This window comes from Grampus griseus (assembly GCF_964374135.1).
Source record: "Grampus griseus genome assembly, chromosome: 5".
Classification (NCBI taxonomy): Eukaryota; Metazoa; Chordata; class Mammalia; order Artiodactyla; family Delphinidae; genus Grampus; species Grampus griseus.
In genome coordinates this window covers 127301962-127878677 of record NC_138998.1, presented here as the reverse complement: position 1 = coordinate 127878677, position 576716 = coordinate 127301962, and the positions used below count along the sequence as shown (strand labels likewise).

The following is a 576716-nucleotide window of genomic DNA, read 5'->3' as shown; positions in this document are numbered from 1 at the left end:
CAACAATGTACATGTTCCCTTTTCTCCACATCCTTGTCAATGTTTCTTATTTGTAGGCTTTTTGATAATAGCCATTCTGACAGATGTGATGTGATACCTCATTGTGGTTTTGAATTGAGTTCATCTGATTAGTCATGTTGAGCATCTTTTCATGTACCTGTTAGCCACCTGCATGTCTTTTTGGAAAAATGTGTATACAGGTCGTCTGCCTATTTATTCATTGGGTTGTTTGTTTTTATGATATTGAGTTGTATGAGCTATTTATATATTTGGAACCCTTTTATCAGTCATATCATTTGCAAATATTTTCTCCCATTCAGTAGGTTGTCTTATAGAAAAGATAGATATCAATTATATTTCACTAAATTTTTTTTTGAAGTTTTCTTGTGAATTTTTAATAAATTAAGGATATTAAACTTTTTTCTATCACTTGTATGACAATTATTACCTAAGTTTTTTTAAACTATTAATTTCTCCTTTTATGACATGCAAAAATTTAATTTTTCATTTAAATATCCACATTTTCCTTTTGAATAGGGATAAGTTAATGTGGTTTAGTGAAAGCACAATGTAATGCATTTATTATATTATATATATTAAATATATTAAACTAAATGCATGTATATATATATAAAATAAGGTATTGACTCATGCAATTTTGGAGGCTGAGTAGTCCCATGATCTGCCATCTCAAGCTGGAGACTCAGGAAAGCAGATGGTATAATGCAAAGCCCTGAGAACCACAGAGCCAATGGTATAGATTCCAGTCTGGGTCTGAAGGCCTGAGAACCAGAACTGCTGAGGGAAGAAAAAGATTCATGTCCTAGTTTAAGTAATCAGGAAGAGAAAGAGAATTCAAACTTCTGCCTTTTTGTTCTATCCAGGCCCTCAATGGATCAGATGATGCCCACCCATATTTTTTTTCCGAACATAAAACAACTTTTAAATTTATTACTTTACACTTAAAGCATAAAGTATAGTATGCCATAAATAACATGAAAGGAAAATATAAAATTACAAAACACCCAAACACAAACAAAGACAGGGAAAGGAAAGTAAATTTCAAGCGGGGGAGCAGGTCGATGGTGTAGATCAGGAGTTGACAGCGATGGTAGCTGCAGAGCTGGCTCTGCCCATGGGGCTGGTGGATTTCTGAAAGAGCTCTGGGTCTCCTGCAAGAGCCTGAACAGGCTCTCCCTGTGGGGGAGGAGGGGTGGTCGTTGTGGTGGTGGTGAATTTTGACCTGGCTTTGAAGCTCCTGCAGGACCTGGTGCAGGCTCTCCCTCCTGTGGTAGTAAGTCATCATCTGCATGTGGGTCTCCTGCAGGAGCCAGTGCCAGTTCTCCTTGGAGGGGTGATGCCCATCCATATTGGGGAAGGCCATCTGCTTGGCTCAGCTCACTAATTCAAATATAATCTCTTCTGGAAACATCTTCATAGACACACCCAGAAAAAAATGTTTAATGAGTTATCTAGGTATCTCTTGGTCTAGTCAAGTTGACACATAAAATTAACCATCACAAGGTCCATTTCTTTGGCCTAAAATGCTTATAAATGTTGAGCATCAAACACATGTATCTTGGACCAAGATATTTGGGAAATACTTTGATCATAGATATTTTCCTAATTTATATATAAATTATGATATGCATATACCTTGATTATTAGATGCAGTTCAGTTCTCTATGTGTCAAGTAAAATAATTGAAATAAAGAAGAAAAATCACCAATCACCAATAAAGTCACTCTCAATTGAGACTACATTGCAAAGATTAAGACTATTCAATTTTGAAAAGTCAGAAGGGAGAATGATTAGGATGTGATAAACACAGATATTGATGTTTGAGCACCCTTTACATGTTGAATAAGGTAGTTTTTGTATTGAGAATCTTAGGTGATCCAAATGGAACTGTACAGTAAAGCAGCAGTCCCCAACGTTTTTGGCACCAAGGACTGGTTTCATGGAAGACAATTTTTCCATGGACCAGGATGGGGGATGGTTTTGGGATGATTCAAGCACATTACATTTATTGTGCACTTTATTTCTATTATTATTTCATTGTAATATATGATGAAATAATTATACAACTCACCGTAATGCAGCATCAGTGGGAGCCCTGACCTTGTTTTCCTGCAACTAGATGGTCCCATCTGGGGGTGATGGGAGACAGTGACACCTGAAGTGTGTTGCTTATGTCTAGTCTACTCCGTAAGATGCAGCTTGATTGTCACTTTCCACTCACTGATAGGGTTTTCATATGAGTCTGCAAGCAATTGATTTATTATGGTCTCTGTGCAGTCAAACCTCTCTGCTAATGATAATCTGTATTTGCAGCCGCTCCCCAGTGCTAGCGTCACCACCTCGGCTCCACCTCAGATCATCAGGCATTAGATTCTCATAAGGAGCACGCAACCTAGACCCCTCGCATGTGCAATTCACAGTAGGGTTCACGCTCCTATGAGGATCTAATGCCACCGCTGACCTGACAGGAGGCAGAGTTCAGGCGGTAATGCGAGTGATGGGGAGCGGCTCTAAATACAGGCGAAGTTTTGTTCGCTTGCCTGCTGTTCACCTCCTGCTGTGCAGCCCTGTTCCTAACAGGACACAGACGGGTACCACTGGGGATCCTTGCAGTAAAGGATTAACTTAGCAGGTTGTCCACACCCTGTACATTCCAAAGAGAGGTTGACCTCTGCCTTGTCCTTGGGTGGTAACTTCTAAGCCCTTGGAGTATTTTGCTTGATAAGAGCATCTTTTTTCCTCTGGAAGATGTATTAGCTCAACCTCTAGAGGGACTGGAGACTGAAGATCAGCCCAGTGAGCAGTCAGACTGGACACAAAGGCTCAGGTGAGCTTCCCTGTTTGGTAATACTCTGTGCTTGTTGTCATACATTACTGCTGGGAGAATTAAGCTGTCCATGTAAATCTACTGCAAGAGGACAACTGGATGCTTATACCTAGTTTCTCTTGGAGTTTACCTTTCTCCAGTGCTGATTTTAATCTGAATCCTCTTGATATATGATAACGCATAATTGTGAGCATAACAGTTTTTTTGAGTTGAGTCATTCTAATGAATCACTGAGGACCTCTGAACACAGAAACATACCTTGAAAACTCTAGCATGACTTCATGAGTGGCCACGTGTTCCATTTAAATGATGAAGGTGATCTTAGGGCTGGATAAATAGGTTGCAAGGCCCTAAAGTTAAAATAAATAGGGAATTCATCTTTAGGTAGAGGTCAATCAGTAGAAGGGGGCTTTAAATGATAAATTATGAAATTGTTCTTTAATATCTGCTAAACTGGCCTTCAGTGAACATAACCTATGTTCTTTGAGATAGGGCCTTGGGGAAAAAAACCCTGAAAAGTGAGAATAATAAAAGCTGTATTAGTAGAAGTTATTTAGGAACCAGAGAGTGAAAGGACCATGCTTTCGGGAAACTCTGAAGATCCATAAACATGATGATAAACTGCCTGCTGTGTCAGTGAAAAGCCTTGACTGCAGGTAAGTGTAGCCTGTCTGGAGGTCCTGCTGATGGATGAGTGATGTCCTCAAGCAGTGATGTCATAGTCACAGCTCAGGAGCAATATTGAGAGTGGATCAAGAGCCAGAGCAGCAGGGGCAGATAAAGGTCACCAAGAGGGGAGGATGCTGTCAAACAGCCACAGAAGAATGGTAATGGTGGCCTAGAGGAATTCCTGAGTCCCCCAGGATCCTTCCAGGGAGTTGGGACTCAAGGGATTTGAACAATTAACTTCTTTGTTGCATAGACATAGAGTACTTGACTCACTACTTACTATTTTAGTGAGTAAAACCTTAGTTCACTAAGTACTACTGCTATCTTTTTGAACCTCAGGGTTTGAAAGGGCTTTAAAAGTTTTCTAGTCAGTCTTCCAAAGTTACTCAAGCAGAAACCAGTGAGGGTCCCAAGCTTGTCAACTAAAGTTTAGCCATGTAGTGTATTGGCAAGTTTCAGTCAAGCCCATGTGAAGAGGATGAAAAGATAAGCTATAGACTGGGAGAAGACATTTGCAAACCACATATCCAACAACGGCTTGTATCTTCGAGTTTTGAGAATATTAAAATTCTCAAAACTCAACTAAATTCAAGTAAAAAAAATCCAATTAGAAAATGGCAAAAGACATGAATATTTTAGTGAGGAAGACATACAGATGACGAATGAGCACATGAAAAGATATTCAACATTAGTAACCATCCAGAAACACAAATTAAAACCACAATGAGATACCAGTACCTACTTATCAGAACGACACCACCAAATGCTGGTGAGGATGCAGAGAGACTGAACCATTCATATGTTGCTGGTGGGAGTGGCAAATTGTATTGTGGGAATGTCAAACTTCTGAGAAGTTTGGCAGTTTCTTATAAAACAAAACCTGTAATTACCATATGACTTAGAAATTACACTTTCAGGCACTTATTGCAGAGAAATGAAATCATATTCATATGAAAATGTTTATAGTTTTAATTGTAATAACCTAAAACAGAAATCTGTCCACTTGTCCTTAACAGGTGAATGATTAAACAAAATGTGGTCCATCCATACCAAGGAATACTATTCAGTAACAAAAAGGAACAGACTGTTGATACACATGACAACTTGGGCAAATCTCCAGGAAATTATGCTGAGTGAAAAAAGCCAGTCTCCCAAAGTTGCATACTGTATGATTTCACTTACACAGGCAGATCTCAGAGATATTGTGGGTTTGGTTCCAGACCACAGCAATAAAGTGAATATCACAATAAAGTGAGTCACATGAATTTTTAGAAAGTTATGTGTACACTATAATGTAGTCTATTAAGTATGCAATAGCATTATATATAAAAATGTACATACCTTAATTAAAAATATTGCTAAAAAATGCTAACCATCATCTGAGTCTTCAACAAGTCATGGCAGTAATGTCAAAGATCACTGATCACAGATCACCGTAACAAATGTAATAATAACAAAAAAGTTTGAAATATTGGGAGAATTACCAAAATGTGACACAGAGACATGAAGTGAGCAAATGCTGTTGGAAAAATGGTGCCGATAGACTTGCTTGACACAGGGTTGCCACAAAATTCAGTTTGTAGAAAACAGTATCAATGAAGCAAAACAAAGTTAGGCACGTAAAATGAGGTATGCCTGTATAGTATTTTGAAATTAACAACATTTTAGAAATGGAGGACAGACTAGTGTTTGCCAAGGGCTGGGGATGTGAGGCGGAGGGCAGGGTAAGGGAGGTGCGTGTGGTTACATAAAGACGATATGAGAGATCCTTGTGGTGTCAAAGCTGTTCAGTATCTTGAGTGTGGTTGTATATATGACTACAGAGGTGATAAAACGATACAGAACTACACATACACATATTCACACACGAGTACAAATAAAACTGGGGAAGTCTGAATAAGACAGGTGGATTGTGTCAGTGGCAATACCTGGTTGTGCTATTTTACTGTAAGTTTGCAAAATGTTTTTATTGAGGAAAAATGGACAAAGTGTACAAAATATCTCTCTGTATTATTTTTTATAACTATATACATTTATAATTATCTCAATAAAAATTTCAGTTAGAAAAAGTTCATCTTTATTCCCACTGATTTGAGATTCTAACTCTGTAATGTATTACATTTCCTATGTATTTGTGCCTATTCCTACACATTCTATTTTATTCTTCTACTAATTGGTCTTATGTCTAGACAACATGAAGATTTTGAACTTGCTGTTTCTGAAAGATGGCTGATCTATACAGAGAAATTTTGAAGACTCATCACATCACTACCGGAGGAAGATTGTTTCAAAAAATGGCTCCAATCATCTGTTTCATTCTACCTGCCCTTTTCTTCTCTCATCAAGAGGTGGTGTCTCTTTCTCTTCTCTTTGTGTCAGTACCAGCCTTGTGACTTGCATTGGTCAATAGAATGGTGGAAATCATGCTGTGTGACTTCTAGTCCAAGGCCTTAAGAGGTCTTGCAGCCTCCTTTTTGCCTTGTTGGAGACAAGTCACATGTGAAAGGGATCAAGATAGACTACTGAATTATGAGAGGCCAGATGGAGACAAAGTGGTTCCAGCCTTCCATCCATTTTTGCTGAAGCCCAGATGTATGAGTGATGCCATCTTGAACTTTACAGTTCAGCTCAGTCACCAACTGAATGTAGTACCAGCTGAGTCCAGGTAAGGTAAGCAGAAGAACCACTTAGTCAATCTATAAAATTATGACAATAAAGAGTGTTCTTTTAAGCCAATAAGTTATGCAACAATAGATATTTTATATATGTAAATATAAAAGACATAATTAATAGGCAAAGGTGAAAAGTCTTTTTCAATTAAATTAATCTGTATTGAATACCTACTATGTGGCCAGCCAGAACACAGGCAATTTAAGAGACACATTAAATGAGATAATATATGTGAAGAATGTCTTTTAGGTAGTAAAGAACTTTTCACATCTAAGGTCATTTGCACTGGCATCACTTGTAGTAGCAGGACTCGTTAAGGGAAAATAAGGATGGAAGAGGAGTGGAGATGGAATAAAGGAAAAGATAGAGACAGGGAGATGGGAGAAGTTCAGAGCAGAGAGCAAATGGTGCAAAATTATTACGAAAAATGGTGAGGAGTGGGGAAAGAAGAGAAACTAGGAGAAGAAAAGAATGAGAAATGTGAGAAAATATTGAGGAGGAGAGGGGGACAGCTGCAGATAAAAAACAGGGGAAGGTGCTGAGATGAGCTTGGCAAAAGAGATAAACTACATTTCTCACATCTTGCATTTGTTTTGTGGATTTCAGAAAAAGTCTGTTTTGCCTTTTGAAAATTTTATATTCAAGAAAATTATATGAAATCTAGAAATTTAGGACTATTCTTTTGTACTATTGAAATCATTTTCAAACATTACAATTTTTTACTTATTTTTTTATTGATATGTTATATTAGTTTCAGGTGTACAACATAAGATTCAATATTTGTGTAAGTTGCAAAATGATCGCCATAATAAGTCTAGTTAACATCCATCCCTGCACATTGTTACAAAATTTTTTTGTGTGATTAGAACTTTTAAGATCCACTCTTTTAGCAACTTTCAAATATACAATACGATATTATTAATTATAGTCACCATGCTGTACATTACTTCTTTAGGACTTATTTATTTTATAACTAGAAGTTTGTACCTTCTGACCACCTTCACCCATTTCATCCACCACCACCCCTACCTCTGGCAACCATTGATCTGTTCTCTGTATAAAATTTATTTTTTAAAATAAAGGTTCTCATGGGATTTTGGAAGCCTCGCCTACAAGTAAAAATGCTATTTAGAATTTGGAAATTTGCTTTGGAATTTTAATGGTGTTTTATAAATGCAAAAGTCTCATTAAGTTTGGTGAGTAAATAAATGAATTCACTGGCTAGGCTTTGGAAAACCTCTTTGAAATCAAACACTGTTTGGTGACCTTTTCTTTCATCATTGGGAGGTCAAGTTTGGTTTATACTCTAATAGAAAAGTCCTTCGCTTGTAACCAGTCTCCTTCCTCTGCCAAATGTGTTCTTTAATTCTGTTGCGACAGTTATTTGCCTACCCTAAGCCATCCCATCTCCTTTCCCTTGAGGCTTGATTTTGTCCTGGTGTCACCTTCTCATGAGTGCAGGATAGGTGACAGTCTCTATGGACCCCAGGGAGTGAATTATTCTTGGTTTAAGGCAATCATAATAAATTCATTCCCTTCACAGGTATTGATTTAGGGATGGGCGTGTGACTAAATCTAACCAATAAGACTTTATTAGACGTCAATTGGGGAGCCTCTGGAAATTTCCTCTCACTAAAAATAATTAAGACACAGGCGGAAACTCCCCTCCTCTTCTCTACATATTGCTGTGTTTAAAGCTGCCATCTGATGCTGCTGCAGCCATATTTTGACTGTAAAGGGTGTCATGTGACATACTGAGGATGACAAAACTAAAATATAGAAAGCACCAGGGGCTTTGATATTATTTATCCACTGAATTAAAGAACGCTGCCTTGCCCTATCACAAGTTTTCTTACTGTTTGAGCTACTTCAAATTGGGTATTCTATGACTTGCATCAACAACATTCTAACAGATATACCTAATGCTTACAGAAAACCAAAGAAGCACATTTTAGTGAAAAACATTCAATAATAGAATAACCACTGTCCACAGTCCTTTGCCTACTCTTTCTACACTTGTGTGAGTTTCTCCCAGAATAGGGTTATACACAGCAACCTTGGGTATAATGGGCAATTATTATTTGAACTGCATCTCATTCTGTCCCTACTGTGAGGTGGGCTGAGGCAGCTGAACACTGCTGTGGAAGGTAAGCCCCTGGCTCTAGCCAGAGTTGCAGGGTTAACAATGCAAATGAATAAAGAAATTGTGGTGTATAAACACACACACACACACACACACACACACACACTGGAATACTACTCGGCCATAAAAAAGAATGAAATTTTGCCATTTGTAGCAACATGGATGGACTTGGAGGGTATTACGCTAAGTGAAATAAGTAAGAGGAAGACAAATACTGTATGATATTACATATGTAGAATCTAAAAAATATAACAAACTAGTGGATATAACAAAAAAGAAGCAGACTCACAGATATAGAGAAAAAACTAGTGGTTACCAGTGGACAGTGTGGGGAGGGGGAATATAAGGTTAGGGGATTAAGAAGTACAAACTACTATGTATAAAATAAGCTATAAAGATATATGGTACAACATGGGGAATATAGCCAACATTTTAAAATAACTATAAATGGAGTATAAACTTTAAAAATCGTGAATCACTCTGTTGTACACCCGTAACATATAATATTGTACCTCAACAATACTTCAATAAAAATAAATAAATAAAATGTCATAAAATTAAAAATGCAAATGATAAGGAACACTTGGGAATTTGCTCTGATTTCTTCTTCTACAAAAATAATCTCATAGCATCTGAAAGATTTGTATGACTCTCGATATTTGTAAGCAGAATCCCAGCCACAAATTGCAGGCTGGGAGTGGTTTTCTTGATCTACAACATCAGGTTTCAGGTCATAGAAAAACAAACATCAAACCAGATTGGTGAGGCCTCGGCTTTGAGGGAGACGTGGTGGAGAGGCTGGTGCAAACTTGGTACAGTATGGCAACTGGGATTTCCCAGAGATGGTCACTGTCTCTGGATACATGCCTGCAATTACTCTTGCCGTGCATGGTTGGTGACCTTAGTCTGAATTATTTACATGATCCCAGCAGCACAATGTATATTTTGAAATGCAATTACTAAAGTAGTCCCTGTCTTTGCTGAAAAACAAACTCTTCTTTCTCACCCAGGGTATATTCTGGATGAACATTTTCTGTTAAAACAATCTTTTAGATTTTTGAATATTAAAAGTTTGAATCTTCTATTAATATGCCCCTCATTTCTTTATAGGAGTACAGTTCTATATCCTTATTGAACTCTGTAATTCTAGTTGCTAAAGATGCCTAGTATGTACTATGGGCTCAAACATCATTTGTTGATAATAAATGAGGGAGTTACTGAGTGAGGGAACAAGTGGGCGAGTTTGAAACAAAGCATTTATAGAACAGTTTACCTTAATTAATTATTAGCTAGCTTGCCCGCAAGCACCTGAAGTCAGGCCAAATTGCCATTGCATTATTCACCCACTTGGACTTGTATGTGGTGCGATTCCAATCTGAGACAGCATGCATCAGAAAATGTTTTGCTTATCTCCTGGCACTTACTGGAACTCAAAATTAAGACAAGAGAAGAGAAGGCACTAGAAGTATTTGTCCTAACTGATTGAAGTTTGGGTTTCATAATTATTGAAATGCATAAACTGCTTCAAACACATGAAGAGAACAAGCTGAAAAACAATTTCTATCAGATCAAACCCGTACAGTTCAATTTCATGTAATCTAACCTTTGTTGGATGCATACTAATTCCAGGCACCTTATCAGTTTCCTGGGATGCAAAATGTATAAGATCCTGTCTGTTCCACTGAAGATATTTAAACTCAGGAAGACAGATGTAGGCAAGTAACTGTAACATAAAGCAAAATGATCATTATAAAATGCTGAGTGAAGATAGATGCATTGTCTTTGGAGCAAAGAGGAAGGTTTGGTTAATGCTGATGAAGAATTAGGAACAGTTTCATGGATGAAAGTGGTATCTGAATTAGGTCTTGAATGATAAGGAGAATTTGCGGAAGGGGATAAAGGGACATCCCAGGCTCAAAGAATTATATGAGCAAAATTTCCCAAGACATTATAATTTAGAAAGATATTAAATTAGGTCATAATTATAACTCATTCCAGATTTTTTCCTTTGACATGAAGCTGTTAAGAACAGCTTATTCTAAGGTATAAATAACCTCTACCCAGAATTGGATAAAATCTGGAATGATTTTTTAAAAACTGACATAATGATTAATAATTCTTATGGTGTTAAGACACTGTAACGAGCTATCATAACCAGAGACCAGTCAGGAAACATTTTAAACAGCTGAATTTGCCCCATAAGAATATTTTAAAGGCCAATTAAAATATTTTCTTCAGTCGATAGAGTGCTTTCAATATTTACCTGTAAATCCTGTAATGGAAACAAAGATGTTCTCGACTGCAGTTGCCTTATGGTCTATCCTTTTCTGATGTTTAGGGCTTGCTTAATAAGGCATGGTTGGGACATATGTTTTATTACCGAAGTCTCTTGGATTTATCTTCTGACTAATTGGGCTTTGATTTCAGAACCACAGAGCAATGCATATTCTCCATATTGTCTTTTCTGTTCCTGCAAACCCCAGAGTACATGCTGTTTGAGTGTGATGGAAATTATTTCACTTTCTCTTTTTTTTCTTTAATTAATAGTAATCTTTTATTTATTTATTTATTTTTATATTTATTTTTGGCTGTGTTGGGTCTTCGTTTCTGTGCGAGGCCTTTTTCTTTAGTTGCGGCAAGCGGGGGGCCACTTTTCATCATAGTGTGCAGGACTTTCACCGTCGCGGACTCTCTTGCTGCGGAGCACAGGTTCCAGACGCGCAGGCTCAGTAGTTGTGGCTCACGGGCCTAGTTGCTCCGCAGCATGTGGGATCTTCCCAGACCAGGGCTCGAACCCGTGTCCCCTGCATTAGCAGGCAGATTCTCAACCACTGCGCCACCAGGGAAGCCCCACTTTCTCTCGATTTATGGTTGGTGGAGAGTATTTGAGACTGGCATCAGGTTACAGGCTTTTTTTTTTTCCTCTTTCAACATTTCCCATTGCAACAGCATGCTCTAGGGTAAAAACTCTCCCCACCCCCAAAAGCTTTCCTGGGATTAGATTCCCGGAAGAACCAGTCCTGAAATTGACGGGTGTGGAAGTGACAGACAGTTGGCCTGCTGGGTCACTGTTCCCAAAATAGTGCCCTCAGAACATTTTGTTCCAAGCCTCATTCCCCATCCTCTTCCCTTTGCCTGAAAAGAGCTAAAACTGAACAGGTGAGAGAAACAGAAGAAGAGCCTGAAGGGAAGGGAATAAGGCACTTAAGGAGACTGGGTGGCCATGGGATGTAGGGAAGAGGGAAAGTTCCCTCTTCCCTACATCCCAAAGGGTTTTTTCCTGTCAACTGTGAGCTCAGTGGCCCACTGAGGAGTAGGATATGGAGGAGGGATTGTGGAATGCACAAGAGTGGAAGAGCTGTCCCCAAACTCTGCCTCTCGTAGAATCCCTTGTGAGCTGGACAAGCCTTCTTCAACAACAGAAAACCTTGCTGCAGGCATGGCAAATAAAAATCACTCATTTAGAGCAGGGGTCCCCAACTTCCGGGGGGTTGAGTGGGGGACAAGCGACCGAAGCTTCATCTGTATTTAGAGCTGCTCCCCATCACTCGCATGACCGCCTGAGCTCTGCCTCCTGTCAGATCAGTGGCCGCATTAGATTCTCATAGGAGCTCGAACCCTACTGTGAACTGCGCATGTGAGGGATCTAGGCTGCGTGCTCCTTATGAGAATCTAATGCCTGATGATCTGAGATGGAGCTGGGGCGGTGATGCTGGCGCTGGGGAGCGACTACAAATACAGATTATCATTAGCAGAGAGGTTTGACTGCACAGAGACCGTAATAAACCAATTGCTTGCAGACTCATATCAAAGCCCTATCAATGAGTGAAAACAAGCTCAGGGCTCCCACTGATTCTACATTATGGTGACTTGTATAATCATTTCATTACATATTACAATGTAATAATAGAAATAAATTGCACAATAAATGTAATGTGCTTGAATCATCCTGAAACCATCCCCTGGCCCCCTGGGTCCGTGGAAAAATTGTCTTCCACGAAACTGGCCCCTGGTGCCAGAAAGGTTGGGGACTACTGATTTAGAGTATACTCTAAAGATAAGTTCAGTGCTCAGACAGTAGTTACTCTTGCCTTAGAAGTACTGCCCCATGGTGCCCAGCATGCTGGATGATAATTTTGATTCATCCAAATTTAATTATTATTCAACCCATTAGCCCAAAGGCAGAGGATATTTAGTCCAAATGTGACCCTTGTATGCAATTCATTTAGTGAAAACCATTGCTCACACAAGAAGTCTACTTAGAAATTATTCTGAATCAGAAACCTTTACAGCTCTGAATTTTTGTCCTTGGAACTGGACAGCTGTAACTTGAGCAGAATAATTTTAGTATGTGCAGACTTTTTCCACATAGGACAAGAGAGCCTTAGTTCACGGATTTTGTGGAGAAATCTTCAGTTCACTTGGTCTCTTGTTTGAATCATTAGCGCCAAGTGAGAGAGAATGAGAATTTATTCCAATGGGAAATATTTAAATTAGGAAGGGATTAAAAAATATCTACAATTATTTTGTAGCATCTCCAAAGGAACTCACAACCTCACTTTAATGATATGCTAGGAAATTTCCATCTGGAATAGAAAACACTATGGAGTCCAAATATGGGTGTCCTAGTGCCCACATGTGGTGCTATTTGGAGCCAAACCTCATGCTTTGTTTTACTTTGTTAAATGTCCTAGTAGATCCTGACCTTCATTTTGGGGAAAAAACCAGGAGAACTTGGATATGTTACTGAGCTAAAATGTAACTTCAAATATTATGTTAGCTAACTCCAGCCCAGAATAAAACTTTTGCAACTTTTCAATTTTTCCTAAATATTTTCACATCACCCAGGAGGCAATGCCAGAAACTTCAGGTCAGAGATTGGGTCTTGTTTTGGAACTTGGGGTCCAAGATGGGCTTTAGATAATTGACCTCTGGAGGCATATCATATCTGTTAGTGGACCAGTCAGGATCCTTGCCAGTGTATAAAATGCAACTGGATCTTACAGCAATGGCGCTCACTCTGTCAAGAAATTAGTGGGGGCAGGAACATGGCCCACCAGCTTTGGTACCTATTAGATGTACCAATGTACATTGGTTGTGCTCTAGAAGAGACTTAAGACTGAGGCTGCATCTTCCCTTCCCCTCTACCCCCACATGGGTGGTAGGCTGAACATGAGAAGGGTACTTCTCGTATGAAAGATGGAAAAAGAGAGAGCAAGGCCCAAGTACCTCTGAGCTAGGAAGTGGGTGTAGTTGGATGATGTTTTGCTTCCATCAATCTCCAAAGCATCCCACACACCCATCGAACCTTAGTGCATGGGTAACAGAGTGAAACACAGGGTAAGAGAAGTACCTGCTATTTCAGTAGGGGAATGCCACATGGGAAATGTAATCTAAGGAGAGGTCACCTCTATCTGTGAAAGGACCCTGTCCCTTGGAGATACAATGAGAGATAGATTCTCTTCTTCCCTTTTTCCACACTTTACTGACACCCTGATAGCTTACTCCTCATCCATAAAGGAAGCGTATGGAACAGACAAAAGACAAGCATGTTGGAGGCTGGGTGAATAAAAAGGAGGACACTGGGCAGGGCACATAAAGGGAGATGGAGGGACTGAGGGTCCCTGGAAGAGATCATCCCCACCAGCTTGAGACAGGTGGCCATGGGGGGAAGTCTCGTGAGCCAATACCAAAGAATCCGTGTATGTCAAGGAGTAGGGAAGGATAAATTCGAGAAAGGAAAGAAGCCACTTCTGAGCCCTTGAACTATTGCATATGTACAAGCATTTGTACCAGCATTAGAAGATACGATTTGAATATGTAGCAATGCCTATTTTATATGCTTTTCTAGGCTCTCTGTGTGGTTACAACAGATTACAATAACGTCATTTCATGATGAATTTTACAACCCCTTTCTTTCATTGTTGAAAGCATGACAACAATTTGCACTATATCATGGCTTTTGTCAGTTCTTTGACAACAACCTTTATTTAATCGGATAGGTTTACATGCAGGCTGAAGTCCTGAGTTCTCCTTAGTTCTGGTCACTTCATGCTAATTTCACCGAATTTTCAAGAACATGATGCTTTTTTTAATCTCATGCCTTTGTTTCAAATCATGGCTCTTTAACTTGTCATTGTTCACATTTCCAGCTTTTTCTAATTTTTCCTGAAGCTCAAGTGTGAGGAAAATAGAACTCAATGCATTGATATTTCCTTTCGTTTGGAGGTTGATTCTTACCCACATCAGGCATAGTGGGACTTTTCTACTTCTTCAGATCTGGCCATTGTCAGCGTTCCTTTTATCACCCACCCAAGAAGTTACGGTGGAAATCTTTTTGGTCAGTTTGACAGACCCCACATTCACTATAATGGGTTTTTGAATGGCAACACAACAAATTCAACAATTTGCAAATCTCAAGTTTGATTTATTAGAACTTATTCAAGATAAACAGCACAATTCTTAGGACTAAGAACCTATAAAAGTCAACACAAAATTATAGTTAGCACGTTAATTATCTATTGCTGGCTAATAATATTACCACAAATTTAACAGCTTAAAACAACATGGACTTATTATTTCACAATTGCTATAGGTCAGGAATCTGGCATGGCTTAGCTGGGTCTTCTAGTCCTCTGTTTACAAGGCTGCCATAAAAGTGTCAGCTGGGGCTGCAGGCTCATCTGAGGCTTCACTGGGGAAGGATTCACTTCCAAGTTGGTGTGGTTGTTGATAGAACTCAGTTCTTTGTGACATGTTGCTGGCTGTTGGCTGAAGGCTCCCTCCAGCTCCTCGGCACATGGGTCTTTGCAACATAAGTACTTGCTTCCTCAAAGGCAGCCAGTGAAAGAGGTTCCCTGCAAGACAGATGTTATAATCTTATGTAATGTAATCACATATATCCCACCATCTTTGTCATGTTATATTGGCAAGGCCCGGGCCCCACCCACACTCAAGGGGAGGATATCACACTATGCATTGAATCCCAGAAGGATACTATGATTGTCAGGTGGACCATGAAAACCAGCTTAGAGTCTCTCTGCCAGTTAGCAACACTTAACAATGAATAATACTCATGGCCAGAATGAGAAGTAAATGTAGCAGTCATTGCACACTCACGCTTTGCCAAAGCACATGGGGGAAGAACGTGGAATTATCATATTACCTGATCCTCAGCTACTCGGGAATGGCCCACCTGGAATGGTGAGCCTGTCCCCTCTGTTCCTTTATGGTCACAACCTATAAGAGACGGCATCTATTTGTATCTGCAAGTACTTCTAGGAAGGGCAATTTTGACTAGGGAATCAGCTGCCCTCTGCATTCTCCCCTAGCAGGTAAATGCAGAGCCCAATTGGCAGACTGCCAATGGGACTCATTTCTTTATCTTTTAAAGGACTTGTGTAGCGGACTTCCCTGGTGGGGCAGTGGTTAAGACTCTGCCTGCCAATACAGGGGATACAGGTTCGTGCCCTGGTCTGGGAAGATCCCACATACGGTGGAGCAACTAAGCCAGTGAGCCACAACTACGGAGCCCACGTGCCACAACTTCTGAGGCCCATGCGCCTACAGCCCGTGCCCTGCAACAAGAAAATCCACCGCAATGAGAATTCCGTGCACTGCAACAAAGAGTAGCCCCTGCTCACCACAACTAGACAAAGCCCACGTGGAGCAACAAAGACCCAAAGCAGCCAAAAATAAAAAATAAATAAATAGAATAAAAATTAAAAAAAAAATAAAGGACTTGTGTGTTATTTGTGCATGTCCTGATAGAAGACAGATGTGTTAGAGGTTAAAATAGGTTCCATTGTTGCTTCTCTTTCTGTCCCTTACATTTCTTATTTATTGCAATGGGCTTTCCTGATATGATCTTCTTTTACTGCCTGTTGGGCCTCTGCACAAATATTTCCTGCTCAAGTTCTCTCTTGCTCTTAGAAGCTTCAGCCTTACTTTAGAAGTTTTCTATTTAAAGTTAACTTGCTCTAAACTCTCTTTTCCACACAGTACACATGCATACACAACAACTTGCAAATACGGTGTGTCCTTCTGACATAACTCCCAGGTTTGCATCTTGGGCTACGTGCTGGGTATTTCTGGGTGGCTGTCTTGGGTTAGAGCCTTTCAGTAGCAGATTCTAAAACAAGGATTTGAGTATAAGTAGTTTATTTGGGAGATGATTCAAAGAAATAGCAGCAGGGAGTGGGGAGGTGAGACAGGAAAGAAAAGAAAACTATCAAAGGGCCTTGCTCTCACTCCCAGGGCAAGGGAACAGGGATTCTTCAGTCATTGGTTAAGGACTGCCTTTGAGATGTATTAACTCCCTCTCATTTTTGGTGTGTTCCATGTGGTCTAAATGGGCTACAATGGCCAGCAATCACCTTAGGGAGAGAGAGGTTGGTGCTTGTAGTTGAAAGCCGTTGGTTTAGAAGCGCCTGTCACATCTGCTTAACTATTTCTCAGTTTGTCCCCTGAAAAGAACATGGTCATTCTCATCACCTTATTTCTTTCTATGTCAACATAGCTCCCCCTCTTAATGCCTCTGTCTGTCAAGCATCACTACTCCTTGGTTATTGAGGCTTGAGCTTACTGGATTATTTTCACTTTTCCAATGAGGAAGCTGTGGCTCAGAAAGTTCAAGTGACTTGCCTAGAGATGGAAAGGGGCCGATGCACCTTTGCTTGCAGGAGCTCTGACTCTGAGAAAGTCCATGACCTAATCTAAGGCAACAGGGGTCATACTCTTCTGTGGCATTTCTCTCTGGGCTTCCTGTTCGTGAACTTCCTTTTTCCCCCAAGCTGAAATTGGTGCACTAGCTCTCTCTAATTACATAGATGGTTTAATCATTCTTCTAAATCTTTGCTGTGCTACGAATTCCAATTCGTACTGGAACCTCAGAACAAGCACATGCCTTCTTTAGATCTTATTTTTCTCACTCAGTGAATTTTGGGAACCCTTTAAACCCTAACAGCCTGAGACAGGTGACAGAGGACTTGCTTTTTATAGTGGGCTAGATACAAAGGAAAAAATCAGCATTACTTATTTTTCAGATAGACTGTGGTTTGTACAACCTTCATAGGTCAAGCAGAAAATATTGTAGACCTTTCCAAATATTCAAGGGCATGTTCTTTGTCTTCTTGTGCAAAGACTTAAAAGTGTGACAGGAATAGCTACTCATGTGACTAACTAGGGCCATAGCAGTAAAGGCTTGTGAAACGTAATGTACTAGAGATAGCATCTCCATGACAGAAGCTGCATTCCTTTCTTCTTGCGTGAGTTCCCAAAGGTTGTCAGCAAGCTGAGGGCAACATCTTCTCTTAGGACAAGCTAAGATATTCAATTTTACCCCAGAACAGGTATCAAATGATCTGGGAGTGTAAGGAATACACAATGTAGAAATTTTATTTCTAATGAGAAGACACTGGAAACACATTTGGAAGTCTATCATGATGTTTCTTTTCCTACCTCAGTCTAGTGGTGTCATTGGGTTGAATTCTCCGTGGTTTGGTTTCAAACTCTGTTCATTCCCATCTTCGTCTCTTTCCAATTTGCCACCCCATTTTATGGTCTACATCTATCCTTCCAAGTTCTTGCTCCTTTTTATCTTCTTGATTCCTCATCTTTGTTTTTTTTCTTTTTAATTGAAATGTAGTTGATTTACAATGTTGTGTTAGTTTCAGGTGTACAGCAAAGTGATTCAGTTATATATATTCTTTTTCATATTCTTTTCCATTATAGGTTATTACAAGATATTGAATATTGCTCCCTGTGCTATTCAGTAGGTCCTTGTTATTTATCTACTTTACATATAGAAGTTTGTTTCCTCATTTTTACTGTAATCTTTGATACAATGAGATGACTCTTCCTTCTAAAGGAGGGGTTGTAAACTTCAACCCCTGAGCCAAATCCTGCTCACCACCTGTTTTTGTAATTAAAGTTTATCAGTCTACAGATAGGCCCACTTGTTTATGTGTTATCTACTTCTGCTTTCATGTGTTATCACGTGTTACCATGGCAAGCTCAGCTGTTGCAGCAGAGATCCTATGAGCTGTGGAGCCTAAAATATGTACTCTCTGGTCCTTTATAGAAAAGGTTTGCTGACGCCAGAAGGTTATAAAACCTTGCATATCATGGGGTGGATGTTTCTCATAATTGGCTCCAGAATGTGGTATAAAGCTTAATTAAGGCTTCAGTCTACTTCTCTTGCCTTCAAGAAAGAAAAAGAAAAAAAAAAAGGCAGGTCAAGATGGCAGAGTAGAAGGACATGCTCTCACTCCCTCTTGTGAGAACACTGGAATTACAACTAACTGCTGAACAGTCATCAACAGGAAGACACTGGAACTCACCAAAAAATATACCCCACATCCAAAGACAAAGGAGAAGCCACAATGAGGTGGTAGGAGGGGCACAATCACAATAAAATCAAATCCCATAACTGCTGGGTGGGTGACTCACAAACTGGAGAACACTTATAGCATGGAAGCCCACCCACTGGAGTGAAGGTTCTGAGCCCCATGTCAGGCTTCCCAACCTGGGGGTCTGGCAACGGGAGAAGGAATTCCTAGAGAATCAGACTTTGAAGGCTAGCGGGATTTGATTGCAGGACTTTGACAGGACTGGGGGAAACAGAAACTCCACTCTTGGAGGGCACACACAAAGTAGTGTGAGCATCGGGACCCAGGGGAAGGAGCAGTGACCCCAAGGAAGACTGAACCAGACCTACCTGCTAGTGTTGGAGGGTCTCCTGCAAAGGTGGGTCTGGCTGTATCTCATCGTGAGGACAAGGATGCTGGCAGCAGAAGTTCTGGGAGGTACTCCTTGGCGTGAGCCCTACAAGAGTCCACCATTAACCCCAACAACGAGCCCAGGTAGACTCCAGTGTTGGGTTGCCTCAGGTCAAACAACCAACAGGGAAGGACCGCAGCCCCACCCATTGGCAGACAAGCAGATTAAAGTTTTACTGAGCTCTGCCCACCAGAGCAACAGCCAGCTCTACCCACCACCAGTCCCTCCCATCAGGAAACGTGCACAAGCCTCTTAGATAGCCTCATCCACTAGAGGGCAGACAGCAGAAGCAAGAAGAACTACAATCCTACAGCCTATGGAACAAAAACCACATTCACAGAAAGATAGACAAGATGAAAAAGCAGAGGGCTATGTACCAGATGAAGGAACAAGATAAAACCCCAGATAAACAACTAAATGAAGTGGAGATAGGCAACCTTCCAAAAAAAATAAATACAAGATTTAAATGACACAATAGATCAGCTAGATTTAATTGATATTTATAGGACATTCCATCCAAAAACAGTAGATTACACTTTCTTCTCAAGTGTGCACAGAACTTCTTCAGGATAGATCACATCTTGGGTCATAAATCAAGCCTCAGTAAATTTAAGAAAATTGACATCATATCAAGCATCTTTTATGACTACAATGCTATGAGATTAGAAATCAATTACAGGGAAAAAACTTAAAAAACACAAACACATGGAGGCTAAACAATACGTTACTAAATAACCAAGAGATCACTGAAGAAGTCAAAGAGAAAATCAAAAAATACCTAGAGACAAATGATAATGAAAACACGACGATCCAAAACTTATGGGATGCAGCAAAAGCAGTTCTCAGAGGGAAGTTTATAGCAATACAAGCCTACCTCAAGAAACAAGAAACATCTCAAATAAACAATCTAACCTTACACCTAAAGGAACTAGAGAAAGAAGAACAAACAAAACCAAAAGTTAGCAGAAGGAAAGAAATCATAAAGATCAGAGCAGAATTAAATGAAATAGAAACAAAGAAAAAAAAGCAAAGAGCAATAAAAGTAAAAGCTGGTTCTTTGAGAAGATAAACAAAATTGATAAACCATTAGCCAGACTCACCAAGAAAAAGAGGGAGAGGACTCAATAAAATTAGAAATGAAAAAGGAGAAGTTACAACAGACACCACAGAAATACAAACATCCAAGAGATGACTACAACAACTCTATATCAATAAAATGGACAACCTGGAAGAAATGGACGAATTCTTAGAAAGGTATAACCTTCCAAGACTGAAGCAGGAAGAAATAGAAAATATGAATAGACCAATCACAAGTAATGAAATTGCAACTGTGATTTAAAATCTTCCAACAAACAGAAGTCCAGGACCAGATGGCTTCACGGGTGAATTCTATCAAACATTTAGAGAATAGCTAACACCCATCCTTCTCAAACTATTCCAAAAAATTGCAGAGGAAGGAACCCTCTCAAACTCATTCTATGAGGCCACTATCACCCTGATACCAAAACCAGAAAAAGGTACTACAAAAAAAGAAAATTACAGACCAATATCACTGATGACTATAGATGCAAAAATCCTCAACAAAATACTAGCAAACAGAATCCAAAAACACATCAAAAGGATCATACACCATGATCAAGTGGGATTTATCCCAGGGAGGCAAGGATTCTTCAATATATGCAAATCAATCAATGTGACACACCATATTAACAAACTGAAGAATAAAAACCATATGATCGTCTCAATAGATGCAGAAAAAGCCTTTGACAAAATTCAACACCCATTAATGATAAAAACTCTCCAGAAAGTGGGCATAGAGGGGACTTACCTCAACACAATAAAGGCCATATATGACAAACCCACAGCAAACATCATTCCCAATGGTGAAAAACTGAAAACATTTCCTCTAAGACCAGGAACAAGACAAAGATGTCCACTCTCACCACTATTATTCAACATAGTTTTGGAAGTCCTAGCCATGGCAATCAGAGAAGAAAAAGAAATAAAAGGAATACAAATTGGAAGAGAAGAAGTAAAACTGTCACTGTTTGCAGATGACATGATACTATACATAGAGAATCCTAAAGATGCCACCAGAAAACCACTAGACCTAATCAATGAATTTGGTAAAGTTGCAGGATACAAAATTAATGCACAGAAATCTCTTGCATTCCTTTATACTAATGATGAAATATATGAAAGAGAAATTAATGAAACACTCCCATTTACCATTGCAACAAAAAGAATACAATACCTAGGAAAAAACCTACCTAGGGAGACAAAAGACTTGTCTGCAGAAAACTATAAGACACTGATGAAAGATGTTAAAGGTGATACCAACAGATGGAGAGATATACCATGTTCTTGGTTTGGAAGAATCAATATTGTGAAAATGACCATACTACCCAAAGTAATCTAGAGATTCAATGCAATCCATATCAAATTACCAATGGCATTTTTTGCAGAACTAGAACAAAAAAAATCTTAAAATTTGTATGGAGACACAAAAGATCCCGAATAGCCAAAGCAGTCTTGAGGGAAAAAAGCAGAGTTGGAGGAATCAGACTCCCTGACTTCAGACTATACTACAAAGCTACAGTAATCAAGACAGTACGGTACTGGCACAAAAACATAAATATAGATCAACTCACACACCTGTGGTCAACTGATGTATGACAAAGGAAGCAAGTATATACAATGGAGAAAAGACAGTCTCTTCAATAAATGGTGCTGGGAAAACTGGATGAATGAAATTAGAACACTCTCTAACACCACACACAAAAATAAACTCAAAATGGATTAGAGACCTAAATGTAAGACTGAACACTATAAAATTATTAGAAGAAAATATAGGAAGAACACTCTTTGACATAAATCACAGCAAGATCTTTTTTGACCCACATCCTAGAGAGAGGGAAATAAAAACAAAAATAAACAAATGGGACCTAATGAAACTTAAAAGCTTTTACACAGCAAAGGAAACCATAAACCAGATGAAAAGACAACCCACAGAATGGGAGAAGATATTTGCAGACGAATCAATGGACCAAGGATTAATCTCCAAAATATATAAACAGCTCATGCAGCTCAACATTAAAAAAGAAAAAAAACCCAATACAAAAACAGGCAGAAGGTCTAAAGAGACATTTCTCCAAACAAGACATACAGATGGTCAAGAAGCACATGAAAAGCTGCTCAACATCACTAATTATGAGAGAAATGCTAATCAAAACTACAATGAGGTATCACCTCACACCAGTTAGAATAGGCATCATCAGAAAATCTACAAACAACAAATGCTGGAGAGGGTGTGGAGAAAAGAGAACCCTCTTGCATTGTTAGTGGGAATGTAAATCGATAGAACCACTATGGAGAACAGTATGGAGGTTCTTTAAAAAACTAAAAATAGAACTATCATATGACCCAGCAATCCCACTACTGGGCATATACCCAGCGAAAACCATAATTCAAAAAGGCACATGCACCCCAATGTTCACTGCAGCAGTATTTACAATAGCCAGGTCATAGAATCAAGCTAAATGCTGACAGATGAATGGATAAAGAAGATGTGGTACATATATATATAATGGAATATTACTCAGCCATAAAAAGAAACAAAATTGGGTCATTTGTAGAGATGTGGATGGATCTAGAGATTGTCCTACAGAGTGAAGTAAGTCAGAAAGAGAAAAATAAATATCGTATATTAAGCATGTATGTGGAACCTAGAAAAATGGTACAGATTAACCGGTTTGCAGGGAAGAAATTGAGACACAGATGTAGAGAACAAACATATGGACACCAAGGAGGGAAAGCGGCGTGGTGTTGGAGTGGTGGTGTGATGAATTGGGGGACTGGGATTGACATGTAGACACTGATGTGTATAAAATGGATGACTAATACAAACCTGCTGTATAAAAAACAAAAACAAACAAACAAACTAAAACCTCAAAGGCCTCAAGATGGCAGCCGCAGAGTGCAGGACCCATCTGAGCACAGAGCCCCATGCAAATGCACAGGTTGTGTCCAGGAAGCTGGCCTTTATCCTGGGACTTTGGAGCGCAAAACAAAATCACAGGTCACCTATTCATAGATGATGACTGTTGCAGTTTGAAAACTGGCTATGCCACACTTCTCAGTTGAGTACCTGGAGTAAGCATGCAGCCAACTTTGACAGCCATTGAGAGAGGCCCCACCAGGAGTGCATGCTTCTCCGACTTGGCATGACTTGCTGCACTGTGCACTTTCTGGATCTAAAGAGCATGTCTGGATCCACAAGCCATTCGGCTCTAACTTCCTTCCAGCTCTCTCCAGTACATGCGAATTATTTTTAGGTGACCTGTGGTGGAGAGGTTTGGCTTGTAATTTTCATGCCTGAGCTTTGAGTTTCACAGGAAATGCTTGAAAGAATTTAATATTGATACAATGCAACACACATGTATTAACAAGGGCATATTGGTTTTGTTCTTGTTGACTAACCATTAAGAAATTCTATTCTTAGTCTTTTTCTCTTCTCCCTGCTCCTTATCAATTCAATCTTCTCCACCTTCACAATTCTCTCATTTGCCAGTTTCTGAGCCTCTCACTGACACACAAAGTTCCTTTTCCTCATCTGTTGTCAACCCCTCTGGTTCTCTATGATGAATGAATTCTTGTTGTTGCCAACTTCCTTTCAGTATTTTCCAAACTCTTTTCTTCTTTGCTCTGATCAGATTCTCCTCTGAATTTTTAGACCTGGAATCTAAGTACTGACTTTCTCCATTTGTCCCTCTGAGCTGATAACACAATGCAACTCATATTTAATCATCTCTCCTGCCTTCCCTGTCCCTGTCATTTCCTTCATTTTCTAGACCTTCTCTTCAATCTTCCATCTTCACTGGATGGCTAAAGTATCAAGAAATAAGTGACCGGCCAGTCTGAATGCCCTAGTTTATTCACCTTTTGTCTTTGTTGTACTTACCCTCCCAACTTCTTAGAAACTTACTTAGTCTATATGTCCAACACCCCCATACTGCTCAGAGCAAAAGCATCCACTAGACTCTCCTGCCTTAAGTTAAAAAAACTGAGCACATGGTATATGCAAGATTTACCTGCATTGGAAGGTGCAATGAGGAAGAGATTGGAAGTTAAAACACATAGTGGTTTGGGCTTCCCTGGTGGCGCAGTGGTTGAGAGTCTGCCTGCTGATGCAGGGGACATGGTTTCGTGCCCTGGTCCGGGAGGATACCACATGCCACGGAGCGGCTGGGCCCGTGAGCCATGGCCACTGAGCCTGCGCGTCCGGAGCCTGTGCTCTGCAACGGGAGAGGCCACAGCAGTGAGAGGCCCGCGTACCACAAAAAACAGAAAAACAAAGAAAACAAAAAAACCACACATAGTGGTTTAATCACCAGGTGGTTCTAATGGCAAAGGTCAGCTTCGTTATGGTGTTAGGTGGTCCCAGGGTGGGCAGGTGACCAGCTCATAAGAAATGCATGATTGAACAATACATTTGTTGCTCGGAATAATTAGGTAAAACATTATGGGCATTGGTAATGAATAAAATGCCATATTTGCCTTGTGTCCTCTTGAGTTATGGACAATATTCCTGTAAACTGTGCCAATGATCAGAATTTACTTGATTTCTTTTTCTTTTTTAATATCTTAATTGGAGTATAATTGCTTTACAATGGTGTGTTAGTTTCTGCTTTATAACAAAGAGAATCAGCTATACATATACATATATTCCCATATCTCTTCTCTCTTGTGTCTCCCTCCCATCCTCTCTATCCGACCCCTCTAGGTGGTCACAAAGCACCTAGCTGATCTCACTGTGCTATGTGGCTGCTTCCCACTAGCTATCGATTTTACATTTGGTAGTGTATATATGTCCATGCCACTCACTCACTTAATCCCAACTTACCCTTCCCAATCCCCGTGTCTTCAAGTCCACTCTCTACATCTGTGTCTTTATTCTTGTCCTGCCCCTAGGTTCTTCATAACCATTTTTTTTCTTTTTAGATTCCATACATATGTGTTAGCATACGGTATTTGTTTTTCTCTTTCTGAATTACTTCATTATGTATGGCAGACTCTAGGTCCATCAACCTCACTACAAATAACTAAATTTCGTTTCTTTTTATAGCTGAGTAATATTCCATTGTATATATGTGCCACATCTTTTTTATCCATTCATCTGTCGATGGGCACTTAGGTTGCTTCCATGTCTTGGCGATTGTAAATAGAGCTGCAATGAACATTTTGGTACATGACTCTTTTTGGATTATGCTTTTCTCAGGGTATATGCCCAGGAGTGGGATTGCTGGGTCGTATGGTAGTTCTATTTTTAGTTTTTAAGGAACCTCCATACTGTCCTCCATAGTGGCTGTATCAATTTACATTCCAACCAACAGTGCAAAGGGTTCTCTTTTCTCCACACCTTCTCCAGCATTTATTGTTTCTAGATTTTTCATGATGGCCATTCTGACTGGTGTGTGGTGATACCTCATTGTAGTTTTGATTTGCATTTCTCAAATGATTAGTGATGTTGAGCATCCTTTCATGTGTTTGTTGGCAATCTGTGTATCTTCTTTGGAGAAATGTCTATTTAGGTTTTCTGCCCATTTTTGGATTGTGTTGTTTGTGTTTCTGATATTGAACTGCATGAGCTGCTTGTAAATTTTGGAGTTTAATCCTTTGTCAGTTGCTTCATTTGCAAATATTTCTCCCCCATTCTGAGGGTTGTCTTTTCATCTTGTTTATGTTTTCCTTGGCTGTGCAAAAGCTTTTAAGTTTCATTAGGTCCCATTTGTTTATTTTTGTTTTTATTACTATTTTTCTAGGAGGTGAGTTAAAAAGGATCTTGCTGTGATTTATGTCACAGAGTGTTCTGCCTATGTTTTTCTCTAAGAATTTTATAGTGCCTGGCCTTACATTTAGGTCTTTAATCCATTTTGAGTTTATTTTTGTGTATGGTGTTAGGTAGTGTTCTAATTTCATTCTTTTAACTGTACAGTTTTCCTAGCACACTTATTAAAGGGGTTGTCTTTTCTCCATTGTATATTCCTGCCTCCTTTATCAAAAATAAGGTGACCATATGTGTGTGGGTTTATCTCTGGGTTTTCTATACTGTTCCAATGATCTATATATCTGTTTTTGTGCCAGTACCATGCTGTCTTGATTACTGTAGCTTCGTAGTATAGTCTGAAGCCAGGGAGCCTGCTTCCTCAAGCCCCATTTTTCTTTCTCAAGATTGCTTTGGCTATTTGGGGTCTTTTGTGTTTCCATAGAAACTGTGAAATTTTTTGTTCCAGTTCTGTGAAAAATGCCACTGACAGTTTGATAGGGATTGCAGTGAATCTGTAGATTGCTTTGGGTAGTATCATTTTCACAATGTTGATTCTTCTCATCCAAGAATATGGTATATCTGTCCATCTGTTGGTATCATCTTTAATTTCTTTCATCAGTGTCTTATAGTTTTATGAATACAGGTCTTTTGTCTCCTTAGGTAAGTTTAGTCCTACCTATTTTATTCTTTTTGTTGAGGTGGTAAACGGGAGTGTTTCCTAAATTTCTCTTTCAGGTTTTTAATCATTATTGTATACGTGTGTAAGAGATTTCTGTGCATTAATTTTGTATCTTGGTACTTTACCAAATTCATTGATTAGCTCTAGTAATTTTCTATTTGCCTCTTTAGGATTCTCGATGTATAGGATTATGTCATCTGCAAACAGTGACAGTTTTACTTCTTCTTTTCCGATTTGGATTGCTTTTATTTCTTTTTCTTCTCTGATTGCTGTGGCTAAAACTTCCAAAACTATGTTGAATAATAGTGGACATAAGAGTGGACATCCTTGTCTTGTTCTTTATCTTAGAGGAAATGGTTTCAGTTTTTCACCATTGAGGACGATGTTGGCTGTGGGTTTGTCATATATGGCCTTTATTATGTTGAAGTACGTTCCCTCTATGCCTACTTTCTACAGGTTTTTTTTTTATCATAAATGGGTGTTGAATTTTGTCAAAAGCTTTTTCTGCATCTATTGAGATGATCGTATGGTTTTTCTCCTTCAGTTTGTTATGGTGTATCACATTGATTGATTTGTGTATATTGCAGAATCCTTGCATTCCTGGGATATTCCCCAGTTGATCATGGTGTATGATCCTTTTTTTTTTTTTTTTTGTGGTATGTGGGCCTCTCACCATTGTGGCCTCTCCCATTGCGGAGCACAGACTCCAGACGTGCAGGCTCAGCGGCCATGGCTCACAGGCCTAACTGCTCTGTGGCATGTGGGATCTTCCCGGACCAGGGCATGAACCCGTGTCCGCTGCATTGGCAGGCAGACTCTTAACCACTGCGCCACCAGGGAAGCCCTATGATCCTTTTAATGTGCTTTTGGATTCTGTTTGCTAGTATTTTGTTGAGGATTTTTGCATCTATGTTCATCAGTGATATTGGCCTGTAGTTTTCTTTCTTTGTGACATCTTTGTCTGGTTTTGGTATCAGGGTGATGGTGGCCTCATAGAATGAGTTTGGTAGTGTTCCTCCCTCTGCTATATTTTGGAAGGGTTTGAGAAGGATAGCTGTTAGCTCGTCTCTAAATGTTTGATAGAATTTGCCTGTGAAGCCATCTGGTCCTGGACTTTTGTTTGTTGGAAGATTTTAAATCACAGTCTCAATTTCAGTGCTTGTGATTGGTCTGTCCATATTTTCTATTTCTTCCTGGTTCAGTCTCGGAAAGTTGTGCGTTTCTAAGAGTTTGTCCATTTCTTCCAGTTTGAATGTTTTATTGGCATATAGTTACTTGTAGTTATTTCTCATCATGAATTTCTGCAGGGTCAGTTGTTACTTCTCCTTTTTCATTTCTAATTCTATTGATTTGTCTTCTCTTTTTTCTTGATGAGTCTAGGTATTGATTAATCAATTTTGTTTATCTTCTAAAAGAACCATCTTTTAGTTTTTATTGATCTTAGCTATTGTTTCCTTCATCTCTTTTACATTTATTTCTGATCTGATCTTTATGACGTCTTTCCTTCTGCTAACATTGGGGTGTTTTTTTTTTTTTTTGTTCTTCCTGCTCTAATTGCTTTAGTTGTAAGGTTACATTGTTTATTTGAGATGTTTCTTGTTTGTTGAGGTAAGATTGTATTGCCATAAACTTCCCTCTTAGAACTGCCTTTGCTGCATCCCATAGGTTTTGGGCCATCGTGTTTTCATTGTCATTTATTTCTAGGTATTTTTGGATTTCCTCTTTGATTTCTTCAGTGACCTCTCAGTTATTTAGTAGTGTGTTGTTTCACCTCCATACGTTTGTATTTTTTTGTGTGTGGTACGCGGGCCTCTCACTGCCGTGGCCTCTCCCGTTGCGGAGCACAGCCTCCGGACGTGCAGGCTCAGCAGCCATGGCTCACGGGCCCAGCCGCTCCGTGGCATGCGGGATCCTCCCGGACCGGGGCACAAACCCACGTCCCCTGCATCGGCAGGCATACTCTCAACCACTGCGCCACCAGGGAAGCCCCGTTTGCATTTTTTTAAATATTTTTTTTCCTGTAATTGTTATCCAGTCACAGTGTTGTCGTTGGAAAAGATATTTGATATGATTTCAATTTTCTTAAATTTACCAAGGCTTGATTTGTGACCCAAGATATGATCTATCCTGGAGAATATTCCATGAATACTTGAGAAGAATGTGTATCCTGTATTTTTTTTTGGATGGAATGCCCTATATATATCAATTAAGTCCATCTTATTTAATGTATCATTTAAAGCATGTGTTTCCTTATTTATTTTCATTTTGGATGATCTCTCCAATGGTGAATTTGGGGTGTTAAAATCTCCTACTATGATTGTCTATTTCCCCTTTTATGGCTGTTAGTATTTGATTTATATATTGAGGTGCTCTTATATTGGGTGCATAAATATACAATTGTTATATCTTCTTGTTAGACTGATCCCTTGATCATTATGTAATGTCCTTCTTTGTCTCTTGTAATAGTCTTTATTTTAAAGTCTATTTTGTCTGATATGAGAATTGCTACTCCAGCTTTCTTTTGATTTCCATTTGCGTGAAATATTTTTTTCCATTGCCTCACTTTTAGAGTGTATGTGTCCCTGGGTCTGAAGTGGGTCTCTTGTAGACAATATATATACAGGTATTGTTTTTGTATCCATTCAGCCAGTCTATGCCTTTTGTTTGGAGCATTTAATCCATTTACATTTAAGGTAGTTGTTGATATGTAAGTTCCTATTATCATTTTCTTAATTGTTTTGGGTTTGTTACTGTAGGTCTTTTCTTTCTCTTGTGGTTCCTGCCTAGAGAAGTTCCTTTAGCATTTGTTGTAAAGCTGGTTTGGTGGTGCTGAATTCTCTTAGCTTTTGCTTGTGTGTAGAGCTTTTGATTTCTCCATCAAATCTGAAAGAGATCCTTGCTGGGTAGAGTAATCTTGGTTGTAGATTTTTTCCTTTCATCACTTAAATATGTCCTGTCACTCCATTCTGGCTTGCAGAGTTTCTGCTGAAAGATCAGCTGTTAACCTTATGGGGATTCCCTTTTATATTATTTGTTGTTTTTCCCTTGCTGCTTTTAATTTTTTTTCTTTGTATTTAATTTTTGATAGTTTGATTAATATGTGTCTTGGCGTGTTTCTCCTTGGATTTATCCTATATGGGACTTTCTGTACTTCCTCGACTTGATTGACAATTTCCTTTCTCGTATTAGGGAATTTTTCAACTGTAATCTCTTCAAATATTTTCTCAGTCCCTTTCTTTTTCTCTTCTTCTTCTGCGACCCTTAGAATTCAAACGTTGGTGCGTTTAATGTTGTCCCAGACGTCTCTGAGACTGTCCTCAATTCTTTTCATTCTTTTTTCTTTATTCTGCTCTGCAGTATTTATTTCCACTATTTTATCTTCCATGTCACTTATCCATTGTTCTGCCTCAGTTATTCTGCTATTGATTCCTCCTAGAGAATTTTTAATTTCATTTATTGTGTTGTTCATCATTGTTTGTTCTTTAGTTCTTCTATGTCCTTTTTAAACTTTTCTTGTATTTTCTCCATTCTATTTCCAAGATTTTGGATCATCTTTAATATCATTACTCTGAATTCTTTTTTAGGTATGCTGCCTATTTCCTGTTCGTTTGTTTGGTCTGCTGGGTCTTTACCTTGCTCCTTCATCTGCTGTGTATTTCTCTGTCTTCACATTTTGTTTAACTTACTGTGTCTGTGGTCTCCTTTTTGTAGGCTGCAGTTTTGTAGTTCCCATTGTTTTTGGTGTCTGCCCCCAGTGGCTAATGTTGGTTCAGTTGGTTGTGTTAGGCTTCCTGGTGGAGGGGGTTGGTGCCTCTGTTCTGGTGGATGAGGCTGGATCTTGTCTTTCTGATGGGCAGGACTGCATCTGGTGGTGTGTTTTAGGGTATCTGTGACCTTATTATGATTCTAGGCAGCCTCTCTGCTAACGAGTGGGATTGTATTCCTGTCTTGCTATTTGTTTGGCATAGCGTGTCCAGCACTGTAGCTTGCTGGTCGTTGAGTGGATCTTAGTCTTAGCGTTGAGTTGGAGACCTCTGGGAGAGCTTTCACCATTTGATATTACATGGAGCCAGGAGGTCTCTGGTGGACTAATATCCTGAACTCGGCACTCCCACCTCAGAGGCACAGGCCTGGCACCTGGCCAGAGTACCAAAACCCTGTCAGCCACATGGCTCAGAAGAAATGGGAAAATAAAAGAAAGAAAAAAATAAAATAATATAAAATAAAGTTATTAAAATAAAAAATAGTAAAAATTAAAAAATTAAAAAAAAATACAAAAGAAAGTAGAGAGCAACCAAACCAAAAAACATATCCACCAATGATGGATGTTTTTTAGCAACAAGTGCTAAAAAAGTATACTAACCACCACCACCCCCTGCCAAAATGGACAAACAGAACCCTAAGGCAAATGGTGAAAACAAAGCTATACAGAAAACATCACACAAAGTCCACCACCTCAAATTTGGGATGTTTTGTTGTCTATTCCAGTATTCTAGAGATGCAGGGTACATCAAGTTGATTGTGGAGATTTAATCCACTGCTCCTGAGGCTACTGGGAGAAATTTCCCTTTCTTTTCTTTGTTTGCATAGCTCCTGGGGTTCAGCTTTGGATTTGGCCCTGCCTCTGCTTGTAGGTCACCTGAGGGCTCTGTTCTTCGCTCAGACAGGATGGGGTTAGCATCGCAACTGATTAGGGGGGAGGGAGGGGTACGGAATGCCGTGTGAGCCTGATGTAGTAGAAGCCAGCATGACGTTGCAATAGCCGGAGGCGCGCCGTGTGTTCTGGGGAAATTGTTCCTGGATCACAGGACCCTGGCAGTTGTGGGCTGCATAGGCTCCCAGGAGGGGCAGTGTGGATAGTGACCTATGCTTGCACACAGGCTTCTTGGTGGCTACAGCAGCAGCCTTAGTGTCTCATGCCCATCTCTGGTGTCTGCACTGATAGCCACGCCTCGCGCCCATCTCTCGAGCTCGTTTAGGTGGTGCTCTGAATCCTTCTTCTCGTGCGCCCCCAAACAGTGGTCTCTTGCCTCTTAGGCAGTTCCAGACTTTTTCCTGGACTCCCTCCCAGCTAGCTGTGGTGCACTAGCCCCCTTCAGGCTGTGTTCACGCAGCCAACCCCAGTCCTCAACCAGTCCCCGCCTGCACCAGCAGGTGAGCAGTCAAGCCACTCGGGATGGTGAGTGCTGGTTGGCACCGATCTTCTCTGCGGGAATCTCTCTGCTTTGCCCTCTGCACCCCTGTTGCTGCGTTCTCCTCCATGACTCCAAAGCTTCCCCCCACCCTCCACCCATCCCACGTCTCAGCCAGTGAAGGAGCTTCCTAGTGTGTGGAAATCTTTCCTCCTTCACAGCTCCCTCCCTGAGGTGCTGGTCCCATCCCTATTCTTTTGTCTCCGTTTATTCTTTTTTCTTTTGCCCTACCCAGGTACGCGGGGAGTTTCTTGCCTTTTGAGAGGTCTGAGGTCTTCTGCCAGTGTTCAGTAGGTGATCTGTAGGAGTTGTTCCACATGTAGATGTATTTCTGATGTATTTGTTGGGGGGAAGGTGATCTCCACTTCTTACTCCTCCACCATCTTGAAGATCTCGACCTGTTATGGCCTACTTAATTTCAGTTGCTACAATTCAGGCCTTAGAAATGTAAGAATTGGGCTTACACATTTATTTTAATATTTGGTTCAATGATATTTTTTTGCTAGAACATATCATTTGTTTTCTTTCTATCACTTTCTTTCTTAGTCATCTTAATCCATTAATAGATGGACCAATCCTTTCTTCATAAAGAAATTTAAGCAGTGCCATTTCTTCACAAAGAAAGGTCATTGCTCTGGGAAGAACATTGCTCTTATTTCAGTCTTACTAGCTAATTTCCAGCCATGATTTTCATCATCTCATATGTGTATAGACACAGGGTACTGAGTCACTGATTGTGGATTGACTATGTAATTGTCCTTCATAGTGACATCTATCTGGTGTTGTCAAAACTTGGGAATCCACTCTCTTCATAAACCCTAGGTGGTTCTCTATTATTTTACAGGTAAAAATAAAGGTAATTCCTAGGCAAATCTCTCAAATCTCTGACCACCCAAGATATTTTACCTCTTGGATTTACTCCCCTGAACTCCATGGTAGAAACATGGTTGAAACCATGAGTCACAGCTTTTTGGTAAATCTCTTAGGGGTGTGAGATACCTAAACTAAAATCCAGGACCAAGTGGATTTGGGCTGCTGAAAAAGAAAGAATGACTGTGAGGCAAAGTACCTAGAGTAAGATGTACATACATTTTCATTTCTGTGTACCTGTAAATGATACCCAGAGGACAGCTCTTTAACTTGTCCCCACGTTAGGGTTAAGCCTTGTTTACCTCCAGTATAAATCATCACTCCTATGGTTTTGGCTATTTTGCAGAAATTATATTTTCCCTCTTGTTTAGAGACGGCTCCACTGTAGTACCTTCCCTTGATTGCAGAGATTGTGGGAGCTATGATTCTGGTGCCATTAACCTTCTCATTTCAGGAAAACTTATCCCCTGTGATAAGGAAGAAACTTGAAGATTTCACGTGAATTTTTCTAATGCCCTGTGCTTTCTATATTTGCATACTCATGCTGTGCCTTCCTCAGCTCTGCCTGAGTAACTCTCCCTACTCTTAAAGGACCAGATCAAAATGCCTCTGTCCTCAGGCAGCCTTTGCCAACCCTCGCCAAAAAAATTAATCTCTTCCTTGACTCTTCTAGCTCTTAGTTTATGCCTCTTCTAAAGCATGGATCATGATTTCGTAGCCCAAGAGCAGCTCATTCCCAGGAAAGGTCTCAACTTTTTCTGCATTGCAGGCAAATTCAAAGTGAGGATAATTACGTTTGACCTTATATTCCCCATGGAGCCCGACAGAGTGCCTTGCATGTAATAGGTTCTCAATAACTATTTGTTGAATTAAATTAGATTACATTTTATAAATGTTTGTAAATGAGAGAGCATTGCCTTACATGGCTTACAAAAAGAATCTTTTGGGATAAAAATAGACAAATAAGAACTTAAGTTGAAGGGTTACATGTTACACAATGAGGTTGTGTCATTTTGGATTTTTGGAAAACCTCTCGAATTTATGCTTCCTAAAGATCCTGCGGCTTTAGCATTTTACCCATAGGCTAAAAGGCAATCAGAATGGATATTGATAAAATGGAATATTTTTATCCATGCTAATCAGCCTGGCTCTGGCCAAATTTTTGGCCTTCAGTATGTGCTGCTGAGTAATGTCAGACGCTCACAAGTACACACACTGACATTTACAAGGCATGAGATGGGCTCAGTCAAGTTCAGAAACACAACACCCCCCCTTTTGATTGGTTCACCAGAACTTCCTCAGATACATTTAGTCTTTGCTACTAGAGGAACTGACAGGCTGCTGGTACCAAGTGAATTTTCATTCATTTCTTCACTCCAGGAAATAACATTTGCATATGAGGGTCAGGTACTCTGTGAAGTTTTGGATTCATGAGGTTACACGTCTAACTGTGTGAAGGGGACCTTGGGCTGCTCTGGCATTGGCACTAAGAGAAGCTGCACGTAGGGCTTGAGCTGTTTTAGAACCTCTGATGTGGGATTCGTAGAAATGAAAGTGAACAGGACTGCACTCCAAACACATCCTGGATGATCTTAGAAAATGCCAGATAAAAATCCAAGAAGCCTACTTTCTTCTTTCAGAAAAAATACTATCCTATAAAAATAAAAATAAAAAGAAAGCGCTACTTTACTTTCGTGCTCCATAAGAATATCAGAATATATTTAGTAAAGTGTAATTCCACTGCCTTTTTTAGATGGATCCCACCAGGCAGGATCATAGCTCCCCGACCAGGGATTGAACTGCACCTCCTGCAAGTGGAAGCACTGTGTCTTAACCACTGTACCTCCAGGGAAGTCCGAGGCTCTGTCTTTAGATGGGGTAGATGCACTCAGGATCATGGAAGCACGTGTCTCTAATTGAAACACTTCCTTTTTTTATAATAGAAGAAAACATGTATCTATCTATATTGCAAGAATAATAATTTTCTAGACTTGTTTCTGGAAGAATCTTCAAGATCATGATGATGATAATGATGATGATTTTTATTGACCACTTAGATTACTTCTGTTTTTGTATTATTATAATAATGCTATTAAGAGCATCTTTATATGTAAATCTTAGTCTACATTTCCTATTATTTCCTTTATATAGATTCTCTCTCTCTCTTTTTTTCTGAAGCTTCAAGATTATTACAGGGCATTTCTATGTCCAAGTTATGATTGGAACCCAGTCTCACAACTAACTTAAAAATGTCTTCTAAGGACTTTATGACATCAGAGAGAAGGCACAGCCTGGGGAGGGGTTATTTACTGAAAAAGCAGCTGTTTATTTGGTCCTTTTAACTGTCATGAGGATCAGAAGATTCATTCCTGGTTGTTGAGATGACCCAGGTAACCAGACTGGTGATGCTTCAGTACTGAAAGTACTGAAGTACTTTCAGTTATTTCAAATTCTATTTGTTTCAGCTCTGTAAGAGTGAACTTTTTTGCTTAGCCTATTTACTGGCAAATGGGAGCTGAGAAAATGTAGATTAGAAACTGGTTTCAGGAGTTAAATGCAAACATTTAATTTTAGAGATTAAAAAATTTGAGCGGGAACCAGTCATTTTCCAAATAAGATATCAGAAACTGTTCTTAGACTTAAAGAATTTTATGTTCTGTTCTATTTATTACTTTCCTATATCCTTTCTATGAACTAAAGTTTTTTAAACAAAACTTATGCTCATGGTGGTCATAAACAGAACAGAGGTGTTAAAAATTGGCTTTTTAATTTTTTCTGTTTAAGTCTTGAGTGTAACATCTCTCCGCCCTTAACTGATGGCTGGTTTTAGTCACATGATTTCGACAGGAAAAGGAAAAGAAACATATTTTTAGTCTACTCCTTCTAGAATAACCTCTGGTGGAGTTTTTAATTAGTGCATGGTACCTATAATAGTCTTCCTCTTTCAATCATGCTAAGCTCAACCAAGTCCCTTTGAACAGCAGATATTTTTACAAGCGTCATCCAAAATAAGGGCTCGTTCTTTTCAATAACATTTAAGCATTCGTAGGTCTGCTAGGAAGCCAACAGCCCTTAGAAGTATTAGGTGAAGAATGTCTCAGGATTTCCCTGTGTCAAGATAGTGAATTAATGTATCTTAAGACTCTATTTTTTTTTTGTTTTTTCGGTACACGGGCCTCTCACTGTTGTGGCCTCTCCCGTTGCGGAGCACAGGCTCCGGACGCGCAGGCTCAGCGGCCATGGCTCACGGGCCCAGGCGCTCCACGGCATGGGGATCTTCCCGGACCAGGGCACGAACCCGTGTCCCCTGCATCGACAGGCGGACTCTCAACCACTGCGCCACGAGGGAAGCCCCTTTAAGACTCTTTGAAGTCTCCAAACATGGTGAGTTTGGAAGAGCTGGCTGAAAAGTGGTGTAACTAAGAACTAAGGGTCGGCTACATTTCAGTTGTCAAGAAGTCTTTTGTTTTTTTATAAGAGAAACTGAACCAGATTCTAGTCTTAGCCCTGATACCAGTGAGCAGTAATGACCTGAAAGTTATGTAACTTCTCTGAGACTTTGTTTTCTAATCTGTAGAATGGGTTTGGCCTAGTAGACATCAATGGTTATTTCCACAGTTATTAAATTGATCTATTAAATTGTCATATACTGTACTGTGATGTTCTATACAACAGTGGTACACAAAGTGAGAACCTTACAGCTAGAAATGAAAAAAATATTAAGGGAACCTAAAATCATACTTACTTAGAAAATTTTTATTTTTTTCCAAAGCCCATTCTATGATAAGATTTCCACGTGCTTTTCTTTTTCTTAATTTCACATAATATATGCCTGAATCCCTTCATATATTAATGTATTTCTTCACTGGGTTTTAAATACTATAAGTTCATGCACTGTCTGTTTCAGAAATATTTACTTAGACATTAGTCCTTCTACCTTCAAGGTGAGAGGAGATTATCTACTTCTTAGCAAAGCAACAGTTCATTCAACCAAGTTAGTTAAAATAGCAGTGATAAAATGACTTATTGATTATTTCTATTTCTCAACTAGTTATTTTTGTGTGTAAACATACAGTTTGCTATTTTGTTAGAAATTATGCCAATTTTTGGAAGAAAACATCAATGTTATGAAGCCATAAAAACATCTTTGATGCTCTTGTAAAAGATGCACAATCTCTCTCTCGATATACTCTTTCTAATTTCTTGGTAGACAGAGCAGTTAAATTGGCTGAGAGCCGTATCCTCTTAGCCATTCTCTGTTTTAATCATCTCACTTCTGAAAATACCATCCTCTTGGTACTATGAACAGAGACCCTGTTATAACAGTAAGATTGCCTCTCAGAGGGTCACACTCTGAAGGTAAAGTTCAAGGTTGCCAAGTGCTTAACAATATTGGTATTCACACCTCTTGACTGGAATCTTAAACTTAAAAAAAATACTAATTTGTTTAGAGCAGTTTTAGTTCATGACAAAATTGATAGGAAAAAAAGAGAGAGGTTTCCCACATACCCTCTGCCCCTACACATCCATAGCCTCATCTGTTATCAACATTCTCTACCAGAGTGGTATGTTTGTTATCACTGATGAGTCTATGTTGGGAGGTCATAATTATCCAAAGTCCATAGTTTACCTTACGGTTAACACTCTACTTTCAAAAATGGACAGATCATGCAAAATGAAAATAAATAAGGAAACACAAGCTTTAAATGATACATTAAACAAGATGGACTTAATTGATATTTATAGGACATTCCATCAAAAAACAACAGAATACACATTCTTCTCAAGTGCTCAGGGAACATTCTCCAGGATAGATCATATCTTGGGTCACAAATCAAGCACTGGTAAATTTAAGAAAATTGAAATCGTATCAAGTATCTTTTCCGACCATAATGCTATGAGACTAGATATCAGTTACAAGAAAATATCTGTAAGAAATACAAACACATGGAGGCTAAACAACACACTAATTAATAACCGAGAGGTCACTGAAGATATCAAAGAGGAAATCAAAAAATTCCTAGAAACAAATGACAACAAAAACATGACAACCCAAAACCTAAGGGATGAAACAAAAGCAGTTCTAAGAGGGAAGTTTATAGCAATACAATCTTACCTTAAGAAACAAGAAACATCTCAAATAAACAACCTAACCTTACACTTAAAGCAATTAGAGAAAGAAGAACAAAAAACCCCCAAAGTTAGCAGAAGGAAAGAAATCATAAAGATCAGATCAGAAATAAATGAAAAAGAAATAAAGGAAATGATAGCAAAGATCAATAAAATTAAAAGCTGGTTCTTTGAGAAGATAAACAAAATTGATAAACCATTAGCCAGACTCATCAAGAAAAAAAAGGAGAATACTCAAATCAATAGAATTAGAAAAGAAAAAGAAGTAACAACTGACACTGCAGAAATACAAAGGATCATGAGAAATTACTACAAGCAACTATATGCCAATAAAATGGACAACCTGGAAGAAATGGACAAATTCTTAGAAAAGCACAACCTTCTGAGACTGAACCACGAAGAAACAGAAAATGTAAACAGACCAATCACAAGCACTGAAATTGAAACTGTGATTAAAAATCTTCCGACAAACAAAAGCCCAGGACCAGATGGCTTCACAGGTGAATTCTATCAAATATTTAGAGAAGAGCTAACACTTATCCTTCTCGAACTCTTCCAAAATATAGCAGAAGGAGGAACACTTCCGAACTCATTCTAAGAGGTCACCATCACCCTGATACTAAAACTAGAGAAAGATGGCCTTAAAGAAGAAAACTACAGACCAATATCACTGATGAATATAGATGCAGAAATCCTCAACAAAATACTAGCAAACAGAATCTAACAACAAATTAAAAGGAGAATACACCATTATCAAGTGGGGTTTATCCCAGGATTGCAAGGATTCTTCACTATATGCAAATCAATCAATGTGACATACCATGAAAAGAAATTGAAGGAGAAAAACCATATGATCATCTCAATAGATGCAGAAAAAGCTTTCAACAAAATTCAACACTCATTTATGATAAAAACCATCCAGATAGTAGGCTTAGAGGGAACTTACTTCAACATAATAAAGGCTATATATGACAAACCCACAGCAAACTTCGTTATCAATGGTGAAAAACTGAAAACTTTTCTTCTAAGATCAGGAACAAGACAAGGTTGCCCACTCTCACCACTATTATTCAACATAGCTTTGGAAGTTTAGCCACAGTGATCAGTGAAGAAAAATAAATAAAAGCAATCCAAGAAAAGAAGAAGTAAAACTGTCACTGTTTGTAAATTACATGATCCTATACATAGAGTATCCTAAAGATGCTACCAGAACACCACTAGAGCTAATCAATTAATCTGGTAAAGTAGCAGGATACAAAATTAATGCACAGAAATCTCTTGCATTCCTATACACTAATGACAAAAATCTGAAAGAGAAATTAAGGAAACACTCCCATTTACAATTGAAACAAAAAGAATAAAATACCTAGGAATAAACCTACCTTTGGAGACTAAAGACCTTTATGCAGAAAACTATAAGACTCTGATGAAAGAAATTAAGGATGATACCAACAGATGGAGAGATATACCATGTTCTTGGATGGGAAGAATCAACATTGTGAAAATGACTATACTACCCAAAGCAATCTACAGAGTCAATGCAATCTGTATCAAACTAGCACCGGCATTTTTCACAGAACTAGAGCAAAAAAATTTCACAATTTGTATAGAAACACAAAAGACCCCGAATAGCCAAAGCAATCTTGAGAAAGAAAAATGGGGCTTGAAGAAACAGGCTCCCTGACTTCAGACTATACTACAAAGCTACAGTAACGAAGACACTATGGTACTGGCACAAAAACAGAAATATAGATCAGTGGAACAGTATAGAAAGCCCAGAGATAAACCCACACACAAATGGTCACCTTATTTTTGATAAAGGAGTCAAGAATATACAATGGAGAAAAGACAGCCTCTACAATAAGTGGTGCTGGAAAAACTGGACATCGACATGTAAAAGAATGAAATTAGAGCACTCCCTAACACCATACACAAAATAAACTCAAAATGGATTAAGGACCTAATTGTAAGGCCAGATACTATCAAACTCTTAGAGGAAAACATAGGCAGAACACTCTATGACATAAATCACGGCAAGATCCTTTTAGACCCACCTCCTAGAGAAATGGAAATAAAACTAAAAATAAACAAATGGGACCTAATGAAACTTAAAAGCTAAGGAAACCATAAAAACATGGAAAGGCAGCCCTCAGAATGGGAGGAAATATTTGAAAACAAAGCAATTGACAAAGGATTAATCTCCAGCATTTACAAGAGCTTATGAAGGGCAATATCAAAAACACAAACAACCCAATCCAAGAATGGGCAGAAGACCTAAACAGACATTTCTACAAAGAAGATATACCGATTGCCAACAAACACATGGAAGGATCCTCAACATCACTAATCATTTGGGAAATGCAAATCAAAATTACAATGAGGTATCACCTCACATGGGTCAGAATGGCCATCATCAAAGAATCTACAAACAATAAATGCCTCAGAGGGTGTGGAGAAAAGGGAACCCTCCTGCACTGTTGGTGGGAATGTAAATTGGTACAGCCACTATGGAGAACAGTATGGAGGTTCCTTAAAAAACTAAAGATAGAATTATCTTGTGCCCCAGCAATCCCACTCCTGGGCATATACCCTGAGAAAACCGTAATTCAAAAAGAGTCATGTACCACAATGTTCATTGCAGCTCTATTTACAATAGCCAGGACATGGAAACTACCTAAGTGTCCATCGACAGATGAATGGATAAAGAAGATATGGCATATATATACAATGGAATATTACTCAGCTATAAAAGGAAATGAAATTGAGTTATTTGTAGTGAGGTGGATGGACCTAGAGACTGTCATACAGAGTGAAGTATGTCAGAAAGAGAAAAACAAATACCATATGCTAACACATATATATGAAATCCACCCCACCCCCAAAAAAGGTTCTGAACAACCTTAGGGGCAGGACAGGTTAAAGACAGAGGTAGAGAATGGACTTGAGGACACGGGGAGGGGAAAGTGTAAGCTGGGATGAAGTGAGAGAGTGGCATTGACATATATACACTACCAAATGTAAAATAGATAGCTAGTGGGAAGCAGCCGCATAGCACAGGAAGAGCAGCTTGGTGCTTTGTGACCACCTAGAAGGGTAGATAGGGAGGGTGGGAGGGAGACGCAAGAGAGAAGAGATATGGGGATATATGTATACATATAGCTGATTCACTTTGTTATACAGCAGAAACTAACACAATATTGTAAAGCAATTATACTCCAGTAAAGATGTTAAAAAAATGTGTCTATCCGTCCACAAGTGGATGACACTTCTGTTGTCTAGAGGGATTTTCTCTCTAACGTTTTCAGAATTACATAACTTAAAAATTCATTTTAAACCAGTAATGTGGTAGCAGTATTGTGACTGTAGACTGTAACTTCATTATGGACATTTCCTTTGAAGGTTAAATACAGTTGTGGTGTGTGTGTGTGTGTGTGTGTGTGTGTGTGTTTACACAGGATCACCCAAAGTAAGCTAATGTGTAGTTTTATCATTACTCATGGGCTTGTAAGGTTTTAAACCCATTCTGTACAAACTGCAATACATCCCACATAGACTCAGAGAAGCTGTGCACAGGGGTCTGGTCAGCACTTTTACAGGTGAGCACAGTGGGGCTCAGCGTGGTTTAGTAGCTTGACCACAGTCACATGATCAGAAAGACGGAATGGGCTTCCCCACCTGGATCTTGCAACATAGCACTGGGTTTACTGCCCTTCCTCATAAAGTTTTCCTCCCCAGGCCAAAGCAATTCCCTATATCCAAGCATATTTTCAATTTGTCTCTTCCCCCTTCACCTCCATATTGAAAGCATCAGCTACACCTGTAGACTCCATGGCCACAACATATGTGACAGATCCCTCTTGAAGTGTCCATCCTCATTACTAGTTGAGGGCATCTTCACATCCTGATGCACTCTTGCAAGTGATTTTTGACTGGGTATCCTGCTTCCTTCTATTCTCTGCTCCTTTAAACCTTTCTCCACAGGCAGGCTGAGTATTCTCTTCTCCTTCACACCTTTCTCCACAGGCAGCCAGGTGATTTTTATAATAGTCTTGAAGCCTTCCAAAAGCTTGTCTTCTCACCTACTATAAAATCCCCATGTGTGGAATATTGCAGATCCTCCATGGGTTAGCCTGCCTGGCTCTCAGACCTCTGTCCTCCACCCTCTCCCTCCCCTTCTTCACTTCTAACAGTGGGGCTTCTTTGTGCTCTTCAAGCAAGTCGAGATGCTTCCCTCCCTCATGGTTTTTGTACCGGCTCTTACATCTTTCTGGAATGCTCTCTATAATTCCATAGAATTTCATATAGTGAGATTAAATTTTTAGATTGGCTCTAGCTTAATATTACCTCTTTCCGACAGCCCAATATGAAACAGCTTCTCACACACTTTCTATCACATCACTCTACTGTGATTCTCAACATAGCTATTTTATAAGCTATCCTTATCACACATACATTCCTTTATTTTAAACGTCTATTTTCTGTTGATCTTCTTCATATCAGCATGTATGGCAGTGAGCAAGGCTTTGCTTATCTTATTCACTTCTGCTTTCTCAGTGCCTAGCAATATTTATGAATGAACACAGGGGTGATGCTAGGTCTAATTTTTCCTGTTTAATGCATCATGCTTTCTCGTTATAATCCAGCTTACTGAAATGACAGGCGTTCACCCATGGCGAGGAATGAGGACTCTGAAGGCAGATATACACGGCTCAAATACAAGCTCGATTAGTCACTAGCAGGGGAACTTTAGACAAGTGAGTTTCTCAGAATCTCAGTGTCCTCCTCTGTAAAATAGAGAGAGCTAATAATAGTGTCCACCTCATGGAGTTGTTGAGACAAACGTGTAAACATGGCAACAATGATAAAGTACAGAGAACCCTGCCAGCCACATAGTAAACCCTTATGTGTCAGCTGTTCTTACTGTAGGATGTGTATATATAATCTAGGTCATATAGTTTTGTTATATATAAAAAACAGGACATTTATATTCTTTTATTACTTATACATATCTACATTATAGATGTAATGTTAGCTATTTTTCTTATTCTATTATTTGATAGAGTAGCAAATAGAAAGTGTTACAAGATTTGTGCAATACCATAAAATAGAGGCCAGCCAGCCACTCTTTTCTTAGCTGGCTCTGTTACAAGATTCAGATAGGTGCCGCCTGGTAGCCAGCCTTCCTTCCTTCCTTCCTTCCTTCTTTCCTTCCTCCCTCCCTCCTCACCCTCCCTTTGTCTCTCTATTTCAAATAGCTTTTATTTATTTATTGTAAGAACACTCAACATGAGGTCTACCCTCTTAACATTTATTGAAGTGCACAACACAGCACTGTTAACTATAGGCACGATGTTGTACAGCAGATGTCTAGAACTTAAAACTCTGTGTAATGGTTTTGATGAAGTTAACACCTCCGGTAGAACGTGCAGTTAGACAAACTTCCTAAAGGTGACAGCAGAGGTCTAAGGTTTGGAAAAAGCTCCAGGGTCCTTGCAGACACCCTGTATTATTTGAAGGGGTGAGAAAAGTTATCCCATGGGTCTGCTTTCGTATCTTAAAATTCCCTTTCATTATTATTGCTGGGAAGGGGTGTGTCATGGTATTTCGGGAAGCTTCCCTAATGCAAATATATCTGGGAGGCGGGAGCTTTCTGTTATTCATCAAAACCTCAGGCAAAATGAGAGCACTGGTGCATTAATAGGATGCAAGGAAGTGGAACTGGGGGTGGACGTGAGATAGCGGCGGGTAGCAGGAAGAAAAAGGCTTGGGTTTGGGCGCGTCCCAGAACGCCTTGATCTGCAAGGAGGGGCACAGCCAGGAAAAGCCAGAGCTGAACCCTCTCTAAATCACGGGGCCAAGCAGTTCCCTCTTGGCCGGGTCTAAGGTTTGAACACCTAGAAAAACGTCATTTATAAAGTTTAAATAACATGTAGATTCCACAGTGTTTATGTGTACATATCAGGTTCTCTGTATTTATTAGAGATCAGAGGAGTAATAAAATGGATGAAAGGAGACCAGGAATATTGTCAAGGGTTCAGATAGTGACACTTTGCAATTAAATGTGAAGTACATAGTATGCACCACTAGAGAGCGGTATTACCCCACAAAATGTTTACACCAAAAGGTTCCATCTTGTAAGCTAAGTGGACCGTCTACTACCACGCGTGTTTCCCGTTTGTAGCAGTGATTGGAATTATGCCTATAAGGAGCAATTATTCTTTATTTGCGCTTTTTTCCATAAACGAAAAGTACACCTTTTTTTGGGTTGTTTTTGCTAATAGTGGCTGCTTTAGGTATACTTCAGTTGTTGTCTGGGATTATTAGATGGGGGCCTAAATGTTGTATTGTCTGTGACTCTATGCATTTTATGATTCAAAATTATCAGCGAAAAAAACAACAACAACTAAGCAACATGTGAACTGATGTCTAAAACCCTCACGGCCAGAATATATCAACTGCTGCAAAATTGCAAGACAAAATAACATAAAACTGTTCGGTTCATAATTTACTCTTTTTGATTTGCAGTCTATGGCTTTTCCTAATAGCATAAAACAAAATGGTTACAAAATATCGTTCATATGGTTTACACATTTTATGACCATTTGTGTATAAAACAGCCCTCTGTAAGTGCATTTAGGGGTTGAAGAGTTTGCCAAGGTGATTATCAAATAAGATAATGTATGTAAACTATCTAGCTCAAGTTGTACACATAGGAGGGATCATAAAAAATGGAGGCTGCTGCTCCATTTATTAAGAGAAATAATAGATTAGGGAATAGGTACAACAGTCCTTTAATAGGTACAACAGGATCAGCCAAACAGTGAAATATCAGGCTGATGCTTTAGTGGAAACCACTATATCAGGGCAGGAAAAACAACAAAACATTCTATCTTCAAGAGACACTCCAGACCACAGTGTTCAGCAATGAACCGTTAACACCTCTTGAGAATAGCAAATCCATATTTTTCTATTTTGCTCGATTTGGATTAAATCTCCAGGGAAAACTTAAAAGAACACTTCTGGGGGCAGTTTTTGCTGGCATCTGCTGAGTGTCTGGTTTCTTGGACAGCTTCAGAGCAATAGAATATTTGGTAGCCATAGTGACATTGCAGCTTCAAGACACTATTGGACTGTATAGAGCATAACAGGCAAAGATGAGTGGCTTTAATGGCTGGGATCATCCAATTTTCACCGTCTTCTCTTGTTTTAGACTTCTTCCTCCTCCTAGTAGGTATAGATGGGGCGAATTCCTTAAGTAAGGTCTCTTGTTTGGACCGATTTAGACTCTAGCCATTCTTCAAGCTTTTTCCTCCCTCCCTCCCTCTCTTCTTTCCTTCCTTCCTTCACCTCCCTCTCTCCCTTCCTTTTTTCTTTCTGGGCATCCTAATGCCTTGTTTCTTATTGTATTCTCTTCATTTTAGATCCAAACATTAGAAGCAAATACTTTATTTAACCTATTTCCTGTTATGGAATGAATTGTATCCCCTCTTTCCATATATATGTTGAAGTCCTCAACCCCAGTAGCTCAGAATGTAACTCTATTTGGACAGGTCTTTAAAGAGGTATTTAAGGTTAAATGAGGTCATCAAGGTGGCCCTAATCTAATGACTGATGTCCTTATAAAAAGACATTAGGACACAGACACACAGAGGGGAGACCCTGTGAAGACACGGAGAAGACGGCCATCTATAAGCCAAGGAGAGAGGCCTCAGAAAAAAAAAACAAACCTGCTGACATCTTGATCTTGGACTCCCAGCCTCCAGAACTGTGGAACAATAATCTCCTGTGGTTTAAGTGGCCCAGTCTGTGGTACTTTGTTACAGCCGCCCTAGCAAATGAATACATCCCCTTAGAATATACATAAATAATGGAACACTTCAGGAATTTGTGCCTCATCCCTGCTCAGGAGCCGTGCTGATCTTCTCCATATCAGTCTAATTTTAGTATATGTGCTCCTGAAGATAGCACTCCCTGTAGATTCCTTAACCCCCAAATTTACCAAAGTTTTTTTTTTTTTTTTAAACTGGGCTTTGCTGGAGTTAGGGTCTCACCCCTGCTGTGGCCACGTCCCACCCATTGCTGCCCACTTAGCAGTTGCATGAGTGCGAGCCGACACCGAATCACAGTATTTCTGAGCAGTTTCAGGGCCCCTCTACTAGGTACAGCATGTTGATTCACTTTCAAATTTAACATCACCACATGTGCAAAAGCATCATCAAGAAACGGAACAAACTTAAAAATGTGCATGTGGGTGGGAAGGAATCGGGACCGTGACTAAAGGGAAAATATTGGTCAAAAACTTTCTCTTACTGTTGTGCTGGCAAAATGTTTCTCCCTCAATAGAATGACCACATGTCTATAGAGCTCATTAAAATTCCCCTGTTTGGGTGAAAATACTGAAATAAAATACTGCAGATGGCAGCATGACATTACACATGATGATTTTGGAGCAAAGCCACTGCATCATTGTCCCACTTTCCTTTTTTTTTTTTTTTTCCTAGTGGGTAAGTTACTGGAACCTTTTAAAAAATGATTATTTATGGTGAAAACTTGGATAGGCAATTATGCCTATTTTTCAAGTTCACTTCCATGGCCTGTACGACAAAGTACCAATCAGCAACATCCCCTTGAAAAGACTCTAGGCAAATGCATTGTTATTCTAGCTACCCACCAGGAGAATCCCAAGTTTAGATTTCAACCTATTTTGAAATTCAACTTCAGAGATGTGCCCAACCTTCTTTGAAGTTCCTAAAGATAAGTTTACCAAATGTTAACAAAGAAATAATTGTTCTCAGAACTTATGTCAACAAAGTGATGAGACTGAGAGCTGCCTTTTAGACTGATGCACACATGCTACTCTGTAAGGGACATACAGACACAGTTCAATGTTCCCCCATTCAATTTTTTTTTTTTTTTTTTTTCGGTACGCGGGCCTCCCACTGTTGTGGCCCCTCCCGCTGTGGAGCACGGGCTTCGGACGCGCAGGCCCAGTGGCCATTGCTCACGGGCCTAGACGCTCTGCGACATGTAGGATCCTCCCGGACCAGGGCACGAACCCGTATCCCCTGCATCGGCAGGCGGACTCTCAACCACTGTGCCACCAGAGAAGCTCCCCCCGCCATTCATTTTTAACCAGAAAAAATCATTGCTTTGGGAACTCCAATAATGACTGTTTTCAGAAAAATCTCTAAACACCAGGTCAGCAAATTTTTTCTCTTCAGGTTCAGGCAGTAAATATTTTCAGGTTTTGGGCCACATGACCTCTATCATAACTCTGCCTTATACCCGAAAGCAGCCATGGACAATATGTACACCAACTGGTGTGGCCGTGTTCTAATAAAACTTTATTTATAAAAGCAGGTGGACAGATTTGGCTGTACATAGTTTGCCAATGTCTGCTGTAAACCTGGGCTTGCTAACTCTCTGTGGAAGACTCCCTGTATTAAGTTTGAACTCTTCTGTGGACATTTTGCCCTCCCTCATCTTTTTTTTTTTTTTGTTTCCCACACTTACATGCTGCTACAATTCATATATATTTCAAGCATGACCCTGTGTCATTTTTTTTTGGGCTAAAATGTTGAGCTTGAGACACATTTAATCATAGTGTTGGCCTGGGCTTATTACATTTTTTCTTATTTCTTCCCATGGGGCCCATCTGGCTTGGGTTCAACCTTAGGAATAAGGGTTTGGATTTGTGTCTGCGCTTGTTTTGAAACTGGCCCAGTAAGTATGAAGGTAATGGAGCAAATGCTCTTCAGGTACCTTGGAGGTAAAGCATGTGTCTAGTAAGCAAACAACCAGCTTAGGGAGTTATTTACATTGGTAATTATATTAGAGGTCACATAAACATGCATTTATGAACAGTGCCCTGTACGTAATAACATGCATCAAGCAATTTTCAAAAAGGTGATGTGTTTACTAATATGCTTATCAACAGTCAGGTTCCATAAGAGGCTAAATCCAATTACAGTTCACTCAAGGCCAATGTCTAATCTCTGGCCGAAGATGGTCCAGGTGTTGATAATGATGATGAGTTTGTGTAAGTCAGCAAACATGATCTCAAGTCTACCTTAAGGCAGACCTGAACCCTGGTTGGCCCCAGACTGTCTTCCTTCTTGAAGGGATTCCCTTGAAGGGAATTGAGCTGTTAGGCTGTTTCCCACCTGCCCACACTGGAGCAGACCCCAGAAGAGTAAAGCAAATCATTTCCAGGAACTTCTTCTGTGGAAGGTATATATGGAAGGATGCTTTTTTTTTTTTTTTTTTTTGCGGTACGCAGGCCTCTCACTGTTGTGGCCTCTCCCGTTGCGGAGCACAGGCTCCAGACGCGCAGGCTCAGCGGCCATGGCTCACGGGCACAGCTGCTCCGCGGCATGTGGGATCTTCCCGGACCGGGTCACGAACCCGTGTCCCCTGCATCGGCAGGCGGACTCTCAACCACTGCACCACCAGGGAAGCCCGGAAGGATGCTTTTGATAGCTTCTGGCGTCACTTTAATTCTAAGGTTATAAGAACGTTATAGAAGTGATGACCTTGAGCATGAAACTGAAGCTAGTTAAGGATATCTCTTCTGTCACATAAAATCCACACATACTACACTTGATATACATTGTATGGATTAATTTTTGAATAAACTCCATCATACATATGTGGACTATGGTACCCATGGGCTGAAAAGTGGCCAGAAATCTGTGGTTGGTCTTCAAATCTTGACCTGGAGTCATCTGAATTCCTGCTTTGTGTCAGCTCTCATAGGAAAGTAAAGACATTCCAGAGGCTTACCTGTACAATAAAGGACTTTGTCTGTTTTTATCTTTCTTGCCAGTTTGGAAATCTTATTGCGTGAGCTGAGTTGCAGAAATAGACAAAACTACGTAGAGAAACCTGCTTCATGGAACAGCCTTGGAAAGTGTGGTTACTAAGATATAGATAGGCTTTATGTAAGGGGAATTTCCATTATAAATATACTCAAAGGACCAGAGAAATGAACTCACATGAAAAACATACATTGGGTGCTTGGAAAGTGTACTTTCTATAGATAGGTTGTGTAAAATCATATCAAGGGAATTCTCCAGGGGAAGACTCAAAAATTTGTTCAAGGCGTTGGTATCAAAAATTCTGCTAATTTGTTTTAATTATTGGCTGAAACTTGATGGAAAGGGGGAAAAAAATCCTCCAAATGATACAAAGTGGACCTTTTTTCCTCATGCTCCACAGAAGTTTTTTGGAAACATTTTCCATTTCCACCCTTATTTGGCAAGCTTTGAATATGTATATTCAGTGCATACCTAAATGTCTTTCCTAGATTCTGGAACTGTGCTGTCCAATAATGGTAGCCACTAGCCAGGTTACTCTTAGGCACTTAAAATGTGACCACTGCAACTAAGGAACTGAATTGTTAATTCTATTGAATTCTAGTTACTTTTATGGAATTTCACATGTGGCTGTTGGCCACCTTATTGGGACATCACAGGTATAGAACATTTCCATCATTGCAGAAAGTTCTATTTAGATCGTGCCCAGTTCTAGAGTGTGACAGGTCAATATTTTGCTCATAGAGTTGTTTTTAATATTAAAGACTTTGTTTTCTACCAACTGACAAAGTTTAAAAAAGAGTGCTGTGGAAAAGACAACTTAACTCCCATTTTATCCAAACCTTCTTAACGTTTGCTCAAACTGCTTTTCCCCCCACTATTCTGAGTAATTCTGTTTGTTCTTGTCTGTAGCATTTTATATTTAGTTCATTCTAATGTAGTTAAATACAAATATACAAATATCAGGAAACACTTCTTTAATTAGTTGTGCTTGAAATGTCCTCACGAATCCTTCCTGCAATAACTGAGTGACCCATTCCATATTCTCAGTGGGAAAAACAAAAAAGAGAAAGACCTGTTTTCTTCATTCATGCCAAACAGGAAAATGCTGTGGTTTGGCAATAGAAAATTAAGAGAGAGGAAGCTTTTTAGATCTTCAAAATGGAGTAACAAAACATGTCTGTCAACTTATTTTGCTCTTCTTCCTAATTTCTCAAGAGAGCATCTGTGAATACCTAATTTAACTTTTTTTGGGTTCTCACTTTAAGACACATTAGCTTCAGGAAAAAAAGACCTTTACTTATTTTTAAATCATGGTTTACAACCTAGTGTGGGTATATTTCAGGATGTGGCTGATGTTCCCAATAAGGTCGTATACCATCAAAATGGTCATTTTCTGTTAATGCTATCAAGAAAAACTAATGGAAAGCAAGATGCGTTAAAATTACTAGAGCCCAAGATCCTTGAGGGCACCAATCCTGTCTGTTTTGTCCCCATGGTAAACCCAGGTGCCCCCAAGTGCTTGTGCTATATGGAGCTTCTATGCCATTTCTTTTTCTGTTTCTTTTTTTTTTTTTTTTTTTTGCGGTACGCGGGTCTCTCACTGTTGTGGGCTCTCCCGTTGCGGAGCACAGGCTCCGGAAGCGCAGGCTCAGCGGCCATGGCTCACGGGCCCAGCCGCTCCGCGGCACGTGGGATCTTCCCAGACCGGGGCACAAACCCGTGTCCCCTGCATCGGCAGGCGGACTCTCAACCACTGCGCCACCAGGGAAGCCCTGCCATTTATTTTTTTTAATAATTTTTTTTTACATCTTTATTGAATTATAATTACTTTACAACGTTGTATTAGTTTCTACTGTACAACAAAGTGAATCAGCTATATGTATACCTATACCCCCTCCCTCTTGAGCCGTTTAAATATGAGTCAGTTTGTATATTATTACGGGATAAGAAATGTTATTACTGCAGAATGTTGGGGAACAGGGTCATCTTGGAATGATTTTCTTAGGTCCTAGGCCCTCCTGTTTTGGGGATCAGGCAGAAACTTGGGATAAGTAGCCCCAAGGGTAAGGGCCCAGGCTCCTGGCCTCTCCATGTAACTGTTTCCTATGTCACAGAAAGGTGTCTCTCTAACACAGACCCAAGTGTTAGAGATGGACAGATTTAACTGTCCCAACTGGCATTTACACTTTAAAGAAATACTTAACTTACTGTCTTTTTTCCTCCCAGATTTACTGAGCTGTTATTAACATACAACACTGGATCAGTTTCAGATGTACAGGGTAATGATTTGACTTACATATATCATAAAGTGATGACCACAGGCAGTTTAATGAACATCCATCAACTCATACAGGTACAAAATTAAAGAAATAGAGCAATTTTTTTTCCTTGTGGTGAAAACTCTTAGGATTTACTCTCTTAAGAACTTTCATATATGACATGGAACCGTACTCATCTTTCTTTTTTTTTTTCATAGTTTCAACTTTTATTTTATTTTTAACATCTTTATTGGAGTATAATTGCTTTACAATGGTGTGTTAGTTTCTGCTGTGCAACAAAGTGAATCAGCTATACATATATCCCCATATCCCCTCCCTCTTGCGTCTCCCTCCCACCCTGCCTATCCCACCCCTCTAGGTGGGCAAAAGGTACTCATCTTTCTGACTGATGTGAAATAGGAAGACAGAGAGAGGGGAGTCCTCCCTAGGCCCATATCAACAAACAGTTTCCCATTCCTTTCCTATACTGTCTCATCCTTGCATTGTCAGAAAAATACATCAGCAATATTGCACCTTACTAAAAGATTGCTGACACCTTTTCCACATAATAGCTATCAACATACTTAATAGACTTCAGCTGTCTTTTTGGGCGATCTGGCAATAAACCTAACTAAAAAAAAAGTCAGATTTTTAAAAAGAAATTCTGCTTTATTGCTTAAATGTGGAAATAATACAGACCACCAGCTAAGCTAATAGATTTTTGAGAACGAAAGTTGAACACACACATAAAGGGAAGGTGACAAAATAGATTAATGCATAAAAAGGGGCCCAGATCTGCTGGCAAGTCATTGCTATTCTGAACTCTCCACCCTCAACAATGGTCTGAAGAAGCTAAAAAACAATCTGTAAACCCTCTAATAATGCTATCTCCAAGTAAATAAAAACACAGTGCAATTCACTTCTCCATGTCTCTCCAGCTGCTCTTGACTGCATTTCTCCCTGCAAAGGACTCTTTACTTTGAGCACCCCTCTTAGTCTTCTTGGATGCTGGGTGTACATTACTGGCTAGAGTCCAATCAGCAATGGAAACTTCTGAGCACTTTGGCAGACCTGGATTGAGGAATTATGCATAGCTTGGTAAATTTAGCCATTGAGCTGAGTTGTGAGAGCTGTAAAGTGGTGTATATAGAGAAAGACACATTCTCAACAGCTGTTGAAAGTCCTTAAAACAAATATATGTTCCCTACAAGCTTTTATTCTAAAGTTGGTGCACATTTCCAAGGTGGCCCAGGAATCACACAGCAGCTCATCTTTTTCTTTCTTAATATTCTCTGAACTAATTAAGCTCTGAAAAACCATTTAAACACAAGTAGGCCAGGATTTCAACACTTCCAAAAATTAAAAAAATAAAGAAGAGGCTGATATTTGAAATCTTGTTTCCCCTGGCCCTGCCCCCAAAGCCTCAAAAACATTTAGTAATAAATAGAGGACCGAGGACAGAAAATCTTTTTTCCCTCCTAAAAAACTTTTTGTATTAGCTTTGTATTAGTAGGGACTCTTGTCTCTTTCTACTTCTGAGTTTATGGGTAGCCTGTTCAAAACATCCTTAACTCCTCAATTTTGCACATGGAAGGGAGATGAGCATTCTGAGGACTTATTATAAAGATAAGATTTAAACCTCCGTGAATCTTGAAATATCAGTAAGGGAAAGGAAATCTATCTGCCAGTTTTGACTTTCTCATCTGGACTGGTTGTGGCTTTTATTTCCTTTGCATCTGCCTCTCTCAGTCTTTTCTTTGGGAACAAACGCAATCAGCAGGATTTCTAGAAAGGATATTAGTGTACTCAGGTTTCCGGTTTGGGAACAGCAAGTTCCCCCTCTTGGTGCCCCTTAAAGTGAGGTGTGAAAGCATCCTGGTGTTTTATTGCACTGATGAGAGATCAGGAGGCAAAGATAGACTAGTCTTTGTGGAATGGAGTAGCCAGAAAATAAAGCTGGCTGATCTACTTCTAGGGGCAGTGTGGGTCTGACATTTACTGCCTGCCCATCCATATTCTCATGCTTGGAATTAGAAATAGGCTTGCTCTCTAGGTCACGTCGTTGCAGCGAGAGCAATTGAGGTGTTGCTGCTAGACTCTAAGCAAGACTCATGCATGCTGTCTGGGACAGATTGCAAGAGATGGTCTCAACCCTTCACCCCTCCTTGTGTCTATGCCTCCTTGCAATATGACTTTGCGGTTCTTTCCATCAAAAGGTAGCATCTATTTCCCCACTGTCTGCATTTGGGCTGACCTGCTTTGGTCTTTAGAATCTGGTAGATGTGCTGATGAAGCAGTGGAGCCTAGGCCTGTACCATGGGCAGAATTCCAATGTGACCTGCAGCGGCCCTCACCCTTGTGTAATCCTCTTGCCTTGACTGCTTTCAGCACCTGTGAAAATGATGAGCCATCGTTCTTGTGATTGATTATAAGAGGGATTTTGCAGATATAATTAACTTCCTAAATCAGTTATCCTGAAGAGGGAGATTATCCAGGTGGTCTTGATCTAATCAAGTAGCCCTTAAAATCTGGGTCTAGAGATCAGAGACAGAGGAAGTCAGAGATCTGAGGCATGAGGAGGATTTGAAGTGTCCTGGCTGGCTGGAGTGAGCCTTGTGGTAAGGAGTGTGGGTAGCCTCTACTTGCTGGGAGTGAATTCTGGCTGATGGCTAGCAAGGACACAGAGACCCCAGACCTACAACTGCAAGGAACTGAGTTTTGCTGACACCAACAATGAGATTGGAAGCAGACATTTCCACAGCCCTCCCCGCCCCCACCCCCAGAGTTTCCAGACAAGAACTCAGCCTGGTTAGTTTTCAGCCTTGCGATGCCCAGAGCAAACAGTCATGTTGTGCTGAACTTCTGATTTACAGAACCATGAGCTGATAAACAATTGTGTTAAGGTGCTAAATTCATGGTAATTGTTACGTAGCAATAGAAAGATAAGACAGTCTCTAAAGACCTGCGCACTTCTAGTCTCTCCTGGAAAATTGCCAAGGTCATGAGACCATGCCTGGACTAGCCTACCAGAGGCTGAGAGGCCCCCTGGAGCAGAGCTGAAGAACCCCTGCTGACAGCTGGCCGACTTCTAGAAGCAGAGCCATGTAACAAACCCATATTTGACCCCAGGTGTCTGAGGCAGCTCAGCCCATTGTAAAAACATTCAGCTTATCCTAGTCTAGGTCGCTGTCCTGCAGACTCATGTGTGCTGTGGTCTGAACATCTATGTCCCCACCCAGATTCACATGTTAAGTCCTAACACCCAGTGTGATGGCATTAGGAGGTGGGGTCTTTGGGAGGTGATTAGGGCATGAGGGAGGAACCCCCAGGAATGGATTAGTGCTCTTATAAAAGGGGATCCAGAGAGATCCCTTGGTCCTTCTGTCATATGATGCAATTTATGAACCAGGAAGCAGGTCCTCACAAGATACCAAATCTGCCAGCACTGTGGTCTTGGGCTTCCCAGCATCCCAAACTATGAGAAATAAGTTTTTGCTGTTTCTAAGCCACCCAGTCTGTGGAATTTTGTCAGAGCAGCCTGAATGGATTAAGACAATGAACTATATAAAGGATTGCTGTTGGGCCATTCTGTTTTGGGATGGTGTGTTACATAGCTGTGTCTAATTGATACGTTGGCTACCCTCATGAGCAGGCACTATATTTTTGATGTCTGCACTTAAAGCTAACATGTATATTATTACATTAGAAAGGATGGAAGCTGCTGTGCTGAAAATATGCAGCTTTTCTCTGCCTGGCGATGAGACCTCATTTCAATGAGCCATTCAAGTGGCATTCTACCTTAGAGCAGATGAAAACGGTGGTATGGTTTGATCAGGATTACTGCACAGGCTATGCCAAAATTCCTCATTGTCTCTCTAATTCATGGTAGATACATGATCAATTTATAAACATTCGTTATGATCAGGAGCTCAGGGTACATTATTTTAACAACTCAACTTTTTTCAATTGTAAATATGATTGCAAATTGTAAATATGTGAAAAAAGCAAATTGTCTTGCTGAATTTCTGATTATTGTCTAAAACAGACAGGCTACTGCAAAAATGTAAAAGAAATGTAGAAGATGAAGATGAAAAGATTTCAATGGTGCACTAATATTGGAGTTTAAAGTTTATGGACATTTAAAAATAAGTGCAGCGTCTCTGTGTGTGAGTCAGAATTGTCCTCAATAAACTCAAGCATGCTGTTTTGCAAACTTGGGAGTCTTCTTCCAAAGGACACAAGCCATTTTGTGTTCCCTAGATGAACAGGTAGGTCTGTGAAACAAAGAGGTGGGTTGCTCAATTTCATTTTGAGCTCCTGCTATGGATATCTTGGTTTCAGAAATTGCCATTTGTGTAGTATTTCAGTAATAGGAAGACCGCTACAGCATCTAATGCAACTATCTCCATCAAGGAGATATGATCACGGCTCACCGCAACCCCCAAATTAACTAAGAAATGAGAGAACAGGCATCTGTGGATGGAGGTTGCTGTAAGACTAGTGTGAAGGAGGAAATAGATCAGCAACAGGGCTGCCATTGCTGGGGGATTGGGTGGGGAGAGTGCTGTGACACGGGAAGAATAAACAGTGGCTTATGAACAACAACAAGCAGGCTATTAAAAGGTTGAACAGGGAAAAATGTCTGTGTGTGAGAAAACTGGGGGTGGGGAAGTGGGTAGGGAACTTAATTCAAAACATTAGTGACTCATAGAGAAAGGAGAACAAAATGTAAGGTGACAATAGAGGATATGTATTCAAGTTCAAGTTCAACAGCAGAGAAGCTGTGATTGCATCACTGATTTCACTCGTACGGGGACTTGCAGGGGTGCCCCAGGGAAGGCTATCTACTGGATGCTTCATGTGCTTGATGGGATATTCAAATGGAGGCTGCTGTGGAGGCTTAGATGAGAAACAGAGTCAATATTACCTAAGAGGAATTCTGCTACATCCAGGTAAATGAAGACTGTGGAATTTGTATAAACACTGTTGCTGCCCATTTGTACCGTTTGTGTCAATCAAGGGGGAAGTAATGAACAGGGGGGCAAACCAACCCCTAGGAAGGCCTCCATCTTGCATAGACCCTATTCTAGAAGAATCTGGGTATTGCCAAGAAGCAACATTTGTTTTTGAGGGAGAGATACGTTTCTGGGGGACACCTGGAAGAGGGGGATAATGACTAGGGCTTAGCTAAAGTCTAGGTTTTGCTTGTGCAGATGGGCTCTTTCTCTCTGGAGTGTGGAGAATCTCAGAGGATTTGGGTGTATAGGAAGGTTGTTGACGGTCATCCATTCCACTGGTCTCTCTAGGAACCATTATTCACACAAGCTCCTTTATCTTGACCTGTGGACCCCCGTCTAGTCCCTTTCTGCACCCCAAACCTCATGCCTACAACCTTCTTTTGTTCTGGGCAAGGGAAGAGCAGCTTATTGAACTGGGTCTCAGAGAGATGCACAGGTATGTCCATGACTCAGAGTCTTCTGCCTCTTGAATCCCCTTCACACGTAGAGCCCCTCCTCGGAGACCCCAGGTGACCTGAGACATCCCTTTACGATAGCACTCATTGCATTGTTTTTGGTAATCCACTTGTTTTTCCCCCACACTGGACTGTGTTCCTGGCACACGAATTCTCTGTTTTATGTATCTCCTACCCTCATCACACATCACAGTGCCTGGCACACAATGAACACTCAAATATCCATTGAAAAAATCAGACTAAATATGGAATTACACATATGACCATAATTTGGTTAAAATTTTTATTTTTGTCCATTTCCTTAGGATGTGAAATCTTGAAGACACAAAGGTCTACATGGATTATATTTCTGTGAAGCATGTAAGGCTAGAAATAGCTGTTGTACAGACCTGGTACTTCAAAGGCAGCAGGAAGTGAAGTGTCGCCATCTTTGATCTACAGCCTATATCAAAGAACAAAAGGGCAGGGGAGACTGGGTAGTTGATGAAAGCAATTATCTTGTTTCAAGTTCAAAGCAGAGCTTTTGTGACATGTTATCAGGAGTGACACATCCCACCCATGCACTCTGGACAAACCTTTGGATGTCACCATCTTTGTCTGGGCTGCAAGCTATTGGTGAGTCTCGGGCTGGAAGCACCAGCTGTATGGTCCTGAGGTGTTCTACAGCCTTCCCTGGCAGAAGCTGTTGACACCAGTGACTGCTTGCTTCTAAGCCAGGTATGTATTTTATTTTCTGGCAGAGATATTGTTTCATCACTGTCATAAAGCTTCAGATTTAGGGGACATTTCAGGACACGGAAAGAACAATCAAGTTTCATTCCTGAAAACTTTTCACTGACAAGTATATCTTCATCAAATAGTTGGTTCCAATCAGATTCTGAATATGAGGAGGTATAATTATAGGTCGGAGTAAGGCACTTTTTCAGGGATTGGGTATTTATAGATTCTGGCTCCATCATGTCCTATCTACATGACCTTGGGTTACTCAGTCTCTCTAAGATTCAGTTTCTTTGTATGTAAAATGGACATCATATATAAACAGGGTATTGTGAGTGTTGGGAACTGCTTATTCCTTGCTCCTGATGTTTCTTGCCATTTGGAGTGACCTCCTTCCCCTTCCTTCCCTCTCCATGATTAGCCCAAGGCTTATAGCCTCTTTCCACTACTCCTTACTCATTCAGAATTTATTGACCCAATGGGTAGGTGTGAAAGAACATGTGTAGTATACCCCTTCCTCTATCATTTCTCCTGGGGGCAAGCTGCTTATAGGGAGTGGATGTTTTTTCTGCTGGGATGGTGGAGAGAGCCCTACCGCCCACCCACAGTGCTGTCTGATGTGTCTGTCAATGTGGGCTGTTTCTGAGAAGGTTCCCTATGATCTCTGTCTCATGGTACTCATGCTCTTTTTTAATCTCTCCCCCTTGAGTGTGTGCTGAACCCAGTGACGTGCTTCTAACAAACAAAATATGGCAAAAATGTTGGGATATCACTTCTGAGATGAGGTTACAAAAAGGTTGTGACTTCTGTCTTGCTGGCCCTCTCTTTCTCTGGTGGAGCCCTTGCTCTGGAGGGAAGCAAGCTGCTATGTTATAAGTAGCCCTGTGGAGAGGATCATAGAGCAAGGGACTAATGTCTCTGGCCAGCAGCCAGTAAGGAACTGAGACCCTCAGTCGAACAGGCTGTGAGGAGCTAACTCCTGCCAGAAGCCAGGGAGCCTGGAAGCCAATCTTTTCCCAGGTGAGCCTTTAGATGACCACAGCCCTGGTCAACACCTTGATTGTAGCCTTGTGAGAGACACTGAGTCTGATGACCCAGCTGTGCCGCACCCAGATTCCTTGATCCACACAAACTGTGAGATAATAAACATTTGATGTTTAAAGCAGCTAAATTTTGGGGTTATTTGTTACACAGCAATCAGTAACTGATACAGCTGGGCAGGTCTGTCTAATTCTTGTGTTCAGTTTTAGGAAGCCCTTTGTCCCTCACATGTAAGTGTATTCTCCAGCTTAGCCTATATTGGTCATAAACATGACAGTTTTCTCCCCATCTGCATTTTTCTTTTTGCCTTATTTCCCACGTGTTTATTAATTAGAAACCTGGACAAAGGAGAGGTGGGTTACTTATTACCTGCCACACCCTCCTGTAAAAACCTCAACATGAAGGCTCTCCAGAGATGTCACTTGCCTTTAAGAACTGCTGTAGGGTTTGCTGCAAGTGAAGTAGGAGGGGTCCAGCTTTGCCTGAGACAGCATATTCCCAATGCTATCAATAAAAATGCATGTACTCTTTCTAGGAACTACCCCTAGACTTGACAGAGGCTTATGTACTTTGAAGTCTCTTCATTTCCAAACCCAATTCACAAACTTTGCATGGCCTCTGTCTTGGCCTTGTCATTTGCTCCCATCAAAAACATCCCCACTTGAAGCCTAAATCTTAGGAGTAGAAATCTCAAGTTCATGGGAAGCCCACGTAGGTGGGATGTGGAGGCTTAAGCAGCTGCTTAACTTTGAGGTCACTTCAGGAGAAGGACTGGCTTTTCCCCACCTGGTCATTGTGGCCCATGTTACCTTGGGGAGAAGCAGAGGGAGAAACTGAAATTATCATCGAATAAAGACTTTCCAGAAAGTGTTAACAATGACACAAACATTTGGCATTTGGCTCCCTTGGCTTTTTCTCACTTGTTCTTTTTCAGTTCAGTGAATTTAAATGAGTGCACACTTAATTCCAAGGCTTTGACCACTCCTGGACATTTTTTAAACATGGTCTAGGACTGGACACTGTGTGAATAGCCTCTCCCTAAGAGTCCCAGCTCCCTGGAAGGCAGGGAGTGGGCACCTTTTGGCCCTCTCTGGAGGAGAAGAGGGAGACATACGTGACCTGGCAGCTTGAGAAGGTTAAAATGTGCTGTTTCAATTTCTTCCCTTGTGTCCTATTTCAGATTCTATTATTTTTTTAAAAGTATTTAAAAACAGAAAAACAGCATTTGGATTTTATAAAATACAACAGATCAATTCCTACTTGTGGTTTTTCCCTGGAGCCTGGCATGAAGAGCAGTCTTAACAGATATTTTTCAAAAATCATTAGGCTCTCTAGAATTCATGCCCATGACATTTGGATTGGATCCATTTTTTTAAATCTAATACTTTTCTACCCCCAGTGGTCTCTGGCCTTTCATCCTGCTCTTTACATCATGAATTTAGGAAAAAACAAGTATTTTCCTACTGAAAATATATGAGTTCTTTCATGTTCATTGATTTCTGGGCAAACAGGACTGCCTGAGTAGGAAAGAGAAGCATAGCTGATAAATTCTCTGCCCTTTAGGGAGGCTCCATGATTTTTAATAACCCCCAATTTCTGCTCCCCACCTCTCTCAATTTCCTTTGTACCTACTCTGGTGATAAACTTACTTTCATATCTGCATTAGATTACCTAGGGTTATCAAAAGTCATAAGTGATAATTATTTAAGAAGGATTTTATTTTATTTATTTAAAAAATTAAAAAAATTAATACAATTTTTAAAGGTTACTTTCCATTTACAGTTATTACAAAATACTGCTATATTCCCCATGTTGTACAATACATCCTTAGGCCTATCTTACACCCAACAGTTTGTACCTCCTACTTCTCCACCCTTATATTGCTCGCCCCCCACCCTGCCAACTGGTAACCACTAATTTGTTCTCTATATATGTGATTCTTTTTTTGGTTATATTCACTAGTTTGTTGTATTTTTTAGATTCTACATATAAGTGATATCATACAGTACATGTCTCTGTCAGATTTATTTCACTTCGCATAATGCCCTCCAAGTCCATCCATGTGGCTGCAAATCGGAAAATTTCATTCTTTTTTATGTTTGAGTAGTATTCCATTTTATCTATCATCTATCTATCATCTATCTATCTATCTATCTATCTATCTATCTATCATCTATCTATCTATCTATCATCTATCTATCTATCATCTATCATCTATCTATCTATCTATCTATCTATCTATCTATCTATCTATCTATCTATCTATCTATCTACCACAGCTTCTTTATCCATTAATATGTTGATGGATACTTAGGTTGCTTCCATACCTTGGCAATTGTAAATAACCTGCTGTGAACATTGGGGTGTGTGTATCTTTTTGAGTTAGTGTTTTTGTTTTTTTCAGATATATACCCAGGAGTAGAATTGCTGGGTCATACGGTAGTTCTTTTTTTTTTTTTTTTGAGAAACCTCCATACTCCTTTCCACAGTTGCTGCACCAATTTACATTCCCATCAACAGTGTACAGGGGTTCCCCAAAAGGATTTTATTTTAGAAGTCATTATATGATTTTAGTGTACAGTTAATATGCGATATGCCTACATAGTTAATTTGTAAAATACCTGTCATTTCACTAGGAGACTGTATTCGTTTCCTATTGCTACTGGAGCAAATTACCACAAAGTTAGTCTTTAAAACAATATACATTTAAAAAAATTAATTCATTTTTGGCTGCATTGGGTCTTTGTTGCTGTGCACGAGCTTTCTCTAGTTGTGGAGAGCGGGGGCTACTCTTTATTGTGGTGCGCGGGCTTCTCATTGTGGTGGCTTCTCTTGTTGCAGAGCACGGGCTCTAGAGTGCAGGCTCAGTAGCTGTGGCACACGGACTCAGTAATTGTGGCTCACGGGCTCTAGAGTGCAGGCTTAGTAGCTGTGACGCACAGGCTTAGTCACTCTGCGCGGCATGTGGGATCTTCCCGGACCAGGGCTAGAACCTGTGCCCCCTGCATTGGCAGGCGGATTCTTAACCACTGCGCCACCATGGAAGCCCAACAATATACATTTTACATCTTACAGTTCTGGAGGTCAGAAGTCTGAAACGGGTTTCACTGGGCTAAAACTAAGGTGTCAACAGGGCTGGCTTCTTCTAAAGACTCTAGGGGGAATCTGTTTTCTTACCTTTCCCAGTTTCTAGAGGCTGCGTGCATTCCCTGGATTGTGGCTCCGCCTCACTCCAGTCTCTGCTTCCTTCATCACACCTCCTTTGACTCTGACCCTTTCACTCTTTGCCTCCTTCTTTCACTTTTAAGGGCCTTTAGTGATTACATTGGGTCCACTCAGATAATCCAAGAAAATGTCCCCATCTCAAGGTCCTTGACTTGATCACATCTGCGAAGTCTCTTTTGTCCTGTAAAGTTAACGTATTCATAGGACATCTTTCTGTGAAAAAGGGTCAATATTCTCTTTACCGTAGGAATTTTCAGAATACGTATTTCTGTGCCATGATAGAAAAGGGTCCCATACTGTCTCTATCTGTTTGTATCAAGGCCAGGATGAGACAAAAGACTACAGTCTTTATCATTATTATTGCTATTGTTTAGAAAAGATACAAATTGTATTGCTGTTCTTTTTTGAATTCCCTGGTAAAACTATGGTAATTCAACACTAACAGACCTCTTGCCCTACTATGGAAGGAATCACCCTGAATTCAATAAATAAACCATTCAGTAAAGAAATCATTAGTTTAGGAACCAATTGGCTCAGACTGCGTGAAACTACACATGTATTGTTATAATTAAATCGCTGCATATTGTTTTAGATTATTATATGTATGCATACACATTACACATAAAATAAAGGCGCTTTTAACATTCACACAAATCTAAACCAATCACTGGAAAGTTTACACAAAGGTTAGTCCTGCCAGGCTGTTTTTTTGAATTTATCTACCTGTGGATTTTATTTGATTCCCTGACATAAGGCAAGTGGAATAAAATCCAGACCACTGGTCCAAGTTTCATCAGCCATAATGAATGGTACAGGTCATTAAAGATGGCCATTTCATGTGATCCACTGACCCAGAAATCTCCATCGATTCCTCTCTGCCCCCTTTAACTTTTCCTGTATTGTCTCCACCTTGTCTGTTATATGAACATCACCAAAGCTGTTCTTTCCACTTTTCCCTGACATCCTTAGTGATTTCCAGTATCTCTGTCTGCTAGAAGACGCTCCCCTTTTCTTCTCCATTAATCTTAAATCACCAACAAATCTACCCACAAATCAGATTATTCTGACTTGGTGATTCCTATAGCACTCAGGATGCACCTTATTCACTTGTAATTTTGAGCAAGCTCTTTTTATTTGTGGCAAGGCACAACTTTTTTTTTTGCAGTACGCGGGCCTCTCACTGTTGTGGCCTCTCCCGTTGCAGAGCACAGGCTCGGGACATGCAGGCTCTGCGGCCATGGCTCACGGGCCCAGCTGCCCCGCGGCATGTGGGATCTTCCCGGACCAGGTCATGAACCCGTGTTCCCTGCATCGGCAGGCGGACTCTCAGCCACTGCACCACCAGGGAAGCCCAAGGCGCAACTGTGAAATGTTAACTAATGTATTTTTTTCCTTTTCTGGTAAGTATTTGCCCCCTCCTTTTGAGGCAGCTGCCAGGGCATTAAAGTTTTATTAACTTGTCCAAAGGGTGCAACAGCCAAACCGAAGAGTTAGTTCTCAGTTTTGGGGTTTCAAAAGCTTGGCTTTTGAATTTCACACGGCAAGGTTCAGAAGGACTTGGGGGTCAGAAAGTCTATTCCAAAGCCAGTGAACTGTAAACTGGTGTGTGTGTGTGTGTGTGTGTGTGTGTGTGTGTGTACCCTGGGGGTTCACAGACTTCCAGATCTTTTAATTCCCTAGGTCCTCTTCTCAAACTGATCTGTCTATAGACACACTTACCATCTGCAGGGTTTCTTGTTTATTTTCACACTTGTTCTTTTCCCATTTCCCTTCTTATTCACGTCTATTCTTGCTATGATGGAAAAACTCCCGAGAGCCAAAGCAAGGGACCCTGTGAAATAGTGATGTTGAGAAAGCAAAGTGCTCTGATGACTGGCAAACACATCCTTTTCAACTCAGATGGCTTCTAATTCTTTACCCTAAACAAAATTGCTCTAAAATTATCATGAGACTTACTCAAGATTATTCCAAATAATCTTTGATGATAGACTACTATGTTATGTTTAAAATGTGACTCCAGAAAAGTTCAAAGAACTGAAGGCTGTTGCTATAGCAAAATCTATTCCATTCCCAGCTACTTATTATTTTTTGAAAAGTTTTTTCAGTGCTATTTATTAAGATGAGGAATAACACTAAAGATGACCTCTGTCTCATTCTAGTAATAAAATAATATTCCTGTATGAAGAGATGAACTAATTAGGAAAAACAAACCAATCCTGTCCATTTTATTAAGACATGAATTTCTGCTAGCATTTGAATTATTCTGTTTATTTATCAACATTAAAATATATTTGTATGTTTTGCTTAATTGTGTACTAAATGAGAAATGTTAGAGAACTCTTCAGAAGAAAAATTTAAAAAAACGTTTGAACTGTATGGTCACAGGAAATTTAAAAAAATGTCAATTTATATCCTTCTTTTGAGGGAATTATTATAAGTGTATTTAGCAAAATTCTTTCAATTATAATGTTATTGTAGTAGGATAAAGTTCTATGGGGATAATGGAATGGAAATAAGACTTCAAGGAACATTATAAAACAAGATACACACACATTTATATTTTTAAATGGAAAATGGTAAGTAAAAAATTCCTTTGGAATTTAGATTCCATTGGAAACATTTAAGAGAGTGGAGTAACAGTTTTATTTTGGACTTTCAATATTTACATTTCACTGAAAGTCACATCTAGCAACCACTTAAACTTTTGATAAAAACCATATAAATAACTTAAAAATGAGTTGTAACTAGTGGGTATAATGTCTTGAAATTATTTTAGGGACTAGATGAGCAAAAAGGATTGAAGACCAGATCATAAGAGTCATTCACAATGATTTAAAAGCAAGATCTCACATGAGATTAACAACCTATAGGTTGTGGGTAACAGAGAATGCTGATTTGAAGAGTGACAGCGCCTGGACTTGCCTCTGACAGTAGGTGGGAACTGGGGTCAGGAGATGATAGAGTTTGCAGTGTCCAACCTGAGAATTGGCAGAATCTAAGTCCTCACTCTAGTCTGCAATTCCTGGGTAGCCAGTGATGGGTGGATAAGAGCAGGAGAGTAGAGATGGCTGCGTGGGAGAAACACCTAGGATTTATGAAGTTCCATTCATATGGTTCTTCCTAGTTTCCCTCTGGGTCTGGAGCCCAGTTGCCCCACAGCACTTACCCATCTCATTGATGCACCCTGTTTAGCTCACCTCCCTTCCCTGGCTCACTTTTCACACTGCCTGACTTGTGCTTCCTGAGACCACCCCCCAAATACACTACCTGCCCCCAAGCTCTGTTACAGGATCTGCGCCCAAACCAAGATATGTGCCATAAGTTACTTTCTTAAATAGAATAAAATTAATTTCAACTCAACTTAGCATGCATTTATTGGGTGCATGCTAGGTTGTCTCTAGGGATACCCTAGAACTATTAATTAATCAGAACGGAATTGTCAGGAGTATCAGCCGATTGATTCTCTGTACTGTGTGTACATAAAGAGATTTGGGAAAAACTGACCTTGAAGAAATTAATCTTAAAAAGAGATGAAATGTGTAGTGAGAAGCTGCTCTGTCAAAAGCCGGAAACCAAATGCAGAGACATAATAAAAGTTTGAATATTTAGTGCACTTCTTTTGGAATAACCACAATTTTTCATTAAATATTTTTTCCTTATGAAATTTGCTGCTGTTCCGTCATGGCAATGAGGAACCATAAAAGAACCCAAGTGTAGTGTCTGGTTTTAAAACAATGGTTAAGCTTTATTTGTAAGGGCAAATGAGAGTCATGTTCTATTATGGAGTTAATAGGAAATAAGCAAGATTTCCCTCTTAATTTCCATCATGGCTCATACGAATGCTAGTAATGCAATTATGTAAATGTCTGGCTGAGGTTTGGAGTGCTGCCTTTATTATTTAGCTGTAAAGTTATAAAATGTCTAATTTACATATTACTTTTTTTTTTTGCAACCGTGGTCTAAAGCCTATAAACAAGGCTTTATTTTTCAGAGAAGTTTTTTAAAACAGAGGCCTCTGGCAGTGAGAATATATAGTCTTACCCTGCATTTGGCCTTGAGCTTTGAGCAGGGAGATATGTTTATAACTCCAGTTGGAGAAAACCAAAATTAGAGAGAAATAATAAGCGTGTTAATAACTTTATAAGTTATTAATGAGTAGAGCCAGAGGGCTTGGAGGGGGACCTCAGTTTCGAAACTCTCTTGGATAGTTTTTCTACATGTGTGATCTTGAGCAGAAAACATGGCAGCCTCTTGTGACACTTAGAATCATCACTGAGGCATTAGTGTCAGTTGGTTTGCTTTTTGATGCTCGAAATTACTAAGTTCTTCCTTCACTAAAACACTGCAGTGTTTTAATAAGGAACAGACGTGGGTCAGGAAAACAAAAAGACACAGCATGGAAGACAGTGCTGGCTGCTTATATATCCATAGACTGTCTAAGCTGGAAAGAAGCTTTAGTATCATCTACTGTTTAAAAAAATCACTTTTTGGCTCTTACTAGGCACAGTACTAGACAGTTACAAAGATGACCTCATTCTATTGTTTTATCTGTCCTATGAAGTGAGCATGATTATCTCCATCATTTTAAGAAAGTTTTATTTTATATTGCTGTATAGTTGATTAACAATGTAGTGTTAGTTTCAGGTGTACAGCAAAGTGATTCAGTTATGCATATACATGTATATATTCTTTTTCAAATTCTTTTCCCATTTAGGTTATTACAGAATATTGAGCAGAGTTCCCTGTGCTATATGGTAGGTCCTTGTTGATTATCTATTTTAAATATAACAGTGTGTACATGTCAATCCCAAACATCCAATCTATCCCTCCCCCTACCCTTCCCCCCTAGTAACCATTGATCCTTCTCTAAGTCTGTGAGTCTGTTTCCATTTTGTAAATAAGTTCATTTATATCATTCTTTTTTTTTGATTCCACATATAAGCTGTATTATATGATATTTGTCTTTCTCTGACTTACTTCCCTTAGTATGATAATCCCCAGGTCCATCCAAGTTGCTGTAAATGGCATTATTTCATTCTTTTTAATGACTGAGTAATATTCCATTGCATATATGTACCACGTCTTCTTTATTCATTCATCTGTTGATGGACATGTAGGTAGCTTCCATGTCTTGGCTACTGTAAACAGTGCTGCGATGAACAGTGGGGTGCATGTATCCTTTTGAGCCATGTTTTTCTCTGGATATATGCCCAGGAGTGGGATTGCTGGATCACATGGTAGCTCTATTTTTACTTTTTTAAGGAACCTCCATACTGTTCTCCATAGTGGTTGTATCAATTTACATTCCCGCCAACAGTGCAGGAGGGCTCCCTTTTCTCCACACCCTCTCCAGTATTTATTGTTTGTAGATTTTTTGATGATGGCCATTCTGATTGGTGTGAGGTGATATCTCATTGTAGTTTTGATTTGCATTTCTCTAATAATTAGCGATGTTGAACATCTTTTCATGTGCATCTTGGCCATCTGTATGTGTTCTTTGGAGAAATGTCTATTTAGGTCTTCTGGCCATTTTTGGATTGGGTTGTTTGTTTTTAAGATATTGAGCCACATGAGCTGTTTGTGAATTTTGGAGACTAATCCTTTGATTATCTCCATCTTATAGACTGCCAGAGGTAATGTGGCCAAGGTCTTAAACAAGAAATCAAAGAGCAAAGATTTATTGTTTTTTAGTAGCTTTTGCTTAATTTTTGTTAGATAATTTTATTAATTGATATATAACTGTAGGGTGAATTTTTATTTCATTTCATGGTGGTAAGAACACAACATGAGACCCAGCTTCTTAAGTTTTTAAGTGTATAATACATTGTTGTATATCACTATAGGTATAATGTTGTGCAGCAGATCTCTGATTCCTCTTGCTTATCTGAAACTTTATGCCCATTGATTAGGAACTTCCCATTTCCCTCTCCTCCTTGCCTCTAACAACAGCTATTCCTTCCACTCTTTGATGCTATGAATTTGACTATTTTAGGTATCTCATATAGATGGAATCATGCAGCCTTTGTTTTTCTGTGACTGGCTTCTGTCACTTAATGTCCTCAAGGTTCATTCATGTTTTTGCATTATTGCAGAATGTGCTTTTTTAAGGCTGAATTACTATAGCATGTATTGATATATACCACATTTTCTTTATCCATTCATCTTTGATGGACACTTGGGTTGTTTCCACATCTTGGCTGTTGTGAATAGTGCTGCAAAGAACATAGGAGTGGCAATATATTTTTTGAGATCCTGGTTTCAATTCTTTTGGATAAATACCCACAACTGGGATTGTTGAATTGTATGGTGGTTTTATTTTTCATTTTTGAGGAATCTTCATACTGTTTTCCATAGTGACTGCACCATTTTTTTTGCATTCCCACCAACAGTGCTCAAGTGTTTCAATTTCTCCACATCCTTGCCAACACTTGTTGTCTTTTGTTTTTTTGCTAATAGCCATCCTCACTGGTGGGAGGTGACATCTTATTGTGGTTTTGATTTGCTTTCTCTGATGATAATCATATTGAGCATTTTTCATATACTTGGCCATTTGTATGTCTTCTTTGGAGAAATGTCTATTCAAGTCCTTGACCCCTTTTTTATCCAGGTCATTAGCCTTTTTTTAAAGAAAAAACTATTGAGTTATTGTCTGATTTTTAACCACTATATATATGTCTTCTTTTTCTTCTATGCTCTCTTTTTTGATATGAAGCCTTTGGAAACTCTGTGATGTTCCAAGATCCCCAGGGTTACAAGTGACAGAGAAGGACTTAGAATGTAGTCTTTGACTCCCAGGCAAATGGCTTGGTGCTGTACCACGTACAACCACCCCAGGCTTCCCTGTATGACAGAGGAGATAGCTGAGATGCAAGTGTGTAGTGACATGTAGACCAATTGTTGCCAGCATTTAAAAATAAAATCTCCAAGACCTGTAGCAGGTTTTGGAGATGCAGATGTCTGGAGTATAAAAGGGAGTCGAGCCTTCTTCATTACCTCTCATGGACGCCTTCCTTCCCGTAAATAACCAGGACAGGAACGATTTTAATGTCCTTTGGCTGATAAATGGAAACTCACCCAAAGACTTTTCAGATGACTTTCAAAAAAACAAACAAGAAATTTTATACAGGTAGCCTTGGTAGTTTTGTTTTACAAATGCCCATTTCATTCATTTAGCAATTTTCTGCTTTTTCCATCAGACTCCTATTCTTGTTGACTTAGCTTTTCATTTACCTAGAAAAGCTTAGTTCATCTAAAATTGTGGGACTTCAGAGTACACTAGTTTTTAAAAGTTTTTGTTAAATATTATCCTTAAACTTCACTTCTTTAAAAGTTTTATTTAGTATTCTCTTTTACTATTATTATTATTTGCTCTTCTTTTTTTGCTGTTTCTTCTTACTTTTTCTTGAGTCCAGTTTTACTTTATTATTATTGTTTAAAATTTTTTATTGGAGTATAGCTGATTTACAATGTTGTGTTAGTTTCAGGTGTACAGCAAAGTGAGTCAGTTATACATACACATATATCCACTCTTTTTTAGATTCTTTTTCCATATAGGCCATTACAGAGTACTGAGTAGAGTTCCCTCTGCTATACAGTAGGTCCTTATTAGTTATCTATTTTATAAATAGTAGTATGTATATGTCAATCCAAATCTCCCAATTTATCCCTCCACCCCTCACCCCCTGGTAACCATAAGTTTGTTTTCTACATCTGTGACTCTATTTCTGTTTTGTAAATAAGTTCATTTGTACCTCTTTTTTTTAGATTCCACATATAAGTGATATCATATGATATTTGTCTTTGTCTGACTTACTTCACTCAGTATGACAATCTCTAGGTCCATCCATGTTGCTGCAAATGGCATTATTTCATTCTTTCTTATGGCTGAGTATTATTCCATTGTATATATGTACCACATCTTTATCCATTCCTCTGTTGATGGACATTTATGTTGCTTCCATGTCCTGGCTATTGCAAATAGTGCTGCAATGAACATTGGGGTGCATATATATTTTTGAACGATGTTTTTCTCTGGGTATATGCCCAGGAGTGGGATTGCTGGGCCATATGGTAGTTCTATTTTTAGTTTTTTTTTTTTTTTTTTTTTTTTGTGGTACACGGGCCTCTCACTGTTGTGGCCTCTCCCATTGCAGAGCACAGGCTCCGGATGCGCAGGCTCGGTGGCCATGGCTGACAGGCCTAGCCGCTCTGCGACATGTGGGATCTTCCCAGACCGGGGCACGAATCTGTGTCCCTTGCATTAACAGGTGGACTCTCAACCACTGTGCCACCAGGGAAGCCCTATTTTGAGTTTTTTAAGGAACCTCCATACTGTTCTCCATACTGGCTGTACCAATTTACATTCCTACCAACAGTGTAGGAGGGTTTCCTTTCCTCCACACCCTCTCCAGCATTTTTTGTTTGTAGATTTTTTTGATGATGACCATTCTGACCAGTGTGAGGTGATACCTCATTGTAGTTTTGATTTGCATTTCTCTAATTATTAATGATGTTGAGCAGCTTTTCATGTGCTTTTTGGCCATCTTTATGTCTTCTTTGCAGAAATGTCTATTTAGGTATTCTGCCCATTTTTGGATTGGGTTGTTTGTTTTTTGTTATTGAGCTGCATGAGCTGTTTGTGTATTTTGGAGATGAATCCCTTGTTGGTTGCTTCATCTGCAAATATTTTCTCCTATTCTGAGGGTAGTCTTTTTGTTTTGTTTATCATTTCCTATGCTGTGCAAAAGCTTTTAAGTGTTTCTTCTTACTTTTTGACCTCTGCTTCTACACTAGTTCTAGACTGAAGATGAACTGATACCCTAAAACTCATGATGATTCAGCATTTTCCCCTTGCAAAATCTTAACTTTTGGAAGTTAATGACTTTCTTTTCATCTGTTTATATCTTCAGAGAATGCCACTGAAGGCATAAACCATTTTTTCTTTCTACCAATAAGTAATTTTTATTTCAAGGGTTTGATGATCGTATCAAATAGACATTTATGTGTGTGTGTGTGTGTGTGTGTGTGTGTGTGTGTGTGTGAATGCAATGGTTAAGAATGTGATTGCTGATTACCTGAGTCAAATCTGGCTCAAATCTGGTGCTACCTAGGGCAAGTCACCCAATCTTTCTTTGCCACAATCTTCTAACCTGAAAGAGGAGGAAAGACAGTAGTATATATTTCAGGGAGTTCCGGTGAAGATTAATTAAGTTGTACTTGGGACAGTGTTTGGCTCAGAATAAGTAGGAGACAAGTGTTAACTACTATGTAGTAGTGTAAATTCTCACAACATGGCTATTGGTTCTAGATCAGCACTGTGTGATGCAAGCATAATGTGGGTCATATATGCAATTGATTGATTGATTGATTGACTGATTGCTGGGCAGGGTCACAGGCCCATAATTCAGGCTTTATTTGCATAACTGAATCTCTGCATCTTCTACCTTTTGGTAAGTGAGCTATTATTTTTGGCAGAGGGATCTTCAATAGGAGTCTTGGATAAGATTGATCATTTTTTAACCATCAGGCAGTCCAAGGAACTATGTTAAAAGGGATAATTGAATATCTTCATGCGTACATTATTAAGACACCTAAATTTTTGGTATTTACAGTATATAACTTTACTGCTACATTTTAGTCTTTTTCTTCATTTTGCACAACCATGATATTAGATATTAAGTGACATAATTCTTTCTCTAGTAATGAACTGGTTTATCCATTTTGCAGACTCTAAATTGAGATCTTGTGAAAAGGAAATAGATAATGTGGGAACACAGAGAAAAATATATTGAAAATCAATGGACGTATTGTTAACTACAGTATCATAAAATGTAAAAAGGTTCTAGTAGCCACATTTATAAAAAGTAAAACATAAACTGGTGAAATTCATTTTAATAGTACATTTTATTTAACCCACCATATAAAAATGTTCCAATATGTAATCAATACAAAAATTATCACAAGATATTTTACTTTTTACAAAAAATCAACTGTGCCTTTGAAATCAGGGCATATGTTACATTGCCAGTACCTCTTCGTTTGGACCAGACAGTCTTGTGCTCATTGACCACATTTGGCTGGTGGATCCTGCACTGGGCAGTGCAGGTCTAGATTGTCAAACACTAAGATGAAAATTCTGATACAATGCCTCATTTGCCATGGATATTTTATGTAGCATAGTGGCCAGACTAGTAATACTATTAATCTAGGAATAGGATTGGGCTCAAGAAGTGTTGAGAAGAACTCAAAGTTTGTATCCAGAGTTCCAACTCCCAAGTTCAGGGCCTTCCTCCCATCTGGCACAACACTCCCCACCCCAGGCAGGATCTCATGGGGAAGCTCACCCAAACCTACACTCCAGGGCTTTAGGTTTTGACATTACTGTCCATTCTGTGTCCTAATCCCCAAGGACTTGAATGTGATGAAGTTATAGTTGATTCTTGTTATTTATGGTAGTTATGTTTTATAAAGTCTCTGAGAACACTGGATTAGCAAATACTAAAGTGTTGCTCCTGGGCATGAACAGGGTTAAGTTCTTGGACCTCTGGTCACCATATTTTCATCAACCATCCAACATATAACTTTTTAAAATGTATTTCTGTTTAAGTATACCTTATTTACCATATATTGTTGATTCTTGAACATTGAACTCATGGCCAACGCACTATAACTCATGCTTAAATGAAATTTATTCAATACACATACTATACAGTACATCAGTACTAAGCTTGGGGATCCATTCTATATATTTATTGATTGACTGATTTCAGTTTTATTGATATATAATTGACCTACAGCACTGTATAAAATTTAAGGTATACAGCATAATCATTTGACTTATATATATCATGAAATGATGACCACAGTAAATTTAGTGAACATCCGCCATCTCATATAGATACAAATTAAAGAAATAGAAAAAAAAATTTTCCTTGTGATGAGAGTTCTTAGGATTTATTCTCTTGACTTTCATATATAACATATGGCAGTGTTAATTATATTTATCATGTAGTACATTATATTCCTAGTACTTATTTTCCTTATAACTGGAATTTTGTACCTTTTGACCAACTTCATCCAATATTCCTAATCCCCCACACCCCCTTCCCCACCTCCGGTAACTATAAATCTATTCTCTTTTTCTATGAGTTGTTTGTTTGTTATTTGAATTATAATTGACTTACAACATTATGTTAGTTCCCCATGCACAACATAGTGATTTGAAGTTTCTATACATTTCAAAATGATCACCATGGTAAGCCTAGTTACCATACAAAGATTACATTATTATTGACTATATTCCCTATGCTGTACATTTCATTTTAAATGGTGAAATCACCAACCAAAAGCACAAAAATACAAAAAACATGGCAGTAACTAGACTGCGAAAGGACACTTGTTTTATAGTATAGTAGTAACTAGACTGTGAAAGGACACTTGTTTTATAGTATGAGAGCTTAAACAAGAAGGCAGAGTATTGTCTTGATTGACCTCAGTTGGGAATGTATATGTGGGGAAACTCAAATTTTTTGCTGCTCTGTGCATATCCATGAATGGCCACAAAAGTTCCACGAATATTGATTTTGATGTTACAAATAAATTTTAGTGCATGGGCAAATTTGGGAATAATTGAGATTGGCTGTATTCCTTTTTTGACAGCATCTGCATTTTCAGAGATGCTTCTAGTGGATGTGGGTGGGCAGTTGGGAAGCTATGGTGTTCCTTCAAACTTCATTACATGGATGAGGGCTCATACATGGTGAACTGCCCACTCCCAGGGAGTGGAGCAGCTGCTAAGTGAGAGTACCCTGGGGCTTGATTGGGCAGAGTCAGCTACAAGTAAATAGAGCCAGAGAATGAGCAGAGCTGCACCTTGGGAAAAGGTAAAAACACAGGAGCCCCAAGTCTAGTGATCTTCAAGAGCAAAGCAAGGGCAGGGGTGGGAGATAAAGTCAACTGATGAGGAGGCCATAAGAGAAAGTGAGATGAAAATGTCAGGACTCTTGGGCGAGTAGGGATGGGATGTCTAGAGTTGCCTTTTTTGGGGAACCAGCTATGTGGGGCATAAGTAAATTTCTCTGGGATAAAGACACAGGGCTTTGAGTGAGCACAGTACCCTGGCTCACACCTAAGCTTACTGTGCATAGTCAGTGACAGATTATGCAAGAAGTGTTGGTATTTCCATCTACTCTTTTGTCTCATCATTAATCAAGTTGACCTGATTTTCTTAATTTTCTGGGCCCTCACTCTTTGTAGCTTCAAACCACCTTTTGTTTGAAACAAACAAGGTATATGTACATATTGTAAGTGATTCTAATTTCATCAAGAAAACAGCAGCACATTTAAAATATATAGTGATTCTGTTATTATACAAGTTTATCCATTATATGGAACTCTCTTTTGGGTAAATCTTCTCAAATAATTTATTTTCTTTTCTAAAATAAAGATTGTGTTTAGCCTCTTGTGTATTACTCAGTCCCATGTCATAGTAGACATTCTTTAACCATGTTTGTTCTTTCAACTAGGAATATTATCTGGTTTCATTGTTTCCAAACTGGAACTGATTTTTCCTAGTCTTTATTCTACATAAAGTTCAGCCTCATCACATCACCTCTTCCTGCCCTTATTCCAAAACATTCTCCACACCCTACCTGTCCAGGAAAATATATTTTGAACAAAACTGACAAGGCTTAGGGGGTTGTTTTTTTTTATTTTCCTACTTTATTGCAGCTTTGTAAAAATTAGGAGATCACATAAGCAAAGAATAGGAAAAATGTATCTGGAATGACATAATATGGTACAGTGGGAAGCCAAATAACCAAGTTGGAAAAGGATGCTAGGAAATTAATCAATAAACTAAAATCTGGATAAGATAAAGCTTAGGAAACTTATCCATCAAGTAGAAACATTTTTGTTGAAGAGGCGTCAGGACAATGATATAATGGAAAATTTCGAGAAATAGAAAAACGATCCAATAACTCAATACTAACACAACTCCATAAATGTTACCTATTATTCTTTTTTTTTTTAATTGAAGTATAGTTGATTTACAATGTTGTGTTAGTTTCAGGTATACAGCAAAGTGATTCAGTTATTCTTTTTCAGATTCTTTTCCCTTATAGGTTATTACAAAATAATGAGTATAGTTCCATGTGCTATATAGTAGATCCTTGTTGGTTATCTATTGGTAGTAGTAGTAGTTGGTAGTAGTATCTGTTAATCCCAAACTTCTAATTTATCCCTCCCACCCCCTTTCCCCTTTGGTAACCATAAGTTTGTTTTCTATGTCTGTGGGTCTATTTCTGTTTTGTATATAAGTTCATTTATATCATTTTTTTTAGATTCCACATAGAAGTTATATCATATTATAGTTACCTACTATTCTGCCTTGCAGTATAGGGTGGTGGCTAGGAGTGTCAGCTCCAGTCAGACAGACTTGAGAATAAATTTCAGGTCCATCATTACTGACTGAAAAAATTATTTAAGAGTCTCTCAGCTTTAGTTTTCTTAGCTGTATATGGGCATAAATAAAGCATCTAAAATGATTAACAAGATACCTGGGGCAAATTAACTTATTAAAATAATTTTTTAAACACATATTTCTTAAGCCTCTGCTATGTACCATCTTCATAGAACTTATGGTCAAGAGAGGGAGGCAGACAATCAAATACACACACATAGGTAATGGCAGATGGAAAAGGAAAAATACAGAATGTTAGGAGAGCAACTGACAGAGGGATCTGGCCTGATCTGGGGGGCCAGAGAAGGTTTCCTGAGAAAGTGATGTTGGGCTGAGAAGTAGAGAACAATTGGGGGTTAAATAAGGAAAGAAGGAGGGGCATGTGGGATGTATATATCAACAATAATTTAAAGTTTATTCCAGATCTAATTCAGGTTAATCTGATTTTAATGTAGCATCACATGGCAACTTTCTGAGTTCATTCTTGAGATTACTGTTGTACTTATCTCTGTTTTAAAGATCTGTGTAATCTCTGGCCCTAGGGGGTAATCTGGGTTTGCATCACAAAGCAGTGAAGAAATGAATATATAGATCCTTTTTGACTCACCTTCTAGAGAAATGGAAATAATAACAAAAATACACAAATGAGAACTAATGAAACTTAAAAGTTTCTGCACAGCATAGGAAACCATAAACAAGACGAAAAGACAACCCTCAAAATGGGAGAAAATATTTGCAAAAGAAGCAACTGACAAAGGATTAATCTCCAAAATATACAAGCAGCTCATGCAGCTCAATATCAAAAAAACAAACAACCCAATCCAAAAATGGGCAGAAGACCTAAATAGACATTTCTCCAAAGAAGATACACAGATTGCCAACAAACACATGAAAGGATGCTCAACATCACTAATCATTTGAGAAATGTAAATTAAAACTACAATGAGGTATCACGTCACAACAGTCAGAATGGCCATCATCAAAATATCTACAAACAATAAATGCTGGAGAGGGTGTGCTGAAAAGGGAACCCTCTTGCACTGTTGGTAGGAATGTAAATTGATACAACCACTATGGAGAACAGTATGGAGGTTCCTTAAAAAACTAAAAATAGAACTACCATATGACCCAGCAATCCCACTCCTGGGCATATACCCTGAGAAAACCATAATTCAAAAAGAGTCATGTACCACAATGTTCATTGCAGCTCTATTTACAATAGCCAGGACATGGATGCAACCAAGATGTGCATCAACAGATGAATGGATAAAGAAGATGTGGCACATATATACAATGGAATATTACTCAGCCATAAAAAGGAACAAAATTTAGTTATTTGTAGTGAGGTGGATGGACCTAGAGTCTGTCATACAGAGTGAAGTAAGTCAGAAAGAGAAAAACAAATACTATATGCTAACACATATATATATATGGAATCTAAAAAGAAAAACAAATGGGTCTGATGAACCTAGGGGCAGCACAAGAATAAAGATGCAGATGTAGAGAATGGACTTGAAGACATGGGGAGGGGGAAGCATAAGTTGGGATGAAGTGAGAGAGTGACATTGACATATATACACTACCAAATGTAAAATAGATAGCTAGTGGGAAGCAGCCGCATAGCACAGGGAGATCAGCTCAGTGCTTTGTGACCACCTAGAAGGGTGGGATAGGGAGAGTGGGAGGGAGACTCAGGAGGGAGGGGATATGGAGATATATGTATATACATAGCTAATTCTCTTTGTTATGCAGCAGAAACTAACACAACAATGTAAACAGTTATACTCTAATAAAGATGTTTTTTAAAAAAAGAACTTTACAAATAGTTAAAGCAGGAGATCACTGTGATTTTAGACTAGCAAGACAACTGCTGCCATTATTTTTAATATTTGGATGATACATTCTTACTGTAAATGCAACCTTAGGTGGTTTGAAGGCGTAGTCTGCAGGAAATGAACTGTCAACAAGAATACACCACCTTGATATGGGCCATGATTAGGTCCCATAGTGGCTTGACAATGACACATATGATCCTCAACTGGGCCAGCTGTACAGGCAAAGCCCTCGAGGTACTGGGGGATCAAGGGTTTTTCTGGGGAATTGAAAGTTGGCCAGTGTGGCTAGATGGCATTGAAAGAGATGAGCCTGAATAGGTGGGCAGAAGCCACATCAAGTTGGACCTTTATCCTCAGAGCAGTGGGAAGCCAATGAAGGACTGTAAGCTGGGAAGGGAGACATGATGGGCTGTGAGAATAGAGTGAAAGAGGGGCAAGGGTGAATGTTTGCTCCTTCTGTCCTTACAGTGAAAGCTGATTGATGGTGGCTGAACCGAATGGTGACATGTACAATTGAGAAAAATGGAGAGATCTGGGAGGTGAAACTGACAGGACTTTGATGGGCTTGGTGTGGCCACTGAGGAAGAGGGAGATGTTAAGGACAAGTTCTGGTCTTCCGACTGGAAACTGCATATGTGGTGGTGCCATTCATTTCAGTGGGCAATACCAGAAAAGTACCAGCTTTATAGACTAACCTGCTTATTTACAAGCAGACATAGTTCACAAATCTGAAAACATAATGTACATTTTGCCTAACAACTTACTTTTATTCATGAAAGAGCATCAAGATCCATATGCATGTATCTATGCAAACACATACACAAAAATATTAGCTTTGCCACAATTGGTCTATACTAGCCCAAACCTTCATTTAGCTGTCTTATAAATTTAAGAAAGGTGAAAATTTTACACTATATTACTTCTGAAAATCTGTCTTGTATGTTTTGCTCTTAGGTTTCTAAAGAACTGCAATGTATTAATCCCCTGGTCAAACAGTTATTTTTTTCTCCCCAGACAGTGAAATTTATGTTTTGAGGATTTAGCATCATATTCAAGATTCTGAACCACTTTCCTGCCTCATGTTCATTATTTTCCTTCTCACCCTGGGTGTATTGTATTTTTTTATTTGTTTGTTTTTATTCTGTTGCTCCTTCTGCCTCGAATGTCCTCTAAACACTTCTGCCCCAGCTGAACTCATCTTCATCCTTCAAGCCCTCTTTGAAACATTACCTTCCCTCTGAAGCTTTTCTGGATCCCTGTCATATTGTTTCTAACCTGCCTCGTTCTGGTGTGAGTTTATCTCATAGACAGACTTGCATTAAAGTGAAGTCGTTCCTATCAGTCTTCTCCTTTAGGTCAATAGTTTCTAACACTATTTGGATGATACTTTCTGATTTAAGTTGGGCTCTCCCAGAAGCAGATCCTGAGATGAGGATCTGAGTGCAAGTGATCTATTTCGGGAGGGAATGGAATGCGGAATGGAGACAGGGAAGGGAAGAAAGCTGGTATGAGGTATGTTACTGAACAGGTAACCCCTGCAGGCACCCAGGGCTCCTTCTCTCTGGGACCTCCGAGAAGCTGTGTAGAGAAGGGGTCCCCAACCCCCGGGCCATGGACCTGTCCGTGGCCTGTTAGGAACCGGGCTGCACAGCAGGAGGTGAGCCTCTCCCCATCACCCACATTACCACCTGAACCATCCCCCCTCCCCCTCCCCCCCCCCCACCGGTTAGTAGAAAAATTGCCTTCCACAAAACTGGTCCCTGGTGTCAAAAATTTGGGGACCGCTGGTGCAGAACAGTTCTCGGGGCTATTGCACCTGAAGGCAAGGATGCTGGAGAGATTTTCCTCTAATGTCAGTTAGTCAGTGGTTGGTTGAAGACAGCTCCAAGGGACCTTGACTCCCCAGTGCTTCTGCTCTGGCCTGCTCTGCTTCTGGGCCAAATACACTCCAGCAGCCAGAGGACCCCTCATACAGAAGTTGCAGATATTTGCAGTTGGTGAATAGGGAAAAGTGAGTGTTGAAGGCACTGATGATATCTGCAATGCCCTCTGTATATACATGGAATATTTTCTTACTTCTAAGTCATATGCAACAGTGAAAGCTTCTCCCTTCTCCCCTGAAACAATTAAGAGGACATGTATCTGAGAAGGAAGAGAGGCTACTACAGAGGGAAGAGTAGTAAGCACCTGTTTTTTCTTTCTTTTTTTAAATTAAATGTACCTAGAGTTTTTAGCTAATATATTTGAATATGAACATATTAAAAATTAGGGTCTAGAGTTTATAGTGGCTGCAGAAGAAAAGTGAAAAATAACAAGGCTCTGGAGTCTGAGTGTTTTTAGTGTGAAAGTGCCACCAGCACAAGGAAGGGGTTATAAAATCTTATCATGAAGTATGGGAAGCATTAACCACATAGTTTAAAAAAGGTTAAAAAAGGAGAATTTTCTCATGAACAATATAACATAAAGCCTGTTTAATGAAGAACTTGGAATTTGGATATGGCTTTGGTTTAGGAATGTGTTATCTGAAAGCCTTAAAAAATAGCAAATGTATTTTGTGTGAAGCATACATATGGAAGCAAGCTTATTTGATTTTTTCCCAGCAGAAAAAAAGAGAAAACTGGTTCTTTTCATTCCATTTTCCATATGTTTGTAGCACTCACTATCCTCTGATTCTTTTCCATTGTGTTCTCTCTTCACTCCTACTCTTTTTTTTTTTTTTTTTTTTGCGGCATGTGGGCCTCTCACTGCCGCGGTCTCTCCCGCTACGGAGCACAGGCTCCGGACGCGCAGGCTCAGCGGCCATGGCTCACGGGCCCAGCCGCTCCGCGGCCTGTGGGATCTTCCCGGACCGGGGCATGAACCCGTGTCCCCTGCATCGGCAGGTGGACTCTCAACCACTGCGCCACCAGGGAAGCCCCTCTTCACTCCTACTCTTATTCCTCCTCCCTGGTACTGACTGCTTTTTAAGGTGATGTGATTTCTGGATTTGCAAAGTATATTAATTTTTCAGGAAACGAATCAGTATGGAATTGCACAGTGTCCAAATTATTGGGGTGGTCAAAAAGTTCCTTCAGGTTTTTCGTAAGATGTTATGGAAAAACCTGAATGAAATTTTCGGCCAAACCAGTATAAAGTATTTAGGTGATTTGTCATCCATACACATATGGAGAAAACATATATAGATTCTCTTATTTGCTTGCACGGTTCCTATCACAAATAACATTTTAAAAGCAAAGGGAGGTGAAAGTCTTGGTTGACTTGTGTTACTTTATATTACTTTCAAGAACAAAATCAGACCACTCATTGGCTGGTTTTCCTGTTTCCAAATCATATTTCCAGCAGAATGCCAATCCAGACCAGCAGTTTAATTCATTATTATGCAAAGTCCAAGTGAGTGAAATTTTAACCTCTATTTCTAACCACTTCATGTTTGTTTTATCTATAATTAACTTAGTGAAAGGCATCTGATGACAGATTCTTCCTTGTGCTCCAGTTACCTAACTTATGAGGCTCTCCAAAGAGTTTAATTTAACCACTTTATACTGAAAAGTGTCATGTGGTAGAGCAGGAATATTAACCAAGAATTCTAGGTGTTTTAACAAGGAATCCCAAGGGGCATTATTGGATGAGCCCACAGGGAGAATGTTTGTAAAATGTGGTTGGTTATGTCTGAGGCATATTGTGGTCAAAAGAACACAGTACCAAAACAAAAATTAGCTCCAAAGTAACTTAAATCCCTTACATCTCTGGAAACCAATGCTTTTTAAAATTCCTTTTCCCACCCTTCTCCCATCCATGATGCATCGGCCTTTATTTTTCAAATGTCCTTCCCCTGGGAAAACTCCTCCCCTAGCCCCAGACACTCCAATTTCCCATGCTCTTCTCCCATGCCACTCACCTGATTCTGTCTAAAGAAAGCCCTAAAGAATCAGTTTAGCAAAAGTGAGAGCTCCTTAGAGGGCTGAAAAGAGGAAAACAGACTAGGTAAAGCTAGAACCCTTTTTATAGGGCAGTTTTCAGAATTGCTCACAATATTCCAGGTGTATGAGCCAGTTTTGTATGAGGAACGACAGATTTCTATGACTTACTTTTAGCATTCCACCCCCCCTTTTAAAAATATTTTGGCCATTTTTTTTCCCACTGTGCAGTGCGGCACGCGGAATCTTAGTTCCCCGACCAGGGATCAAACCCGCGCCCCCCTGCCCTGGAAGCACGGATTCTTAACCACTGGACCACCAGGGAAGTCCCAGCATCCTTTTTTGATAATTCCAGAATTATTTTTGTTGTTATAGATTCTCAAAGGACTAATATCTTTATTTTATTATGGGTTATATGAAGTTTATTCTGTAACTCTTCTTTGTTTTGTAAATTTTCCTTTACAGATTTATTGAGATATAATTGATACACAAAAACTGCACATCTTTAATGTATGCAATTTGATGAGTCGGACATATGCATGTACCCATGAGATCATCACCAAACTTAAGGTAACAAGCATACCAATCAACTCCAAAAGTTTCTTTGTGTCCGTATGCTTTTTTTGGGGGGGATAATATAGGAAGAAATCTTTATTTACATGGAGTGATTCTCCTTCACCCTGTCCTGACTTATTTTGACTTAAGGAAGAGTCACAAAATGAAAGCTTGAGTTTGCTTATCAAACCACTGCAGCTAGCAGACTATAGAAGTGGGATTTAAAGGGTGGTCTGGGAACTCCAGGGGTTCTGGAGAGAAATTCAGAGGGTCTGGGAGGTCAAAACTATTTTCATAATAATACTAAGACATTATTTACCTTTTTTTGGTTTACATTCTCTCATGAGTGCACAGAGTATGCAAAGTTCATTGCAACTAACCTTTGAAAAATACACTTGCTGAGTTTTGGTGTAGTATCAAAGAAGAATATCCACGGTTATCTGAAAAGGTACTAAAATATTCCCCCCATTTCCAATTACATCTCTGCGTGAGGCTGAATTTTCTTTGCATATTTTAACCAAAACAACAGATTGCAGCAAATTGAATGGAGCAGCAGATATGAATATAGTTGCTTTCTGTTAAGCCATGCATTAAAGAGATTTGCAAAAATGTAAAACTATGTTACTCTTCTCAATATATGTTTTTGAAAACTATAGTTATTTTCATAAAATATCATGTGTGTTAACATTTAATGGGTTTATTATTATTTTTAAATGAATAAATATATATTAAAAATTCTCAACTTAAATTTCTAATACAAGGAATATCAATTAACTTAACCCATATAAACAAAAACCCCTTGAGATCTTCAGTGATTTTTGAGAGTGTAAAGGGATGCTGAGGCCAAAAAGTTTGAGAAGTGTTGGACTTTGGAGAATCCAGATATCATTCTACATTCTTTGTGCACATGATTAATTACTTCTTCCAAGGGTTGTGTTATATTTCCTTCTCTCACTGGGGTATTTATATTTATTTTAGAGCATAGAGTAATTTCCTACAGGCTTAGAGTTCCAAGGTAGAATAGGGTATATATAACAGCAAGAAAATACAGTAGTAATAGTATGGTACAAAGAGTAATGTCAATTTTAACATTTGTGGTTCAGGATAAGTATCTAAAAATTCAGTATTTAGCCTCCAAATAATAATTTTTTTAAGCTGGGCTAATTATCCTTAAAATACAAGCCTTTCTTTTTGTGTGGTGGTAATGGCCATAAAGAGAAAAAAATAGTGTGAAGTCTGGGAAAGTCATCTAGTTCTTAAAAAGTTTAGAAAATTCTGAACTTTCAAAGATGAATAAGACCTCAAAATTTTAGAGAAAATTTAACAGTGTAAGAAAGAAAATTTATGAAAGTAGCTAAATTTTCCTGCTTCCAGGATGAGTAAAATTGACAACCGTGGAGACATCTGATGGCCAAATTGCACATGTATTTTGCTGAAAGCCTTGCTTTCCATTTCAAGGTTCGTAAGATTCGCTGGCAAAATAACCACTCTACACTCAGTTAAACAAGAATTTAGAGAGAGTTTATTGAATTAACAAAGATTACAGAATACTGTAATAATTAAGAAAATAGTATAACTAACTGAGAAAGAATAGTAAAGACAGAGGTTTATACATCACTGAATTGGGGAATCACCTACATCCAGATCCAAGCAGTGCTGGGAATTCCCTTGAACGGCAACCTGGAGCCCCAGTTGGGAAGGTCCTGGGCTGTGTGTCCATCCCATGGGTGTGACTTCAGTTTGACATTCGAAGGAGCCCGGGTTTTAGCACCAGGCTGCAGGCTGATAACAATCAGCCTACTTGCAAGTTTGCAGCTCTGGTTGTTGTCATAAATGCCTTGGTTTTAACTCGTAAGTTTTGGAAAGTTCTTGATCTCTGGGGTCTGACCAGACCCTCAAGGTGCAAGAAGTCCCATGACTAACTCTCTATCTTATCTAGCATTTTATCTAGTGGTGTCCACACGTTTGTTCTCTACATCTGTGTCTCTATTTCTGCCTTGCAAACCGCTTCATCTGTACCATTTTGCTAGATTCCGCATACATGGGTTAACATACAATATTTGTTTTTCTCTTTCTGACGTACTTCACTCTGTATGACAGTCTCTAGGTCCATCCACATCTCTACAAATGACCCAATTTCATTCCTTTTTATGGCTAATATTCTATTGTATATATGTGTGCTGGCACCATCCCTTGCTGGCCTGGGTGTAGCTCAGCAGTTTGGCATGCAGCCAGCTTTAGCGTCATTGTCTGGTCAGAGAGAGGCTTGGTGCCACCTCTGAAGCCTGAACAAGACTACTCTACTAGCTTCCCCAACAATATGTACCTCTCTTCAGTCTATGCATGAGGTAAGACACGAGCAGCACGTGATTGAGAACTAGCAAGCACCAGCAATTTCTCAGAAATACAACCAGTTCCTGCAGTCTTTAGATATTTTTCAAGTGGAAACCAAACATTGCATAACAGGTTAAATGTTATTGTGGTTGCAACTGCCTGCTTTTGAATGCTCAAAGTATACCCCAAGGAACTCTTCTATGTGAAAATAGATGGCATTTAGAGACAGATTTGAGATTTCCTATGAAAAGTTAGATTTACTGCAAAGTAAAACAATTAACCTATGACTTTGCCTGTAGGGAATGAAGCACTGATAGCTGGTGTGATAAGCAGAATAACAGCCTCCCAAACATATCTATATCCTAATATCCAGAAAGAACCTGTGAATATGTTACCTTACACGGCATAAAATAACAACAACAAGAAGAAACCAAAAAAACCTTTGCGGATGTGATATTAAGGATTTTCAGACGGGGAATTTATCTTGGATTATCCAAGTGGGCCTAAGCTAATGTTTCCAAAAAATTAATTAATTTTAATTAATAGGTTTAAAATTATAATTAATTAGGGCTGTTTTTTTGTTTTATATTTTTATTTACACTTTTACTATTTTTTATTTATTATTATTTTTTTATTGGGGTATAGTTGTTTTACAATGTTGTGTTAGTTTCTACTGTACAGCAAAGTGGAGTTCCCTGTGCTATATTGCGGGTTCTCATTAGTTATCTATTTTATACATATTAGTGTATATCAGTCTCAATCTCCCAATTCATCCCAACCCCCTTCCCTGCCCCCCTTGGTGTCCATATGTTTATTCTCTGCATCTCTGTCTCTATTTCTGCCTTGCAAACTGGTTCATCTGTACCATTTTTCTAGATTCCACATATATGGGTAAATATACAATATTTGTTTTTCTCTTTCTGACTTACTTCACTCAGTATGATAGTCTCTAGGTCCATCCACATCTCTACAAATGACCCAATTTTGTTCCTTTTTATGGCTGAGTAATATTCCATTGTATATATATACCACATCTTCTTTATCCATTCACCTGATGATGGACATTTAGGTTGCTTCCATGACCAAGCTATTGTAAAAAGTGCTGTGATGAACATTAGGGTGCACATGTCTTTTTGAATTATGGTTTTCTCTGGGTATATGCCCAGTAGTGGAATTGCTGGGTCATATGGTAATTCTATTTTTAGTTTTTTAAGGAACCTCCATACTGTTCTCCATAGAGGCTGTATTAATTTACATTCTTGCCAACAGTGGAAGAAGGTTCCCTTTTCTCCACACCCTCTCCAACATTTATTGTTTGTAGATTTTTTTGAGACTGGCCATTCTGACTGGTGTGAGATGATATCTCATTGTAGTTTTGATTTGCATTTCTCTGATAATTAGTGATGTTGAGCATCTTTTCATGTATTTGTTGGCCATCTGTATGTCTTCTTTGGAGAAATGTCTATTTAGGCATTCGGCCCATATGTGATTGGGTTGTTTGTGTTTTTGGTATTGAGCTGCATGATCTGTTTATATATTTTGGAGATTAATCCTTTGTCTGTTGATTTTTCTGCAAATATTTTCTCCCATTCTGATGGTTGTCTTGTTTATGGCTTCCTTTGCTGTGCAAAAGCTTTTAAGTTTAATTAGGTCCCATTTAAAAATTTTTATTTCCATTACTCTAGGAGGTGGGTCAAAAAAGATCTCACTGTGATTTATGTCAAAGAGTGTTCTTCCTATGTTTTCCTCTAAGAGTTTTATAGTGTTCAGTCTTACATTTAGGTGTCTAATCCATTTTGAGTCTATTTTCGTGTGTGGTGTTAGGGAGTGCTCTCATTTCATTCTTTTACATGTAGCTGTCCAGTTTTCTCTGCACCACTTATTGAAGAGACTGTCTTTTCTCCATTGTATATACTTGCCTCCTTTGTCATAGCTTAGTTGACCATAGGTGCATGGGCTTATCTCTGGGCTTTCTATCCTGTTCCATTGATCTATATTTCTGTTTTTGTGCCAGTACCATATTGTCTTGATTACTGTAGTTTTGTAGTATAGTCTGAAATCCAGGAGCCTGGTTCCTCTAGCTCCATTTTTCCTTCTCAAGATTCCTTTGGCTATTCGGGGTCTTTTGTGTTTCCATACAAATTGTGAAATTTTTTGTTCTAGTTCTGTGAAAAATGCCAGTGGTAGTTTGATAGGGATTGCATTGAATCTGTAGACTGCTTTGGGTAGTAGAGTCATTTTCACAATAATGATTCTTCCTAACCAAGAACATGGTATATCTCCCCATCTGTTTGTCTCATCTTTGATTCTTTCATCAGTGTCTTATAATTTTCTGAGTACAGGTCTTTTACTTCCTTAGGTAGGTTTATTCCTAGGTATTTTATTTTTTTTGTTGCAATGGTGAATGGGATTGTTTCCTTGATTTCTCTTTCTTATCTTTTGTTGTTAGTGTATAGGAATGCAAGAGATTTCTGTGCATTAATTTTGTATCCTGCAACTTTTCCAGATTCATTGATTAGCTCTAGTAGTTGTCTGGTGGCATCTTCAGGATTCTCTGTGTATAGTATCATGTCATCTGCAAGCAGTGACAGTTTTACTTCTTCTTTTCCAATTTGTATTCCTCTTATTTCTTTTTCTTCTCTGATTGTTGTGGCTAGGACTTCCAAAACTATGTTGAATAAGAGTGGCAAGAGTGAACATCCTTGTCTCATTCCTGATCTTAGAGGAGATTCTTTCAGTTTTTCACCGTTGTGAATGATGTTTGCTGTGGGTTTGTCATATATGGCCTTTATAATGATGAGGTAGCTTCTCTCTATGCCTACTTTCTGGAGAGTTTTTTTTTTTTTATCATAAATTAGTGTTGAATTTTGTGAAAAGCTTTTTTTGCATCTATTGAGATGATCATATGGTTTTTATTCTTCAGTTTGTTAATATGGTGTATCACATTGATTTGCATATATTAAAGAATTTATTTTTTGTTATTGAAGTATAGTTGACTTACAATATTAGTTTCAGATACAACATAGTTATTCAAAATTTTTATGGATAATACTCAATTTAAAGTTATTATAAAATATTGGCTATATTCCCTGTGTTGTACAATATATCCTTGTAGCTTATTTATTTTATACATAGTAATTTGTACCTCTTAATCCCTTCCTCCTATCGGACCCCTTCCCCCTTCCCAGTACCGGCTGGTAACCACTAGTTTGTTCTCTATATCTGCAAGTCTGTTTCAGTTTTGTTATATTCATTCATTTGTTTTATTTTCTTGATTCCACATATAAGTGATAACATACAGTATTTGTCTCTCTCTATCTGACTTATTCCACTAAGCACAATACCCTCCAGGTCTAGACAGATAGATAGATATGGTATATATATATATATATATATATATATATATATATATATACCACATCTTCTTTATCCATTTATCTGTTGATGGACACTTGGTTGCTTCCATATCTTGGCAATTATAAATAATGCTGCTATGAACATTGTTTTGCATATATCTTTTCAAAGTAGTGCTTTTATTTTCTTCAGATATATACCCAGGAGCTGGATCATATGGTAGTTTTATGTTTAGATTTTTGAGGAATTTCCATACTGTTTTCCATAGTGGCTGCATTCACACAGGTTTTTAAAAGCAGAGAATCTTTCCTGGCTCTGGTCAAAGCAACGGAGATGTGGCTACAGCAGAATGGTTAGAGATGCAATATTGCTGGCTTTGAAGATGGAGGAAAGGACCATGAGTGATGGAATACAGGTGGCCTCTAGGAGCTGGAAAAGGTGAGGAATGGATTTATCTCTAGAGCCTCCAGAAAGAAATGCAGGTCTGCAGACACCTTGATTTTGTTGCTGATTGGACTTCTAATGTAAGAAATGCTAGATAATACTTTGTGTTGCCTTAGACCTAATTTTATAGTAATTTTTTACAGTGGAAAATGAACATAGCAAGACTGAAATTGATAACCTAACCACCAGCTCTTTATTTTCTCTTCAGATACACTATTGTGTGGGCTAATAATATTCCATCTAAATCAGCTGTCCAAATAATAAAATAGGAGGTCAGAGAGACACATGTTGCCTTTCTATTTCTTTCATGAAGTCCTCTTTGGAACCAATTTTTAAGTCTATATCAGAGTGAGTGAAGAAGAAAATCAGTCTTATGGGAAAATCATTCTAAATTTGTGCCTTTCTTTTGGTGGAAAAAGGGAAGAGAAGTAATGAGAAGTCTTAAAAATTACTTATATCAACTAAATAATTTATTGTGGTTATTTAAGATCAAGATATAATAAATATTAGTTTACAAAAAATAAAGTTACCATATGATCCAGCAATCCCACTCTTGGGCGTATATATAGAAAAGACAAAAACTCTAACTGTAAAAGATACATGCACCCCAATATTCTTTGCAGCACTATTCACAATAGCCAAGACATGGAAGCAACCTAAATGTTCATCAGCAGATGAATGGATAAAGAAGATGTGGCATATATACAATGGAATATTACTTAGCCATAAAAAAGAATGAAATAAATACCATGAAATAATACCATCTGCAGTGACATGGAAGGACTGCAGTGACATGGAAGGACCTGGATATTATCATAGTAAGTGAAGTCAGACAAAGAAAGACAATATTATATGATATCACTTCTATGTGGAACCTAAAAAAAAGATGTAAATGAACTTATTTACAAAACAGACATAAAAACCAAGCTTATGGTTACCAATGGGGAAGGGAGGGGAGGGGATAAATTAGGAGTTTGGGATTAACATATACACACTACTATATATAAAATAGATAAACAACAAGGTCCTACTGTATAGCACATGGAACTATATTAAATATCTTGTAATAACCTATAATGGAAAAGAATCTGAGAAACAATATATATTCTTATATATGTATATGTGTGTGTGTGTGTGTGTGTGTGTGTGTGTATATATATATATATATATATATATATATCTGAATCACTTTGGGTACACCTTAAACTAACACAACATTGTAAATCAACTATCCTTCAATTAAAAAAATTTAGTTTACAGAGGAGAATGGATCTGAAGAAATATTAAAAATTATTTGCTATTTTTAAAGCTTTGGCCCCATAGTAGGACAGTGGTAGAGGAAAGGTCAAGGTGGGACACGAAAAAAGAAAAGAAACAGCAATTTCTAAGCTGCTTGGAGAGAGAAGAGCTGTTTCTTTTTCTTTACCCTTAGGGCCAAAGATGCCTAAGAGAAGACCAGAACATACAAATGGTAGCAGCAGTGAACAGGGAATAAGGCAATGACTCTGGGTGTAAAATTAGAAGTACCAAAGCAGTTTGAAGCCAGCCATGAAGTTTGCCAAGATTTGAAAACATCAGTGCTTACTGCCTTTACAAGTTCCACCTGGTATGGGGACCAGGATAATGTTTACATTTAACATTTTTATTTTGAAACTTTGTATACTTTGTCACTGACTTTTATTTAAAGCCATTTATTTTAAATGATTGGCATTCATTACTTAAGAGTAATTTTTAGTGCCTCTTAGGGCCAAGAGTTTTCCTAGGAGATGACAGCTGGAAGTGGGGGGAAAATAAGGCTTACCTGAAAGAATTTGATTTTTTAGACAACTTTTCCCCACTGTGTCCATTCAAAGCCTACTTGCATTTCATAACTGTAGTGGAAAGGGAATAATTATTTGCCAAAACCTCCTAGAACATGCTGAACATCATGGTAAAAGGAATATAACATGTAAAATTGCTAAGCAAGGAGTTTAGAGCTACATCCCTAATCAATTGTGTTATCCAGATGGTGTCCCAGATGCAATATAAATTTCCAATATAAATTTTGCAAGGAAAGCAAAAACTTTAAGAAGCTGCATATTGTATTTGAAGTCTCAGGGCACTTAGAAATTGCCTCATGTGTATAAGGAGGTTTAATTGCAAGAGGGATCAATTTGGAGGACTGACAAAGAACCAGAACAGGAAGGAAAAGAATTTCTATGTGGTCTGAATTATACTCCCCAGCTAGGTTTAGCTTATAGAAAGTCAGCATTTTAACATAGTCCTGTCTTCCTTCTACTGTTCTAGGAAGATTCCGTTAACTTAGTTAATTTCCAAGACATAAGAAGCTTCCATGAGTTCAGTCCTCCAGGTGACGTTTGTATGTGGAGGGTTCTTTTTCTTCTGTCTCTTAAAGACCCAAATAATACTTTGGAGAGTATTTTTACTGTAAGGTGACATTGGCAGACACTGTTTCATAGATTCATGATGTCAATTACCATTAACCATGACCAAATAATCCACTGACCCATGAACATGGGGTAAAATACCGGTGTCCTGACCTAGGAGAATAATGCCTGAAATACCAAGAGAAGGATGAAAAAGATGTAACACCTCATTAAATATAATGTTATTACACTGTGATTTTTTTTTTAATGTAACTAGCTCTGAATCAGAATATCCAGTAAATTTTACACAGGGTGAATGTACTTCTATAAAAACCATGTTTGTTCTGTGCAAGAGGATGCTGACTAAAATGCAGGGGGTGGGGAATGTAAGAAGTGCAGTGTAGAGGAAATTGCCACAGGAAAGAGCTGTCTTTAGCTTGGACCCATGGATAGAGCAATAAAACAGAAGTCAGGAGGTTTGGATGTCAGCTTTTCTTCATTCCTAGCTGAAAGATGAGTAAGGTACTTAATTCCTCACTGGGCTTCTTCCTCTGTAATGTGGTGTCAGTAACACCAACACTTAGGATTATTGTAAAGACTATATTAGAAACAGAAAGCAAGACATCCAATATGATACCTGACACACTGGTGCTTAATGAGGTGGGCTTTCCTCTTCCTTTAGCCTTAATCTAGAAAACAAGGATAATAATGCATATTTTATACCTTACCCTAGGCACTCCCTCTGTTCAGCCAGAGATTCTTCAGGGTAATTCCCCCCATGCCCACCTTTTTTTTTCTTTCTTTTTTTTTTTTGAGAAAGCTAAATATAATCAACACTTCAAATACGATTGATCATAATGAGGACAGTTGTCTTAACAGTGGAAGAGTTGAGAGAACAAAGTCAGGGGCAAAGGAGGAATAGGTCAGGAAAAGCTACACCCTGGAGGTGACGCTGCTCCTCCGGTGGGAGGAGATGGAAAAGGGCTACAGACACCCTAGGGACAACCTTCTCCTCCATGATGTTTTTCTCAGGCTTGAACAGTTTAGTGGCCAGGAGCTGGTGGCACTACTTCTTTCTCACTTTAAGGATCAATGACTGGTTAATTTAGCATTTAGATGTTTTGGGGGAAAGAAACTGGTATTAACCTATTAAATACAGTTAAATAACATGGAGAACCTGCTTAGTATTTTAGGGATGTAGCAGGAAGATTCTATGAAATTAATTTGAGTGAGGATCCCTGGCACATGAACCAAGTGTTTACAGTTCCTGTTTCACTGGGCATGACAAACCCTATCTGACCTATCTGTTCCTGCACAGTGTGAGCAACCTCAGACTTGAAAAGAGGACAGATGTGTTTGTGCTTGCAAACTTTTCCTTCAATACATTTAACGAAAAACTTACATGCCTGCCTTTGGCTCTCCATCCTTTTACTGATGATATCTTTTTGGCAGACAAATTTCTCTGAAATTTGATAAGACCTGAAACAGGACTAAAGTTCAGTGTATGCAATTTTATTTTTACCTTTCTCAAACCTCAAAATGTTAATGGTACTTAAACATTCATTCTTTTCTTATTTTTGTTTGGTACATATAAATCCTTCTAAAAAATACTCAAACTCAGCAGGCTTATCCACTTAGCTGTAAATTCTGGCCAATTTATTACCTTCAGAATCTTCCTTGGAGAAATTTTTTGTATTTCATATTTTTCCTAAAGGTGGTTGTAGGGTCAGCCACAGCCATCATAATCTTTTTTTATTTCACTGTGTTTCAGGATTCTCTGTGGTAAACATCCATTGACTTTGACTTCATAAGTTTCTTTCAGCTTTGAGAAATGAATTTTAAACGAACATTTCCAGCACTAGAGTAAGCGTACTCCTTGTGAGTGTGTGTACTTTCTTGAATTCAATTTATCTGAGATCTGTTGATTCACTCTTCCATTTAGACTGAAAATGCTTCACAGCACAATTACATCACTGATCCTGATAGAGCTGGGTGTTTGTTTTTACTTTCCACTCCCCATAACTCAGGTTATTATGGTGATGATATATCATCTGCCTTAGTTACCTGCTTATCCATTGAGAGGACTAGTGTATATTCTACCACATAGAGATAAAATGTTCTGTATAAATAATAAGAAGAATTGTTCCCTGGAGTCAAAGAGAGAGGAGTGGCATGAATCCTAAATATTGAAGTTATAATGAATTGGTTTCACTTTCAAATTATCCATTCACTTTAGTTCTTTTTTCCCCCGGCTCAAAAAGTAGCATTTTGGTCAGTTTAGACCATGTTATAAAGCAGTAACAAACAAACCTAAAATCTCAGAGGCTTACAATAACAAAGAGGTATTCCTCAGTTGTTTAACATATTGGATGTGGCTTGGCTATAGCTCTGTCCCATGTCTTCATTCTGAAGGAGCAGAGAGCATAGACCAATGGCAGAACCACGCAATGGCATTGAAAGGATTTGTTCAGAAGTGAACCATGTTACTTACACTCACATTTCATTGGCCATTGCAAGTCACATGGCTAAGCCTGATGTCCATAGAATGAGTAGTGCAATCCTCCCCCAAGGAGAAGACCAATAGGGAGGGAGCCAGTAGGAAGGAACTGGATGAAGAGCAGCAAGTATTTTGAAAAAGTAGTTCAATGCACTCTCTAATGCTTGTTAATATCTCCTTATATATATATACACGGATAACATTTACAAACAGTGTGGGTGTAAAGTAATGAGCACGATTTTCCTTAAAACAATTTTATCTATATTTTTAGTCTCTGAGTAACAGATGTCTTTTTGACAATTTTTTCAACTTCTCCAACATTATTCAAAGGTCTGTGAACATTATTTGTAGTCTCAGTCCTTTGAGGGTGGTTTGAAATTTGGAAATGCTTAGCACTCATTTCTAGTCAATCTGTGTAATTTACTTTAAAGTACTTACTGCCTTTGTGACATTTGGTACGTGTCTGTTAGTCAAGCTTAAAATTTTTTTTTCAAGCTTTAACTTCTCAAGAGTATAGGATGTATCATATGCTATTTTATTAAATAGTTCATTTTAACTAAAATTTTAGATTTTCTTCTGTTGTTTATAAAGTTATACTGAAGGCCATTTCAAAAAATGAATTCCAACAATATTCTGAGCAATGGTTGTATGGATTAAAATATGTGCCTAATATTAGGTGGTGAACACTTCAGAGGTAAAAAAACTCACTTGGATACTTACACTTTGGTTGACTTTATAAAGAATACAGCAAAACCACGAGACAGTAAGTTTTGGCTAGGGCCTCTCATTCTCCACCCATGGGGTGGGGTTTTGTTGGTATAAGTATATAAGATTCAGTGCCTTAAAAAATAATTGGTCTGTTTATGACACATCTAATAAAATAAAAATATTTTTGTTCAAATAGTTACTAGAAGATAAAGTGGAAAAATTGGTTTTCATTAACTTTGCAATAATTCAATCTTAGCTTTTGTGAGCTTGCAATTTTTGGATCCTACTTACAGCTTTTGGTTCATTTCCTGTATTAGTTACAACATTTTATAATCATTCCTCATTTGTTTTTGTCTTCCTTTTTCTTTTTTTTACAAGAATTTTAAGTTCCTTGAGGAGATGAAACCAAGTCTTCATATTCCTGGTACACACCTTACAATACTAGTAATTATAATTACAATACCAATAAGACTAACATTTATGAATTATTTATAATGTGCTCAGCATAGCTTTGAGCAATTTCTCATTTAAACTTATTTAAAGCCATGAGACAGTCAATTTATATTATCTCCAGTTTATAAATGAGAAAATTGAGTCAAAGAGAGGTGAAGAAACCTGTTCTAACAGCACAGCTAGTAAGCATTTAAGTTCAGTTGGTTCCAGAGCCCATGCTGCCACTAAAACTACATATGCTACTGAATATATGTTTGTTAGTTCATTATTCATTCAATTAGAAGAAATATTAAGCACAAGCAGTATCTTGAGCAAAGGAAAGATAAGAGAAAAGATTGTGGTATTGGCCTTCATATCTGACTCAGACCAGCTAATTAGGAAAGAAAGATGAATGAAGTTTTCCAATGTTGCATCTTGAGCAAGAAAGAATTACTCAGAGAACCGGGAAGAGATAGATGTCCCAGCAGAGAGAAGAAAATATTAAAAAATTAGAGAAGGGAGATTAAACATTTGAGAAATGTGAGTACAACTACATTCTAGAGTGTGTCAAGTAAAGTGACACGAGGACAAGAAAGCTAAGCAGAGACCAGAGGATCGCTGGTTTGAACCATGCTAAGGATTTAAGACTAACAAGAAGTGGTGGAGGGAGGCTCTGGAGAATTTTAAGAAGAGCTTATAATGTGGATGACTTCTTTTTTTTTTAAACCCCACATTTGTTTATTTATTTTTGGCTGTGTTGGGTCTTCGTTTCTGTGCGAGGGCTTTCTCTAGTTGTGGCAAGCGGGGGCCACTCTTCATCGCGGTGCGCGGGCCTCTCACTTTCGTGGTCTCTCTTGTTGTGGAGCACAGGCTCCAGACGCGCAGGCTCAGTAGTTGTGGCTCACGGGCCTAGTTGCTTTGCGGCATCTGGGATCTTCCCAGACCAGGGCTCGAACCCGTGTCCCCTGCATTAGCAGGCAGATTCTCAACCACTGCACCACCAGGGAAGCCTGGATGACTTCTTAGTGCCATCTTAAAAGATCTCCTGTACCTTTCATTGTTGTTTTCTGATAGTACTTAGAGTATTCAAGGATGAAGTGTATGCTAGTTAAACAATATGGTGGCACAGAGACCTAAGACATCCCTGCAAGCTAGGTCAAAGCAAATTTTGGAGGTTGGACAGTCTACAATTCAAGGCAAAGATGTACATTAACCATCAAACGAATGGAAAGAAAACAGAAAATGAACCACAGCACGTACCTGGTATAAATGTTCAACAGGCTTGAGGAATGGAATTACTCAAGAAATTGTTGACCAGGCCGACGGCTGAAAAAGTGCATCCTTTGTTGAAAAATCTACCTTTGGAAATACATTTGTAACTGCATCGTAATAGCTGAGAAGTTGTATTTTTGGTAACAATTCAATGTTTTGTTCATACCATCTACTACCTCTAGGTTTGTAAGTCAATTTTTAAATGGGCACACTTTCTGAAAATATTTTGAAAAACATTTCACTTTTGATTGTGTGGATGAAGAAGTGAAAAGTCCATGTTGAATTTTACTTGAGACAAACACAGATTAAAAGAGACAAAATTAGAGCTTTTCTTCATTCTTTCTAACAGCGTATGAAAAGTGATTGATACATGTGCATCCGAGATGGATGAGATTGCAAACATGTGGCAGCCATGCTCAAGGCAAATTCCATTATGTAAACCAAGTGGACTGCTGAAGGCTCACTGTGCTTTACATGATAAAGAAGGCATGCTTTTCTGCACGTTCTGCTAAGACAAAATGATGTGATTTCCAAAAGATAAAAATGCATTTACACTCGGCAGGCTTTGGCATGCCTGGGTATCATTTTGACATTACTTCTGTGCAATGGAAATTTAGAAGGAGAACCAGAGATTTGGGTTAAGAAACAGACATAAAATGTACAAAATTCCTCATTTCTTGGGGGGGCTTATCAATACCTGATATTTGGCAGAAAGTTTTAGCCTCGAGTTGGGTTGGCTTAAAAGTGAATCCTTCTTAGGTTAAAAATGTTACAAATCATATTAGCCAAGTCCTTATTGCTATTATGACATTAGCTTTAGTAATTTGCCATGCTTACTAAAATTTGGGGAGCTGTTGCCATGCTTTCACATTGAAGAGCCCTCACAAATGCCACCTTCTCTGTATACTTTGTAGATTCCTTCCAACTTCTCATTTGTATAGATCTCTATAAAAACTACACATTTGTTGAATGACTTATTTACTGCTCACAGTAAATATGATATGCATATCTTTTCATTTTTAATGGAGAGATATAATTCACTACCATAAAATCAGTGTACATTTCAATGGTTTTTAGTGTTTGCACAAAGTTGTGCAATCATCACCACTATATAATTCCAGCATATTTTCATCACCCCACAAAGAAACCCAGTACCCATGAGCACTCACTCCCCAGCCCTCTTCCTCCCCAGCCCCTGGCAATCACCAGTCTACTTTCTACCTCTACGGATTTGCCTATTCTGGACATTTCACATACATAGAGGTATGTAAAATGTGGCCTTTGTGACTACCTTCTTTCACTTAGCATAATGTTTTCAAAGTTCATTATGTTGTAACGTGTATCAGTATTTCATTGTTTTTTATTGTAGAATAACATTCCATGGTATGGATATACCCATTTTATTTATTCATTCATCAGTCGATGGATATTTAGGTAGTTTGCACCTTTTGACTATTATGCATTATGCTGCATAATATGAATGCTATAAACATTCATGTACAAGTTCTTGTGTGGAACATGTGATATATTTAAATATATTGTATTAGAATGAAATATTTACTTTTAATATTTATTTTTATACATTTAAGTATAGTTTATTAAAATTAAAACATTATTCACATTTAAAAATTTATTAAAGAATTAATTCAACATTAAAATATTTAAAGTACATAAAAACATACTATTAACATTTTGGTTTATCTTTTAGACTTCTCTGGTTACTTTTATGATGGCTTTGTTTAAAAAAGCCAATTTAGTAACAAAATATGCATACTGTTTGATATTCTACTATCTTCCCTATAGTAAAGTATGTATGGTATATATATTTCTAGGATAGAATTTTTAATAATTATATATATCTCTATATTTTATTTTAAATATTAGGTTATCTTTCTGTACATTATAACTGCAATTCTTTTTTTATTTTTTTAAAATTAATTCATTAATTTTTTTATTTTTGGCTGTGTTGGGTCTTCGTTTCTGTGCGAGGGCTTTCTCTAGTTGCAGCAAGCGGGGGCCAGTCTTCATTGCTGTGGGCAGACCTCTCACTGTTGTGGCCTTTCTTGTTGTGGAGCACAGACTCCAGAAACGCAGGCTCAGTAGTTGTGGCTCACGGGCCCAGTTGCTCCGCGGCATGTGGGATCTTCCCAGACCAGGGCTCGAACCCGTGTCCCCTGTATTGGCAGGCAGATTCTCAACCACTGCTCCACCAGGGAAGCCCCTATAACTGCAGTTCTTGAGGGCAGTTACTTTGCTTTATTCTTCATCCTTTTTTCTCCTTCCACTAGTACCTAGCAAGTATCATCTAAAGTAGTAGTCTCTCAAATGTTTGCTGAAATGAATTTAAAATATATATGGAGTTATAGAATTTCAGGTTTGAAAAGAGTCTTAGGGGTCATCTGGTACTATGAATAATATGGATGATATGTTTTTTGAGTTAAAAGTGGATTTAACTAGTGACTATAATTTTGACTTTTTAATTTGCATATTTAACCTCTATACTATGTTCTTTGATTAAACCATTTGGGAAGACTGAAAGAAGAGTAATAGGAAATTTGCTCCTAAGTCAGATCATGAGTAATGTTTAGCAACATCCTGGATTCCTGTATGATAAAATTTGAAACTTGGAGAGAGTTGATGAATGATTTTTTTTTTTTGCAAATTTAAAACTACATTGGTAAAAATAAATATTATTTTTTAAAAGTATGAAATGTTCAACAAAGTCATTAAAAAATCTCAGCCACCTCCAATGTTGTCTTGTCAGATATTCACAGGTTGTTTCATAAAAGCAAAATGTATTTGTTTTGTATGTTGGGTTCAAACTTCATATTCTAACATCACTGTTGACACTTTATCTATTGTTGAATCACAGTAACATCACTAACTGTATATTGCCAACTTGAACTTGTTACAATTTTTAAAAAATATCATTAATCCCAGCACCTAGATTGTGGTATTGAAATCCTACTTCTCACTTTAGGAATCTAGGGCTTCTTGGAGGAATAGCTGATTCCAGGTTCTGAGGCAGGATATGCACAAAATTAGCCAACTTGTGCCAAATTCAGGGAAGCCATCAGGGACCACCAGGGCCAGAGACCACCAGGAGCCAACTTGAAGAGGTCACCTCACTAGTAAAGGATGAGACAATCTGAGATTTAATAAAGGTTTAAATTGCCATAGAGTGAACCTCATCAAAATATTTCAATCCTTAAATTCATAATTAAAAAAAAATTGGTCACTTTTGGAAGATAATAGAGAATCAATTCGTTGTCTTGAAAACTCGTTTAAAAAAGGGAAGGATCAAGCATTTATTGTTTTTACCACATGAAGTGTTCCACTCGATAACAAATAGTAGATGAGAAGCATCTCTTTATAAAGTGTATTCAGTGAAAAAACAAAAAGAACTGATAGAATTATCACCAGTTAGCAACACATATGAAATACAGATCTAAGCATTGAGTTGCTGTCACAAGAGAGAAAGCCAGACATGACAGACCTTCTGATGAAAGAATTCATCACCACCTATAGTCTTGCCAAATGGCTCGAATCTGAGTTTGATCAGGGCTCTGGACCCCGCTGCTAATTTGCAGGAAGTAGAGGGCAGAGAAGCTTGGTGAACTGCACTGTGAATATGCAATCACCATAATTCAGACTGAGGGAAACTCTGCAGGTTAAAGTACCTGTGTTCTTCACAGATAAACTGAAAGGAGAAGAAGAGGATGAAGAGGGACACTGTAGATTGGAAGTGACTTAGCAGATATGTTGGTTTTTAAAAAAATTTGCTAAGACTAAACTATAGAAAATATTTAGAACTTATCACGTTCATGATAAGACTCTAAAATGCAAGGAGGCAATTACTGTAAAGGCAAGAGAGAGGTGGCTGTGTTCGGGTTGGGCCACACGGAGGGGCTTTTAGATGGCTGGCAAAGCTCTATTTCTTGACTCAAGTGAGGGTTTCAAGAATTGTATTAGTTTCCGATTGTTGCCATAGCAAATTACCAAAAAAAAAAAATTAGTAGCTTAAAACAACAAAACTTATTATCTAACAGTTCTGTAGGTCAGAAGTCCAGGTGAACTTGACTGGATTCTCTGCTATGGGTCACAAGGCTGAAATCAAGTTCTTGGCCAGCTGTGCTCTTATCTGAGGTCTCCAAGCTGATTCACACTTTTGGCAGAATTCAGTTCCTTGTGGCTGCAGGACTGAGGATCCTGTTTCTTTTCTGGCCATCAACCATGGGACCCTCTCAACTTCTCAAGGCTACCCCCTTTCCTTATTCCATTGTCCCCTCCATCTTCAAACAGCAAGAGTGGGTTGCATTCTTTTTACACTTTGAATTGCTCTGATTTCTCCTTCCCCTGCAACTCTTCCACTTTCCTCTTCTGTTTTTAAGGGCTCATATGATTATATTGGTCTCACCTTGATAATCCAGGATAAGCTCCCTATTTTAAGGTCAGCTGATGAGGAAACTTAATTCCATCTCCAAAGTCACAGCAGCACCTAGATTGGTATTTGACTGAATAACTAGGGGACCAGAATCCTGGAAGGATATCTTTAGAATTCTGCCTGCACAGGTGTTTTTACCTTATACATTTGTTCTGTGTAGTTTTTTTGTATTTGTCTTTTATTTTACAAATATAAAGGCTAATGAGTCATTGAGACAGGCAAACTGGAGCCTTCTTGTGATATTAGAAAGATACCAAAAATGTTTACCTTTCTTTAGAGAAAAAACAAAAAAATATATATTTTTTCTTAGCAGAAATAATTTGAACTTTCACTTTGTCTAAGAATGGTAAAACATGTAGATATGGAAAAGTAAATTCTGGAATTTGCTGCTTTTATTAATGTAAGTGACTCTAAAACATCTGCAATAGAAGATCATGTCTTAATAAAACATGATTTGGAGTAATTAAGAGTGGTTTTAAAGGTGCATTCTTTATAGTGGGTTATGGATTCTTAGGATATGACTGCTTGAATCCACTTTGGCAAGAGCTTTTATAACAGCTGATACTCTGGTTTTCCTGCCATTTTATAATTACCTTTTGGTATAGTTACCATTACATTTTTTGCTAACTTAATTGGAATATCAAAGTTGATCTACACTACAGGTGGGTAACCTTTGTTTTTTTTTTAAAGGACAGATAGTAACTACTTTCATTTTTGTAGGCCATATCACCTCCATATTCAATTCTGTCACTGTAGCCCAAAAGAACATAGATGATACCTAAATTAATGGGCATAGCTGGATTTGGCCCATGAGCCATAGTTGGCAGAGCCCTGGTGTGTGTGTGTGTGTTCAGTATTTTGCTAGTGAGATTATTTTCACTGTATTCATTTGTATGAGTATATCAGACAAAAATAAACAAAATAGAGGCAGCCACAAAAACCTATATTTTCCTTTAATTGTAGCATAAAGATTTCAGTCTTAGAACAAGTTTTACGAGTATGTGTAATGCACATATCTGGATTCTTCTCTGAGATTTGATAATAAAGCTAAGTATATTTGTATCAACCTTCTTATTCATTAATCCATTTAACAAATATTTATTGAGCATATGCTATGTGCCAGGCACTATTCTAGCTGCTGGAGATAAGCAGTTAACCAAAGTCCCTACCATCAGCATTCTAGTTGGCCTGATGTTGATAATGTCAAGAGTCCAGGATATAATAAGCTAACAGTTTTTAATAGTTTCTCCCCGACTTGCAATAGAGCTGTATGTGAATACAAATGTTAACACACTTTTATTATTGTATTTAAATATTGTTTGTAGGACTTCTCTGGTGATGCAGTGGTTAAGAATCTGCCTGCCAATGCAAGGGACACGGGTTTGAGCCCTGGTCTGTGAAGATCCCATGTGCCACGGAGCAACTAAGCCCATGTGCCACAACTACTGAGCCCATGTGCCACAACTACTGAAGCCCGCGTGCCTAGAGCCCTTGCTCCGCAATAAGAGAAGCCACCACAATGCGAAGCCTGCACACTGAAATGAAGAGTAGCCCCCACTCTCTGCAACTAGAGAAAGCCAGTGCACAGCAACAAAGAGCCAACACAGCCAAAAATAAAAAATAAATAGATAAATAAATAAATTTATAAAAAATTTAAAAAAATATTGTTTGCCTATGCTCTTCTATAAATTGACTATTCAATTAATGTTGAAAAATATCTGTGCACCCCAGTGTTCATTGCAGCGCTATTTACAATAGTCAAGACATGGAAGCAACCTAAATGTCCATCAACAGATGAATGGATAAAGAAGATGAGAGATACACACAAACACACACACACACACACACACACACACACACACACACACACACACAATGGAATATTACTCAGCCATAAAAAAGAATGAAATAATACCATTTGCAGCAACATGAATGGACCTAGAGATTTCATGCTAAGTGAAGTAAGCCAAACAGAGAAAGAAAAATATCTCATGATATTGCTGATATGTGGAATCTAAAAAAAAAATGGTATGAATGAACTTATATACAAAGCAGAAATAGACCCACAGACATAGAAAATAAATTTATGGTTACCCAAAGGGAAAGGGGGGAAGGGATAAATTAGGAGCTTGGGATTAACATAAACACACTACTATATATATAAGCTAGATAGCCAACAAGGATGTACTGTATAGCACAGGGAATTATACTCAATATTTTGTAATAACCTATAAGGGAAAATAATCTGAAAAAGAAAATATATATTCAGTTATATATAACTGAATCACTGCTATACATCTGAAACTAACAACATTGTAGATCAATGATACTTCAATTAAAAAAAGAAAAAGAAGAAGAAAATCTGAGACTCTATTTTATATGTTCACTGTACTTTGTTTCAGATTTATTCTGGAGCACGTTAGGATTCAAAATTATTTTGCAAAATTTTACTGTGTAACACCCACTGAAGTCCTGGGCAATGTACCATCACACTTTGTTGTCTTCAAGATGTATTGTATAAATTTGAGAGATGCTTCTTTCATTGGACATACTGCTGTGATTGAAACCAACCCTAGTTGAAGAATCAGCTGGTGTTAATTGGACATGTGGACAGTTTAACTTGAGAGTCATCAATTTATCATAGCCATCAATAACTTTTATTTTTAGCTGGTGATGCATATCCATTTTTGGTTTTAGAGGAATTTATTCTTCTTACCTGGGGAAAAGAAAAAGTTCACTAGGAAGACCCCAAGACTTTTAATAACTCTATAATGAAAATAAAAAGTCAAACTTTAGCTAGAACTTACAGCAAGTGCCAAAGTGTTGGGCATTCACTTTCTCTTGCATAACTGACAGTTATGCTGTGGTGAGACCCTCTCTATCCTTAAGCCTTTCCTGGCATCTGAGTGAATTACATGTGTTCTGCAGTCATGTCCTTCCTAACGTACTCTTACATGAGTTAACATGCATAGTTCTAAATTAAAAAAAATGTTGAGCTACGACTTATCTCCTCAATCACGTTTACAATATATTTATATATCATTTACAGATATGGTTAGAGAAACTTTATTCTAAGATCTGGATAAAAACAAGTTATTCTGGTAGCACTAGTTTCTACTCTGTTTAATTTTGGTGGATGTGTACATGCTTGTGGACACATAGTATTTTCTTTTCTTTCTTTCTTAAAAAATATATTACAAATAGCTAAACTACATGAAAATATGAATCACAAGTTTATAGAATTCCTGGAGCTCCTCCATAAAACCCTAAGGTCCTGTAGGACAAATCTGAGACATTCAATCTATCAATTCCTTTATTTTTCTGCATAAGAAATAGAAGCCCAAAGAGATGGTGCATCCAATGTGGCAGCTCTGAAATCAGACCCAGGGGGCCTACGCCCTGGTGCAGTGCATTCTCTAATGCTAGTGCATTAATAGGCATTACAATCTCTGTAATTTACTTTAAAGTATTTACCATTCTTGAATTTGGTATGTGCCAGTTAGTTAGCTTTTAACTTTAGCCCTGTGGTCAGGTACACTGCTAGAAGGATATCCATAGTGACAGGTGGTGTTATGTGAGAGTGGATCCACTCTGGAAGCAGCTTCTATACACCCTTTTGTTCTATATCCTTTTTAAAAAAATAATCTGTAAATGATTTAAAAAAATTTTTTTTGGAGTATAGCTGATTTACCATGTTGTGTTGGATTCTGGTGGACAGCAAAGTGAATCAGTTAAGCATATACATATATCCACTATTTTTTAGATTCTTTTCCCATATAGGCCGTTATAGAGTATTGAGTAGTAGAACTATACAGTAGGTCCTTATTAGTTATCTATTTTATATATAGTAGTGTGTATATGTCAATCACAATCTCCCAATTTATCCCACCCCTGTCTTACCCTCCGGTTTGTTCTATATCCTTTTGATTAACTGTGGATGCTTTATGAATTAGCACATTGATTCCAAATTTGGGTTTCCATTGCTGAGTCCTGTGTTTGTTCATTAGCATGATGTTTGTCAGAAATAGACTTTAGTTCTCACGGATGAAATCAAACATATTTTGAACATATGGATTGGCTTCCACTCTTTTGAACAGGGTATAAGCCTCCATAGATGTCTGCACTAGTCTTTTTGGGATGACAATCACGTCTGATTCCTTAATGGGTTCTCAGTCCAGACACTGGTTTAGGAGGACTTCTGACTGTATGGTGCCCTCTGGACATAAAATCCTGCCTCCAAATCTTGCTGAGTCTGCTTCAGGTGAACTTTTCATAGTATGACCACTAAAAGGGCTTTATCCAGTGTGTAGAACAAGTTGTATAAACTCTTTTACACTTTCTGTTGGTAAGTATTTATTAATAGATGTCTGTCTGTATGACGGAATTTGGACTGAGATTTGTTTTCATTAAAATCACATAGCCATGGGACTTCCCTGGCGGCCCAGTGGTTAACACTCTGCACTTCCACTGCAGGGGGCAAGGGTTTGATCCCTGGTCGGGGAATTAAGATCCTGCATGCTGAGTAGTGTACCCCCCCGACAAAAAAAATTAAAAATCGCATAGCCAGGTGTGGGAGAATAGTATACTCTTGCTGTCTCAGCCTTCTTTTGTATCCAAGAATCTAAGAGTGCAGGACCTAACTAGCTTAAGTAAGTTTGCAACTACAGGTGATGCCTAATTTTGAGAGTCAGTGGGTTCTTAAGTCTTCTGCTCCCTTAGCATATTTTTTCCTTCTTCCCTTTACCACAGCGTTTTGCTAAATTTACAAGAAAGTGGGAGTTTCCTCTCTGGCTCTTTGTGACTTCCTGGGAAGTGATTGATTTTGTTGTCCTTCAACTTCCTTCCCTTGCTGGTACAATTGCTTTTGGGACACAAAGGCCATGACCAGTCAAGTTCCCAGCACCATTCCTTGTAGAATTGAGTCAGATCCACAGGTAGTTTGTCATCGGGGTGGGGAGGGAAGTTGACCTGGGGACTTAGAGCTCTGGTGAGTTAGTGGCCCACTGGAGATTCCAAGTGCTATGGGCTGAATTGTGTTCTCGCAAAATTCGTATCTTGAAGTCCTAACAGTACCTCAGAATGTGACTGTTTTGGAGATAGAGTCTTTAAAGGGATAACTTAGTTAAAATGAGGTCAGTAGGGTGGGCCATGGTCCAATATGACTGATATTCTTACAAGAAGAGATTAGGACACAGACAGTTATAGAGAGAGGACCATAGAAAGACACCAGGAGAAGGCAAACATTACAAGCCAAGGAGAGAGGCCTCAGAAGAAACCAACCCTGCTGACATCTTGATCTTGGACTTCCAGCCTCCAGAATGGTGAGACAATAAATTTCTTTGGATGAAGCCATGGAGTCTGTGGTACTTTGTTAAGGCAACCCTAGAAAACGAATGCAACAGGTAAGTTTGTTCCCGATTCTACCTGCCTGACTCCTCTCCTTGATCTGTTGCTGCTGCTTCGGACCTGACTCTGAAAGCTCACACACTGGAATTGGGGTTAAGCGTTGTAACATTCCATTTTGTGTTAGAGTGAGTTCCAGAAGGCAGTGTAGTGTCCAGCCGACCCTGCAGGAGGAGCTGGCTTTGGAAAAAAAGGCACTTCAGACTCGCAAATGAGAAACTTCCCGCTGCAGCTCCAGGCCCTGCAAGGAACTGCTAATAGAGATGTAACATTCTGTATTATTTTTATTCTCCTCTCTGCAGGTGAGGAAAACTCTCTCTGGCTCCAAGTTAAAAACACATGTTCCAATACCACAGGAATAAGATGAGTATTCAACTTTCTGTTGTCAGTCCCCAAGGATGGACTTATGTCCAAGGTTTGTGCCTTTTCTGGCTCTGAACTAGATTATCCATCCCTGAAAATCAACCCTATTAGTTGGAAAGCAAGCCATAAATAAACCCCAAATTGATACTGAGATTGGGAGGAGAAAGTTATATATACCTACTTCCTTTAAAATGCATCATCAATCGTTTTAATCCTTTTTTTCTTTTTCTTTTTTGCCTTCGCAGCGCAGCATGCGGGATCTTAGTACCCCGACCAGGGATCGCACCCGAACCCCTGCAGTGGAAGCATGGAGTCTTAACCACTGGACCACCAGTCTTAACCACTGGGCCATCCTTATAATTGTAAAGTCACGTCCAGAGCGAGATTGGGAATGTATTACGTCTGTTTCTGTTTTGTAGTATTTCTGTTCAGCTTGCTCTCTGTTCTTTGTCAGTGATGGATACCTTGCCCCCACCACTGACAATTTTGTTGGCAGTCACTTTGGATTTTCAAGACACTTAAAAACAGCTAAATAAAACATAGGTTTTCTGAAAGATGGACCCTGGGGTGGGATGAATCAGACTATGGTCTTCCTGACATAATTTGTACATCTGCCAATTTGGGACCTATCAATTTTCTGTCTGGAACATCACATTTAGAGAAATATATTGGTTATGGCAGTAAAAGTTTACTATTTAACTTCTGTGAACCTTGCCTATAAAACTAGAGTAACCACCTGTTCTATCCTCTTACACGTGGAAGACATGGAGGAGCAGCCAATTGTTTTGAAGCACTCGATAAACAGGCTAAAATCACACATAGAGTGTAAGCTTCCTATAATTTATCAATGCAGTCTAGTTCCCAGGGCCCTATGTTTTTAGTGACTCATTCAGAGTTACTGGGTATCGTAAAGAATTCTCAAGTGCTGAAATCTGGTGATAAAAAAGACTCCAAAAATGTAAGTGGGTAAACAAAGAGCTACATGGTAGATGAGCCTCTTGTTTATCTCTAGAGGGGCCTGACAATCTTACTCAGAGAATCATTCTGTTCTCCTACCTGAATGAGTTAGGTTCCTGTGAATCCTACATATTTGAGGTCACTGGTCAGAGGTATCCTTCAAGTTATCTGAGTGGGTAAGGCTAATGAAGGTTTTCTCTTCAAGTCTTGAAAGACATTAGCAATCATGATGCAAGAGACACCTTGCATTTTCATATTTTTTTCCGCTTATCTAGTTTCTTTAAGTGATATAAATGGTTTGTATCTGAGCTAAGCGTTTGAGTTAGGGCTGGTGCTGAGGGTAGCAGTGTATCTTAAATTCATTTTTGGAGTGAGAAAGGGGATTTAAATCCACTTACAACAACAATAGAGAAATAGTGCCAGACAAATTTCTGATTGGAGAAAATAGTAATGAGGGATCTGACTTAAATGGTAAAACACTTAGATGATCTTTATTTTTTCTTTTCTTCCCTTTTCTTTCTTCTTTTTTTCCCCTCCTCCTCCTATTCCTTCTTCTTTGCCTTTAGTGTGTGGAAGGAGCAATAAAAGAGCCAGGGTCAACTAGTTATAAAGGAGATAGCTTTGTTTGCTCAGTTGAATCAGGAAATGTGAGATTAAGGGAACAGCTGAGATTTAGTACACATCTGTGAGAGAAGCTTTGGGGTTTTAATTTCTTTAATTAAAAAAAACAGGGAGAAATGGAAAGAGAGAGCAGGAGCCAAGGAGAGAAAAAATAAAACAGGACATCCTGGTGCCTTGAACCACCTGGGTGCCCTGGACAGGCTGGTAATGTGTCACCTTGCACCACTCATCTTTAAATATTTGTCCTATATTTATTTTAGAGGAGGGGCTGAATACTGCTTGGGGGACGACAGAGGAGGAGGGCTACCTCGTGGCAGAGCTCACTCTTTTCTCTATTGGTAGGGGATTTAACTCTGGCCCCAAGCTTCTTTGTCCTCCTCTACCAAACGAGAACCCTGCACCGCCTGGGGCACAGTTGAATAAGCACTGAGAACTGAAATATTGCCTGCCATGTCAATAAACAAAGGATGTTGCAGTCATCAAGCCATCATATTACAGCCACCTGGATGGTGAGCCCTGAGAGAGCTCAGGATAGAGATAAATGGGCTGTCCACTGCCAAGCCCATCTGGCAGTCAGCCACTGCAGCCATCCCCAACGGTGCCCCCGAAGGGGACTCAGGATGAGAAAACACAGGATACTGCCCTCAGATAGCTGAGGTGCATATCAAAAGAATGATTTCAGTGAGCCCAGACTCTTGCATCTTCCCAAACACAGAAAAGTGCTAAATTCCTTAACTTGAGAGATATACGATATTCTTTTTCTTTTTAAAGAAGATGTTGGGGGTAGGAGTTTATTAATTAATTAATTTATTTTTGCTGTGTTGCGTCTTCGTTTCTGTGCGAGGGCTTTCTCTAGTTGTGGCAAGCGGGGGCCACTCTTCTTCGCGGTGCACGGGCCTCCCACTATCGCGGCCTCTCTTGCTGTGGAGCACAGCCTCCAGACACGCAGGCTCAATGGTTGTGGCTCACGGGCCTAGTTGCTCTGCAGCATGTGGGATTCTCCCAAACCAGGGCTCGAACCCGTGTCCCCTGCATTAGCAGGCAGATTCTCAATCACTGAGCCACCAGGGAAGCCCTATGATATCCTTTTATTAATAGTAATCTTTTGACTACCTGGTTTTGTTGCAAAAACTCCTATATATCCTGATCCCTTCCTCTTTGGAGCAGCTTCTCAAAGTTATTTGAGACTCTGTCTCCTGGGTTTGAAGTCCTAAGAATGTCTGCTAAATAAAACATAACTCTCAACTTTTAGGCTGTGCATTTTTATTTTCAGTTGACAGCACCTATGTCTAATTCTAGGACTCACCTAGAGCCTTCTTGGCCACAAATAATACAGTTCATCTAAACATACGCAGTCCTCTCCTTGGAAAATGCTGTTTTTTCCATCTTCTGAAATTTCTAGTGGAGATTTAGTGTCTCAGTGATTTATAGCATCTCCTATAGATTGCTACATGGGGCACTTGTCAATCTGAGTGAGGCTGAAGGTGGGAGAAAGCCAGAGGAAGAGACTTTGTGGAGGACAGGACTCGAGGAAAGGAAGTTCCAAATGATTTAAAATTTGTTTTAAAGAGTGAAAGAGAACTAGAAAATGTTTAAAATGTAATAGTAATAAGAATGGTAATAATTTGAGCTTCTGCTTCCATCTTGGGAGTTTGCTTTGCAAGAGGGACTACTCTAATGTCTGTGCTCTGCTCTTTGAAAAACAATGTGCACCTTGAAAAATGGATGTGAATCATTTTTTTAAAGATTCAACATATAAACAATATCGTATGATATAGATGAACTTATATACACAAAACAGAAATAGACCCAAAGACATAGAAAACAAATTTATTGTTACCAAAGAGGAAAGGAGCGGGGGATAAACTAGGAGTTTGGAATTAACATACACACACTACTGTATGTAAAATAGATAACGAACAAGGACCTGCTGTATAGCACAGGGAACTATACTCAATATTTTGTAACAACCTATAAGGGAAAAAATCTGAAAAGGAATATATATATATATATATAAAACTATATAAAAATATAAATATATATATAACTGAATCACTTTGCTGTGTACCTGGAACTAACACAACATTGTAAATCAACTATACTTCAATTACAAAAATGAAAAATGGATATGACTGCTCATATGATTGATGGACCTAGAGTTTTTATGGTCCACTGTAGAATGAGTAAGTCACAGACTTGAGCAATTTTCTGATTTCCAGTGAAATGATAGAAAAACCATCTATTGGCTTAAAGATTTTGCAAATTAAATTATAAATATTAGTACTAAGACCAAATTTGTGTGACATTAAAACCAACATCTTCAGAGAGTGGAAATGATTCAGAGGATCATGTTTATGATTGTGGAAGCAGCTGTCATATGTAATTAAAGAAGCCAAGGGTCCTAGTGACTAAGGGCATAAATGAGATTTATGAAATGATGATGTCCCTGGCACTGCTGTACAAACTTAGCCTTTTGGGAAATAGCATTAAGCACTCTGAGTCTTCTACGGACATTGTAAACAGTAGGTAAGTCACCTTCTTCCCCCCACTGCCAGTCTTCTAGGTCAGGGGTCCCTAACATCGGGGCAGCGGCACGGACCAGTAGTGGTCTGTGTCCTGTTAGGAATTGGGCTGCACAGCAGGAGGTGAGCAGCGGGTGAGCAAGTGAAGCTTCATCTGCCGCTCCCCATTGCTCCCCACTGCTCCCCATTGCTCACATTACCGCCTGAACCCCCACCCCCAACGTCCAAGGAAAAATTGTCTTCCATGAAACCGGTCCCTGGTGCCAAAAATGTTGGGGACGGCTGATTTAGGTGGTATTTATCACCACAGCATTTCAGATTGGGAAATATCTTCATCTAATCCCATAAATTGTTGATTTCATGTAGAATGAATACAGAGTTGGTCTTTGTTACCTCCAGGGCTGGGCACCTAAAGGAGATTCTTCCTTTTCCAGTTACCAGAGGAAGAGTTTGCCTGCAAAGGGAGGAAAAGTGCTATAATTAACCTGCTGCCTTCCACTCATAATTAGGGCTCACATTTTGCCTTGAGTTTTGAGACAGGATCTGTTTAGACCTTTATTCTTCTTTACTCCAGCCCTCTATTTCCCTCCCTCTTTTCCTTACTCCAGTCCTTTATTTCCCTCCACTGCCTGTTTTCATTTCTTTCCAAGATGTGCTTAATAATTCCCACATTCCGGTGGGCCCCTCAAAGGGCAAAGGTGAAGCACAGGAGAAATACATGAATCACTGGCAAGACCCAAGCTGGCTGCAACCCCTGAGGCCTCAGTCTCTTCATGAAGGTTCCACCTTGGTCCATATGATGATGCTTCTCCCTCCTCCATAGCGAGGTGCTCCCACAAACCCCAAAAGTCCAGAGAGAAGCTCAGACACAAATGGCAACTGGTTACGTCACTTTCTAACAAGAGAGATTTTCCATCACACTTACTGGACTCACTAGCTTAGTAGAAAGATCATCACAATATAATGTCAGCTTCCATGAATTTTGGGGTGATAAAAACCTGTCTATATTTGAGAAGTTTTTCATGAGTAGTTTTATTGAATAGAGAGAAATCTTAAGACCTGAAGCTATTAGACAACAGCAAGAAAGGAAAATACACTTGGGAGTTTTAAAAGGTATCCCACTTTTGGCAAAAGTGCCAGGTTGTGTATCCCACTTTTGGCAAAAGTGCTAGGTTGGGTGGGGGAATAAATGCTGCTTTAGGTTTTTATTTCTTTTTAACAAAATAATTTTTAAAAATCATGTGGGACCAAGTCATTTGCATCAGACTTTTGCACATTTAGATGGCAGGCATGGTTTCTCAAGACTATAAATTCTGTATTCAGTTTAAGAAAGTGTATTTTTGATTGAGGTTAACACAGTATTTAAGTTAATGGAAAACATGCTTCCATTGCAGAGTATTTCCACCAGAATTGCTGGATTCTGTACAACAATCTGTTTCTATTTTGAAAAAATATGTGGTGCTGTTGTATGACCTAAATATTCCTTTCCCCCCCTCTTATTTCACTGTTCTACATTCACGTGCTTTCTTCTTCAGGTATATTCAAATAAATAAATGGCATAATATGAATTCAGAAGAAAATGTTTCCTGGTTCTATACATCTTTAATGTTTCAGAGAAAAAATATTTAGCTTATAGTCTGAGCTTCATTTCAATATAGAGAGGCATGATTCCCACTACTGCTACCCAAATGACTTTGGAATTGGGAAGAGAGACGTAGTGTCAGAAAGTGACTCTTAAACTCTGTGTGAATTAAATTTTTCTGAGTAACAAACCACTCCAACATGCACTGGCTCAAAATAGCAATCATTTTTTTCTTGCACACCTATGATTTTCAGGTGGAGGTTGGTGGATCTGACTTGTCTAGGCAGCTCTGATTCATTTTGAGTTCAGATGGGCTTGTGTTCTTGCTTGGGCTTAGTCTGTCAATGAGTGCTAATTCTGGGGTTCAGTCTGGAGAGATAACAGCTACCGGGGGATGCTCTTCTCCAGCATGAAATTCAGATGGGCAAGGAGGGACATGACTTAAATTTGGAACTGACACTTTGTTATTTTTTAAAAATTTTAAAATATTTTTTTATTATATTTTTTACATCAAGCACTTCAGGGAAAAAAATAATTACAATGATTCAAATGTATGAATGTTTCAAAATCAACATGCAATCCCTGGATTCAATAAATATCACCGCCCAAACTGGCACTCTGTTACCCGTATATCACTGCCCAAAGTAGGTCACATGGCTAAGTCCTACATCAACAAGGTGGGAAAATTTACTAAGAGGAACTGCAAAGTCAAGTGGCAGGGTGGGGGAAACAGAGAGGAGAAGAATTGGAAGCCAATAATTCAATCCATCAGAAACCCCAATTCAGTCTCTTTTCTCTGCAGGTGGGAATGTTGCCATTGTGTTATCCTTCCTTCTCCACTGGGGCAGCAAGACATAAGAGGGAGGCAACTTCAGTCAGTCATGACTTGCTCTGATCTCCATGTACAGCTTTCCCTGGGATTCTCAAACTTTGGTGTATGATGTGATTACTGGTGAGGTTGGTAACAATGCAGATCCTGAGTCCCGTTTTCAAATTTATTAAATCATAACAGGTGGTGGCAGGGCCAAGTCATTTATATTTTTAATGAGTTCCTCTGTGATTTTGATGCATTTTGACTTTTGAGACTCACATCGGTATAATAAGGTTAATTGAAGTGGTCAGTCTGGGTCTTGAACTTGATGGAACCCTAGCAGTTCGGCAAATGTGATAGACTTCATTATTGTTCAGCAAATACTACATCCTCTGCACAGGAGGTGATTACTTCCTTGTTCCAAAGTTGTTGGATGTAGTTATAATATTGATTTTGGCCAATGGGATGACATACTTCCTGTTCAAGTAAGGTTTTAACTTTGTTTATATTGTTAGACTTTATCTCTTGTGTTCCTGCCCTCTGCCATGAGAAGAACTTATCCCAGGCAGTTATGGGTGCATCAGCCTGTGAAGGATGTTGTACATCTAGAATGAGGGAACCAGATGTATATTCTGGAACATAGTCACTGCAGCTGCCTCATAGACTCATATGTGAAAAATAACTGTTAGTTGTTATAAGGCAGTGAGATTTTGGGACTGTATCTTATACAATATTATTGCAGCAAAAACTGACAAATACAAATCAACCAAACAAGGTAAATGAGGCATATATTAAACTGGGACAAAAACATACTACTCTCAGATTTTTAAATGCCTTTTGAAGACTTATTCGAGGCTATCTTTAATGTTTGTTTTATTTTGACTTAACTTACATGAAAATGCTAGAGAAGGAGAAAATTGGCTTATAAGAGATTTAGTCAGGATCTAGAACACTCTCAGAATTGGTCTTGATTCTGAATTTTCTTCCTTAGGGTCTCTATGTGTTTTCCCCAGACAGAGTAGGAGGTTTTGCACTTTTTCTGTTTGTTTGATCAACAATAATAACAACTAATAATAAATGTTAGTATATGCCAAGTGCCATCCTAATTACTTTCCATGTATTAATTCATTTAATTCTCCAACAACTCTGTGAAGTAGAGACTATTATTATCCTCATTTCATGGATGAAGAGCTGGGCTCACATTGACCACACAGCCAGACGACATAGCTCTGAGAAGTCTAACTTCAGAAACTATTCTCTTGACCACTTTGTTGTTGCCCCTATAAGTTTTCAACACATGCTACCATTTTTTATTTAAAACCACATTAATGCTCCTCCTAGAAAAGCAAGTTGCCTAATCTCCATCTAGAACAGAAAGATTTCAGATGTCAGCAGTAAAATGTGGGTACAACATTTCCTTGAGAGAAGACTATCTGTTGCAATATTTGTTCTTTATTCCACTGCCACCCCCGTTTTGGTCTAGAATATTTCTTTTTCCACTTTCTAATTCCCTCATCAGGGAAACAGAAATTATGGCTTTTCATTTCATTTTAACCAAGAAACCTGAAGGCAGATTATACAATTTCCAGCAAAGCACTTCATTAGAATAAAAATTCAACAAAACAACACATTTTTACATATTCCATGAGTTCATGTCAATGAGATGCAACTTGCACAGGGTAAAGTTACAATTTAAAAATTGTGTAAAATAATAGCATCTGTTTATTTAGGACTTACTCAGAGACATTTTCCAGATATTAGCTTTACTTCTAATAACAAACCTGCAGATAAATTATGATTATCTTCTTTTGTGGGCAAGGAGGTTGAATCTTAATAAAATCACAGAGCTAGGTAATGGAACAACAGTGGAGACAGATTTTTATGATTACAAATTGTGTTGTCTGGTCTCCACACCTCATCACTTCTCTTACTTTGAAGAAATACTATTTTTAAAACCCTTAAATTACTGCATAAAAACTAATTTTTCCGATTTATTCTCATACTATTTAAATCTCTGAAATGGATTTAGATCTCAATCTCTTTTCTACATAGCAAGATCAATTGATTGAATGAGTACTAATAAATATAATCTCTCCTGAGTACACATTATTATTAGATGAGTGGTAAACAGGATTTAAATACAGCGAGAGCTCCCATTCCTAAAAACAAAATCAAAAAACAAAAAAAATCCTGCTCTGCTTTTTACTGCCCATTTAATTTTTGTTACATCCTGGGCAAATCTATTCTACATCTGTGGGGCAATCTGTTCTCTGCTTCCCTTAATGGTTAAGTGGAGGACAGATTCTTAGCTATCTCCTCTAGCTGATCTTATCATTTCACGTCTCTATTTAACACAGTGTAGAACAGTTGTTTGATCTACAAAATTGTTCCTAAATCTGTTTACCTATCACACTAACATTGTAAGAAGACAATATCCCTAGAAGAGAATCCTTTTATGTTTGCATACCAGATTATTCAAAGACATATATTAGCAACCTCAACTCTTTTTCTGGTATAAAGAGCACAATAAAAATTGCTTGAAAAAAGTTTCTTTGAAGAATCTTCATATTATACTCTGAAGGGAATAGAACAGTTAAATGCAGAAAGTGTATTCTATAATTTTCTCACAAAAATCACACATTTTCCTACATATTAAAAAAAAAAAGATAGATGGGAGGCAGAGTAAGAAGAAATTGATTTCCAATCTGTTTCTATTCAAAGCTCAGACAAATGGAAACAACCTCAAAGATCCAGGGCCATAGGGGGAAAAACATGGGTGTATCAGTTCTTCAGAAAACCAGGGCGATCAGGATGTGTATATATAGAGAAAGAGACTTATGATATGGAATTGGATCATGTTATTATGGAGGCTGGCAAGTCTAAAATCTGCAGGCTGGGCCAACAGGCTGGTGACCCAGTAGAGTTCCATTCTGAGTTCAAAGGCAGTGTGCAGTAGAATCAGGAAGAGCTGAAGTTGTAGACAAATTTCAAAGGCGGTCTGATGGAGAAATTCTTTCTTGAGGAGTGGAGTGGGGCAGAACTAGTCTTTTGTTTTATTCAGGCTTTCAACTGATTGGATGAGGTCCACCTACACTAAGGAGAGCAATCTGCTTTACTCAGAGTCTGCTGACTTAATCTCATCTAAAACATCCTCATAGAAACATCTAGAATAATGTTCAGCCAAATATCTGGTCACCCTGTCGTTCAGCCAAGCAGTCACATTAAATTTACCATCTCAGTGGACATAAAGAGGATCCAGTCCTTCTTTCTTTCTCAGGTTAAGAAATCACAGTAAGCTGAGAAGATATCCTGAAATATTACTGCAGGAGATAACTTCAAAAAATTTTGAGATGATTAGTTATTCAGTGGGCAAACACCTTTCAGGCTAAGAAAAATTTAGAATTAAGTATAGAAATGTTTAATAGGGCCAAGTCTACAGTAAGTATTGCACTTGAGAAGACTGTTACATTGGTATTATAAGTATTTATAATAGTTAAGAGAATTTGGTCTATATATTACTCAGGATAGGTGTGGTTATGCTATGATAACAAATAACTCTCAAATCCTCAATGATATGTAGGAAAATACACTTTTATAAAGTTTAATTTATTCCAGTTTCACTGAAATACAGTTTACATATAACATTGTGTAAGTTTAAAGTGGACAGTGTGATGATTTGATACACATATATATTGTAAAATGATTACAACAAAAAGATTAGTTTACGCCTTCATCACCTCACAAAATTAGCACTTTTGTGGTGAGAATACTTAAGGTTAACTTTCTTAGTAACTTTCAAGTATATAATTCAGTATTCTTAACTATAGCCACCATGCCGTATATTAGATCCCATAAATTATTCACCTTATAGCTGGAAGTTTGTACACTTTGGCCAACATGTGCCATTTCTCCCACCTTCCTGGCCCTTCACAACTACCATTCTACTTTCTAATTCTATGAGCTTGGCCTTTTTTTTTTTAAACATCTTTATTAGAGTATAATTGCTTTATAATGGTGTGTTAGTTTCTGCTTTACAACAAAGTGAATCAGCTATATGTATACATATATCCCCATATCTCCTCCCTCTTGTGTCTCCCTCCCACACTTCCTATCCCACCCCTGTAGGAGATCACAAAGCACCGAGCTCATTTGCCTGTGCTATGCGGTTGCTTCCCACTAGCTATCTATTTTACATTTGGTAGTGTACATATGCCCATGCCACTCTATCACTTCGTTTGAGCTTACTCTTCCCCCTCCCCATGTCCTCAAGTCCATTCTCTATGTCTGCATTTTTATTCCTGGCCTGCCCCTACGTTCTTCAGAAACAGTTTTTGTTTTTGTAGATTCCATATATATGTGTTAGCATACGGTATTTGTTTCTCTCTTCCTGACTCACTTCACTCTGTATGACAGATGCTGGGTCCATCCACATCCGCATCACTACAAATAACTCAATTTCATTTATTTTTACGGCTGAGTAATAATCCATTGTATATATGTGCCACATCTTCTTTATCCATTCATCTGTCAATGGACATTTTGGTTGCTTCCATGACCTGGCTATTGTAAATAGAGCTGCAATGAACATCATGGTACATGACTCTTTTTGAATTATGGTGTTCTCAGGGTATATGCCCAGTAGTGGGATTGCTGTGTCATACGGTAGTTCTATTTTTATTTTTTAAAAGAACTTCCATACTGTTCTCCATAGTGGCTGTATCAATTTACATTCCCATCAACAGTGCAAGAGGATTTCCTTTTCACCACACCCTCTCCAGCATTTATTGTTTGTAGATTTTTTGATGATGGCCATTCTGGCTGCTGTGACGTGATGCCTCATTGTAGTTTTGACTTGCATTTATCTAATGATTAGTGATGTTGAGCATCCTTTCATGTGTTTGTTGGCAATCTGTATATCTTCTTTGGAGAAATGTCTTTTTAGGTCTTCTGCCACTTTTGGGTTGTGTTGTCTGTTTTTATTTGATATTGAGCTGCATGAGTGGCTTGTATATTTTGGAGATTAATCCTTTGTCAGTTGCTTCATTTGCAGATATTTTCTCCCATTCTGAGCATTGTCTTTTCATCTTGTTTATGGTTTCCTTTGCTGTGCAAAAGCTTTTAAGTTTCATTAGGTCCCATTTGTTTATTTTTGCTTTTATATCCATTTCTCTCAAAGGTGGGTCAAAAAGGATCTTGCTGTGATTTATGTCACAGAGTGTTCTGCCTATGTTTTCCTCTAAGAGTTTTATAGTGTCTGGCCTTACATTTAGGTCTTTAATCCATTTTCAGTTTATTTTTGTGTATGGTGTTAGGGAGTGTTCTAATTTCATTCTTTTACATGTAGCTGTCCAGTTTTTCCAGCACCACATATTGAAGAGGCTGTCCTTTCTCCATTGGATATTCTTGCCTCCTTTATCAAAAATAAGGTGACCATATGTGCGTGGGTTTATCTCTGGGCTTTCTATACTGTTCAATTGATCTATATTTCTGTTTTTGTGCCAGTACCATACTGTCTTGATTACTGTAGCTTTGTAGTATAGTCTGAAATCCAGGAGCCTGGTTCCTCTAGCTCCATTTTTCCTTCTTAAGATTTCTTTGGCTATTCGGGGTCTTTTCTGTTTCCATACAAATTGTGAAAATTTTTGTTCTAGTTCTGTGAAAAATGTCATTGGTAGTTTGATAGGCCTTGCATTGAATCTGTAGATTGCTTTGGGTAGTAGAGTCATTTTCAAAATGTTGATTCTTCCAATCCAAGAACATGGTGTATCTCTCCATCTGTTTGTATTATCTTTAACTGCTTTCATCACTGTCTTATAGTTTTCTGCAAGCAGGTCTTTTGTCTCCTTAAGTAGGTTTTTTTCCCAAGTATTTAATCTTTCAGTTGCCATGGTAAATGGGAGTGTTTTCTTAATTTCTCTTTCAGAGTTTTGATCATTAGTGTATAGAAATGCAGGAGATTTCTGTGCATTATTTTTGTATCCTGCTACTTTATCAAATTCATTGATTAGCTCTAGTAGTTTTCTGGTAGCATCTTTAGGATTCTCTATGTATAGTATCACGTCCTCTGCAAACCATGACAGCTTTAGTTCTTTTTTCCAATTTGGATTCTTTTTATTTCTTTTTCTTCTCTGATTGCTGTGGCTAAAACTTCCAAAACTATGTTGAATAATAGTGGTGAGAGATGGCAACCTTGTCTTGTTCCTGATCTTAGTGGAAACGTTTCAGTTTTTCACCACTAAGAACATTGTTGGCTGTAGGTGTGTCATATATGGTCTTTATCATATTGAGGTAAGTTCCCTCTATGCTTAGTTTGTGGAGGGTTTTTATCATAAATGGGTGTTGAATTTTGTCAAAAGCTTTCTCTGCATCTATTGAGATGATCACATGGTTTTTATCCTTCAATTTATTAATATGGTTTATCACATTGATTGATTTGCATATATCAAAGAATCCTTTCATTCCTGGGATAAACCCCACTTGATCATGGTGTATGATCATTTTAATGTGCTGTCGGATTCTGTTTGCTAATATTTTGTTGAGCATTTTTGCATCTATATTCATCAGTGATATTGGCCTGTAGTTTTCTTCCATTTTGACATCTTTGGATTTGGTATCAGGGTGATGGTGGCCTTGTAGAATGAGTTTCGGAGTGTTCCTCCCTCTGCTATATTTTGGAAGTGTTTCAGAAGGATAGGTGTTAGCTCTTCTCTAAATGTTAAGTAGAATTCGTCTGTGAAGCCATCTGGTCCTGGGCTTTTTTTGCTGGACGATTTTTAGTCACAGTTTCAATTTCAGTGCCTGTGATTGGTCTGTTTATATTTTCTATTTATTACTGGTTCAGTCTTGGAATATTGTGGTTTCCTAAGAATTAGACCATTTCTTCCAGGTTGTCCATTTTATTGGCATATAGTTGCTTGTAGTCATCTCTCATGACTGTTTCTATTTGTGAGTGTCAGTTGTTACTTCTTTTTCATTTGTAATTCTATTGATTTCAGTCTTCTCCCTTTTTTCTTGATGAGTCTGGCTAATGGTTTATCAATTTTGTTTATCTTCTCAAAGAACCAGCTTTTAGTTTTATTGATCTTTGTGATTGTTTACTTCATTTCTTTTTCATTATTTCTGATCTGATCTTTATGATTTCTTTCCTTCTGCTAACTTTGGGTTTTTTTTTTTGTTGTTGTTGTTCTTTGTTAATTGCTTTAGGTGTAAGGTTAGGTTGTTTATTTGAGGTGTTTCTTGTTTCTTGGGTTCGGATTGTATTGCTAGAAACTTCCCATTTAGACCTGCATTTGATGCATCCCATAGGTTTTGGATCATCATATTTTCATTGTCATATGTTTCTAGGTATTTTTTGATTTATTCAGTGATCTCTTGGTTAGTTAGTAGTGTATCATTTAACCTCCATGTATTTTTTACTGTTTTATTCCTGTAATTGATATCTAGTCTCACAGAATTGTGGTCAGAAAAGATGCTTGATACGATTTCAATTTTCTTAAATTTACCAAGGCTTGACTTATGATCAATGATATGATCTATCCTGGAGCATGTTCCATGAGCACTTGAGAAGAAAGTGTATTCTGTTGTTTTTGCATGGAATGTCTTATAAATATCAATTAAGTCCATCTTGTTAATGTATCATTTAAAGCTTGTGTTTCCTTATTTATTTTCATTTTGGACGATACATCCATTGGTGAAAATGGGGTGTTAAATCCACTACTATGACTATGTTACTGTCAATTTCCCCTTTTATGGCTGTTAGCATTTGCCTTATTTATTAAGGTGGTCCTATGTTGGGTGCATAAATTTTTAATTGTTATATCTTATTCTTGGATTGATCCCTTGATCATTATTATTGTCCTTTCTGTCTCTTGTAATAGTTTTTATTTTAAAGTCTGTTTTGTCTGATATGAGAATTACTACTCCATCTTTCTTTTGATTTGCATTTGCATGGAATATCTTTTTCCATCCCCTCAGTCTGTGTGTGTTCCTAGGTCTGAAATGGGTGTCTTGTAGACAGCATATATACAGGTCTTGTTTTTGTATCCATTCAGCCTGTCTATGTCTTTTGGTTCAAGCATTTAATCCATTTGCCTTTAAGTTAGTCATCGATATGTATGTTCCTATTCCCATTTTCTCAATTGTTTTTGGTTTGTTATCATAGGTCTTTTCCTTCTCTTGTGTTTTCTGCCTAGAGAATTTCCTTTATCATTTGTTGTAAAGCTGTTTTGGTGGTGCTGAATTCTCTTAGCTTTTGCTTTTCTGTAAAGGTTTTAATTACTCCATCAAAACTGAATCAGATCCTTGCTGGGTAGAATAATCTTGGTTGTAGGTTTTTCCCTTTCATCACTTTAAATATGTCCTACCACTCGCTTCTGGTTTGCAGAGTTTCTGCTGAAAGATCAGCTGTTAATCTTATGGGGATTCCCTTGCATGTTATTTGTTGCTTTTCCCTTGCTGCTTTTAATATTTTTTCTTCGTATTTAATTTTTGATGGTTTGATTAAGATGTGTCTTGGTGTGTTTCTCATTGGATTTATCCTGTATGGGACTCTCTGTGCTTCCTGGACTTGATTGACTATTTCCTTTCCTGTATTAGGGAAATTTTAAACTATAATCTCTTGAAATATTTTCTCAGTCTCTTTCTTTTTCTCTTCTTCTTCTGGGACCCTTGTAATTCGAATGTTGGTGCTTTTAATGTTTTCCCAGAAGTCTCTGAGACTGTCTTCAATTCTTTTCCTTCTTTTCTGTTCATTCTGCTCTGTGGTCTTTATTTCCACTATTTTATCTTCCAGGTCACTTATCCTTTCTTCTGCCTTTGTTATTCTACAATTGATTCCCTCTAGAGAATTTTTAATTTCATTTATTGTATTGTTCATCATTGTTTCTTTGCTCTTTAGTTCTTCTAGGTCCTTGTTAAACATTTCTTTTATTTTCTCCATTCTATTTCCAAGATTTGGGAACTTCTTTTCTGTCATTATTCTGAATTCTTTTTCAGGTAGACTGCCTATTTCCTCTTCATTAGTTTGGTCTGATGGGTTTTTACCTTGCTCCTTCATCTGCTGTGTGTTTCTCTGCCTTCTCATTTTCTTAACTTACTGTGTTTGGCATCTCCTTTTCACAGGCTACAGGTTCTTAGTTTCCATTGTTTTTGGTGTCTGCCCCCAGTGGATAAGTCTGGTTCAGTGGATTGTGTAAGCTTCCTGGTGTAGGGGACTCGTGCCTGTGTTCTGGTGGATGAGTCTCGATCTTGTCTTTCCAGTGGGCAGGATCACATCTGGTGGTTTTTTCTGGGGTGCATGTGACCTTAGTTTGATTTTAGGTAGCCTCTCTGCTGATGGGTGGGTTTGTGTTCCTCTCTTGCTCGTTGTTTGGCATAAGTTGTCCAGCATTGTAGCTTGATCGTTGTTGAGTGGAGCTCGGTCTTAGCCGTGAGATAGAGATCTCTGGGAGAGCTTTTGCCACTTGATGTTACATGGAGCTGGGAGGTCTCTGGTGGACCAATGTCCTGAACTCTTAGAGACATAAGCCTGACACCTTGCCAGAGCACCAAGACCCTGTCAGCCACACTGCTCAGAAGAAATGGGAGAAAACAAGAAAAAAGAGAGAAAAAATAAATAAATTGCATTTCTTTTTAAAGAAACCACAGTTTCTTTAAGTAATTCTAATTTAAAATGTGCAATCAGCATAATCAATTTAGACTTGTGATTTTCAGGTCAAAGTTTAGAGTTTATTGATAATATTGGAAAATTTAAAAGAACTTGATATCCATAATATGTATAAGTTTAATTTGTTACATACAGAAGAATTACTTAAACGTTTAGAAAGTTTTTTTTTCTATAAATTGGAAAATTAGGTACCTAAATATACAAATGCAACTAAGAAATATTTAAAGAAATCTAAGTAAATTAAAAAATGTGATTATAAATTAATCTCAGTCTCTTTAAAAGTGACTTAATTTTTTTTGGAGTTATGAATGGAGTAATAAGCCTTTTATGTTGAATTTAAAGGTATAAGAAGGAATTAGGTTTTTGAATTTATTTTACTCTAATAAGTAAATATTAATATTTAAAACTTAAGTATACTTTTGAAAATAAGTTTATCTTTTTGAGATATCAAAATCTCCCATTCAATATGTAAATCTTACTATAATCTAAAGGTCTACTTTTTTTTCCTTTCTGAGCATTTAAGCCTTTGAAATGATTATTATTAGAGACTTAAACATGAAGGATCTACTAAAATGTAGAGCATAATAGAGGAAAACCTGAAGATGCAGTCTTCTAGGTTTCTAGCAGAGTGGTAATCTCCTCTCTTTAGCTTACATAAATAAATTTAAAAAAAGACAAATTTTAGGAGGAAAAAATCATGTTTTCAATACTCTCTAATGTTCCTCTTTTACAAGTACAAACTGCTGTGCAGGTAAAGTTGATGATAGTTAATGTAGGTAACGTACTTACTTGAATTGGTTGGAAGTAAAACCAGAAGAGAAATATTGTATTTGATGAAATCCACTGTTTACAGTTCCTTCAAAATGTGGGTCTATGTAGTGATTTATTCCTGATGAATAAGAGCAAGTAAGATATTCAAAAACATATGACAATTTATACAATGTATGTACATATATTTATTTATGGCTTCATCTGCACCACACAAGAAAATACAATGGCTTTCCAAAGACCACAGATCTTTTGCATACAAGTCAAATCGTCTATTCCATGTGGCTTAGGAAAATGTGTACAGCTTCCATATGGGTAAAAAAAGATTTTCTGACACTCAAACAAAAAGAATCAACCATCAAAGAACCTACTGAAACATTTGACAAATATCACAGCACTCTGAATTCTAGTTTTAATGTCTACATATTTTATTTTGCAATATACTTTGTCATTTTGTAATAGAGCTGTACAGAAGTTTCTGCCAAAGACCATGGGATTTAATGGATTATTATACTATATGTAGAACACATACATGTATATGTGTATATATATTGATGTTTATTTCAATTTGTCTCCAGTTTACATAGCCTACTAGATATCCCAATGATTGACCATTTCTCTCATGGTGAAACTAAAGAGGTGTCAACTCTCTTGAAGTAAATTCCCAAACTTCAGAATAATGATTAAATATTTGATTTATACAGTTTATTTCTCCCAGAGTGTTCATTTTAAATTAACTCCACTTTGAAGGGAGTGATCATCTTAGTGGTCGACAGTGATAGGTTAGGTTGACTTGGTCTTAACGTCATCAATGACCATAACCAAAAAAATAAAGGAAAGGAAACAAAAGAAAGAACAGAAAAAACCTTACATGAGAAGCCAACATTGCATTAAAATTTGGGTTATCACATAATGTTGAACTAGGCTGTTCTTTCCTGTGGGCCATGTGATGTGATACTTGAGGTCCCTATATTCCCGCAGATCCCCTTTCGTCTGCATGCTGCACTGCAGAAGTCCCAAACCACAGCCACAGGCTAGATTTGGCCCATCTCAGTGTTTCATTTGGCTTATACAGTGTTTAAAACTTCTGTGAGCCAACATTTTGAAATTGGAAGCTTTCACATAAAAATCCAGATTTCTGGCATCTCTCAGAAAATTAGGATATCTGGGAAATGGACTCATATTACCACATTGCAGTCCCTGGCTGGTTGGGCAGCTACTGCCCCCTTTAGACGGGCATGTACTTTCCATGGTCCCCGCCAATTCCTGCTGCTTCCTAACACTTTAGGTGTCAGGTGTCAGTCCCCACTTACTGCACTCACTCTGTTTCTTTTTCAGTAGAAAACATTTCTCTCTACTGGTATCTGTATAAAAAGTATGGTACAACTGAAACTAACACAACATTGTAAATCAACTATACCCCAATAAAAATTTTTTTAAACGTATGTAAAAATATGGCAGTATTTAAGTCAGGTTGTTCTTTGTGGATTCTCTTCTCCTTTTCTCTCACCTCCATTGAGGGCTAATTTCTCTCCCCTATCTCTCACTGGAATTGAAACAAAGATTTAAGAAACTGTTGATTAGTTTAAGTACTGAAAGTTTCTCAGAGGCATATTTGCTGGTTTGCTTTTTCTCTCAAAGGCTATATAAGATTGGGCTTGCGGAAGGTAAGAGAGACAAGGAGAAGGGAGAAGCAAATAAGAGAGTGTGCCAGTTTTGGCTCTCAGCTTGGAAACTACCCTCCTCTATAGTAGGCTTGGTGATGCTGGGACCTGGACTCTGCAAGCCACCTTTTGCTTGTGCTGTTAGGCTTTGCCAGCAGATAGCACAAAGAGGGACACAAGAGGGACCACAAGGCTGGAGGAGGCTGAAGAGGTTTTCTTCTTGTTGGTTCCCGCCAGTTTCCTGTTTGCTTGAAGTTCTTTTGAGCATGGCCTAAGCAACACTCCTTCGCCCTGACAGCAGCACTTCCTTCATGACATGACAGCGGAATACGATTTGAAGTTTTTCCCACACTTTCCAAACCAGTTTCATCATGTGGTCCCCTTATGCCCACCCCTATTCCCTCTTCAGAAGTCTAAGTCTTAGTTCATGGGGGCCTCTCCTCCAAACTTCTAAGTTTACATATTCTGGAGTCTTTTTGTTGTTTTTGTTGCTCCCTCAGTTGTAAGGAATGGAAGCTGCTTCCTGCAGTTGCTACTTTTTTGTTGCCTTAGAGTTCTCTTTCTTTCTCTACTTAACAAATTTATAGTTAATTATTTATGCTACTTTCTCTCTGTTCAGATAACTCTTTCCTGACTGGATCCTGACTAACAGACAGAAAAAAAGTTGATTGGGTGTGCAACCCAATATGGTAGCCACTAGTCACCTTAATTACTTAAATGTAAATTTAATTAATTTAAAAATAAATATAATTAAAAACACAGTTTCTCAGATTTATTAGGCACATTTCAAGTGTTCAATAGCCACATGAGGCTACTGGTTGCTGCATTGTACAGTGCAGATATAGAACATTTCTGTCATCACAGGACGTTCTCTTGGGTAGTGCTGGGCTAGAGAAATGAGGGGTCCTCAAAGTAGAGGGGAAACATGAATGGAAGATCTTCTTTAGAACCAGGAAATAACTGGAAGATACTGAGGATGAGCTCTTCTCAAGAAAGACTGAAAAATAGAGATTCTCTGATCACAATGCAATTAACTTAAAAACCAATAAAAAAATAGAAAACCATCATATATTTGAAAGTGAATGATATGATAATGAAATTATAATGAAACATTTCATATCTAAATTGAAGGTTATTAGTGGCATATGTAGAGACAACTAAATATTTTAGAAAAGAAGAAAATATGAAAATTAATAAATTAAGCATCATCTCAAGAAGCTAGAAAGAGAACAGCAAGTAAAAGGCAAAGATGGTAGAAATTCCAAAAAAAAAAAAAAAAACCAGATAAGAACAGAAATTAATCACATAGAAATATAATAGAGAAAACTAAGAAAGTCATGAGTTAGTTTTTGTGACAAGATTAATAAAGTTGGTAAATCCCTCAGAAGATTTATCAGGAAAAATTAGAGAAGACACAAATAATAAATGTCATATAAGAACAAGAAAATATTACTATAGATCCATCAGACATTAGAAAGGCAATAAAAATATTTTGAGTATATCAAGATCAATAATCTTGAGAATTTAGATGAAATCGGCCTATTCCTAGAAAAAACAATTTACTAAAACTAATCCTAAAAAAGTAGAAAATATGAATGGTCTTTTAACTATTAAACACTTGACTCAGAATTATACTTTTTTTCCATCAAAGACAACTCCAGGCTCACATGGCTTCCCTATTTCTGTCAAATATTTAAAAAAGACTTAGTTGCAGTCATTCACAAATCCTTCCAAAAAATAGTAATGGGGAAACTATCTCATTTTATGGAAGTTTTCCAAACCTTGTTACCAAACCAGTCAAAGGATGAAAATGTACAGTACAATTTTACACTAACAAATGACCAAAAATCCTAGACAATATAATCACTAACCAAATCTAGCAATATATTATACCATGACTAAGTTTTTTATATTCCAACTTCTGGCATTTTGTGAAATGTCTTGGACAATGATAGAGGTGCTAAAAAACTAGAAATGAGTGAACGCTGACAAAATAGATACTAACATCCTGAAATGAAAACAAATAGATTTTGAACACTATGGACTGATGAGCTTGATTATCAATTTGGGACAAAATATTCCAACAGATTAACTCAAAGATTTCTTTTGAGCCCTTTGGAAAACCAGAAGTACTTGCTACAAGTGATTATGAATTCACTTAGAATAAGCCTTTCAAATATCCAAAAGTCATTTTTTTAATAAAGCTTATAGGTTGATTAATGAGGAAGAAAATGTTACAGATAAGGATATCCCTGGTGGCACAGTAGTTAAAAATCCTCCTGCCAATGCAGGGGACACAGGTTTGAGCCCTGGTCTGGGAAGATCCCACATGCCACTGAGCAACTAAGTCCATGCACCAAAACTACTGAGCCTGCACTCTAGAGTCCGTGAACCACAACTACTGAAGCCTGTGTGCCACAACTACTGAAGCCCATGCACCTAGAGCCAGTGCTCCACAGCAAGAGAAGCCACCACAATGAGAAACCCGTGCACTACAACAAAGAGTAACCCCTGCTCGCCGCAACTAGGGAAAGCCCGTGCCCAGCAACGAAAACCCAACGCAGCCAAAAATAAATAAATAAATATTACAGATATACCAGCTTGTTATGGTTTAGAGATAATACCTTTGTGGACAAAAAAGAAAAATGTGGTCAGGATCTTTGAATACTAGGTTGACCTATGAAAAGTAATCAGTATCTTTGAATGTCAGAGTCTCTGGTTACATGCCACAGGTTTTTAAGACTCTGCCTACTCAATATTGTGGATGTGCTTAGGAAACACGAAGTTAACATGGACTTTGGAGGTTTAGCTATTATATTGGATGACAGAATCGGGATCCCGAATCAGGTTGAAATAAAGGACCAGGTTTAACAAGATGAAATGTAATAGGATTAAAGAAAGATGTTACAATGATTTCAGAATCAACTGAACAAATATAGACTAGCCAAGATGTACCTTAACATTAATTTCTATGAAAAGGACTGAGGGTTTTTTTTGTCAGCCATGAACTCATAAGTCAATAATGTAATGGGTCTGCCTAAAACCTAATTCAACCTTAGATTTCATAGGTAGTTAGGTAGCCACAGTGACAAGGAGGTGACAGGTAGAGTAATAATAACCCACTAACCATATCTCACATCGTTTGTCACACTATTTGGATGCCACACTGGGAAGGTGATACTGATAAACTGAAAGTTTTTCAAGGAAAGGCATGCAGAATAAAGAAGGGATTTGAAACCTAAATAATATTAAGAAAAATTGCATGCATTTAGTTTAGATGAAAGAAGACATGGTGTCATTTCGGGAGTTCTTATCAAATAGAAAAGTACTTTTATTCAGTTTTCCAGGAAGTAAAATTAGAAACAGTGGTGGGTAGATATGTATGTCTTTGCTATGGATGGAAAAGTTTGCAGCCATTAGAAATGTCCTAAAATGAAAGGGTTTCGGTTACCATAGGAGAAACTCTGGTTTCAAAGTGTTTGGGTTAATATTATTTTTCTCATAAGTCCTGTTATTTTAGTGTTAGAGCCAAATGCCATATTGAGGTTAGGTGATATTTATTTATACAGTTTATATTTTTGCAACCTTGATTTTTTTTGAACGATAAACATGATTTTAAGCATTCTACACTTTCCAGGATTTTTGCACACAGAGCACACATAACAAGAAATGGCTTAACTCAAAGAACTGCTGTTCAAAAAGTCCATGTCCTCATTTATTCAAAATTTGAGGTATTTGAAGAGTTAATCTAATTCACTTACATTTTGTGTTTGCCTTTCCCCCCTCAGTATGCCTGTTACACAGTCAATAGCCCTAGGGTAAAGAACTGTTTCAATCCAAGTCTGTCTAGGAAGTTTGGCCTAAGATAATGTCATTTATGGTTAAGAAAGATCTTTGTTGTGCTAAGTAATTTTTTTGTGGTTGGCAGCCTTAGAAGTTGGGATTGCTGGCTGCTTTTTTGGATATTATATCATAAGTATGGATGAGTTGCAGTACAAACATTGAAAAACCTTCAGTATGCTTTGTCCAAATAAAAGAATAACCATCCAAGCTATGAAGAGATACATCTCAAATATTCTGATTGCCACAGATTTTTTTTTTTTGGTCTTTTTCTCCAGTTATAATTTTTCATGATGTTGTAGCCTGCCAGTGTAAACAAATTTGTGTTTTCTGGTAGGATAATTGAGTTGAGATTTTTCTCCTCTGACATGAAGTCAGAGCATTAAGTTACAAACCTATGGGTTAGATCTTTGTAGTAGGGAAAGTTGATTCCTCCCTGAAGTCACCCTTGCCATAATTTAGATACAATAGGACTGCTGATTTTTTGGGTAAACAGTTAATTTCTTATTATTCAGGAGCTGATCTTGCAATTTGTATATGATTCAGATTTTTAGCCTTTCCTTTTCTTAGATTTTGCTGCCAACTCTTGACTGTTTAATCACACTCTTCTGTATCTTTATATTTAGACTACCTAACCAGGAACAAGAAATTGATCATTTAATTTTGGAAATTTCATCAAATGTTTCTTTTAGAAAGTTTATGCAATATGCAAACATATACATAGTTGGGTATGAAAACAATTTAGTATACTGTTGAGCATCAGGAAATGTTATCAGCAAGAAACGTTTACTTATCCATGCCACTTAAATATTGATAAGAGCTAATACTTGCTGAGCACTTATTATGAGCTAGACATTTCATGTTTGATAATACAGTAGTCTTAGAAAATAGGTTTTCTAAGTTTTCAGCTGGAGAAGTTAAGGCTCCGAGAGGTACAAAATTTATCAGAGGTCACACAATGGTCAAAAAGGAGTGCCAGGATTTGAACTTAAAAAGTCTTTCTTACACAGAAGTCCTTGCTTTACATTGCCTCTACTTTGTATTTCAAAAGAATGAAATTAGAACACTCCCTAGCACCACACACAAAAATAAACTGAAAATGGATTAAAGACCTAAATGTAAAGCCAGACACTATAAAATTCTTAGAGGAAAACATAAGCAGAACACTCTTTGACATAAATTGCAGAGAGATCTTTTTTGACCCACCTCCTAGAGAAATGGAAATAAAAACAAAGATAAACACATGGTACCTAATGAAACTTAAAAGTTTTTGCACAGCAAAGGAAACTATAAACAAAACCAAAAGACAACCCTCAGAATGGGAGAAAATATTTGCAAATGAAGCAACTGACAAAGAATTTACCTCCAAAATATACAAGCCACTCATGCAGCTCAATATCAAAAAAACAAGCAACCTAATCAAAAAATGGGCAGAAGATCTAAATAGACATCTCTTCAAAAAAGACATACAGGGCTTCCCTGGTGGCGCAGTAGTTGAAAGTCTGCCTGCCGATGCAGCGGACACGGGTTCGTGCCCTGGTACGGGAAGATCCCACATGCCGCGGAGCGGCTGGGCCCATGAGCCATGGCCGCTGAGCCTGCGCGTCCGGAGCCTATGCTCCACAACGGGAGAGGCCACAACAGTGAGAGGCCCACTTCAAATTAAAAAAAAAAGAAAAAAAAAAAGACATACAGATGGCCAACAAACACACAAAAAGATGCTCAACTTTACTAATTATTAGAGAAATGCAAATCAAAACTACAGTGAGGTAGTTTTCATAGGTAGTTAGGTAGCCACAGTGGTCAGAATGGCAATCATCAAAAAATCTACAAACAATAAGTGCTGGAGAGGTTGTGGAGAAAAGGGAACCTTCCTGCACTCTTGGTGGGAATGTAAATTGATACAGCCAGTATGGAGAACAGTATGGATGTTCCTTAAAAAACTAAAAATAGAACTATCATATGACCCAGCAATTCCACTACTGGGTGCATACCCTGAGAAAATCATAATTCAAAAAGACACATGCACCCCAATGTTCATTGCAGCACTATTTACAATAGCAAGGACATGGAAGCAGCTTAAATGTCCATCAACGGATGAATGGATAAAGAAGATGTGGTACATATATGCAATGGAATATTACTCAGCTATAAAAAGGGATGAAATTGGATTATTTGTAGAGACGTGGAAGGACCTAGAGACTGTCATACAGAGTGAAGTAAGTCAGAGAAAAACAAATATTGTATATTAATGCATATATGTGGAATCTATAAAAGTGATATAGATGATATTATTTGCAAAGCAGAAATAGAGACACAGATGTAGAGAACAAACATATGGATACCAAGGGGGAAAGGAGAGGGTGGGAGGAATTGAGAGATTGGGACTGACACATATACACTATTTATATTATGTATAAAATAGGTAACTAATGAGAACATACTGTATAGCACAGGGAACTCCATGTAATGCATGGTGGTGACCTAAATGGGAAGGAAATCCAAAAAAGAGGGGACATATGTATATGTATAGTTGATTCATTTTGCTGTACATTAGAAATGAACACAACATTGTAAAGCAACTATATTCTAATAAAAATTAATTTAAAAAAGTATCAGCAGTGATGTGGACCTTTTGTCTATCTCCTCTTCCATTAGATGATTAGAATGTCATTGGTTGTATGAAGATTAGTTGCATTAGTTTAGGTGGAAGCATGATGTCGTTTTCTTCATTTGGAAGTTTAAGATAGTTATAGTGATAGGATGGATGATGAGTTAATCAGTTAACAAGGATACTGTATGGACCGTGCTGGGTTTGTTGTGGTTGTTTCAACTTGGCACCATCACTAACAACCCCTTCTGAGGCAGTGAAACACATTTACCTGAATCCCTTTACCTGGTGCTGGGTTAGAATTTACCAATAAGAGGAACTTGAGTGATATTTGGAAGGTATAAGTGAAGTAAAACTTTTATCTTGGGAAGGTCTTGATGGTTAGATGCAGCTGGTGTCTAGACCTTTCTACAAGCTTCCACTTGGTCGTTCTGGAACTTTTTTTGACTTCTCTAGATTGTGATTTCTCTAGGTTGTGGCAGAGGAAGTGGTTTCCAGATCTCTCTACAAGGTCCCACTTCATAGCTGTGGCAGCTTCTCAAATTTCCTAGGGATTGATGGCTTTCCCCACCATCTTCTAAAGCCTTCAATGCTGCATCATTTTATATTTGTGTACTCTTAATTTCTATATTTCATTTATTTCCTTGTAATGCTGCTGTTGACCTTGTTTTTCTGACTAAACCCAGATTGGTATATAAAATGTGACTTTTCATACATTTAAAAAGATTGTAATGATACACTAATTTTCCATTTTGATGTAGGAGTGAGTGGGAAGATAGAATAAGTATAAATGAGAAACTGGAAGCAATCTAAAGTTTAGAAGAATCTAAAGTTGAAAAAAGCCCCAGTAATTGTCATAATTCCTTATGTAATAGTACATATTTCACAGCGTGGATATAGTTTCAATTTTATTTTGTTCAGGAAACATCCATTGAGTAAGAACTATGTAAAACCCTGAGCTGGGAAATCCATAGAGAGCAAATACTTCTTGAGAATTTACCATGAATCAGATGCTTAGATTTTCAATTCACACGAAAACCCTCATCAGATAGATAGTATTATCCTTATCTTACAGATGGGAACTTCACGCCCAGAGAGAATAAGTTACCTAACAGAGCTAACAAGGTGGTTTAAAACCTGGGCTACTATTCTTATCTATTTTCAAATTTGTTCTATCCACTGGTCTAAGCTGCTTCCTGTCCGCAAAGAATTTTTAATTCAATGGATTTGGAAAAGAAAACATATCCCCTACCCTCCTTGATGAATTCAAATGGATTATTTTAAAAACAACTTAGGGTCAGATTCACTTTTTTTCCTTATTTATAGCAAATTTTTATTCATTTAGGCACTATCTTGCTTCCAAGCAATTGCATCTAGCCAAATAGTTTTTATTCATTCATTTTCCTCCCTGTGTTTGTTTGTCAAAAACAAATTTCAAGTGAAGAACTTTTGTACTCACTGAAATGGGTGAAAAATAGAGGAGACAAGTACAGGAAGGCAAAGAACCTATGTATTTCCCAACATAGAACATTTTGACTCAATATTTCAAAAAAGAAAAAAAGATATTTCTAAGGCATATTAGGTCCAAAATGTGCTTTAGGAACACCTGTAATTTTTCTGTAGTATCTGTCTACTGATTGAAGTTCTTTGGCAAATGTTTGAATTCAAAATGAATTAGCTTCCAGGTGAGTTCAGTAAACTCTAAAGATGATATTTATACAGCATGAGGTGAGTGATGAGAGTAAAAGACAATGTTTTCATCAAGTACATATCTTTTACATATGGGCCAAGTAGATAATGAAGTAAGCAGTTGGAAATTGGCTTATATACATTAAGCATTTCATATCCTTGGTATAAGGAATTTTAGGCTGCCAAACTTGTGTTCTCAGAAACCTACAGTAATTCTGTTGCAAAGAACATATAACCTAGAATGTCAACCTAACATGCAGAAACACTTTTCTAAAATTGGGCATTTTATACTAAAACTATGAATTGCAAGCAGATTTTATTTACTTGTTCTAATATGTCTGAACCTGCGGTAAGGTTTTGGTTTGGGCAAACCTGGGTTTCTAGAAAAATGGAAGGTTAAGAGGAGTAGGTTAAAAAGTATATATTATATTTTTCCTTTTTTAAAAAAATATCTTTATTGGAGTATAATTGATTTACATTGTTGTGTGTGTTAGTTGCTGTTGTATAACAAAGTGAATCAGCTATTTCTTCTAAATGGATGGAAGGTGGTCCTGACAAATTCTACTTGAGAGAACATCTGTTCAGGAAAAATTTTCAGGATTTCCTTGATGTGAGGGTGAAAAAAATAGTTTCAGGGATCTCTATTTTTTATGCATATTCCATTATTAAAAAGATCCTCATTTGTCTGAGGATAACATTCAGTCTCCTTCCCTTCCAAAGTGAGTAGTGAAGCAGAGAAAGAAATCGCTGCAGATAACCACGGAAACAGTTACTGGACATATCTGCTTTTCAGAGTGTGTACAGGCAGAGATGATTCCTACTTGCACAAAATGTCTGGCTCTTTTTAAAATTACTAAATTGATGGCTTATAAAGATAATGATCATGATAGATAGCTAACTCGATCCTCTTTCACTATAAGGACCTGTTTTGATTGCCTTAGAGTAAGACAGTGAGATCACTGCAATCTTCTATGAAGTAAACCCACATATTTTCACAGAGTTTCATCTGATCTTCCTCTTCATGGTTGCTCTACGTTCTGCTCACTCCATAATTATGACATGATTTTTGTTAATGGCTTTCAAATACCATTCACTGGTCAACAATAACTCCAACTGGTGAACACAGTTCCAATGCAAGTCAATGTCTGGGGCTATCCTATCTCATTGGTCTTTCTGACTTAAAGCTAATGACTCCAAGGGATAAGCTAGTTTGAACATTTGTTTTTTCTTTTAATTTTTCTTTTTTTGTTAATCATGGTAACATATTTTCTAATGATCATTTGGGCTTAGGCATTTTTTCCCATGATATCTGATTCTATTGCTGGTACATACATTAGACTGAGTCCAATGACATTTGGGATTTCCAAACTCATTATCATATGCCTGAACTAAGCACAAAAGAGTACATTTACCTGGGCCTAAGATATATACTGAAGCAGGGATGCTTTCATTTATTTATTAATTTAGTCAAATAAAATACTAAACAAACAAGAAAATTGTCAAGTGGTATGAAGGTTTATGCAAAAGTGATAAACAGTTGGCTGAGAAATTATTTTGGCTTGGGTGATTGATGGAGGCCCCTGTGAGGACGTTTTATTTAAAAAAAAAATGATTGGGACCACCAGTCCCTCCCAACAGGAGACTTGCACAAGCATCTTAGAGAGCCTTCATCCACCAGAGGGAAGACAGCAGAAGCAAGAAGAACAGAAGCAAGAAGAACTACAGAAGCAAGAAGACAGCAGAAGCAAGAAGAACTACAATCCTGCATCCTCTGGAACAAACACCACATTCACAGAAAGATAGACAAGATGAAAAGGGAGAGGGCTATGTACCAGATGAAGGAACAAGATAAAACCCCAGAAAAACAACTAAATGAAGTGGAGATAGGCAACCTTCCAGAAAAAGAATTCAGAATAATGATAGTGAAGACGATCCAAGACCTCGGAAAAAGAATGGAGGCAAAGATCGAGAATATGCAAGAAATGTTTAACAAAGACCTAGAAGAATTAAAGAACAAGCAAACAGAGATGAACAACACAATAACTGAAATGAAAAATACACTAGAAGGACTGAATAGCAGAATAACTGAGGCAGAAGAACGGATAAGTGACCTGGAAGGCAGAATGGTGGGATTCACTGCTGTGGAACATAATAAAGAAAAAGGAATGAAAAGAAATGAAGAGAGCCTAAGAGACCTCTGGGACAACATTAAACGCAACAACATTTGCATTATAGGGGTCCCAGAAGGAGAAGAGAGAGAAAAAGGACCTGAAAAAATATTTGAGAGATTATAGTTGAAAACTTCCCTAACATGGGAAAGGAAATAGCCACCCAAGTCCAAGAAGCACAGAGAGTCCCATCCAGGATAAATACAAGGAGAAACATGCCAAGACACATAGTAATCAAATTGGCAAAAATTAAAGACAAAGAAAAATTATTGAAAGTAGCAAGGGAAAAATGACAAATAACATACAAGGGAACTCCCATAAGGTTAACAGCTGATTTCTCAGCAGAAACTCTACAAGCCAGAAGGCAGTGGCATGATATACTTAAAGTGATGAAAGGGAAGGAACTACAATCAAGATTACTCCACCTGGCAAGGACTTAATTCAGATTTGATGGAGAAATTAAAAACTTTACAGACAAGCAAATGCTAAGAGAATTCAGCACCACCAAACCAGCTCTACAACAAATGCTAAAGGAACTTCTCTAAGTGGGAAACACAAGAGAAGAAAAGGACCTACAAAAACAAACCCAAAACAATTAAGAAAATGGTAATATGTACATACATATAGATAGTTTCCTTAAACGTGAATGGGTTAATGCTCCAACCAAAAGACACAGGCTTGTTAAATGGATACAAAAACAAAACCCATATATATGTTGTCTACAAGAGACCACTTCAGACCTAGGGACACATACAGACTGAAAGTGAGTGGATGGCAAAAGATATTCCATGCAAATGGAAATCAAAAGAAAGCTGGAGTAGCTATACTCATATCAGATAAAATAGACTTTAAAATAAAGAATGTTACAAGAGACAAGGAAGGACACTACATAATGATCAAGAGATCAATCCAAGAAGAAGATATAACAATTATAAATATATATGCACCCAACATAGGAGCACCTCAATACATAAGGCAACTGCTAACAACTATAAAAGAGGAAACTGACAGCAATACAGTAATAGTGGGGACTTTAACACCTCACTTACAACAATGGACAGATCAGCCAAAGAGAAAATTAATAAGGGAACACAAGCTTTAAATGACACAATAGACCAGCTAGATTTAATTGATATTTATAGGACATTCCATCCCAAATCAGCAGATTACACTTTCTTCTCATGTGCACACGTAACATTCTTCAGGATAGATCACAGCTTGGGACACAAAGCAAGCCTCAGTAAATTTAAGAAAACTGAAAACATATCAAGCATTTTTTTTGACCACAAGGCAATGAGATTAAAAATCAATTAGAGGGAAAAAAACGTAAAAATCAAAAACATATGGGGGCTAAACAATACGTAACTAAATAACCAAGAGATCACTGAAGAAATCAAAGAGGAACTCAAAAAATACCTAGAGACAAATGACAATGAAAACACGATGATCCCAAACCTATAGGATACAGCAAAAGCATTTCTAAGGGGGAAGTTTATAGCTATACAAGCCTACCTCAAGAAACAAGAAACATCTCAAATAAACAATCTAACCTTACACCTAAAAGAACTAGAGAAAGAAGAACAAACAAAACCAAAAGTTAGCAGAAGGAAAGAAATCATAAAGACCAGAGCAGAAATAAATGAAATAGAAGCAAATAAAACAAAAACAAAGATCAATAAAACTAAAGTCTGGTCCTTTGAGAAGATAAACAAAATTGATAAACCATTAGGCAGACCCATCAAGAAAACGAGGGAGAGGACTCAGATCAATAAAATTAGAAATGAAAAAGGAGAAGTTACAACAGACACTGCAGAAATACAAAGCATCCTAAGAGTCTACTACAAGCAACTCTATGCCAATAAAATTGAAAACCTGGAAGAAATGGACAAATTCTGAGAAAGGTATAACCTTCCAAGACTGAACCAGGAAGAAATAGAAAATATGAACAGACCAATCACAAGTAATGAAATTGAAACTGTGATTAAAAATCTTCCAACAAACAAAAGCCCAGGACGAGATGGCTTCACAGGTGAATTCTATTAAACATTTAGAGAAGAGCTAACACCCATCCTTCTCAAACTCTTCCAAAAAATTGCAGAGGAAGGAACACTTCCAAACTCAATCTATGAGGCCACCATCACCCAGACACCAAAAGCAGACAAAGACACTACAAAAAAAGAAAATTACAGACTAATATCACTGATGAATATAGATGCATAAATCCTCAAGAAAATACTAGCAAACAGAATCCAACCACACATTAAAAGGATCATACACCATGATCAAGTGGGATTTATCACAGGGATGCAAGGATTCTTCAATATAAGCAAATCAATCAATGTGATACACCATATTAACCAATTGAAGAATAAAAACCATATGATCATCCCAATAGATGCAGAGAAGGCTTTGACAAAATTCATCACCGATTTATTATTAAAAACTCTCCAGAAAGTGGGCATAGAGGGAACCTACCTGAACATAATAAAGGCTATACATGACAAACCCACAGCAAACATCATTCTCAATGGTGAATAACTGAAAGCCTTTCCTCTAAGATCAGGAACAAGACAAGGATGTCCACTCTCACCACTATTATTCAACATAGTTTTGGCAGTCCTAACCACGGTAATCAGAGAAGAAAAAGAAATATAAGGAATACAATTTGGAAGAGAAGAAGTAAAATTGTCACTGTTTGCAGATGACATGATACTATACATACAGAATCCTAAAGATGCCACCAGAAAACTATTAGATCTAATCAGTGAATTTGGTAAAATTTCAGGATACAAAATTAATGCACAGAAATCTCTTGCATTCCTGTACACCAATCATGAAAAATCTGAAAGAGAAATTAATGAAACCCTCCCATTTACCATTGCAACAAAAAGAATAAAATACCTGGAATAAACCTACCTTGGGAGAAAAAAGAAATGTATGCAGAAAACTCTAAGACACTGATGAAAGAAATTAAAGATGATACCAACATTTGAAGAGATAAACCATGTTCCTGGATTGGAAGAATCAATATTGTGAAAATAACTATACTACCCAAAGCAATCTACAAATTCAATGCAATCCCTATCATATTACCAATGGTATTTTTTACAGAACTAGAACAAAAATTCTTATTGTTTGTATGGAGACACAAAAGACCCCGAATAGCCAAAGCAGTCTTGAGGGAAGAAAACAGAGCTGGAGGAATCAGGCTTCCTGACTTCAGACTATACTAAAAAGCTACAGTAATCAAGACAATATGGTACTGGCACAAAAACAGAAATATAGATCAATGGAACAAGATAGAAAGCCCAGAGATAAACCCACACACCTGTGGTCAACTGATTTATGACAAAGGAGACAAGTATATACAATGAAGAAAAGACAGCCTCTTCAATAAGTGGTGCTGGGAAAACTGGACAGGTACATGTAAAAGAAGAAATTAGAACACTCCCTAACACCATACACGAAAATAAACTCAAAATGGATTAGAGAACTTATGTAAGATCAGACACTATAACACTCTTAGAGGAAAACATAGGAAGAACACTCTTTGACAAATCACAGCAAGATCTTTTATATCCATCTCCTAGAGTAATGGAAATAAAAACAAAAATAAACAAATGGGACCTAATGAAACTTAAAAGTTTTGCACAGCAAAGGAAACCATAAACAAGATGAAAAGACAACCTTCAGAATGGGAGAAAATATTTGCTGACAAATCAACGGACAAAGGATAAATATCCAAAATATATAAACAGCTCATGCAGCTCAATATTAAAAAAAACAAACAACCCCATCCAAAAGTGAGCAGAAGACCTAAAGGGACATTTCTCCAAAGAAGATGTACAGATGACCAAGAAGCACATGAAAAGCTGCTCAACATCACTAATTATTAGAGAAATGCAAATCAAAACTACAATGAGTTATCACCTCATACCAGTTAGAATGGGCATCATCAGAAAATCTACTAACAACAAATTCTGGAGAGGGTGTGGAGTAAATGGAACCCTCTTGCACTGTTGGTATGTATATAAATTAATACAGCCACTATGGAGAATACTATGGACGTTACTTAAAAAATTAAAAATAAAATTACCATATGATCCAGCAATCCCACTACTGGGCATATACCCAGAGAAGACCATAATTCAAAAGGACAAAAACACCCCAATATTCATTGCAGCACTATTTACAATAGCCAGATTGTGGAAGCAACCTAAATGCCCATCGAGAGAAAAATGGATAAAGGAGATGTGGTACATATATACAGTGGAATATTATTCTGCCATAAAAAGGAATGAAATTGGGTCATTTGTAGCCACGTGGTTGGATCTAGGGATTATCATACAGAGTGAAGTAAGTCAGAAAGAGATAAACAAATATCGTATAGTAACACATGTATGTGGAACCTAGAAAAGTGGTACAGATGAACTGGTTTGCAGGGCAGTAGTTGAGACACAGATGTAGAGAACAAACCTATGGACACCAAGGCAGGGAAAGTGGTGGGGGTGGGGGTGATGGTGTGGTGAATTGGGAGATTGGGATTGACATGTATACACTGATGTGTATAAAATGGATGCCTAATAAGAACTTGCCATATAAAAAAATAATTTTTTAAAAAATTAAAAAAAATCAGAATTAAAAGAAGACATTAGCTATGAAAAGATTATGTGTTGAAATTTCCAGGAGCGATGAATATCTATGGCAAAGGTCCTTAACTTGGATACAAGGGGAGAGCATTTGAGGCACAGAAAAGAAGTCTAGTGTAGCTGGGGTCTAGTGAGTGTGGAAAGAGTGTTCGGACATGGTCCAAGGGGTAGGAAGGGAACAGACCACTTAGGTGTTTGTAAACCAGGGTAAGGGGATTGGGTTTTATTCTGAGTGTGATGGAAGACATTAGAAGGTATTGAATAAGTGATATGATCTTGTTTATGTTTTAGGAAGGTCATTCTGGCTGCTGTGGGAAGTATAATACAAATTTTAGAGACAGCAGCACTAGAAGCAGCTAGAAGATAATTATAGGGATTCAGGTGAGGGATTATTATGGTAACTTGGATTAAGGTGATACTAGAGGAATATTGCAAATTAGAGGAGTTTGGGATGCTTGTGAATGTTAAATCTTATTGATTGTGAGACTAAAATTGTGACTGGTGCCATAAGGAAATGACATATCTTAAAGGAATATGTGTTGTTGGCATGTTAGGCCCTGGGAATTTTAATCATAACTTAGTTAGATTATATTTGGTACATAATTTGGCTTTAACATGCCTCTATATCCTCAAATACATTAAAAATATGTCACCTAAATATGTGAGGAAAGAATAAAGTGAATACACAGTGTTGTTTTAATTTAAGAGTTTAGGTAAATTACAAAATTACTTGAGATGCTTTTGGCTGTATATAGCAGAAAATATCAAGCCAAATATATTTAAACAGAAAGGACATTTATTTTCTTCCATTTTTGGTAATCAAAAGGGTTAAGTGGGGTCCAGGTATAATAAACTGTAGTTCAATGGAGTCATTGAAAATTCAGGGTTTTTTTCTGTAACTCTGCTCTGCCATTCTTGATCTGAAGAATGGTTCTCAGGGGAACCAAGATGGCTCTCTGTGACATTTGGGAGATTATTTTCCTTGCTGGTGTCTATTAGGGGAAAGATGGAGAGTATAAGCCTTCTCTCCAGTTTGATTGGACCATCTTAGGTAATAGGCTCATCCTGGGACCAATATCATTTTCCTGGGCAATGATAGGCTCACCATTAGGCTAGGCTAATTAGGATTTCTCCAGGGAAGAGGGGAGGGTGAATGGCTGAATAAAATCATGGTTCTTATAGGAAAGAAGGAAGACTTGTTGGGTAGGTAATCAACAGTATCTATGACAATTACCTAGCATTCATTTTAATGCTTTAATAAAATCAGTAAACACTATTTGCATTTTAAGATCTTAGAGGATCAAAAATGTGGTGTGAATAATTCTTGAAATAATAAAAAAGCTTTACCTTATTAGGAAAAAATGTAGTGAAACAACCTCAGAGACACAGTTATTCAAATCAAATTCAAAGATCTTAAATCACAGAAATGTGGTAACTTAATTTTCTATCCCAAGCTAAAGGAAAATTTATGAGACAGGTATAATGTACTGTGTTGTGGACTGTTGGAATCTGAACAAGTTGTCTTCCTTGATTTTCACATTTTGATATGTTTTTCTTCCCATTCCCACCTACCTCTTTTCTTTAAATTCTTGTTAGATTTTTCTCTTTTGCAAAATAATGGCACATTAATAACGTGGCAGACCTTATTTTCTATGTCTCTGTAATGACATTAGCAGAGGTCCTCTGAAGTGATTGATGTTAAGATAGAGTCCAAGGAAAATGATGTGTTTGAAAGACCATGGTCTGACCTTCATGATAACATGCCATGCAAGGTACTACGTCAATGTGGTAATTATACTGTGCAGACAAAAATGAAATCTATTGTTTTGATAGGTATTAATTTTGATTGAGCTCAGATTGCAACTTGCAATTAAAAATTCATAGATGATCATCCATTCAGGTAACAATGGTTAGAAGCTAAATAACACTACTTTGTATCAATTGTATACATAAGACATGCATGCCGCTTTCTATTTTGTTCAAAGTACCCTATTTTTAGTAAACTAGTAAACTCCTCTTATTTATCTCCTTCATTTATTTCCCTAAAAGCCTTAATTTGACTAAACATAAGCAGAATATTTTTACAGTGTTTCTTTAAAATCACTCTTCTGGTGGATTCCTATTAAAGGTAAGTTCAAAAGTACAGTTACTTATTAAATTGCTACATTAGTTATTCACCATTTACATGCAATTGGGGAAGGGAGGGAGGAAGGAATACTTCTAACTGTGAACTTGGTCCTTATTTTAATTTAAAAGTGCTCATATTTGAAAGTGGGCAAAGCTTTCATTGGAGCAGAAAACTATGCACTTTGGCACAATTTATATTTATTTTCAGAATAGTAATGTATCCTTAACTATCCTTCTGGATAGAATTTGGTCAATCTACAGAAATAATAATTATAAAACTCCAGCTATGGTCTACTCTCTTCTTGACAGTATTTTTGACACTTTTGATTCCCTTCTTTTTTCATCCAATTACTTGTGACACAATACTTTCTTCTGATTTCCCTCCTACCACTCTACATCCCTTTTTAGTACACTTCACTGGCTCTTTTTTGCTCGGTTACACCTTAAATGAAATTGTCTCCTAAGGTTCTCTTCTACTCGTCTTTACTGCCCTCTTCTCCTCAACGTTCTCTTTCTTCAACCCCCTTCCTCTTCTAAGTAACCTCATCCATTCCCACGGATTTAACTCTCATTTATATGCCTATGACATCCACAACTGCATCTTTACCCCTTCCTTCTCAAAACCAGACCTCATCTCCCAATACCTGGCCAGACAGCTCTCCTTGGCTATTCCACAGATGTCTGACACTCTAGATATGACCTGCACTGAACTCATCTCAAATAATTGCTCCTATGTATGTTAACTACTGGTTCCCCCTCCACCACTACCCAGAAACCATAAAGTTTTCTGATCCCTCTCCTCCCTCAACCCTTACATCTAATTGGTACCTACACATATTATAATCCCATCCCTGAAATGTCCCTTAATTCTCTCTCCTCCTTTCCTAGACCAGTGCCACTCTACTACTTCTGCTTCCCAGTATTAACTGGACCATGTTAATCAATATCTTTTATCTGTACTCCTTGCCTCTAGTCTCTTCATGCTTCCACCCAGTGTCTGTTTTCATCCATTCCAACAAATCCCTTTATTTCCTATTATTTGAAGAATAAAGTCTAGACTCTCAAATGCCCTTCACTGCTTCTCAGACTTGTTTTCAGTCTCATTCCCATCCATATCCTATTTCAGCCACATCAGAATTGCTTGTTTCCAAACATGTCATGTATTTTCATACTAAAAATTTTATTATTGTTATTATATTGTTTTTTCTCAAGCTCTTTCCCCTGCCTCCATTTCTCTCTTCATTTTCCTCAAAATCATACTGCCTCTACTTCTTTGTACTTGCTGTTCCTTTGGCTCGAAACAATATTTCCTCAGCACTTAGCATGGCAAGTTCCTTCTTATTGTTTAAATCCCAGATGAAATATCACCTCTTCATAGGTCGTTCCTGGCCATCCACACCAAAGGAAACTCATCCAGCAGTTGTCCCATAACCCAGCATGATATTGCTATACTTCAGATTACTCATAACTCTCAGAAATTCTCCTGTTTGTGTATTTACTTCTGCCTCCCCAACTAGAGTATAATGTACTTGAAGAAAGGACTTTGTCTTATTTGCTGCTGCTCCTCAACTCCTAAAACAGTGTTTGGCACATAGTAGGTGGTCAATAGATATTGTTGAATGAATAACTGAATTTAGATATTTTTCAGTGAGGTGATATGATTTGTTTCTTTGATATACCATGTACTTATTGCTAAATCAGGTCAGACAAGAACCCCCTTTCTGCCCTTATTTCTTCCTTCTAGATGGGTTTAGTTTTCGTGGACATTTTTTTCTACTTATGAACCTTTTCTTTTAATTAAATTATATGCCTTTGAAGTGAGAGGGGAAAAGCAAGAAAATATTGTTGATATTAACTTGGAGACACAACCAGACTGAACCCATGTGATTAATACCCAGTTCTCCTGGGTCACCACAGTGTGGAGAAAGAAATGTACTTGGTTGGGAAACCCCAGGATGCAGAGACAAGAGACATGTATTCCTGTCCTTGCTCTGACACCAACATTCATCATTATGGTGAGTAGGTTCTTCAAGCTCTATGGAATCAGAATCATAATTTGGGAGATGAAGGTTGAATTAAATGGTCTCAAAAGTCTCTTTTACCTTTAGAGTTCTGTGCCTCTTTGACTCTTCAATTCAACTCAATCATTCACTCAACAAATACTGAATACCTTCCTGTGCAAGGTACCATGTTGGATGATAGAAATACAGTCGATGGTCTCCTGCCCTCAGGGAGCTTACAGACTAATGGCAGGGGCAGACATTTGTAAATGACCACATGGCACTATTCCTGGATTGAAACAGTTATCTCTATGGAACCAAAAACACCCCACATTTCACATCCTTTTTGCCAGAGAACCTGCTCTGACATAACAATTAGGTCTAATTTTCAGGATCTTCTTATTGGAGGGTAAGTCAAATTTTTTATTTCAAAGAAGTATTTGCATATAGAAAGTTTGCTTGAGCATTTTTATAGTACTCAAACATGGAGTGGATTTTTTAAGCTGTTATTATAATTTTTCAAGTTCACAACCCCTTGTTCCTGCCTTTAGGGGGTAGGTGGGGAGGAGGTACATAGAAGAAAAGTATAAAATACCATTAAGGTGTCCATGCTGATAAATTCAGCCTTGAATAGTGCTTTGCATTCTAATCTCATTATTAAGCTCTCAGTCTCATGGAAGCACATATTCATTCATATTCAAGAATCACTGTCTTCTGTAACTATCTTCTGTCCAACTTCAAGGAACTTAGTAGAGAAGAAGGAAAGGCAATCTTTCTCTTTCAGTAACTCCCTCTTATTCTTGCCCCTCATGTCTGTGTGCATTCTGGGCACTTCCCAGTGCATCCCATCCCATGCCTGAGGAGGAAGGATTGTTTGAGAACATTTGTGTTGTTCTTTGTCATCAGCATGGGGTATGTGTACATATAGTTGTGCTGTCTATTCACCCCATGTGGAAGTGGTGCAGTGTGGGCTTCTGCAGCCCCCCCAATCCTCACCCCTGGCATATTTTTATAGGTAATGAATACTCCCTTCCTTTGTTCCCTCTTCTGTAACACCAAGGCACGCTGAACCACAGGGATCTGGGCTTGGCTGGCCTCTCAGAAGTTCCCAATGCTACCTTCTGTATAACCTACTGGGCCTATCTTATCCCATTCCCAGAATCCTGGATACCTTCTTCATTCCCTTCCAAGTTCCCTTCGTAGAAAATAGAAGCAAGCTCTGTACCATATTTCCAAGCCACCCTCTATGGAAGATTGTATTTTCCAAAGACGGCTGTTAGATTATCTCCCACACCTCATGTTCTTCTTTAATGAGACCTTATCACCACCCACATCATAACAAGAAGACTATTTCCATAAGTGACTTGCTCAAACAATAGAATGAATTAGAAGGGATGTTCTGGAACTTCTGAGGCTGGTACATGAGAAGTCTTGCAGCTTCTGCCTGGAATGCTTGCTCTGGGATGACCAGTCCTTCTCAGACCTCCCACACCATCTCAATGCTGTGAGAAGCCACAAGTCACAGAGAGAGGCCACACTGAGCTCCAAGCTGACAACCAGCATCAGTTTCTAGCAATATGAGTGATTTTGCACACCTGTCCTGTGAACCTTCAGAAATCTCCAGATCCAGTTGCTACCTGATGGATACTGCATGAGAAATACCAAGCAAGACTCTCCAGCTGAAATTACTCAACCGATAGAACCACGGAGATAACATATTGTTAAGCCACTAAGTTTTGAGCTAGTTTGTTATGCAGTTGTAGATAACTAAAACACCTTATGAGAGAGTCTATTGGGTCAAACCTTTGAAGGAGGAAGGACAAGTTCAATGTTCCTTTTCCTCCCCAACCCCCACAATCCAGGGAGGGATTAAGAAAGAGGCAATAGCTTCCTCCTGTCTTCCTCTCCCTCTCTAGTCTTCTACGAAGAAAGTGAGGTGGAGATGTCATGGTGCCTTCAGGATATTCTTGAATGAATCACCCAGCTCAATGATTATGGTGTATCTATTTGGACATCAGCCTTTTGCTGGGGTAAAGGGTAAGTGTGAGATGGGGAGCACTTAATTTTCCTTCATAGTCATCATTATGCTACTCATATAATAATAATATAGACAGGTTGCAAATCTCCATAAATATATACTGAACTTTTTTCTTGAGACAAGATAAATGTACTTTATCAAGGAACCTAATTATCCTTTAGTTTAGTAAATCTTAGTTTTAATGTGAATTAGAATCACCTAGGAAATTGGCTTAAAAATTCTGAATCCTGACTCTATCCCTTGGAAAGTCTGAATTTGTAGGTCTCTAGTGGGGCCCAGAGATCTGCATTGTAAAATAAAAGTAGCCCAGGTGATTTTTTGTAGACATTCAGGGGACCACATCATGAAAAATTCTTTTTGATCCTTTCTCCTTTGAAATTTGTGTCAACTTTTCTGAATCCCTAAACCTTTTAAAATGTCTCTGAAACTTTTAAAGTTATTTTTACCTCATGTAAGACAGCCTTTAACAGAACAGGGTCTTGGACAAAAATTGACAGTGAGATAAATGGAAAGAATTGAAATATATTTAGAGAAGAAGGAATTCATTAGAAATTGGAGGCTGACTGAAGATAGACTGAATTCATAGAATATTAAGAAAGAGAAGTTTTATGTGAGACCCTCCCTAAACTAATTTCCTGGTGTAGCCTTGTGGGTGAATGTAGTCAGTAAAAGGGCAATGCAGTGTGGAATATTGGAAAGGGAGTCTGGCAGGAAAGTGTGCCCTGTCTCCAGCACTTCCAAGGGGAGAACAAGTAGATTACCTGTCTAGCCTCATAGACTTACTTCTCAGTCTTCCACAGAAGGCAGGGACTCAGTAGCCTCCTTGATGAGGACACTCCCACCCCAAGCATATGCATATTCAATTCCATTCCCATAACTCACTAGGGAGCATTCAGATCTGCGGTTTGGCCTCCTGAAGCCAAGTCTCCAGGGCCATAGCAGTGACCTCAGCCTGGAGAGGCTTTTGAGTGCAAATGCCAATCTCCCATCGCATTAGTAAAATTATGGAGCAAGGCAATGTTTGTACCTTTCTGAGGAACTAAAAATTAGATTTCCTGTATTTTACATTGCCTGGTCACCATATCCACCAGAATAAATTAGAGAATCACCATGAAATAATTATTAAAATAAGGAGTTGATCCATCTACATATTTCTAGAATTTAACTCTCACACAAAAAATTAAGATTTTTGTAAATTGTTGAGGCCATTGGAAAATAGTCATAATTTAAAACTTTCTTCTGTGATTTCCTCAGTCAGTAGCACATCCAACCCAGGAAAATGGAGAAACATAAGGAGGGAAAAAGAGCTATGATTCCTGTGGCTTAGACTTGAGACTGGCTAGATGTTTACTAAATTAATTTCCAGTGATTCCTGGGCATGCATTTCCCAGCTTTCTTTGCAGTGAACAAAAATGTGTGGGGACCATGAGCTTGAATTTGTCATAGTGGAATTTGGAGATAAGTGCTACATGCAACTTCAAGCCTTGGTCCATGGAACATTCTCACATGCTCTTGTCACATCATTGGCTTTCACCCTATCACTGGCTTCATGCAGAGAAGGATGAAGCCTGGGAAGATGGTGCTACTACAATGTGTCAGAAGACTGCATCCCCGAATGACTGTATGGAGCAGAAACCCTTGCTGATTCCATCTGATTGTGATGTGAGCAAGTAATAAACTCTTAATGTGTTTATTCACTCTGATTATGGGCTTCATTTTAACATTTGGCAAATTCTAGTCCAGGTTATAAATATGACCTGTTTACTAATATGTTGGGGGACCTGACTTTTTCAGCTTCATATTTCCTTTGAGAACCAGCATGAGGGTTTGAGTCCCATGTGTACCCACCTCTGGAATTCAGAACTCACTGGCCACATTTGGGTAAAATATGGCAGATACATTAGAGATCTATTTGCACTCGACATTGTTCAATGTTCTGGGAGAGAATTTATCCTCAGGCACAGAGATCCAGGAAGATGGCTTGGTGTGATAACAAAGAGGTGGTTGTGTGAGGGAAATGGTTGCTGTGAATATGGCTTAATATTTGGTTTTGAATTCTTCCCTGGCCCAGTGCCAGCTGCCTGGATCCTAGGGAGAGAAAGAGAAATTTGGTGATAAAAACTGAAGAAGTTGTGTAACCTGTATTTTCTTCACTTGTGTGTGAAAACCACTACATTTGCTTTGCTGAGTGAAGTAAATCAATCTCAGTTTCTATCCATCCGGGTTTGCAGGATTTTCGAACTCGGTCATGGTTTGGTGATTGTTCACCCTGTGCTAGGCTCTTTACAGCAACCAAGATGCTTTCCCATCTTAGGATGGAAACCCTTCAGTCCATCACTGACTTTTATGAGATGCTCATGTTTAAGGCTCCCTGTTCCATTAAAAAGTGGGTGGCTCTGTGATCTGGTTAGGAAGACTTCTAAATGATCAGTCCTCAAGCCTTTATCCAACCTTTTCCCAGAGGTCCTGCTTCCCTTGAGTATGGGTGGAAGGTGGGGGGGGCACAATTACATTCCTCAAGGAAAGTAATCACTGAATTCCTTCTAACTCAGGGAAGCCACTAGAGATTGGGTAATTCTTTCTCTTTAGTTCAAACATCCCTTTTATCCCTCTTCCTGACTTATTCTATCTTTGTGGACCTGAAATATAAAAGCTGTGTACTCTCCCCCAAGTTGTGGGAGAAGGAGAAGTTATACTTTTAAAAACACAATTTGTGGCGTCTTCCTCTGGGTTGGTGAAGGTGGAGGTTTTTATTCATTTGTAAGTTTACATCAGCAAAAACAAAATAAACAAGAAAGCTAAAAGCAAGAACAAACAAAAAGAAAGCAAAAAAAAAAGCAATAAATAAAAATAAATAAATAAGAACAAGTTTTTCTTTTTTCACATCTTTATTGGAGTATAAATGTTTTACAATGTTGTGTTAGTTTCTGCTGTACAAAAGTGAATCAGGTATATGTATACATATATCCCCATATCCTCTCCTTCTTGAGCCTCCCTCCCACTCTCCCATTCCCATTCCTTTAGGTCATCACAAAGAACAGAGGTGATTTCCCTGTGCTATGCAGCAGCTTCCCACTAGCCATCCCCTTTACATTTGGTAGTGCATATAAGTCAATGCTACTCTCTCACTTCATCCCAGCTTCCCCTTCCCTCACATGCCCTCAATTCCATCTCTACATCTGCGTCTTTATTCCTGCCCTGCTACTTGGTTCATCAGCAACACTTTTTAAAATTCCATATATATGCATTAGCATATGGTATTTATTTTTCTCTTTCTGACTTACTTCACTCTGTATGACAGATTCTAGGTCCATCCACCTCATTAAAAATAGTGAGTTAAATTAAAAATAACTCAATTTCATTCCTTTTTATGGCTTAGAAATATTCCATAGTATATATGTGCCACATCTTCTTTATCCATTTACCTGTTAATGGACATTTAGGTTGGGTCCATGTCCTGGCTATTGTAAATAGTGCTGCAATGAACACTGTAGTACATGTATATTTTTGAATTATGGTTTCCTCAGGGTATATGCCCAGTAGTGGGATTCCTGGGTCATATGGTAGTTCTATTTTTAGATTTTTAAGGAACTTCCATACTGTTCTCCATAGTGGCTGTATCAATTTACATTTCCAACAACAGTGCAAGAGGGTTCCCTTTTCTCCACACCCTCTCCAGTATTTACTGTTTGTAGATTTTTTTGAGGATGGCCATTCTGACCTGTGTGAGGTGATACCTCATTGTAGTTTTGATTTGTATTTCTCTAATAATTAATGATGTTGAACATCTTTTCATGTATTTATTGGCTATCTGTATGTTTTCTTTGGAGAAATGTCTATTTAGGTCTTCTGCCCATTTATGGACTGGGTTGTTTGTTTTTTTGATATTGAGCTGCTTGTATATTTTGGAGGTTAATCCTTTGTCAGTTGCTTCATTTGCAAATAATTTCTCCCATTCTGAGTGTTGTCTTTTCATCTTGTTTATGGTTTCATTTGATGTGCAAAAGCTTTTAAGTTTCATTAGGTTCAATTTGTTTATTTTTGTTTTTATTTCCATTTCTCTAGGAGGTGGGTCAAAAAGGATCTTGCTGTGATTTATGTCATAGAGTGTTCTCTCTATGTTTTCCTCTAAGAGTTTGGTAGTGTCTGAACTTACATTTACGTCTTTAATCCATTTTGAGTTTATTTTTGTGTATGGTGTTAGGGAGTGTTCTAATTTCATTCTTTTACATGTAGCTGTCCAGTTTTCCCAGCACCACTTATTGAAGAGGCTGTCTTTTCTCCACTGTATATTGTTGCCTCCTTTGTCAAAGATAAGTTGACCATATGTGCATGGGTTTATCCTTGAGCTTTCTATCCTGTTCCATTGATCTATAATTCTGTTTTTGTGCCAGTACCATACTGTCTTGATTACTGTAGCTTTGTAGTATAGTCTGAAGTCAGGGAACCTGATTCCTCTAGCTCAATTTTTCTTTCTTAAGATTGCTTTGGCTATTCGGGGTCTTTTGTGTTTCCACACTAATTGTAAAATTTCTTGTTCTAGTTCTGTGAAACATGCCATTTGATAGGTATTGCATTGACTCTGTAGATTGCTTTGGTTAGTATAGTTATTTTCACAATATTGATTCTTCCAGTCCAGGATTGTGGTATATCTTTCCATCTGTTTATGTTATCTTTGATTTCTTTTATCAGTATTTTATAATTTTCTGAGTACAGGTCTTTTTCTTCTTTAGGTAGGTTTATTCCTAGGTATTTTATTCTTTTTGTTGCAATGGTAAATGGGATTGTTTCCTTAATTTCTCTTTCTTATCTTTCATTGTTAGTGTATAGGGAAGCAAGGGATTTCTGTGCATTAATTTTGTATCCTGCAACCTTACCATATTCACTGATTACCTCTAGTAGTTTTCTGGTGGCATCTTTAGGATTTTCTATGTATAGTATCATGTCATTGGCAAACAGTGACAGTTTTGATTCTTCTTTTCAATTTGTATTATTTTATTTCTTTTTCTTCTCTGATTGCTGTGGCTAGGACTTCCAATACTATATTGAATAATAGTGGTGAGAGTGGACATCCTTGTCTTGATCTTGACCTTAGAGGAAATGCTTTCAGTTTTGAATCATTGAGAATGATGTTTGCTGAGGGTTTTTCATACATGGCTGTCATTATGTTGAGGTAGGTTCCCTCTATGCCGACCTTCTGGAGAGTTTTTTTTATCATAAATCGGTGTTGAATTTTGTCAAAAGCCTTTCCTGCATCTATTGAGATGATCATATGGTTTTTATTTTTTAATTTGTTGATATGGTGTATCACATTGATTATTTTGTGTATATTGAAGAATCCTTGCATCCCTGGGATAAATCCCACTTGATCACGGTGTATGATCTTTTTAATGTGTTGTTGGATTCTGTTTGCTAGTATTTTGTTGAGGATTTTTGCGTCTCTCTTCATCAGTGATATTGGTCTCTAATTTTCTTTTTTTGTGATATCTTTGTCTGGTTTTGTTATCAGGGTTATGGTGGCCTCATAGAATGAGTTTGGGAGCATGCCTCCCTCTGCAATTTTTTGGAAGAGTTTGAGAAGGATAAGTATTAACTCTTCTCTAAATGTTTGATAGAATTCTCCTGTGAAGACTTCTGGTCCTGGACTTTTGTTTGCTGAAAGATTTTTAATTACAGTTTCAATTTCATTACCTGTGATTGGTCTGTTTATATTTTCTAATTCTTCGTGGTTCAATCCTGGTTCAACACTTTTCTAAGAATTTGTCCATTTCTTCCAGTTTGTCCATTTTATTCACATATAGTTGCTTGTAGTAGTCTTTTATGATCTTTTGGATTTCTGCAGTGTCAGCTGTAGTCTCTCCTTTTTCATTTCTAGTTATATTGATTTGAGATCTCTCCCTTTTTTCTTGATGAATCTGGTTAAAGGTTTATCAATTTTGTTTATCTTCTCAAAGAACCAGCTTTTAGCTTTATTGATTTTTGCTATTGTTTTCTTTGTTTCTATTTCATTTATTTCTACTCTGATCTTTATGATTTCTTTCCTTCTCCTAACTTTGGATTTCCTTTGTTCTTCTTTGTCTAGTTGATTTAGGTGTAAACTTAGATAGTTTATTTGAGATTTTCTTGTTTCTTGAGGTGAGCTTGAATTGCTATGACTTTCCCTCTTAGAACTGCTTTTGTTGTGTCCATAGGTTTTGGATCATCATGTTTTCATTGTCATTTGTTTCTAGGTATTTTTTAAATTTTCCCTTTGATTTCTTCAGTGATGTCTTGGTTATTTAGCAGTGCACTGTTTAGCCTCCATGTATTTCTGTTTTTTACTGTGTTTTTCGTGTATTGATTTCTAATCTCATAGCATTGTGGTTGGAAAAGATACTTGGTAAGATTTCAATTTTCTTAAATTTTCCAAGGTTTGATTTGTGACCCAAGATGTGATCTCTTCTGGAGAACGTTCTGTGTGCACTAGAGAAGTAAGTGTATTCTTCTGCTTTTGGGTGGAGTGTCCTAAAAATATCAATTAAGTCTATCCGGTGTATTGTGTCATTTAAAGCTTGTGTTTCCTTATTTATTTCCTGTCTGGATGATCTGTCTGTTGGTGTAGGTGGGGTGTTAAAGTCCCCCACTATTATTGTGTTACTGTCGATTTCTCCTTTTATGGCTATTAGCGTTTGCCTATGTGTTGAGGTGGTCCTATGTAGGGTGCATAAATGTTTATAATTGTTATGTCTTCTTGGATTGATCCCTTGATCACTATGTAGTGTTCTTCCTTATCTCTTGTAACAGTCTTTCTTATAAAGTCTATTTTACCTGAGATGAGAATTGCTATTCCAGCTTACTTGTGATTTCCATTTCCATGGAATATCTTTTTTGATCCCTCACTTTTGGTCTGCATGTGTCCCTAGGTCTGACGTGGGTTTCTTGTAGACAGCATATATAAGGGTCTTGTTTTTGTATCCCTTCAACCAGTCTATGTCTTTTGGTTGGAGCATTTAATCCATTTACATTCTTGGTGATTATCAATATGTATTTGCCTATTACCATTTTCTTAATTGATTTGGGTTTGTTTTTGTGGGTTTTTTTATTCTCTTGTGTTTCCTGCTTAGAGAAGTTCCTTTAGCATTTGTTGTAAAGCTGGTTTGGTAATGCTGAATTCTCGTAGCTTTTGCTGGTCTGTAAAGGTTTTAATTTCTCTGTTGAATCTGAATGAGATCCTTGCTGGCTAGAGTAATCTTGGTTGTAGGTTTTTCCCTTTCATCACTTTAAATATGTCCTGCCACTCCCTTCTGGCTTTCAGAGTTTCTCCTGAAAGATCAGCTGTTAACGTTATGAGGATTCCCTTTTATGTTATTTGTTGCTTTTCCCTTGTTGCTTTTAATATTTTTTCTTTGTACTTTAATTTTTGATATTTTGATTAATATGTGTCTTGGCATGTTTTTCTTTGGATTTATCCTGAATGGTATTCTCTTTGTTTCCTGGACTTGATTGACTATTTCCTTTCCCATGTCAGGGAAGTTTTCGACTATAATCTCTTCAAATATTTTCTCAGACCCTTTTTTTCTCTTCTTCTGAGACCCCTATAATTCGAATGTTGGTGCATTTAATGTTGTCCCAGACATCTCTGAGACTGTCCTCAATTCTTTTCATTATTTTTTCTTTATTCTGCTCCCTGGCAGTTATTTCCAGTATTTTATCTTCCAGCTCATTTATCCATTATTCTGCCTCAGTTATTCTGTTATTGATTTCTTCTAGAATATCTTTAATATCAGTTATTGTGTTGTTCATTACTGTTTGTTTGCTCTTTAATTCTTCTAGATCCTTGTTAAATGTTTCTTGTATTTCCTCCATTCCGTTCCTGAGATTTTGGATCATCTTTACTCTCATTACTCTGAATTCTTTATCAGGAAGTTTGCCTACTTCATCTTCATTTATTTTCTCTTTTGGGTTCTTACCTTCCTCCTTCATCTGTAACATATTTTTTTATCATTTCTTTCTTTCTTTCTTTTTTTTTTTTTTTTTTTGATGTGTGGGGCTGTATTCCTGTCTTACTGGTTCTTTGGTTTGAGGCATCCAGCACTGGAGTTTGCAGGCATTTGTATAGAGCTGGGTCTTGGTGCCAAGATGAGGACCTCTGGGTGCCCTCACTCTGATTAATATTCCCTGGGTTCTGAGGTTCTCTGTTAATCCACTGGTTTGAACTGGGAGCTCCCACCACAGAAGCTTGGGCCTGACCTCTGGCTTGGGAACCATGATCCCACAAGGTGCATTGTGTGGTAAAAAGGAAAAAAGAAAAAAAAAAGGAGCAGTATAATAACAAAGAATAAAAAACAATATAAAATTAGAAAGATGAAAAATATATTAGGAAAAATAAAAATATAATTGAAACAACTGCAAGAAGGTAAAACAAAACTACAACAGAAAAAAAAAATAGGGCAACAAGAGAAAAGGAGCAGAACAATAACAAAATATGAAAAATAAAATAAAATTAGGAAAATAAATGATTTAATAGAAAAAATAAATATATAAATGAATCAACAACAATGAATCAACAACAAAGTAAAACAGAACCACAATCTAAAAGAGGAAAAAAAAAAAGCCTTGGCTATCTAGGGCAGAATTTAGGCGGGGGTGGAACTTAGGAAGGAGCAGAGTTTAGGGTGGAGCAGGGCCTAGGCTCAGAACCCACACAACAAGAAAATGCCTTGCGGGTGAGGCCTAGGTGGCGTGACATTCAAGCATAGGTCTGGGCCTCTGCTTAGGACCTGCACAGAAAGAGAGAGGCAGCACATTCAAAGGGCAGCCTCTGGAGTGTGGAGTTCCAGAGTTTGGAGGTAAGGTCCTGGGTGAGGGTGTGTGGGTGGGATTTAGGCCCAGAACTTTGGAGGGAGTCTCCGAGTGTAGAGGTAGTGTTCTGGGTGTGGGTGTAGGGTCGGTGCTTGGGCTCTGCGTGGCAGAAGGGTGGCTCTGAGGGCAAAGGATTAGACCCAGGAGCCCAACAGGCTCCCTGGTGCCTAATTAGACAGGGAAAGTGCTGGCCACATTCCCTTCCATTCCTCTGGGCCCCCCTCCAGGGTCTCCCCCAGTGTCTTCCCTATCCCCCCATTGGACCCCTAACCGTGGGTGGGTCCCGCTGGGTGTAGGAACCCCTCCCCTCCCCCAGCCATCCCTCAGGGTTGCCGGTCCCAGAGATCTGGCCTTTCCTCTTGATCCCCCTTCCCTCCCTCCCCCTCCCTCAGGACCCACTTGGCTGGAGGGGGCCTCGGTGGGCAGAGGATCAAGCCCAGGATCTCAACAGGCTCCTGCGGGCTCAAGTGGGCAGGGGAAACCTGGCCATGCTCCCTTTTGATCCTCTTCCCTCCCAATGGTCCCCTAATTTCCCCCTTTGGGTGTGGGATCCCTTCTGCTCCCCTTTCACTCTCTCCATGCCCCACATACTACCCAGGTGCTGTGGGTTCCTCCTGTCCCCTTAGGTGTCTGTGGTCCCCCACCAGTGCTGGTAGGTGCCCTAGTTGTGCGGAGACGTGAATTTCTCGTCCTCCTAGTTTGCCATCTTGACTCCACCCCCAGTTTTTCTTCTTTATAGTGCAAACAAGTCAGTTTTTCTTAATATTACATTCTGTTACAAATATTTTCAATAAAATGTACAATATTTGGAGGTAGAGTATAAATCCTTTAGTATCCGCCTGAGCATATCAAAGAAATGGAGATATATCCTCCCCAACTCTATGTCAGAACATCATATATATTTGGCATTGTGATTGGCCTTGGTAGAAGCTATAATCTTCAGTGGAGATATCAGGTAGAAGCTGAAATGTTAATCATAAATGGATGTACCCAGAATAAAAGGCAGGGGTGTTAGAGGCTAGCATGTTACTTAAACCAGAGGCAGCTGGGGCAGGTAAAATAGAAATATCCAATGAATACCAAGTGAGTTCTAGCTGATTGGATTTGTTTTTGAGCCCTCATGAGACACCTGCTAGGGACTCCCAGAAGTGCTTGGTAGTTGTGGTGATGGGAGAAGACATTCCAGGCAGCTAGATTTCTACAAAATCATGGATCCTGAGATACATGAATTAAATTTAGAGTGAATATGTTTCCATTGGATGGTGACAGCCCTTGATTCCACTTTAGCTTGATTCCGATGGTTTCCAGGGTCTACATGCTGATTCAACCCTTTCTCAAATCTATGAATCATTTCATGAACAATTCCTTTCCTAGATACCTGAAAGACTTAGAAATAGTCATGTCATTTTCCACACTGTGTGCTTCAGACTCAAATGACCTGGTAGCTTTTGTTCTCGCTGACCTGGGAAACCTAAGACCACTTTGTGAATGAGCCCAAGCTAGTAGGCTGGTGGATGTGAATCCACATGGAGGAAAACCAAGGAATGTGCAGATAGCTTCCGTCCATCATGTGAGTGATACCATCCTAGATCATCTAGCTTCCAGTCAACTTGCCAGCTAACTCACAGACATGGGAGAGCCAAGTAGAATCAGATGAGCTGGCTTGGCCAGAAGAACTGCCCTCAGGATCATGAACCAAATAGTCATTCATTTAAATAACTAGGTTTTGGGGTTGTTTGTTGTGCATCACAAGCTAACTGATACATTATTAAAATCATGAAGAAATTGAAACTCTGTACAGATCTATAAATAGTAAGGAGGTTGAATCAGTAATCAATTACATCCCAACAAAGAAAAGCTCAGGACTGTGTGGCTTCACTGGTAATTTCTAACAAATATTTTAAGACTTAACACCAATTCTTATCAGACGCTTCTAAAAAATTGAAGAGAAGGAAACACTTCCTACACTCATTTTATGAAGCCAGAATTGCCTGTAGAAGATCTTACACCATGAACAAGTGGGATTTATCCCTGGGATGCAAGGATGGCTCAACATATGCAAATTAATAAATGCAATGCACCACATTAACAGAATAAAGGCTAATAGCCACCTGATCACCTTAATAGATGCAGAAAAAGAATTTGACAAAAAATAAAATTAAACAAATTTGACATTTCTTTTCCTTTCCTTAGAATCCTAAAATGTTTTCTATCACCTACTGTAAACAGGGCCCTCAAGATCTGGCCCCCTCTTCTGACCTCTCAGGCGTATTTCTACTTTATAGTTTCCTCTACAGCAACGTGGAAATGCTTTCATTCTCCTTGTGCACCATGCTCCTCCTTCACTTCCCTGTGCTCTCCCTCCACCTCTTTTCCACATTGTTACTTTCTATGTAGGCTTCCAATCACAGATCAGATTCCACTTCCTCCAAGAAGCCTGATGGGTCAGATGTCTCTCTGTGTTCTCTGATTCTATCCCTATCATTGCACTTAAGACTTTAAAAAAGTATGTTTACACCTCATAAGTAAACTGTGAGCTTCTTGAGGGCAAGGTTTATAGCTATTTTTTTCTTGTATTCCCACTACCTATCAGGTTGCCTGCCTGTTGAATGAACACATGTTCTAGATTTCAGGAATATCAAAATAAATAAAACATGGCAGAAAATAGCACTCAAAACTTGTTGCTACTTTTTATTGTTTCTTAGAGATTAATAACAAAAATCCATGTTTTTTAATCAATTAATTTCTGTCTCTGAATTCTATTTCTCTCCTACCAAGGAGTTGCTTTCTGATTGATATGGAGGGTACTGATACAAACCAAATTAGATCAAGAGCACAGAGGATGTTTTTTCCACTAACAGTAATTATAAACAATAATGCTTACATTAAAATGCTTCAAACTAAAACACTTCAGGGTAACACTGATATCTTTCTTTTTCATAATTTTGAACTCACATTAGATGAGTTCACCTAGTTTAGCTTCCCAGACAAATTCTACAGTGTTTTAAAGTTCACCTCTACCTACCCATACAAACCCACCGAGCAGGAACGTTCATCAGCTTTTGACATTTATGAGTTACAAATGCAAGTTTTGACTGAAAGTCTTTGCTAACCTCAAGCAGAGGACAGAGGCATTTGTGTGCATGAAAGGAGCTTGGTGGCAGCCAGATGACAAGTATTACACTGATGATGGGGTTCTCGGGTATCTTGAGAGCTCCATAGTGAGCTTCATTTTTTGTTTTTTAAAAACTTTCATTTAATTTTATTTATTTTTCTTTCTGATAAGTGCTAGCCCAAGTGCCCTCTATTATATCTATGAAAACAATTTGTGTATCACAATGATCTGTTAATCCCTCTGATACACTGTGTCTCAAAAATCACACAAATGATAACCTATGAACACATCAATAGGAATGAAGGTGGGAGAGAAGAGAGAATCCAGAGAAAACAAGAGTAATGAAAAGCTCTCAAAATCACCACCCTGATATCATTAAAAATTAAGTAAGATAAACCCACAATACACATACCCACTTTGCCCACAGAACTGTGGCAAGGCTGAGTCAGTGTGTTAAGAACAAGATATGAATATTCTGCTTGGATATCCAATCTGAAAACAAAGAGAGGAAATGACTTAGCAGGAGATTTGCTCATGAACTTCTCTGTTGATTCTGAGCACAGCAACGCAGGCTGAACTACCTGGAGATGCCACTGACTTCTGTTTGAGAAATCACCGGATAACCATTAATACCATATTTTAAAAGTTTGTTTAGGATTTCAAGTTTGTGTCATGTGTGATCCCAGTAGTGATTTTTGGAAATGCAGTTTTGAAAATGCTAATTATGAGTGGTGTTATACTAGGGATTTCGGTAAAAGTGACAGATTCATACTCTTAGTCCAATTTATAAATGGAACAGTGCTTGTTTGGATAGAGCACAGATAATTGAATAAAACGATGAAGCCAAAATAAGACTGGGCAGCAAGATGCATAGATAATCATTCAAATGAATTTTTTTCTCCATTGCAATATAAATTTAACTCAGGGGAAAAATGTGCTCCTCTTTTTAATTTTTTTCTGAGTCTCTCTGAACTTGGACAGGTCACACTTGGCTAAATCACAGCAGTGGGGATAAAGAGGTGTAGGTTGAGGAGGTGAGGACTGGTCATTTGCAATCAGACAGGTATGTTCCGGGAAGCCGATTTTATGATATAGAAGCAAAAGCAAGAGCATAATTTGGAGGATCAAAGGAAAGCCACATTTCGTGGTGTTACATAGAAAGTCATGATGTCTGTTTCTGTCCATCAGCTCTCCATTTTCAGTTCAGACACCAATCAGGAAGTTGCTAGTTCTGCAAAAGAGAGCAAAATAGAACTCCTACCTTACCTAGAGAACAGGCGATGGGCACATGCAGAAAACTGTCCTCAGAGTAGCTGAAGATTAGTGCCTGGCATTGAGCAAGCACAACAAAAAGTCATTCTCAGAGCAAGTGGTAAAAAGGTAAACAATGAGCCATTATTAGTGGGTGTTTGGGAGGCAGTGTCTCCATTTACTGAGGATAATTAGTGTTATCAGAAAAGTCCAGTTTTTTAAAAAGAAGATATTTAATAAAGCTTCTGAGTCAAGGAACTGAAACCAGTGTACACAAGTGTAGAAAAAAAAAAACAGTGTGGATAAGGGTCTCCACTAGCTTCTTTAGTGGAATTAACCCTTTAGTAAAGTAATGCAACATGGAGGTCTATGCTGTGCTCTCCAATATGGTAGCCACTAGTCACAGGTGGCTATTTAACATTAATTTAAATTAATTTAAATTACATAAAATAAAACTTCTTTTCCTCAGGCACATTCACCACATCAAGACCTCAATTGCCACATGGGCTCAGTGATACCAGTACTGGACAGCACAGACAGACCAGCTCCTTTATTGTGGAGAGTTCTACTGGATGGCTCTTGAAGAGCATTGTCTTGGGAACCTAGTATTGAATTTTGAGTCTGCAACTTGGCAATGGCATGGCTTCTGTTTCCTCATATTTAAAATAAGGTGAAATAATACTACTTGCTTCCTGGAGTTGTTAGGACGACCAAACAAGAGATTTCTTTAAAAATAAAGTGTGAAGAACCATACCTGGCCCAGAGTAAGTGTAATATCAATAGTTTTAAAATGCATGGGTGTCTACTGCCTATATTCTATAGTTTGTATACATTTATGCTTATGTTACTTTTTAGTAATAATGATGGTCAACATTAAATGCACACTTACTTCTTGTGGACTAAGTGCTTTATCTGCTTTGCTTGACTTAAGTGCCAATAAAATCCCAGTAGGAAGCACCTGTTAGTATTACTTAATAGTTGAGGACACTGAGCTCAAGGTCACTCAGCTAAGAGACAATTTTTGAACTTGACTGACTTGGAACTGCTACAGTATTTTCCAGTATGATGAGCTACCAGACTCCAAAGTCTATGCTATATTGTCTTTTGTTCTGTAAACTAAAACCAACACATGTTTCTTCTGGCTTAAATCTGAGTTAAAGAGATGATTCACAGATAACTTATGTAATAATAAGAACTAAGCATCACATAGTACTTAATACATGTGACACACTGACCTAGGAACTTTACTTGTACTATGTTAATTCATTTAATCCTCACAACAATTTTGTGATAAATGCCGTTACCACCCCATTTTGTCACTGGGCAAATTGAGGTTCAGAGAGTCTCAGTATATTGCCTAAATTCACACAGCTAGCCCATTGGGACTCAAATCTTATTTTTAATGTCTTTTTTTTCATAATCACTATGTTTACTGCCTAGGGTTTCAGTACACAGTACAAGAGTACAAAGATTGTTGGCCTAGGGGTACACTGCCTGTCCAGTGCAGAATAGATTTTGGTGCTCGAAATGGACAAAGCCAAGTAACCTCACTGAATAGCTACTGAACTACTTTAATCAAGGCTATTTCAGTCCTGCGTGCTATGTGTGCATATCCTGACTCGCCCTTTCCTTGGGGAAAATAGGGAGAAAAGTACACACACGGAAACGTACTATTAGCTGCTGCACCAAATTTGGCAAGGACTGTGGATCACAGCCTTTCAGCAGAGGTGCATTCTTCTGCTGACAAATGTTTGTGGTTCCAAGCTCTGATCCACAGGATCTCCCCCTGCACACTTCCCAGTCTCTCTCCACATCAGGTGGATCCCTGTGACAAAAGACAAAGTGATGTCTTTTGGAAATCACATCTAAGCAAAGACCAATTCTCTGCTTGCAGTTCTTAAAATAATTTTCAATGAAATAAAGCCTTCTGAGTCAGAGGATATGACATCCTCATTTGCATGATTCAGAATGGCAATGACGCCACAGATAGTGATTGAGAAGTAGTTCCCGAACTTGGAGACATTGAACAATTAAACGGGTACTGTTGTTGGCACCAAATGAACTGTCTTGGATAACTGAAGCCTGGGCCATTGGACCCAGCACAGGAAGCCGGTGGCTATCAGAACTTCACAGTAGGTGATTCCTGTTACCTCCCCAATGTTTTCCTGGAGTGGGGGGCTGACAGCCGACAGTTTTTTGAGTGAAATAGAAGTTGCTGGACTTCTTACCCAGAGCTTACAGGGTTTAGTATATGCATCGCTTTCTTTGAAAAGGCTCAGAGAATATCTATATTGTATTAGAATAGGAATTAGTAACCTGGTAGCCATTTACAGGAAAAAAATCTTGAGGGCATCTTATGAACACCTGAAAGTTGTATGCAGGTTATTTTTGTGTCCTGGGAAAAACGGCCCACAGATGCCATTATATTTTCAAGGGGATCTCTGGCCTCTAAGAGATTAGAACCGTGTTTTGATAATTGCACAGTTAAGAGATCACAGAGAAACGTTTATTACAAATTATAGTGAAGTAGAATTTTAAAAGCTGGACCACTGCTGAAGTAGCAGGGTCCATTGCAAGTAGCATCTTCATCTCTCAACATAAAAAAACCTCAAAGTTCTCATGTATGGATATTTTTAGAATGCATGAGAATGTGGACATGACTGTCATGCTGGACTTAACAAATAACAGCCCTTGTAGACTTATTATTACATCTCTTTTATTCCCTAAAATGCTTGCCATGATTTTGAAGGGAATTGCTCTGTGTACACTAGAGTAACACTTTTCATCTAAGTAGGAGTTTAAAGTCTTGGATGTGAATTGTCAGTAGTAAATGATGTCCTTTACAGATGAGGCATTGAGCGTTCTGGCTCGTAATGAGAGCCCAGCTATGCTCACCTGCTCTGCATGGTTACCACACGGGCTGCCAGAAGGCTTACTGATGATGAAGAGCTGCGTTCCTAAACTCTATAGAGACCAGCCTCTCCCTCCCTGCATGTGGGTTCAGACTTGCTTCCCTTCAGGCCACATGGAGCAAATGCTCCTTCTGTAGAGATACCAGTCCCCATATCCTGTCCAATGTGTGAACATATCGTGATTAGAGCATGCTTGCTGGTGTTAGAGTCACGCCATGGATTGCCAAAAATATGTCCAATCAAGTGTCAATCATGATAGGAGGCATACAGAGGGAGGAAATGGGACTGATTAAAAATTTCTTTTGTGAGGTATTGACAGTTGAAATAAACCACTTGCAGTAAGAGCAAACCTGCTTCTACTTTCTTTCCTCATCCTAGTGTTAAATTCCACTGCTTTCTTTCCTAAGGTGATTCATCAAGGAGATATTTACTGCCAAGAAATCACTGATTTTGGCTTTGTGTTAGCTACTCTCACTGGCTAAACCCAAACTGTACAACAAGTATTGGAAGACAGTTAGAAGAAGGTATCCTGGTGAAGTTTTATATAAATAGAATTTCCTTGCCTGTAAGCCAAAACTTACAAGAGCAAAGAGTTGAATTTCTATTTCACTGCGAGGACAAAAGAAGAGAATCGTTAATGTGGACATCAACAGAAAATGAAAACGCATTTTGCTACTGCTCCCTAAAAGTTCTTTCTGTTAAACAGAAACTTTAGTCCCCACAATAGTTGGGGAAAAAATCATGATATTGAAAATGATTTGTTCATAAGCTCTTCTGTTTAAGGTAAGTTATTTAATATTATTAACAAGATTTAAAAAATTAGAGTGTAAGAATATCCACTTTCAACTACAATTTTGCTGCCATACTGACTCTCTCTCTCTCTTTTTTTTTTTTGCTATTCATCAAAAACTTCATGTGACATAATAAAAATCTCATTTAGGGCTTCCCTGGTGGCGCAGTGGTTGGGAGTCCGCCTGCCGATGCAGGGGACGCGGGTTCGTGCCCCGGTCCGGGAGGATCCCGCATGCCGCGGAGCGGCTGGGCCCGTGGGCCGCGGCCGCTGAGCCTGCGCGTCCGGAGCCTGTGCTCCGCAACGGGAGAGGCCACGGCAGTGAGAGGCCCGCATACCGCAAAAATAAATAAATAAATAAATAAATAAATAAATAAATAAATAAATAAATAAATAAATAAAAATCTCATTTAAAGCATCTCCCTCAGATTGCCAACAAGCTAGGAGCTTGTTAGAAATTCAGATTCTTGGGCTCCAGCCCAGACATACAGAACCAGAATCTGCATTTTAGCAAGACTCTCAGGGGATTTGGATGCACATTCAAGTTTGAGAAGCTCTGGTTCAGGGTGAGATTGCCCAATCTCAGATAATTGTCCTAATCACCTGTGTGTAGAGCTCATAAGAAATACTGTAGAGATTCAGTTAATGAGTTTTTACTCACCTCACTCTCTGGTTTAAAAAACTTTCTCATTTACTTCAGTAAAACATCCTGGCTAGTGACCACAGCAAGCTGACTACTCTCAGCTTGTAGCCCATTCTCGAATATTCCAAAGCTTTTCCGCACATGCCATTTGATGTATGTGCTTTCCAGAGCTGTGCTGTTAGTTCCTAATCCTACTAATGATACAGTGTCAATAATGTAAACTGATAAAATATGACTGAGGAGAGAGTCACAATGTTTATTATTGTATGTGCATAAGGAAATTGTGATGGAAAATATTGTAACTATCTAAAGGCGTATGTTCAGATTTCTTTCCAAATGTCTTTAAGTCCTTGTTCTATTTTAAAGAAACTAAAACCAGAAAGTGTACACCCTGTCTTGTGGGTGTGAAATGTGCAAGAAAGATGGTTTTACTCTTCATTCAGGAGGCCTATAGGAGAAAAAAATTCTTTACTCCACAGGTGTAGCAAATGGATATGTTTATATATTTTAGTTTCATTTTAAAATGTTGTACCTTAAAGCTGTCCACCTGCCATATCTTTTCTGATTCCTTGATTTCTGCAACTTTTGCATTGAACAAATCAAATGCCAGTTATAATTTTGTCAGGTTAGAGGATTTTTATTACACATATTCCTGGATCTCATCCCAGACCACGGAATTAAGGTGGGACTTGGAATATATATTTTTAAAAAGATCTGGCAATCAGTTAGGCTTGGAAATTATTGAATTAGAGAATTCTGACTAACCAACAATTACAGAAGTAGGAAAAATTCAACAGGTTTAGATATTTTAAAAAATGTCACTAACACATTTACTGAAGAATTTCCAGAACTTTTATAATAAAAATGCCTCAGCCGATTCCACAGATAATATTCTGGATATTGTCTACATTTCCTGGTATGATGTTTTTGAAGTTTTCCCAGGACTGGACCAGCTGGCCCCTCTGAAACAGTCCATCTGTAAACCAGGAAAAGGGAGAGCTTGGACTGTGGTCAAATTTTTCCTATGTCAGTTTCAGAGTATTCAAATTTCCTTCTGCACTCCAACCCCACTGACACTGGTCAGAATGGCACATATATTTTCTTTGGAGAGACTTAATACTTTCTAGTGACTTCCTGTTTCCTTATTCACTGGTAAACTGACATAGGAAACTGATTACAGGTGATTTGGGGGAGACTAAGCTGTATTGATTCTCACTGGACTAGTGGACTAAGTTTGACCCTCCCTGATTTGGTTTACCTGCTCACTAATATGCCTTCCAGACCTCTGAGGAAACCTGGATGCTGCTAGGTCATTGATTTATGAAAAGATAAACAACCGTCAAATGACAGGAGGGCTGTAAAATGAGGTTACTGCCTGCCTCTTAAATTAGAGATAAGCTACCGTTATTACATTTGAGTCTTGTCTTTAAGCCTTTAAGCATGTTTTAAATGAGCCATCTTCTGGACCTGTCACTCAGCCTGCAGTAGCTGCTCTGCAGAGCTCTAGCATTTGGCTATCAGATACACATCCAACATCTGCCAGCACATTAGGACCCTTGCTTTGGAAACTCACACTCTGGATATTTTGAGTGAGAAATGCCATTGATACCAACCAGGGTTCTTGGCCTTCCCCAATCAATAGAAATTGACTAGAGGCCAGACAAGAAATTCAGATAAGGCTTTACAGGGGCTCCTGCACTGGCTGCAGGAGGGAGTGAAAACAAGTAACAGGTTCCCTTGCTCGTTGGCTGGCTGAGGAGGGGCAATCTTGTTCCTTATATGGGGTGAGGGTAGGGGTGTTTCCAGGGGTCAGACCAGAGGGGTGGCTTACATGTTTTGCCGACCCCTTAGGTGGCGTTGAGTGCAGGGGCCATGCTCAGTACACTGCTTTTGCTCCCAACACCATTTTTTTTTGCTCCTGGCTCTTCAGAAGTGACAGGGTTTTTTTTAGTTGCCTTTTTTTTTTAAGTTTTTTGTATCTTTTGGTCCAGAATTTGCCCCAATTACACATGCACACAGTTATTTTTAGTCCTATATAGTTTCTTTGTATTTTGTTGCTTGAGGAGAGGTGTGTCCAGGTACAAGCATTGCAGCACTGCAGCAAAGGTTTCCAGGTCCCAGGCCTATCTCACCATGATTGATTTTGATTTTCAGGGTCCAGGTTGGAATATCTGCTCGATGTGGAGGTGATAGCTTGATAAAAATGGCCCCAGGTACACTTATGTGTAACACAAAACAACACCATGGTAACTTCACCCTTGGCCTCAGAATCTGGCTATCTAGTTATAATCTACCACCCATCTCCTCTTCTCTAATTACCAGTGAGGCTTGAGAGAAATAGACAATCCAAATCTGAGCCCACTAAATTTGTCAAATATTCTGGGAAGTGAACCGCTGAGACTCAAGTAAATTCTGTGGCTTCTCACGATAAGCCACTGTTTCCTGCGCTTGCCTGATCTTTACAGTTCCTGTGTGGGGGGTTGGGTGACGGAGGGTTTTGCTTAAATATATAGATCCCAGTCCTTATTTCCAGTGATTTCCATTCACTAGGTCTGTTGTGGGAGGGGGCAAATGATTCTTATAAACAAGCAAGTTCGGGCATCACCGCTTTAATGTTCTGGGATTCATTTCATTCTGGTGTCCTATGAATTGTGTCCTCAGTAGACTAGTGATGGTGGTGAACACGTGTAACACCAAAGTACCAGGGTGAAGTGTGCTAAATATTTCTTGTGATTCTGAAAAGTCAATGGCAGCATGTGGTGCTTCCTTATTCTAAGCAGCAGGACTGTTCAAGAAGATTGTTCTAGCCAAGACATGGAAACAACCTAAATGTCCATTGACAGATGAATGGATAAAGAAGATGTGGTACGTATATACAATGGAATCGTACTCAGCCATAAAAAATAATGAAATAATGCCACTTGCAGCAACATGGATGCACCTAGAGATTAGCGAAGTAAGTCAGGAAAAGAAAGACAAATGCCACAAGATATCACTTATCTGTGGAATCTAAAATATGACACAAATGACAGCAACAGACTCACAGACATAAAGAACAGACTTGTGGTTGCCAAGGGGGAAGGGAGTGGGAGAGGGATGGGTTGGGAGTTTGGGTTTGGCAGATGCAAACTGTTATATAGAGAATGGATAAACAACAAGGTCCTACTGTAGAGCACAGGGGAACTATATTCAATATCCTGTGATAAACCATAATGGAAAAGAATATGAAAAAGAATGTATATGTATAACTGAATCACCTTGCTGTACAACAGAGATTAACACAACATTGTAAATCAACTATACTTCAATAAAATAAATTAAAAAAAGAAGACTGTTCTGCAGAAAGTATGATCTCATTTGGACTCATAAGGATACTAGAGGACCCCAAATTGGTCTTATTAATAATAACACAGTAACAATAAACAATTCTCAACTCACAGTAGTTGTGAAGATCACTTAACATTATGGCAACCTCGAAACTATGAAATAAAAACTTTTTTTTGTATTTTAAAATGTAAATACCATTAAGTTAGCATGTCAGATGAAAAGGCAGATTCTCATACTCTGTGTGTATGTGCGTGCGTGTGTGTGTATGTATGTCTAGGTACACAGATAACTTCTAGGTACAGGAAGTTTATGGACTATACTTAAATTGATTTTAGCATTTGAAACTGTACAAAACTGTCCAAATGGAAGGGACAAATCACTGATGCTTCATTTTATACATCAGGACACTGAAACCTGAGGAGGCTAAAATGATGCAGTTATTGTTGGAGCATGGATAAGAATTGTTACTATAAATATCTGGTTCAGGGCACATTTTTACTTTAAAATCAACTTTATCAAAGCATAATTTACATGCTATAAAATGCATATGTTTTAAGTGTACAGTTCAATGAGGTTTGACAAATCTAACCATTTGTGTAACCGCGGTCTTTATCAAGCTGTGTAATATTTCCACAACCCCAGTAATTTCCTTTGTGCTTATTTGCAGTCAGTAACCAGCACCCTCAGCTCCAAACAACTGCTGCTCAAATGTCTATCATTGTAATTAATTTTGCCTGTTTTAGAATCTCACATAAATGATATCACAAAATATGTGCTCTTTTGTGCTTCTTTTATTCAGTATAATGTTGCTGAGATTGATTCTTGTTGCTGCACTTTTCAGTTTTTCTTTTTTTTATTGCTGAACAGTATTTTATTAAATGAATATACCACAATTGGCTTATCCATTCCCTCATTAATGTATATGTGGGTTATTTGTAGTTTTTAATTATTATGAATAAAGCTATCATCATTCACATGCAAGTGTTCCTGTGGATATATATTTTCTTTTAAGTACCTAGGAGCAGAATTTTGGGGACACATATTAGGTATATGAATGGTTTGAAGTGATATATCATTGTGATTTAAAAAAACTGAGATATATTGGGCTTCCCTGGTGGCGTAGTGGTTGAGAGTCCGCCTGCCGATGCAGGGGAACGGGGTCGTGCCCCGGTCCAGGAGGATCCCACATGCCACGGAGCAGCTGGGCCTGTGAGCCATGGCCGCTGAGCCTGCGCGTCCGGAGCCTGTTCTCCGCAACGGGAGAGGCCACAACAGTGAGAGGCCCGCGTACCGCAAAAAAAAAAAAAAAAAAAAAATTGATATAGTTGACGATTAAGACATGTATGTTTAAAGTGTACAATTTGATAAACATGTATATTATAAAATAATCACTACATTCAAGCTACTTAACCTATCCATCATCTTAGATAGTTAGCCACTGCCTTTTTTTCCCCCTGATAACTAGTGATCTTGAGCACCTTTTCATGTGCTTGTTGGTCATTTGTATTGCTTCTTTTGCCTGTTCAAATACTTTACCCATTTCTTTTTTGAATTGTTTGTCTGATTATCACTAAGTTGTAAGAGTTCTTTATATTAATATTTATGCCCTTTTAAAAAAAATACATATGTATTGGAAACATGTGCTTCCAGTCCATGGCTTCTCTTACTATTTTCTTAATAGTGAATTAACCAAATATTTTAAAGTATCTATTTTATGTGCTCTCTTGGCTTCTTAGCAGTGCTTATTTTTAGTAATTTTTAGTAGTTGCTCTAGGTCTAAAACTTATCTAAGACTATTTAGAATCAATGTTGTACTACTTCACATGTCGCAGTTCCTAGTTAACACTTACCACTTCTCCTAGCAATAACCTTGAAGTAGTATAATTGTGCTATCCTTTGTGCTATTTTGTGGTACCTTTTACTTTTAAAGTAAAAAGTTCCCCTTTGAATGCTATTATTTTTACTTTAAATAGCCAGTGGTCTTTTAAGGAAGTTACAAGAATAACAATGAAAAAGTCTTTCATATTTACTCCCTTTTTTTTTTTTTACCATACCCAGTGGCCTTCAATTCTTGCAGATTTAAATATCTGTCTTATATCACATTTTCCCCCTGCAGATTGAAGAACAGCCTTTGACATTTCTTTTAGTGCAGATTTAGTGTTAACAAATTCTTTCAGCTTTTGTTTATCTTAAAATGTCTTTTTTTGATCTTTGCTTTTAGAAGATATTTTCAAAGGATATACTTATCCTTGTAGTTATACTTCTTGTGCTCTTCATTCTTCTGTGTAAATCCATATGTCCATCTGGTATCATTTTCGATCTACCTCAAGAGCATTTCTTTTAGTGTGGGTCTGCTGGTGATGAATTACTTCACTTTTGTATCTCTGAACACATCTTTATTTAGTCATCATCTTTGAAAGATATTTTTGATAGGTACGAAAGTGTAGGTTGACATTTCTTTTGTTCAGTACTGTGAAGATGTTTCTCCTTACTTTTCTCCCCTCTGGAGAGAAATCTGACACTAATTTTATTTTGGTTCCTCCGAATGCAGTATTTTTTTTTTCTCTGGTTGCTTTTCAAAAATTTTTTGAATATCACTGGTTTTGAGCAATGTGATTAGGATATGTCTTGGTGTAGTTATTTATTTATTTTTGCTTGTGCTTGAGGTTTGTTTAGTTTTATTTTTTTCTTTTTGGATCTGCTGGCTTATAGATTTTATCAAATTTGGAAAAAACTTGGCCATTCACTCTTTAAATATTTTTTTCTATCCTCCTCTCACGCTCTTTTACTTCTGGGTCTCCAATTTCACAAGTACGAGGCCCCTTGAAGATGTCCCTCAGCTCACTGATGCTCTGTTCATCTTAAATTTTTGTTGGATTCTTTGCTCTGTGTTTCATGTTGGTCATTTCTATTGGTATGGCTTTAACTTTACTAATTTTTGCATCGGTAATATCTAATTTGCTGTTAGTTTCATCCCATACTTTGCTGTGTGGAATAGCTGCTTTGCTCTTCTCAGACTCTCATCTCTGTGTCCTCAACTCAGGAAGTCTGATGGTTTCTGCTATGTTCCAGCTCACTGTGATGTGATCTAGAACAATCTTTCAAGGCAGTAAGCTGGGACAGCTGTCTTTCATTTCTCATCTCTCATTGTCTGATAGCCAGGTCTTAAAAAACTGTTGTTTCACATATTTTTCTGTTTTTGGTTGTTTTAGGTCGGAGGATAAATTGGCCCCTACAATTCTATCTTTGCTGGAAGTGGAAATCTCTTAAATACTTTTTCGTGTGCTTTTTCAATTTGACCACCCTCAAACTATTTATATTTTTATTTCTAATTATAGATAGTAATAATAATATACCTTATATTTGTATAGTGCTTTAAAGTTTTTGTAATATTTTCAGTCTTCTAAAAAATTTAATAATCATGGTATAATTATATTTATTTGACAAATAAAATAATAGAAAGACACTCTTTGAACTTCAGTTTTCTCATAAGCAAAATGAATGATTGAACTGGAATATATTTAGGGTTCCTACATGTTGTAATATTTAAAAAAAACTTTCAAAAGTAAGTTTTTATTGCTGGGCTTGTTTTTTTTTTTTTTTTTTTTTTTTTTTTTGCGGTACGCGGGCCTCTCACTGTTGTGGCCTCTCCCGTTGCGGAGCACCAGCTCCGGACGCGCAGGCCCAGCGGCCATGGCTCACAGGTCTAGCCGCTCTGCGGCATGTGGGATCTTCCCGGACCGGGGCACGAACCCATGTCCCCTGCATCGGCAGGCGGACTCTCAACTACTGCGCCACCGGGGAAGCCCCGCTGGGCTTGTTTTAATATGAGTTCCACAAGTATCTGTTAAGAACTATTCTCTTTTGGAATAGCCAAACTTTTTATTCATTGAAGACTCTGGAATAATCCTTTTCCTGAAATAAACCTTATTCTGGAAACAAGACAGCTTTGCAAAAAAAAAAAAAAAAAAAAAACCTTACCTTTTTGTTTTTCAGTCTAATGTTTCTTATTATTTTTTAATGGTTGTATAGCCAGAACTCAGTGGTGATGTCACTTCTTCATTTGATTTTAGTAAGTTAGGTGAAAGGCTTAGCAAGTGGCTTTCTAAAAGGCTAAGCCCCATTTTAATAATGAACTAAAATATGATAAATACAAATCAATTTACCTATTAGACAAAAAGTCTAGATCCTGCCTTTCCTCTCCAGTTCAGCTGACCCCTGGCATCTGCAGGTTTATTCTGTTTAGTACAGGAGAAGCCCATACTTTCCACACTGTGTGGTCTATAGCTGGTCGCTTCAGTACTTGGTGTAGTCACACTGAATCATGGGCCAGTGTGAGTGCCCCAGGTGCAGAAAGCCCATACACCCTCTTGTTGCTTCTGTTGGTATACCTGACTTTCTGCCTTGGGCTCCTGGTTAGTGTTCCTAGTCCTTATAGGGCCCTGTTCCAGACTCTAGCCCATTGAGTTAGGAAATTGATAGTAACCACAGCTCTTTCCAGAGTTCTTCTTTGGAGTCTCTAGATTCCAAATAATCATAGTCATCTGTGAGGAGCTTGATATAAAATAGACCATTGTCTTGGAATGGTGGTGTCACCAGATACATGATGGTGAGTTTGGTCACTGCCTAGAAACCACTGTGGCCACCTTTCCTTAATTAGATTTGTCCCCTTGGATGTCAGCAACAAACACACCCCATAACTTTGTTTTGTATCTGTGCTTTCTTATCCATTATATTAGACAGGAATGAAAGAATGTGATTTCTTACATCTTATAGAGAGAAATGATTTAGAACTGTGTCAAATACCAAAATTTGTGGGTAAGAGGATGAGACATTTCAATGGACAGGAGAGGCTACTTCATCGTGGCATTGAGAATTCCTGTAGTTTACTTTAACATACTTTCTTTAAAATCCTGGATAAAATCCTACTGTAACTTTTCCTATGTACTTTTGGTTTTACAAAGACTAAAACTGAACAATTTGTTGTCATTGTTTGCTTCCTTTTGTAAGAAGGATCATACATTTTAGTTCATACAGATAACAAACACAAATTAAAATAGTTTGCTGATAAGACAATAAATTTTTCTGAGTTTTACAGACTTCTAGTTTTTCCCTTCTCATGTGTCTGAAACTGCTGGCATTTGCTTGGCACTGCAAGTTGGCATTAGAATTTTAAGGGACATTTCCTTAGATTTCCTGAGACATACAGTGTTTATTTCAGATTATGGTTTGTGGGAATCATAGTTCTTTAAAGTTCTATTGATTTTTATGTTATCCTTAGTTCTTAGCAACTCAAACCAGAATTAAAACCATATTACTTTAATAGGATCATTAATTATTTATCTTATTATTATTTTTTTTCAAATAAGAAAAGACATTTTCTTCTTTATATTTTCCTGTACATCTTTATTGGAGTATTACTGCTTTACAATGGTGTGTTATTTTCTGCTTTATAACAAAGTGAATAAGCTATACATATACATATATCACCATATATTCTCCCTCTTGTGTCTCCCTCCACATTCCCTATCCCACCCCTCCAGGTGGTCACAATGCACCGAGATGATCTCCCTGTGTTATGTGGCTGCTTCCCAGTAGCTATCTATTTTACATTAGGTAGTATATATAAGTCTCTGCCACTCTCTCACTTCGTCCCAGCTTACCCTTCCCCCTCCCTGTGTCCTCAAGTCCATTTTCTACGTCGGCATCTTTATTCCTCTCCTGCCTCTAAGTTCTTCAGAACCTTTTTTTTTTTTTTAGATTCCATATCTATGTGTTAGCATATGGTATTTGTTTTTCTCTTTCTGACTTACTTCATGATGTATAACAGTCTCTAGGTCCATCCACCTCACTACAAATAACTCCATTTCATTTCTTTTTATGGCTCAGTAATATTCCATTGTATATAGATGCCACATCTTCTTTATCCATTCATCTGTCGATGGAAACTTAGGTTGCTTCCATGTCCTGGCTATTGTAAATAGAGTTGCACAATGAACATTGTGGCACATGACTTTTTTTTTTTTTTTGCGGTATGCAGGACTCTCACTGTTGTGGCCTCTCCCATTGCGGAGCACAGGCTCCAGACATGCAAGGTCAGTGGCCATGGCTCATGGGCCCAGCTGCTCTGTGGCATGTGGGATCTTCCTGGACCGGGACACGACCCCATGTCCCCTGCATCGGGAGGCAGACTCTCAACATCTGCACCACCAGGGAAGCCTCTTTTTGAATGACTCTTTTTGAATTATGGTTTTCTCAGGGTATATGCCCAGTAGTGGGATTGCTGGGTGGTATGGTAGTTATATTTTTTGTTTTTTGAGGGACCTCCATGCTGTTCTCCATAGTGGCTGTATCAATTTACATTCCCACCAACAGTGCAAGAGGGTTCCCTTTTCTCCACACCCTCTCCAGCATTTATTATTTCTAGAATTTTTGATGATAGCCACTCTGACCAGTGTGAGATGATATCTCATTGTAGTTTTGATTTGCATTTCTCTAATGATTTAGTGATGTTGAGCATCCTTTCATGTGTTTGTTGGCAATCTGTATATCCTCTATGGAGAAATGTCTATTTAGGTCTTCTGCCACTTTTTGGACTGAGTGGTTTGTTTTTTGATATTGAGCTACATGAGCTGCTTGTAAACTTTGGAGATTAATCCTTTGTCAGTTGCTTCATTTGCAAATATTTTCTCCCATTCTGAGGGTTGTCTTTTCATCTTGTTTATGGTTTCCTTTGTTGTGCAAAAGCTTTTAAGTTTCATTAGGTCCCATTTGTTTATTTTTGTTTTTATTTCCATTTCTCTAAGGGGTGGGTCAAAAAGGATCTTGCTGTGATTTATGTCATAGAGTGTTCTGCCTGTTTTCCTCTAAGAATTTTACAGTGTCTGGTCTTACATTTAGATCTTTAATCCATTTTGAGTTTATTTTTGTGTATGGTGTTAGGGAGTGTTCTAATTTCATTCTTTTACATGTAGCTGTCCAGTTTTTCCAGCACCACATATTGAAGAGGCTGTCTTTTCTCCATTGTATATTCTTTCCTACTTTATCAAAAATAAGGTGACCACATGGGTGTGGGTTCATCTCTGCACTTTCTATTCTGTTCCATTGATCTATACTTCTGTTTTTGTGCCAGTACAATATGTCCTTGATTACTGTAGCTTTGGTGTAGCGTCTGAAGTCTGGGAGCCTGATTCCTCCAGCTCCATTTTTCTTTCTCAAGATTGCTTTGGCTATCCGGGGTTTTTTCTGTTTCCATGCAAATTGTGAAATTTTTTGTTCTAGTTCTGTGAAAAATGCCAGTGGTAGTTTGATAGGGATTGCACTGAATCTGTAGATTGCTTTGGGTAGTATAGTCATTTTCACAATGCTGATTCTTCCAATCCAAGAACATGGTATATCTCTCCATCTGTTTGTATCATCTTTATTTTCTTTCATCAGTGTCTTATAATTTTCTGCATACAGGTCTTTTGTCTCCTTAGGTAGGTTTATTCCTAGGTATATTATTCTTTTTGTTGCAATGGGAAATGGGAGTGTTTCCTTAATTTCTCTTTCAGATTTTTCATCATTAGTGTATAGGAATGCAAGAGATTTCTGTGCATTAATTTTGTATCCTGCAACTTTACCAATTCATTGATTAGCTCTAGTAGTTTTCTGGTAGCCTCTTTAGGTTTCTCTATGTAAAGTACCATGTCATCTGTAAACAGTGCCTGCTTTATTTCTCTTTTGTGATTTGGATGCCTTTTATTTCTTTTTCTTTTCTGATTGTTGTGGGTAAAACTTCCAAAACTAAGTTGAATAAGAGTGGTGAGAGTGGACAACCTTGTCTTGTTCCTGGTCTTAGAGGAAATGGTTTCAGTTTTTCACCATTGAGAACGATGTTGGCTGTGAGTTTGTCATATATGACCTTTATTATGTTGAGGTAAGTTCCCCCTATGCCTACTTTCTGGAGGGTTTTTACCATAAATCGGTGTTGAATTTTGTCAAAAGGTTTTTTTTTTTTTGCATCTATAGAGATGATTATACAGATTTTCTCCTTCAATTTTTTAAAGTGGTGTATCATATTGATTGATTTGCATATATTGAAGAAATCTTGCATTCTTGGGAAAAATCTCACTTGATCATGGTGTATGATCTTTTTTAATGTGCTGTTGGATTCTGTTTGCTAGTATTTTGTGAGGATTTTGGCATCTATGTTCATTAGTGAGATTGCCCTGTAGTTTTCTTTCTTTGTGGCACCTTTGTCTGGTTTTGGTTTCAGGGTGATAGTGGCCACATAGAATGAGTTTTATGAGTATTCCTCCCTCTGCTATATTTTGGAAGAGTTTGAGAAGGATAGGTGTTAGCTCTTCTCTAAATGTTTGATAGAAGTTGCCTGTGAAGCCATCTGGTCCTGGACTTTTGTTTGTTGGAAGATTTTTAATCAGTTTCAATTTCAGTGCTTGTGATTGGTCTGTTTATATTTTCTATTTCTACTTGGTTCAGTCTCAGAAGGTTGTGCTTTTTTAAGAATTTGTCCATTTCTTCCAGGTTGTCCTTTTTATTGACATATAGTTGCTTGTAGTAATCTCTCATGATCCTTTGTATTTCTGCAGTGTCAGTTGTTACTTCTCCTTTTTCATTTCTAATTCTATTGATTTCAGTCTTCTCCCTTTTTTCCTTGATGAGTCTGGCTAATGGTTTATCAATTTTGTTTATCTTCTCAAAGAACCAGCTTTTAGTTTTATTGATCTTTGCTATTGTTTCCTTCATTTCCTTTTTATTTATTTCTAATCTAATCTTTATGATTTCTTTACTTCTGCTAATTTTGGGGTTGTTTTTTGCTTCTTTCTATAATTTCTTTGGCTGTAAGGTTAGGTTGTTTATTTGAGATGATGTTTCTTCTTTCCTGGGGTAGGATTGTATTGTTATAAACTTCCCTCTTAGAACTGCTTTTGCTGAATCCCATAAGTTTTGGGTCGTCGTGTTTTCATTGCCATTTGTTTCTAGGTAGTTTTTGATTTCTTCAGTGATCTCTTGGTTATTAAGTAGTGTATTGTTTAACCTCCATGTGTTTGTATTTTTTACAGATTTTTTCCTGTAACTGATATCTCGTCTAATAGCGTTGTGGTCAGAAAAGATACTTGATACAATTTCAATTTTCTTAAATTTATGAAAGCTTGATTTGTGAACCAAATATGATCTATCCTGGAGAATATTCCTTGAGCACTTGAGAAGAAAGTGTATTCTGTTGTTTTTGGATGGAAGGTTCTATAAATATCAATAAAGTTCATCTTGTTTAATGTATCATTTAAAGTTTGTGTTTCCTTATTTATTTTCATTTTGGATGATCTGTCCATTGGTGAAAGTGGGGTGTTAAAGTCCCCTACATGATTTATTACTGTCGATTTCCCCTTTTATGGCTGTTAGCATTTACCTTATGCACTGAGGTGCTCCTATGTTGGGTGCATAAATATTTACAACTGTTATATCTTCTTCTTGGATTGATCCCTTGATCATTATGTAGTGTCCTTAGTATCTTGTAATAGTCTTTATTTTAAAGACTACTTTTTCTGATATGAGAATAGCGACTCCAGATTTCTTTTGATTTCCATTTGCATGGAATACCTTTCTCCACTCCCTCACTTTCAGTCTGTATGTGTCCCTAGGTCTGAAATGGGTCTGCTATAGACAGCATATATATGGGTCTTGTTTTTGTGTCCATTCAGCCAATCTATGTCTTTAAGTTGGAGTATTTAATCCATTTACATTTAAGGTAATTATCGATATGTATGTTCCTATTCCCATTTTCTTAATTGTTTTGGGGTTGTTATTGTAGTTCTTTTCCTTCTCTTGTGTTTCTTGCCTAGAGAAGTTCCTTTAGCATTTGTTTTAAAACTGGTTTGGTGGTGCTGAACTCTCTCAGCTTTTGCTTGCCTGTAAAAGTTTTAATTTTTCCATCAAATCTGAATGAGATCCTTGCTGGGTAGAGTAATATTGGTTGTAGGTTTTTCTCCTTCATCACTTTAAATATGTCCTGCCAGTCCCTTCTGGCTTGCAGAGTTTCTGCTGAAAGTTCAGCTGTTAACCTTATGGGGATTCCCTTGTGTGTTATTTGTTGTTTTTCCCTTGCTGCTTTTAATATGTTTTCTTTGTATTTAATTTTTGATAGTTTGATTAATATGTGTCTTGGCATGTTTCTCTTTGTATTTATCCTGTATGGCGCTCTCTGTGCTTCCTGGACTTGATTAACTATTTCCTTTCCCATATTATGGAAGTTTTCAACTATAATCTCTTCAAATATTTTCTCAGTCCCTTTCTTTTTCTCCTTTTCTTCTGGGACCCCTATAATTTGAATGTTGGTGCATTTAATGTTGTCCCAGAGGTCTCTGAGACTGTCCTCAGTTCTTTTCATTCTTTTTTCTTTTTTCTGCTCTGCAGTAGTTATTTCCTCTATTTTATCTCCCAGGTCACTTATCCGTTCTTCTGCCTTAGTTATTCTGCTATTAATCCCTTCTAGAGTATTTTTAGTTTCATTTATTGTGTTGTTCATCGTTGCTTGTTTCCTCTTAGTTCTTCTAGGTCCTTGTGAAATGTTTCTTGCATCTTCCCTATTCTATTTCCAAGATTTTAGATCATCTGTACTATCATTATTCTTAATTCTTTTTCAGGTTGACTGCCTATTTCCTCTTCATTTGTTAGATCTGGTGGGTTTTTATCTTGCTCCTTTATCTGCTGTGTTTTTTTCTGTCTTCTCATTTTGCTTATCTTACTGTGTTTGGGGTCTCCTTTTTGCAGGCTGCAGGTTCGTAGTTCCCGCTGTTTTTGATGTCTGTCTGCAGTGGCTAAGGTTGGTTCAGTGGGTTGTGTAGGCTTCCTGGTGGAGGGGACTAGTGCCTGTATTCTGGTGGATGAGTCTGGATCTTGTCTTTCTGGTGGGCAAGTCCAAGTCTGATGGTGTGTTTTGGGGTGTCTGTGGCCTTATTATGATTTTAGGCAGCCTCTCTGCTAATGGGTGGGTTTGTGTTCCTGTCTTGCTAGTTGTTTGGCATAGGGTATCCAGCACTGTAGCTTGCTGGTCGTTGAGTGAAGCTGGGTGTTGGTGTTGAGATGGAGATCTCTGGGAGATTTTTGCCATTTGATATTACGTGGAGCTGGGAGGTCTCTTGTGGACCAGCGTCCTGAAGTTGGCTCTCTCACCTCAGAGGCAGAAGCCTGACACCCGGGCCGAGCACCAAGACCCTGTCAGCCACATGTCTCAGAGAAAAAGGGAGAAAAAAAAGAAAGAAAAGAAAAATAAATAAAATAAAGTTATAAAAATAAAAAGATATATTAAAAATTTAAAAATTGAGAAGTAATAAGAAAAAAAAAGAAACGTAGAAGAGAGTAGACAAACTGAAAAACAAATCCACCAATGATAACAAGTGCTAAAAGCTATACTAAAAAAAAAAACAAATAAAAAAACCGACAGACAGAACAAATGGCAAAGCAAAGCTCTACGGACAAAATCACACGAAGAAGTATACACATACACACTCACAAAAAGAGAAAAAGGAAAAAAAAAATCTATATATTAAAAAAAAAATGAAGAGAGCAACCAAATCAAAAAACAAATCTACCAATGATAATAAACTGTAAATACTAAACTAAGATAAGCATAAAACCAGAAACAAATTAAATACAGAAAGCAAACCCCAAGTCTACAGCTGCTCCCTAAGTCCACCGCCTCAATTTTGGGAAGATCTGTTGTCTATTCAGGTATTCCACAGATGCAGGGTACATCAAGTTGATCTTGGAGATTTAACCTGCTGCTCCTGAGGCTGCTGGGAGAGATTTCCCTTTCTCTTCTTTGTTCGCACAGCTCTCGGGGTTCAGCTTCGGATTGGCCCGTCCCGCGTGTCCGTCGCCTGAGGGCATCTGTTCCCGCCCAGAAAGGATGGGGTTAAAGAAGCAGCTGATTCGGGGGCTCTGGCTCATTCAGGCCTGGTGGAGGGAGGGGTATGGATGCAGGGCGAGCCTGCAGCAGCAGAGGCTGGCGTGACGTTGCAACAGCCTGAGGCACACCCTGTGTTCTCCCAGGGAAGTTGTCCCTGGATCATGGGACCCTGGCAGTGGCAGGCTGCATAGGCTCTTGGGAGGGGAGGTGTGGATAGTGACCTGTGCTTGAACACAGGCTTCTTGGTGGCTGCAGCAGCAGCCTTAGCATTTCATGTCCGTCTCTGGTGTTGGAGCTGATAGCCGCAGCTCGCGCCCATCTCTGGAGCTTGTTTAGGTGGTGCTCTGAATCCCTTCTCCTCACGCACCCTGAAACAATGGTCTCTTGTCTCTTTGGCAGCTCCAGACTTTTTCCCAGACTCCCTCCCGGCCAGCTCTGGTGCACTATCCCCCTTCAGGCTGTGTTCACATCACCAACCCCAGTCCTCTTCCTGGGATCTAAGCTCCGAAGCCTGAGCCTCAGCTCCCAGCCCCTGCCCATCCCGGCAGGTGAGCAGACAAGCCTCTCGGGCTGGTGAGTGCTGGTCGGCACTGATCCTCTGTGTGGGAATCTCTCCGCTTTGCCCTCCGCACCCCTGTGGCTGCGCTCTCCTCCATGGCTCTGAAGCTTCCCCCCTCCGCCGCCCGCAGTCTCCGCCCACGAAGGGGCTTCCTAGTGTGTGGAAACTTTTCCTCCTTCAGAGCTCCCTCCCAGAGGTTCAGCTCCTGTCCCTATTCTTTTGTCTCTGTTTTTTCTTTTTTCTTTTGCCCTACCCAGGTATGTGAGGAGTTTCTTGCCTTTTGGGGGGTCTGAGGTCTTCTGCCAGCATTCAGTAGTTGTTCTGTAGGAGTTGTTCCACATGTAGATGTATTTCTGATGTATATGTGGGGAGGAAGATGATCTCCACGTCTTACTCCTCTGCCATCTTCAAGAACATTAATTATCGTTGGTGATGAAGAAGAAAGGAGCGCACTGAATCAATACTTCTCTTCAGCCCTTTTGTAATAAGATGTTCTGTCCACACAGTGTTTTAAAGGACCCAGAGACAAAGTATAATAAAAAAGGGTGGGGATAAAATGAAGATTTTAAGGGTAGCCAATGGGTAGGAAAGAGTAAGAGCTCCTTTATTAGTTTATGTTAGTATCGCTGGGAGGAATGCTAATGGGTAGTAAGATGAATGTTTCACAAAAGTCATCTCTTACAGTATCATGTGATTTGGTGAAAGTGAAGTCAATTCACAGAATGGTAGTAGATTTACTATGGCTTTGATTTATCCCAATTTCTCTATGCTGCCTATGGTATTTACTTTATGTGCTTTTAAATATATGTAGCTAGAAAATGACTTATCATAAGACATAAAATTCTATGAGCTATCTCTAGTCTTCTTCACAAATGCTTATCTGAGACCAGTGTATTGGTTGCCAGGGCTGCCATAAAAAGGTACAACTGACTGGGTATCTTAAATAACAGAAATGTATTTTCTCACAGGACTGGAGGCTAGGAGTCTGAAATCAAGGTTGGTTCCTTGTGAGGGCTGTGAGAAAAAGATCTGTTCCAGGCTTCTCTTTCTTGGCTGAGAGATGGCTGTCTTCACATGGTCTTTCCTCTGTATGTGTTTATGTCCAAATTTCCTCTCCTTATCAAGATATCAGTCATACTGGATTAGAGCCCACCATAATGGCTTCATTTTAATGAAATTCCCTCTGTAAAGTCACTATGTTTAAATACAGTCATATTCTGAGGTGCTGGGGGCTAGGACTTTACATAAATATTTTTGAGGAGACACAGCTTATAATAAGCAGTATACATGAAATATAACCAGTATACATGAAATACCCTACCAGAAAGTTAGTTTATGATTATTATATATAAACCTAAGCCCAGAAATTTTAAGCACTGAAGTCTAATTTTCCACTGTTATACTCATGTGTTAAAAATGGTCACTAGTCTTGAGTGAGATGTGTGCCGATATATGGTTAAAAAGTAAAAGTACTCACTTGAAGGGGAGTGTTCTCACGCAAGTGCAAAGATGAGTTATGGGACAGTGTTTATAAGATAAACGAAAGATTTAAAACTAGTCTTTCCAACCATATCACTTTACACAGTAATTTAAGCGAAAAAGTAGATCAATCCAAAACATACATTTAGAGGAGGTTCACTTGTGAGTCACCAGCGTTTAACCAGAGAACCTAGCTTTTCTAATAGTCAATTCAAAATAAGATTCCAGGTTGTGTTTTGGCACAAATATTTTATTTATAGTGGAGAATGATTTAGAAGTATAAAACAAACTATGAGTTATGGATCAACATATAAGCCATTAATCAAGGGACGAGTGCACAGTCATTATCAGAAAATAGGCCATCAAATTCCTCTTGTAAGAAGTTCAAACAAAAAACATATTTGTTTTTGTGGATATAGGGTTGCAAGTCAGGAAAACCTGAACATTTTATTTTTAAAAGAGAGGTGGCAGAGACAAAGACTTATGAGAGATTAAAAGTCTTGAGTGATGTTTCAAGCAAAACTAATTTTAATATGTTTATTGTACCACTGATACTATAAAATTTAAATTCCTGTTCTGATTTTGATGCCACTTGGTTTTGTTCTTCCTCTTATTCTTTTTGTATTTAAGATACTCAAGAATTTCAAATAATAGAATATTAGACATTGGTTAGGCTTTTCTATTTTGCCATTTCCAGGAATAGCCTACAATTTAAATTGAAGACCTTTAGAAATACTATTTTGTCCAGGCATTGATAGGCAGTGAGGGTGACATGAATCAACAGATTCTCTGGATCACGAGGAATGGCTTTTGTCTGCCTCCATATGGCAATGATCAAATGCTTTGTAGTGCAGAGAGAAATATTATAGCTAGATAATATATTTTATATATATATATATTATATATATATTATAGGTCAATAATTGGCTGATTGAGAGCCCAGCAGTTAATAGTTATAGAATGTGAAATGGAGGCAGTGAGAGATTTGTTAATTATTTGACACCCTTAAGGATCTTGAGTATAAAATCAGCATAAAATTACATATTCTTAGCATGGCATACAAGGACCTTCATTATTTGGTTTCTGTTTGCTTCTCCAGCCTCATTTTGTGTTGTCCTCCCTTCTTCCTCTAAGCCTTTCTTCAATTCCTCAGTGCTAAGCTACTCTTTACCTCATGGCCTTTGCACAAGACTTCCCAGCTCCACTTAAAAACAAATGGTGAGGACTCTCACTCAGCGTTCATTGATGTTTTGGTCTGGCTATTCTGGACCCAATTAAAATTAGCCACTAAGTCACTCTCCATGTTATCTCCTTGCTGTACTTCTCTCCCTGGCTCTTATGTCCATGTCATATTTTTCTTGTTTATTTATTTATTTTAATAGCTAGTTGTCTATGGCCATCTGACTGGAGTCTAACCTCTATGAGAGCAGGAGTTTATCTATCTTGTTATCACTGTACCTCCAATGCTTTGAAAAGTGCTTGGCACATAGTAGTTTCTTATTTAATATTTGTGAAATAAATGAGAAAGGAAGACAATTATTTACTCCCTGCCACACTGGGTAGATACCATCCTGAAGGATGTTTTGCATTCTACCTCATTTTTGAGGTAAATATTTACTGTAATGAGCAGAGTTTTAGAGCTCAGTCCAGTCCTGTTCTGCTGACTCTTTGGTGCTGATGCTGGAGTGCTCATGGTCTCCAGCACTATGACTCCACATTTCCTTTTAATTGTCCTGCATTCAAATCTCAATGTTTGAGGGAGAGAGAGGAAGAGGGAGTGAGAGGGAGGAAGAGAGAGGGAGAAGAAGAGAAGGAGAGGGAAGGAGATGAAGAGGAAGAAGAGGAAGGAGGAGAGGAAAAGATGAAGGAAGAAGAGGAGGAAGAGAGAAAAAGAGGGGAGAGGGAGCTATGACTCTAGTAAAATCCTGAGGAGTATATTTTGTAGCTCTTCCTCCATCCCAGCATCTTCCTGCTCCATTCTGGGTCATTACCTACAGGTTTTTCTAAGAGTCACCTGAATGCAGTCACTCTGGGTGGGAATTTAAAGTGGCCAATAGGAGAGCCAGTTTTGAATGAGAAAAGGGAGAAGACTCTTTTATCACCCTTACATCTCCCCATACTAGGACATGCCTACTCCACGTTTAAGATCTGTCCCTGTAGACAAAAAGAGGCCTTCCCAAACTGTATATTCTAGAGAAACACTCAAAGGTTAGGAAGGAATTAGCAAAGGCTGGTTACTTTGTGCTCTAAAATGGAATTCTGTATAGGATGGAAAGACCTCACTGAAAAAGCAATGCTTACAAGATTGAAAAATATCACTCACTGTCCAAAAGTGTTTTCAAAACTCAAAACGAGAATCACTTTTATGCTGTCTTTAGAGGCTTCTGTATTAGCTAACTCGCTAGGTAAGGCTGTGCCATGTGCCCTGCGGAGACGCTTATGCTACTTCCGATAACAACTTCTTGGATGAGATTTAAGTCAGATGTCACCTATTAAATTTCATATTCCAGTGGCTCATGTTTCAGTGAAATGTTACTCTAATCTAATTTATCTAAGGGCATTTTCTTCCAAAAAATATGTCATTTAGTTTAACAAATTGCCTATCATGTTTTTCTTAATAGCCTCAGAATCCAAGAAAATGGTGAAAACTCAAGTTGAATTCATGGCTTTGTCTTAAGTCATTTGATCATATTTTTCACTCTAAAAACTTCTGGAAAACTTTTCACTTCAAGGTTTTGTTAAATTGCAAAATGTTTGATGAGTGGGTTTCAATATTTTTCGTGTGTGTGAAAACCAGAAAAGTGAATTATAAACAACAATCTTGACCAAAAATAAGCTCCTTCACTAATAGTTGAAAAAAAAGTAAAAACACTATAATAGAAATTGTAAAAAATAAGATTGTGAGAATCTGAATATAGCTTAAAGGATATATATGTTCATAGTTCACAGATAGCAATTGACATCTTAAGTAGTTTTGATTTTATAAACTGTTCATGATTCCTCTTTTCTGAGACAGTTATGTGACTTGTTTAAAAAATTGTGGACATAGCATCATGATTTTGGATTCAATTCCTGGAGAGAGAAAGATATATATATATATATATATATATATATATATATATATATATATATATATATATAGAGAGAGAGAGAGAGAGAGAGAGAGAGAGAGAGAGAGAGAGAGAGAGAGAGGGAGAGAGAGGGAGAGAGAGAGAGAGAGAGATTGCAAATTTTACTTTCATCCATACACGTTTTGTCAGAAGGGCCTCTTAATGTGTGTATAAAATAAGCATTAATTTGCTGGCTTTTCATGAAAATGTTTCACTGTGAAGAAAACACTGCATTGCATTGTCAATACTTGTCCACAGGAGGAAAGTCAGGGTTATCTTCTTTTCTGAAGAAAGTGCAATTTTATAATGATGCTTTACAATGGAAGTGTAAATACTAGTAAGAAAGCTTAGCTAGCATAGGAACACTACAACATGGATTTGAGGACATTGCCTACATTACTAACTCCATTTCTTTTAGTTAAAAATAGTATTAGCCTTGAAACTAATAGATTTTAGTTTATTGGATATACAAATTGACAAATGCAATTGATACCTACCTTAAAGTAAACTTTTAATAATCAGAGAATGAACACATGTTTTTAAACTGGCCTAGTTTTCACTTGAAAGCTTCTCATGATTTTTTTTTTTTTTTTTTTTTGGTACGCGGGCCTCTCACTGTTGTGGCATCTCCCGCTGCGGAGCACAGGCTCCGGACGCGCAGGCTCAGCGGCCATGGCTCACGGGCCCAGCCGCTGCGCGGCATGTGGGATCTTCCCAGACCGGGTCACGAACCCGTGTGCCCTGCGTCGGCAGGCGGACCCTCAACCACTGCACAACCAGGGAAGCCCTCATGATTCTTAAAGACTGTAAGTTTATATTTCTAGACCCACCCTTTCACTTGAGTGTTCCATGTGTTTGATTGAATAATAGACATTTACATTTCAGTATTCTGCCTTTTTTCAAACTCAACTTGACCACAACTGATTTATCAAATCTTTGAAACCTGTGCTGCAACTCAAGTTTTAGGTTTTGTCAATGATATCGACATATTTTGGCTATTTGGGATTGGAAATATGGGGCGGAGTAGCTCAAAATTGTTGTTTGTGAAAGCACTTATGTGAATTCTTAAATTCTGTCCAAATGCAGACTATTAATATTTTTGTCTCAGCCCCCGTTTGCATTTTCTATAGAAAATCATGCTAGTCTAACTTTCCATGTTTCAGTGTCTTTCTCTATCAGATCTTCTGTTTGAACTATTGTTGCCATTCAAATCTTCATTATCTCATGGGCCTGTATTCAATAATAGCTCCGTTCATTTATTTATTCTCTTATTCAGAGCTATGTATTGCCCAACTATTCTGCCAGGCAATATGGCAGGTGGTTCAGTGGTTACAGTGATAAGAGAGAAATAGTTCCTGCCTCCATGAAGTTTACAGTCTAATGGTAAACGTAGACAGAGAAGTGGGTTGAAGCATGGTAAATATGATGAAGAGGAGCAGAGTCCTATGTTTGCATACACTGGTGAACCCAGTCTCAACTGTCAGAAAACCTTCTAGCTGGTCTCTTTCTGGTCTGCAATGATGACATCAGTTTTCCTCAAACACCATTTATACCATATCATTCACACTAAAAAACTGACTAAACCTTGATCCCTAGTCCAATCTGAATATGTTTAAAAGCCTCCATAATCTGGCCGGTTCCTACTCACTGACATATGTTTCTCAGGACACTTGCTTCTAGTCAAGAAGGTTTTCTCACTGTTCCATGAATATATCATACTTTCCCCAGTCTCTATGTCTCCTTTTCAGACATCACCACCTTTGTCCTTGATCCACACACAGTTTTACCCAGTTAAAAGCCCTGGTCAGAATGAATTCCTCATGTTTTGGATTTGAATGGCTAACCACTTTGCAATACTATCTCTTGTGTATCTCTTACAACTCCAAGTTTACCTTCTAGATTTGTACATTTTTGGATATTCCAGTTGGCACCTCCAACACTGCTTTCTAAGGTGATAAGCAATTTCTTTTTTTTTTAATCTTGAAACAAGTTACTTGAGTGTACATATGTGTGTGTTTTCATGGAGATTTTGCTTTAACAAGTTGGCCAAAGAGAATTCATCATACTTGACAAGTCACTAATAAGTCAAGATGACAATTTTCTTTGTCCAAAATATTGTAAATACCTTTAATAGAACATAATTATAATTTTATTGCTTTTCTATTTTGGCATTGAAATAGAAATATTCTAGTTATGGTACTTATTAATGAAGTATTTGGAACTTTTCATGTAAAACTGACCTTAGGATTAACACTTCCCATACTTGTTTTTGATATGCATATATACATACATAAACATACACATTATGTATACATTTACTCACACTGTTAACATATATACACATATACAGATTACATATTTATATATGTATATATGCATTAGGATATTTAAACACGGGGAAATTTGGATTAGCCATTCATGAGGAGGGAAAAATGTGGTATTTATAATTGAAAAAAAGCTTCCAGATGCACTCAACTGTGTTTAAAAATTAGCTTAGTTAAAAAAAAAATCCCATCTCGCCATGGCCTTTATTCTTAATTAGAACAAGTGTCTTTGACATATTTGAAGACACTTGACTTAAAAATAGCCAAGTTGAAAGTATGTAAGAGTGACACGTGAGCACCATTCTTGACTGCACTTTGCACTCTATATCTGTCGCAGGCATCCATCTCCTTGACTTCAAAGAGAGTCCTCCTTCCCATGAAACCACTACACAGTGAAACAATCTGTCCATCTTCAACTTCCATTGTTTTTGAAACTCAGCATTAATATCTGTACAACTGAGCTCAGTGAAGTCTTGTGTCTGACAAAACATCCAGCACTTTACCACATGTCAATAAAGCTCCTTTGCAAATCTCCTGGTTCCCAAATGGAAATCCTGCTTTCACTCTGTGGAGATGATGAGGCTATGAGTAAGAGCAGACCAAGGTCTGTATGTTTAAAATTATGGGTGTTTCGTTAACATAAGTGCATCAACATATGGATCAATCCTGCATGATCTATGCCTAAAAATCAAGGGGAAGGATGTATTCCAGGACATATCCTATGGTCAGTATGGACAGATTTAGGACAGTCCTCTCCTCTTTAAGCAGTTACATGCACAGACCTGTACAAGACAAATTCATGCTCAGGAACAACAGTCCTGAGGCATGTCGTGGTCCCAACACATCAAAGAAACCTTCAACTCTGATCAGTCCACTGTACCACAAAAGCAGGAAAGAGGACAAAGACATTTCAGAAAGATCTGTGCAGAACTGAAAAGGAAACGATGTGAGGCTTTGGGGAGGTGGACTGGTATATAGAGTCCAGGCTTTGACAGCAGACAGACCTGGGTTTGAAACCTGGAAATATTCTTTACTTTGAAGTCTTGAGATAAGTCATTAAAAGTTATATAGCTTCTGTTTTCCCATATGCAAAACAGGGAGAATAATATGTATCTTATTGTTTTGTTGTGAAATTAACAATAATTCCTGGCACATAGTTCGTGCCTGTATTAGGACTCTCCAGAGAAAGAGAACAATAGTAAATTTATTTATATCTATCTATATCTGTATGTCACATGAGCCAATCCTATATACATAGATATTTATATATTATATAGATGGAATTGGCTTATGTGATTATGGAAGTTGACAAGTCCCAAGACCTGTCATCTGCAAGCTGAAGACCCTGAAAGAGCCAATGTTTCAGTCTGAGTCTGAAGACAGGAAAAAATGATGTCTCAGCTCAAGACAGTCAGGCAAGAGGAGTTCCCTTTTTGGGGGGAAAGGTCAGCCTTTTTGTTCTGTTCAGGCTTTCAACTGATTGGGTAAGACCCAACGCGTTAGAGAGGAAAATTTAGTCTATCAATTCAGTTGTTAATCTCATCCAGAAACACCCTCAGAGAAACACCTAGAATAATGTCTGACCAAATATCTGAGCACCCTCTGGCCCAGCCAAGTTGACACATAAAATTAATCATCAGAATGCTTTATAAATGATAAATTCTATTAATTGTAATGACCAGAAATGCAGTTTATTCCCTTTTCTTAGCCCTACTTCTGTTTAACATTCTGCTGAAATTGAAATTTCATATTTTGCTTTGAACTTGATCCATTTAAATAATCAATACTTATTATTTATTTTATAAATATTAATAATAACTATTTATTACTAATAAAAATGGCTACTTAAAGTCGAGAGCACTAGAACTTGGAATAAGGAAAATCATCAATGTAGTCTACTGTTTATAAATGTGTTTTTTTAATGAAAGTTTTTTTAATGACACTTTCAATAGTAAAAGAAAAATTATAACATTGCCATTAGTACAGGGCACAGGAGTATAATTGGCTATGTAACCGTAATGCCGTAGAGTCAAAGACTTTCCATTTTATAACTTTGGGTAGAAATGCCTACCAATCTCCTCCTCCTTGCTGAGCATTATTGTACACCAGGTCGCTCGCTGGTCAGCATGGTATAAAATAGACATGTCTAACTTCACTCACTGTAGACATTTGTTGAATGAAAAGCCAAAGCTGTGATTCATCTGGAAGAGCTCCATCTGTCTTTCTCATAGAGGGAGTGGTAAAAATTACTACTGTCACAGGCAGGAACTTGAAGGGGCCTTTTTCAAGGGAAAGGGACAAAAACATAGTCCTTTCCAGCAGTGGGGTGGCCAAGAAGTATGGACATACTGGTTCTAAACTAAGAGCCAGCACCAACACCTCACGTGACCTTGAGCAGCCTCAGTTTCCTCATCGGAAAGTGAAGTCTTGGACTAGATGGTTTACATGAACTTCCAGCCACAGATTCCTTTCCTTCTAAGGGTACTGCTCCCTGTGGCAGTCGGCCTGCCTGGACCAGATGAGTGAATGAAACTTGCTGTATCGACGAGCTTAGACAGGCCACCTGCAGGGCTCACCTCCGTCCTCTGAGCAGACACGCATCTTGGAGTGAACCAGGTGGAATCTGAGCCCTGCCATGAAGACAACATTGCTGTCATCCCATCTTTGAACCAAGAAGCAAAGTACATTTTTTTGCAAGTGCAGGCTCCAACTGAGCTGCTGAAACTAAACACCACAGTGAGAGTGATATCATGGCATTATGAGCTCATTCAGAGAACAAGAGTGAGACAAATAAAGCTGCCCTGAGGCTGCAGAGTCATGCAAGTATAGAGAAGGAAATATGAAAAGGAGATCACTTCTCAATAAAAGCAATTAATATTCCAGAGCTTTAAAATGTTTTATCTCATTTCCCCCCTGCAATTTAAAACATGCACAAACACATGTGTATATTTCCTCAGTATAAAAGTATTTTGGAAGAGAGGAAGCTCTGTGGGCTATATTCTGGAAAGCGATATTGTCATTGGCTAAGTGTCACTAAGGGGTTGCCTATTACTATAGAATAAGAAAAGGTGATCTACTGGGGTATGCTTGAAAGTGAGACCAAGAAGGGTGATTTAGTTTGAGTTCCCCCAAAGTGGACTTTGAGACAAGCATTAGTGGTAAATGATTTATTAAGGAAGTGTTCCTAGGAGAAATCTGTTAGAAGGCAGGAGAAGAAAGACAGAGGTAGAGATGAAACTAGCAGATCATGGAGGAGAGCAGAGGATTCCCCTGATTCTGCAGGGGAAGTCTGGTGTGTGGCTTAGCCTCAGTTTGTCTCTGCTGGAGGCCAGGGAGTTGGGCTTTTTTAGTCGCTTGCCTGGCAGTCATTGGCTAATGCTGCACCTAAGGGATGAAAGCTTCCCAGTACTTGGGAAGCCTATAGGCAAACCTGGAACCCCTGAAGGCAGTTCTTCAAAGAACAGTGTCAAATGCTGACCACTGGGAGAAAACAGGCATCAAAGTTGGGGTGGGGCTAACAGAAACAGAAAGGAACTCAAGGAGATCTGGGAGGAGCCCTAAGTGTCACTGAGGGGCACCCCTCTGTGGCTCAGATGTACTGCATGAATCCCACTGCATCCAGCCACGACTTCAATATGGTGGCTGGAGGATTAACGGGATGAACTCTAGTCATTCCTCTCCTCTGATTAGTTCCAAGGCTATAACTGATATCTATTATCTCCTTCACTACCCATCCAAGATTCCTCTCATTCTCTTCAGACTTATGGAGCTTGCCTTCTGATGTGACCCAGATTTTCCTTCCTGAGCTATCTAGCTCCTGATTTCTATTCCATTTTCAGGCTGTAGTTGTTGTAAATTGTCCATTCACAGTAAAAGTTTAGCATGGGGACATGAAGAGATGCCTAGTGGATACCGAGAGGCACAGTCTTAGAGTAGCATGCAGTGCACCATTATTCACTTTCAGGATTAATACCTATGAACAAAATGTAGAATACAATGATTTTAAATTCTAAAATGTTCATTATTTTATTTTATATAATTTTCAGCTTTGTTGTGGTTTAATTGACACGTAACATTATTTATATTTAAGGTGTACAACTTGATGTTTTGATATACGTGTACATTGTGAAATAATCACCACAGCCAAACATATCTGTCACCACACATAGACACCATTTTCTTTTTTCTTCTCTTCTCTTCTCTCCTTTCTTCTCTTTTCCTTTCCTTTTCTTTTTTTTGTGGTAGGAACACTTAAGATCGTATCCTCTTAGCAAATTTCCTGTATATAATACAGTATTGTTAACCATAGTCACATTGCTGTACATTAATTAGACCTCCAGAACTTATCTCACATAACTGAAATTTTGCTGCATGATCTCACTTAAATGTGTGTCTTAGTCCATTCAGGCTGCCATAATAACTACCACAGACTGAGTGGCTCATAAACAACAGAAATCTGTTTCTCACAGTTTTGGAGGCTGAAAGTCCAAGATTGGAGAACCAGCATGGTTGGGTTCTGGTGAGGAAACTCTTCCAGTTTGTACATGGCCTACTTCTCATTCCACCTTCAAATGTCAGGGAGCAGAGAGAAGCAGGCTTTTTTGGAACTCTTTTTTGGAAGGGCAATAATCCTATTCATGAGGGTGCTGCCCAAGACCTCATCTAATCCTAACTACAACCCAAGAGTCCCTCTTCCTAACACCATCACATTGCGGGGTAGAGTTTCTATATATGAATTTTGGGGGATGGAAACATTCAGTCCATAGCAACATGTAATCTAAAATGGTCAAACTCATAGAAGCAAAGAATAAAATGCTGGTTTTGAGGGACTCAGGGGAGGGGGAAATAGGGAGATGCTGGTCAAAGGGTAAAAATTTCTGTTATTTTATATAATTTTTATTGTAATGAAAATTTTTAAGTCCAGTAAAATAAATCTGTCAATTTTATTGAGTTGTTTTGCACATTCCTTGTCACCTATTAGGCACCTAATACCTATTTGATGATTAAATAAATAAATACATTGTAAGATTTCAATAAATATATGTACAATGGAACAATAAAGTAATTTTAACAAGATACAGCCCACAAATTTAAGTTACCAATAAAGTCCAGTTTTCTAGGAAGAAAAAAGTCCAAATATACTCTTTTTCCTTTGTAGTTAAAAGAGCATCAAGAAAAAAAAATGTTTTCTTTTTTGGGAAGCCAACATTCTCTCCACAAAGAGAAAATATTGGGCTTGCACAAGACATTATTTGATGGCAATGAAAGATTGGAACATTGCATGCTTCACTAGAAGCATAGTGCTCTGTTGAGTATGTTTCCCTTGATCCTCACACTTCTGCTTCCTGACAAGGTAATGGAAGGACGTGTCTGAAGACTGGGTTTAATGGTGTGCCTGCCAGTTATGAAATGAGCAGCCATGCTGCCCTCCTCTTTGATTTTCAAACAATCACTAATTCAATGAATTCAGTATCTGTTGAGTACTTAGTCGGAGCCAGCTTCAGTTCTTGGGACTAGACAAGTAGCAGTGGAAAGAAAATCTCTCTGCTCCTCTGGGCTTACACACTAAAAAAAGAAGAGTATTCATCAACAAATTTCAAAGAAGAGAGAGATATCAAAAGGTGACACGTGCTAAGGGGGAAAACAAAAAGTGGGGAGGGGATGGAAATTGCCAGGGGCTGAGGTGGGTGGTGCAATTTTAAACAGTAAAATGTGTTGATAGAGAAGGTCTCAATTGCAAGATGATATCTGAACAAAACCCTCAAAAACCTGAGGTTGAGAAATGTGCTATCCAGGGAAAGAACAAGTCCAGGAAGAGGGAACAACAGGTAGAGAAAGCCTGAGCATGTTTGAGGACTGGGTCAGGAAGTGTAGGGCTTTGAAAGCCATTGGAAGATTTGGGCGTTTACTCTGAGTGCTTGGATGACACAACCTGACTCGTGTTTTAACAGGACCATTCTGGCTGCGGGGTTGAGAATAGACTCTGGTAGAATAGGCCATGGTGCAGCATAGGGGTGGAGGAAGGGGACCAGGCAAGTGGCACTGGTGTCTTGGATTACTTTGGTAGCACGAAAGTGGTGGGAAACAGTGCATTTGAATACATTTTGAAGTAGAGCTGACAGAATATTCTGGAAGATTAGGTATGTGGTTCGAGAAAAACCTGTCAAGAATAACTCCAAGACTTTTGGCTTAAGCATCCAGAGGAATGGAGTAGCCATTAACAGACCTGGATTATTATGGGGAGTGGAGGTCTGTGGTGATCAAGAGTTTGGTTTTAGACATGTTAGGTGTCCAGGTAGAGGAATCAAGTAGGCAGTTGGAGCCTAGTGTTCAGGTGAAAGTGCCATATTAAAAACTTACTTTGGGGAGTTATAAGCATATAGATGATACTTTAAAAACCATGAGACTGAATCAAGAGAGAGAGAGTACAGAGAGTAGAGGGCAAAGTTCTGGAACACTTCAACACTTAGAAGGGGAAGAAGAAGAGAAGGTTACAAAGGCAGTTGAGTACATCCTATGAGGTAGGAAAGGAAACTGGCAGAATCAAGTGTAGTTTTCTGGAAGCCAATTAAAAACTATTTTAAGGAGGGAGTGTTCAACCATGTCAAGTACTGCAAAGAAGTTAAGATGAGAACATTGACTTTTGGTTTTAGCAACATGGAGGTCTATTACCTTGACAAGCGTATGATGAAGTGGTAAGAGGAAAAACTGATTGGAATGGGTTCAAGAACAAATGGGAGAAGAGAAGCTGGTGGAGAGTAAGCTTGGGAGTTTTTCTATAAAGGGGAACAGGAAAACCACACAGTAGCTGGAAAAAAGAGTAGGATTAAGATAGAACAAAACTTATTTTTTAAATGTGGGAGAAATAATAGCATATTTGTATGCAAATAGAAATGTGTCAGGAGAAGGAAATATATTATTGGTGCAGGACAGAAGGAAGAATTATTAGAGCAATGTCCTTGATTTCATGAGAGGGGATGTACATGTGGAGAGTTTAGCTCTCTACAATTTCTCACTGAGGTTGGACTCCATCCACCCTCCTGAACCCCAAATGTAGGGGTAGCATATCAAATTTCTGAGTAACTCTGTAAGCCTTTCCCACATATTGCTGGTAGAATATCATATCCGATGTGTTGTGATGCCTAGACCACATATTCTACCACACAAGAAATTTTGAATTTCTTTTTTTGACATTAGCCGTTTGCATTTTTTTTTTAAGGAGAAGAAATTGCGTTGTTATAAGACCAAATCACTTTCTAAGCCTAGAATATAAGGATCATGAAAACGAATATGGTATCCCTTCCGCAAATGATACTTCAATTTGTGATTTGTTCTTGTTCTCTGGCAATAATAACCTATTTGGCAAGCTCAGCAAAAGAAATGACACAGAGGACACTACTCCATCATCAAGGCCATTGATACTTCTTTGTTTCGAAGTCAGCCTCTGTATTGCCTGTACTTGCATTCCCTGGGCCATGTGACCCTCATGGTGTCTTAATCCTGTCATCTATATTTGCTTTCACCGTCACTTGCACCACCCCCAGGAACACAAACCAGATTGGTTATCCTCTGCAACTTTACCCATCATTTCTGAAGTGCTAAACTCTGACATTCCATCTCCCACTACCTTCAATCTTTATTGCCCCTGGGGCTCTTTCTGACCTTATCAATAATCACAGGGACTACTATCGGAAAAAACCTGGTTCCTTTTATTGGAGAATGGTATTAGAAACTAAGGTCAGCACTATGCCTACTGCTATTAGGGTGTTGTTGCCTCTAGATTCTCTCAACTGTCAGAGAAGGAAATATACTTGTATACCAATCCATATATCTATGCATATCTATAAATATTTCTATATGTATCCATCTTTATATTAAGCTAAGCATGAGTTCATATGGATGTCTCCAATTCTACCAGTATACACGGGGATCATTCCAGCATTTCCCCCTTGCTTGTCTGTAACTTTTATGACAACATTGAGAAATCTGGCCCCCACTATCCACCATCAAATACTTAATTGTTCAGTTTCACATGAAATTGAAACATGAATAGTGGTTTCAGAATTGTTAGCCCATGTACCCATGAGAAACAACTTTACTAACTAAAGCCATGCATAGTACTTTGCCTAAAAGTCTTATAGTCTTTATTCATTTCCAAAATTATTTAGATCAGTACCTTACTTCCTCATCCCTTTCAGTGATGTTGTTTTGTATACTTGTAATACAGTTAGATTGTATTGTCACATCATGGTATCCCTTGACCTCTTAGATTGTTTTACAAAAATTTACGTACATTAAAATCCACTCTTTTGCTAGTACAATTCTGAGTTTTCACAGATATAGAGTGTCATATATACACCACTACAGACTCATACAGAATAGTTTCACTGCCTTAAAAAATGACAGTGAAGCTACTGGTAAAAATCTCTCTACCAACTCTAAAGTTTTGCCTTTTCCAGAAGTTCACATAAATGAAATCATATAGTATATAGCCTTTTAAAACTGGTGTCTTTCACTTAGCAATATTTATTTAAGATATTTTTGCATGACTTGATAACTTATTCCATTGTATGGATATACTGCAGTTTGCTTATCCGTTCACTTATTTAAAGACACTTTGGTTGCTTCTAATGTTTGGCAATTATAAGTAAAACTGTTATAAATATTTGCGTGCACGTTTTTGTGTGGAAGTACTTTTCACACCTGTTAGGTAAATATCTAGAAGCATGATGGCTGGGTCATATGGTAATGCTATGTTTAGCTTTGTAAGAAACTTCCAAACTGTCTTCCAGAGTGGTTGTACCATTTTTATTCTGCCCAGGAATGAACACATGTTCCTGTTGCTCCTTATATTTGTCAGCAATTGGTATTGTTAGTTTTTGGATTTTAGCCATTCTAATAGGTCTGTAGTGGTATCTCATTGTTATTTTAAGACTGGTTTGTTTATTTATTTATTTGTTTGCTTATTTTTTTCCTTTCAGTTTTATTGAGATATGGTTGACATACAGCACTGTATAAGTTCAAGGTGTACAGCATAATGATTTGATTTACATACATCATGAAATGATGACCACAGTAAGGTTAGTGAAAAACCATCATCTCATACAGATACAAAATAAAAGAAATAGAGAATTTTTTTTCCTTGTAATGACAGCTCAGGCTCTACTCTTAACAACTTTCATATATAACATACAACAGTGGTAATTATATTAATCATGTCTCTGGGTTGGGGCCTGGGGCTCTTGGAACTGGTGGCAGCCTGCTGGTGAGTGAGGCCAGGTCCTGGGGTTAGTGCTTGCTCACTGGTGGGAGGAAGTGGGCCCTGGAACCTCTGGCTTTGGGGGCCAGGGTTCCCGGAAGCTGATGTCAGCTCATTGGTGGGTAGGGCTGGGTCCTGGGGCAGCTGGGGACTCAGAGAGGTCTATAGCAGCTGGCCTGCTGTTGGGTAGGGCTGTGTTCCCACCAATCTAGCTGCTTGGCATGGGGAGTACAGGCCTGGTGCCAACCGGCTGGTAGGTGGGACCAGTCCCAGCACTAATAAACTAGAGAGAGGACTCCAAAATGGCCTTTGCCAGCACCAGTGTCCTTGTAGTAAAAAGAGCTTCCCAAGTGGCTGCTTCCAGTGTCTCTGTCTCCAGGGTGAGTTCCAGTTGTCTCCTGCCTCTCTGGGAGGCTTTCCAAGATGAGTGGGTCTGACCCAGGCTCTTTTCAAATGACTGTTTTTGCCCTGGGTCTTGGAGTGTGTGACTTAGCATGCACCGTTTAAGGGTGGAGTCTGTTTCTCCTACAGCCTTCTGCCCTCCTGAAACCAAGCGCTGGTGGCCTACAAAGTCAAATGTTCTGGGGGCTCTTCTCCCAGTGCAAGACCCTTGTGCTGGGGAGCCCAGTGGGGCTTGGAACCTTTGCTCTCTGCGGAAGACCTCTGCAATTGTGATTATCCTTCCATTTGTGGGACGTCCACCCAAGGGTATGGGTCTTGATTCTACCACATCTCCACCCCTCCTACATGACTCACTGTGGTTCGTTCTTTATATCTTTAGTTGTAGAAGATGTTTTCTGCTAGTCTTCAGGTCATTCTCTTTGATAGTTGCTCTGTAAATAGTTGTAATTTTGGTGTGCCCATGGGAGGAGGTGAGTTCAGGGTCTCCCTACTTGGCCATCTTGGCCACTCCCCAAGATTGTCTGGCTTTGCATCCCTGGATAGTTACTAGCTGTGTGCCCTTGGCCAAATTACATAGCTTGTCTAAGCTTCATCTTTAAATAGAGATAATGACAGTATTGATCTTCTAGATGGTGTTGGAAGGTGGTGATTAATGCCATATGAATAGAACTTGGTGTGTACTAAGTGCTCAATAAACATTGTCTCCCATCAGACTAAGAAATAATTTCCCTGAATGAAAGTACACAATGGTCAGAAGTTAACTGATATTAACTGTTTATTTTAAACCTCTCCAAATTCACCCCATTATTTAATACATACAAAAGTCTGCTCTTTATATTTTTAGAATAGTTCCCTGAAATTTTGCTACATATGGTATTCCTCATTGTCCTCCAGTAGGATTATAATGTCTTCATATATAAAACTGACTTTTACTTTCCAATTGCTGTACCTCTCTTCACGCCACCTTTTTGACATCTTTTCTTTCAAAATTCAAGCCAGATTCCACTAAACCCAAATAATATGTCATTTTACCCAAAGAACCCTTCCTTAATGCTCTGGCTAGAAGAAGACTCTTCCTTGTTTGAAATAGAAAGTTTTAAAAATCTATTGCATATTTATGGTTTATATAATACCTACTTCCAAAAATGTGAGACTATAAATAAACATGACAAAAATTATATACATATATACATAATGTATATACATACATATTAGAAAGTATATATCCTTCAACGTGGTTGATTTGACAGGCTTCACTTATTTAAATTCCTCATTGGCAGTTTTATTCACAGCCAATATCCTGCAATGTTTGAATATCCTCAATTGTGGCTAGCATTCATCCTTTGTAAATTCTCTTTAGCTGCCTATCCTCTTTCTCTTTACTTCTCACATTAGTCTATTCAATAATCCCTGACTGTGTAACCCTATACAGAAATATACATGGAAATATGTCTATATATGAATATTGCTGGTTATTTTACAACAGGGGATCTTACAATAGCTCTTTTCACTCAAAAATTCCTTGTTGGAAATCACTACAAGTCATTAGGTATAGCACTAATTTGTTATTTTTACTGTGCTTTCTGCCACTGTAAATACATGGCCTTATATTCTAGGCGTTTGGACAAATGTATAAATGATGTGTACTCATCATTATAATATCATACAGAGTATTTTCACTGCCCTAAAAATCTTCTGTGCTCTATTTATCTGTACCTGCCTCCCAGCTCCCCTGGCAACCCCTGATCTTTTTATTCCATATTTTTTGCCTTTTCCAGAATGTTTTATAGTTAGAATCATATGTTATGTAGTCTTTTCATTTTGGTGTCTATTACTTAGTAATGTGCATTTAAGCTTCCTCCATGTCTTCTTATGGCTTGGGAGCTTATTTCCTTTTAGTGCTGAATAATATCCTATTGTCTGGCTGTACCACAGTTTATTTATCCATTCACTTACTGAAGGACAGCTTGGTTGCTTCTAAGTTTTGGAAATTATGAATAAATCTGCTATAAACATAAGTATGCAGATTTTTTTGGACAAAAATGTTCATCTCATTTGTTCACCTCATTCAGATAAAGATCAAAGATTGTAATTGCTGGATAGTATAGTAAGAGTATGTTTAGTTTTATAAGAAATGGCTAAGCTGTCTTCCAAAGTGGTTGTACCATTTTGCATTCTCACCAGCCATGAATTGTTGCCAGAATTTGGTGTTGTCAGTGTCTGGTTTATGGCCATTCTGTTAGGTGTGTAGTGATATCTCGTTGTTGTTTTAATTTGCAGACCATAAGGTTTTCAAAGCTATGGACTGGTTCTTATTTGTTTTGTATCTCCCTAAGTGCTTTGATAAATATTTGTTTAATTAATGGCTTTATCATATAATACAATATGAATGTTCTATTTACAATGATGAGCATTTGAACTGCTGCTTTTTCATCATTTGATACATGTTCTTAAAGCACCTATTAAGTGCAATGCACTTGCTTTATGTAGAAATATAGCATAAAAGACATAGGCTTGTGGGAGAATATCAGTAACTATATGGTGACAAGTCATGTGATGAGGGTCATGGGAGAGTTTTTTGTTTCTGCATTTCTGGAATGGTCATATTGGTCTCTACATGCAGAAATTGACCAGAGGTGGTTGCTGTGGTCATGACTTTCAAAAGATTAGGCTTTGATGGTTAAAGCCAATATTTCTAAGTATAGGAATATGAATTAGGTGGTTTTTCATGCCTGAGAAATGACACCTCAATCAAAATAGTGTGGTCATTAATTATGTCTTTTGAAATCATTTTTAGAAAACTACCTAGTGTAATTTATTCTATAATTTTTAAACTCTTCTATTTAATTATGTTCAAAAGTATCACTTATTCAATTCAGATGAGGCATGAGACATTTTTCTCTCCAGTATACTTTTACTATAATATATATCAAATGCCAGTTAGATACCTTTGAAAGGAACTTATTTTTGTACTCATGAAGCACTACAATTTTCAAGTAGGAGTGTACATTACAAGGGGATAATACGTTGAGACTTTAGCCCTTTGAGCAATGACTTAGGAACTTCAGAAATTTGATATTAAAATTTAAGTCTAATTGTTTCAGCATCTCACCTAACTGGACATTGAATGTTCACACATATAGGCTTTACAGACCAGGTCAATGTCTAGGGTAGTTCCTCTTTATAAATCTCAGAGAAACACTTTGGCAAAGTCAAAAAGAGAGTATGGGCGTAAGATTTGGACATAATTCTGTGACCTTAAGCAAATTCCTTAATTTCCCTATTCCCCTGTTTTGTTTTTAGTTGTAAAATGAATAAAATATTAGTTACTCATCTGCAAGGATTACATGAGATACTATGAGAAAACGTCTCAGCATTTATGGATTGCTCCAGAAATGGTAGTTATTATAATTGCTGCTTCAAGCTGATTAGTAAAACATCCAAAGTGATATTATAGAATTAATGATATTGTTTTTAAAGTTAAACAAAAATAACTATGGAGAAGTATTGATTTTTTTTTTGTCTGGAGCCAAGTTCAAGGTGATCCTGGGTCATCTTCATGTGCCAGAAAACAAGAAAAATCTTGAAGACTAATGGGATCACTTCAAACGTGGGCATCTTAGAGAGGATACCAATTTCCAATTTTGGGAAAATAAAAAGCACCGAAAAGAATACTGACAGTGTATTGATTATAATACACTATTTTAAAAGATCCATGACTAATTAGGCACAATAAAAGAGAAAAGGAGGAGGGGGCAATAAAAACACTTACTTTTAAATCAAGGCAATATTCTAAAGAACAAATGTAGGGAGAAATTAGATAGTGAAATAGTTAATTTGGTAAGTATCAGTGTGGATATTATAATCATTGGATTATATAAAAAAATTCATGAGGCACAGTGTTAAACTATCACCCCACAATTGCAAAAAAAATTATGTGTCTCTGTAACAGTAGATGAAGTTGATATTTAATCAAGGGATAAAATTCAATATCATTATTAGTGGGATAACTTGATATTATATGTCTTCTGAAGTGATGCAATATGGAATGTACAATCCTACCTGTGGAATATTGTTTCAAAAAATGTTCACCTGCATTTAGTCAAGTGTCTAGACCTAATTTCCTGGTCACAAAAAATAGAGGAGCAAATAAATAACTCCAAACTCAAACAAGAGGAAACATCCAGTATGTGGGATATTGTATGACTGGCCAAGACTCTTTGGGTGACTGTCCCACACAAAAAGATACACATCAACAGTATTCAGTACATGACTCAATTGTAACCTGGATTAAAAAAAAGAACAAAAGAAAACGAAAGTCATTATATTTTTTAGCATATTTTATGTGTTATATGTATAATATATATATGTAAAATATTACTTGTGTTCTTAGGTGCAAGAATGGTACTGTGGATGCTCTTATCTATATGATCTCATGTATGAGTATGAATATTTGCTTAAGTATTTACAGTGAAATGTCACATTGTCTCAAACTTACTTTCCAATGTGGAAGAATTTTAACACTTGGTGAATCTAGGTAAGGAGTATACGCTGGTCATTGTATAAGCCTTTTATCTTTTCCAAAGTTTTCATGTTTCTCAAAATAAAAATTTGAGTAAGAAAAAACCCCAAAATAATCATTTTATTTTTTCAAGATTTAAAATTGTAATTATTGAAAAATTTTCCTTCATGAATTAGTTAAGGTAGACATAGATAATTATGCTCATTTGTGTCATCATAGAAGAAATTAGCTCTATTTACCAGTAAGGCAGACAGTGTCTTTTAGTGGCAAGGATAACTCTTTCAGATTATCTCAAGGCACTTTAATGTTTTTAAGTTTTTAAAATAAAGAGTCACATGGAGATAGAGAAAGCAGGAATCAGCTTCACAGCCCGGTTTAAGAGATCTGAGGAAGAGCTGTAGGACAGGCCCTTGTGGTGATAGCCCTAGTTCAGGAAGCCGAAGTGTCTAGTGTGGTGACTTTAATAGACAGAGGCTCTGGTGTCTTCAGCAACAGGAGCTTGGTGCTCTTCCAAGATGCTAGACTCTCTCTACCACTCTTGTTGCTACCACATTACACCTCTCTCCCAAATTCTGTGACTCCCCCCATCCCCCATTTAGCTTTTTTTCTTCTTTCTCACCCATGGCTTTTTTTTTTTTTTGTATCATGGCGTCTATGCTGCTCATTCTTTGTATATCTTTCAACTTCTTCATCTTCTACCAATTGACTGACTTACCTTTTGTATTTCTGGTTTGAATTGTCCCCAAAAGAAAAAAATCAATCAGCTAAGTTGATTATCGTCATCTCTGGTTGGATGTAATTTTGTTTATCTCAGGTCACCTACTGGATGTGATGGCAAGCCTTGAGATTCTCAGTCCTGATGCTTTGGCTTAACCAGGTGTGTTGGCTCACAGAAAACCTATGTGTTAATGGATGTTACATAACAAAGCCATCTATGTGTAAGGAACCCCTTAGCGTTGCTTCCTAGGCAGAGCCTGTGGTGTGAGGGTAGCAGTTTTCCACAGAGTTAAGCAATGGGTGGACAAGAAGCTTGATAGGCTTTTATGGTACACAAAGTCAGAGTTCTTCTTACATTTGGTTCACCTTGTCTAAGTATGACTTCAAGAAAGTAGAATCTCTGTTTACAATGCGAGAATTTTATTTGCCATGTAATTCGTGAGTCCATCTTTCAATGATCTAAGAGATGTTTTGAGATCTGTGAACTTTCAGCTATTGAAAAGCTTGTATTACTCTCAGATGTCCATTGGGATGGGAGAGAGTACACGCTGCATTTAATAGTCCTGACCTTCTTACCAGCTGCGTCTGGGGCTGGCATGGAAGTTGTCTCGCAACATCACAGTTTCCTTATCCTTTGACTGAAATGCTCCCTGTGCATATCCTGCATGCAGAGAACACCAAAGTAGATAGTATCTAATTGCCACAAGCAGATGAATCACCTCTAGGAAACTTGTGATAGTCAACAAAACTTGGACAATTTGTTTATCTATTTGGGCTCAGAAGAGTTTCCAAGCAAGTTCTATTTTGGATTTCTGGAATACCTATTATATAGCAGGTGAAGAGATGCTAGGCTGCAAATAAAGGTTTTTTTTTTTAATGAGAAAAATCCAAATCCATTGGCATTTATGGATAGTTGGAAATGTCATTTACTGGGGATTACAGTAAATTATAAAGAAATAGATGGGTCTGCACACACCCATTAGTAACCGTAATTGGGAGCTTGTGGAGAGGAAGGGTGAATAATCCATGCCAGAAGGAAAGAAGAGTTATGCATGTAGTAAATCAGTTTTGTAGGTCACATGCTACCAGTGAGTGTCCTAGCAATTTGCAATAGTAATTTCACATTATTTCTGTACCACTAAGGAATAGATTTAAAGAAATCAGTCAATTAATTTCATATCTATTAATACACCATATAATAAATCATAGCTATTATAAGGATTAGAATAAGATAATAATAAATCAATTTAGCACAGAACCCAAGTTTATTGAATGTCTCTAACATGAAAAGCATCAAGCTCGGTAATAGATGGCTTGAATAGTTCAGAGCAAGAGCTGTGGAGTCAGAGAGCCTGGGTTTGAACCTCAGCTCATGTTTTAGCCAGTGTTGACCTTGGGCAAATGATTTAACCTCTGTGAATTCCGGTTTGCTCATCTGTAGAATTAGAATAATACTGAGGATAATCTACTTCACAGGGTTGATGTGAAGTCTTGATATGTAAGCAAGGCGCTCAGACCCTGGCTTTTAGTATGTGATCAGTAAATACCAGCTGTATCTTATTGGTAAAAAGAGTGATACACACACAAACACCTACCTTACTGGGAGAAAAAGGAATATAACAAGTGCTATGAGGCAGAGTAAAATAAGTACAAACAAACTAACCATTAACTTCCTTAAGTTTATGGACAGGGAGTGATTAATTCCAACTTAGGTGACCAGAGGAAATTTAATGGAAATTTTGGCTGTAACTTAGAAGGCAGTCCTATAAGGCCTACAGATTTTGGTAAATCTATATTTTCACAGTCCCCCAAAGACTCTCATTTTGCAAATGAAAACAATGAGGCTCAGAAAGGTTAAATAACTAATGCAAGGTCACACAGGTGGTAAGCAGAAGCACACCAAGAAACCTAAATTTGTCAGATTACAGTGGTCTAAGTTTAAAAAATGGCCACATTAAGTTTTTTTTTTTATATATGATATCATTAAACATTTTTTCCCTAAACATTTTCTCAAGCTATAGAGATGGATTTTACTACAGTAGTTGTTTTAATTCATATAAGGCAGATTTCTGTACATAAAAGAACATATTTTGAGGCCAAATCAATATTTTTACAGTTTATATAATAACTTTTCTCCTCACTTATTTTTTTCCAGCATTATTGAGATAAAATTGAGATGTAAAACTGTATTAGTTTAAGGTGTACAATGTAATGATTTACCATGTATAAACATATATTTTGAAATGATTATCAAAATAAGGTTAGTTAACACATTTATCACCTCAAAAAATTTTTTTTATGATGAGAACTTTGAACACTTACTTTTTAGCAACTCCCTAACATGAAATACAATATTGTTAACTATAAATATCATATTGTAATTACATCCCCAGAGCTTAATAATCTTTTAATTGGCAATTTGTAAACTTTGAGCCATCTTCACGCATCCCACTTCTCGAAAGGTCACATTTAAATAGTCCTGGAGAGATAAAGCATAAAAACATATTTATTTTACATATCCTCATTACAAATAGGGTTTTCCTTGTGTTCTGTACTTAATAAGATAAGCCAATTCAGACTTACAGGTGGGGTCTGAAATAAATCCACAATTTGGAATTTGAAAACTGTTAGAAAAAATACTCTGAGAGTCAAAATTGTCTTAAGAACCATTTGGAAAAAATCTTGGTTCCCATTGTTTTGTTCATATGTTTGGAAAAATGTATATAAGTAATAAAATATCAAGTATACTTAAAAATATGTTCCGTTAGGTCCCTCTACCTCACTACAAATAACTCAATTTTGTTTCTTTTTATGGCTGAGTAATATTCCACTGTATATACGTGCCACATCTTCTTTATCCATTAATCTGTCGATGGACACTTAGGTTGCTTGCAGGTCCTGACAGTTTGTAAATAGAGCTGCAATGAACATTGTGGTACATGACTCTTTTTGAATTATGGTTTTCTCAGGGTATATACCCAGTAGTGGGATTGATGGGTCATATGCTAATTATATTTTTAATTTTTTGAGGAACTTCCAAACTGTTCTCCATAGTGGCTGTGTCAATTTACATTCCCACCAACAGTGCAAGAGGGTTCCCTTTTCTCCACACCCTCTCCAGCATTTATTGTTTATAGATTTTCTGATGATGCCCATTCTAACTGGGGTGAGGTGATACCTCATTGCAGCTTTTTCTTTTTTTTTTAACATCTTTATTGGAGTATAATTGCTTTACAATGGTGTGTTAGTTCCTGCTTTACAACAAAGTGAATCACTTATAAATATACATATGTCCCCATATCTCTTCCCTCTTGCATCTCCCTCTCTCCGAGCCTCCCTATCCCAACCCTCTAGGTGGTCACAAAGCACCCAGCTGATCTCCCTGTGCTATGTGGCTGCTTCCCACTAGCTATCTATTTTACGTTTGGTAGTGTATATATGTCCATGAAACTCTCTCATTTTGTCCTAATTTACCCTTCTCCCTCCCCATATCCTCAAGTCCATTCTCTAGCAGGTCTGGATCTTTATTCCCATCTTGCCCCTAGGTTCTTCATGACCATTTTTAATTTTTTTTAGCCTCCATATATATGTGTTAGCATACAGTATTTTATTTTCTCTTTATGACTTACTTCACTCTGTATGACAGTCTCTAGGTCCATCCACCTCACTACAAATAACTCAGTTTCATTCCGTTTTATGACTGAGTAATATTCCATTGTATATATGCGCCACATCTTCTTTATCCATTCATCTGTTGAAGGACACTTAGGTTGCTTCCATGTCCTGGCCATTGTGAATAGAGCTGCCATGAACATTGTGGTACATGACACTTTTTTTTTTTTTGTGGTACGCGGGCCTCTCACTGTTGTGGCCTCTCCCGTTGTGAAGCATAGGCTCCAGACGCGCAGGCTCAGCGGCCATGGCTCACTGGCCCAGCCGCTCCATGGCATGTGGGATCTTCCCGGACCAGGACATGAACCTGTGTCCCCTGCATCGGCAGGCAGACTCTCAACCACTGCGCCACCAGGGAAGCCCCATGAATCTTTTTGAATTATGGTTTTCTCAGGGTATATGCCCAGTAGTGGGATTGCTGGGTCATATTGTAGCATTATTTTTAGATTTTAAGGAACCTCCATACTGTTCTCCATAGTGGCTGTATCAATTTACATTCCCACCAACAGTGCAAGAGGGTTCCTTTTTCTCCAAACCCTCTCCAGAAATTAGTGTTTGTAGATTTTTTGGTGATGGCCATTCTGACTGGTATGAGGTGATACCTCATTGTAGTTTTGACTTGCATTTCTCTAATGATTAATGAGGTTGAGCATTCTTTCATGTGTCTGTTGGCAATCTGTATATCTTCTTTGGAGAAATGTCTATTTAGATCTTCTGCCATTTTTGGATTGGGTTGTTTGTTTTTCTGATATTGAGCTGCGTGAGCTGCTTGTAAATTTTGGAGGTTAATCCTTTGTCAGTTACTTCATTTGCAAATATTTTCTTCCATTCTGAGGGTTGTTTCTCCCATTTTCATCTTGTTTATGGTTTCCTTTGCTGTGCAAAAGATTTTATGTTACATTAGGTCCCACTTATTTATTTTTGTTTTTATTTCAATTTCTCTAGGAGGTTGGGCAAAAAGGATCTTGCTGTGATTTATGTCATAGAGTGTTCTGCCTATGTTTTCCTCTAAGAATTTGATGGTGTCTGGTCTTACATTTACGTCTTTAATCCATTTTGAGTTTATTTTTGTGTATGGTGTTAAGGAGTGTTCAAATTTCATTCTTTTACATGTAGCTGTCCAGTTTTCCCAATACCACTTATTGAAGAGGCTGTCTTTTCTCCACTGTATATTCTTGCCTCCTTTATCAAAGATAAGGTCACCATATGTGTGTGGGTTTATCTCTGGGCTTTCTATCGTGTTCCATTGATCTATGTTTCTGTTTCTGTGCCAGTACCATACTGTCTTGATTACTGTAGCTTTGTAGTGTAGTCTGAAGTCAGGGAGCCTGATTCCTCCATCTCCGTTTTTCTTTCTCAAGATTGCTTTGGCTATTTGGGGTCTTTTGTGTTTCCATATTAATTGTGAAATTTTTTGTTCTAGTTCTGTGAAAAATGCCAGTGGTTGTTTGATAGGGACTGCATTGAATCTGTAGATTGCTTTGTGTAGTAGAGTCAGTTTCACAATGTTGAGTCTTCCAATCCAAGAACCTGGTATATCGCTCCATCTATTTGTATCATCTTTAATTTCTTTCATCAGTGTCTTATAATTTTCTGCATACAGGTCTTTTGTCTCCTTAGGTAGGCTTATTCCTAGATATTTTATTCTTTTTGTTGCAATGGAAAATGGGAGTGATTTCTTACTTTCACTTTCAGATTTTTCCATCATTATTGTATAGGAATGCAAGACATTTCTGTGCATTAATTTTGTATCCTGCTATTTTACCAAATTCATTGATTAGCTCTAGAATTTTTCTGGTAGCAGCTTTAGGATTGTCTATATATAGTATCATGTCAACAACAAACAGTGACAGCTTTACCTCCTCTTTTCCAATCTGGATTCATTTTACTTCTTCTTTTTCTCTGATTGCTGTGGCTAAAACTTCCAAACCAATGTTGAATAATAGTGGTGAGAGTGAGCATACTTGTCTTGCTCCTGATCTTAGTGGAAATGGTTTCGGGTTTTCACCATTGAGGACGATGTTGGCTGTGGGTTTGTCATGTATGGCCTTTACTATGTTGAGGAAAGTTCCCTCTATGTTTACATTCTGGAGGGTTTTTTATCATAAATGGGTGTTGAATTTTGTCAAAAGCTTTTTCTGCATCTACTGAGATGATCATATGGTGTTTGTCCTTCAATTTGATAATATGCTGTGTCACGTTGATTGATTTGCATATATTGAAGAATCCTTGCATTCTTGTGATAAATGCCACTTGATCATAGCATACGATCCTTTTAATGTGCTGTTGGATTCTGTTTGCTAGTATTTTCTTGAGAATTTTTGCATCTATGTTCATCAGTGATATTGGCCTGTAGTTTTCTTTCTTTGTGACACCTTCGTCTGGTTTTGGTATAAGAGTGATGGTGGCCTTGTAGAATAAGTTTGGGAGTGTTACTCCCTCTGCTATATTTTGGAAGAGTTTGAGAAGGATAGGTGTTAGCTGTTCACTAAATGTTTGATAGAAATCACCTGTGAAGCCATCTGGTCCTGGGCTTCTGTTTGTTGGAAGATTTTTAATCACAGTTTCAATCCCAGTGCTTGTGATTGGTCTGTTCATATTTTCTATTTCTTCCTGTTTCAATCTCGGAAGGTTGTGCATGTCTAAGAATTTGTCCATTTCTTCCAAGTTGTCCATTTTATTGGCATATAGTTGCTTCTAGTAATCTCTCATGATCCTTTGTATTTCTGCAGTGTCAGTTGTTACTTCTCCGTTATCATTTCTAATTCTATTGATTTGAGTCTTCTCCCTTTTTTTGTTGATGAGTCTGGTTAATGTTTGATCAATTTTGTTTATCTTTTCAAAGAGCCAGGTTTTAGTTTTATGAATCTTTACTACTGTTTCCTTCATTTCTTTTCCATTTGTTTCTGATCTGATCATTATGATTTCTTTCCTTCTGCTAATTTTGGGGGTTTTTGTTCTTCTTTCTCTAATTGCTTTAGGTGTAAGGTTAGGTGGTTTATTTGAGATGTTTCTTGTTTCTTAAGGTAGGATTGTATTGCTATAATCTTCCCTCTTAGAACTTCTGCTGCATCCCATAGGTTTTGGGTCATCGTGTTTTCCTTGTCATTTGTTTCTTGGTGTTTTTTGATTTCCTCTTTGATTTCTTCAGTGATCTCTTGGTTATTAAGTAGTGTGTTGTTTAGCCTCCATGTGTTTGTATTTCTTACAGGTTTTTTCCTGTAATTGATATCTAGTCTCATAGCATTGTGGGCGGAAAATATAATTGATAAAATTTCAATATTCTTAAATTTACTAAGACTTGATTTGTGAGCCAAGATATGATCTATCCTGGAGAATGTTCCATGAGCACATGAGAAGAATTTGTATTTTGTTGTTTTTGGATAGAATGTCCTATAAATAGCAATTAAGTCCAACTTGTTTAATGTATCATTTAAAACTTGTGTTTCCTTATTTATTTTCATTTTGGATGATCTGTCCATTGGTGAAAATGGAGTGTTAATGTCCCCTACTATGATTGTGTTACTGTTGATTTTCCCTTTTATGGCTGTTAGTATTTGCCTTATGTATTGATGTGCTCCTATGTTGGGTGCATAAATTTTTACAATTGTTATATTTTCTTCTTGGGTTGATCCCTTGACCATTATGTAGTGTCCTTCTCTGTCTCATGTAATAGTCTTTGTTTTAAAGTCTGTTTTGTCTGATATGAGAATTGCTACCCTAGCTTTCTTTTTATTTCCATTTGCATGGAACATCTTTTTCCATCCCCTCACTTTCAATCTGTATGTGTCCCTAGGTCTGAAGTGGGTCTCTTGTAGAGAGCTTATATACAGGTCTTGTTTTTGTATCCATTCAGCCAATCTATGTCTTTTGGCTGGAGCATTTAATCCATTTACATTTAAGGTAATTATCAATATGTATGTTCCTATTACCATTTTCTTAGTTGTTTTGGGTTTATTTTTTTAGGTCTTTTCCTTCTCTTGTGTTTCCTGCCTAGAGAAATTCCTTTAGCATTTGTTGTAAAGTTCGTTTGGTGGTGCTGAATTCTCTTAGCTTTTGCTTGTCTGTAAAGGTTTTAATTTATCCGTCAAATCTGAATGAGATCTTTGCTGGGTAGAGTAATCTTGGTTGTAGGTTTTTCACCTTCATCACTTTATATATGTCCTGCCACTCCCTTCTGGCTTGCAGAGTTTCTGCTGAAAGATCAACTGTTAACCTTATGGGGATTCCCATATGTGTTATTTGTTGTTTTCTCCTTGCTGCTTTTAACATTTTTTCTTTGTATTTAATTTTTGATAGTTTGATTAATATGTGTCTTAGCATGTTTCTCCTTGGATTTATTCTGTATGGGGCTCTCTGTGCTTCCTGGACTTGCTTAACTATTTCCTTTCTCATATTAGGGAAGTTTTCAACTATAATCTCTTCAAATATTTTCTCAGTCCCTTACTTTTTCTCTTCTTCTTCTGGGACCCCTATAATTTGAATGTTGGTGCATTTAATTTTGTCCCAGAGGTCTCTGAGACTGTCCTCAATTCTTTTTTTTTTTTTTCTTTATTCTGCTCTGCATTATTTATTTCCACTATTTTATCTTCCAGGTCACTTATCCATTCTTCTGCCTCAGTTATTCTGCTATTGATCTCTTCTAGAGAACTTATAATTTCATTTATTGTGTTGTTCATCACTGTTTGTTTGCTCTTCAGTTATTCTATGTCCTCGTTAAACGTTTCTTGTATTTTCTCCTTTCTATTTCGAAGATTTTGGATCACACTTTACTATCATTATTCTGAATTCTTTTTCAGGTAGACTGCCTATTTCCTCTTCATTTGCTAGGTGTGTTGGGTTTTTGCCCTGCTCCTTCATCTGCTGTGTGTCTCTCTGTCTTCTCATTTTACTTAACTTCCTGTGTTTGGGGTCTCCTTTTCGCAGTCTGCAAATTCGTAGTTCCCAACGTTTTTGGTGTCTGTCCCTAGTGGCTAAGGTTGCTTCAGTGGGTTGTGTAGGCTTCTTGATGGAGGGGACTAGTGCCTGTGTTCTGGTGCATGAGGCTGGATCTTTTCTTTCTGGTAGGCAGGTCCATGTCTGGTGGTGTGTTTTGGGGTGTCTGTGGCCTTATTATGATTTTAGGCAGCCTCTGTGCCAATGGATGGGGTTTTGTTCCTGTCTTGCTAGTTGTTTGCCATACGGTGTCCAGCACTGTAGCTTGCTGGTTTTGTGTGGAGTTAGTTCTTGGTGTTGAGATGGAGATCTCTAGGAGTTTTTCGCCATTTGATATTATGTGGAGCTGGGAGGTCTCTTGTGGACCAGTGTCCTGAACATGGTTCTCCCATCTCTGTGACACAGCCCTGACACCTGGCTGGAGCACCTAGAGCCTGTCTTCCTCATGGCTCAGAATAAAAGGAAGGACAAAATGAAAGAAAGAAAGAATAAGATAAATAAAAGAAAAGAAAAGAAAGTTTTTAAAATAAAAAATAATTATTAAGAAAAAAAAATTTTTAGTAATTAAAAAAAAAAAGGATAGAAAGAACCCTAGGACAAATGGTAAAAGCAAAGCTTTGCAGACAAAATCACACACAGAAGCATACACATACACACTCACAGAAAGAAAAAAAGGGGAAAAAATATATATATCGTTACTCCCAAAGTCCACCTCCTCAATTTGGGATGATTCATTGTGCATTCAGGTATTCCACAGATGCAGGGTACATCAAGTTGATTGTGGAGATTTAATCCGCTGCTGCTGAGGTTGCTGGGAGAGATTTCCCTTTCTCTTCTTTGACTGCAGAGCTCCCGGGGTTCAGCTTTAGATTTGGACCCGCCTCTGCGGGTAGGTCGCCTGAGGGCTTCTCTTCCTGCTCAGACAGGATGGGGTTAAGGGAGCAGCTGTTTCGGGGGCTCTGGCTCACGCAGGCCAGGGGGAGGGAGGGGTATGGATGTGGGGCGAGCCTGCAGCGGTAGAGGCGGCATGACATTGCCCAAGCCTGAGGTGCATCGTGCGTTCTCCCGGGGAAGTTGTCCCTGGATCACGGGACCCTGGCAGTGGCAGGCTGCACATGCTCCCGGGAGGAGAGGTGCGGATAGTGACCAATGCTCACACACAGGCTTCTTGGTGGCGGTGGCAGCAGCCTTAGCGTCTCATGCCTGTCTCTGTGGTCCATGCTATTAGCCGTGGCTCGCGCCCATCTCTGGGGCTCCTTTAAGTGGTGCTCTTAATCCCCTCTCCTTGTGCACCAGGAAACAAAGAGGAAAGAAAAAGTCTCTTGCCTCTTTGGCAAGTCCAGACTCTTTCCCGGATTCCCTCCCGGCTAGCTGTGGCACACTAACCCCTTCAGGCTGTGTTCACACCGCCAACCCCAGTCCTCTCCCTGGGATCTGACCTCCGAAGCCTGAGCCTCAGCTCCCAGCCCCCGTCCTCCCAGCGGGTGAGAAGACAAGCCTCTCGGGCTGGTGAGTGCTGGTCGGCACTGATCCTCTGTGCGGGAATCTCTCCGCTTTGCCCTCCGCCCCCCTGTGGCTGCGCTCTCCTCCGCGGCTCTGAAGCTTTCCCCTTCCGCCACCAGCAGTCTCCACCCGCGAAGGGCCTTCCTAGTGTGTGGAAACCTTTCTTCCTTCACAGCTCCCTCCCCGAGGTGCAGCTCCCGTCACTGATCTTTTGTCTCTGTTTTTTCTTTTGTCCTACTCAGGTCCTACGAGTTTCTTGCCTTTTGGGAAATCTGAGGTCTTCTGCCAGCGTTCAGTGAGTGTTCTGTAGGAGCTGTTCCACATGTAGATGTATTTCTGATGTATTTGTGGGAGGAAGGTGATCTCCACGTCTTACTCCTCCGCCATCTTGAAGCTCTCCCTGGTATCGTTCTCATCGCAGCTTTGATTTGCATTTATCTAATGATTAGTGATGTTGAGTATCCTTTCATGTGTTTGTTGGCAATCTGTATATTTTCTTTGAAGAAATGTCTATTTAGATCTTCTGCCCATTTTTGAATTGAGTTGTTTGTTTGTTTGATATTGAGTGCATGAGCTACTTGTATATTTTGGAGATTAATCCTTTGTCAGTTGCTTTGTTTGAAAATATTTTCTCCCATTCTGAAGCCTGTCTTTTCATCCTGTTTATGGTTTCTTTTGGTGTGCAAAAGGTTTTAAGTTTCATTAGGTCCCATTTGTTTATTTTTTATTTTATTTCTATTTAGGACGTGGGTCAAAAAGGACCTTGCTGTGATTTATGTCATAGAGTCTTCTGCCTATGTTTTCCTCTAAGAGTTTTATAGTGTCTGGCCTTACAATTAGGTCTTTAATCCATTTGAGTTTATTTTTGTGTATGGTGTTAGGGGGTGTTCCAAATTCATTCTTTTACATATAGCTCTCCAGTTTTCCCAGCACCATTTATTGAAGGGATTATCTTTTCTCCATTGTATATTCTTGCCTCCATTATCAAAGTTAAAGTGACCCTAAGTGCATGAGTTTGTCTCTGGGCTTTCTATTCTGTTACATTTATCTATATTTCTGTTTTTGTGCCAGTACCATACTGCCTTGATTACTGTAGCTGTATAGTAGAGTCTGAAGTCAGGGAGTCCGATTCTGCCAGCTCCATTTTTCTTTCTCAAGATTGTTTTGGCTATTCGGGGTCTTTTGTTTTTCCATACAAATTGTGAAATTTTTTGTTCTAGTTCTGTGAAAAATGCCATTGGTTGTTCGATAAGGATTGCATTGAATCTGTAGATTACTTTGGGTAGTACAGTCATTTTCACAATGTTGATTCTTCCAATCCAAGAACATGGTATACCTCTCCATCTGTTTGTGTCATCTTTAATTTCTTTCATCAGTGTCTTATAGTTTTCTGCATGCAGTTCTTTTGTCTCCTTAGGTAAGTTTATTCCTAGGTATGTTATTGTTTTTGTTGCAATGGTAAATGAGAGTGTTTCCTTAATTTCTCTTTCAGACTTTTCATCATTAGTGTATGGGAAAGAAAGAGATTTCTGTGCATTAATTTTGTATCCTGTTACTTTACCCAATTCATTGATTAACTCTATTAGTTTTCTGGTAGCATTTTAGGGTTCTCTATGTATAGTATCATGTCATCTGCAAACAGTGACAGATTTGCTTCTTCCTTTCTGATTTGTATTACTTTTATTTCTTTTTCTTCTCTGATTGCTGTGGGTAAATCTTCCAAAACTATGTTGAATAATAGAGGTGAGAGTGGACAACCTTTTCTTGTTTCTTAACTTAGAGGAAATAGTTTCAGTTTTTCACCATTGAGAAAGATGCTGGCTGTCGGTTTGTCATATTTTGCCTATGTTATGTTGAGGTAAATTCCCTCTATGCCTAATTTCTGGAAGGTTTTTATCATAATCGGTGTTTAATTTTCTCAAAAGCTTTTTTTGCATCTATTGAGATGATCATATAGTTTTTATCCATCAGTTTGTTATTATGGTGTATAACTTGATTGATTTCCATATATAGAAGAATCCATGCATTCCTGGGATAAACCCACTTGATCATGGTGTATGATCCTTTTAATGTGCTGTTGGATTCTGTTTGCTAGGATTTTGTTGAGGATATTTGCATCTATGTTTATCAGTGATATTGGCCTGTAGTTTTCTTTGTTTGTGGCATATTTGTCTGGTTTTGGTATCAGGATGAGGGTCGCCTCATAGAATGCGTTGGTGGAGTTTTCCTCACTGCTATATTTTGGAAGATATTGAGAAGGATAGGTGTTAGCTCTTCTCTATATGTTTGATAGAATTCGCCTGTGAAGCCATCTGTTCCTGGACTTCTGTTTGTTGGAAGATTTTTAGTCACAGTATCAATTTCAGTGTTTGTGATTGGCCTGTTTATATTTTCTGTTTCTTCCTTGTTCAGTCTCGGAAGGTTGTGCTTTTCTTAGAATTTGTCCATTTCTTCCAGGTTGTCCATATTATTGGCAAACTGTTGCTTGTAGTAATCTCCCACGCTCCTTTGTATTTCTGCAGTGTCAGTTGTTAATTCTCCTTTTTCATTTCCATTTTCATTGATTTGAGTCTTCTCTGTTTCTTTCTTGATGAGTCTGGCTAATGGTTTATCAATTTTGTTTATCTTCTCAAAGTACCATCTTTTATTTTTATTGATGTACACTATCATTTCTTTCATTTCTTTTTCATTTATTTCTGATCTGATCTTTATGATTTCTTCCCTTCTGCTAACTTTGGGGTTTTTTTGTTCTTCTTTCTCTAGTTGCTTTAGGTGTAAGGTTATGTGGTTTATTTCAGATTTTTCTTTTTTCTTGGGGTAGGATTGTATTGCTATAAATTTCCCTCTTAGAACTGCTTTTGCTGCATCTCAGAGGATTTGGATGGTCGTGTTTTCATTGTCATTTGCTTCTAGGTACTTTTTGATTTCCTCTTTGATTACTTCAGTGATTTCTTGGTTATTTAGTAGTTTAATGTTTAGCCTCCATGTGTTTGTATTTTTTACAGATTTTTTCCCTGTAATTGACATCTAGTCTCATAGGATTGTGATCGGAAAAGATATTTGATGTGACTTGAGATTTTTTAATTTTACCAAGGCTTAATTTATGACCCAAGATATGATCATCCTGGAGAATTTTCCATGAGCACTTGACAAGAAAGTTTGTTCTGTTGTTTTTGAATGGAATTTCCTATAAATATCAGTTATGTCCATCATGTTTAATGTGTCATTTAAAGGTTGTGTTTCCTCATTTATTTTCATTTTGAATGATCTGTCTACTGGTGAAAGTGGGGTGTTAATTAATGTGTTACTGTCGGTTTCCCCTTTTATTGCTGTTAGCATTTGCCTTATGTATTGAGGTGCTTCTATGTTGGGTTCATAAAGATTTACAATTGTTATATGTTCTTCTTGGATTGATCCCTTGATCATTATGTAGTGTCCTTTTTTGTCTCTTGTAATAGTCTTTTTTAAAGTCTATTTTTTCTTATATGAGAATTGCTACTTCAGCTGTCTTTTGATTTCCATTTTCATGGAATGTCGTTTTCCATCCCCTCACTTTCAGTCTGTATGTGTTCCTAGGTCTGAAGTGGGTCTTTTGTAGACAGCATATATATGAGTCTTATGTTTGTATGCATTCAGCAGTCTATGTCTTTTGGTTGGAGCATTTAATCCATTTACATTTAAGGTAGTTATCGATATATATGTTCCTTTTACCATTTTCTTAATTGTTTCTGGTTTGTTATTGTAGTTATTTTCCTTCTCTTATGTTTCCTGCCTAGAGATGTTCCTTTAGCATTTGTTTTAAAGCTGGTTTGGTGGTCCTGAATTCTCTAGATTTTGCTTATTTGTAAAGGTTTCATCTTCTCCTTCGAATCTGAATGAGATCCTTGCTGGGTAGAGTAATCTTGGTTGTACGTTTTTCCCTTTCATCACTTTAAATATGCCCTGCCAATCTCTTCTGAATTGCAGAGTTTCTATGAAAAATCAGCTGTTAAACTTATGGGGATTCCCTTGTATGCTATTTGTTTCATTTCCCTTGCTGCTTTTAATATTTTTTCTTTGTATTTAATTTTTGATAGTTTGATTAATATGTGTCTTCTCATATTTCCCTGTGGATTTATCCTGTATAGGACTCTCTGTGCTTCCTGGACTTCATTAACTATTTCCTTTCCCATATTAGGGAAGTTTTCAACTATAATCTTTTCAAATATTTTCCCGTCCCTTTTTTTTTCTCTTCTTCTTCTGGGACCCCTATAATTAGAATGTTGGCGTGTTTAATGTTGTCCCAGAGGTCTCTGAGACTGTCCACAATTCTTTTCATTCTTTTTTCTGTATTCTGCTCTGCAGTAGTTATTTCCACTATTTTATCTTTCAGGTCACTCCTCCATTCTTCTGCCTCAGTTATTCTGCTATTGAATCCTTGTAGAGAATTTTAAATTTCATTTATTGTGCTGTTCATAATTGTTTGTTTGCACTTTATTTCTTCTAAGTCATTTTTAAACATTTCTTGTATCTTCTCCATTCTATTTCCAAGATATTGAATCATATTTACTATCATTACTCAGAATTCTTTTTCAGGTAGCCTGCCTATTTCATCTTCATTTGTTAGGTCTGGCGGATTTTTACCTTACTCATTCATCTGCTGTATTTTCCTGTCTTCTCATTTTCCTTAACTTACTGTGTTTGCGGTCTCCCTTTCACAGGCTGTAAGTTCATAGTTCCCATTGTTTTTGTTGTCTGCCCCCAGTGGATAAGGTTGTTTCAGTGGGCTGTGTAGGCTTGTTGGTTAAAGGGACTGGTGCTTGTGTCCTGGTGGATGAGGCTGGATCTTGTCTTTCTAGTGGGCAGGACTATGTCTGCTTGTGTTTTTCACGTGTCTGTGACCTTATTATGATTTTAGGCCACCTTTCTGCTAATGGATGGGGTTGTTTTCCTGTCTTGCTAGTTGTTTGGCATCGGGTGTCCAGAACTGTAGCTTGCTGGTTGTCAAGTGGAGCTGGGTCTTAGCATTGAGATGGAGGTCTCTGGGAGAGCTTTCACTGATTGATATTACATGGGGCCTGGAGGTCTCTGGTGGACCAATGTGCTGCACTCGGGTCTCCCACCTCAGAAGGTCAAGCCTGACTCCAGGCCAAGACCCTGTCAGCCACTCAGCTCAGAAGAAAAGGGAGAATAAAAGAAAGAAAGAAAGAAAGAAAGAAAGAAAGAAAGAAAGAAAGAAAGAAAGAAAGAAAGAAAGAAAGAAAGAGAAAGAAAGAAAAGAATAAAATAAAAATGTTATTGAAATAAAAAAATTAAAAAGTATTAAAAAAGAAATAGAAACGTAGTAAAAAAAAAAGAAAGAAAAGAGCAAGCAAACCTTAAAATAATTCCACCAATTATAACAAGCACTAAAAACTATATGAAAAAAACACAATAATGTGGACAGACAGAACCCTTGGAGAAAAGCAAAGCGATACAGACAAAATCACGCAAAAAAGTATACTCATACACACTCAGAAAAAGAGAAAAGAAAAAAATATTTATATTAAAAAAAAAAGGAAGAAAGCATCCAAACCAATAAACAAATCTACCAATGTTAATAAGCTCTAAATACTAAACTAAAACATAAAACCAGGAACAAATTAGACGTAGAGAGCCAGCCCCAATTCTACAGTTGCTCCCAAAGTTCACCACCTCAATTTTGGGATGAGTCGTTGTCTATTCAGGTATTCCAGAGATGCAGGGTATATCAAATTGATTGTGGAGATTTAATCTGCTGCTCCTGAGGCTGCTGGGAGAAATTTCCCTTTCTCTTCTTTGCTCGAACAGCTCTTGGTGTTCAGCTTTGGATTGGCCCCGCCTCTGTGTATAGGTCACCTGAGGGCATCTGTTCCTGCCCAGACAGGATGGGGTTAAAGGAGCAGCTGATTAGGGGCTGTGGCTCACTCAGGCTGGGGGGAGGGAGGGGTACGGAATGCAGGGCGGGCCTGCAGCGGTAGAGGCCAGTGTGATGTTGCAACAGCCTGAGGTGCACCCTGTGTTCTCCCAGTGAAGTTGTCCCTGGATCACCGAACCCTAGCAGTGGCGGGCTGCACAGTCTCCTTGGAGGGGAGGTGTGGATAGTGACCTGTGCTTGCACACAGGCTTCTTGTTGGCTGCAGCAGCAGCCTCATCATTTCATGCCCGTCTCTGGTGTCCGCGCTGATAGCAGCAGCTCGCACCCGTCTCTGGAGCTCGTTTAGGTGTTGTTCTGAATTGCCTCCTCTCGTGCACCCCTAAACAATGGTCTCCTGCCTCTTAGGCAGTTCCAGACTTTTTACTGGACTCTCTCCTGGCTCGCTGTGGTGCACTAGCCACCTTCAGGCTGTTTTCATGCAGCCAACCGCTGTCCTTTCCCTGGGATCTGAACTCCGAAGTCCGAGCCTCAGCTCCCAGCCCCCACCCGCCCTAACAAGTGAGCAGACAAGCCTCTCAAGCTGGTGAGTGCTGGTTGGCACTGATCCTCTGTGCAGGAATCTCTCCACTTTGGCCTCTGCAGCCCTGTTGCTGTGCTCTCCTCTGTGGGTCCGAAACATCACCACCCCGCCCACCCCCTGTCTCTGCCAGTGAAGGGCCTTCCTAGTGTGTGGAAACTTCTCCTCCTTCCCAGCTCCCTCCCAGAGGTGCAGGTCCTGTCTCTATTCTTTTTTCTCTGTTTTTACTTTTTTCTTTTGCTCTACCTATGTATGTGGGGAGTTTCTTGCCTTTTGGGAGGTCTGAGATCTTCTACCAGTGTTCAGTAGGTGTTCTGTAGGAGTTGTTCCACATGTAGATGTATTTTTGATGTATTTGTGGGGAGGAAGGTGATCCTCTTACTCCTCTTACTCCTCCACCATCTTGAAGGTCCCTCTTTCTAGTATATCTTTAAAAAATCATTTTCTAATTTATGTCTGGGGTTTATCGAGCTGTGTTATAGCACATACTTTAACAATTATGCTGAGAGGCATAGAATTATAGAATGTTAATATTAGAAAGGATATTAAAGGTTATTATTATTATTTTTAAAAACCCATCTATATAATGCTTGGTTGTTGCCAGGCATAATTTAACATGCTTTACAAATGTTAACACATTTGAACCTCATAGCAACATTACGAGTGGTAAGTAGCATCATTACTTCCACTTCATATATGGGAAAATTGAGAGCCATAGAAAGGGTAAGTGTGTATATTTCTACACTAACTACCCAGAGTTAGTGCAGACTTCACAGATTAAGGGCACAATCTTTAAACAGACTGCCTTTACTTTGTTTACCAGCTGCAAGCTCTGGGGATTCTCAGGCTACTCATGCTTTTGACAAATGGCTACAAATCTGAGGGTTCACAGAACTCAGGAAAGCACTGCAACTTATTATAAAGATACAAATCTGGACCAGTGAAATGAAGAGATGCACAGGTCAAGGTCTGGAGGGTCCCAAACGTAAAACTTCCATGTCATCATGACATATCACCATCCTGGCACATTTGTCTCACCAATCAGGAAGCTCAGCCAAACTCTGATGTCTAGAGTTTTTATCTGGATTTCATTATCTAGGTGTGATTGATGAAATAATAAGCCACACAATTGAAGTCAATCTCTAGCTCTTTTTTCCTCCCTGGAGGTTGGGCAGAAGTTATCTGGCTGAAAGGCCCAACCCTCCAATTGCATGGTTGGTCTTTCTGGCATGACATAGCCCACCCCCATCCTAAAACTATTTTGGGACCCACCAGGAGTCACCTGGTGGGTGAGTCAGCAAATGCTCTTTATCTGTAGACAATGCTGCTTTAATATCAGACTCATTCAATTCTCTCATTGAATGAATTTTATCTCGTTTAATCACTACAAGAATTCCTGGGGGAAATGTTATTCTCAGTTGATGGAGAAGATACAAAATGAGATTCAGATAAGTTATATTTCCACTTGTATATGGAATCATAACCCAGGCTCTCATTGTTTAATGGCAGTACCCAGAGAAAATATTTGTTTCTTTTCACCATCAGTTGATAGCACAGGTCATTGAAAACATTCTAAAAAGTTAAAATCATGACTCTCATACAGATATAAAATGAACACATATTAAAGATTTTTATTTATCTCATTATTAATGAGGGTCCCAGGCAGAAGATACAAGTAGTTCAAAGAAAAAGTATAATAGCAGAGATATTTATGAATCAGAAATACTGAAATGAATTGCAAATCTTTGCAAAACTGGATCTCTTTTGGATGTGGGGAGAGTTGTCTCTTCAAATGAGAGAATTTGTTTACATGTGGATAGACAAGAATTATTTGTATCACCATCAGTTATCTACTAAAGGCAATGAAAGATCAGGAGCTTCCTTAGAATCAGAATCAGATAACAGAAGGTTGTGCTCTAAAGGATGAGTAGCTTTACATGTAACACATTTTCCTACACCATCAAACTAAGATTGATCAGGTTATCAGTTTGAGATGCCTTATCTCTTCCTACAAATAGAAACATTTAAGACCTTAACTACCTTCAAGTTTTTAAATTCTAGGATATCTTTGCCTATATCTTAATTGCAGAGACTCTCATGTTTGAAAAGCTTGTTTGGCTCCCTGGAATTCTAAATGAAACATCCCAAGAAGCCTGGGGAACTTCTAGGGATGTATAAAGCTAAAAGAGAAAAACTTCTGCCATCTAGGAATAATCCTAATATATTATTAAAAGAAATAAAACTGACCCAGAATTGCATTTGCAAGAGAATATCTATATGAGTAAAAAATTCATGCAGTATGGAGAAGTAAAAAATTAAAAAGTAAAGGGCATTTTACCCACCCCCAGGTGGCTCTCCAATATTATCTACTATTAGCAATGTTTATGTCTTTTTTATTACCCAAAAGAGAGTATATAATACAATGTTCTGAAACTTACATTAAAAAAATATATCTTGGAGAGTTTTACATATATGTGAACACAAATCTACTCCATTATTTTTACCACTGACATAGAATCCCATTGTAAGATGAACCATATACATTGTGGAAATAAAGGAAGACCACCCAAATGAGAACGGAGAGAGGTCATTTATTCAGAGTTTACCATAGCAAAGGAGTCATCGACCATTGCTTGTGTTTGGTAGATACTCAAAGGCTATCAGGGAACTGGGAAATCTTTATAGTGAAAAGGGGAAAGGTTTAGGTATGTACTATTTCTGTTTCATACATTTTTATTGCTTCCATATCCTCTTTCCCAGAGGCATAATTTAACTCTATTTTCTAATTGCTTCTCCTGGAATTTGTGCATCTCTGTAAATAATGTGCATCTCCATAAATAATGTGTGTATCCTGCCATGTTATAATTCATGAATTTACTTACTGGATGTTATGGTGACTCAGGATTGAACTTTCTTATACTGTGTTTTGTGCTTTCTTCCCTCTTCTCAATATAGTTATATTAGTGTTTAGTCTATTTGACATTCATTGGACTTCCTTTACCTGAGGAATCATGTCTTTCAAAACTTTGGGAGAAATCTCAGCCATCATCTTTTTGAGTATTGTCCTTCCCCTTCTCCCCATAATTTACCTCTAGAGCTCAGAATAGACATATTAAGACTTCTTACCCTTTTCTCCATGTCTTCTAACCTCATATTTTTCATATAATTTTTTCAGATGTATCATCCAACTCACTGATGCTCTTTTCAATTTTGTCTATTCTTCTGCTTTACATTTGTGTTGCTTTAAATTTTAATTACTATATTTTTTCACTTCTAGAAATTCTTTATTTTTCAAATCTTCTTTGTCATTTTTATAGTTTTGCTTCAATCCCCTCTTTGATTTCCTTGCACATATTTCCTTACATATATTTGATTTCCTTACACATATTTCTTATTCCTTACACATATTTGTTTATACATAATTACTTTATGCTCTTTATCTAATATCTCAGATCTTTATGGATATGCTTTGGTGTTACAACTGATTTTCACTGAACATAGTTTATTACTTTAGATTACTTCTGACTTTTTTTTTTTAATGTGAGCATATGCTTATTGTAACCACCTCTGGGAATCCTGTGAGGTTTGGGTGAAAGGTAATTTTATTTAGAAGGGAATTGCCCTTGTTCCTATGGAATACCCAGGGGTACCATCAACTGGTGTCCATTTTTAACTAAAATTCTCACCCTGGGCTTTTGCATTTATGCCATGGTGGGTGGCTTTGATTTTGGGTTTTGAAGAAATGATAAACTTTCTTTTCTTTCTATCTCTGTTGTACAGTTTTTCTTCTTTTTCATTATTTTTTCCAGGGTGTGGCTCTCCTTCAGCCTCAGCTTTAGGTAGGGTTGTCATTAGTCTGGTTCTCTGCTCTACCCAGATCCAAGGCTTAGTTGACTTAGTACTCCAGGCCTCTCTACCACCTACCCAAGCCTCTGACCACCAGACCACCAGGCTCTGATGATGTTCTTAGGGTATGGGACATTTATCATTCCTGGAGCAGTGCTTTCACCTTAATGAGATGTGATTTCTCTTATTTCCTTGTATGTTCTACTTATTTCAAAGGTTTTATTTTCCTGACATTTTTTTTTGGTGATGTATTTCAGGAGGATTTTGGAATCTTTAGTCCACGAAATTACTGGAAAAAAAATTTTCAGTTGCCTTTATATATTGTAATAAATTCATTTAATTTTCTTCCTCAACCATATGTGGAAGATGCAAGGCAGAACTATGTTTATTTTACTAGTAAGTACTGCTTCCATTACTACTGGCATGGGTTTGCTGAATAAAGCAAAGTCTTTACAGGTTAGACCCAAGTTCCTGAATCCTAAATCTATTGAGAATTCATATAAAATATTGTGTTGAATGGCAGCTCCACCAAAATATCACCAAATTGTTGATAAAACAAAGCTGAGTTTATTCTTACTGTGGAAAAGAGAACACTACTTTGAGAGAACCTTGTTAGTATCTCAGGTGGAGGAGGACAAAACTGAGATATTTGTGAGATTTTGAACTCTGGTTTAAGGCAGGTCTTTCAGTGCAGGGACTTGGTTGTGATCGGGTAAGAATCATAATATAATTGTTTAGTTCTGTTGTGTATAGCAAAGATTTTGAAATAAGGGTTTCAAAGAGTCTTGGGCTATATTTTTTCTTTTGGTTCTTTCTATTGAAGATTTGTGGGGTATTTCAGGAAGATCTTGGAATGAAAAGTAAAGTGATTTGCAACTGTTATATTCCTGGGCAAATAAACTTTTATATTCCTGGAATAGTAAAGTCCTGTTGATGGAAACAGTAAGACATATGAGTGTACATGCTTTCAGTTTTCAAGTGGAAAATAGTAGCTGTTTGAGAACACTTTATAAAATGGTACAACTTAATGATAAAAGGAACATCATTCACAGAACCATGCATTGCTGCACAGTTTGAACAAAATATGGCTATGGTGTTAAATGCACTTTTCTCAACAAAACTTTCAATTGTTATATAATGATAGATGTGATCTCTGAAATTATATAAAGTAATTAAAGTGATGAGACAATTTTCAGCACTTGGATTTGTAAAATCTGAGGTGACATGTTCAGGAGACTACATTATTGAGATGTTCATTGTGATGCCTTTAGCCCTATTGTAAGGATCTTCTTTCTTCTGTAATCCCATCAACATTCTCAGACTCCCTTACACAGGGACAACCAGACGGCAGAAAAGCCTTCTTTGAGGGTTGCATGCTTTGGATGAAAGAGAAAGAATTCCTAAGGGGGTCTTCTGGCTTGAATCTTGCTTTTGTGCCCAATAATCTAAAGATATTGTATATCATTTAATCTAAGACACCGTCAATTGGAAGAAGATCCATTGTTTTATGTACTACAACAGAGGAGCCCTACCAATTGAACTATGTAGTAATGCTCTCTTATAACCTAGAATTTTTATTTTATAGTCATTAAAATAGTTCTTTTATATCTAGAGATGTATTTTTATCACATATCATTCTTTAGCATAGGTAAAAAGAACATATGCCAAGTAAATTGTTTATTCTTAAGATGCTTTCACATAACATCTCTTCAGAAATGCTTTTTGACTTGGAGGCATTGACGTTAGTGCTTTTCCAACAATATCATCATCTGTGCCATTAAGAATGTTGGTAGCACAGCATTTCTTAAGAATATTCCTCTGCTGTTTCTGAAATTCTCTTCCAATGACACCTATTCGGTAAACCTTGATGCAATATGTAAACTCTCTGGATCTTATGAGCCAATATCAAGGGAAGATTTTCAGGTAACAGTCAGGATTCACGTTTCTTCATCAAATCGTCCTTAAATAGTTTGCTGGCTGATAGTTATACCACCAGGAAAAATATCAATTTGGCTTGTATGAGGTAATGGCAATTATGATATGACAACAGCCTGGCTACTAGCAATTATAAGATCTCATTAATTGTGTATCTTAGAATGAATGAAATGAAAATTTGTATTAAAAAAGCTACCAACTATATTTTTTCCTCTTAATCTTTCCTAATTTATTCTCTACTATATAATCTTGTTAACTTGATTTTCTTAGCCCTCTGGGGAAACTTCATTCTTACTTTAAATATTTACTTCTAGGACTGAGTAAGCTGGCAAACCCTCTGCAGAGCCTTGGAGGGCTGGTCCCCTTTCCTTTTCTTTTTTACAATAGGAATAGAAAAGAGTTTTATTTGAGCCAAACTGAAGACTATAGTTTGGAAGCCAGCTTCCCAGATTACTTTGAGAAACTCTCTAGAGAAGCCTGGTTTTCAGTACAGTTTTATGTCTTGTGAGAACAAAGAACATCAAGCAAGTCAGGGATACATTCCTTCAAGGTTTATAAAAACAGATCAGCTCATGCACAATTAGTCAGTAATGCCTTGGCACCTGGTAAGGGAGTCTTAGTATGGAAGGAGTACCAGCACTGGCATCCCAGGAAGGGAGGCATTTAATCTTTATTTTTAGCATGGACATTCTTTACTTCTGGTCAATGCACACCTTTCTTTAATAATTAAAGCAGATGTACAATGTATGTTTGATAGCACAAACAGGCTATTTTAGTTAGCATAAAATGTAAGTTAACTCATGTATAAGCCAGAATGACTTGCCCATATCTCAATATGTGAACATTTCTTTTATCACAGGTTACCAGAAATTTAGTATCTTAATCTCACCCTGAAGGCTATAATGTACAATTTGCAGAATGATATTTTACTGGTATAACATATTTGATTCCTGGGTGGTATAAGAGGAAGTTTCAGTTGCAAGCTAGAATATGACATCAAATTAAGGAACTGGCCTTGGAAAGTTCACCATCTGAGAAAGAGATGTGATACTAATATGTCCATTTTGGATTAAGTTATATAACCCAAGGTGTCCATGTGTGTGAGATGGACTACCATCTGGTCCTGGAATGAAGTAAGACTAATAAATTCACTTAAAATGTCAGCTTCAGTTTAAACTATAAGAACTGAGTGGTCCCCAAATAGAAAACCCAATAACTAAGTCCTTTGCTATTCAAGTTTCTTTAACACTCAGCAATAAACTAATCCCCAACTGCTGGAGTAACCTCAGTGGTTCTGACTCCTTTTTAGTGAATTTGTATTATATGGTGCTGATTATAATATTTTAAGGGAAAGCATAAAAACGGTTTACATATTTTGGAAATATATTCTCTAGTCTTTAGGAATGTAGTAAAGAATTATATCTACTCTACATCATCAACAATGACTTTTAAGGCACTAAAAAATTGTTTTTCTTTCTTAATGTATCAGCCATTCCAAGCTTCTATGAAGCTTTTTTGCATTTCAGGGTTTCCTAAGACCACTGGACCCAGCTCAGTTTTCTTTTCTAATTCATAAATATAAAAGATTTACATTTTTGGTATGGAGGGGCAAGGGATTTACCCTTGTCCTTCTTAAGTTAACATAACAAGATTCATTGGTTCCAGAGCAAAGGCTGTAATCTACCTTGGGTATCGAGGTATGGGGAACTCATTATTATTAAACTCTTATATACTTAAGTATAAATCCTGAGCTTGCTTACTAAATACAAAAGGCATGGCCCATGGTTTCTCTTGGTTTCTTTCTTAGTTTAACTTTCTAGTTGAGGAAGGAAAACTTGTACACAAATTTGAGAATAACAGCAGGAGCAGTATATGTACACAGCAGAATGAGGGGCAATGGCAATAAATGCTTACAGATGTTGAGGGGGAGGGGTAATTTTTGGCTGATGAGTTGGAGAGAGTTTAGTGAAGGAGGCATAGTTTGTGGTGAGTTTCAGTGACATTATCTTTTCACTGGTTTTACAGGGAACACGGCAAGCACTTTGCTTTTGCATGTGAAGGCTTTCTTTAGTTCATTAGAGTTTCTTGTTGTAGCAAAGCCAGTTGGACTTGGTAAAAATGACTGGGATGGTGCACCAGAAGCCAGGAATGCTGTCATTTTTTGCTTAAATGGGTGGGGAGTGGGGCGGGAGACTAAACAGGATTCAGCAAGCAACTTGTTGGGGAGCTCTGCCCATCCCATCCTCCCTCTTCCCCCAGGTTACATTCTTTTTCTGAACCATCTGACCTTGCAGGGCCCAGTACATAACTGCTCCCTGCCCTGAGGTGGAAAAGTATAATTCACTGGGCCCATCGTGATGGGAATGGGTCCAAGAGAAAGTGTAGTGAGAACTTTTCTAGGGTCTTCCTTTTTACTTTTGTTCAGATTTGGGAGAGGATGGTGGTGGAGAATCACCTGCTTCTTTCGCAAAGAACCTCTCTGCCCACCGGTTTCCTGCAGCCACTGCTTCTCACCAAGCTCATTTACATAAGAAGTGCATCAAATGGTAAAAGCCAAGTCACATGTAAACTATATTCGGAAATTAATGATGTTCACTTTTAGCAACAAAATCTCAGTTTTTGCATACTGTCAGGTTTCTTAATGATGTTTCAGAGATTCAGAATTATCATTTAGCAACTGTTTGTATATGAAAATTTGCTGCCAAGCCACTTTTATGCTTTGTCAGTCAAAATGACACTTGCAGTTGTCAGGTGTGACCTAAGCTACTTTAAGGGTAAGGGGAGTTTTGGAATTAATCTTTTTCAAAGAAAGTTCAGTCACCAGAGTGAACAGTCAAACTTTGAATTTGGAAGAAAGCAAAACTGGAACCTTCTGCACTCCCTGAGGGTGAAACATTCTTCAGTATTTCCAAGCAAAGGATTGGACCTGGGCTAATGCCCTTAGTGTTAGACTAAGGACTAGCGAATATGCATACTTTAAAATAAATAAAAATTGCTACACTTTTTAAATGGACACATATATCTTTCCTGTCCCATTTTATTTTATTTTTTTGTGGTATGTTTACTTAGTTCTCTTAAATATTTATCATTTTAAATTCACAAATTAAATAAAATGTAAAAATCTAATAAAAGCCTATTATTTTAAAAAAACTAATAAAATTTAAAAAAATCTTAGTTTCACTGCCTCATTCAAGACAACATTTACATTTAAGTATGTTTGTATTTCCTTTACTAAGATATATTTTTTTCTTTTAAATCATGGTTATCTTCATTGCTAAGATATAATTTTCAAAAAGGTAAAATCATGACTCATGAAAATGTAAACATGTATCAAAGATGATATTAAACTCCCTAATTAATGAGAGAACCAGGAAGATGTTCAAACTTGTTCAAATGAAAATTTGAAGAATATATAAACATATATACACACACATAATCAGGAGTGCTGACATGAATTTACTAATAGGTGGAACAAAACTGATTAATATCCTACAGGATGATAAAATATAATCTCATGATGTACGTTTAGGGTCATCTGCAGGCTGGGGATAAACATTTCTACTAACAAACTTCATTTGCAGTGATATAAATAAGAATCATTTACATTACCATCAGTTTTCTGCAATGTGACTTCTACCTCTGCAGAGCTTTAAAATCACCTAATCATTAGAAATAGAATCAAATGTACATAGTTAAAAAGAATCAGATAACCCCTGGCTTCCATAACTCCACTGAAAGGACAACCAGTAATCTCTTTTGCCCATTTTTAACTGTTGGACAATTTTCCTGACATTACATTAAAAAAAAAAATTGGAGTATAGTTGATTTACAATGTTGTGTACTGCAGGTGTACAGCAAAGTGAATCAGTTATACATCTACATATATCCACTCTTTTTTTTAAGATTCTTTTCCCACATCAGCCATTACAGAGTATTGTGCCCTGTGCTATACAGTAGGTTCTTATTAGTTATCTATTTTATATATAGTGGTGTGTATATGTCAATCCCAATTTCCCAATCTATCCCTCCCCTCCACCTTATCCCCTGGTAACCATAAGTTTGTTATCTACATCTGTGATTCTACTTCTGTTTTGTAAATAAGTTCATCTGTATCCTTTTTTTAGATTCCACATATAAGTGTTATCATATGATATTTGTATTTCTCTGTCTGACTTACTTCACTCAGTATGACAATCTCTAAATCCATCCATGTTGCTGCAAATGACATTATTTTGTTCTTTTTTATGGCTAAGTACTATTCCATTGTATATATGTACCACATCTTCTTTATCCATTCCTCTTTTGATGGGCATTTAGGTTGCTTCCATGTCCTGGCTATTGTAAATAGTACTTCCATGAACATTGGGGTACATGTATCTTTTTGAATTATGGTTTACTCCGGGTATATGCCTAGGAGTGGGATTGCTGGGCTGACATTACATTTAATTACATTTCTGACTTTGGTGAGAGGTAAATCTAATCCTTTTCAGGTGTCATTTTGGATGGAGGCATGATATGTTGTACATCCTTACAAGTTCATTAGTTATGGTGTAAGGCCTAAAATTAAGGTCCAATATTATGTGCTGCCTTGACATCTGAGGAAACTGAGAGGGCCTTGAATGGTCCAATCGCAAGTTCTCCTCCCCACTCTTCTCCCATTGATATTGACCTTTAGTCAAACAACTCTTCTTATCAAGGGGACAAGGCACATTTCCTGCTTAATCCTGAGTAGAGATGGTGTTCTCTGCCAGCCCACATAGTAACTCAAACAAGCCAATCACATCCTCCTGTGGTAACCAGGGGGACCTCACCCTCTTGATACTGCAAAGCCTGCCTCCCACAGACCTTGGTTGTTCACTCTGCACCCAAGTGCAACCCTTGTGTGTCTCTGTGCAATGTCTTTGGTTCCCAGGCTATGAGTATCTGTGACTAATGCTACTGTCAGTCTTATCTGTCCTGTGTTGGGTGTCAGGGTTCAGCCATCACCATAGTTGGAGGGTAGGAATCTCTCCTTCATCAATAGGTAAATAGGGGGTGATTACAACATCAGTTTAGAGAGTTGAATAAGAGCAGAGCAGGGGAAGGGAAAATAATATATCATCTAAGGGAAAACAGACCAAGGTCCAGCAGAAATGGTGAGTGAGACTCATGGGCTGAAAGAATGTTCTAGGTAGAAGAAAATTCATGTGTGAATATTAAAACCAAAGGGTCTAGCTTCTTCAAGAGACTGAAAGTTTTTTCAAAATGACTGGAATATATGGAGAATACAAGATCATGATTGCTTAGAGATAACCTGGACAGGTAAGATGTAGCAGTGAAAGCCAAGTTTAGGAATTTGGACTTTATCTTAAAAGCAATAGGAATGATTGAAGAGGGTGTTATGTGATCAGGGTTGTGTTTAAAAGAATCTTTATGGCTTTAACAGAGAGTGAAGAATGTTTAGAATAGAGATTGGTAGCTAGTAAGGAAGTCATTAAAGCAATCTGGGTATAAATATGGTGTCTTTTCCAAGAGTACGAATAGTAGAGATGGAAATAAATGGGTTTAATTTAGGAAATATTGAGAAATTAGGATTTAGTGGGTTTGGTGATGAATTGGATGTGGGTAGAGTTGCCAGATTTAGCAAATAAAAATACAGGATGTTCACTTCCATTTGATTTTCAGATAAACAACAAATAATTTTTTTAATGTATGTTACAAGCAATTGTTGGATCACATACAAATTATTAATTGTTTAACTGAAATTCAAATGTAGCTGGGTGACCTGTATTTACTTGACAATGCTAAATGTGTGGTTGAGATAGAAGGAGGAGTTAGATGACTCCCAGGTTTTTGAAGTATGAAGTTGTTAGAAGAGTGAAACAAGGATTTTCTATTTACTCAGAATATGAATGCTTATTACAAATCAAACATTCCACAAAGAAAACCCACTTCAAAAACACATCTTTGGGAAGGTGATTTTACATTTTGATCTTTTTCATAAAACATGGTATATTTTGATTTTTTTTCCTCGGGAGGAAAGGAAGAACTGTCAGAAATAGAATAAAGTAAAAGATGGGAGGACAAAGTAGCAGTATATTGTGAAAGGGAGTTCTGTTTAGGGGCAGATGAGTGGGGTCTAAGGTGAGAAGACCCTGACCTTGGATTATTTTGATGTCAGGTGACTATAGTTATGCTTGTTTCTGCTTTTCATTGTGGTTTTATGTGAGTTTCACTTTATATTAAGGGAGGTTGTTCTACTCAACAAAGTAGTAGGGTTTATTAACTTTCAAGGTCAAATAAGTGAGATTCTGGTTATTAAATCTCAGCGTCTAAAGGTAATGAATCACAAAGATTAATTTGGCATGAATCATAAACCAAAAAGTAAAAGCTAAACCTATAGAACTTCTCAAAGAAAACATAGTGGATACCTCACAATCACAGGATAGACAAAGATTTCTTAAATAAGATGTGGAAGGAAAAAAACCATAAGAAAGGAAAATTGTAAGTCAGATTTTAGAAAAATTAAAATTCTGTTTATCAAAGACATTGTTAAGAAATTGAAAGGACAATCCATAGATTGGGCAAAATATTCAAAGTACATATATCTGACAAAAGACTTGTATTAAAAATATTCTTAAAACTCCTAAATCTCAATAATAAAAGACAAACCTAATATAAAAGACAAAAAACAGAAAGATATTTCACAAGAGAAGATACATGAACAGCCAATAAACTCATGGAAAGATAATCAACTTCGTTAGTGTTCGGGGAAATGTATTTTCCTGAAGTCTACAATGAGATAGCACTTAACACCCACTTGAATGGCTAAAATTAAAAAGGCTGATGGTACTGTTGGCGAGGATGTGGAAAAATTGGAACTCAGACATGCTGGTGGGAGAATAAAATGGTACAACCTCTTTGGACAATGGTTTGGCAGTTTCTTATAAAACTAAAGAAATATCTATCAGAAATTCCTCTCCTATGCATTTATACAAGAGAGATAAAACATACACCCACAAGAACATTTATATAAGAAATTCATGGATGTTTTATTCATGATAAACTCAAACAGAAAAGAAAATCCAAATAACCATCAACCAGTGAATAAACAAGTTGTGCCGTGATCATACAATGCAGTAACACTCAGTGAAAAAAGAAACAAGCTACTGATACACAGAACAACATGGGTGCATTTCACAACTTTAAGTTGAGTGAAAGAAGCCAGGTGCAAAAGAGAACATACCGTATGGCTCCTTTTATGTGACTTTATATGATATTACAGAAATCTAAACAATGGTTGCGCAGAGGTGGTATGGAGTGGGATAGGCTGGAAAAGGGAAGAGAGGGAACTTTCAGGGGTGATGCAAGTGCTCTGTATCTTCATTGGGTTGTGGTTATGTGGGTGTACACATTGGCCAAAGTTAATTGAATTCTACACTTAAAAGCTGAGCATTTTTCTCTATGTAAATTACGCCACAATTAAAAAGATAATAGAAAAATAGACAGTGATAGAACTCTTTCTTATTTTGTGAGTAGAATAAATTACACAGATGAAAATGCAAAGGCAACACAAGTCATCATTGGAGAGAAGGGTAAGAGGTTCAGGTTTGCACTCTAGATTCTCTTGATATCATCCAAATGTCTTAAACTCACCATCCTCTCTGAGACAATATGGATAAAATTACACATGTAAATGATCTTAGTAGAAACCCAAGTGGTAAGTACGTATCGGGAAATATCAGTCTTTTTCTTTTTCTCATATGTGTTACTCTCCTGAGTGGTGACTGATGAATAAGTTGAAGAGTTTGTTCAAATCAGTTCACATAGTGTTGGTCTCATGCACACAGAATCAATCAACAATATCTAAAAAGAGAGAAAGTCTTGAGAGAAGATTTATGTATTTTTAAAGAGCATATCATGTTTGCAAATTATATAACATTGTTTTCAAATATTTTGCTTGTTTAATCACTGGGAAAACTTTTTAAAAAAGAGCTACTCAAAATTATTTCTTTTTAAGAACTACTTTCAAACATATTTTTCTCTAGAAAATATTTTTCCCAAGAATGAATCTCTGTCCTGTGTCTTATGGAACACATTTTGAAGACACTATTAGTAATTTAAAATGTTCACAGATTCTCAAGTAATGCTGAGATGACAAATCAGCTTATTAAGATAACTGAAATGAAATAAAAAAGTACAAGCTTTGTAGCATGCAAGTTAAAACTAATGAACTAATGAAATTATGATCATATTATTTACAGGTTAAACATTCAATTCAAACATCTCTCACATCTGTAGTGAGAATTTTCAAGAGGTATAAAAGGGAAATCTTGTCTTATGGAGATTCCAGTAGCATGCTGTTTCTTTAAGAGAGTTAACAAATTTCTTCCTCTCAGTAAATTTAAGATTTATGAAATAAACACTCTACTGAATGAAGAATAAGGGACATACTATTTCAATTTAAAATGTTATACCATTTCTCTTTCAATAAACAATCAAAAAATGAAGAGAGAATATATTTTGCTTCTTTCTTTAACAGGTTTATAAATGATACCTGATTTTAACATGGGTGAAAAATAAGTACATGAATACTGTTTCTGTATACAATTCTATTTTAAAGCCTATATTCTTACTATTTAATACAATTTTCTAACACAAGAGACATAGCCCATGTCAAAACAGGAGCGCAGAGCCAAATGTGCTTATGAGAACACAAGCCTCCTGGAAATTAAAAAGAAATGTTGAGGGGCTTCCTTGGTGGCACAGTGGTTGAGAGTCCGCCTGCCGATGCAGGGGACACGGGTTCTTTCCCCGGTCCGCGAAGATCCCACATGCCGTGGAGCAGCTAGGCCCGTGGGCCATGGCCGCTGAGCCTGTGCGTCCAGAGCCTGTGCTCCGCAACGGGTGAGGCCACAACAGTGAAGAGGCCCGCGTACCCCCCGCCCCCCCAAAAAAAACAAAGAATGTTGAGGATGGCTTTGAACTTCCACAGTGCATAGAATGCCTCATATTAACTAGACTTCAAGAGACTGGAATACTCCAACTAACTGTTGATTTATAGGTATTTTAGTTTTACAATTCGTCACCTTTCTGAGTTTACTAATTTTCCAACTGGGGCTTCTAGATATAAAATTATATCACCTGTAATAATTGTAGTGGTGTTTTCTTCCCCTTTAATATTTTCACATTTCATTTATTTTTATACTGTATTTCATTGACTGGTACTTACAGGAAAATAATTATGGAAAAATGAGCATCTTGCCTGTGACGGATTTTAATAGAAATGCTTTTAAATTTCACCATTAGACCTGATTTTTGCTTATTTTATTTATATATACATAAATGTGTATAATTTTCTACATTAAATTAATAGTCATCTATTCTTATTCTAAGTTTAAAAAAAAACAATCAGGAATAGAAGTTAACTTTTACAAATTAAGTTTTGGGTACCTATTGGGAAACCATATGATTTTTCTCCTTGGACTTGTGATAAATTATACCTATAAAGTTTTACTGTATGACTTTTATTTGCAAATATTTTATTTAGTACCTTAAAATCTATACTCATTAGTGACATTTGTCTGTAATTTTTTGTGATATATAAAATTTTGTTATTACTAATATGATTATACATAATGAATTTTTTTTTGTAAGATAAGGGATAGTTTGAATAACAAAACATTATATATTAAACATTTGAAAAAAATTCACCCCTGAAACCATCTAGGCCTTTGGAAGGTAGTCTTTGAAACCATTTCAACTAATTCTATGATTATATTATTAATTGTCAATGAATTCATTAACCCATTTTATTCAACAGAGATTGAATTGTTTATTAGTTGAACTTTTTTCCACAAAGTATTTAAGATGGCTAGTGCAAACATTAAAAATAGGAATTTGATCTTAAATTGCATGGTATATGCTACAATTCAATTTTATTAATGAAAAAGCTATAGTTCTATTATATTCCATATTTATGTTGAGTGGAACAACACCTTGTGTGCGATATAAAATAAAAATAACTGATTAATGTAGCATGTCGAGAATCTGTTTCTGCCTGAAACTTGAGTCATAGGTTCTTCTGAAATAAGGGAGTATGTTTTACTCATATAGGAATATATATTTTATTATCTGTATCCATACAGTGCTCTGGCATATAATGAGTGTTCAATAAATACTTGCTCCTTTTAAAAAAACATGAATGAATCAGCCAATATAAACACACCTTTTTTTTTTCTTCTTTTTTTTAGGATTGGCAGAGCCGTGCTGAGCACCATGGCACACGGACTCCTACTGGTGCCATCCCAGCCCTGGGAGCTATAGCATGGTCAGAACAAGTGTTTCTGTTCCTTTTTCTCTTAGAAACTGCAAAATACATCAGGCTAGCAGCTGGTGCTGGATTTTCCCTCATATATCCTATTGGAGGTTAATCATTAGGGAGAGGAAGAAATACGTTGTTTTGGTAGGATTGGTAGAAACAAAAGGAACGTTAAACGATGCGATAAAATGTTAAGATTTGCATTTGGAAGGAAAATATGTTATATATTAGTTGTTAAATGCAGGTTTTATAAAAAATATTAGCCAAGGAGGTGAAACACAATATCCTGTTTAGACATTTTGCTTTCAATTTTCGTAATAAAGTTACCATTTATTATGCTTATGTAACAATTAAAACTCATTTACTCTAACAACAATAATAAGTAGTTGCTAGTTGCTTTTCATTTTTATCTCACTTATTACACATACCAATTCTATGAACGAGGCAATCTTTTAATCCCCAGCTCACAGAGAAGTAAACTGAGGCTCAGAGGGAATGCATTCGTAAGTTATGTGTGGAGTAAGTGGGAAGCCAGGCTGTAAATTCACACTTGTCTGGCTTCAAAACCATGCTCTAAAATACTAGACAACATCATCTGACCATTTCACTTTAAGTTATAAAAATGTTTTAAAGTATTCTCTCTGGGTCTCTTCTATATCACCCCTGTTCCTTCACCATATTTCATTGCTTCCTGAGAAATCAAGTGGACATACATTACTTCAGCAAGCTGACTCTAATATTCCAGTCTCTTCAGCTTTTATCACCCTATATGTTTCAGCTTGCGTATTTACATGACCATCAGAGCCAAAGTTTGTTCATATGACATAAAGAGCTATGCTTTTTTTCTTGAATAATCAATCACTAATAATAGTCTGGATGCTTTTTACAACTAATTTTTGCATATGGAAAACACTTTAACAACCTGATAGATAATACAGAGAAATTATATGAAAACTATCAGCATGTTCAAAATAAAGTTCACATGCAAGGCATTTCAGTTATTTGATAAAACTGTCATAAATTTATACAGCCCTCATCTCCTTTTGCAAATTTCTGGAGCAGTAAATGATCTTCTCCAACCTGTTAGTTTAGTTTCAGTTTTGGAATAGTAACTATTTCTCTTGTTTACGTTCAGAGACGTTTTAAACTAGCAACCTTCCCAAGAATTGAGTACATAAAAGGTCACATTGACCCTGACTTATCTGAACATTTCCAAGTTTTCTGGCTCACCCAACAGGGCTCTAGATAACCCAGTGGCTACACAGCACAAAAAAGGTCACTGCCAAAGACATGTCTTGCAACATTAGGGCGGGTTTGCATTTTTTTTTTTTTTGGAGTGAGTTTCTCTCCATATGAGATGAAGCAATTTTCATTTCTTCCAGATTAAAATTTCATTTTCTATAGAAGCTATCTTCTTTAGCTAACTCACCCTAAATGCATGCATTTTGGGATAAAAATATTGAAACCTATGAGGACTATTATAGATCAAGCAAAGGATAAATAGGGTGCATTAATACAATAGAATAATAAATATTAATTTATATAAATATAATAGTATATAAAACAATTATGTATCATAATTATAAAATATTACATTTATACATAAAATACGTAATTGCAAAATATACCATATATTATATAATATGTATTAATTATGTGTTATAATAATATAAATACTAGTAACTATAATAATAAAAATAAAAATAGAAAGAAAGCAAGGTAAGAAAGTTTGATGGCCCAAGTAGTGCTTGAGCTCAGAAGAGTACTTTGCATGGTAGAATGGCTGTAAGGTGGAAGTGACACTCTCATATAACCTTTCTTATGTAATATTTTGCTGACCCTGATGATACTTAATTCAATTACTCTATTTTAAAAATACATTGTAAATCAAATATACTTCAGTAAAAAAAAATAAAAACATTAAAAATAAATTAAAAAATAAAAAAATACAGAAAAACACACAAAAAAAGTAAAAATCACTTTAATTCTACTACATTTAGCCCCATGAGTTTATAAAAAGAAAGGCATGAAAATATATCTTCTATCTCTCCAGTTCTTCCTACTGAAATAGCCACTGTTTCTCGTTCGTTTTTAGTAGTTTCTAACAATGCGTCTTGAAGTGGCTGCCACCTCATCACCAGAAGCTCTGGCTTTCCCATGACCTACCAGTCTATCAAGAAGTACAGCCTGAGCCATAAATGGGGCTCAGGAACAGTGCTCTGCTATCTATTCGAGTCATTGCTTCCCTGTCACATGTGAGGGAGCTCTGCACACAACCACTTTTTAACTGCTTGGCATCAGGGCTGCCTCTTAGACCTGGACCTACTCCTTGCTTCTGCTTCTTTCTAGAATCAGGTGCCCAAACAGCCTGATGCGTGCTCATTTCTGCTTGGGAGCGCCTCTAGTTCTTCTCTCCATCCCCTGGCTTCAATGTGAGATGCAGCTCCATAAACCCCTACTTCTTAGATGCCTTCATTGAAACACACAGATTCCTTCTGCTCCAGAATTTTATTGCAATTTACTGTGGGGTGTACAGGATGTTGTTATACATTACTGGGTGCTCCCTTTAGCACTGAAGACACTCATTCTTCCTGCTGCAAAGAATGTTACCTGCTGACAGCGCACAGCTGAGTCCACCTTCAGGAATTGCCCGCTGCCAAAGGAAACAACATTGCCCATGGTTATGGTTATGAACCTTAAGGGTGGAACAGCCCACCTTCAATGACTGGTTGATGAGAAGGTGTAAAGGTGCTAAGAAGATGGCCCCCTTTACCCATCATTAAAGGACCAACCAGCTTTAGAGCTCCCTGGCATCACTGATAGCCTCTACTGCAACCACATCATGGTTCAACTTCTCCCTCTGATCAGTCCTGCTGCCTCCTCCCACCTCCCTTACAGGTGCTCCTGAGGACTGTCCTTAATTAACCACCTGCATACACATCCCTGTCTAGTTTGTTTCCTGGGCAACCTGACCTATGGCATGAGGGTAAAAAGAATAACATTAAAAGCTGCACAGGTTTTAAAATTATGGTCCCAGGCCTTTAATTTCTGACTCCTGAAATTGTAAATTGTTACTCTGATGGTATTCTGCCCTCCTCTATAAATTGGAAACAATAAAAGAGCTATATGAAATCTATTTTCTAGGAAGATTATCTAAAGGTAATCTGAATAATAGTTTTCCTTTGCCTTGTGTTCGGTGACAAGTTCTTTAGGACCCTATCCTACCCAAGAATTGTCACTTCTCAGATGTACTTATTATCCCACCTGACTAGTAAATGGTCATGGAACAATAGATTTATGTATATGATAACAGTGGGGAGGCTGACCAGTAAGTTGTAGTTCCTGGGCAGCAGAACCAACATACATACTAGCTGGTTGTGAATTTACTTGTAAAATGTGAGTGTGATCCAAGTCCCATATTAAGCAAGCCCTGGAATTTACAAGACTGAAAACTCCTTGAGGGTAGGGCCAATTTTGATGGTAGGTACTCAACCTACATATGCTTTATTCCTGAATTAATATTCCTCTTCTACATGGAAGTAATAGTCAAATACAACCTGTAATATATTGATGAATATGTTAACCGATAAAGCATACAAACAATAAGTGGATATTTCTTTCATTCCTTAGCATAGAATTAATTTGACATTAGGGATATTCTGAACATCAACAATATTCCTTAGGATTTGCTATATATATAATCATGTCTGAATACACTTTTATTTCCTTCTTTCCAATCTTTATGACCTTACTCAATTTTTACAACCTTATTTCATTGGTTAGAACCTCTGGAACGATACTAAATAAAAGTGGTGAAAGTCAACATCCTTAATCTTGAAAAAGTGTTCAATATTTCACTGGCAGTAGGTTTTCAATAGATGTCTATTATAATATTGAGTTAGTCCTCCTGCACTTTTAGTTTACTGAGATTTTTTTCATGAGTTTTTGTTGAATTTCTCAACTTATTTTGCATGCATTGATATATGCACATGATTTTTCTCCTCTATTCTGTTAATCAATTACATTGATTGATTTACAGTTGTAAAGTCAGTCTTGAATACTTGGTCATGATGTATTGTCCCTTTACATATTGCTGGATTTGACTTATTAATATTTTGATAAGAATATTTACATGTATATTCATTAGGGATTTTGTTTCTTGTAATGTCCTTCTTAGGTTTTGGTATTAAGGCTGTGTTGATCTCATAACATCAGTTGAAAAGGTATTCCCTCATCCTTTATATTCTAAAAGGGTTTATTCAAGACTGGTATAAATGTTTGATGGAATTCATCAGTGAAACCATCTTGGTCTGAAGCTTTCTTTGTAGCTTTGTGGGAAGGTTTCAAATTATGACTTCAATTTCTTTAGTGCTATTCAGATTTTTCTCTTACTTTGCATCAGTTTTTGTGAGTTGTGTTTTTTTTTTTTCAAGGAATTTATCTATTTATCTCAGTTGTCAAATTTACTGAATTATTTTGAACATAAATGTCTTCAAAATATTTCCTTAATAACCATTTGATGTAGGATCTGTAGGTATGTCCCCACATTCATTTCTAATGTTGGTAACTGGTTACTGATGTTTCCTTCCTTCCTCCTTCCCTTCTTCACTTCTTTCCATTCTACCTTCCTTTCTTTTTAAAAATTAGTCTTTTTAGGTGTTTATATACTTTGTTAATCATTTCAAACCCAACACTTGGGCTTTGATTTTCTCTGTTGTGTTTTCCTGTTTTCATAATATTAATAATTTTTTTATTCTGTGTCCACCATGTGCATCATGCATTTTATAACATTTATCTGTAATTCTCAAGATAATATTGCAGGGAAAATATTACTTCTCTTAGTTTAAATGTGTGTAAAATAAGTCACAAAGAGGTTAATTTTTGTGTGTGTGTGTGTGTGTATCGTATAAGTATATTTGAATTTAGAACCATATGATCTCAAAGATGATGTCTTTTACTACATTATAGTGTCTCACAGCAAAGTTGTAGAGTGTTTGAATATATGAATTATGATTCTAAGTTCAGTTCTTGCCTCAGTAGTAATCAACACCACTAAACTTATCAGCATCAATACATTAGGGATGCCTAGTTTGCATAGCAATACGATAAAACCTATAACCACTTTTGATGACGTAGTCAAACCAGCATACATACTAATCACATCTAGAAACAACATATTGATGTTTTATAATTTGCAGACAGGCAATCTTATCAAGGATATAAACAGCAAAATTCCTGGAGGAACCAACCACAGAATGGGAGTATTACCTTTTATTTCTCCATCCAGTTACTCTCACTGAAGCACAGTATTCTCTCCCTCTGCTTTCCTCCCTCTAGAAGATCAAGTTTTTGGAGTTTGCTCTAATGAGTGATTTCCTATTGGATCCAGGCCACAGTGATGGTCTAGGAAGATGCCAGGAGAAAAGATTCAACCACACCTGATGGATTGCAAAAATGACCCCAAGTCTTTATTTCTTAGAGACTAGTGGACCATGTTAGGAACATCTAGGTGCTTTAACCTCTACCCTAAAGGTATATGTGTGTTAAGGTGAAATGTGTATCAATAAAAATATTTGGTCTGCAGGCTTACATGATTTTATTTTGGAAAATCATCTGAGATGTTGGAGTAATCCTACAGTATATATAAGTAATTTGAAAGGCTACCTCAGATCAGCTTTCTGTTTATTACATCAAAGTCAGTGGAGTAAATGAAAAAATGATTTACTTTAGGTCTTAGACCTCTGCAGTACTGGTTAAAGACAATAAAAATGACTACCAGGATGACCACATTTTTTCTTTGAATGTTTCATCTGCTCACAAACATTTCTTTGAATGTTTCATCTGCTCATCTGACTGCCCAGATTTCTTCCCTTTACTACTTATAGTAAGAAGCATCCAATCCTGAACTTTTAGTGACTTTTTCTTTCCCTGCTTTCTTTTTTTCTAATGAAATGTATTTATCTGTTTTCCCATTCATGCAAGTTCTAAGATGAGAGAAGGTAATCAGATAAGCAAATTCACTTTATGGATGACCAATAAAGTCTTCACATAGGTCATTGATACACTTACCCAAATATAAGAAAAGGTAATAATAAAAATATCATAAACCCTAGGTCGTGGTTAATTCTGCCAATACATGAGTCTGTATATAAATTGTACAGAATGTTCAAACCAGGCTAATAAACTATGAATTAGTCTCCTGTTAATTGGACTTCCTCATCTGTGAAATTGACACAATGATAATATCTCTCTCTTAAGGTTTGCCATAGTGATAAAAATGAGATGAAAAAGTTTTCAGTTTTGTGCTTGTGCCATATTAAATCTCTACAGAATATTAGCTACATAATAATTATTATTTCTAGAAATTTAGCAGCTTAAGAATATGTAGATTTAAAAGGATCAGAGTTTAATCTTTTTGTGAACACCTTACTTAGGAGAAAAATGTATTTCTAAAATTAAATTTGTACAGCAGTGGTTTTTCCATCCATTCCTTTTGCAATTAGTACTGCCCCTTTGGACAATGTATAATATTTACACATTTCAAGAGTACTTTATAGCATTGATTGGTCGTATTTCATTAATAAGGGTATAGGTTTACCAAAAAAACCCTCTGACTTGAGAAAACATGAAGGCAAGGTCATAAAGACGAGCAGGGACCAGCCATAAATCAAATAATAGTGACAGTTGGGCAAGTGGGAACCAGATGAGGGGAAGTGATGGACTCTATAAGGCAGACTAAAACATTTCCAAATACTGAGTAATCCACCCTTCAGTTCTCTCAAATGGCACATACTAATTTTTATAAATGACATGTTTATAAATGCCTTTATTACAAAATAAAAATTTCTAGACTATCATCATGAAGGGACAAAACACACAAGGAATTAATAAGGTCCCAAATCTACATGAGACAGCCAGACACATAATCATATTAAGACAATACAAAGTGGCCAACATTCTATTACAGCCTGGAGAAAGAAGTTAAACTTTGCTTGGGGGCCTTGGCAAGGACCGTAAAAAGGCAGTGACACTGCATAAGGATTGCAAAGCATAAATAGGAGTCACTGAGTAAGAAATTAGGGGTTCTGGGGAAATAATCCCTTACTGAACTTGCCCTACATCTTATTCTATGATGTAGTGGTAAGTGTTTCATGAATATTTTCTTACTTGAACTGTATAACCACCATATAGAAGGATATTCTATATCTCTATTTTACAGGTCTTGAAATTGATGGTCATAAATAACAAATGCTCAAGTTTACACAGTTAGCTAGAGGCAGCTGTCCTCCAAATCCAGGACTGTATGACTTGATATTTTTTTCATTTCAAAACCTACCCCGAGGACATTCCAGGAAAAGATCCTTGAGTGGCAAAGTTATGGCATTTTGGGACAGAATGGTAAGTTGGAGAAAATGTAGGCCAGTGTCACCAGTGTGTAGCTCTGGGAAAGGGAAAATGTGCTATAAGGAAATAAAGTTGAAGTATTGTCTTGTATTCCATTCTCTTTAAGGCTTATCCTGTAATTTCAATGTTTATATTCACTCACATCTACTCACTTATACAACTATCACCCTTACTTCTCTGATCGTCATATACATGCCATCATATCAAACTACAAACCCATGTTTCTAGGTTTATTCTGTCTCTGTTTTCTTTTACTTTCAGTATTATCTCCATCCTTATGAAAATAAAAATACACAAACATAGATCCAATATTTAGACCAAAAGTGTAGACATTCTGTTCCCCCAAGCCCCGGACTCCATCTTATTATCTTGAACTTAAGAAAGAAGGAACTTTAAATGAACCAATTGTAACTGACCTGTAACTATTCATGTGTTTTCCGAGGTAACTTTTTAAAAAATATGATTTACACTTCTGTTGGAAAGCACGCTGGCCAAAATAAAGTAAAGGCCAAACTTTCTAGTTCAAAATTCACAAGGCTTTAAGTTTGCAGTAGTGTTTCATTTCAAATAAAGGTGGTTTGGCCAGCTCTAGTCCTATTCTAGGCTGGTCATCAGAAGTCCCATGACATCATTCTTGAAATAATTAGAAGTGTTAAGCTTAGGGTTTTGGCCAAATTCCAGGTTAGGTCATCATGTTCTGCCTCTTAAATCCTCTCTTTGGATTGTTGGGAAGCTACAAATGAGGTATCTCCTCACTCTGCTCAGAATGGCCATCATCAAAAAGTCTACGAATAGGGACTTCCCTGGTGGTCCAGTGGTTAAGGCTTCACCTTCCAATGCAAAGGGTGCGGATTCAATTCCTGGTTGGGGAGCTAAGATCCCATATGTCTAGCAGCCAAAAAAACCAAAACATAAAACAGAAGCAATATTGTAACAAATTCAATAAAGATTTTAAAAATTGTCTACATTAAAAAAAGTCTTTAAAAAGTCTATAAATAATAAATGCTGGAGAGGGTGCAGAGAAAAAGGAACCGTCCTACACTGTTTGTGGGAATATAACTTGGGGCAGCCACTATGGAGAACAGTATGGAGGTTCTTTAAAAAAATCTAAAAATGGAGCTACCATATGATCCAGCAATCCCACTCCTGGGCATATATCCAGAGGAAACTATAATTCGAAAAGATATATGCACCCAATGTTCATTGCAGCACTATTTACAACAGACAAGACATGAAGGCAATCTAAATATCCATCGACAGATGAGTGGATAAAGATGAGTGGATAAAGAATATGTGAGATATATATATATATATATATATATATATATATATATAGACACACACACATATACATACATACACAATGGAATATTACTAAGCCATAAAAAATAATGAAATAATGCCATTTGCAGCAACATGGATGGACCTAGAGATTATCATACTAAGTGAAGTAAGCCAGACCAAGACAAATATCATATGAAATCACTTATACATGGAATCTAAAAAAAAAAAAAAAAAGATACAAATGAACTTATTTCCAAAACAGAAAGAGACTCATAGACATAGAAAACAAACTTGTTACCCAAACGGGAAAGGTGGGGGGATGGATAAAATAGGAGGTTGGGATTAACATATACATACTACTATATATATAATAATCAACAAGGACCTACTGTATAGCACAGGGAACTATACTCAGTATTTTATAATAACCTATAAGGGAAAAGAATCTGAAAAAGAATATATATATATAACTGAATCACTATGCTGTACACCTGAAACTAGCATGACACTGTAAATCAACTATACTTCCATTTAAAAAAAAATAGTCAGTTGACACACATGCTTGTGTATGGTAGTAAGATACAAGTCAGTAGGTTAGTAGGTTTGGGAGATTCCTACAAAATTCTTTTACTGTAATAACTGAGGAGTTTTTATATTCTAGCAATCTATTGTTGTGTTACGAATACCCCAAAACTTAGTAACTTAAAACAATGACAGCATTTATTTTACTTATGTTTCTGCAATTTAGGTGGGGCTTGTGGAGACAAATGTTTCAATTCCACTTGTCATTAACTGGACCAGCCCAAAGGCTGGGGATGAGAATCATGGGATATCTTGATCATTTGCATGTCTGACAGATGATGCTGGCTGTCAGCTGGGACTACTGCTGGGGTTAAGGTCAGAACACCTATATATGACCTTTCCATTTGGCCACTTGGTTTCCTCATATCTTGGCAGTTAGGTTGTGAGTACCTGAAGAGAGAGTCAAGTTGAGGCTGAATCACCTTTTTCTAACTTATCCTTGGAAATTGTGTAAATGCCACTTCAGCATTGTTCTATTCCCTCGGAATGAGTCACCTTGTCCAGTTCATATTCAAGGGGAAGGGAATTAGATGCTATTTTTTTGAAAAGAGACACGTCAAAAACTTTGTAGACATATTTTACAACACTGTACTTATCTTTATATCTTCATTTAAAATGAGGAAATGGAGCATCAGAAAGTGCTAGACTTGAGATTATATCTTAGGCTATCTGACCCCGACATTAATTTTTTTCTCCATGCTAAATGTATTAATGAATTTTTAAAGTGCACTTTTTATGATAAAGAACTTGTACTATTTTGTCTAAATCAGATACTGGCAAACCATGGTCAGTGGCTAAATCTAACACATCATCTGTGTTTATAAGTAAAGTTTTATTTCGACACAGCCATATTCTTTCATTTATGTGTTGTCAATGGCTAGTTTTGCTCAACAATGGGGGCTGAATAGTTGTGACAAAGACCTTATGGGCTACAAATCTAAATTATTTACTATCTGGCCCTTTATAGAGAGCATTTGCCACACTCTGCTTTAAATTGCCCATTTTTGTAGACGTCATTTCTCAGCTTGAGGAGATGGACCACTAGCTTAATGTTAAAACTGAACAATGGTGCCCTAGGCTGGTGGAACCATAAAACTTTTGACGTTTTGCCCCAGGGGCCAAAGTATCTGGAGCATTGGACTATGTATACAAAGCTGTGTACAATGACAAAGCAGTCTATAAAAACTACCCTTGTTATGTCCATCAGGGTTTAATCAGAGAAGTAGACCTAATAGGGATTTCCTATATAGATTTGACCTTATGCAATTTTGGGAGCTGGTTCACAGTATATCAGAGGTTCTTTCTTCTGTATCTGGTACTGCAACCTGAAGTCATCAATGCAGGCATTCAAGAAGGGAAGCATGGACAAGCTGTAACCTCTGATGATGAAGTAGAACCTTTGAGGACAAACTGGAGCCAATGAGATGAGTGGACACATGCAGATGGAATGGGACTCTCATCAGTCTCCTAATACCGCTAAGCCTCCTACTTTGATAAGGGGGGTGTCCTGTAGAAGAATTTGGCAATTTGTGATTCACCTGGCCCAGGAGTCAAAGATGCAGTGCTGAAGAGGGGTCTACAGTAGGGACAGGAGATTATGCAGGCTCGAATGCTGCCACCATGATTAGTTACCAGGTAGAACATGGGTATGTAGCTACAGCATCTCATGTCCAGTTACAACAACTACAAAGGAAAAAAATCTGGTTGATACTTCACTTCTGTCTTTTAAATCCTATGCAAGGTGGCTCTTGTCACCTACTCTCACAAGAAGAGAAGAAAATCTGGGATATGGAGATCCAGTCCACTTGACAAAATACACAACCACCATATCATGAAAATACAACTTCACAAAGTGTGTTCCAGGGCTCCCTGGAAGAATGTTTCACAGACATCTCAGAGTCTACACATCCTTACCAAACTGACCCTCATTTTCTATGTTCCACTCTTGGTGATGACACCACATCAACACAGATGTCCAAGCCAGAAACCTGCTACACTTTGTAGATTTCCTCCTCCTTTTCAGGCAATCTGGTTCAAGTGCCCATTCTACCCCATAAATATGTATCTAAATCTTTTCCCTTTTTGCACTGCCATTACCTTAGTCCAGGCATCAGCATTCACTATGAGATTATTGCAATGACTTGATGGGAGAGGGCCTCTCAGCTGCTAACCTTAAACTCCTTCAATCATCTTCCTGACTGTTATATGAATAGGATTTCTAAAACTCAATGACCTCCCACTAAGTTGAAAGTCATTTCATGTCTCCTCGTATTATTGAGGATAAAGTCTCAACTCAGCATGGCATACAAAATCATTCATAATTTGAACAAACTCCTCTTTCACTACTCTTCCACATTAAGATGGTGCCCTGGCCCAAACACATTTGTAAGGCAAACAACATTCCACATTATTTCACATTTCCATAGCTTAGTTATGCTATTTCATCTCTCTTCTCTTCACTTCCTGATCAATGCCAAGAGTTTTTTTTTTTTTTCTTTTGTGGTACGCAGGCCTCTCACCGTTGTGGTCTCTCCCGCTGCAGAGCACAGGCTCCAGACGTGCAGGCTCAGCGGCTATGGCTCACGGGCCTAGCCGCTCCGCGGCATGTGGGATCCTCCTGGACCGGGGCACGAACCCGCATCCCCTGCATGGGCAGGCGGACTCTCAACCACTGTGCCACCAGGGAAACCCCCTAACAAACTTTTAATGGGAGGCTTTGTATCTCGTTCTATCCACTTGGTTGGATAGAATACAAACTCCCCAACGAAGGGCAGCAATTCTCTTCTCTTAGCTGGTCTTAGAATAAATGCAGGGGAGTTAGCAACTGAAGATACTTGAAGTCTGAGCTGAGAAAGCACCAAAGATTGTCATTCCTTGTGCCAGCAATTTTTGTTTTTCATTTGCCACGTGTTCTTAAAGCACAGAGAAATGTCCTTCTTGCCTCTGTCATATCTTATTTAGTTCAGGGATTCGATTAATTTATAGATACTAAACCTCATGAACAAACTTTTAATCCACCTTACCCATGTCTAAAATATTGACCCAATATTGTGTGTATTAGTTTGCTAAGGCTGCCATAACAAAGTATACTGTGTACTAGGTAGCTTTAAGAACAGAAATTTATTGCTTCACAGGCCTGGAGGCAAGAAGTCCAAGCTCAAGGTGTCAGCAAGGTGGCTTCTCTCTGAGGGCTCTGAGGAAGAATATGTTCTATCCTCACTCCTAGATTCTTGGAGTTTATTGGCAATCTTTCGTGTTCCTTCACTTGTCAACACATCACTCAATCTCTGTATGCATGTATGTGTTCCCCTTTTTATAAGGACTCCAACTGTATTGGATTAGAGGACAACCTTACTCCAGGATGACCTTAGTTTAATCAATTACATCTCAAAACAAGGTTACATTCTGAGGCACTGGGGGCCATTATTCTAACATGTGGGTTCTTGGGGGACACAATTCAACCTACAACAATATAGGTTGTAAAAAAGTGATTTATTTTTCCGTTGACCTTTTATATACAACACTGGAGAAGAATGTACAAGGCACTCAGATGCATTAGTAACCACAATGGAAAGATGAAAAATCATCTTGAAAATGATGATTGTTAACAAAATATTCATTTAGAAGATGAGCAATCAAAAATATTTCTGTTAGAAGTAATTTTCTGTGAAATTTTAACCACTTTCTCTACCACTAGTCTTTTTACTATCAGTGTGTCAATGTTATTTCAAAACTAGCCAACTGGACCACAGTATAAATCCAAGCTTTCATTTTCTTTCATTTAACTTTTCTATATTTCCCTTTTCAATCATTAATCACTATTGCTGATGACAAAGTTCTGAACATGCAGAGTTCAATTGACTTGACAATATGGATGAATTATGAACCAATTTGTGCTTAATTTTCTAGCTGTTGTTTTCCATCCAATCAGTTCAATCAAGCACCTTACATAAATAACAGGGAATAACAATTAGTAAATCATTGAAATTCAACTTATAATTCTGAGAAGTGAGCATATGTTGGCTTAATGGACATTGAGACTCTGGCAACTCTAGGCTTACAGCTCCTAGCCTTTTCTCCTCTAAAAACTTTTCTTCATTTCACATCAGTAATTAATTTATATTATCACACCTTGGAAATTCTAAGTGGAACTGGGTCTTTCCTGAAGTTGAAAGCTGGAATTTCCCTATTTTAACATTTGGGTCCTTTATTTTATTATTCTAATTTTCTCACTACCTTCTTGCTTGTTCTTCAACTCTTAACCATAATTGTCAGATTCTTGGACCTGCTGTGTTCTCCAGATCAAACATCCTTCTTTTGGTTTCATTTTTCTTTCCTGCCATTCATGGAATTTATGGTAAATCTGTCACTACATCTCAACAATCTTCAACTCTGGCTTCTTAGTAGAACTGGAGAAAAATCTGTACCTTACAAGGCTCTTTTGTTCACTATAAAAGGTCACTAGAAGGCAAACATAGCTTAAATTCTAGATTTAATAGTCATTGTTCTACAAATGCTTTACTGACATTATAAATGGGTGCTGTGGTGATTTGTAACACCTGTTCACAATATTTTCCATGTCAAAATACTTGTAGCCATGGTCTATAATGGATGACTTTGGGACCTCAGTTGCAGCTGAGAACTAAGTAAAATGTTAGGTCTTCCCAGAGTCACTACCTTGGATCAAATCCATGCAGTAGTTGGATGAGAGTCTATTCAAGCCTGAGTCTTGGTTGGGTTTCTCATTTTAATAAGGGATGTCAGTCTCCCTATGGGCCCATTAACGTATAAAACTCTGCTAGCTATTGCTTATGTGCCTACATGCCATATGACCTTCAGGTTTTAGTCAGAGAATATAATTTAAAATTCCCTGCTATGCAATTTTTTATCAAAAAAGAGTTGGGGGTAATAATATTCATGGAGAATTGACTAAAGAATTTGTAATCCATGTGCTTCCAGAAATATTCTAAATTCCACCCTAGATGATGATGAATTAAGCCATATTTTTTGTTTGCTCATAAAATTATTTTTATGGAAATTAGATGTTGGAACTTCACCATTGGTGTTATTTAGAGAAGCCAACTGGTAGGTTGCTTACTGTACTGCAAAGTGCCCTTTTCATCAGGATCCACAGGAAATATTTCTCTTAAGTTTCTCTATTAGAAAAAAGTTTTTCAGAGGGAAAGTCTATTTCATTCCCTGCTTCGTTAGATAGAAAACTTAGAATATAATTGTAGACCAGCTATATAAATATGATTTCATATTATGCATTTAGGGGTATAACTTTAAACTTGGCCATTTGTGATGGTTAATATTATGGGTTAGCTTGGCTGGGCCACAGAGCCCAGATATTGGATCAAACATTATTCTGGCTGTTTCTGTGAAGGTGTTTTTTGGATGAGATTAATATTTAAATTGGTGAACTTTGAATAAGTCAGATTATGCTCCATAATGTGGGTGGGCCTCATTCAATCGGTTGAAGGCCTGATTAGAATGAAAGACTCTGCCAGCAGATGATTTTTGGGCTTGCACTGCAACATTGATTCATTTTAGATCTCCAGTCTGCTGGTCCACCCTGCAGATTTTGGACTTGCCAGTTTCTATAATCTTGTGAACCAAATTCTTAAAATAAATCTCATTCTACTTATATATACATCCTATTTGTCCTGTTTCTCTGGAGAACCCTGTTAATAAATCATTATTCCTTCTATACTAATTTCTCTTTGCCTTAATTTCCTTACTCTGTTTTTTATACTACATATTTCTTAGGCTCTTACAACTCCTTTTAAACATTAAACATGGAATAAATATATAACTCAACAAGTAATACACAGAAAGGGTGACTTCTAAAAAATATTTAGAAAAAATGTTTATAGTGTCTTTTAAAACAAGACTATTCTGTTGGCCTTGAAGGAGCAAACTTCCATATTGTGGAGAGAGCCACATGGCAGGAAATGATGGATGGCTTCTTGGAGCTGAGAGTGTCCCCCAACTGACGACCATCAAGAAAGTAGAGATCTTAGTCATTTAGCTGTATGGATCTGAATTCTGCCAACAACCAGCGGGCTTTAAAGAAGACCACGGGCCTCAGAAGAGATTACATCCCCTGAAACTTCTTGATTTCATCGCAGTGAGACCCTGAGCAGAGAATCCTGCTAAGTTCCTGGGCTCCTGATCCATGAACACTGAGAGATAATAAATTTTATTGTTATATTTAATAAATATAAGCTACTATATTTGTGGTAATTTGTTTCACAGCAACAGAAAACTGATACAGAGAAAATCAACCAGACTTACCAATATCAAGACAAATTTTAGTAAAACAAATTAATCATGCAAATAAAATCAGATTTTCGTATGACTTGCTTATGTCAATGCTTTATGCCAGAAGGCAATGGAGTAACACTATTATGATATTTGAGAAAAAAATATGAGCCAAGGGCTTTATATTCAGCCAAACTACCTTTTAACTATAAAGGCTGGTAGACAAACTACTATGAGCATATGAGAACTTAGAATTCATTGTTTTCATGAGTGCTTCCTGAGGAATCTACTAGAGAAAGATTTTTCAGACAACCAAATGACTGGAAAAGTGCTGAAAACAGGATTACTGTGAGTTTAAAATATATACTGACCTGTATAAGTCACATAAAATGATGACTATAGCAGAGAAGCATACATATGTAATAGCTATATTCTCTGGCAATGTCAACATAGTACAAATATAAAAAATGGAGGCAAAGTGGAGAAGCCATATAAAATACAGAATACAAATTATTCACCTTATTTTTAATAATTGAAAACAAAAGATAATACTTCAAACCAAATGTGAGATAACAGGAGAAGAAAGGGAAAAAGAATATACTAGTTAATTTTAATACTGTTTGTAGTAGGAAATTTATAACCAAAATATACATAATTTATATGCATTATATTTGTATGGTATATAGTAGAAAATCAATTGATAATTGACCAAAAATGGAGCCTAATATAATTATATAAATATAAAGATATTGTATTCAGGTTACCCTTTGGAAAATCAGAGAAACTTTTCTATGTAGTCTTCATATACTACTATGGAGCAATTGTCTGGATAAGTGAAAATATGAGATGAAACCAATTTTGTAATATGCTACAGTTTATTAATTGTGAGAGAAAAAGTGTTATCCATATATACATCTTCTTTTATTAAAAAAATTAAAAGATAAACCATAAAATTAAAGAAGTTACATTGGAGATTGGAGGATAAATTAGGCTTTTTTGAGTACATGTCATTTGGCAGATATAATTTTTGCATCTTGTAAATAGTTTATATAATTATAAAACAAAATTCAGTTAAAATTGGTTCCTAATCAATTAAAAATCTAAAAATTAAAAATAATATGGAATAAATGACCATAAAAATGTGTCCAGTTAATGCATAATTTTACAGAGAAGATCTTTTGCATTTGGGTTTTAAACATCTCAGTTGTTTCTACAACCCAGCTGGTTTTCTACATCCCTCATGGGATATAGCCTGAGGACAAAAAATTCCCCTGCAAAATAAATTTTCTCAAACTTTTTTCTGTCACCCATCTGTGGTAGCTTTGGTAGTATTATTTGGTGCCTGTTGGGTGTGGCCTTATACCTCAGCTGGCTTTATACATAGTTTGACTTAAGAATGAAGTACTAGATTCAAATAAGTGAAATTTCTTTTAAAAGATCTTTTTAATAAAGAGAGTAAAAGAAAAAAAGTAAATGAAATGGGAAATGAATTATATCTACCTGTCTATCTATCTATCTATCTATCTATCTATCTATTATTTCTCTCTATTTATTCCTTTCCTGTCAACTTTCAATTTCCCTTCCTTGGTTTGGGAAAAAACCTAGTCAAGGCTTGTGACCTTAGGAAGAAGGGTCTTCTATTGGTTTGGTTAGGAGAACTCTGCAGTGAGAGGGGAAAGAGAAGGATGTAAAATACAGCACAAAGCTATTTAGAAATATTGGTCAAAATGTTCCCAGTGAGTGGTTTTCCATGGAAGTTCCCGAGAGTTTTTCTTCCTTTTCCCCACACATTTCCCCTTCACACTATAGTACCACATTGAGAAAATAAAATAAAACGTGTTTCTTTTTTGGTGTCAGCAAAAAAAAAACCTTCACCCTCTTCCTTTCTCCCCCAAGTCTCTTAGCCTTAGAAGGTTTTGGAGACCCAGTCTGCCTTGGAAATCAACTGATGAGATATCTCATGCCAATCTCTCTGTACTTTTATTCCTTCATAAATTGTCTTAGAGATGCATATTACATTGCATTATGAAAATCTTGCTTATTACCTTGTCCTTGCATAACATATATCAAATGTGGTTGATTTTTTCTTTCATAAAATAGTGAATTTCCTGACCCAATGGGAAAAAAAATTGCTAGAAGCTATAATTACGTGTTCAGAATAGTTGTGAAATGCAGATGCTAGAGACATAACAAGCATCTGAAAGTATTATTGCAGTTTGTACAGTTGCGTTTTTGAAAGGCAAGTGCTGAACTTCATCTTCTTAATTTTTATTTTTCAAGCTGAAGCTTGCAGAGAGTGACTGTACTGGAAACTGTCACTCCCTTGGATTAGGACCAGTGCCAATGATGTAATTGAAGGGGATAAGGATAAAGATAAAGGTTCCCCACTTAAGAGATGATTTATCTCATCAAATGGGATAAATGTAAAAGTCTATCATCTCTTTCTTCACCTTACAGCCTTCATTACTCATCCTGGACCCACCCCATGTTCCTTCAAGTGAGCTATTTCAAGGTTTGCACTCCATGCCCCAGCAGCCTTTCTTTTTACTCTCTCCCATTGAAGCCTTTCACAAACTCCAAACTTTGATCAATCCTTTTTTTCTCCTCCATCTAAGTGTGGGATATTCCCATGAGCACTTAATAACACTAGGTGATCAAGATACTGGGAGGTCTTCAAGGTGCTGGGAGGGGAGTGAGAGGGTTTTACATGTGGGAAAGATGTGAATTGTCATGGTAGGATGTCTGCAAATATGGCTGCCAATTCTTCCCATGTCTGTTGGTTATGTGCCACTCCATTCTCAAGAAGGGGAGCCTATTTCCCTTCCTACTGACACTGTGACTTGCTTTGACCAATAGAACACAGAGAAGATGCAACTGTGAGATCTCAGAATTCGTTTTTTTTTTAACATATTTATTGGAGTATAATTGCTTTACAATGGTGTGTTAGTTTCTGCTTTATAACAAAGTGAATCAGTTATATATATACATATGTTCCCATATCTCTTCCCTCTTGCATCTCCCTCCCACCCACCCTCCCTATCCCACCTCTCTAGGTGTTCACAAAGCACTGAGCTGATCTCCCTGTGCTATGCGACTGCTTCCCACTAGCTATTTTACATTTGGTAATGTATATATGTCCATGCCACTCTCTTCCTTCGTCCCAACTTACCTTTCCCCATCCCCGTGTCCTCAAGTCCATTCTCTAGTAGGTCTGTGTCTTTATTCCTGTCTTGCCCCTAGGTTCTTCATGACCTTTCTTTTTTTTTTTTTTTTTTAGATTCCATATATATGTGTTAGCATACGGTATTTGTTTTTCTCTTTATGACTCACTTCACTTATGACAGTCTCTAGGTCCATCTACTTCACTACAAATAACTCAGTTTCGTTCCTTTTTATGACTGAGTAATATTCCATTGTATATATGTGCCACATCTTCTTTATCCATTCATCTGTTGATGGACACTTAGGTTACTTCCATGTCCTGGCTATTGTAAATAGAGCTGCAATGAACATTGTGGTACATGACTCTTTTTGAATTATGGTTTTCTCAGGGTATGTACCCAATAGTGGGATTGCTGGGTCATATGGTAGTTCTATTTTTAGTATTTTAAGGAACTTCCATACTGTTCTCCATAGTGGCTGTATCAATTTACATTCCCACCAACAGTGCAAGAGGGTTCCCTTTTCTGCAAACCCTCTCCAGCATCTATTGTTTGTAGATTTTTTGATGATGGCCATTCTGACTGATGTGAGATGATATCTCATTGTAGTTTTGAGTTTCATTTCTCTAATGATTAATGATGTTGAGCATTCTTTCATGTGTTTGTTGGCAATCTGTATATCTTCTTTGGAGAAATGTCTATTTAGGTTTTCTGCCCATTTTTGGATTGGGTTGTTTGTTTTTTTGATATTGAGCTGTGTGAGCTTCTTGTAAATTTTGGAGATTAATCCTTTGTCAGTTGCTTCATTTGCAAATATTTTCTCCCATTCTGAGGGTTGTCAGACTTAGGTTTTAAAGAGCATTATTGGCTTCTTGAAATCCAGCATCATGCAAGGGAGCTTGAGCTTCATCAGCTCCTAGAATTTTTGGTCACTGTGGATGTCACCAAATATTGAGAGTAAAGCCATCTTAGAAGTTCAGCTCCAGTCCAACACCCTGTTAAATGTACTGTAATATCATGACCAGCAAACCACCCACCTAGCTGAGTTCAGCCAATCCACGGAATTAAGAAAACTATAAAGCTTGTTGTTGTTTTAAGCCACAAAGACTTGGGATAGTTTGTTAGGCAGCAATAGATAACTGATACAATCACCAAGTCTAAACATGATTTTGCTTGCACATACACTTCCATTCTCAGAGGTGAAATAGAGTGTGGTTTAGTGAAGTAGTTGTTGGGGATGATGGAGCCCTTCTTCAGTTTTTCCCCCACTTACTCCCATACCCTTGTTCAAGAAAAACTGACTGTTAAATGAGGCAAAACTGACTGTATTCAGAGACTCCAGTATAAACTGAGTTTCACTCCAATTAAGACAACATTGACTGAGGTTTTTAAAGGGAGAACAGATAGGGAACAAAAAGGGACCATAGGGAAGTAAAATGGGAAGAGACTAGGGGGGAAAGTGGAAGTAGAAAAATTACAGAAGGAGATAGGCAGATAATTACTGAAAATGGTTTTGCAAGGTGGGTTGGGACAATGTACTTTTTTGCAGTTTGGCAGCTTTGTGTTTTCTTGAGCAAAGATAGCCTGAGGGTTAGGGTTACTTTTAGGTTTATGGTCTAGTGCAGGTGGAAGCCAAGTTGAAGTTTGGTCAAGTCTCTTAGCACAGTGTTTAGGCAGGTCCTCTGTGCCACGTGGGAGTTCACAGTTCACATCCCTCCATGCAGATGACCTCAAGTCCTTCTTCAGAGATGAGATAGGGCATGAACTCTGCCTCCACACAGATACATTCTTCATGGGAGGATGAGGTGTTCCTCTATTTAAATTTTCCATCTCTTCTCTTTGCTATCTCCCACTTTATTTCCTTATGGATTTGCTTCATAAAATAACACTTCTTCCTTCTCTATTTTCTATCATAACCTCTGCAATAGCTCCTCCTCAATATTTCAAGTCTCTCCACTATTATATGATTCTTCTCTCACCTTGAACTCTTTCTAAATTCTTTTCTTTTTCTTTGCTTCATGGCTGAGTTCTATGGGTATTATTTACACACACTTTCCTCACTTTTTATCACCTACTCTAAGTAAATTTCCATCTCAATTGAACTTTTGCCAGAACAACTCACCCATGATTTTTGAACTTCCAAATCTAGTGAGAATACTCACCTCACCTGTAAACTTATTTTTCCCAGTGCTTTTGTGGTTTTTCCACTCATCTTTCTCACTGTTTGTTTCCAGTCATGTTTTAACTGCTCATCAATCACTTTTTTTTTAATGTAGGGTTGTGGACCACTGTTCTTTATTCAAGCCTCTTTTCTCATTAGACTTTCCCTGATTTAACTCATTTATTATGTTACATGCCGAAGATTATTAATGTATGTTTTTGTTCTAGTCCCTGTTATTGAATTATCCTACTGTCTTTTGAAGCTCTCTGCCTGAATATGTGAGAGGTAATTCAAACTCAGTAATTTCTTGCTACCACCCTGACACTCGCTAAACCTTGGCTCCTGTGTTTTGTTTGTTAGCATAATCATTTTGCCAGGTCAGAAACATGGGCTTGAACCTACTCTTCTGGACTTCCCCTTACCTTCTGAATCTTATCAGTTTCTGTGTCTTAAATATATTATGATTTCCACCTCTGCTGGTCATTTCCAATTTCACGGCCTTAGCTAAGATCTCTTGCCTAGACAGTTTCAAAAGTCAGTTTTTGAAGTTGCTTTTCCCTTTTATTAATTTTTAATCTCTCTGTATTCATACCAATAATTTTTTTGAAATGAACATTTGATTACATCGTACTTTACACTTCAGCTATACTCAGAGCTCAGCTGAAGCATCATTTCCTGTATGAAGCCTCTGTAGTACTTTCCTTACCACTCTTCACTCTCTTTGCTCTTCCTACTCTACCTTGCACAAACCTCTAGCAATGCACTCAGCCCACCATTTTGCAGTTTACATGTTTTAAGGTCTTAAGGATTGCAGCTTCCGTTGTTGACCTCTAGAGATCTGTGTAAAGAAGCTTGGGCTCAGTCAGCCCCCAGATGTTTCAGTCACAACGGGTGAGAAACCAGATCAGAGTGTGAAACCATCTTAGAATTTCCAGCCCCAATCAAGCACTCTGAAAGCTAAGTTTCTAGTTTCTTTTGTGAAGGGACTGTTGTTCAATTTTTGATTACCTATCATTTATCAGAGGGGTTGACAAAGTATACCATGGGCTAAATCCAGCATTTCTCCTCTTTTTGTAAATAAAGTTGTTTTGGAACACAGCCATGCCTGGTTGTTTGATGGATTGTCTGTGGCTTGTTTCATGCTACAGTGACAGAGTTGAACAGTCACAACAGAGATCCTATGGCTTACAGTGCCTAAAATATTTACTATTTGGCCTTATAGGGAAAAAGTTTGGTACTTCTGTTTGTGAATGAATGGACATAAAGTGCCATGAAAAGAATAGGTCATATTATGAAAAAAAGAATGGTGTATTATTTTGCAATCATTGTTGCTTTTGTTGTGGTCATCCATTTACAATGCTTGGTGTCAGTTTATTTATCTCTTGTAAAAATAAAATACAGTGTGTGTGTGTGAGTTGAAAAAAAAAGAATGGTGTATTACTTAACGGTAACTATAGCTGTTATACAAATTAACCCCAATATTTTTGAATATAAACAAAGTCAAAGTTTCTGTGTAGTGCATATTAACAGTTAACAGGTTAGCAAGATGCCCTCCTCCACACAGTCATTCAGGGAACCTGGTAAATGCAAGTTCTTCAACAGGCAGCTTCCAAAGTAACCTTGGATATGAAGTAGGCTGTGTTCCCAGGAAGGAAAATAGAACAGAATATTATGGTAAGCAGATAGCAAACTCTGCCACACATAGTATCATCATCACTGGTATAATTTTATTAACAAGTGTCTCCTTTATGCGAACACTTGTTCAAGTTAATTTATTAAGCTAATGCTCTTTCACGTTAATTGCTTTAGTAGAAATCTTCTACCAGATATTACGGTGAGGTAAAGGACACTTTAGTGAGAGTGGTGACATTGGTAAGGACTCAGTCGGGGAAGAAAGCAAGTAACTTTTGGAGTATGGAACATTTTGAAGGGAAAGTAGGTGGTTTATTGTAGGGCTTTTGTCAGCCAGAAAAAGAATGGAGGCCTTGAGTTCCTAGGAGGTTGAGGTGAGAAAAGAGAGAGACAGTAAAGGAAATGTGAGGATCTGGAACACAAGCTTCACATCTTTGTCTTGGGCTTCTCAGAACACAAGGTTTCAGGGGACATATGGCAGAGATGATCAGGCATTTTGGGATTGTTTTTGAGGCTACCACAGAGCAGGATCCAATCTCTCTTCAGGCATGACTCACTTTTTTTTTTTTTTTTTAGAAATTTCATGTAATGTCTGAAACATTTATATTAACATATTTCCATACAAATAACCCAAAGAAAGTTTAGTATACGTTGTTTTTGTTTGTTTATACTGCAGGTTCTTAATTAGTCATCAATTTCATACACATCAGTGTATACATGTCAATCCCAAACGCCAAATTCAGCACACCACTATCCCCACCCCACCGTGGTTTTCCCCCCTTGGTGTCCACACGTGTGTTCTCTACATCTGTGTCTTAACTTATGCCCTGAAAACTGGTTCATCTGTACCATTTTTCTAGGTTCCACATACATGCATTAATATACGATATTTGTTTTTCTCTTTCTGACTTATTTCACTCTGTATGACAGTCTTTAGATCCATGCACATCTCAACAAATAACTCAGTTTCGTTCCTTTTTATGGCTGAGTAATATTCCATTGTATATATGTACCACACTTCTTTACCCATTCGTTTGTCGATAGGCATTTAGGTTGCTTCCATGACCTGGTTATTGTAATAGGGCTGCAATGAACATTGGGGTGCATGTGTCTTTTTGAATTATGGTTTTCTCTGGGTATATACCCAGTAGTGGGATTACTGGATCATATGGTAATTCTATTTTTAGTTTTTAAGTAACCTCCATACTGTGCTCCATAGTGGCTGTATCAATTTACATTCCCACCAACAGTGCAAGAGGGTTCCCTTTTCTCCACACCCTCTCCAGCTTTTGTTGTTTGTAGATTTTCTGATGATGCCCATTCTAACTGGTGTGAGGTCATACCTCACTGGAGATTTGATTTACATTTTTCTAATAATTAGTGATGTTGAGCAGCTTTTCATGTGCTTCCTGGCTATCTGTGTGTCTTCTTTGGAGAAATGTCTATTTAGGTCTTTTGTCCATTTTTGGATTGGGTTGTTTGTTTCTTTAATATTGAGTTGCATGAGCTGTTTATATATTTTGGAGATTAATCTTTTGTCTGTTGATTCATTTGCAAATATTTTCTCCCATACTAAGGGTTGTCTTATCATCTTGTTTATGGTTTCCTTTGCTGTGCAAAAGCTTTGAAGTTTCATTAGGTCCCATTTGTTTATTTCTGTTTTATTTCCATTACTCTAGGAGGTGGATTAAAAAAAGATCTTGCTGTAACATATGTCAAAGTGTGTTCTTCCTATGTTTTCCTCTAAGGGTTTTATAGTGTCTGAGTCTTACATTTAGGTCTTGAATCCTTTTTGAGTTTATTTTTGTGTATGGTGTTCGGAAGTGTTCTAATTTCATTCTTTTACATGTAGCTGTCCAGTTTTCCCAACTCCACTTATTGAAGAGCTCCACTTATTGTTTTCTCCATTGTATATTCTTGCCTCCTTTATCAAAAAAAAAAGGTGAACATATGTGTGTGGGTTTATCTCTGGGCTTTCTATCTTGTTCCATTGATCTATGTTTCTGTTTTTGTGCCAGTACCATATTGTCTTGATTACTGTAGCTTTGTAGTATAGTCTGAAGTCAGGGAGTCTGATTTCTCCAGCTCCGTTTTTTTCCTTCAATATTGCATTGGCTATTCAGGGTCTTTTGTGTTTCCATACAAACTTTAAGATGATTTGTTCTAGTTCTGTAAAAAATGCCATTGGTGATTTGATAGGGATTGCATTGAATCTGTAGATTGCTTTGGGTAGTATAGTCATTTTCATAATATTGATTCTTCCAATCCAAGAACATGGTATATCTCTCCATCTGTTGGTATCAACTTTAATTTCATTCATCAGTGTCTTATAGTTTTCTGCATACAGGTATTTTGTCTCCCTAGGTAGGTTTATTCCTAGGTATTTTATTCTTTTTGTTGCAATTGTAAATGGGAGTGTTTCCATAATTTCTTTTTCAGTTTTCTCATCATTAGTGTATAGAAATGCAAGAGATTTCTGTGCATTAATTTTGTATCCTGCAACTTTACCAAATTCATTGATTAGCTATAGCAGTTTTCTGGTGGCATTTTTAGGATTCTCTATGTATAGTATCATGTCATCTGCAAAGAGTGACAGTTTTACTTCTTCTTTTCCACTTTGTATTCCTTTTATTTCTTTTTCTTCTCCGATTGCCATGGCTAGGACTTCCAAAACTATGTTGAATAATAGTGGTGAGAGTGGATATCCTTGTCTCATTCCTGATCTTAGAAGAAATGCTTTCAGGTTTTCACCATTGAGGATGATGTTGGCTGTGGGTTTGTCATATATGGTCTTTATTATGTTGAGGTAGGTTCCCTCTATGCCCACTTTCTAGAGAGTTTTTATCATAAATAGGTGTTGAATTTTGTCAAAAGATTTTTCTGCATCTATTGAGATGATCATATGGTTTTTATTATTCAATTTGTTAATATGGTGTATCACATTGATTGATTTGCGTATATTGAATAATCCTTGCATCCCTGGGATAAATCCCTCTTGATCATGGTGTATGATCCTTTCAATGTGTTGTTGGATTCTGTTTGCTCGTATTTTGTTTAGGATTTTTGCATCTATATTCATCAGTGATATTGGTCTTTAATTTTCTTTTTCTGTAGTATCTTTGACTGGTTTTGGTATAAGGGTGATGGTGGCCTCATAGAATGAATTTGGGAGTGTTCCTTCCCCTGAAATTTTTTGGAAGAGTTTGAGAAGAATGGGTGTTAGCTCTTCTCTAAATGTTTGAGAGAATTCACCTGTGAAGCCATCTGGTCCTGGACTTTTTTGTTGTTGGAAGATTTTTAATCACAGTTTCAATTTCATTACTTGTGATTGGTCTGTTGATACTTTCTATTTCTTCCTGGTTCAGTCTTGGAAGGTTATACCTTTCTAAGAATTTATCCGTTTCTTCCAGGTTGTCCTGTTTATTCGCATAGAGGTGCTTGTAGGTGTCTCTTAAGACGCTGTGTATTTCTGTGGTGTCTGTTGTAACTTCTCCTTTTTCATTTCTAATTTTATTGATTTGAGTCCTCTCCCTCTTTTTCTTGGTGAGTCTGGCTAATGGCTTATCAATTTTGTTTATCTTCTCAAAGAACCAGCTTTTAGTTTTATTGATCTTTGCTATTTTTTTCTTTGTTTCTATTTCATTTATTTCTGCTCTGATGTTAATGATTTCTTTCATTTTGGTAACTTTGGGTTTTGTTTATTCTTCTTTCTCTAGTTACTTTAGGTGTAAGGTTAGATTGTTTATTTGAGATTTTTCTTATTTCTTGAGGTAGGCTTGTATAGCTATAAACTTCCCTCTTAGAACTGCTTTTGCTGCATCCTATATGTTTTGGATCATCGGATTTTCATTGTCATTTGTCTCTAGATATTTTTAAATTTCCTCTCTTGGTTATTTAGTAACGTATTGTTTAGCTTCCATGTGTTTGTGCTTTTTACATTTTTTCCCCTGTAATTCATTTCTAACCTCATAGCATTGTGGTCAGAAGAGGTGCTTGATATGATTTCAATTTTCTTAAATTTACTGAGGCTTGATTTGTGACCCAAGATGTTATCTAGCCTGGATAATGTTCCATGTGCACTTGAGAAGAAAGTGTAATCTGCTGTTTTTGGATGGAATGTCCTATAAATATCAATTAAATCTATCTGGTCTATTTTGTTATTTAAAGCTTCTGTTTCCTTATTTATTTTCATTTTGGATGATCTGTCCATTGGTGTAAGTGAGGTGATAAAGTCCCCCACTATTATTTTGTTACTGTCGATTTCCTCTTTTATAGCTGTTAACAGTTGCCTTATGTATTGAGGTGCTCCTGTGTTGGGTGTATATATATATTTATAATTGTTATATCTTCTTCTTGGATTGATCCCTTCATCATTATGTTCTCTCCTTTCTTACCTCTTGTAACATTCTTTATTTTAAAGTCTATTTTACCTAATATGAGTATAGCTACTCCAGCATCCTTTTGTTTTCCGTTTGCATGGAATATCTTTTTCCATCCCCTCACTTTCAGTCTGTATGTGTCTCTAGGTCTGAAGTTGGTCTCTTGTAGACAGCATATATATGGGTCTTGTTTATGTATCCATGCAGCAAGCCTGTGTCTTTTGGTTGGAACATTTAATCCATTAACGTTTAAAGTAATTATCGATATGTATGTTCCTGTGACGATTTTCTTAATTGTTTTGGACTTGTTTTTGTAGGCCCTTTTCTTCTTTTGTTTCCCACTTTGAGAAGTCCCTTTAGCATTTGTTGTAGAGCTAGTTTGGTGGTGCTGAATTTTCTTAGCTTTTGCTTGTCTGTAAAGCTTTTGATTTCTCCATCGAATCTGAATGAGATCCTTGCCGGGTATAGCAATCTTGGTTGTAGGTTTTTCCCTTTCATCACTTTAAGTATATCATGCCCCTCCCTTCTGGCTTGTAGAGTTTCTGCTGAGAAATCAGCTGTTAACCTTATGGGAATTCTCTTGTATGTTATTTTTCATTTTTCCCTTGCTGCTTTCAATAATTTTTCTTTGTCTTTAATCTTTGCCAACTTGATTAGTATGTGTCTCGGCATGTTGCTCCTTGGGTTTATCCTCTGTGGGACTCACTGTGCTTCCTGGACTTAGGTGGATATTTCCTTTCCCATGTTAGGGAAGTTTTCAACTATAATCTCTTCAAATATTTTCTCGGATCCTTTCTCTCTCTCTTCTCCTTCTGGGACCCCTATAATGCAAATATTGTTGCATTTAATGTTGTCCTAGTGGTCTCTTAGGCTGTCTTCATTTCTTTTCATTCTTTTTTCTTTATTCTGTTCCACAGCAGTGACTTCCACTATTCTGTCTTCCAGGTCACTTATTCGTTCTTCTGCCTCAGTTATTCTGCTATTGATTCCTTCTAGTTTTTATTTCAGTTATTGTATTTTTCATCTGTTTGTTTGTTCTTTAATTCTTCTAGGTCTGTGTTAAACATGTCTTGCATCTTCTCTATGTTAAACATTTCTTCATCTTTGCCATCTTTGCCTGCATTGTTTTTCCGAGGTCCTGGATCATCTTCACTATCATTATTCTGAATTCTTTTTCTGGAAGGTTGCCTACCTCCACTTCACTTAGTTTTTTTCCTGGGGTTTTATCTTGTTCCTTCATCTGGTACATAGCCCTCTGCCTTTTAATTTTGTCTATCTTTCTGTGAATGTGGTTTTTGTTCCCCAGCTTCCAGGATTGTAGTTCTTCTTGCTTTTGCTGTCTGCCCTCTGGTGGATGAGGTTATCTACGAGGCTTGATGGGAGGGACTGATGGTGGGTAGATCTGGGTGTTGCTCTGGTGAGCAGAGCTCAGTAAAACTTTAATCCACTTGACTGTTGATGGGTGGGCCTGTGTTCCCTCCCAGTTGGTTGTTTGGCCTGAGGCAACCCAACACTAGAGCCTACCTGGGGTCTTTGGTGGGGCTAATGATAGACTCTGGGAGGGCTCACGCCAAGGAATACTTCCCTGAACTTCTGCTGCCAGTGTCCTTTTCCCCACGGTGAGCCACAGCCTCCCCCATCTCCTCCCGTCTCTGCAGGAGACCCTCCAACACTAGCAGGTAGATCTGGTTCAGTCTTCCCTGGTGTCACTGCTCCTTCCCCTGGGTCTCGATGCACACACTACTTTGTGTGTGCCCTCCAAGAATAGAGTCTCTGTTTCCCCCAGTCCTGTCAAAGTCCTGCAATCCATTCCCACTAGGCTTCACTGTCTTATTCTCTAGGAATTCCTCCTCCCATTGCTGGACCCTCAGGTTGGGAAGCCTGACTTGAGGCTCACAACCTTCACTCCAGTGTGTGGACTTCTGTGGTATAAGTGTTCTCCCGTCTGTGAGTCACCCACCCACCATTTATGGGATTTGATTTTACTGTGATTGCACCCCTCTTACTGTGTCATTATGGCTTCTCCTTTGTCTTTGGATGTGAGGTATCTTTTTTGGTGAGTTCAAGTGTCTTCCTGTCAATGATTGTCCAGCAGCTAGTTGTGATTCTGGTGTTCTCACAAGAGGGAGTGAGAGCACGTCCTTCTACTCCGCCATCTTGGCTCCTCTCCTCCTCACTTTTCTTTTGAACAGTTCCCCGAATAATAGCAATAGCAAAAGTAATGGAGAAAGCAGATTACAGAGTTCTAGAATTTCCATGATGGGAATGTGAAAACTATTAAATTGAAAATGCTTTCTTCTGGCAGATCAGGCCATTGTTGTATGCTGTATGATCAGGCTGTTGTATGCTCATTGAGTTCTGGGGCTTACTGAGGTTGAAACTTGGAGAAAAAAAATGCAGGAAAGATAAACTAATTCCTCAAAAGGGAAGTTCTCTCTCTTTTGACATTAGGGGGGAAAAAGAGGGTGAGGTAAGAAATAAGGAATTTTAAAGAATTCTTTTCTGTCTAGAAATTTCAGGTTCCCAAATGTTCCATGAACTAATTAAACATGTACTGAACCATAAAAGAAAAGCTAAGATATATTCCCTCAAGTAGTTTAATTTTTTTATTTTATTAAAAAAATAAAGTATAGTTGATTTACAATATTATATTAATTTCATGTGTACAACAGAGTGATTTAATATTTTTATAGATTATATTCCATTTAAAGTTTTTATAAAATATTGGCTTTATTCCCTGTACTGTGCAATATATCATTGTAACTTTGGCTATTTGAGGTCTTTTGTAATTCCATATAAATGTTAGAATTATTTGCTCTAGTTCTGTGAAAAATGTCATGGGTATTTCAATTAAGATTTCATTAAATCTAGATTACTTTGGGCAGTATGGATATTTTAATAATATTAATTCTTCCAATTCATGTACATGGGATATCTTTCTATTTCTTTATATTACCTTCAATTTCCTTGATTAATGTTTTGTAGTTTTCCGAGCATAGATCTTTCACCACCTTGGTTAAGTCGATTCATATATATATATATATATATATATATATATATATATATAGATGTGATTTTAAATGGGATTGTTTTCTTGCTTTCTCTTTCTGATGGTTCCTGTTTAGTCTGTGGAAAAGCAAAACATTTCTGTATACTAATCTTGTGACCTGAAATTTTACTGAATTCATTTATTAGTTCTAATAGTTTTTTGTCAGAGACTTTAGGTATACTATATATAGTATCATGTTATCTGTAAATAGTGACAGTTTTACTTCTTCCCTTCTAATTTGGATTCTTTTATTTCTTTTTCTTGTTTGATTGCTGTGTCTAGGACTTCCAAAACTGTGTTAAATAGAAGTGACAAGAGAGGGTATTTTTGTCTTGTTCCTGATTTTAGAGAAAAAGCTTTCAGCTTTTCACCATTGAGTATGATGTTATCTGTGGGTTTGACATATATGACCTTTATTATGTTGAGATATATTTCCTGTACACCAACTTTGATAAGAGTTTTTATCATGAATGGGTATTGAATTTTGTCAAATCCTTTTTCTGTGTTTATTGAAATGATCATGTGATTTTTATACTTCATTTTGTTGATGTGGTGTATCATATTGATCGATTTGCAGATATTGAACTATGCTTGCATCCCTGGAATAAATCCCACTTGATCTTGGTGTATGATCTTTTAAATATATTGTTGAATTCAGTTTGCTAATATTATGTTGAGGATTTTTGCATTTATATTTATCAGAGATATTGGCCTCTAATATTCTCCTTTTTATAGAATATTTGTCTTGTTTTTATGTCAGCATAATGATGGCCTTGTAGAATGATTTTGGGAATTTATTCATCCCAATTTATTAATTTCTTCTAGCTTGCCCAATATGTTCATATACAACTGTTTGTAGTATTCTCTTATGATTTTTTGTATCTCTGTGATATTGATTATTGCAGTTTATTTGGTTTATTTTCTTATTTTTTTTATTTGTGTCCTCTCTATTTTCTCCTGGTGAACCAGGTTAAAGATCAATTCTGTTTATCTTTTCAAAAAACCAGCTCTTGGTTTCATTGATTATTTTCTGTTAGTTTTTTGGTCTCTATTTTATTTATTTCCTCTCTGATCTTTATTATTTTCTTCCTTCTGCTGACTTTGGATTTTGTTCTTCTTTTTCTAACTCCTTTAGATGGTATGCTAGATTGTTTGTTTGAGATTTTTCTTGTTTCTTGACATAGGCCTCTATTGTTATAAACTTCCCTCTGAGAACTGCTTTTACTGTGTCCCACGGATTTTGGAAGTTGTGTTTTTACTTTCATTTGTCTTGAGGTATTTTCTGATTTCTTTTTTGATTTCATCATTGATCCACTGATTTTCTTCAGTAGCATATTGTTTAATATCCATGTGTTTGTGTTTTCCCCATTTTTCTTCCTGAAATTGATTTCTAGTTTCATTCCTTTATGGTCAGAAAAGATGCTTAATATAATTTCTATCCTCTTAAATTTGTTGAGACTTGTTTTGTGACCTGGAATGTGATCTACCCTGGAGAACTTTCTGTATGCACTTGAAAGGAATGTGTATTCTGTTGTTTTTGAATGGAATGTCCCACAGTCATCTATTAAGTCCAACTGGTCTAATATGTCATTTAAGGCCACTGTTTCCTTATTGATTTTCTTTCTGGATAATTGGTCCACTGATGTAAGTGGGGTGTTAAAGTTCCCTACTAATATTGCATTACAGTCAACTTTTCCCTCAATTTCTACCTTTATATCTGTTAATATTTGCTTTGTATATTTAGGTGCTTTTTTATTAGATGAATATATATTAACGAGTACTATATCCTCTTCTTGTATTTATCCTTTATCATTATATAATGCCCTTCTTTGTTATATATTTCTTCTCTTGTTACAGATTTCATTTTAAAGTTCATTTTGTCTGCTGTGAGTATTGCTAGCCCAGTTTCTTTTCATTTACATTTTCATGGAATATCTTTTTATATTCCTTGACTTTCAGTTTGTGTGTGTCTTTAGCTCTCAAGTGAGTCTCTTGTATGTAGTATATAGATGGGTCTCTTTTTTTTTTTTTTATCCAATCAGCCACGCTATGCCTTTTGATTGAAGCATTTAGTGCACTGACTTTTATTTTTTTTATTTTTGCAGTACGCGGGCCTCTCACTGTTGTGGCCTCTCCCCTTGCGGAGCACAGGCTCTGGACACACAGGCTCAGCAGCCATGGCTCACGGGCCCAGCCACTCCGTGGCATGTGGGATCTTCCCAGACTGGGGCACGAACCTGTGTCTCCTGCATTGGCAGGCGGACTCTCAACAACTGCACCACCAGAGAAGCCCTGCACTGACTTTTTTATTAAATTATAGTTGATGTGTAATAAGTTACAGGGTACAATATAATGATTCATAATTTTTAAAGGTTATATTCCATTTGTTGTTATTATAAAATATTAGCTATATTCCCCATGTTGTGAAATACTTCCTTGTAGCTTATTTTATACCTAACAGTTTGCACCTTTTAATCTGCTACCCTTATATTGCCCCTCCCTTTTCCCTCTCCCCACTGGTAACTAGTAACTTGTTCTCAATATCTGTGAGTCTGTTTCTTTTTGTTATATTCAGTAGTTTGTTGTATTTTTTAGATTCCACATATGTGCTATCATACAGTATTTTTCTTTCTCTGTCTGACTTATTTCACTCAGCATAATGCCTTCCAAGTCCATCCATGTTGCTGCAAATGGTAAAATTTCATTTTTTTATGGCCGAGCAGTATTCCATTGTATATATATATATTCCATTGTATATATATATATATATATATATATATATATATATATATATATATATATATATATATATCACATCTTCTTTATCCATTCATCTGTTGATGGACACTTAGGTTGATTCCCTATCTGAGCAATCTTAAATAATGCTGCTATGAACATTGGGATGCATGTATTTTTCAAATTTGTGTTTTTGTTTGTTTCAGATGTATACCCAGGAGTGGAATTGCTGGGTCATTCATATGGAGTTTATTGACATTTAAAGTGATTCATAGGTATGTACTTATTGCTATTTTCTTACTTGTTTTCTGGTTGTTTTTGTAGTTCTTTTCAGTTTCCTTTTTCTTCTTTTAGTCTCTTCTACTGTTTGATGATTTTCTTTAGTGATACGATTGTATTGCTTTCTCTTTTGTTTTTGTGTAACTGTTGTAGATTTTTGATTTGTCATTACCATCGGGTTCATATATGTTGATTTATAATTATATATACTTATTTTAGACTGATAGTCATTTAAGTTCAAACATGTTCTAAAAGATCTACATTTTTTATTCCCCCCCCCCCGCATTTTGTGGTTTTGTTGTCATTTTTCACATCTTCATGTTTATCCCTTAACTTTTTATTTTAATATAGTTGATTTTTGCAATTTTTACTTTTACTAATGGGATTTTTTTTCTTTCCTATAAATTTTTATTTCTTGTAGCTTTTTCTCTTCTATTAGGGAAGAACCTTTAACATTTCTTTTGGGGTCAGTTTAGTATCGATGAACTCTTTTAGTTTTTGCTTGTCTGAGGAGTTCTTTATGGTCCCTCAATTCTGAATGATAACCTTGCTGGATAGAGTATCCCAGGCTGTAGTTTTTTTCCCTTTCAGCCCTTTAAGTATATCATGCCACTCCCTTCTGGCCTGCAATGTGTCTGCAGAAAAATCAGCTGATAGCCTTATGGGTGTTCTCATGTTACTCTTTGTTTTTCTCTTGCTGCCTTTAGAATTCTCTATCTTTAATTTTTGCCATTTTTATTATTATATATCTTGGTGTGGGTCTGTTTGGATTTATCTTGTTTTTGACTCTCTGTACTTTCTGTATCTGGATATACATCTTTTTTTCTTCAGGCTTGGGAAGTTTTCAGCCATAATTTAATCAAATATATTTTTGACCCCTTTCTCTCTCTCTTCTCTTTCTTAGATCCCTATCATGTGAATATTAGTATGTTTGATATTGCCTCAGAGGTCCCTTAAACTATCCTCATAAAAAAAAAAACTGTTTTACTTTTTGCTGCTCTGATTGGTTGATTTCCACTATTCTATCTTCCAGACTGCTTATGCATTTTTCTATATCACCTAGTCTGCTGTTAATTTTTTCTAGAGTATTATTCATTTCAGTTATTGTGTTTTTTAGTTCTGTTTCTTTTTTGTATTTTCTAGTTCCTTGTTAAAGTTCTCACTTTGTTCATTTATTCTTTTCCCGAGTTTGTTAGCATTTTTATTACTACTGCTTTGAACTCTTTATTTAGTAAATTATTTATCTCTGTTTCATTAGGGTTTTTTTCAGGTTTCTTTCTCATTCTCTTGTTTGAAACATTCTTCTATCTTCTCATTTGTTTAAATTTATTTGCCTCTATGAAATTAGGTGAAAGAGTTACCTGTCCTGGTCTTGAAGGGTTGTACTTTGTGGGAGCATCCTTATGCGGTCTGTATGTGGCCAGTGACTTTGGTGGGAGAGCAGGATCTTAAGTGAGCATGGGTCATGTCTTATCCCTGGGTGTGCTGACAGCTGCCATCTTGATGTGAGGTATGGCTAGAGCCAGATCCAGGTGTGAACTGAGGCTTATCCTGTGCTCAGTGACAATCACTGCCTTTTGAGGTGGTTGGGGCCCAAAGGGTTGGAGCAAAACTCCTGAGGGTTGGATCCAAGCAGGTTTCATTTCCTCTATGTATATGTGTACCCTCTTTTGGAATTGCAGCATCCAGCCTAGTGGAAAGCAATGCTGGAGCAAGAGAGGCTGGAGCAGGCATCTGGTGTGAGCTGGGTTGCAGGCTGGTGTGGTCCCAGCGAGCCAGTCAGAGCTTCAGGCAGTTTTCAATCTGCTTCCTCCATGCTCTTCCTGGGAGTAAGCAAGCATGTACATACACTCTTGCATGTATGAGCAGAGTCTCACTTTCTTATAGTTGTTTTCAAACCAGCTAAGTGGACTCCTTTTCCCAGCATTGAACCCCATGGCTGTGGTGCCCAATATGTAGCTTGAACCATTCACTCCCCAGGGAGGATCTCTGAGCCTGTGATAGCCACCCACCACTTCCACTGATGTGGGTCTCAATCTGATTGCTTCTCTACCCTTCTTACTCGACTTCAAGTGGATCCTTCTTTACAGCCTTTGTTGTAGAAGAGCTTTCCTGCCAGTCTTGTTTCCAGTGAGAGTTGCTTCACATGTAGATGTATTTTTGATGTATTTTTGGGGGAGGTGAGCTCACCGTCTTTCCACTCTGCTATCTTGATCTTTCTCCTCCTTCAAGCAGTTTAGAGACATCACTTCACAATATAGGACAATATATAATGAAGCATAAATGTGTGGGATTCATTGTAAATATATGGTGAATTCTCTGCAGAAATAAGAGGAGGAACAAATCGTTATTTATTGCAAAAATAATGTTGAACAGGAGACCACCCCAAAACTTATTAGCTCAAAACAAAAATTATTAGTTCTCAGAAATTTACAGTTTGGCTGGGTATCTTTTAATCTAGGCCAAATACATCTGCCCTTGGCTGGGCTTATACAAATAGTGGGCCAGCTGATTGAGGATGGCCTCAGCCAGAAGAACATAGCTCTATTCCATGTGTTCTCTCAACCTCTAGCCTCCTTTCTGAGCTTGTTCTAGAAGGAATTTATCTATTACAGCCATTGTCAAACTTTTTGATCTCAGGAACACTTCATATTCTTAAAATTATTGAAGATCCCAAAGACCTTTGATTTAGGTTGGTTATAGCTATCAATATTTACTGTATTATAAATTAAAATGGAAAAATTAAAAGTCTTTATTACTACATTACAAATAACAATAATAAACAAAAGTAATAAAAAGCAATAATAAAAATTTTTAACATAAATGACATATATTTGTGAAAAATAACTATATTATTCAAAATAGAACATTGAGAAAGTGGCATTATTTTAAATTTTCCACAAATCTTTTTATTGTCTGGATTAATAGAAGTTAAACTCTCTTATCTACATCTGCATTGAATCTATTATGATATGACTCTATGCAGATCTTTAGATGGAAGGAGGAGGAAATTGTAGACTCTCTAAAAGGGTCTTGGGGACCCCTAGGATTCCTTGGGCCATAGTTGGAGAACTGCTCTATTCAAGTTCTCTATAGAATTTATCATGGGAATCTTTGGGAAAAGAGTTAAAAATGTAAAAAAAAAAAAGAAACATATAACAAATTCCCCACCCCCAAAACTGGCTATTCACGGTGAATGTTTAAAAAAAAAAAAAGTTTCCTCTAATTTATTGTAACAAGAACAACAAAAAAAATCTATGATGTTTGGGCCAGTGCCCCAAATCACTTAGTCTTCATGCCAAAAATGCAACAAATAAGAATTTTAATCATGGGAAAAAGTTTCAAAGGATCTGACTAAATGCCTAGTTTGAATTTGATAAAACTGTGATCTTAACTCCCATATACCATGCTTTATTGAAGGGATATTTTTTTCGTCACTCAAAAAATTCCAGCCAATTTCATTGAGATTCTTCATGTTCCAGAAACTTCCTCAAAGCTGACCTTTCATTCTCTGGTGAGCTGGGCAAGAATTTCTCAGAAATCAAAAGCCTGACTGCTCAGTCAGATTGGGAGTGGCATTTCCTAACATTTTGATTGGAAAAGAAAACTTGAGTTCTAAAAAATTCATTTCAGAAAGAATGAGCTGAAGTTTCTTTGCCTAATGCCATTTACAAAGCTCATTACAAATTCTTAAACTAATGCAGTTGATGAAGAAAGTGAATTATTAGTTCTGGTTTTATAATTCCATTACAGTATCCATATCTTTCTGTTCCATTTCAAAAAATAGATTCTAATATTAGTATGCAGCCTAACCCTTATTTTAAGTTACGGATTATAGAATAAATGAATTTAAATAACAAGTATCTTAAAATCTAATTTTAAAGCATAGAAAATTTTAAAATTAAAAAAGCACACAGAAGGAAAGATAATCACATACAATCTTACACAAAAGCTACCACTGTTACCAGTTGATTTTTTCCCCCAATATTATTTAATTTTTGCTGGCATCATTAATACAAAGTTATTTTACATTAACTTTACACCTTTCCTTTTTACTTAAAATACATGATGGTCTTTTTTCCCTTTCCTCTGTGAATAACCACAGAGACAGTTTTAAAAAAAAAACAACAAAACACATATACAGCCTACTTACTAAGAGGAGTTCTATCTTTATATGTAAACAATGACTTGTAAAAGGCGTTAAAAGTGACCTCAGAGGGAGAGATATGAACAGTCCCTAGGAAGCCTTAGATCCTCCCAGGCAACGATGGCTGTGCGTTTCCTTCCTATTACCCTTGAGAGGGACGTGTGGTTTGAGCAGTCCTCCGGGTTGACCCCTCCTGGGAGAATAATTCTGTCATTTCCATTAGGAAGATGATTTATTGAGGGCAGTTCCTTTTTAGGATTGGACAGGAAAATCACCCTTGCAACCTGATGATGCTTATTTCCTCTGCAAAGCCCTTCAATGACGAGGTTGTAGCAATTACGTTGGCCTTAAACGGAATCACAGGCACCTCTCTAATTCCTTCTGTAATCTTATCTGGTAACACAAAGGTAACAACTGTGTCTTCGTGGTTTGGGGTGGATGTAAAGCAGGGAATGTAGCTCCCAGATTTCTCACAAGAGAGCATCCAGCCCAGTAACAGATATGTCCTTAGGCCATGCTGGAAAAGCCAGATGCTGGACAGTGGGTATTATAATTGCACATGCCCTTGTAAAAGTGAATATGGTTACAGCTGGAAAATAATTTTCTATCAAGGCACATGGCCAGACATTTTGCTTCCATCTACTGATATCTCCACCTATTCCCTTTATTTCTCATTGAACCTCAGGGAACTCAATGATTCAGTCCCTGTTTTTCAAAAACTGTTCCTTTAGGTACAGTTAAGGGATGCCCCTCTGCATCCCAGTAGAGGGCAGTTTCCTCAAGCCTACAGTAGTACATCATTGCTAAGCTCCCCTCACTTCTCGGATGTGGTTGTTCAGACCTTGTCCTGGAGAAAAGTAAACTTGTAGTCAGGTTACATGATTACACTGGCTACGCGGTAGCTTGGGTTGTGCTAAACTGGTCATTCACACAGATACTTGCCTTAAAAAATAAAAGTGAATGCAGTTGTGGTTGTGAGGAATGAGTGCTGCAGGGAGAGTAAAGAGATCTGGGTCCCGGTCTTGGATTTGTCACTAAATAGCTATGTAATATTAAGCAAGTCACTTTAGTTCAATTCTGCATCTGCAATGAGGCATTTTGAACAGTATGACCTAAAATTTTTAGATACGGGAGAATTTTCCTATAATATCTTTAAAGCTCCGATAAAAATATATTTCAAGGCTGAGAGTTTGAAGTTAAAGAAATGACGCTATATATTAAGTAACATTAATTCAAATAGTTTAACTGATTCACAATATCAACTTTATAGATTGTCACCAGTCTATGGGAGTCAGACTAAATCATCTTTTAACTTAGGAAAATTCAACAGGGCATGACATTTGGGAGTGAGAAGTGTTTTCTGACCCTGCATTGGCTTCTCCCTAGCTGTCGGACTTTGGGTGAATAACCTTAACTTTCTGATTCTCAGTTTTCTCATGAGCAAGATGAGTGGGGTGGGCTAGATCAACATTTGCCCAAAAAGGACCAGTAGTTGAATAAGTTTGGGGAAAGATAAGCAGGGGTCTATACTGCAGCAAGTCTTGAACTCTTTCCACAGGGTCATCTAACACTTATTTAATGGGATCCCTTTCCCAGAGTGACAGTCGGAACATTGAACAACTGATCAGCCTGTCACTGATCCATCAGAATGAATTCTGGCAGCTCTGAATCCACTCTGGAGGCCCCCAGTGGAATCTGCCAATTGTTGCTGGGTCCTGGGGAGGCCTAGAGAGAAGCTGGATTACCAGGGAGAGTGGGCCCTGGTCCAATGCCTGTTTATTAGTCTCTATGGAATTATGTCAGTATTTTCACAATTGACATGGCACCATAGTAAGTACACACTATCACATTTGCACTGCTCTAGGGTGAAGTGGCCTCTCTAACTTTTTCTCTCAAAACATGATGGCTAGACAAGCAGCAGCAGCAGCAGCAGCAGCCCCTGGGAGCTGCTTAAAAAGGAAAATTCCTGGGTTCCACTTGAGATCTCCCAAATCCAAATCTGCATTTTGACACGATCCCCAGGTGATCAGTGTGCCCCTTACAATTTTGGAAGTGATGGTATACAAAATAGGCCTCAATTACTTATAATGCACAGAGATTTTGGCTGGTGCCCAAAGGCAATCACAAAAGAGTGCAGGTTTTCACTGAGAAGGAAAAGACAAATAGTTTCTGCTGAATCCGAGGACTCCTTTCCCTGCTGGTTGCCAGACACTGAGAGCATGCTTATTTTTTAGTTTCCTCTGCTGTCCCTGGTGACTGTGTACCATTGGCTTCTCCTCTGTTCCCCTGTGGTTATTATTAACCAGGCAAGTACTCCTGAGTCTTTCCTTCTCATAATTAGATGGGTTCTAGGTGGGTTCTTGATGGGCTCAAGGCTCTATCTTCTCAAATTCTAAGTCTAGGAACTGACTCTCCTTAGCTGGCTTTGGGATGATGGCCAAGCCATTTAACCCTCCCGGATTTTAGCCCTCTCAATTGTAAAATGGCCTCTCAGGCAGGGATGTCTATGTCATTTTCAGGACACAACTGAAAGTGAAAATGCAGGGTCCCTCATTCAAAAAAGAAAATTTACGAAGTTCAGTTGAAAGAGTAAAATATACAGCTTTTTCCTTAAAAAATATTCTGTTACTTATAAAATGAAATAGGAGTAATAGTGATAAATGTATAACAGCATGAACTTGCAAATATAAAATACAGTATTTCTGTGCCAGAATAAAATAATAATACTACATCTTTTCCATGAAATGTGATGATCTTTAAATTTCCCTTCCGAAGCCTGCAGATACCTGCTTTGCAATGTTGCAGCCGTTTTCAAAACCAGAGGCTCTAAACTCTGACAAATCTAATAGTTCCCTGATATGTCTTATTGCAATGTTCACTTTGACTTTGTAATAATTTACTGACAAAGTTTATTGCTTGTGTACTGGAAGTTTCTGTCCCTGTGCTAGTCCAGAGAGTTAATAGCTGTGCAGATGCTGTGAGGATGAGCTCCAGGCAGGGTCAGACCAACTGCTTTCCCACTGAGGGTCCTTCCCCTGTGGGAGGCCCTCCTTTCCTCCAGGGCTGCAGCCACTGCTGTCACTGCTGCTATTGCTGCCACTGTCAACGCCAATGTGGGTCCCGATCTTACCACGGCTGCTCCTGGAGGCCCTGAGGAGCCCAGAGCTACCCCAGGTGTGCACAATGATTAGCCAGGCCAGATGCTCCACGCTGCCCACTTCCAGCAGTGATGGGCTGAGCTCACCTCCTAAGCCCGCACATGTGCTGGCTGCTTCCCAGTGGGTTGTAACTCCTCTGCTCATGCACATGCTTCATGGTCCCAGTGGGCTCAGCTTACACAACTCAGGTTCAAAGTTTGGATTATTAATAATTTCAAGAAGGCAATAGCAGTATATTAAACCAAGTGCTGGGCCTCTTCTGAGAGTGAGACCCCGTGTAACTACACAGGTGTAACACCCATGAAGGCCGTCATGCTGGAAGGTGTGATGGAAATTATGCTTCCAAATTGGATCTGTATCATTATTTTTTTAACATCTTCATTGGAGTATAATTGCTTTACAATACTGTGTTAGTTTCTGCTGTATAACAAATCAGCTATACATATACATATATCTCCATATCTCCTCCCTCTTGTGTCTCCCTCCCACCTTCCCTATCCCACCCCAAAGAGAATCCTCTGTATCATTATTGATTCAAATAAGCCATTCATTATTTATTTATTTATTTGGTGGGGGGGGTGCTGCACCGCATGGCATGCAGGATCTTAGTTCCACCACCAGGGGGAATCGAACCCATGACCTCTTCATTGGAAGAGCAGAGTCTTAACTGCTAGACTGCCAGGGAAGTCCCTCACTCTTTATTAATGTACCATGTTTATAACCTTTCTTATGGAGCCATTGATATTCATAATGATGGATTCAAATGAAACATTTAAGAAATTGCTTTTGCCATTAGAAATTTATTCTAAAGGAAAAATTAATCAAATTTTAATTAATAAAATTAAAAATCCATGATCTGAAGAATATATTAATTTCTTGATTAAGCAAGTGCTTTTCTGTAGGAGGTTAAAGACACTTAACATATTTAAACTCAGGCTAATTTTCTTTGTGAATCTGGAAGTCTGAACCAGGCCTTTAATAAATAGTGAATGAATGAATAAAAATCTTCTTGAGGAAAATGTGGAGAAAACCTAAGTTCTAGGAAGTTAGAAATTTGATCAGATGTTCTAGAATGGTGGTTTTCAAACTATGTTTTGCATTGAGAAATCACTTTGGGAGCTCAAGAAAAAGGCAAATATCCATGTCTCTGCTCCCCAGAGAGTTCTTATGGAACAGGTCTGGGATGAGACCCTGGGATTTGTATATTTAATAAGGATGCCAGGTGATTCTGACTCAGGTGGTCGGTGTACCAGCAAATTGAGTGTTTTAAGTCAGCATAGAGGTTCTGGATTTTATCCCCTAGCAAAACCAGACCAAGAAATTAATGGGATTGGGCAGACCATGATGGATAGGGCAAGAATTTTCCTGCCTGGCTCTGAACTAAAAGAGTACCTACCCCTTTAGTTATTTTTATCTCCAGATATTGATATTTTTATGGCCTTCCAATTTTATCTAGGAGCTTGAATTCATCTAGAAAAGGTATCTGGGAGGTGGGCTATGCTTTTGAAAGACATATGCTTAAATCGGGTAATGGTGTGAGAAGGAGGTGAAAGGAAAGAAGAATGAGGAGAAGAAAGGAGGAGAAATGAAACTCAAAGATTAGAAGAAAACATTAATTCCATTATGTATATTTATTGTATGTCTGTTTTGTTATAAGAACTATATTAGACCCTGGGGAATTATAAATTGAAAAGACCCAGTTCTTAGAAGAAGGTGCCCATGTTATTTTCCTTCCCAGCAATTCTGTCTACTCACCCCCACTCCCATCTTACTGCCCTTCTTCCCCATCTTAAGAGAATCAAGATTAATAAAGGAGAGAGGAAGAAGATGAAACAAGGGCAACGAAAAATTCTGTACAAGTTGTTCTTGCCTGTTGTTGTGTCTCATCCAAGTTCAAACATTTTTGTATTTCCATTTTTATTTTGAGCTACCAGGAAAGAGGTGAATTTTTACATCTCTTCCTTCATCTGGACTCTATTTAGTTGCTACGAATTGACATTTTCTGATTTGAATAAAGCACATATAACTGTTATCATCTTATAAGTTCAAAATTTTGGTTTGAACTTCCTGTTTAGTTGATGGTTTCTAGACAGTTAAATATGTTTAATTTTCTGAGCTTTTCTTTCTGTTGAAATGATTTGTAACATGGATAACTATTTTAGTGGGCTCTAGTGGCTAAAAAGAAAAAAAGATTAAGGAATGAAGTATTGCTGTTTATATAATAGGATGACTTTTGAACATTTCAAGAACTTTAGATTTCACTGAGTTTCCATTTCTGGTGAGATATTTGAACACTAATATCTGAGTTTTCAGACAAGCCACAGCTTAACTCTATTGCCATATTTATCTAAAATTGATTTTTCAACTATTTATAGTTAAAAGCTAATTTAAGAAATAATACTTGAAATAAGTTTCATTTAGAGGGTTATATATATATGCCTTTACTATAAAAAACTTTATAAAATTACCATTTGATCTAGACTAAAATTTATTGGTCAACATGGTACTCTATTTAAAGGGCTTTTAGGATAAATGTTTACCATATTTGTGAAATTTCTTTATAGTAAGGTACACAAGTACCTTATGAAGGATTCATCTGAGACTCCTGAATATGTGTACATATATATTTTAAGGTGGGATCTGGAGAGATTGAAATGGGTCTATTGAACGACAAGATCTCATTGTTGGTGATGTTTATCTTCATGGCTCCAAATTCTAGCACGACACCCTAACATGTTTATTAAATAAACTTTTATGTCCCTTTGATTTAATATTGAGTATATTTTGAATTTGATACTAAAATTGGGCTAAGAGGCAGTTCCAGGCCTCCCAGCAAAAGGCTAGATGTTGCCAAATTTCTTCAGAACACTGCTGGAGTGTTAGCATTGTGTTCACAGCTCACCCAGGGTGTTTGGAGAAAGGCAAAGATATAGAGCTTTAAGGAAATTATCTGGGTAATTCATGGAAAAACAACAACAAGGAACAATGATATTGAGGAAAAGAAAGGTTAGGGCCTGAATTAACTAGTCTATATGTAATTTATTTAATTTAGTGATTATCAATTTTATTCTTTATAATAATTTAAATGATTTAAAGTGATTTAAATCACTTTAAATGATTTGTTTTACACAAGTTTTATCTATTCACAGCTAGATACAAAGACTTCAACATCACCGATCCTATCAATTTGGTTAAACCCAAGCCATATAAGTGACCTATTTATTTCTTCATTTTTTTGCAGGCACAGAGCTAATCCCAGGGCAAAGCAATGCCATTAGGTAAGCCCTTATCCTTCTCTTGTGACTTTCCTCCCTGCCCAGTTTTCCAGCCTGTTACATATGTATTTACGTACTTGGTGGTTTGCTCCTACTAACATTTCTAGCACTTCTGCTTGCTTAGTCTCTCCTTCATATGGAGATGATGAAGGTATAAAAATACTGTCCCTGTGAAAAAGCCCATGCTTCAGGTAGTTTGGGCACTTATGCAAAGAACATTGAAAATAACAAGATCAGTAGTAACTCTATATGTTTATGCTCTATACATTTCAAGATACTAGGTTCTTAACTCTGGAAGAGACATAAAGATCATATAGTCCAGTTGCCCTTTGGTAAATTAACTTTCTCTTCAGCTCCTATAATAACGTTTGATGTCTATTAACTTACATTTGAACACCTCTGGTGTAGGGAAACTCATACTTCTCAAAGTTCTTTAGAAATGTCTTCCTTTCCATTGACTCCAACCCATTTCTCTGTTAATATATATCTATTAGTTTTTGTGTGCATGCACACGTGCATGTGTGTGTGTGTGTGTGTGTGTGTGTGTGTTGAAGGTAATATTGAGTAGTTCTAATCTTGCTTCCATAGATTAATCCTTGAAATATTTGTTGACATCTATTCCATGCAACCCAAATCATCTCTTCTCCAGGCTAAATATGCTCATATTCTCTCAACTATTCATTACATGATCCTGATATAGCTCAAGTTTCTAATTCTTTCACATACGTCACTTGAATTTATTCTCATAGTAACATTGTAAAATAGGTAAGGATTTGTAAAATTCTCCATTTACAATGAGAAAACTGAGAGGCTAGGATATTGGTTAGAAGAGAAGAGAACTGATACCCACTAGCTTTTTATATTATGGCCTTCTTGTTGCCATCTTTTAAAAAAAATAACTATTGCAAGAAAGAAAGAGTTTAGACATAAATTTAGGTCACAGAAAATTACATTAAAATTTTAATTTTCAGTTGTTTTAATGTTTAATCAAGGATATGTATTTTGGAAATTCCTGAATATTAAGTTGGTAAATCATAAGATAAGAATGTGAGAGAAGCCATCCATTTTATTTACCCAGAGCTCTTCAAGAAATATGTTTTGACTGGATTTTTTTGTTGCTAGAAAAATTTCTAGACTCAAGTTAAAAAATCTACATATACCATTTCCCTAAATGAAACAATATCTCTGCTATATATTTATATGGTCTTGATTTTCACTCCTTCTTTTTGGCATCAGGAGTCCTAGAGATTTTACTAATGAGCTCATAGGTTTCCAGTTATTTTTACATTAAGAATTAGAGAAAGAATACTGTTGGTCTCTTTTTAAATAGAAGGTGTACTTTCTCATGGGAAAAATACTTATACCTGAGAGGTACAATTTCATTTTGTACATTCTACCTTCTAAATGTTACTTTTCATGCTGTAATGAATTCAAGAGGAAACTCTACCCTTTCCTCTAAATGACTCATGATGTAATGCCTTTACAGATTAAAAGCACAATTTGACTAATGGGTCTCATTCTTACTTGTAAGGTTTTATACATTTCATCATGTTCACCCTATTGGGCACACCACAGACTACATAACTTATACATTCTAAAAATAGAACATATGAAAATTGTTGATTCAAGAATCAGAGGTCTCATTCTAATTGAGTGCTTTAGCTTGGAATTTAACCACTAATAATGCTAAATTATAATGTCATGTAGGTACTTTTATGGAGGGGTCAAGTGTAAAAAATAAAACCATTAACAGCATTATGGGATTGTTTAAAGTAAAGATTATCACTATGAACTGTTAGATTAGAACAGTAACCAAGTGTTACAAATAAGCAAAAATAAGCCCACTTGTAGTAATGTCTATTTTCTGATATATTGAATATTTTGATTTTTAAATGGCTGGTAATCCATATTTGTTTTTGAAAATAAAGAAGTTTGTTTAGATAGTTGATCATATATTTTAAATTAATTGAGCCTTAAAGATCCTAAATAATAAAGTAAATAAAATGAAGGATAATAGGTAAGCAAATAAGGATAGGAAGAAGGAGGGAAGACACACAGGAGTTTTAGGGGAAAATGGTGTCATAGGAACACATTATGATTATGATAAAGGTACTTAATAGCATCAATTTTTTAACCTAATAATTACCCATTCCTTTAGGAGAATCAAAAAAGCAAGTAAACACTGGAATAATATTAACTAAGGTATTAATGTCCTCATTCCCATATAGTTAATTTAGTTTTTTATAGTAGCATATTCTACTTTTTTTTGTCTGCAGCATGTGGAATCTCAGCCCCCAACCAGGAATCAGACCCATGCCCCCTGCATTGGAAGCCCAAAGTCTTAACGACTGGACTGCCAGGGAAGTCCCTAGCATATTCTACTTTTGTATTCACCTGTCAAACATATTTTTTAATAGATATAAAATATGTCAAGTTTAGGAATTTCAGATGCTTGTTCCATTTTACTTAAAGGCATTGCTTCAGTTGGGATATATGGGTTCTGGTACCAGTGAACCATTAAGCAGAGATGTCAGGTAGACCTTTGGTTATGGAGGAGGCAAAGGAAGAAGCCTCAGCTGGTGGTAGTCACGGAATAAGATGAAATTGCCTTAAACAGCCAAAAATACAGTCTCATACAATCTCAAAGGGCTTTTATAGAAATGACAGTTCACACTATATTTACACATTCATTGGAAAAACTCTGCAGATTTAGATCTTTTTGCCAAGCCTCCAGAGTTTAAGAGAAGCCAAATCTATAGCTGTAATAATTCACTCTGTACTGATGATAATTATGGGCTTCTTATCTTTCACATTCCCCTTCTCCTCTCTCTCTTCTCTCCTTCTACCCAATTTACTGAGAATTTTATTTAGAGAATTTGTTTTTCTAATAGTTGTAACTAGCATAATTCACCTACCCATAAGTTTCCATAAATAGGCAGCAGTGAAGGAATGAGAATAATATCCAGTTAATAAAATGTATCACTAATGGTATTTTGTCCCCAGATTTTCCTAGTCATAACTAATATTAAGCAGTTGCCTTTTATACTGGGTGAACATTTTTGTATCAGGATTGTGAGCTAGGATGATCAAATGTTCTTGTACCAGGAGACTAGTAGTTAGGGATGTTCCTACTTCCCTTGAGAACATTTGGAAAATGATTTCTATTTATCAGAAAGGATTTGGAAATTTCTGTGATAACATGATAAATTCAGAATATTAATTGCTTATTAGTAGACTATTCCCAGTTGAAACAATAGAAAACTCCAGGAAACCTGATTAAAAAAAGGGAAAACCCCACCTGTCCCCTCCCTTTTTATAGATCCTTGGGAAGGGTGTAGACAGGAAGAGGAATGATATGTATTCACCATATTCATTAGAATGGAATATAAAACTGAACACAGTATTTGCATTTGAGCAGGAGCGACAATGATTCCATTATGTACTGACCTTTAGAGGAAGGGGTCAGGGAGGTTTGAATAGTCAGTATATGGGCTGTAAGACAAACCATTCCAGGACACAGGCTTTCAGTACGTGATGAGACTTATCCCAGAGATCCGCAGCAGCAAAAACAACACAGAATGAAAAGGAAGTCAAGCCAGGGATCTGACAAGAGAAAGTGGTGCCTACATAAAATAAAATAGATCGTTAAGAAACCAGCCAAGATGCTGTCATAACATTGCAAGGATCTCATTTCCATCTGTGCCCCTTGCAATATTGTTTTGTTATGTACCAAATGATGCAAATCAACAAACATGGAAGGTGGTCCTCTGCTTCAATTATTTTATAATCTAAGATACTCATAAAATTTATTTCCTGTCAACCGAAAGCACTTTGGAATATTTAGCTACCAGGCTACATTGTACAGTACACAGTGTTTAAACCAGCAGATCAACATTGTAGTCTGAGAATTGTCATTTATTAACTTTGAGCAAGTTACTTCATCTTTCTTTGCCTGATTCTTATTTGAAAAATGAAGATAACTATTGAGATAATGGACAAGAAAGCACTTTGTGAACTCAAAAGTGTTACATGATATTACCAATCTTTTGGACAAAAAACCTAAAAAAACTATTGCCATAGAATTGAGTTTGCTTTTCCAGTGAGGGGAAAATGGAAAAACTGTTGGCTCAAGAAGAAGTGGGAAGATCATTTGGGGAGTTCAGAGGCTTTTGTCCAGGGTGAATATAGTGTAGGGGTTGTCATTAAACATTTACAGATTCACACCTGCAGAAATATGTTTTTTAAAATAACTTTTCTATACCCAAGCCTAACTATAACAGCTTCCTTGCCAACGTCAAGGAAAACTCAAATTTCCGATTTAAGTTGAAATAATTACTCTGCCTTTACATTTATCAATTTAGTATTTAAATTTTGTCAGCTCAAGATTTTCACTTTCCCATTTACCTTCTTATCCTTTGGATGTAATTTGAGTCCCAGAATGGGCATATGTACCATCTTGGCTTTCATGACATTTGCTTCTACTATTGACTTACAAAACCTATCCAGTGCTTCAAGTAACTTTGTTTCAGACTATATCTGTCCAGGATTGTATAAAGAAAGCCCTCCCTGTTACTTCAGTTATTCAGGGAAGAATATGGTAAAAGAAATGAAAAAGTACAATGACAAATAATTAAACATAGTTATTATGCCTCAGAAGGGAGAGAATTCACTCTTTTTCAGGGTCCATCAAATTACTGTGCCAATAAAGACACAGACCTACTAGAGAATGGACTTGAGGACACGGGAAGGGGGAAGGGTAAGCTGGGACGAAGTGAGAGAGTGACATGTTCATATATACACTACCAAATGTAAAGTAGATAGCTAGTGGGAAGCAGCCGCATAGCACAGGGAGATCAGCTCTGTGCTTTGTGACCACCTAGAGGGGTGGGATAGGGAGGATGGGAGAGAGGGAGACGCAAGAGGGAAGAGATATGGGGATATATGTATATGTATAGCTGATTCACTTTGTTATAAAGCAGAAACTAACACACCATCATAAAGCAATTATACTCCAATAAAGATGTTAAAAAAAATTACTGTGCCAAGGTCACAGTGATGCCTGATGTCTAGAGCCTCTAGCAGTTAATTCTTTGAGATGGACTTAACTTGGAGGAGATAGCTTCACAGGAGAGGTCTGTGGAAGGAGAATAGCCTTTAGCAGTGCCACGATTGCCCCTAGAGATGGTGGAATGGAGCAATGATTAGTGGTTAGTAATTACCTCTCCCTGGTAGAGACAGCAGGGATAGTAGAGTAGAGGTGGTAATTAAAGGATGCAACAAGTGGTCGTAACAGTAGGGAGAACCTGTTCCATTGATGCCAGAGCATCAGGAAGATCCCCTGATTGTTCTGAAAGACCCAAGTCAAGGAAAGCTTGATGGGTGAGAAATATTTTATCTAATGCTATTGCTGTGTGTTTCCTCCATTCAGACAAGTCAGTGGTTCTCAGCTGGTGCTGATTCTGCCCTCTAGGGGACACTTGGCAATGAAGGAGACATTTTTGTTTGTCAAAACTGGGGGAGAATGTGCGGTACTGCACCTAGTAGACAGAGGCCAGGGTTGCTGCTAAACATCCCGTCATGCACAGGGCAGTCCCTCACAACAGAGTCATCCAACTTAAAATGTCAATAGTGCCATGGCTGAGAAACCTTGACCCAGGGAAAGATATTTTCAAGGGCTAAGATTCTGCTGATCTACATGGTGGGGTGGTAGGAATTTGAAATACAAATAACTTTTTTGGACAGTGTTAGGCAGGAAAGTACCTATTGTAACTATTCAACACAAACTCAAGTGCTTAATTCAGACTATGTCTACTTAATGTTTTTAAAATGAGTAAGGAAAAATAACAATCAGTGATTAGAATGTTCTTTATGAGTTCCAAAAAAATCAGAATCATTCAGGCCTACATATTTCCCAATTTTGGCTGCTTCTCAAAATTACCTGTGGGGATTTATGAGTATTTCAGAAATTCTGATTCAGTAGTGTAAGTGAGGAGCCAAACATTTATATTTTTTGAAAGATTTAGATGAGATTCTGATGCCCACTCAGGGTTGAAAACCACTGTTTCACAGTCACATTAAGAAAGCTAAACTGACTTAAATAACATTCTCCCTCTTCTCTGCTTGCAAATCTGATGGTTTAGTGGCTTTAGTTGGGGAGAGAGGGTCGTGGATATGTAGAAAAATATACCACTCCACCTTCATTCTATATCTTATCCATAGCCTAAGTTTAAAGAACTATAATAGTTTTGGGATATATAGATAGATGTACCTACAAAATCTTTTCTCTTTCTTGCTTTTTATAATGAATTCTCCCAGCAAAAATGTGTGGCCCATGAAGGCTTGATGAGATATTCAGGCAATCTACGTTACTACTCTTAAAAAAAAGTGATCTCTCGTGTTTCTCCCTTTGCCCTCTTGACCTCCGTGTGACTTTCCCACCGCTCCGCCCTCACCCCCAACCACATTTGAATAAAGTTACTGATGAGGAAACAGGGTACAGCTCTCCAGGTTACACAGGAAATCAGGGAGCCGATTGGGATCGTATTTCCAGCAACCAATCCAGAAATCCCACCTAAATAGTTTATCCGAAGTTCTGGAAGGGCAATGCTTGCCAAAGCAGGTTTCAGATGAAAGAAAGTACAAGCTGTTTTGCCCATTTGAAGAAAACACACACAGAGACACACATCCACACACGCAAGGATTTAACTTTTAATTTTGATCCTTTCCATTGTTTATCTCTTGATATCAGTAGTTCAGTGTTCAAAACAATATCCACTGGATTCAAATGAGCACAATATAAACTGTTAAACTTAACTTATATGTTTTCCTAAGACTGTTCTAAAGAAGATGCTTTTTTTTTTCCTTTTTCTTGTTTTTCCCGCTTCAAACAGGAGGTGCATTCTCCTTATTTTCCTGTCGTCAGGAAAGCCAGATTCCCTAGTGTTATCAGTATCTAGGAATTATAGAGGGACATCTTCAATTCTTTGAAAAAAAAGCAATATTATTTTAGATTTTGCCATGGAATCCACTGCAAGCACAGCTCAAATCATTTCTAGCCCTCTTCATTTGCATGGAAGAAATGACTAAAAGTGATTAATGAGAGCTCTTTGAGAACTTTTGATGACAAGTTTATTGGGAACTGTGAATATGGAAACTGCTATCATTTCTGTTTCTAAAAATCATTGCCACGAAATGAGTGAAAAACATTATTAAGCCCAGAAAGCCTTTGCTTTTACACCAAACAGTGAAAATGGAATAAAAAGGCAAATCAATATAAACATTATGTGTTCCAGATGAGCTTTACCACATGACAACAGAAGAGTGAGACAGGGTTCTGAGAACTAAGTGACAGAGACTGAAGGAATGTAAACTGTAAGCCTTTTTTGTTACTATCTTAAAAAAGTGTCACATTTTCTCTTGTGACTCTGGAAAAATGGTAGCTGATAAATATAATTTATTGTCCAATGCCAAAGGCAGATGTAATTGTCAAGATACTTCTCTTTTGCTCTTTACTCTGGGACTTATGAGCCAGAAGGAAAATCTTATGGGTAAAGAATTGCTTATTCACTCTGTAGGTTTATAAATGGGTAAAATCTAAACTTTGATCACTTGTTATAAAATTTCAGGCAGGTTTGAAAATGCAGGAAAGATAGACTACCTAGAACAGGGGTCCCTATTACCCAGTACTGTAGTTTATTGCTTTATTTGTCAATAGAGAACTCAGGATGCCACAATTCTGAGCTACCCTCTGGAGTTATTAGGTAGAGGTAGCTCTGAGCTACCAACCTAGAGTACAGAATTCTCAAACCTGGAAATGTTCCTGGAGACAATGTGGCCAAGCAATTAGGAAGTTTCTAAAAAGGGAGGAGGACCTTTGGTATGTCCAGATATTGGGAGCACATTTCAGAGCTTCTGGACAGGATGTTCCACTTTTGAACGACTTATGCAAGGCCTGTGTTCTGATTCATCTTAGCGTGCTGTGTTTGAGAGCCCTCGTGTTGAGAGCACTGTGGCAGCTTTCTTTGTATTTGTGCTTAAGTGGAAAGGATAGAGGTTATCCCAGAGGCCAGAAAACAGTAATGCATCTCCAGATAGCCTGGTGACATTGTAGTTCCAGAACTGCAGAACAGAGCCCAGAGCAGGCTACTGAGACTCCGAAGTGTAACTTTAGCTTGGTTAAATTCTTGGTGGAGAATATGGCATAAGAAAAAGGGTTATGGTCATATAACAATGATTATCTTTGGTTTCAAAACATTTACTTACAAAATGATCTTCAGGGGCATGTAACCACTGTGAAATTATAGTGTAACTTTCCAATCAAACTGTGTATGATCATCAAAGCAAAGAAAGGAGTAAAGTCAGTTCAGTTGAGATCTGTGAGCCAAGCTTGTAGAGAACAACTGGATTCTTGTAGTAGCTTATCTTCCACTAACTCCATGTTGCCAGTCAAATCACTAAACTTCCATGTGCTCCACATTCTTCAGCTGAAAAATAACGTACATACCTGGCTCAGAAGACCTTTGTAGGGAAAGACTAAGAAAGTGTTTTTTTTTTTTAAATTAAAAAGAACAAGTTGTATAAAAATGTATAAAATTATTTAGGGGTTGTTTCTGGTCTACAAATGAAGGTATCTTGTTTTCACTGGAATGAAAGGGGATTTTTATATTACATAATTTTATAAATTTGTCGTATGTTATATAATACGTTACATGTTAAATGTTATATAACAGCAGCTCTAATTATCTGTGAGTTTTATAATACTGTGTCAGATACTGTGACAGTAATTTATGTGTTTTATCTCATTTACTCCTAAAAGAAATGGCAAGGCAATCTGCGAGGAGATATCATGATCTCCAATTTTAGAGATGGGACAACTGGGGTTTGGAGAGTTTGGAAAAGTTGGTCATCCAGTTAGCAAGTGGTGGATGCATGATTCAAATCCACTTCTCTTTGATTCCAGAGCCTATGCTCTTGGCCATTGTTATGGCTGAGTTATGTCCCTCTCAAATTCATATGTTGAAATCCTAACTTCTGTTACCTCAGAATGTAATGGTATTTGGAAATAAGGTCTTTAAAGAAGTAATTAAGTTTAAATGAGGCCATTAGGGTGGGCCCTAGTCCAATATGATTGGTGTCCTTATAGGTAGAGGAAATTTGGTCACAGACACACACTGAAGTAAGACCATGTGAGGACATAGGAAGAAGACAGTTATCTACCAGCCAAGAAAGAGGACTCAGAAGAAACCAACCCTGTCAACACCTTCATCTTGGACTTCCAGCCTCCAGAATTGTGAGACAGTAAATTTCTATTGTTTAAGACACCCAGTCTATGGTATCTGTTATGGCAGCCTTAGAAAACGAATGCAATCACCATTGTATCTTGTCAGCTCACCATTATATCTTGAATATCAGGAAAGATATTCAGCCTAAGAAGTCCTTAGCTAATCTGAGAAAATCATCAAGTCAGAGGCAAATAATTTTAGCTTGTCTCTATCTCTACCTTATGTCATCTAAACATAGAAATTTCTCATCTTTTCTGTGGTGGATTACCTTACTATTTAGCAAATATTCACTCTCCTCATCTCCATGGAGGAATATACCTCCTTGCCCCACTTCTGTTTACTTGGTCATGGTACTTACCTTAGTCAATTAGATGTTGAATTGAGGTGAGGTTGAGATGTTGAATTGAACAGAGGCTTGAAATATTTTTGCACACTAACTTTGCCTTTCTTGCCTCTGAAATTTGGACCACAGGAAAAAAAAAATGTTGAGCAGACTTGAACCTATCCTGCAGCTTGGATCATGAGTCCAGCCTGGCTCAGCCAAACTGTAGCTGACACTCAGTTCTGTGAGAATAAATAATTGTTGTTCTAAGCTATGGATAGTCGAAGTGGATGTTTTCTGTGCAGCATAATTGAGGCAGTAATGATGTACCTGTTATCATTTTATCACGTGGTAACTACTAGCACACTATGTGTGGGTCCTATTGTGTAATGAAAGTCTCCATGGGTTTTCTGTTTGATTTGGGAAAAATCATGCCAGTCCTTCTCTGAATATTTTGCACATTCTGAAGTTTAAGTCTAGAGAGGCATTCCATTCAGTTTAAATGAATGGGATGGTCTTCTGGAACCTCCTTCTACAGGGAAATTTGGGCAGAGGTGTAACTTCCAAAGACCAAATCAGCAAACCTTATTGTTATTAATTGTTAAGCAGCTGGAACACGATAGAATCTGTAGAGAAAAAAGACATTGAGAAGGGAGGAAAATATACAGTGGGATGCCCATCACAAAGAAATAAGCAATGTCAAAGGCAAACTTCATGCTCTTTGATTTTGTCAAGGATCGACCCTGGTCTCATTGTAGAGTAGCCCAAATTAGGTATTACACAATATCCAACAACAGTAGAATGAATAAATAAACTGTGATATATTTATACAATGGAATAATTTATAGCACTTGTTATGGCTTTAATTGCGTTCTCCTCCAAATTCACATGTTGGAGTCCTAATCCTCAGAGCCTTAAAATGTGACCTTATTTGGAAATCAGATCATTGCAGATATAATTATTTAAGATGAAGTCACACTGACGTAGGTTGGGTCTCTAATCCAATATGACTGGTGACCTTATAAAAAGAATGCCTTGTGAAGAGAGAGAGATACAAACAGGGAGAATGCCATGCGAACATGAAGGCAGAGAACAAAATGATACACCTACAAGACCGGAAGTGCCAACGATTGCCGGCAAACAACCAGAAGCTGAAAGACGAGCATGGAACAGATTTTCCTTTACAAGGAATTAGCACTGCTGACACCTCGATCTTGGATATCTAGCTTCCAAAATTGTGAGACAACAAACTGCTGTTAAGCAACCTACTTTGTGGTTACAGCAGCCGTAGGAAACTAATAGAGCAATGAAATGGACATACTTTTCTTCCATGCAATAATATGGATGATTCTACTGACTATATTTTTGAGTGGATGAAGCTGGATGCTACAGAGTGTGTAATATGGATGCCAATTTATATAAATTTCAAACACAAGGAAAATTAACTCCTAGCGGTTACCTTTCAGGCCAGGGCACTAATATATAGACTAGAGTATATATAGACTTTCTGGGTACTGCTGTATTCTATTTCTTGACTGTGCAGTGGGTACATAGGTGTGTTTTTAGTTCACTTTGAAATAGTTTATTGTGCTGTACTCTTACGATTTGCTATGTTTTTCAGGCACGTTGCCTGTCAATACAAATGACAATTTAAAGGATATCCATGGGGAGACATAGTGGGGGAAGAGACTGAAGCTAGAAGATTTAGAAGCTGTATTTGACTTTGTAAGTAAGTGCATGAGAAGGGGACATGGGATGACCCCTGGGGCACAGTAGAGGGTTTGGCTCAGACAGGAGGAAAGACACTTCTGTGCTTGCTGAAAAGGTTCCAGGTGCAGTATAACAGAAGTGGAGTTTGTGAAGTTTCCACTTTATCAGAGTTCTCTTCTTTCCTTTGTCTCCAGTAAAAATTGAATTTAGTGTTCCCAAAATATTTTTTGGCAAGTCTCTTTACATTTTCTAAAGTTCATTTAAAACACCATCCGTTTCTCTGGCAATGCCGAGGAGTGCTTGTGTCCACATGACATGACTCCTGTTGCTATGGTAATTGAATGTTTACTAGAGAAAATATTACCGGTTAATAATAGCCTGGATGGAAATAATAGCTACTGCTAAGCCCTTCAGAGTTACACACCATCAATTTCCAATTTGCTGAAATAGGTGCAATTTGCTTTTTGAGTTTCAAAGTATTACTTTTTCCAGACCTTCATGATCCTTCCCCCACACCACGCACCACAGACCCACACCCACACATCCATATGCTTCTAAAGAATGTTCTGTTTGTCCAAAATGATGATTAAGGGAAGCTGTTGTGTTGGAGCATCATCATAATTTCAACAGTAGGAATAATGAATAAATGAGAAGTTTACTATTTATTGGCTTTGGTTAATAGTGACATCGCAGAGGGAATAATCACAGAAGAGAGTATAATTCATACTATTTCTTATACTCAATCTTTTCCAGAATCTCATTCCCAAAGAGTAAACCAACAAGCAGATGTGTTGAATTACTGTGTCAAAAATCATGCTTGTATACAGCAGAAACTAACACAACATTGTAAAGCAATTATACTCCAATAAAGATGTTAAAAAAAATCATGGTTGTGCATAACAAAAATGACTTTTAAGGTATTCAGCCCACCCTCTCCACGAGTCTGGGCTTTTTATTTATTTGTTCTTTTCTTGATTGATTGCTTCTTTCTATGATTCATTAATACAGAAAATGTGTATTGACCTAGTCACAAACCTGGTTCCCAGGTATGCAGACCCTGCCCCTGCTGTCAGAGGAGCTTTCGAGATAGATGATGCAATGTTTTGATGAAGTCAGTCCTCCCATCACCAGCTTTCCCAGTGGATGCCAACAGAGGTGCAGCTGGAAGAGCACAGCTCATGCCTCAAGTTCCATGTCCTCCCACAATTAGACAACTTTCACCCACATGGTGGAAGCTGTGTGTAAGCACGGGGTGGGGGCTGTAGTCTACTGCCTGGTCTTGTGGGAGGGAAAATCTCGCCTCCAAAAGTCAAGAAAACAAACAGCACCTCTGAGAGTCCAAGTTTATGCTTCCAAAAAAAACCTGGAGAAACATTTAGCTACCATGATGACCAGCTCTATCACATTACCACCGGACCTGTGAGGGTAGGAGAAAGGGTGAGTGGACCAGTTTGACACTTTGTGTATATGCAATAAAAGGCCAGGTCATCTTTGGAGATGGGCTCTTTTCCTCTAAGCCAGTGGTTCTAACACTTAATAGACAAGAGAATTACAGCGTGGGAAGGAGAAGGGTTAAGAAATGAAGATATGCAGATTGCTAAGCTCCACCCCTAGACTGTGATTCAGTATTTCCAAGGGTGGAGCTCAGGAATATGCATTTAAACTAGTTTTCCTGCTTGTTTTGATGATGGTGGTCCCCAGGCCACACACCTGTGAAAGAAGGGACAGGTTGGCACTTTAGTTAAAACATTCTTAATGGTGGAGGACACGTGAAATGGGGCAAACAGATGCAAGAGAGATTAGTTAGAAGGATAATGTTCCAGGTGATAGATAATAAGTCTGGGTAGCAGCAGGGGTTTGGAGAGGAAAGGGTGAAACTTCGAGAAAGATTAGGTCAGGAGGTAGAACAGTTACAAGCCTGGCTAATCCACATTGCCCAGGGAGAGAAGTCACAGCACAAGGACCCCGGCTTTATATTTACTTGTGTGGGTCTGTACGGACTGCCTTTCACCCTAGCATTTATCCAGATTCTTAAACAGAGAAGGTTAAAGTGAATGAAAGCAAAGTGCTGTACATCTGAGCCTGTGGGAGATACATACCAGATAATATTGCATTGTGGACTCTTAATGATGGTGACACACGTAGAGATGGAGAGATTTTTAAATTTTATTTTTGTTTGTGTGTTCCTATTTGAGCATGGTGACAGGTTATGCCGGGAACCAATGTTTGGAAGGATCAAGGGGGACAGGGTAGAGGCCAGAAGGTGGGAGACACCCTGACAATTAACGTGCAATTGTTGAGGAGTTGCTGAAGTAGACACACTGATTTGACACTACCTACTCCAGAGGAGTGTGACCTAAAAATAACTTGAATTATAATTCTGCTGCTGTTTAATATTTCCTTGTGGGTACTGCCCCTGCTGGCTAGAGCAAAGACAATGACAGAAGTTCTGCAGTGGTGGCTCCAGGGCAAGGGGTAACGGAGAGGATGGGTAGCCAAAGGGATAATCAGAACACCTAGAAATCGTGCATTTGGCAGGGTCAAAATACAGGATGTGATGATGGGGACTCAGTTACTCTAAAATAGGAGAGCCACAGTCTGGAAGTCTTTGCATCAGAAACCCTGTGCCATCAGCCCCTGTTTCCTTCATCAGAGCCTTATTCTCTATCACTTACTCAGAGAGAGAAAGTGAGAAGTGTTGACCAGTAAGCCACTCCTCCACAGGGCTACCAATGGCATTTTGACAATAGGGGGGCCTGCCCACAAGGCGTGGGACCCTGGAGTAGAGAATAGATTGCACTTATGTAAGAATGCACATCATCTTTACTCTTTGCTTATGAGCTGTAAGTTAGAGAACTAGTTTATGTGGAGGCTAAGATGAAAGTCAACGAAACAGGTACTGTCAAGTATATTGTTTGGTCTAAGAGGTGGAAGAATGAATGATTAGTTTCAAAGCAGATGTCTTGGCTCTTTCACATTTGTAATGAACATATATCCCTGTTTTGGCACTTTGTCTTCAGAACAGGGATTGGCAAAAGATAACTTGTGAGTCAAATCTAGCCATGTCCATTTGTTTACATATCACCTATCGCTGCTTTTCCCCTACAATAGCAGGGTTTCATAGTTGAAGGGACTGTATGGTCTGCAAAGCCAAAATGTTTTACTATCTGACTTTTTACAGACAAAGTTTGCCAACGCCTACTTTAGAAGAAACCTTTGAAAAGTTAGAGTCAGGGCTTCCCTGGTGACGCAGTGGTTGAGAGTCCGCCTGCCGATGCAGGGGACACGGGTTCGTGCCCCGGTCCGGGAAGATCCCACATGCTGCGGAGTGGCTGGGCCCGTGAGCCATGGCCGCTGAGCCTGCGCGTCCGGAGCCTGTGCTCCGCAGCGGGAGAGGCCAAAACAGTGAGAGGTCCGCGTACCGCAAAAAAAAAGAAAAAAAAAAAAAAGTTAGAGTCACTGGGATGTACTTCCCTAATGATTAACATCAATGAGGAAAATACATTTCATTAATGAATGTGATTAATATTTGTAAAATGTTTTTACATACATATTAACCTCATGTTCTCCATGAAAGTGATTTGAGGTAGGTATTCTGAGACCTGCTTCATGGATGAATATATGGAAGAGGAGAGGTAAAATGATTTACTTGACTCTCACTTTGGGGAACAAGAACCAGTGTTCCAAATGTCCTAAATTCATGTGATTTCTATTATTCTAACTCTACCCTAGAGCTGAGTGTATCTGTTTATGGAAAAAAAAAACATCTAGTATAATTTCCAAAGTGCTGAGAAGACCTTTGAACTCCCAGACATCTCAGCCCAAATCCCAGCACTCGAAACCCATTTCTTGGGGGGCAACATGTTCCTTTTCAGAGATGTAATATACCTCTGGGAAGGCAAACCTGTTAAGTCTGGTTACAAGTCACTTGCATTTTCAGACGAATATATTTCTCCTTACAACGAGACATGATGCCCTGTGGTGAAGGTGGGTTGGAGAAGACTGAGCAGAAGTGGTGGGTGCAGAAGGACGGATTTCTGAGTGTGGCCAAGGATGCAAAGGAATAGATCTGGAACTGGGTGTCAGGCAGTCAGGAGAAATAAAAAGTGTAAGTCTCCAGAAGGTGCTAAGTTTTCTCTTTATTCACAATTCTTCTAATCGGTGTTACAGTCAGAGCAGTGCTTAAGCTTACTCAAATGTATGATGGGTCTCATTTATTTGATTCATACATTCTTACCATCTTTTCTCTCCAGCCCTGTGACCAACCTTGTGCTTCATCTCACAGTTGCTTGGATACTTGCAGCCTGAGTGCTGACAATCTTCTTCAAGACGAAAAATTTGCTTTTGTGAAAACTCTACAATTATATCCCCAAGGAGGTTTCTCACCACCAGAGGGTCCCTGGAGCAAAGTTGAGTACTCTCTGGCAGGTTGTAAATTTTGCATATGGTACTAGCAGAGAGAAGGTGGGACAGCAGCAAATGTCAGGACCACATGGTTTCCAGTTAGATTGTAGTCAATGTGACATTTGTATGATACACTGTGTTCTCTGTTCAAAGATATTCTTGAGAGAGAAGAAATGTTACATGTTTCTTTTGTGACAGGTGATGAATAATCAAGGGGGAAACTGGGGTGGAAAATCAGTTTTGGATTTGAGTGTTGTTAGATAGAAGCTAGAATTGTGATCGTTTATGTTGGTAGCTCCATCTTAACAGAGTGGATATGTGTTTTTCTGTCTCACTTTGTGGTGGATGACAGAAAATGATGTTCAAACCTGATATGTATGTGTTATGGACATTTCTATACTTTTTAAAGAACACTCTATAAATAATAGAGTTGAAATACACACCCTGAAAATATGAAATTAACTCAGTGAGTAGGTTAATTCATCTATTTTAGGATATTACTAATTAAATATAGAGAAAGATGTAGCTTTCATAGATGAAACCCAATAACCATTAGATTTTTATAATGGTGCCATCTGTCCCTGGATTTTTTTTTTTTTGGAGAATTTTATTCATGTGTGTGGATCTTCCTTCATAGGGTAGAGAGAGAACTGAACTGGGAGTGTTGTTCTTTAGGTGCCATCTCTATTCTTGCTCTTAATCAAATGGCTTTAGGTAGATCACTGTGTTTTTCTTACTCAATTTTCTTATCTGCACAATGAAGAGACTGAATTAGACAACTTCTTTATTTTCTTTTACTTCTTAGGATGTAATTAATTCTCTGCTTCATTTGGGCCATAGACTCTTGTCAACATTCCTTTTCTTTCCTTTTGATCCTCTGAAATGCTGTTTTCTCTTGACATGACTCACTAAAATTAAATTATTTGACTTCAAGTTCATCATCTCTCATTCCTTTTGTTTCCAGTCATTTTGCCCTCAGTGTTAACATCTTGGCTGCATAGAATTTGAAGATGCATAGGTTAGAGTTGCACCTCTTATCCAAAATATCTGTGACAGTCATCATCCTGATTCCTCTTGTTCCTCTACAGGAAAAGAAAGCCTGTGATTTCCAAAGCTCGAGGCATTTATGCTGGCTTAATTTTAGTTGTGTCAAATAGGACTGAAGTCTTGTATGAGTCTCTGACACATTAGATTTAGTTAAGAATGCCATCATTCTACTATTTTTAAACCCATTTCTTTGTTTAATATAATAGGCTTATTGCCCCTACCTAAGTGTATCACACAACCATTCGAACTGAAGAGTATGAATCATTATGATTTCATCAAGTTTGAAGAGAAGGAAGGAATCAGTGGTGGTATGAAGCAATGCCAAAAAAACAAAAATCACAGAAAATCATATTTCTGTTTTTAACATTCGTGAAAGTGTTACATGTACAATCTTGCTTCAGAGTGAAGGAGGGAGGGAGAGAGGGGACCGGCTTAGCAATGATGATGTGCTGCACATTATAATGACAAGGAGAGTGATGTCCCAGTCTGCTCTGAAGAGTCCATTTGGAGTGAGAGGTCTACTTCTAACATGACTGTGTCCATATGAAACAAATACATCACATGACTTTGCCTGACATCATTTTCCCTGCTTCACTGCAATTGTCTGGAGACCATGGAATGAGATGCTGTTAAGTCATAAGCCCACAGATATGTACGAGTGTTTAGCCAAGGCAAGGTTGGCAGCTTGGAAAGTTGTTTTATGACAAATACTAGGTTCATCTTGGCCTTTTTGAGAAAAGTTCCTTCAACACAGTGAATGATTCTGGGTTTCCCTAGAAATGAAAGTTCAACAGTGGTGTATACACATAAGCAGTGGTCAAACTCTTGATTAAAAAAACTTTGAAAAAAACCCAATGGCCATCCTGAGACTGCTTTTAGTCCAGGAGTTGGTAGGAATAGAATTCCCTCATGTCTACACAGACGCCTTATGGGGCTGCTGCATGAATTTGGGACACGACTAATGCTTGTTCACCATTTTGGCTGTAGTTTTTCTACTTAAAATGCATCATTTGATCTTCAACCTTCTTGTACTCTTTGAATCAGACTGTTTCAAATAATAACATAAGTGAACTATTAATAGTATAATCTAATTTTTTAATTTAAAAAAATATTTATTTTATTTATTTATTTTGGCTGTGTTGGGTTTTTGTTGCTGCGCGCGGGCTTTCTCTAGTTGTTGTGAGAGGAGGTTACTCTTCATTGAGGTGTGCAGGCTTCTCATTGCGGTGGCTTCTCTTGTTGCGGTGCACAGGCTCTAGATGTGTGGACTTCAGTAGTTGTGGCACATGAGTTCAGTAGATGTGGCTCATGGGCTTTAGAGCACAGGCTGAGTTGTTGTGACACACGGGCTTTGTTGCTCCCCAGCATATGGGATCTTCCTGGACCAGGGCTCAAACCCATATCCCCTGCATTGGCAGGGGGATTCTTAACAACTGCACCACCAGGCAAGCCCAATAGTATAATCTTAATGTTAAGATCCCAGGCCCAATGTCTGAAGACATTCATCTTCTTTTCTCCACAACATCTATTTATATGCATTAAAATGCATATCAATAAATGGAAACAAAAATTGAAATTCAGAGGGAGAGGTCATGGAAGGCTGCAGTTTTTAAATATTGGGCCTTGAAAATGACAAACAGAGAGGAAGAAATAGGACAAGGGTATCAGTGTCCTTAGCTTCTGATTTATTTCAAATTCAGCTGACTTGGGAGCATGATCCAGTTCTTCTTAGTCTACATTTGTCCCACAAATGTTTCCTGTGTTTAAAAAAATGGGAGGCATCTTGGCTGTGTATGTGTGGGGGAGGGTGGTGGAGAATAGCATTTCCAGAGTGTTTTCTTTTCTGCCTTTCAGTGTTTTACAATCCGTGTTATGGTTATTAAGGGCTGATATGCCAATCTCATTTGTTCTTGAAGTGAACTATTTAGAATGTTCATCTTAATAGTTCAATAGATTTTTTTTGGCCACCCCACCTAGTTATTACCCCAAATAAGTATCCCAAGTAAACGCATATGGAATAATTGCAGACAACTGTTTTCAGCAGTCCCTTTTATGTATAAAACAGATATTTTATTCTGTCACAAATTTTCTACTGATGTGTATTTAAAAATTTTCATCTCTAGTGAATAGTTTAATTGTTATAAAGTGAAGAATTCAAAATGGATGTATGATTTGATTTTGTCAGAGTTAAACAAAGGCCTGTATATGACTCATTGGGTTGTTCTATTCTTTGAGAGACTTAAAATTAAGAATTTGGAGAAAAACTAGAGATTTGGATTATTTCCAGCCAAAGATTAAAATATTTTTGTTGCTGTAATATATTGATTTTTGGCATGTGATGTCCATAAATGGGAAAAGGAAAGAATAAAGAATCTTTAACCCTCAATTTGAAACTGTATGGACCATTTACTACTAGGCTGATAAGAATTTTATTACCAGGATGTGGATCTGCTTAGAAGGAAGCAGCTGATAAGGTTTACCAATTTCAGAACTTCATCAACCTGTTTTCAGCCGCTGGGCATTTAATTCCAATTTTCTCTACTTCAGAGGTCTCTCTAAGCCGAGACTCAGATTGAGAAGTTTCTACTCTGAAACTTTTGCCATCTGGAACAGACACTTTGCATTTTCATCCCTTGCTCCAAATCTCAGCTGGGATCAATCATGTCTCCCTTATTTTATGTCCCTTATCTTCCTGTGTGTGTTGAACAAGTTCCCACAACTCAGCAAATGACCCCAACTTGAGTCAGGCCTGTGTGCTTTGAAGGGAGCCAGTCTAGCACCAGCCCTGACCCAGAGGTCCTGGGTGAAACTGCTAGACAGTTTAGGGCTTCTCCTTGGGAAGCACTCCTCACGCCATACTTTTGGGAAGTTAGTTAATAGGACAAACTTTACTTAATAGGAATTAATGAAAAGGTTTTGTAAAACCAAGAGTTCTGCTATGTTCCAGGCCTCCTGGGAGCCCTCTGGTTATTCAGACATTAGAGGAAGATGTACCTGCTTTACTCTGAGCCTGCCAATGGTACTTCTGCTTCTGTCCTTTGTCACACACTCACCTCTTAGATTTCCTCTGATTTTGAACATACTTTCAGCTTTTCCTTCCCAAGGTCATCCTGGGTCTGCTCCCGTTGTGTATTTCTTGGCCATTCCAGGTCCCTGCATATTTCAAAGGGATATTCTTGGCTTTTGCTGGTGAAGACATTCACTTCCTGCCTAGCTGCACACATATCCTTCTTCCACCCGCCTCCTGGAGCCTCAAGTCCTGAAACAGCATTTCAAAAGTGCCATCTGGCAATATTTTTCCCTCTTCTTTTTTTTCTGGCTACAGATCATAAAAATTTACTGTTTATTCCATTTGCAATCCCTCTTCTCTATAGTAGTGCTTCTCCACGAATGTGCATGTGCATTACCTGGTGAAGCTGGTGAGAAGCAGATTCTGAATCTGTCAGTCTGGCCTGGGCTCCACAGTCTTCCCTGGTGGGACAGGTGCTGCTGGTCCCGGGATCACACTAAGAGTAGCAAGGCTTTATAGTTCTTGATTTTCATTTGTTGGAGGCTTACTAGGTTTCCAGGGCTGCCATAACAGAGTGCCACCACCTCAGTGACTCAAAACAACAGAAATTTATTCTTCCACAGATCTGGAGGGTAGAAGTCCAAAATCACAGTGTCTACAGGACTCTTCTCCCACTGAAAACTGTAGAGGAATCTTTTCCTGCTTCCTCTTAGCTTCTGGTGATTTTCTGGCAATTTCTGGTGTTCCTGGGCTTGTAGATGCATCATTCCAGTCAGATGGTCACCTTCTCCTGATGTGTCTTCACATTGTCTTCCCTCTACCTGTCTCTGTGTCCACATTTCCCTTTCTATAAGGACACAAATCATATTGGAGTAGATCCTACCTTAAGGACCTCATTTTATCTTGATTAACTTTATGAAGATTTTATTTGCAAGTAAGCTTACATTCTGAGGTATGAGGGTTAGGATTTCAACGTATTTTGGGGGGAGCCACCATTCAACCCATAAGAGAGGCCTACCCTCCCACCCCTAGCCAACTTTATGTTATTTTTTTCTTAAATAGAATTCACTACTTTGATCAATAACTAAAACATGAGAAACTAAGTATCTTTAATTTAGAGTGGGCCAAGAAATGTGTAGATCTGGAATCACTGAGAAAGAAACAGTAGAGTAAGGATATTTAAAAAGAAAAAAAAAAAAGGAGCCCTGGTGCTCTGTTCTTTTAGGTTTAACAGTGGGAGAAAGCATGGACTTTTGAGTAGGCCAGTTCTAAAATTTGAATCTTGACCTGTCACTTATTGGTTCTGGATCTGAGGGGCAACCTACTTGCTTCTGCTAAACTTGTTTCCTCATAAGAAGAATGAGCATAACGACACTTGGTAAATAAAGGAAGGTTGAGGAAATCAATAAGACTTCCAAAGCATCTGGCACGTATCAATAGTAGACATTGAGTATATGGATCATGAGTTTTGTAAAGTCTGTATTCTGAATATCCCAGCAGAACTGTCAGTGGCACCCAGCCAGGTCATCCAGTGGACCCCCCAGGGCTGCCAGATCAGCTTGCAGTAAGTCACTGCCTTTCTCTCTCCTCCCTAAACCACAACAGTGATTCAGAAGTGCAAAAATGAGAAAGGGACTACACTTCATTGTGTTTCTGTGTGATTTTCCATCATGGATCTAAAATGTTGTTTTCTCCCATGTTTCTATATGTCAATGTATATCATAATTTTCCTTGTTGCATTCACTTTTTTTTATAAATAATTTTCCCTAAGTGGATGCTGTGTAAAGATATTTCCATCCTTTGATTATTGTTTTTGTATAAAGATGGACATATGAAATGTGGGTGCTTCTAAAAGGAATGTAGCAGAACTCACTTGAATAGAGACCATTCACTTTGGTGTTTGGATGGAAAATGACATCATCTTTCACTAGTCCGGCATATGAACACTCATCATTGGTCATTTATGTTAAATATAAGACTTCCGAAGTAGAGTTTGAATGAAAAATGAGAATAGTTGAGGAGGACATGCTATAGTTGCAAATTCATTTGTTTTCTAGGTCTCTGTGAATCTTACAATGCAAAAGCAGAAAGATCTTCCTTAGGCTAGGTTGAGGTTCCAAGTTGAATTTGGAGCAAGTATCATTCGTCTCTCGTGTGCCAACCACGTTAGAAGCTTACATATCCAAACAGTAGGGTATGAGACAATGGAAAACTTTGTCCTCACGTTTCTGTTAATGTTAAGGCAGACATCATTCCTGAACTGGCCTATTATTATAGGTCCATATAAGCTACAGTGAACTAAGAAGACACTTGGTGAGTGTGGGTGAGTTGAATATGCAAACATTACACATACATGTAATGTGCTTACTCCTATATTTCTGTTTTATTTTACAATTGCCAAAGGGGGGAATTTTTAAGGATTTTTTTTTAAGGAATAAGGGCAAAACTTTTTTTTGAAGATTATTTGATTTCCCCTCCACCCCACCCGGCAAAACATCTAGTAATGGTGGAGGAGTTCGAAAGACCTTAGAGGAAAGTGGCACTCCAGATGAGAGTTTACTTGAAGTGAAGTGAAACTCAGTTGTTTCACAAGTGAAACAGGCTTAAAGGAACGTGCAGGGCATTCTGAATGCTTGCATCTGGTTTGATTCAAATCGTCTCACATTCGTAGAGTTTCAAATGAAAATAAAGTTCACAGCAAAACGAAATGCTATTTAAACCATGTGAACTGGAGCCAATGAAAAAATTCATCCTTATAACTGCAATGTGTGAAGTTCTGGTTGGTAAGTCATTTTTCAGAGAAGGTATGCAAAATTAAACCAGATACACCTTCATGCTTGGGTTAGTTCTTGGGGTTAAATTAGGTCAACCTTTCTCATCCAGTGTCTCAGAAAACAGTTTCCTCAATTCTCTCTCCTCTCACAACTATTTATGGAGCTCCTACTATGTGTGAGTTTTCTCCATAGGTGTATTGATGCTACAGTGTTGGTGTGTGTAGCATATGATTCATGCTCTTGAGGAGTTTACACTCTAGTGGTAAAGACAAAAACACATGCTTTTATGTGGTAGAATAATTTATTGAATACTAATGAAGCTGATAAAAGAGGGGGAGGAAGTAGAATTTGTTGTTCCACTCCTTAGGCTAGAGAGCTAGAAACACATGGTTTCTAGACCGTCCTAGGACTTCTGTGTTGGGGCTAAGGGGATTATCACAGCTATGAAAAGCCTAAACTTGATACTTTGCAGGGTTTGGGGAAGAACTCTATCATGGTCAATCACAAAGTTATCTGGACCTGGCACCTCAAATAAGCATTATCTACCTGTATTAGTCAGGGTTCTCCAGAGAATCAGAACCAACAGGAGATATATAGGAGAGACAGAAAGAGAGACAGAGAGAGACACACACACACCACACACATGCGTGTGTGCGTGCACGCACACACACACACACACACACATGGATTTTAAAAAATTGGTTACATGATTGTGGAGGCTTGGCAAATCCAAAATCTGCAAAGTGGACCAGCAGGATGGAGAGCCAGGGAAGAGTTGCAGTCCAAATCCAAAGACAGTCTCCTGGCAGAATTCCTTCCTGCTCAAGGGAGGTCAGTCTCTGTTCTATTCATGCCCTCAACTGATTGGATGAGGCCCAATCACATTACAGAGAACAATCTGCTTTAGTCAAAGCCCACCAATTTAAATATTAATCTCCTTCAAAACCACCTTTACAGAAGCATTCAGAAGAGTGTTTGAGCACAGTTATGGGCATTATGACCCAGCCAAGCTGACACATAATTAACCATCACACTGCTATTGATGGTCTGGAGTACACATGGTGAAATGTTGTCTCAGCAAAGATCAGACCCTATGATATACCTAGAAAGAGTCCTGTCTGGTTTCAGAAAAATATTAAGAGGTTTGGACTTTTCTGGAAGATGGAACCCACAAAAGAAAACATGGTTACCGGAGACAGTAACATAGAAGTAAAATATTGGTGAGGGTTCTCAGTGCTTAGTACATAGTAGTTACTCAATAAATATTTATTGAATTAATAACTTAATAACTCCCCTGGTTGGAATGTAGCTAGTGTGAGTTAGAAAGAATTTCTCCAAGGGGACATAGATGTTTTGAAAGGCAAAAATCATGCCTGGCACCCAAGCTTACCTACCTGGTGCTTGGGAGAATTAGGGCAAATAGACTCAGCCAGCTTTTGAATGAGTGCTAGGGTTACTATTCTTAATTCAGGATAGAGAACGGGTTCCATCTTGTTCTGGATGGGCTCTGAATCAAAAGTAAATTTTCCCTGTGGGAAGAAAATAGTTGTTTAGTAAAAAAATAGATAAGACTAAAAAACTGAGGTACCTAATTGGTTCATTTTTCCAGTTTCCTCTTTCACATAGATAGATAGGTCTCTCTATGCCAAGGGGAAATGCATATTTTGGAAAAGTCAGGGTCCACCTAAGATATTGTGATAGGTATCCTGAGGGGAGAATGGGGAGGGATAGAGAAGTGGGGAGACCTTTGAGAATTAGGTTGGGGTAAGGGAAATGGAGAATTGTCAAGAATTAAAAGAAAATGATAATTAAGTAGTGGTCTCCAGACAGAGCATGGATCCAAGCTCTTCTGGTTGGTTTTTCCCTTAGGTAGGATACCCTAGAGGCTGGATCTCAACCAAAGCCTGGGATAAGAGATCAACCAAACCACCACTGAGTAGAAACAACAGATGTCAGTCATGCCCATGATAGGTAGGGAGTGAAAACCTCCTTTTTCATTTTAGGAATCCCATTAACATTCTGGATTCTGGAGCTGCCCTGAGACGGTAGGGGCTCCAGGACTGTTTGAGATAGACTTTCTTAACATCTTTGTGGATTAGGAACTCTGGAATCATTAAAATTAGATCTAAAGTTTTAAAAAATATTGGATTTAAAGTTTAAAAAATTAAAGTTAAAAAATGGATCTGTGAACTGAGATTTATAGCTCCTATATTTATTAAACTAGTTAGAAAATAAAGTACTGGAGGTAGAGTGAAGGACAAAAGATATCTTTAATCTGAACATCAAGGAAGACTGTGTTAAGAAATTAACATCTGAATTCACCTTGATGACTTGGAAAAATAGGGCAGCTCATTATTGCTCATCCTCTCTGGGTAGAAAACTTAGGTCTTTTTCTGCAACCCTATCTTATGTTCTGTCCTCCTCTGACTTATGGAAGCAATAGAGGTCTATAGACCATGCAGTCTTGACCTCATGGTCTCTCATCATCCATCATGTTCACAGTGCTCTGAGGTTGTATACACCAGAGCTCCTACTTTAAGCCCTAAATACAGTTGACATATACAATCTTTGAATTTCTAAAAACACACATTCTCGTTTCTCTCTTTTATTCCTCTTCCATCTACCTTCTCTATTTCCTTTTCATTTATCAGTTTATCATGTCTCTATTTAAAAAATATCTCTCCTCTCCAACCTCAACATCAATTTTTATCAGTCTGAACAACTAGAACCCTAAAGTACACTTAAGTCTTGGCATGGAAATGAGGTAAGAGGTACATATATTAAAAAAATTACAGTATATTATTACATATACAAAGTTTAAATACACCAAATAATATTTTTTCAGATCACAAAAGAGACAATTTAACAAAAAAAAAATCATGAGGTGGTAAGGGATTCAAATGAAATGGGAGTTGAATGATCACTGCTGTATTCATAACTTTGAACCATACAGTTTTTAAAATTTATTTTCTTATTTTTTTGAATTTTATTTTTTTTTATACAACAGGTTATTATTAGTTATCTTTTTATACATATTGGTGTATATATGTCAATCCCAATCTCACAATTCATCCCACCACCTCCCTGCTCCACTTTCTCCCCTTGGTGTCCATACATTTGTTCTCTACATCTGTGTGTCTAGTTCTGACTTGCAAACCAGTTCATCAACAAATACAATATTCATTTTTCTGTTTCTGATTTACTTCACTCTGTATGACAGTCTCTAAGTCCATCCATGTCTCTATAAATGACCGAATTTTGTTGCTTTTTAGGGCTAAGTAATATTCCATTTTATATATGTAGCACATCTTATTTATCCATTCATCTGTCAATGGGCATTTGAGTTGCTTCCATGACCTGGCTATTGTAAATAGTGTTGCAATGAACACTGGGGTGCATGTGTCTTTTTTGAATTATGTTTTTCTCAGGGTATATGCCCAGTAGTGGGATTGCTGGGTCATATGGTAATTCTGTTTTTAGTTTTTTAAGGAAGCTCCATACTGTTCTCCATAGTGGCTGTATCAATTTACATTTCCACCAACAGTGCAAGAGTGTTCCCTTTTCTCCACATCCTCTCCAGCATTTGTTGTTTGTAGATTTTCTGATGATGCCAATTCTACCTGGTGTGAGGTGATACCTCATTGTAGTTTTGACTTGCATTTCTCTAATAATTAGTGATGTTGAGCAGCTTTTCATGAGCCTCTTGGACATCTGTATATCTTCTTTGGAGAAATGTCTATTTAGGTCTTCTGCCCAGTTTTTGCTTGGGTTGTTTGTTTTTTTTTGGTATTGAGCTTCATGAGCTGTTTATATATAGAGAGAGATTAATCCTTTGTCTCTTGATTGGTTTGCAAATATTTTCTCCCATTCTGAGGGTTGTCTTTTTGTCTTTTTTATAGTTTCCTTTGCTGTGAAAAAGTTTTTAAATTTCATTAGGTCACATTTGTTTATTTTTGTTTTTATTTCCATTACTCCAGGAGGTGGGTCAAAAAAATCTTGCTGTGATTTATGTCAAAGAGTGTTCTTCCTATGTTTTCCTCTAAGAGTTTTATAGTGTTTCGTCTTACATTTAGGTCGTTAATCCATTTTGAGTTTATTTTTATGTATGGTATTAAGGGGTGTTCTAATTTCATTCTTTTACATGTAGCTGTCCAGTTTTCCCAGCATCACTTGTTGAAGAGGCTATCTTTTCTCCATTGTATAGCCTTGCTTTCTTTGTTGTAGATTAGTTGATCATAGGTGTGTGAGTTTATCTCTGGGCTTTCTACCCTGTTCCATTGATCTATATTTCTGTTTTTGTGCCAGTACTATATTGTCTTGATTATTGTAGATTTGTAGTATAGTCTGAAGTCAGGGATTCTGATTCCTCCAGCTCTGTTTGTTTTTTTTTGTTTGTTTGTTTTTTCCCCTTCAAGATTGCTTTGGCTATTTGGGGTCTTTTGTGTCTCCATATAAATTTTAAGATTTTTTGTTCTAGTTCTATAAAAAAATGCCATTGGTAATATGATAGGGATTGCATTGAATCTGTAGAATGCTTTGGGTAATACAGTTATTTCCACAATGTTGATTCTTCCAATACAAGAACACGGTATATCTCTCCATCTGTTTGTATCATCTTTGATTTCTTTCATCAGTGTCTTATAGTTTTCTGAGTATATGTCTTTTACCTCCTTAAGTAGGTTTATTCCTAGGTATTTTATTCTTTTTGTTGCAATGGTGAATGGGAGTGTTTCCTTAATTTATCTTTCTGATCTTTCGTTGTTAGTGTATAGGAATGCAAGAGATTTCTGTGTATTACTTTTGTTGTTATACAAATATAATTTGTATCCTGCAAATTTACCAAATACATTGATTAGCTCTAGTAGTTTTCTGGTGACATCTTTAGGATTTTCTAAGTATAGTATCATGTCATCTGCAAACAGTGACAATTTTACTTCTTCTTTTCCAATTTGTTTCTTTTTATTTCTTTTTCTTCTCTGATTGCTGTGGTTAAGACTTCCAAAACTTTGTTGAATAATAGTGACAAGAGTGGACTTCCTTGTCTTGCTCCTGATCTTAGAGGAAATGTTTTCAGTTTTTCACCATTGGGAATGATGTTTGCTGTGGGTTTGTCATATATGGCCTTTATTATGTTGAGGCAGTTTCCCTCTATGCCCACTTTCTGGAGAGTTTTTATCATAAATTGGTGTTGAATTTTGTCAAAACCTTTTTCTGCATCTATTGAGATGATCATATGGTTTTTATTCTTCAATCTGTTAATATGGTGTATTACATTGATTGTGTTGTGTATATTGAAGAATCCTTGCATCCCTGGGATAAATCCCACTTGATCATGTTGTATGATCCTTTCAGTGTGTTGTTGGATTCTGTTTTCTCATATTTTTTTGAGGATTTTTACATCTATATTCATCAGTGATATTGGTCTATAATTTTCTTTTTTTTTAGTGTCTGTCTGGTTTTGGTATCAGGGTGATGGTGGCTTCATAGAATGAGTTTTGGAGTGTTCTTTCCTCTGCAATTTTTTGGAAGAGTTTGAGAAGGATTGGCATTAGCTCTTCTCTAAATGTTTGATAGAATTCACCTGTGAAGCCATCTGGTCATGGACTTTGTTGAAAGATTTTTAATCACAGTTTCAATTTCATTACTTGTGATTTTTCTGTTCATATTTTCTATTTCTTCCTGGTTCAGTATTGAAGGTTATACCTTTCTAAGTGAAACATACATCCTAAAGCAGCAATAATGCACAGTTTTACTTTGAAGTGCTGATGATAGAAAGTTTATTGATTACAACTCTTCCAAGTTCTCAAGAATCTTTGTAGACTTCCTTGCCTTCTTATCTTCAATCACTCAAGTTTCTTTTAAGGTGTTAGGTAGAGAGCAGTTTCCTCTTTACATATATTAAAAGAAGACTTTCACATAAAGATCAAAAAGGTTGTTCTTTGATTTTTTTTAACTAGGAAATCTTTACTTTTTTTTAAAAACCAGCCTTAACATTAAAGAATAATTCATTACAATGCTTCTCAAACTTTTCCAATAAATAAAAGAGAAGAGAACACTCCAAAACTGATTTTACAAGACCAGTAAGACCAGTATTTGGTATTACCCTAATACCAAAGCCAGGTAAGGATAGTACAAAAAAAGAAAACTACAGGTCAATATCTCTTATGAATACAGATGCAAAAATTTTCAATACAATTCTAGCAAACCAAATTTAAACACATATTAAAATTATCATGCACCATGATTAAGTTGGTTTTACCATTGTGATGAAAAGATGGTTTAACATATGGAAATAAAAAAAATGTGATATACCACTTTAATAGAGTGAAGATTAAATTATATGACACTTTTGATAGAGGCATAGAAAGCATTTGACAAACGTCAATACAGTGTACACTTTCATGATAAAGCTCTCAACAAATTGGGTATAGGAGGAACATACCTAACATCATAAAGGTGATATATGACAAACCCACTGCTAATATTGTAGTCAACCACGAAAAGTTAAAAGTTTTTTCTCTAAAATCAGGAACAAGACAAAGGTGCCCACTCTTACCACTCCTCTTCAACATAGTGCTGAAAGTCCTAGCCAGGGCAGTTAGACAAGAAAAAGAAAGAAAAGGCATCCAAATAAGAATGGAAGAAGTAAAATAATTGTCTCTGTTTGCTGATGACAGTTATTGATATAGAAAATCCTAAAGCTCCACCAAAACACTGGTAGACTTAATAAATAAGTGAAGTTGTAGAGTACAAAATCAAAATACAAAAAAACAGTTGCAATCAGTTGCATTTCTATACATTAATTCCGAAAGAGAAATAAACAATCCCATTTACAATAGCATCAGAAACAATAAAATATTTAGGAATAAATTTAACCAAGGAAGTTAAAAACCTATACATTGAAAACTATAGACATTGATGAAAGAAACTGAAGAAGACACAAATGAGTGGGAAGATATCCTGTGTTCATGCATCAGAAGAATTAATATTGTTAAAATGCCCATACTACTCAAAGCCATCTATAGATTCAATGCAATCCCTATCAAAATTCCAATGGTATTTTTTCACAGAAAAAATGGAACCAAAATAGACCCGAAATAGCCAAAGCAAATTGGGAAAGAAGAATAAAGTTATAGGCATCACACTTCCTGATTTCAAACTGTGCTACATAGCTATAGCAATCAAAACAATATGGTACTGGCATAAAAAAAGACCAATGTAACATAATTAAGAGCCCAGAAATAAACCCACACATATATGATCTACTAATATTTGGCAAGGGAGCCAAGAATAATCAGTGGAGAAAATATAATCTTTCCAATAAATGGCGTTGGGAAACCTGGTTATTCACATACAAAACAATGGACCCGTATCTTACATCACCCACAAAAATTAACTTGAAATGAATTAAAGACTTAAATGTAAGACCTGAAATTGTAAAACTCCTAGAAGAAAACATAGGGAAAAATCTCCTTGACATTGGTCTTGGCAATAATTTTTTGCATATGAAACCAAAACAGAGCAACAAAAACAACAATAAATTAGTGGGACAACGTCAAACTAAAAAGCTTTTTCATAGAAAAGAAATAATCAACAAAATGAAGAGGCAACCTATTCAATGGGAGAAAGTATTTAAAAGCCATATATAAGGTTAATATCTAATATATATACGGAACTTATATAACTCGATAGCAAAAAATAAAAATAAAAAACAATCTGATAAAAAATGTGCAGAGGACCTGAAATAGACATTTTTCCAAAGAAGACATACAAATGACCAACAGGTACATGAAAAGATGCGCAATGTCACTAATCATCAGGAAACTGCAAATCAAAACCACAATGAGATACCAACTCACATCTGTTAGAATTGTTGCCATAAAAAGCACAAGAGATAAGTGTTGGTGAAGATGGGGAGAAAAGGAAATCCTTGTGCATTTTTGGAGGGAATATAAATTGGTGCAACCACTATGGAAGACAGTATAGAAGTTCCTCAAGAAGTTAAAAATAGAACTACTATATGATCCAGCAATCCCACTTCTCGGTTTATATTTGAAAGAAATGAAATCACTATCTTGAAGAGATATATGCACCCTCATGTTAACTGAAGAATTATTCACAATAGCCAAGACATGAAAACAAACTAAATATCCATTGACAGATGAATGGATAAAGAAAATGAGATATATATGCATATGTATGTGTATATATGTATACATATATATTATTCAGCCATAAAAAAGAAATTCCACCGTTTACAACAACATGGATAAAATTTGAGGGCATTATGCTAAATGAAATAAGTCAAACAGAGAAAGAAAAATTCTGTATGAGCTTACTTATATATGGAATATTAAAATAATCTGCTTCTCACAGGAGGCTTGAATATTTTGGCATAATTGACTTGGGGGCTGAGCCCAAGTCCACATCAAGGCAGGACTAAGATGAGACAAGAAGGAACTGGAAAGGTCTGGGCAGCCCGAGGGCAGAATCTTGACAATTGCCCCCGCCAAAAAAAAAAAAAAAATCAGCTTCTTAATCTTTTGGTTTTACTTAAAATCTGGCACATGTCTGTTGGAGGATAGAGCAACCAGATGTTTGGACTCAACTTCTTGTCCTTCCCTTTTCTTAGATCCTGATACCTCAAGGCTTGTCTGTCTCAGTAGCTCTTTAAATATTTAATTATGTATATGTATATTTATATATATTTATGCATATATAATGTATAGTTGTATCCATCTGTATAGTTGTAATACTTTATTAATCTTTTCTAGTTGTTTTCAGTGGAATGTTAGTATAATATGAGCTAGTGATATTGCCAAGTGTTACATTTCTGTTTTAGATGTTGAATATTTAAGGATACTAAATCATAAACTAAAACTTTCAATATAGTGATACTATTGGAAAAATAATTTCAGTCCTAGGAATGGCTTATTCACAACGATGAACTCTTAAAATGGGGTTAGAAATATAAGTATCCTTGATGATTTCATATGTCTTAGGCTTTCCAGTATGAGAGCAAAGCAGATGGCTAAAATAATTATTTAGGAAGTTTCAAGCAAAATGTTTAAAAGTTATCTGTATGTTATTTGCTCACCAAAATCATATATTTTCTGTTGCTGAACTTTAACACTTAATATACAGGCCATGACTGCCCATTTAGAGAGGAGAAAAAAAATATAGTGTTAATGTAAATTTTCTAAAAATGATCCAAGAACATATAGTTTCATTTTTCATGCAGTGCTGCAGTTATTTTTTTCATATATGAATACAATATTCTAAGTTTGAACATCCTAGTACATAAGACTAACACAGCATATGGTTGTGGTGATCGAGATAATTAAAAATGGTAGGCATTCTGGGAACACATAGTCACAAAAGTTTTTTAAAAAGGTCAAAATGAAAACATATTTTGGAAGATGGAGATTCAAAAATCTCACTTTCCTTGAATAACATCTGTTCTTTACTTCAATAAAGATTCCTTTTCTAAAAAATAAATATTGCTCTTCAGTCAACTGGTAGAGGCTTTTATAGAATCTTCTTTTGCAGTAAGATAGTGCCTTAAAGTGGAATGGGTGAAGGGAGGATGGGCAGAGGAGTGGGAGAGCACATCCTGTATACCTGCTTTATTATAAGATTAGTTTTTTTCTGAAATATCTGTGAATACTGGACTGAAGTGCTCTATGATACCAAGGGGGACAGAACATAGAAGACTGTTCACATCTACTGAAATGGTCCAATAATTACACACCTTTCTAATTAAAATTTTATTTATTTATTTATTTATTTATTTTCAGACAAGAGCTGTACTTAATTTGTGTATTTGGTACCTAAATGTCCTTTCAGAAAACTAGCATAGTATATGTTCTATAGCTAATGAAAACCTATACTTACAGGTCATAATGAATATTTCCTTTTCACAGGTCAAGTACACTCAAAAATCTGTTGATTTAAAAAATAAGTAAATATGGTGTTTGGCTTGAGGCGACCAGAGAAATGATAGTAAAGATGATCCAAAATCTTGGAAATAGAATGGAGAAAATACAAGAAACGTTTAACAAGGACCTCGAAGAACTAAAGAACAAAGAAACAATGGTGAACAACACAATAAATGACATTAAAAATTCTCTAGAAGGAACCAATAGCAGAAAAACTGAGGCAGAGAACAGATAAGAGACATAGAAGATAAAATAGTGGAAATAATTACAGTAGAGCAGAATAAAGAAAAAAGAATGAAAAGAACTGAGGACAGTCTCAGAGACCTCTGGGGCAACATTAAAAGCACCAACATTTGAATTATAGGGGTCCCAGAAGAAGAAGAGAAAAAGAAAGGGACTGAGAAAATATTTAAAGAGATTATAGTTGAAAACTTCCCTAATATGGGAAAGGAAATAGTCAGTCAAGTCCAGGAAGCACAGAGAGTCCCATACAGGATAAATCCAAGGAGAAACACGGCAAGACACATATAAATCAAGCTATCAAAAATTAAATACAAAGAACAAATATTAAAAGCAGCAAGGGAAAATCAACAAATAACACATAAGGGAATCCCCATAAGGTTAACAGCTGATCTTTCAGAGAAACTGCAAGCCAGAAGGGAGTGGCAGGACATATTTAAAGTGATGAAAGGGGAAAACTACAACAAAGATTACTCTGCCCAGCAAGGATCTCATTCAGATTCAAGGGAGAAATTAAAAACTTTAGAGACAAGCAAAAGCTAAGAGAATTCAGCTTTACAGCTTTACAACAAATGCTAAAGAAACTTCTTTAGCATTTTCAAGAGAAGGAAAAAAACTTCAATAACAATCCAAAAACAATTAAGAAAATGGTAATAGGAACATGCATATTGATAATTACCTTAAAAGTAAATGGATTAAATGCTCCAACCAAAAGACATAGACTGGTTGAATGGATACAAAAACAAGAGCCGTATATATGCTGTCTACAAGAGACCCACTTCAGACCTAGAGACACATACAGACTGAAAGTGAGGGGATGGAAAAAGATATTTCCTGCAAATGGAAATCAGAAGAAAGCTGGGGTAGCAATTCTCATATCAGACAAAATAGACTTTAAAATAAAGACTATTACAAGTGACAGAGAAGGACTCCACATAATGATAAAAGGATCAATCCAAGAAGATATAACAATTGTAAATATTTATGCACCCAACATAGGAATACCTCAATACATAAGGCAAATGTTAACAGCCATAAAAGGGGAAATCCACAGTAACACAATAATAGTAGAGGACTTTAACACCCCACTTTCACCAATGGACAGATCATCCAAAATGAAAATAAATAAGGAAACACAAGCTTTAAATGATACATTAAACAAGATGGACTTAATTTATAGGACATTCCATCCAAAAACAGCAGAATACACTTTCTTCTCAAGTGCTCATGGAACATTCTCCAGGATAGATCATATCTTGGGTCACAAATCAAGCCATGAAGAACCTAGGGGCAGGACAGGAATAAAAATGCAGATGTATAGAATCGTCTTGAGGACACTGGGAGGGGGAAAGGTAAGCTGGGATGAAGTGAGAGATTGGCATGGACATATATACACTACCAAATGTAAAATAGATAGCTAGTGGGAAGCAGCTGCATAGCACAGGGAGATCAGCTCAATGCTTTGTGACCACCTAGAGGGGTGGGATAGGGAGGGTCAGAGGGAGGGAGATGCAAGAGGGAGGCTATATGGGGATATATATATATGTATAGCTGATTCACTTTGTTATAAAGCAGATAGTAACACACCATTGTAAAGCAATTATACTCCAATAAAGATGTTTTTAAAAAATAAGTAAAAGGATATCCATAGATGGTTATTTTCCGTAGGCAAACAGTAGAAATGAATCATCTCATTCTGTCTCTAGCCTTGAAGTAGTTAATACAAGTTTATGAAGGCTATAAAAATGATTTCTGGCATATAAATGTGATTGAGTTGTGATTCAATCAACATAGCTTTAGACTATCCCCAGGCAGATGTTAACCGTCAAGCCCTAGTATTGTCAAGTGTCATGTTCTACTTTTGTTAACCAAGACACAGAGTTTTTATGTATTAATCATTGTATCTCTTGGCATCCAGGGAAAAAAAAAAACAGCCAGAAACACAAAGAATAAAATGAATGGCAATGAAACAGAAAACTGCTAAATACAATTTGGTGGTCAAATCATGCTTTAGAGGGAACTTAACTTTCTAGGAGGTATACAGCAAATTGACACCGTACCTTGTCACCATAATTGGTAAGCATGGCTCTAACATCCCCCTGTCAAAAGTAAAAGGAAATAATAAAATTAAAAAAAAAACAACACTTGTACCTTGTGATAAATAATAATAAAAATATCAACTACACAAAAACAGGGTTTTATCATATTTGGACAAACAAGAGATGTACCATATCTTTAGTATCAAATGGTAAAATGCCTTACGAGTATTTTCTGAAACAGTGTCCTGATGCCCTGAAATTTCCTTCCCCCATTAATTTACCAGGCTCTTCCCTATTCATGTGAAATCTTTTCTTTCCTTCAAAGAGACTGGAAGATTTTCTCTGATACTCCCAGTATATCTTGTATATACCTTTATTAATATGTTTAGCATTTTGATGTAAATTCTCAACTCTTTTCCTCATTATATTATAAGCGAGGAGGATTATATAATTTTTTAACATCTTTATTGGAGTATAATTGCTGTGCATTGTTGTGTTAGTTTCTTCTGTATAACAAAGTGAATCAGCTATACGTATACTTATATCCCCATATCCCCTCCCTGTTGTGTCTCCCTCCCACCCTCCCTAACCCACCCCTCTAGGTGGTCACAAAGCACTCAGCTGATCTCCCTGTGCTATGCGGCTGCTTCCCACTAGCTATCTATTTTACATTTGATAGTGTATAATGTCCATGTCACTTCTCTCACTTTGTCCCAGCTTACCCTTCCCGCCCCCGTGCCCTCAAGTCCATTCTCTACATATGCGTCTTTATTCCTGTCCTGTGCCTAGTTTCTTCAGAACCATTTATTTTTTTAGATTCCATATATATGTGTTAGCATATGGTATTTGTTTTTCTCTTTCTGACTTACTTCATTCTGTATGACAGTCTCTAGGTCCATCTCACTACAAATAACTCAATTTCATTTCCTTTTATGGCTGAGTAATATTCCATTGTATATATGTGCCACATCTTCTTTATCCATTCATCTGTTGATGGACACATAGGCTGCTTCCATGTCCTGTCTATTGTAATTAGTGCTGCAATGAACATTGTGGTACATGACTCTTTTTGAATTGCGGTTTTCTCAGGGTATTGGCCCAGTAGTGGGATGCTGGGTCATATGGTAGTCCTATTTTTAGTTTTCTAAGGAACATCCATACTGTTCTCCATAGCGGCTGCATCAATTTACATTCCCACCAACAGTGTAGGATGGTTCCCTTTTCTGCACACCTTCTCCAGCATCTATTGTTTGTAGATTTTTTGATGATGGCCATTGTGACCGGTGTGAGGTGATACTTCATTGTAGTTTTGATTTGCATTTCTCTAATGATTAGTGATGTTGAGCATCCTTTCATGTGTTTGTTGGCAATCTGTATATATTCTTTGGAGAAATGTCTATTTAGGTCTTCTGCCCATTTTTGTATTGGGTTGTTTGTTCTTTTGATATTGAGCTGCATGAGTTGCTTGTATATTTTGGAGATTAATCCTTTGTCAGTTGCTTCATTTGCAAATATTTTCTCCCATTTAGAGGGTTGTCTTTTCATCTTGTTTATGGTTTCCTTGCTGCGCAAAAGTTTTTAAGTTTAATTAGGTCCCATTTGTTTAGTTTTATTTCCATTTCTCTAGGAGGTGGGTCAAAAAGGATCTTGCTGTGATTTATGTCACAGAGTGTTCTGCCTATGTTTTCCTACACACCATTTTTAGCTCCAAATATTTGAATGTATTTTTATTTTTCTTTCCACTAAGATTAGAAAGAAGCCAATCTTCTAATTTCACATGTTGGAAGAATTAGTCTTCAGAATTCTAAAACAGACTGAATAGAATCGGATGATTAGTGCCCTACATTGCTGACCTAGTTTGTTTTCTTTCTGTTTAGTTTCCTTATAATTATGAACTATCAGAACTGCGTGTGACTTCAAAAAGCAATGTTTATGATTCTGTAAATGGAATTTTAAGCTTCACGTGGGTATGTGGTCATAAAATTGTATTATTTTTCAACAAGTATATCCTATTTGGTGGAAAGTTTCATATTGTCCACTTTTATTGAGAAATGTTTAAGTAATTACTTTAAAAAATAGTCTGTTGAAAAATAGTTTTATTTTGTGAAGGGTCGTGGGTGACTTTTTCAGTGCCTCTTTGTCTTTCACAAGAGGACTATAAAATACCTTTCCAGCCTTGTTTCCTGACACCGTTCTTCATCTGTTCTGTGCTGCAGCTGTGGACCTTCCAGCCAGCACCTGAATAAACTGTGTTTGCTCAGTCAGTTCTGACTTTGCACTTGAAGCTTCCCTTGTGTGAAGGCTCATCCCCCACTTTCCCTAATTTTTCAAGACTGAACTCAAATTGTATCTTTATGAGAACTCCAAGGCTTTATGTAAAAAATCATTCCTATATTGTGAAAATAAACACACAGTGTGTTATAATTATTTGTTAATGTGTTTATTTCTCCCTATTGAAGTTGAACTTATGTGGGGACAAAGTCAGTATTGTATTATTGTTCTTTGAACTACTGATATTTAGTATGGTATTAGGCATGAGGGAACAATGAATACATCTTTACTGAATAAAATGAATGAATCTAAGCTAAAATACCAAGGACCAGCATTTCTTTCAACATAATGTACCTTATATTCTGGTTTTTGCTCTTCTTGTTATTGTTTAATTAAATATCTTCTGGGAAGAGCAAAAGTCTATTTTTATTAATGTATGTGTCTATGAAATATCTGATACCTTGATACTGTATTATTTCTAAAGATTTTAATTAATGACTATAATATATGCCTTAGTCCATATGGTTGTGCCTACAAGGAGTAATTTAATCTCTCATTCCTGTAGAGGTTTCTGGCATTTCTGAAGTGAGGGATGGCATATACTGATTCAATCTTAGCAGACTGTCACATCAGCTCACTCAAGATGGAGCTTTTTGGTGCATCAGAGGTGGATGGACGTCAAGTGTCCCTTTGATGGGATTCTCTTTCGCTCTGGAATCTTAGTACACAACTGTATATAGGGAAAGAAGGAATTGACTGCCTTTTCTCAGCACGAAAAAAGAATTTACAACATTTTCCCCAAAGTGAGAACCAACCTCCAGTCAAAGGATTGCATTTGGAAACTATCACCACCTTGTTTGATACAGTAGAAACTAATATGCTGTTCAATTCTTGTATATAGTGTTCACTCAGAGGAATTTCACCATAGATGCAAATTATCCAGATCAAGAAATAAATATGATTTTTGCTAGCAAAGAGATGGTCTTTATAGGAAAATAATGGCTTGTTTGTGAAGAAAAATGTCCTGAGATTACTTCAAAATTTTTTTACTCATGAAATAGATACTGTCTCTTTACTAGTATATTTATTTGGTACCATTGTGCCTAGGGCATTGCTCACCAATTTATTAATTCTGGATGTTACTCAAATGCAACCTACAGCCAGATTCTTCAACTTTGAAGGAATTCTTCAGCATCTTAATATTTCTCTTAAGTTCTCCAGTATTTCAGGTAATCATGCATATCCACCGCACAGGCAAGCAAATCTCTGAAGGTTCTATAGACTTCCAACTATGTTTCTTATCACAAGAACATTCAGTTCCTAGAAGTTAAAAACATATCTCTAAGCAGCTCATAAATTCTGGCTTCAGGTTTAAACTTATGTAAGATGTCAGAGTCAATAACCTCCATAGTTGGTGTGCTCTCAATTCCATATTGTGTCATTAATTCACTTGATTTTAAAGTGTGAATCTGCTCCATAGATGGTTACCTGAGCCAGGATGATTCCTATAGTTAAGCAAGTGACCTTTAGTTCAGCTCTATATAGAGAGACATTCATTACTTTGAAGTCTGAAAGTTATTTTCTTTAAAATACTTAGAAATACTGGAAGTAGTCAAGCCTGTGGATCTCAATGTTGAGTGTGTATAGTAATCATCTGAGGGATTTAAGATGACATTCAAGGGATCCACCCCAAGATAATCTGGTTTATTGCATTGAGTTGTGGATACACACCCTGGTGATTATGATCCAGGTGGTCCAAAGATCATACTTTGGGAATCACTGCCTTGAGCCTTATAATCCCTCTTCTTGGTAGGTTTGTAGCCCAGTTGTAGAACCACAGGAGCTGGTAGAGATTCATCTCAAGGGAGAAACATTTAAGGGAAGGCTATGAGGACTGGGGAGCAGAGTATCAGAAAAGAAGATAGAGGACCTAAAAATCTTCGGTTCAGTTAAAAATAGTACCTCTTGTTTGTGTTAACGATTGATAATGAGGAATCAGTTGGGATTATAATCACATTCTAGTGAAAAGAGACTGCTGAAATATTGATAATTAAGGGAAATGACTTTATGTTAAAGAACAGTGGGTGACTTTTGTCTTTGGTGACACTGAAGTGATGTCCCAATCACTGTACCAATAGAGTTTGTATCCCTGGATTGGACTCTCTCTATTTTATCCTTCATGCACCTCACAGAGGATGAGGATGTCAGTATGAAGACCGTATTTGGGGTCACATTAAAAAAAGGGCAACAGAGAGCGGTGTAATCCTGCTTATTAGGAAAGATGATGGAGCTGGACTTCTCCTTGGCCTCAGCCAAAGCTAGAAACTCAGTAGAAGACCTGCATGGTCAGGCATCAGTCTGAAGGAGCAGGTGCAAATGTACAGCTTGCTATTATAGTCCAGGAGGAGGGCACCACCATGTGTGAGCTCAACCCACCTTGAGGCTGAGGACTGGAGAACAGACATGGGAAAACCAAGTGAATGTTCAGATCTGTCATTTTTTTGTGTGTAATTCAACTAGTTGGTGTCTTCTATGCCTTTTCTTGTTCTATGAACTTATTTATATGTTTATTCATTCTCATTTGTTAATTCTACTAACATTCCTTAAGGGTCTACGTGTGCCAGCACTGAACTAAATGAAGGAAATGAAACATTAACTGTGGAATTTGGTCTAATGAGGGAAACAGATGAGGACAGGTCATTACAATGCTGGATGGTAAGTGCTATAACAGGGAAATATGGGGTGCCATAAGGGCACAGAGGAAGGGAAGCTTGCTCAGAGTTGGGGATCCAGGAAGGCTTCCCAGTGGCAGAAGAATCTGAGCCCTGAAGGATGAGTATTATTAGTCAGAGAGTTGAAGAAATAGTGTTGTAGACAAAGGGAATAACTTGTGAGAGTCATGAAGAGGGAGCAAGAATGGTGTGATCATGGAACCAAAAACTCAGCACATGCATGGACCATCCTGAAACCTGGGCATAGGGATGAGACTCCAGAGGAAATTGTGGAGAAACTGGAGTCTCACTGGCTTTAGGGAATTGTATAGATGTATAAGTTCATATTTGGGTATTGTCTTCCTGTTCCTTTCTTACAAATTTATGGACAAATTGGGACTATATATTGCCCAAATTCAATACATTTCATCCATCATTTAATTTTAATTTTTTTTTTTTGCCATGCTGTGTGGCTTGTGGGATCTTAATTCCCCAACCAGGGATTGAACCTACACCCTCATCAGTGAAAGGGCAGAGTCTTAACCACTGGAACACCAGGGAATTTCCCTATCCATCATTTTAGACCCCAATATAAGCAAATCAAGCCATATGTTTTATTGAAATTTTTATTCTGTAATTAACCTTAAACTTAAGCTAAAAAATATCAAAAATGATGAAGTTTTATTTAATAGGTGATAAATAACTTTCATGGACTCTGACCAGGTGCTGAACACCTTTCAGAATGCTTTGCAAATATTAATATATTTAATCCTTATAAATAACCCTTTATGTAGATATGATTATTATTTTCCTATCACAGGTGACAAAACAGAAGCATCGGGAGGTTAAGTCACTTGCTCAGGGTACATTAGAGCTACCTATTGCAGGACAAGTCTAACTCCAGAATTTATCCTCTTCACTCTTATGTTTTACAGACTTTTTGTTTAAGTCTATCTATTCATTTTTTTAAACTGACTTAACCAACACAGTTTATTTCCTTACAGTTCTTTTTTTTTAAATTTATTTTTACAGAGATTTTGATTTAAGAAATAGCTGGTGCAAAGAAACAGAGTGATAACATTTCTCTAGTGGGTGAAAGGTATAGTTAGGACTCAAAGTGGCTGGTTTCTGATCAGAAATAGAGAGGCTACCATTTTTAAAACCTAAAACGTATACAGAAGAGGCACATTTTAGACAGCTCATGGACATCACTCTCAGTCCTTGCAGCCCCACCTGTTATTTCAGACATCATTTTGAAGCACTGTTTTCACCAGCTGTGTGTGGATGAGATGGACTTGACAGCATCTCTCCTTGCATCTCTTGTTTCCTACTGTGGGGATTCTTAGGTGTTGCCGTGGGAGCCCTGTTGGTCTGTACACATGTGCAACCTGGAAATTCAGGGAGAAAATGCCCATGGCATCACCTTGAACCAGTGGGGGCTGGGGGGCAAAAGTCTAGAGATCAATATTTTCTCCTAATTCTAAGCTGCATTTCATAAGGCTCATCAGAAGTCCTGTTGGTTTGAGCTGGATCAGTTGTAGCAGTTGACCTTCTGGACGATGCAGCCTTGTACTGGCTTTCCCTTGTTCCCTGGTTCACTTTTCCTGGACTTCATTTCTGCTCATTGGGATCACATTTGCATATAAATTCCTGGCATGCAGACCTCTGTCTCACTCAGACTCTGCTTTGGAGAAACTAAGGCTAAGATGATGAGTTAGAACATTGGTCCCAATGTCAGAGTAGTTTGATAATTAATTATGGTGTAAATGGTAGAATATGACACTGCTATTCTTATAGGAATAAAGCAATGGTGATTCCCTTTTTAGGTTTAAACGTTGGAAGATGAGAGGTGTATAAAAGTCTCAAAACTGAGCTCCAGATGCAAAACTCCATAAGATTTTCCTCTGAAGTACAGAGATCAGAAACACTCATCAGGTAGAACTCATCATAGTAATCAGACTAGCAATATTTAGCTCTGGGTTCCATCACAAAATAATTACAAGATTTAGGAAAGGTAATAGTTTCATGGCTTAGTATCTCCCTTTTCTGGATGGAACACAGGCATGTGGATGATTGTTACTATCTGTCTTCAGTGTTTTGTACAATGGTGTTTATAACACTCTTGCTGCTGTTAGGAATAAACCCTTGGCATAATCACATAAAGACGTGTCTAGAATTGTGAAGATGGTGAGATCTTTATCCTACTTGCAAACTAACAAATTAACTTGCCACAGATTTTTGGATGCTGGTAGGAGATACAAGACCCCTGGGTCAGAGATAAAGGGCAGTTTATTACTCACAGCAATAGCAGTAGCCAAAGTATCAGCATTTTTGTACTGGTTCTTCAGACCCAGTTCTCATCAGGTGATGCAAACAGGTCCAGGTGATACATATACATATAGTGGGTTGCATTACAGGAAATGAACTCTGAATTTAGGGAACTCAAATCTTTAATAATGGGAAGCAAGATACCTGCCCTTTGCTCGGGGCACTCGTCTTTTTTTTTTTTAACTTAATTTCCACACATTTTGTGTTCATAAACACTTTACTAGTCTTATTTTATTTATTTATTTATTTATTTATTTATTTATTTATTTATTTATTTATTTATTTATTTATGACTGTTTTGGTCTTCGTTGCTGTGTGCAGGTTTTCTGTATTTGTGGCAACTGGGGGCTACTTTTCATTGCGGTGTGCAGGGTTCTCATTGCGGTGGCTTCTCTTGTTGCGGAGCATGGGCTCTGGGCATGCAAGCTTTAGTAGCTGCAACACACATGCTCAGTAGTTGTGCTGCACAGGCTTAGTTGCTCCGAGGCATGTGAGATAGTCCCAGACCAGGGATCAAACATGTGTCCCCTGCATTGACAGGTGGATTCTTAACCACTGCACTACAAGGGAAGTCTCAGACATTATCTTTACTAACCTGTACAGTAAGCAAACAGGCCCTTTACTCTGGAGGGAAACATTACATTAATTTTCTAAGTCTGTAATCAAACCTTCTTTTGGCTCCAGAGGGAGATATCTATCTCTGTTTTCCAAGGCTGCTAAGCACACAAACATCCTTGAAAATATAATCTGGATGAAGGGCAGGACATGAAGAAATTTGACCCATGGATTATTACCTCCCAGTAGCTCTTCAGAAACTTTGTGTGAAGAGTATATGGAGTATTACACTTCCATGAGACCCATGCCTGCTGCCCGGGGGGGAAGAGTTTTGGATGCCAGGAAATGGAAGTAGTCATACTGATGCTACCATGAACAAGGTAAGGAGAATATTTTCTTATCTCATTTACACAAGCACCAGTTGTTTATTAACAATCTATTGTTCAGAATTGTTATATAAATACATATACATGTATATTTATAAGTAAATAGATGTATTAGATATGTAGTTAGAGCTAAGCATAGATATATAGATATATAATTGAACTCTTTTGATCTTAGTATAAATGATACACGTGACTTATTTTATTATTGCCACTTGTATTTCAAGTAGTATTTCCTTGTATTAGATTTTGTTTGGAGAGTTATTAAAGTTATCATGATCATCAGAAAGAAAGTGCAACAGGACATGCTTATGTTGTAATGATTTCACAAAACTTTCACTGAAGGGGCATATGAATATTATCTGGGTAATATGCACTAGAGAAAGACTATGTAGACATTTCAAGGATAATTGGACATAGGCTCTGAGCTGCTAGTTATACCCAGGGACAATCGTATTCCATTGTTGGAGAGGGCATATAAATGAAGAGCTTGGGTCAGGTTCATTGTGGGTGGGCTCATTCCTCATATCCATATGGCAGTCATATCCCTGGTTCCCCAAATGTATAATTGGATTTGTTATACTGTACCAGCCAGAAGCTCTCAGCCTGAAAGTGGAATGGGATACGTTTTTTGGTACAACTATGTCAACTTTATGTTGGCACCTGGAAGGATGAGGTGCCATCCTCCAGGGTGTATTAAATAACCTAAATCAGTGATCATAAGATGGTGTTGTTTTCCCAGCAGGTGGAATAAGAGGGTCTAGAAATAGAAACAGAGTGGCCCAGCTTTCCACCACTCCTACGACCCACTTGAGGGAAATTTTACCTTTCTTTTCCTTTAATTTTAGGCTCTGTGTGTTTGGAGGTCCTTGATCCCAGAAGGAGAATGGTTTCACTAGGAGACAAAATAAAAACCCTATTGAACTTTAAGTTATTATGGCTGCCTGGTCATTTCAGCTCCCTCATATCAACAGACAAGAAGGCAAGGAAAGAAGATATGTCAAGGTAGGTGACCCCAATTATCAAGTGGAAGAAAGTTTGCTGTTTCACACTGGGGCAGTTTGGCACCACTGATCCACTGGTGTGTTTCTTGGTACTCACATAGTCCACTGTGATGGGGTGTTGTGTACAAGTACAGCAGCCATGACCCAAGAATTACATGGTGACCAGGGACTCAGATCCCTTAGAGATTAGAGTTTGGGTCACCCCAACAGGTCAGCTACCTAGACAACAGAGGTACAAACTGAGGGTGTAGAGAATCTAGAATGGGTAGTAAAGGCAGGCACTGATGAGTATCACTTAGAACCTTGAGAACAGCGGTGGTGGAAAGGTCTGCAGTAGTTCATTCTACTAACCTTCCTCTTGTGAGTTTCATTGGAAAATGAGACCAATTAGAATCCTGAAGAAGATGTTCCTAGATGGGGAGAACTTATTAAGTAGATTCAAGCATCTTAAATTAGGGTGGACTGTAGTGAACACTATTATGTGCCATCCAGATCACCATCTTCAGAGCTAAGGTGCTCATCCCCCAAGCATGAATATGTTGGCTGCTGATGGCTCTGAGCTCTGTCCCTCTCTGAGAATTGCCCTTGGTAGACGGACACTCCTTCCCTCAAGGTTATGCTTCCTTGCTGGAAGAACTCAGCATCCAATAACTAGTCAGTTTGGGGTCCAAAGTCTTGACCCCCTTGACTTAGCTTGGGATAATTCTCAAGGGCCATCCTCAACACAGAACTCTCCATGCTGAAGTTTTGGTGTAACCGCACCAGAGTTCAACTTTTCCCTCTGCAAAATCCTACTTCCATCACTCCCTTACATGTATTATTCTTGTGAAGACTTGCCAATAAACTCCTTGTATGCAAATCTCAGGGTCTGTATTCAAGAAATCTGATTGAAGACAACCTGTACATCTATTTCCGTGTAGGACAGTTTGGGTGATTTAAATTAATAACAGTATACCACCTTTGGTTTAGTATTTACTTAGTTTGGAATGAGGGTGAGAGATTTCACGTAAGAGAGAAAATATGTAACACAATATTTTTCCATGGTAGATGACCAAATACAAGGAAAGAAAACTACCTTCTCCGTTTGTAACAATTATAAAAGAAGAAATACGGGAGGGTGCCAAATCTTTTCTGAGGCTCTGATGCCTACAGAAACTTGAAAGGGAAACGCCACTCCAATTCTCGTATGGACTACTTTGTCTTTGGCCTTGTAAAGGGCAAAATTGGGACTGCAAGAGTGAAAGTGAAAGAGTAATAGTTTGTTTCTCTCTCAATTCCCTTGCTATTGGATTTTACTCCTGGCTGGCTCGCCCAGTACTGTGAAGTTCATGAGCTCTGTTCTCATTCTGACTCAGTCTGAGGCCACACACTTCTCAGGTCACTTTAGTAGCACAGCAATGAAGGTGAAATTATTATTTGTAATCACCTCTTTTGTGTTCTTGCAAGTTAAGCATTGCTGGATAAAAACACTCTTTTTACTCAATTCTGCACAATTTCAAATTGAAGCATATTTTTACCATGAAGAGCAGACTAGAAATCCTGATACTTGACTGAATTTATTTATTATTATATATTCTTTCAGTATGGCAATGTGGTGAAGTGGCCGACAGCCCAGCACTACTCACTTTTCCCTTGCTTCCAGGAAGTAGTACAATGATGGTTAACAGACATGGCTCTAGAAATCTTTTCTTTTAAAAATTCCTGTGACAACATTAAATTGTATGTCAAATATATACATATGTATAACCAAAAATACGGAAGCATGTATTTTTCCAGTCATATTTAATTGTATCAGCATAGAGTTCATATTGACTTTTGCAGCAATAGCTAATGAGCCATGTGTAGAAGAATCCAGATGTTTAGATTACATGCTCTGCCAATCCATTGTACAAAGTTTCAATTATGACAATGTCTTGCATCTTGTGGAAAGAACTGCATCACCAATAAGGAAATACAATTGAAGGCTTTGAAGGCTGATTACATTGTTGCTATTTACAAATATGGGGGGATTTTCCTACTGACAGTGTTATTTTCAGTAGGAAGTGATGAGGTTGGGTGAAAGGATTCATGGCTTGTGTTTCCATGAAACCCTTCTAATTGTTACTACTTATATGACAATGTGTTTGTTTCATTAACTCCAATCACAGTTGCACTCATACACACACACCACAAAATACATGAACACAATGAATGCTTTAAGAGAGATGTAAAGTGCTCAGGGGCAGGGTGATTGACACCCATTGGGACAGAGCAGGAACAGCTTCCCTAAGGGATTCCTGGGGCTAGATACTGAAAGATGGGGTTTTGGCAGTTGCAGACTGGGGAGAAGGGAAGTGAACAGAATTGAATGAGCCAAAGACAGATAATGAGGAAAAGGCAAAGTGTTTTAAACATCTGCTGTATTCCTGTCAGTATTTACATATTTAGGCTCTTCTTTTTGGGACAGAGCAGGGATGGGACATTTCAACAAATCAAGTTGAATTCATTTAACTATATCAAGCTGTAAAACTCAGTGTTCTTTAGTGTGAGTCACTATTTTATTTGTCCCAACAACACTAAAACTTACATGTCTCCCCCACAAAGCTCCCACCTGATTTGACACGGTTGAGAAATAAGTAAGAGAGACAGGTTCATGGACATGATTGTAGGATAAACATGAACATATGGCTCTCAGAGGTGTAAGGAGAGAGAATAAAGCATAGAAATGGTTTTATCAGGGAAAACCATAGAAAAGAAGCAGTTCTAAGATCATGGTCACTCTTCCTGGTCCCTCAGCTGCAAACATCAGCAAAACAAGTATTGACTTTGCTCTTGCAATTGTTAATGTTTAAGCAGAAAGCAAGACAGGGTGGTCTTACAGATGTGTGCTAAGGGTCTTTTTTTAAGTCACAACTGTCAGTGATCGTTTTGTTTCTTCTATCCTTACCGTCATATTCACGTTTGGGACTTCAACTTTGACCTCAAGGTGAAAGTCATCGAAACCGATGTCTTCGGACATCTTTTACTGCAAAGCTCTAGTACCCCATTTCAAGCTACGAGGTGCCTCAGACTCAGCAGTGCAAATCTTAGCTCCTTGTTTCACTGCTCCCCCTGTTCACATCCTTGCATCTCCCAGCCAGAACACCTACCTCCTGTTGATCCATCTCTTTGTGGTAGTAGTTTGCTCTTTGTTCTCTGTGGTCAAAGCTTTGGCTTCATTCAATTCCTCTTTCTTTTGAACTTTAAAAATCAGTTGTTTGCATCAGTCTTTTTCATTTTCTTTACAATTGAAGTGACTCATGAATCATCCCTTCTTTTCCATTCCAAACACTAATGACATACTTTGGAACTTCAATTTCTCCTAGTGTGTGCTCTGCAGCAAGCTTCTTAATTGGTTCTTCTTAATCCATTTGCTCATTCTTTTACCTGTACACTTTCTAAAATGCAAATCTGATTATGATGAAGAAGTTGATAACTGTAGCTAAATGGTAGGGAAACTAAAACCTCCCACCTTGTTGGTTTGTGATGAAAATTAATCAAGATGTTATTCATAAAGAATTTAGCTTAGTTCCTGGGATATAATATATTCTGAATAAATATTGACTAGTATGTCTCTCTTCACCTTAGAAGCACTATGTACATATTCCTCTTCTCAAATACACCTGATTCTCCCTCACATATGGGGCTTCTCACATCCATTCCTTTAGCTGGAACACTCCTTTGTCCCGTCTTCAACAGGGCATTTCCTATTCATTCTCCAATGTCTGTTCAACATTATATGTTTATATCCAGGTCTTCCCTGAGTAGCCAGATCTGTTTAAACCACTCTGATGTGCACTCCAGCAGAACTTTGTATTTCCAATCTCAAAGTTATTGTGTTCTGGAATAGAAAGTCTTCAAACCAAAAGGTTGATGGGCAAAGAATATAGAGCATATTTATTTTCTATAACTGATAGCATCTTTCTCAATGACTCTTATTCTAGTGAGGAATTCTAACATGCCTTTAGGTTATTTCCAGTTTTTCCTATGTAACTTATTGGGTGTCATTTGATTTCTTTTGGGTTTATGTCCAGTCTTCCATATTTCTTCTCTGCTCTCTGTTCCTCCTTGCAAGGACACCCACAATGGTCCTTTCTTGGGTCTTGACAACTCCTTGGCTCTTACAGGCTTGGCAGACCTTTCTGAACTTTAGCCACTTGCTACATTAGTGGTCCACTGCAGTCTCATCAGTTCTTAATTTTTCTGCCTTTGCAAACCTCCACATGGCACACGAGGACTTCTGAGCCACCCTCCTGCCATGCAGAAGCAGAGGGAGGTTCAAACCTTCCTTCTTCTTGGCCATTCTTGCAATACTCTTCAAGGGTGAATAAATTTACTGGGCTCCAGGAAAGAGGAGGATGTGGCATTAGAACAGTTTCATTCAGGGGGAAAATGAACTGAAAGGGATATTTGAAAACTATCCCTTTCAATCCAAGGGAGGCTGGAAAGGATAAGAAGCCAAATAGGAAGGTCTTATTTGGGGTTCTAAGAAGGGTCCACCTCATGCAATGCCTCTCACCCCAGCCTGGGTAGTTTTACGTAGAAATAACAAGTGCGCTTAGTCAGAAAGAAGGTCAGTGATCACACTCCTAATCCTTTTTCTCATCAAAGCATTTCCTGACACTTTGCCTCCATTTTATCCTATGTATTTTTCTATTATTGTACCCATCTCATTCACTGCATTTTCAATATCTGTCTCCTCTTTCTCAACCAGTAGTCCTCAGTTGGAGGCTATCTTGCCCCCAAATGACAGCTGGTAATGTCTGGAGACACTTTTCATTGTCATAACTCTGGATCAGGGGTAGGGGGGTGCTATTGGCATCTAGTGACTAGAGGCCAAGGGTGACGTTAACATCCTGCAATGTACAGGAAGGTTCCCCACAACAAAGGATTGTCTAAATATCAGTAGTGTTGGGGTTGAGAAACCTTATTCTAGACTGTAACGTCCTTAAGGGAGGAATTATGTCTTATTTATCTCATTTCTATTACCTCACATATTGTTTAGTACACAGTAGAGACTTAATAATTGCTTTTTTTAAACATCTTTATTGGGGTATAATTGCTTTACAATGGTGTGTTAGTTTCTGCTTTATAACAAAGTGAATCAGTTATACATATACATATGTTCCCATATCTCTTCCCTCTTGCGTCTCCCTCCCTCCCACCCTCCCTATCCCACCCCTCCAGGAGGTCACAAAGCACAGAGCCGATATCCCTGTGCCATGCGGCTGCTTCCCACTAGCTATCTACCTTACGTTTGTTAGTGTGTATATGTCCATGACTCTCTCTCGCCCTGTCACAACTCACCCTTCCCCCTCCCCATATCCTCAAGTCCGTTCCCCAGTAGGTCTGTGTCTTTATTCCTGTCTTACCTCTAGGTTCTTCATGACATTTTTTTTTCTTCTTAAATTCCATATATATGTGTTAGCATACGGTATTTGTCTTTTTCTTTCTGACTTACTTCACTCTGCATGACAGACTCTAGGTCTATCCACCTCATTACAAGTAGCTCAATTTCATTTCTTTTTATGGCTGAGTAATATTCCATTGTATATATGTGCCACATCTTCTTTATCCATTCATCTGATGATGGGCACTTAGGTAGTTTCCATCTCTGGGCTATTGTAAATAGTGCTGCAGTGAACAGTGGGGTGCATGTGTCTTTTTGAATTATGGTTTTCTCAGCGTATATGTCCAGTAGTGGGGTTGCTGGGTCATATGGTAGTTCTATTTGTAGTTTTTTAAGGAACCTCCATACTGTTCTCCATAGTGGCTGAACCAATTCACATTCCCACCAGCAGTGTAAGAGTGTGCCATTTTCTACACACCCTCTCCAACATTTATTGTTTCTAGATTTTTTGATGATGGCCATTCTGACTGGTGTGAGATGATATCTCATTGTAGTTTTGATTTGCATTTCTCTAATGATTAATGATGTTGAGCATTCTTTCATGTGTTTGTTGGCAGTCTGTATATCTTCTTTGGAGAAATGTCTATTTAGGTCTTCTGCACATTTTTGGATTGGGTTGTTTGTATTTTTGTTATTGAGCTGCATGAGCTGCTCATAAATTTTGGAGATTAATCCTTTGTCAGTTGCTTCATTTGCAAATATTTTCTCCCATTCTGAGGGTTGTCTTTTGGTCTTGTTTATGGTTTCCTTTGCTGTGCAAAAGCTTTGAAGTTTCATTAGGTCCCATTTGTTTATTTTTGTTTTTATTTCCATTACTCTAGGAGGTGGGTCAGAAAGGATCTTGCTGTGATTTATGTCATAGAGTGTTCTGCCTATGTTTTCCTCTAAGAGTTTGATAGTTTCTGGCCTTACATTTAGGTCTTTAATCCATTTTGAGCTTATTTTTGTGTATGGTGTTAGGGAGTGATCTAATTTCATACTTTTACATGTATCTGTCCAGTTTTCCCAGCACCACTTATTGAATAGGCTGTCCTTTCTCCACTGTACATTTGTACCATATTTATCAAAGATAAGGTGTCCATATGTGCGTGGGTTTATCTCTGGTCTTTCTATCCTGTTCCATTAATCTATCTTTCTATTTTTGTGCCAGTACCATACTGTCTTGATTACTGTAGCTTTGCAGTATAGTCTGAAGTCAGGGAGCCTGATTCCTCCAGCTCCTTTTTTCGTTCTCAAGATTGCTTAGGCTATTTGGGGTCTTTTGTTTTTCCATACAAATTGCAAAATTTTTTGTTCTAGTTCTGTGAAAAATGCCAGTGGTAGTTTGATAGGGATTGCATTGAATCTATAGATTGCTTTGGGTAGTAGAGTCATTTTCACAATGTTGATTCTTCCAATCCAAGAACATGGTATATCTCTCCATCTATTTGTATCATCTTTAATTTCTTTCATCAGTGTCTTATAATTTTCTGCATACAGGTCTTTTGTCTCCTTAGGTAGGTTTATTCCTAGATATTTTATTCTTTTTGTTGCAGTGGTAAATGGGAGTGTTTTCTTGATTTCACTTTCAGATTTTTCATCATTAGTATATAGAAATGCCAGAGATTTCTGTGCATTAATTTTGTATCCTGCTACTTTACCAAATTCATTGATTAGCTCTAGTAGTTTTCTGGTAGCATCTTTAGGATTCTCTATGTATAGTATCATGTCATCTGCAAACAGTGACAGCTTTACTTCTTCTTTTCCGATTTGGTTTCCATTTCTTTCCTTTTCTTCTCTGATTGCTGTGGCTAAAACTTCCAAAACTATGTTGAATAAGAGTGGTGAGAGTGGGCAAGCTTGTCTTGTTCCTGATCTTAGTGGAAATGCTTTCAGTTTTTCACCATTGAGGATGAAGTTGGCTGTGGGCTTGTCATTTATGGCCTTTATTATGTTGAGGAAATTTCCCTCTATGCCTACTTTCTGCAGGGTTTTTATCATAAATGGGTGTTGAATTTTGTCAAAAGCTTTCTCTGCATCTATTGAGATGATCATATGGTTTTTCTCCTTCAATTTGTTAATATGGTTTATCACATTGATAGATTTGTGTATATTGAAGAATCCTTGCATTCCTAGAATAAACCCCACTTGATCATGGTGTATGATCCTTTTAATGTGCTGTTGGATTCTGATTGCTAGTATTTTGTTGAGGATTTTTGCATCTATGTTTATCAGTGATATTGGCCTGTAGTTTTCTTTCTTTGTGACATCCTTGTCTGGTTTTGGTATCAAGGTGATGGTGGCCTCATAGACGGAATTTGGTAGTGTTCCTCCGTCTGCTATATTTTGTAAGAGTTTGAGAAGGATAGGTGTTAGCTCTTCTCTAAATGTTTGATAGAATTCACCTGTGAAGCCATCTGGTCCTGGGTTTTTGTTTGTTGGAAGATTTTTAATCACAGTTTCAATTTCAGTGCTTGTGATTGGTCTGTTCATATTTTCCATTTCTTCCTGATTCAGTCTTGGCAGGTTGTGCTTTTCTAAGAATTTGTCCATTTCTTCTAGATTGTCCATTTTATTGACATAGAGTTGCTTGTAGTAGTCTCTCATGATCTTTTTTATTTCTGCAGTGTCAGTTGTTACTTCTCCTTTTTCATTTCTAATTCTATTGATTTGAGTCTTCTCCCTTTTCTTCTTGATGAGTCTGGCTAGTGGTTTATCTATTTTGTTTATCTTCTCAAAGAACCAGCTTTTAGTTTTATTGATCTTTGCTATTGTTTCCTTCATTTCTTTTTCATTTATTTCTGATCTGATTTTTATGATTTCTTTCCTTCTGCTAGGTTTGGGGTTTTTTTGTTCTTCTTTCTCTAATTGCTTGAGGTGCAAGGTTAGGTTGTTTATTCGAGATGTTTCCTGCTTCTTAAGGTGGACTTGTATTGCTATAAACTTCCCCCTTAGAACTGCTTTTGCTGCATCCCATAGGTTTTGGGTTGTTGTGTCTCCATTGTCATTTGTTTCTAGGTATTTTTTTATTTCCTCTTTGATTGCTTCAGTGATCACTTCATTATTAAGTAGTGTATTGTTTAGCCTCCATGTGTTTGTATATTTTACAGATCTTTTTCTGTAATTGATATCTAGTCTCATGGTTGTGGAATAATTGCTTTTTTAATGAGTAAGTAACTGCATGAAGAGAATGAATGAATGAAGAGCAGACATATAATTTTTGAAACCCCCAAACCCTTTTGGTTTTTGTTCTTCTGGTTAGTATAAGTTTGGTAGTTGAACAGAATAAATGTTACACCTAATCTCTTTTGGATTCCAGACACTGGTAAAATTTTTAAAATTCCTATGTCTTCTGAAGGAGAGGAGGGAGATAACATGGGAGCAACCCCTTGCTTATTCCTCCTCCAAGCCACCTCCCCTAACAAATAGATGATGTCATGACCCTGAAAGACTTTATGAGGCTGTATCAGAACACAGTATGCTGCTGGATACTTCCATCCAATGATTAAGAAGTTTGACTAGAACAGTTGTACGGGCATGCAGCATCTTCTCTCAAGAATGGGAATTGGTAGTGAATTATCGTCCATATGACACATGTGTGTCAATGCATGGTTTGATTGCTTGAAGGGAATCTCCTGAAACAAACTCTGAATGAGAGAAATAGTGCAAATGGGTGGATGTGTCAATGGCAGAGTTCTGGTAAGAAGTATGCAAGTGATCCAGGGACTCTGGATTTGTAGTTTTCTAAGATGGAATTACCAGTTATTTACACCCAGCCAAGTCCTAGCTCATGCCCACATGTGTACAGTGCTCACTCTTAACTAGTTTGTGCAGGTTTTTTTGTTTTTTTAAATTTTTTAATTTTTACCATACTGTCTTTCTGGAAGTTTTAGATATTCTTCAAATATTTGACAATCCAGTTGATCCTGTGATAAATTTACATGAGTGAAGAAAAAAGAAATGAAAAGTTTAGGAATTACCATTTTTCTGATTTCCAAAATGGCCCTTTATATGAAAGAATAAACTTGGTTGCATGAAGTCTATTTTTATGTGAGGATTACCATTTTAAGGGTAAATGTCCTATTGATATACATTAGATAATCCAAGACATATTTTTAGATGATTGCTAATAGTAGATGTATTAAAACTTGATTGTAGAATGAAGAAATTTGCAAATACTTATTTTACAGTATCCCTAAAAATGAATAACCACTACTTCCTTTTCATGAGAGAGCCGTATTTGGTAACATGGAGGGAAGAAATAATTTAGTCTGTGAGGGCTTCTGTCAGGTCAATAGCAGAGGGAGAAAGGGAGCATCCAAATGGGAGGGATCCCTGGCTTACTCACTTGCCACTTGCAAGCCACTCTGTGAGTTTTTGATCCTCAAACAATCCCAGAAGGGGCCTGAGGGAAAATATTTATCCTCTGTATTAAGGATGAGGAAAATAAAGCATAGAGAGACTGAGTCACTCACCCAAAACCACACAAGTGGCACCTTGTGCAATTACAGATTGAGTTCCCGTCTATGAGTGAATTCCCTTCCATCACCCCACAACCTTTCTCATAAGCAAATAGGCTAGTGGTTCTCTACTTAACCTGCTGCTTATAACAATCACATGAGTAGCTTTCAAAGGACACTCTTGTCCAAGTCCAACCCCAGAATATCTGCTATAATTGGTCTGAAGGTGGAGGCCTAGAAGTTAGCTCTTTTTTTTTTTACTCCACAGGTGATTCTAAATTGTTATAAATGTTGAGAACCACTGGCCTGAGTCCTAATGGTCCTGCAGTTCATTTTGTCCTTTGTATCTGAGAAATTCTGTTTATTTTGGACTTTTTCATGGGACATTTACAAGAATTTGACAAGGAATTAAATATGCCTTAATTTGAGTGACACAAAGCAACTTTTGATTATTTTCCATAAGGCAGGATGTTATTAAACCAGCTCTATTAAGCGGGGTTTATAATGGAAGATCATAGGGTTAATCATGAGTAAAAAAACAAAGTTTAGCTGTGTGAAAAGTAAAAAAAATCTTTTCAATTTGCTGCATCATATCTTTGGAATCAGTTACCAGTGGCCTGGATTGTCAGTGGAGCATTCTTGAGGCAACTGCAAAAACACATGTAGTTCACCAGGCCATGAGCTAATTAGTCCTGTCTCCAGTCCAGATAACACTTAGATTAGAGGTCACTGTTTATCTTATTGCATTCATTTGAAAAGTGTATTCCTTATATGGAATACCTTTGTGTTTTCCTCTCTATGTTAAACTGTTTGAAAGCCATAATGTGATGTTTTGCATTTTGAAGTATAGATCCAAGGACAATATTTTCTTCCATGAAGAATGGGTCCCTTGACTATGTCTTATTGTACATGGAATTTACATGGCCCCTGAGACATCTTTAGCTCATTCTTAGAACATGCTCTTCTTTATTTTCTAAATTTCTATTCTCACTGTTATTTTTGTCTTTTTCTACACTGTTTTTCTTTTCTCCCTACCTGCATCTTAGGTCTACCAAGGATTTGTGACATCACAAATGAGTCTCATCCATGCTCAGTGTGTACTGTTGAATTAAAGAGATCAATTGTCTCTGGACTTAAGTACCAACTTCTTTCTGTTTTACATTCAGTAGTTTTGTCTATTAAGGGAGTCATATACCTTTTTGCAATTTTAGAAACAAACTACATAAAACTAAACTTAACAAAGGGTGAGGCTATGTCTCAAAACAATGGCCTATAAACTAATCTTTGAAAGAAAGTCAATTTAATGTGTCCATCTTTTAAAGAGAAACACTAAACTAAGTGTGTCTCTCAAATACTAAAACTTTGATATCCACATTGATGTCCATTTGATATCCACATTGTATGTATCATCCTTCTTTTGCCTTCAGACCTTTTAGACTTTGTAAAAAGGCGGAAGAATTATGCTGTGAATTCAAGGCTTTTGTTCACACTTTTCCTATAGTATGATATGTCTGATGATACTAAATCAGATATCAGGGAAGATAAAGAGCTATAACAGATCAAATTTTAGCTCTTCCCTCCTGTACCACTCCCACAAATATACGGTCTCTAGAATAAGGGCCAGGATTTGCATTTTTATGATTTAGATAACTCTAAGCCATCCTTATCAGCTGATCCCCTACAAATAAAAATAATTTATATAAATACAACAAGATTAAAAAAAAAATCGACTCTTCATGAAAATTGAGAGGACAAACTGTCACCTTGACCTCACTGTAAAGAAAATGCAGCACTACACTTTTTATTGTTTTCTAAGGAAGGGAAAACCTAGGTAATATTTTGGACTCTTCCAGCCTGGCTGAGCCCGCTGAAGGCCTAACTTTCAAAGGTGCTGAGAGCAGAAAAGTCTGCATCTAGGACATGCAATCTGTGCTTTCTTACCAATGCACATCAACTCACAGATCCTTCTCCCCAGCTAGCTTCCTCCTCTGCTTGTACATTTGTCATGGCCTCCCTCATCAGCCTAGTCTTCATTTCATTCCCTCACCTTCCATCTGAAGTTTCCACATACGTTTTTATGTTTTATGCATATGGCAGGCTTGATATATTATTTGATTAAAGTTTATATAATACAAAATCTCTTCATTGTAATGATCATTGGCTTTGTTTTTTTGTTTCTTTTTTTGAGCCTAGGTCAATGGTTAGCTTTGATCACTGATTGTAAAGTTCCTGCTGAAGAAACTGTTACTGAAACACAATCTCAAAAGTATAAAGTACCAGAAGTACTAGAAGTATGACTGTAACATGTCACCAAAATGATTATTCACACATATCTCTGGATGTGCTACTGTTTCAGAATTTTTTGACAGAATTATTTCCCAGCAACGTTTTCCTGAAATTGTGCATTTTTTTATTTGTATGAGGATTCACAGTTATGGAGCATCCATGAATGATGTTACACTTTATTTTTTTATGCTTTAAAAACTGTTGCAAATGAGCAGTGCATTATGACCTCATTGGCTGTACTTGATAAAATTTATGTGAGGTTATGGGTGAGGGGTGAGAGGGAAGTAAGCCACCTCCATAATAGGCACACAGAGGTGTTAGATAGTTTTGTGCCTTTTGTATGTGTGGCCCCTACTTGTGTGGTGTATAAGGAAGAAATGTAGAACATCTCACAGGATGTATGTGGTTGGCAATTGGAAATTGTGTATCCAGCAGATGTCATCTAATGAGAAAGCTTTGTAGAGAAAGTGATATTTAGTCTGAAAATTATAGTCTAGTTTGGATTTTGATAGGTATAGGTGCAAGAAGGGAGAGGGTAGTGAGAATAGGAAAAACATGTCAGTGAATACAAAGTCAGAAAGGTGAAAAGGCCTCAGAAATTGTTCAGTTGGAGCATGGGATACAGATGAACAGGATGCTTTGAGAAATGGGATTGGGAAAATTGCTGTTGCTGACTGTGTTCTCATGCATTCTGGGAAATGATATACTATTTCTCTTCTACTAGAGATTTTGAAGACAATTTTTTGGTGTGAAATCAAAAGCTTGAAGGAGTTCACCTGGAATTTACAGACTGGCTATCTGGTCCAGCTTCTTCTATTCAGAGATGGAAGTGGTATTTTGTACTGATTACAAACAGAGTGCTGGATTTGGGAGATGGGGGGAAAACAGACTCCTCATATTGACTCTGTGATTTACTAGTTTTGTGAACTTGGATGAATTACCTAACTTTCCTAAGCTTCATTTTCCACATCTGCAAAACAACAACGAAGGGGTTGTTGTGAGAGTGAGGAAAACAATGCATGCAGTGCTTAGCTTAGTGGCTGGAATATGGTAAATGTTAAAAATATCTGCTGTAATTATTACTGGTGGTGCTATTGTTATTACTCATGGCTTCAATGCTATAGTTTTTCACTCTTTATTGCTTTGTTTTTACTGAAATTGCCTGGTTTGACTAGAGTCAGTGGTCAACTGTCTTGACCTTGGACAATTTGGTAAATGCAAAGTCCAATGTGCAGAAAGTCACCTAGAAGTCAGCAGTCAGCATCCTGTAAGAATTGGCCACCTGTGCCACACTTCCTGTAGTAATTTCTGTTCTGCATCTGGCTGTATCACTCCAGCTTCCAGGTATGGGAATGGTAAGAATAACATAGAGGTAGAGAGATCTCATCCCCAAACTCTCCTTTTTGGATGTCACTGACTTCAGTATTTTCTAGAAATCTTAAGCAGCTTTCAATCTCAAAGAACAAGACAAACACTTTTTTTTCTTTCCAACCATTAAAGTACTTTTATTAAGTCATCAGATGAGCACTTTCTAAGGGAAGAATAGTTTATGTGTGGTTTGGATGCTAAACATTGACTCAGCGTCAGGCCTAAGAGAGAGAAGGCCAAGTGATGCTTGCTGACACATAAGTAATAATAATGGAAAAAATAGACTGTCCCAAGTTTGCTAAATAAAGCCATACGTTTGGAAAAGCACAATACACCAAACTCTTATATGTTCCTTTTTTTTTCAAGATTATTCTTTTCATTGCTCACCAGCATTATATTATTTTCTTCCAATACACATATCTTCCCAAGTTCCACTGTTGCCATAGTCTTCTGCCGTGTGTTCTATATTTTTGTACAGTGCTAGTCATGATTAGGTAGTATTAAGCAATACTTAGGAAAGCAAGCCATTTGAAATGACTTTTTCGGCTAGGAATTTCAGAGACTGTATGTAGTTGTTCTTCTTATTTTAGGGATTAATTACTTTACTAATACAAACAATGACTGCAATATAAGCTTTGAGAGACTGACTCACTAAGGAAACAAGACAGGTTTGGTAATGGATCCCCTGCCATTGACGCACATGGAGAACTTTCTGAAAAATGGTAATCTGAGAAATTTAATTGCTGCAAATCTGTTCACATAAAACTGATACATACATCAGGAAGTGGGCCATAATTAAATATTCTGTGATTATATGTCAGTTTCAAAGGGATTGCATTGCACAGCCAGGTGTTTTGCTTTCTTGAAATGAAAGAAAAGGGAAGTAAATCAGTTTTCAGTTATTTGGTGCCATTTTCTGTTTTCCTCCCCTGGGAAGTCATTCTGTAGATCTACAAAATGAGTAAAGGATGAGAAGACAAATTTAGGAGATGAAAAAGCAAGGAAGAAATGTTTATTTGCTATGTACCACCTTTGTGATGTTGGAGTCCTTCACCTTTCTGTGCCTCATTTTTTTCTTTCATATATGGGAAAGACTCTTATAAGCCAGTGCTCTGGGGGAGAGTTACCCAGAATCTCTTTAGGGAACATTACAGATAGAGGCTGGGAGGGAAAAGGACCCAAGTGGATGTCAACCAGCACAAAGCCATGTTTTATGTTGGGCTTTTTATTGATTTTGAACAAAGTATTCTGTGGAAACCACCCCCACTTCCCCATGTCCACACATCTGTTCTCTACATCTGCATCTCTACTCCTTTCTGGCAAATAGGTTCATCTGTACCATTTTTCTAGATTCCACATATATGCATTAATATATGATATTTGTTTTTCTCTTTGACTTACTTCACTCTGTATGACAGTCTCTAGGTCCATTCACATCTCTACAAATGACCCAATTTCATTCCTTTCTATGGCTGAGTAATATTCCATTGTATATATGTACCACATCTTCTTTATCCATTCATCTGTCGATGGACATTTAGGTTCCTTCCATGTCCTGACTATTGTAAATAGTGCTGCAGTGAACAGTGGGGTGCATGTGTCTTTTTGAATTATGGTTTTCTCAGGGTATATGCCCAGTAGTGGGATTGCTGGGTCATATAGTAGTTCTGTTTTTAGTTTCTTAAGGAACGTCCATACTGTTCTCCATAGTGGCTGTATCGATTTACATTTCCACCAGCAGTGCAAGAGGGTTCCCTTTCCTCCACACCCTCTCCAGCATTTATTGTTTGTAGATTTTTTGTTTTTTGTATCTATTTCCTCTACTAGAATCTGAGTTTCATGGAGGAGACAATATGCTGTATACATCCCTACCTTTGTAACTTAGCATAGCAAAGCAACTGTGGCATAGCAAATGTGCAATAAACTTTGTTTAAAAAACCTTGCTTATTGTATATTGTATGGTATACTGTGCCATTTATTCCATAAATTTCTTGATGTCTACTAATGGAATGGATTGAATTGTATCCTTCTAAAAGATATGCTGAAATCCTATCTCCCAGTATCTTAGAAATGTGAACTGATTTGGAAATAGGGCTGTTGCAGATATAATCAGTTAAGTTTAGATGGTCATACCAGGGTAGAGTAGACAACTAATCCAAAATTTCTGATGTCCTTATAAGAAGAAGGAAATTTGGATTCAGACTCACACAGAGAGAACAATTCTGTGTGATGATGGAGGCAGAGATTGGAGTTATACTGCCTCAAGGCAAGGAATGCAAGGATCAAGAACCACCACTAGAAGCTAGGAAGAAGCAAGGGAAGATTCTCTATTAGAGGTTTCAGAGAGAGCATAACCCCACCAACATCTTGATTTCAATCTTCTAGCCTCAAGAGCCACGAGAAGATACATTTCTGTTGTTTTAAGTCACCAGTTTGTGGTAATTTGTTACAGAATCCCTAGGAAATTGATATAGCCAGGTAATGACCAGGTTCTGGGATCAACAGCCAGCAAGACACTTTATCTCCACTCTCATGGAGCTTTGCAATAGATAACTTCTCTTTACCCCTCCAGATCCATTCTTCACCCTTCACCTCCCTGCTTCACCACTGAGGCTGACCAGTATGGACTGTATCAAAAAGTTTCCTTGTCTTCCTGCTTCAGGTTGCTTTGGGCCAGTGTGGGAGACAGAGGCATGAAGGTGGTCTATTTACTCTGCTAGCTTATGACTTGCTGGGTCACTGTGGCTTGACTGCTTCCTTTACCAAAGACCACAACTCCTGTTATATACAGTCACCTTTCTGGGTTCTGGGAACCTCACTTTACTCTTCTTTCTTTAGCTCTGAGAGTGGTGAGAGCTCCCCACTCTCATTACTCATGGGTCAGTCCACTACCAGTTTTGGTTCTGTCTACATCTTTGGAAATAGTTCTTTTATTAAACTCACCTGGAATTACTCAGTTTGAGAGTGCTTAGAGTTCTTGCTTAGAGTCTGGGTAGTTTAGTTACTGAAGAAGACACACAATAAACATGTAAGCATATTTTTAAATGGACAGTCTAGAAATTAATTAGTAATATTAATGTTAATTACTATTACTACCGAAGGAATAAACCAGTATATTTTGTTTTCTTTCAACAATCAGAAAGAGAATTAAACAAATAGATTACTTTCGTGCAGAATTTGATTCATTTAGCAGCACAGAGGGGGAAAACTACTTTAAAGATCACAGTGTAATGGCTACAGAACAAATGGGAAATTTGAGAAGAGAACATCATCATAGTGTTAATTGATTTCACGTGGTTTTGAGCTTTTCTGGCACTAGGAAAATCACTACTGTATATGGTTTACATATGACTGGTATCTAGTGCCAGAATGCAACTCCCTTCTATCTATTAAGTGCACTTGTGAGTAAGGAGTGAGATCTTGAATCTTCGGCAAATAAGACTGCCTAATTCTATTTGTCCAAGAAGTAATGCATGCAGTTAAAAAAGACTTTTTTTTCCAACTAAGGAACCCCAAAGTAGATCACATTTCAGGCTGAAGAATTTATATGCTTAAACGTAGAAAATTGGTTATTTTTTATTCATACACATGTAATATCACTTTCCTTAATGCATATGTTCTCAATAAAATATAAAATTTCTATTGCATTCTGAGGAAGACTCAACATAAGTTAAAAGCATTGTATGAAAACCTTCAATATGAAGATGAGTAGGCAGTAATAAACAATTATTTTCAAGACAGAGTTACCTAAAATTTTTTCTTGATATTTTACTGCTTATGAGATAAATTTCAAACTCTTTGGTTTCACTTTACCAAACTTACTTCTTGCTGTTCCCCTGAGGTCTTCTGTATATAGCCAAATGGGATGTGGTGGGTTTAGTTGAAAATAATACAGTAGTCTCTTTCTCAATATCTAGGGTTAGATTTCTATAAACCTTATGTGAAATGAGATCATGAGAATCAAAATTCTGATGAGTATAGTTTATGTTTATTAAAGTAGAACCATAAAAACAACCACTAAGGTACCACTGTATGTACCTTCATTTCATAATTAATAGCATTGGATGGGTACATATTGATCACCGGTAACTTTTCAATATTTCTTCTCTCATAATCATTATGAACTTGTTTAGTTTGATGCTGTTAACACAGAGTGCAGAAGTTTTCCTGTGTCTGTCTGCCATCTACATCTCCAAGGCCTTCTTGATTTTATGACTTGAAATTACCTTTCTTCACCATTGGTTTCACCATATTTCCACAGACATTCACATGCATGCCTGAATTGGAAAACAAACTTGGGGTGGTCCTTATTTCTCAACCTCCATTTCCCAATTCAGGGCTGAGTGGTGCCAATTTTGAACATGATTACTGCATAACAAAGTCCCTCTCCATCCATATCCTCAGGGATGTTTCCACCCATAAACCAAAAAGTGCAGTTGCAAGGTTTGGTATTAGCCCTCCCACTGCTTCCTTTCTGTCTCCTACAGTTTTACTGCATTGCCTCTCTTTTTTTATCTGCCTCATGATTTATTGCTGCTTCATCTCCCCAACTTCTAGTTTCCTATTTCTCTAATTATCTACAGTAGGAAGAACCTTAAATTCATGTGTGCAGTAACCAAAAGTCCCTGAGCACACAGTGCACAGAGTAAATCCATCTGAAGTAGAATTTCACACAAAGAAAATTTGAGATTGGGCATGAGTGATTATTCAACACATTTTTTGTGGGGTCTTCTTGCCTTTACTTGTGATCTTGCCTCTTCCCAGAACAGCCTTTGTACTCTTGGTCCTCTGGGAAATGTGTATTCATCCTTTAAAACTCAAGTTAGATACCACTTCCCCTGGGGAAACTTTCCCAGCCCTATCAGGCAGAATTAGTCAAGTCCTCTGTAGCCACATAGCTCTTTGGTCTCACTTGTTACAGCAAGAACGTGTTTCCTTTTCAATAGCTACTATGTGCTTGGTACTTACCACATTGTGTTAGTAAATGTTTTCCTGTCTGTCTCACTTAGTTGACTTTGAACTTTTCAAAGCAATGATACTTTTTCCTCTTTAGATCTACCTCAGGTTTGAAGATGGTGGCATCTGGGCATGGGATATGAATACATGCTTGCTGAGTAAATAATGTATAAATATTTGAAAGAGTACATTAAATGAATTAGTAAGACTATTTGGTAGATGGATGTCAGACTAATTTATTGAATATGTATACATTATATATATATATATATATGTATTTTAAATAAATGTTAATTCATATTTTTATGTCTATTCAATATATTTTTATCTTTAGGTTTTATTAGCTGGATTGCAAATTCTGTGAAAATAGGAACTGATACTTATGCCCTCAGCTCCAGGTACCTTGTGCCCAGTTGGCACTTACTGTGTATTTTTTAGAATTTATGAATGAAGAATAAAAAGACAACAGTCTTCAACCTTTTTTTAAATAGAGACAAGAATATTCAATCTGATTATTTTTTCAACCTAAGCTGCATCTCTCTTAGTTCTATATCACTTTTATAAGCAACTGGACGTGGAAAAGGTGAAAGTTTGGACAGAGAGTGGAGGTATAACGTATTCCCAGTCATTAAGAAGACTTTCATTTGGAAAATTCCCCTCAATACATCAGAAACAAATGCTTTGAAACAAAGGTGAACCCGTGGATGGAACTGATTTGCACATTTAAAAACTACCTCATGACTGCAGGCATCAGTTGATTCTTTGGCAAACCATTGTTTTTTCTTATCCATAAGTTGTTTGTTTTTGGAGGAAATGGGGTATTCTGTTGAGAGGAAATATATATTTTCTCACTCTGAGTACTTGTCTTTCTCACTTCTGTTAAAATTATAGTTACTGATAAAATCCAAGCCTCTTTGGTGATGGTGATTTTTTGTATGATATCTACAGATACAAATACTGCATGTGTCAAAGAGACACATGCATAAACAAAACAGCACATGCTGTACTCACAGCCAGTTACACAGAATGCTCATGTGTCCATCTGTTGCTTATTAATTTTCTTCCTGCTATTTGCATCATTCTTTTGAAGAAGCTCCAGCAGTCTATTGCTTTGCCCAATTGTTTATAATGTCTATAAATCAGGGACTTGAAGCAAATGAACTGTCTAGATTGTGTTTGCAAAACATTTGGATCTTCTGGTTTTGTTTTATTTTCCTAGCTTTAGAAAACATATAGATTAAGTTTTGATTGAAACTTATTTTCTAATTACTCATTTTTGGTGGGGAGGGGAGGAATGGTTTACTTTTTTAGCCAACGAGTAGGTTCAGACCCTGTGTTGGTGTCTTGCTCAGTTTGTTTTTAAATTCTTGCTGTAAATGTTGACAGTTTTTCTTTCTCAAGAGTCATCTGAAAAGGCAAAACAAAACCCAAAAACCCATCAAGTACATTTTTAGAAATCAGATAAAAGTGCCTGGGGAACAGATCTTTCTTCTAGTACCAGTTTTTAACATTCACCTGTGACATTTTTTAACAATGGCTATAGTTCAATGATTAAGTTCAGATTTGAGGTCTCAATGAGCTGAGTTTGGAATATGGGAATTTCTATTAGAAACCCTGATAAAGAGGACAAGTAAGGAAGGAATCCAATATTTCATGTTGATTTATTAACTATGTGCGTCAACAGCATGCTTTTAATTTGCAGAGTAATATAAAAATACTCAGAATCTGTGCCTAGGTCAAATATGAGTCCATATTTTGTGTCACAGACATTATATCCAATCCTCTCCCTTTATTCCCAGTCACGGTTTTATAGAGGGATGAGGTCGACAAGAAATTAGAACTAACAGCATAAGTGAATCAGTTACATGAAATATTTATGAGATGATGTGAATAATGTAACCTTAAGGGGAAATTTTCCTGTTTTTTTTTTTTTTTTTTTTTTTTTTTATTCAGGAGTTTATAGGTAAATGCACGAGTTGTCCTGATACCTAAGCAGGTCTACACAATGTGACTTAAGTTCAATTGACAATCTATGGGGATTTTGACTTATATCTTTCTTATTTATGTGACCTTGGTTTTGATGTAGATATACACCCAAAGAGTATGCAATTTTAGGTGAATAAACTATTTCAATGATTAAGCTACTCAGTTTAATAAGGGTGCTAAATGTATTGTTTATAACAAAAGTTACTGGTTGGTACCATTTACGTCTGCAAAGAGCTAAACAGTTTACAGAAACGTTCACCTCCTTGACTCACTTTAGCGGAATAATAGGGATTATTAGACCCATTTTGTAAATCTGGATTTCAAGGATCAGCACAATTCATTGATTCATGACTGAGGTTAAAAGAAAACCAAGATGCAGTCCAAGGCTTATATCACAGTTCTTGATTTTTCAGTGTCTGAAAATATATTCATTGCATAAGGTACATAAACTTATGTGGCCACCTGTTAAGAAGTAGCTTTTAAAATGGAATTTGAAAGTAATTACAACAAGAGGACAAAAGATCCTGATGTGCCTTCAGAATCCTGAAAGCAAGAAATCATTCCCTCCACAAGACATTTTATGTACTATGCATGAACCATTTTCTGAGGAAAAATACCAAGATTTTGGCAATTTTGAGATGGTGGATTCTGCCCCTGAATGCTTCCTTTATTCCAAATGGTCCCATTCAGTGAACAGAATCAGTCAAACTGCTTGGTTTCTTAGGAACAAACCAGTAAACTAAAATGGAATCTTTCAAACTGATGTTTCAATGAATACTAGTTCCAGGAAAGATGTCTCCAGGTATTTCAAGAACAAATTGTACAGGGTCAAACAATTTGGGAGAAGGATGTAAATAGATCCCATTTTGGGAGATGTAAATAACATTAGTTCTGAAGAAAAGAAATCTGTTAAGTATTTTCCTAGTGTTTCTTAAACTTACTGGAATACACATCCACATACATATGTATAAGAATATATTTTAATTATTAATTATATAGTTATTAATACATAATAACTTGAGGAAGCAAGTTTGGGAAATTTTGGAAAAAGATTATTTTCTTTACCAATTGTTTTAGCTTTTCATTATCATAGCATTTTATAGGATTTATGAATTCTACTATGTTATGAGATTTTTAAATATTACTGTGCAACAATTAAATCAGACATTTTAAATGTAAATGAGGTTCAGAGTACAACAGAAAATCTCTTTTTTAATGTACACAATTATGCTTATATGAGGTTATTCTACTCTCCCAAAGAAACTTCAGGGTGTGAATTTGCTCACTTAAGTCCTCAGCCTGGCAGTCTAGTTCGCTACCATCTGGCCCCATCTGCCCCCTCAATTTCTTCCTTCCTTCCTCCCTCTCTCCCTCCTTCCTTCTTCCTCCCTCCCTTCCTTCCTTCAACATAGTTGAACTCAACACCACCAATCAACTGCGTATAATGGATATCTATAGACTACTTCATCCAAAATCAGCAGAATACACATATTTTTTTCTCAAGCTCACATGGAACATTCACCAAGATAGACCACATTCTGGGCCATAAGACATACTTTAAATTGAAAAGATTAGAAAGCATACAATGTCTGCTCTCAGATTTTATTTCTTTATTACATGAACACATTTTGGAATAATAGCCCTCCTTCTTTTGGTGGGATCTGAATTCTTTTAAAACTACTTCTCCTGGGGGTCCTTGTGTCCACTAGACTCTCAAGTATCAGATGGCAGGTCCAAAAGCAGCCCCAGGTCACTGCTAAGTTAAGACTCAGAAGCAGAGCTATACAGCACCTCCCAAGGGCAGCTCTTTCCTTGCTCGTTTTCCAGAGGATGGCTGAGTCATGGTGTTCCATGCTCTGTGCCCTGGCTTTTGTTCTTTGGTCTGTGACTCAGCTCCTCCATGTTTTCTCCACGTTTAGCTTCATTTCTCTCAACTGTGACCTGTGTTCCTGGTTTTATCTCTGGTTTCCAAGTAGAGTTTTTTTTTTTTTAAGTTTTCCATTATTCTGCTCCTGACTTATTGCTGATATGTGTTTCATGGTTTGCCCTCTGTCCTTGGCCATGAGTGTGACTAACTGGAAATTGCTGATGAAGGGCTGGTGGCTATCACCTTGAGCATGCTGACTCTTACGGCCCTGGCACAACAATGACCTCATTTGCGCTGTTACAATAGTGTGATTTCTCTTTTCTGAATTATGACTGCACATGTGCCCTGTACTCTTTCCTTGCTATTTATTATACAGTACTTTCTCTGGTGAACAAGGCCTTTACAGTGCAAAAAATTAGACTAGGTTTAAGATATTCCAAAGAATATGGATTATACTGAAATAGAACTCAAATCTGCAAATACTGTTAGTTTCAATGAATTCTGGACTCCTCCAAAGTGTTCCTGGATTCTTTATTAAATTACATAAAAAGTCATTCATAGTTTCTGCCCTAGGTCTCCCTAGTTGCAAGGGGGCAGATTAGAAGAGGTCAGAAGATAGGAGATGAATATCATTAGAAAGTAGAAAATGCTGGCATTAGAAAATGGTTACATAAACCAAGGTTTGGTAGGGTGATGAGGATAAGAGATCCATAAATGCAAATGAGAAAGGACACACCTCCCCTCATTTACATTCTTTCTTTTCCTCTTTCTTTTTGCTCTCAATATTATACATTTTTGATGATAAAAATGGGATAACTACACTTATGTGAGAAATAAAGCATAAATGATTGTCATGTCTACACAAATGTTTCTATTTTGTTTCATGTGCTGCATAAGTTATGTAATGATAGAGGGAGAAAAGAAAGACAGATGATTTATTAATGAGCTAATTCACATTAAAAACTATCCAAGGAAATCATGAGTACCTTTGTGTTTCTTTAACATAAGTAGTAGTGGAGATAGATCTGCACAGGGAAAGAAAACAGAAAACTAAATGGTGAAGAGAAAGTTGTGATTGCTCTAAGCTCTGTCACCACCAATCCCGTCCCTTGATCACCTCTCACCCCCCACCCTCCTCTTCCTGATCCTCTGGCAGGAAAGAACCTGTGGCTTGTAGGGATATATCCCAAACTGGATTCCTTAGGCATAGTGTACAGAGCTTTTGAACAGAGAAAAATAATAGAGGCACTTGTGATTGCTGATTTCTCAAAGTCTAAGGTAATAAAAAAGAGCAGGGCCTCTGGTTCACAATATATAAGATGTGGCATAGTTTACATGCCAGACTGTAGTGGAACCAGACAAGAGTAAAAACATATATACTCCTTCTTATAGAAGTGATTTGAACAAGAATGGAAATAGATCATGCACTCTTACTTAGTATATTTTATCCCTAAAATAGGTTTTCAATCTTTCTAGTTTCTACCATTTCTAGACTTTTGTACAGTGGACAAAATGTGAGTCATGATGGCCTAATGTATAACGTTTCATTTTGCAAAAACATTTATATAGTATAATGGCTTTCAGACATTGAGTGATCCTAGTGGACTGTGTTCTCAGAATATCTGCATCTTTCTTCTGGTCATAAGCCCTGACAAGTCCATTCTGCCTTGCCTCTCAACCTCCTGTGGGTCTCTTGTCCACAGGTCATACAGACCTTGCCCAAATAGTCTAGGGGTTGCCATATGTCCCTTGTAAGGCCAACTAGAGTGATTTTTTTTTCCAGTTAACATATCAACATGTAAAGAGAAACTATCTTTTTCATTTAGGAGGATGTGAAACTGGGTTGCTGGCAAGCATGTTTCCAGCTAGATGGGAGGACCTGCCTACAGAAAGAAACCAATAAAAACCAGAGTAAGGAGGTGGGAGCTGAAAAGAGTCTCAGTTTCTGCATGTCCCCCTTCCATCTCATGAGTTATATCAGTGGTATTCCCAGCTACAGGAGCTGTGAATTCCTCTTTTAAGCTTGTGATAATTTGCATAGGACTTTCATTACTTGCAACAAAAAGAGTCTGAATATAATGTGTGATGCTAAATTTAAGACAACATAGAGCTCAGTTCACATCACCACATTTGTGTGTGGGAGTGAGGGGGTGGGGATGTAAGGAATAACCTCTGGGCATGCCCCAACACGGACTTAAATACCACACATTTGTGCATGCACTTTCAGGTTTGCGCCCCTCTATAAACGGGGCTTGAGACACGTTTATCTTTATGCCCCAGGGACCCCAGGGCCCAACATCTCCTGGCACAGGATCAGTGTTCAGTTAATGCTTCATAAGTAAAATGAATCAAGGAATGAAAAAAGAAAGATTCTTGCAACTACAGTCTGGTGTGATGACATTGGCTTTGTGGAAAGAGTAGATTTGAGGTACATTTTGCAATGAAACTCACTGTCTCTTCTGTTAAAATAAATCTTTTGTGGGTGTGGGTGGGGAGGCTGATAATTTACTTGTGACTTGATTCAGTCCAACAACATTCAAGAGAAGCGTATGGCTTTAAGGTCAGTCAAGTGCATTTTATTTTGAAATTGTCTTAATTGTACTTAATATGGTTTTATGAGGATTAAGGAAAAAATACATAGATTGCTTATTGCCTGGCACATAGTTAAGTACTCAAGAAATGGAAGCTATAATTTGAAAAACAAACCTATGATACAAAACAAACAATACACAAAAAGTCATGGAGTTTGCTCCATTGACAAGTTGCTAATCAATCATCAAAGTTCATAATTGTACATGTCTTGCCTCCTTAAAATATGGGATTGCACCCAAGAGAAGGTGGGCCCTACCAAATACTCCTCTACCTCCTGCTCTTCTCTATGTTTGTATACAGTTGCCTCTGTTTCCAAATTCCTGAGTTTGAAGTGTGTATGTGACACAAGCAAGGTGGCTGGCTGTGTTGGAGACACAATGACAGCCATATTGTATAGCCTATTTACTTTCCTCCATTTAATGGTGGACTCCGATCCTAATAGTATCTATGAGCTGGGGGCAACAAAATTTCTTTAGAATTGGGTCAGCAACTATAATTTACTTCTCTTTCTTCTCCTCCTGTGACTTCTGTGATGAGTAAGCCCTGAGCACCCTTGCTTTCTGATTTCTGGATGAGCTCAGTCAATGGGAGTTTCCAATGAGGAATCTAAAGATGGTAGAAGAGAGCATGGGATGCCGATTCCCTCAGCCATCTTCCTGCTGGGAAGCAGGAAAATACTGTTTTCTCACTTTTACTGCAGGCCACCAGTTTCTAGGTAAGCAGTCACTTCTATACCTATGATGGAAGCTACAGCTTTCTGGGTTCTGAAAACTGCGTCCTTACTTCCTACTTCAGTTCTAGCTCCTCATTTTTCTTGCTTGGGGTGTTTCAGTGTTCTTTTTTTATTTCTTTTAACCCTGCCCACTGTTTGTAAGTAGTCACTTCATTTAACTTTTCCCAGTGACCCTGTTGGAGTTTACCATTTGTTTCCTGGAACTCTGGCTGATATATAGCTTATTGCCTGCCAACACTTTTTACTTAAGGAAATGATCTCCTTTAATTATCACATCAGTACCCTTTAGTGATACATGCTATCTAGGTAAAACGATAAAGAAATTTAAACTCAGGGAGTTTTATTAACTGGTGCAAAGGCACCTATCTAACAGATGGGAGAGCCTGAATTCAAAGTCAAGTCTTTGGGATCTTAGTACAGAGTACCCCACACTGTCTTTTCTTCAGCAGCTACAAGTGCTTCTACCAGTTCAGGAAAATTCAGGAGTTGTATGTGCTTCTGTCCAATGCATCTGAGAGAAGATCTAATTTAGTACAACAACTCTATTTATAAAGGTCTTAAGAAACATATACAGTTCAAGTTTCTGAACACACACATCCAGCATTACCTAAATGTTCATTTTATTATGTCTTACATCTGATTCTTAATTGTTAAGAATTCTTAATTGCACTGGAATAATTGTTAGAATAAATGTAATTGACTCACATCAAAGTGCATTTATCCACAGATCTTTACAAACATTCATGTGTTGCATAAGTGTAATTCTACACTTTATTTCTAAAAACTTGAATCAACTGTGACCCCACATTATTTTTTCACTTGCACATCTGAATATCTAAGTGCCTCCCCCTCAAATTACAGTCAAATTTGTCAGTCTCAATTCTAAATTTGACAAAAATGTATTATTTTCCCCAGTCCTCCATTTTCCCAAAAGACTTCAGTCCAACTGGCCCCCATCAAGAATGAAATTTACATAGTCAATCCCTTTGGCCTTTGTCTGATAAAGTTAAGCATAGTAACTTTGATGACTATTTCTCAAATACCATTATTTTATTCCACATAACAGATACTTGAACTTATCCCTTTCTTTCTGAAATTTTTCTGTTAATAAATCATCATTTTCTCTCATTTCCTTGTGGTCTCAAACTATCCAGCCCATCAATAAGAATTTCTGTCAGTGGATTCTCTGACAATAATAATCAAGGCACAAATTTGCCACCTCCTCTACCAGAGTTATACATGCTGAATTTCTGAAGGGAAAAATTCAACTTTTATTAGACTGTCTACCACCCCAGTAATTATTTAAATTGAGTAATAGATTGTCCTGATAGTGGTCATTTCAGTCAGAAAGGTCCTGGTGGTATCCCCAATCTTTGAACCCCCAAAGACAAAGTTAATTTCTATTCTCAGGTCACTAACAAAGCAATGTGCAATTTCAAAACCAATTAAGACACAATTCTATGAGGAAGACTTATTTTTCATCAGAGGGAGAAAACAATTTTAGATTTTTGTTGAGAGGCTGAAGGACAGCATGCAATGAATGGGTGATGGAAAGGAAAGAACAATCAATATGGAACCAAAGGCTCAGGTTAGGTCCTGGAACCATCTCAAACTTATATGCTTGATTGTTTTCCCTAAGTCTCTGTTTTTGTTTCTCATCTGAATGATATAGATAATAAGGAGAGAAGAAGGTATTTATCTTCTCCAGTTCATTGGTGAAAAGACAGAATGTTTGGCAAAGATGTGGAGAAAAAAGAATCTTCATACATTGTTGATGGGAGTGTAAACTGGTGCAGCCACTGTGGAAAACAGCATGGAGGGTCCTCAAAAAAGTAAAAATAGAACTACCATATGGTCCAGTAATACCACTTCTGGGAATATATCCAAAGAAAGTGAAAACACTCATTCAAAAAGATACATATGTCTCAATGTTCATAGCAGTATTATTTACCATAACCAGTAATCTAAGTGTCTATCAACAGATGAATGGATAAAGAAAATGTGATATATATACATATATACAATGCAATACTACTCAGCCATAAAAGAATGAAATTCTGTCACTTGAAACAATGTGGAAGGACCCAGAGAGTATTATGCTTAGTGAAGTAAGTCAGACAGAGAAAGACAAATACTCCATGTTATCACTTATATGTGGAATCTAAAAAATAAAATGAATGTGTATAAAATAACAGAAACAGACTCATATATATAGAGAACAAATGAGTGGTTACCAGTGAGGAAAGGGAAGGGGGAAGGGCATGATAGGGGTATGGGATTAAGAGATACAAACTACCATGCATAAGATAGATAAGCAACAAGGATATATTATACAGCAAAGGGAAATATAGCCACTGAGTTATAATAACATTAAACAAAGTATAATCTATAAAAATATTGGTCTTGCTTTAATTTTAAAGCAATTGCTTATACTCTCAAATTACACTACATGACAGCTACCACATAATGGCATGTGAAAATGCTGAAGTAAGATTAATTTTTTTTTCTGTTTAATGGAATGAGTAAGCATGATCTAACCTAATTTTCTATCTTCTGGTGGTTTGGTTAAATAATTATCTAACACAACAGGAATACCCAATTCCTATTTGGGGGAAAACTAGTATTGTACCAGCAGAATAATTTCCCCAAAATGTATCATCCTGTCAGCTTTTAAAAATTTCCTTCTTGTGTGTTAATTGCACACCATATTCATATTCATTTTCTTCCTTAGTATCATAACCCTAGTATTATTCCAGGCAATGGACTCATTTCTCAACATTCTCTGTTATGTGAGGCTATGTCACTGAGTCCTTGTCAGTGACAAGCACTCAGTGACATATAAGATGTAAGCAAAAATTGAATCCAAGAAGTCAGAGTAGCTTGGCTCAGGTACCCTTGTTTTGGAGTGGTTAGAAGTCATGACTCACTCAACATTTCTCCTAAAGACTTTGAGCTGTGTAGGAATAAAGACACGTCTTAAAGTGATGTTCAGTAAATGATTGCTCACTTTCTGACTGATCAACTAATGTCGGTGTGATTAGAAGTAGGGGGAAAGCAAGAACTAGTTAGATACAATTTATTTATTATCTGGAAGTTCAGTTAAGGAATAAATGGAACATTGCTTAATTTAAGCAAGTCTGGGTCTGTTGGGAGACAATTCTCCATGGGTCCCTTATATTTCTGCATGTCTTGCAAACAGAGACGCTGATGATCTTTTCGTCATCCCAGGTGACCTTTTCAAAGATGTCTGTAGAGCAAATAGCCTTACAAGATAGAGAGAGCTTCTCTCTCTGGAGCAGAAGGCAGATTTGCTTACTGTTCAGTTTAATATGGGCAATGTTTTCCTCTGGAGCAATGGTTGAACAGTTTGCCTGCAGCTCGTTATAAAAAAAATGGGGTTTCATAAGTAAAGTGTTGCTCACCTATGGTGCAAAATTACTGTGTATGCAGCATCCACATGCGAAAGTGTGAAGCCCATCCTCCTTTCTGTGCCTTGAGTAATAAAGGTTTTTCTCTTTGATCTATGAGTCTGGTGTCTTTTGACCATCTCCATGAAATTTCAGCAGGCTAACAATCTGTTAGTTGCTAGTCAGGTGAATTCTTATACCTTTCATTCTTGACAAAGCCTTCCCAGTTTCATATGGTAGAAGAATGTGTTAGGTTTATGACTGAGGGAGACAGAGAAAGTGATGCAGAGTCAGTTATGGGCTCCGTTCACATTCTATACCTGGCAACCAATGCCTTGAGTGAACACAGGTTCTGTGATCACTCAGGGATTCCAAAGGTATCCTCAAAGCCAATACTGTTCATGAGGATAGTGGCAGTTGCATTGTGTTGACCAACTCCAGTAAAAAAACAACTCCTGCTAGAAATAAAATTTATCTGTAGAATCTTCCCACACTTTTATTTAGCAACTTTTCTGGGACTGCAACATTAACTCCCCACTGGACTCTGGAGATTTATTGCATCCCATCAGTGTCATGTCCATTAATGGCATGACACACGAGTTCTGGAACATCCATTCAGCAAATATGTGCCTGGTAAGTGAACATTCCCTGTCTGGGTTCCCTCTTCCCCCAAATCCCACGTTGTTCTCTGACCCTCATTTCCAAAAAAACTTTAAAAATATCTGACCTTGTGAATCAATTCTTTCTTTCTTAGAAAACTGATCACCTCTAAAGAATTAGGACGGAATGAACAAGATTTGAGACAAGCAGGAGAATCTCAGCATTAAAGACTCAAAGTTTGAGAACAGACATAACTGGTATAAAAATGTGAATATGTGACCTTTCTCATCCAGGGCACACTGCCTTGGAGGAAGGCAATCAAAGGACAATTGTATAACATGAGAACAATTTTAGAGGTTTTGCCTTAAAAATATCTACACAAAAGGAGGCTGGGCCAAGGACTCATTCTCCCAGAGCCCCTTGATCATGCATATATTCTTGACATGATCAAGGTCTTCTTGCTGTCCCATCAGCTCCATTTTCAATTTGCTAGACTGTGACCTCTTTCAGTGGTACCACAACTGCTGTTTTTGCTTATCAGCCTTATATTAATAAGGGCTTATTTCCCTAAGAATATTACATCTTACACCTCCTCTCTTAAGAAATCTGGCACAGATTTTCCTGGGGCTATATGGGAGGACATTTGGATAGTGCTATACAGTGTAACACTCAAAAACAGGGGAGAATATACTATGGCCCACAACCTAGGAAGAATTTTTACCTGTGAACTTGAACTTCATTAACTGAAATGAGAAGAATTCCATTTTTTTTTATTAGTAGACATATATTATCAAAAAATATACTCAATTATTACTGTATTTTGAATTTCATCAATAAAAACTTTATGGACATTTGTTTTCTCTCTTGTTGAATAAGTAATTTATATAATATTTTTGTTTCTTGGTCCTTGAAGTCAAAACTATATACTATCTGGCCATTTACAGAAAATGTTTGCCCACGCTGCTCCGATATAGATTCCAGGTGGAACTGGAATCTTGCTGCCTGATTCTCTTCTACTCGGGAGTGAGGTCACTGCCTTCCATATAGTCCTGCTCCAAGCTGAATTGTTGGGAACAGATACAGGTTGTGTTTAATGTAAACAGAACACACAGGTAAGAAATTTTACTCTGCTTCTTTAAACACAATTTTTCACCTAAAAATATTTTCTTCATCAGCCATTGCCACCATGGTATCATAGGAGAGTTGTTGATGTTTCCTGGGCTTCAGTTGCCTTACCTGTTCAAGGCCATAGTGATAAACAGGCCAGGTGGTCTGGATCCTCTCAGCATCCATAAATATATTCATTAGCTAATCTGTGTTCTAAGAATAGGTAGTTAAAATAACATAATCCAATATATTGAACTATCATATCACTATTTAAAAAATATCATTGGGGCTTCCCTGGTGGTTCAGTGGTTGAGAGTCCGCCTGCCAATGCAGGGGACATGGGTTCGTGCCCCGGTCCAGGAAGATCCCACATGCCACGGAGCGGCTATGCCCGTGAGCCATGGCCACTGAGCCTGCGCGTCCGGAGTCTGTGCTCTGCAACGGGAGAGGCCACAACAGTGAGAGGCCCACGTACTGCAAAAAAAATAAACAAAATAAAAAATATCATTGAAATATGAAAATATTTTGACATATAATTTTTTTTCTCCAGAACAATTCTTTAAGTGATATAGTGATATAGAAACACTCTTAAATACTGTGGGTAAAAGAAGGTGAGTTTGGCCCATTTTTATTAAAACTATTCTAACATTTACTTAAACATTTCAAAATGCCCAAACATAGGAGTTTGGAAGATGCAGACTTGTATATGTTATTCTTTCCAGGAAGTTAAATAAAATTATAAAGACTGGAAACATAGCAGCTGTTTTAAAGGAATGGCTTGCTAATGGTTTGTCCTGTTTCCTGGCATTAAGAATATGATATGGTTTAATCCTTCTGTGATGGCATGGAAAGGACAAACGAAGCACAATTTACGTCAGGGGAAGGATTTTTGAGGGCAACAAAGACTTGTTTAACCTGCTTCTCTGTTACTGTCATAATTTCCCACAGCTGGATCTTTTACTGTCAATAAAAAAACACTCATTCCCAAGGCAGGTATCTTTTCTGTCTTCATGAACTCCAATTAGTCTCTCTTTATTTTCCCTTACATTTGGTACTACTAGGGCAGGCTGGCACTGTTCTCTGAAATATTCTTGCTACATTTAAATTTTTTTCTTGGCAAACTGGCTTTTATCATAAGTTATAGTCACTCAGTTCTAAAAAGAAGAGACAGTGTACTGTCTTTCCCATCCTGCACCTCTGTCCTGCCCAAAGACCAAATAAATTAACACCAGAAAAGTATTAACTATAAATTATCTAAATTCTGTTACACATAAGATGACAAACTATGGACAAAACTTCTTGCTAAAAAGAGGAAGATGGAATTCTCATTTTTTATTGTTTTTCTTCTGCACTGTGTTTGTTTTCCATTGGTGCAAAACAAGTCAGTCAGCATAAATTTAGTGGCTTACAACATCACCAGTTTACTATCTCACAGTTTCTGTAGGTCAGAAATCTGGGCATGGTTTCAATGGTTTCTCTGCTCAGGGCTGCAATCAAGGTGTTGGTTGGGGTTGGAGTCCTCATCAAGTTCACTGGTTGTTGAGTTCTCAATTTTCCTTGTAGATATTGGTCAGAAATTACTCTCAACTCTCTGGGTTTCTCCAAGTTTCTTGACACATGGCCATTTCAGGCAGCAACCATGCATCAAATCTTTCTTACGCTTTGAATCTCTGACTACTTTTCTTTCTGCAATCAATCAGGGAAAACTGTTTGCTTTTAACAGTATCATGTGATTAAATTAGGCCACCTTGGTAATCCTTTATCTTAAAATTTAATGATTTGTGTCCTTAATTACATCTGCAAAATCTCATTGCAGCAGCATGTAGATTGGAGTTTGATTGAATAACTGGTAGACTGTGTGTGTATATCAAGGGTCTGAAACTGTGGAGGGTCATCTTAGGGTTCTGCCTACCACATGTACTATTACACATGCACATAGTACATAATAAGTGATATTTAGAGAGAGTAAAGAAATTGAGAGACTAAAGAATGTTACAGAGCAAAAATAATGGGAAAACCCCCAAAAACTAAACCCAAACTTCTGTCATTAGTCCTTGGTTTGGCAAGTGTGGGGAAATTTTCAGTGATAACCTCTTTGGAAAAATACCTGACTTGGAGGAGAATGTTTCTAAGAATGTCATGCTAACTGGGAAAGTGCCATGTGTAACTCTGATTAGGGAGTTTTTTTGTGGGTCAATGTAATTGAGGCTCCCAACCATTTTCGCCAGTCTTGACAGGGTTCTTCTCAATGCTTAAAATAGCATAGTCGACTGTTGGAGAAAAGATGGATTTTCTGCCTTTAACAGTTTGGCTGTTGTTAATTTCTACAAAAGGTATAGTTTTCTGTCACAGTGCATACATTATGTCAGGGAATGAAGTTGTAAGTGCTTAGTCTTGTTGGGGAGTCCTAGGGTCCACCAGCTCAGCATCTTTCCAATATCCCCTTTATATGCCTGAGCTCTTTCCTCGCTTACTTTGTGATTCTTATCCCATTCTTACACTTAGGTTTCTTCTTAAACATCTCTTCCAAGAGATGCCTCCCCTTATTCCCTCATTTGATAATTGTTAATCATCTTGCTAATTGCGTTTACTTGCTTTGTCACCATTTCCCCTCTAGAACGTAAGCTTCCTGACAGCAGGACCTTATCTGTCTCATTGTCTGCTGTATCCCAGTGCATCTTCCCAGTCCTCTACCCCATACTTGGCACTACAAAGGACCACCATTCTGGAGACTCTCAAAAGAAGGTGTTTTCAGAATGGCTTTCCCCTGGCAACATCAGGGGACATTTAGGACAAATTAATCTCCTAAATGAACTATTGCAAACTTACCACTTTTCTGAGAACTTTGAAGGAATGGCTTCCAATAAAATAAAATGCAGACCCGTGAGAGAAATTTTGTGCATCAAATGTGAATTTGTGACACCCTTAAGTTAGCTTTCTGAAATTGAATCCTTTCTTGGGTCTTTGAATGAGGCTGATTTTCTGCTTCAATCTCATTCTTGAGCTTTCGACTAGTATAAACATGTTCTTGGATAACATCTCCATATGAATGACCCTCCAACATCTCTAAAGCAACACATTGAAAATTGAAGTCATTCCCTCCTGCAAAGATCTTCCTCTCTGTATACCATCTCAATTAAAGGAAACACCACTGCTCAGTTTGCCATAGAAGAAGCTACCAGTCATCCTAGACCCCGTGCCCTCATTCAGCCTACACTCCCAGTCCACTGTCAAAGCCTGTCAATTATTCCAATGCTCATTGGCTCTAAATTACCTTCAGAATAAAGTTCAACCTGCTCAGCACATAAAGTGCTGCTCCCTACCTACCTCTCCAAGATTGAACTATTTGTAATTCCTCAAATACACTCTTATTCTTCTGGGCTCTGTTCATGCTATTATCACCACATGCAATGACTACTCTCTCCCTCACATGCCTAGCTCTCTCCTACTTATTCTTCTACTTATCCTTCAAAATCAAAATCAACTGTTACCTCCCCTCCTCTGGTCCCTACCACTAAATGGGTTCAGCCCCTTTTCTATGCTTCTGTAGTCCCCTGTACATATATTTCTTTTATATCATTTTTTTTATGCTTACTGAGATGTGTTGTTTGGCTGTTTTGCTTCCTCCGAAGAGAATAAAACTTGAGGTTAGGAATTTCGTGTTGTTCATCACTGTGTTCCTAGCTTCATGAATAGTACCATTTCTTGAATGAATGTGTGAGTGAATTAAATAGGTGAATATTGAGAATGCATGCTGAGTGACTGTTAAATTGCAGGTCAGTTGTTCAGGATGCTATAAATATTTCCTTATGTTATGGAGGTAAAAAAAAAAGACCTTGTAGTCGAGATGTTCAAATAAAACACAGTGAAACAGAATTGCATTCCCAGTGGTATATAGTCATTAAACTTTTTAGGTTTCTTAGTTTTCTATTTGTTTATCCAAATGAATATTGAATATCCAAATGAATATTTGGATAAAATGAATATTCCTATGGAGAGTAACATGGTTTTCTTCATTTTGTAAAGGAGACCAATCATTTATAGTACAGGGAGAGTCCTTTTTGACTTTGAAGATGATACGGAATGGAAAGCATGTAGGTTGTCCCAAATTCCACAGGTGTGAGCCTCCGTTGATGTGGTTATGAAGTGTGGCTTCACAAGTCTGTATCCACAGTACCTTAATATTGAGAAATATAAACACATGTTATTAATTTAAGTAGCTTTCCATTTTGGCTTTAGAGGTAGTTAGACAAATTTCACTATGTATTTCAAGAAGAGGAGGAAAAATTAGTATAAATTGCTCAACTGCATCTCCACAGTATAAAAGACATAGGGAATTTGTTCACCATCTACTCATTTGATCAATTCAGACAACCAAGATCTACTTCTTTGACCTGAGTTAATAAGCTTGGTAGTCTACATTGATCAGATTAACTGGAAATCACTTAATCCTTATTTCAATTTATTTTGCATAAAAATGGCAATAGAAAGCACAAGTAAAACAAATCTTTACATAATTAACAAAATAGGCCTTCATTAACTATTTATGAATTCTTGGCAGAGGAAGTGTCTTAGTCCTGTCGGACTGCTATAATAAAATATCATAGACTGGGTGGCTTATAAATAACAGAAATTTATTTCTCACAGTTTTGGAGACTGGAAGTTTGAGATCAGGTTTCAGCATGATTGGGTTAGGGCCCTCTTCTGGGTTGCAGACTTCTCATTATATTCTCACATGGTAGGAAGGGGGCAGCTCTGTGAGATCTCTTTCATAAGGGCACTAATTCCACTAATGAGGGAATTCCACATTCATGACTTAATCACCTCCCAAAGACCCCACCTATTATACTATCACTTTGGTGGGTTAGAATTTCAAGGTATGAATTTTGGGGAGATACAAACATTCAGGCTGTAGAGGTAAGCAACGAATCTGAAGTTAAGAAAGCTTGTAAATCAATCCCCTATCCATCTTTTATTAGACAACAACAAAGGACTATATTAAATATGTGATCTATGTGTTCTGATTTTGATAATAATAGTTTCAAATGAAAACACACATTTTCATGATGATTCATATAAAGAAGAAATATAGATTGGTTGAGTTTCCACCTGCATTTCTTCATAAGGGAAAAAAAGACCATGTAAAAACTATAATCATGGGAAGCCTTTTATATAGGTAGAGTCTTTTTGGCTTATGTATATAGATTTGTAAAGTCATAAATGTTTTGATGAACTTGAGGTTTCTTGGGAGCCTCAAACTTTTTTTAAGGCAATTTAAAATTACATCTTATATTGGGCTTAAAGGGGTCTAATAAATAGGACTCTTATAACCTACATAAATCGTGAACCAATTAAAAAAACAAATGATTCAAAAGATGTAGACCTCTAAAAATGTCCTCAGTTCCTTTCATTCTTTTTTCTTTATTCTGTTCTGTGGCAGTGATTTCCATCACTCTACACACTACTATATATAAAGTATAAAACCAACAAGGACCTACTGTATAGCACAGGGAACTACTCTCAATATTTTGTAATAACTTATAAGGGAAAATAATCTGAAAAAGAATATTTACATATATATATATATATATATATATATATATATATATATATATAGAACTGAATCACTGTTCTGTACACCTGAAACTAACATGACATTGTAAATCAACTATACTTAATAGTTGATTAAGTATAGTTAATAGTATAGTTAATAATCAATAAAAAATCCAATAAAAGTAAAAACTTAAAAAAATTTAAAAACACAATGTACATACCTTAATTAAAAAATAGTTTATTGCTAAAAAATGCCAAAACAATTATAATTCTAACATCAAAGATCACTGATCACAGATCACTATAACAATTATAACAATAATGAAAACGTTTGAAATAACACAAGAATTACCAAAATGTGACAAAGAGATATGAGGTGAGCAGATGTTGTTGGAAAAATGGAACTGATAATCTTGCTTGACACAGGGTTGCTGGGAATTTTCAATGTGTAAAAGTAAGCAGTATCTGTGCAGCATAATAAAGTGAAATTCAATAAAAAGAAAATAAAACAAAACAAAAAACCCACAAAAGACGTTGACCAAATTTTATCCTTTTGTTAAACTACTAAATCTGTTTTTGTAGAATGTGATGGCCAATAACAGCAGGACTGGAAAATACCAAGCTTCCTCAACTAGGACAAGATCCTCTAAAACATGGAGCAAAAATGCACAGATGAGAGTGCATGCTTCTTGCAGGCCTTATACTTACAGGATGGACAGTTCAGGAAGAGCCTGAGAAACTTGTGTCTAGTTTCACCTTCCAAATTCAATAGTCAGATTAAGCACGATGCTCCCTTGAGGGCTGAATGAGGGCATAGCAGAGACACTTGGCTGATATGCACATCAGTGGGGCATACTTCACGTGGAAGGAGTGGAGTAGTAGTCCATCATTTTTAATGTTATATGTTCAGTTAAATTTACTCACTAATTATATCATGATACATAAAATAAAATTGGTTGTCTTAATACTTTGTTTCGGGCCATGTTGAATTTCTCTGTGTTCAGCAGCCATGGCCCATGGGCCCAGCCGCTCCGCGTCGCATGGGATCCTCCCAGACCGGGGCACGAACCCATGTCCCCTGCATCAGCAGGTGGACCCTCAACCACTGCACCACCAGGGAAGCCCTTTCTCTGTGTTCTGATGGCAATGAAGCACTGATGATTTCTGAAATGTATTTCCCAAATCTTCTTCTTTTGCAAACATATTCAATTGAAACAGACTAAACACATTTCCCCAAGTGCCTACCTTAAAACTTATGCCTGAAGGGGATGGTATGATTATCAAAAAATTATCATCTATGACTGTGGGCATGTATTTCAAAAGCTAAGATTATATTTTACACCAAACTTACAGATGGAAACTAAAAGCACAAATATACAGGTATGTTTATATATGCAGATACTTGGTATTCAGTGAACTAAATATTCAAATATTTGTCAAATTTTTCCAGGTTTTGTCTGTGTGTGTGTCATGAGAACATGACTATTTGTATCACATGCCTGAAAAGAATAATTATTTTGACAACTGAAATTTTCATCCTCACCAACATTCTATGTGCATTTTATCAAGATTTAGTAAATTGAATAGTGTCCAATAGACACTACTGGATTTTAAAAATTAAATATATAAGGAATTGCACTACATGTATAACATCTAAGTCTCCTTCTTCAGTGTGTTCTCTGATTGTAGATTTAGAAACCAGGAGATTTGAAGATGGAAGGTTACCAGTGAGTAGTTCATAAGGACCAGAGGTTCATCACCAAGTTAACTTGAATTAATTAGAAAAATGCTTTTGTTAGTTTTAAAAAGGGATTTTAAAGATTAAACTAACATGTAGCCACACCATTTCATTAATATGACTTGTCCTATTGAATTTCTACTGAATAAATAATTCTAAGATTGATGTTTTAGCTTAAATATGTTTTAGCCACCTCTGTAATAAAGTTTCATGAATTGACCTCTCCAGGTACATTTTATTTCCTGGGTGCACAGGAAACATATATATATATATATATATATATATATATATATATATATAAATATATATATATAAGAATCTGAATGAAAACAGTTGCAGACTGCATTTCAAAATGAAGCATTGTCCTTAATTTCTTTTATCCTTTGCCACTACCCACATAGCTTTCATTATTTAAAGGGCACAGAAAAAACTACTGCTTATATGAATTAGCAGTAAACTTTTTTTTTTTAAGCAATACATGTTTAATCAGAAACAGAGGCTAATTCTTTTACAGGCTTGTGTTGTGGTCTACTGACTTCCTGAAGAGGCATGAATCAAACCACTAAGCCACATCATAAAATAATTTATTTGCTTTGAGGTATCAGTTATTATTATTATGAGTGAAATGCACTCAGAAAAACATACATGTTAAAAGGCAACTTCATCTTATGTTCCCTGAGTGTGAATTTCTGGTTGTCCTATAGAACAATGAGCTTCTAGAGGCTGAGTTTATGCAGTGTAACAACAAAAATTAGACATCTAAGTCAAGCTCAGTAGTAGAAAAGTTAAGTAATTGGACACCTGGGAGTACTATTCTAGGGTGTCTTCTTTTTAACTATTATTTGAACTTGAATTCATATTCAGTCTGAATACATGGTAACTAGGATTGAAGCAGTGCAGAAAAAGCCCTTGATTTGCCTCTAAAAAATAAAGCAAGGGGACTCTGGGTCATCAGAATTTGTAATCTGCTACCTATATCCAGTTTCAATGTGTAAACAAAGTAATGGATCCTGCCTATTCTATGTTGTTTATGTTGTTGTATATATACATAATGTCTACTCTTCCTCTGGTTGAAGAGGTGGGAAAGCTATTAACTATATTTCCCAGACCTCCTTGCAGCTGGGGTTTGGAAGCAATAGCGATTCACCAAACTGCCTGACTCGCTTGAGATTTGGAAGGTGTATATAAGGCAGAAGCCATTCTCCTGCAGCTTGTAGCTATTGCTGCTAGCCAGCAAACTCACAGATATAGGAAGTCTTTTAATTTCAGTTTTCCAGTGTTCATTCTGCAGCTCCCAGTGTGCCCAGAAGCAGAGACAGAGATGGCAGCTTTTTTTTTTTTTTTTTTTTTTTTTTTTTTGGGGCCTCGCCATGCAGCATGTGGGATCTTAGTTCCCCAATCAGGGACCGATCCTGTGCCCTCTGCAGTGGAAGTGTGGAGTTTTAACCACTGGATCTCCAGGGAAGTCCCAAAGATGGTGGCATAGTGATCATGCCTTCCAATCTTGGAATCACGGCTGCCAATAGCCATTCCCCAGCTTCTTGGATGTGGAGAAGACACTGGAGCAATGTCATTTGTGCTTCCTCCTTCCAGCACAGCTCCAGTGGCAGCTTTAGTGGGTTCATTTTGATTGTTCCTGAAGTCATTCCAGGATTCCAAGCCTAGAATCTGTTTCTTGAGCCTTTCTGACAATTTTGTAAGCACAAGATTCCCTATTTTAAATCTGTCCCAGTTTAAAACACTTAGGATAGTTTCTTTGTCCTACACAGAATTCCTCCTATTGCATTAGGTAAGCAAATAAAGAAGTGAATGTTTGGAATATAAAGTTCTATTTCACTTTTAATAGTGCTCAATAGTATTTCTTTAAAGTTATACCTGCACTTCCTTCTTCACTAAATAATGAAAGACTTGTATGCCTAAATCCCAATTTACAATCCAATAAATTAGAGAGTAAATTTTCACAGTAAAATATATTTGTTCCTAACAATATACAATAAGGGTTAATTTATATTTGACTATTTAAGATATAAATCACTGATGTCTTTAAAATAGCCTTAAAAAGCAGATACAAAATTTCAGGTTCCAGGTATATTGTGGTGAGAGAAAGATGCAGCTGTGCTTTAAAAAAAATAGAATAATACTCAATGAATATAATAAGAGCAGTGCAGTGTTGTGTTTTTTCCTGCCTGGATAGTCAAAGAGTTTATAAAGTCTGGGTGAGCAGACAGTTCTATAGACATAAGTTCTCCATGGAAAACTCCTTGGATCCTGTTCAAGACCAGTGCTGTCTGAGCTCCATTTAAGTGATGGCTCAAAGCAATAGCCAGCCATGGATAAAGTACTGGATTGGACACCAAGAACCCAGACTAACTCAAGGAAAGTCTCATGAGGATCACTGGCCCTAAAATAAATTGAATATTCTTTGTCTTCTGGTTTGGTTTCCATGGTAATTTGTGTTTCGGGGGGAAGCCTGTCTCTTCCTGGCCAAATTATTTATACAGTTCAGTCGGATCAGCCATTTAGAGAGTTCAGCTGACTGGATGGTTTGTCTTTCTGGCTGGCACAAAGTGCTGGTAGGATTGGCTGGGTGAAAAGTATTGTTATGTCTGAGTCAGTGCACTTTCTGGTGATGCTGGGCAAATTTTGCTCACTGTTGGTCGATGGGAAGAGATGGCATGAGCAAAGAAAATTGAGTGGATAGGTCATGGGTGAATTTGAATATTTCTTAATCCAAATTCCTTGCAGTTATTTAATGATAAGCTTGTAATTTTTCTTGTCCTCCCCACCCCCGCCACCCCTGAGAGCAGGCAAATGATTAACCAGATTGGTATGAGTGCCTTCATCATGTTTACGTTGCTTTCATAGAAGTGGAGAAAGGACAGACAATAATAAGATTTTCTTTACTGAAAAAGTGGTTTATGATGCATTTCTAGGATATTTCAAGTCAATTCAGTTTAATTTACAAAAATATATTGTACACAAAATCAGTGCAGTTTAAAGGGACCGACATGGGGCATTAGTACAGGCACTACAGGTGTCTCTACCCTTAGGGTCTGGAGTGGTGGTTCTCAATTGTGGCTGTGTGGTAGGATCATTTGAGAAGTTTTTAAAAAATACTCCTTCCTGGGCTCCCCTGTAGACCACTTAAATCAGAATATCTGTGGGATTGAGCTCAGGTGCTAGTGTGCTTTTAAAGTTCTTCAAGTGTTACTAATATGTAATCAGAGTTAGAACTATGTTTAGTGGAATAGAAATACAATATGTGACAAATGCTGAAATTTATGGCTTAAATTAGGTTGGTATCAAGCTTTTTAGCCCACTAACATTATTGTTTTCTTGAGACCATCTTTTACAAACACACAGCATCTATTAGCCCTCACACAAAGTCCCCTTTAGAATTTGTCACCATGGCAATTTGCACTCATCCTTCCGTAATACATGTAATCACATGTGACATTACAAGTCATTATCTGTGTTCCTCGGTAGTATGGAAACACAGTGGGAGTAAAGATTGTGTTGCTCTATTACCTAACACAGTGCTAGGAACATAGTAGATGGTCAACAACTATTTTTTAATTGAATGAATAAATTATTTTTCTAAGTAAGTTACTAAGTAATGATTTTGCTAAGTAAGTTACTGCACTCATGTAGTCTATTATTTATTACTAATGAGGTTCTCACCTATATTCTAGGTCATGAATCTGTCCTGAAGATGTTATCAAGAGCATAAGAAACAGATCTTCTATGAAAGTTCAGACTTAGAACTAGTACTTAAAGTTACTTTTGTGCGTTATCCTTCAGGCAGGCTGGCCTCTCTCCCACAACGGGGAAACTAAGAAAGTTTTTGTGTCTGGAGTTTTGTTTTTTGCTATTTGATTTTCATTGAAAATTTTAAAATTATTCCTTTTCATTTTTCCAATACCATAGTGGAAAATATTACCTCAATTATATGCCAAGTCAAAGTGTCTTCTTAATGAAACTTTAATTTCTCCATTATCAAACTGCCTTTCTCATTCTCCTTTTGGCACTATTCTAAAATTTGATTTGTGCTAAAAACTCATTTCTTTCTCGTTGGTTACTAGGAGACAGCATTCTGTGAGCTGTGTGCCTCTTCATAGTTGAAGGCAAAAAGCTAGCTAACTCGGAAGCAGGAAATAATTAGCAAATTCACACATTATCCTTCTGTTTAGACTACAAATCCAAAGCCTTCATGTTAACAGGATGCTTTGTCTTTTGATCGAAGGGGTTCCCATTTAAAAAAAACATGTAGTTAGAATTTGGCTCAATGTTCAAAATATCAAACTCCCCAAATCCCACAATCTGTTTAAAAAAAAACCAAATAAACATCTCTGTTGAAGACAGAGTAGACTATTAGCTAAAGAAACAATATGTTTGAATTTTAAACAGAAGATAATCATTTCCAGGCACAAATACACACACACACACACACACACATATGTACATATATATGACAATAGAAATATTAGATCCATGACAACTAATAATACATATGCAGATGTGTAACTGGCTAAAAATAAGGAAAATCAAATTTATTAGAGACAGACATGTATATGCAAGCAGGCTTGATATGTGTGCGGCTTTGCCAAGTTGAAAACTGTTTAATAATAGTATATATTCTATTAATTCAAAAAGTCTCCCAAAATGGAGGTCACTATGATCGACTGTATAGACACCTGCTCTGGAAACAGAGGGAGTCAAAACAGGGCTGGCATCCAGGGAGCCCATGAGTGGCCTACGACTCACTGTGAAATCAAAGATGAAGGTGATATTTCAAGGGGAAGGAGAAAACATTCTCTAACATAAAAAAAACAGTCACTTTTACACTGCATACCTCCCCAGTAAATAGTCTTTAAGGAAGACAACAAAATTGAAATTCTTAGTTGCTAACACTACTTAAATGTTTCTAATATATTATGAAGGAATGGATTATCTAGAAAATTCCCCCCATAGAATTCTATGATTTCTTAAGCATATTTCCTATTATAAGACAGTTTGGCATACTGGGGAAGAACCCAGACTCTGGAGCTGGAGTGCCTAGGTTCAAGTCCTTCTTCTGGCTTTGAAACTATAATCAGACCTCACTTTTTAAGGCTTTAGCCTCCCCATCTGTAAAATGAGGATAATGAGGGTTTTTCTGAGGACTGAATTAATATTTACAAAGACTCAGAAGAGTTGGGCATATAGTAAGGACAGTATGTGTATTTTATTAGATAAACAAATGATTGGAGGTTCATAATATATACCTCCCTGACTCAGAGAAACATCTGAAAATCCTCTTGATTTTGGACAGAGCCAGCCTGTGGTCGGGCCAGGGCAGTTCAGAGAGCACAGAGATGCCTTTCATACTTTCCCAGAAGAAATATTTCCTGGAAGCAAGAATTACATGGTTTGCTCTGTAGCGTGACATCAATAAAAAGCTAAGCCTTGATAAGGAGCATCCCATAACTGTGGCAAATGGAAAGATGGAAGGAATAAGGCACTTTCAAAAATGCCTTAGAACATCCTATTCCTGTGCTTTCTTGCTGCCTACTCCTTACCTGCTCAGGTTCACCCTCTGTGAAAATTTTCCTATTCACCCCTCCCTTACAGATGGAGCCAGCCCCTCTCTGCCTCTGACCCCACAGCAGTCTGAAGTTCATCCCTCTGAAAGCCAGACTCATCACATGGCATCAGGGTCATCTAGTATCAGGAGATGTGAACTCAAAACAACCCCTCTTCTGAGCCCTGTTTTTTTCCCTCTCCAACTTCCTGAATAGTTATTCCAAGCCTTCACCAACCCTAGTTCCCTGCCATCTCTGTTTCTGCTTTCACCAGAAAATAAAGGCTTGATTGTCTTTAACTTAATGGCTCCTCTTCCTCACACTCAACTGTACTTGTCCCTTTGTGAACACTATCTGAGCAAAGACGTTTTATCACTATCCCTGTTAATACCACCCTTTGGTGTTCTACCTCATATTTCTTGGTACCGTCACTGTCTTGGGGAACTTGTTCCAAAAATGATGCCTTCTTTTCTGTATCTTCTACTTCTTATTCCCCATTGATGTTGTCTTTAGTTTTGATAAAGATTTCTTTTTTCACCTTCTAGAGGAAATGGTTCCTAGACTCAGTTTCCCCATCTAGCTACTGTCCAGATGTCTCTATACCTTCTCTTCTACTGACATTATTTACTATTGTACTTTGGCCTCACACCCACCATTCTGCTGACATCTTTCTAGAAACCCTCATCAATGCCCTCCTAAGTGTTATATTCGATGGGAAATTTTGTTTCTCTTCTTCCCTGACCTTATTTATGATATTAGTCTTGTTTACCACTTTCTTCTCCAACTTTTATTTTTATGTGAATTGTTTTCTACTTCTCTGGTCTTCTCAGTGTTCTTTGGAGCTTTATTTTTATTTGTCCATACCTTAAATGTTAGGATTTTCCAGCCCTTTGTTCTTAGTCCTCTTTTCATGTTATTCCACAAGGGTAATTTTATCCCCTTCCATACTCTTGTCTACATTCAGTTGCTCATAACTCTCAAATTTCTTTCTCTAACTAGCTCCTTCAGTTGAGCTCCAAAGGAAAACATTTTGTTCCTAGCTGGATATCTCCACCTGTTGTCCCATTACTAAACTAATCTTCTCACCTAAAACTTACCCTTCTACCATCTTTTTGTGATCCTAGACATTACCCTCACTAGCCGCCCTCTACTTTACATCCAGCATCCATTCAATCCATCATCACAACTCTGTCATAGTATCAACTCATCAACTCGTGTCATCTCTTGCCTCAACTCTTGTATATTTCTCTCTGCTGTTAGTCCCATTCTTCGCTGGTCAGTTCTCCACTTTGTGTCAGATTACCCACAAGATAGAGTAAAACTTATTCAGTTGAACTTCATTAACCTGTGTACATGCAGGATCACACAGTACTCCACACGTAACTCCATAATAGCAATGATCTCATCACATTGTAATTGTTTTTCACATGTGTGCTCTCCATTCTACTTTAAGCGACTTGAAGGTCCATGAGCCTTCATCTCTGTTTCCTCAGCTTTGGCCAGAAACACAACTAGGTGAGAGGAAAACTGGTGGAGTCATTTGTAATATTTTAGAGATGGCAGGGACTTCTTTGGGAGGAAGGGGAAAAAGAAAACAACTCAGAAAATTTTGTTGTGTAGAAGGTCAAAGAGTGATTTCTCCCACATCATTTCTTCCATAGTGCAAGGCTGGTGCAGGGAGGAAAGCCTAACACATAAGGGAGATTCAAACCATGGTGTAGGGGAAGAATTAGAAGCTACAATTTTTCTTTATCAGAAAAATAAGGACTGTAGTGGTCATAGTTCTGTGGGTGGCTGTTGTGTGTGAGTGGGTGTGTTGATAAATCCAGTTTGTAGAAATATGTTAAACTCAACAAAACCATTTCTAATGTAAGATATGAGGATCAGGGAAAGGAAAGAAGGAGATCAAATGAATATCATGATAGAGTGTCATCTCAGGAATGCTAAGAGAGCATAAAAACTTAATTAATTACACCTATCATGTTCTAGGGTATTATTAGATATAATGGAGATACAATGTGAGCAAAACTAACAAGCAAACCAAAACAATCAACAATAACAATAACAACAAGAAAACATTGCCTTTACATTCATGGTACTTGAAATCTAGTGGGGGAAGACTGAAATCAACTAAAAATCATATTAAAGAATGAAACATTACTTGGATAAATGTTAGGAAAAAGAGTTATGTGGAATTGGGAAAACAGAAGCAAGGAGTTTGCAGCTGGTTAAAAGAAAACTCCATTACAAAAATAGGTTCCCTGTAAACCAAAGCAAAAGAAATTGAAGAGGTTGAGTGTATCATATTCCTTGTAGGTTTTGGATGAAATTTCCATCAGGTCCATCCTGAATTCTTTCAGCCCCTGTATATGTGGGATGGGAGTTTATTTCATGGCCAATGTTGCTAAGAGTTGCAAGTGATTATTAAGGGGATAAAATATTTTCTGGATCATTTATTGCCTACTGTGTATCATTGACAGTGTATGCTGCTTTAACACATGTAAATAAATATCATCAGAACAAAAAGTCATTGAAGTTAATTAAGGGAGATGTATTTAAATCAAGACCTACATCTTCTGCAAGAGAAGAAATGATGCCATCAAAAACTGGTAAAATCTTGTGTAACTTTCTTCTCTCAGCTTATGAAAGTGTTTCATAGATTATTATTAATTCTAACACTGATAATATATTGGTGTTGATTGGCAGTGCACACAAAAAGATTCTTATTGAGAAAAAACACAAGCAGAAGATAGGCATTGTGGGACTGACATGCTGTCTGAGTTTTGGAATGTTATTTGGCACCTGGAAATGAATATGTAGATAAATCAGATTATGGAAACATTGAGATCAAAAATGTTGAAAATGGTTGCACTGAGAAATTATAAAAATATCTAATATTTATTGAATAGTTTTATGTGTTAAGTAGTTTGACAATTTCTTTTTTTTTTTTTTTTTTGTTCTTTCGGTATGCGGGCCTCTCACCATTGTGGCCTCTCCTGTTGTGGAGCACAGGCTCTGGACGCGCAGGCTCAGTGGCCATGGCTCACAGGCCCAGCTGCTCCGCAGCATGTGGGATCTTCCCGGAACAGAACATGAACCCATATCTCCTGCATCGGCAGGCAGACTCTCAACCACTGCGCAATTTCTTTACATTTCAATTTGTACTTTATTTTCATGTCTGGTGTAGTTATCTTCACTCATGATGGTGCATCTGAGAAATTCCACAAATGTTATCACTGCATATTTCAGCTAATATTTGATAACTGCAAAGGGCACAAACATTCACACATGGAGTTTTACAACTCATACCACTCAAAATTAACTTTTAGTGTAAAATAGGAATATATTAGCAGAAAACCATTAAAGTGAAAATTGGAATATGCAACACAGACACAACACCTAATGAAGTATATTAAAAAGATCTAGAAATTCTGACCCTATTTGACCAGTATTGGAAATATGAGAGGGATAACTTCTGGAGATCTAATGTATAGCCTAGTGACTATAGTTATAACAATATATTGTATACTTGAAATTTGCTAAGAGAGTAAATCTTAAACGTTCCCACCACACACAAAAAATGGTAACTATGTGAGGTGGTGGGTATGGTAATGAGCTTGATTGTGGAAAATATTCCACAATGTATACATATATCAAGATATCACATTGGACACCTGGGAAAGCAGTGGAGGAGGAAAAAAACCCATGCACCACTGCAGTAGTGCGGGGCCCATGAAGGGGCGGAGCAGCACCACATAATCCCCTTTACATCTGAAAGAGCCTGAATTCAGTGATCTAAGCCACTGGTATTACAAGGTTAAAACAAAGCTGTGTGGCTGACAGGGTCTTGGTGCTCCGGCTGGGTGTAAGGCCAGAGCCTCTGAGGTGAGAGAGCTGAGTACAGGGCACTGGACCACCAGACACCTCCCAGTCCCACATAATATCAATCAGCGTGAGCTCTCCCAGAGATCTCCATTGCAACTCTAAGACCCAGATCCATTCAACGACCAGAAAGCTCCAGTGCTGGACACCCCATGCCAAACAACTAGCAAGACAGGAACACAACCCCACTGATTAGCAGAGAGGCCACCTAAAATCATAATAAGTTCACAGAAGTACAAACCTGCAGCCTGTGAAAAGGAGATCACAAATGCAGTAATGTAAGCAATGAGAAGACAAAAACACACAGCAGATGAAGATGCAGGGTAAAACCCCACCAGACCAAACAAATGAAGAGGAAATAGGCAGTCTGTCTGAAAAACAATTCAGAGTAATGATAGTAAAGATGATCCAAATCTTAGAAATAGAATGGAGAAAATACAAGAAATATTTAACAAGGAACTAGAAGAACTAAAGAGTAAACAAACAATGATGAACAATAAAATAAATAAAATTAAAAATTCTCTAGAAGGAATCAATAGCAGAATAACTGAGGCAGAAAAACAGATAGTGTCCTGGAAGATAAAATAGTGGAAATAACTACCACAGAGCAGAATACGGAAAAAAGAATGAAAAGAATTGAGGACAGTATCAGAGACCTCTGGGACAACATTAAACACACCAACATTCAAATTCTAGGGGTTGCAGAAGAAGAAGAGAAAAAGAAAGAGTCTGAGAAAATATTTGAATATATTATAGTTGAAACATTCCTAAATATTGGAAAAGAAATAGTCGATCAAGTCCAGGAAGCACAGAGAGTTCCATCCAGGATAAATACAAGGAGAAACATGCCAAGACACATATTAATCAAAGTATCAAAAATTAAATACAAAGAAAAAATATTAAAAGCAACAAGGGAAAAAAACCAAATAACATACAAGGGAATCCCCATAAAGTTAACAGCTGATCCTTCAGCAGAAACTCTGCAAGCCAGAAGGGAGTGGCAGGACACATTTAAAGTGATGAAAAGGAAAAACCTACAATCAAGATTACTCTACCCAGCAAGGATCTCATTCAGATTCCATGGAGGAGTTAAAATCGTTACAGACAAGCAAAAGCTAAGAGAATTCAGCACCATCAAACCAGATTTACAACAAATGCTTAAGGAAATTCTCTAGGCAGGAAACACAAGAGAAGGAAAAGACCTAAAATAACAAGCCCAAAACAATTAAGAAAATGGTAATAGGAACATACATATCAATAATTACCTTAAATATAAATGGATTAAATGCTCTAAGTGGAAGACACAGACACACTGAATGGATGCAAAAATAAGACCCATATATATGCTGTCTGCAAGAGACCCACTTCAGACCTAGAGACACATACAGACTGAAGGTGAGGGGATGGAAAAAGTTATTCCTTGCAATTGGAAATCAAAGAAAGCTGGAGTAGTAATTCTCATATCAGACAAAATAGACTTTAAAATAAAGACTATTACAAGAGACAAACAAGGACAGTAAATAATGATCAAGGGTAATACAAGAAGAAGATATAACAATTGTAAATATTTATGGAACAAATATAGGAGCACCTCAATACATAAGCCAAATGGTAACAGCCATAAAAGGGGAAATCGACAGTAACACAATAATTGTAGGGACCACACTTACACCAATGGACAGATCATCCAAAATGAAAATAAATAAGGAAACACAAGCTTTAAATGATATATTAAGCAAGATGGACTTAATTGATATTTATAGGACATTCCATCCAAAAACAACAGAATACAGTTTCTTCTCAACTGCTGATGGAACATTCTCCAGGATAGACAGTATCTTGGGTCACAAATCAAACCTTGGTAAATTTAAGAAAATTGAAATTGTATCAAGTATCTTTTCCAATCACAAAGGCTACATATCAATTACAGTAAAAAATCTGTAAAAAATACAAACACTAAACAATACACTACTAAATAAACAAGGCTAAACAATATACTACTAAATAACCAAGAGATCACTGAAGAAATCAAAGAGGAAATCAAAAAATACCTAGAAACAAATGACAATCAAAACATGATGACACAAAATTATGGAAGGCAGAAAAAGCTGATCTAAGAGGGAAGTTTACAGCAATACAAACCTACCTCAAGAAACAAGAAACACCTCAAATAAACAACCTAATCTTACATCTAAAGCAATTAGAGAAAGAAGAACAAAAGTAATCCAAGGTTAGCAAAAGGAAAGAAATCACAAAGATCAGATCAGAAATAAATGAAAAGAAAATGAAAGAAATGATAGCAAAGATCAATAAAACTAAAAGCTGGTTCTTTGAGAAGATAAACCAAATTGATAAACCATTAGCCAGATTCATCAAGAAAAAGGAGAAGATTCAAATCAATAGAATTAGAAATGAAAAAGGAGAAGTGACAACTGACACTGCAGATATACAAAGGGACATTAGAGATTACTACAAGCAACTATATGCCAATAAAATAGACAATCTGGAAGAAATTGACAAACTCTTTGAAAATCACAACCTTATGAGACTGAACCAGGAAGAAATAGAAAATATAAATAGACCAATCACAACAACTGAAACTGAAGTTGTGTTTAAAAATCTTCCAAAAAGCAAAAGCCCAGGACCAGATGGCTTCATAGGTGAATTCTATCAAATATTTAGAGAAGAGCTAACACCTATTCTTCTCAAATTCTTCCAAAATATAGCAGAGGGAGGAACACTCCCAAACTCATTCTACGAGGCCACCATCACTCTGATATCAAAAACAGACAAATATGTCTCAAAATTACAGATCAATATCACTGATGAACATTGATGTAAAAATCCTCAACAAAATCCTAGCAAACAGAATCCAACAACACATTAAAAGGATCATACACCATGATCAAGTGGGGTTTATCACAGGAATGCAAGGGTTCTTCAATATATGCAAATCAATCAATGTGATAAACCATATTAACAAATTGAAGGAGAGAAACCATATGATCTTCTCAATAGATGCAGATAAAGCTTTCAACAAAATTCAAACCCATTTATAATAAAAACCCTCCAGAAGGTAGGCATAGAGGACACTTACCACAACATAATAAAGACCATATATGACAAACTTACAGCCAACATCGTTCTCAGTGGTGAAAAACTGAAACCGTTTCCACTAAGATCAGGAACAAGACAAGGTTGCCTACTCTCACCACTATTATTCAACATAGTTTTGGAAGTTTTAGCCACAGCAATCAGAGAAGAAAAGGAAATAAAAGGAATCCAAATCGGAAAAGAAGAAGTAAAGCTGTCACTGTTTGCAGATGACATGATACTATACATAGAGAATCCTAAAGATGCTACCAGAAAACTACTAGAGCTAATCAATGAATTTGGTAAAGTAACAGGATATAAAATTAATGCACAGAAATCTCTTGCATTCCTATACAGTAATGATGAAGAATCTGAAAGTGAAATTAAGGAAACAATCCCATTTACCACTGCAACAAAAAGAATAAAATACCTAGAAATAAACCTACCTAAGGAGACAAAAGACCTGTATGCAGAAAATTATAAGACACTGATGAAAGAAATTAAAGATGATACAAACAGATGGAGAGAGGTACCATGATCTTGGATTGGAAGTGTCAACATTGTGAAAAGGACTATATTACCCAAAGCAATCTACAGATTCAATGCAATCCCAACAAACTACCAATGGCATTTTTTCACAGAACTAGAACAAAAAAAATCACAATTTGTATGGAAATACAAAAGACCCCAAATAGCCAAGGCAATCTTGAGAAAGAAAAATGGAGCCTGAGGAATCAGGCTCCTGGACTTCAGACTATACTACAAAGCTACAGTAATCAAGACAGTATGGTACTGGCACAAAATCAGAAATATAGATAAATGGAACAGGATAGAAAGCCCAGAGATAAACCCACACACATATGGTCACCTTATCTTTGATAAAGAAGGCAAGAATATACAATGGAGAAAAGACAGTGTCTTCATAAGCGGCACTGGGAAAACTGGACGGCTACATGTAAAAGAATGAAATTAGAACACTCCCTAACACCATACACAAAAGTAATCTCAAAATGCATTAAAGGCCTAAGTGTAAGGCCAGACACTGTAAAACTATTAGAGGAAAACATAGGCAGAACACTCTATGACATAAATCACAGCAAAATCCTTTTTAACCCACCTCCTAGAGAAATGGAAATAAAAACAAAAATAAACAAATGGGACCTAATGAAACTTAAAAGCTTTTGCATAGCAAAGGAAACCATAAAAAAGATGGAAAGGCAACCCTCAGAATGGGAGAAAGTATTTGCAAATGAAGCAACTGACAAAGGATTAATCTCCAACATTTACAAGCAGCTCATGAAGGTCAGTATCAAAAACACAAACAACCCAATCCAAAAATGGGAGAAGACCTAAATAGACATTTCTCTAAAGAAGATATACAGATTGCCAACAAACACATGAAAGGATGCTCACCATCACTAGTCATTAGGGAAATGCAAATCAAAATTACTATGGGGTATCAGCTAACACTGGTCAGAATGGCCATCATCAAAATATCTGCAAACAATAAATGCTGGAGAGGGTGTGGAGAAAAGGGAACCCTCTTGCACTGTTAGTGCGAATGTAAGTTTTACAGCAACTGTGGAGAACAGTATGGAGTTTCCTCAGAAAACTAAAAATAGAACTACCATACGACCCAGCAATCCCACTCCTGGGCATATACCCTGAGAAAACCATAATTCAAAAAGAGTCATGTACCACAATGTTCTTTGCAGCTCTATTTACAATAGCCAGGACATGGAAACAACCAAAGTGTCCATCAACAGATGAATGAATAAAGAAGATGTGACACATATATACAATGGAATATTACTCAGTCATAAAGGAAATGAAATTGAGTTATTTGTAGTGAGGTGGATGGACCTAGAGTCTGTCATACAGAGTGAAGTAAGTCAGAAACGGAAAAACAAATGCTGTATGCCAACACATATATATGGAATCTAAAAAAAAAAAAAAAAAAAAATTGTTCTGAGGAACCTAGGGGCAGGACAGGAAGAGAGACACAGATGTAGAGAATGGACTTGAGGACGCGGGGAAGGGGAAGGTTAATCTGTGATGATGTAAGAGAGTGGCATGGACTTATATATACTACCAAATGTAAAATCAATAGCTAGTGGGAAACAGCCACATAGCACAGGGAGATCAGCTCGGTGCTTTGTGTCCACCTAGAGGGATGGGATAGGGAGGGTTGGAGGCAGACACAGGAGGGAGGGGATATGCAGATATATGTATACGTATAGCTGATTCATTTTGTTATACAGCAGAAACTAACACACCATTGTAAAGCAGTTGTATTCCAATAAATATGTTAAAAAAAAAAAGGAAAACAAAAGAAAAATGCTAACACGTGGTGAATGTATAATAACCAACTATATAGTATAGGGAAAACAGAAGACTTTTCACTTCCTAAATTAAATATTGTTTAAAAGTTTAATAGAAACCATTTGTGACCAAAATTTTAAATAAAAATAAAATTTGAAAGCAAAAGAAAACACAGAAAACAAATAAATCACATTTTACACCTTAAATATATACATGTTTTCTTTGTCAATCATATCTCAATAAAGCTGGAAAATAAATAATAAAAATCCTGGAAATTTGGAAGAATCTATGCATATTAGTTAGCATGATGGATGATTACTTTATTCAAATGGTCCTCAGGGAAAGAATCAGCAGTTCAATCCATCAGCATTGCAAGTTTTCGTGAGATCCAGCATGGCAAAAGATAAAGAATGCACACTGCTTAATTTTGTGTTGGAATAGGCCTTATTTTCTATGAAGGAACTATTTCTTAGCTGGATGAATGCTAGGTTAATCAAACACAGAAAACCTTGTTTAACTGTGAACACAAAGGGAAAGTTAGTGAAAATGTCTCTAAATTTCCATTCTCTCTTCAGGATAAAATGTGGAATTAGTATTTTTCTTCCATTTGAATTCACTGGTGACATAACACTCATGGTCTTCCCACCTCCACTTAAGAAAAAAAAAAACAACCCCAAAACGCTCTATTCTTGTCAATGTGCTTCTCAGCCAGGAAAAATGACATTAGGAAAAACACATTGTACAGAAAGGGCAAAAATGGAAGTCTCAAAGTGAAATATTCTTCATGAAAAAAAATAGTTCTTTTATATCTGTTTGGTAATAAAAATACCACCCAGTGTTAAAAACATTTTATATTTAATTTTACTCACCACTGCTTTTTAAGAGAGTTGATAATACCAATTTCCTTGATGGATAGACTAAACTACAAATTATTGCTACCTGGATTTAGGAAATTTACTCCCTATTTTATGAATACATTTTTTGATATTGAAAAAGAAAAAACAAAAAGAGGAATAGGTCAATTTTTTCCTCCAGTAAATATGTGTCTTTCTTTGCTTCTTAAATGAAAAAGTATTTTATAACATTGCCAATCGTTTTTCACCTATGATATCTGACTTTTGTCCATGAATTTGCCAAGTGTCTAACGTATGCTGATACATGGGCTTCATTCTATTTATCTTCTCCAAATAATTAAGAGACACTTCAGGAGGAATCAAATCTGTGTTTCCTCCATTTTTTTTCTGCTCTGATAAGAAAAAAAAAAAAATCCAAAAACCCTTACTAAAGACAGTTGTAACTAAACCATTGGTGCTGTTATTCTGGTGCTTATTAAAGTGAAACTCGGTTTCCAGGCTACTCTTAAGTATTTTAAATTCCAGATTGGAGATGGGTACATATTTCTAATGATTTGTTTAGTCTGGTAATTATCAACCCTTAACATGGGCTGAACCAGCTCTCTCTGTGATTGGCGCTCTTATTATCTGTTACATTGTTATTAAGCATACATTTTCTTATAGGAAATGCTAGGGCAAGTTACCCTGGGCTTTTGAATTTGAATGTCTGCTCAACAGTTTAGTCATGTGAGCGAATTTGAGGTTTCTTGGCAGAAGCCAGATTTTCATCTGGTTCCTCCCTTTTTCAGAGTGGGTGATGTAGCTGAGTTCCTGCGGAGAGAAATGGACACTTTGAACATCCCAGAAGCCATCTCCTTTTCTGAAAAAGAGCAAGGCCTTGTTGGATAAACTGTCAATTTGGGGGGCTTCTCTGTTGATATATAACTCTCTGTGTCTCCAATCATTTGTCTTGAATGTCTAACATCTGTGATGGAGTCTATGGGCCCCAACTCTTGGTGCCTCAATTCAACCTAACAGCCATAAATATCTACCCTGGGCAAGGTACCCTTCTAAAAGCAACAGAAAGATAAGACTCTGACCTCAGTTAGATTACTGTTGAGGGAGAATAGGGTGGGGAAAAACTCATTGCAAAAATCTGTGATAATAGATCTCCATCTACTAAGTACCATCTGCTAAGTGGAATATGAGGAGAAGTGTGAGGGAGGAATTTGACACTGGAGAAGGATTTTGACAAAGACAAGGAGAAAGACTTCTAGACACAGCAAACATTTGGTTTTAGGTCTCTATCAATTGACCCTAAGTTACATTTCCAGTTCTGCTGTTTACTATTTATGCAGTCATTTAGTTAGACAATGAGTCAAATGTGTGTGCATATGTGGATTAATTCTTACTGCGTGCTGGGGGAAATGAGCCCAACATTCATGAAGCTTGCAGCTTATCAGAGGAGAAAATCCCTGTCTTAAAGGGAAATGCTCAGAGAGTAAAATTTAAGTTGGAAAGTCACCGTTGTGAGGTGAGGTACTGTTTCAAGTATTGAAAGCAATGGACTTGAGATTTGTAGAAATGGACATGGCAAGAAAAGAGCTGTACACACAAGACTAGAAAACTCATGAGAGGGGTGGGCTGGGCTACTGACTTGCTTGCATTATTTGTTCGTTCATTGAACAATGAGGTGTTGATTGTATATGATGGGTCAGAAATTATTTTGGGCATTGGAGGCAAAGGAACTAGACAAACAATGACTTTTTTTTAAAAGTATCCCCAAACTGAAATGGGAGGCTGAGCCTCCAAAATCAACTCTTAACATAGAGGAAAGAGGAGCATTAGACTTCAAATGGAGATATAAGAATATGTACATATTAAGAAAACTGAGCTGAGTCTTAAAGGACTAGCAGATGTTAAAGAGCTGCACAGGATGAGGGCAGTACTTGGAAAAAAATCTTTGTGCTGTGAGAAAACATAAATTATTCAGCATATTTTTATGTGTGTTGAGAACTACATATAGGAAGAAGGTTGAGAGCAGCAGGCAAGTGAAAATGCTGTCAGGAAGAAAAAGTGGGGCTAGTGCATGAAGGGTTAATGAGGATGCAACACGTCAGTGTGGGGATGAGACACACAGTAGCAATATCTGATAAGGTATAGTTAAGGCTTGGAGAATGGCTGTATTCTAAGGCAGAAAACTATATGGAGAAAATATCTGAGGTTCAGACCTTAAGTAATATGCACAGATACTGCTGGAGAAGAAAACCAGGAAAAACAGCTGGGAATGGTCAGAAAGCAGAGAGAAGGCAAGAGAAAAGATTGTTAAGACTGTGTCATAGAAACCAAGGTAAAAGACCATTAAGAGAAAGTGTCAAATACATTGAAGGGATCCTGTAGAACAAAAACCAAGAGGTCACCCAATATGGCAGCAATAAAGTCATTGGTGACCTTTACAAGAGCAAACTTGGCGTGTTGTTGGAAATAGAAAGCAACCCACAGGGTGTGAATGGGGAAGTAGGTGGAGAGGAAATAGGTGTAATGGGTGTAGAAAATTCATTTGAGAAATTTGGCAGAGCTCTTGCCTGGCAATGAATGGTCAAAGAGAGAGCAGAGTTGATAGCTAAGTGAGGAAGCATGTTGTCATTTACTGTTATACATAAACCATGTGTTTCAGCCCAGATCGTCTAATCTCTGTCCCTGAATGTGTATTTGGCATTTCCTCTTCTGAACTACTGCTCAGCTCCCTAAATTATTTTTGCCCCTCCTCTCTTTTTATCCAAAGTGTATTACTCACTCAGTTTAAGATGATGTCCAGCATGGAGTAAGTGTTCAAAGTAAGTATTTAATTGATTGAACAGTTTCTTCTTTGCTTCATTGTGTTTGGATATTCTGCTAATATAAGTCAGTTCCAGGAGACAGAAGAATAAAAAGGATTAAGGGCATATTGGAAAGAATAAGCATTTCAGATCTCTCACACAGGAGAGACATCAAACCTCATCATATTAAAGGCATAAATGATTTTTTTTCCTGCTAGTTTCTGTGGGAGACACTCAACTAAAAACTGTAATTTTAGGCCAAATCATCCACTGAACAAATAAACAAAGAGAAACAACTCACCCCTCACAACCTACTCAAAGGGAGTAAATTCACATTCTGAGTTATGAATGTCTTAGGATAACACTTTGAAGATTAAGACATGAAAAAAAAAAGTTAAGACATGAAAGATCCAAATTTTCCCTCTATTCCTTCTAAAGAAATATCTAGAACTAAAAAATTAATAAAGTTTCCAACAACAGAAACAAATATTAATTTTGTGTTTCCTATGTAACAGACATTATGTTAGGAGTTTCATGTATGCTATTTCATTTCCCACTCACAGCAATCCTGGAAGAAGGGTAATATTAGTATGAATTCAAAGATTAGTAAATTGAAGCTCAGAGGTGTGTAGAAACAGGTCTCAAGTGATCTTTAACACATATTGCTTCCCCATTAGCATTACTATATTGCATAATCATTTTGTCCCAAAGTTTGTATAAAAACTTGATTTTTCCAAAATGACTGCTTACTGTAAGCATTTAAAAACTAAAAACAAAACAAAACAAAAAAACAGCTATTTGTGAGATAATACATTATGAAAAATATTAGAAATACCAACAACAAATAACACAAATACTAATGAAGATGCCACTTATATTTCATTTTATCACATGGTACTACAACTATTTTACAGATCGATCTTTTTCCTACATGGGTTCTCATTCAGTTATATGGAGCTAAGTGCTGGAAAATCCAGAATCTTGCTGGACTGCTCTTAATAAAAAAATTCTGGTTTGGAAGCTAGAAAAGGTTGAACATCACAAAATCTCTTTCTTTTGATTACAACTGGCCAGCCCTGATCATGCAAAACTATCAGAAGAAGACTGAGAATGGAAAATGGGAGCTACATCTTAGAGTGAAAGTTGGCTCTGAGGGTTTAGAATGTAACTCAAGGGTCCCTGGCTCTGGAACTCAGATGTCTAGCATAGCTGGCCAGCTCTGGAAATTTTCAGAGATTTCTGCCTGGTATGTTGGGGCCTGGCTGGCTGGCTTTGGAGAGGCTGTGCTCTGGGTTCTCCCTGGTCCAGAGAACAGTGAGCATATCCAGCTGGCTCCTACATCTGGCCAAGTTGGCAGATGAACTGATTCTACCTTTGGAGGACAAGGAGTCAGAGAGGCTCATGATCAGCAAATCCAGGAATGAGCAAAAAACTGATAAATTAACTGATGGATTCCACTCACCAGGGGAGAACTGAGTAATGTAAGAGGATTTTGTTTTCACCGCTATGATTCAGGTACTGTTAGATTTTATGTTAATGAGTTTGGTAATTGGGTCTCCTTAAAGAATGAATGGGTTTAAAATCTCATTATATGGATGTGACAAAGCTTCTCTCCTTGACCAAACTCTAGCCAGGCTCCTCTGAGCCCTCTTCTAGAGTAAGCCTCAATCTTGGTCTATAAAAACTACACACCCTGAACATAAATGACTTCATCCACTTTCTATCCCCACACTGAAAGACTTAAACAAACACATAGTTTCTAAAAGCTCAAGGTTGAATCCCTAGGGGGAGCCTAACCCCCCTTAAAATATCTATCTTAGGAAGCTCAAGGCTGCCAAAATAATCTACTATTTGCTCTAGCCAACACTTGATCATAGACCTCTGACCACCCTTTCTTCGAGCATTTAATAAAAAGTTGTGAATCCTTCCTCTGTCCCCTTGAGATGTGTGTGTATCTCCTGTAACTCAGGAGTCCTCAAGGAACTGAAAGCCATTCATTTAAAATGCAGTCATCAGGAAGGGTGAGGCCTATGTTTCCCAGTCTCTGTAGGAAGACAGAATGCTAACTTTGACAATTGCCATCTAGAAGAAACAGTTGGCCTAGTTGATATTTACACTGACCAACCACTTGTAGGTTTTCACTTCCCTTACTCTACTGAGCTCCCCACTCACCCCCTCCCTACTCCCTCATTCTCCATTTAAAACACCCAGTTACCTGTGTACATCAAAGTTGACTTCAGTTCACTCTGAACCCTCTTCCCTATATCAATAGTATATTTTGAATTAAGATCCAACCTTATCATTTTAACAAGTAGCCTGACTATTTATCTTTGACAGACACAAACATTAATCTTTAAAAAAAATAGCTTTAAAACAACCAAATACCAAAGTCTGTATATTCAGGAAAGTGAATTTAGGAGGAGAGATTTTTGGGGTGATTGTATTATGTAGTCTCTAAGATGGTCGTCAGCATTCTCCACTGTTGTAGTATTCATACCCTTGTGTAATCCCTGCTCACTGAATATGGGCTGGGATATATTGTCTTGCTTCTAACAAATAGAAAATGGAATAAGTGATGGGAAGTCACTTCTGAGATTAGGTTATAAAGGACTGAGTCTTCCACCTCGGAAGCTCTCTTGTTGTCTATTGGATGGCTCACTATGGAGGAAGTCAGTGAGGCAGCCCTGTTGAGAAGCTCCAGAGAGAAAACTCAAAAACAAAATCTCCTGAGTCCTCCCAACTACTATGTGAGTGAACCTAAGAGTGGATTCTCCTTTACTTGAGCCTGGAGACCACTGTAGCTCCAGTCACCACCTTGATTGCAGACTTGAGAGACCACCTGGCTAAGTTGTTTCCAGATTTTTGACCGATAGAAACTGAAATAATAAATACCTGTTGATTTAAGCCACTAAATTTCAGGAAAATTTGTTATGCAGCAGTAAGTAACTAATACAGTGACCCACATTTACCCAAGTGGTTTACCTAAATTTAGAGTAAACTACCCCTACCCATGTATGCAGATCTTACATTAATGCATTGTTTCTATAGACTATTGTCATATCTAAAGAAGAAATTATCAGGGCTTTTGTTTAGAGCAGAAGTTCCTTAACTCACTTCTCTGGTAATAGGGAAACACATATTTCTAGTTTTATTTCTTCTGGAGAGTTTCCATCAGTTTAAATATGTGCCATGAATATCCATCTTCAAACAAAATTCAAACTTCATACATTGGGGTCAGAAATTATTTTGGGATTCTTCTTAACCACATTGCAAAATTACTTCCTAAAGTCATGTAACTTTTGACTGAATCCACTTTTAAAATGCCTTGGGTGGTTTATATTAATTCTTCTATTTCACCTGAGATGTCAAGCTCAGATGAGAACTACCACTTCTGTGGGGATTTTCATTCTTCAGTTAATCTATGTATTGAATGTTTTTTCATTGAGCCATCTGGGCTTGTGGTGGCTGAGTCCATCTTTTTATGTACAGAATTCCCCTATATTTGTCTTATCTCACCCATTTTATCACATCTTAGCCCCAGGGTAGATAACACCTTTGACTAAATTTCATTCAGACCTGACAAAAATATTCAAAATAAAATACATTATTTGCATGAGTCCTTTACATGTAGTTAAAAGTTATTTTGCCTAGAGGTTGATTATTATTAATTTTAGTGCAACTTCCTCAATAGCCTTCATATTGTGAGAGTATTTTAAAGCTAAGTTTCTTCCCGCCACCACCCAGGGACAAATGCCATTAAATAGTGATCACAACTCCATTAAATTAGGTAGTCTTAATGTTAAGGGAATGTTAAAGAACCCATTGGTCATTCAATATTAGAACATAAGAAAAATAACAACAAAAAATCCTTACGCTAATCTGATTATTTGACTTGTCAAAGACTTTACCTACAATACTGCAATAACTTTCTGGAATGGATGCTATTATTGTTAGCATTTCACAGAAGAGGAAACTAAGGCACAGAGATGTTAAGTTACTCTCCCAAGGTCACATCACTAGTAAGTGGTAGAACTGGGGTTTAAACTGAAGTCAGGCTGGCTCCGAAATCTGTATTCTTACCCAGTGTATGATACTGCCTCTCAAAAAAAGGTGTGATTTTCTTTGTGCTCTATAAAAACAGGTGGAACCATAAAGTTGTTCAGAGTAAACAATGTTTGCTTTCTTCTTTTTAAAACCTTGTATTGACTGTAAGCAAGACCCTCAGAAACAACCTATGGTCCCTGACCGCAATTTTAGAACTACTTCCCTAAGCTATGCTTCCCTGAAAAGCATAATTTTCTCTACTATTAGGTCAAACCCTATATTGATGCTTGAAAGATGAAAAAGAATATTGTATTTTGTTGTATATATGTATATATATATAATGTGGATCGGGTTGTATATATGTATGCATACTTATGCATATATACATGTGTGTAGATACAGAATATTCACATATATATATATATATATACATGTTTATAGTACAGAATGAAATTCTAAATTTCTTTTTTGTAAGTTCTCAATTTCTTTACCAAACCAAAAATCTAATCCACAATTGTGGTAGGAAAATAATGTTCCTGCTCCCTAAAATGTTCACATCCTAATCTCAACACATGTAACTATGTTCCTTTTCATGGCCAAAGGGATTTTGCAGATGTAATTAGGTTAAGGATCCTGAGATGAGGAAATTACCTTGTATTATTCAGTTAGGCCAGTTATAATCACAAGGATCCTGATAAGGGGGAAGCAGGAGCGTCCGAGTCAGAGAGAGACTGGAAGACGTTTCACTGCAGGTTTTGAAGATAGAGGAAGGGATCACGATCCAAGGAAAACAGGGAACTTCCAGAATCTGGAAAAAGAAAGTCAACAGATTCTCCCTTACAGTCTTCAGAAGAAACCAGCCTTACAGACATTTTGCTTTAATTCCAGTGAAACCTATTTTGCACCTCTGACCTCCAGAACTATAAGATAATGAATTTGTGTTGCTGTAAACCATTGTTTGTGGTGATCTGTTATAGCAGCAGCAAAAATCTAATACAACCATCTAAACAGGACATCTAAAATGTCCTCTAGAATTCATCTGGAATGAATTTTCCCATGTTGAAAAACTGAAGAGACCCAAATCTGTCTTGGGTGTCATCCTTGGGGTTCCTTATCTCCTTTATCTTGAAATTAGGCATCATTTTTCTCATGCTTATTTCTTTTTGTCTGAATTAAACTGTGATAGCTACTTGCAGGCAGTTGGTCTTTTAAAATATTCTGTATTTCCAACTTTTCAGTGCACCACGCCCATGTAGAGTATCCTACACAGCAGAATCTTGATCCATACTTGATTTATTGATCACATTTGCTTATCACTATTTTCTGAATTAAGATTCTTGTTAGTAATTTTCTGGAAAAATAATAACCACAATATAAACCAGAATGAAGTTCAAAAAATGATTGCCCTGTTTTTCCTTCTCTATTCCTGTGTTTTGAAACATTTAATTTAAATTTATTTTAATTTTTGTACAGATGATTCTGATACCAGAGCCATTACAGAATGTATGAAATACATGTTGAGAGAAAAATAACATAAAACAGATACTCCTTTTCTCCTGATATTTAAGAAAGAAAAATGGATTTGTTTCTGTCCAAAATTTCTGTGTTCATAAAAAATATTTTTGAAGCCCTCAATGCCTGTTTTCACCTTCCCATTGGCTTGTGCTTTTCTACATATTTCTGAACCCTAACTTCATCCTTTTGCTATATATGCTGTTTATTTAGACAGCCTGAAAAACAGTGTTATCTAAGTTACATCAAAACAGGGTCTGTTATAAGGGTATATCTTAAACAAGAACTTTAATGTTCCATTTAAATTTAAACACCTTCCAAAAGATGGCATTCTGATTTTCTAACATCTCTATTCCGGAAAAAGTATTTGTCTCTGAAAAATTAGCTTGTTTCTTTATAATTTATTCAGGGATAGTTCTAACCTGCACAAAACTCTGCTGATATTGAAAATGAGTTGGCATTTTCCTCCACAAAAGTTGAATTACTCATGATATTCTCTACCACACAAATCACACTTATATACACATTTTGCACTTTGAAAGGGAAGGTTTGTCTAAAAATGAGAACTTGTTTTTCACCTTAGCTATCAATGACTTGACAAAATCTCAATTGGATGTTTATAGTGTATTTTTTTGAATATTGATTTTGCAAATGGTGGTTGTGATCTTCATTTAGAAAAAAGACAGGCCACATAGGGCTCTTTTGGGGACAATCTGGTCACCTGACTTGCCCTCTCTGTACTATTCTCTTTTTCTCAGAGGCTGTGGGTATGCCAGGGTTGGTCTGCTCTGCAACGGGGCTATTCCTAATTGAGAAGAGGGTGGATCGAAAGCCCAGCACAGGGCCTTATGGTACAGATTACAATCCTTGATTGAAAATTTGCAAGGGAAGGCAAGTGAGTTTTAGGGACTGAACACCAAACCCCACCTCATATTCCCAACATCTATTCCAAGATACACAGTGGATGTTATGATGAAAAGTAATCACATGGAATTTGAGAAATCTAAAAATTTACAGTGTACATGCTGGTGAAACACTTGAACCAACTAGAAATACATATTGTCTAGCATTTGTGGAAATTTTGTGCAAAGAATACATGGTGGCCTTTTTGTGGATGATGTTATAAACTGTGCATTGGATATTGCCAGTGTATCCTACTACATGAATAGCTAGGAGCCGGGGAGGAATGTTTCAGCCTGCCCAGAAATGCAAGGAATATTTTCTAGGCCATATGGAAGAAACATACAGTTTAAGCTGTTCGAGGAGAATAATTGGGGCTCCTCCCACTAAGACTGGGGATAAAGTTTCTGGTCCATTTAGACTCAAGAGGCAGAGTGAAGACTGAGAGGCTTCTTCCTTTAGGGCAACAACCTCCAGCCCTGACACCTCTTGCCTCCCAGTGAAATAAAGTGCAGTGATGTCCCGGCTCCTATAGTCTGATTAACAACTGCTCTGCCTACGGGACTGAGAAAGCAAAGGATCAAAGTTAGAGTGAGTGGGAGTTTCGTTGTCACTTCAGGCTAAGAGAGAAACAAGAGAAAGGGGCTCCTGTTCTAGTTCTTTACTTACGACAATTTGTGTGTGTGTTTAGAGGGCCAGAAGTTGGGGCAGGGAGAAGACCTCAAGGATCTTAGATTAGTTATCCTTGATTAAACAATAGACATAAACTCACACTTTAGTTGAGCAGCCTCAAGAAGACAAGAAACATTGAGAGTGAGCCATTGAATTGAGGACTATGGAATGCTTACAAGTGGGTAAAATAAACCCAACTTTCTATTTTGAAGGCATATGTTATATAATTTATTGGTTTACAGAAACTGCATTTGTGATATTTTAAGTTTTATTTTAATATGTCCTATTATCTATCTATCTATCAATCCATCCATCTACCATCTGTCTATCATCTGCCATTCTCACTAACCAGACAGCCGCACAATCAGACTTTTAATCTTAAACAAAATAGAGATGGCTAAGACTTTCTCTTATCATTTGGTTATACAAATGAGAACTATTAAGGCATTTAGAAAAGTTTATCACTCCCTGGGAAATAATGTCACTTTTGGCTTTCTTTCTCAATTTTCAATTACAGGCTAATTGAAATAGAAAATGTGACATCTACAATGTAATTTCAAACCATTTGAGATAATTCAGATAATATTTTTAATATTAGCTTCCTTTATTTTTTCCTGAATTTAAAAATATTATCCAGTCTTCTCTCATTTTTCATGCAAGCACACACTCAGATATGAATATTCGCTGTTTAATACATCAATTGAATTGAACTTATATCTTGCAAAAATTCATTTGTACATTCTATCAAATTTGTACTTTTGTATCATTCTATCATTTGCAAATTCTATCATTCTATAAATGAAGTCAAGAAATATTTATCTAACAATGGAGAAATGAATGATGTTATAGTCAACCTGCAACTCAACTTTTTCCTCTTTTATTTAGATGACTTAATTCTGCAGAAATAATTTTGGAGAACTTTATTAAAGTGTAGTATTAACCACAAAGGTTTTAAGCAAAACATGTTCCTACCCAGACCACTGCATTGATGAAAGTTTTTTGGCTTAGTGGAGGACCCCACAGAAACCCGAATTGCTTCGGATGTTTTAATTTGCTGCCGTGCGTCAGTGTTTTTAATAATTTTCAGAGTGCTTACACTTTTACTGCAAAAGGATAAAGAACTCATCACACAGATAGTGTTTTGTAGTCCATCTCATCTGTATGTTTTAGAGCATTCTCAGGCAAATTTTTAAATTTATTGGGATTCTAAAACAACTTCTCATTATTATATATGAGATGACCTAGCACCTGCTTTGGGAAGTATGTGTGTTTATTTGGTGGTCGATTGAACCAAGTCATGAACAAAACACTGGAGTAAAACTTTAATTTCCTCTTTAGTATCTAGCAGCTGAACTCTCTTGTTGAGTAAAAATCAAAAGGGCTTCACACAGACAAGAACATTATTTAATTTTTTTTTTTTTTTTTGCTCAACAAGGGAAAAAGATTTTGTTCTAACTTCCATAGTCAAATAGATACATTCTTACTGAAAGAAACAATAAAATATTCTTAAAGAGGATATAGAAATACTGTGAATAAAAAAGATTTTTAAATGATATTACTAACAAAACCAGATAATTTTCACAAAATTAATAATACAAATTCTGATCTCAGAATTAGTTATGCACAAATGCAGTAAGAAGAACTATACTTAAGTCAGATCTCATAAGACCCACTTATAAATTTTCTCAAAAAAATATGGTTCTAGTTTTGTAGACCTAAACGTGCCCCCATATGCACAAAATATAGTGCTCTATATTTTTGCAGTTCTATAATAAAATTTTTAAATAAGTTTTTTTTAAAACTGGACAAAGTCCATGTTTAACATTTAAGGTACTATTTACCATGGGAAAGGAAATAATTAAATCTATTATGGTATAGTACTATTGCTATACATCTTTCAAATAAAATTTCAGATCTTGAATTTATATCTTAGATTTTATACTTTTGATGAACTGTATTTAGAGATAATATGTTAAATATTTCACTGTCTGTAATTTACAAAGTTTCCAGAAGTTGAGAAATAGTTTCTATTCATGCATGTAACTCATGGCCCAGTTTTTAAGGCAAAAACCCAGAGAGTGAGCTAGATAGATTATGTTTTATCTTTAGCAGATGACAGAAAGGACAATGAAATATCAACAGATACACCTTGCAGTGATGGGACTCAGTCCTGCTTTCTGTAGCAAGCAACTTAGAGTGAGCGAAGGCTTGTATAGTGAGCAAAGGTCTGGTAGGTCAGAGTGCAAGTTACCTGGGAGCCTTGGTAATGATGAGAAGCTGCACGCTGCATTATTTTCATAGCTGTCATAGTCTCATGGCTGCAATCTTCCCACAGCCCAGAGTTTAGTGGGCAAGTAGGAGAGCTTACAGTTGACTAAACTGATCTATTTCTTAAAGAAGATGGCTTCTTCCCTAAATGGCTAAACATTTCATTTACATTCTGATTTTAATGTATATCTGATATATTTATGCACTATCTGTCCTCAATTATTTCAGAAAATCTAATTTTCAGTGGTTTATTCATTTCAGTTTTTTTCCTACTTTAAGATAATGGGATGAAGTCACCTGGGTCTCTTACAGGTGTTCCATAAACTCAGTCAGATGCCTATGCCCAGCCCTCACGTCTTTGAAGTTCTCACTTGCTGGTATCTGTGCACTATGCTCGTGTCTTTCTTTTCCTCACTCCAGTCAGGTCCTGCATTCTGAATCTCTTGACATCCCCCTCTCTTTATCTTCATTCCTGTTTTCCCATTTTAACCCATCATCCTTCTTGCACCTAGCTCTTCCTTTTTGGATAATGTCTTCTGTCTATACATCTTCTATTCTCTTCCCCACTGACTCTAATTTCCCAGAAATTCAGTACCACCACATGCTGGTGCTATGTCAGAAATCCTTCACCAAGTTTGCAGAAATGAAGACTCCCTGAATTTTATTCTCACTCCCCTCAGCTCAGCCTTTGCTAGTCCTGCTTTTATCCAAATGACCTGTATACCTCAGCCAAATACATTGGCTTTTGTTTGCAAGTCTCAGAGGCAGTTAACTTGCATCCATCTTAAATGAAAGAGGTTCTTTTTTTGTTTGGGTTTTTTTGTTTGTTTGTTTTTGTCTTCTCTCTCTGAAGTCTGTGTTTTTAGTGAGCAATTATTAAAGCTGGACAATCCAGCACCTTGGATTTTTGGCCTCCATGAAAAATTTCAGAAATAGAGGTAGCTACTTATTTTAACTAGTTAATAAAGCTTTCATATTTAGGGAAAATTTGATGTTATAGGAGTCTATAGTGTCTTTTACTTTTGCCTATTTATTTATCTATTTGAAATACAAAATTGGGAGAAAAAATCTGCTCTCACTTCAAGTCAGCAAATTTTGTTTGTCGACCAGTTGTATTGTTACTGGAATAGTGATTATTCTCATTCTTCTTGCTAAGAAACATCCCTCCAGATCAAAGCTTGGCTTGGCAACAGCACATGTTTCTACAAATTGATTGAGGTCAAAGTGTAGACAGTACTTGTCATGGTTGTATGGATCAGGTTTGTGACAGGGTGGAGCTTGACAAATTTAGCAGGTTAGGAAGCAGAGTGGATATAGTAAGTGAGGTAAATCTGTGAGAAAACTGGCAATTATCCAGTAAATATCTTACATAGACACTCACTTGAGCCTAGCTGGTTGTTGTTGGGTTGTTCGTATTCAAGTCAAGAATCAGTAGTTAGAAATGGGCTTGTATCAGTTATTCATGCTATACCAATGTGTACAACAAACAACCACAGGACTGCAGTGATGTATAACAATGAGCACTTATTTTTGCACATACTTTTAGGATTGGCTGGGTGGTTTTGCTGAACTGGGCCAAGCTCAGTTGATCTTGGCTGGGCTCACTCATTTATCTGCAGTCAGTTCGTGGGTCAAATGGGGTTTTGTTGGTTGAAGATGTCAGTTGATACGGTTGGTCTCTGCTTCATGTGGTCTCTCATCCTCCAGCAGGCCTGGGCTTGTTCTCCTGGCAAAGACAGTGTTCCGAGAGAGTGACAGTATATAAAGCTTTTTGAGCCCTGGCTCAGAAGTGTCCCACTGTCACCTTTGCTATGTGCTGTTAATTGGCCAAAACAAGGCCAGTCCTGCTTTAAGTACTAAGGGGATAGACAGCATGATAATTGGGAGGAGCTGAAAAATCACGTTACAATGGGTACAGGTCAAGGGAGGCCATTAATCGGGGTTAATGACACAATATACCACAGTATTCATCCCATAATCAATTACAAAGTAAAAAGTTACTGGGTAAAAATGTTCCCCCCAAATCAAATTGGACTGAAATAAATTAGAAAACAGAACCAAGCACACATCTCTAGAAAATCAGGCAGTGGGACTGTGAGCTGAGTGAGTCCAGAGTCCTTCCACTAGAATAGAACCCTTTAACACATTGCTTGACTGTGACGTGTGACAAAGTGATTTCTGATGCCTTAAGTGTGGTTCATCAGTTACAGCTACGTTAGGTGCTGTGCTTCTCAGTACCAGTTGGAAATTGGTGTTAATACTGACTTTACATGGCTAGGTATTCCGGATCTGAGTCAAACTAAGCTGTTAATCTGAAGGATTTAGATACAAAAGAAAGGGGGGAGGAAAATAGTGACTTTAATTATAAGCAATGTGTTCTTTAAAGCTGAGAAATAGGCTTTTCATGTGTCTTTCTGTTATTCCATTTCAGAAAAAGGAAGCCAGGTGGTTATTACAATCTGTTTTTAAAAAAGGACATAAAAACATTAAGAAGAATTTGTGATGATAGGACAAGGAGAGAATGGTGGGCATGAAGAGTCAATGGGCTTATTCCAGAAAAGTGAACAAAGGACATGTGATACAAACATGTAAAGGAAGTTTTGAAAAAGACAAACACTCATTTCCTCCCTAGGTAAGAATTGAAAGAGATAGGCTCAACCTGCAATAAGGAAAATATAGAGTCAGGGCAAGCTATGTAATTAAAACCAATTGAACAGTATAACATGTAGATAAAGGTAAATTTGCAATCCCTGGCACTAGGGAATGAAAGACTAGATTCAAATGTCTACAGAGATTGTGTAGACAGAGCACAATTTGTGTGTCAGGCAGTTAGTTCATGGGATGACCTCATTTTAAGCAGTTTGATGATTTTTTGTATTTATACTGCGTGAATCTTTTTTACCCTTTAGATGTATCTTAGTAGAGGAAGTTTGTCTTTCCCCAAATAGTCTTGTGGTCAGCTTTATGTTTCTTTAGACAGTTCCTTTCTTCCAAGTTCTCTAGAATATCCAGTGGGTAATATTCTAAAGTTTGCTTATCTAGATTTCCATAAGAGGCTTTTATAAAACAGAAATGAAAGATATCAGAGAGAATATTATTACATCAGAGACTTACTCTTTCTGGTCAGTCATGCAGGAGATAGTTGGATCTGAATTCCAGCTTTCATTTTACAAGCTGTGTGACTAAGGGCAAGTTTCTTTAAGCCTAGGTTTCTCCAATTGTAAAATGGCAATGAAAATAGCAGTATTTTCTTATGTCAAATAGATACCATAGCAGAAGGAGCTACCTGAAATGCTTAAAAATAAGAACAGTAACTATCTCCTGTAATAGGAAGTCCTCAGTCAGGGTTACAGGATCCTTCTGATCCCAGGTTCTCTCCATTGTTCTGCCATCTATAGGGTTTTATTCCTTTGGACATTACAATATTTAAATAATGAAGTTGAGAAGATCATTTTCTGAGTTTCTCCTTTTAAGTGTGTTATAAGCTAAATTGTGTCTCCCTAAACTTCATAGGTTGAAGTCCTAACCCCTAGAACCTCAGAATATAACCTTATTTGGAGATAGGGTCTTTTTTTTTTTTTCTGATAGAGTCTTTAAAGAGGTAATTAAGGTTAAATGAGGTCATTGGTGTAGACATAATCCAATATGGCTGGTGTCCTTATAAGAAGAGGAAATTAGGACACAGACACACAGAAGAAAGACCACATGAAGACACAAGAAGACAACCACCTACAAGCCAAGGAGAGAGGCCTCAGAAGAAATCAATGCTGTTGACACCTTGATCTTGGACTTCTAAGCTCTAGAAATGAAGGAAAATAAAATTCTGTTATTTAAGTCACCTGGTTTGTGGTACTTTGTTATGGTAGGCTTAACAAAGTAAAATAATGCATGAGAGAATATTCCAGAAACCACTTTATTAGACTCTCCCTCACAAATCATTAGCCACAATTGTGTTATGTGTCCATTTCTAATTCACTCACTAGCAAGTTTGGTGAGATTATCATAACTAAATGAATGAAGTCTCATATCTTTGGAAGATAGTGGACACTAGAATAAAAGGTAAGTTTTGTTAGAAAAGAGAAAAATTATAGCAAGAAAGAATCAGCACCCAGCAATGTCTCTATATTATGGGTGGTTGTGAGGATTAGACTAGAAAACCAGTGTGAAACACTTACTATGGTGTCTGACAAATTAAATTAATTATTTTTTTTTCTATTATTGTTATTAAGCTTCATTAGCTGGAATTCACAGGATCAAGGCCTTGCAATTCTTTAGAGGAGAATGTATTATTATTTCAATAACACTTGTTTTGGGTAGGAATATATATTATACAACATTCCTTTGTACTGCAAGCAACATTACAGTATGGTTGCAACAGAAGTCTAATAAGAAATTATAATTGTATCAGTAATTTTGTTCTCTCATTTGAAGGAAGAATTACATAATTGTTGATAATTTATTTATATACAAATCTATAACCTTTATTAGAAAATGTTTTTTGCATTGAAATACAAACTTCATAGTGGGTTAAATGGTGATTCATTAAAGATATCTTCATATCTTTTCATATAAAAGACATATTCTAATTCTTTGAACCTGTGAATGTTACCTTATTTGGGGAAAGAGGTCTTTCCAAATGCAATTAAGGTAAGGATCTCGAGATGAGAAGATCATCTTGAATTCTCCAAGTGTTCACTAAATTCAGTGACAAGTGTTGTTGAAAGACACAAAGAGGAGTAGACAGACACACAGAGGAGTAGACAGACACATGGGAGATGTGAAGACAGAAAGTTATGGCTACAAGCCAAGGAATGCTGACAGTAGCAAGAAGCTGGAAGAGGTAGGGAAGGATTCTTCAGAGCTTCCATAGAGAGTATAGCCCTGCCAACACCTTGATTTCAGACTTCTGGCCTCCAGAGCTGTGAGTGAATACATTTATGCTGTTTTAAGCCACCAGGTTTGTCCCAATTTGTGGCAGCTACCTCAGGAAATGAATGGCAATCCAATGCCTGTTGACTTCAATTATTTTGCCATGTGCAATTTCTGAGCTATTATGGATTTTTAGAAACACTTTTCTGTAAGAAATTTATCTAGGAGAATGCAAATGCTGAAGTCAAGTTGAGATACTATACAAGTATGAATCTGAATGTCTAATTTACCACATTTGTCATCTTCTCCAGGGCTGCCCTTCAAGAGGATGAGATTTTCTTTTAGATGTCAAATGTTTCACAGATAATCACATGCTAAATATACACTTTTATTGTCTGTGAGTGGGAAAGTACATTTTCACCCCAAGATAGTATTTTGTAAACAGTAATATTAACAAAGTTATTTGGCTAACTGTGAGCCTCTGCAAGAATCTAAAGGTCATTGAGCTACTGGCAATGACCCACCCCACCCTTTATTTCTGAGAGAATGAGAAAGAATGAATAAATATTGGGAGATGCTCTTTAAAAGACAATCGCAGCATTATGCTTAAAGAGGAGAATTTCTTCCATTACTGCCTTATTTTTTTTTTAACTTCCAGATAAGTTTTGTCTTGTATCATATATAACAACCAAAACTGAAATTCATTAAATAATTGGACAATTCTTATATGCAGTTTCCTGTATCTATGTGCATAACAAGATAAAAGTAATTCTCACCTTGTCACAATAAAACTTACCATTTGGGAAAAACAATAACAACAACTAAACTTTTAAATCAGATTAGGCACATACTGAAAAGTGGCAGACTGAGTATAGTGATTCCTAGGTAGTGAAAGATACCCCAGTTTGGAGATTTACAAAGAAAGGGCAGAAAAAAAAAAAAGAATGGAAATGTCTAGAATCACTCAGTATTAAATTATATCAAATACATTGTTTTTTGTTTTTTTTTTTTTGATTTTACATGGCTGGCTTTTGTCTTTGGTCAGTTTAAAACCATTCTAGTGGGGGAAATAGTAATGTTTTATCATTTGAAATTTGATTTTGGCTGTTTCTTTGTATTCATGCCCACATTCTACAGGCTATGAGCAAAATGTGTTCTTAATCAAGTGCGAAGTTCAACCTAAGAACAGCAATAATAAAGATCTCCTAAGGGTGTAGAGATAGTTTGTGATGATTAATTCTAGGGCCCCAAACACCCACATTGTAGAAACCTCTGGAAATTCCTACCATCAACATGGTCTTTTCACTTTTCTTCTAAAGAAAAAAAGAACAATAAAAAGATTTAATTTTTTCCAACTATTAAACTCTAGATAATTCACATATTAAAACCTTTGTTTCATTGCTTTCACTTGATTTTGTTAAGAAATAGTGAATTCTGGCCCTCTCATAGTAGTATTGCCGTGTTTATTCAAGTTTCTAAAGAAAGAGATTGTTCTGAGAATGCAAATGTCTAAGCAGTTAACATCACAAACTTCTTCAGTTGTCAAGGAAATTGGAAAACTTGAACTCTTCGGCAAAACTAATTTGCTAAGCTGCGCCTCTGTATTTGGATTGTAACTACATGCTTTCAGCTATTGATTTTATCTTCACTATCCTCGCATCTCTTTTTGATTCTGCTTTTATGCCTTGGTCTTCAGTGAGGTTGTATTGAAAGAGATCTGGCAGGTACCATCTCTAGTAGTTTTACCTAATTTAATTGCTTATTTGCAACAATGAAACTTGGGAGAAAATCAGAGTAAAATTCGTTATGACTTTGATTTTAATATTAGTTTACAGTGAACAGATATTTTCCTAATACATCTGTATCTAGATGTTGAGTATTGTGTAAAACCCTATTGTAAAGTAGATGCAATTTTTCTTTGGCTCCTTTTAAATAGTCAACCTGCCTCCCCAACTCCTAGTGGGAGTAAGGTCTTCATATAGCTTACTCTCCACCTTATTAATTTAGCAAACACTAAATGCTCATCCTTAATGTATACTTGTGCTAGGGAAACTGCTGTGGGAAGTTCAAAGAAGCACGTTGGTTGAAACAGTGATGTAAACTATAACTCAAGAGATGATAAATCATGTAGTAGGTACAACTAGAGAAATGAGGAGAAAGCCTTATTTCTAACTAAAGTAAACTTTAATTAAACCATGCCTTTGGAGTTTCCTTCAGTAAATATGAAGCAAGGGAACAGGAGGAGGATGCCTGACAATGGCGAAAGGCAGCTGAAAATGTACGTAGGTGGGAAAAATATTATCCAGGAAGAGGAACAAAAATAACATGGCTGGCTTAGAGAATTGGGCTTGAAAAGTATATCCAGGACATGTCACAAAGGGCCTGGAGTACTTATCAATTATTAATTAAACAAGTGACATGAGTTAGTTTTCCTTTTTATTTTATATTGGATTATAGCCGATTAACAATGTTGTGATAGTTTCAGGTGCACAGCAAAGCAACTCAGCCATATATATACATGTATCCATTCTTCCCCAGACCCCCTCCCATCCAGGCTGCCATATAACATTGAGCAGATTTCCCTGTGCTATACAGTAGGTCCCTGTTTGTTTTCATTTTTAAATATAGCAGTGTGTACATGTCAATCCCAAACTCCCTAACTATCCTTTCCCTCCACCCTTCCCCCACCCAGTAACCATAAATTCATTCTCTAAGTCTGTGAGTCTGTTTCTGTTTTGTAAATATGTTCATTTGTATCATTTCTTTTTAGATTCCACATATAAGTGATATCATATGATATTTATCTTTCTCTGTCTGACTTACTTTACTCAGTATGACAGTCTCTAAATCCATCCATGTTGCTGCAAATGGCATTATTTCATTCTTTTTTTATGGTTGCTTAGTACTCTTTTCTTAAAAAGATATATCTAGCACCACTCCCAGATAATGTCACCCACAGCTTTATAAAATTCCATTGCCTCCTACACTTGTATCTCTAGTCCAGATGTCACCCCTAAAATCCAAGATTTATTTACTAGACTGCCCTGTCAGCATCTCCACTTGGATATGAAAGGATAAAAGTGTCCAAAACCAAATAATTAACTGTTAATCTTCTCAAAATTTATTCATACTCAGCCTTCCACCTCTCAAAAAATGGCACACACTTTTTCATGTGCTTAAATCATTTGTTTTATTCCATGGGAAATTCATTGAAATCTTTATTTAATGTATATCTACTTTTACCTAACTCACAATTGAAAGAATTATAATCATATTTTTCTCAATCAATAGCAGATAAGCAATGGAAAAGTAAAAATAGAAAAGGGTTTCCAGAGGAAGGCTCATGAAGAAGTCAAGAAGGAAGAGCTGGTTTCCAAAGAGGAAGACGGGTGATTTAAAATGAAGAAAAAGTATAAGAGTTAATGCTTGTTATTATGCTATTGCCATCAATAAAATGATAATTTATGTTTGGTAAACACTGTCTATGAGGGTTGAATTCGGTTGATAAAGCGAATTCATCTCATCAAAATGGCTATGGAAAAAAAAAAGGTTATGAGATAAAAAAAATTGGGCACTTGAATGATGTTTAAGGTTTGAAAAGCATTAAATTTCAAGGAACTGCATCTTATTCTTTGTCAAAGCCCTCAAAATACAAACATTAATTTATTTCTTCATTTTACATTTTATCATTTGTGACTATCTACAATATATACACCTGGTTATGTGTCTTAATAGAAAGTGGCTTAAAAGGAAATCAAACCAATATCATTCTTCATCTTCCATAGTTTTTGATAATTCTATCTTTGTGTATTTTCATGACATGGGATAACAGCTTCAGTGCAAGTGGGCTGAAACTTCCTGTTGTATTTTACATTTTCTTTCTAAAAATTTCTGCTTATACAACATCAAATTTCTCTTGTGCTCTGGATTTGTAAACCTGTGATAATTATCTGAGATGATCTAAGCTCTCAGCCAATGTAAAATTATTTTATACATATTTTGGACATGCTGACAAACTTCCTCTGTTTATTTTCAATTCTGTTCTTCATTACAAAAAGAACAATTTTTTGCATTGACCTTATGAGTTTTATAGTGGAAGTCAGTCTTAACTGTATGTGTTAATTGGATGATGGGGATCTTTTGCTTTTCTTTATATGCCATCTGGCATTTATCCAATACATTTAAAATTAACATTCCTATATAATCTCACTTACCATGTGTTTATTGAGCAACTAATGGTGTTGTGCCAGGAGCAATGGGAGGCGCAAAGGAAAATTGATCCATGGTGTTAGTATTTGGGTGCTTGAGTCTAGTGAATTAGAAAATGCACACAAAAAGCATAGAAAATTACCAAGTCCAGGTTGTAAGTGGTTAAACACTTGAATAAAGTGATGTAGCTAATAGAGATAATCCTATGATATGACAAGGTACAGTGAAATAATTTCAAGATTATCTCTTTTTAAATTATAGCCATAAAGTGCTCTCACTTAGAACCACAAACATTTCCTGTAGTTTTAAAGATTGTGAAATAGCTTATTTTTATTCTAATACGGTTACATGTGAAAGTAATAAAAAAGATTCAGTAAAAGAAGCAAAAAATTTAAAAAGTGTTAAAAAATAATTCCTCACATCCTCTCAGTATAATGAAATATAAATAATCAATGCATTGAAGTCCTTTGGATCTTTCAATGTCTTGTTTTTAAATGTCATCATCGATGATGTTATTGTTATGCTTATAATTTGGACAATAGATTTAATTTCTGAAACAGCCAAAAATATTTTATTCCAAATAGTGAATAAGGTGAGTTTGGTGACAAAAATATAGTGTGATTATAAAGCACTGAGACTCATTTTAGGGTGGTTTAATGCAAAAAGCCTCTCACTTTCATAATTTATGAAATCTACTGTTTATTTAATGCTGGTCATAAGCCAGGATCTATGTATTTTCTCATCCAAGTCTTAACAACAATTTTGTGAAGTTGTACTATTATCTTTATCTTTCAGGGGAAAAAAAACTACAGAGAATAAATAGCTGCTAAGAAAGAGAAGTAGATTCCAGCTCAATTCTGTCCTTGTTCTAAAGCCTATCCTTTTCATTTTGATGATATAATGTCTTCAAATTGCAGTTAAAAAAATACCCCAAAAATCATTATTTGTGCTCTTTTATAAGATTTGTGATCTTAGGCAAGTCACTTAAATTCTCCAATCCTTAATTTCTTAGTTTTTCAAAAAGGAAAATCATGTCTACCCTGAACTTATCTGAAAAAAATTATGGTCAGGACTAAATGAGATAATTGCTAAAGAAAAAAAAAAGGACTTTGCAAACATCAAGACAAATTACAAAATGTAAGATAAGATGAGAAAAACTAGAAATAAAACATTTATTAACAATATTTTGAATAATGGCATTACTCATGGCATGCAATGATATAGCCTTTGGTTGCAACTTCTTTGAAAGGAATTGCCATTTGGATGTAGATGTCCTAATCAAAAAAAAAGTCTTATTATGTAGCTTAGAGTTACCAGCTAGGTTACATATGTTCACCAAAAGAACTTGCAAATTTAATGCAAAATATGGTCAATCTGATTATTTGTTTTCAAGTAGACCAAACACACAAGTAGCAGAATTTTTCACTCTCCAAGCATAGTATTAGCATCGTACAAAATTGGATTCATAGATAGGTATATACATGGCACACACACATAAACACATATGCATGCATATAAATGGACAAATCACTAATGAATTGGAAAGAACACTTGGAAAAGTTGTTTTAAGCTTGTGACTAAGTCAGATGGGGCTGGCATCATAAAAAGAGACAGTCACTTGGAAGACTATAAGAACGAGATGGTGCAAAGCATACTGGACCTAGTTTCAGTACTCGGATATTGGTCCTAAGATCCCCACTTAGTATTCTGTGACTTGAACAATTCATTTAATCACAGTCAATCTCTTTTCAGCCCTTGTGAAAATAGCTTAATAATACTTGCTATTCTTGTATCACAGAGTTTAGAATTAATTTAGTTCCTAGAAAAGAGGTACTGTATCATCCATTTTGGCATCCTTAAAGTCTAGGTCATTACCTGTCAAAGATAGATGCTTGAGAAATGGAAATGAAAACAATTTATAAACTGTTGGTATATTAATAGTTTCCTTTATTCATTCAAATAAAATTGTCCAGGTATCTACTTATGCTGCCTGCCTGTTATAATAAGATTCTGGAATAGTGGATAATAATAAATTATTTCAACTCCTCTGAATACAACTCAAGTAGTCATTTTGATGTGATGCATTTAGATCATACATACGTCACCTATTTCTTGTGCTCAAACTGGCTAAAATGTCAGCACCATCAATTAATGGATGAGATTAAATTAGTACAATGCATATAATATAGCAGGAATACACATGGTTTTCAGTAAGTTATTACTCTTTTTAAATGAGGCCTATCATTATGTCATCTATTGATGTAAAAGTCACCTTATGTCTGAGTAGTGTGCTTGTCTCGAACATGATTATATTTATTCCCTCATGATTTTACAACTGGTCTAGCTAAATGCAATATTCTAAGGTTTACCCCTGAGCTAAATGTTCTGAATTGCATTTTCTCAAAAACAGAAATTGTCTAAAATCAGATTGTGATTATTAAATAACTTTACTTCAATTAAGGAGTCATGTTACATATGCAAATATGCTCTCTGTTTTCTTTAAGCATAATATTATCTGCCACAGGAAAGAAAAGATTCCAGATTTCCTAATTTTGAAAGGACAGTCTGCAAAATGATCAGAAAGTTCAAAATGCCTAACTCAATGTCGTTTACCTTGCCTTCTGAATAACTGCCTGTTAATTCCACGCAACACTCTTTAAAACATAAACTTTCCTGCAGAGTTCATCTAGCGTGCTATCTTTTAAGATTTAACAGTTGAAAACTTATTCTGAGCCCAACATCCAGGGAAGACACATAACCATGCTTTCTTTACAGACTTTCACAGACATGGAGGAAAAACTCTATTTTGGTTAGGGTAGAGGGTATAAGGCTGGAAAACAAAATGAATGCCTTTTAAGCAAAAAACCCATAGGATAGTGGTGAGTAGGAATCAAAATTGTCTTTCTCCTGGATGCAAGAGGTTATAAATTAACACTCAAAAATTTTGTTTCCAACTGAAGTTCACATACATTATTTCAGTCTGTAAGTGCCTAGAAAGGAAATGTTTGTTGCAGATTGGAAATGTGCTGGGAAATGGGAAAGACTCTTAATTTGGACAAAATTATTTATTCAACAAGTATTTGTTGCCATCCAATGAGCTATGGCACAAGTGTCTTGGTTACTCTTCTGGATATTTATTGATTAAAAGTAACCATGTCAACACAAAAATAGGTCAGAAGAATCCTAGCCAATATGTTCCTGATGGCTTTATTCAAATCAGCTCTGGCACTTCACAGCCAGGGCTCTGTTAAGGTTATGAGTCTTCTTCCCTTATTGGCTGCATAATTGCTTCAGATAATGCTCAAATGAGTACTTATGCTAATATGCAGTGACTTTGGCACTCTCATATACTCTGAAGAGATAAAAATTTCCACTTTTCTGGAAAGAAATGACTCACTACTTATCAAAATTTCTTAAAACGTTTCTGACTCCTAGCCAGGTAAATTCATATTTAAGAGTCTATCCTAATCAAAGAATTAGAGATATATGAAAGATGTGATCACATGTAAATGTTCAGAGAAATATTTTTTAGAAATAAAAAGGTGGAAAAGACTTGAAAATTTAAATAAAGGGAGTTACAATAAAATGGTATTGGAGCATTTTTGCCACTATTAATCATCATTACCTGTCAAAGATAGATGCTTGAGAAATGAAAGTGAAAACAACTTATAAACTGTGGTTGTATTAATATTTTCCTTTATTCATTCAAATAACACTTTTTCAGGTATCTACTATGCTGCCTGCCTATCTTTATAATACTATTCTGGAAGAGTGAATACTAGTAAATTATCCATTTGTTTGAGTGAAAACAAAGTTAATGTCCATCGGTAAGGGAATGGTTAAATTAATTATGGCAAATCTACCTCTGGAATGTTATGCATTAAAAAATAACATATTTGAGCTATACCAGTTGACTCGGGGTGTCTGTGAGATGTTGGGAAAAGAGCAAGATTCAAAACATATTTATGGTAGGATTCTCTCTAGGTAAAACAGCTCAAAGAAAAAAGTCCTGTATATTTCTGTGTACACAGATACATCTATGTGCATAAATAGGATTATGTAGGCACAGAAAAGATAAAGAGAGATAACTACTGAGATACACTGTGAATTATTTTATGGCAGAGGAGAGCTGATAGTGAGTGAGAGGTACAAAGCAAAAAAAGAGGAAAAGAAAAAAAAACACTTAAACAGTCACATTTTAAAACATTAAGCAAAATTATACATGTTTAGTTAATTGCATAAAGAAAATAATACAATATTTTCACTTACTGTTTTGATGGCATTTAATACAATGGCGAATGCTTAGTATGTGAATGTATGATGAAAGAATACAAAATTCTGTTTGGGCTTCAGTCCCTAACTTCCACAGAGACCATTCTTATCATCGTCACCCCTGACTTCCATGTTGCCACTTTCAATGGACCCACTTTAAAAAAAAATTATTTTCGGTACTTTACTTCTAACACTGGACAAGAGTGACCACTTTTTCCTTCTGGAAAAATCTTCCTCTCTTGATTTGCTTGACTCCACATTTTTATGAGCTTCCTTCTCCTTTTCTGTTCTCTTCCTCATCTCCTTCACAGACTCCTCCTTTCTGTGTGAACTTAAAATGTCGGCATGCCCCAGGGGGGATACTAGGATCTTGTTTCTCTTCTTTCTACACACCGTGCCCCAGAGATCTAATCTAATCCTCTGGTTTGAAATTCTATCTAAATTGCTGAACATTTCTAAATCTTCCCCCAAATTTTCAAGTTGTATCTCTCCAACTATTACTTAACAATCTTCTCTCTTCTCATCCACCCTCTCCTTTGCACCCCCAAACTTCGGCTTTCTGATTGCTTTAACTGGCACGTATGCATGCACTCACTTGTATCCAACAGTAATCCAAGTGTTACCTTTGACTTTCTTCTTTTTCTCACATCCATCAGGCAGCAGGTTCTATTAAGTTTACCCCAAAGACATATCTTCAGTTTATCTACTCCTCTTCATCCTTCCTTCTGCCATCTTTTGTTCAAGTAGCTTTCATTGCTCTGAATATGATCACAATGGCCTCCTGATTTGGCTCTTGCTTTTACTTTTGCCCATTAATAGTCCATTTTTCACCCAGTAGCCATAGTGATCTTTTGAAAACGCAAGTCAAATTATTATACCAGACTGCTTATAGTATTCCAGTGGTGTCTCATTTCACATAGACTAAAGCCTATACTTTTTTGTCTGGCTTACTAAGCTTACATGATCCAGACTTTCTTACTTCTCTCACCTGATACCATTTTTCTCCTCATCCACTGGGCACTCTTAGCTGAACTAGTCATTTTCTGGGTTCCTTGAACATGCCAATCTAATCACTTTTCTCGAGCCTTTAATCTGGCTGTTGACCCTGCTTGGAGTGAACTTCCTCTTAATCTTCATATGGCTGTTTGATTCCTTCTTCATGGCTGGTTGATTCCTTCTTCCTATACCTCTTTAAAGAAGCATTCCTGACAATCCAATCTAAACTAGCCACCAGGACACACTCTAGAAACCCACCCTATTCTATTTCTCCAAACTGTACTTATCTCTACATGATATTTGTCTTTACTTATTTATTATCTGCCTTTATACACCAGAAGCTGTGTAGGGTCATTGCCTTGTTTGTCTAATTGACTATACTTTGCCACATAATGAGTATGTTCTCAGTAAGTATCTGTTGGATGGATGAATGAACAAGCATTGGATGTTTTAATCAATTTCCTTATCTGTGATTAATCTGACAGTAGTACCTATATCTTCAAAGAGAAGAAACATTTATTGAATAATAACATGTGTCCTACAGCATGTTTTGGACTTTAAGTATTTTTATTCCATTAACCTTTCAAGACAAATGTGTGAAATGACTACAGTCCTCCCTATTTTATAATACATTAAAGAAAGATGAGACTCAAAAAGATTAGGGGTCCAAGGCCACCCAGGTCAATATTTGAATATAAGTTTATTTGCTTGTTTTTTCTAAAATATCATGTAACTTCGTTGACATTTTACTGCTCCTCACTTACCAATATTTGGTCCTGCATAATCACTCAACCTGAAAAAAAAAATTTATCTGCTCCTTTTTTGTGGGTTTCAAGTTTGCCAGGAACTATCTTAAAGCTATCGTGATTTGGTCTCTACAAACTTGTGCTATATCTCTTACGTGTGTCCTCATTGTTTTTCCAAAATAGTTTTCTTCATTTTATGTTTACTTTTTTCAAAAGCTTCTCTTCTTTTCCAAACCAGCTCTATATTCTCTAAAATTATCTTTCCTCATTTCTGTCTCTAGAGCTCTCTGAAGCTTCCCCAGTCTTTGATCCATTCGTTTTCAAGAGTATGCCGAAGTTCAGGTCAGTCTGTCCTTGACCCTCTTCTCTTTTCCACACTTTTTCTCTTCATGTCCATTGCTTGAGTGATCAGGTCGGTGTGGCTAGCTTCCTGCCCTAATATCACCTCTAAACTCTAACTTTAAGGTGCCTTTTAGATATTTCTTTATGGTCATTCTTAATCAATCCAAACCAAACCACATTCATCATTTTTTCTCTTGAAATGACCTCTGCCTTTGACACTTCTGTCTCTCTGTCTTTTAAAAGTACTATCATTATTAATTTTTGTAATTGTCACTACTGTTCTTCACGCAGCCAGAGGATTCAGTGTGGTTTTGATAGCACTCTCCTTTTCAAGCAGTCTCAAATTCTTATGCATTCTACCTTTGTTTCTTCGATTTTGAAAGCTGAACATTTTCACTAAATCTAAGTAGGAAACGTTAGTCAATTTTAAAACTCTTTACTCCAACATTACCTTTCCTACTTCTCTTTGGGAGGTGGTACCTGACTTTTGTTCCTCACCATCTTGGATGGAGAAACATGAGTTAAAATGATCAGTAGATGACCTTTTCAGCTATAAGAACAAGGAACTCGTGGTTTAGCTCTGGAACTTCCTGTGTTCATTTCCTTTTAATGAGACTTTCAAGCTTTATCTCTAAAACTATTTAACTTTGACCTTTTGCTTCTTTAGGCTGATAATTATGTAATTAACTTTGAAGTCATGTCTCACACCACAGTTTATCTGTTTGCCACAAAGACATTTGGATCAACATTCTTTCTACCTTTTCCTACCTTTTTGTGCATAGTTCAGATCTCAATCTGCCAATACAAACATCCTCCACATTTTTAGTTTAGCCTGAGGACAGAGGCCAAGGGAATGCCTCAAATCATAGACCTTTTGGCACTGTACTGAAATAATTTATTTCTGCTGACAAAATTAATAAGTGTTCATTATGGAACAATTGCAAAACACTAGAAAAATCACACGCACATACGCACCACGATGCAGCCTGAATTCTACAACACAAAAACCACTATTACTATGTCTTGCATTAGAATATGTGTGTTTGTGTAAATATGCATATATTTGCATATATACATGTTTAAGTAAGAACACTCTATGCATGTTGTTGGAGTAGGTATGTTTTATTATTTTCCCATGTAAATAACTACACTTCCATAATGCTGTTTCAATGCTGCTTCATAGTTTGCTCTTATGTAATGATTTTGTAGGTGATTTGAAATCATTTCATTATTTTTGCGCTGTTAGATTGCATCCAGTTTTTTACTCATACAAACAATAGATAAACATTCTGAATTAATTAGCAATTCCTGATTAAATTTTACTCTAGTCTGTAAAAGGGATTTTAAAAGTAGTGCTTAAATTCTATTTTACAGCGTTGCCTTCTAAATGCAGTCTATAAAGAATTCATATTCAATTCCTTTTGTTATTTCAGGGGTTATGGGAACACTTTATTGAACTTTCTGGAAGTCCTCTGCTTGAATGATCATCATAACCAGAAACTTTTATTTAGTTTTAAATTGCAAACTATTGTCTCCTAGATAATTAATTAGAAAGCACTCTTACCCTAAGTTTGAATGTATGGAGATTTGTCATTTTCATTCTTTCCATGAACATATGATAAGTGCTTAACACATTCAAGCACCATGCTGAAAGATGGGAATAAAGCAGGGGCAGAGACTTGTCTTAGTGAAGGGTCAGAAGAGGAAACAGTTGAGTAAATGGACACAGAGTACCATTAATGGACATCTCTAATGGAAGGTGGTTGGTGAGAATGTAAGCAGGGCAGTCATAGGCTAGGTGGCAGATGGAGACTTTAGGGAAATCTTCCCAGTGGAAACATCACTTGGGCTGAGCTTTAAAAGATGAATAAGAGTTAAATAGGTACAAAACTGAACTTGGTTGACAGTTACGATTTTCTTCCATGGAACTAAGTGTGGAATGAGTCACACTTTGTGCTCTTGAAGCAGGAAGGGCCAAGAGATTTTAAATGCATAGTGTGGCTCAGTTTATAGAGTAGATGGTTCCTCCATTCCTTTGTTGTTTGATAATGTGTGTGTGTGTGTGTGTGTGTGTGTGTGTGTGTGTATAAGCAGTAGTGATTTAGAAATCACATGTGTATATTTCACACATGTATTTAGAAATCACACGTGTATATTTTGTGTATATTTCACATGTGTATAATGCACAAAAGATTTTAGATCTCACTTTTAGATCTTACTATTCTTTTTCCTTTCTTTTAATAATGTAGTCAATAAAGTAAGTAGTTTTTTAAAATATTTCACATTCAGCAAACTGCTGTTAACAGTAATCTCTAGTTTATAGACTCTTTTACTTATTTCTAGAGATGTGGTCCTTACGTTTTATGGTGAATATTACTTTGTTCCTCTTAATACCATACGAATTTAGGATAACATGAGAGAGAATGATAATACTTTGAAATTTTCAAATACTTGTTGAAACATTAGGGGTTTGTACTATTTTAAAAATCCCCATGAGGACAGGATACTTTCTATAATATTTCTCTATAATGTTATGTTTATGTAGATCAGGCAGTATAAGGAATATAACATTAAATTTATTGTGCTTTCAAAAATTATTGAACTGCTATTCACAATAGCCACGACATGGAAACAACCTAAATGTCCATCGACAGATGAATAGATAAAGAAGATGTGATACATATATACAAAGGAGTAGTACTCAACCATAAAAAAGAATGAAATAATGCCATTTGTAGCTACATGGATGGACATAGAGATTATCATACTAAGCGAAGAAAATCAGAAAGAGAAAGACATATACTGTATGATATCACTTATATGTGGAATCTAAAATATGACACAAATGAACTTATTTACAAAACAGAAAAAGACTCACAGACATAGAGAACAGACTTGTGGTCTCCAAGGGGGGGAGGGGTGTGGGTGAGGGAAAGATCGGGAGTTTGGGATTAGTACATGCAAACTATTATATATAGAATGGATAAACAACAAGGTTCTATTGTATAGCACAGGAAACTATATTCAATATCCTGTAATAAACCTATGGAAAAGAAAACAAATATTCACCTGGAAAGGGCTTTAAAACTATACCTAGTAGTGCAGCTACTTTTTTTGTTGTTTTTAACATCTTTATTGGAATATAATTGCTTTACAATGGTGGGTTAGTTTCTGCTTTTTAACAAAGTGAGTCAGCTATACATATACATATATCCCCATATCTCCTCCCTCTTGCATTTCCCTCACACCCTCCCTACCCCACCCCTCTAGGTGGTCACAAAGCACGGAGCTGATCTCCCTGTGCCATGCAGCTGCTTCCCACTAGCTATCTATTTTACATTTGGTAGCATATATAAGACCCTGTCACTCTCTCACTTCATCCCAGCTTACCCTTCCCCCTCTCTGTGTCCTCAAGTCCATTCTTTACATCTGTGTCTTTATTCCTGTCCTGTCCCTAGGTTCTTTAGAACCATATGTTTTTTTTCTTTTTTTTAGATTCCATATATATGTGTTAGCATACAGTATTTGTTTTTCTCTTTCTGACTTACTTCACTCTGTATGACAGACTCTAGGTCCATCCACCTCACTACAAATAACTCAATTTTGTTTCTTCTTATGGCTGAGTAATATTCCATTGTATATATGTGCCACATCTTCTTTATCCATTCATCTGTTGATGGACACTTAGGTTGCTTCCATGTCCTGGCTACTGTAAATAGAGCTGCAATGAACATTGTGGTACATGACTCTTTTTGAATTATGGTTTTCTCAGGGTATATGCCCAGTAGTGGGAGCGCTGGGTCGTATGGTAGTTCTATTTTTAGTTCTTTAAGGAATATCCATACTGTTCTCCATAGTGGCTGTATCAATTTACATTCCCACCAACAGTACAAGAGGGTTTCCTTTTCTCCACACCCTCTTCAGCATTTATTGTTTGTAGATTTTTTGATGACAGCCATTCTGACTGGTGTGAGGTGATACCTCACTGTAGTTTTGATTTACATTTCTCTAATGATTAATGATATTGAGCATCCTTTCATGTGTTTGTTGGCAATCTGTATATCTTCTTTGGAGAAATATCTATTTAGGTCCATTTTTGGATTGGGTTTTTTGTCTTTTTGATATCGAGGTGCATGAGATGCTTGTAGATCCTGGAGATTAGTCCTTTGTCAGTTGCTTCATTTGCAAATATTTTCTCCCATTCTGAAGGTTGCCTTTCCATCTTTTTTATGGTTTCCTTTGCTGTGAAAAAGCTTTTAAGTTTCATTAGGTCCCATTTGTTTATTTTTGTTTTTATTTCCATTTCTCTAGGAGGTGGGTCAAAAAGGATCTTGCTGCAATTTATGTCATAGAGTATTCTGCTTATGTTTCCCTCTAAGAGTTTTATAGTGTCTGTACTCCTTTTAAGAAATGTAGAGATTCAGGTCCAGAGAGGACACATGTCTAATCATAAGGCTGATTGTTGGGAAAGCATGAAACTAGACCCTGTTTTTTTAATTCTGGTACCCTTCACAGCAATTCATCAATTTTCTCATTTACTGCCATCATTCGGTGTTATTCAATTAAGACAAAAACAAGATTGGAACACATTCTAGTAATATTTCCTTCAATGAAATGAACCGATTCCAATAACAGTAAATACTTTATCAAAATTCTAATTTTTATTTCTAATTAATTATTTCCAGAAAGGAATATACTTTCCTCTTAGCTTCCAGGAAAATGTGGCCAGAGATGAGAAACCTCACCCTCCAAGGACTCTACAGGTTCTTTCCATTCTAAAATTCCTGACTGCTTTGATATCTAGACACCTTTACTAAATGGGACTTGTACACTTATCTAGTGGTACTACTCTCAGATGCTGGAAGAAAGTTTTTTACTTTTTAAGGAATTGACAGGTCATTTATTCAACACATTTATTCAATGCACTTTAATTCATTCAATAAATATTCAGTAACTTTTCTGTCCCTGGTCTTCTAAGAACTTTTATTCTAATGTGGGGATCCAGACAGCAAACATTACATATAGTAAATAAGCAAATTTTACAGCATGTTAGATAAGGGCTAAGGAAGAATGAAACATAAGAGAGTAAAATGATACTGGAGTATGGATGTGGGCATAGTGGCTTCTATTGTTCACTGTGTCAAGCATTCCTATATAATGGTTTTCCACGCATTGTCTGATTTATTTCAGACAATCACCCTGCAAACATAGGAACAGAGGCACAGTGAGGTTAGTGACTAGTTCACACTGCTATTAAGGAAATAACCAGAATTAAAATCCAGACCCATGGCCCCTGTAGAAGAGATTCAATTTGGGGAAAGCAGGTACTCAAATAGAGACCTGCAGAATATAGTGGGATAAGTGGTGTAAGGCATATTCAGAGAACAAGGGTTGGCACACTACTGCCTACTGGCCAAATCTGGCCTGCCTCTTGCTTATGTAAATAAAATTTTATTGGAATTCAGTTGTATTATTTTCTAAGTCACAACTTTGGTGACTTATAATAGCGTACATTTATCGTCTTCCAGTATTGGAGGTCAGAAGTCTGAAATCAGTTTCACTGGGACAAAATTAAAGTGTTGGCAGGGCCATGCTCCCTCTGGAGGCTCTAGGGAAGAATCCTTTTCTTTGCCTTTTCCAGCTTCTAGAGTTACATCCCTGGATTCCTTGGCTTGTGGTCCCTTTCTCCATCTTCAAAGTCAGCACTGTAACATCTAGCTTCAGTTGTCACGCTGCCTTCTGCTTTCTCTGTGGTTAAATGTCCTTCTGTTTCCTTCTTATAAGGACACTTGTGATTACATTTAAAGCCCAACCATATAATCCAGGGCAATCCCCCTTTTCAAGATCCTTGATTTAATCATGCCTGCAAAGTCCCTTTTGTCATATTAAGTTACATTCACAGATTCCAGGGATTAGGACCTGGATATCTTTGGGGATCCACCACATCAGACATGTTCATTTGTTAATGTGTTGTCTATGGACACTTTTTTGCTACAACAACAGAACTGACTACTTTCAATGGAGAACTCATGACCTAAAATATTTAAACCTGGCCCTTTACAGAAAAAGTTTGCAGTCCCTCACTCTAAAAATTAAGCACATTCCTTGAGGGAAGAGGAATTTCTGACATAAAAAAATACTGTTCCCTGGGAGGGAAAGTAATTAAGTCAAAATATAATTACATCAAAGTTAAAATAAATCAAAGTTCTCTTCACCTTCTGCTATACAGTACAAAGGCAGGGTCTTCAAGCAGAGGAAGATTTTCTTCTGCTGCTTCATGTGACTGAAAACTTTATTCTGACCCACTGGAGAAAATATCCCTTTGGGATTAAAAGCAAAACACTAATTTAGAGTCAGTAGAGTATAAATGTCTAAGCTGAATTGATGGCATGCACCAACAGAGTTTCCCAATGATATTTTGCAAAGCAATGAAGTAAAGAGCTAAGTGAAGTTCGTGCTTACACAAAAGTCTTCTTAATTAAAAAAGTTTTTTTTAAACTAGCATTTTGGACCTACATTATGTCAGTCTGTTATTGTACAAATGGAAATTTAAATTTTAGGTTTACATAATGTTTACCCTCTAAATATCACCATAACTGCCATAGAAGTACACAAGACATCTGGGAATACAGCACAGTTTTAAAAACTATAGTTTTTATAGTATTGCAACAATGCTGTTAGGAAACATACAATTATAACTGACCCAGAATTTGCAAATGCTAGCAAAAATACATGCAGGATTTTCGATGAAAGAAAATTGTTCATGTGGCTGAGTTCTGCGTAGAATCCCAAGATTTGTAAAGATCATTGAATGGTTAGGTCTACAGTGGAGAGAAAACAAAAGCCAACTCTTTATGTTTAGAATCCTGTTCCTGACTTCACTACTTTGGATTTGAATTTTTGTGCATCATTACTTTTCATCATTAAGCATAATGACAGCTTAGGGGTAGTAATAGCCAGTAAAATACCAATGTAAGTATTTTATTCACATTGAGACATTTAATCCTTCCAACTGGAACTATTATTACCACTTTACAGGAGGAAAAGTCTAGGGACAGGGACTAAGTTGCTTGGCCAAGATCACACCACTAAATTACATAAGACTAAAGATTCAAATCCAGTATAAAAGCTATCTTTTTACCCATTATACTGGGCTGCCTTTCACATGTACATTTATGCAAAGGAGCTCCTGATCTGAGATGCACAGGAGACAGTAAGTAGATTAGTGAGTGATTAGTCCTGTTAGACCAGAACAATTTCTTTCCAGAAGTTTCTGAAAATCCTCTAACAAGGGGTTACACACTTCTGTAATATACCAATATACCTATAATTCATTTCAGATTCAGCTTGTTAATTTAGGCTACTGTTCATCAGCTTTTAACTTTGGCTACATATTAGAATTTTCTGGAGAGCTATAAGAAAACCAGTGCCTGGCTCCACGCCAGGCCAACAAAGTCAAAATCTCTGGGGATGGGGCCTGGGTGTAGGGTTTTAGTGAGAGCTTTCTGAGCAATGTAGCCAGAGGTGAGAACATATTGTGTTTTGGGCCCTAACACACCTCATAGATGTAGTTCTGAGGTTGCAAATACTTTACCATCAATCACAGCATTACGTGTTAGAGATGAGAACACTTTCAACTACCTAATTATTAATGAAGACTGAGACACAGGGTGCACTTGGATAACGCTTAGATATTTTGGATACGATAGGAAATCTCTGAGTGGTTTTTGATACCTTTAGCGTTTTCCAGAGCCAGAATTCTAAGACTTTTAACACAACTTTGCCATCATTGAGCTAGTTCCATGGAAAGAGTTGGGAGGAATTCCTTTCTGGTGTACATTCCAAATCTTCCAATGTCTGCCAACCCAGAAGTAAAGGAAATATGTGTGTGGCTACCCCACTGGACTCCGCGTTTTTTTTGCACCAGCCTGATGTTACTTAATAGGCTGCCTGATCTGTTTCATTTCTATTAAAGAAAGGAAAATCTTCTAATTCTTAAGAAGGGCACAAGGATTTGGCCAAACATTTCCAGAGTTCTGATTATGACACTGAACAGATCAACAGACTCTATTCACTTCAAGCAATCTTAACATCCAGCTCTGCCATAAACTTGAACTTTTTTTTTCCATGATGGAATAAGCCTCAAGCAGGCCAGCCATGGAGGATATATGTTAAAACCGTTAAGGCTTATTAGGACAGAACAGCAGGGTTGTGAGATGTTGATGCTGCTGAGATTTTCCTCCAGTTCAGGCACACACACACACAGACACACACACACACACAGTGAGAAAGTTCAGCTGGATGAGTCTTCCAGTTTATTAATAGCAAGGGAAGGAATCATTGCATATGAATGCGTTAAAAAATGTATTTTTTTTCCCTTGAATTCAATGTCGTGTTTATTAATCCTAGAAGAAAGAAACACTGGGAGATGACATATGATGATCAAAGATATTATGTTTTTTCATCATTCTAATAATGAATCTTAGAGCCTTGTTGGGCTGACAGGCTGACTGGGCATCTACGTAAATTCCAGAGGTGTTCCTTGCCTTTGTCCTTGGAAACACGCTACAGTGGAGAGTTTCATTTGACAGCACCCTGGACTGTTGAGAGAACTAAGAGAAAGAGTTGACAAGATGATCTAATAGATCTTTTGTGTTTCTTACATTTTTACTGGGTGGAAATAGTAAGCAAGTATTCAGAAGTGGTTCTTGTCCTTCAGTGGGTGAATAGAAAATGCTCATATTTGTACACACTTACTCTAAATATCCTTTCATGTGTGAATTTCCATTGTTGTGGACCAGTAGAAAAATCAAAGAACAGCAGAAATGCAGGGACTCTGGCGAGAAGTTAAATGCGGCCATAATAGCTCCTGGGGATGAGACCACTGGCCACTGTAAAACTCTTTGAATGGGAAGCTGGGTTTGTGCCAAAATATTTCTCTTCCAGACTTTCTCCATCTCTCAGTACTTTTTACTTGGCCTCTTTTGTAATGAAACAGTGACCACCACCTCTTTCATGGTCATCAGAGATTCTGGTATTTTTCAGAATACAAAAGTCATTACTATACTTAGGCCAACATTAATTTTAAATCAGGTTGTGGACATATCAGAGCCATGTCTTGAAATTTTGATATGGGCATATTTAGATGCTGCTTCACTTTATTTTTCCTTCTGACTCTAAGTCTAGGAGGAGGACAAGATGGCTTCTCATAGAGTTTTCTACAACTGTGGGATACACATGAGATTATATGGGAAAAAATGTGATGCACAACAAAGTTGTAGCCCTACTGTGATTACAAAGGCTAGTCAATCCAATAAAGCTGCCTTGTGTGACGGTCCTCTGTGTGATGGGCAGCTGAAATGATTCTATTTTTCTTTTGCATTACACATTCTTAATGTCTAGTCCTCTTTTCACAAGCTTATAGCAGCTTTTGATTGCATTCTGACTCTGTCCAGGTGTCTTAATTCCTACTATACTACTTTGCTGAGATCATTCCCTTCCATCTAAAACACCTGCCCTTCCTCTAACAATTTGTGCTTCTTCATGACAATGAAAGTGCCTTCCAAGTCCACTGTTTCCAGTGTCATTCACATCTGATCAGTTCTTGACAGCGCAAGACTTTTATTTACCATTTTGGAAGTAATAGGTCATTTTGTGCATGTTTCCTCCCAGCCAGGTATCAGTGTCCTTAAAACAGGTCCTGAGACTTCCAATCCCCTCTCTCCTCCTCAGTGCACTGTGAATGCCATCTGATTCAGGATGACACACTAATTGCTTGGTGAATGAATCTGATATGCTTAGTATAATTTTTTGTATTTTATAGAGAACAATAGCAATAGAAGTGGGATCTGGGAATGCATATGAATTAATGCAAATTATTTATAGATCCATTGTTTAGAGTCTAAAAAAATAAGAAAACTTTCTGAAGAAAATGATGCTGTGAGTCCAAATAAGCCTTGTTAAGTTTCACAGTTGCTTATTTTGGAGGGCTCCTGAATACATGTACTCAATGATTATATATCCCTGACTGAGAATCTAAGAGAAGTCATTAGCTCAGAGATTGTTACTAGAAAATAATAAAGAAATATGTTAGACATTAATTGATTGATCTATTTCCAAGGACTTAATAAAAATCATCATTTTGAGCCCTTAGAATTGATTCGATTACTTTAAAGACATTTTTAAATTTTAATTTTAAAGATCATTTTGGAAAGATACTACTAATGAGGAAAAGTTGTGATAGAAGAAAGATATTTTCCTAACATTTATTTTTTAGGTACATTTGAAAAAATTATCCCCCAATGAAGAACCAGTTTTGTCCTTCTGAATATTCAATTATAGTTAATGCCTAAAATGCCACATCTGAGAAAATGAGAAAAATTACTCAACAAAGTGTTAAAACATTAAGACTGGTAGAGACACAATACTGGGTGGGATTCCAGTGTGCATATTAATTCCATGGTCTGAGAGAATTAACATAGCTTCCCAAAAAATTCACATTTGTTTTCTGGGAGTAGTTATGATTAATTTAGTACCAAAATCAGTAGCTGCTTAATAGGTTTCTAAATTACTTTCTTGGAATTGAAAATCTTTCTTAAAACAACAGCAATTAATTTTATTTTCCATGTCCTGTAGCTAAAGTGAATATTTTGTGTGATATTTGCCATCCAAAAATATTTTTTCAAGTTTTGTTTCTTTCATTTGTGTTTAATTTCAATAGGTTGCTTGGAAGAACCAAGTATTTTAAAATAAAATACTTTGAGAGGGAAGAATTGGTTACCATGGAACTAACGACTCATTCATTCTTGATTTCTTGATATTTTATCTAGAAAAGAATCTGAGGACTATAATGTGTTGTATTAGTATATGTGTTTATGTCAGTTAATTTTATTGGCACTTGAAGCCCATATTTGTACATGCAAATAGAGCTCTGAACATGCAATGCATTTGACTTCAACATGAAAATATTTACTTGTGCATATAAACAAGTGAGATTTCCTACTCATAAGCTACAGTGTTATATACTTTCAATTTTAAGTTAATATACAAATTTCTTTCTAGATATAGAAGACATTAATTGCCCATATAACAAATTTTTAAAAATACTTTAAACCAGACTTCAAATTATGCTAAATGCAAATAAATAAATAAATAAATACAGCCTGGACATGTCTAAGAAGAATATATTCAACTCTACAATTTTCAAAATAATAACATAATGTAGCATATCACAAAATAGCTTAGACTAGGAAAATAAAATATTCACAATATCAAGAATTGTGACCTTGTGAAAGAAAACATACTGGCTAGAGTAAAACAAAGACGTCAAAAGTGTAATTCTCATAATTCTTCCTATTTTCTATTTAAGGATGATGTCAAGTACTTCAAAATGTTCCTAAAGGTAGCCTTTTTAAATTAACAGGTGTAGGTGGCTTTATTACCCTGAAAGCTAATCTAATATAATGATGTTAGATGATTATACTAGTGGTTAGTATTCCTTCTCAAGGAAAATTTCCACTTCTGAATAATCAACCTCCAATAGTGCAATGATCTGAGATGGACCTTGAATTTTTTCCATTGTCTCAGTAACATTTTTTAATGATTCCATTTGGTTTTGGGAAGAGTGAGTATTTTTGATGAGGCCATTACCTTCAAGAATCAATTGGCTGGAGGAGTTTCAAGATGGCAGAAGAGTAAGATGTGGAGATCACCTTCCCCCCAACAAATATATCAGAAATACATCTACATGTGGAACAACTCCTATAGAACACCTACCGAATGCTGGCAGAAGAACTCAGACCTCCCAAAAGGCAAGAAACTCCCCATGTACCTGGGTAGGGCAAAAGAAAAACGAAAGGACAGAGACAAAAAATAGGGACGGTAGCTGCATCAGTGGGAGGGAGCTGTGAAGGAGGAAAGGTTTCCACACACTAGGAATCCCCTTCGCAGGCAGAGACTGCGGCTGGCGGAGGGGGAAAGCTTCGGTGCCGCAGCGGAGAGCACAGAAACAGGGTTGCGGAGGGCAAAGCGGAGAGATTCCCGCACAGAGGATTGGGGTCGACCAGCACTCACCAGACCGAGAGGCTTGTCTGCTCACACACCAGGGCGGGCGGGGCTGGGATCTGAGGCTCGGGCTTTGGTTGGATCCCAGGGAGAGGACTGGGGTTGGCTGCGTGAACACAGCCTGAATGGGGTTAGTGTTCCACAGCTAGCAGGGAGGGAGTCCAGGAAAAAGTCGGGAGCTGCCGAAGAGACAAGAGACTTTTTCTTCCCTCTTTGTTTGCTGGTGCATGAGGAGAGGGGATTAAGAGCGCCACTTAAAGGAGCTCCAGAGATGGGCGTGAGCTGTGGCTATCAGTGTGGACCCCAGAGACAGGGATGAGACGCTAAGGCTGCTGCTGTGGCCACCAAGAAGCCTGTGTGCAAGCACAGGTCTCTGTACACACCTCCCCTCCTTCCGCAAGCCTGTGAAACCCACCACCGCCAGGGTCCAGTGATCCAGGGACAACTTCCCTGGGAGAACACATGACGCACTTCAGGCTGGTGCAACAACACACTGGACTCTGGCATCTCAGGCTGGCCCCACATCCGTACCCCTCCCTCCCCACAGCCTGAGTGAGCCAGATCCCCCAAATAAGCGGCCCCTTTAACCCCGTCCTGTCGGAGCGAAGAACAGATGCCCTCAGGTGACCTACATGCAGAGGCGGGTCCAAATCCAAAGCTGAACACCAGGAGCTGTGGGAACAAAGAAGAGAGAAGGAAAACACTCCCAGCAGCCTCAGGAACAGAGGATTAAATCTCCACAATCCACTTGATGTACCCTGCATCTGTGAAATACCAGAATAGACAACGAATCATCCCAAATTGAGGAAGTGGACTTTGGGAGCAACAATATATATACTTATTCCCCTTTTTCTCTTTTTGTGAGTGTGTATGTGTATACTTCCGTGTGTGATTTTGTCTGTATAGTTTTATTTTTACCATTTGTCCTAGGGTTTGGTCTGTCTGATTTTTTTTCCATTACTTAAATTTTTTTTTCCTAATAATCATTTTTCATTTTAATAACTCTATTCTTTCTTTCTTTCTCCCTTTCTTTCTTTCTTTCTTTCTTTCTTTCTTTCTTTCTTTCTTTCTTTCTTTCTTTCTTTCTTTCTTTCTTTCTTTCTTTCTTTCTTTCTTCTTTCTTTCTTTCATTTCTACCTTTTATTCTGAGCTGTGTGGAGGAGAGGCTCTTGGTGCTCCAGCCAGGTGTGAGGGCTGTGCCACTGAGGTGGGAGAGCCAAGTTCAGGACACTGGTCCACAAGAGACCTCTCAGCTCCACGTAATATCAAACAGTGAAAATCTCCCAGAGATCTCCATCTCAATGCCAGCACCCAGCTCCACTCAAAGACCAGCAAGCTCCACTGCTGGACACTCTATGCCAAACAACTAACAAGACAGGAACACAACCCCATCCATTAGCACAGAGGCTGCCTAAAATCATAATAAGGCCACAGACACCCCAAAACACACCACAAGATGTGGAACTGCCCACCAGAAAGACAAGAACCAGCTTTATCCACCAGAACACAGGAACTAGTTCCCTCCACTAGGAAGCCTACAAAACCCATTGAACCAACCTTAGCCACTGGGAACAGACACCAAAAACAACAGAAACTATGAACCTGCAGCCTATGAAAAATAGACCCCAACACAGTAAGTTAAGCAAAATGAGAAGACAGAGAAACACACAGCAGATGAAGGAGCAAGATAAAAACCCACCAGACCTAACAAATGAAGAGGAAATACGCAGTCTACATGAGAAATAATTCAGAATAATGATAGTAAAGATGATCCAAAATCTTGGAAATAGAATAGACAAAATGCAAGAAACATTTAACAAGGATCTAGAAAAACTAAAGATGAAACAAGCAACAATGAACAACACAATAAATGAAATTAAAAATACTCTAGGAGGGATCAATAGCAGAAAAACTGAGACAGAAGAATGGATAAGTGACCTGGAAGATAAAATAGTGGAAATAACTACTGCAGAGCAGAATAATGAAAAAAGGATGAAAAGAAGAGAGGACAGTTTCAGAGACCTCTGGGACAACATTAAACACACCCACATTTGAATTACAAGGATTCCAGAAGAAGAAGAGAAAAAGAAAAGGACTGAGAAAATATTGGAAGAGATTATAGTTGAAAACTTCCCTAATATGGGAAAGGAAATAGTTAATCAAGTCCAGGAAGCAAAGAGAGTCCCATATAGAATAAATCCAAGGAGAAACATGCTAAGACACATATTAATCAAGCTATCAAAAATTAAATACAAAGAATAAATATTAAGAGCAGCAAGGGAAAAAAAAAAAAGTAACACGTAAGGAAATCCCCATAAGGTTAACAGCTGATTATTCAGCAGAAACTCTGCAAGCCAGATGGGAGTGGCAGAACATATTTAAAGTGATGAAAGAGAAGAACCTACAACAAAGATTACTCTATCCAGCAAGGATCACACTGAGATTTGACGGATAAACTAAAAGCTTTACAGACAAGCAAAAGCTAAGAGAATTCAGCACCACCAAACCAACTTTACAACAAATGCTAAAGAAACTTCTCTAGGCAGGAAACACAAGAGAAGGAAAAGACCTACAATAGCAAACACAAAACACTTAAGAAAATGGTAATAGGAACATACATATTGATAATAACTTTAAATGTAAATGGATTAAATGCTCCAACCAAAAGATATAGACTGGCTGAGTGGATACAAAAACAAGACCCTTAAATATGCTGTCTAAAAGAGACCCACTTCAGATCTAGGAACTCATACAGACTGAAAGTGAGAGGATGGAAAAAGATATTCCATGCAAATGGAAATCAAAAGAAAGCTGGAGTAGCAATTCTCATAAATACAAAATAGACTTTAAAACAAAGACTATTACAAGAGACAAAGAAGGACACTATGTAATAATCAAGAGAACAATCCAAGAATAAGATATAACAATTTTAATATTTATGCACCCAACATAGGAGCACCTCAATACATAAGGCAAATACTAACAGCCATAAAAGGGGAAATCAATAGTAACACAATCATAACAGGGGACTTTAACACTCGACTTTCACCAATGGACAGATCATCCAAAATGAAAATAAATAAGGAAACACAAACTTTAAATAATACATTAAACAAGATGGACTTAATTGGTATTTATAGGTCATTCCATCCAAAAACAACAGAATACACATTATTCTCAAGTGCTCATGGAACATTCTCCAGGATAAATCATATCTTGGGTCACAAATCAAGCCTTGGTAAATTTAAGAAAATGGAAATCACATCAAGTATCTTTTCCAAAAACATCGTTATGAGACTAGATATCAATTACAGGAAAAACTCTGTAAGAAATACAAACACATGGAGGCTAAACAACACACTACTTAATAACCAAGAGATCATTGAAGTAATCAAAGAGGAAATCAAAAAATACATAGAGACAAATGACAATGAAAACACAATGACCCAAAACCTATGGGATGCAGCAAAAGCAGTTCTAAGAGGGAAGTTTATAGCTATACAAGCCTACCTCAAGAAAGAAGAAACATCTCAAATAAACAAACTAACCTTACACCTAAAACAATTAGAGGAAGAAGAACAAAAAATCCCAAAGTTATCAGAAGGAAAGAAATCATAAAAATCAGATCAGAAATAAATGAAAAAGAAATGAAGGAAACAATAACAAGGATCAATAAAACTAAAAGCTGGTTCTTTGAGAAGATAAACAAGATAGATAAACCATTAGCCAGACTTATCAAGAAAAAAAGGGAGAAGACTCAAATCAATAGAATTAGAAATAAAAAAGGAGAAGTAATAACTGACCTGCAGAAATACAAAAGATCATGAGACATTACTACAAGCAACTATATGGCAATAAAAATAGACAACTTGGAAGAAATGGACAAATTCTTAGAAATGCACAACCTTCTGAGACTGAACCAGGAAGAAATAGAAAATATGAACAGACCAATCACAAGTACTGAAATTGAAACTGTTATTAAAAATCTTCCAACAAACAAAAGCCCAGGACCAGATGGCTTCACAGGCGAATTCCATCAAACATTTATGGAAGAGCTAAAACGTATCCTTCTCAAACTCTTACAAAATATAGCAGAGGGAGGAACACTCCCAAACTCATTCTATGAGGTCACCATCACCCTGATACCAAAACCAGACAAGGATGTCACAAAGAAAGAACACTACAGGCCAATATCACTGATGAACATAGATGCAAACATCCTCAACAAAATACTAGCAAACAGAATCCAAGAGGACATTAGAAGGATCATATATTATGATCAAGCGGGGTTTATCCCAGGAATACAAGGATTCTTCAATATATGCAAATCAATCAACGTGATATACCATATTAACAAAATGAAGGAGAAAAGCCATATGATCATCTCAGTAGATGCAGAGCAAGCTTTCAACAAAATTCAACACCGACTTATAATAAAAACCCTCCAGAAAGTAGGCATAGAGGGAACTTACCTCAACATAATAAAGGCCATATATGACAAACCCACAGCCAACATCATCCTCAATAGTGAAAAACTCAAACCATTTCCACTAAGATCAGGAACAAGACAAGGTTGCCCCATCTCACCACTATTATTCAACATAGCTTTGGAAGTTTTAGCCACAGCAATCCGAGAAGAAAAATAAATAAAAGGAATCCAAATCAAAAAAGAAGAAGTAAAGCTGTCACTGTTTGTAGATGACATGATACTATACATAGAGAATCCTAAAGATGCTACCAGAAAACTACTAGAGCTAATCAATGAATTTGGTAAAGTAGCAGGATACAAAATTAATGCACAGAAAACTCTTGCATTCCTACACACTAATGATGAAAAATCTGAAAGTGAATTTAGGAAAACACTACCATTTACCACTGCAACAAAAATGATAAAATATCTAGGAATAAACCTACCTAAGAAGACAAAAGACCCGTATGCAGAAACTTATAAGACGCTGATGAAAGAAATTTAAGATGATACAAATAGATGGAGAGATATACCATGTTCTTGGATTGGAAGAATCAACACTGGGAAAAGGACTGTACTACCCAAAGCAATCTTCAGATTCAATGCAATCCCTATCAAACTACCAATGGCATTTTTCACAGAACTAGAACAAAAAATCTCACAATTTGTATGGAAACACAAAAGACCCCGAATAGCCAAAGCAATCTTGAGAACAAAAATGGAGCTATAGGAATCAGGCTCCCTGACTTCAGACTATACTACAAAGTTACAGTAGTCAAGACAGTATTGTACTGGCACAAAAACAGAAATATAGATCAATGGAACAGGATAGAAAGTCCAGAGATAAACCCACACACATATGGTCACCTTATCTTTGATAAAGGAAACAAAAATACATAGTGGAGAAAAGACAGCCTATTCAATAAATGGTGCTGGGAAAACTGGACAACTACATGTAAAAGAATGAAATTATAACACTCCCTAACAGCACACACAAAAATAAATTCAAAATGGATTAAAGACCTAAATGTAAGACCAGACACCATCAAACTCTTAGAGGAAAACATAGGCAAAACACTCTATGACATAAATCACAGCAAGATCCTTTTTGACACACCTCCTACAGAAATGGAAATAAAAACAAAAAATAAACAAATGGGACCTAATTAAACTTAAAGGCTTTTGCACAGCAAAGGAAACCATAAACAAGACAAAAAGAAAACCCTCAGAATGGGAGAAAATATTTGCAAGTGAAGCAACTGATAAAGGATTAATCTCTAAAACATACAAGCAACTCATGCAGCTCAGTATCAGAAAATCAAACAACCCAATCCAAAAATGGGCAGAAGACCTAAATAGACATTTCTCCAAAGAAGATATACAGATTGCCAACAAACACATGAAAGAATGCTCAACATCATTAATCATTAGAGAAATGCAAATCAAAACTACAATGTGATATCACCTCATACCTGTCAGAATGGCCATTATTAAGAAATCTACAAACAATAAATGCTGGAGAGGGTGTGGTGTGGAGAAAAATGAACTCTCTTCTACTGTTGGTGGGAATGAAAATTGATACAGCCACTCTGGAGAACAGTATGGATGTTCTTTAAAAAATTAAAAATAGAACTACCATACGACCCAGCAATCCCACTGCTGGGCATATACCCTGAGAAAACCATAATTCAAAACGAGTCATGTGCCAAAATGTTCATTGCAGCTCTATTTACAATAGCCAGGACATGGAAGCAACCTAAGTGTCCATTAACAGATGAATGGATAAAGAAGATGTGGCACATATATACAATGGAATATTATTTAGCCATAAAAAGGAACGAAACTGAGTTATTTGTAATGTGGTGTGTGGACCTAGAGACTGTCATACAGAGTGAAGTGAGTCAGAAAGAGAAAAACAAATACTGTATGCTAACACATATATATCAAATCTAAAAAAGCATAAAAAATAAAATGATCAGAAGAATCTAGGGGCAAGACGGGAATAAAATTCAGACCTAGTAGAGAATGGACTTGAGGATCCGGGGAGGGGGAAATGTAAGCTGGGACAAAGTGAGAAAGTGGCATGGACATATATACACTACCAAATGTAAAATAGATCACTAGTGGGAAGTAGCTGCCTAGCACAGGGAGATCAGCTCGAGGCTTTGTGACCACCTAGAGGGGTGGGATAGGGAGGGTGGGAGGGAGGGAGATGCAAGAGGGAAGAGATATTGGGACATGTGTATATGTATAACTGATTCACTTTGTTATAAAGCAGAAACTGACACACCATTGTAAAGCAATTATACTCTAATAAAGATGTTTTTTAAAAAAATAATCAATTGGCTTTTACATCTTCAATTTGACCTCCGTTTCCCATCTGAACTCATTCTTACATTGACTTCTCATTAATTAGGAAGAAAGGAGACAGATTGCTTGTGCGAAGGATGACATGGCAGGAACAGCTCTGAACTGGATGTCATGAAAGTTGGGTTTCTCTTCTTCTACAAGTAGGCAGATTATTGAACTCCTTATACCTCAATTTTGTAAGGGAAACATTCTCTTCTTTTAGATTGGCTAAATTATTTCTTTAAGAAAGAGAGCTGAGACCTAAAGATTTAAAAGACCTGAATAAAATGTATTCAATCAGATAGAGGTACAGTCAAAAGTACAGACTCCACATTGCTTTGTGCTTACCTCTGCTCTCTAGCATGACTCCTGAAAGCTTCATGGCTGTGTTTCCTAGATAACTTTACTCATTCTCATTTGAACCATGACACATTATATCTAAATACACTATCTTTTCTACTAGTATGATTTTCTACCATTATTTCTACTAGTAAAAACTTACACTGTCTTCCCATACAAAATGAAATCAGTATCAATAGATTTAAGAAAGAAAGAAACATGTCAAAACAGCAAAAGTGTTTACAATTTATTGGCCCTGCTTCTTTAACATTTCCATCAATTAAAAAATTCTTATAGATGTGTATTTAGGGACATATATTAATGCAGAAAAATAAAATTTATTGGCATTTTGCTGTACATTAAGTGGAGAATGTTAACCTCCTCTTGGAATTACTCTAAGGTTGAGAATGTTAATCTGAAAGAAACCAGACTGAGAAGGAGGTCAGACTAGAGGAAAGAACCAGAAAACAGTGTCATGAAGTTATGTAGTTATATTTGGCCGTTTGAATTAAAATTTGAGTTAGAAAACTATAAACCTATTTTAGAATTTAACTATTTTGAAGAAAAAGCAAAATAAAAAGCTTTCATTTTTTCTTTTTTCTCCTAGGGAAGTCCACTTAAATAAATAGTAAATATGTAAATGGCAAAACAACCACGATTGTCTTCAATAAAGTGCAATGGATCTCAAATCACCTCTAACATTTTTAGGGGTTTAGGTCAGTGCCTTCTCCTTGATCCCCCCAAAAATTTTACTTTGATTTCTCTATTACCCTATGGTTTCCATAGTTGTTTATCTCTCTGTAATGATGAAATTGATCACCAGTTACTTAGTCTGATTACATATCATGTTTTTCAATGATTGACAGCTAAGAACAATTATAACAAAGTAATATCTTTGCATTTCTATTCTTTCCCTAAGTAATTTCATTTGGACTCATGGCTTTAATTAAATACTCCCTAGAAATGAATGACTCTAAACTCTATATTTAAGTTCTAACTATTCCCCTGGGGAGGTATCAGAATATCCAAGTGCCTGCATGTTGGTCATTTATCAGAATGTTAAAATCAATCTGTTCAAAACAGAACATTGCGGTAAATAGATAAGTGCTATTGTTTTATAATATATAGAAGTATTAATGCCAATGATCTGGCACAAAATGATATTCCTTTTTCCTTTCATAAAACAATCTAAATGTTAGTCTGATATTTTACTTTCACAATAATACAAAAAATGTGGCAATAATTATTATCCAAAACTGTTATGCATAGCAGAGTGAAGATTCTTTTCTTCCATTTCCTGTTTTCCTCTTATTATTTGAACCAGAGTTTATTATTAATTATAAGGGGAAACATCCGAAAACTAAATCCATCTCCCAAATGAACTGAATGGATTTACCTGACACAAAATAGACTAGAATCATTTGACCACAGATACCACAAATCTGTGGAGTTCCCACATTGAAAAAAAATATTTTTATCTATCAGCTTCTGCAACAGCAGCTTCATCTGCTTGCATGTTCTTTCTTCTGTTTTTCAAACTGGCTTCATTTAAAAAGCAGATTTAGAAATTTAATAGTAAAACCATTAGAATGGGAGAAGTCCTCTTAAGAAAACTTGAAAAAAAAATGAAACATAAAAGGCAGAGAAAAAATAAGCAAGAACATACTTGGAAAAAGACAAACATGGAAAAGAGGAGTGGTGGATCATGGCAAAGCCTTTCCCAGTGTCATCAATACTCTACTTAGGGACAAAGGCAGTCACTTCAAGACCACAGCAGCTGAAGTCACCACAGGGCCACCTGTGAACTCAATAATACACACAATATCATTGTTAAAAGTAATAACGATAATACCATAACTGTTAATAATAGTATATCAATAGCTACTTAACTGAGGCCATGGAGAATACCAGACATGTGGCATGATATCAAAATTCATCAGTTAACTCTAAGAGATGGATACTGTGTACACTTTACAGATGAGGAACTATATTCCTCTGCTCCCTTGGTCCTTCTCTGTCTCACCTTCAGAATGACTCCCACAACCTTCAGTTTTCTTCAGCTCAACAAATATTTATCAGATGCTTATAATATAACACAATTACAGATGACACAATTACTTTTCTCTTAAAAGACTCATAATTTAGAGGGGCAGAGTAGCAAATAAAGAAAGAAAGTGTAAAAAAGAAAAGAGAAAGCGAGAGAAAGAAAAGGAAAGGAAAAGAAAGACTTAAAAGACAAGTGATCAACACAAAAAGCTATCTACAAAGTAAAAGTAGTTTGTGTAAAGAGTGATTAACATTTTGTTGGGCTGGGTTGGTTTGGTTCAGGTGACATTTAAACAGTGATGACTGAGAATGTATTAACTGAATTGTAATTAACCCTCAACAAGTAACTGAGGATGGTAATTCTTCCATTGTTAACATTTCTAAGCACCCTACCTGAGAGGTCCAGTGAGGTTCATGAAAGTCATTGAATGAATCAAACACTTGGCCAGATGTTCGTAAGTCACCATAATGATTCTCAGCTCCCTTGTGAATTGAGTAGTGCTGGAAGGGAAAGACCACTGAAGGTGAAAGAGAAGCCTCAGTGATGGTCTTCCCCCAGACTGTGATCTCAGTGATTTTGCCCTAATGGCCTTCCGCATTGGTAGCTATGCCCTGGCTCCAAACTTTGCCTTTGACAGCTCTACTATGGAATTCTCCCCTGCCCCCCATCATGATGAACTTACCAGCCCTGGAGTCATTTCCTTACTGAACTATAATTGCCATTTAATGTAATTCTTTCATCCCCTTTTAAAGGATTTTAATATTGAAGTCATATTTTCTCTTTTTTTCCTAGCCAAGTTTCTTTCCATTGCTTTCAGCTTTATTGTCTTTAGAAATCCTTTACATTCTATGACAGAGCACTAGAGGAAATGAAGCAAAGAGCTGAGTATATACCACCGGAAACCAGCCCAGAGTTAATACCTACACCATTTCTCTTGAGTGTATGTCTGATTTTATAACTTCATCCAGAGCACATGTGATGAAATGATTTGTGACTGATGGGAATGGAGAACTCCAGGATCCTTGCTCTCCCTCCACAAAAGGAGGTAGGAAGGGGCTCTCTGCACTGAGGCAATGGATGCATTTCCCAGACATTCAGGGGCTCTTGTAAAGTCTCCTGGAGGGCATCCCTGTTCCATTGCTGACGGGCTGACTGGCAGCGCAAGCACACAGCTGGCTGTCAATGAGAAAAGGTAGTGAGAAGAGAGGGAGTGGCCAAGGAAGGACAGAGAAGAGGGTAAAGCTCAGGAGTGTGCTTTGATACCAAATCTGGTAGAACGATTCTAGATTTTACCATCATCTCAGAGGACATAGCTAGTCCATGATGGTTAGCACAACCTGTGAGTATGGTTAGCACAACCTGAGTTTTATTAGAGGTCATAACACACATTATTTAACAAATGTCAATGTATACTCTTTTGCTCTCTGACTCTGAAATAAATGTGGGGAATTCCAAGTTCTTTTCTATGCAAGCAACTGGAAGAAGTACCTATAGCTCTTAATGCAATAGAGGCAAATTGTAGCATCATAGGCTTGTGTCCTATGAAGCATGGTAGCTGCCAGTGTGGAAGATTCCAATCATCAGGTGTGTTTTTCTTTCACTAAGGGAGACTGATCCTTAACCAAAGTGGTGTCTTCTTCCTAGGAGGCTGATCCCAATCGTTTTTAGAAATCAACATTTTTTTTTACAGCAACCACTAATTAGGAAATTCTGAATATCTTAATACATCTCTTCTACAGAGGGTATAATCTGAGCCTCTCTATTCTCATTCTATCTTCAGAAAAGACAGAGAACAGCAGGTCACCGTCTTTAATAAAACAACTTTATGTAGTTGCTGGAGATTATTAAGCCACTCATCAGCTTGGGTCTTTACTTTAGTATGGAATAATCATTGTAACATTCATATGAAGTCACAGCTTTGAACACCAGTCAAGAGTGTTAATTTATTTCTTTGGACTCTCCTCTCTAGTTGTCAGTATTTTCATCTTAAAGTGACAAAGTCATAGTTAGGAGATCATGCAATATCAGAAAAAGCAGATATTCTTTGGCTCTCTCCCCTGCCCCCAACCACACAGACATTTTCCTGCAGAGATGAAACAAAAAGTTAAATTGATAAACGAAAAAAGGGCAACCATCCCAGGACTGAAGCAACTTTACTCTTAAAGATGCTAGCTTAGGGCTTCCCTGGTGGCGCAGTGGTTGAGAGTCTGCCTGCCGATGCAGGGGACACGGGTTCGTGCCCCGGTCCGGGAGGATCCCACATGCTGCGGAGCGGCTGGGCCCGTGGGCCATGGCCGCTGAGCCTGCGCGTCCGGAGCCTGTGCTCCGCAACGGGAGAGGCCACAACAGTGAGAGGCCCGCATACCACAAAAAAAAAAAAAAAAAAAAAAAGATGCTAGCCTAGGTCTTGCCTCGTTTGTCATGCTTAAGAAATTTAGCCCTGAAAGATTGGCAACAGGAATCTTTCCTGAATTGCTCCATGGGTAGGAAAACTCAAGTCAGTTCAGAACAAATTTGAAGAAGAAAAGTCCTGTTTTTCTCACATTTTCAATGAATTAATTCGGTGAAATGTGCTGGATTTGTAGTACTTAAAAGTAATTCTCGGGCTTCCCTGGTGGCGCAGTGGCTGAGAGTCCGCCTGCCGATGCAGGCGGCGCGGGTTCGTGCCCCGGTCCGGAAGGATCCCACGTGCCGCGGAGCGGCTGGGCCTGTGAGCCATGGCCGCTGAGCCTGCGCGTCCGGAGCCTGTGCTCCGCAACGGGAGAGGCCACAGCAGTGAGAGGCCCGTGTACCGCAAAAAAAAAAAAAAAAAAAAAAAAGTAAAAGTAATTCTCTCTCTCTAGGATATACATATTGATCTGAGGATGGTAAAAGTGGTGTTTCCTTGTAGCCTTAAATTGCTGTCCATTGGGTTGCAGTGGTCCTGTTACCAATCACTTTCTAGCTTTTACTGAAACTACAAATTATAACCCAAAGTCAGCCTAGCAGATGGCTTTCAAAAGTCATGAGAATAAAACAAAGACTGGAAAACTTGCATTGGGTGTCATCCTTCTTTTCACTCTTTCTCTCTCTGATGCGCTGTTCCCTGCCTCTGACCCATGCTCATCCCCATTGGATCAGCCCTAACTTTCTCTTTCAGGAACTCCTCTAGCACCTAAACATGATAGATACAGGACCACCCAAGTACCGCATTGTAATCCTAAATTGTTCCCATATATACAGTGGTCCATAAAGAGCAGGTAAAAAGAAGATAGAAAGAAGTTTGCTTATTAAGTCACCTTTAGTTCTTATATTTCTTGGACTCTAAATTGTCTTAACCCTTCTCATGTCACTGCTTATTGATTTTTTGGTAATTTACTATAAATTCATCTCACAGTTTCTTGAGACAGGGCTTTGATAATCCTAATTCAATGATACTAAAGTATAGGGTTAGATTTGAAATGTGTTAATATCTGTGATGTTCTACCTCTGGCTGGGTGCTTCTACAATATGGTCCAGTGTATAATTTCATCAGGATGATAATTTTCAAATATCATGGTAGTACCAGTATTTTACCTTAATTACCATTTATTATCTTCATATGACACATTCATAGTTGGGAGACAATGATTTTAATGCCTAAAAAATCCAACAACAAGTGTCAATTTTCTAATTGACATTTTTTTTATTCATAAAGTATGTTCCTGTGTTTTAGGAGTGTATTCCTTTTTCTTATCACAATATATAACTCATGAAAGAAAAAGCATGTGGCATATGGGTATATTAATATTTCCTGAGTTTTCTTTCTTAAAAAAAAGATTGCTTGTGATAGCTCAAAATGAAATTTTGAAAGCTTACTAAATTTTAGTCAAGTAGCAGTTGGACTTGGTGTATTTTACTATGTACTTTAAAAAAATCCCAGGTTCAGGATAGCGTAATACATAGTTGTCAAAATTTTTAAACAAATAAATAGAAGAAAAAAGTGAAATATTATTGCCTAATTCTAAGAATAATAGGCCAAAGAAGGAAAGCTTTAATTAGCCAATTTTCATACAGCGCTGATTATATCCCTTTTATACATAAGATTACTGACCAAACATTGATGTCTAATAAGAGCCTATCAGAATTGAAGCAAATAGGTCTCATGAGCCGTGACCTACAAGGCTGTTTAGTGATGAGGAGAAGAACTCTGAGGCTTTATTTTGATATTGGCCCCTTTTGAAAGATGCTCAACACCACAGGGATTCATTTGAAGCAGCTGTAGGCCCTCTGCTTTCCCATCTGTTTGCTTGGACTTCTTGTATTTTGATCAACATGTCAAATTCATGGCTTCTGCTGTCTTCCTAGACAAATCTTTCATGACAAAGGAAAAACATCCCTGTCGTATCTCAGATCTCTTTTACTGAGCTTCAAAGGGCAAATGGTTAGGAGCCATATGGCAAAGTCTGCTTTCTGTTAGATCTCTTGTTGGTCATTTCCCCTTCCAGCTCTAAACGAGCATAGTCCAAGATTCCACTCAACAGTGAGCCACACTGAATTCCTGAGGATGTGATCAAATCAAAACCCTATCTATGTGTGTCTGGAAAATAAAAAATAACAGAGTGCTACCAGGGCTTGATTATAATTCTATGTGCATAGTCAAATTGTAACTGAAAGGCTCTTTCTTCTAACTATACCTTAAAAACCTGTGTCTCAAGTTATTAGTGAATCAGGTATATTATATGATTCTAAGTTAGGCATTTTTTGATTTCTTAATGGAGTTGTTTATAGTTGATATGAAACTTCCCACTTAGATCAAAAATTAGAAAATGTTTGAAGAACAAGGCATAAGAAACTGTCTCAATTATTTAAAATACTTCTTGATAATATATGTTTAAGCTTTGAACATATTTAAAGTAATTTATCAGAATATTTGTAGATGCTGAGCACAACTTAGAATAAAATTATATTATTTGAAAGACTTATATACTGATTTTAAGCAATTTCTTTCTTTTGCATTCCAAATGTTTAGTTGAAACAAGTCAGCTATTCCAAATGACATTTCAAATATATATAATACATAAGATGTACAATATGTAAGAAAGGGAAATAAATATTTGGCCAAATTTTCAGAAATCTGAATTTATTTCTTCAGTGTTACCTGATAGCCATCAAGTTTTCCACCATTATAGATTTCAGTAGCTTATTTGACATTTTCTTTCTTACTGTAGCCATAATATTACTATAGCCATAAATTTATTATTATTTTTTAATATGAGAACCTTTATATCTGGAAGGTCTAAAAGAGTTCCTGAACTTTTTAAACTCTATCCTTAGAATTTATTTTAGAATCTGTTCATTCAAATTTAAATAGGATTAAGCATGGTTATATTTTTACAGGGTTAAAAACAGTGGAATCCATTCTCTGCCTCTTAATGTTGAAGGAAATGCACTAAGACCTCATACAAGAGTGTGGAATCAATGATTTAGAGTGCTGGGATGGTCCAGAAGAAGAGCATCTTACTTTTGCTTCTTGGATGATGATCTGCAGCAAAGTTCCTTTTGAAATTATGTTGTATTTTGATACAGGCAATATTTGTCACCTGAAGTCCATCTCTCTCCTTTTTTTTTTCACTCCCCTCATCATTTCTAGTCCCCACCTTTGTTTCTAAACTTTTCATGCCAGTTTTATTGCTAGTTAGGAACCAGTGATCCAATAAGGCCCTTCTTTGAGGGCAGTTCTTCTTCCAGAAGTGGTTGTGTTATCTAGTATAGGTCCAAATCTATGATCTAAAAACCTTAGGACAAGATAAGTTTTGGAATTCAGAAATTTTACAACTTCAGATCCTGATAGGTGTCATGGTACATATACCCCTAACTTGTAATCAAATATACTCATATTTTTACAGCGAAATGTAACAACTAATTGGGATAAAGTTAATAAAGACTGCACATAATTTCAATTCAGGTTTTTCCACCAAATTAACTGGGGAAAAAAACCAAACTTCCAGTTTCTTAGATTTCAGAACGGCAAATAAATGATTACAGACCTATAAAAACATCACAAGGAAATAAAACCAATTGAATGAATTTGTGGGGTTAGAATATGAGACAGAGGTGGGTCTTCCCCTTCCAATGCATTCCAAAACATTGTTAGGTTTCTTCTTTTATCTACGGGGAATGAATACTAATGGGCACCTAACTTGTTCGTTTCAGGAAGATTAAGACCCTGTTTCCTAGGGCTTCTTTTCAAAAATTCTGAAAGCATGCTAACACCCCACTTCACCCCCAAATCCACACATATACACATCCATACAGAATCACACATTTCGAAGGTAAATGATAATAAACCTATTTTACAAGATACAGTCTTGCAAATGACATTAAATGTTAATTTAAGTGTAGAATACAGATACCATGAAAAAAGCTCAATTTCTTTTAAATTGTAAAAGTATAATTGTATTTAAGAATGAAGATATTTGATCTACTTTTTATTTAAATTTCCTTTAAGATAAATGCTAGGAGGGGAGCACTTTTTAAAAACTGTTTTTGTGGGAACAGAAAATGAATCTTTCTTTGACCCTTTTTGAAAGAAATTGATATTGGCTCTTTATATTACCACAGTCAGAAATGCATCGAGATCAATCAGAAAGAGCCAAATTCACGTCAACTTTAAAGGATAAAGAAGGTTTGAAGTCATAAAATGTGGTTTTTGGTAACAACAAAAGAAATTTTCTTTAAAAACACAGGGTGAGGCTTCCCTGGTGGCACAGTGGTTGAGAGTCCGCCTGCCGATGCAGGGGACGCGGGTTTGTACCCCGGTCCGGGAGGATCCCACATGCCGCGGAGCGGCTGGGCCTGTGAGCCATGACCGCTGGGCCTGCGCGTCTGGAGCCTGTGCTCCGCAACGGGAGAGGCCACAGCAGTGAGAGGCCCGCGTACCGCCAAAAATAAAATAAAATAAAATAAAATAAAATAAAAACACAGGGTGGTTAGAAAATACCCATGTGCACTCAACTACTTTGGAATGAGCATGAGACCTATTTAAACAAAAATTATTCCTTATTCCAACAATTCAGAGAAAAGTACAATTTTACGGTTCATATTGATGTTCATACATTTTAGTGAGCAAAGGTCCCATGGGGACAACATTGTTTTGCATATTACTTTTACTGATTGCAGTTTAGGAATAAGAGCCACTAAGACTTCCATGAAAAATTAATCACTGTTCTGGGAGAAATACTTCAGAGAACATTGGAACTGACATTTTTATCTCTGTAACCCAGAGTGGGGCCAAAGGTTATTTTAACTCCTCCAAGGTGCTTTGGATACACCAAGGAGCTTATTCTGAGGCACAGAGAAATTGAGGTGAATTGATTTCATCTTGACCACTGGGTAGCACTGGAGGAAAAGGAATGGACTCTTGGTAGTTTGCTTAATGTAGCCTGTTCCGGCTGCTGGGAAAACAATGCTAAAGTCACCAAGAGTGAGGCTAAAAGAGGCCTTGAGAAGTCTATCTTTTTTGCAAGACTGGTGTGTAGGGCACTGATACAAAAGTGGTACTGAGGGTGGTACTCAAGGGAGTCTAGAGTAACAGCAACTGAAAGCTCATTAGGAGCCACATCAGCAAGAGGACTTACAGGTTAGCATCAAAGGTCACTGTGGGCATAAAGAGAAGTTTCAAGTGAAAATCCAGCCAGTGTCATTGGGAGAAAAAGGGATGTTGCAGCTATGGAATCAGGTCATAAGAAAGTGGAGTGGAGAGCCCAGTTACCCTGGAACGAAAGCACTGGAAAACTGCTAAAGAGAACATCTATGTGCTTAGTCTGGTGTGGCCAGGGAAGCTAGGGGCACATAAAACAGGCCCCTTGTGGCAGGGCATTGGACACGTGGTCTTTTGAGGGCTTTTCCAGTACTATTTCTTGATTTCGAAGCAAAATTCAGGGAGGATGTAACAAAATCTAGTTTCCACTGTCCAAAATGAAAGATTTTTATGTCAGAGGTCTTTTGTTATGTGATTACTGATTTTTCCGCTTCTGAACTTTGTTTTCATTGGTCAATAAGCATGAAGTGGAAGGAAGCCATCTATCAGTTCCTGCAGCTCTTCCTCCGGGACAGACATATCAGATGGGCAAGCCTAGAGCAATACAGTATCCCAACAATAGCACTGCCAATATGGAGAGCTAGCTTTCCCTCGGGCAAGAGATTCCCAAAACGGGTACATGGCACAGACTTCAGAGATGTTTGCTAGTGGAAGACCCTGAGTGGTTCAGAGACTTGAATCCTGGCATGTTTTATTTTAACTGAGGCTCCTGTTGGAGATAATTCTTAGATGCCTTGAGAAGTCCTATCATGTAGAGGAAGCCAATTAATTATAGGATCAAAGATTCAGATGAAGGGTGACTTGATCCAGAGGATATGAGTAATGCTTTTCAAATGGAAGTTTTGAATTACACTCATCTGTCTCCACCATCCCCCAGGTAAAAATATAATATGAAGTTAAATTTCTCCTGAAAAGATGACTTTATTTGTGCTTATTTTGTTACTAAATATTTCTGCTTATTCTTTTGACTCTAGTGCTATATAGCATGAGGCCAAATGCTACCTCCCTAGAAGAACTCTTTGTAATCTAGTAGGAGGTACACTGAGTGATGCCCTTCACATAAGACCCCCCAATTACTGTTCTTGCTATCCCAAATCAGGTTCAAGTCTAGCTCCCAGGATCCCTTTTCAATCAAAGAGCTACTTCAAATTTCCTCTTAAATAGAAATTCTGTGCTGGCTGGAAATAACCTTACAATATCTGCCATTGCCTTTATAAATTTTCCTGAGATGATTTTGTAGTCATAATTGTGAGAAAGAAGTTTAATAGTTTATTCCTTCATTGAGTCCAGAATATACTTGTTACTCAGGGCAGTTGCCAGCTCTCTCTAATCATCCTCTTATGTAGCTGACAATTTGATAACATTAAAAAAATATATAAAGGGCCATACGTTTGTGGAATTGGCAGGTAAACATTGAATTGGTAGGTTACCAATGGGAACTTTTGTATTTTCCTTCCGACGTTCTATGATTAATCTTACATTTCTTAGATTACAGGGATATTTAAGAACTAAAATCACTTTTGGACACATATGCAGTAGTGAAATCAATGCATATCAATTTGGCCACATAACCAGAAATCACAGGGTCTAAAAACTCTTTTAATTTTGTGTAATAAAACTGAGCATTTTTTTCCTCTTTGTAGTTTTTAATTTTTTTTTCAAGCGGAAATGCCTAAATTTTAAAAGTTTTGAAAACTGACTCATGTTGAGTGAATATCCGTCTGGATATTCACTGGATATTCATCTGGATATCCGTCTGGATATTCCTCCCAGATAGAGGAAACGTCAAGGCTCCAAGATTTGAAAATTCCTTGCAGCATCTCAATGAGATTGTGATGTCTTCTTGCCTTCACTTGTAACATGTTACCATCTAGATGTTCTATGGGAATACTGCCAGGACTAATTTCTGATCCAAGCATGAAAGAGTCACATAAGAGTAAAACTACTGAGGATAAATCTTTAATTCTGAGTAGCCTACACTTCATTAAAGTACTTATGTGTTAGAATTCTAGTGATGGTTTAAGGGACCCACAGCCTGAAGTTCACTCGTTTTCTGTGTTGCATTACCTTAAGGCTCTGCAGAACCCTCCAGGATGGATTCAGAATGTTTCTGATTCATCCCTCCAACTAGCACTCTTGATGAAAACTGAGAGATACTAGGCAGACACAAGATGGCAGTAGCATACCATGTAAACCTTTATGATTTGATCTCAGGGATTAGAGTTGTATTAGAAATCAGAAGTATTTTTTCACGGTTATTTTTATCCCTTTTGGGGGGGATCAGGGTGTGGGTCATGGACCTCTTTGAGAATCAGATGAAAATAAATGATGGTTTTTCGCCATCCCAACCACTGTATATGTATGTATATATAAATTACTGATGAAGCTCTTCCATGGACTCCTAAGGATAAAAATACCCAATTATAAGTCTGGTTCTATGAATGCTAACATACTGTCAATTTGAAAATAAATACACAAAAGGAACAGAACGATACAAAATGTTCAGAAATTTAAGTATCAAGGGAAAACAGACTCAGAAATCTAGGCCCACTTTTATAGCATTTCATCTTCTGTGCTGTCTTTCTACGGAAGACTGATAAACTGGAAACCTGTAAACATTTGTATTGTTTCTTAGTACTTTCCACTATAAGAGTAGAGACACATCAATTAATTTGGTGATTATTTCTTTGTTATTGATGGGTTCTTTTTTGTTTGTTTGTTTTTTAATCCCATAAATGATCATTTTACAAAAGTTTGATTGTTTCCTTCTATGAATTATCTGAATTCAAAAAGCACACACAACTTTTCCTAGCTCCTAAAAGATGTAATTTTTAAAAATTATGAGCTTGTATTCTTTTATTGTTCTTATTATTGTTTTTAAAAATATAGCACAATATAATCTCTGTGGTCTAAGTTATCAACTAGTAATTCAGCAATTCAGATGTATAAATACAACCTAAATTTAAAAATATGTTTAAAATAAAATAAAATTTCAAGCAGAATAGCATATGGTTTCAATTAAAGTTTTGTTATTTGGCTCTACAAATCTTAGTAAAAGTCCTGAGGAATGAGTTCTAAGTCTGGCACAGTTACAGATAAAGTAACCAGCTTCCATGATTGGTTTGTGCAAACTTGGGGAAAAAAAGAATGGGGGGGCGGGGCACAGCTGATTATTCTAGAATTCTGATTCAGAGTTACAACTTTCAAGTTGGCAAGGAAGTACTGGCGATTTCCCAGAAGCAAGCAGCTACCCTGGATTTTACAGAACACCAGGGGGTAGAATTGCTCTTTTCAAGTTCTGCCCCAAATCAAAATTTAGAAAATTTTGTAAAGAGCAACAATTGTTGAGACACTAAATATCCACAAACTTTAAGGTGATAATACATGTAACAAAAGAAAAAATGTAATATGAAAAGCACATTATACTAGCTTCTTGTAATTTACATAAAGTGAATATGTTATGATAAGTTTTTTTAAAAAAACGTGTTTGGTAAGTTACTAGAGGGTCACAGTGAATCATTCTCATATTTAAACAACTACTTGTGTTTTCTTATGAGTTGCAATAATGGTTATAAAATTTAAAGTTAGAAAAGATATACTCAACAAGTATCATTTTAGTATATAATTTTAGGTGAAATTTCATACAAAGTCTAAAATGTATATTGACACCAGATTTTCTTACCTAAAAATACAAATTTTGTTTATTACACAAATATATCAAAACATCTTATAATTATGGAAAATATAGCAGCACAATATGATGCGAGGACCATACACCTTCAAAACTTCAGTATTGGAGAATTATGTAATCTATAATAAATGTTAGTCATTCTAGTAGATATGACACAAGGACATTTTCCTAAATTTATCTGAAAGTTTATCAATCAATAAGTTTATTTATCAGATATCACCATGTAAAATATTTAAAAAGTTTTATACCTATTTTATTTTCACATGGAATGTTTATGAAAATGTAATTTATAACTGAATCACTTTGCTGTACACCTGAAACTAACACAACATTGTAAATAACTATACTCCAATATAATATAAACATTTTTAAAAATTAAAAAAATGTTATTGGAAGTCAAACAATAAACTTAAAGACTGTAAAGAGGGTTAAATTTCTGAAACCTAAAAAATGCTCTCAAGTCCTCAATTTTGGAGTGTAAAGAGACAGTGTCCATCAGGCCTGGACAATCCTTTAGGTGATGTGAGCTCCAGGAAGCACCAAAACCCAGGGTTCTGGGACAGGAAGCAACTTCTGTCAAGGTGGTTGATGGCCACACAACATTCACCTAACTATTGGGGAAAGCCAACAGGGCATTTTTCTTTTCTGCAGGTCTGCAGCTACTTCTTTGACTTTTTTTTTTACACTTAGTTCCCTGACCAGGGATCAAACCCTATCCCCTTGCAGAGTCTTTAACCACTGGTACGCCAAGGAAGTCCCACTACTTCCTTGACTTTTGACTTCTCCAGGGCACTGGAGGTGGTAATATGGGCAGTCTCCAACCTTTTACCTCAGCATCAGGTTACTTGCTTTACACAGCAGGGATCACAGAAAGATACGGTGTTTTCCTCCACCCTACAGCCTGGTCAGTGAGTTTGGGACCTCTTTTGGCTATATTCTCACATGGGCAGGTGTTACTTCTGTCATCCTCTCCTCTTTCCACCATTTACTGCAGCTCTACCTCCATCACCAAGGGATGGAAGAAGAGTCTGAACTAAGAGAGGAAACAACCTCCTAGTGCCCACTTGTGCAAGCAAGTTTAGGATGCCTCTGTGGGCCCATATTGGCAAGGGGAGAGAGGAAAGCTTTTCCATTTGATGTTAGCATTTGCTCACAAATACACTTAAACACCTGAGAGGGGGCAATTCCACTTTCCTATCCCCGTCCCTCATCCCCAGTTACATGAGATAGAAATAATGTGTTTGCTTGGGTCTGTCAATAATCAGAGAGTATCTGAAAAAATCAAATATAATGTACTTAGAAAGATAGATTTAGTCTAATCAATGCATGATTTATGGTGGGGATAAAAGGTCAGAATATCTGAAAGATAGATTTAGAGTGATCAGTATAGGATACCTGTATATAGACTATCATATATAGAGAAGTGATAGCTTTGTTTTTTTTAATTTTTTTTAACAAAGGAGAATTTATACTTATGCATAGCAATGTGCTGGTTTGCCATTTGGTCTGTGGAATGTGAAGGACTTAAGTGAGGAGAAAGAGAATTAGAATTTATTGAGGATATACCATGTTCTACACACTATGCTATTCATTTTATTCCCTTTATGTTGTGATAGCTTCACAATAACTCTCTGAGGTCCCATCATGAAGCTCACAAATGTTTGGTCTCTATAAGTAAGACTTTAGCTTACTGATTTTTCTTTCTCTTTCCTGTGTTCACCTGCTGCTTAAAAAAAAAAAAATTATAAAAAATCCTACTCTATGTTTGTTAATGTTGATGGTATAAAAGTCATGATCTCTCTCACGTGTGTTGGGTCTTACACAAATGAATATATCTCCATTAGCAGAATTTCTAGTCAGTGGCTGAGAGGGAAATGATTTTAGGTGAGAGGAAACAGTGTGGGCCAGGATAACACTAACAATACCTGTATCTCTCTAGGCATAAATTATGTATGTCAAAAAGGAAGCCGTCAACAAAATGAGCAAGAACCTATGGAATGGGATAAAATATTTGCACATCATATATCTGTTAAGGGGTTAATATCCAAAATATATAAAGAAGTCATTAAAATCAATAGCAAAGAAATAAATAGGGACTTCCCTGGTGGCGCAGTGGCTAAGAATCTGCCTGCCAATGCCGGGGACATGGTTTCGAGCCCTTGTCCGGGAAGATCTCACATGCCACGGAGCAGCTAAGCCTGTGCACCACAACTACTTGAAGCCCGCGCACCTAGAGACCGTGCTTCACAACAAGAGAAGCCACTGTAATGAGAAGCCCGCACACCACAGCGAAGAGTAGCCCCCACTTGCCACAGCTAGAGAAAGCCCACGCACAGCAATGAAGACCCAATGCAGCCAAAAATAAATAAATAAATTTATTTTAAAATAAGCGTAATTTAAAAAAAAAAGAAAGAAATAATCCAATTGAAAAATGGACAAAAGAACTGAAAGACATTTTTTCCCAAAAAGGCATACAAATGGCCAACAGGTACAGGAAAAGATGCTCAATATCACTAATCATTAGAGAAATGCAAATCAAAACCACAAATAAATACTACTTCATACCAGTTAGAGTGACTGTTATCAAAAAGACGAGAGATAGCAAGAGTTGGTGAGTATGTGAAGAAAAGGGAACCCTCATGGACAGTTGATGGGAATGTAAATTGGTGCAGCCACTATGGAAAATAGTATGGAAGTTCCTCAAAAAATTAAAAATAAAGCTACTATATGATTCAGCAATCTTACGGCTAAAGGAATTAAAAACAGTGTCTCGAAGAGACATCTGCACCTCCATGTTAATTGCAGCATTATTCACAATAGCCAAAATATGGAAACAGCAGATGTTGTCAACAGATGAATGTGTCAACAGATGAATGGATAAAGAAGATGTACGTAGTATGCATATTACTCAGTCATGAGAAAGAAGGGTATTTTTTTATTTGGGAAAACATGGGTAGACATTGAGGACATTATGCTAAGTGAAATAACTCTGATAGAGAAAGACAAATACTGTATGATACCACTTATATGTGAAATCTAAAAAAGCTGAACCAATAGAAACATAGAGTAGAATGGTAGTTACCAGAGTGGGAGGTAGGGAAAATGGGAGATGTTGGTCAAAGAGTAGAAATTTCTAGTTATAAGATGGATAGATTCTGGGCATCTAATGTACAGCATAGTGATTATAGTTAATAATACTATCTTACATACTTGAAAGTTGCTTGGAGAGTAGATCTTGAATGTTCTCACCACACACACAAAAAGAAATAGTATTTAGGTGATATGATTTAGGTGTTACCTGATGCTGTGGTGGTAATTGTTTTAAAATATATAAGTCTATTAAATCAAGACACTGTACCTCTTAAACTTGCATATCATTATAGGTCAATTACATATATCTCAGTAAAGGTGGAAAACAATAAAGTAGGTGTGTCATGTGTCCACATTAACTGTTTGAACATGTTTTCTAACATCTCACAGATCAGTAACTAATATGATACAATTTTACCTATTCTAATAGTGAGGGCAACTTAATTAAAAAGAAAAATGGGGGCTTATCTTTTCTCTTTGAGCTTCTGTTCACTCTTCAGTCTCTGAATTCTGACTAAGTCTTTGAAGAATCCCCTTACATCCTAGTTGAGTAACTAAAAAATGTTCAGTTTCTCACTATATCCATGAGTTAACGTGAGTTAAGCTGATGTACAAAACACCCATAATGGTTTAACAGAGCCCAGAACCTTTTGAGATGAAAGTAATAGACTAGTGTTATATGGGTGTTCTGTTTGGATTTATATTAACAAAAAGTCTCAAGTAAGAGCTACAAAGGTACTTTTCAATTTTAATCCAGTTCAAAACTGCAACATCTCTGTTTAAGACTGAACATCTCCCTGAATTGTGTTTGCCAGATTTTATAGTTCTAAGAGAGAAAAACATTTACCAAAGATTCTTGGTAAACACTATTTAAATCATTTGGCTGTAAATTTTTCCTTGACATATTTCCAAAGTTTTCCTCCAAAACAAGCATTTCAAAATAAAAGAGAAGTATGTTTAAAATCATGAATAAAAATGAAAACATTTGAAAAAAATGTCTGGAGGTCTGAATTCAAATATGCTAATTAGTCTTATCAGTCCAATATCTTTTGCCAAAACAATCTTCTGCTTGATTTTAGTGTTGTTTTTCAGTGAAGATCAGTTTTTGGATATCTTTCATAAAGAACGAGAAAGAACAAGGAAAACAGAATAGAATGAAGAGCTATTTGCATATGATATTACAATGCATGGGATTATTATTTCATTTCAGAACCCTATATACAGATTTGGGTACAATTCTAAATGGAGAAGACTGTATATGGTTATTTCTACTTGAATTTTCATCAAACCTATTTTTATAATTCCACCATGGAATAGATTCTTTTATAAACACTACTTTCTTATTCTACCTGGATTCCCACACTCAGAATACTGGTATGTGTTTATGGATGTGAACAAAACTAACTAAATGCAATCTACAAAATTATGGGGAAGACATAGAGAAAGAGAAAAGAAAGCTCAAAGTAGTCATGAAGGTAAGTATGTAAGAGAATGTCCTTGTTCTTGGGAAGTACGTGCTAAAGTGGTCAGGGAATAAGGAAGTGTGATTCTGCAACTTAATCTTAAAGGTTTAGATTTATATGTATATATTATTATATTATTTATGTGTATATTTAAAGAGAGAAGAAGAGAGGAAGAGAGAGAGAATGAGTGAGCAAGTTGGCAAAGTGTTAATTGTTAAATATAGCTGGAGGAAGCAAGAAAGTTCTTTGTAAATTTTTAACAACTTTTCTGCAACCCATAAGTTATTTTAGGATAAAATATTAATGTATAAAATAGCAACATGAAAGAAAAATCATTAGGAGTTGAGAGTAGGAAACAGAAGTTCTATTGCATTTAAATGCTTTGACATTCAATTTCTTCAGAGATGTTCCCTTGGTGAATTAGAACTTTCTTATAGTTCTGAAGGCTAGAAGACCAAGATCAAGGTTCTGGCTAATCTGTTTCTGGTGAGAACTCTCTTCCTGGCCATCTCACTATGTTCTCATATGACCTTTCCTCAGTGATTGCATGTGGAGAGAGAGAGAGAGAGAGAGCTCTCTGGTGTCTCTTCTTATAAGGACACTAATCCTGTCAGAACACAATCCCACCCTTAGGACTTCATTTCACCTTCATCACTTCCTTAGAGGCCCCATCTCCAAATATAATCCCATTGGGGTTAAGTCTTGAAGATATGAATTTTGGAGGGAAACAAACATTCAGTCTATAACAGTCACTTCAAAGAAAACCAGGTTCTCAGGAAACAGAGAATCAATGCTTTATACTATATGCTAAATTGTTCTTATGGTGTAGAGTACAATTATATGGGATAATATTCCTGACTCCAGCCCATATTTCTCTCAGCAAAGCATCATCCTATATTTTATTGTGATGCTATTTTCTCAAAAGTCTGTAGCAAGTGAAGTACACCACATGGTTTCCTTATTCTTCCTTTCTACGACTTGGTTAATATTTTTGTTGTGCTAACATAATATGAAGTATCATCATGATATATTATGGCTTTTATTTCCTCAGTGTTGATTCCATTTATATTCTGTTTTGTGTTAAGAATTTAGTCATCTGGGCATTATATAGGCTGATTCTAAAAGTTGGAAAACATAAATTGCAATTAAATTGGCATGTCTATGTAAATAACATTTACAACAGTGTCAAGTGGTGTGATATAATTATGTCTCCTTTTCTACAATGACAACCCCATTGTTACTGCTAGGAGAATGTTCAAATCAATTCTCATTTCTTACTGAGTTTCAAATACTCAAAATCATGACCCATTTTTGTTTTCTTCATATTTTTACCATGCTGTTTTTACTACCTGGGATTTCTAAATGCTTTTATTTTGTTTTGTTTTTCTTGTTGGAATAAAGAAACATATGTTTTCTTTGTCATGTCATCTAGCTTTTTGCTCATTATATCTATTGCTTAAAATCCATTCAATTTTTCCTATAGAAGGTCACTGGCTTCCTGTTTTAATTTGGACCAGTAATTTGATATGTGGACCATAATTGCTTATGCAGATGTTTGTTTTACTTGGAGTTTTGGATTGATCTATTTTATTTCAAGTTTTGATCATAGTCTTGATTTTATCTCTTCTCTCAGTCGTGCTATCTATTCTTCAGAGTTTGTTTGTTTTGCCTGGAGACTTTTCTGCTGAAGTCCATGTTCTTATGACCTGTCTGAACTTGTTACTTTCTATTTACACAACTATCATCCTGGGTCAACAATTCATAAGTTTCTGGGTTGTTGAATTCACCCCTTTATTGATCTAATGTTGTCTTTATTTTTGACACTCCCCCTCTCATTTTGCTGCAGTATATTGTATAAGTTAAGGTTCAATCAGAGAAGCAGAGCCAACATAGAAAAAAGAATAAATTATTGGGATCAGACCACATATAATAGTGGGAGCTGGCAAAGAAGTCTATGGAAGACTGTTGCCGTTGTGTCTGGTGGTGGACCTGAAGTTGTCATAGGTCTACAAGGTTGGTAGTTAGGGAAAAAAGTTGGATATGGAGTAGAAGAGAGAGCAAAAACAAACTGGAACCTATGAGAAAAAATTGGAATCCACGAGGAAAAAGTGGAACAAACGTCTGAGTCTTACCTCCTCCAACCTTGATGATATGAGTGTCCTACACTAGGAACAGATACTCTCCACCTGGGAACAGCATCTATACCTGAAGCTAAGGAAGAAATCTGGAAGGATCTGAAAGAGCTGTAGGTGTGGCTGCTTCTGCATTCCACAAGGTGATTCAGCAGATCAGCGACAATGTATGTGAGCTGCAAGGTTCCTGACATCTGCTAATGACCTACAGAGATTAACAGTCACTACTTGGCTTCCGCTGTCCAAATCTTGTGCAATTTCTCTATAGGCCTACCCTAATCCAGAAATAAATAGGAAACAGAATTCTAGAAGACCTAATTCTAGCTTAACTAAGTTGACACCATAGAAAGATACCATAGTCTTCCCCTTATCAACTTGACATTCTACTTGTGTTTTTTTTTTATTTAACATCTTTATTGGAGTATAATTGCATAACAGTGGTGTGTTAGTTTCTGCTGTATAACAAAGTAAATAAGCTATACATAAACATATATCCCCATATCTTCTCCCTCTTTTGTCTCCCTCCCACCTTCCCTATCCTACCCGTCTAGGTGGACACAAAGAACTTGAATTTTTTAACTTCCAAATAAAGACATAGAAAAATCATATTTCTTGCTAACAACAGAACACATGATAACCATCTCACAAGAAGAGAAAACAGTATCCCTCTGGCCATCTTTGGATAAAGCTCTTTTCTTTTCTAGATTTCACATTCCCTCTTAGAAGCTCTGAGCTTAAATGTTGAAATATAAGGTTAATTATTATTAATTATTTATATTTTATGTTAGTAAGGGAATGAGAGAATAATATTTAAATTTTTTAAAAAAATTTAAAAATCAGTTAATATATACACTAATATACTCATATTAACATAATGAAGAATAGTCATAACAGTATAGTTCTAATTTCTTCAACTTATGCTCTCATTGTGCATTTTTGAAGGTTAGAATGGAATTACTTGTCTTCCTTGTCATAATGTATGCTCTGTAGAAGGAAAGACTATATTGGAATTGTTTATTACTTTATCCCCGAGGACAACAGCTGACACAGAGCAGACATTTAGATAGCATTTGATTAGTATTGGACTGTTTGTGTATGTGTGTGTTTGTGCTTATGTGTAAATGTGCACATACCTTGATTTTCCTGGGTGTTTTAAGAAGAACAGCTTTCAAGTTGAATGCTGCCTGAAGAAATTTATCTACTGTACAGATATGATTTCACATGCAATTTCCCAACATCTACACTAACAAATGTCCCCTCTTGCTCCTTTGTGCCATTTTGGTCTCCAGCTAAAGCCACTTGAAGTTCTGGTGTATGAAGATTTCAAGACTGCTTTAATGTGAATTCCCCTTCATAAATATTTTCTTTTTTTTTTTTTTTTTGTTCCTTGGAGCTACCCAGTGAGGTACCCAGAGCAGCTACTATTATTTTTCTAATTTACAAATAAGGAAAGACTCAGAAAAGAAGTTGTGTCATCGGTGGTCATAAAAACTCAAATTCAGGTCTTCTATTAGTCCAGTGCTCCTAGCATTATAGCACATTGATATTTCACAATTTTAAATGTTTACTAATGGACTGAACTTTAATAACACACTAATGGAAACATCAAATGGATTTCTTCTTCCTACAGCTGTGGTTTTGAAACCACATAATATTGCTCAAGGGGCAAACTAAATGTAAGTTTCTCTGCTATAGTTCAGTCATATGACACATGATTAGAAACATATAAAAATTACTAATAAAGTTAGTGACTGAAAGCATTTCTAGACATTTGGCTTGACCCATTTTAGTGTTGCAAAGTGTTTTTGATTTTTGGTCTTTATTGTACAGGATTTGGCTATTTTTCTGGCCCCTTTGTCACCAATACTGACCCTCTGGGTACATGCTTCAGAGTCCCTCCCTCACATCTCTGTGGTTTAGAAAACCAAAAGTGGTATCTCATTTTCTCTACTAAAGGACCTTTTTCAACATTTTGAAATGTTGATGACATTTACGGAACACAATCCTGGAAAAATAGCCATATGCTTTGGGTTTGTCAAATTCTTACCCAAAGCAAGTGTTCAATATGCAAAGAGAGATTTTAAAAATTCCAACACAGTCATTTTTAATTAGTGGACATTCTTTGTCAGGAAGGTAGGGCTTCACATTTCTTCAGGTATGAAGTTATATATGAATATCTTCTGTGTCTTTCTACTTAAAAAACAAACAAATAAATAAAATCTCTTCATTTTATAATTAGACTAGAGTGAACTTAGCTTCAAATTCTGATACTCAGATAGAACAAGTCATCATTCTATTAAATCTGTTCCTCATTACAAGGGGTATCTATTACCTGAATAAATGCTTTCAAGATATTTTTCCATGGCATGCCTTTGCCATGAGCCAGGCACCGTGGCATTGTACACCATTACCAGATTATCCAAAGGAGCTCAGAGGGTTCATAACACAGTGATGATTTTCTTTATTCTGAAATTTCATTCACCATCTCTACAAGGTAGTACCTAGATTGACTTTTGCTTCATGGGTTTCTATATTTTCAAAATTAAAGGATTGGATCTTTCTTATTGGCTGAACATCCAGAAGCAAAAAGAAAAGTTCATTAAACAGGCTCCAAAACACAAGTTTGGACCAAAACACTTAGTACTAAATCATATTGTGGTTATAAAACCAGTATTAAGTGGGTGGCCACTGGGAATCTGATTGTTCCTGCTCATGATAGAATTCTGGAATATATACTAATTGTGTGGTTTTGCCCTCCCTGGGCTCCAGAATCTTGATTGTAACAGTCAGGTAAACTATTTTCTGTAATCAACATCTCATGTTGAGTTAGTAAGCCTTCATCTTCTCTGTGGTTTGATCCCTATTGCCTCAGCAAAATCATTGCATTCTATTTGCCCTAACATGAGTCATTTCCTTGTCTCAAGGCCCTTATTTTAAGTCATGTATGCATAACTATGTATGCATTTGATCAAAGTTTCCTCCCAGTATGATTTTAAAAATCAATCTCTCTCAAGAGAATTTCTGCTTCAGGAAAGATAGAGTATATGTACTCCTACTAAGTACAACTGAAAACCCCAGACATTATATATAAAACAAACATAAAAAGACTTTGAAAGATGAAGAGAAGGCAGACTAGCTAAGAATCTTGAAACCCAAAGAATGACATGGTGACGAGTTCGTGTGTTTTCTTTTTGCCTCGTATATCTCAAACTTGGAGCTGAAGAAGCTGGAAACCCAGAAATGCCAACAGCTGTGGAAATAAAAATCCCAACAAAAGCCTGCTTTTTGTAGCCAAAGGACCAGGAAAAGGGCAGACTTGCAAGAAAGAAAACTTTTAGATAATAACTGCTCTGCTCTGGCCAAACATCATAGAGAAAACTGTGGACTTACCCCAAGCCCAGGCAGCAAAGGCCAAGTGAGGGGCCTAGATTTCCACTCTTGTTTGATTGTGGAAAGGTACCCCAAACTCTCTCTGGGGTGGTGTCAGATAAGGCTGAGTAGGAAGTTGTAACTTTAATCCCTACTCAGGGAAATGAGTCACCCTTGTTGAGCTTTCATCCTCACCTGGAAATAAAGAGAATCTCTCCACTTCCTTTCTAGAGGAGAGACAGGACTTTCACCATTGTCCACATTACCTTCTCTGTGGTGTCAATGGAGGCCACATGAGAAGCAATAAAAAAGCACACTACTCTTCTCAGCCAGGATGATATCAGGGGATGTCTAGTAGGGGAGGTGGAACTCCCACACTCATCCAATAGTAACAAGGATTGCCTCTCCCCCTTGGGTGATAATGGAAGGTAGATGGGGAACCTGGACTTCTATCCCCACCTGGCAGTAACAAGTAGACATTATCTCCTGTCCGTGCAGAGACAGCCAGCTAAAACAGGCTTCAATAAGACCAGAGTCTCATAACATAATACTGAAAATGTCCATGATTTAATAGAATACCACTCATCATGCCAAGAAACAGGAACATCTCTAACTGAATAAAAAAAGACAATCCATAGTAACCAATACCAAGACACTGAAGATATTACAATTATCTGACAAAAATTTCAATATAGCCTTCACAAAAGTTCTTCAACAAGCAATTACAAACACATTGAAAATAGAAAGTAAAAAGTACCAGCAAAGAAACAGAAGCTATAAAGTAGAGCAAAATGAAAATTTTAAAACTGAATAATATAATAGCCAACCCCACCTCAAAAGAAAAAAAAAAAAAACCCAAAAACCTCAATGAATGGGCTTTATAGCAGAATGATGAGTTCAGGGAAAAGAATCAGTAAACTGGAAGACAGAGCAATAGAAATTACCCAATCTGGTATTATAAAAAAGATTAAATATTCATGTCATCAGAGTTCCACAAGGTGAGGAGAAAGAAAGTGGAGATAAAAAAAAAAAATCCAAAGAAACAATAACTAAAAACTTCCCAAATTTTGCAAAAACCATAAATGTACAGATTCAAGAAACTAAGAAACAGGTTATCCAAACACGATAAACTCAGAAACATTAACACCAAGTTATTTCATAGTTAAATTTCTGAAAACTGAAAGTAAATACAAATCTTAAAAGCAGCCAGTGAGAATTGAAATCTTACCTATATGAGAAAAACAATTTGAACAACTTTAGATTTCTTAGCAGAAATCAGTGGCACAGCATTTTTTTTTACATGCTGAAAGAAAAGAATTGTCTACCCAGAACTCTATATGCAGTGATCATTTCCATTAGAAATGCAGAAAAAATTATGACATTTTCCAAGGAAGGAAAATTAAGATACATTCTTTATCAGCAGCAGACCTATCCTAAAAGAATGGCTCGATAAAGCTCTCTGTATTAGTTTGGGATACCATAACAAAATACTACAGACTGACTGACTTAAACAACATTTATTTTCTCATAGTTCTGGGGCTTGAAGTGTGAGATCAGAGAGCCAGCATCGTCAATTTCTGGTGAGGTCTCTCTTCCTGCCTAAAGAAGGTGGCTGCCATCTCACCATGCATGCTCACATGACCTCTTTTCGGTGGAGAGAGACAGAGAGCAAGCTAGAAAGTGATTGGTAGTTCTTTGGTGTCACTTCTTATAAGGTCACTAATCCTGTCATATCAGGACCCCACCCTTAGGATCTCACTTAACCTTAATTACCTACTTAGAGACCCTATCTCCAGATACAGCCACACTATGTGTTAGGTCCTCAATGTATGAATTTTAGAAAGACACATTTCAGTCCATAGCATTTTCTAAACAAAAAGAAATGGATAAAAGAAGCAAACTTGGAATATCAGGAAGGAAGATAGAGCACGTTACAAGCAAATATATAGGTAAATAAAATACATTTTACGTCTCCTCTTGAGCTTTCTAAGTCATGATTGATGGTTGAGGCAAAAATTATAACACCGACTGATTCAGTTGTTCTAAATGCATAGGAAATATTTTAAAAAATTATATTATAAACAGGGGAGGGAAAAGTGATGTAAAGGGAGGTAAGCTTCAACACTTCACTTGAACTGGTAAACATTCAACATTAGTAGAAATGATGTTATACAGATATATACTGTAATACCTAGAGCAACCACTAAAAAGTTATCTCAAGATATATACTAAAAGTCTTGATAGATAAATCAAAAGGAAATTCTTAAAAATTGTCACATTACCTATGGGAAGACAGGTAAAAGAAAACAGACAGAAAATAAAACAAGACCTAGATGACAGACTTAAGACCCTAAATATTAATAATTACATTAAATATACCAATTAAAATACAAAGATTCATAAGGTAGATGAGAAAACATGACCAAGGTACATTCTGTCCATAAAGTATTCACTTTAAATATAATAATATAGGTAGGTTAAAAGTACAAACATGGAAAATATATGTCATGAAACATTAATTAAAAAAAAAAAACACAAGACTGGCTATATTATTATCACATAAAGTGGATTTCAGAACAAAGAAAATTGCCAGGAGCAGAGAAGGGTATTATATAATGACAAAAGAGTGAATACACCAAAAAAGTTATAACAATCCTAAATGTGTATGCTTCAAACCATAGAAGTGCAAACTATGTGAAACAAAAGATGATAGAACAGAAAAGATAAGTAGACAAATTCACAGTTTTGCTGGAGACGTCAGCACCCTTCTCTCAACAATTGATAGACCAACTAGACAGAACATCAACAAGGGTCTAGAAGAATTCAACAACATCAACTTTTAAGATCTGACTGATATTTATAGAACATTTCTACACAACAGGAGAAGAAAACATTTTATAAATGCCCCTGGAACATGTATCAAGACAGATCATATGCTGATCTAAGCAAACCTAGACAAATTTAAAAGAATTAAAATACAAAGTGTGTTCTCTGATCACAATGGGATCAAACTAGAAACCAATATGATAAATATAAAAAGGAGAATCTCCAAATATTTGGAAACTAAACAGTGCATTTCTATGTAATCATTGGGCTAAAGGGGAAGTCTCAAGAAAAATTTTAAAAAACACAAAATGAAATGAAAATAAAAATATATCACGTTTCTGGGACATAGCTAAATTAATACTGGAAAGAAAATTTATAATACTAAATACACACATTGTAAAAGAGGAAAATCTCAACTCTTGTTCTCACCTCACAAATCTAGAAAAAGGAGAGCAAAATAAACCTGAAATAAGCATAAGGAAGAAAATAATCAAGGTAAAATATAAACTGATAGAATTAAACACAGAAAATTAATAGAGAAAATTAATGAAACAAAAGCTGGTTCTCTGAAAAATCAAAAAATTGACAAACCTCTAGCAAGATGAACAAAGGAAAAGAAAGAGAGAAGACATAAGTTGCCAATTATCAGGAATGAAATGAGGATATCAGTACAAAGCCTACAGAAATCAAAAAGAACACTACCAAGAATTCTATTTACAAAAATTTGTCAACTGAGGTGAAATGGACAAATTTCTCAAAGAGCACAAACTGTCACAACACTCCAATCAGTAGTAAATAATTTGTGTGGCCCTGTAACTATAAAGGAAAGTTAATTGTGACTAGATCAAATTTGTAACTAAACTCCTAAAAAAAAATAAATCTCCAAGCACAAATGGTTTCCAGAGAATTCTATTAAATTTTTAAGGAATTAACATCAATTCTACAGTCTCTTCCAGGAGAGAGAAGTGAACATTTCTTATTTTTCTAATGACATTTGTATTCCTTGATACCAAAAACAAAGAGAATAACACTAATAAAACTACAGCAGACCAATATCTCTCATGAATAGAGATGTAAAACTCTTTATGAAAATATTATTAAATAGAATTCAGCAATATAGGAAAATAATTCTGCACCATGACTAAGTGGGATTTATTCCTGTAATGGGAGGCTCATTTAATATTTGAAAACTAATCGATCTAATTCAGTATATTAACAGGCTAAAGAAGAAAAATCACAAGATTATATCATTAATGCAATAAAAGCACTTGGCAAAATTCAACACCCAATCATGATAATAATTTTCAGAAAAAATAGGAATGAAGGAAACTCTATAAACATGCTAAAGAACACCTATAAATCACTTCCATTTACCAGCACATTTAATGGTAAATGCTGAATGCTTTGCTCCTAAGATCAGAAATGAAGCAAGGACATTCACTTTCACCACCACTATTCAATGTAGTGCAAGAAGATCTAGACAGAACAATATAAGGCAAACAAAGGAAATAAAAAACATGTGTTTCAATAGAAAGGAAAGGAAGAAGTAAAACAGTCCCTATTTGTAAACAACATGACGGTCTACATAAAAAAATGCCAAAGAATCTACAATCAACTCTCCCCAACCCCAAATAAAACTCCTAGAAGTAATAAATGAGTTCAGAAAGGTCACAGAATACAAAATAAACATAAAAATATCAATTCTATTTCAGTACACTAGCAATGAGCACATGAATTAAAAATGTAGTGCTGTTTACAATTGCTCAAAAAAATGAAATGAAATACTAAGTTGAAAATTGAACAGAACACCTATAGGACTTGTATGATGAGAGCTATAAAACACTGATGAGAGCAAGCAATGAAGATCTAAATAAATGGAGAGACATACTACACTTAATGGATTCATAGATTCATGTGTTCATGGATTGGAAGACACAATATGATAAACATGTCGATTTTCCCCAAATTGATATATGGGTTTAATGCAATTTCTATCAAAATCCCAGTGAGGCTTCTATGTAGGTATAGATAAGACTATTCTAAAATTTTCATAGAAAGCAAAAGAACTGAAATAGCTAAAATAATTTTAAAACAGAATAAAGTGAGAAGAATCAGTCTACATAATTTCAAAACTTTGAAATGTAGTCATCAAGATCATTTGGTATTGGTTAGACACAAAGACCAATCCATAGTGACTGTTGGAGTCCTGATTTTCACATCTACCATGGTTTTGAGGCTGCTGGTTCTCAAGGCTACTGCAGAGTTACAGGAGTGCGGGTGGATGGAAATAAGACAAATTAGGAAGATCACACATTTCAACTGTTCTCATTGGGATCCACCTTTTTTACATGAACAGGCTATAGATGATTGAAAACCTTTGGTTAATTTCAAAAAGTTGTGAAAATGTTGATTCAGAAGATTTCTTCCAGTATTCTCATAGCTTTTATAGAGAAATTGATTTTCAGAGGTCTTTATGCTGCTGAAAGTGTTTCCGCCTTTGAAATTTTAATTACTCATGGAAATCAATTCCTGTTTCCCTACATGGACATAAAAATACATATCAGTTTTACATTATATAAGTGAATTCACCTTATATAAGGGTTTTGTTTGCAAGTATTAGAATAGTAATGGAATATGTGGGAAGACCTTATGCCATAATTGCAAGTTGGTATCAGTAATAATTCATTAACAATTGGTCTTAAGCTTTATTTCTTCTATGAGTTTTGGAGTTAACAGTGTCTGTATTGCTTAAAGATGACAAGATGTCTAGAGAAGTGGGGTGAGAAAGTGCAGGAATAACAAACATACCCATCAGAAGTAGGTATATTAAGAAAGGAGAAATAGGTCACACACAAAATCATAAAGATGATAGGAACCCCTCCTTTAAAAAAATTATATGTTCCATTTTTTGGTCTATTCTTTCCTTTGAAGGTCATTTGCCAAGCTCATCCTCAAGGATATAAAAGTTACACAGAGTAAAAACTCAGTTAGTACGCCAGAAATGTTAATTGCCCTCTAAACCTACATTAAGTGTCTCCCTTCCTATGGAAATACCAGTAATACTTGATTGTTCCCTTTAGAAAAGTGAAAAATAGTTATTGATTGCTGATATAAACTATTTGGTTCACTCTCCTTAACTTCTCATTTTCTCTCTTCTTTCAAATGCTTGACATCAAATTCAAAAAATAATTTTGGACTATTTTAAACATTCTGGAAGATATAGAGATATTCTAACAAGCAAAATGTATTCAAACAGATATTTGCAGAACGTATGTTAAATACCAGTTTTATCTGAAACTACTCAGTCTTTTCCTTCCCGTCTTGTCAACTGCTAGCCTAGTGCCACAGAAATTCAATTAGAGAGACCTCCAACATCTGTGTAGTGCTCAGATTCTGGGCTCTGCTTATCTCTGCCTGTTTAATTTGGCTGCTCATTTCTTTATACTCTCTGACTTCTAGTCAATTGACATCTCTTACTTTTAATTTTTTTAGATTCCATATATATGTGTTAGCATACGGTATTTGTTTTACTCTTTCTGACTTACTTCACTCTGTATGACAGATTCTAGGCCCATCACCTCACTACAAAAAAGCTCAATTTTGTATCTTTTTATGGCTGAGTAATATTCCATTGTATATATGTGCCACATCTTCTTTATCCATTCATCTGTCAAAGGACACTTAGGTTTCTTCCATTACCTGGCTATTGTAAATAGAGCTTCAATGAACATCATGGTACATGACTCTTTTTGAATTATGGTTTTCTCAGAATATAGGCCCAGTAGTGGGATTGTTGGGTCATATGGTACTTCTATTTTTAGTTTTTTAAGGAACCTGCATACTGTTTTCCATAGTGGCTGTATCAATTTACATTCCCACTAACAGTGCAAGAGGGTTCCCTTTTCTCCACATCCTCTCCAGCATTTATTTTTGTAGATTTTTTGAGGATGGCCATTCTACCTGGTGTGAGGTGATACCTCATTGTGGTTTTGATTTGCATTTCCCTAATGATTAGTGATGTTGAGCATTCTTTCATGTGTTTGTTGGCAATCTGTACACCTTCTTTGGAGAAATGCCTATTTAGGTCTTCTGCCCATTTTTGGATTGGGTTGCTTGTCGTTTTGATATTGAGCTTCACAAACTGCTTGCATATTTTGGAGATTAATCCTTTGTCAGTTGCTTCATTTGAAAATGTCTTGTTTTTGATCTTAGTGGAAACGGTTTCAGTTTTTCACCCTTGAGAATCACGGTGGCTGTGAGTTTGTCTTATGCAGCCTTTATTATGTTGAGGTAGGTTCTCTATGCCTACTTTCTGGAGCATTTTTATCATAAATGGGTGTTAAACTTTGTCAAAAGTTTTTCTGCATCTATTGAGTTGATCATATGGGTCTTATCTTTCAATTTGTTAACATGGTGTATCACATGGATTAATTTGGATATTTTGAAGAATCCTTGCATTCCTGGGATAAACCCACTTGATCATTGTGTATGATCCTTTTAATGTGCTGTTGGATTCCTTTTGCTAGTATTTTGTTGAGGATTTTTGCATCTGTGTTCATCAGTGATATTGGCCTGTAATTTTCTTTTTTGTGACATCTTTGGTTTTGGTATCAGGGTGATGGTGGCCTCGTAGAATGAGTTTGGGAGTGTTCCTCCCTCTGCTATATCTTGGAAGAGTTTGTGAAGGATAGGTGTTAGCTCTTCTCTAAATGTTTGATAGAATTTGCCTGTGAAGCTATCTGGTCCTGGGCTTTTGTTTGTTGGAAGATTTTTAATCACTGTCTCAATTTCAGTGCTTGTGATTGGTCTGTTTATATTTTCTATTTCTTCCTTGTTCAGTCTCAGAATATTGTGCTTTTCTAAGAATTTGTCCATTTCTTCCAGGTTGTCCATTTAACTGGCATATATTTGCTTGTAGTAATTTCTCATGATCCTTTCTATTTCTGCAGTGTCAGTTGTCACTTCACCTTTTTCATTTCTCATTCTATTGATTTCAGTCTTCTCCCTTTTTTCCTTCATGAGTCTGACTAATGGTTTATCAACTTTGTTTATCTTCTCAAGGAATCAGCTTTTAGTTTTATTGGTCTTTGTGATTGTTTCCTTCCTTTCTTTTTCACTTATTTATTACCTGATCATTATGATTTCTTTCCTTCTGCTAACTTTGGGGTTTTCTTGTTCTTCTTTCTCTAATTTCTTTAGGTGCAAGGTTAGGTTGTTTATTTAAGATGTTTCTTGTTTCTTGAGGTAGGATTGTATTGCTATAAACTTCTCTATTGCAAGTGTTTTTGCTGCATCACATAGGCTTTGTGTCATCGTGTTTTCATTGTCATTTTTTTCTAGGTAGTTTTTGCTTTCCTGTTTGATTTCTTCAGTGATCTCTTGGTTATTTAGCAGTGTATTGTTTAGCCTCCATGTATATGTATTTTTTACAGATTTTTTCCTGTAATTGATATCTAGTCTCATAGCGTTGTGGTCAGAAAACATACTTCATATGATTTCAATTTTCTTAAATTTACCAAGGCTTGATTTGTGACCCAAGAAATGATCTATCTTGGAGAATGTTCCATGAGCACTTGAGAAGAAAGTGTATTCTGTTGTGTTTTGTTGGAATGTCCTATAAATATCAATTAAGTACATCTTGTTTAATGTGTGATTTAAAGCTTGTGTTTCCTTATTTATTTTCATTTTTGATGATCTGTCCATGACTGTCCATTTTGATGATCTGTCCATTGGTGCAAGTGGGGTGTTAAAGACCACTACTATGATTGTGTTATTGTTGATTTCCCCTTTTATGGCTGTTAGCTTTTGCCTTATGTGTTGAGGTGATCCTATGTTGGGTGCATAAATATTTACAATTGTTATATCTTCTTCTTGGATTGATCACTTTATCATTATGTAGTGTCCTTCTTTGTCTCTTTTAATAGTCTTTATTTTAAAGTCTATTTTTTCTGATATGATAATTGCTATTCCAGCTTTCTTTTGATTTCTATTTGCACGGAATATATTTTTCCATCCCCTCACTCAGTCTGTAGGTGTTCCTAGGTCTGATGTGGGTCTATTGTAGACAGCATATATGCGGTTCTTGTGTTTCATCCATTTAGCCAATCTATGTCTTTTGGTTGGAAAATTTAATACATTTACATTTACGGTAATTATAGATATGTATGTTCCTATTCCTATTTTCTTAATTGTTTTGGGCTTGTTATCATAGGTCTTTTCCTTCTGTTGTGTTTCCTGCCTAGAGAACTTCCATTAGCATTTGTTGTAAAGCTGGTTTACTTGTGCTGAATTCTCTTAACTTTTGCTTGTCTGTAAAGATTTTAATTTCTCCCTCGAATCTGAATGAGATCCTTGCTGGGTCGAGTAATCTTGGTTGTAGCTTTTTCCCTTTCCTTAGTTTAAATATGTTCTGCCACTCCCTTCTGGTTTGCAGTGATTTTGCTGAAAGATCAGCTGTTAACCTTATGGGGAATCCCTTGTATGTTATTTGTTGTTTTTTCCTTGCTGTTTTTAATATTTCCCTTTTTATTTAAATTTTGATAGTCTGATTAATATGTGTCTTGGCCTGTTTCTCCTTGTATTTATCCTGGATGGGAGTCTCTGTGTTGCCTGGACTTGACTGACTATTTCCTATACCATATTAGGGAAGTTTTTAACTGTAATCTCTTCAAATATTTTCTCTTGCTTTCTTTTACTCTTCTTCTGGGACCCCTATAATTCACATTTTGGTGCATTAAATGTCCCAGAAGTCTCTGAGATTGTCCTCAATTCTTTTCATTTTTTTTTTTTTTTATTCTGCTCTTTGGTAGTTATTTCCACTCTTTTATCTTTCAGGTCACTTATCTGTTCTTCTGCCTCAGTTGTTCTGCTATTGATTCCTTCTAGAGAATCCTTAATTTCATTTATTGTGTTGTTCATCATTGTTTGCTTGTTCTTTAGTTCTTCTAGGTCCTTGTTATATGTTTCTTGTATTTTCTCCATTCTATTTCCAAGATTTGGATCATCTTTACTATCATTCCTCTGAATTATTTTTCAGGTAGACTGCCTATTTCCTCTTCAGTTTTTTGGTCTCGTGTGTTTTTACCTGGCTCCTTCATCTGCTGTGTGTTTCTATGTATTCTCATTTTACTTAACTTACTGTGTTTGGGGTCTCATTTTCACAGGCTGCTGGTTTGTAGTTCCTGTTGTTTTCTTTGTCTGCCTCCAGTGGCTAAGGTTGGTTCAGTGGGTCATGTAGGCTTTTTGGTGGAGGGGACTATTGCCTGTGTTCTGGTGGATGAGCCTGGATCTTTTCTTTCTTGTGGGCAGGACCACATCCCGTTGTATGTTTTGTGGTGTTTGTGACCTTATTATGATTTTAAGCAGTTTCTCTGCTAATAGGTTGGGTTGTGTTCTTGTCTTGCTAGTTGTTTGGCATAGTGTGTCCAGCACTGTAGCTTGCTGGTCGTTGAGTGGAGGTGGGTCTTAGCATTGAGATGGAGATATCTGTGAGAACTTTCACTGTTTGATATTACATGGAGCTGGGAGGCCTCTGGTGAACCAATGTCCTGAACTCAGCTCTCCCACCTCAGAGACACAGGCCTGACACCTGGTTGGAGCTCCAAGATCCTGTCAGCCACATGGCTCAGAAGAAAAGGAAGAAAAAAAGAAAGAAAGAAAAAAATTAAAAAATAAAATAAAGTTATTAAAATGAAAAATAATTATTAAAAATAAAAAAGAAGAAAAAATAGAAAAGAGAGCCACCAAACCAAAAAACAATTCCATCCATGATAAAAAATGCTAAAATCTATAAAAAAAAAAAATACAACAACAAGAAAAAACAGGCAGACAGAACCCTAGGACAAATGGTAAAACAAACCTACATAGACAAGATCTCTCAAAGGAGCATATACCTACACACTCACAAAAAGAACAAAATGAAAAAAAAAAAAACATATATCATTGCTCCCAAAATCCACTGCTTCAATGTTGGGATGATTTATTGTCTATTCTGGTATTCCACTGATGTAGGGTACATCAAGTTAACTGTGCAGATTTAATCTGATGTTCCTGAGGCTGCTGTGTGAAATTTCCCTTTCTCTTCTTTGTTTGCACAGCTCTTGGGGTTCAGCTTTGGCTTTGGCCCTGCCTCTGCATGTTGGTCTCCTAAGGGCATCTGTTCTTTGTTCAGAGAGGACAGGGTTAAAGGAGCAACTGATTAGGCAGCTCTGGCTCACTCAGGCTGGGTGGAGGGAGTGGTATGGAATTCGGGTTGAGCCTGCTGCAGCATAGGCCAGCATAACAATGCAACAGCCTGACATGTGCCGTGTGTTCTCCCTGGGAAGTTGTCCCTGGATCATGGGACCCCGGAAGTGGAGGGCTGTACAGGCTCCCAGGAGGGGAGGTGTGGATGGTGACCTGTGCTTACACACAGGCTTCTTGGTGGCTGCAGCAGCAGCATTAGTATTTCATGCCCGTCTCTCTTGTCTGTGCTGATAGCTGTGGCTTGCACCCATATCTGGAGCTCATTTAGGCAGTGCTCTGAATCTCCTCTCCTCACACACCCAGAAACAATGTTCTGTTGCCTCTTAGGCAGTTCCAGACATTTTCCCGGACTCCCTCCCAGCTAGCTGTGGCTGAGTAGCCCCCTTCAGACTGTGTTCATGCAGCTAACCCCAGTCCTTTCCCTGGGATCTGCCCTCCGACTCAGCTCCCAGCCCCCACTAGTCCTGGCTGGTGAGCAGACGAGCTTCTCAAGCTGGTGAGTGCTGGTCAGCACCGATCCTCTGTGCGGGAATCTCTCCATTTTGCCCCTGCACCCCTGTTGCTGTGCTCTCCTCCATGGCTCTGGAGGTCCCCCCCTTGTGTAATAAATCACCTGTTTTCATGTTAATCTGCTTTGAGGACCATGAATTTGTAAACAGTCTTTGCAAGTGTATTTAAGGACATGCAGGTTTTACATCAAATCACAGTTTTGAAAGAATGAAATACAAGAAGGAAATGAAACTTAATTTTAGATGAGATATAATTACCAGAGTACTACAATTTTACTTTTGTCTGGAAATTGATCAAGAAACCAAAATGCCTGAAAAAACTTTTAAAATATTAGAAAGGTCTTAGGAAGGCAGAGGTGAGATGTTTCTCACAGAGTGTGTGAGGACATTTACAGTAGGTCCCAGGGAATAACATAATTAGTACTATTAATTTTATTATGTTTTGATTTGTTCTGTTGTTGGTTCTGGCTTTTTGTGTTCGTTTTTTTTTCTTTCTTTCTTTTTTAAATTTGTTTGGTGTTGTTTTAGTATTTATTATTATTATTTTATTTATTCTTTTGGGATCTCTGTATTATAACATACTTTTTATTTTTAGTTATTTTTATATACTTCTATTTTTACTTTGCTTTTCTGTTTTTCTGAATTCTTATCCCTTATTTTTTTATCTTCTTTTTCTTTAATTTATTTTTTATTTTTGTATTTCCATTTCTACTTTGTTTTATGGTTGTCCTTTTTCTCCCCTTTTTATTTTATTATTTTTAAAATTATTTTTATTGGTTTGTTCTGTTTCCTTGCCTTATTCTTCAGTTCACACACTGCTTTGGTTTTGTTTATAGGTTAGATGTTTTTGTTAGTTTTAATCATAATTGTTTGGTTTCATTTTTGAGTTTTTCTCTTCCTCTGGTTGTTCTCTTGCCTTTTGTTTTATTGGGTTCTGTTTTTGTTTCTTTTATGTGTATGTGTGTTTCCTTGTGTCTGTTTTTGTTTGTTTGATTTTGTTTCTACCATTTCTCTGGGGTTTTGTTTGTCTTTCTTTAATATATTTTCTTTTTTTATATATTTGTATTTCTACATAGCTTTTCTGTTGTTCTATCTTCTTTTCCCTTTTTCTTTTTTTTAAATATCATTTTTGTTGTGCTATTTTGTTTCTTTGCTTCATTCTTCACTTGGCACTCTGCTTTGTTTTGTTTTTGTGTTTTTTTCAGTTTTGTTTTTAATTGTTCAATTTCATTCTTGGGTTCTTTTGTTTGTCTGGTTGTTCTCCTTCTTTTTGATTTATTTGGTTCTGTTTCTATTTCTTTTGTGTGTGTGTATGCTTCTTTGTTTCTGTTTTTGTTTGTTTGACTTTACCTTTCACCATTTGTCTAAGGTTGTGTTAGTCATTTTTTTTTTAATCCCCTTTTTTGCTGGTATGATCGACTTGTGGGTTCTTGGTTCTTCATCTGGAAGTCGGACTGGAAGCTCTGTGGTGGAAGCACCAAGTCCAGGACACTAGATGACTAGAGAATTCCAAGCCTCAGGAAACATTAATTGCTGAGAGCTCTCACAGAAACCTCTATCTGAATACAAGACCCAGCTCCATCCAACTGTCAGCAGCTCCCAGTGATGGACACTTCACACCAAACAATACAGGAACACAAACCCACCCATCAGTACACAGACTACCTAAAGTCACACTATTAAGCTCACAGACACCCCAAAACACACCACCTGACATGGCCTTACTCATCAGAGGGAAAAGACTCAGCTTCACCCACCAGAAAGCAGGCACCAGTCCCTCCAATCAGAAAGCCTATGCAAGACACAGGACCAGCCTCACCACTGAGGGCAAAGAATAGAAGCAAGAGGAACTGTGACTCTGCAGCCTGGGGAAGGTGACCTCAAATACAATAAATTAGACAAAATTAGGAGACAGAGAAATATCTTGCAGGCAAAGGAGCAAGATAAAAACCCACAAGACCAAATAAATAAAGAGGAAACAGGCAAACTACCTGAAAAGAATTCAGAGTAATGATAGTAAAGATGATCCAAAATCTTGGAAATAGAATAGAGAAAATACAAGAAACTTTTAACAAGGACCTAGAAGACCTAAAGAGAAAACAAACAGTAATGAACAACACAATAACTGAAATTAAAAATACTCTAGAAGGAATCAATAGCAGAATAATTGAAGCAGAAGAACAGAGGAGTGTGGTGGAAGATAGAATGGTGGGAATAACTGCTGCAGACAGCAAAAAAAAAAAAAAAAAAAAAAGAATGAAAAGAATGGAGGAGAGTCTCAGAGACCTCTGGGACAACATTAAGCACACAAACATTAAAATTATAGGCATCCCAGAAGAAGAAGAAGAAAAGAAAAGGTCTGAGAAAATATTGGAAGAGATTATAGTCAAAAACTTCCCCAGAACGGGAAAGGAAATAGTCAATCAAGTCCAGGAAGCTCAGAGTCCCATACAGGATAAACCCAGGGAGAAATATGCCGAAACACATATTAATCAAAGTAAAAAAAATATTAAACACGAAGCAAAAATATTAAAAGCAGCAAGGGAAAAGCAACAAATAACATACAAGGGAATCCCCATAAGGTTAACAGCTGATCTTTCAGCAGAAACACTACAGGGCAGAAGGGAGTCACAAGGTATATTTAAACAGATGACAGCAAAAAACCTACAACCAAGATTAGTCTACCCAGCAAGGATCTCATTCAGATTTGACAGAGAAATCAAAAGCTTTTCAGACAAGCAAAAGTTAAGAGAATTCAGCACCACCAAGGCAGCTTTACGACAAATTCTAAAGGAACTTCTCTAGGCAGGAAACAGAAGAAAAGGAAAAAACTTACAAAAAAAAACCCCAAAACAATTAAGAAAATTGTAAAAGGAACATACATATCAATAATTACCTTAAATGTAAATGGATTAAATGCCCCAACCAAGAGACACAGACTGGCTGAATGGATACAAAAACAAGACCCACTTCAGACCTAGGGACATATACAGACTGAAAGTGAGGGGATAGAAAAAGATATTACACACAAATAGAAAGCAAAAGAAAGCTGGAGTAGCAATACTCATATCAGAAAAAAACAGACTTTAAAGTAAAGACTACTACAAGAGACAAGGAAGGACACTATATAATGATCAAGGGATCAATCCAAGAAGAACATATAACAATTGTAAATATCTATGCACCCAACATAGGAACACCTCAATACATAAGGGAAATGCTAACAGCCATAAAAGGAGGAATATACTGTAACACAATAATAGTAGCCTACTTTAATACCCCACTTACACCAATGGACAGATCATACAAACAGAAATAAAATAAGGAAACACAAGTTTTAAATGACACATTAGACAAGATGGACTTAATTGATATTTGTAGGAAGTTCCATCCAAAAAACAACAGAATACACTTTCTTCTCAAGTGAGCATGGAACGTTCTCCAGTATAGATCAGCTCTTGGATCACAAATCAAGCCTTGGTAAAATTAAGAAAATTGAAATTTTATCAAGCATCATTTGCAACCACAACACTATGAGACTAGATATCAATTAGAGGAAAAAAACTGTAAAAAATACAAACACATAGAGGCTAAACAACATGCTACTAAATAACCAAGAGATCACTGAATAAAACAAAGAGAAAATCAAAAAATACCTAGAAATAAATGACAGTGAAAACAAGACAACCCAAAACCTAAGGGATGCAGCAAAAGCAGTTCTAAGAGGGAAGGTTATAACAATACAATTCTACTTCAAGAAACAAGAAAAATATCAAATAAAAAAACTAACTTTATACCTAAAGCAATTAGAGAAAGAAGAACAACAACACAAAAAAATCTGAAAGTTAGCAGAATGAAAGAAATCATGAAGATCAGACCAGAAATAAATGAAAAAGAAATAAAGGGAAACAATAGCAAAGATCAATAAAACTAAAACTTGATTATTTGAGAACATAAAGTAAATTGATAAACCATTATGCAAACTCATCAGGAAAAAAAGGGAGAAGACTGAAAACAACAGAATTAGAAATGAAAAAGGAGAAGTAACAATTGACACTGCAGAAATACAAAGGATCATGAGAGACTACTACAAGCAGCTATATGCCAATAAAGTGGACATCCTGGAAGAAATGGACAAATTCTTAGAAAAGCGCAACCTTCCAAGACTGAACCAGAGAGAAATAGAAAATATGAACAGACCAATCACAAGCACTGAAATTGAAACTGTGATTAAAAATCTTCCAACAAACAAAAGCCCAGGACCAGATGGCTTCACAGGCGAATTCTATCAAACATTTAGAGAACAGCTAACACATATTCTTCTCAAACTCTTCCAAAATATAGCAGAAGGAGGAACACTCACAAACTCATTCTATGAGGCCACCATCACTCTGATACCAAAACCAGACAAAGATGTCACAAAAAAAGAAAATTACAGGCCAAATACATTGATGATCATAGATGCAAAAATCCTCAACTGAATACTAGCAAACAGAATCCAAGAGCACATTAAAGGATCATATACCATGATGAAGTAGGGTTTATCCCTGGAATGCAAGGATTCTTCAATATATGCAAATCAATCAATGTGATGCACCATATTAACAAACTGAAGAATAAAAACCATATGATAATCTCAATAGATGTAGAAAAAGATTTTGACAAAATTCAACACTGATTTATGATAAAATCTCTCCAGAAAGTGGGCAAAGAGGGAATCTATCTCAACATAATAAAAGCTATATATGACAAACCCACAGCCAACATCATTCTAAATGGTGAAAAACTGAAACCATTTCCACTAAGATCAGGATCAAGACAAGGGTGCCCATTCTCACCACTATTATTCAACATAGTTTTGGAAGTTTTAGCCATGACAATCAGAGAAGAAATATAAATAAAATGAATCCAAGTTGGAAAATAAGAAGTAAAACTGTCACTGTTTGCAGAAGATATGATAGTATATATAGAAAATTCTAAAGATGCCACCAGAAAACTACTAGAGCTAATCAATGTATTTGGTAAAGTAGCAGGATACAAAATTAATGCACAGAAATCTCTTGCATTCCTATACACTAACAATAAAAAATATGAAAGAGAAATTAAGGAAACACTCCCATTTAAAATTACAACAAAAATAATAAAATAGCCTAGGAATAAACCTACCTAAGGAGGCAAAAAACCTCTATGCAGAAAACTATAAGACACTGATGAAAGAAATCACAGACAATACAAATAGATGGAGAGATATACCATGATCTTGGATTGGAAGAATCAACATTGTGAAAATGATTTTACTACCCAAAGCAATCTACAGATTCAATGCAATCCCTATCAAACTACCAATGACATTTTTCACAGAACTAGAACAAACAAATTCACAACTTGTATGGAAACACAATAGACCCCTAATAGCCAAAGCAATCTTGAGAAAGAAAAATGGAGCTGGAGGAATCAGGTTCCCTGACTTCAGACTATGCTACAGAGCTATAGTAAGCAAGACAGTATGGTACTGGCATAAAAAACATAAATATAGATCAATGGAACAGGATAGAAAGCCCAGAAATAAGTCCATACACATACGGTCACCTCATCTTAGACAAAATTGACAAGGATATACAATGGAGAAAAGACAGCCTCATCAATATGTGTTGCTAGTATAACTGGACAGCAGCATGTTAAAGAATGAAATTAGAACACTCCCTAACACCATACACAAAAATAAACTCAAAATAGATTAAAGAAATAAATATAAGGCCAGACACTATACAACTCTTAGAGGAAAACATACGGAGAACACTCTATGACATAAATCAGAGCAAGGTCCTTTTGACCCACCTCCTAGAGAAATGGATATAAAAACAAAATAAACAAATGGGACCTACTGAAACTTAAATTCTTTTGCACAGCATAGGAAACTATAAACAAGATGAAAAGACAACCCTCAAAATGGGAGAAAATATTTGCAAACAAAGCAACTGATGAAGGAGTAATATCCAAAATATACAAGCAGCCCATGCAGCTCAATATCAAAAAAAAAAAAAAACAAGCAGCCCAATCCAAAAATGGGCAGAAGACCTAAATAGACATTTATCCAAAGAAGACTTACAGGTGGTGAACCAACACATGAAAAGATGCTTAACATCACTAATCATTAGAGAAATGCAAATCAAAACCACAATGAGATGTCACCGCACACTGCTTGGAGTGGCCATCATCAAAAAATCTACAAACAGTAAATGCTGGAGAGGGTGTGGAGAAAAGGGAATCCTCCTGCACTGTTGGTGGAAATGTAAATTGATACAGCCACTATGGAGAACAGTATGAAAGTTTCTTAAAAAACTAAAAATAGAACTACCATATGACCCAGTAATCCCACTACTGGGCATATACCCTGAGAAAACCATAATTCTAAAAGAGACATGTACCATAATATTCATTGAAGCCCTCTTTACTATAGTCAGGAATATGGAAGCAACCTAAATGTCCAATGACAGATGAATGGATAAAGAAGATGTGGCACATATATACAATGGAATATTACTCAGCCATAAAACAGAACAAAATTGAGTTATTTGTAGTGAGGTCGTTGGACCTAGATTCTGTCATACAGTGGAGTAAGTCAGAAAGAGTAAAACAAATACCATATGCTAATGCATATATATGGAATCTGAAAAAACAGTACTGGTGAACCTAGTGGCAAGGCAGGAATAAAGATGCAGATGTACAGAACTGACGTGAGGACACAGTGGGTCAAGGAGAAGCTGGGATGAAGTGACAGGGTAGCACTGACATACACACTATCAAATGTAAAATGGATGACTAGTGGCAAGCTGTTGCATAGCACAGGGAAATCAGCTTGATGCTTTGTGACAACTTAGAGGGGTGGGATAGGGAGTGTCAGAGGGAGGCTCAAGAGGGAGGGGTATGGGGATATATGTATACATAGAGCTGATTCACTTTGTTTTACAGCAGAAAGTAGCACAATATCGTAAAGCAATTATACTCCAATAAAGATACAAAAAATATAAAATAAAATAATAGAAAGGGAAAAGTCATATGTAACCATGATAATATGTCTTAGTCCATTCAGGCTGCTATAACAAAAATTCCATAGACTGACAGTTCTTTTTTTCTAACTACCAAATTTATCCTTATTTCCTTGGGTGGGAAATGTGCATGTTTCTTCCCACCCAAAGAATACACCCAACTTCTGATTAAGTTACTGCATCCAGCTCAAAATCCAGGATCTCTGGGTGATGTAGAGTCTTCTCCATGCACCAAATGGGGCTTTACTTTTTATTTTTTTTCCTCTTTATTGGCCTGTCAACTGAAGATACAAACTAAATGCCTCTGCCTGTCCCCACACCAAATATACAGTGGAGGAAGAAGGGTAGGCTATTACGTCAATGATCTCATAGTAGTTACTACTTCTTGGTCATATTTTGCAGAGAATACATTAAAACATTCCCTATGAAAGATTATGGATTAGGCCTCTATTTCTCCTTGAGAAGACTCTCATGTCCACTGTTCTCCAGGGCTCCTGGTTTCATTTCTAGAGCTTCTTTCCTCACCCATTTCCTCCATGGCATCACTGGAAGTGAATATTGGGGATTCTGGTGAGGACTGACCAGCTTTCATAGCTAACTCCTTGTTCATCCCAGCTAGGAATCCAAGGGTTAAGGTTGTGCTTTAGTCACTGGCTTTTAGAGTCCAGGCTCATGATTCTTTGTCAATACAACACTTTCAAAATCTTAATAGGCTTCAGAAATATTTGCTCCTTGTTAGTTCATTGTGCCTATAATCACATTCAAAATTCCTTCCCAGGAGAGAAGCGAACATGGCAGCGCGTTGGTGGCTTTGGTGCGTCTCTGCGACCGTAGCGGTGGCACTGCTGCTCGTTTACGGGGTTCCCTCAGCCTCTGCCCAGAGAAAGAAGGAGCCCAGGCTGTTCCAGACATTGCGACTGCAACTGAATCTATTACACAGACTGATGACAAGTGGTATGCAGTCTTAGACATCACTAACACCTTCTGTGCCATCTTACTGATATTTGAGGATCAAGATGGTGTTATCTGAAAAGGTTAGTCAACTGATGGAATGGACCAATAAAAGGCCTGTAATAAGAATGAATGGAGACAAGTTCCGTCGCCTTGTTAAAGCCCCACCGAGAAACTACTCCGTTATTGTCATGTTCACTGCTCTCCAACTTCATAGACAATGTGTCGTGTGCAAGCAAGCTGATGAAGAATTCCAGATCCTGGCAAACTCCTGGCGATATTCCAGTGCATTTACCAACAGGATATTTTTTGCTATGGTGGATTTTGATGAAGGCTCTGATGTATTTCAGATGCTAAACATGAATTCAGCCCCAACTTTCATCAACTTTCCTGCAAAAGGGAAACCCAAACGGGGTGATACATATGAGTTGCAGGTGCGTGGATTTTCAGCTGAGCAGATTGCCCGGTGGATTGCTGACAGAACTGATGTCAATATTAGAGTAATTAGACCCCCAAATTATGCTGGCCCCCTTATGTTGGGATTGCTTTTGGCTGTTATTCGTGGACTTGTATATCTTCAAAGAAGCAATATGGAATTTCTCTTTAATAAAACTGGATGGGCTTTTGTGGCTCTGTGTTTTGTGCTTGCTATGACATCTGGTCAAATGTGGAACCATATAAGAGGACCACCATATGCTCATAAGAATCCCCACACAGGACATGTGAATTATATCCATGGAAGCAGCCAAGCCCAGTTTGTAGCTGAAACACACATTGTTCTTCTGTTTAATGGTGGGGTTACCTTAGGGATGGTGCTTTTATGTGAAGCTGCTACATCTGACATGGATATTGGAAAGCGAAAGATAATGTGTGTGGCTGGTATTGGACTCGTTGTATTATTCTTCAGTTGGATGCTCTCTATTTTCAGATCTAAATATCATGGATATCCATATAGCTTTCTGATGAGTTAAAAAGGATTCCAGAGATATGTAGACACTGGAGTAATGGAAATTGAAAAATGAAAAACGTGTGTGTGAAAAGAAGAATGCAATTTGTGTATTTTGTATTACCTCTTTTTTTCAAGTGATTAAAATAGTTAATCATTTAACCAAAGAAGATGTATAGTGCCTTAAGAAGCAATTTTCCATCAAAATCATGAAGTATTTGGATATGATTCTCCTCTTAACCTTCCCTTCCCAGTAAACTTTGTGGAATATTTAATTTAGTGGAATTAAATATTTTTTAAAAATTTTAAAGCTACTACTTCATTTTAGTTACAACAAGGTTCAAAACTGCTTTAGTTAACTTTTGACCATCTGATTTTTTATTATCTTATCCAAAGGTGTGGGGGGCAGTTCTGATAACAACATCAAGAATCCATTCTTAACTTTTCCATCTTTGCATGGATGTGTATACTTTGCACATCTTTCCTTTTGGGCAGAGAAATCATATGTGCTATGTGTCTTCTGAAAATGGAACACCATTCTTCAGAGTACATGTCTAGACTTTAGAAAAAAAGACTAGCTAGTCCTCCTCCATCTTTCCTCCTGAAATGCAGTGCAAACTATGCTTCTTGGTAGCTGTAGACATTAAGAAATATCTCTAAATGCAGGATTATGACTTCTGCATGAGTGTGGTATTAACTACCTGTATTTGGAAAGATTTCAGGCTCATTCTGTCTCCCTGGTTTTCTTTTATTTAAGGTGGGCGCCTTTCTAATAAAAATGTAGCTTAGTGCTAAAATCAGTGTAAATTTTAAATGGTCTAAAACGTTTCTGCAAATTAGAGCTCATCACTTATTTCATTTGTACCTAAGAGAAAAAGCTAGGTTCCTCTGGTTAAGTTGATATCTGTATTACAGTTGCAACATATTTCATTAACCCTTGTGTTTAGGAAAAGGACTCCCCTAGATTGGGAAAATAAAATTGTGAAATATTAAGCTGTTGCCTGTGAATAGAAAGTAAATGTTTCTTGAAAGCTGTTCTGGTTTTTGCTATTATTTTAGCCTTCATTTTCTCACTTTAGGTGGAGAACAAAGTAATCATTTGAAGAAGTTTTGAGTTTTACCTTTTTTCTGTCAGTGAAAATAACCGTATGTGCTAACCAAATTTCTGTGAAGAATGGAAGTTGATGGTTATCATTAGATCTAGCTATAACCTCCCCCATAGTTATAAAGAGTATCCAGAAATGCCACTGTTAATGGAAATATGAGAATTCTGATAATGAAAAAAATGTTTAATAAATCTTAGAAGTATTATTACATTAAAATAATACTGTGACTGCCTGCTACTATTTACCATCTAATAACTCTCCCACGTGGTCTGGAAGTCTTATATAATAGAGGTTTGAAGAAAGAGATGGATATAATTGCCTAAGAAGAAATGTTGTATGTGGGGGTTTTGTTTTTGTTTTTGTTAGTAGATTTGGTGGGTGAGGGGATATTTACTCTCTAGTGGAGCCTGTTTTTGTTACTCCACTGTAAATTGTATGATTCTGGATTCCTTATCTGCTGTTCTTGTACTTGTCTCAGGCCAAGTAAATTTATGCTGTGATTCTTATGAGACTTGTATGAATATACCCTGATTTGTACATACTAACCGGGGGAATATTACTGCCATGTAAAATGTATAGCTCCAGATAATTTGCAACGAACATTGAAAGAATGACAGTTTTTTTTGTATTTGTTTTGTCTCTTAAGAGCACATTCTTCTTCTTTAAGGAGAGAAGTTGCATTCTGGCTAAAATCTGTAGAAAGCAGATTTACTACACTTAGAATAGTGTTACTTTTGTGGAAATGTTGAAATTAGCTTTCATCTGAAGTGCCTTAAGTAGACTCTTAATTAACTTTTCTAGCAATTGTTTAAATATTATTTGTTATGCATTTAAAAATACTATTTAAAATGACACATTGTAGTGACAAAGATAACCAAATGTCTGGCTGTTTGCTTTTTGATCATATCAATAAACTTTTACAATCTAAAAAATTCCTTCCCAGACATGGTTCTTAAGTCTGTCTTACAATTTTGCTTTCTCTCCCTCATGCCTGTTTCTCCAAACTTAGTAGGTGCTATCTTAAAACCATCTACAACAAGCTGGCGTGGGAAAGCAATGCCTTTAATTGGACCTTTGCCACATGGCTGCTTCTTTTTTTCTGAAAAGTCTAAACATATCTGGGGAGCAATTCTCTGTGGACTCCAAGAGCTGCTGACTTTTCCAGCCCTGCTACTTTTTGGTCAGTCATATATGAGCTAATCCTGTTCTTGAAATACTTTGCTACGTGTAGCATGAAAAGCCAACACACACTAACACTTGGGCTTCTTCCAACAATTTTCTTAGGAACACAGTTCTAAGAACTCTTCTGATTTCCAACTTATCTCTGACAAGAGTTTAACTAAATATTTTGACACTGCATAGCGTAGGTCCCCAACTTCTTAGCCTCATCTTTTTTTCTTACTCCCCAACTCCTAAACCCATGCTGTCTATTTTAGTTTTTTGGGTTTTTTCTATATAAGAGTATTTCATTTCAAGGTGCCAATTTATAAGCTGTGATAAAAAATATGCTAAATGTGTAATGGCTCAACACAAGAGATTATTATTTCATCCCCATAGTAACACTTCCAGGTATGTATTTCTGATTATTGGGCAGTTCTTTTCTATATCATGACTCAAGGACCCAAGTTTCTCCCATCTTCTGTCAGTTACTGGGACCATAATCATTTTTATCTAGTTTATAGAAGGAGAAAGAGAGCATGGAGAATGCACAAGGTTATGACCTTGGTCAGAAAGTGGCACACCTAATTTTCATTTTGTTGATATGAACTAGTCACAAGGCCATAACTAGCTGCAAGGTGGTCTTGATAATGGAGTTCATATAGCTCCATTAATCAGCTACAGCAGTATACACAGAAGTGGAGAGGCAGTTTTGATGGACAGCTAGCTGCCTCAGCCTCTTTAATTAATATTTTTATGTATCTGTATAGATTACAAAGCACCTCTTACTGTATAATGTGAATATCCTAGTAATTCTGTAATAAAAGAAAAATTATCTGCAGAGAAATTAGTAATTTGCCCAAGGTCATATAGTTATTAAAAGTGAAAGTTTGGATATGAACCCAGTAATTCTCTTTTGAGAAACTGGTTAGAAAAAAACAAAAAAAAAGCAATAAATAAAAAGAAATGACTATTCAACATCATACAAAATTTGAAATTAATACCTACAAATCATTTAGTAAATATCTAATGAATTTTTGATCAGTATCACATGGCCACAAATCTGAGACCATTTAATATTATATTTTTCCGACAATAATAAGATTATAGAATCTAATCCTATTAGTGAATTTAACATGGGTATATTTTTTCTTTCATAGCTTCAAAATTGACCAGAGTCTTCAAATATAACTCTTTTTCTTTTAAGAGAAAGGAATAAAATGACTTTTTTGTGAATGAGAAATCACAGTTCATATTTGCCAATCTCTGAATAATAGATACATTTAGCGGTTTATTTAAGACTTCAAAACCAATTTTTCTAATGTTCAGTGTATATTAGGAAATTGTTTCTTATTAGACAATCATTTATTCCTCTCCCTTTTTTTAAAGTCATTGAGAAATAACTGTTTGAAAGGAGGCTCTGTACCAACTCTTCGAATATTGAAAAGACATAAAAAGAAAGTTCAATGAAGATACATTTCCATCTTTTTTTTGTGCTTTTAAAAAATCAAACAAATACAGTCAGCATCATGGAGGGAATTTTATTTGTTTTCTTTCTGCCTTATCTTTTTCTACTTTAAATCTATTACACATTCATAGAATCATAAAATTTTAAATTGGAAAACAGCTTTGAGATCATCTCTCCCAATCTCTCATTCAACTTCAGTAGAATTTAATGTAGTTATAATAATCTTAATATAGTTTAAAGAAATTAACTTATAGCATACAGACTTTTTTCTTTCATAGATTATGCAATTTGAGTTTATTACTTCAGTCAAATTATTTTTAATGATAACTTTCTAGCTTTCTTGGTGGGGCAAGGAAAGTTCTGATGGTCTGCCACTCCATTGGACAAGGCTATTAAAACTGGCTTTTCATTTTTGTGGGAAAGGTTTTATGAATTCTATGATTTTTCTTAGTTTTTATTATTGCAAATGATCTGATATAGACTTTAACCATGTGGAAGTAATGTTTTTTAATTTAAGAGCAAATATATTTAATGAGCTGCACAGGGACACCATTTTTGGTGGTGTTACCATGTCTCAATAATTACTGCTGACTAAAAAGAAAGGAAGATGAAAATGTTAGCCCTTTCTTTGCACAATCTTATTGACATAATGACATTTGCAATTACTATCATAAATTCCCTGCTTTTAGACTAAAACTCGCTATTTGTAAAAATTAAAATTCTTCAGTGAGCAACTATGGTTTCTGTAGGCTAACACAACTTTACTTAGATATTGTGGGTTTGTCTAATTGAACATACTGGATTAGGCAAACAGTTAATCAACAAGTGTTGTGTAATAGTATCTTTGTTAGCCTGACAATTTCCTGTACATAGTAAGATTGATCTTAGATTTTTAATATCAGGGATGCTTTGAATTTGGCCATCTGTCTCCATATAGGATGTTAGATAAGTTTTATTTGATATGCATTCCCACTTTATTAGAGATTTATTATTCTTGCATTTTCCTTCAGTGAATTGGGGAAAATAAATTTATTCAAGTTATGTAACAACAGAATAGCCTCTGTATTGGGATTTGTGGCTCACTGTCTAGAACATGGTCTAGACAATAGCAAATTCCTCAATTCTGAACAGGCAAATGTAAGTTGCCAACTTGAAAACTGATTATCTGAAACATTATATTTCATATTTCAAGGTTGCATTCCATATGATTGCAATAAAATGTTGGACATAGAAACAGAATTCTGGTGTTCTGATTCCATGATCTAGCTATGAGTTTGTGCTGCTTGGATACAACCCAGAAGAACGAAGTCTGCTCAGAACACAACACCAACTGCTTGACTGCAAGCACTAGACTGTGTATGCTTCTTTCCTGTTTGTTAAACACCAAAGTGAAAAGCCCAGTACACAATGAGTCAGATTCTTCCAGTGTGTTGGTCATAGTCTCAAAGCTAGCTTGACCATCTTGGTAATAAAATTAATTGTTACAGGCCACCAAGATGCTAAAGAGATCATATATTGAAAGGTATGGCTTCCAAAGTTACATAATTTTCTCCCCAAATAATTAATGCTAATAAACCAATCAAAGTCATGTAACCCCTGAAGCAGTACACTTTTATACCCAATATTTTGATAAAATATGCCAGTTCTTACATTCAAGCAAAGAATAATTTAAAATGACTTTTGTCTATCAAATTAGAATTGCTGATGAAGCAAGGTATTATCACCTTTACCTTTTCCTTCTGATTTCTACTGGAAGCATTAAGAAGGATAAAACCCATGGTAATAGGGAATAGGAAAGGAGCCATCACTGCAATTGCGATGTTGATAAATGCCTACACAGGTGAGATCAATAGAAAGTGAGATGGTTAACACCACAGAGAGCAGGACAAGGAAGCATCACATACTTAGCAGACCTTATCAGGTGGGCCAGGTGGGATGCTTATTACAGAAGACTTGGATGAAAATATGTGTACAGATTGAAATTTTAGTGCCCCTATAATTTCCTATCCTACACAAGAATGCTATGTAAGGCAGGACTTCTGAAGTGGATTCTATAGACAAAATGAACCTGAGGTCATATAAAGGTGTCTTAGCTCAGGCTGCCACAATAAAAGTCATAGACTTTTATGGGTGGCTTAACCTTCTTACAGTTATGGAGCCTGGAAGTCCAAGATTAGGGGACAAGGATTATTGTGGTGAGACTTTCTGTCTAGCAGAGAGTCGCTTTCACACTGTCTTCATAAGGCAGAGAGAAAGAGATCTCTTGTGTTCCTCTCCTTTATGTCTTCCTTATAAGGCTGTAGTCTTGTCAGAATAGGTCCCTCCACTTGTGACCTTACTTAACCTTAATTACCTCTTAAAGACACTCTCTCCAAATACAGTCACATTGGGGGTTAAAGCTGCAACATATGAATTTGACAGAGGGGTACAAGTCAGTCCATAGCAGAAGACTAAATCTGTGACTGAAATAGACAACCCTTGAGTCTACGTGTGCTCAGTATGCATTTAACCCTGTCATAGTCTAATGATATACTTTATTTCTAGAGGTTTCAAAGGTTCATAAATATCCTTGAGTGAGTCCCTTGTCTTTCATTCTGAGAACTATTGAGAGGAATACCCAGGTTTTACCCACAGAATGTGAAATGTGGTTCATTTTCTAAGAATAATCACTTCATTTTTAACCTAACACATGTGTCCTTTAGAATTCATCCTATAAACAGGAACACTAAATGTATTATGGGAAGAAGGGTTTTATTATGGAAATTAAAGCTTACAAACATGTAGAAGGATGTGGACATGTGAAGATCTGGAACAGGGAGATGAAATTCAGCAAAAGTCACTAACAAAGAGAGCCTGTTGTGGGTGGACTGATCAGAAGTTGCAGAAAAGTTCCAGAAAATGCACATGTCTGGCTACAGAATTGGGACTTTATATAAGGGCCAAGTGTTTGAGGAGATGTTTGTGGAAGCTACCACCTTGATGTAGCTCAGAAGTTGGCTTGAGCCACTGTTGGTTGATGAAAATATTAAAATGATGAGTTAAAATTGGAGCCCAGTCAACACTCTGCAACTTTCTGTCACTTTGTTCTTCACAATCACAACCTTCCAAAATTATTGGTTTATTCACTCAAACAAGCTCCTCTTTTATCTAACTTAAATCCAGAAACACGTGGGGAAAGGGATTCTAAGGTACATAGATCCCAGTCTCAGCTAAGGATATATGTTGTGGATTATTGTGTAATTATTGAAAGATGAAAGTACAATACTAATTTCAGTGGATCTCATAAGACCATTTCCAGGATCAGCTGAGATTTCAAGATACAGAAATGGACAATGCACAAAAAACTGTAGTAAGGTCAACAAGGATGAGATTTAACATAGCTTGTTAGGTTTGGCAATTTGGAAGCCACTGGTGACCATTGAAAGAATGATTTCATTAGAGCCGTGGTGAGCAGAAATCTGATGCAGAGTAAATTAGAAGTGAGGAAATAGAAGTGTATAGTCTATATATACACATAAACAAATGTATGTATAAAATATCTACAGCTATAATATAGTTCAGGAGCTCAGAGGTTATTGTCTATTTTGTTTACTACCACACTTGCAGTCCCTAGTGTCAAGATGAAAAGTCAGAGATCTTAATCAATTGTAATTTGGCAAGTTAGCCAAATAGGCTGACATGTAATCAACTAAAAAATTGAGACATTTTATAACTAAGAAAGGAATTTGTAGGTGACTGGCAGCCTCTACAACAGTGACTGTGGCAATTTACTTCCATTTTCTGAGACTTAGTTAATATTGATAAAATTGGAAAGATAACATCTTCAGGAAATGTAAAATGCCTGGCACATGGTAAGCACCACATAACTTGAGCTTCTTTCCCTTCTTCCTTCCTCATTATGAGATTACTCACAATCACGTTTGGAAATGAGCTATTCCTGGAGAGTCTCAGCTTTTATTTTATTTTTGGGTTCCCTATGTCATTAAAGCTTCTACATTTTCTCATCTTTTCTTTTGAAATGGTACCTCTTCTACAAACTGTGATTGAGTCTCTGGTTCTGGAAGAAGTACCTTGTAACCAGAGATCTCTTTGTTCCCCTTTAAACCTGTCACAGTGTTGGCCTGGTGCAGGAATCAATCACAACCCTTTCACTCAACAGGGCTTTCAAGCTGCTACTCCAGGACTCTGAACTGCTCCCTCATTGCCCATTCTCCTGCTCTACATACTGCAATATAGCCTCTCTAGAACAAACACTCTCTCCTCGGGGGTTTCCCTCTATCCCTGAGCAACACAAACCAGCCCTGCTGTTGTTGTTTTTCTTCAAACCCCACAGCAGCCCTCAATGTTCTATTTCGAGAACAGACACTGTCTTGTACACAATTAATGACTTGGGACATTGAAAGACAATCACTAGCCTTGTCTAACTAATTTACTCCCTGTTCACCAAACATAAGAGATATTCTCATCTCACCTGTACACTCTTTATTTTTAAATTATTTTTTATTGGAGTATAGTTGCTTTACAATGTTGTGTTAGTTTCTGCTGTACAGCAAAGTGAATCAGCTATATGTATACATATATCCCCTGTTTTTTTGGATTTCCTTCCCATTTAGGTCACCACAGAGCACTGAGCAGAGTTCCCTGTGCTATACAGTAGGTTCTCATTAGTTATCTATTTTATACATAGTAGTGTATATATGTCAATCCCAATCTCCCAATTCATCCCACCTCCCCTTCTCTCCTGGTATCCATACATCCATTCTCTACATTTGTGTCTATTTCTGCTTTGCAAATAAGTGCAGCTGTATCATTTTTCTAGATTCCATATAAGCAATATTATACAATATTTGTTTTTCTCTTTCTGACTTACTTCACTCTGTTTGACAGTTTCTAGGTCCATCCACGTCTCTGCAAATTGCACAGTTTTGTTCCTTTTTATGGCTGAGTAATATTCCATTGTATATATGTACCACATCTTCTTTATCCATTCTTCTGTTAATGGACATCACTTGTACCCTCTTACCTCACTTATACTTGCTCTGTAATTCTTCAATTCTGACCTTCTTCCCCATCTTTTATACTATCTTCTATGCCTTTATATTGAGTATGGATACTCTTGAAAATCCTTTACTTTTCCAAGAATGCTCTTCTCTCCTTATGATAAATGAAACCTGAGAATTCTCCAAGAACACCAGAAACATCCTGCTCTGGGAGGTTGATCATTCTTATACACCCGACAAACTGAGGAGAGAGGTGAGATTGTCAGCATTCTCCTGGCTCCCTACTGCTTCTTCCAGAATATCATTCCTTCACATTGAGATCTTTTACCAACCTCTGCCCTTTCTCACTACTGTCATCTACTAACTTTCTGGTCACTTCTCCTCAAATTCATGGGTATTTGGCAACTGGTTTCTTACAAACTTGCTCTTCATCCCAGCTTCTGCCAAAATCTTCAGGGATTTCAAAAAGTGAACATCTCATACCAAGTAGCAGCATGATTTCTGGGTTTTTGGTTTATCACCACAGGACCTTTACTCCAATCCATTTCAAAGACACCATTTAAAAGAGAAAATAAAGGCAATTCTCACTACAATCTGAGTAATATTTCAAATCACATTAAAATTTGAAACACAGAATTATAGAGAGAAAGAAGAATAAGTACATAAATTGTTTACTCTTCCTCCTTTTTGGTTGAACATAAAACCAGAACTCCTACTCCTTCCCTATGAATTAATCCACATTTGCAACTGAAATGTAGGTGGTGTTCATAGTTATTTTAGATGACTCAGTTCCCTAAATCTTGTGATTCTTATTTCTTTTTCTTCACTGACTTTTGTTCCAAATTTCTTTAGTCATGGAGAAAGTTCTTCATATTCCAAGGACCAAAAAATCAGAAGGAAGAAAAAAACCAGGATGGTAACTGTCATGCAATATTTAAAATAAATGCCAACTTGACTTCCTACTTTTTGCTGAATATTTGTAATTCATTTTTAGGATTACTATCATTTCAGGAGGCTTCACAAAGCACAGAAGAAAATGAAAGAAAGGAAATACTTTGTAACAAAGCAATTTTGTTTGATTTTGGGGGACAAGTTAGTCTTGTCTTAAAAGTTTGGGTTTGTAAACATGAGAACCAATTCCATAAAAATTTCAAAACCAAAAATTTGTTTCCATAATGTTTTGCTGTCTTGATAACAAGAACTTGACACTTCAGTTTGGCTCTTGGTTTAATATTTTCTTATATATTGCCTGCCAGTGAAAATAATTTGAAGTGCCATGTATAATTTTTACTTTTGAAATGAAGTCTTATTTGGTGAAATTTTTATTTTTTTGAAGATGGACAAGCATCTTCTCTGTGGTTAATAAGCCTGAAACAGGAAGAGATTCTGATTCAAATAATGACAGTGCACAGCTTGGCTAAAAGACAGAAAACTTTAATATATTTCACATTCCATGGCATACTAATTTAAGACAAATCACAATTTCAGTGAGCTTTTGTTCCTCCTTTGTAAAATGTAGAAGAACATTTTACCTGCTAGAAGAAAGAGCTGATTATAAAGTCTCTTTCATTCCCAAATATTTTTCATAAACTGTAGAAAAATCACTGTGCTAGATTTTATGGCTAATGTGGACGTGAGTAACAGACAAGAGAGCAACAGTATAAGCTGATGTGAAGAGTATGGCATATAGAATAAAAAGCTGAATCCATGTTCCAATTCTATCATTTATTAGCTCTGTGACTATTACAAAAAAATCAACATTTCTCAGTTTCTTCATTGGTTAAGTAGAGACAGAGCTGTGTGAGAACTAAGTATAATTGCCTCTAAAATCATTATTTGAACTAGAAAACATTCTACAAATGTCTGAATTCCAACAGTGCTTAAGATAACTGACCACATGAAGCCTTTAAAACAATTGGAAGGACATTTGTTTCTTTTTTAAAGTTTACTTAGGTATAACTGACAAATAAAATTATAAAGTGTACAACATGTTGATTTGATATACATATATATTGTGAAAGGATTCCCACCCTTGAGTTAATTAATACATCCATCACTTTGTATATTTTTTGGTTGAGGCCACTTACATTCTACTTTGTTAGAAAATTTTAATTATACAATACAATATTATCACCTATAGTCATGATTATACATTAGATCCTCATAACTTTTTAATCTTATAACTGAATGTTTGCAACATTTTACCAACCTCTCCTTGTTTCTCCCAACTCCCAGCTTGACTTTACTTTTTAGATTCCACATATAAGTGACACCATGCAGTTTCTTTCTTGTTTTTTTCACTTAGCATAACGCCCTCCAGTCTCATCAATGTTGTTGCAAATATCAGGATTTCCTTGTTTTTTAAGACTGAATATGAATAATATTCCATTGTGTGTGTATGTATAAATTTATGTAAATATACGTATACACAATGGAATATTGTTCAGTCACATATATAATATGTATACATATATGTACACATGTACATCATATATATATATATATATGTAATATATATGTCTTGTTTTCTTTACCCATTAATCCTTTTATGGACACTTAGGTTGTTTCCATATGTTAGCTATTGTGAATAATATTGCAAGGAACATGTAGATAGAAATATAACTGTAAGACAGTGATTTCATTTCCTTTGAATATATAACCAAAAGAGGCCTTACTGGGTCATATGGTAGTTATATTTTTAATTTCTTGAGGAACCTCCATACTGTTTCCATAGTGGCTGCTCCAATTTACATTCCCACCAACAGTATAATAGGGTTCCTTTTTCTCAACATCCTTGCCAGCATTTGTTTTCTCTGTCTTTGTGATGATAGTTATTCTAATAGATGTAAGGTGCTATCACATGGTGGTTTTGATTTGCATTTCTCTGTTGATTAGTGATGTTGAGCACCTTTTCATGAACATGTTGCCCATTTGTATGTCTTATTTGGAAAAAAAAATCTGTTCAGGACCTTTACCCATTTTTTAATTGGGTTATTTATTTATTTATTTTACTATTAAGATGTATGAGTTTGTTGAATATATTAGATATTAACTTCCTGTACATTCTTAGCTCTTTTGTTGAAAATTAATTGACCATATATATATGGTTGTATTTCTGCACTCTATTATGTTCTATTGATCTATTAAGTCTGTTTTTATGCCAATACCATAGTGTTTTGATTACTGTAGCTTTGTAATATAGTTTGAAATGGAAGTGTGATGCCTCCAGCTTTGTTTTTCTTTCCCAAGATTGCTTTGACTATTAAAGATCTTTTGTGGTTCCTTAAAAAATTCAGATTTTTTTTTCTATCTCTGTGAAAAATACCATTTGAATTTTGATAGGGATTGCATTGAATCTGTACATCACTTTGGGTAATATGGACATTTTAACAATATTAGTATTTCCAATCCATGAACACAGAATATCTTTCCATTTATTTGTGTCTTCTTCAATTTCTTTCATCAATGTGTTATAGAATTAGTGTATAGAGCTTTCACCTCTTTTGTTAAATTTATTTCTAGGTATTTTATTCCTTTTGATGCTACCATAAATATGATTGTTTTCTTAATGCCTCGTTCTGATAGTTTGTTGTTATTGTATAGAAACACAACTATTTTTGTGTATTGATTTTGTATCCTGCAACTTTCTTCAATTTGTTTACTTGTTGTAACAACTTTGTTTGTGTGTGTGTGGAGTCTAGGTTTGCTATATATAAAATCACATTATCTGCGGAGACAATTTTCCTTCTTTCTTTCTGATTTGGCTGTCTTTTATGTATTTTTCTTGCCTAACTACTATGGTGAGGACTGCCAGTACTGTATTGAATAAGACTGGTGAGAATGGGCATCCTTGTCTTGCTCCTGATCTTAGTGAAAAGTTTTCACTTTTCACCATTGAGTATGTTGTTAGCTGTGGATTTGTCATGTATGACCTTTATTACACTGAGGTACATATCTTATATACCCATTTTGTTGAGAGTTTTTACCATAAACAGATGTTGCATTTTTCAAGTGTTTTTATCTGTGTATATTGAGATGATCAAGTGATTTTTATCCTTCATTTCATTAATGTTCTGTATCACATTGATTGATTTGCATACGTTGAAATCATATGTATCCCTGGAATGAATCTCATTTGATCATGGTGTATGATTCTTTTAATGTACTCTTAATTAGGTTTTCTAGTGTTTTGTTGAGGATTGTTGCCTCTATGTTTATCAGGGATACTGACCTGTAATTTCCTTTTTTTGTAGTGTGCTTGTCTGGCTTTGGTATTAGGGTAATGTTGCCACTGTAAAATTAATTTGAAAATGTTCACTCCTATTCAAATTTTTTGAAGAGTTTGAGAAGGATTGGTATTAGTTTTTCTTTAAATATTTGGTGGAATTCACCAATGAAACCATCTGGTCTTGGCCTTCTCTTTGTTAAGAGGTTTTTGATTACTGATTCAATCTCCTTACTAGTAGTTGATCTGTACAAATTTTCTGTTTCTTTAAGATTCAGTCTTGGTAAGTTGTAATGTTTCTAGATTTATCTATTTCTTCTATGTTATCAAATTTGGTGGCATGTATTTGTTCGTAGCAGTTTCTTATGATCTGTAGTATTTCTGTGTTATCAGTTGTAATGTCTCCTCTTTCATTTCTGATTTTATTTGAGACTACATTTTTTTCTTAGTCTAGTAAAGGTTTTTCAAGTCTGTTTATCTTTTTTTAAAAAAAGTAGTTCTTAGTTTTATTGATCTTTTCTATTGTGCTTATAATCCTTATTTCATTTATTTCTTCTCTGGTCTTTGCTATTTCCTTCCTTCTACTAACTGTGGATTTAGATTGTTCTTCATATTCTTGTTCCTTGAGATGCAAAGTTAGGTTGAATTCTTTCTTTTTTTCCCTTAATGTAGACTATTATTGCTATAAACTTTCCTCTTAAGACTGCTTTTGCTGCATCCCATAGGCTTTTGTTTGTTGTGTTTCCTTTTTCAATTGTCTCAAGAATTGTAAAAAAAGTTTCCTTTTGATTTCTTCTTTAAACTATTGGTTGTTCAGGAGCATGTTGTCTAATCTTCATGTATTTGAGAATTTTGGAGTTTTCTTCTTCTTTTCTTTTTTTTTTTTTTTTGCAGTACATGAGCCTCTCACTGTTGTGGTCTCTCCTGTTGCAGAGCACAGGCTCCAGACGCATAGGCTCAGTGACCATGGCTTATGGTCCCAGCCGCTCTGCGGCATGTGGGATCTTCCCGGACCGGGGCACAAACCCGTGTCCCCTGCATCAGCAGGCGGACTCTCAACCACTGCGCCACCAGGGAAGCCCTCCAGTTTTCTCTTTGATTTCTAGTTTCATAACATTTTGGTTGGGAAAGAGGTTTAATATGATTTCCATCTTCTTAAATTTATCAAGACTTGTTTTGTAGCCTAACACTTGATCTATCCTGGAGAGTATTTCATATGTGCTTTAGAAAAATGCTTATCCTGCTGCTGCTGGATGAAATGTTCTATATTTTTCACTTAGGCTTATCTGGTCTAACATGTCATTTAAGTCCAATGTTTCCTTATTGATATTCTGTGTGGATGATAAATCCATTTTAAGTGGATTATTAAAGTGCTTTATTACGTTGATTAATATTTATTTCTCTCTTCAGATCTGTTAATATTTGCTTTATATATTCAGGTGCTTCAGGGTTAGGTGCAATAAATATTTATAATTGTCATATCCTCTTGATTAAGTGACACTGTTATCACCATATAATGATCTTGTCTCTTGTTACAGTCTTTGGCTTAATGTCTATTTTGTTTGATATAAGTATAAATACCCCTGCTTTCTTTTGATTCTTATGTGCATGGAATACCTCTTCTCATCCCTTTACTTTCATTCTATGTGTATCTTTAAAGCAGCAGCTGGGAACATTATGATGTTAGATTAGCCCTGATCAGAGAGAAACTGAAGATGGGCGTTTTTGCTCACTCACTCTGTGCTGAGGCAGAGGGAATAGTCACTGGGTGTGTTTGTGTGCTTAAGAAGGACCTCTTTGTTTGTGTGGCCCCTGGGGACTCATGAATGCTGAGCTCCCATTAGCTCCCAGAGGTAGGTGGTTTTGGAGCCAGTCCCTTGGGTGGTCTCCATAGCAGTTGGTGTGCCAGATGTGTGGACAAACTCCTTTCAGGGTTATGCTGGAACTTGGTTTTACTGGAGTAAGCCACAGACAGAAGTGGGAGAAAGTACCCATTGACTCTTTTGGGCTCCAGCGAGGATCACAGCCAGCACTTAGATGTGTGCTAATTAGAAGCTGGACCCTCAGGCATCAGCTTATAAAGCATGCAGTCAAACGCTTTCCAGGGAAAAAGTGGGAGATGGATGTTTTACCTGCTCATGCTGAGCTAGGCCTTGATGGTATAGCCATGGTGAGTGCTCATGTGCCTATTAACAACTGATTCCTTACTTGTTATAGTCTCCTGGGACTCATCAACACAAGCCCTGTGGGCTTTCTGAGCTAGGTGATTTGGAAATATGTCTCATAGGTGTCAGTCTTAAAAGTTGGGGTGCAAGATGTTTGGTTCAACCCTTTACTTCTTAGAGAGAAGCTGGGAGTTGAAGGCTCCCTCCTGATTGTATGGCACTGTGCCAAGGGTGGGGTTTATGGTGAAAGTGTTTCAAGTTTTCCTTTCCATTTTCAATGTAGATATTTTCTCATCACCCAATGTGTCAGAGTCACTCAACTAGTTCCTGGATTCCTTTCAGAGGTAGTTCCTCAGTGTGTGACTATATATTCTATGAGCAGTTGGAGGAGGGAAATTTAGGACCCTCCTATGTTGCCATCTTTGTGATATGGAAAGGCAATATTAATATAGATGAAACGAATGGGCAATGGGAGGCAATTAAACTCAGAAAATGCTGATCTAACCATAAAGAAATTACTGAAACATGTTTTATAACTGTATGAACTTTAAACCACCTAGACCCAAATCTGGCCATCAATATCTGTCTAGTTCCAATAGATAGAATTCATTTATGGCCAAATTAATATAGGTGATTTTTTTGTTGTTGTTGTTGCTGTGTATTGGCAAGTACTTGCAAAGTGAACTGTAGGATATTTTGTTCCTTAGAATTTCTGTCAATTTCAGAATAAGGAAATGAATCTGAAGAATAATACAAGTGAACATTTCCAAATATTAAAAAAAATAGAAAACAAAAATGTGATTTGCACTTTATTTAATTTCCTGTTGTCATCACATGAAGAATTCTTCAAGTTCTATAGAAAGGGAAAAGGAGTAAACATGTTTCTTATATTTAATGATTTTGACCCAAGTTGACGAATGTTTTTGAATATCAATTCAAAACTATATGACTGCCAGCTATTGTCAATTACTCATTGCAAAATGAGTTTAGTGGGCAGAAGGAGGATTCCAAGCCTCACAGTTGGAGTACTATATTCAGGCTATGTCTGTAAAACAAGACAAGACACACATTACCTTGGAATATCTAACAGTCTGGTATTCTCTACCACCTTAAAAACACATTGGAATATTAAAAAAAATTAATCTGGTATCAATCATATTGTTTGAAGTGGTCTTCAGTTCAATACTGAATGGAAATGGAGATCTGGTTACTATGTGTAAATCCATGGAAGGTTTGATACCAGTGTAAAACAAACCTTTTGAGTCTGCTGTTTCATGCAACAATGATTAAAGCCTTAGACATGTGACTGGCACATAGTAAGTCTTCAAGGAACGTCAGCTATTGCACTACTTTCACTAAGGACTCAGTCTCAGAACAGCATGCAGGAAAGGAGAAATGAGCTATTATCACACAATTCTACATGCAAGTAGAGAAGTCACAGATTTATTTTTAATCCGTAGTTTAAAAAAAAAGGTCATGGTTAGAGACCTTCAAGATGGTGGAGGAGTAAGATGTGGAGATCACCTTCCTCCCCACAAATACATCAGAAATACACCTATATGTGGAACAACTCCTACAGAACACCTACTGAACACTGGCAGGAAACCTCAGACTTCCCAAAAGGCAAGAAATTCCCCACATACCTGGGTAAGGCAAAAGAAAAAAGAAAAAGAGCCAAAAGAATAGGGACAGGACCTGCACCTCTGGAAGGGAGCTGTGAAGGAGGAAAAGTTTCCACACACTAGGGAGCCCCTTCACTGCGGAAGACAGGGGGTGAGGGGGGAAGCTTTTAGAGCCATGGAGGAGAGCACAGCGATAGGGGTGTAGAGGGCAAAGTGGAGAGATTCCCGCACAGAGGATTGGTGCCAACTAGTACTCACCAGCCTGAAAAGTTGTCTGGTCACCCAGTAGGGTGGTTGTGAGCTGGGAGCTGAGGCTCTGGGTTCGGAGGTCTGATCTCAAGAAGAGGACTGGGGTCAGCTGCGTGAACACAGCCTGAAGGAGGTTAGTGCACCACAGCTAACCGGGAGGGAATCTGGGAAAAAGACTGGAACTACCTAAGAGGCAAGAGACCATTGTTTCAGAGTGTGCCAGGAGAGGGGATTCAGGGCACAGTCTAAACGAGCTCCAGGGACAGGTGTAAGCCACGGCTATCAGAGTGGACACCAGAGACGGGCATGAAATGCTAAGGCTGCTGCTGCAGCTACCAAGAAGCCTGTGTACAAGCACAGATCACTATTCACACCTCCCCTACTGGGAGCCTGTGCAGTCTGTCATGGCCAGGGTCCTGTGATCCAGGGACAACTTCCCTGGGAGAACACACGGTGCACCTCAGGCTGTTTCAACATCACACTGGCCTCTGCCACCGCAGGCTTGCCCCACATTCCGTACCCCACCCTCCCCCCATCGGAGTGAGCCAGAACCCCCTAATCAGCTGCTCCTTTAACCCCATCCTGTCTGGGTGCGGAACAGATGCCCTCAGGCGACCTACATGGAGAGGCAGGGCCAAATCCAAAGCTGAACCCCAGGAGCTGTGTGAACAAAGAAGAGAAAGGGAAATCTCTCCCAGCAGCCTCAGGAGAAGTGGATTAAATCTCCACAATCAACTAGATGAACACTGCATCTCTGGAATAACTGAAGAGACAATGAATCATCCCAAAATTGAGGCCGTGGATTAGGGAGGAACTGTAGGCTTGGGGTTTGCTTCCTGCATCTAATTTGTTTCTGGTTTTATGTTTATCTTAGTTTAGTATCTAGAGTTTATTATCATTGGTAGATTTGTTCATGGATTTGGTTGTTCTATTCCTTTTTTCTTTTTTTATATACATATATATATTTTTTTCCCTTTCTTTCTTTTTCTGAGCATGTATGTGTATGCTTCTTCGTGTGATTTTGTCTGTATAGCTTTGTCCTAGCGTTCTGTCTGTCCATTATTTTGTTTTTTTTTTATTTTTAATATAGTTTTTAGCACTTGTTATCATTGGTGGATTTGTTTTTTGGTATGGGTGCTACCTTCTTTCCTTCTTTCTTCTTTTTTTTATTACTTTAAATTTTTTTTATTTTAAATAATATTTTTTATTTTAATAACTTTTATTTGTTCAAAATAAAATTAAAAAATATTTTAATTACTTTATATTATATTATTTTATTATTTTAAGAATTCTTTAAAAAGGTTATTAAACATTTTTATATTAATATTTTTATTTTAATAATTTTTATTTTATTATTTTTTCTTTCTTTCATTTCTTCTACCTTTTATTCTGAGCCATAGGGCTGACAAGGTCTTTGTGCTCCAGTGGGGTGTCAGGCCTTTGCCTCTGAGGTGGGAGAGCCAAGTTCAGACATTGGTCCACCAGAGACCTTCTGGCTCCACATAATATAAACCAGCGAAAGATCTCCCACAGATTTCCATCTCAACGCTAAATCCCAGCTCCACTCAACGACCAGCAAGCTACAGTGCTGGACACCCTATTCCAAAGAACTAGAAGGACAGGAACACAACCCAACCTGTTAGCAGAGAACCTGTCTAAAATCATAATAAGGTCACAAACACCCCAAAACACACCACTAGATACTTTCCTGTCCAGCAGAAAAACAAGATCGAGGCTCACCCACCAGAGCACAGGCACCAGTCCCCTCCACCCAGAAGCCTACACAAACCACTGAACCAACATTAGCCACAGGGGGCACACACCAAAACAACAGGAACTACAGACCTGCAGCCTGCATAAAGCAGACCCCAAACACAGTAAGTTAAGCAAAATGAGAAGACAGAGACACACACAGCAGATGAAGAAGCAGGGTAAAAACCCAGCAGACCAAACAAATGAAGAGGAAATAGGCATTCTACCTGAAAAAGAATTCAGAGTAATGATAGTAAAGGTGATCCAAAATCTTGGAAATAGAATGGGGAAAATACAAGAAATGTTTAACAAACACCTAGAAGAACTAAAGAGCAAACAAACAATAATGAACAACCAAGTAAAGGAAATTAAAAATTCTCTAGAAGGAATAAATAGCAGAATAACTGAGGCAGAAGAATGAATAAGTGACATGGAAGATAAAATAGTGGAAATACCTACCACAGAGCAGAATAAAGAAAAAAGAATGAAAAGAATTGAGGGCAGTCTCAGAGACTTCTGGGACAACATTAAATGCAACAAGATTTTAATTATAGGGGTCTCAGAAGAAGAAGAGAAAAAAAAAAGGACTGAGAAAATATTTGAAGAGATTATAATTGAAAACTTCCCTAATATGGGACAGGAAATAATCAATCAACTCCAGGAAGTTCAGAGTCTCATACAGGATAAATCCATGGAGAAAAATGTCGACACATATTAATCAAACTATCAAAATTAAATACAAAGAAAAAAATATTAAAAGCAGCAAGGGAAAAACAACAAATAACATACAAGGTAATCCCCTAAGGTTAACAGCTTCACTTTCAGCAAAAACTCTGCGAGACAGAAGGGAGTGTCAGGACATATTTCAAGTGATGAAAAGGAAAAACCTACAACCAACATTACTCTACGAAGCAAGGATTTCATTCAGAGTCGACAGAGGAATTAAAAACTTTACAGAAAAGCAAAAGCTAAGAGAACTCAGCACCACCAAACCATCTTTACAACAAATGCTAATGGAACTTCTCTAGGCAGGAGACACAAGAGAAGGAAAAGACTTACATAAACAAACCCAAAACAATTAAGAAAATGGTAATAGGAATGTACATATTGACAACTACCTTAAATGTAAATGGATTAAATATCCCAACTAAAAGACATAGACTGGCTGAATGGATAAAACAACAAGATCCATATATATGCTGTTTACAAGAGACCAACTTCATACTTAGGGAAACATACAGACTGAAAGTGAGGGGAAGGAAAAAGGTATTCTGTAAAAATGGAAATAAAAAGAAAGCTGGAGTAGCAATTCTCATATCAGACAAAATAGACTTTAAAATAAAGACTATTACAAGACACAAAGAAGGACACTACAAAATTATCAAGGTATCAATCCAAGAAGAAGATACAACAATTGTAAATATTTGTACACCCAAAATAGGAGCACTTCAATACATAAGGCAAATGGTAACAGCAATAAAAGTGGAAATCGACAGTAACACAACCCTAGTAGCAGAGTTTAACACCCTACTTTCACCAAAGACAGATGATCCAAAATTAAAATAGATAAGGAAACACAAGCTTTAAATAATACACTAAACAAGATCGACTTAATTGATATTTATAGGACATTCCATCCATAAACAACAGAATACACATTTTTCTCAAGTGCTCATGGAACATTCTCCAGGATAGATCATATCTTGGGTCACAAATCAAGCCTTGGTAAATTTAAGAAAATTGCAATCATATCAAGTATCTTTTCTGACCACAATGCTATGAGACTAGATATCAATTACATTAAAAAATCTGAAAAATTACAAACACATGGAGGCTAAAAAGTACACTACTAAATAACCAAAAGATCAGTGAAGGAATCAAAGAGGAAATAAAAAATACCTAGAAAAAAATGACAATGAAAACATGATGACCCAAAACCTATGCAATGCAGCAAAAGCAGTTCTAAGAGGAAAGTTTATAGCAATAAAATCCTACCACAAGAAAAAGAAAAATCTCCCATAAACAACCTAAATTTACACCTAAAACAATTAGAGAAAGAAGAGGAAAAAACCCAAAGTCAGCAGAAGGAAAGAAATCATAAAGATCACATCAGAAATATATGAACAAGAAATGAAGGAAACAATAGCAAAGATCAATAAAACTAAAAGCTGGTTCTTTGAGAAGATAAACAAAATTGATAACTCATTAGCCAGACTCAACAAGAAAAAAAGGGAGAAGGCTCAAATCAATAGAATTAGACATGAAAAAGGGGAAGTACTGACACTGCAGAAATACAAAGGATCATAAGAGATTACTACAAGCAAATATATGCCAATAAAATAGACAACCTGGAGGAAAAGGACAAATTCTTAGAAAAGCACATCCTTCCAAGGCTGAACCAGGAAGAAATAGAAAATATAAACAGACAATCACAAGCACTAAAGTAGATACTGTGATCAAAAATCTTCCAACAAACAAAAGCACAGGACCAGATGGCTTCACAGGCAAAATCTATCAAACATTTAGAGAGGAGCTAACACTTATCCTTCTGAAACTCTCCCAAAATATAGCAGAGGGAGGAACAATCCCGAACTCATTCTAAGGGACCAAAAACCAGGGACAGATGTCACAAAGAAAGAAAACTACAGGTCAATATCACTGATGAACACAGATGCAAAAATCTTCAACAAAATACTAGCAAACAGAATCCAACAGCACATTAGAAGGATCATACACCATGATCAAGTGTGGTTTATCCCAGGAATGCAAGCATTCTTCAATATATGCAAATCAATCAATGTGAAACACCATATTTACAAATTGAAGTATAAATACTGTATGATAATCTCAATAGTTGCAGAAAAAACTTTTGAAAAAATTCAACACACATTTATGATAAAAACTCTCCAGAAAGTAGGTATAGAGGGATCTTACCTCAACATAATAAAGGCCATATATGACAAACCCACAGAAAACATCATTTTCAATAGTGAAAAACTGAAACCATTTCCTCTAAGGTCAGGAACAAGACACAGGTGTCCACTCTCACCACTTTTATTCAACATAGTTTTGGAAGTCTCAGCCACAGCAATCAGAGAAGAAAAAGAAATAAATGGAATCCAAATTGGAAAAGACGTAAAACTGTTACTGTTTGAAGATGAAATATTACACATAGAGAATCCTAAAGATGCTACGAGAAAACTACTAGAGTTAATCAATGAATTTGATAAAGTAGCAGGATGCAAAATTAATGCACAGAAATCTCTTGCATTCCTATACACTAATGATTAAAAATCTGAAAGATAAATTAAGGAAACACTCCCATTTACCACTGAAACAAAAACAATATAATACCTAGGAATAAACCTACCTAAGGAGGCAAAAGACCTGCATGCAGAAAACTATAAGACACTGATGAAATAAATTAAAGATGACACAAACAGATGAGGAGATATATTATGTTCTTGGATTGGAAGAATCAGCATTATGAAAATGACTCTACTACACAAAGCAATCTACAGATTCAATGAAATCCCTATCAAACTACCAATGGCATTTTCACAGAAATAGAACAAAAAAATTCACAAATTGTATGGAAACACAAAGACCCCAAATAGCCAAAGCAATCTTGAGAAAGAAAAATGGAACTAGAGGAATCAGGCTCCTGGGCTTCAGACTATACTACAAAGTTGTAGTAATCAACAGTATAGTACTCGCACAAAAACATAAATATAGATCAATGGAACAGGATAAAAAGCTCAGAGATAAACCCACACACATGTTGTCACCTTATTTTTGATAGAAAGTCAAGAATATATAATGGAGAAAAGACAGCCTCATCAATATGTGTTGCTGGGAAAAATGGACAGCTACATGTAAAAGAATGAAATTAGAACACTCCCTAACATCATATACAAAAATAACCTCAAAATGGATTAAAGGCATAAATGTAAGGCCAGACACCATCAAACTCTTAGAGGAAAACACAGGCAGAACATTCTATGACATAAATCACAGCAAGATCCTTTTTGACCCACCTCCTAGAGAAATGGAAATAAAAACAAAAATAAACAAATGAGACCTAATGAAACTTAAAGGCTTTTGCACATCAAAGGAAACCATAAACAAGACGAAAAGACAACCCTCAGAATGGGAGAAAATATTTGCAAATGAAGCAACTGACAAAGGATTAATCTCCAAAATTTACAAGCAGCTCATTCAGCTCAATATCAAAAAAACAAACAACCCAATCCAAAAATGGGCAGAAGACCTAAATAAACATTTCTCCGAAGAAGATATACAGATTGCCAACAAACATGTGAAAGGATGCTCAACATCACTAATCATTAGAGAAATGCAAATCAGAACTACAATGAGGTATCATCTCTCACCAGTCAGAATGGCCATCATCAAAATATCTACAAACAATAAATGCTGGAGAGGGTGCAGAGAAAAGGGAACCCTCTTTCACAGTTGATGGGAATGTAAATTGATACAGCCATGATGAAGAACAGTATGGAAGTTCCTTAAAAAACTAAAAATAGAACTACCATATGACCCAGCAATCCCACTCCTGGGCCTATATTCTGAGAAAACCATAAATCAAAGAGTCATGTACCACAATGTTCATTGCAGCACTAATTACAATAACCAGGACATGGAAGCAACCTAAGCATCCATCAACAGATGAATGGATAAAGAAGACGTGGCACATGTATACAATGGAATATTAGTCAGCCATAAAAAGAAACAAATTTTTTTTTCTTGCAGTACGTGGGCCTCTCACTGTTGTGGTCTCTCCCATTGCAGAGCACAGGCTCTGGACACGCAGGCTCAGCAGACATGGCTCACTGGCCTAGCCACTCCGCGGCATGTCGGATCTTCCCGGACCAGGGCATGAACCCGTGTCCCCTGCATCGGCAGGCAGACTGTCAACCACTGTGCCACCAGGGAAGCCCCTAGAAACGAAATTGAGTTATTTGTAGTGAGGTGGATGGATCTAGAAACTGTCATACAGAGTGAAGTAAGTCAGAAAGAGAAAAATAAATACTGTATTCTAACACATATATATGGAATCTAAAGGACAAAAAATGATGAAGAACCTAGGGGCAGGACAGGAATAATGAGGCAGACATAGAGAATGGACTTGAGGACATGGGGAGGGGGAAGGGTAAGCTGGGACAAAGTGAGAGAGTGGCATGGTCATATACACACTACCAAATGTAAAATAAGTAGCTTGTGGAAAGCAGCTGCATGGCACAGGGAGATCAGCTCAGTGCTTTTTGACCACCTAGAGAAGAGGGATAAGGGGGATGGGAGGGAGACTCAAGAGGGTGGATATATGGGGAAATGTGTATATGTGTAGCTGATTTGCTTTGTTTTAGGACAGAAACTAACACACCATTGTGAAACAATTGTACTCCACTAAGGATGTTGAAGAGAAAAAAAGGTTGTGAAGATCAATCCAGATTAATTTCAGAATCAATATTATTTACATTTCTACATTTTTCAAAAGTCAAATTATACAGTATCTTACATATATCATAGCTAGGAATGTGTGTTGAAACAAATAACTCAAAAGAAAAATATATATATGTTTGTGCATATATTATCTATGTCTGCCTATCTATCTATCTATCTATCTATCTATCTATCTATTTATCTATCATATCCTTGAGTACATTTAAGAGACAGAAACTGTTGAGCTACTGATACAGCATTTTGTTTTATTTTTACAACTTATAAAATAGTTCTGTTACAAATTCAATTCAAAAAGTTGATGGTGTAGCCATGATAAAATCCATTCTTTCCTGTACTGCATATTTTACTATTATATGAAACTAGATAAATTATTGGGAAAAATTATTCTTTAATGACCTACATTTTATGATGTGGAAAAAATGTTTTGTATAAAAGAAAAATAGTCTTCCTAAATGATGGCATTCCATTGGAACAAAACCACAGGAACAATATATATTTCGGTGCAAATAAGAATTTAACCTTTGGGTTTCCCTGGTGGCGCAGTGATTGAGAGTCCGCCTGCCGATGCAGGGGACATGGGTCCGTGCCCCAGTCCGGGTAGATCCCACATACCGCGGAGTGGCTGGGCCCGTGAGCCATGGCCGCTGAGCCTGCGTGTCCGGAGCCTGTGCTCCGCAACGGGAAGCCACAACAGTGAGAGGCCTGCGTACCGCAAAAAACAAAAGAGAAAGAAAAAAAAGAATTTAATCTTCATGTTGTTAACAGTCTTATTCCCCATGTAAATAATTAGATAGCCCATTAATCAGTAGCAGTATCTCTACCTATTTGTTTCTTATATCAACCACAACTGGTGTATTAGTTTCCTACAGCTGCCATAGCAATGTACCACAGACTAGGTTGGTTCCTTCTGAGGATTCTATTTTGGGGGAGTATCTGTTCAATGTTTCTGTAAGAAATTCAGAAATAGCAAATTTAAAACCACCAAATTAATAAATAGTATCTAGTAAGAGATTATTGTGCATAGAAAAACAGTTCATGAACTGGGAGCTTCCAAATTCAAAGACTAATATGAAGCTCAGAGGCATGAAGTTACATGACTGGTTTTAAAGTGAAAATGAGGAAGTTATTAACATTTTTAACAATTGATTATAACAAGGGGGGTTCCTAAATGGCAGGGGATCGGTTAGAATGATTATTTCATACCAATTTTAGGAAGATGACTTAAGTTTCTTTAATGATTGTCAGAGGCATTTACAAAAAATAACCTAAGTTAAGTTTCCTTTATGTTCATGAAAAAGGCTAGATTTAGTTTTTCTTACATGACTTAGGTGGTTTTGTCTGTTCAGGGAAATCTCAATTTTGGTCTCTGTTTTTTATTTAATTTTAATACTTTGCTCCTAGTTACTGGTGAAAGCCAGCAACATTTGGCCTTCCTTGGCTTGTCTACTCCAAACTGTGTCCCCATCCTCACATGACATTCTCTCTGTGTCTGTCCTCACATGGTCCTTATAAGTGTCCTTATAAGGGCGCTAGTTATACTGGTTTAGGAACCCATCCTACTCCAGAATGACTTCATTTTAATTTAACTGCAAATGCAAAACTTATTTCCAAATAAGGTCAGATTCTAAAGTACTGGGAATTTGGACACCAACATATCTTTTTTGGGGCGTGGGCAGTGATTCAACACATAATTGCAAAAGTTTTGATTGGCACTGGTGTCAACTCTTCCAGGGATTTACACTGGGGACTTAATTGTAATTTTAGTTTATTTATTTATTTAGTTTTTGCTTCTTAATTTCCATTTTTGTCTCCTTATATCATGGAGAAAAAAATGGAGGGTATTTTATTCCTATAGATGATTAAGTTATAGAATTTGGCTTCTTGAGGAAAAATAGGAAGCAGAGATTATTGCTACTCATTCCAAGATATGTCTTCCCAGATATGGGTATCAGAATGAAGAGTTGAGACACAGCATGGTGTGAATAAGCCTTAGAAGGAAATGAAGTGAGTCCAACAGAGACTTCCTGGGAAATAGCATTGTCAGTGCTAACCCAGGTGCCAGTATGGAGAGCCAGAAAGGAGATAGGAGGGACAATGCAGATTTCAGACAAAGGCACAAGGGCCTCATGGTTATGAATAAGCCTGAAAGAATAACCTTTTGTAAAGGTAGAATTTGGGGGATGAGAACCAAGTAAGTAATTGCACTCAGCTCTTAGGACATTATTGGGTCAAACAATGCTGGCAAATAAAATAGGAACTTAGAAAAATTCTGAAATTACAACAGGCAGGCACATAAGCCCTATAAAAAGTCCCAAAAGATTAAAAAAACAGGATAAAAGTCAAGAGATTGACAAAACAGAAGTGAGAGGTAAACAACTTGGACAAGCTATCCTGTCACTAAAGAATGAGTTATGTGAAAAAAGAATGCATTCATCAGTCTAGATAGGTCAAAAAGGTGAGCAAAAGGGGGACCACAGATAATGAAAACTTATTGCCATCCCAGACAAGAAGCTACAAAGGCAGGAACCAATTCCATCCTGAAACCTGCAAATGAGAGCTAGCCCAGTGGGTTCACCTGCTGGAAAGACAAGGTCAATCTACAGGTACTCGAGGGCTTGCTGGAGGTGGAGATAGGAACGAGGATGAGCATGTGGAGTCCACACAGCTGTGGTAATTTTCATTCTGGCAATTAACCTGAGCAGTCTGGTTGACTCTTCATCTGCAGGGTGAGGTTGGGGAATGTAGTTTGAATGAATCCATGAGGATTCTCAAAGAGAGTAGAAGTAGTTTCTCTCCCCAAATGAAAAAAAGGAACACATTCCCACCAGGCAAGAGTGCACTAAAATTAGTAGCCTAGGGCTTCCCTGGTGGCGCAGTGGTTGAGAGTCTGCCTGCCGATGCAGGTGACTTGGGTTCGTGCCCTGGTCCGGAAAGATCCCACATGCCGTGGAGCGGCTGGGCCCGTGAGCCATGGCCGCTGAGCCTGTGTGTCCGGAGCCTGTGCTCTGCACCGGGAGAGGCCACAACAGTGAGAGGCCCGCGTACCGCAAAAAAAAAAAAAAATATATATATATATATATATATATTTATATTTATATAATAAATATATATAAATATATATATATAATATATACAAATATATATATATTTATATATAATATATATATATTAGTAGCCTAATTTTGTATGCAGGTGTGATGGTGGCTTTCCCTCTTCTTGAGGATAGGCTTAAGATAGTAGGAAAATACAATGAACCGTATAGAGATATAGGGTAGCTGATGTGAAGCTTCCCACCCGATACTCCAATCTCCAGCTAGCAGCTTCTCAGGACTCCCTGACACCCCATTAGCCTCATCATCTACCTGAACATGGTTCCAACTCACAGCCATATGAAGCATATGGTTAGGTCTTTGGGCAAGATGGCTTAGAGGTTGAGAATAGGTAGATATCTGGATTTTACTGAGGTAAAAAATGCCATGTATTGCCTTCTTTGATTAATGGAACACATGAAAATTATTGAGGAAGTATAAATGTAAGAAGAAGCTGTGTCAAGGAAAAATAATTTGCAACATTAATTTCAAATATAATTTTATTTCATTCATTTTAAAAAATATTTTATGTATTTTTTTTTTGGCTGCGTTGGGTAAGTTGAGCCATGTGGGGTCTTCCTTGAGACGTGCTGGAGTCTTTCATTGTAGCGCAGGCTCTTTGTTGCAGCCTGTGGCCTTCTCTCTAGTTGTGGCATGTGGGTTTTCTCTCTCTAGTTGTGGCACATAGGCTCCAGCGCACGTGAGCTCTGTAGTTTGTGGCACGTGGGCTCTCTCACTGAGGCGTGCGAGCTCAGTAGTTGTGGCACATGGGTTTTGTTGCCCAGCAGCATGTGGTGTCTTAGTTCCCCGACCACGGATCAAATCCATGTCCCCTGCAATGGAAGGCAGATTCTTTACCACTGGACCACTAAGGAAATCTCTTAAATATAATCTTAAAAGTTGATCTTTTTTTGAATGGAAGAACAAAGGGTGGAGTGGGTCATGTATGAGCTCTCTTGATATGTATCTTGGAACATATATGCAAAATCCATTACTTATAAAACATTTCTGAGCCTGAGAAAGGTTAAAACAAAAAAAAATCAAAAAATAAATTCAATGCTATTGCTGTATGTATATTAATAAATTAGCTTGACAAGGAGGATTAAAGAAATAAAGCAAAAAGCAAGTCAGTTTCGGTGAGAAATAACTATTACTGGTCAATGAACTGATTTTAAACTTTAAGAACAACAACAACAAACAACTTTAACATACATTTGGCATAAAAGGAAGGTCATGTATGCATATATGTTTCTATGAAAAGTGTCTCCAAAACTGATAATCGTAGTTAAATCAGGGACTCAAGGAAAAACTGAGTGACAGTGGTTCAGAAATAGGAGGAAGATATATATTTTACTACATGTCATTTTATACATGTTCAGTTTTATACAATGAACATGTATAAATCTATACAAATTATTAATAAAGCTAAAAAATTGAGTGAAAGTAGGGACGTTTAGAATGCTACCATATTATGATGACATTTACGCATATTTTCAAAAAAATCTTACCTGTTGAAAATGATGCATATTGAATATGTGTAATATCTATGTAATTCTAAGCACAGAAAATGAACTCAAGGATGCAGAGCAAAATTATAGTACTGATATCTCAGACTTAGATGTAAAGGGAGAAGAGAGGGGAAAGATGATTAAAGAGAAATTTGGTATTATCTACAGGATTTTAATTCTTAAAAAATTGATTGACAGTGTGTGAAAATGTTACCATTGGTGATTCTAGATGGTATGGATATGTTTATTTGTTTTAGTAAGCTTTGTGTATTGCTGTATTTTTAAAGCATTTGATAGTTAATATAGTTGACGTTACCCCCTATGGACCCATGTGGGAATATCTTTGAGCCACATCCCCAGTATCAAAATTAGGGTTATGCAGGCCATAACCTTTCTATTCTGCATACCTATCGAGAGATTTGCTCTCCAGAATGGCACTATTCACCACTGCTCCTATATCCCTGAATTTTTACCAGTACATGACGTTATCTAGTCTTTGTCTAAAAGGTGCAAAGTAAAATCTTGTTTTCATTTACATTGTCTCATTACTATGACACTAATCATCACTTAATGATTTTAAGCATCTCTTTATGTGCTTTTCTGGTTTCTTCTAAAAATAGTCTGCTCTGCCCATGAGTTTTGTTTTTTTCCCTCCAGGGGCATCTTTATTTATTTCTTTGTTGATTTGTAGAAACCTAGCCTATAATATTTTACAAATTTCACATATATTCTGCCCTTTGGCCACCTGCCTCTTATCTTGTCTATTCTGTGAATCATTGACTAGAAATCTTTACTTTCTTGTAGCAAAAATGATCATTTTTTGCTTTATATTTGTGTTTTTGGTATTTTTTTTAAAGATATCTTTTCAGGACCTTGCCGCAAAGATATGCTATGACTTTTTCTCTATAAACTTACTATTTTACCACTTTCATTTAGGTCTTTAGTGGATCTAGAGACCACACTTGCATATGATGGTATGTAAGAATCCAGGTAATTTTTCTCTGTTTATAGTATGAATCCTCCTTAAATTGAGATCTGATTACAGCTATAAGTTAAAAAAAAAAAAAAAGGATTATAACAACATTGACAAAAATATGGCATTTTCCATAAAAATCTCCTGCAAAGCCAAAATAGGTACAGAACAAAAAAGGGGATTACTTGAAAGATTCAAACAAATGTACACCCTTGCCAAAATACCATTAGCCAAGCGTCACTGTTTTATATTTGATATTCTAGAATTATAGACTATTAGGAAAACCTCAGACTTAGCTAGCAGAAGCTGTTGGCAGGCATGAGGTTTCTCTTGTATCTAATGGTTTTCATGTGGAGGTTGACTGATAGCTGGAAAAGGAAAACCTCTTTCTGATAAGGTACAAACAATTGTTTCAAGCACTCTGACTTCACCTTGACCGTTTCCCAGTGTTTTATTCCAATGCATAAATAGCTTCAGCTTAGACAACCCTTCACCCCTGGCTCTCTGGCCTCAATTCCTTCACTATTTATATCTTTAGAGGCTGGCACCACTTGTTCATGTAACAATGCAACAATGACTCCTAAACTGAGATCTTTTTATCTTCTGCCTAACCTCACAAAAAATGCTGACGTTCAGAGTGTAGTACAGTAGACAGACAATCCATCAAGTCCGTCGTGCTGGCCGACTGGCTGACTTCTGCGTGGATGGAATTCAAAGACTTGCCAAATAAATAAATATAACAAAAAACACATCCAAAATTAGACATACCCCTAAATAAGTTATTATAGGTAATTTGCCAAGAGTTTTCTTCTCTCTCCCAGATTGCCTGCTGTTTAAGGTCAATACATTATGCCTAGCAGAGGCTAGCATCGGTTCATTCCACTCTGCCTGATGCACTTCCATGCCTATCACAGCAAGCCTAATGTAATCCGTTTGGATTTATTGAAGGATTTCTGTGACAAACCTGCCAGAGCTTCTAGCCCTTTTTTCACAACCACTGTTATCTCCTCTTTGAGTCCTGAGCACAGTTTTATCTTTCCTCAGAAAGACAGATATGGAGGCTCTTAAGGGGTACACACTCTCTAGCCAAGGATGAAAAATCAAGTCCAAACACTAACTCAAATGAGGATTTATTTTGCAAGTTCTCAGCTACTGGGTCAGTCTGTCTGATTTCTAAATAGTTCCTGCTTTTGTTAAGGAAATTTCCTGCTTTGAAGAAAACAGTAGAGGGTAGGAAAGCTAGGTGGGATGAGGGGCAGAAACTTGGATTGGAAATAACTGATAAAGAGATGCCTTTCCTTTCAAAGCCAACCAAAAGGAAGCTTTTGTTGTTGTAAAACTAGTCTAATGTCAATTAAGCTTAAAATGATTTACTTTTAGGAGAATACAAACCAAAGGAATTTGCTAAGAAGCTTTAACAGTTATAGCTCTATTAAAAAAAAAGATAAATAAATACACCCCTGTTGTATAAGTTAAACATGAAATATTTCAGCTCTAATTCTAGTTGATCCTAGAGGCGCATGATCAAGTGTGGACCTTGGATGTCGCACACTGAAGTTTAACTCTTTCTCTACACAGACCAGGACAAAATTTAGTAACAACACACACATCTGGGGCTCAGAAGTCTAACAACCTTTCCTGTCTTGAGCATTGCCAGGAATTGGAATTGAGGACTAAACAGTTTCCAAACGTGTCTGAATGGTTAAATTAACATCACAAAGCACCAGCTTGAAAGCAGATATAAATCCTACAAGTGAATCTCCTGCCACACCTCAGTGGATTAACTTGATTTTTAAAATTACTTTTTCCCTTTTCACATGCAAGAAAACTGTAACACAGAGAGGTGCAGAGAGCAGGCTGGGTCCATGTTATTCTATTCACCCTACAGATGAGAAAACTCAGGCTTAATGAGGTTAAATATATTGCTCAAGTTCACCTATCTAATGTTTTTGGTTTTTTGGAGACTATGAATATATCTAGTTTAATAAAGATGTGTCCCAATAGCCTTAACTATCAGAAACTTCCTTCTCTGAGCACAAAGTGAAGGCATAGGACTGTCCTTGCAGGCTGACATTTGTACAGGCTAGAGCTGACTATTGCTGGCCCTTCAGCTGCCAGCTCTTTCTGCCAGCGTTGCTGGGTCATGAAGGTGTTTTGCCAACTTATAATAAGTGACTGAACTAGATCAGAAGACAGCTAAAGAAAGTCTAAACCAGGGAAGTGGTAACAGGAGCAGAACCGAGTTAGATTTGAGAAGTGTTTTGGAAACAATATTTGGGACTGACCAGAGGTCAGCTTTCATCATACGCTCACATCCTCTTTGGGAAATATCTTGTGGTTTGTGGGTATCAGCTCCAGAGGTACCACTTCATATTATTTACACTCATATGATCTATAAGTGAGTGTTTAAGAAATAGTTCCCAGTCATATTTGATCTATAAGTATTAATAATAAACTTTCAATTGTTTTCTAGATGCATAGATTTTATGACCAAACTAAACAATGGCTGGATTTCTGCTTTAGACAAATGAAATATCAGAAGACTAGACTATATGCTCCCTGATGTGTCTTAGTGATATAACTCTTGATGAACACAGCCCTTGACAAAGCCTACTAGCCACACCACTGTTGCACTAGTCCGGCTGTCAGCTTTTTTTGTTGTTGTTGGCAGTTACTAGATTATTCCCAAAGTGTTCAATGACTTTAAAAGCCATTCCCTTATCATGTAACCATTACAGTTATAACACAGCAAACACACTCTACTAGGACTATCTTGTTGAACATTAATTGTGCAAACATTGTAAAAATCAAGACACCTGTGGAGGTGAGTGTTCCCTTCATCCATCCTCTTTTTAGCAGCATCTTCATCCTCCTATTGAAAAAGAGCTTCTTACATGTGACATCATCATTATACAATTAATTATACAATTAATCTTCATTATTCTCGGATTTTGTTATTACAAATTTTAGAGCATACAAGCCCAAATATTAAGAACTGACTCTATTTGTTTTATAGATAAAAGCAGGATTTTCTGTTTTGCAAAACAGATTTCTAAAACTGTATCATAGAATAAGTACTATTAAAAACGGTTGAGGGCTTCCCTGGTGGTGCAGTGGTTGGGAGTCCGGGAAGATCCTGGCACGTGGATCTTGTATGCTCTAAAAAGTCCCCCCACAAACACTGAAGTAGCAAATACTGAACTATTGCTTCTAAGGGATATACAAGGTTAGATTCTCCCAAGCCTCTGCACACAACATTGTCTTCAGCCTAAACACCATTTCCACCACTATCCTAGAACGTTTCTTTCTTAAGCTGAAATGGTGCAAAGTGAAAAAGCAATTACCTTAGGACACATCTTGCTAATGTATGAACAAAATAAATCAAGATAAAACACAGATGCTCAGACACAGTTTAGAGCTATGGCAGCTTGATGCTTAGATGCTGAGTGTAGTTCCAGGGAAGGAGCTTGGCGATGCCACTCTCACTGCTCTAGGCATCGGTTATGGTGCTGTTGGCCACAGGTTCAATGTTAATGAACCAACAATATGGCACATCCAGAAAAAGGAAGAGGAAATTTGTGATCTGTTTGTGAGGCCACAAGAGAAAGAGTGAAATTAACACCCAGACGCAAGATAAAGCACGGGAACCAAGGAAAAGTGACCTAATCTGTGGATTTGTGACCTGATCACCAAGAAAAAAGTGTAGTGGACAAGTCTGCTGTGAGGCTGAAAGCCAAAGAAATTTCTGGCTACGTCATGTCACCCATGGTCACAGTAAACCCTCCTTGACTAGTACTGGGAAGCTTGCACATTTCAAAAGGTGTTTATGTTGTGAAATCATTGAACTTGCAGGAGGGACAGATTTTGCAGATCAGGAAAATGAAGAAGAATTTAAAAAAAAGAAAACCTCCTCTGCATTAAGAAGAAAGAGGGTTTTGTGAAAGAGCAGGTCTTCTACTCTGATGAGACAGGCTAGTTTCAGGAAGATATTGACAAACAAATAATATGCAGGTTTCCCCCGCTTTTCAAAGTTCACTTTATTTAAATAAATAAATAAATAAATAAAATAAAAACACAATAATGCAAAAAAACCAAAACATGGCACTAAATAGAACAGGAAAAGGGCAGTTGTTTCCTGAAACAGAGCTAAAACACCTTGTTTTCCCTCAGCTGGGAACCTTCGCATCAGGTGACTCAATTCTTTGTCACTCAGTGCACATCGGCGAACAACCATGAAAGATCGGTAGGTATTGAGTTGGAGTTACAAATAAATTTGAGTGAGCAGGCAAATTTGTATTTAAATTTAACTGTTTAAAATGGCATCCAAGAGTAGTACTGAAGTGCTACCTAGCCCTTTATGCTAGGCACTTTATGCCCCTTCGCTTTTACAAAAGGTCTACATTAGTACCTCTTTTGGTTAGCTGAAATAAATCTGAAGAGGATTTTCACTTTTATGAAAAAAAGGTGAAAATAGGGTTCAACTTTTGTTTTGCAGCAAGCTGTTCAAAGCATGCACCCAGAGCCGCGGAGCGGCTGGGCTCGTGAGCCATGGTCGCTGAGCCTGCGCGTCCGCGGAGCCTGTGCTCCGCGGTGCCTGTGCTCCGCGGCCGGAGAGGCCCACGTACCGGAAAAAAAAAAAAAAAAAAAAAAAAAAAAAAAAAAAACACACAAAAAACGGTTGATTCCGTAATAAAATAAATACTACAACAAATACATAATTTAAAAAATTAAAATCACCCAATTTCATAAAACACTGGGTGAAAGAAAATTAAACTTTTAAAAACTAATTTCCTCTGCTGAATTGCTCAAAGCTGTTGAAATAATAATCTGTAAAGACAAATTGTACTTATCTTTGTCTGAAGTCTTTTTAATACCTGTGTGCTGTGGAATAGTAAAAAAGATTTCTCAATACTTTTTGTGGACAAAGCATCATTTTAAACACTTCTATATTAACACACTTGATCTTCACAGTGACACTGTGAGGATATGGCTTATTTATTAGACCATTTTCAAGATGAGGTAATTAAAGCAAAGAAGTGTAAAGCATCTTGCCCAAAGCAACAACTAGCATTGATTAGAGCCCAAAAAAACTGGCTTTATTCTGTACTCTAAATATTATATTTTACTAAACATTTTTAAGAAAATAATGTCCTAAACATGAAGGATCAAACATGGATCTTAGAGCTCAAAATTCAAGGTCTTTTGTAATTTGACCTTGACCCATCTGTGCAGGTCAAGGACAGGTCCCTTTTCCCTTAAACAACTTCACTTCAGTAAAACCATTCATTCACTGACCAAGTCTCATGCTTTCTGCCACTGCCCACCTGCCACACTCAGGTGCTAAGCATCCTTTTCTCCAGCAATTCAATTCCAATTACTCAGTGAAACCTCTCCAGACCTTTCCAACAAAGAGAAGGGGAAAAAACAACTAATATCTGTTGTGACACCTTATTACTGTCACTTGTTTTAATTGCAATGTGGAGAATGGCTGGAAGAGGGAGTGGAGTGTATGTAGGGATTTATTAGGTTCAGAGATTTGCTTAGTAGCCCTATCTTGAGTATATATTCTGATTTTCTAACCATACTCCTTGAAGACTGGGGTAAAGGATTCTGTTTATTTCCCCTGTAAGATATGGAACCATATTTTAGTGATAGGAAAATCACTGCCCATAAAAATGTAATACACATTTTGTTATTGTATATATTAGAAAGCCAAAATAAAGTGAATATATGTTTTAACCAAAAAATATGCTTACATATACAAGTGTCTTTTTGTTGAAGTTTTTAATACCTCCTTGAAAAGGTAGTATTTATCTTGGAAAGAAATAAATGATCAATTGAACACTTTCTTTCTTTCTTTCTTCTTTCTTTCTTTCTTTCTTTCTTTCAACAATAAACATGAAATAATGCTTGTTAAACAAAATATAGTGGAAAAAAGAGTTCTTAAGTGTGTGTCATTTGAAGCTAAGCATGAGCTAACAGATTTTGAGTAATCTTTCACCCTTTCATGTAAATAGAAAAAAGATATATTTTAGAGCAAGTCAGAATTGGACACCTGTAATTTTCATCTGCTTTTGGAAATAAGCCAACTATAAGAGAAGATATTGAAAAAGACTTGGATAGTGATCAAATTTGCATCCACAACAAAGGCATATACATCTGGCCAGAATTTAAACTTAATAAAATTTGATAAATGTCTTTTTCCTTCCTGCATTTAGGAAGAAGTGGCAGTTTATCATCCATAAATATGTATTTGGCTCATTTTTCTCACTTTTATTGTACATGTAGAAAATGTATACTTCCAGTTGAGTAGACAGAGGCACTTCTTTTACCTAGCATGGATTGGTCTTTATTCTGGATGTGAATTTCCCTTCACTAAGATGAGACGCACCATGAAACTTGGTGTCAAAGAGGTCTGGGTTCCAGCTGTACCTTCCAGATGAAGGTCAATGAGATAACTCCTAATCCCTCTGTATTAGTGCTCTTTGTTGCTGAAATAAATTACTACAAACTTAGTAATTTAGAACAACACAAATTTATTCTTTTACAATTCTGGAGGTCAGAAGTTCTAAACTCAAAGCATTGGCAGGGCTGCATTCCTTCTGGAGACCATAGGGGAAGATCTAGTCCCTGGCCTTTTCCTGTCTCTGGAGACCACCTGCCTTCTTTGGCTCATGGCCTCATCCTTCATCTTCAAGTCCAGCAGCACAACATCTTCAAATTTATCTCCCTTAACCTCTGCTGCCATCACATCTCCTTCTCTAATTCTTCTTCCTCTTTCTTTTATAAGGACCTTTGTAATTACACTGGGCCCCCCCAGCTAATTCAGAATAATCTTTCCATCTGAAGACCCTTAAGTCACATACATTTTTGCCAGGCAAGGTAATATATTGACAAGTTCCAGTGATTATGTGGATATCTTTGGGAAGACATTATTCTGTGTACTAGACTATCTGAGTCTCCTTTTCATCATATATAAAATGGGCACCATAAACAGTTATTCACATACACGGTTGAAATGAACTCAACATACAACTTGGCAGATAGAGGAAACTCAATTCCACAGAATTATTGTGTGAGAGTATGTGCAGTGATGGTTTATTTATCTTACATTGTCTCAGAATAAAGTATTCTACTGATAAACACTTTCTATATGTTTAATATTTTAAGCTCTTAATTTTATATATTTATTGTAATGATTTTAAAAGGGGAAGCTTTCTAAGTTATATTACCATTTCTCTTAGTCTATAACATTGTAAAGAGAGGATAAAACTTTAGAATCAAATAAACATGGGTTTAATCTGTTCCCTCACTTATCAGCTGGGTGGCCCTCAGCTACTTACTTAACTCCTCTGAGTTTTCTTCCATTTTTGAAAAACAGAAATAGTAGCATTTATGCCTTAGGGAGGATTGAATTAGGAAAGAAAAATCTATATTAGTTTCCTAGGGCTGCTGTTAACAAATTACCACAAACTTGAAGGTTTAAAAAAACAAAATTTACTCTATCACAATTCTGGAGGCCAGAAGTCTGAAATCAAGATGCTGATAAGGTCATGTTCTAGGGGAGAATGCTTCTTCCAGCTTCTGGTGTTCCTTGGCTTGCGGTAGCATAACCAGTCTCTGCATCCGTCTTCTTTGTGTACTTTCCTGTGTCCTCTCTTCTTATGAAGACATCAGTTATTGAATTTAGGACCCATCCTAAATCCAGGATGATCTCATCTTAAGGTCCTTAACTAATTACATCTGTAAAGATCCTATTTCCATCTAAGGTTACATTTTGAGATTCTAGGTGGATATGAATATGGGGGAGGCACTGTTCAGCTCACTACAATGTCTTTAACACAAAATGTTTTCTTTGTTGTTTTCCTTTTATTATCTAAATCTTATTACCTTGAATCATAGCACTCCACACTTTATTTATTCAATAAATAATGATTGCAATGGACTCAATGATTATGTCCTATAAAATTCATATTTTGAAACCCAAATCCCCAAAGTGATGGTATTTAAAGTTGGGGCCATTTAGAGGTAATTAAGTCATGAGGGTGGAACCTACATAAATGGGATTAGTGCCCTTATAAGAAGAAGCCAAGGAGCTAGCTAGTTTTTTTCCCCATCATATTAGGAACCTGGAAGAGGGCTCTCACCAGAACCCAACCTGGCTGGCACTCTGATATTGGACTTCCAGCCTCCAAGACTGTGATAAATAAATTTATGTTGTTTATAAGCCACTTAGTTTATGGTGTTTTGTTGTAACTGCCTGAACAGACTAATACACGTAGTAAGTACCAGCAGCTAAAGGCCCTGTGCTCAAATTTTCTTAATTTTTCCAAAGCTAAATTACCTCAGATTACTCCTTTTCTCTTGCTATTTTTCATGTCCTTCATAGCCCTCCGATTTCACAACCCTCCTTTCCAGATTTTGGTTCTTGCTCTCTTAGTCTATGAACCTTGTGTTGCCTGGAGGAATGTGTCTGTTCCACACCTCACATGGGTTCCTTGGCTAAGTATGGCCTCTGGCTTAGTTTTTATAACAGAATTTCTTCTCCTGTCATCAGCCCCGCACTAATTATTAGGTCCTATCTTAACCTCTTGGGCTGGATTCCTGCCTTGATATGTATAAAGAGAGATGCAAAGAATTAAACATACTGGTGATTTAGAAAGGGAGTCTGAGAGGTGAAAACACCTGGAAGAAGGGTTATAAAGGTAAGGGTACTCATCACAGGGAGCATCAAATGTAGGGACCCAGAGAGGGGACAGAGTACTGTATGTTGAGGGAGGTACAGGTGTTGCTTTTGGTGCCATGGAAGTAAATGAGGTGAAAGCAACAGGCTTGTGCAATTTCATGAAGACCTTTATATGCTGTGTGAAGAGGAATGTCACCTGCCATATCAGTAAAGAAAGGATTTTGCTGCCATCAAGCCCTCAGCCAGTGGAACTGCCCCCGACTGTGTACTCTGAGGAGACTTAGGATGGGAAAGAACAGAATACTGGTCCTAGATAATTAAGGTTCACTAGATAATTAAGGTGCATATCAAAGGAAAGATTTCAGTGAGCCCAGACAATTGCATCTTCTCATACATAGACAAGTGCTAAATTCATTAACTTGAGATGTCTGGTTTTCTTTAATTAACAGTAATATTTTGATGTTCTGGCTACTTGGGTTTGTTTGTTTGTTTTTGCAAAAACTTCTATATATTCTGGCTCCTTCCATACCTCTTTGGAGGAGTCCCTCAGAGCTATCTGAGAGGTTGTCTTCCAGGATTAAGTCCTCAGGAAGTCTGCCAAATAAAACATAATTCTCAACTATTAGGTTGTGCTTTTTTTTTTTTTTTTTTTCAGTTGACAGCTATGTGCATTGACAGACTCAGGCAGCTCCTTGACCTGCTGAAAGAAGTTTCCCTTTGATGGTCTCCACCTCTCAGTAAGCCCTTGGAGGTGTTAGCTGTTTTTTTGTACCTAGTGGCCAAGCAGGTATATAATCAGAAAATCTACAGCAAGAGATTACTTTGGAAAAGGGGCTACGTGATACAGATTACTGTAGTATTGCTGATGAGAAATGTTGACCCAAAGCTAACTATTGGAATGAAATGGGGATTCCAAGCATATGAGACCTGCCTTTATGCAGGTCTAGCACTTGGAAATCTAGCACTTGTGATAGGCATTAAACAAGTACTTATCTAAATATTTAACAAACTCCTTGATTCTAAGACATATATTGCTCTTTCTTCTGTTGTAACATCTCTGAAATGACAAGGCATCTTACGATCACTGATGGCCTGCCAGTAATTGTGATGTAGTAGTTATAATTAATTGACTATGCAAAGACATTAAAAATTCCAGAATGGGTGACAGCATCCAGGAACAGGCAAGAGTGAAACACTTTTTTAAGAGACACTACACCATCAACATTCCTGATGACACAGAAAAAGTTATTGTGTGGGCAAATATAGACACCAACCATTCTGACTTGAAAAGTATTTCAAATTATTTGGGCTCTGAGTGAATATAAAGATGTTTTATAAATACTTTAATCAATGTCTTTGTTCTTTTCTACTTTTGCAAAAGAGAGGGGAATATTATAAAAAAGATAGGTGTATATATGGCTAAAGAGGTCTTTTAATAAGTATAAAATCAAAATTCCAAGTTATAAAAATGGAAATGCCATAGTTTAATTGGTAATGTTTTTTTCTAAATAATGTTTCTCAAAAGGAATAGATTTCAATTTGATGAAGCACGGCAATAATGATCACAATTGCATTTGTGTTGTAAAGAGGTATAGAATGAAATGAAAGTCTAAAATGGAGAAATAATAAACTTAGTCTTATAATTTAAGAAGGGTTATCCTGAGGACGTGGCATTAACATATTGATTGCAGACTTCTGGCTTCCAGAACTGTGAAAGAATAAATTTCTTATTTTAAACTACCAAGTTAGTGGTAATTTGTTACAGCAGCCACAGGAAATTAAATGCCTAGGGTGAGAAGAGAAGCAGGACTGGGTTTGAATGAGAAACTCCAACATGTAAAATCCTCTATAAATGGAAAAGTTGACAAAGAAGGAAGAAATTAACAGAAAAAGAGAAGTGTGGTGTCATGAAAGCCAAGGATAAAATGCTTCCAAAGGGAGGGAGTTGACAACTGTATCAAAAATTGCTGAACTATGAAGTAACATGACTCTAAATAGTGATCCTGGATTTAGCTACATGGAGGATATTAGGACCCATATAAATATAAAACAGGATGTGTAACAGGAATTAAGTTTTACAGAGTATCTCCCTGAGTATTATTCCCTTCCCCTTAGTAACAACTCATGTTTATGACTTACTTATAACAAATAAAATGTGATGCTTTGTGACTTCTAAACTAGTTCATAAAAGATTACTCTCACTTTGCTTGTTGGAACTCTTGTGCAGGAGTCTTGAGCTGCTATGCTGTGAGGAAGCCCAAACAGTCCTTGCAGTGAGACCATATGGAGAAGGAGAAAGCCTGTAACTACATGAAAAGAGGTTTTTAACCAGACTCCAGCTGACTGAATATCATAAGAGACTCCAAACCAGAACCAACCAGGTGAACCCTTTCTCCTGACTTGAAAGAGCTGGAGAGAAAATAAAGTATGTTTCTATATTAAGCCACTGGTAATTCATATGGGAATAGTAATCAAAACATGGGATAAACAGTTAAGTGATGAAAGACAATATGCTTCCATAGTATGAATCTGTTCAAAATAAGCAAAAAAAGAGAATTTCAGAGCTGCATTGAATCATTTAATTTTGCTGAGACAAATTTATACTTGAAAAATTTTCATACCAAAGTTTCTGTCACATTTCATTCTGGGATGTATCAGAAAGTTGTTTTATTTTCTCATAAAATTAACAGTGGATAGAACTTACACACACAACTTAATATTTTTTTAATATCTTTATTGGAGTATAATTGCTTTACAATGGTGTGGTTGTTTCTGCTGTATAACAAAGTGAATCAGCTATACATATACATATACCCCCATACGTCCTCCCTCTTGCGTCTACCTCCCATCCGCTCTATCCCACCCCCCTAGGTAGACACAAGGCACCAAGGTGATTTCCGTGTGCTATGCGGCTGCTTCTCACTAGCTATCTATTTTACATTTGGTAGTGTATATATGTACATGTCACTCTCTCACTTCATCCCAGCTTATCCTTCCTCCTCCCTGTATCCTCAAGTCCATTCTCTACATCTGCGTCTTTATTCCTGTCCTGCCCCTAGGTTCTACAGAACAATTTTTTTTTTTTTAGATTCCATATATATGTGTTAGCGTACTGTATTTGTTTTTCTCTCTCTGACTTACTTCACTCTGTATGACAGTCTATAGGGCCATCCAACTCACTACAAATAACTCAATTTCATTTCTTCGTATGGCTGAGTAATATTCTATCCTATACATGGACCACATCTTCTTTATCCATTCATCTGTCAATGGACAATTAGGTTGCTTCCATGTCCTGGGTATTGTAAATAGAGCTGCAATGAACATTGTGGTACATGTCTCTTTTGAATTATGGTTTTCTCAGGGTATATGCCCAGTAGTGGGATTGCTGGGTCATATGGTACTTCTATTTTTAGATTTTAAGGAATCTCCATACTGTTCTCCGTAGTGACTGTATCAATTTACATTCCCACCAACAGTGTAAGAGGGTTTCTTTTTCTCCAAACCCTCGCCAGCATTTAGCGTTTGTAGAATTTTTGATGATGGCCATTCTGACTGGTATGAGATGATACATCATTGTAGTTTTGATTTGCATTTGTATGAAGATTAGTGATGTTGAGCATTCTTTCATGTATTGGTTGGCAATCTGTATGTCTTCTTTGAAGAAATGTCTATTTAGATCTTCTGTCCGTTTTTGAATTCAGTTGTTTGTTTTTGTGATATTGAGCTGCAAGAGCTACTTGTATATTTTGGAGATTAATCCTTCATCTGTTCCTTCATTTGTAAATATTTTCTCCCATTCTGAGGGTTGTATTTTCATCTTGTTTATCATCTACTTTTCAGTGAAAAAGCTTTTAAGTTTCATTAGATTCCATTTGTTTGTTATTTTTTTTTAATTTCCATTTCTCTAGGAAGTGGGTGGAAAAGGATCTTACTGTGATTTACGTCATAGAATGTTCTGCCTTTGTTTTCCTCTAAGAGTTTTATTATGTCTGGCCTTACATTTAGGTCATTAATTCATTTATTTTTGTGTATGGTGTTAGGGAGTGTTCTAACTTCATTCTTTTACATGTAGCTGTCCAGTTGAACCATCACCACTTATTGAAGAGGTTGTCTTTTCTCCATTGTATATTCTTGCCTCCTTTGTCAAAAATAAGGTGACCGTATGTGCGGGGGTTTATCTCTGGGCTTTCTATCCTGTTCCATTGACCTATATTTCTGTTTTCATGCCAGTACCAAACTGTCTTGATTACTGTTGCTTTGTAGTATTGTCTGAAGTCAGGGAACCTGATTCCTCCAGCTCTGTTTTTCTTTCTCAGAATTGCTTTGGCTATTCAAGTTCTGTTGTGTTTCCATACAAACTGAGAAAATTTTTGTTGTAGTTCTGTGAAAAATGCCATTGGTTTTTGATAGAGTTTGCACTGAATCTGTAGATTGCTTTGGGTAGTAAAATCATTTTCACAATGTTCACTCTTCCAATCCAAGAACATGGTATATCACTTCATCTGTTGGTATCATCTTTAATTTTTTCATCAGTGTCTTATAGTTTTCTGCATACAGGTCTTTTGTCTGCTTAGGTAGGTTTATTCCTAGGTATTTTATTGTTTTTGTTGCAATGTAAATGGGAGTGTTTCCTTAATTTCTCTTTCAGATTTTTCATCATTAGTTATAGGAATGCAAGAGACTTCTGTGTATTAATTTTGTATACTGCTACCTTACCAAATTCATTGATTAGCTCTAGCAGTTTTCTGGTAGCCTCTTTAGGATTCTCTATGTATAGTATCATGTCATCTGCAAAGAGTGACAGCTTTTCTTCTTCTTTTCTGATTTGGATTCATTAATTTATTTTTCTTCTCTGATTCCTGTGGCTAAAACTTCCAAACTATGTTGAATAATAGTGGTGAGAGTGGGCAACCTTGTCTTGTTCCTGATCTTAGTGGAAATGGTTTCAGTTTTTCACCATTGAGAATGATGCTGGCTGTGAGTTTGTCATATATGGCCTTTATTATGTTGAGGTAAGTTTTCTTTATGCCCACTTTCTGGAGGGTTTTTATCATAACTTGGTGTTGAATTTTGTCAAAAGCTTTTTCTGCATCTATTGAGATGATCATATGGTTTTTATCCTTCAGTTTGTTAATATGGTGTATCACATTGTTTGATTTGGGTATACTGAAGACTACTTGCATTCCTGGGATAAACCTCAACTGATCATGGTGTATAAGCTTTTAATGTGCTGTTCGACTCTGTTTGCTAGTATTTTATTGAGGATTTTTGCATCTATGTTCATCAGTGATATTGGCCTGTAGTTTTCTTTTTTTGTGACAGCTTTTTCTGGTTTTGATATCAGGATGATGGTGGCCTTGTAGAATGAGTTTGGGATTGTTCCTCCCTCTGCTATATCTTGGAAGAGTTTGAGAAGAATAGGTGTTAGCTGTTCTCTAAATGTTTGAGAGAAATCGCCTTTGAAGCTGTCTGGTACTGGGCTTTTGTTTTTTGGAAAATTTTTTAATCACAGTTTCAATTTCAGTGCTTGTGATTGGTCTGTTTATATTTTCTAGTTCTTCCTGGTTCAGTCTTGGAACATTGTGCTCTTCTAAGTATTTGTCCATTTCTTCCATATTGTCCATTTTATTGGCATATCGTTGCTTGTAGTAATCTCTCATGATTCGCTGTACTTCTGCAGTGTTTGTTTTTACTTCTCCTGTTTCATTTCTAATTCTATTGATATAGAGTATTCTCGGTTTTTTTCTTGATGAGTCTGGCTAATGGTTTATCAATTTTGTTTATCTTCTTAAAGAATCAACTTTTAGTTTTATTGATCTTTGTTATCATTTCTTTCATTTCTTTTTCATTTATTTCTGATCTGATCTTTATGACTCCTTTCCTTCTGCTAATTTTGTGGGTTTTTTCTTCTTCTTTCTCTAATTGCTTTAGGTGTAGAGTTAGATTGTTTATTTGAGATGTTTCTTGTTTCTTGAGGTAGGATTGTATTGCTATAAACTTCCCTCTTAGAACTGCTTTTGCTGATCCCATAGGTTTTGGGTCATCGTGTTTTCATTGTCATTTTTTCTAGGTATTTTTTGAGTTGCTCTTTGATTTCTTCAGTAAGCTCTTGGTGATTTAGTAGTGTATTGTTTAGCCTCCACGTGTTTCTATTTTTTACAGATATTTTTTCTCTACTTGATATCCAGTCTCATAGCATTGTCATCAGAAAAGATAACTGATGCAGTTTCAGTTTTCTGAAATTTACCAAGGATTAGTTTGTGACCCAAGATATGCTCTATCATGGACAATGTTCCATGAGCACTTGTGAAGAAAGTGTACTCTGTTGTTTTTGGATGGAATGTCCTATAAATATCCATTAAGTCCATCTTGTTTAAAGTATCATTTAAAGTTTGTGTTTCCTTATTTATTTTCATTTTGGATGATGTGTCCATTGGTGAAAGTGGGGTGTTAAAATCTCCTACTATTGTGTTACTGTCGATTTCCCCTTTATGGCTATAAGCTTTGGGCTTATGTATTGAGGTGCTCCTATGTTGGCTGTATAAATCTTTGTGTTCCCGTGGATAAGGCTGGATCTTGTCTTTCTGTTGGGCAGGACTGCATCATGTGGTGTGTTTTGGGGTGTCTGTGAACTTATTATGATTTAGCCAGCATCTCTGCTAATGGCTGAGGCTGTGTTCCTGTCTTTCTAGTTGTTTGGCATAGGGTGTCCAGCACTCTAGCTTGAGGGTCATTGAGAGGAACTGGGTCTTAGCGTTGAGATGGAGATTTCTGTGATAGCTTTCGCCATTTGATATTACGTGGGGTGGGAGTTTCTCTGGTGGACCAATGTCCGGAACTCAGCTCTCCCACCTCAGGTGCTCAGGCCTGACAACCAGCTGGAGCACCAAGACCCTGTCAGCCACATGTCTCAGAAGAAAATGGAGAAGAGAAAGGAAAGAAAGAAAGAAAAAATAAATTTATGTAAATAAAAAATTAAAAAATATTATTAAAAATAAAAAATAAAAAATTACTTTAAAAAAACAGAACGAAAGAAGAGAGCAATCAAACCAAAAAACAAATACACCAATGGTGACAAGCACTAAATACTATAGAAAAAAAAGAGAAACAACAACGGACAGACAGAACCCTAGGAGAAATGGTAAAAGCAAAGCTATACAGACAAAAATCACAGAAAGAAACATACACACACACACTCACAACAAGAGAAAAAGGAAATAAAATATTATATAAATATAAAGAAAAAAGAAAAAGAGCAACCAAACCAAATCTTTAAACAAATCTACCAATGATAATAAGCTCTAAATACTAAACTAAGCTAAACATAAAACCAGAAACAAATTAGATGCAGAAAGCAAACCCCAAGTCTACAGTTACTCCCAAAGTCCACTGCCTCAAATTTGAGATGATTCGTTGCCTATTCAGTTATTCCAGAGATGCAGGGTACATCAACTTGATTGTGAAGATTTAATCCACTGTTCCTGAGGTTGCTGGGAGAATCTCCCTTTCTCTTCTTTGTTCGCACAACTCCTGGAGTTCAGATTTGGATTTGTCCCTGCCTCTGCATGTAGGTCACCTGAGGTCATCTGTTCCCTGCCCAGACAGGATGGGGTTAAAGAAGCAGCTGATTAGGGGTCTCTGGCTCACTCAGGCCAGGAGGAGTAAAAGGTATGGCATGTGGGGCGAGCCTGCGATGGCAGAGACCAATGTGACATTGCAACAGCCTGAGGTGCACCATGTGTTCTCCTGGGTAAGTTGCCCCTGGATCACAGGACCCTGGCAGTGGTGGGCTGCACAAGCTCCTGGGAGGGGAGGTGTGGATAGTCACCTGTGCTCGTACACAGGCGTCTTGGTGGCGGCAGCAGCAGCCTTAGCGTTTCATGTCCATCTCTGGTGTCGCGCTGATACCTATGGCTCACTCCTGTCTCTGGAGCTCATTTAGACTGTGCTCTGAACCCCCTCTCTTCGTGCACTCTAAAACAATGGTCGGTTGCCTCTTAGGCAGTTCCAGACTTTTTCCCGTACTGTCTCCCAGCTAGCTGTGGCACACTAGCCTCCTTCAGGCTTTCTTCATGCAGCTAATCATAGTCGTCTCCCTGGGATCTGACCTCTGAAGCCTGAGACTCAGCTCCCAGCCCCCACCTGCCCTGGCGTGTGAGCACACAAGCCTCTCAGGCTGGTGAATGCTGGTTGGCACTGATCCTCTGTGTGGGAATCTCTCCACTCTGCCCTCTGCACCCCTGTTGTTCTGCTCTCTTCCATGGTGCTGAAGGATCCCCCACCACCATCCCCTGTCTCCACCAGTGAATGCACTTCCTAGTGTGTGGAAACCTTTTCTCCTTCACAGCTCCATCCCAGAAGCGCAGGTTCCTTCCCTATTCTTTGTGTCTGTTTTTCTTTTTTGTTTTGCCCTACCCAGGTATGTGGGGAGTTTCTTGCCTTTTGGGAAGTCTGAGGTCTTCTGCCAGCATTCAGTAGGTGGTCTGTAGGAGTTGTTCCACCTGTAGGTGTATTTTTGATGTATTTGCGGGGAGGAAGGTGATCTCCATGTCTTATTCCTCTGCCATATTGAAAGCGTTAATTTAATTTTTAATTTTCATCACATACATAACATCATTCTTGAATTCGGGTTGACAAAACATAAAAAAATATTTTTTTGTACCAATCCCAAACCTAAATGGATGTTTATGCTAAATCTATAATCTCTTATCAAAATCCATTGAGTCTAAACATAATTCAAAATTCAGTTAAAAAAATATGTAACTCTTCTAACAGGATCTAAGGTAGTACCTCCCAATCTAATATAATAAAGTGATATAGCAAAATGTATTATATTCACACTAGTTTGGATAAATATAGACGACAAGTGACTTCATATCAGTTCACTGGTTTTCAGCCAAAAGAATTTGAAAAAAGATATGGTTTTCATGAAATTTTGGATTTTGGAATCTTGAATAAGTGATTGTGAACCTACACTTGTCCCCTCTACCCCTCCCCACCACCATAACTAAACAACTGAGCCCTAGTGTTGAAAACACATGTTTGTTCTATTATAAATTAATCATCAGCATACTCAAGGGGGCCCTTGAAATTGCTTGGCCGTTCCAAGTTTTTCTGGTCTCTCAAAATTTCAATCAAACTGTTATTCTCTTTGTTTTTAGTAGTTGACTCCATGTCGTAATTTCTAATGAAAATAAAAGCAATTAAGAGGAGACTTTCTCATGTTTCTGATACTGAACATGACTCTTGCTATAATAAAGACATTTCCTATATCTCCTACTTAAGGCCAGTTTTACCTTATGCTTGTAATCCTATTCCCATCTACCTTCACAGGAATTTTATGCTACCGATTTGTCCTTTTATATATTAAACAAGATAACTCTTAGTTTTCTGTTTTGATTTTTGATTACTAGATGAGTGATGGTGACCTAGATAACCCCGGAACATTGAAAGATAAATAAACTTATGAGATTAAGTTTGTTTATGTGTTTGTGAGTAGTTTGTATGTAGGTGGCTGAATGGATAGAGCTGGAACTATCAATTTATAAGTTATCTATCAAGGTTATTGAAAATTTTGACTTTTGACAAGAGGGAGCATATAGAGTGAAAAGCGAAGAGGATTTATATATGAGTCATGAGTTAAATAATCAGGAAGTTAGGACGCTTTTGAAAGAAACTAATAAAAAGTGTCCAAAGAGGAGGAAAATCAAGGCACCACACTCCATACAGAAATTATACACAAACCTTCCAGAAATTTGACTGTAAAAGGGAAAGTTAGAGCTATAGAGTTGTAACTGGAGAAGAATGAGGGGAATATGTAAGGATTGTTTTTATTTATTCTTCTAATGTGGGAGAACACTATCATATGTTTACAAATGTGTTCCTTTCAGGGAATCATGAAGTCCTAATTATGGTTATGGTCATAAAACTGATTATGTCCTATTATTAATTATGTCCTATTAATTAGTCTATAATTATAGTCAAGAAAGCTATTAAGTCCTATTAAATCTATTAGGCTGGGAGATTAGAAGTTGAATAAATCATATTTGTTGCCCTCAAAATTGTCACACACAAGTGAACTTGCTATCTAGCATTTTTGTTACAGAATTTTGTCACTGTACCTGTATGATTTTGGGTATAAATGCCCCTAAAAAGTGGTAAGGGAGAGAAAATTGAAGACATCTTAAGAAAAGAAAAAAAGGAGCAACATAGTTATAAACATTGTACTTCATTGTGTGATTTATGATCAAGGTCTAAGACACATTTGAAGTTACAGACAATGAAAAGGAAAACAATATAAAACAAGGTGCCAGATCAGTGTGGTTATCTCAAAAGAGTCTCCAAATGGACAGACTGCAAAAACCTCAAATCTTTTCTATTAGAGTTGTATGATTCAGGACATCCTCTTAAAATATTATTTTCGGCAAATAGATTATTAATAAGTGGGATTTTAAAAACAGTTTCATTATAAGAATCGCTTTATGAGATAAAATATAATATAGGAATCACAGGACTCAATATCATTACCCAATAGAACCCCTTCTAGTGAGGTGTGTACTCTGAATTTTTCCACCGTCTGTCTGTGGGATAGTCTAATACATTTTAAAAAATATATTACTGATCTCTGCTGACCTTAGACTTTTTTAATAATGTGTTACAAACAAAAACAATTTCAGGAAAATTGTTGTATGCAAATATTTCCCAGATTTCATAAGTGAATGTTCAAAATGTATGTTTTAATTTATATCTTAGTTTGACAAATATTGCTTATCTTTGAATTTCAAACCTTCTGGAGTGAGTGAAATAATGGATTTCTTTTTTGTTATCTCTAAGGAAGGATAATTACCGTGTAATATATGATCTGTTTATTGTTTCTATGGATGTTATCTAACCTTAAAAGTGAGTGATCAGCATGAAGCAAAGCAGATGCTGAAGTATCTGGTTTGTGTCTGTAAGTGAGTGTCCAAGAGCTATAATGTCCTCACACAACTGTGGGTCATTATCATGCCCACGGGCATTCTGCAAAGAGGCCCTTTGAGGCTGAAATCATTATCAGGCAATTATTTGGGAACTTTGAGATTAGAAAACAAAAACACATGAACTTTCTTATGTCTTTCATTTGGATCGTTCTGCATCATGCAAACAAAAACATAGAGACTGCAATGAATGCTTATACCCAATTAAAGTATAAAACATTTAAGCTTTAGTTACAATGAATTGCAGATTTTATAGAAATTAACATTGAATTTTGTTTTCAAAGTTGATATGAATTTCACTTTTTCACTTTGTTAAGTTACTTGGGCTGGAACTGTGTTTTATAGACGTTGGTATAGGGTTCTCTATAAGTATATAACTCTGATAGAATGTTAACACTGTATTATTGTATTATAATGATCTGTTTCTGTACCTGTCTTTCCACTATGAATTCTTCAGGGTATAATTTCCATCTCGTTGTATCCAGGTGCCTCGTGCATGTCTTGGCAAATACTAAGTTCTCAATAAAATTCTTCAGTAAAAGATAAGTGTTTTATGTATCTGTCCATTATAAATACATATCACATACTAAATAAATAAATAAATAAATAAGAAAGAGGAGACCTTTTCATTTACAATATATTTTTCATGTCTCTCAGGATCTGGAATGAGAACATACTTAATAAAATATATTTATCCTACATTTTACTTAATTGTAATGTTTACATTGCTTTCCTCATACCCAGATTCTAAAATAAACCTAAAATCAGTTCTTATCTTACAGTTGTATCAAGTGTAAATGTAGATTCATATATGTCAGCAAGTCAGTGGATGTCTAGAAAATAATTCATAAAAAAGTGTGTTTACAACTTTATATTTAACTTCAGTGAATTATTAGTGTGAGTTTTCCTTAGTGCATTTCTTATAAAGTATGAGAGAGTAAATCTTCTTACAATTTCATATTTAAAGCTTGAGCTGTCTTAAGAACTGCTCTATATAATAATTAAATATAGCGTTAGGAGACATCATTACTACCTATTGCCTTTCACGGAAGATGTTAGTGAATTCAAACTGTGGATTTGAACTTATAACTTAATTCAATGATTATGTCTTTCTCAGAATGCCTTTACAGATAATATGCTCTATAGTACCTCGTAACAGTTTTTATTAATTGAGATATGACTTACATACATTTACAGGCACTACTGAACGGCTTGGTTAATTTTTATATTTGTGTATACCCATGTAATCAATGTCAAGAACTTTGACCAACCTTGAACCACCCAGATCAAGGTCTAGAACTTCTCAGGAACCCTAGAAGGCTTCTATGTGTCTGCTCCCAGTCAGTTCTCCTCTCCACTATTGCACTGGAATAAACACACTGTCAATTACTTAAGTCAATTTTGTACTATATACGTGACCAAGGTGTTATTATAAATCTGAATTGCAGTTTTAGAATGCATAAGTAGAACAAACTCAGAAACTAATACAGACCAGGAACCCCTCTTTCTTTCAAGCATCTACTATTTCTTGACTCATTCAATATACAGCCCAAATCAAATTTTTTAAAAAGAAAATCTGTTTTTGAACTATCAGAGGATTTCTGCTTCTATTTCCTGTTTATCATGCAATGAAAATCTCATCAGTTATAAGTATCAAAAAGGGTCAGCCCCATGATGATGCAGAAAGACAGATTGTATTTCTAGATGGTTTTACTTTTACTAACCTTATGAGTGTGCTCTGTAAAGATCCCATAAACAAACAACAGAGTATGTTTTAGGTTTTATCACACTTCCATGACATATGTAAATAGAGATCAAATAATGCATTGTCTGCTTTGAAAACTTTTATTGGCTTCCTTTACACACCTGATTAATTTTATCACCAATTCCCTACTTTGGTGCTCCTATTACACTTGACTGGAGGTAATAGCACCTTTCTCACATTGCTCTATATTTTCAAATTTATTAGGAATTAAATGTAACTTTATTTATTTGAAATCATAGTCAGGTAAGCATTTTCTTTATTCCTCTTGACATCTTGCTGGCTATCATTTTCTAAGTGTTCACATTTAATCTATAGCTAAACAATTAATAACAAATCAGGTATATTGGCATCAACCCTTAATAAAGATATCAGTCATTCCATCTACATAATACAAGACACAGATTCATCATTTTTGCTCATTATACTCATTTGCAATAATATCTAACAATTTGAGGAAATTAGTTTTCAAAGCAAATGATGGGCCTAGAAAAAAGTAAAAAAGTTCTTTAAGAAGTAGAAAAAAAAGCTAGTAACAATACCCCATAACTTTATCCCTAGGACTAGTTTATTTTAGAATTGTATACAAAACCAACTAGATGGTCTGTCTCCCTCATGCTTATTCTTTTTCTCTACTTTTTCTTCATACAGGGGTCACTTAGTCATCAGTCTTCCTATTTCCATATGGTCTTTTTTCACATCCTTCCTTTTCCTCATTTCTTCAAAAGAGGAGTGAGATATTCAGCTGGGGAAATGGGAAAAGGAACTGTGATGCTAGACAAGCTCCTTTTACTAGGGGTTACAGCTCATTCAACAGATGCTCTGCTCTCTGCTCTACCCTATGGGATTTGTCTTTGGGGGTAAGTCTTGTGGTTGAACAGTTGTGCCAGCAGGCTACACTCCTCTCAGATCTAAACTTATATTTTTCACTAAGCATTATCACTAATAAAGGTAATGTATCATTTTGACTTTCATCTCTGCAATTCCTATGTCATTGCCACAATTGATTCTGAATGCAGATAGGGAAAGAGATATTATTTGTTAACTCTCCCCAAAAGTCACAACAATTCTTTTCTTGCATTTTCAATTTGTGTCTTTCCATTGACTTCCTCTTTTGTTACTTCTAAAAAATGTAAGTATGTGCTAGTGTACTGTCAGTCCTACTATATTCTTTATATCTCTCTTTTTTCTCTCTTGTCTTTCTTTAGCATGAACCTTCTCAAAATTTATTTTGTATTTGCTCTTTCAATAGTTAAATCTCTCTGACTCCTCTAATTTCACCAAAACTACTTTTGGGAAGGTCTCCAAAGTTCCCTAAACCCTGTATCTTTTTATTAGTCATCATCTTCCTAGATAAAAGCAGGTTTAAACTTGGTTATAGAATTCCTGATGAAAAAGACAATATATCCAGTTCTATAAGGGTACATGCTTCCAAAAAAGTACTACAGTCTAAAATCAGTTTCCCATTCTTGGCTTTGTACAGAAAGCCCTGATAATGTAGTGAGCTCTTGTCACTTCAACAAGTACACTAACCCTGTAGAGTCTCTTGATAAAGGTGAGACAAAAGCAATCAGTGAAGGAGATTCTTCAGGTGTAGGTATGTCTCTGGTGTACGTAACAACTTAGAATACTGAAAGAACTAGATGAAGGAAGTGACGCTTAAGCAAGCATTTAATAAGTACCTCTTTGTTAGTCAGAATTTTGAGATTTGTCCTTTCTGAAATAACCAAGATTATCAGCATTCTGTGCCCCTGAATGAAGGTAATTGATCATGTTTTATAAATTCAAAATTTCATATTTTTATTCCTTAACCATCTTTTGGATTACTTTACATTCTGAATGTCTAGTGGTTTCCTATTTATCCTGCCAGTACATTACGTCCAGAAAGTTTAAAAGAGAACTTTCACCTGTGTCTCTCTCTGCCTTGAAACAACTTTGCTTGATATTTTTATCTTTTTTTGAGCTGGGAGATTTAATATTTCAATCACTTTTGATCCTCATTCATCTTTCATTATGCAGTGTTATAGAAATGTGTTTGATTTACAGCTACAAATGTGATGGGTTGAAAAGACAGAGACTGAATTTAAAGTTGAGAGAGGGCTATCAAAGATGGCTGTGAAAGATACTGAGGTTATTTGTCAATGTGAGAATGATAGAAAGTCTCAAATGATTCTTAGCAGAAACAGGGAGAAGTCAATTGAAAAGAGGAGAGGGGATAGTTTGGACCAGCTGCTCCAGCCATGGAATAAAAAAAAAAAATCTTTCTGTGGGTGATTTTCCTAAGATTTATACTTCTGCATCTTCCTTTTCATAACATATTAGGTAAATATGAGGTTGTGAATATAAGGGAAAAAGCCAAAGATGCTCATATGCCAACCCTGATTCTACAGAATCAGAGTCCTAGAGGTTCAGATATGGTACAGCCCAGCTGTTCCATGGGGTCTTACAACTTAAGCCATATTGGTACAGCCATATGATATTCTTCTTAATTTTAAATTTAACATCGTGGATATTATATATTATCTGTTGCCTCCATAAAACTACAGCAATGACATTTCAACAGATCTAAAAGAAACTCATTAGTAATCCCTTTTCCAATTGCCCTCAAATAATGAAGTCTCCATTGGGAATGGACCTAAATCTTCTGGTAACTTTAAAAAAAAAAACAAAAAGAAACAAAACAAAACAAAAAAATGGAAAACAACAACAAACCTAGATGTTCTTAATATTAGAAAGTTGTCAACACAAACCATTTTTTTGAAATCATTTGAATTATTGACCGATGTTGTTGGTCTTTCAAAGTATATGTATCAGCTTTGTGGCTTTATTTTTCTCTAGAAAAGCAATAATATTGTATATTATATTTTCTAGAATGAAACATGACTCTATGTTAAAGAATTTAACAAAACTGGATTTCATATTCCTAGTCTTGCTTGCTTCAGTGTTTGTTTTGATTTTAAAATTAATGTACTGTCTAGAAACTGATGAAGTCAAAAGAGAAAGTTTCATAACTAAAGCAAAACAAATATATGCATCAGAGATTTTGATAGTACTGTGGTAGAGTGTTGTCAAAAAAGGAAAGTTTAAAATTCATATTTAAATTTATTTCAACTCAGAATAGAGTGACTGACTACTTCTTTCTGGATTATTTACACTGATAAAGTTTCAAGGAAAACAAATTGCAATTAATTTAATTAACACAATTTCAAACCAACTTCTTTCAGTCAACATTATTAATGTATTTTAAAAAAGAAAAGTAAACTATTGACCAATTCTTAGGAAATTAATGAGTTTGTTGACAACAGTTGATTTCAAAATAGGTCCAAATAACTTACCAGCCAAATGGAAGGAACTAATTCAAATACCTTGGTATTTGAGGATTTGGGAAAAGGCTTGGAAAATTTGATTGAACTTTCTTATTTCCTCTACACATTTCTTATCCTTTAAAGCACTAAAGTTTTTTTTTTGTTTGTTTTTTTAATAGATGCCAAATTCTTGAAGAAAAATTCAGTTCTTATTACTCATGCATATGATTTTTAATCAATTTGAACCCTCTAGGGATTGCTATATATATATATATATATATATATATATATATGAAATAAAACCATTGTTACAACTACTACACACTATTTTTCCCCCTGGCTAGGATTAATAACAATTCATCCATGCTTCCCTTGTATAACTGTCATTTATTGAACTGATGACTCAAAAATTTCTCTATGTGGAGAGGTTTAGTTCTGCTTGATAAGAGTTCCTCTGCAAAACAATGGTTTTGAAGTCATGAATGTTTTCATATAAACCACAATCTTAAATAAAACACAAAACTCTGCCAATCAATCACAAAACACAAATCTAGATAAGCAATAATTTATATTATTAAAACTGTAAGATTTAATTTTATATTACTTTAGAGATCTCACTACATACTTTTCTGACTATGGATATAATACATAAAGACTTTGGAGACTTACAATTAAAGTTTGAAGAGAGTGATTTTTTCTGTCCCAAAGTACTCTTCCAGGACAAAATGAAAAAATGAATTTATATTTATTAGGCTTTTCAGGAATATGAAAAGTTATTGTCATTGGCTGCATGGTCTACCAGTTTCCCATTAGTTAATAAAATTGCTTCTGTAGAAGCCAACACATAGAGATAAAATCATGGGGTCAAGAGTCAGAATCTTGGAGGCTAATCCTGTCCTTATCATTTACTGACTAACTGACCTTAGGCGAGTTGCTTAACCTGTCTATTCTCCCACTTTTTTTTTCTTCTCTAAAATCATCTACCTCCCAAGCCATGATGATTAAATGAGATAATGCACATGCTTGGCACATGGCGAGCACCAACTCTATAATAGTTATTATTATTACATCACAATCTAACTGAAATTAACATTTCTCCCTAAGTGAGAAATTAAAATTTTAGCTGTGATGACACATTAATAATATATTCATGTGGATAGCAATTTCCTCATTTTGTCATTTAACTGTCATAATAACTACAAGTCATAAAAAAAAATCATCCGTTAGACTCCTAACATCTTAGTACATCAAACAATGACTTTATGTCAAGAATACTAGAAATTACTAATCACAAACAACCTTTAGATATTAGCTGAATATTATACATAAAATATCATGTTTTAAAAAGTTACTTTAATATTGGGTAGTTATTTGGGTACATCATTTTGCAAAAGCCATTAACAATGCAGAGAAAAAAGTATTTTTAAAATGTGTTTTTAAAAGTATTGATAGCTGATGAGACAGTGAGGAACTACTGAGAGATAATTATAGGGAAAGCAGGAATTCAGATATGAGAGAAGAACACATAGGAATAAATCAATTTTTGCTCCAAGGGTGGCAGATTTGGGCTACATATTTGGTGGTCTTGAACAGAGAGGGGGAAAAGGTCAAGGTCCTAGGCCCACCAAGGTAGGAAATATATTAACAACCTTCGCATAATTAAGCTGGGTCTGTAAAGGTTTACACACTCGGAGTTATGGTGACCTGAAGTAAATTCCTACCAAATCTCCATTTCTTGTGGATTTTAGAGAAGTCTCGCTTGATTCTAAATTAAGTATAGAGGATAAAGAAAGGTGAAAAAACAGTATCTGTGAATTTTTTATCCCACTCTGGGATTGAGTGTTTCCAATATCCTCAAACTATAAACTTGAATTGAAAAATTTTCAGACTGACAATGTCCCCAGAAGCAGAGCCAAATCCTCTTGAGGAGACCAGCTTCATCTAATCCTTAAAGAGCCCCATGATTTTTTTTAAATAAGTGTATCCTTCTAAAAACACCGGTACACAAGAAAATAAAGCATCATTACAAGTCATAACAGAAAAAAGAAAAGAAAAGAAGCAGCAGAAATAGACCCACTCAGGTTTCAAATATACTGGCGGTGGACAACATCAGAATAGCACAGTTGAAGAGATAATTAGTAATCTAGGATCTAAGTAAAAAAAAACCAAATTGGTGTACATAGAGCCAAAAAGATGGAAAATATGGAAAACAGGTTAAGAGATATGGTGGTGGTCAGTAAGTTCCAACATATGTTTAATTGTAGTTCAAGAAGAAGAGTGGAAAGGAAATGGAATAGGTGCAAAATTTTGAGGTGTTACAGTTGAGAATTTCCCAGAAGTGATGACATATACCATCCACAGATTCAAAATCCCAGTGAGCTCCAGGAGGATAAATAATAAGAAATCCGCACTGAAATACAACATGGTGGCACAGCACGACATTAAACACCAGAAGGGAGTTCTTCAAAACAGCCAGAGATAAAATGGCAGGTTTCTTTCAAATGAGAGCTGGTTAGGTTGTCAGCTGATTTTTCAACAACCACAGCATAACTGAAAGAAAACTTTCATTCTAGAATTCCAGACTTTGCAAAATAAATTTCAAGAATAAGGAGTAAATGAACATGGGTGGACCTAAAGATTATTGTATTAAGTGAGGTAACTCAAGGGCTTCCCTGGTGGTGCAGTGATTAGGAATCCGCCTGCCAATGTAGGGGACATGGGTTCGAGCCCTGGCCCGGGAAGATCCCGCATGTCGCGGAGCAACTAACCCCGTGCACCACAACTACTGAGCCTGCGCTCTAGAGCCCGTGAGCCACAGCTACAGAAGCCTGCGTACCTAGAGCCTGGGCTTCACAACAAGAGAAGCCACCGTGATGAGAAGCCTGCGCACTGCAACGAAGAGTAGCCCCCACTCGCGCAACTAGAGAAAGCCTGCACACAGCAACGAAGACCCAACGCAGCCAAAAATAAATAAAAATAAATATAAAAAAAGAAGTGAGGTAACTCAGACAAAGACAAATATGTGATATCACTTATATGTGGAATCTAAAAAAATGATACAAATAAACTTATTTACAAAACAGAAATAGACTCACAGCCATAGAAAACAAAAGGGAAAGTGGGGTAGGGGAGAAGAGATAAATTAGGCATTTGGAATTAACGTATACACACTACTATATATAAAATAAACAACAAGGGCATACTGTATAGCACAGGGAACTGTATTCAGTATATTGTAATAGCATATAATGGAAAATAATCTGAAAAAGAAAAGAAAAAAACAAACTATATATATATATATATATATATATATATATATATATATATATATATATATATAACTGAATCACTTTGTTATCCACCTGAAACTAACACAACATTGTAAATGAACTATACTTCAATTAAAAAATGGTCATTAAAAAAAAGAGTAAAGAGTAAATAAAAACAGAGAAAGGGAAAAAGAGAGAACAACAAAAACTGAAAATTTGTTAAAACAAACTGAGAATTTGTTAAAAACTGAGAATTTACTTCAGGTAGAGGAAAATCACTTCAGGTAGGACAGTGAGCTTGGATGCAGAGTTTAGAAGCTAGAAAAATGCAAAGAAAATGGTAAATGTGGGTAAATCTGAGTCAGGGTTTCTCAGCACCAGCACTATTGACATTTTGAGCTGGACATTCTTTGTTGGGAGGAGCTGTCATGTTCATTATAAGATGTTTGGCACGATCCTTATTCTCTACCCATTAGATGCCAGCCAGTAGTACCTCTTACCTTCCCCAATGCCTTGGTTATAACAATCAGTAACCATCACTAGACACTGGTCAAATATTCCCTGGGGGGCAAATAGCCTCTATTGAGAACAACTGATTTAAATAAATATTCATTTATAAAACAATAATAAATAATGTTAAAAAAGATTGAGTTAAAGCAAACAACAATAATCTATAAATCAGGAATGGAGAAGGGATCTGATAGAAGAGGAAAAAATAAAAGTAACAAGAATAACACAAAGGAAAGGATGGGAGGAGAAAAAAATCAACATAGAACAGGCAGAAGACAGAGTAAACACCAATTAAGATGGGAGACTTAAGTATAAATAAATCAGTAATTACATTAAAGGTAAATAGAACAAATGATCCCGTTAAAGGCAATGTTTTACAGACTAGATAAGGTAGTAAAATTCTAACTACATGCTGCTAATCAGTAACACATCTAAAGCCAAAGGACATGGACAGTTTGAAAGTGAAGAAGGAAAGAAAAGATGTATCTTGAATAAAGGAACCAAAGAAACTTTGTGTAACTATGATCAGACAAAACAGTTCTTAACCATCATGAATTAGTTAACATGTCTACCTTGATTGTCTCACATCTGTGATGCAATGGAAAGAGTTGGCCTTTTGTTGCCCTTTCTTGGTGTGTTTGTTCAGTTTGTTTTGCACATGTAAATCCAGAAAAGAAGCACTGTGAGGGCATAACAGGATTTTACTGTAGCCAGGAGCAAAACTGATAACAATGGAGGAGCAAAACACTTCCAGCGGGTTTTACGCCAAACACAGGCTGGCTTTCATCTTACTGACAGAAATAATAACATTTTAGACAATATCTATTGAAACTCCTTTAACGAGAAAGCAGGGCCCCTGGTTTGTCTTGAAAACATTCTTAATTAAAAAATATACAACTGTGTTAACTAGCTTTTGATGACTCTACAATTATGACCTTTCTCTCTTACTTAGCTTTGCATTTCTCTCTCTCTTTCACACACAATAATAAACAAGAACAAGCATATGGAGACATTTTGTACTCCCTTAGAGAGAAATCTGAACCTGTTTAAAAAATTGTTTAGTGTAACCCCACAGAATCATCTGCTTAATTTTATTTATTTTGGCAAAGTTGCTGTCACAGATGTTCATTATTACACAACGAAAACACGTTCAGAGTGCTGAGGGGTTGTGCGTAAAGCAAAGAATCCCAGTAAAATTTATAAGGGAGCTGATGTGTGACCTGGTCATGAGTTAGTAAGTGTATATTAACAACTTTAGGAGTCTGGTTTCGTTTTAGAACACTGAGGTAAATTCACTTAACCCTATTAGAAGCTGTTGAGATAATTGAGCCATAGTGTTAATGGAAGGGGGTTGGAATTGCACCTAGGTAAAAAAGCCTTCAAAAGGAGGTTTTGGAGGATCTGGGGAAGATAAAATGCCCAGGCTGCTCTTTTATCACTTTCTCATGCCAGTGTAGCTTCACTTCAACTTGGGGAATTTGGACCTTGAGGTTAGTGTCTCTTCACACAGGGAATTCTGCATGACCTTGTCAACTCTCAGAGCAGTAGGATAAACGGCCCAGAGCTCTCAGGAATGGCCATGTTTTGAAAATTCTATAAATAGACTCTGTGGTTAATTATTAAGCTCTCAAGGCTGTCTAGTAAGTGAACAATGAAACTACCAACCTGAAAAAGCTAATTCCTATGCAGTTTCAAAGCCTCTGAAGTTTGGAACAGCTTCCTTCCTCATACTGTTATTGACGGAGCTCTCCTTCTCTTCCTGTATTATTGAAAGTGCATGTTTCTTTTTATATCTTCACATTACTTGCATTGCTAATAAAAGTTCTGTATATACAGGCAGCATCCCAATTTAATGAATGCATCAAAATTACTTTCTTACATATAGATATAATTTTAATGAAGACCTACTCTTCAGAAGTGGTCATTCTGAATAGACACGTTATATTATAAATTAGTGCATTTGCTGAAATGCACAGTTTCAGTTACACATTCTATTCTATTTTCTTTATTCTGATTTTACTAACAAATCCTTCTTTTTTGTAAACATTAGCTCTTTAGTCCCTAAAGGAGGTTGTCTCTACCATTATAAACTCCTTGGACCTTTGTTCTCTTCAAAACTCCCCAAACCTCAATTCAATATTTTGTAAAAGCCTATTACATTTTAAGACCAGCTTATATTATTTTCAGATACAATAATCCAAGAATGATAATACTAAAACAACAATGTCTTTGTTTAAGAGACTTGCCCCTACATAGCAGGGCTGGTGAAAGCATATGTTAAAATTCTCAGTAACTAGATCAGGCAACCACTGTTACTATAGGCTACCTGCCAGGACATATTACACTTGTTATATGGAACCAGACATTACAATGGTTTTCATTTAGATGAATTATGCTTTGGGGACTGAAAATAGGTTTAGGCTCATGAAAATATTCACTCTCTCTCCAGTATGAAGAGGTTACCACACTCATTTTATCATTTCAGTTGTCATTTCTCATATTTATCCTAGGACTAAAATTGTGTTGTCCTCTCTTATAAAAGATGATACATTCTTTTATGTATTTGCTCTGAGTTGTGTTTCCAGAAATGGTGATTGCTACCAAGTTAATTCTGCAGTTATCACACTACATGAAAGGCAAGCTTATGTCTTACATCAAAGAAGTACTTTAATTGTGTTAAGTGTGTTTAACAGCCATGATACCTCGCCCCTTTTTGTCTCCTGATATGTGTGTATTTTGTTGTCTAATATTCCCAGAGAATGAAAGCCCTCTTGTGTATATCAATTGAGAAATGAGGTGAGTCATCAGGAATATGAACAATAATATTTAAAGTCTTTGGTAGAAGGTATTTTTGTGATCAACTTTTTATAGATAAGATGTGTGAGACTCAGAGGGTATTGTTAATATCTTAACTCTTTGTATTTAACTGACAAAGGCAACAAGATACACATGGAAAGAAGGTAAAAATAGGCTGAGATCTGTATTTGCATTATGATATTCTTTTTTTCTTTTCTTTTTTTTTTAATTTGGTTGCGCTGGGTGTAAGTTGCAGCATGTGGGCTCTTAGTTGCAGCATGCAGGATCTAGTTCCCTGACCAGGGATTGAACCCGGGCCCCCTGTATTGGGAGCTTGGAGTTTTAACCACTGGACCACCAGGGAAGTCCCTATTATTTCTTGACATTCAAATAAATTCAACAAATGTACACAGAAACTTTCTTTTGTTTCAGGCCCTATTTTTGGCAATGGAGATAAAAAGATTCAGCCTGCAGGGGCTGACAGGCTAGTAAGGAAGTTAGCCAGCTCTCCTGGGTTCATTACACATATGTGAACTTAAACTTCCTAAAAGCAGAAATTATTGTCTGTTTTGTTCACTGATAGGAACATTTACAAATGGGCCTTGTAGTTAGTAAATATTTGTTGAGTAAAAGAACAGATGTAGACATACTGTATGCTAATATTATAAACCACAGGATTTATTATATTGCAGATATGATTGAGTTTATTCCTGGGAGCCATGAGGATGAACACTGAGGAAGACATACCCCAGTCACCAGTTTAGCTCCACTGAAGCAAGGGTTTAGCATTTATTTGACTTGCCTGGGATTTTTAAACATTTTAACATGCCTTTTGGTTAGCACTTCTAAGAAATTATAGGCTCTGGGCATGATATACCTTAATAGATAAATGAAATTTTAATCTTGTTATTGCTATTCAAAGTCATCCTTGTTAAAACTGTGCTCTTGTTTTTCACAGTTCAAGACCAAATGTAGACTTGAAAATTAGTCATGCAGTAACCACCAGAGGCAGAGCGTGCCAAAGGGAAGAGGCAAGAGAGACACAAAATGTGCCCTGGAATATGTCAGGGTGTCCACAGCACAATACTCTGCTAAACGAAAGCATTCCAGAAAATGATTATGTGATGCCGCGTTCGTAATAAGAAGGGAACAAGCAGGGGAGGCAAAGGGGGTAACTTAAAGCTTTTTTGTTTTTTTTTCTTTTTCCCACTATCTTCTCTTCTGGGAAAATGCAAAGCACAGCCCATCGTGGGCAAAGTCAAAATCATAGTAGTGACTCATCATACAGCACAAATATGCAAAGTGCAGAATATCATTCCAAGCATTTGCATTATATTTGAAGAGTAGAGGCAATGGATTTAGAATAGTATGTGCTAGAGAAGGTCAAAAATGAATTTCAAAATAGAAAAATGACACACACACATTACATAACACTGGAGGTTTACTTTGCATAGAAACTTCAGAGATGCATTAGAAATGCTTGCAGATTGGGAGATAAAAAGGACCCTGTTAATTACTATTATGTGGGATACAGCTCTGCTGATAGCATGTGAATAATCATTTTCTGGCTGTACTCATTCAAGAATAACTCATGCAGTGGGACAGAAAAACTGGTCATCAGTGAATTGTGTCTCAGTTAGCTATACTCAAGAATGTTCCAAAGTTTTGAAAAATATCACTGTGTACTGAGTATACTTAATTATTCTTCTGACAAGTTTAATCAGTCTCCACCCCTCCCCCATCTCTCTTCTTTCTCACACATGAAGTCTCCATATCTTTCTTCTTCTCAGTTTGAGCATGCAATAAAAAATATAGTTTATGTCTCTCTAAGAAATTTAAGATGCCATCCATTTGCCATTTCTAATACACACTGAGATGATTTGACAGCAAAAGATAAGACAACATTATGGAAAACCTCTTCTCTTTTCTTTAAAAAATTAACTTAACATTAATATTGTAAAAAAAAATGTATTTAAAGCATGTTTACAGTGAGTGAGAAGAGTGGAACCAGGGACAGTACTCCACCTGCCAGGCTTTCTTCATCAGATACAAAGCCAGTAAATGTTTCATGTGATTTGTCAAGTTCAACAAAATTTAGGGACATGGCCTGAATAGCAACACAAATATGGTTACCAGATTTAGCTAATAAAAATACAAGATGCCCAGTTAACTTTGAATTTTGATTAGCAAAGTATATTTTTTTAGTATAAGCATGTCCCAAGTATTGCATAGTATCCTAAGTATTGCATGAGACATACCTATCCTGAAAAATTACTCATTGTTTATATGAAATCCAAAGTTAACAAGGTGCCCTGTGTTTTGTCTGACAAACCAGAACTGAAACACACAATGGAAGAGGCTGTTCTCAATAATAGTGATCAGATTATTCCTTGGCAAGAGGAAGAAGATACCACACATGAGAGGGTTTGTAGAATGATTAGGCCAGTACTATGGCAGATTAATTGATAAAAAGCTGGGTTTTCTATAGAGAGACTGTCTACAGAGCTCAGTTTGCCCCAGTGAAAGTCTGCATGCAAAGACACTTAATTATAAAAAGTCATTTTATTTAATAAATACTTATTGTCTACCCTTTGTTAAGCACTGTAAAAACAGCTTGTGATGTCTCTTAGGAAAAAAATTTAGAACTGAGATGCATGCATGGGCCACATAAACTGACAATGTGATGGTATTCAGTTTGTCAGTTTATAAATAAACACATTTCCCTCTTTCCTGTTTCTTCATTGTTGAATTTGATTCATATAAGCCTCTGTATAATTTAACTGCCCATCTGCATGGAAATGTAGGATGCGATGTTGCTTCTGCATTTCACCAGCATTCTTTTTATTCTTTGAATTTCTAGAACTCTTATAGACTGTACCACATTATTCCTTTCTTACTTATACCCTACCATAGATGATTTTGATATAATTGTTGCACATGTATGAGTTTCCTCACAAATAAAATAATAAGTTTGAAAATTATTTTGCTTTCCTTTAATAACTTGTGGTATTTACTTTACCGAATAAAGAATAAGACTTGAGAAAGATTTCAATGTGCTTGAAAATTTATTCAGAAACTGTCAAGGGAATTGATACATCCCTTAATGTTTACTTCTAATTATTCTTATGAGAAGAACAAGAAGCAATCATGGATAATAAAGAGAGATTTTCCTTTTGTTATTCACCTTTAATCTTGTATTCAGAAGGAACCATACACATTCTTTATAAGTTGGACTCTTAGAGCAGTCTGGAACCCAGTAAGGAGATGAAAAATTACATTGCATCTGTTAAATGAGTTAATATATAATGGTGGTTCATATTGATTTTTTTTTTAATTTTAATGGCATCAGCAATGATTTAAATACCCAAAGGAAACAGGTTTTACCACCATGAAGAGTTATCTTATAACCAAAGCAATAACCTACTGAATTTTGGCATAAGTTGTGTAGGTCTTTTGTGCAGATCCCTCATCACTTGCTTGTTTGGTGACTTCCTATAAAATTGGCAAATACACATGTATTTTTTGTTTTCTTTCGGCCCTGATCACCATATCTTCACTTATTTATTTTGTCCTGCTTCTAATAAAATATTGAATTTTCTTTAAAAAGTAGCTCATTTTGAATGCTTTCTTCAGGGCAAATTTCATTCTGCTCATTGTCTTTTGACCTAAATAACTCTTTAATGATAGGATCATCAATAAACTGCCTTCACATTTCATAAATCATTCGTTAATTTCATTTAAATTCATTTTTGTGAGAGGAACCAAAAAGCCACCTATGTTGATTAACACAATTAAAAGAGAGAGCAACTTGAAACTTGGGGAGACATTTTGGAGGAAGCTTTGGACCCAAACACAAACAAAAGGAGATAAATCCTTTGCTGTGGTTTTAAGTAGTGTGGCGCCAGAGCAACATGATAAACGTGCTGAGATTTACAGAGGCCCCAATTAGAGCCAAGATATCTTAATGCACTCTTTGGCATCTCGGAGCACACATACTCTATATGAAGGACTTCGAGATTTATGGTGTGAAAGCAGGCTACCATATGCACCACAGATCTTTCTTACTTAGCACTTTCCTCCAGCATTTGTACAGACATGCTCTTTTGTTTTGATCATTCCTTTCTTAACTATTTGTGGACTATGTATTGCTTTTTTTCCCAAAACTTTTTCATGGATTTTCTTCTCATTCTAATCTTCCAATATACATTTTAAATAGAACAGGGAAAGATATTTATGCCTATTTCATTACTCATAACAGGAGTTCTTATATGTTACTAACCTACCTGTGATGTTTTCCCCTATCACACAGAATGTAACTATTTTTGAAGGAGGGTGGGTTGGGAATGTGGGGAAAACAGGTATGTTACTTGTTTTTTTTTTCTGGGTAATATTTACTGTTGCACTAATTTTCACTAAGGAATACACTGCTTACGGAAGAACATAGATTGAATCACATAAAAATAACTTTTGAGACCACAAAGTTGTGTGATAACCATTTCAGTTAAAAGGCACTCCCAAACACAAAATGATTGAAAACCTAGAGATTACTTCTGAATTGAGTCTGTTTAGAATTTTATATGGCAACCTATCAGGGTGCATGCTAATCTCTATTGAGTATATTAGGTGTTAAAAATGTCATTAAAGGAGGAAAGCTATTTCAATATGGATGTAGCTTGATGGTTTTTGAAGGATTTTACTGTTTTACCATGATTAAAATCATACTGAATTGAAAGTAATTTTCCTTAAAACTATCTCTAATATATTGACCTCATGTGGACTGGATTTTATATCTCTTAAATTTGAATGGTTGGCATTTATTTAAATTTAACACAACATGCTAGTTTGAGAAAGTGTCTCTTATGAGTGGGTTCACAAGGACTCCTTGCATAATATTTTATGATATTTTTATGATTTTATGAAATTTTATGAATTCTTAAAGTTATATTTATAACAATAAATGCATTGGAAATTATTTTCATTGTTTATTGAGTTGTAAAACTCATGACATTTTGGAAGTGAGTAAAACATGAAATCAAATTTATGAAAGTTACAGAAATAATTGATATTGCATAAATAAACCAGTCTTATATTTCATAATTTTAAACTGTATTCTTTAGATTGAGTTGATATTTCATCGCATTGTAATAATTCTATATCCTTATGAACTGTAATTCACTATTTATTTACATGTCATAAGGTGTTAATATTTATTTTTGTGATATAATCCAAAATTAGTGCTTTAAAATGAGCATGTTGCTTGCAAAAATAGGCTAAAGGGAACCCATTACACACATATTTTAAAATATTTTTGTAGATAAATTTAAGGTATCAAGTATTTTAATATAATACCATTATTTTAGGTCACAGTCTTAATACATATTTAAAATATGTTTTCTTCATTATAATAGACATTCATGTTCATAGAAGAAATTGTCTGACATTTTTACAAAGTAGAATAGGAATTTAGGAATATTGCTATGCAATTTAAGTGTAGAATCCTCCTAGGTTTTAACTTTTTCTACAAGGTTTTATACTCGTCTTATCTACACTGAAAGCAACAGCAATTCTTTTAGAAACTCATTTCAATCTAGTTTTCTCTAATTATTCAATTGTTTTCAGTAAAATGACTTTTTAATAATTATACTTAACCTGTTCATGGATAAATTAATTAATGTACATAATTAAAATAACGGGCATGAATAGAATACGCAGGTTTAAGAAAACCATGATGGACTTGGAAGCTAAAACTCAAGTGGAGAGGGTGGCAATGTGCAAGCCAACTATCATAGGATGTTTTACAGGAGAAACAGAGACAGAAGCAAATTGGTTAAGGAGAGTTCCATTAAAAGAGCTTTTGTGGAATTAAAAAATATGAAGAAAGTAAACATGTCATTTTATAAGAATAAATACTTAATATTTTTGATATTTCTTTTCAGATGTGTACAGCTATACTTAGCTGATGGTTAACGTGTTTATTCTGCCAGGCAGTAGGCTAAATAATTTATTTTACTTAAATATCAAGACAACTAGATACTGTTCAGGAATACCAGTTTGAAGCCTAATTAAACAGTAGCTGAAGTTGTAGTTGAATAATACTTGTTTCCTAGAGAAAGATAAAATGTTTTCAACAGGAATATTTCTTAGTAACCCTCATATCTCCAAAAATCATCATTAAATGTAGGCTTACTAGATCAAATTAAAAGTTTTGTTTATTGTTGTAATATATTTATTGCTATCATCATTAGATTATATCAAATTATTATCAATATTATAAGGAAATATTGACAATGATTTCAACATATCTGATCCAGTAAATAAAATCCTTTTTAGAAAAAGTAAATATTGTAGAAAGTTGGAAATGCGTTGAAAAGCATAAAGAACAAAATAAAATGGGTCACTTATAATTTCATCATCCAGTTATAATAATGATTACAATTTGGGTGCATAGTCTTGTAGTCATTTCTGTGTGTGTGTGTGTGTGTGTGTGTGTGTTAGCAAAACATGATTATCATATGCAGACAATTTTGTTACATCACAGTTATCATTGTTTGGTGGGGGATGAGAACCTAGTTCAGTACTGTACAGTGTTTAAAAGCTCAAGTTTCTGGACTGTGACTGCCTGATGGATGACGTTGTGGTTCCATCACTTGACCCTGGTAAGTCAAAGGGTCTCCTAAGCCTTAGACTCCTCATTGCCAACATGAGAATAATAGCAAAACCTGACTTATAGATTTAAATGGGAGTGATTCCTATGAAGTATTTGGTTCAGGGAATATTAATTTTTTCTTATTTGCTACTTAGTGAGCCACTATTTTTACATGTTTTAGTTAAACAAGCACACTGGTGTTTCACAGAAAATTCCTTTGTAAGTTAGGGGAACATATATATGTTGCTACACTAATTTTTTAAAGATTATAATTATTCAACTTTTATTATAGTAATTTACATAAGGCAATTAAATCATGAAAGGAGAAATTTCATAGTAAAGATAAAACAGAGGTAACTACCAACTGAAATAAGAAAATGGCTTCTAGAAAAAATTAAATTATAAATCCTCTATTTAAATGGACTTTCTTCTATGCTGCATTTATTCTTTTTAAAGGATTATATGTTGCCCACTAGGACAAAAGATTATATCTTGAGTATTTATAATCTGAATTTTCAGAATGTGATCAAGATTTTCAACTGGTTACTAAGCCTGTGTTGATAGAAAATGTAACAGGTTAATGGGGCATAAAACATTGTTTAAAATTGTCATTCCTGGTCTAACACGGTGGTTAATATTTTACCGACTTAACGTGTTTTTCCTGTTCACGCTTATTGAATCCCTTAAATCCCACGATTCAAAGAAAGTAATTAACTGGAAGAGTTCCTACTTGCAAGCATGTCACTTCTGGGAATTAATACCTTTACAATAATATCTATGTCATTTTTTACACTGACTAGTATTACTGGACAAGGATGAATCATACAATATCCATTAAGTTTTAAATGTCTCAATAATGTATTATAGAACCAAAGACTTTCATTTTTCTCTAAGATTACACAGTGAAATCCTCTTGGTTATAGTTTGAGTCTGTGAGAACCATGACAAATGATGGTTTTCAATTTCTTCTCCATCTGAAAGATCATAACTGAGCATGTGATTTGCAAAGACATCTTTCCCTTTCGAGCTTCTTATCCTTCTGAATTTCTTCAGTCCTGTGGGCCCATTGCTTCTTTAAAATGTCCCTTTTCTCAAGTGTTTTATGAAATAAGAAAGATCTAGAAGCATTATAGAAGCATTATAAAGCACTGGAAACTTTAATACCCTCGACCATGTTGATTAATGCTCAAGGATCCAAAAAATATTATTTCGTTTGTTTATAAAATTTTTAGTTTGGAAGGCTCATGTGGGCTTACTATGATCAAAGTCCAAAAATCTCTGAAGCAGTAATGGGCAGAGAAGGGATTTCAGTGATAAAGCCTTTGATTACCAGCATGCCTGTATCTTTGATTAATAATCTTCTAAACTGTATGCCTCTTGAAAACTGAGACATTTTATTTTTCTTTGTATTCTGAATATGTTGCCTAACCCATAATATTAGCTTGATAAATATTTGTTGGATATGTGAATGAGAAAATATATTCATTTTCTAATCCAGCTTTCCACGGGAATAAGTGATCTTTTCAATATCTTGACAAACAAGTATCCAATTATATTTAGATTTAGAGTCATGAATCTTATCATTCCACAATTCATCCATTTTGCTTCTGGGTAGAATCTTCTTCTCTCTTCACTATTTTCTGGGAAATCTTAAGCAAGGAATTTAAATGCTTCCAGAGTTATTTTCATTAAATGTACATTTATTATATGATTGTAATGCTTACTTCAAGACTTTTAAAAGAACTACATTATTTAACATATAGGAAAAATTCGAGTGTAGCTTTGGGCTCATTATTTGTGCTCAGTATATTGTAGTTCAACTTCAAATGGATTTATTTCTTTCACTCAATCAGTTGCCTAAAACAAATGTTCATATTTGGACCATGCCATTCTTGTACAACTTTTTATTTTTCCTGGACTTTTCATTTGACTTTGTTGTTATTGAGTAACAGGGATCTATGCCTTTAAGTTTTGAAAACCAACAGGCTATTCTTAATCATACAGTTTGGGTAATGAGTCATTTTCTTCCTGAAGAAAATTTTGGTAAAGTAAAATTTTACATATTACTTCCTGTTCAAATTATTCTGTGATTTCCTTTCATATCACTCTTCAGTTTGGCTCATTCTCTCAGATCCATAACTTCTTTCCTGCTTCCTATTTTGTTTTTCTGGATTTTAAATTTAAATTTTAAAAAATAATTTTTTTGTTTTTTTTTTTTTCAGAAGGGACTCATGGACACTAGGACCTTGCAGCCTAAAATGTTTTTTTCTAAATTCCTTTCATAGTTGGTTGAAAAGTTTCCTATATACAGAATTCTAATTAAGTACATTTTTTGAGATATTTAATGCTTTTTTTCCCAGCATATCATGGTGTAATAGGAAGTCTGATACCCATCTAATACTCTTTCCTCTGCAGTTTGTTTTTTCCCCACACTGGAAGAAATTTTATGATTTTCTTTTTGTGCTTGGAATTCTGAAATTTCACAGTTCTCTCTTACAGTTTGTACCTCTTTTCATTTTTCTTGTAGTTGTGGAGTTCTTCAATTTGAGTCTTTTTCTTAGAGATTTTTTTTGTATTATCTCTGTGGTTATTTGTACCAATCAACTGCCTCTCCTCTTTCTTTCTGGTCCTCCAGTGGTCTTTGACATTCTGGATATAACTGATTGGCATTTATTTTTTAAAATATTTTCCATTTCTTAGTGTTTTAAATTTCATATTCTGAAAGATATCCTTGTCTTTATCTTCCAGATTGTTAATCCAGGATTGCCCAATTTATTAGGTATTCTTATTGATTTGTTTCAATTAATATTGGCAATCATACTTTTAATTTCCAAAACTTCTTTCTCATTTATTGTTCTTTTTTATGGCAGCTTGTTCTTATTTTAGGCAGGCAACATCTCCCAAATCTCTCTGAGGTTACTAACATGGATATTTTTTAAAAATTATTTTTATTGTTCTCATTTTGCCATTTCTCCTGTGATCACTGGTTTTCTCTGTTTAGATTTTATAACTGGTGAATCTCAGTGTATCACTCACTAATACTGACAAGTTAGCTGCTAAGCTGATGAATTTCTTTGTCAGCTGAGTTTGCTCTGCAGATTCATAGATCTGTTGCCCTAAAGGCTCCTCTTGTGTGGACAGAATGCTGACTGTGAGCCAGTCCAGTTGCCAGGCAAGCCTCTGTTTAGGTTAAATTTGCTCTTGAGAGCAGGCATGCTGACAATGACTTAGGGTGAAGGACTTGACTTTGGGGGTGGAGTATGCTGATTTATTTTGTTATGGGTAGAACTGCTTCTCCTTCCCTCTCCCCAACACCCAGCTTCATTGAACAGATCTAGAGCCATCCCCTGCTGCTTTCTGCCTCTCCTTTCAACCACGGTGACTGCCTTTGTGGACCATCCAAGAGGATCTTCTGCTCAGATGGAAGGTGAGATCTTCAGCCGGGAAGACAAAAAACTATAGTCAGCTGCTCCACGCATACTGAGGAGGGAGTGACAGCTGAATGACACAGCAGTTCTGTAAATGGGTCTTTGCTTAAATTCTATCAAGGCCACCTAGAGCTCTCTGCTGCTTTCTGTACTTCATAACTCCAGAGTTACAGCCACTTAGCTTTATTTTTTCACCACTCCATAAGAGCTCCAACTGCTTGTAACCTTCACCCATGCATATATTAAGATGTGACTTCTTTGATATGGATTACACTTCTTTACAACCTTATCTCCTTACTGTCTTCTAAAATTTTATTAACATTTCTTATCAGCTCAAGGCAGATGCCTTTTCCACTTTTAGCATTCTTAGGGGTTTATTTACTTATTTGTAATATCCTTTATTCTCATTTCAATAGCACATTGGAAAAAGATTATTCAGCATACTGTATTAGAAAATGGATTATTTTATAAATATAATTTGGCTGTAGACATAATTTCAGACTGTTGACAACTGCAATCAGTCCATTTTTTTTGACAGAAAGAGATAGTAATCAAAGAAAGTTTAATAGAGGGGGGGTTACTTCCAACAGTTTGGACAAAGTCCAAGGAAACCAGTTTAAGGTGGAGTAATGCCCTGACACTAGAAAAGGTCAGGGGGGTAGGTGTATTCCCCAAGCCTTAAGGGACACTAAAGTGGCAAGAGGAAAGAGTGGGTATTAGAACTCAGAAGAATAACTAATGAAAATGTTGTCTTGTAGGAGCTGTGGCCTTTGATAGAGGGATAGTCAACCCACCGAAGGAAATGGGAAATAAATTCATCTCACTCCTTTTCCCCTTTCCTCTGATCTGTTGGCAATTCCCATGAACTAAACCCAACTGGTAGCTAGAAGGTGAAGAGAGCTCGTTTATGTCTTTTATATAGGTCAGGCTCCTAGGTCACAAAGGGTAGAAAAAGATGAAGAGTGGGTCTGGACAAATAAATGGGAATTATACAGCAGGGCTCACCCTTTTGCATTCACTCTTACATTTGTCCAGATGAAATGCTATGTACCCAACCCAAGGATCACCCACATTTCTATTAGCTATGATGATGACAACTTAGTGATCTGCCCACCTGAAACTTAAACAGAAGATATCGCCTGTATGCTCCTATAAGGTAGGAAAGTGAGGGGGAAGGGAAGGTGAAAAACATTTTATTTCTGTAGTCCTCATTTCTGATGCTAGTCATGAGGGCCATTTCTAGGTAATTCTAGATTCCTTACTTTACTACTTTTTTTGTTTTGTTTGTTTTGTTTTGTTTTGTTTTTTTTACATCTGCCAGAATCTCAGCTGTATGGAAGTCTTTACCTGATGAGATGATCCTGCCTAATCAGGGTCCATGGTGGTCCTGTCTTTATTGTGTTGCTACAATTTCTATTGACCAGGATTCTTGGGAAAGAATGTACCAAGAAGCACTCCAGTCAACGTCCTGGGTTTCACAAATAGTCCTCCTTGTTCCAACTGTTTAGCATGAGTTCAATTTCACCTTGGCGATTAAGATCAATCACTTCGGTTGATAAGTGACCTTCTTATCTATTTTACGTGCTCAGTTGTATGAGGACCCCTGAGAAACAGACAAATAGGCAAGATAAAAAGAAAAGATTACAAGCAGAGATGAAAGGAAACAGACTCACAAACTTAGAAAACAAACTTATGGTTACCAAAGGGGAAATGTTGGGGGCAGGATAAATTGGGAGTATGGGATTGACATGTACATACTACTATGTATAAAATAGATAACCACCAAGAACCTACTGTATAGCACAGGAAACTCTGCTCAATATTCTGGGAAACCTAAATGGGAAAATAATTTGAAAAAGTATAGATAGATATATGTATACGTATAACTGAATCACTTTGCTGTACACCTGAAACCAATACAATGTTGTAAATCAACTATAGCCCAATATAAAATAAAAGTTAAAAAAATACAATAAAGTGCTTAAAAATGGAAGGAACTGAAATTATAGGGAGCTATGAAATATTTAGGTTAGTTATTCAGTATGGTCCTCATGGATTATGTGAGAAGGAAGGAAGTAGGAGATAAGGCTGGGGAAGAAGCTGATGTAAATTATTTATATTTCTCCTTTCATTAATATGTACAAATGACTGGTATCTGAACTTTCTTAGACTCTATATTCATGAGAATAAGCCACAAATAGATTTTCTCTCTTATTATTTGTTCTGATAAGCAATAAAATTCTGAATCTTGCAATAGTTAATATGTTTATAGTTAGAGATCTATTGTATTCATCTTATAATTTACCTATTATAAACTTTAGTTTTAATTGATACATCATTAAATTTAGTGATACTTGATGGCTTCTATACATAAAATCATGTTATATGGAGCAGATGAATTCTTGACAATTTACAGTAAACCCTTTAATTTATTGTTTTAAAGAATTCCACTAGATTATTTCAAAATTTCCACCCACTTTTAGCTATCTTTTATCTCAAATACAATCACTGAAGACAAAAATAAAATGTGTCATTTTTGGAGAGACACATGAAGATTGTCCAAAGTTTTTCATGTTTTCATTACAAAAGAGAGTGAGCAGAGTCTCTAGGGCCTGAAGCCTGGACATTTAGCCATGTTTATGTTCTTAAACCCAGCTCAAGAGCAAACAGTTCAAGTACATACATGACACATTGCTAAATTTTTCTTGGCAAGGTTGCAGAAATGGTTTTAGCCACTGGCATATTATTTCATTTTTATTTTTTCTTAGCATCACTGATGGCAAAATATGCCTACATAACTGTTGCATTTTTGTCCGTTTTCATTTCTTATATGTGGAAATATATTTCAGGCAGATAGAGCAGGCTTTAGTCTATCAAAGAAAGAAATAAATAAACATGACCCTGGACTGAGTGCTGCAGATTGAGTTTTCTATTCTCTGCCTGTTATGCTAGAGCTGAACAAACAGAGCTCAGCAACATTTTATAGCCAGCACTTGCATGCATATTTACACACACACACATACACATACACATAGATTTGCATATAGTTAATGTTCAGTGGCTGAGCAGAAGCAAAGAAGGAGAAAAAAGCTTAACTATGAAATTACAAGCGTCAGGAATAATTCTCAAGAAACAGAGATGTTTTTCTAACCAGTTGTCCATTCAGCACCTTCAGAATTTGGAGGTATAATTTATATAAACCAGTTCTGTTCTCTCTTTTCCCCGAATGTCTGCAGCTTGTTTGCGTTAGTGAAATTAACAAGGAAGCCAATGTAACATTAGCTCATTACTACTGAGCTCTCTTCTCTTTAACCATTTCTTTTCTCCTTTTCACTCTATACCATGCATGCCACCCAATCTGAAATCTTTCTAGAATAAGTTGAAATATTTATTTTAATAGCACAGGGAGATCAACTCGGTGCTTTGTGACCTCCTAGAGGGGTGGGATAGGGAGGGTGGGAGGTAGATGCAAGAGGGAAGAGATATGAGGATATATGTATATGTATAGCTGATTCACTTTGTTATAAAGCAGAAACTAACACACCATTGTAAAGCAATTATACTCCAATAAAGAGTTAAAAATAAATAATTTTTTTTTTAAAAAAGAAAAATAAATAGAAGATTTCTTCAGAATATATTTGATTATAATTTTTTACCTTGGGAAAAAGTATTACATAAATATTTAAAATATTCTCATCTAATAAATAGCAACATAATATTAATGTTAGCATGTATATTAATTCTCTATTTTTAATTTTGTCTATGAATACTTGTATATTCTATTAATATGCAAGTTATGCATCCCTGGAATTTATACTATTAAATAATTTTAAATGAAATTCTTGGATTATGTTCTCTTTCTGGTTAAACTTTCATGTCCTCGATTAACTTCTTTTCTAATTAGAAGTTATTATGAAATATATCAGTTTAACGAAACCACAAATAACATTAATTAAATAACCATACGTATTAGCTGAGAAAATTTCAGAAATATTTCTGAGAGAGTTACAGCTAAGATCAAATGAAGTCATTTCCATTTCAAATTCTTTTGACATTCTGGATACTACAACAATGTCAAACTAAAACTTGACTATTTTTCAATATCTTTAATAGTACTGTAATGTAATAATAGAATACAAGTAGTTTCAATATTATTAATAGTAACTTAAGGTAATAACAGCAATGATTGGTGAAGAAAAGAGACCTCAGAAATGACCTTCCAATATTCCTGCTGGGACTCTTTGAATGTCTGCTGATTCTCAGGTCTGTCCATTTGCTGCCAGTGTGGAAATTGTGATTGAAACATTTAATCTCAGTTTCACAGGCACTTGGAACAGAGGGACTAGACTAGGTGGGTATGTGAGTGAGTGCGTGTATTGTCCCACCTCTTTGTATATGGTCCACTTTAGAGAAAGATAACATAATGAAAGGAGGGCTACTCTTTGCCATTCCTACGTTGCTGCCTTCTGAAATAGTAGTGAGGCAGCGGTGAGAAGAGTCTGGATGCTCTCCACTGACTTCTGGAAACTTCCACCTCAGTATTCTCAGCTTCCAAGTGTGAAGCAAGGGCTTTGAGTGTCACCTGGCAGTTCTTTGAAAAACTGATGTACTAAAATATTTTTTTCTCTTTCAAGCAAACATTTTAAAATTGGGTTTATGTCTATTATTTATTGTTTGTGCAAACTTCAGCCATCACACAACTCTTGGCTGCACACCGGCCCTGGGGATTGCATGAAACCGTACCCTAGTGCACTGAGTGATTGGTGTTCATTCACATTCAGTCTCCAGACCTACTTCACTTTTCAAATGCGGTAGGGAATAAATGTACTCCTACCACAACGTCTAGGATAAACTGATAAACCTTTGCTTATTCTGGTGTGTATTGGAGCCCGGCATCCTTGGAAATCATTTGAGCATTGATTTTTTTGTTGTTGTTTTGGCGGTGCAGCATGGCTTGCGGGATCTTAATTCCCTTGCCAGGGATTGAACCCAAGCCCTGGGCAATGAAAGCATGGAGTCCTAACCACTGGACCACCAGGGAATTCCCTGAGCATTGATTTTAAAAGACCAACTTTTAAAGCAACCACAGACATTAAAGAGAAGTGGAGTTTATGCTCACTGAAAAATCAGTATTGCCACCGAATTGTGATTTGATGATCATGTATACTATTTTCATACATTTTATATCTTTCACATAATGTAATTTAATTAAGAGACTAGCCGAAGTTATTTTCTTTTACAATTTCTGGAACAATCAATCTAAGTTTGAAAGAATAGCATTCTTTACCTGAAACTATCACAATTGTCTTTAGCTATATCTTTAGCAAATACACATATTTTATTATATTTAAAATTTTTTGATAATGAGTAAATGACCTGTTTAATGTTTTATATGCCTCAATATGACTTTCAATGTCCATATAGTAAAAAAAATTAATAAGAACTAACAATATATAGAACTTACTATATATTATTTTTTTCTGAGATGATTTAACATATATATTAATGTATTCAATCCTCACAACAGTAATATGAGGTAGGCATGACTGTTACTATAGTTTATCAATGAGTAGTTTAGCCATAGAAATATTATGTAAATTTCTCAAGTTTCACAACTAATGAGCTGCAGAACTGCAGTTCCAAACCAGGTTGTCTGATACCAGTATTTATGTTTTTAATGACTGCTGCAAAGTTTCACTACAGAGTAAAGGTTAACATAAAACAGAAAATTCATTACAAGTGCTTGGTAAAACAAAACAAAAAGAACACACTAATATGTGTTTTGTCCCACTTAGGCCTTTGAATAATTTAATAGCTGTGTTTTAAAAACAGAAGGTATGCAGTCCAAGATCTATTATGATACTCTAACAGTTACAATATGATTTATTGTGCTGGGTGAAATGGTAACACACACATGGAGCCTAGACTGGCCAGAGGAAGGGTAGGTAGGACTAGCCTGTAAAGGGGACTCTGGGAATGGGGGTAGTTTTCCAAGCAGAATTGGTAAAGCCCTGAGGAACAGAGAACTAAGGCATATTTGAAAATGTGAAGAAACTGGAAAGCAAGGCCCACAGTACAATGGTGGAGAATTTAGGTTTTGGACCTAGACTTTTCTGAGATCAAATAAAAACATCATTTTCTAACTGATATGACATTATGTGACTTGGAAAAGATGACCTCACTTTTCAAGTGACCAACTTTTGAAAAGAAAAGGAAATATGACTTATCTTGAACAATCTTAGGGAGAATTAAAAGTGAATTGGTGTGTAAAGCATCAAGGACAGTATTTGGTACATAACCAATTTTTGATGAGTGTGCTCAAATTCACTGTGGCTAGGCTGTAGATAGTTGATGGGAAAATCTTTGAGAGGGGTGGCTTGAGGATTCAGCCCATGATGGCCTTGTAGCCCAGAATTTGGACTTTGTCCTAAGAGTAATGGGGAGAATCTGAAGGGCTTTAAAGTAAGAAGTTATACTATCGAATTTGCATTCTGGAAAAATTTAATATTGGGATACAGTCATGTAGTACTATAAAATGAAAAATACTTTATTGTGTAAGGTATTTTGAAGATTGAATAAAAACAAATATGTGGACAGTGGCAACAACAAAAACCAATATTCTTTAGAAATGTGCAATTTATTTATTTTTTCCTATACATAGAAACATCCTGGCGTCACATAAGATCTTTAGAGACCCACCTATATACAAAGGATGTCTCTGGACCACCAAACCATTACATAACTTGTTCATAATTCTTAGAAAAACATATGAACATTCCAGTTGCTGACATATCCACATGTGCAGAAAAATAAAAATCACATGTGTAGGAGATGGTCAGAAATTTTGATTACTCTTAAACTCAGTATTATTTGTGATTTTTATGTACTTTGATTGTTCTTGCCTGTTACTTATTATCTTCTGTGATTGCATTCAATAAACGTTTGTTGAACCAACATTTATGTGGAAATCACTTCATTTTTATACTTACTGTCACATTTTATTGATTCTATTCATGTGTTGTCTTACTATGTAATATAAAATTGTATGTTCCCTATTGGATTACTTGTTCTTTCTTATCTCATTGTATAGAATATGTTCCCAATAAACATTGCTGACATTGCATTTCTTATGTGCCCACATCGTATTTCTATGGGTTGAAAATTAGTACATTTTTCCCTCTACAACAAATAACTGCCAGTATTTTTCAAAAATACAGTCAGAGGACAAACTATGTAGGAAAAATCTAGGGAGAGAGGAGTCTTTACTACAAATGAAGATTCCTGAGCCTTACTCCAGATTTACTAAATCAAAATGTTCTGAGTACATTCTGGATTCCTGGAATGTGCATTAAAAAAAAAAGTTTGGGGATTCTTACATGAATTCAAGTTAGAAAACCACTTCAGAACATGTGTAAAATTCTTTTCTGTCGAAATGAATAGAACTGGACCATCTCAGTGTTGCCATTTCTGTAAGTATTACTTGAATGGTAAAACAATATCCATGAAAAGAGTATCTTGACTTCTGCTAAATTAATCTGAAAAACAATCTCATGAAGCATTGAGGGATAAGCAGGTGCTGTAATCTGCATGTTTGTTTTCCCCAAAATTCATATGTTAAAATTCTATTGCCCAATGTGATGGTATTAGGAGGTGGAGATTTGGGGAGGTGAGTAGGTCATGAGAGCAGAGCCTTCATAAATGGGATTTGTACCCTTATAAAAGAGGCTCCAGAGAGCTCCGTTGGCCCTTCCTCAAGTGAGATACAACCAGAAGTCTGCGACCTACAAGAGGGTCCCTCACTAAACCATTTGGGCATTCTGATCTCAGGCTTCCAGCCTCCAGAACTGTGAGACATAAATTTCTATTGTTTATAAGTTACCCAGTCTGTGGTCATTTGTTATAGCAAATAAATTAAGACAGCTAGTAATGTATACAATAAATTAAGTAACTTCTGTAAGGACAGAGAGGTGATGATTTAAACGTTATCACCCTGAAATGTATGCTCAAATGATACATACTTGGTTCTATCTAACTTAGTATTTTCTTTTTTTATGTGATTTTTAAAAAATAAATGACATAACATTTCATGTGACCCAAAACTGGGAAGGAGAGCTAATTTTTAAGAATCAAGATTCAAAAGGCTATCCACAGGCTGAAATATGATTGAATATATCACAATTAATCTTCCAGTGTAAAATCTCATACTAGATTAAAAACATCCATTATATAAATCCAGGATGTGGAAAGAGCTGGACTAAAGATGGTTTATTTGCAAAAAGTAGATGCCTTTTAGTTGATTGCAAGCTGTATATGAATCGATAATGTGAAGCAGTTGCCAAAAGTGAAGAAATTGTTTTTACTTTAATTATAATGTTTCAGCAACTACAAAAGTAAGTAAAAATTATTGTAATGCCATCATCATTACACAATTTTAATTGTTTTGTATTCTCTTCCAGGTGTTGAGCACATACAAGCCTAATTCAAATAGCTTAATCATAATACACACATCATTATTTAAACATTGTTTTTCTGTCTAATATCATATCATAAAGCTAATGTGATCTTAAGCTTCATTAATTGTAGTACAATGATGAAGGCAAGGAAAATCACAGTGGAGTCTTGTTCCATGCATGGCCCTGGCAGACAGCACCACATCTGGAGATGAGGTCCCAGTGCATGGAGTATGGAAACATGGGGCCAATGACCTGCCAGGAAAAGAAGATTCTTAGAGAATCATGAAAGCTGTTTTTATGTACTTGAAGGTGCCTTTTGTGGAAGAGACATTACCAAGGACATTTTGTTATTTTCCTTGTTTGTCTCTAGAGAGCACAATCAGGATCAGTTGAATTCAATTCAACAAGTGTTCATTGATTCTCTATTGTATTTCAGGCATTGGGTTTGGAGTTCAGGGCTAAATGGACAAGGAAGACACACTATCTGCACTCACTGATCTTAGAGCCTAGTTGAGAAACAAGCATGAGACTCCTTGTCAACACCTTTTAAAGCTCCTGAAATAAATTTCCAAATCACTTTCCTAAAGTATTGCATCAAATTTCTCTCCAACCAGGATTATGCATGAGAAAACTGCTTCAACACATCCTTATAGAAATATTGTGTATTAACTTTTTTCCTAGTTTTACATGAAAATGGTATATCATTTAAATTTTTTTCATCTTTATTATGAGTAAGATACGTTATTTTCAAATATTTACTAATAATTGTCTAGGATATGAATTGGTTGATCATTTTCTTTTCCCTGTAATCTATTGCAGGACACTGCAAATTTTATATGTTAAGTGTAATTATAATAATATCTCCTAGTTTTTTGGAAGTTATAAAACTTATTGAGGATCCTTTCTAAATAAAGTTTTTATCATAGTATTTTCCCTGTCTCTTAATAAAATAATATACTTTGAGGACTTTTGAAACAGTAAAGAGCTATGCATTTTCAGTATTTTCATAATTGCCAAAAGTCTATATTCAATACAGGATCATACTGTATGTTTTTTTTTTCATAGCAAAATTTTATTAATAGACTAAAAGTGGAAGTAACACCAAACTGGTGAATGTATAAACATACTGTGGTTGCCCATACAATGAAATATTATTCAGCAAAAAGAAATGAAGTACTGATACATGCTACAACACAAATGAATCCTGAAAACATACTATGTGAGAGCAAATAGTAACAAAAGACTGCACTTTATATGATTCCATTTTTATGAAATGTCCAAAATATGCAACTCTATTGAGATAGAAAGTAGATTAGTGTTTACCTAAAGGCTGGGAGAGTCAGTGGTGGGGTGGAGGGAGGGAGGAGAAGAGGAATGTGAGCTACTGAATATGAAGTTTTTGGAGGACTGAAGAAAATATTCTAGACTTATGTTGTGGTGATGGTTTTATAATTCTGTGAATTTAATTTAAAAATGTACACTTTCATTTCAAATAATGCAGACCATTATCTGAAAAAAATAAACACATATTTAATATTTGAAAGTTTGCTCATTTTCAATTCTAAGGGACCCTTCCAGCAATAAAGTTTGTTTCTATGAAATTTCTCAAGTTGGCCATTATAATTTTAAATTGTCAACAGTGAACTTATGCCATTTAAATGATAAGTATACAAATATGGGTTAAAGTAGAAATACATATATAAACTAGCAGTTGGTCCTAGAAGAGGCACAGACTAAAATTTAGACTGAAATAGGCACATTTAAACCATTGCTAAAAGTTGTCTTGAGACGCTCATCTTAATTGTAGTTTCAACTGTTCACCCAACTAATTTTCACTTTGTGTCAGAAAGCATTGTTAAAGAGAGATCTTTCTCAGATTCAGATAGTCACAGACAAAACAAAACATGACTATAGAAAGTCTATAAATTTTTTTTAAGTGACCTGAGGTAGCTGGACTGAGGAATGCTGGTATAAGAAATTTTCATTCACCAGATTTGGCTTGAGGAGTGGGTTTATTGGAGTTTGTCTGTCTTCTTTCCTATGTGGTTTCCTTTTATAGACAAATAATAAAAAGAACAAGGGCAAAGAGAAGCAATGAGTGCCCTTTACACAAAGGAGTTTTCTCATCTGATTTGATAATCAAAGGATTTTTTAAAGGCTTTTTATTTTTTTAACTCAATCCTGTTTTTATAAAGGTTTGTTTGTTTGTTTGTTTAAATCCAAGGACATAAAACTTACTCAGCATTTGAAGCGATCTGCTACAAAAAAAAAATTGAAACTTGGACCCGACAAAAATAATTAACTATAATCATAATGTTGTGAGAGGCACTCAAGCCAGATGCCCAAGGGCTTTTTGCAATAGAAGTGCTGTTTCCCTGTTAAAGGTCTTGGGCAGCTTGATTGGTTCTCTGTGGTCCGCCAAGATTGCTAAATCATGACTTTCAAAAAATAATACTTAAACAACTTGATAAGTTTTGAACAGTCTTAGAGTTAATCATGTGATACTATTTATGGAAAAGTTGAACATCTTGATGCTTATTTATTTTTTACATCTTTATTAGAGTATAATTGCTTTACAATGGTGTGTTACTTTCTGTTTTATAACAAAGTGAATCAGTTATACATATACATATGTTCCCATATCTCTTCCCTCTTGAGTCTCCCTCCCTCCCACCCTCCCTATCCCACCCCTCCAGGTGGTCACAAAACACCGAGCTGATCTCCCTGTGCTATGCGGCTGCTTCTCACTAGCTATCTACCTTACATTTGGTAGTGTATATATGTCCATGCCTCTCTCTCGCTTTGTCACAGCTTCCCCTTCCCCTTCCCCATATCCTCAAGTCCATTCTCTAGTAGGTCTGTGTCTTTATTCCTGTCTTACCCCTAGGTTCTTCATGACATTTTTTTTTCTTAAATTCCATATATATGTGTTAGCATATGGTATTTGTCTTTCTCTTTCTGACTTACTTCACTCTGTATGACAGACTCTAGGTCTATCCACCTCATTACAAATAGCTCAATTTCATTTCTTTTTATGGCTGAGTAATATTCCATTGTATATATGTACCACATCTTCTTTATCCATTCATCTGATGATGGACACTTAGGTTGTTTCCATTTCCGGGCTATTATAAATAGAGTTGCAATGAACATTTCGGTATGTGACTCTTTTTGAATTATGGTTTGCTCAGAGTATATGCCCAGTAGTGGGATTCCTGGGTCATATGGTAGTTCTATTTGTAGTTTTTTAAGGAACTTCCAAACGGTTCTCCATAGTGGCTGTAACCAATTCACATTCTCACCAGCAGTGCAAGAGGGTTCCCTATTCTCCACAGCCTCTCCAGCATTTATTGTTTCTAGATTTTTTGATGATGGCCATTCTGACTGGTGTGAGGTGATATCTCATTGTAGTTTTGATTTGCATTTCTCTAATGATTAATGATGTTGAGCATTCTTTCATGTGTTTGTTGGCACTCTGTATATCTTCTTTGGAGAAATGTCTATTTAGGCCTTCTGCCCATTTTTGGATTGGGTTATTTGTTCTTTTGTTATTGACCTGCATGGGCTGCTTATAAATTTTGAAGATTAATCCTTTGTCAGTTGCTTCATTTGCAAATATTTTCTCCCATTCTGAGGGTTGTCTTTTGGTCTTGTTTATGGTTTCCTTTGCTGTGCAAAAGCTTTGAAGTTTCATTAGGTCCCATTTGTTTAATTTTGTTTTTATTTCCATTTCTCTAGGAGGTGGGTCAAAAAGGACCTTGCTGTGATTTATGTCATAGAGTGTCCTGCCTAAATTTTCCTCTAAGAGTTTGATACTTTCTGACCTTACATTTAGGTCTTTAATCCATTTTGAGCTTATTTTTGTGTATGGTGTTAGGGAGTGATCTAATCTCATACTTTTACATGTACCTGTCCAATTTATCAAGCACCAATTATTGAGGAGGCAGTCCTTTCTCCACTGTACATTCCTGCCTCCTTTTTCAAAGATAAGGTGACCATATGTGTGTGGGTTTATCTCTGGGCTTTCTAACCTGTTCCATTGATCTATCTTTCTATTTTTGTGCCAGTACCATACTGTCTTGATTACTGTAGCTTTGTAGTATAGTCTGAAGTCAGGGAGCCTGATTCCTCCAGCTCCGATTTTTGTTCTCAAGATTCCTTTGGCTCTTCGGAGTCTTTTGTGTTTCCATACAAATTGTGAAATTTTTTGTTCTAGTTCTGTGAAAAATGCCAGTGGTAGTTTCATAGGGATTGCATTGAATCTGTAGATTGCTTTGGGTAGTACAGTCCTTCTCACAATGTTGATTCTTCCAATCCAAGAACACGGTATATCTCTCCATTTGTTTTTATCATCTTTAATTTCTTTCATCAGTGTCTTATAATTTTCTGCATACAGGTCTTTTGTCTCCTTAGGTAGGTTTATTCCTAGATATTTTATTCTTTTTGTTGCAGTGGTATATGGGAGTATTTTCTTGATTTCACTTTCAGATTTTTCATCATTAGTATATAGGAATGCCAGAGATTTCTGTGCATTAATTTTGTATCCTGCTACTTTACCAAATTCATTGATTAGCTCTAGTAGTTTTCTGGTAGCATCTTTAGGATTCTCTATGTATAGTATCATGTCATCTGCAAACAGTGACAGATTTACTTCTTCTTTTCTGATTTGGATTCCTTTTATTTCCTTTTCTTCTCTGATTGCTGTGGCTAAAACTTCCAAAACTATGTTGAATAATAGTGGTGAGAGTGGGCAACCTTGTCTTGTTCCTGATCTTAGTGGAAATGCTTTCAGGTTTTCACCATTGAGGATGATGTTGGCTGTGGGTTTGTCATATATGGCCTTTATTATGTTGAGGAAACTTCCCTCTATGCATACTTTCTGCAGGGTTTTTATCATAAATTGGTGTTGAATTTTGTCAAAAGCTTTTTCTGCATCTATTGAGATGATCATATGGTTTTTCTCCTTCAATTTGTTAATATGGTTTATCAAATTGATTGATTTGCGTATATTGATGAATCCTTGCATTCCTGACATAAACCCCACTTGATCATGGTCTATGATCTTTTTAATGTGCTGTTGGATTCTGTTTGCTAGTATTTTGTTGAGGATTTTTGCATCTATGTTCATCAGTGATATTGGACTGTAGTTTTCTTTCTTTGTGACATCCTTTTCTCGTTTTGGTATCAAGGTGATGGTGGCCTCGTAGAGTGAATTTGAGAGTGTTCCTCCCTCTGCTATATTTTGGAAGAGTTTGAGAAGGATAGGTTTTAGATCTTCTCTAAATGTTTGATAGAATTCGCTTGTGAAGCCATCTGGTCCTGGGCTTTTGTTTGTTGGAAGATTTTAATCAGAGTTTCAATTTAATTGCTTGTGTTTGGTCTGTTCATATATTCTATTTCTTCCTGATTCTGTCTTGGCAGGTTGTGTATTTCTAAGAATTTTTCCATTTCTTCTAGGGTGTCCATTTTATTGGCATAGAGTTGCTTGTAGTAGTCTCTCATGATCTTTTGTATTTCTGCAGTGTCAGTTGTTACTTCTCCTTTTTCATTTCTAATTCTATTGATTTGAGTCTTCTCCCTTTTTTTCTTGATGAGTCTTACTAATGTTTTACCAATTTTTTTTATCTTCTCAAAGAACCAGCTTTTAGTTCTATTGATCTTTGCTATCATTTCTTTCATTTCTTTTTCATTTATTTCTGGTCTGATTTTTATGATTTCTTTCCTTCTTCTAACTTTGGGGTATTTTTGTTCTTCTTTCTCTAATTGCTTTAAGTGCAAGGTTAAGTTGTTTATTCAAGATGTTTCCTCTTTCTTAAGGTAGGATTTTATTGCTATCAACTTCCCTCTTAGAACTGCTTTTGCTGCATCTCATAGATTTTGGGTCATCGTGTCTCCATTTTCATTTGTTTCTAGGTATTTTTTTATTTCCTCTTTGATTTCTTCAGTGATCACTTCGTTATTAATTAGTGTATTGTTTAGCCTCTATGTGTTTGTATTTTTTACAGATCTTTTCCTGTAGTTGATATCTAGTCTCATAGCTTTGCTGTCAGAAAAGATACTTGATTCAATTTCAATTTTCTCAAATTTACCAAGGCTTGGTTTGTGATTCAAGTTATGATCTATCCTGGAGAATGTTCCATAAGCACTTGAGAAAAATATGTATTCTTTTGTTTTTTGATGGAGTGTCCTATAAGTATCATTTAAGTCCATCTTGTTTAATGTATCATTTAAAGCTTGTGTTTCCTTATTTATTTTCATTTTGAATGATCGGTCTATTGGTGAAAATGGAGTGTTAAAGTCCCGTACTATGAATGTGTTACTGTCAATTTTCCCTTTTATGGCTGTTAGTAGTTGCCTTATGTACTGAGGTGCTCCTATGTTGGGTGCATAAATATTTACAATTGTTATATCTTCTTCTTGGATAGATACCTTGATCATTATGTAGTGTCCTTCTTTTTCTCTTGTAATAGTCTTTATTTTAAAGTCTATTTTGTCTTATATGAGAATTACTACTCCAGCTTTCTTTTGGTTTCCATTTGCATGGAAAATCTTTTTCCATCCCCTTACTTTCATTTTGTATGTGTCTCTAGGTCTGAAGTGTCTCTCTTGTAAACAGCATATATATGGGTCTTGTTTTTGTATCCATTCAGCCAGTCTATTACTTTTGGTGGGAGCATTTAGTCCATTTACATTTAAAGTAATTATCGATATGTATGTTCCTATTCTCATTTCATTAATTGTTTTCGGTTCGTTATTGTAGGTCTTTTCCTTCTCTTGTGTTTCTTGCCTAGAGAAGTTCCTTTAGCAGTTGTTGTAAAGCTGGTTTGGTGGTGCTGAACTCTCTCAGCTTTTGCTTGTCTGTAAAGGTTTTAATTTCTCCATCAAATCTGAATGAGATCCTTGCTGGGTAGAGTAATCTTGGTTGCAGTTTTTTCTCCTTCATCACTTTAAATATGTTCTGCCAGTCACTTCTGGCTTGCAGAGTTTCTGCTGAAAGATCAGCTGCTAACTTTATGGGGATTCCCTTGTGTGTTATTTGTTGTTTTTCCCTTGCTGCTTTTAATACATTTTCTTTGTATTTTATTTTTGACAGTTTGATTAATATGTGTCTTGATGTATTTCTCCTTGGATTTATCCTGTATGGTTCTCTCTGTGCTTCCTAGACTTGATTAACTATTTCCTTTCCCATATTAGGGAAGTTTTCAACTATAATCTCTTCAAATATTTTCTCAGTCCCTTTCTTTTTCTCTTCTCCTTCTGGAACCCCTATAATTCGAATGTTGGTGCATTTAATGTTGTCCCAGAGGTCTCTGAGACTTTCCTCAGTTCTTTTCATTTTTTTTTTCTTTATTCTGCTCTGCAGTAGTTATTTCCACTATTTTATCTTCCAGGTCACTTATCCGTTCTTCTGCCTCAGTTATTCTGCTATTGATCCCATCTAGAGAGTTTTTAATTTCATTTATTGTGTTGTTCATCATTGTTTGTTTCATCTTTAGTTCTTCTAGGTCCTTGTTAAATGTTACCTGCATTTTCTCTATTCTATTTCCAAGATTTTGGATCATTTTTACTATCATTATTCTTAATTGTTTTTCAGGTTGACTGCCTATTTCCTCTTCATTTGTTAGGTCTGTTGGGTTTTTATCTTGCTCCTTCATCTGCTGTGTGCTTTTCTGTCTTCTCATTTTGCTTATCTTACTGTGTTTGGGGTCTCCTTTTTGCAGGCTGCAGGTTCATAGTTCCCGTTGTTTTTGGTGTCTGTCCCCGGTGTCTAAGGTTGGTTCAGTGGGTTGTGTAGGCTTCCTGGTGGAGGGGACTAGTGCCTGTGTTCTGGTGGATGAGGCTAGACCTCATCTTTCTGGTGGGCAGGTCCATGTCTGGTGGTGTGTTTTGGGGTGTCTGTGGACTTATTATGAGTTTAGGCATCCTCTCTGTTAATGGGTGGGGTTGTGTTCCTGTCTTGCTAGTTGTTTGGCATAGGGTGTCCAGCGCTGTAGCTTGCTGGTTGTTGAGTGAAGCTGAGTGCTGGTGTTGAGATGGAGATCTCTAGGAGATTTTCGCCATTTGATATTATGTGGAGCTGGGAGGTCTCTTGTGGACCAGTGTCCTGAAGTTGGCTCTCTCACCTCAGAGGCAAAACACCAACTCCTTACTGCAGCACCAAGAGCCCTTCATCTACACAGAAAAAGAGGAATAGGGGAAAAAATCATAAATCTTGCTCTCAAAGTTTACCTCCTCAATTTGGGATGATTTGTTGTCTATTCATGTATTCCACAGTTGCAGGGTATATCAAGTTGATTGTGGAGCTTTAATCTGCTGCTTCTGAGGTTGCTAGGAGAGATTTCCCTTTCTCTTCTTTCAATGCTTATGTATTTAAATGAGATTTGGGAAGTTCCTCTTACACTCTTGTAGCCTTGAGGTCAGTGATGTGCCAAAGCACAAACTGCAGCAGTGGTCTGCCTCAAGATCATGCAACAGAACTTGTGGTGTCATTCAGAGGCCTGAGCAGTGGGAGCTGCAGTCCTGACTCCAGCAGAGGCCTGAGGCCCAGTCGGTCCTCAGTAGGGAGCTGCAGAATGGGCACTGAGGCTCTTTCAGCACTGTCTGTGGCCTTGGGTTGAGGCACAGTAACCTCAGGAGCTGTAGCAGTCCGTTCACCCTGAAATTCCTACTCATTTGTGACCTTTTCTCCATACTATGTGTTTTGAACATTTAATTGGTTGCAATGATATCATATTGAAATTTTATACAAAATAAAGTTTATGTAATGTAAAATACAAACTTTATCTATGTTATTGAATCCCACTATAATGGCTTTTTATTTGTGCATGCAGAGAGAGTGAAAGAACCCAAAAAGAGAGTCCTCACTAGACATAAACTCTGCTGGCTCCTTGACTTGGACTTCCAGACTCCATAACTGTGAAACAATAAATTCCTGTGGTTTAAGCCACGCTGTCTGTGGTACTTTGTTTTGGCAACCTGAGCAGACTAACACAGGTGCTATCACAGGATGAAATACTGTATTTCCTCTAAATTAGAAAAACTACAAACAAAGCATCTAAATGTTCTTGGTTCAATAGAGCATTGTTTGTCCAGACTCTGTAAATAAACACATTTTCTTGTCATTTGTCTTTCCAAATGACATACATTTTGTAAGCTGCAGTATTATTTCAAAAAGAGAGAAAACACGCACAAATATTTTCAGTTTTCTTTTATGTTATGTTACTGTATGAATATCGTATGTTATTTTACACATTACGTTGGCAGTACAACTTTCTTTTTATATAATTATATACATTTATTGGTAATGATGATACTCCAGAAACATTCATGTACATTCATGGAGAACACAAAATTACTGAAATTAGTATTAAAATTACGTTATAAGATTTCCAAAGGGTTAGCAAAATAAAAAGTTAATGTATTGATTGATAAGTAGGAAAATTAAATTGGGCAATCTGGACTTAATGACAAAATATATTTTCACTAAGAATGATTCAGTACAAAGGGGAAAATAGGGGGAGGGATAAATTAGGAGCTTGGGATTAACAGATACACACTTCCATATATAAAATAAACAACAAGGTCTACAGGGAAGTAGACTCAATATCTTGTAATAACCTATAATGGAAAAGAATCTGAAAAAGAGTATATATATATATATACTCTCTCTATATATACCATCTGAAAAGAGTATTTATATATAGTATATATATATATATATATATATATATATATATATATATATATATAGTGTATATATATAGACCACCGACTCACTTTGCTGTACATTAGAAACTAACACAATATTGTAAACCAACTATACCTTAAAAATTTTTTTTAATTAAAAAAAGAATGATTCAGTGAAGAATTTATATCTGCTTGATAACAGTTATGATTGTGTCCTTTGAAAGAGAAAAATATGAATATTTACTGCACAGTTATCTATTTTATGACTGGGGTGTTCTTATCTTTTATCCTCAGGTTTACAAAGAGTGGGATTCAATAACATAAATCAAGTTTCTGTTTTACATTGCCTAAATTTTACTTTGCATAAAATTTCAGTATGATATTATTGCAACCAATTAATATTCAAAACATATAGTATGATCCTGTATTGAACATAGACTTTTGCCAATTATAAAAATACTAAAGATGTATGTTTCTTTAATGATTAAAAAGTCCTCAAACTATATTATTTTATTAAATCCTCATAATCATATGTTATGTCACATCTCCTACTTAAGGAAACCACTGTGTTGCAGTTTTTAACACTCTATCCAACATTTTCATTTTATGAAGCTTTTGTTTTAAAGGTTGTAAGAGTTTTACACTAATCTAATTTAATTGCATTATTTTTATAAAACATCAAATGTTGGCATTGTATTACCACATAATTTCATAGAATGTCGATCTTCCCTTTGCCACCTCCATCCTCTGTGGGTCAGAAGTTTGGGTTGGAACAGAAAATTGTAGTCATCTCTTCCTGACCAGAGATCCCTCAAAGCCAAATTTCTTTGAGCTATTTCTTTGAATTTAACTTTCCTGAAATAAATATACCATAGTTTCAGTTAGGAATATGTTGTACTGAAAGTAACAAAAAAACATGACTTTTGTGGCTTAAACAAATAGGGATTCATTTTCTCATATAACTGGACAGAGGGATGTGTGGCTTTGGTTCGACTCTTCATCAATTCCGTAGGCAGTGCCTCTAGAGTTCTCTTGGATACAGATGGCTACTTTCAAGGATGAAACATGGGAAGTGATGCTCACGTCCATGCTATTGTCTCGAGAGAAATAAAAAGTTTTCCCAGAACTTCTCCATACATTTCTACTGGGATTTCATTGGTCAGAACTGGGTACCGTGGCTACCTGTAAGCAAGAAGAGAGGCTGGGAAAAGAGTAGGGACGTCAGTGTTAGACTTAGACCACTGTTCCTTAAAGAAAGTCCTTTTGTTTTTCTGGGTGGGATAATTCTTCAGTTTGCTAGATTGTCTCAGACCCTGATAATCAAATGTTACTAGCTCTTCTCAGTCATTTTGCAAACCAAGAATACCTCCACAGTAGGCTAACCACTCCCTAGGAGTGTGGAACTGTCCCATTTGAGACTCACTAGATTATATACATTGTGATCTATCATCTAGATCTTTGTTGGCTTGAATTAAACAAGGGTTTGGAAGGAAAGAAAAAGAAAGAAATACATACTGGAGAGGCAAAATTATCTTCCACATCAACCATAGTCACAGATTTTGTAGATTTCTAAGTCAAGTTATAAAATTTAAAATTATAAAATTTTAAAACATTTCATGTAATTTACCTATTTAGCATAATTAGCCTCCTCCCTTCATCTCTCTACCAATGTCTTCCTTCATTTTCTTTCTTTCTTCCTTTCTTCCTTCCTTCCTTCCTTCCTTCCTTCCTTCCTTCCTTCCTTCCTTTCTTTCTTTCTTTCTTTCTTTCTTTCTTTCTTTCTTTCTTTCTTTCTTTCTTTCTTTCTTTTCTTTCTTTCTTTCTTTCTTTCTTTCTTTCTTTCTTTCTTTCTTTCTTTCTTTCTTTCTTTCTTTCTTTCTTTCTTTCTTTCTTTCTTTCTTTCTTTCTTCTTCTCTTTTCCTTCCTTCTTATTTCCCTTCCTCATTCCCTTTCTCCCTCCCTCCCTCTCCCCTTCCTTCCTTCCTTTCTTCCTTCCTTCTTTCTTTTCTTCCTTTCTTAGTTCTCTTTTGTTTTCTCTGGTCTTTTCCTTTCCCCTGCTTCTCTTTGATTCTTTCTTTCTGTTATCCAAGCAGGCTTATCACTTTTGACTTTTAGGAAAAACAGTCCAAACCAATTTATTTTTCACCTTTTAATTTTTATTCTCTGGTAGAAAATATAAATTATAATTCATCCTTGCTGTTATCAGGAACTTCTTCCATTTTTCTTACATATTTCTTGGTGATCTACTGCTATCATGAAATGAGCACTTGGTGTTAAATTCTGCAATCTGAACTCAAAAAGGTTTGGGTTTTTTTTTTCCCTTTCCCCCTCTTTTTTTCCCTGTCCTTCCCTCTATGAACACTTGATCCTAGAGACTACTGGGTGGAGCAGAAGAATGTGGGTATCATCTTGGGAGTTGGGGGGAGATGGAGTGGCCCAGAGCATGGTGTCATTGTTGACTGGTGGGAGGATCTGATGAGTGGGCTGTCCTGCACCATGGCCCTTGTGTGGGTGTCAGAGCCCAGTTCAGGGCCAGTGTTGCAACAGAATGAGAACTACTGTCCCACAGAGAGTCAGCTTGACCAGGGAGGCAAAGTCCTAAGAGGGAATGGAGGGGCATGCAGAGGGAGTGAAACTGAGCAGGACCTTGTGGGGTTCCTGGACACAGAAGCCTTTGAAACAGTTGCCAATCAGGGAAGGAAGGGGATGCAGAGACAGGGGAGGAGCAATCAAGAAACGATAACACATTCTTGGGGCAGGCTTCTGTTTCCATCTCAAGGGATACACATAACAATATCTTTGAGCTATTTACAGAGTTAAAACTCTCAACAAATGGAATATGTTAGCATTCTTCATTCTAGACAAGATCACAGTTTGATAACCTCAAGAAGCTCATCAGGAGACCACCTGAGGCCAGATTAAAGGAATGCAGGCCCTGCACACACCCTGATTCTTATCGACAACCCCACCCTTGAATCATTGCTATAAAACTCCTCACCAAATCCTCCTGGGTTGGGACACACAGTTTTTCAAGGCACAAGCCCTCTGTGTCCCCCTTTAAATGGCAATGCAATAAAACTATTCTTTTCTATTTCACCCAAAACTGTCTCTGAGATTCGATTTGGCACTGGTGCACAGAGACTGAGTTTTTGGCATCAGGAGTGGCCAGGGAGTGAGCACAAAATCTGACCAGTATGAAGAAAGCCTGGCCTTTAATGCCAGAACACAAGATGCCCCATTAAATTTGAACTTCAGATAAACAATGAATCATTTTTTAGTATAAGTATGTATATAGATGTATATGTGTTATAGGTATGTTTGGGGGCATATTTATACTAAAAAACAATTCATTGTTTGTCAGAAATTTAATTGAACTGAGCATTCTGTATTTTATCTGGCAACTCTACCAGGAGGTAATAGACTTCCATTTGGCAGGCCGCCCATACTTCCAGAGCTGGGAGAGAAGTAAATCTGTATGGAGATAGGATCATGGCAAAGGCAGGAAATAGTTAAATGTAGGACATTTTATAAATAAGTAAATATTTAAGCATAATGAGAGCCAGTTTTCTCATTATTGGTAAAGGGAATTGCATTCATGGAAAGAAAGAAAACTAGAATGAACCCAGTGAGGTTGGATTAAAATTAGTTATTGATATGAATTCATAGTTTTCAAGATTTATAACTGAATATAGAAATAAATATAGATGTAAATGCATGTGTGTGTCTGTGTGTGTGTCTGTGTGTGTCTGTGTGTGTACATTTCCTCTAACTCTGTCTACTTAGAACTAAAGCAATAACACCCCAACAGCAATGAGAACATCCTACACCCAGATCTTGGATTCTCCACTAAAAGGAACCAAGGATCCTTAGAGAAATGACTGATTCCAGGACTGGGGCAGGGAAAATATTAGATGAGCTTGGAATACCTCTTTGGACCAGGAATGTTGGGAATACCTCAAAAGAATAAGAAAGCAGTTTGAAAGCTGTGTCAGCTGAAACTGTTGACCCAAAAGGAAACAATTTAAAGATCAAAGTAAAAAATAATTGTAAAGAATTATAACCAATTGAATAAAAATTGGAAACCATAGGTATTAAAGGTGTTAAAGGTGTAAACAAACAGAAAATTTGTAGAGGAGGACATTCACTTCCCCCAAAACACTAACAACAAAGGGAGAAGAGTATGTTGGAAAGGCTTGGTGGATATCACCTTAAGCAAGTGGCAAAAATAATAGAACATCAGTAATGGGACAAACCAAAATTGTGCACAGTCTTATAGAATAAAATGAGAACAACACACCGTCACTTAAGTGTTATGCCTGCTAGAAATGCATAATCTGAAGCTAATCACAAGAGGACAACAAATAAACCCACACTGAGAGAAATTCTACATAAGCACATGCTTGTAATCTTCAAATGTTCAAGATCATGAAAGTGAAAAAAAGATTGAGAAACTGTCCCAGACTAAAGGGAATGAAGAGATGTGACGACAAAATGAAATGTGTGGCTCCAAATTGGACTTATTGCTATATAGGATATTATTGAGATAATTGGTAAAATTTGGTTGGGTTATAAGAATGAGCTGGTGATGCTGAAAGCTCATCCTCTGTGCATTGTTGCTGAATTAAATCTTGGAGACAGTTTTGGGTCAAGTAGAAAAGAATAGCTTTATTGCTTTGCCAGGCAAAGGGGAACATAGCAGGCTCCTGCCCCCAAAAAACTGTGTGTCCCAACCTGGGAAGATTTGATGAGGAGTTTTATAGTAAGCCTTCAAGGGTGGGTTTGCTGATAAGATTAGGGTGTGTGCAGGGCCTGCACTCTTCTAATCTCTTCTCAGGTAATCTTTTTGATGAGCTTCTCTGGTTCCTTTAATCTCATCTCAGATGGTCTTCTGTGGTATAAAGAATGCTTACATCTTCCATTGTTGGGTTTTAATTCTATAAAGAGCTTAAAGATATTTTTATGTGTGTCACTTGAAGTGGAACCAGGACCCTGCCCCAAGGCTGCACTATTGTTTCTTGGCTGCCCCTCCCTTGTATTTGCATCCCTACCCTTCCCAGATTAGCAACTTTTTGAATATACCCTTTGGAGCTCAGGGAAAGTCATGGAGGCTGGGGTCTGTCTCCTACAAGAAATGGGAGCCACAGAAAGGCTTCTGTGCCCAGGAGCCCCACAGGGTCTTGCTTGGTTTCACTGGTAGTAATGTATCCATGTTAAAGTTCTGATTTTTATGGTTATATTAGGAGTACATAAAAAAGAACTTCCTTTCTTTCCTTCCTTCCTTCCTTCTTTCTTTTCCTTCTTCTTTTTTTTTTGTAGAAAATACACACAAATACAATTTAAGTATTTGAATGTAATGAAACATCAGACTGGGCCTTTTCAAATGTTTCAGAAAAAAAAGTAATTTCTACTTTAATAGAAACTTTTTGTTTTGTAAGTCTTCAGTAGGTTTGTGATTTTCAAACTTTAAGAAATATTACATTTTATATTATATATTAAAATGTTTTAGGTGTTGATTGTTGTGATTATTGTATTATAATATTATCTTGGATAGGTGAAGAACAGAAGATTTTTAGGGCATTGAAAATTCTCTGCCTGTACGATACCATAATGTTGGATACAAGACATTATATAATGTCAAAGTCAAAGACACAAAGAGCGAACCCTAATGTAAACTATGGACTTTGGGTGATTATGATGCATCAATGTAGGTACATCAATTAAACCCACAATGTACGTTCAACAAATGTAACACTCTAGTGGGGGATGTTGATCATGGGAGGCTATGCATGTATGGCTGCAGGGGGCATAAGGGAACTCTCTGTCTCTTCCCCTCAATTTTGCTGTGAACCTTAAATTGCTCTAAAACAAATAGAGTATTAATTTTTTAAAAAATGTGCTTGTGTATAGGCAAAATTGTATTAACTGGAAAGCATGAGACATGATGTTTTGGTTAATTGAACTTCGCATTAACCAAAAGTAAAATGGAAATTCCCTTCTCTTTCAGTATTTGTTTGGCATATTTCCAACAATAACAGTATGCTGCACTGCCTTAAGGTGTCAAGGGAAAGGCACTTGTGATAAACGTATTTGGCAATCTATCTGTCTCAGAGATTTTCACCCATCAATGTCCTTACTAGTCTTTCCCTGGAACTACTTAGGGTGGAACAGACTGAGCTAAATCTGTGATTCTTAAAAAAAGATGTGGTTTCTAAAGTTCCTTTCAGGAACAAATCCTTGGCATTGGCTAAGGCAAGAGAAAATCTGGCTATCGTTCAAGGATTCAGAAGTTCTGGTTTTCTTATCAAAGTGATGGCTAAAGTTTTCTCCCATCTCAATTGCTAAAAGCTTCAGGCCTTACAGACATTTAGTCCTCTTCTAATTCCTGTAATAGAAAGTTCTATATGCCTTAGGCTATTTGGTGTCTGTACCTCAGTGTCTTCATTGTAAAATGAAAGTTATATTGGTAGTACTTATTTCACAGAATTCTTATGTGGACCATAAGAATAAAGTATATGGATGGAAAGAGCTTTGGTAAGAAGTGGCACACTTTGATAAGTAAGATTAGTTGATGGAAATCACTGATAGTATGATTGCTTACTTCATTTTTTCCCATTGAGCACATCAAAATCTTGATTTTGAGTTAGTCAGGATCCATCCAATATCTGAAAGGGATCATTCTATAAAACTCAAAGAAAACAATGGAAGGACTTTTTTTGGTTATGACTGCACATGTTTCACAGAATGAGAACTGCATTTCATTTACTAAATTCAGAATAATAAATGACTGATGATTGCATATAAGAAGGCAAAAATAATGTATAATGGGGTGTTGAGTTTTTTTGAATTCCTCCTATCTCTTCTTGGTAACCCCCTAAACATGGAATAGCTAAGAGAATGCCTGGTCTCTATTCTGGTTCAGCTGAATCATTCTGTTGCTTCCCTGACTGCCTTGTTTCTTAAGGGTTATATCAGTCTACACTGAGCTGTTGCTTCCTCCCATCAGAGCTATTAAAAATTACAGAACTAGTTCTCATTCTCCGTTGGTTATTTGTCAGTTTCATTTTAATTTTTTTTTTTTTTTTTTTTTTTTTTTTTTTTTTTTTTTTTTTTGCAGTACGTGGGCCTCTCACTGTTTTGGCCTCTCCCGTTGCGGAGCACAGGCTCCGGATGCGCAGGCTCAGCGGCCATGGCCCACGGGCCAAGCCACTCCGCAGCATGTGGGATCTTCCCGGACCGGGGCACGAACCCATGTCCCCTGCATCGGCAGGCGGACTCCCAACCACTGCGCCACCAGGGAAGCCCTGTCAGTTTCATTTTAAAGTAACAAAGTCTGTATTCATTATGTTGCAAAGGGGAAATTCACTCTGCCCCTACCCTGACACTAGTTATTATTAGTCTAGGAAAGCACAAGAGCGTCTCTTTGCTAGGGTTGTCCCAAGAAAATGTATTTCTTGCTAATATGGAAGATCTGTGGTCCCACAATTCCCTGCACTGTTTTGCACTGGCTTTCTGCTATAAACTGGCTGTGGGAAGATTATCTTCCTCATTAATGACCAGGATAGAAATACATTTCACCCAGTTGGAAGCATACCACCACCATCACACTGCTCCTCATCATTGAGATTTTTACTAGGTTATCACAGTGCAGAATTTAACTGCTTTTTTTAAATAATCCATGTTATTAGGGCACAGTTTCACATATACTGATCCTTATTATTAATTGTCTATAGTATTATGGATAATTACATGGGTAAGGATAATAGGACAGGGCAATATCTCTCTCCAGAAAGCATTTAAGGCTGTGAGAACATCAAGTCACTATTACTGCTGGATAGCTAGCATTTTTCAAGTTGTCTTTTGTCAGGAAACAAGGCTTATGTTTTTAAGCCTTTGTATCACAGAGACCATCCCTTAGGAAGAGAAAGTTTTTAAGATTAAGAAATGACACTCTTCATATCTCTACAGTGCTTCACTGAATTCTTTGCTCATCACTCAGCCTTTTCACAACATTGCCCTCATCACTCAATGATCACTGGGTAAATGAGTAAGTTTTATGTCATCCACTCCCATCCCCTTCATCCCCCAAAAGAAACATCATCAAGTACTAATGCCAATGTTAATAAACTGAGTCAGAAAAGCAGAAATTCTTTGTACAATTTATAGTCATCATTATATATTCAATAGCACACAATCTTTTTTTTTTCAAACTGAACTTTTTAAATAATTTGTTTCAGTTTGAATTCATTCTATTGGGACTATTATAATAGAATATCTGCAAAATTTAAATGTTGAAAAGTTGAATTAAAGTAATAAGACTTGGTTTCAAAGTTTATATAAATGCTACTGATAAATCTAAATGACAAAATTATTCTAAAGAAGCCAATATAAAATTTTCTGTCAAGATCACATTTGACATGTGATAAGGGAAACTTGATAAGCAGGAACTGAACAGGAAAGAGCTTATTTTTCACAGATAATAAAAACCCAGAAGTGGGGCATCCAGGACCAACAAGGGAACTGTCTTATGCTGTCAGATACCTTTACTCTGTCCAGTTCTCTGGTCAGCCCTACTTTGTGTGTCCTGTATCCACAAGCTTCTCTACTTCAGCACATTGTGACTATGTTCCACAGCAAGAGAAAAGGGCAAACGGGCAAAGACCAAATAGTAACTGCCAACTGACTGCCTTTCTCACTAGCATTATAGGAAATCACTCTCAAAAACTTCCCTCTAAATCTTACTGGCCAGATGCATGGCATATGGCTGCCCTAGTGGCATCAAATTCTGCAAAGCTAAGTATTTTTAAATGGGTATGTTGCCATCTCACAGAAAAGAAGAATTCTGAGTAAAAAAAGCAATTGAGAATGGACATTAGGCAAGATATTAGCAGTATTGGCCACAATAACTTAATAAATAGATTCTCATAAAAATAACAGTCTCTTTGACACTGATCTTGGCAATGATTTTTGGATTTGACAACAGAGGTATGGCAACAAAAGCAAAAGTAAATGAATGGGACCACATCAAATCACATCATTTCTACACAAAAAGGAAGCAATCAACAAAATGAAAAGGCAACCTATGGAATGGGAGAAAATATTTTCAAATCATATAACTGATAAGGAATTAATATCCAAAAAGATAAGGAGCTCATACTACTCAGGCACAGTCAAGACCTGGTCTACAGGCAGCCCTCAGGAAGAGGAGCTTCTGGCATTGTTAACAGATAAGTTGATAGAAGTGGAGGCAAGAGATTTATAACAGCATAACAAGCACTTGTCATGACTGAGTTCTCCGTAGCTGGAAAACCGAACGAGCCATGGAGGCCCTAGGGGTCAGGCAGGGCCAAAGGGATCTGATGGCAGAGGGGAAGCATGTCAACTGGTCCTTACAGGGCACCTTGCATGGATGCTATGAAGCAGCTTTCAGATCTCATGGAAGGGGAAAATTGGTCCTACCTGCTGAAGGACTGAGTCCATTGGTCAAAGTTTTCATGTTTTTCTGGCCTCTTTTCAGGTTTCTTTTTTTATTTAATTTAATTTTTATTTTATATTGGGATATAGTTGATTTACAATATTGTGTTAGTTTGTGGTGTACAGCAAAATGGTTCATGTATAACCATGACCATAATTCATAACCATAATGAATGTATATCCATTCTTTTTAAGATTCTTTTCCTATATAGGTTATTACAGAATATTGAGTAGAGTTCCCTGTGCTATACAGTAGGTCCTTGTTGATTATCTATTTTATATATAGTAGTGTGTATATGTTAATCCCAAACTCCTAATTTATCCCTTTCCCCTCACCTTTTCCCTTTGGTAAATGTAAGTTTGCTTTTGAAGTCTGTGAGTCTGTTTCTGTTTTGTAAATAAATTCATTTGTATCATCTTTTTAGATTCCATGTAAAAGTGATATCATCTATTTGTCTTTCTCTGTCTGACTTAACTTCACTTAGTATGATAATCTCCAGGTACACCCATGTTGCTGAAATATTTTGAGTTCTGTAGATATCTTCCTTGATAACGTTTATAATTCCAATGCAATAATGCAGGATGATAATTAATTTTGCCAGGATTGTATCTTATTGGAGGAAAGACTTTTAGCCACTTTTTCCCATACATGCTCTGCCTATGGTGGCCTATTTCTTAACAGCTCTATCTCCCTATCGCCCATCTCCCATCCAAGGAAAGAGACTAATCTGATTATTCAAATTCAGAGATTCTGATTGCACATAATTATTAGTGGGCATTGACACTGGGTGTATAATCACTGGATATAGCTATAAAGTGAGGAGTTCAGTCTCCAGGATTTCTTATTGTCATTTGCTTTTTTTGTATTGTGTAGCAGAATTGGTAAGCAAAGTCAGGGATTCCTCTTCAATTTTGGTGGCCTTCCTCTGACTCTCATTCTGTGTTTGGGTGGGTGAATGGACTACTGTATCTTTCTGTTTCATGCCTGCTGATTTAAACTGTGGAGGTCTTAGGGTGAAAGAAATGTTTAGGATGTTCCTTTTAGACCTAAAGTCTAAGCTGGGAGCTTCAATTTATCATTTGACCAGGGCTATTTGTTGTATTAGGATACAGCAACCAACAAAATGATACTTTTTTATTCCTGTCCTGTTTTGACCCTTGGGTATCCTACTTAATAACCCTGTGGGAGGAATTCTTGGTTGTAACGTAGGATAAGCTTTCCTAGTCTCTTGTATTTGTCAAGGTTCTTCAGAGAAACGCAATCATAGTAGATTTATTATGAGAAATTAACTGTTGCAGCTATGGAGGCTGAGAAGTCCTATGATCTTTTGTCTGCAAGCTGAAGACCCAAGAAAGCCAGTGTTGTAATTTAATCTAAGTCTGAAAGCCTCAGAATCAAGGGAGCTGATTGATATAAATCCCAGTCTGAGGGCAGGAGAAGATAAGATGAGATGTCACAGCTCAATTAGTTTGGTAGGAAAAAAGAAAGGAGGCAAATTCCTCCTTGCTCCACTTTTTGTTCTATTTAATTCCCAGTGGATTAATTGATATTTACTCACATTGGTGAAGGTAATCTAGTCTACTGAGTTCACTCATTCAAATGCTAATCTCTTTTGGAAATATCTTCACAGACACACCCAGAAATAATGTTTAATCTCGATACTCTGTGATCAATCAAGTTGACACATAAATTTAGTCATCATATTTCCTGACTCCAAAATAATTATAATATCATCAAAATTTATCCCTGACCTCTAAGATACCTTAGAATATTTAATGAGAAGTTCTGTAATCAGTTATTTATAGGCCTATGTCTATGTTAGCTTCTGCTATATGAGGATAAAAAATGCATTTAATTTCTCAGGCAGGTGGTATGATGTTACATACAGAAGCTATTTTTTTCAATGAATGATAGTATAATTTTAAGTATGTCATTTCAAAACATATTTTTAGATATTTGGAGCTTCTTTTAAGGGAGCATTTAATTGAGCATGTACTATATACCTTAAAAGGCATTATACTCATTTAGAGATGAGGAAATTGAGGCTCCAGGAGGTTATGGAGTTTGTCCAAGTGTCCATGCTGAAAAAGTGGCAGAGTTGAGATTCCAACAAAGGTATGTGCAACTCCAGAGCCAGCTCCTGGCTTGCACCACTGCCTCGTACAGAGTGGGAGTGGGGGAAAGTTCCACTTATCCTTGGTCAGACAACATTATCTCATGTGACTATCAGTTTTCCTGGCTCTGAACAACAACTTGGCTAGTCTTAGTGATGAGATATTTTTGTTCCAGTGACTGTCATGAAAGCATAGTTAACTAAAAAATAGCCTTATGAATAATAATTGTCTCTTTCATCATGTTGTTTATTTACAAAAGATTTGGAGTAAGATGAGGGGGGCTGGGGCACTGTCAGGAAATTAAGAAAACCAGAGGAGACAAGGCAGGAACACCTGGGAGGAAAAAACTGAATTCCAGCTCTTTATTAAGAATATATTTAAAAATATATATTATATTAAGTATGTATTAAATGTATTATATTAAACACTTATTAAATACATTATATTAAATACATATACTATAATATAATGTGTTATAAAATATAATAAAATATTGTATTATATTATTATACATAATAAAAAGGAAATCTTTGGTCTCATGCTGGCCATTTCTATATGAGAGAGAACAAAGCCTGAGTGTCTCTAGAAGGAATGACTATGGAAGGCTGATTAGAATATTCAAAGAAGAGAATAAAAGCCAGTTTTAACCTATGCTTTGTCTTGTGTAGTCTTAATCACAACTGGATTTAGCAACTTTAGGATATACCGCTCTATAGTTAAGACCAACTAATGAAATATAGAGGATTGGTTTTTACTGTTAATTTGACCAAGTCTTCTTAGTTTAACTTTTCGGAGTCATTCTAAAGAAGCAGAAAAGCAAGGGAGTAGCAGAATGTTGTTATCATGCTTTTATTTTGTTAATGACTGAGATAAGTTTGAATATTTTTGTTTCTAGTCTACAAAGAGATTGAAACAATTTATTTGATTGCAAACAATAAAATTAAAAAGTTTAAAAACATAATCCAGGACCATGGAGAATAGAGTTAGAAGTACAAAGAATGGATCAGGAAAAGTTTGTGTAAGGATAAACATCATAATTTCCTAAATAGTTACTGAAATTAGGTCTACAGATTTAGCTCTGAGATTTCTGGCAGCCAAAGAAGAAATGTTATGCTGTTCAGGGAGAACATTCATCTAGTTGTTAACAAGACAACAATATCCGAGCCCTATTATTTGTGCGGATACGTAAAGTTTTCTCAATGAATGCTTATGACGTGTAATCTGCAGCCAGTTGTACTCATGTGTCGCCCCCAGGGCTTTATTTCCCTCTTCTATGAAATTTTCCCTGGAACAAATTTTCACACCTCTGGGTACCACGGAACACAGAACAAACAGGTCAAAGTCACCAGGTTCCATTTGAGATCATGTTCTACAGAAACTATTTATCCGGTGATAACAGAACAGAAAAAGATTGTTCTTTGTCTCCGTACTTTGTTTCTGTACCTTTTCTCCTGGAATTCTAAATAAGTATAAGCTATAATCTCCCCCTTTTTTTGCTGGAATTACAATGTGATGAAGTCTTACCTATTAATTTCATCTTCAAATGCATGAATGCATGACTTTTTGAAGTGATGGTATTTCTGTTCTTTTGAGGGAACATTCATATTTGAAATCTCTCTAGCGCTAAAAAACATAACAAAAGGAAATAAACTGGTCCTAGAATATTCTACATTTTCCTGGGGGAGTAGGAAGAGGAGAGGAAAACACGTGCCAAAGAGAAAGATATCCTTATTTACAGTTGGGTAGTTAGATTATAGGAATTCCAGGGCATCAGGAAACAACCCCCCCCCCCCCCCCGCTCCCACCCCCCGCCGCCTTTAAATTCTTTAAATTCTAAAATACTTCTTAATAACTGAGAGTTCAATTCTTTTCATTCGGTTGATATCTCATTGGTCTTCTAATCACTAACACTTTAGTGTGACTATGTTGAAGATTATTCTCAAGCCAGAGAACTTGCTCAGGAAATATCTTGGGTATAATGAGGAACAAATGACACATTAAATATATTTTGGATGGAAAGAAGTTGGAAAAAGAGGGTTTCAAATCCAGTTTATTGCATAAGAGTTGAACCCTTAATTATAGGACAACTAAGCCAGGGGTCGGATTAGTATCTAATTCAATGTCAGATGTATGAATAATGAAAACTGCTGTAATTACTTCATGCACTCTTGTAAGACTTGTCTTATAAACAGATTTGGAAATTTTGGACCACCCCTAAACATTTCTAGATGCCCTTATAAAAATCTATTCAGTTTTTATTTTTAACTAGATGTAGACATCAATCAATGAAATAAATAGTGGAGTGTATAACCTATATTATTGATCTTAAGTCAAGGTTACTTTCCTAAAAAAGATACACTACAAATATTTTCCTCAAAAAAAAAAAAAACTTAAAAATAATGTTATGTTACATTCATTTTACTTGATCTGAAAATGACTTCTTCTAGCTCTCTTGTCAGGGACATCTAATAAATATAGTGAGTTATACGTAGTATGTTCTCTTTTCTAAACTCAAAATAAGGATAGGCTTCCATAAGTCTTTTCCATGTTCTTTAATAACAAACTGTATTATATGAAAATTCTATCTAATATGGAAGATGGCTGATGATTGATAGTTCACACACAAAATACATTTCACCCAAAGCTTTAATCGTGTGTATGTTGCCTGTGTAATATAGAAAATTATGGTATTATATGTCATTATAAATACAAATTAAACACAGGCTTTAACAGTAAGTAATACAGTCATCTGGCTTTTGTTAATAATTTTTGATAACCACCTAATGGAAATAAAACAAAGTTTCAGAAGTGCAAATGGTGTGCAATTTTGACAGAAGTTTCTTTTTTCCTTTAGTGGGCCCACAGCTAAGTCATTGATAGACAAGCCCATGGGAGACAAATTAGCTCATGTAGACAAAGTGAGAGAGTGGCATGGACACATATACACTATCAAATGTAAAATAGATAGCTAGTGGGAAGCAGCTGCAGAGCACAGGGAGATCAGCTTGGTGCTTTGTGACCACCTAGAGGGGTGGGATAGGGAACGTGGGAAGGAGGGAGATGCAAGAGGGAAGAGATATAGGAACATATGTACATGTATAACTGATTCACTTTGTTATAAAGCAGAAACTAACACACCATTGTAAAACAATTATACTCCAATAAAGATGTTAAAAAAAAATTAGCTCATGTAACTCATATGCTCCAGGAGTTTTCCCACAGTACCACTGGGTCTGTGGGAAAAGATAATTTGGACAAGATAATTTACCACATCTCTGAGTGTCCAGTTCCTAAGGGTACATTCATTTTGCCTTCCCAGAATCAGGTTGAGGTCTGAAGTTCTGTGTTTATGATCATGAAGTATATTTTGGCTAGCAGAATAAGAGAAAGAGTTGGGTTTTCAGTAAACTCATCCATTACCTTGACTTCAAAACTATTAAATTGATACTACCTGATGAAAATAACCAACTTCAAATGATGGTAGAGGCTAAAATACAGTTATACCATCAGAGATCTACCTGTGACAGGAAATAAAACCCAAATCATCTAAGCATTTCCATGTAAAATGATAGTAAAAGAGAAATATATAATTTTGGAGTCATTATATGAAGAAATATATGAAACAATTTGGAAAAACTTGCAGATGAACTTCATAGCCTAGAAATATTGAAAAAATTAAGAAAAAAATGGTATTTTATGCATGCATAAAATATGTGTAGGTACTAGTCTATTTTATCATTTACAACCATAAAATATACACAAATCTATTATAAAACATTATGGTTTATCCAACTTTACACACACAAATATTTATAGTCCATGGCACCATTCACAGTCAAGAGAAATTTAAACAAATGTAAAGATACACCATTAAATCATAACTACATAAAATTAACTGTAGTTCCTACTATACCACTGTAATAATTTTGTAGCCACTCCTGTTGAGGTTGCAGTGAGCTCAGGTGTTTTGAGTATCCACTTAAAACATCATGTGATGCTAATTATATCTGCATGTACAGTTTGTCTCTCCAGTAAATTGTATAGCTCAGTAAAAAGTGATCTTTTGTGGTTCTTGAGTATTTTTCATCATGTTTAGTGTCATACCGTAAACCTTGAATAACACTCTGGGACCCATATGAAGTGCCACTAGTCATGTTGGAAGTGCTCCCAAGAAGCAGAGAAAAGTCTCAACATGACAAGAAAAAGCTGAATTGCTTGACATGTGCCATAGATTGAGGTCCACAGCTGAGATTGCCCACTATTTAAAGATAAATGAATCCAGCATAAGAACCACTGTAAAAAAAGAAAAGGAAATCTGTGAAGCTGTTGCTGCAGCTACTCCAGCAGTTGTAAAACTTTGCACTTTTTGAAAAATACTTTTTTATCTTGTATCAAAAATACAGCTTTATTTGGGCATAGGATTGCTATGAGAAAAGCATACCTATAGACTCTAATATGATTTGAGAAAAAGTGAAGTCATCATATCACAATTTATAGCAAAAGGAAAGTGAAGGATCTAAAACTGGAGAATTAAATGCTGGCAAAGAATGGTTTGATAATTTTAGAAAGAGATTTGGTTTTAAAAAATTGTCAAGATAACAGGAGAAGCAGCTTTTGTTGACCAAGAAGCAACAGATGAGTTCACAGATGCCATTAGGAAAATCATTGAGGAGAAATCATATCTGCCTGAACAGATTTTTAAGGCAGACAAATGTGTCATATTCTGGAAAAATAATGCCACAAAGGACACTTATTAATAAGGAAGAGAAGTGAGCACCGGGATTTAAAGGAGAGGATAACTCCACTGTTTTGTACACGTGCAGTTGGATTTATGATTAAGACTGCCCTTTATCTATAAAGCCACTAAGCCCCTAGCCTTGAAGGGAAAAATAAACACTAGTTGCCAGTCTTTTTGATGTACAAGAAGAAGGCTTGGACAAAGAGAACCCCTTTTCTGGATTGGTTTCCTTGATGCTTTGTCCCTGAAGTCAAGAACTATCTTGCCAGTAAGAGATTGCCTATTAAAGTTCTTTTGATATTGGACAATGCCCTTGGCTACCCAGAGCCCCACGAGTTCAACATGGAAGATGGCAAACTTGTCTACTTGCCCCCAAACACAGCATCTCTAATTCAGCATCTAGATCAGGGGGTCATAAGGATCTTTATGGCTCATTACACATGGTACTCTATGGAAAGGATGGTCACTGCAGTAGAAAAGAAACCTGATAGAACATCATGAAAGTTTGAAAGGATTACACCATTGAAGATGCCATCATTGTTACAGAAAAAGCCTTGAAAACTATTAAGCCTGAAACAACAAATTTCTGCTGGAGAAAACTACATCCAGATGTTGTGCATGACTTCACCGGTTTTAGGACAGATGCAATCAAAGAAATCATGAAAGATCCTGGAGATGGCAAAAAAAAAAAAAAAAAATGTGAGAGGTGAAGTGTTTCAAGATAAGTACCTTGGAGAAATTCAAGAGCTAATAGACACCACACCAGAGGAATTAACAGAAGATGACTTGGTGGAGATGAGAGCTTCTGAACCAGTACCAGATGATGAGGAAGACGTAGAAGTAACAGTACAGGAAACAAATTGGCATCAGACAGTCTGGCAGAAGGGTTCTGATTATTCAAGACTGCTTTTGACTTCTTTAACGACATGGAACCTTCTATGATATGGGCACTGAAACTGGAAGAAGGAATGGTACCATATAGAAACACTTGTACAGAAATGATAAAGCAAAAATGTCAGCCATAACGGATGACGTATTTCTGTAAAGTTACACTGAGTGTGCCTGCCTCTCTCCCACCTCCCCTTCTATCTCCTCCACCTCTTCCACCTCTGCCACCCCTGAGACAGCAAGAACAACCCTTCCTCTCCCTCCTCTTTCTCAGCCTACTCAACATGAAGACAATGAGAATGAAGACCTTTATGCTGATCCACTTCCACTTAATGAATAGTAAAGAATCACCATGCCATCAAGTTGGTAAACTTATCTCTTGTATATGTATGTGTTTTCTTGCAAAAACCTAATACCTGTACAGCAAGAACTGTATGAGAAATTTTTGTGTCATAATCATCATTATTGCTTAAGTATTCATCATATAGAACACTGTGCATATGACTTGTATTGAAGTAGATAGTCTATCTTTACATAGGGAGAAGGGATGTGATATTTAAAATAAAGTTAATAGTGTATTGGGACTTCCCTGGAGGTCCAGTGGTAAAGAATCCGCCTTCTAATGCAGGGGACACGGGTTTTTGATCCCTGGTCGGGGAACTAAGATCCCACATGCTGCGAGGCAACTAAGCCCAAATGCCACAACTACTGAGCTCGCGAGCCTCAGTGAGAGAGCCCACATGATGCTGCAAACTACAGAACCCACACACCCTGGAGCCTGCGTGCCACAACTAAAGAGAGAAAACCCACAGGCCGCAACTAGAGAGAAGCCCGTGCCACAGCGAAAATCCCACACCGCAATGAAAGATCCTGCATGCTGCAACTAAGACCGGATGCAGCCAAAAAAGAAAAGAAAGAAAAAAAAGTATATTAGTTTTCTTACTATTTAATAATTTTGCTTTCAGGGAATTACATTACCATACAGTATGCCTCTCTCTCGTAATTGGAGAAACTGCATATTAGCTTGTCATCACAGGTGAGTGGTTTTTAAAAAATGTAACATTTCCAATATTGTATGATGAGTATGACTGTAATACTGAATGCCATAAAAATTTTATAATGATTCATTCATTAGTGTATAGGCTAGAATACTGTGAAGCAATTGTATTGGTCATACTACACTACCACATAGCAATCAAATTGCTGCTTCTTTGTTGTCAATGCATAAATTATTACACTGGTAAATAAATATGAATTTCTTTTTCACATCATCTTTTCATTTTAAATGGCTAGTGTTAGTAATAAATATAAAATCTACAGTGTTTTGTATCATGTAGGACACTACTGGTGTAGGTATTGACAGAACTACACTTTGTTAACAGTCAATGAAAATTTATGGTATCAATAAATACAGCATAGTACTATAAATTGTTTTTTCTTATGATTTTCTTAATAACATTTTCTTTTCTCTGGCTTACTGTATTTTATGAATACAGTATATAATACATTTAATGTGTATTAATCAATTGTTTTGTTATTGGTAAGGCTTCTGATCAACAGTAAGCTATTAGCACTTATGTTTTTGGGGAGTCAAACATTATATGCAAATTTTTTGACTGTGCAGGGGGTCAGTGCCCCTAACCCCCACGTTGTTCAAGGGTCAACTGTAGTACTTTAAAGGGCCAACAAATAAAGGGTGACACAAAAGCCTAGTTTTAGAAAAGTATATTTCCACTGAATTTGTCCATAGGTTCCATTGGACCTTGACAATACAGGGTTCTATAACATTTCATTCTAGTTTAAGACAACTGCAATCACACACTCCAGGTCATCAAGAAGACAGTACAGTAGTCCGCCTTATCTGCAGTTTTGCTTTCCTCAGTTTCAGTTACTCATGGTCAACCATGGTCTGAAAATACTAAATAAAAAATTCCTTATATAAACAATTCATATGTTTTAAACTGCATGCCATTCTGAGTAGCGTGATGAAATCTTGCACTCTCCTGATCCGTCCTACCCAAGATGTGAATCATCCCTTTGTCCAGTATATCCTGCTATTCAGTCACTGAATAGTTGCCTAGGTTATCAGATCTACTGTCTTGATATCACAGTGCTTGTGTTCAGGAAACCCTTATTTTACTTAATAATTGCTCCAAAGCACAAGAGTAGGGATATTGGCAATTCAGATATGCCAAAGAGAAGCCGTGGGCTTCCCTGGTGGAGCAGTGGTTGAGAGTCCTCCTGCCGATGCAGGGGACACGGGTTCGTGCCCCGGTCTGGGAAGATCCCACATGCTGCAGAGCGGCTGTGCCCGTGAGCCATGGCCACTGAGCCTGTGCTTCCGGAGCCTGTGCTCTGTAACGGGAGAGGCCACAACAGTGAGAGGCCCGCGTACCGCAAAAAAAAAAAAAAAGAAAAAGAGAATCCGTAAAGTGAACTTTCTCAACTTAATAAAAAAAAACAACAAAAGTCATGTGCTGAGGTTGCTAAGCTCTATGGTAAGAATGAATCTTCTATCTGTGAAATTATAAAGAGGAAAAAAATTGTGCTAGTTTTGTGTCGAAATTCAAACTTCAAAAGTTATAGCCACAGTGTGTGGTGAGTACATAGTTAAGATGGAAAAGGCATTCAATTTATAAGATATTTTGAAAAAGAGAGACCATATTCACATAACTTTTATTACAGTATATTGTTATAATTGTTCTATTTTATTATCGGTTATTATTGTTAATCTCTTATTGTGCCTAATTTATAAATTAAACTTTATCATAGGTATGAATGTATAGGAAAAAACATAGTATATATAGGGTATGGTGTTATCTGTGGTTTCAGGCAACCACTGGGGTTCTTGGAAGGTATCCCTGCAGATAAGGGGGGAAGTACTATATTAAAATATTTTTTAAAGTGTTGGTGTAATTGTCTTCATTGTTACTTACTCATGTTTTTGGCTTTTCTCACATTTGATTTTGTTTCATAAAATTTTTTTCAATATAAAACAAACCAAGTTATTCTGTGAATGGCAGCTGACAAGAAACTTGAATCCTGTAAAATGCAGCACAGTGTCATGCAATACTCCATCTCTGAGCCACAGTCTGGGTTTGGATCTTCAGTGTCTCTTGCCTTGTCCATTCCACTAAGCGGGCTCTTTTCCATCCAGTCACCCCTGCTCCACAGGTTGCCATATGGATTTTTCAAAATGTAAATACAGGCAAGCCTCATTTTATTGTGTTTCACTTTATTTTACTTTGCGGATATTGCGTTTTTTACAAATTGAAGTTTTGTGGCAACACTGCATCAAGCAAGGCTATTGGCGCCATTTTTCTAACACCAGTTTTTTTTTTTTTTTTTTTTTTGCAGTACGCGGGCCTCTCACTGTTGTGGCCTCTCCCGTTGCGGAGCACAGGCTCCGGACGCGCAGGCTCAGCAGCCATGGCTCACGGGCTTAGCCGCTCCACAGCACGTGGGATCTTCCCGGACCGGGGCACAAACCCGTGTCCCCTGCATCGGCAGGCGGACTCTCAACCACTGCACCACCAGGGAAGCCCTAACACCAGTATTTTTAAATTAAGGTATGTACCTTGTTTATTAGACATAATGCCATTGCACACTCAATAGATTACAGAATAGTGTAAATATAAGTTCTGTATGCATGGGGAAACCAAAAAATTCAGATAACTCACTTTATTTCAATATTTGCTTTATTGCGATGGTCTGGAACCAAACCTGCAATGTTTCCCAGGCATGCCTGTGTACTCATGTCACTCTTCTTCAAAAAGTTTTCAAGTGATTACTTATAACCTAAAAGATAATAGAAAATTTTAGATTGGCTTACTGGGCCCTTTAGGCCATGGACTCTGCCTACTCTCAGCTTCATCTGCTGCTACTCCCTTGATCCTCTCTGCATTTGCTGTGCTAAGAGGGTTGGCACCTCCCCCCCCAAATAAAAAGACATTATGTCATGATGCTTCCTTAGCAGGGGCAGTTCTTTCTTCTTGCTGTTTGGTGAACTTCTGTTCTCCCTTCAATTTTAAATGTTAACTTTGCCAATTTACCAAGAAATACCATTAGGTATTTCTTTTTCTCTTTCTGTTTCCTTACGTGTAACCCTATTAGAATGCCAGTTATAATTGTTTTGAACTTCTTACTAATTCAACACTTTCACATAGAGATGCTTTAATACTTCCTTGCTGAAAGAATGAGAGAGAAACAAATAGCTGCTTAGCAAACATAAGGACCAGGAATGTCATATTGCTGTCTTCCACCAGGCTACTGAAACCTTCGCAATCACACACATAATATAATCGATACCCTCATGTGACCAAAAAATTCTATGACCAGATCATTGTCCTACAATGGAATGTCTTCTGAAAAACAGGTTATCTACAGATAGTGCCCTCTAGTTTGACAACATTTTAAACCTTAATTAACCTAACCCTTTTATTACATACACGAGAGAAATCAAGCCCAGGGAGATGAGGAAAATTTCCTAAAATAACAGCTGAAGTGAGAGGTGGGACAGAACTAAACCAAACTGTCCAGATACCCAGTCAGATATTCTTTATAATAATATAGTGAGATTTTTACTATGCAAACAAACCAAACAAAAAGAAAACAAACCCCACCCACCAATGGTTTTTATATTATTTTTTTCTATTTATCTATCTATCATCATTTATCATCTATCTATTCTTTGTTTATTCATTTATTAAATATTATCAAATACCAAATATCACTATGTTCAAGACACCATGCTAGGTGTTATGAACACAACAACAAATAGCATATAGATTCTGTCCTCCAAGTATTCATGCTTCAGCTCTTACCTGTCTCCTTTCTCTTCTCCTTCAGTTTTTCCTTCCCTCTACCTAAGGAGACCCTGTTAGATGGGTCTTCACCTAAATACTCTAAGTGAACTGAGTGATGGAAGAAAAGTAGCATAGAATTGGGCATCCTTAGAGCCAGAATGTGGTTCAGACTCTATCTCTAAGCCTTGAGGCCTTAACAGTCACTTCACCTTTCTGAGTATTGTTAATTAGTTCACAGGTCTAAGCAGTCATTGTGATCTCTACTCCACCTCTGCAGAGGCCACTTTGAGAAGCAAATGATGGAGAGGATGCATTTCAAAGCCATTGGTTTTAGAACCATGTGGGTTGGGTTTGAATTTCTGCTCTACTAATTATTAGCTGTGTGACTGTCTTCTCATGTTCAAAATGGGGTTATATTAGCCACCTTATCTTTGTAAGGATTAGCAATATTGTAAGTAGGGATCAAGGCCTGACATTTAGGACATTATCAATAACATAATTCTTGTTCTTATTCTCAGATATGTATGTTTTGGGACACTTTATGCATCCTAAACTTTCTGTAGACACCTAAGAAATTATTTTTCTGCCACACAAGCTATCTAAAGTCTGCCATTTGTGAGATGACCTTAAAAGTCTCCTTAGCCTGCACAAAAGTGATATAATGATTTTCTCCCATAATTCCACACCTTTGCTCCAAAGGTCAGCAAGAATGCTGGGTGCACAGCAATGGCTAGGAGACTGAAGCTATGTGAAATGAGGGTTACTCTGGAATAAATTGTCATGTTCAAAAAATAAAGAATGAGTCAGCCCATGCCTCATTCCACAGGAAGGAGATTTGTTGCAGCAGAAAACATGTGGAGCTAATTTTGTTAGAAAGGAAATATTAACATCTTGAATTCCACAGAAAGACTCCTATGCTTGGAGTTTGTTGGATGATTTACAAAGCCCCATTATAGCTCTGCATACATGTAGTGGGTACATTATAAAAGGGCAAATCAAGGATGACTATTGTTGCAGTGAATGTTTGTAATATATATATATATATATATATATATATATATATATATATATTCAAAACCATGTTCCACATATGTAAACTTTACTGCTACAGAGCCTAGGGA

The 576716-nt window shown here is 36.9% G+C and overlaps 1 protein-coding gene and 1 long non-coding RNA gene across 2 annotated transcripts; both read left to right on the top strand.

Annotated features, from left to right (window-relative positions):
• Window positions 1-227050: 227050 nt before the first annotated feature.
• LOC309823433 lies at window positions 227051-237657 on the top strand. The gene is made up of 3 exons (XR_014296831.1): window positions 227051-227071; window positions 232169-232245; window positions 237574-237657. It is a non-coding gene; the product is annotated as an uncharacterized lncRNA (long non-coding RNA).
• Window positions 237658-463380: 225723 nt separating this feature from the next.
• LOC309823353 (dolichyl-diphosphooligosaccharide--protein glycosyltransferase subunit MAGT1) lies at window positions 463381-464894 on the top strand (the record flags this gene model as incomplete). The annotated part of the gene is made up of 1 exon (XM_082655573.1): window positions 463381-464894. One exon carries the CDS (start codon window positions 463381-463383, stop codon window positions 464284-464286), a length of 906 nt encoding a protein of 301 aa, XP_082511699.1. The 3' UTR covers window positions 464287-464894.
• Between the last annotated feature and the right edge of the window lie 111822 nt (window positions 464895-576716).